The 569904-nt window shown below is 42.0% G+C and overlaps 13 protein-coding genes, 3 long non-coding RNA genes and 1 pseudogene across 18 annotated transcripts; 6 read left to right on the forward strand and 11 right to left on the reverse strand.

Annotated features, from left to right (window-relative positions):
- Positions 1–48452: 48452 nt before the first annotated feature.
- On the reverse strand, positions 48453–67480 carry LOC143376246 (uncharacterized). Its single transcript, XR_013087058.1, has 3 exons — positions 67359–67480; positions 48554–48763; positions 48453–48489 (listed from the first exon to the last, which is right to left on the reverse strand). It is a non-coding gene; the product is annotated as an uncharacterized LOC143376246 (long non-coding RNA).
- Positions 64279–413878, forward strand: LOC143376215 (glucose dehydrogenase [FAD, quinone]). Its single transcript, XM_076826304.1, has 8 exons — positions 64279–64585; positions 90433–90602; positions 192196–192439; positions 211832–212090; positions 249615–249875; positions 314876–315106; positions 360367–360694; positions 412614–413878. The coding sequence occupies exons 2-8, from the start codon at positions 90433–90435 to the stop codon at positions 412924–412926; spliced, it is 1806 nt and encodes a 601-aa protein (XP_076682419.1). The 5' UTR covers positions 64279–64585; the 3' UTR covers positions 412927–413878.
- LOC143376319 (uncharacterized) lies at positions 120746–122181 on the reverse strand. Its single transcript, XM_076826485.1, has one exon. The coding sequence runs from the start codon at positions 121862–121864 to the stop codon at positions 120746–120748; it is 1119 nt and encodes a 372-aa protein (XP_076682600.1). The 5' UTR covers positions 121865–122181.
- Positions 122259–126767, forward strand: LOC143376534 (uncharacterized). The gene is made up of 3 exons (XM_076827011.1): positions 122259–122405; positions 122498–122754; positions 126514–126767. Exons 1-3 carry the CDS (start codon positions 122305–122307, stop codon positions 126765–126767), a joined length of 612 nt encoding a protein of 203 aa, XP_076683126.1. The 5' UTR covers positions 122259–122304.
- Positions 152887–153609, reverse strand: LOC143376527 (uncharacterized). Its single transcript, XR_013087111.1, has 2 exons — positions 153454–153609; positions 152887–153364 (listed from the first exon to the last, which is right to left on the reverse strand). It is a non-coding gene; the product is annotated as an uncharacterized LOC143376527 (long non-coding RNA).
- Positions 154632–155800, reverse strand: LOC143376468 (uncharacterized). Its single transcript, XM_076826834.1, has 3 exons — positions 155503–155800; positions 155307–155390; positions 154632–155220 (listed from the first exon to the last, which is right to left on the reverse strand). Exons 1-3 carry the CDS (start codon positions 155693–155695, stop codon positions 154922–154924), a joined length of 576 nt encoding a protein of 191 aa, XP_076682949.1. The 5' UTR covers positions 155696–155800; the 3' UTR covers positions 154632–154921.
- LOC143376535 (uncharacterized) lies at positions 156619–158967 on the reverse strand. The gene is made up of 2 exons (XM_076827012.1): positions 157368–158967; positions 156619–156728 (listed from the first exon to the last, which is right to left on the reverse strand). Exons 1-2 carry the CDS (start codon positions 158965–158967, stop codon positions 156619–156621), a joined length of 1710 nt encoding a protein of 569 aa, XP_076683127.1.
- Positions 201692–204416, reverse strand: LOC143376217 (uncharacterized). Its single transcript, XM_076826307.1, has 2 exons — positions 202456–204416; positions 201692–202026 (listed from the first exon to the last, which is right to left on the reverse strand). Exons 1-2 carry the CDS (start codon positions 203723–203725, stop codon positions 201842–201844), a joined length of 1455 nt encoding a protein of 484 aa, XP_076682422.1. The 5' UTR covers positions 203726–204416; the 3' UTR covers positions 201692–201841.
- On the reverse strand, positions 204550–207836 carry LOC143376536 (uncharacterized). The gene is given in 4 exon segments (XM_076827014.1): positions 204550–204573; positions 204690–206002; positions 206005–206816; positions 207302–207836. Coding segments are annotated over 4 exon segments (2520 nt in total). The 5' UTR covers positions 207673–207836.
- Positions 228810–247194, forward strand: LOC143376537 (uncharacterized). Its single transcript, XM_076827015.1, has 3 exons — positions 228810–229920; positions 229999–231677; positions 247103–247194. The coding sequence occupies exons 1-3, from the start codon at positions 228821–228823 to the stop codon at positions 247192–247194; spliced, it is 2871 nt and encodes a 956-aa protein (XP_076683130.1). The 5' UTR covers positions 228810–228820.
- On the reverse strand, positions 361701–363268 carry LOC143376245 (uncharacterized). The gene is made up of 2 exons (XR_013087057.1): positions 362886–363268; positions 361701–361968 (listed from the first exon to the last, which is right to left on the reverse strand). It is a non-coding gene; the product is annotated as an uncharacterized LOC143376245 (long non-coding RNA).
- Positions 377250–379382, forward strand: LOC143376538 (uncharacterized). The gene is made up of 2 exons (XM_076827016.1): positions 377250–377288; positions 378592–379382. The coding sequence occupies exons 1-2, from the start codon at positions 377250–377252 to the stop codon at positions 379360–379362; spliced, it is 810 nt and encodes a 269-aa protein (XP_076683131.1). The 3' UTR covers positions 379363–379382.
- On the reverse strand, positions 386051–389040 carry LOC143376233 (uncharacterized). Of its 3 annotated transcripts, none has more exons than XM_076826355.1 (2): positions 387283–389040; positions 386051–386955 (listed from the first exon to the last, which is right to left on the reverse strand). In XM_076826355.1, the coding sequence occupies exon 1, from the start codon at positions 388556–388558 to the stop codon at positions 387848–387850; it is 711 nt and encodes a 236-aa protein (XP_076682470.1). In that variant the 5' UTR covers positions 388559–389040; the 3' UTR covers positions 386051–386955; positions 387283–387847. The 3 variants fall into 3 exon arrangements, with proteins under 3 accessions (XP_076682470.1, XP_076682469.1, XP_076682471.1); XM_076826354.1 differs by having other exon boundaries at positions 386051–386991; XM_076826356.1 differs by having other exon boundaries at positions 387283–387982.
- A 44258-nt stretch (positions 413879–458136) lies between the features above and the next one.
- LOC143376559 (uncharacterized) lies at positions 458137–473126 on the forward strand. Its single transcript, XM_076827038.1, has 4 exons — positions 458137–458160; positions 469547–470127; positions 470206–471248; positions 473101–473126. Exons 1-4 carry the CDS (start codon positions 458137–458139, stop codon positions 473124–473126), a joined length of 1674 nt encoding a protein of 557 aa, XP_076683153.1.
- Positions 473127–521369: 48243 nt separating this feature from the next.
- LOC143376227 (zinc metalloproteinase nas-4) lies at positions 521370–547043 on the reverse strand. The gene is made up of 4 exons (XM_076826340.1): positions 546189–547043; positions 537865–538170; positions 534313–534446; positions 521370–521755 (listed from the first exon to the last, which is right to left on the reverse strand). Exons 1-4 carry the CDS (start codon positions 546532–546534, stop codon positions 521648–521650), a joined length of 894 nt encoding a protein of 297 aa, XP_076682455.1. The 5' UTR covers positions 546535–547043; the 3' UTR covers positions 521370–521647.
- Positions 547044–551075: 4032 nt separating this feature from the next.
- On the forward strand, positions 551076–552038 carry LOC143376560 (uncharacterized; annotated as a pseudogene).
- A 9276-nt stretch (positions 552039–561314) lies between these two features.
- On the reverse strand, positions 561315–562202 carry LOC143376561 (uncharacterized). The gene has a single exon (XM_076827039.1). The coding sequence runs from the start codon at positions 562200–562202 to the stop codon at positions 561315–561317; it is 888 nt and encodes a 295-aa protein (XP_076683154.1).
- Positions 562203–569904: the final 7702 nt, after the last annotated feature.

Here is a 569904-nt window from a genome sequence, read left to right on the forward strand (position 1 = left end):
CTAGTCGTCCTCCTCGTCCTCGTCCACGTCCTCTTCGTCCTCTTCGTCCTCTTCGTCCTCTTCGTCCTCTTCGTCCTCTTCGTCCTCTTCGTCCTCTTCGTCCTCTTCGTCCTCTTCGTCCTCTTCGTCCTCTTCGTCCTCGTCCTCGTCCTCGTCCTCGTCGTCCTCGTCCTCGTCCTCGTCCTCGTCCTCGTCCTCGTCCTCGTCCTCGTCGTCCTCGTCCTCGTCCTCGTCGTCCTGGTCCTCGTCCTCGTCCTCGTCCTCGTCGTCCTCGTCCTCGTCCTCGTCCTCGTGATCGTCGTCCTCGTCCTCATCCTCGTCGTCCTCGTCCTCGTCCTCGTCCTCGTCCTCGTCCTCGTCGTCCTCGTCCTCGTCCTTGTCGTCCTCGTCCTCGTCCTCGTCCTCGTCGTCCTCGTCCTCGTCCTCGTCGTCCTCGTCCTCGTCCTCGTCGTCCTCGTCCTCGTCCTCGTCGTCCTCGTCCTCGTCCTCGTCCTCGTGATCGTCGTCCTCGTCCTCATCCTCGTCGTCCTCGTCCTCGTCCTCGTCCTCGTCCTCGTCCTCGTCCTCGTCGTCCTCGTCCTCGTCCTCGTCCTCGTCGTCCTCGTCCTCGTCCTCGTCGTCCTCGTCCTCGTCCTCGTCGTCCTCGTCCTCGTCGTCCTCGTTGTCCTCGTCGACCTAGTCGTCCTCCTCGTCCTCGTCCACGTCCTCTTCGTCCTCTTCGTCCTCTTCGTCCTCTTCGTCCTCTTCGTCCTCTTCGTCCTCTTCGTCCTCTTCGTCCTCTTCGTCCTCTTCGTCCTCTTCGTCCTCTTCGTCCTCTTCGTCCTCTTCGTCCTCTTCGTCCTCTTCGTCCTCTTCGTCCTCTTCGTCCTCTTCGTCCTCTTCGTCCTCTTCGTCCTCTTCGTCCTCTTCGTCCTCTTCGTCCTCGTCCTCGTCCTCGTCCTCGTCGTCCTCGTCCTCGTCCTCGTCCTCGTCCTCGTCCTCGTCCTCGTCCTCGTCCTCGTCGTCCTCGTCCTCGTCCTCGTCCTCGTCGTCCTCGTCCTCGTCCTCGTCCTCGTCCTCGTCCTCGTCGTCCTCGTCCTCGTCCTCGTCCTCGTCGACCTAGTCGTCCTCATCCTCGTCGTCCTCCTCGTCCTCGTCCTCGTCCTAGTCGTCGTGCTCGTCCTCGTCCTAGTCGTCGTCCTCGTCCTCGTCCTAGTCGTCGTCCTCGTCCTCGTCCTAGTCGTCGTCCTCGTCCTCGTCCTAGTCGTCGTCCTCGTCCTCGTCCTAGTCGTCGTCCTCGTCCTCGTCCTAGTCGTCGTCCTCGTCCTCGTCCTAGTCGTCGTCCTCGTCCTCGTCCTAGTCGTCGTCCTAGTCGTCGTCCTCGTCCTCGTCCTAGTCGTCGTCCTCGTCCTCGTCCTAGTCGTCGTCCTCGTCCTCGTCCTAGTCGTCGTCCTCGTCCTCGTCCTAGTCGTCGTCCTCGTCCTCGTCCTAGTCGTCGTCCTCGTCCTCGTCCTAGTCGTCGTCCTCGTCCTCGTCCTAGTCGTCGTCCTCGTCCTCGTCCTCGTCCTAGTCGTCGTCGTCGTCCTCGTCCTCGTCCTAGTCGTCGTCCTCGTCCTCGTCCTAGTCGTCGTCCTCGTCCTCGTCGTCCTCGTCGTGCTCGTCCTCGTCCTCGTCGTCCTCGTCGTCCTCGTCATCCTCGTCGTCCTCGTCGTCCTCGTCCTCGTCCTCGTCCTCGTCCTCGTCCTCGTCGTCCTCGTCCTCGTCCTCGTCCTCGTCCTCGTCCTCGTCCTCGTCCTCGTCCTCGTCCTCGTCCTCGTCCTCGTCCTCGTCGTCCTCGTCCTCGTCCTTGTCGTCCTCGTCCTCGTCCTCGTCCTCGTCGTCCTCGTCCTCGTCCTCGTCGTCCTCGTCCTCGTCCTCGTCGTCCTCGTCCTCGTCCTCGTCGTCCTCGTCCTCGTCGTCCACGTCCTCGTCCTCGTCGTCCTCGTCCTCGTCCTCGTCCTCGTGATCGTCGTCCTCGTCCTCATCCTCGTCGTCCTCGTCCTCGTCCTCGTCCTCGTCCTCGTCCTCGTCGTCCTCGTCCTCGTCCTCGTCCTCGTCCTCGTCCTCGTCGTCCTCGTCCTCGTCCTCGTCGTCCTCGTCCTCGTCGTCCTCGTTGTCCTCGTCGACCTAGTCGTCCTCCTCGTCCTCGTCCACGTCCTCTTCGTCCTCTTCGTCCTCTTCGTCCTCTTCGTCCTCTTCGTCCTCTTCGTCCTCTTCGTCCTCTTCGTCCTCTTCGTCCTCTTCGTCCTCTTCGTCCTCTTCGTCCTCTTCGTCCTCTTCGTCCTCTTCGTCCTCTTCGTCCTCGTCCTCGTCCTCGTCGTCCTCGTCCTCGTCCTCGTCCTCGTCCTCGTCCTCGTCCTCGTCGTCCTCGTCCTCGTCCTCGTCCTCGTCCTCGTCGTCCTCGTCCTCGTCCTCGTCCTCGTCCTCGTCCTCGTCGTCCTCGTCCTCGTCCTCGTCCTCGTCGTCCTCGTCCTCGTCCTCGTCGTCCTCGTCCTCGTCCTCGTCGTCCTCGTCCTCGTCCTCGTCGTCCTCGTCCTCGTCCTCGTCGTCCTCGTCCTCGTCCTCGTCGTCCTCGTCCTCGTCCTCGTCGTCCTCGTCCTCGTCCTCGTCGTCCTCGTCCTCGTCCTCGTCGTCCTCATCCTCGTCGTCCTCGTCCTCGTCCTCGTCCTCGTCGTCCTCGTCTTCCTCGTCCTCGTCCTCGTCCTCGTCCTCGTCCTCGTCCTCGTCGTCCTCGTCCTCGTCCTCATCGTCCTCGTCCTCGTCGTCCTCGTCCTCGTCCTCGTCGTCCTCGTCGTCCTCGTCCTCGTCCTCGTCGTCCTCGTCCTCGTCCTCGTCGTCCTCGTCGTCCTCGTCCTCGTCCTCGTCGTCCTCGTCCTCGTCGTCCTCGTCCTCGTCCTCGTCGTCGTCGTCTTCGTCCTCATCCTCGTCGTCCTCCTCGTCCTCGTCCTCGTCCTCGTCCTCGTCCTCGTCCTCGTCCTCGTCCTCGTCCTCGTCCTCGTCCTCGTCCTCGTCCTCGTCCTCGTCCTCGTCCTCGTCCTCGTCCTCGTCCTCGTCCTCGTCCTCGTCCTCGTCCTCGTCCTCGTCCTCGTCCTCGTCTCGTCCTCGTCCTCGTCCTCGTCCTCGTCCTCGTCCTCGTCCTCGTCCTCGTCCTCGTCCTCGTCCTCGTCCTCGTCCTCGTCCTCGTCCTCGTCCTCGTCCTCGTCCTCGTCCTCGTCCTCGTCCTCGTCCTCGTCCTCGTCCTCGTCCTAGTCGTCGTCCTCGTCCTCGTCCTCGTCCTAGTCGTCGTCCTCGTCCTCGTCCTAGTCGTCGTCCTCGTCCTCGTCCTAGTCGTCGTCCTCGTCCTCGTCCTAGTCGTCGTCCTCGTCCTCGTCCTAGTCGTCGTCCTCGTCCTCGTCCTAGTCGTCGTCCTCGTCTCGTCCTAGTCGTCGTCCTCGTCCTCGTCCTAGTCGTCGTCCTCGTCCTCGTCCTAGTCGTCGTCCTCGTCCTCGTCCTAGTCGTCGTCCTCGTCCTCGTCCTAGTCGTCGTCGTCGTCCTCGTCCTCGTCCTAGTCGTCGTCCTCGTCCTCGTCCTAGTCGTCGTCCTCGTCCTCGTCGTCCTCGTCGTGCTCGTCCTCGTCCTCGTCGTCCTCGTCGTCCTCGTCATCCTCGTCGTCCTCGTCGTCCTCGTCCTCGTCCTCGTCCTCGTCCTCGTCCTCGTCGTCCTCGTCCTCGTCCTCGTCCTCGTCCTCGTCCTCGTCATCGTCGTCCTCGTCCTCGTCCTTGTCGTCCTCGTCCTCGTCCTCGTCCTCGTCGTCCTCGTCCTCGTCCTCGTCGTCCTCGTCCTCGTCCTCGTCCTCGTCCTCATCCTCGTCGTCCTCGTCCTCGTCCTCGTCCTCGTCCTCGTCGTCCTCGTCCTCGTCCTCGTCCTCGTCGTCCTCGTCCTCGTCCTCGTCGACCTAGTCGTCCTCCTCGTCCTCGTCCACGTCCTCTTCGTCCTCTTCGTCCTCTTCGTCCTCTTCGTCCTCTTCGTCCTCTTCGTCCTCTTCGTCCTCTTCGTCCTCTTCGTCCTCTTCGTCCTCTTCGTCCTCTTCGTCCTCTTCGTCCTCTTCGTCCTCTTCGTCCTCTTCGTCCTCTTCGTCCTCGTCCTCGTCCTCGTCCTCGTCGTCCTCGTCCTCGTCCTCGTCCTCGTCCTCGTCCTCGTCCTCGTCCTCGTCGTCCTCGTCCTCGTCCTCGTCGTCCTCGTCCTCGTCCTCGTCCTCGTCCTCGTCGTCCTCGTCCTCGTCCTCGTCGTCCTCGTCCTCGTCCTCGTCCTCGTCGTCCTCGTCCTCGTCCTCGTCGTCCTCGTCCTCGTCCTCGTCGTCCTCGTCCTCGTCCTCGTCCTCGTGATCGTCGTCCTCGTCCTCATCCTCGTCGTCCTCGTCCTCGTCCTCGTCCTCATCCTCGTCGTCCTCGTCCTCGTCCTCGTCCTCGTCGTCCTCGTCCTCGTCCTCGTCCTCGTCCTCGTCCTCGTCCTCGTCCTCGTCCTCGTCCTCGTCCTCGTCCTCGTCCTCGTCCTCGTCCTCGTCCTCGTCCTCGTCCTCGTCCTCGTCCTCGTCCTCGTCCTCGTCCTCGTCCTCGTCCTCGTCCTCGTCCTCGTCCTCGTCCTCGTCCTCGTCCTCGTCCTCGTCCTCGTCCTCGTCCTCGTCCTCGTCGTCCTCGTCCTCGTCGTCCTCGTGGTCCTCGTCGACCTAGTCGTCCTCCTCGTCCTCGTCCACGTCCTCTTCGTCCTCTTCGTCCCGTCCTCTTCGTCCTCTTCGTCCTCTTCGTCCTCTTCGTCCTCTTCGTCCTCTTCGTCCTCTTCGTCCTCTTCGTCCTCTTCGTCCTCTTCGTCCTCTTCGTCCTCTTCGTCCTCTTCGTCCTCTTCGTCCTCTTCGTCCTCTTCGTCCTCTTCGTCCTCTTCGTCCTCTTCGTCCTCTTCGTCCTCTTCGTCCTCTTCGTCCTCTTCGTCCTCTTCGTCCTCGTCCTCGTCCTCGTCCTCGTCCTCGTCCTCGTCGTCCTCGTCCTCGTCCTCGTCGTCCTCGTCCTCGTCCTCGTCCTCGTCCTCGTCGTCCTCGTCCTCGTCCTCGTCGTCCTCGTCCTCGTCCTCGTCCTCGTGATCGTCGTCCTCGTCCTCATCCTCGTCGTCCTCGTCCTCGTCCTCGTCCTCGTCGTCCTCGTCCTCGTCCTCGTCCTCGTCCTCGTCCTCGTCCTCGTCCTCGTCCTCGTCCTCGTCCTCGTCCTCGTCGTCCTCGTCCTCGTCTTCGTCCTCGTCGTCCTCGTCTTCGTCCTCTTCGTCCTCGTCTTCGTCCTCGTCGTCCTCGTCTTCGTCCTCGTCGTCCTCGTCTTCGTCCTCGTCGTCCTCGTCGACCTAGTCGTCCTCCTCGTCCTCTTCGTCCTCTTCGTCCTCTTCGTCCTCTTCGTCCTCGTCGACCTAGTCGTCCTCCTCGTCCTCGTCGACCTAGTCGTCCTCATCCTCGTCGTCCTCCTCGTCCTCGTCCTCGTCCTAGTCGTCGTGCTCGTCCTCGTCCTAGTCGTCGTCCTCGTCCTCGTCCTAGTCGTCGTCCTCGTCCTCGTCCTCGTCCTAGTCGTCGTCCTCGTCCTCGTCCTAGTCGTCGTCCTCGTCCTCGTCCTAGTCGTCGTCCTCGTCCTCGTCCTAGTCGTCGTCCTCGTCCTCGTCCTAGTCGTCGTCCTCGTCCTCGTCCTAGTCGTCGTCCTCGTCCTCGTCCTAGTCGTCGTCCTCGTCTCGTCCTAGTCGTCGTCCTCGTCCTCGTCCTAGTCGTCGTCCTCGTCCTCGTCCTAGTCGTCGTCCTCGTCCTCGTCCTAGTCGTCGTCCTCGTCCTCGTCCTAGTCGTCGTCGTCGTCCTCGTCCTCGTCCTAGTCGTCGTCCTCGTCCTCGTCCTAGTCGTCGTCCTCGTCCTCGTCGTCCTCGTCGTGCTCGTCCTCGTCCTCGTCGTCCTCGTCGTCCTCGTCATCCTCGTCGTCCTCGTCGTCCTCGTCCTCGTCCTCGTCCTCGTCCTCGTCCTCGTCCTCGTCGTCCTCGTCCTTGTCGTCCTCGTCCTCGTCCTCGTCCTCGTCGTCCTCGTCCTCGTCCTCGTCGTCCTCGTCCTCGTCCTCGTCGTCCTCGTCCTCGTCCTCGTCCTCGTGATCGTCGTCCTCGTCCTCATCCTCGTCGTCCTCGTCCTCGTCCTCGTCCTCGTCCTCGTCCTCGTCGTCCTCGTCCTCGTCCTCGTCGTCCTCGTCCTCGTCCTCGTCGACCTAGTCGTCCTCCTCGTCCTCGTCCACGTCCTCTTCGTCCTCTTCGTCCTCTTCGTCCTCTTCGTCCTCTTCGTCCTCTTCGTCCTCTTCGTCCTCTTCGTCCTCTTCGTCCTCTTCGTCCTCTTCGTCCTCTTCGTCCTCTTCGTCCTCTTCGTCCTCTTCGTCCTCTTCGTCCTCTTCGTCCTCTTCGTCCTCTTCGTCCTCGTCCTCGTCCTCGTCCTCGTCGTCCTCGTCCTCGTCCTCGTCCTCGTCCTCGTCCTCGTCCTCGTCCTCGTCGTCCTCGTCCTCGTCCTCGTCCTCGTCCTCGTCGTCCTCGTCCTCGTCCTCGTCGTCCTCGTCCTCGTCCTCGTCGTCCTCGTCCTCGTCCTCGTCGTCCTCGTCCTCGTCCTCGTCGTCCTCGTCCTCGTCCTCGTCGTCCTCGTCCTCGTCCTCGTCCTCGTCGTCCTTGTCCTCGTCCTCGTCGTCCTCGTCCTCGTCCTCGTCGTCCTCGTCCTCGTCCTCGTCGTCCTCGTCCTCGTCCTCGTCGTCCTCGTCCTCGTCCTCGTCGTCCTCGTCCTCGTCCTCGTCGTCCTCGTCCTCGTCCTCGTCGTCCTCGTCCTCGTCCTCGTCGTCCTCGTCCTCGTCCTCGTCGTCCTCGTCCTCGTCCTCGTCGTCCTCGTCCTCGTCCTCGTCGTCCTCGTCCTCGTCCTCGTCGTCCTCGTCCTCGTCCTCGTCGTCCTCGTCCTCGTCCTCGTCGTCCTCGTCCTCGTCCTCGTCGTCCTCGTCCTCGTCCTCGTCGTCCTCGTCCTCGTCCTCGTCGTCCTCGTCCTCGTCCTCGTCGTCCTCGTCCTCGTCCTCGTCGTCCTCGTCCTCGTCCTCGTCGTCCTCGTCCTCGTCCTCGTCGTCCTCGTCCTCGTCCTCGTCGTCCTCGTCCTCGTCCTCGTCGTCCTCGTCCTCGTCCTCGTCGTCCTCGTCCTCGTCCTCGTCGTCCTCGTCTTCGTCCTCGTCGTCCTCGTCTTCGTCCTCGTCGTCCTCGTCTTCGTCCTCGTCGTCCTCGTCTTCGTCCTCGTCGTCCTCGTCTTCGTCCTCGTCGTCCTCGTCTTCGTCCTCGTCGTCCTCGTCATCGTCCTCGTCGTCCTCGTCTTCGTCCTCGTCGTCCTCGTCGACCTAGTCGTCCTCCTCGTCCTCTTCGTCCTCTTCGTCCTCGTCGACCTAGTCGTCCTCCTCGTCCTCGTCGACCTAGTCGTCCTCATCCTCGTCGTCCTCCTCGTCCTCGTCCTCGTCCTAGTCGTCGTGCTCGTCCTCGTCCTAGTCGTCGTCCTCGTCCTCGTCCTAGTCGTCGTCCTCGTCCTCGTCCTAGTCGTCGTCCTCGTCCTCGTCCTAGTCGTCGTCCTCGTCCTCGTCCTCGTCCTAGTCGTCGTCCTCGTCCTCGTCCTAGTCGTCGTCCTCGTCCTCGTCCTAGTCGTCGTCCTCGTCCTCGTCCTAGTCGTCGTCCTCGTCTCGTCCTAGTCGTCGTCCTCGTCCTCGTCCTAGTCGTCGTCCTCGTCCTCGTCCTAGTCGTCGTCCTCGTCCTCGTCCTAGTCGTCGTCGTCGTCCTCGTCCTCGTCCTAGTCGTCGTCCTCGTCCTCGTCCTAGTCGTCGTCCTCGTCCTCGTCGTCCTCGTCGTGCTCGTCCTCGTCCTCGTCGTCCTCGTCGTCCTCGTCATCCTCGTCGTCCTCGTCGTCCTCGTCCTCGTCCTCGTCCTCGTCCTCGTCCTCGTCCTCGTCGTCCTCGTCCTCGTCCTCGTCCTCGTCCTCGTCCTCGTCCTCGTCGTCCTCGTCCTCGTCCTTGTCGTCCTCGTCCTCGTCCTCGTCCTCGTCGTCCTCGTCCTCGTCCTCGTCGTCCTCGTCCTCGTGATCGTCGTCCTCGTCCTCATCCTCGTCGTCCTCGTCCTCGTCCTCGTCCTCGTCCTCGTCCTCGTCGTCCTCGTCCTCGTCCTCGTCCTCGTCGTCCTCGTCCTCGTCCTCGTCGACCTAGTCGTCCTCCTCGTCCTCGTCCACGTCCTCTTCGTCCTCTTCGTCCTCTTCGTCCTCTTCGTCCTCTTCGTCCTCTTCGTCCTCTTCGTCCTCTTCGTCCTCTTCGTCCTCTTCGTCCTCTTCGTCCTCTTCGTCCTCTTCGTCCTCTTCGTCCTCGTCCTCGTCCTCGTCCTCGTCGTCCTCGTCCTCGTCCTCGTCCTCGTCCTCGTCCTCGTCCTCGTCCTCGTCCTCGTCCTCGTCGTCCTCGTCCTCGTCCTCGTCGTCCTGGTCCTCGTCCTCGTCCTCGTCCTCGTCGTCCTCGTCCTCGTCCTCGTCCTCGTGATCGTCGTCCTCGTCCTCATCCTCGTCGTCCTCGTCCTCGTCCTCGTCCTCGTCCTCGTCCTCGTCGTCCTCGTCCTCGTCCTTGTCGTCCTCGTCCTCGTCCTCGTCCTCGTCGTCCTCGTCCTCGTCCTCGTCGTCCTCGTCCTCGTCCTCGTCGTCCTCGTCCTCGTCCTCGTCGTCCTCGTCCTCGTCCTCGTCCTCGTGATCGTCGTCCTCGTCCTCATCCTCGTCGTCCTCGTCCTCGTCCTCGTCCTCGTCCTCGTCCTCGTCCTCGTCGTCCTCGTCCTCGTCCTCGTCCTCGTCGTCCTCGTCCTCGTCCTCGTCGTCCTCGTCCTCGTCCTCGTCGTCCTCGTCCTCGTCGTCCTCGTTGTCCTCGTCGACCTAGTCGTCCTCCTCGTCCTCGTCCACGTCCTCTTCGTCCTCTTCGTCCTCTTCGTCCTCTTCGTCCTCTTCGTCCTCTTCGTCCTCTTCGTCCTCTTCGTCCTCTTCGTCCTCTTCGTCCTCTTCGTCCTCTTCGTCCTCTTCGTCCTCTTCGTCCTCTTCGTCCTCTTCGTCCTCTTCGTCCTCTTCGTCCTCTTCGTCCTCTTCGTCCTCTTCGTCCTCTTCGTCCTCTTCGTCCTCTTCGTCCTCTTCGTCCTCTTCGTCCTCTTCGTCCTCTTCGTCCTCGTCCTCGTCCTCGTCCTCGTCGTCCTCGTCCTCGTCCTCGTCCTCGTCCTCGTCGTCCTCGTCCTCGTCCTCGTCCTCGTCGTCCTCGTCCTCGTCCTCGTCCTCGTCCTCGTCGTCCTCGTCCTCGTCCTCGTCCTCGTCGACCTAGTCGTCCTCATCCTCGTCGTCCTCCTCGTCCTCGTCCTCGTCCTAGTCGTCGTGCTCGTCCTCGTCCTAGTCGTCGTCCTCGTCCTCGTCCTAGTCGTCGTCCTCGTCCTCGTCCTAGTCGTCGTCCTCGTCCTCGTCCTAGTCGTCGTCCTCGTCCTCGTCCTAGTCGTCGTCCTCGTCCTCGTCCTCGTCCTCGTCCTCGTCCTCGTCCTCGTCCTCGTCCTCGTCCTCGTCCTCGTCCTCGTCCGCGTCCTCGTCCTCGTCCTCGTCCTCGTCCTCGTCCTCGTCCTCGTCCTCGTCCTCGTCCTCGTCCTCGTCCTCGTCCTCGTCCTCGTCCTCGTCCTCGTCCTCGTCCTAGTCGTCGTCCTCGTCCTCGTCCTCGTCCTCGTCCTAGTCGTCGTCCTAGTCGTCGTCCTAGTCGTCGTCCTAGTCGTCGTCCTCGTCCTCGTCCTAGTCGTCGTCCTCGTCCTCGTCCTAGTCGTCGTCCTCGTCCTCGTCCTAGTCGTCGTCCTCGTCCTCGTCCTAGTCGTCGTCCTCGTCCTCGTCCTAGTCGTCGTCCTCGTCCTCGTCCTCGTCCTAGTCGTCGTCCTCGTCCTCGTCCTAGTCGTCGTCCTCGTCCTCGTCCTAGTCGTCGTCCTCGTCCTCGTCCTAGTCGTCGCCCTCGTCCTCGTCCTAGTCGTCGTCCTCGTCCTCGTCCCAGTCGTCGTCCTCGTCCTCGTCCCAGTCGTCGTCCTCGTCCTCGTCCTAGTCGTCGTCCTCGTCCTCGTCCTAGTCGTCGTCCTCGTCCTCGTCCTAGTCGTCGTCCTCGTCCTTGTCCTAGTCGTCGTCCTCGTCCTCGTCGTCCTCGTCGTGCTCGTCCTCGTCCTCGTCGTCCTCGTCGTGCTCGTCCTCGTCCTCGTCGTCCTCGTCGTCCTCATCATCCTCGTCGTCCTCGTCGTCCTCGTCCTCGTCCTCGTCCTCGTCATCCTCGTCCTCGTCCTCGTCCTCGTCCTCGTCCTCGTCGTCCTCGTCCTCGTCCTCGTCCTCGTCGTCCTCGTCCTCGTCCTCGTCGTCCTCGTCCTCGTCCTCGTCGTCCTCGTCCTCGTCCTCGTCCTCGTGATCGTCGTCCTCGTCCTCGTCCTCGTCGTCCTCGTCCTCGTCCTCGTCGTCCTCGTCCTCGTCCTCGTCCTCGTCCTCGTCCTCGTCCTCGTCGTCCTCGTCCTCGTCCTCGTCCTCGTCGTCCTCGTCCTCGTCCTCGTCCTCGTCCTCGTCGTCCTCGTCCTCGTCCTCGTCGTCCTCGTCCTCGTCCTCGTCGTCCTCGTCCTCGTCCTCTTCCTCGTCGTCCTCGTCCTCGTCCTCGTCCTCGTCGTCCTCGTCGTCCTCGTCCTCGTCCTCGTCCTCGTCGTCCTCGTCCTCGTCCTCGTCGTCCTCGTCCTCGTCCTCGTCCTCGTCCTCGTCGTCCTCGTCCTCGTCGTCCTCGTCATCCTCGTCATCCTCGTCATCCTGGTCCTCGTCGACCTCGTCATCCTCGTCCTCGTCGACCTAGTCGTCGTCTTCGTCCTCGTCCTCTTCGTCCTCTTCGTCCTCTTCGTCCTCTTCGTCCTCTTCGTCCTCTTCGTCCTCTTCGTCCTCTTCGTCCTCTTCGTCCTCTTCGTCCTCTTCGTCCTCTTCGTCCTCTTCGTCCTCTTCGTCCTCTTCGTCCTCTTCGACCTCTTCGTCCTCTTCGTCCTCTTCGTCCTCTTCGTCCTCTTCGACCTCTTCGTCCTCTTCGTCCTCTTCGTCCTCTTCGTCCTCTTCGTCCTCTTCGTCCTCTTCGTCCTCTTCGCCCTCTTCGCCCTCTTCGCCCTCTTCGCCCTCTTCGCCCTCTTCGCCCTCTTCGCCCTCTTCGCCCTCTTCGCCCTCTTCGCCCTCTTCGCCCTCTTCGCCCTCTTCGCCCTCTTCGCCCTCTTCGCCCTCTTCGCCCTCTTCGCCCTCTTCGCCCTCTTCGCCCTCTTCGCCCTCTTCGCCCTCTTCGCCCTCTTCGCCCTCTTCGCCCTCTTCGCCCTCTTCGCCCTCTTCGCCCTCTTCGCCCTCTTCGCCCTCTTCGCCCTCTTCGCCCTCTTCGCCCTCTTCGCCCTCTTCGCCCTCTTCGCCCTCTTCGCCCTCTTCGCCCTCTTCGCCCTCTTCGCCCTCTTCGCCCTCTTCGCCCTCTTCGCCCTCTTCGCCCTCTTCGCCCTCTTCGCCCTCTTCGCCCTCTTCGCCCTCTTCGCCCTCTTCGCCCTCTTCGCCCTCTTCGCCCTCTTCGCCCTCTTCGCCCTCTTCGCCCTCTTCGCCCTCTTCGCCCTCTTCGTCCTCTTCGTCCTCTTCGTCCTCTTCGTCCTCGTCGTCCTCGTCGTCCTCGTCGTCCTCGTCGTCCTCGTCGTCCTCGTCGTCCTCGTCGTCCTCGTCGTCCTCGTCGTCCTCGTCGTCCTCGTCGTCCTCGTCGTCCCCGTCGTCCTCGTCGTCCTCGTCGTCCTCGTCGGATACGCCTCGGAATTCAAAAACAATCGTACGTTCGTGAGTTTGCACGCGTCGAATCTGCTCGCGCTATTCTCGAGATTATTCTTCCGATTGTTTTGCATAGCGAATATCACGTATCGTGGTTTCTCGATCTGCGACAAGTCTATCACGGTCCACGTATGCTTCGTAGTCGTTTGCAGCAGTGGATACTCGTACAGGACCCACGATCGGAAACTCATTGCGATCGGTCGATCACTTTCCAGGAGACGTAGCATCGACAATTTGTTCATCTCTTCTAAAGCGACGTGGGGCATACGCCATTGTATCTTGTTGACCTTGAGTATCGGTATTATCACTGGGGTGATGCAGGCTGCGTACATCGCGTTCGTATCGACTCGCGCGCGAATCAAGATAACTCGTGTCGCGCGTTAGTAGTATGGCAATGGGGATTCTAATTCAAATTTGAGTTTCAAGGTCATGATCATGACCTTGAAACTCAAATTTGAAAATTTGTTTTTTTGTCGGCGGGCTGGCCGCGGATGACGTCATAGAGATAGCGGAGTGGTGGGGGGGGGGGTATCATCGAGGAGGAGGAGGAGGAACCGCGGGGTGACGGTGCGCTACTCTGGAGCGTGGTACAGACTGTCGGTAAGGAAGGAAATATTAATTTTATGATATTAATATAAATGAAAAAACTTCTCGGGGCGACGGGGCTCGAACCCAAGACCTCCGCGGTACGAGTCAGCCGCCTAACCAACTCCCCCAAACGCCGTCTCTGACATTAGTCTTTTCCGAATGGTACATATAGCGAAACCAACGGAGCGTCACATATGTGGCACACACACACACACACACACACACACACACAACGTCGGCGTATAATAATTTATTTTTATGAGAAATTTTATCAGAAATTGTTTCGAACGATGTCGGGAAAGATCGGCGTTTCTCGACACCGCGTCATCGAGGGAAAGAGAGGAGCATCACTTTAAAGTTAAAATTCTAGGAGGGAAAGAGACACCACTACATAGGGGATAGAATCGCATGCATTCTAAAGCTAACTGTATTTCAAAGCGTTCCGATTTAACGTCGCTGCGTATCGCGCGATCTCGCGTAATTCGAATCCTCTGGAACGGCCGCGCAGGGTGATGTCACTTGGCAACGCGAATGTAATATGCTACTTTTGGAAATGTCAATTAAATAATAAATAAAAAAAATAATAATAATAATAAAGAATATAAATAAAAAAATATATATAAATATAAAAAAAAATATAAAAAATATATATAATTACTATGAAAGAATTATGCAGCGTCAACAAATCTTAAAATTAGATGACGGGGAGGATGATGGATGAATGAAATGGTACAAATCATATACGTTTAAGATATATATATTGTTACAAATCATAAATAATAGAATATAAATAATAGAATATAAATATAAAAAAAGAATATAATATAAAGAAGAATATAAAAAAGAATTTAATATAAAAAAGAATATAATATAATATAAAAAGAATATAATATAATATAAAAAAGAATATAATATAAAAAGAATATAATATAATATAATATAATATAATATAAAAAGAAAAAAGAAAAAAGAAAAAAGAAAAAGAAAAAAGAAAAAAGAAAAAAGAAAAAAGAAAAAAGAAAAAAGAAAAAAGAAAAAAGAAAAAAGAAAAAAGAAAAAAGAAAAAAGAAAAAAGAAAAAAGAAAAAAGAAAAAAGAAAAAAGAAAAAAGAAGAATATAAAATACAATTAAATAATAAATATAAATAAAAAAAATAAAAAAAAGAATATAAATATAAAAAAATATAGAATAAAAAAGAACATAAATATAAAAAATATAGAATAAGAAAGAATAAAAAAAGAATATAAAACTATTGCGGCGACCGCGGCGGCGACCGCGGCGGAGGCGACGACGACGACAACGGTGATGGTGATGGTGACCGCGGCTGCCGCAGCCGAACCGCCCTCGTGGGGCCCGCCACATTCTCCTCCTCAACCGGCGCCGATGCCTCCCCCACCACCCGCGCTTCCATCATGTAATATAAATTCTAGAACACAAAAAAAAATTGATATTATATTTATACAAAACATATTAAATTTAAAAAAAAAAGTATTACATACTTGCAGCGGGGGTGAAGGTGGCGGCGACGGCGACGGTGATGGCTGCGGCGAGCCCCAGTCTGGTGACCACACCCTCGGCGACGGAGGTGATGGCGGCGGCGATGGTGCGGCTTGTAGCCTCGGGGGTGACGGTGGAGGCGAGTTCTGGAACATAGAAACCCACGATATAATATTTATACAACTGTCCGATTTTAATCTCACTCGGTATAAATGGTTAAACGTGATAAATGTTAAAAAATATTGTTAAGTACATACCTCTGGATTCTCTCTGCACTCAGGGGCAATTCGTAAGAATCCCATTTTTTTAGAAAAAAATGATGCTCACAAAGCACAAGCTCACTGTCACAGCTGCTGTCACGATTTGAATGCAACTGGTCTCGATACATCTCCTGGCTCTCGCACGTCAAAACCCCCTCCAATGATGAAATCGAGAAATGCATAGCTTTGCAAAATAGGATGCATTTGTTCTTCGCCATCTTTATCACAGACCACCTGCATTTTCGCTGACCATTCTCCTCCTCCATGTACTTATCTTCTTCTTCACTGACCGTTCTCGGAGCGCACTTATCATGTTCTTCGAATTCTTCTCCCTTCTTCTTTGCACACATCATTCGACTAGACCATACCACTCTGATCACGTATTGAATATCTACCATACCACTCTGAACGTGTATCAAACGTGTATTGGACCACTTTCAACATCATCTATCGTACCACTTTGAACATCTATCGAACGTCTATCGTACCACTTTGAACATCTATCATACCACTTTCAACGCCTAACGTACCACTCTGAACATCTATCGAACGTCTATCATACCGCGTTGATCATGAATCGTACTACTTGTACATAATTACAACTATCGTCTTAATCTAGCGTACATGCAGAAGGTTGGAGGTTGAGGAGGGTGAAGAAAAAACAGTTATGCATTAAAAATTTATTATATTTTATTTGTGTATTTCCCTCTGGCGTTTAGACCACCAGTTGAATATTTTAAATACATTTTGCATGGCACAGTGTTTTGCGTGTCTGCCACATCGCAGAGTATTAACTACGTTTAGCTTATTTAGGGATTTGATATCCTCGTAGTCAATGTCTAGCGTCTCGATGATCACGTCCGCTCTCGTATTTTCATCGAGGAAATCCATGAGCCAATCGCGTTTCTGCAGCCCTTTAACGTATACGACATGGGGTGTGTCATCTTCCTCGTCGATCGCATCGGCTACAGCTTTCATAATTAGCTGTTTAGCCATACTGTACGGAACGTCTCCATCTTCCCAACGTAGTCCATGATGTTTTGCCACCAACCACCGGATGCTCGATTTGTCGGATTTTGTAAGAAGATATTGTGAAATCGAACTCCCAAAAATATAGTGCGAGAGAATTGTTCCCTTTCGTAGGATAGCCACTTCCTTCGCGACAAATCTTCCATCGACGATGAACCCTTGCAGGTCAACGAATGTTGGTACGACCATTATCGGTACAATTTAGAGGTCCGTTCGCTTCCAAGACAGACTGGAGAATGCAGTCTTTCTCGTAAAGCATCTCGATTTTCACGATGAAATTTTGTACGAATTTGGTACAGGAGAGCGTGGGCAAGTAGCGCACTAATTTAATTGATTTTGCGCACCACATTTGTCAGCGGATTGTATTCAACCACCCGATCGTGCAGAATCAGACAGTAGGCCGTAGTATTTGCAGGTACGTTTTCTTTACAATCAAATTCTATGCGCACGACCACGGTGCTATTCTTGATCGACTCATTTTATCGCGAGCAATCAATCACCACGAGGGCGCCAAATTGCAAAAATTGGGCTACGGTGAATAATACCTCGTTGCAACTATGTCCGTAATACGATTTACGAAAATGCGTATACATGTTAAATAAGATGGCGTGCCTATTTTTGTCAAAGTCCAAGTTCATGTCATCGTACGGTTAAAATTCCGAGTTGAGAAAAAGTTTTACATTGGTCAATTTGCAGTGGTCAAATCGAGTAACATCTTCAGTCATCACATTCTTTCGAGCAGTCTGTAGAGCAAAGATAATGTATCGCGGCTTCTCCAACTGTGCAGCTGCCTTCACGGCCCACGAATGCTTGGTCGTGCTCTGTAAGAGAGGATACTCGTACAGATCCCACAAGCGAAAACTAATGCTCAGGTTTTGTCCACTTTCCAAAGCATGTAGCAACGACAGCTTATTAACGTCGTTCAGCGTCACGTGAGGCATCCGCCATTGCACTTTAAGTAATTCAATTTCTGGTTCCAACGTCGGCGATCCTATTAGAGAATTGTTATCGTTGCGCAATCGTATTAAAATCAATTCGTGACGCGCATTAATAACCATGCGTTTGTAGTCCTCGCAAAATCCCAACAAATATTTGAGCGGGATGCAAAAATTGAAATGATTTTTACTATTAGCTCATCGTGCCGTTTCAAGCCCCATCCCGCATTCTCCATATTTTTGTCTTCATCAGATGTCATCGATACATAGTTTTTAAGCGTGCTAGTTATTCCAACGTTTCTGTTGCGATCAATCTCCACACCATTCAGTTCATATCGAATCTCATCAAATATGAATGCCATGCAATTATTTCCCAACATTACCGTTGATACATCATTCGGCTTATTTATCGTCAATTTCCCCTCCAGGTAGAGGAAACTTTCACACGGTAATGTGTATAAATCCTGTTGCTGTATAGGTATTCTTATCTCATCGCTGTATCCAAACGTCGTGTTGTCGTAAGGGTTGTATGTGTGAGTCTCAAGCTTGACGATGCGATCATCAAACGTCGGCTTCGCGCCTATGCTTAGAATGTCGGTCATTTTTCAACTTAATTGCGTACAATGAATCCCAGCGATTTCAAAAATGCAATGTTCGCAGCACTGAGCCCCTTCTTTTTAGCGTAATCAGAGTTGTTGCAGTTGCAGTTGTTGTTGTTGTTGTTGTTGTTGTTGTTGTTGTTGTTGTTGTTGTTGTTGTTGTTGTTGGTGTTGTTGTTGTTGTTGTTGTTGTTGTTGTTGTTGTTGTTGTTGTTGTTGTTGTTGTTGTAGTTGTTGTTGTTGTTGTTGTTGCTGCAAACAATTTCGTTTGGAAAAAACGTGTTTCTGGAGTCGTTCAACACAAGCATCTCATACGACTGCACCACATGTATTATCATCGACGTCGTCGTACGTGCAGTCTGATGGTAATCTCTTCACCTCGAAAATCAAGCAACCGCCCGTCTTGATCCACAACACGTATCGTTAGATCCGAAATGACCTGTGCGGTGATTGGAAGGTAAATGATCTGCGCGGGCGTTTCCGATATCTTATATCCCGGCGGTACTCTGGGAGAAAATTCATGTATGGTATGTACGCGCTTCCCATTGCTGTACGCGCCAGCGGTCACGCTACATTCTACGCGAATAATGTTCACATTCATGATATTAATCGGATCGTCCGATTCGTGCCACTGTTCCGGTTCTAATACGCGATTCGTCGAGAATCCCAGTAACGATCCAATGTTATTGGGCTTCGTAAAGTCTACAATGAACGAGCAGTACAGCTCACTTTTCATGGTGTTGTTGTTGGGACGCAACACTATAGGATACTCATCGCTGTCGCTACCGTCGTTGGCATTGGTGCCATCGAGTTTTTGAGGATATCGCTCGAGTAATCGCTGTTTCAAATACTTGGCAATGGCGTCTAATTCGTATGAACCGTGGGGAATCGTAATGTATTCATGGCTGGTGTCGACGCTGCTGTTGGTCTCATAGTTTGTGGTGAAGTAGAATTTATCGTTGCTGGAGTCGATGTTGGGTATTGTATGGTAAGTTTTAAGGGTTGTTAGACCAAGCTCGTAATCATCGTCGCTCAAATCTATGGGTGGAAAGTAGCTCACCGCGAGGGTGCTACTCTTGCCGGTTAGAGTGAATGTTAACGACATATTCCAAGCTGTACGACTGGACTCGTACTGAATCAAAGTGGTGAGAAGTCAATCCTTAAATTTGCGGCCAATCGTTTGTAGGAAGCGTAGACATAGTTGACCACAATTGCTCTGATTGTACTCCTGATAAGGCGCGTGATTGTATTCGATTTTCACGACATCTTTATCCAGATATTGTACCAATTCCTTAGGCGGTCGAAGATTGCCAAAGCTGTCGAAGTATACAGCTCGACGCCCCCTCTTCGCATACGCCACCCAATGAGTCCCCGGTCCCTCGACATTATCCAAATTCACGATACCGCTCTCGTTTCGTCGTACTCCTCCAACAGGTAGTGCATTGCGCATAAAAACACCTCTAAAAAATGGAATACGCATACGTTTTGCCAACTCCCCCAATTGCACATCTGTAGTTACGCCCTCGGGCATTTTTATTGTCTTTTCGGCGTTTTTTTTTTTTGTTTCGATATTCCCTGTCCGCGCTTGTATGGTGCGAGATAAATTCCGCGACCTTCCATGGTGCGATTATGACGCTGCATTTCCTGCAGCTGATGTTGCGCCGCCTTATTATCGTTTACCGCCTTGGCGATCCCCGCTGCTCCACCGGCTAATGATCCGAGAACACCTAGCAGCGGGAGAAGTGGTAATATGCCACCTCGTTTTGCCACCGGAAGTATCCGCTTTTGCGATGCTCTCCTTACAGTCCTTTTGCGGGGTTTTGTTTTCATCCCCATTCCGATTTTCGTCTTAGCTTTCATAGCTACCCAAACAGCTGTAGCAGCACCTCTTTCACCTAGAGTCGAGTCTCGCGCAACGATGCGTTTTCGCGCTTTGTCAGCGAGAACCTTATCTGCCGTGTGCCTTTCACCGAGGTCGTTGCTACGCGAATATGCAATATCGTGTTCGCGACACGCTGCGTCCAACGGATTGATGCCTCGATCGCCTCTAGCCAATCGTTTTGCCAGATGAGTTCCTGGATCACAAAACTGATATCCCGGAATATGTAATTCGATAGGTAACGCGTTTATCGCCCGATTTAACAGACCACAACCTTTCTTTACTCTCTTCGACGACATTCGCTGCAGTTTTTAATCAATGGTGCTGGACCGTCGATATGCGTTCGCTGCCAAGGGCGATTATAATGTTCCAAGCACCGACGATACTGCTGAACCTCAGAATCGACTTTTATATGCTCGGGGAGTCTGTCCCACAACTGATCGATGTGTCTGCCAAACTCTCGCAGTAGAATAATCTTTGATATATATTTCAACTGCTCAGCGGTTTGGTCTCGAATATCACAATTATCCGACAGGATCAGAAGCATTTTGAAGAATGAGCTGTTTTGCTTCGGCGCGAGCCTATAAATAGAGCGCACCGCAGCTTCGACGTATCAAAATCACTTTTCGCAGTTCACGGAGAGGATGCGATTCGTGCGACAACCTGTGGCGATACGCGTGACTAATTTTGATGATAAATCGCAAATGATGTCTCCGAAAACGAGACGCAGACACGGTAGCATGCTACCAAACACTATACGCTGCCTCATTTGTGGCCCATCAAATTGTGGAAAGACCAACGTGCTGGTCAGCTTGTTGGAAAGTCCTCACGGCGTGTGCTTCGAGAACCTGTACGTGTATTCCAAGTCGTTGCAACAGCCAAAATATAAGTATTTGGAGAATTTATTGACTGCGATAGATGAAATTGGCTACTTTACATTTTCAAATAACAGTGACGTCATCACTCCGAGCGAATCGCTTCCGAATTCCATTTTTATCTTTGATGACGTGGCATGCGACAAGCAAGATACGATAAGGGAGTACTTTGCAATGGGACGCCACTCGAACGTCGACTGCTTCTATCTCTGTCAGACGTATGCAAAGATTCCCAAACATCTTATACGCGACAATGCGAATCTGTTGATACTGTTTAAGCAGGATGGTACCAACTTGAAACATGTGTACAACGATCATGTAAACACTGATATGTCTTACGAGGATTTCTGCGTTTTGTGTCGTAATTGATAGCAGCGGGAGTATGGTTTCATGGTGATAGATAAAGATAGCGCGATGTCCAATGGACGTTACAGAAAGGGATTTAACGAGTTTGCGGTACCGTGAGATGCTCAATCGTCGTCAACACGTCGGTGGGAAAGCAACGTCTGCGATACAATGATGATTAGTAGTCAGTAGATTAAGGATCGCGAGAGAATAGCGATGGAAATTGCAAAAACCAGCGAATCCATTCGCAGGAAACATCAGTCTTTGAAGACTGACAAGATGGATGAAGATATCGCGCTGGAAAAATACTTTAAACCTATTACCGAGCCCTTAAAACATATTGTGGAAAATACTGCTGAGACAGAAGCTGACATATCACCTGCGACGAGTATGAGCATTGAAACATTAAGGGGGCCGTCTCCGCGGGCCTTTGAATGTGTGAGTACGCTCACACAAGCTAGGAAAAGCGTGCACGTATACGCGTGTAGTAAGCAAATCGTAAATTACAACTTTCGTCCTGGAATCGGCACGAAGGAAGTTTTTGCGGGTACAGTTGCCTTCAGTAGACATCTGTGCAGGGTGGTCTGGTGCGTTTGAACGCTAATAAGCACCCCACTTTGAAATAATAATGAATTTATGACTCGAAAACTGTCCGAATGAAGCTTCAAGGCTTCTCCGTTGGTGGCGCTAATGGTGCACTGCAGCCATGTAGCACCAGCGTGACGTGTCGGCAGGGCCGACGCGAGGTTAGCTGGCGCCCTTGTGCAAAAAAATTTTTGTTGTCCCCAATTTTTTGCACTTGTTTTCTATTTAATATGTTTAAAAGAATTACATTTATATTTAGTTTATGTGAGGTGTTAGATTCCTTTATTATTAAGCGTACGATCTAGTTTTTTTAGCGTACCATTCGGCTGGCGCCCTTGTGCGGCGCATGGTTCCGCCGGGCCTGCGTATACGCGATGTAGTAAGCAAACCGTAAATTACAACTTTCGTCCTGGAATCGGCACGGTGGACGTTTTTGCGGGTTTAGTTGCCTTCCGTAGACTTTCGTGCAGGGTGGTCTGGTCCGTTTGAACGCTAATAAGCACCGTACGTTGAAATAATAATGAATTTATGAATCGTGTACTCAGGACAGCCCGAAAAATGACAGAATGAAGCTTCAAGGTTTCTCCGTCACCGGCGTTGATGGTATATTCGTGCCTTGTACCATCAAAACCGGTGGAAGTCCAATCTAGCCGATAAATGTAGGAAAGACATAGTTGCCGAGACGTATCGAGAGTCGAATCGCGCTGTTGCCGCATTTCCCCTATCAATATTTTTCCATCAAGGAGGCTTGAATGAATCACGGCGAAGCAGTTGGAGAACAGAGATGGGCAAAGATAATATCTGGATAAAGTCAAATAAAAGATACTACAGTATTGTCTCATGGAACGAGAGCGAGCAAAAGGCACTGAAAGCGAGCGAGGGTGGTGCGAGATAGACGACGAGATGTTGTTTGTCTCGCTCCGTCTTTCGGACGCCTGACACTCCGTCCTCTCCGTGCGCGATCGTCGCGCAGGCAAAGCGTTCCATCTCGCTCCCCCTATCAGCTAAAAAGAAGCGAGAAACGAACACTGAGAATTAGGGCTCTGCTCGCGATACGAGCTCAACGCCGCGCCGGTCCCGACCAGCGAGGATTTGGGCTGTTCGGCGGCGCACAGTGGGGCATTTGGGGTCGAAACACGGCACTAAGTCCTTTTACAAAAATATCGCTAAACTGCAAATTTTCTTTTACAGGTAGTTGATTGCAGGTATTGGATTGATTTATTGTAATGACTATAACTTGATTAGAAACAAAAAATATATAAAAAAATGTTCTGTTAAACGATTTCGTCAAAAAGGCACTAACAACTAAAAAATACTTCTAGTGTTGTGCTACAATTTCGATGGTGTTTTTCAACTTTAAATAAAAACGTGGTTCAGGATATTTCATAACAGAATATGAATCAATTTAGTATAGCCTCAAGTGTCGAAATGAATTTGTTGCGAGATATATTGCTCCACGATTTTATGTGAAAATACACCATCGAAATTATAGTATAAGAAAATAAATATTTTTTAGTTTTTAATGCATTTTTCATAAAATCGTTTATTATAAATTGTTTAATATACTTTTTCTAGTTTTTAGTGTTTGTGGATTTACATTACTCTTATTGCTGTATGTAGTTTAACAGTTTGCTTGAAGAATGGTTGATTTATTGTTATGGGTTATTATTTCTTGGTGACTAGGTAATTTTTTCACCCACTCGGAGTTTTTTCATAATTTTGTATTGTCAACCAAACTACGCACCTCTGCAAAGTTTCGAGGGAATTGGATGGTTGGAAGTGGTTTAAAATTGAGTTTCCAGATTTGAATCCAACAAACAAACAAACAGAGGATCGTAGCTAAATAAAATCGTTTAATGGGACATTCCCAAATATCAGTATTGTTAGTACTGAACTCTGGTTTATATTCATAAATTTTTACAACCGTGGAATAACAATTCCGAAGAAAACCATGTACAAAACTATTATTGAAACAGACAATTCTTGTTGATATAAAAGATAATTTGATGTATAGTTAGATGAAAAAAAAGCGGCATATGTTTTTAGAAGAATTACAGCATTCATAAATTTCATTACGATCGGCGTGTTACACTTCGGTGATGTACCTTATTCAAATTGTATGCTTTGAATTTGCACATTGATTATACAAAGTATTGCATCGTTCTATGTATAAATAAATACTAAATTAGTATTGTTTCATTGACATGTTTCCTAACTTCACTACTCAACCTCTCTATCTTTCAATAGTGCTATCCTCCTTTACGTTCAGCAAGGCTCTGATGCTAGACGCAGGAATTGGCGGGCTCCAGCTACAGCTGATGCACGAGGAAACACCTACAGCGGTGGTTATGTGTGCGTGACTGACGCACCGCAGTTCCTCACACATAACCACCGCTCCTGTCGATGTTCCCCCCTCCATCAGCGGTACATGGAGCCCGGCGATCGCTGCCTAGACGCAGCTCTCGTGCCGTATTCCTCCAAGCTTCTCAATAGAAGGAGCTGTGGAAACAGCGCGGCAGAGACGGAGACAACAGAACATGCGGCAACTATGCTGTCAAAAATTCGTCTACGTAGAGTACCGGTAGATGTCACCATTGTACAACTTCTTTTTACCGACCGCAGTAGTTTCATTAGGGTCCGTCTGTTTACAAGGGCACTTCGATCGATTCGGACCATAACAAAAAGGAGACGGCCCCCTTAACGCCTAAAACAAAAATCCGGCCGAAATGGAACGCATCGCGTAAAAGAAATAGTAAACAGTCATACATGTCATTGGAAAATTCGCTCGTAACCTCCACACCAGTTCAATCGAAGCGGAAACGGTTGAATGTCGCATCAAACGATTCCACGGTTCCTCCTGCGTCAATAAATACATTTCCCGATGTACAGTCGCTCACAACCAATGATGACGAAAACGTGTATGAAACTTCTGCCGATGAGTCGCTTGCAGCATCTATTAGAGAGCAACTCCAAACATCCGAGGGGCAAGAAACGTTTCGCAACCATTTCGGTCCGCTGGGACAAAAATACATGAGCGCAATCCTAAGTGGAGATAGGGATACGACCATAGATTATGTGTACGGTGTACACTTTGGTGGTAGTGGAATGATGCTGGGAGATAAGGTTTTCGATATGGACAAGGATGATAATATAATCATAGACGGTGTAAGATATGGAGGAACGCCTGGTCTGTACGAACTGATTTTCAAGAGAATTCCCGATGATGCTATATACACAGATGCTGATAAACAAAAATACAAAAGTATACTGCTGATGACGAATGCTCACAGACGTGGTCATAACGCACAAAACCCCATATTGGGTAACAAGGGATACAAGTACAAACATGTAATTGCGCCACTACTACCCCGTGTATTGACCAGTAAAGCGGGGAAAGGTCTAAGGACATCGCGAGTCATGGTGGTAAACGATAACAAGATCGATTATGTGCACTGGGATGATCCCAACGAGCTGGTGGATCGATTGCGTTTGCTGGAAGCGTCGCGTCAGGCGGGTAACAACTCGCACGACAACGAAATTCTATCGATTATCGAGGAACTCCGCGAGGCAGGCCTCATTATAAATTAAACCGCACGCCGATGATGTGCACTGTATGCGTCGAGATGCCGATCAACAAATTTGGGGTATCGCTCGAGAAGAGTGGAGCAGCTACAATGGACTATTACAAATGGAGCGGCATGCTTCGAAATTATATGCGTGATAACGCTCTTTGCGTGACCGGTGCCGACTTTGATGCAAAATCGCGCAAGATACGACGCGTAGCTCAGCCGGTGGCCGACACAGATGCCGTCAATAAACTATACGTGAAAAGGAGCATTAAACTTTTGAGAGAGCAGCAGGAAGAATTAGAGATGAAGCTGGTCGCGTTTCAGAGAGATATGCTGACGTTGCAAAACAGCGTTCAAAAGATATCGCAAGCATTGAATCCTATCCCGCAGCAACAATGCGAAGGAGAATCATGCGAGACGGTTGAACTTGTCCAGAATTTCCTTGGGGCGGTGGAGAGCACATAATGCACGTACACGATAATTATCGCATCATTCGTGGCAAAGATACATCTGCGATCAAACATGCAGCCATTGTCGGAATCGAAGAGTAAAGAAGAAGGAAACCATAGCCACAAGAAACGACGACTCGTTGAGGAACTGCACGCTCCGGCTGGAAGACATTTCCCTCGGAGGCGCGTCATACTGCGTGGATACGACGATCTGTGGCAAGCTGGCGTTGTAGAAATGCGTCCATACTCGCGATTCAACCAGGGTCACCACTACATACTCACCGTCATCGATGTGTTGAGCAAGTATGCATGGGCGTTGCCGCTCAACACTAAAAGTGGCGCTGAGATGAATAAAGCGTTTGCAAAGATATGTAGAGATCGATATCCGGAAAATTTGCAAACCGATCAAGGAAAAGAATTTTACAACACCGATGTGCAGAAACTCTTGAAGAAGCACGACATTAATCATTATTCAACGTATTCGGTGATGAAGGCCTCTTTCGTAGAACGTTTCAATCGAACTTTGAAGAACAATATGTGGAAACTGTTTACGCTCAATGGAACCTATAGATGGACCGATGCGCTATCGCGTCTACTTGCAGAGTATAACGCGCGAAAACATAGAACCATCGGAATGCGTCCTTGCGATGTTACCCCTGCGATCGCTGACAAGCTGCTAGCCACCGTATACAGCAACCTAAAGATCGCTGCTCCAGCGAGATTCGAGTTGGGCGAGTTTGTGCGCGTGAGCAAATTTAAAACCATCTTCGATAAAGGCTATACGCCGAATTGGACAACGGAGGTGTTCGCGATAGCCAAAGTACAGACAACTAATCCCGCGACGTATCTGCTCGTCGATTCCTGTGGAAAACCCGTTGCCGGAGGATTCTATGAACACGAGCTGCAACGCGTCACCGATCCTGATGTGTATCTAGTGGAAAAAGTGCTACGTAGAAAGGGGGATTAGGTATACGTCAAGTGGTTGGGGTTTGATAAATCACACAATTCTTGGATAAATAAAAATAATGTATTGTAAAATAATAATAATAATACATGGTTCAATAAATACAATGTTATACATATGTGTACAGTTTATTTAACATTTTGCTGCCAGCGCCGTCGAAAATATCATTCAAAGGCAAATGCCAGCAGTTCGCAATCAACAAGAGATTTATCATCGAAATATTCACTATCACGTATAGCTTTAACAGCGCAGCACGAGTCTAAAGTTTCATCGACGACATCGCACCGCTATAACACGCTCGCAAATTTGAAAACTTCGTCTCAACATGATGTGTAGTTTCATCAAGTTCAAATTTCTTTTTTATAATATTTTTATAATGGAATTTTACAACGGAATTTTATAATGTCCCCAGGGCAGAGTGTCGGTCGAATCGGGTACGATATACCGCTTGTTGTCGTATGGACTTAGAGCGATTTTGGATTCTGAAATGGTGTACACTTTATGCAATTTAGACCGTATGCATGATTGTCTGCGAACCATTTCGATCTCCTTTTGCAAACACTGCGCGTAGTCGTCGAAAGTTATCGTTCTGGCTATGACGTTGGTCTTGACGCCTTTCGCTTTTTTCGTATCTTTTTTACCGTCTACGCGAAGTGCATACATTTTCGCTCTAAGACCTACGAATTCGGTCATTATCATCCCATTATTTTCGTCCTTCATCAGCCCCGGAACCTTCTTATTTAAGCGCGGCATATTATATGTATTGTCAGTAGGATAATCGCTTGTGTCGAATCTATCGATATTGCGTTTCATGGACTCGTAGATATCATCGCATCGAATGTGATAGATGAGGCTATCAGTGTCTGTGTATAGAATTTTACATTTTTGGCCACATAGTGGAGACATGTACTCGTGATGAAATTCGTACAAACAAATTTTTGATATGTCTAGAATGCACATACCCACATATATCGGTTTGTTGAATTTCACCTCGAGTTTTCGCAATTCAACAGCTATTAAATTTTCCGAAAAAACACTTCTGCTGTGGAAATTCGGTTTCGCGATCATTGCCTCCGCGCCATATCGCCCTTCCCAATGTGTTAAAAGTTTTACGTCCATCTGATTTCGCACATTTTCCATAGTTTTACCGAATACTGCGTTGTTCATCAATTTGTACAAATTTTTTTCAAAGTCGTTTGTCGCGCATGTTCTAAACCGTATATTGAGTTCGATGTAATCGCGGAGCCAGGGAGATTGAGCGAATTGAAGCACGCGGTGTGTCTTTGTAATACGAAGACCGTGACTCGTGCACTGCTGCAGGTTGCGATAATGGATAACGTAACGCTGTTTATCGTATACCGTCGCGAGTAATTTGTCCTGTCTGCTGCCAGGTAGTTTGGCACCCGTTGGGCAGAACGGTAGATCGGCATGAATGTCGTGCAGATGTTGCGGATATTCCAGATCTAACTCGAGAATGTATCCCGTGGGCGAATCGACAGTGATCGAAGACACGTTAAAAGTTGTGATATCTTCGACCCATTAAAATTTGGCGTATGGTAGGGGCTGGCGCATTGCTCATTCGTACAAATTGTTCACGTCAAAGTACATCAAGTACGATGACTGTTCCGATGGGTCGTAAGATGATATGTACTTGTTATTGGTCTCTGTGTATCTTCCAGAACATTGACTTAACCACCACGTATACCACGTTCAATAAACATGACCATATCGACTTCGGTGAGTAATTGGAATGTAATTTTCGTATGTTTTAGCATGGCATCCCACGTGAAACCAGGTAAAGTATAATAATGCGCTGAATCTAGTCCATAACTCTTGATACAACTTTCGCGAAAATTTTCAAAATTATCTGCCAATAACAAGACATCTGTTTTCAAATACAAATCGCTGTATTCGCCCAAGGTTTTACTGCCGAAACGCTACCAGACAGTCTCGACGTGCGCGTGATCGCTCTCGGATACAGTCTCACCCGTCAACGAACTGTAGAATGGCGCGGTGGTAAGCATGGATCCTGCAGCTTGTTCGCACAATCAAGGTATTCGTATGGAAAGTCACCCTTTCGCGTCAATAACTTGACATCCTCGGTGGATAATGATTCAAATTCGGATCGTAAAATTTTTTATTTATCGGTGCTAAGAAAAGATGCTAATTTGTCGAAACTGGTATTGAGAAATTTGTACGAATCGATGAATCGCAATTTAATACATTTTCGCGAGTCTGAGTCAGCCGAGATCGGCGTACACCACAAAGGGGAGCCGCTCCTTCATACAGTGGTTGCTGAATTTGAGCAGATTGTTTCCTTCGCTGGGCAACAGGATGGCGTAATCATTCATTTGCCCGCAGTCCAGCGAATGGGCCTCCAACTTCTCGACAGATCCAAAGTAGTGCATGCATCTGCAAAAACTAAAAAAATTTTATTTAATTTTTTTTCAACGATATTTTTTCAACGTTTCATAAGTTTATATACATACCGATCACAGATGAATTTCTTTGCCTTCTTCTTTCTCAACTGTGCGCTCACCAGCCAGGATAAGTCCTTGATCAGCACAAAGTGCCCTACATCGCCGTGCTCATGAGTCGGCGTGTAGAGCAGATTGACGTGTCGATCCCTCTTTTGGCTGGTGAGGCGCAACGGAAAGACCGTCGATCCTTTCTCCATCCCGAAGGTGTACACGTTGACGGAGATGCCGTTCTGCCGCTCAAACTTCCCAAGCTGCTCCAGGGACATTGGAAGCTGATTGCCCTGGAGATTTAGCACGGATGCATAGTTGAGGTATGAACTTGAGCGATCAACGTGTATTTCGGCTGGATGGAGAGCTGCAACCACTGCCCACGCGAAACTTGTAAGACTGATACGATGGTTTGGTATCTCTGCCTAACTCTTTTGGCGTACCCTCGAATGCACCGCATGCAAAAACAACGATCCGTCCCAGCATGGTTCTGCGCAGTTTCTGCCGATACAGCATAATTCTTTCTATGATTCGCGCGTATGACGAATTAGCGCGCAAAATCATCCGACACAGTTTCTGCTGACACCGCATAATTCTAAGATTCGGCGCTTTCACAGATATTATATTACATTCAACACGTGTCGAGACTTTTATCCTTGAAGGTGGGGCTCAGAATACATAAAATCGCGCGATATGCTGCGATGTTAAGATTGGGAAACATTATGGAAAAATTGGTAGCTTTAAAATAAAATGCTGTGGTGGGGGAGGCAATTGCACCTCTATTTAAGCCGAGCTCTTGGACGCTATTCCATCAATCGCTCAGTAGCCTCAGTGACTTTGACGGAACAGACGGTACTCCATAAAAAATATAGTGCACATCAAAATGTACAAACACAGCTTAAACGATTCATCCTGCGCAGCCGGCAACGATGGTGGGTTTCCAAATAAATGCCAACAACAGCAGCAACAACAACATCATCAACAATCCAATATGAGGTATGTACGCGTTACTATACACTTTTCATTTACTTCATTCACAGTAAACGCAAACGACCGAAGTATCAATTTCATGTACTTGTTTCTTACAGTTCTGGATCCGTATCGCTAAAAACGATGAAAACATCGAAACCATCAATCGTACGGATCCTGGGGCGTGATTATCCACTGACTGCAACAGCTTATAAATGTCTAACTACAGGAATTTGCATTGGTATGGATTTGTGTCACGTCGAGATCGCCATAGCCGACAATAAAGGCAGCGAGTTAAGCTTTTCAATGTCTACGTGGAAGCTCCTGCTACAAAACGACGTGGACATACTCCAACGATTACGCAGCAACGCAACATCGCCCCAAGCTCACATTATAATTGATCATTTACGACTAGAGTTCACGCGTATGCATGATGATCAACTTATTAAAATCACCGATAATCGCGTTGTCATATATATGACTGAAGCCACGATGTGTAAACTATACGTGGCTAACTGAAAATATGTACTCTGTAAGCAGTAAATATGCTACTTTCGTAGACGTTCTACGTAGCGCTATCGCGCCAACAGATTATGTAAAATTAATTTCTGAAAGTGAACACTTCGAACAGCATTCATTGATCGATTGTGAATTGTTAGCATGTGCAATCAATCATATTGTGGATGATGCTCGTAGTAAAAAATGTTAAATTATATTCTTTTAATTATATTCTTTTAATTATATTCTTTTAATATAATGTGCGTGTGCGTGTGCGTACGCGTGTGCACGCGCGCGCGCGCGCGCGTGTGTGTGTGTGTGTGTGTGACGCTCCGTTGGTTTCGCTATATGTACCATTCGGAAAAGACTAATGTCAGAGAGACGGCGTTTGGGGGAGTTGGTTAGGCGGCTGACTCGTACCGCGGAGGTCTTGGGTTTGAGCCCCGTCGCCCCCAGAAGTTTTTTCATTTATATTAATATCATAAAATTAATATTTCCTTCCTTACCGACAGTCTGTACCACGCTCCAGAGTATCACCTTCACCCGCGGTTCCTCCTCGATGCAGTTCGGTGTATCGGTTCGAGATCGGTTCGGTATCGGTATCTGCTCCTCGCGCTATACCCCCCACCACTCCGCCATCTCTATGACGTCATCCGCCGCCGCTCGCCGGCAAAAAAAATTTTCAAACTCAAATTTGGATTTCAAGGTCGGTTATCATGACCTTGAAACTTAAATTTGAGTTAGAACCCACCTAGCTATACTACTGATCGAGTCTCGTGAACAGGATCATAAACCGTTTACCGATAGAACACTGCACATTCCGGGTTATCAGCTCTGCGGACCGGGGACGTGTTTGCTGAAGCGATTGGCTTGCGGTGACGAAGGTATAAATCCGCTGGACGCCATTTGTTGAGAGCACGATATCGCGTACTCGTGGCACCGGGTCGTGGAGGGTAGACGCGAGGCGGAACACGCGCTAGCCGTGTGGGCCACGATGGAAGCTAAGATTAAACTCGGCATGGGTATGAGAAGAAGAAGAAGAAGAAGAAGAGGAAGCAGAAGGACTACGAGAAAGAAACGCAAGTCCAGAGGACAACAGTGTTCAATCATCGCGTCCTGCTGGTGGCGAAACGCGGTGGTTTTCTCCCGCTTCTTCTACCCGCTCTGTCGGCTACCGGTGCATTGGCCGATGGAGCGGCGGGTATCACCAAAGCCCTTAACAACGGCTGCGCGAAAACAGCTGGAAGAGACGTTGCGTCATAATCGGGCGAAGGAAGGACGAGGAATGTATCTGGCACCGTATTAGCGCGGCACCGGCATGAACCTGAGACGACGACCGAGGAAAAAAAAACCGCAAATCAACCAGGCTTGCGCCGACGAATGCGACGATAACACGACGTCAGGGACAACAACAACAACAACCTATGACTAACCTGCAATTAGAGTGCGAGTGCAGCGACGTACCGTTCTTTCGTGGGATGTTTAGGCGCGATACGCTCTCCACGCGCGTCCGGCCGAACGAATGCGGTATCGCTAATCTGGACGAGAATTGCGGCGAATGCACGCACTGGGTAGCGTACGCGGAACGCGGATCACGCGTCCAGTATTTCGACAGTTTCGGGAATTTGCGACCACCCTCGGAAATGATCGACTATTTCGGTCGGGGAACAAGGACCGCGATCAAGTACAATCACGATCGCTCTCAGCGTTTCGACGAGACGAATTGCAGTCACTTGTGCGTACAATTTCTGCGACAAAAGGCTCTGGAATTTTGGCCTCGACACTATCCAAGATAAATTGATGAGCAATCGTACGTCCGAGTCACTTTCTCTCTCTCAGTCTCACTAGCGTAACCGTCAGCGACGGTAGTACAATGTCACTGACTCTCACGTTAACAGGTCGTAGCAGCGTGCTCACGGTTAATTATATTCCACCGATAGATTTGAGTGACGGGCAGTACGAAATAGGACTCGCCGACTTTAAGACGTTTCACACGATACCGAACATCGACTCGAGCAACGATACATTCTACTTCGTCGCGAACAAGAACGCCGCAATCCCCAGCGTCGACGTTGTTCGCGAATACATTATGATTCTCCACGGTTCCTACGAATTAGACGCCATCGCCAAGTACTTGAGGCATCGACTGCTCGATTAACATCCTCGCGATAACAAAAATCGTGATGCGGCTAACGATGCGGACGACGACGACAAGTATCCGCTAGTGCTACGAGCTAACAACAACACCATGAAAAGCGAGCTTTACTGCTCGTTCGTCGTGAACTTCGCGAAACCGAACAACGTGGGATCGTTGTTGGGATTCTCGGCGACGTGTGTTTTAACACCGAAAACCTGGTACGAGTCCGACCAACCCGTGAACATTATACCCGTTAACGTGATCAGAGTAACGTGCAACGTCACTACCGGTGCGTACAGCAACGACAATCCAGTACGCACGATTCACGAATTTTCGCCTCGCGTGCTCCCGGGATATAAGATATCGGACTCCGCGACACGTCATTTACCTGCCGATGTTTGCACAAGCGATACACGATCTAACAGTACGTATCGTTGATCAATACGACCGTCCCATAGATTTTCGCAGAGAAGAAATAACGATTTGCTTGCACGTACAACTCTTCCTTCACCGTCGCGGCTGCTGCTGCTGCTACCCCTCTCGTCTCTGTCACGCATCATCGTCAAAGCGAAACACCACCACCAACATCGACGACAACAACAACAACAGCAGGTGTACTAATGAAAACGGGGAACGGAACGAGAACAAGAAGAAGAAGAAGCGGAAAGCCATTGACTCATCGAAACGCGTGTTTCCTACGATACCTGGGCTTCATCGTTACATACTAACATATCACTTACGTACATACGTACACGATGTCTACCATATTGAACGTGACGAGTACGCCGACTTTCGACGATCGAGGTGCACGCTTACAATCCGTACGCCAATACGACGTTTGACAATAACAATGAGATAAGAAAACCCATTCAGCAACAAGATCTGTACACGCTCCCGTGCGAAAGTTATCTGTACACCGAAGGTCGCGTCTCTTTGGTGACAGCCGTGACGAATTCCGAGGACTTGAAAGCCGCTGCGAGACTTTTTCTGGACAACAACTGCGTCGCGTTCATGTTCGACGAGGTTCGATACGAAGTGGACGGGGTGGAGATCGATCGTTCCAGAAATCCGGGAATCACCACCGCGCTGAAATATTACGCGTTGTTGTCCGCAGATAGAAGCAAAGCGCTGATGAACGCTGGTTGGAACCATACCATCGCGTACGACAAAGACATTTTTAATAGCGCGGTGGTCAATTTCTGTATGCCCCTGAACGCGTTACTGGGATTCTGCGAGGATTACTGGCGTATCGTGATGAACGCGAGTAGTATGGCAATGGGGATTCTAATTCAAATTTGAAAATTTGTTTTTTTGTCGGCGGGCTGGCGGCGGATGACGTCATAGAGATGGCGGAGTGGTGGGGGATATCATCGAGGAGGAAGGAGGAGGAACCGCGGGTGAAGGTGCGCTACTCTGGAGCGTGGTACAGACTGTCGGTAAGGAAGGTGCTACTCTGGAGCGTGGTACAGACTGTCGGTAAGGAAGGAAATATTAATTTTATGATATTAATATAAATGAAAAAACTTCTCGGGGCGACGGGGCTCGAACCCAAGACACCTCCGCGGTACAAGTCAGCCGCCTAACCAACTCCCCCAAACGCCGTCTCAGACATTAGTCTTTTCCGAATGGTACATATAGCGAAACCAACGGAGTGTCACACACACACACACACACACACACACACACACACACACACACACACACACACACACACACACACACACACACACACACACACACACACCATGAGCCGTTGCCAAACGTCGGCGTATAATAATAATTTATTTTTATGAGAAATTTTTTTTTTTTCTACACCGCGTCTTCGAGGGAAAGAGACGGAGCATTACTTTAAAGTTAAAATTCTAGGAGGGAAAGAGACACCACTACATAGGGGATAGAATCGCATGCATTCTAAAGCTAACTGTATTTCAAAGCGTTCCGATTTAACGTCGCAACGTATCGCGCGATCTCGCGTAATTCGACTCCTCTGGAACGGCCGTGCAGGGTGATGTCACTTGGCGGCGCGAAGAACGAAATAGAATTATGCAGCGTCAGCAGAAATCTTTTTTCCCAACGCAGAGAAATAATAATTATTGAAACGGCGAATCTTAAAAATTAGGCCGTGAGAGGAGGAACACGGGTAAATAAAATTGAGAAATAATATATGTTTAAGAAATATATATTGTTACAAATAATAATATGAAAGAATAATATGAAGGAATAATATAGAATATAAAAAATATAATTAAAATTTATTTGGCTTAATTATCCCTCTCGATCACACCATCAGCAAATAGATTAGTTAATGGTAAATCCATAGGAACTTGCACAGGGTCAGTTTGAACTGCAACAACACTAGCCCGAAGCCCCGATACTTTATTCCTATACGTATCAAAATCAATATTTTCCGCTTTAACGTTTCGCCAAGCCACACTCTTTGGATGATACGCATGATTATTCCGAGATATAGTTATTTGTACATTATCATCATCATCGAAATCGCCTAAAAACGTTTGTTGTTCATATCGATGCATCCAATATTCCTCATCATCCTCGAAGTAGTCGTGTATTGGATTATCGCATTTTTTAAAAACTTTTAAAAAAATGTCGCCATCCTGATTAGCTTCCGCCTCATAAAGTTCTGCACATCAAATTTCTTCGGTTTGGACCGCAACATTTCGACAGGCCACATACATTTTCGGGCTGGATGAATGGATAACTGCCGCAGCAGCGGTGATCGTAGCGGTAGCCGGACGTTTCAAATTCATGGGCAATGACATAATCTGAAACCGAGTTTTCTTATAATTCTCAAAGTTACTAACACAACGATTCACTAAAATATGATAATGGAAACTTACGGTATTAATCGATTGTATTTCCATGCGTTGAACGATTGATAATATCCTTCAAAAGCAATCTTCTTCAAAGCAATTTCACGTAACACAAAAAATGCAAAAAGTGTTTCAAAGAACTGTCAAAGAGACTGCACGTTGACCACGATTTGAAGATAACTGGTCTCGCTGCATCTCCAAGCTGCCACATGTGGGCCCATGCCTAAAGTTGCATAGCTTTGCAAAGTAGGATGCCTTTGTTCTTCGCCATCTTCATCACAGGCCACCTGCATTTTCGCTGACCATCCTCACCTTCTATACATATTCGAATTATTCACTGACCATCCTCAAAGTGCACTTATCATATCCTTCGAATTCTTCTCCCTTCTTCTTTGGACACATCATTCGATTAGGTTACACCACTTTTGATCGCGTATCGAACGTGTATTGGACGTCTATTGAACCACTTTCAACGCCTAACGTACCACTTTCAACGTCTATCGTACCACTTTCAACGTCATTCGTACCACTCTAAACGTGTATCAAACGTGTATTGGACCACTTTCAACGTCTATCGTACCACTCTGAACATGTATCGAACGGCTTTGAATGGATATCCAACGGGTATTGAACGGGTTTTGAACGGCTTTCAACGAGAATCGAATGGGTACTGAACGGTTTTCAACGTGAATCGAACGGACGTCTATCAAACGTCTATTGTACCACTTTCAACATCTATCGTACCACTTTCAACGCCTAACGTACCACTCTGAACGTGTATCGAACGTCTATCGTACCACTTTCAACGCCTAACGTACCACTCTGAACGTCTATCAAACGTCTATCGTACCGCTTTCAACGCCTAACGTACCACTCTGAACATCTATCAAACGTCTATCATACGTGTATGGTTACCGCTTTGATCATGAATCGTACTACTTCTACATAATAATTACAACTATCTTCTTAATCTAGCGTGCATGCAGGAGGTTGGTGGTTGAGGAGGGTGAAGCAAAACAGTTATGCATTAAAAACTTATTATATTTTATTTGTGTATTTCCCTCTGGCGTTTAGACCACCAGTTGAATATTTTTAAATACATTTTGCATGGCACAGTGCTTTGCGTGTCAGCCTCATCGCAGAGTATTAACTACATTTAGCTTATTTATGGATTTGATATCCTCGTAGTCAATGCCCAGCGTCTCGATGATCACGTCCACTCTCGTATTTTCATCGAGGAAATCCACGAGCCAATCGCAGCAATTCCTATTTCAATTGCTCTGCAAATTATGCCATACTATACTATTCTTTGTTATATTATATTAAACTACTTTGATTTATATTTTATTTATTTACATTCTACTTAACCTTAAGAAGGTGACAGGTTCTCAAAACAGTTGACAAACATCATTTGCAATTTAAATTTACGGAACTTAAGAATTCTAATGAAAATAATAAAAATCGTTTTTTTTATTTCTTGGAATATCATCAAATATTTTACATTAGTTTCCACTTTGCTTACATCTTAAAATTTCAGTACTTGTCGTATGGCAAGGAAAGTATTCCTTTTATATAAAATGCAGTTAAAAATACGGTGTATTATTTACATAACAAGTTTCTTGTTTATAAATTATACTTTACACGTCGTCGCAACATTTAAAAGCAACGGAGATTTACTTTCTGAACTTATTTGTAAAGTGCTCCCTGCATTTTATCACAGACATGATTGTGAAATTAATTCATCGTGCACGCGTTGTCGTAGAGTTTACGGCGTAGACACAAAATAATACCAATAATCATCATGTATTTTAGTCTCTTTGAATTTCTACGAACGTTTTACCTTTCGTCTCTGGCGTAATGCGAAACAGAATTAGTGTGCAAGCTGCAACGACTACAGAGTACGCTAAAAATGGTAGTGAGTGACCATAGTTCAAATTTATAGCTACCCATATGTAAAGTTTGGTCGCTATAGTACCTAACACCCCACCAATTACACCTACGAGACACGTGCCCATCGCTTTGACAATGAGCGAGCGAGAGGAAACGAAAGAGTCGACGGCAACTTCGTATCGACTCTTTGTCTAATCCTTTGCCAGACTTTTAATGAAAGTTATAACTATCAAATATTGTCTGACTTTAAGTAATAAAACAGCTCGCTTATAACAATAACATTCAGAGGATTAAATAACGACTTTTGAATACTAATTTTAAAAGACATGCAGCTTAAGTGTTAATTCCCTGGGCAGGTCACCCTACAACTCATTTTCATGAAAATGGACAAAAATCGTGAAATCAAATTAAACCACCCATAATTTCCCAAGGACTACATCATATTCCATTTGGAACAAAGTCTCAGCCATCGACGGAAAAAAATGATCGATTAGGGGTGGAATGACCCATACAGAATAAAATGACTACAGAGACACTCCAAACCAAATTAATCTCATGAATTTTGATGAAATTTAAACATGATATTAGTGCGCGTTAAAAAGGAGTATACATTTGTTTTACAATATTACACCCAAGTTATGCAATGTGTGCCTATTCGTGCGAAAACATTCTGTATAAATATATTTGTATCTCGAGCCCCATTCATTTTAACACTTAGAATTAGGTAGGTTGTTGACAAGAATGAACAATTGCTGTGCCCTGATCAAAGGGTACTATGTAAACGGCTATGAAATCTGTCTATTTCATTAGTAGACTATTTCATTAAGATACTCAACCGCCCGTAATAACGGCTCATATACAGTAGCGGACAAAACAGTTACCACTTTTCCGATCCACTCTACTTCTATTACTTATTAACATCAACCCAAAACTGCAGCATGTGCCCTATGTAGGTATATATTCTGGTAGAGAATTGAAAGCTGTATAAAACCCAGCTAACGGGGAATTTATTTAATTAACAAACAAAACAATACATAACATTAAACAAGACTATACACTTTTAAAGCCCCCACAAAATATTAGCGTCGAATCGAGGGATCGTAACACGAAGGCCTACATCCCCATTGGTTGTAAGAATATAAGACTGATTTAGAAATTTTCTAAATCGAGATTTCTGACTCGAGAAATTTTCTGGTCCTCCGAGGGGAGCGCGGCGGAGAGAAACGTTGGCGCGGGGCCTGCGGGGAGAGGAAGATCGGGTGCGCGCGCACGAGCCGCGGAGTGGGGGAAACCGTAATCGTGGAGGGGATCAGTCCGGGCCGACCCGCCGCGGAGGCCCCGCGCCCACGTTTCTCTCCGCCGCGCTCCCCCGCGCTCCCCTCGGAGGACCAGAAAATTTCTCGAGGAGCACCGTCTGAGCATACGCGTCATCTTTTGTATATAAGTTTACATCTACGGAATAAATCAGTCTTATATTCTTACAACCAATGGGGATGTAGGCCTTCGTGTTACGATCCCTCGATTCGATGAAATCTCCCGTGTCTGGGTCAAAACGATCGAAAGTACGGAACGGCGAATACATTGACGGCGCACTGTCACTTTTAACCCACAACAATTTATTCATTTTTAACATCAAATAGCTATATTCAAAGTTATACTTTTGATACTGAAATTGACGCTGTTCCCACCCTCAGAGTGATTAAAGAAATATATTCTCAGATTCTCTAAAGCTATTTCTGTAAAGTAAGCGGTTCGAAGAAGATGGAGTGTTTCCGGGAACTTTATTTTAAAAAATCAAAGTTTACGGTAGTGCACGCAGTGAACTAGTGTGACGAACAACTCGATAACACACAGTGGTACGGATCTCAGAAATCGTGGAAAATAATGTTTACAGTAATAACACACGACTATGTATGTACGTATTTTATTCTACCTTCCCCATTGCTTCGCCTCTTTCCCCTCTTCTTCCTCTTACAATCCCTTAAAACTATCCTATCCTACTTATATCTAGCTTACCACTAACTTATTCTATCTTACTCTACTCTTAAATTACTCTTAATCTAAGCGCATCGTACGCCGCCGATATCCGTCGCCAAACCTCGCTCGCTGTACCTTCTCGCCACCCGCCTTATGACACCGCACGCTCGCTCGATTGTGTCACTCCTTCTCTCCTCCGCTCTCTCTTCCACTCTCTCCCCTCCCCCTCCCAGCCCCCCTCTCCTCTCTTAGACCCCCTCTCCCACCCTTGACTCCCTTCCCCTTTCCACAGCTTCCCTTCTTTCGTTGTCCAGTTTCCCCATCCATTCATTGCTCCCCACACCCTTCTTCCCCCAGAATTTCTCTAATTCTTTCCCGCCCCCTCCTCTCCCCCCCTCATTACACCTCTCCAACACGTGCTCCCAGCCACAAATCCTACACCTGTTTGCGTCCTCGCCCATCCAGTATCTCCCCCCCCCTCATCTCATTTCCCAATCTGTACCTTGCCACCCTTATCTTTTTCTCCTCTTTCCCTTTTTTCTTTAGGTACCGTGGCAGCCCTCCCACTCGCATCTCCTTAAACCACCCATTGTACCTCCCTCCCCTAATTCTACCCCCTACTTCCTGCTCTTGTATTTCCTTTTCCCGTAGTTCCAACTCCGTCCTCATCTCACATCCTCCAGCTACCCTTCTCTCCACTTCCCCTGGCGCGTACCCCCTTTCCTCGAAGAATTTCCTCCACCCATTCTATTTTGCACCCTCTCTCCTTCCTCCTCATTTCCTCCATATACCTCCTCGCTACCCCCCCCCCCCCGCTTTCCCACTTCTCGCCCTCTCCTCCATTCCTAAAGCCCTCCTTCCTGCCCCTGTCCTCAGCTTCCCTCTCTTTGTTTCCTCTCTTACCATGTACCCAAGTGTGTACCGGTCCAACCCTAGCACCCATCTGATGTACCTTTCCTGGACTCTTTCTATTTCCGCCCTTTCACACCACCCCCACACTTCCGCTCCGTACAGCAACACTGTTCCCACCAGCTTATCAAACAGGAGCATCTGTCTCCTTCAATCTCCCCCGAACCACCTTTTCCCAATCCCCCATACTTCTCTCATTACCACCATTGTCTTCCTCACGCTTTCCTTCACATGCGCTCCTTGCCTTCCATTCCTCTCAATCTTGTACCCTAGGTATATAAATTCTTTCACCTCCTCCACTTTTATCCCTTTCCAACCCCATACTACTTTTTTCCAACGCCCTGGTCCTGCCCTAAACCTCATTACCTTGGACTTATCCACATTCACTCTCAGCATTTTCTCATCCATATACCTCTCTAACACTCTCATCCTCATTTTCATCCACACTTCCTCCTCAGCCACCAACACTATATCATCCGCATACGCCAATTCATACACTTTCTCTCCTCCCACTTTTACTCCTCCCCATCCTTCCTCTCTCAGTCTCTCCTTCAGGTCAGCCATACACACATTAAACGCCAAGGGGCTTAGCGGACACCCTAGCCTCACCCCTCTTTCTGTCCAAAAACTCTCGCTCACACTCTCTTCCACTCTCACACAATATTTCGTCCCTCCATACGCCTCCATTATCCTTTCTCTCAACCATCCATTCACTCCTCTTTCCCTCATTGCCTCCTCCAACTTTTCCCTCTCTACCATGTCGAATGCCGCCTTCAGGTCCACAAAAAACGCAACCATTGTGTTTTTCTCCTCACTTATCTGCCTCCCTATAATATAATTTAAACTGTATATTTGCTCCATAACCCCTCTCCCCCTCCTGAAGTCTGCCTGATTATCGGGCACTATTCCCTTCTCCTCTATCTCTCTGTCCAAATTCTTCGCCAATAGCTTCATATACACCTTGTATAGCGAAGGCATTAAAGTCACTCCCCTGTGGACTGTGGTCCCCGACGTCCTCCCCTTCACCCTTCTTCGCAATGGGCACAATCACTTCTTCCTTCCACTCCTCCGGCCTTCCTTCCCCCATCCATACTCCATTACAAACCCTCCACACTGCTCTCGCCACAATCTCCCCTCCATACATCCATGCTTCATTCGGATCCCATCCACCCCCACAGCCATCCCTTTCTTTAGCTCCTTTAAGCTCTCTCTTACCTCCTCCACCCCGATCTCTTCCACTTGTTCCCTACTCCTTGTTTCTTTTCCCCACTCTCTTCCGACCCTCCCCTCTCTCCCCCCTAAGAACTCCAAGAAATGTCTCTTGCATTCCTCCATTTGTATACTCCCGTTTACCTTTTTTCTCCTCCCCCGTTCCCTCCTTATCTGACTCCGTGTTGTCCCCTACTGTTACCTCTTCTACCGTTTCCCACGTTTTGCTGTCCTCGATCACGTAGTCAATAACTGATTCTCCTCTTCCCCCCGTATACGTGAATTCTCCTTCTTCATCGCCTTCTTTAATTTCATTCAGAATTCCTCTTCCCCCTCCCTCATTTCTATCAGTTTCCTTCCCTCCCTATTTATTGCCCTATCCTTCGATCTTCTTTTACTCTCCTCCTCCTCTTCTTCCCCTCCAATCCTCAACGCCCCTTCCTCCCCTGTCCTTGCATTAAAATCCCCCCCTATCAGGATATTTTCCACCCTTCCCCTCGCCTCCGCTCTCTCCTTTAGTTTCTCTAGTTTCTCTTCTAAGTCCTTGTTCACGTATACCGTTATTATTCTCCACGTCTCCCCACCAGATCTAACCCTCCTTTCTATTATCCCTTCTATCTCCTGTTCCCTCTCCCACTCCACTTCCTCTATCTCTGCTTTCACTCCCGTCACCATCCCCTCTATCCCTCTCCCATTTTCCTTATTCCTTTTTGCATTCTGCCAGCTCCACCTGTACCCCGCTGGCAGCCTTCCTCTCACCTTTTCCCACTCTTTCTCCTCCACCCACGTCTCCGTTAGTCCTACCACGTCCCATATTTGCAACTCCTTCCATACGTCCTCATCCTTGCTTTTTAGTCCTGCCACATTCCAAAAATCCACTTTCATCATCCTCCTTCCCTCCTCACTCTCTTTTGCCCCTCCTGACTCCTTTCTCCTTTCCCTCTTACTCTCACCTCCATCTTCCTTCCCTTCCTCCCCCCTTACCCTGCCACTAATCCTTCCCTTTCTTCCCTTCCTGCAACTCTTCCCCCGCCCCTTCTTCCCCCAGACTCCCTCTCTTCTCCCCTCCTACCCCTCCTTTGCCCTTTAGCGCTTCCTCCTGTTCGTCCCATGCCCACCATTCCATCTCAATCCATATTCCCCTATAGCTCACCCTCACTCTCTTTCCTTTCTGTCGTTCCTGTTCTGCTACCCTCCTTATCTTCCATTGCATTCTCCTTTCTTCAAACGTCAGATCGTCCTCTATTCTCTCTCTCCTGCCTTTCAATTTGTTCTTCTTCAACATTAGCTCTCTTTTCCCCGCCCCCTCCTTCATTCTTACTAGTGCCATTCCTTCACCTTCCTCTTTCCTCTTTCCCAACACTCTTATCCATTCCACCTCTCCCTCCACCCCTATATCCTTCAGCAGTTTTACCACTGTCTTTTCTATCTCCTTCCCCTCCAGCTTGATCTCTCTAATGACTGCGTTCCTCCTTCTCTCCTCCCTTTCTTTCCTCTTACACTTCCCTTTTATTTCTCTCACTCTTTCCTCCATGTTTCTTCCCTCCTTCCTTCCTTCTCTCTCGCTCCCCCCCCTTCTCTATCCACCTTCTGCTTCTCCAATTCTCCTATCCTTTTCTCTATACCTCCCAATCCTTCCTTTATTTCTTTCAACTCTCTTACCCGCTTGTCCATCCCGTCCATCCTTCTCTCCATCCCGTCCCACCTCTCCTGCAAACCTTCAACTCTCTCTTTAATTTCCTTTTTCAACTCTTCCATCTCCTTCCTAATTTCCTTCCCTCTGTCGTTGACTTCTGCCAACCCTATGATCATTTCCTCCCTCATCTTCCTCAACAACTCCTCTATTCCGCTCATCCTATTCTCCACTGGTGGAGACCTCCCTATCTTCCTGCTTTTATTGAACGCCCACACCGCTCCTTCCTCCTCTAATACCTGTATCCTATTCCCCCCCCTCCGCTCTTCCCCTTTTTAAGTAATTCTCTATCCCTTTCTTGTTTACCCTGCCTGCCCCCTACGCCCGTTCCTCCTCATCTCCCCATTCTATTTTCCCCTTCCTCACAGCTCCCTCTTTTTTACTTCCCATGCTTCCTCATTTCTCTCTATACCTGGCCCTCACCTTCGAATTTCCCGCCTCTTCTTATCCTACTGCGCCTCTCGCTACTTCCACCAGATGTCGCCTCTCCTCTCTCGGCCCGCGCGCCTTTTCTTTCAGAACTTCCTAACCTCGCTCTTTCTGGGTCTTTCCTTCCTTCACCCACCTTCTCTGCCCCGCGCACATCTCTCCTCTCTCGGCTCCGCTTTCTAACCTCAACCTTTCCCGTCTCTTTTCTTCCGGCTCGTTCCTCACCCACTTCCTCTATTCTGAGCTCCTCTATCCTCTTGTGTCTCCTTTTCCTCCCTTTCCCTACGCCACACCACTCGCTAATCCTTTTCGCCCTATTACTCCCTTTTCTCTCCTACACTTTCTGCGCTCTCTAACTGTCCTGTCACCTCTTCACCAACCCACCGTGTTTTCATTAATAACACACGACTATTCATTGTAATAATGGCTGATGAGGGGGGGGGGTAGGCTGCAGAATTTGATGTTCTGGTTAAAATTTGTATTCGAGTAAATAAAGTTAACCCTTCCAGAAGGGGGGGAGGGGAGTGGGAGGTGTACCTGAAATAGTTCAACTTTTATTTATGAATACTTTTCGCTTGACTTATGCTAGTAAAGGTCCACTTCCTATCAATGCCACCAAAGTGGCTTGATGCAGTAAATACATTTTATGACAAATATATCTATGTTTATGCATATCTATACAGTATACAATTATAAATGCACATATAACTCGTTAATACATTCTCCTTATTTCCTAGTAATATGCCGTAGCTTTAAACACAAATCACCACCTAACAAAAATTTTATTTTCTGTTTCAAGAAAATCTGTTATTGCCTAATATAAAAAAATATTAATGTTATGAAACCATTATATATTATCAGCGGAACTCAAATTTGTCTGAATTGCGTCGTGTTTGGTTTCATGTTTATTAGAAAAATCACATCCATACATTGGAAATATTCTCATTATGTTAAAACAAAAAGTATAAACATTTTATTTGTGCCTGCCACGCATACTATTTCTGTGAAGTACCTGCCGGCGGATGGTCGTAGAGGGTCGCCAGTTTACGAGCAGTCCCACAATATAAAGGGATGCGGATCGCCAGGTATTGTCAGATATGTTCGCCCACTGCGTTCCTACCGACGCGAACATCCTCGAGAACGTTCGTACGCCGAGTTCTGTTCGTGTTCGCGACGGTGTGGACACGACGAAAACAGACGAAAACGTTCGCGAACATTGTTTTCGTTCGTATTCGCCTTGGTGTGGACCCGAGGTTAGCTAACATGTTCGCGTAAAATGTTTTTGTTGGCGTCCGCCTTGGTGTGGATTCGAGGTTAGAATATTATTGATAAAAAAATATATTAGAAATTATTCAAGTTATTAGGAATCACTACTTATCTAAAATAATTCAAATTATTATATACATATTATTCATATAACTTGCCGTTATTATAAAATAAAATTATTAAAATTATTCTAATGATTATACGAACGATAGTTACACAATTATAATAGTTTGTAAATAATTACCGACAGCCGTATATGAAGTAGATACCTAAATTATACTTTAAAAAAATAAAAAATATGAGTAAGATTTACAGATATTTTGAACGATAATTAATTTGTTATGTGGATATTTTCAATTATTGATTCGATTTATTTGCATTCATTACTTACACACGTAGGTACCTACAGTTACCAACATGCAGCATAATAGTACACGCTCGTCAACATCGCGTCTCTCCCTTTTCACGCACAATACTTTTTTCTACACCTGCATGACAATGGGAGTTTTTTTACGTCTGCTGAGCGGGAGTAAAATGACCAATTTCAGACGTATTCGCGTTTTGTACTTTTTTCCCAAGAGAAAAAGACTTTACGCGCATGCGTATTCGCATTTTTGACTTTGCTCCCAAGGAAACTGGAGTTTGCGAGCTGAACGAATATGGCGTTACCCTATGGTATGAAGAAGCAATTGTTCGACTAATCGTCATCGATCATGTGTGTTTTATCTTGATATTACAACTGTCACAGCACCCGTATTTATTAATTTCGACAGAATAAAAAAGCAATCGAACATGCATATTTTTTGCGAATCGCTCAGCAGGCTTTCAAAAACACACCTTTCATGTAGTTGTTGAAAAAAATATATTATCAATACATAGATATTTCTATACTATGATTCTTCTATTACTAACGGGTATAGCCGGTTAAGATGGTCAAATGTGCCCTTGAACCGAATTCGACTCACGATGAATCTTATTAAAAAAGAAACATTTGTGGCAATTTTCAACTTCTTATCTCCACCCGGAGGGTAGTAAAGGGCAAAAATAGGAAATCAGGTTTTTGCCGAATTTCTCCTATACTAGGGGATGAAAAATTTTGAAAAAAATCAGAGGCATTTCTGTTATCGGGGCACATATTAGAGAATTGTTTCAGATTTTTAAATTGAAGAACCAAGCTGTGAAAAATAAAAAACGCCAAAAAATGCTGAAAAATGCCGATTGTGTATCGAAACAGTCTTGGCACTATAATTATATTTTTACTGTAAGTACGTATCATTGTTACTATTGTCCTGAATTTTTTTCAGATTTTTCAATTTGGTGCGCCGCAAGTAAAAAAATTATAAACCGATTTTTTTCGTCGTTTTTCCGTGTCAGAGTAACTTATACGTCGAATTGCTTCATGAAATAAGTGTTTTATGCGATCTTCAATGTTTATACGTACAGCAAAACATCATAGGAATTAAAGAAACTGAAAAAACCGAATCATTTGAAACTGTTATGCGCCTTACATTGTAAAAGTATCTACCATATTTTTCAACGGCAACGGTGGCGCAGCGGTAGATTGTCGAGCTGCTATACCGCTGCATACTTTTTAAACGTAGGTTCGAGCCTCGAACTTCCAAGTTCCTTAGGCTAAGTTTTTTTTTTCGTTAATTACATATATTTCCTAACTTTACGACACAACGATCAATATTTATTTTCAAATGTTTTAAGAATATTTGAGAAACATATTAACCTGAAATATACGTAAATATGAGTTTGGACTTGCTTGTTATGCCGCCGTTTATCCTGTCAATTACGGCATTGTTTAACAATTCCTACATTATATTAATATGTGAAATTGGTTTTCAAATCTCCTACTTTTAACAATTATGGATGGATGGCAACAAAAATCGTGTGTGATGTATTCAATCGTCATCGCTGTCTTGATTAATTACTGGTGTGACTTGTTCACTGGTGAATATTTTACTAAGAATTTCTGCAGGTCTTACAATTTTTTAAAGGTACCGAGCATGCGATAATTATAAATTATTGCAGCTATGTGTGAACAGCACCCGACGGTGCGGTTACCGTTTGCACATGCACAACAATAGCGCTTTATTCCGGAATAGCCTATTGAGTTTAGTGCATAATCAATATAACATCTCTAGGTTTTGCTGCTAATATGTTGTGATCTTACTTCGAATTTAATAATATTCTTTCTCTCTTTAGCACAACGAAGATTAATATTATTCTTTTCATCCATCAATTCTGCTAAATATCAGATTGCTTGAGACAATTGATAGGAGCCAGTAAACAGAATTTTGAGATCTTTCTCTGTCATTTCCGGAAACTCCATACTCATATTTACGTATATTTCAGGTTAATATGTTTTTCAAATATTCTTAAATTATTTGAAAATAAATATTGATCATTGTGTCTTAAAGTTAGGAAATATATGTAATTAACGAAAAAAAAAACTTAGCCTAAGAAACTTGGAAGTTCGAGGCTCGAACCTACGTTTAAAAAGTTTGCAGCGGTATAGCAGCTCGACACTCTACCGCTTTTTTTGTAAAATATACGTTTAATTATACCAAAAATTCATTTGAACATTGCGCAGTATAGAAGTCGTTCTTAACGCATAAACGGACATAGATTGGGCTATACTTATAGACTAAAGACCCACTAAAAGGTACGCATAGTCTTAATAGATAATAAGTAATTAAGAATTATTAGTACATTTGTACTGTCACAGTGTAGGTATGACTACTAATGTAGCTTTTGATTTTTGTTTCTTATTATTATTCTTATCGTTGCGAAGATGATATAGAAAACTTTAACGACGGTTTACTTGTCTAGTATAGCAAAGGTATAACAAAACTATACACTAATTAAAGGTGCAGCAGTACTGCCCCGGAAGTGATTCTATTCTGAATCGCTCTATGTTGTACTGAATTGCTTAATTGCACTTTACCTTATAAGTAATTCAGGTACAAAGGTTCCTTAATATTATATCACCCGCAATAATATAATCTATGGGTTTAAAATTAATATATCTATTTACATTATTTACAGTATATACAAATATTTACAGTATGTACCTAGTAAGTAAAATACTTTGTACTCATGCTGATAAAAAAAATATACTAAGTGATCTTATGAATCATACTGAGTATCGGTGTTTACACCCTAATTATCGAGCCACCAGTATTTTTTTATATTACCTCTATGTTTATCTTATTTGTCGTATTTAGATAATGTGAAATCAAACCTCAAGTTAACGCTATTTATCAACAGACGCGGTCGCGTCTGGAAGCTAATTCCCCCTTCCCCTCTACCCAAAGGCACACTGAGCGACCATGTCTCTATACACGAAAGATAGCGAAATTGATAGGTCGTCGGAGCTATTTTAGCCTTATTATTTTATTTTATGACATACCGCCGGTGTTTTTACATGATTAAGCGAATCATTTTTTTTTTCGAACCCATATGTCGTTTTACTTAATGTATCGAGCTAATTGTCTAAAAGATATAAGATTTATTCTGAATTAATAGTTATAAAAATGATACTTTTAGGATTACGAGGTATGACGTCACGTTTTCCTTCTCCACTTGACGCCAGTAGGTGTCGCCTCGAAAGCATAATTTATAAATGTCACTTGGCTGTCATTCAACCATAACCTGCTAGTTGTTAACATTTTTGAAATTCCACGATGGTAAAGAAGATCTCGCGCGATAGCGGCGGGAGATTCATAGGAAGCAAATTTTTGCAAAAGATTCAACAAGACGCATCTGAATTTTTTTTAGCATTATGCAATAATTTAAAAGGGCTCCAAAAAATAGTTCAATTTGAAATGACAACGTCTGTACACTGTAGAAAATGTTCTCATAAAGAAACAACCACTACCAACCATTATATTCTCCCCTTGACAGTAAAAGAATTGTGTTTAAAGTCAAAGAAAAGTACACCTTTACAAGATTATGTTAATATTGCTTTACCGATTGGTTGGAAATCGAGTTCGCAAAAACTGTGCAAACAATGCTCTGAGCAAATATTTACTAAAATTGAAATTACTACTCCGCAAATAATTATTTTAATGCAATTGTTGTTGTTCTCTTATGATGAAAATGGCAGCATTATTAAAGAAATTAATTGTAAAATTACCGCTGCTCCACAACCAATATCAATATGTAATAAAAAATATAAATTACTAAGTGTCGTATTTCATAACGGTCCTCATCCCCAGAACGGTTCATACTGATGCATGATACGTTATGGTAGATCAGCATGGAAATGTATTGGCAATGACAAAATTAATCAAACGAAATGGCCCAAAAACGCCAAAAATGTGTATATTTTTTTTGCAACGGCAAAATTGAAAAGAAATCATACGTTTACACAATTTTATTCAGCTTCGATCCTCTGTTTGCTTCTTGTATCTTTGCTACATATCTGAGAACTCGAATTTAACACAAAATCCACCAATCCACTGAATACGTATTACCACACGTATAATATAATTTACATATTTAATCAGGGTTAAAGGTAGGATTAATTAGAAAATATTTAATAAACTTATTAAAAAAAAAAGAAACATATCTGAGTTTAACGTAAACGAACATGTAAAATTCGCATACGTTAGAAAGCCGTTAAGGTGGAAAACAACAGAACAAAAATTCACAAATTATGAAAAAAGTGATGAAATCCCCCCCCCCCCCCCCCATAAACATGATTCATGTATGAAAGAAGCTAATTCCCTTTAATTCACGAAAAGTTCTCACGCAAAGATTGTGAAATCATCTTTGCTAATTCCAATTGTACCTTTAATTCACGAAAAACATTAAAAACATTCTCAGGCAAAGATTGTGAAATCAACTTTGCTAATTCCAATTGTATTCTCGTTCTCCGTTCGAACACTGATTCCTCTGTCACTTTTTATACTTGACATTCCTTTATTGGCCACAAATCAATTCAGTGCTCAGATTTTCAGCTTCGGTTTTAAGGAATTAGCGGGCGTTGTATAAGAAAAAACTATGAAGTCGACTTAAAACAAAGTGTTTCATATCACTAGTGCAGGTTGGCGAATGTGCTATTAATCTATTACCGACTTTGATTCGTTTAAATTAGTCTCTACCAAGTTTTTATTATTTTCCATCGTAAAACGATTTTCGTACGACATTTTTAACAGAAGATGTCCCTCCTATAAAAGTTTTTGTGTCAACTAAAGGCCTCGCCCGCTAATTCCTTAAAACCGAAGCTGAAAATCTGAGCACTGAATTGATTTGTGGCCAATAAAGGAATGTCAAGTATAAAAAGTGACAGAGGAATCAGTGTTCGAACGGAGAACGAGAATACAATTGGAATTATCAAAGTTGATTTCAAAATCTTTGCGTGAGAATGTTTTTAATGTTTTTCGTGAATTATAGGTACAATTGGAATTAGCAAAGATGATTTCACAATCTTTGCGTGAGAACTTTTCGTGAATTAAAGGGAATTAGCTTCTTTCATACATGAATCATGTTTATGGGGGGGGGGGGTTCAATGTCTTTGTCGTATACAATTTTTCTGTCATCGGCTTTTCTACAGGGTGTCCCACTAAGGAGTGGACAGCGCGATATCTCTTAAAGTATTGTCGATAAAAATTAAAAAAAAATAGGGAATTGCATGGTTCGAGGGGGCCCATTTATTAGCGCGAACGAATTTTGTTTTCGATTATTATTTTAAAAGATACGATGGTCAAGTTCGGTTTTTCAAATGGAACTATTTTTTTTGAAGACCTGAGTTGATAGTGCGTTCCAAGACAAATTCAATAAGCTTTAATGTATACACTTTATTTCCACTGGTTTTTAAGATATTGCGCTTGCAAATTTACTGATTTTCACTGCAAGAAACTCCTCTGGAATGGCAAAAACCGGGGGCGGTCTTACTGACGCCACGGGTGGCACTGCCTGTTGAAATGGATACTTACCTGCCAAAGGTCTACGCCAGAAATGGCAGGCCCAAAGGCTGGACAATTCTTTTCCGTCAGAAATGCTACTTAGGTAGGTACATCTGCGGTATCGAGAAGCACATCGTTACTTTTATTTCGCACTTGCTTCTACGCTCGGATGGCCGGATCTTTTGGGAGGGATGCAAGTTGGATTGGTTCTGATACAATCTGCTCCCTATGGTTGAAATTTAGTCTAGCAACTTTCACTCCTCCTAACCTAACCAATCCAACTTGCATCCCTCCCGAAAGAACCGGCCATCCGAGCGTAGAAGCAAGTGCGAAATAAAAGTAACGATGCGCTTCTCGATACCGCAGATATACCTACCTAAGTAGTATTTCTGACGGAAAAGAATTGTCCAGCCTTTGGGCCTGCCATTTCTGGCGTAGACCTTTGGCAGGTAAGTATCCATTTCAACAGGCAGTGCCACCCGTGGCGTCAGTAAGACCGCCCCCGGTTTTTGCCATTCCAGAGGGGTTTCTTGCAGTGAAAATCAGTAAATTTGCAAGCGCAATATCTTAAAAACCAGTGGAAATAAAGTGTATACATTAAAGCTTATTGAATTTGTCTTGGAACGCACTATCAACTCAGGTCTTCAAAAAAAATAGTTCCATTTGAAAAACCGAACTTGACCATCGTATCTTTTAAAATAATAATCGAAAACAAAATTCGTTCGCGCTAATAAATGGGCCCCCTCGAACCATGCAATTCCCTATTTTTTTTATATTTTTATCGACAATACTTTAAGAGATATCGCGCTGTCCACTTCTTAGTGGGACACCCTATATATACATGATACAATAAGGGGAGATAACTTTCATTTTGTATTAATCCTAACGAATCTAAATATGGAAATACTTGAGGGGGTATCAGACCTGAATATTTTGTACTGTTATAATAGCTTGGGTTCGGGTAGAGAGAGTGCGCAATTAAAGTGTTTGCATTTATCGTGTGGATTCTGGCCCAGTGATCTCTGTGATGTCCCACTATTTTTCGCGCCGTCGTAATTAGAGTCTTCCCCACAAATTACTCCAAATCTTCGCCAAAATCCCTCGAATTCAAATCTTACCCCTTTTTCCCAACCACCGACCATCTTGACGATGTACCATAGCGGTCCCCATCTCAAGATGATCTACTACGAAATCCCCTTCCCTCTACGCCCTACGAGACACGATCTCCTCCCTCGCCTTCAAAGTCTAAACAAGTCCCTCGTCCCAAAAACCCTCTTACATCGAGACTACGTCTCACGACCTCCGTGCGACCCACCGAGTCAAAGCCACTCTTACCTCGTTCCAATCAAAACACGCAAAACACATTTAACTAGTTTGAGTCCCCCTTCTCGAGCGCCCCTCATAAAAACCCCGGAAATAATATTGCGAAGTCCTTTTCGAATGCCCTTTATAAAAACCCCGGAAGTCCTATTGCGACGCATATTTCGTGCATGAGTCACGGTGCATACCGCGTATACCCCTCATACCTAAACACCGTATAAATACAAGGGCCCCGGAGGCCGTAACCCTCTTCTACGGAAATCTCTTCTACGGAAACCTCTTCTACGGAAATCTCTTCCATGGAAACATTCCTAAGAAAGTAACAATTTGCTAAAACGTGCATTAAAATCAGTGCAACCCCGCTCGACGAGAGATTCACCTTCGACAACCACTGTAAGCGACTACAATTACTTATTTTACTATCGCATATCACCACCATTTATATTGTAACCAGCTCTCCCCTTTCATATTTTTCCTTATTGCTTTTCATATTCTTGTCTATTGCTAATACTCGCGTATTTCATGTTCATCTATGTATTACTATTGATTACCATTTATATAAATGTTTTGTGCTAATGCTTAATGTCCCACGCATTATTATAATATTACCACATATGCTTTAAACTGAATAAACGTTCAAATTCTAAATAACGCTTCGAATTATTGTAGTGATCCTTCGGTTACGGAATTACCGAATCATAACAAGCTACTGCAACAGCTGATCTCGGTTCGCGAACTCCGGGATTTCTTACAGTGTTTACAAGGCTTACTTTCGTATAGGCCTTGTACGACCATACCGTTACCTCTATTATAAAGAAATATAACGCGAGGTTTATTATATTAATGCAACGGTAAATCCAATTATCAGGACTTTAAATACCCATGCTTGTGTCTAACGGGTGTCACTCTGGTGCTTGATTACTGCTTTACCTTCCCTGGTTGCTTGTGCCGCGAAGCTGGTTTTCGTGCCTAACTCCCATCGATCCTAGTGCCGCGAAACTGGTTTTCGTGCCTAACTCCCATCGTTCCTAGTGCCGCGAAACTTGTTTTCGTGCCTAACTCCTGCCTCACTTTGTGCCGCGAAACTGGTTTTCGTGCCAAAGTCCTATCCTCCTTAGTGCCGCGAAGCTGGTTTTCGTGCCTAAACTCCCTCATCTAGCCATGTGTCGCGAAACTGGTTTTCGTGCCAAGGCTTCCTCCCGATCTACCCCAACTATGTCATTCCCCTAAAAAGACCTTCACCTGGGACGTGACATCTCTAATGAGTTTTAATAAAAATAAGTCTATTCTTACCATCTTAGCTTCTTTATACAGTTTGGTGTTTTTAATTAATTTAGTGAAATTTGATTTTGGTGAACGATATTTCCCCAGACATGCTCTTAAACATTTCCTTTCGAAATTCCTTAATAACTCCATGGTGCCTGCACTTACGTTAAACCAGATCTGGCAACCATATGACAGAATTGGGCGAATTAACAATTTATAATATAGAATCTTAACCTCTTTATGGAGGTCTTTTGCATAAAATAATTTTTTGTTGGCTTGAAATGCCCTATTTGCCTTTAAAACTTGTAATTCTAAATGTGGTTTGAAATTTAAGTTAAATTTTATGGCAATTCCTAGGTATCTTACTATTTTCTTGTGCGGTATATTATTGTTGCAGTTGGCTACAGTTTTTATTTCAAATTTGTTTGAGTTTCTTCTAACGTCATTGTTTGCGTTTGATAATTTTGAAATATAAGGCCTAAATAGAATTGTTTCGCATTTGTTTTCATTTATTTTCAGTTTCCACGTTTTGAAATAATTTTCTATATTGTTATATAGATTTTGTAACTGTTTTTGAATGATTGAGGGGTTTTTACCGATTATATAGATTATCAAGTCATCGGCGAAAGCTATTGTCGACTTATTTTTGTTGTTATTTAAGTCAAATAGCCTCGTCAGGTCACTCACAAAGATATTAAATAGCACTGGCGAATTCACCGTACCCTGCTGGAGACCATTTTTAATGTTGAAGACCCTTGATGAGGTCATATTGCCTTCTGTTACATGGAACTGCTTATCATGTAGCAGTTGCCAGATCATTTTTATTAAGTGAATTGGGAAATTTTTCTTTAACAGTTTAAAGAAAAGACCTTCTAACCAAACAGTGTCAAAGGCCTTCTCCAAATCTATTAGACACGCTCCCACACATTGCCCTGCGTTTCTATGCCAATATAGATCCGCCGTGAACTTGGACAATGCATGGATCGTTGAGTGACGGTGTTTGAATCCAAATTGGTGCTCTGGAATTATGTTATTTCTATTGCAATGATCATTTATTGATGAATTTATAATTTTTTCAAATACTTTGCTTAAATTTGGAAGCAGACTTATCGGTCTGTAGCTTGCTGGGTCATAACCTTGCTTGTCTTTTTTTTATTGTTATTAATTTTGCTTTTTTCCATTGAATTGGAAAGTAGGTTCTATTCAAACAGTTATTAAACAAGATTGTTATATAGAAAATATACCTGGGGGGGAGTTTCTTCAAACATACATTGGGAATGTCATCAAAACCTGCAGATTTTTTGTTGTTCAAATTTTTGAAAATGCTTGTTAGTTCTGTAAAGTTTGTGAAATAATTTGGTGGTATCAGAGCCTCATCCGGATCGTTTGCGGTGTTATTTGTGGAAAAAATGCATACTGTTTTATTGTTTTTTATATCATTATCTATTTCTGACTTTAATTGTTTTACTTCTTGTTCAATAATGTTATTCAATTGCTTTTTACCCAATGATTCATTTTGGGTGTGTACTGATTGAAAGTGGGCCCCTAACAGGTTAAGTTTATTGTTTGGGTTTTCTACCATAAATTTATTATCATTGTCTATATTTAATAAATTGTAATCAATGCCAGCTTAGTTCAGGAGCGGGATTGCATTTCTGGGAACCTTTAGTATATCAATAATATCATGTTTTTTTGTCGGAATAAGCTATTGATTTTGGGAAATAGATTTTTGATATTTTTTATAGAAATGTTGATTATTTGTTGTTTCCATTGTTTACTTACTGATTCAGTGAAGGCTAATTTTATTTCATATCTTAGTTGTTTGAGTATTTCTTTTAGTGTTTTTATTAGCTTTGGCAATTGTACAACATTGATTGTTTGTTTTGTGTAATTGTTTAATAATGAAATTGTTTTGCTTTTTTGCATTCTAAGTTTTTTGATTTTGCTGTTGATAAACTTGTCAGTGAAATGAATGTTATTGTTCGTTGTTGGGACTGAGTGATCTAATGCTTTAATGATGTTCGTGTTTAACTCGTTGATGTGAGTGTCTATTTCACAGTTGGCAAGGTTTTTGTCATTTGTGATTTGTAAATCTGTTTCCGTTGCTAGATAAACTGCGAATTTTCCCAATCAGCCTTATCAAAATTCCTTTTTGCTTTGTCTTCAGGTCTCTCAAAATGGAGAAGGGGGAATCTATCAATAGTGATGTGCATTTGAAGTGCTTTATGATCACTGTCATAGTTAACACACCGTATTTTGTCATCCCACAAGTCTTGGAAGTCTATTCTGCTATCCGACAGACATAGATCTATATAAGCACCACTTTTTGGGTATGAGGGAGAAGCTGTGCCTCTTAATGTAACTTTAAATATTAGTTGGTTACTTTGATACCAGTTATATAGTGACGACCCCCTGCCATTGTTCACGGCGTTACCCCATGAATCGTTTTTGGCATTTAGATACCCAGCAAGGAGGTAAAAATTCTCCGCGCTATTCAATTTAAGTTTTTCAAAAAGGTTCCCTAAATCCTGTACAAATTCTTTCTTACAATTGCAGGGAGCATGAGCTGCAATGAAATAAAAGCTATTATTACCATGCATGGATGTTTCTATTACTGTATATTCAAAAACTGTATTTGGTTTTGAGACTATGTTGTACATTTTTCTAAATTTTATATCCTTTCTAATAAGAACCGCTGTTCCTCCTCCTTGTTTTGAGTGGGTCCTGTCCGTTCTTATTATATTGTGGTTTTTAAAACCAATTCTGTGTAATTCATTGGTTTTTGTTTCACATAGAAGAACTATGTCTGGGGAATATTTGTCCAGGAAATCAGCTAAAGATGCCCTTCTCTCATTTGTTATTATTGAATTTACATTAATCGAAAAAAAATTTAAATTCTGAATTGTAAGTTTGCTTGCGCGTAAACTAGTGAAGATTATGTTGGAGATCAATGTCTAGAAATTCCATAATTGAGTTTATTTTTTTTTTTGAATTTGCTTGCACTTGGACCACAATTCTATTAAGTTTTTCATCTATAGTACTTATTATTGTATTTTTTATGTCTGACAGTATTTGTTGATGATCTAATGGTTGATCATTTGTTACTATTGGAGGTCTGAGATTGTGAAGGGTGTGGTTTTCATATACTGATGCAATTTTTGGGACTCTGGATTCCTTTACCACTGCGCTAAAGGATCTATTTGGAATTATAGTATTATTTACATGCTTGATGTTCTTCAGTTTCTGAACCTTACTTTTTTCTCTTTTTTCAATGATTTTTTGTTTCACTTCCAACAATTTTGGGCATCCCCTGTAAGACGCCGGATGCCCATATTTTCTACAATTTACACAGTATGGTTCAGCTGCTGATTCAAATATACCCCTTTCATTCAGGGGACTTAATGTACATTCGCCATGGTTGTGCTTAAGATCACACTTTACGCATCTATAATGAAGATTACAATTTGCCGCTGTGTGTCCTATGCGTTGACACCTTCTGCATTGAGTTTGCTCTTGTTTAATAATTTTTTCCCATCTGATGATGGAGAAAAGGACTGTTCTTATTTGTTTAATATTTTCTAAGTTACTACTCGGGTCTATTTTAACTATGAAGATAGGAAGTGATCTATTATTGTTTATAGAATTTCTAGTTTCGAATTTTTTTACGCTTAAAATTTTTACATTTTCTATGTTTTTGTTTTGGAGATCATTGAGCACTTCATGCTCTTCAAAGTCCCCATCTAAGTCTTTGATTAGCCAGTTAATGGGTTTTTCACTCTTAGGTGTGAACGTTAGAGCTGTACGAGTACTTGAATATTCGGGTAGCTTGAAATCCGAACCAATCCGGGACTCGGTTTCCAAGCCGAGCCGGGTACCCGAAAGAACCGAGCGGCTCGGATAGAACCAAGTACTTGAATTTTTTTCAAGCGGCCCGAAAGAAACCGGGCGGATTGGAAAGAAACGAACGGTCCGAATGAAGGTCGAGCGGACCGTTCGTTTCTTTCCAAGCCACCCAGTTTCTTAGGGCCCGCCCGCTTACTTTCCAAGTCGCCCGGTTTCTGTCGGGCCGCTTGGAAAAATTCAATCCGCTCGGTTCCATCCAATCCGCCCGGTTTCTTTCGGGCCGCTTGAAAAAAATTCAAGTACTTGGTTCTATCCGAGCCGCTCGGTTCTTTCGGGTACCCGGCTCGGCTCGGTTTTTCAAGCCGAGCCAGGCTCGGCTTGCTTTTTCCGGGTACTTGATCAGCTCTAGTGAACGTAAAGAATTCAATGTTATTAGTCTTTAAAATGAAACATATTTTTTTGAAATTTTCTGTTGAGCTTACATGCAGAAGATGGCTTTCAGCATTAATTTTTTTATATGAAACTTATTATCTATACCTGATTTTTTTACTATTTCAATAATGTTCTTTGGTGTGCTGTTTCTGATGTTGATGGGTGGGGGCTCGGTTTCCTTGTTGTTGATATCATCTAAGATCCTAGGTCTCCTCCCAACTGCTTCTTCTCTATCGGTTGAGTATTCCATGTTTTGTATCAGCGAGGCTGTATTTCCTTACCTTTTCACATCATGGGAGGGAAGGACATCCATGTTCTGTCTTTTTTTTCCGCTTTGTGGTAACTTCCCTACCGGGGCTGATCGTTCTTCGGATGTTGATAGACGAGGAGTTGCTGTGTCTTCGTTATCGAAGGCTGCAAATCTATTTTTTGTTTCTATTTCGGTTACTAATGTGCTGGAATTTTCTTTATTTTTGGATCTTCTCTCTACTTCCAGCTCATTTGATAACCTCAGAATGGTATTATTTAAATTTTCAATTTCTTTTTCAAATCCTTCTATTAGCTCCTGGACGGAATTTTTGTTTGAGGATTTTTCCATGACGTAGTCTACTTCAGTGTAAGATATATCTTTTGAAGAACAGACTTTGGGCCTATTTTCTGTTTGCATATTACTGCTGCGTTTCTGTCTTTTTTCTATTTTGGATAGATTTGGGGCTATTATTTTTTTGTCCATCTTTGGTTTTGATAACTGTCTTAATACTTTTGAAAATTTAATTTCATTTATATCTCCTTCCTTGTTACTCTTAAAGAGTTTCTTTAATTCATTTAATTCTGTTGCTACCAGCTTGAAAGGTGGTGCACCGTTTTCCGCAGTCTTGTCGATCTCCACAGTATTTTCCATTTGTGATTTTTATGTTCTATGTATTGTATTTTGGGGCCTTAGCCCGTATGGAGCTTTGCCCTATGAATTTTAAAACTGATGGAATTTTTATTTTCGGATCAATTTTTAAGGCACAGGTATTGAGATTTGCATCACCACGTGTTAACTTCACATAAGTTATGCTGATCTTTAACTGGCTATGTATTTTTACACTTATGTGGTACTTTTTGATATTGATGGTGACCATTTACATTTTTGTGATGTCCTATAACTTACTTGAGTGGTTTATTTTGTTTATCTTTAATTTTTGCGTGTAGCTGCGGTTTGAGGTTATGTCAGCTGACTGTACAGCGCGACGAGCACCGCGCTACTGATACTCTACCGCTGCGCCACCGACGCCGTTGAAAAATACGGTACAGTATTGTCTCGTTAGCGACTCGATTTTGTGTACACGATACCGACTCTTCACTATCCCCACCACTTTTGTCTCACTCTTGCCCGGCGAAAGCTAGAGCGAGATGGAACGAGAGCGAGCGAGAGGCACTGAAAGCGAGCGAGGACGGTACGAGCGCGACGACGCGTTGATGTTTTATCTCGCTCCGTCTTTCGGACGCTGACACTTTGTCCTTTGCGTGCGCGGCGAGCGTGCGCGATGGTCGCAAGCGCTTACCGTGGGCACGAAAACCGCTTCGCAAAATTTTGACGCAGGCCCGTCACGAATCTTTTTTGCGCCCTAGGCGAACTTGTCAAATTGCGCCCTTTATTATAATACATTTATTTGAGATTATTGATGACCTTACTCTGAATTTTTATTCGTAGTTTAAAACAGTTGCAGTGCAATTTGTAATATTTTATTTTAAAGTATATTTTCAACAATACCAGCAATGAAAATACCATTGTGCACCTCTTGTCGACTTTCCGCCCTAGGCAGTGGCCTAATTTTGCTTATAGGGACAAGCTAAGCTTACAGGCAGAGATCATTATGTACATAGCCAAAGAAAGTACATATATAACGCGTCTTAGACTAAATAAATCATTTATACTTTTGAAAAATGAAATTCTAATATTTTCTATTTTATGTACATATTTGTAACAACTCTGCCAAATTTCCTAAATGAAAAGAAGGCCAATTTCGACGTCCTTCGTACAATTATGTATGTGCTCCTACTGCGCATGAGTTGTTGCTTGGTTGCTGATATATACAATTGTACGAAGGTCGTCGAGATTGGCTTTCCTTTCATTTAGGAAATTTGGCATAGTTGTTACAAATATGTACATAAAATAGAAAATATTAGAATTTCATTTTTCAAAAGTATAAATGATTTATTTAGTCTAAGACGCGTTATATATGTACTTTCTTTGGCTATGTACATAATGATCTCTGCCTGTAAGCTTAGCTTGTCCCTATAAGCAAAATTAGGCCACTGCCTAGGGCGGAAAGTCGACAAGAGGTGCACAATGGTATTTTCATTGCTGGTATTGTTGAAAATATACTTTAAAATAAAATATTACAAATTGCACTGCAACTGTTTTAAACTACGAATAAAAATTCAGAGTAAGGTCATCAATAATCTCAAATAAATGTATTATAATAAAGGGCGCAATTGGCAAGTTCGCCTAGGGCGCAAAAAAGATTCGTGACGGGCCTGCGTCAAAATTTTGCGAAGCGGTTTTCGTGCCCACGGTAAGCGCTTGCGACCATCGCGCACGCTCGCCGCGCACGCAGTGTTCCATCTCGCTCCCCCCTACGGCCAGAAAGAAGCGAGAAACGAACACTCGGAATTAGGGTTCTGTTCACGATACCGACTCAACGCCGGTCCCGACCAGCGAGTCGCTAACGAGACAATACTGTAGATACTTTATGTTGATGTAAATTATTTGATGCATATATATATTCTCGAGTGGGCATGTTGTTCGTGCTTAAGACAGCGCTGTTCGGCCAGCTACCGAACTACGAGAGAGGCATCCTACCACCCATCGAGTTGCCTTTCTGGACAGGACAAGCAAGCGTGTCTAGGCCTGGGCGGGTGCATCGAGAGAAAAATGAGACCAAAGAGATACAAGTGCAAGAATTTTTATAAGACTGATTTCAAAGTATTATTTCATTGTAAACTTCATATCTAAATATATTACCGAATATTAATCCAGAACAAACACAGACTATTTTATTGCAACAGGCTATGGGCCCAGGTGTGCTTTTATTTGTCGGATGTTCTGGATTAAGAAAGGGCAAACAGTAGTCACGTGTAGAAAGGGCAAATAGTATTCACGTGTAGAAAGACGCATAAATTGCGTAGTACGTAGGAAATATATGTAATTAACGAAAAAAAAACTTAGCCTAAGGAACTTGGAAGTTCGAGGCTCGAACCTACGTTTAAAAAGTATGCAGCGGTATAGCAGCTCGACACTTTTTTGTTTTTTTTTTATTTTTATATAGAGTTTTATTCAGGTACAAGTATTATACATATCACAGTGTACATTAAGTGAATAATCTACAAACTATCGTTTACAACTCGATTGCCTGATCGCATAAGCAACGCTCACAACCTTTAACAATAACAGGTTTTATTATGTTACATGTATAAATTTTTTCTTTTTCTCTGTCCTTCCCCTGAGTGAGATGGGCGACATCTTCGTTACTATAACTTTCGGAAAAATATAAATAAAGCGGTGCCGCTCTATAAAAAACCGAACCTTATTTTGTACCTCATGTATATGGGCTATTTGCTTAAAATTAAGAGAAACATTCATACATCATACCAACACACACACATTCATCCGATATACTATTAATTTTTTTTCGATCTACCTATGTACATATTTACAATAAACTATGTATTTTCTACAGCGATAGATATGTTTCCTTATATTCGCGCTATTTCTTTTTATTTTTATGAGTTAGTATCCTCACGCCACCAATATTTATTGGGATTTAGGAAATATTTGTTTAATTTATCCACTTTCGGTAACTCCATGATATACGCCTTATCCCATTCCGTATCTAAACAGTTAATGTTTGGTTCGTACATGATTCTTTTGTCAGTAGATTTTCTCTTGAGATGATAAATTGTAGGAATGTTGTTTTGATCTGTTATTCTACCCGTTTTATCCAGGAATGGGAAGGCTTCAGGAGGGATATTATTTGTTAACAAAGCGTTCTTATAGTATTCGTCATTAGGATATATCGCGCTTCTAATGAGTCCGTTATTTTGGATCTTAGGTATATTCGCGAAATAATCCCTAGTTAATTTAATAATATGGCTGTCAATCCTCGGGATTCCTGCTGTATCATATAAATTTTTGCAGTTCTCGAACCATTTGTAGTTTGATCTTTCACTTTTATATATTTTTGTGCATGCCCTTAGGCATTTTCTCTCAAATTTTCTATATTTTTCCATCATATGTGGACTCACATTGTACCACACCGGGCAACCGTATGTGAGGATTGGGCGCACCAGGAGCATATAACATAAAATCTTTATTCTGTGTTTCAGATAATCTGAATAAAAGATTCTGGAGTGAGATCGGAAGGCCTTCCTGGCCTTTTCTAACTGGATGTCTAAGTGCTTGTTCAGCAACATGCGCTCATCTAAATTAACACCTAGATACCTGACTATCCTTAGGTGAGGGATTTCGGTTTCATTAGCTCGGATTTTGAACGTTTTATATGTTTTTTGAAAAGTTTTACACTTATTGACTATTTTGTCTCTGAATAAAATTGTTTCGCATTTATTTGGATTTATTTTAAGTTTCCATGTCGTATAATAATCACTTATTTTGTCATATATGTTTTGCATTTTTTGTTGTAGTTTTTTACATTTTTGCCTCTACAATAAACAATCAGATCGTCCGCAAAAAATAGTGTATACATATCACTCGCGCTCGCCAGACCGAAAAGGCTTGGTATCTCTGCATTGTAAAAATTAAATAGAGTTGGTGCGGTTACAGTCCCTTGTTGCATCCCGTCTGCCAATTCAAAAATGCGATCGGTTTTGGGGTTATTACCCGCTATATAGAATTTTTTGCCCCTTAACATATTTGCTATTATTTTTACAAGGTGCTGAGGGCATCCTTTCTTATTTAGTTTATATATTAATCCTTTAATCCAGACTGTGTCAAATGCCTTCTACAGATCTATGAGGCACGCTGCCACGCTTTCCTTTCTGGCCAGCGCAAAGTGTATGTCAGATGATAGTTTGTTCAGTGCGTGTACTGTACTTAGCCTATATCTGAACCCAAATTGATTGTCAGGTATTATCTCTTTTTCACTGAAAAATATTTCTAATGCTCTTTTTAATATAATTTCGAATACCTTTGAAATATTTGGAAGAAGACTAATAGGTCTATAACTGGTTATCTCAGAGGGGTTCTTCCCCTTTTTTCTTATTGGAACGACTTTTGCCGTTTTCCACTCCACTGGAAAGTAGCAATTGTTGAGGCAGTTGTTAAATAATATATTATAGTCGTATATAATTCTAAAGGGAAGGTGTTTTAAAACTATATTCGGGATTCCATCTATACCCGATGACTTTTTATTATTAATTGATCTGAAAAGTTTTAGCGTCTCCAAGGGGGTACAGAAATATTCTGTATCCGTGTCCCATTGTGGGTCACTGGCTACATTCATGTCTGAAAATTGAGTCAGAGAGGCATTTGTGTGCGTACTAGAGTCCAGATCCCTAACAACGTCCTCATATTGTCTTTCTATTATTTCTGTTAACCTTTGTTTTCCTAGATTTTTATTTTGTGTGTAGACTGCTTCAAAATTGGCCCCTATTGCATTTTGTTTATCTTTTTCAATAGCTAGAATGAAGTTTCCGTCTTTATTTCTTTGTAACTGTCTTGTGTCTATATTTGCATTGTTCAATAGGTTTGTATGATTGTTTTGTATTATTAGGTTTGGTATCGTGATTTTTTCTTTAGGTCTAAAAATTGAATTTATTTTCGGAAACATCTCCGCCGAGTTTATGGGAATTTTCTTAATTTTTTTTCCCAGTATCTATTAACAGATTTTTGGAATTCCTTTTTTATCTCTTTCTTACATTTCTTTATGCAATATTTAGTCCTATTGATGATAAACGAAGCCAGCGTAGTCGGATGTCTGTATTCGTTGTTTAAAATGGTAATCAGTCTACTTTTTGTCATGAGAAGGTCTTTGATTTTTGCGTTAACGTATACGTCTGTAGAGTTTACACTCTTAAATCTGGGCACTGTTATAAGAATTGCGTCTTTAACACATTTGTTTATATTGTCGAGATATTTATCAATCTCCGCATTACTCAAATTTCTATTGTGAGGAATGTTAATAATGTCATTTTCGGTTACTACTTTTTGGAAGTCCTCCCAATTAGTTTTGTTGTAATTAAGCGTGAACTGAGGTGTTTCTAACACTATTTGGTCACTTCTGTTAGGAAGTGAGCAGCTCGACACTCTACCGCTATGCCACCGTCGCCGTTGAAAAATACGGTAGATACTTTTACAATGTAAGGCGCACAACAGTTTCAAATGATTCGGTTTTTTCAGTTTCTTTAATTCCTATGATGTTTTGCTGTACGTATAAACATTGAAGATCGCATAAAACACTTATTTCATGAAGTAATTCGACGTATAAGTTACTCTGACACGGAAAAAACGACGAAAAAATCGGTTTTTAATTTTTTTACCTGCGGCGTACCAAATTGAAAAATCTGAAAAAATTCAGGACAATAGTAACAATGATACGTACTTACAGTAAAAATATAATTATAGTGCCAAGACTGCTTCGATACACAATCGGAATTTTTTGGCGTTTTTTATTTTTCACAGCTTGGTTTTTCAATTTAAAAATCTGAAACAATTCTCTAATATGTGCCCCGATAACAGAAATGCCTCTGATTTTGTTAAAAAATTTTCATCCCCTAGTATAGGAGAAATTCGGCAAAAACCTGATTTCCTATTTTTGCCCTTTACTACCCTCCGGGTGGAGATACGAAGTTGAAAATTGCCACAAATGTTACTTTTTTAATAAGCTTTCGAATGATTCATCGTGAGTCGAATTCGGTTCAAAGGCACATTTGACCATCTTAACCGGCTATACCCTTTAGTAATAGAAGAATCATATTTTTTTCAACAACTACATGAAAGGTGTGTTTTTGAAAGCCTGCTGAGCAATTCGCAAACAAATATGCATGTTCGATTGCTTTTTTATTCTGTCGAAATTAATAAATACGGGTGCTGTGACAGTTGTAATATCAAGATAAAACACACATGATCGATGACGATTAGTCGAACAATTGCTTCTTCATACCATAGGGTAACGCCATATTCATTCAGCTCGCAAACTCCAATTTCCTTGGGAGCAAAGTAAAAAATGCGAATACGCATGCGCGTAAAGTCTTTTTCCCTTGGGAGAAAAGTAGAAAACGCGAATACATCTGAAATTAGTCATTTTGCTCCCGCTCATCAAGCGTAAAAAACACCCATTTTCATGCAATTGTAGAAAAAAATATATTATCAATACATAAATATTTCTATACTATGATTCTTCTATTACTACATTTATAAGATATGAATTTCTCATACAGAAATTGAAGAAGTTTAAAATTATTGCTAATTAAAACAACAAATAGAAACAGTCATCAAATCCAAAAGTGAAATCATTTATTCATTAAATACATTCCAGTAAAGTACATTATAAAAATAAAAGATTTTTTGGTTTATTCATTGTTCCAAATTTTAATCAAGACGCAAACTTTACTCATTCCAAATCAGTGCATAATCGACTTCATAAAGAATCAAGTAACCATAAAATCATAGTAAATATTATTTGAATCTAAAACGGTTTCGGAACTTCAAAACACATTAAGAAAAACGACGAAGTCATACACATTACGTTCTGTGGCATATAGCTATGTCAGTATATCAAGAAAGTGACAAGATGGTACAAACCGCTCGAATCATTTCCATAGGCAGGTACATACGTGGCAGTAGGGAAGGTAAGAAAGTGGTGGAAGTTGTCGAATATTACAACCGCAGTAGCGACTGGTACCAGTTTAGTCTGGTGTTGATCGTAGTACCGTGAACACCGATTCTCCTGGTTTCGTGCGTGCTTTGAACATAAAACAATACGTGGCAGATACTCCGTACCATTGGTGCAAAATTCGTCCAGCAGGATAAGGACAACAATCTTCCGAAGGTAAACTGCTCGAATGAATCAAGTAACGTTAATAAACACTTAGCCAGAAATCAGAAACACGGATTTATTTTAGTATTGTGCCATAATGTCAAATACAGATAAGAAATAAGTAATTAAAGTCGATAATGTGCATGGCTATCCACTTATAGATGAATTTGATGTATTTAATGTTCAAATGAACTCAAATACACCATGGAATAGAGATTTCTTACATCATAATTTAGGCTGTTGAAAAGCAGTATAATGCGATCTACAGGAATGAATGTAACGCTCTGTAATTCTTTATCGCTTGAATAATTTGAAAGTTTCAATTTACAATACGTTAGCGTAACACAGATGTGTATAGAAAGTATTATTAAATTAACAATACTGCTGCCGCGCTTAATGAAATATTTAATTATAGTTGCCATTTATCATTCTAAATTGTTTGAGAGTGTGCTTTTCAAATGCTAGAAGCAACGTATTCTTTGAGTCAACAAGTTTATTCAATAGAAATTCTAACTGTTTATTAATAATTTCTATACCTATTTTAAGGTGTTTATATTCTATTTAATAGTATATTATTTGATTTTCTTCTTGCATAATTAATATATTTTAAATGGAGCATGAATTGAGAAATGCCAACCAGCTACAGAGTTTTATTCGTGTAACGATGTAAGAATTAGAAACGGAATTTATAGGATTCTATAAAATAAAGTTACGATAACGATTGGTGTAATTTCGATGAACAATTTTAAATAGAAATTTTGATATTTGGGAGAGTTGAACATTACAGCATTGTATGTGATAACTGGTTTTGACAAAAAACATCCGACTGAAGTTTTCCTTTAAAACGAATCGTCAAATAAAATTGTTTAAAAACAAGCCAATTTTTGGCAAGTTTCAACTTTGTACCTCAACTTGGAGGTAGTGAATGGCAAAAATTGAAAATCTCGTTTTGGCTGAATTTCTCCTACACTAGTGCATGAATTTAAAAAAAAAATCAGTGCCATTTCTGCTACCGATGCAGATATTAAGGAATTGTTTCGGATTTTTTAATTGAAAATCGAAGTTGTGAAAAATAAAAAAACGCAAAGAAATACTGAAATATGCCAGCTGTGTATTGAAGCAGTTGCAGAACTATAATTATACTTTTATGTGAGTACATATCATTGTTACTATTGCTCTGATTTTTTCAGATTTTCCGATTTGGTGCCCCGTAGTTAACAAAATGAATAACCGAGTTTTCCGTCGTTTTTTACGTGTCGGAGTAACTGATACATCGAACTTTCGTACATGCTTTATGAAATAAGTGTTTTATGCGATCTTTAATGTCTTTACATACAACAAAGCAGCATAGGAATTAAAAGAAGCTAAGTAAACCCAATTAATTGAAAATATACCGTGTCATTACATTCTAAAATGTCTACCATATTTCCAACAGCGTCGATGGAGCAGTGGTCAAAAGTTTCGAACTTTTGAACCGCTGCGAACTTTTTGAACGTTCGAACGTTTTGAACCTCGAACTTCCAAATCCAACTTAGGGTCATATTTTTACATTAATTATATAATATTTTTCGATTCTCAACTATATAACAATTATCAATACTTATTTACAAATGTTTTAAGAATATTTTATAAATATTTTAATCTGAAAAATAAGTAAGAGATTCAAAAACTTCTTATATTATAATAACACAAGTCGTTTTTTTTTAAATTGAAGCATTATGGGAAAAGAAAATATCATTCTTCATTTTTCCGGCATTTATACATATGATATCGCTACGTTTTCAATTATATTTTGTCGCCTGTGTTGTAGTTGAAATTAATAAATTCGTTACACATATGTATAAAAAGTGATAGTTAATTTTAAGTATTCCAATCCTTGGATTATGATCAGAGAAAATTAGCACTGCCTCATAGAAATAAGTATGTTTAATTACTAATATAAAACTGACCAATCTGTAACGAAAAAGAAGAGTTGTTAAACTTGCCATTTTATCTATTCCTATTAAAGAATGAAATGGGAAAGTTGCAAATTGCTGGTTAACAATTTTGTAATGTCAAACGGTCATGGTAATTATCGAAATTCACGTTTATACTGACATTGAATAGCGAGTGTGTCGTGTTACGTACAATCAGAATCAGTACAACAATTCTGTCAAGTATGAGAATAGACAGTATATCAGTTTGAACTTTAGATGAGACAGGTGTGCCGGAGTGGTAGATCCCTGCATGATGGCGCATTGAAAAGACAGTTTCATTTAAAACAGACTTGGGAATTAAGTGAACTTTTCGGCCGAGTTTCAGAAGCAACGCCCTCTTTCTCTCGCCGCGCGTCTTGGCCCCCGCGGCGGTCAAGCTGCTTGGAACGCCTCAGATCTGTACCAAATGAACCGCGCGCGGCGCATTGGAGCGACACCCGTATCAATAGGTTTCCACATCACCCATGGGGTACTATTATCGATGCGTTTTTCTTGTCAATGGTACCCCCTCCCCCCCCCCCCCATAAACATGACTCATGTATGAAAGAAGCTAATTCCCTTTAATTCACGAAAAAAGTTCTCACGCAAAGATTGTGAAATCATCTTTGCTAATTCCAATTGTACCTTTAATTCACGAAAAACATTAAAAATTCTCGTTCTCCGTTCGAACACTGATTCCTCTGTCACTTTTTATACTTGACATTCCTTTATTGGCCACAAATCAATTCAGTGCTCAGATTTTCAGCTTCGGTTTTAAGGAATTAGCGGGTGAGGCCTGTAGTTGACACAAAAACTTTTATAGGAGGGACATCTTCTGTTAAAAATGTCGTATGAAAATCGTTTTACGATGGAAAATAATAAAAACTTGGTAGAGACTAATTTAAACGAATCAAAGTCGGTAATAGATTAATAGCATATTCGCCAACCTGCACTAGTGATATGAAACACTTTGTTTTAAGTCGACTTCATAGTTTTTTCTTATACAACGCCCGCTAATTCCTTAAAACCGAAGCTGAAAATCTGAGCACTGAATTGATTTGTGGCCAATAAAGGAATGTCAAGTATAAAAAGTGACAGAGGAATCAGTGTTCGAACGGAGAACGAGAATACAATTGGAATTAGCAAAGTTGATTTCACAATCTTTGCCTGAGAATGTTTTTAATGTTTTTCGTGAATTAAAGGTACAATTGGAATTAGCAAAAATGATTTCACAATCTTTGCGTGAGAACTTTTCGTGAATTAAATGGAATTAGCTTCTTTCATACATGAATCATGTTTATGGGGGGGGGGGGGGATTTCATCATTTTTTCATAATTTGTGAATTTTTGTTCTGTTGTTTTCCACCTTAACGGCTTTCTAACGTATGCGAATTTTACATGTTCGTTTACGTTAAACTCAGATATGTTTCTTTTTTTTTTAATAAGTTTATTAAATATTTTCTAATTAATCCTACCTTTAACCCTGATTAAATATGTAAATTATATTATACGTGTGGTAATACGTATTCAGTGGATTGGTGGATTTTGTGTTAAATTCGAGTTCTCAGATATGTAGCAAAGATACAAGAAGCAAACAGAGGATCGAAGCTGAATAAAATTGTGTAAACGTATGATTTCTTTTCAATTTTGCCGTTGCAAAAAAAATATACACATTTTTGGCGTTTTTGGGCCATTTCGTTTGATTAATTTTGTCATTGCCAATACGTTTCCATGCTGATCTACCATCACGTATCATGCATCAGTATGAACCGTTCTGGGGATGAGGACCGTTATGAAATACGGCACTTAGTAATTTATATTTTTTATTACATATTGATATTGGTTGTGGAGCAGCGGTAATTTTACAATTAATTTCTTTAATAATGCTGCCATTTTCATCATAAGAGAACAACAACAATTGCATTATAATAATTATTTGCGGAGTAGTAATTTCAATTTTAGTAAATATTTGCTCAGAGCATTGTTTGCACAGTTTTTGCGAACTCGATTTCCAACCAATCGGTAAAGCAATATTAACATAATCTTGTAAGGGTGTACTTCTCTTTGACTTTAAACACAATTCTTTTACTGCCAAGGGGAGAATATAATGGCTGGTAGTGGTTGTTTCTTTATGAGAACATTTTCTACAGTGTACAGACGTTGTCATTTCAAATTGAACTATTTTTTGGAGCCCTTTTAAATTATTGCATAATGCTAAAAAAAATTCATATGCGTCTTGTTGAATCTTTTGCAAAAATTTGCTTCCTATGAATCTCCCGCCGCTATCGCGCGAGATCTTCTTTACCATCGTGGAATTTCAAAAATGTTAACAACTAGCAGGTTATGGTTGAATGACAGCCAAGTGACATTTATAAATTATGCTTTCGAGGCGACACCTACTGGCGTCAAGTGGAGAAGGAAAACGTGACGTCATACCTCGTAATCCTAAAAGTATCATTTTTATAACTATTAATTCAGAATAAATCTTATATCTTTTAGACAAATAGCTCGATACATTAAGTAAAACGACATATGGGTTCGAAAAAAAAAGATTCGCTTAATCATGTAAAAACACCGGCGGTATGTCATAAAATAAAATAATAAGGCTAAAATAGCTCCGACGACCTGTCAATTTCGCTATCTTTCGTGTATAGAGACATGGTCGCTCAGTGTGCCTTTGGGTAGAGGGGAAGGGGGAATTAGCTTCCAGACGCGACCGCGTCTGTTGATTCGCTGTAGGCCTATTCCACTGTGTCGCGTGATAAAAAATGGATTGGAAAAACGTGTTTTACTATTAAAATTTTAAATATGTTTGGGAGAACTAGATTTTCGCGCACGTTTAGACGTGCTGGGTAAATCTAAAATTTAGTGGAATAGGCCTACAGAGGATTCACTGTCAAAAAAACCCATCGACAATCGTGCTCTGTGGAATGATGTGGGAACCTATTGATACAAATGATATAATCTCGAGTATTAAGGCAGGTCTTAATTCCCAAGTCTGATTTAAAACAAAAATTATAGCAGTTTTTTCGCGTATTACGTTACATCGTTTGAATTGCTATCGTACTACTATATACATTGGCATTAAGAATCACGGAATAATCCCACCTTTCCCTTGAAATATTCCCACGAGGTTCAGCGCACCACTTGGCATACGTTCTCTCGCCGTGTGAAAAAATAACGGTCTATTTCTTATTATTTACGCACCAAACCCATTGGCGATTCGTAATTCGTACATTTATCAGGCTAATTGAGATAAAAACATATAGCGATTGATTTTTTATTTTATTGTATTGAGTGTCTATTATATTAGGCTTAGGCTGTTGAGAAATCATAATAAAAACTTTACGCATTCACAGAATTTATTGAAAAATAGAAAAAAACTTAAAAGAATAAAGAGTTTCGTTTGTAATAACATTAATACAGCTTAAATTTTGTTGAATTTCTACCGTTCAAAATAAATTTCTCATGGACGTGCAATATATGTATGGTTTTTAATCGATCAACGACATTTGATTTGAAAAATTATGTGATCATCATTTGCATCATCTTCGTTCACTCTCACGACTGGTATAGAACTCTAAATACATTCAAATAAATTACAAAATTTAAACAAATAAACAAATCAATTAAACAAGCTTGTCAATTTCAAGTGTTGGTTGGTTTCTGCAATAAACAATCCCCAAACCAACAGTACTTAAAGATAACATCAGTATGCTTCCCCTAAAACATTTACACTTGTCAAGTGTTAATGTCACTTTCATCACAAACAAGCTTTTATTTGAAAATTAATGATTTAAGAGACGATTCGGACTTTTATTTTGCACATTGATTAATTTCTGTAGAATTATACTATATATACTAAAAATCAGATGGTATACCTAAACAGGTAAATGTTCAACCTGAGGACCAACTTTGGCCTACTGCACGCTTGAGTACGTTATTTTTATTCAATAAATTTGGTGTTCAATCACTTTCTGACAATCACTCTGTGTGATCTGCGTAAAACTTTACAATAGATACAAAGCTCAATATCTATGTTCTTACGAGAAATTAAATATTTAAAATTCTAATTTCTCTGAACATTCATATATCCTATGGCAGCAAATATTGAAAGTGACCTATCGGGAGCCACACATGCAATCGAAACATCTTATTTCTAATTATTATATACATTCAAACACTCCTCGCTAATTAGCTAACTTACAGATCGTGTATAGGATGTCCCATTTTTATCTATACACGCAATTATCTCCCGAACTATTCGTTATTCGAAAAATGTTATAGGTAAAACTTACTTTATTTTGGGAGGGGCATCTTATGATGCCCAGACATCTTTCCTAAGTGGAGGTGTCCGTGAAGTTTCAAGGTGAACTTTGTTCTTCTAAATGGAATAGTAACTATTTTAGTCAGGCCTGTTGCCTACCTCAAGCCAAGTTCATTGACCTATGATATATTAGTAATCCAAGGCTATTCAAGGTCATTTACGATCGTTTAATGTATTCTCTCGCTGAACGTCCAGAAAATATTCTTTATCTTCTGTATTCGAAAGAACGACCTTGAGCATCAATGCATCGGTATATTCTGTTCCTGAATGATAGTTCTACCTCCTCGAAAGTTATGCTGGTAATGCGTTGGGAGTGGAGCTGCCAAATACTTGAAATATTCAAGTACTTCAAATTCAAGCCGCGTAAAATATGTTTTTTTTTCGAATCGACCCAAGTACTCGATTATCCAAGTAATACTTTAAGGGCACTCCCCGGTCAAAAGAGTAAAAATTTTTTTTTGTATATTTTTATCTCACAACATCTCAAGAATGACCAGGTAAAATTTTAGAACGAAATTCCTAACGGTACAGATTTTACAGGCTGGTCAGGAGGATCAAAAGTGTGACGGCCTTAAAAATAAATGTTTTTGAAGATGGATTGTGACGCAGGTATAATAGATAGAAATATAATTTTTCTTTTAATTAATTAATACATTTATTCATCTAAAACAAGAATCGACTTTTGTTTTAATCGAATAAACGCATGGAAAATATGGCACTCACGGGCAAGTCCCTGTCACTAGACGAACGCGGTCGGCGTCAAACTTTAAGTATGTTTTTCTTGAAACAATTTTTCACGCAATATCGCCATGATAAAAAATGCAATTCTTGACCGAATCTAAACATTCAGAAGGGGTTCTATTCGTAATTACACTGGCTTCCGCGCTACCCTATATTGTGAATTTTCATGCACTCAATTTTTACGAAACATTTTTATGCGAAAAAACCTATGTTTCGGGACCCTATCGTTTAAACATATGGCAATCATCGCCCAGTTGTTTTTTAACACTGCCCGAGGGTATCAGGATAACCACACATCTGTAATTAAGGAATATCTTTGGGTTTTTGATTTTGGATGATCCTGTTTAATGTTATTGTGGCGATAGTCCAGGCCATGTTTTTTTTACAACGATGCAGCACGCAATGCATATCAGACTCAGGAGTAGCCAAAAATGAAATAAAAAAATTGTTTTATACTCTACATTTGTAGCAGAATAAAGTGAAAAAAGGTTTTACACCCATACATTGTATACGTTTTTCTAGAAAAAATCATAAATGTCACCTATGTTTTCGCGCGATTTGACCGGGGAGTGCCCTTAAATAGCTTGTGTCACGTATGCATACGGTCCTGTCGGCCCCCACCTGAACAGCTCAGTCTCAATCCAAACCTCAACGTTTGCACGCCCTACTCTCAGCCATCACACTTAAATATTCCACCAAGTTTGACAAAATTAGATCATTTCGAATTATCTCAGTGGTGTAAATGCTTGCCCAGCTTGCTGCATAAAATCTACTTGATTTCAAACGAATAACTTGAAATTTTTCCAACTACTCAATTAATTTCGAGTTAAAAATTCTAATACTACTCGAAAATTCGAGCTAATAATGACGATTATTACTTACTAAGGATGGATATTTGATTTAACGCCTATATCCAATGTAAGTACTTATATATTACTAGTTTTTAGTCTGTTTTCGCCCGGCGTTACTATCCTGTGTGTATAATAAGACGCCTATGGTAAGCACATTTTTATTCGACCCCCCTCCAGAAACAATTTTCCCTGCAAAATACCAATGTTTACAACTTTTGGATACCAGATGGGTACCTGTCTAATTGGTCACCTGAAGGGGATTTCGAGGAGCCTAAGTTACATAAGTGCCCGGACTCACTGCCTGGCGGCATTTGAATACCCCCCCCCCCCAAAATGAAATAATTCCCAATGTTATTACAACAACTAATGTGTGACAAAGACCTCGAATCAAAGGAATTTATGGAGCATACTCGCTCTTATAACAGCGCTTTTTCGTTTGCCTTCACGAGAGTCCAAATAAAGAGCGCATTTCAACTCTATGCTGAGCGCAGATTTGTATCTCCACCACTTCTTGGAATCATTCGGTCGAGGGTGGAATAACTCGTAAGCCAGCGAGAGAGGACGAAAGAGTCGACACGATGGCAACTATGAAAGAGAGAAAGCATGATACCTTGTCTCGCTTTGTCTTTCAGCTCGAGCTGATTTACACTACTATATTGTACATAATACCTGTTTTAGGCCACAGTTACTACTCATTACCGAATTTTCCAGGTTTTGGATATTTTACGGCATATTTGGGGGCCGAGGAAACTTCATGCTAAATCTGAACCTTGTAGGTTATCGGGAAGTACGAAAAAAAGCCTCTGGACAGAGTTTACTAACAAACGAATATCCAACTTAAGGGGGGAGACCACTGTAATGTTCTGAAATGTAAGGGTGCTTACGGGAATTTTTTTCAACCAAACAATGCAAGTAAATCAATGTATTGCTTAGTATAGTTAATATGTACATATCGAAGGGCAAGAAAAAAAAATTTTCAATCAAATTCATAAATCCGTTTCCTGTATACACTGCGTCAAAATTTGCGCTGCGGCAAAATCGTGCTTGTCGTATTGACAGTGCCCAGGCCATATGGTTAATTCGAATTCAAAAAGGCAAAAATATTTAGAAACTAGAAGCCTATCTCTATTACATGACGATCAAAAAAAGTAAAAATCGTACAAAATTACAAAATGGTGGCCCACTGAAAAAATCATGTTTTCAGGGTATGAAATTGGGGAAATGTTGTTAAAAAATAGAAGCAAAACGGAAAATACCAAATCTCCGTCAATTTTGCGAATTTCTTCATAAAATTTGGAGACAGCATTCTTAAAACGTGCGTTTTACAGAAAATGTAAAATAGAACAAATCGATTTTTCGATTTTTTACAGTGGTCTCCCCCCTTAAGCGTCCGATTATATAGGATTCTGAACCACCCGAATTACCGAATACTAGCACTCAATGGCCATAATCGATATCCAGTAATTTTATTCGTTGAATCTAAATTTTTTATTAATTTTTCAACTTATATACATTAGTTGTGTACATTAGGGTGGACTTTAGTTATACTCGGAGAAAATTAATTTTGAGATTTTTGGGAGGGACACCCTCTAGAATTGTGCCACTGGACGAAAGCATAATCAGTGCAAAATTTAAAATCGATCGGACAACGGGAAACCGGAAAATCGAATTTGAAATTTTTTTATATTCGGAACTCGTGTTTCTGCAAAGTAGTATATCGTTAATGTACTTATTTGTACATGGTTGAATTTGTAGTTTTACGTCCTGTAATAATGTAGAAACAAAATACAAGATCACTAAAAAAAAGCATGACCTTGAAATCTCGAAAATTAACCTTCAGAAAAACTTTTTTCGCAGGCGTTATATGTATTTACCTCGTCAAGCAGTACAACTCTTGTCTAAGACATTTTTTCATAAAATTATAAATAACAGATTTCAACATTGTAATAAAATAACTGATACGTTAATCAATATTACACTGTTTCAACAGATTTTATAAATAAGGATCCTCTAGAATGTGAAAATCATCCTAATTATAATATTCGATTGAATATAGTAAATAAAGCAGTAGTTAACGATTCGGCTGATCGAGGAGTCAATCTCATGGAAGAGTTTATTAACACTATTCAACAACCATCTGGACTAGTACCATTCAATACCTAGTTCTTATAGATTTTTGTGCATTGAATACGAATCCGCAAATGATTTTTCGCGACCCTTAACTTTGGATGGTGTCGTGTACCTGAGATCAGCTGTGCACTCGGCGCAACCCTACCATAAATCTTTTCGTCCACCGATGACCAGGATCGGCACAGTGACCTACTTAGTGACACAGGTTTCCGAAAAGGAAGGAAAGGAAGGAAAGGAATGCCCGTAGGGGTGAGTGTTATTTAATTTATTAGTGATTATTAGGTGTAGAAATAAATTCTGTTCGATTTTAGAGTTCAATAAGTTTGATTTAAAAAAATATGAAAACAACTCAATCATCGAAATAATTTCCATTATTGTTAATTATCTTTTGCCATTTTTCTGGTAGCTTACGAATATCACTGCGATAGAAATTCGGTTGCTTTATACCGATTATGTAAATCCAGTCTGAAAGAATTTATTCATACACCTAATATTATTTTTTAAATTTAGTTATGTTAGCCGTGATTAAACTACGGATTTTTACCTCAATAACGAATTATGATCACTTGTCGTACATTTTTTGTTACATTACCTTTTCGTTTATGCCTTATTTGAAAACGAAATTTGCGTATTTCTTGTCCTCTCACTTCAAACAATTATTATTTAAGATTTCGCTTTAAAATAAAATTGTGTAACGCGGTTTCCTACGGTGCATGCCAACTTGCTTGTTCATACCTTCGTAGTACAAGCGCAGCCGCTTGCCGCGTAGCCAACGCTACAACGGGAGCTCGGGCGGAAGGCGCGCGCTCTGATTGGTCGGGGTTTTTTGTTAATATCTCGTTAACGAAGCTTCGGATAATATTTTCGCTAAGGAAAAAGTTGTTTCAAATCACCCCCTGAGTCACCCCTTTCAAGGAACTCCGACATTTTTGGGACACCCTGTATACTCGTGGATTTGCAAGCTGTTATTTAACGTGATGCTAAAGTCTCCGCATAAACAGATTATATTTCCTTTCTTTAGGACTGGGACCATTGGTGTTGGCCACGCCGGGGTATTGACTCTTTCCAAAGTGCCCTCGGCTATCTACTTCTTGTTCAACTGACGGAATGAGTTTGAAAGGGATCCTCCGTGCCTCTAGAAACATCGCACGTACTTTTTCCGAAGGTGTTAGTTTAGCTTGTATGTTCTTTATTTTCTGGACTTTTCGTTTAAATTATTTTGGTATTCCGCCAATGTAGTTTGTAATGTCCTTTTTGTACTCGCAACTAAGGTATACCTACAATGTATTATTTAGCTGAACTTGCAAATTCACGAGTTCACTCTCGGTCCATTAACGGTTATTAGGTAGGCAATGCCATTTCTGGATACGGGTGGTGAGGGGTGAAGCGGGGCAGGGGTACCGCACCGAGGGCTAGGGGATGTCGTCACAGGGGAGGGGGATTTCAATAATTGGTCAACTGTTCGATGGAAATTCGCCACAGCTCCCATATTGACGCCACCTGTTAGATGTTTGAGATACTTTGTCTACCTGCTGAATGTTTAAGGTACTTTGGGCGCGTATCGTTGCCGCGCAATCTCCGTGCGCGTGCGGGAATCGGTGCGCAGGTGCAAAAGATAAGGCGCGAAAGGATGTAACGCGGATACTGTAATTCGACAACCTCTTACGCGATAACTATTCGAGATTAATTAATCTAAATAGCGCAACCGCCTCATGATCGCCATGGAAGAATGCGATGTCGCGTTCGTGTAAACATCCGCCGAAGAAAATGCTTTCCCGCTCTTTCACATGCCCTTATCTCACTCATAATCTCGATACATGCAAATACTTGACATGTTATTTCACAGGGAAGTTGGAAGATAGGTGAGTAATTAGAGACATATTAATATTAAGATTTTCAAGATTGAGTAATTTATTGAACTTAATTATCCCACTCTACAACATCGTCAGCAAATATGGCGCTATTATCGTCAGTAATAATGGCATTATCGATGATTTCACTAAATAGATCCCCGCCAGCATAGAAGTCAGCATCACCAAGTTGCTAGCGAACAGTTTGAAGTGCATTATCGCGAGCGTGAAGCCCCGATGCTGCACTCGCAACAACAGCGTCGAAATCAAAGGGATATTCCTGTTCGCGGGTAAAGGAAGCAGTCGTCGCTGTCATTATGCTTGTCGCTATAGAAAACAAAAAACATAATTCTTACATATTCGTTCTTTACATATGACGCTTAAAGTAGATGCAATGCGTGTATAGAATTTACATTAGGCGATGCAATGTATATAATACCATATTTTATGGACGTTCTCCAGTGCGCAAACGCCATCGTGTTGTGAAACGCGCATCGAGGGGCATTCGTTGAAGACATAGACTTCAGGTTAGTAACGTTGGTATCATCGTAGTTGTCCACGGTGTTAGGCGTGATCCCACAATAATCATCGTCAACGTCGTAGCCACCGTCGTCCTCAATGGTTCGAGCGTTGTTGATCTTGCCATCCTTCAGATTGTACATATCGCAGATATCCTCAATGATTATGTCCGGTAGTAGTGCCAGCATCCAGGTTTTCTTTTCCGCACCTTTCACGATGGCGAAGACGATGTTCGCGAGTGCGCTGGCGAACAGTTCCGAAAGTTTGGAGCATGGAACGCAGCCATCAGAACAGCGGAGTCTGTGCTGATGCTTCGCGAGCCTGGACGCTGACATTTCTCGAACGAATTCAGATGATTTCAGATGTATGGCGATTCTAAGATCCAGTGGCTGATCGTCGGCGTTTCATTGTTATTGTCGCTGTCGTTGTTGCTTTTTGTGCGAATCGCAATCTCTTTCGCGACGAAGTCGCGTTCGGTTTTGAAACCTTGCAGGTCAACAACGACGAACATCGTTATTCGTGTAAGTAGCAGCGTCGGTACCGAAACAGTAACTGAGGATTACGATATCAACATCAACGTATTCATAGTAGCAGTATCCACAGTAGTATTAGTATTCGATGATTATTCACTTACACCCACGTCCACTATATTAATTTGCGTACCACGTTGGTCAAAGGGCCGTATTCGACTACACGATCGTATATGATCATACAGTACATCCACCGTAGCGCTCTTCAACGACTCGTCTTGAGTAGAAAAATCTATGACCGCGATAGGTGCGTATTGGTCAGCAACGGTTCTCCGTGACCGTAGTACGGTCGGTCGAAGTTCACGTACACATCATACAGGAGCGCGTTTTTACACTTACCGAAAACCAAGTGCAAGTCGGCGTACGGATACGTCTCGGAATTTAGGTACAATCGAACGTTGATGAGTTCACGCGCGTCGAAACTGCTCGCGGTTCTATTAAGATCGGTTGGCATAACAAATATCACGTATCGGGGTTTCTCGATTTGCGATCGACTCGCGATCGAATGGGGATCAGCGCATTCATCACAATGTGTTTGTAATCCTCGCAGAATCCTAATAACACGTTCAGGGATACGCAGAAATTGAATGCGCCCGTATGAAAAATGTCTATATCGAACGCGATGGTATGATCCCAACCGGCATTCGCAAACACGTTGCTTCTATCGACTGACAACGAAACGTAATGTTTCAACGCGGTAGCGGTCCCCGGATTTCGACAACGATCGATCTCGATACCGTTCAATTCGTATCGAATCTCAACGAACATGAATGCGACACAATTGTTGTCGAGAACAGCGGTCGCGGAAGTTCCCTGGCTTTCTTGTCCTGCGCCGCCACCGTCGCCACGCGCTTACTCGATCGGCGTTTTTTTTTCTTTGTTTGCAATCGTCGTTGGCGTCGGCATCTCGGGTTCAAGCCCGTGCGTCACTTGTACGGTGCTAGATGCATTCCTCGCTTCTCCGTTACCCGATGACGACGCAACGACTCTTCCAGCTGTTTTCGAGATGCATTCGCATCGTTGACTGCTTTGGTTACTCCAGCCGCTCCACCGACCAATGCTCCGATAGCCGATAAAGCGGGCAGCACGAACGGAAGAAACGGAAGAAAGCCGCCGCGATTCGCCACTCTTAGGTTATGATGTCGTCGTTACCGTTGCGGTTGTTTCCATCTAGACTTCTGTTTCCGTTTCATCCTTCTCACACCCATGCTGAGTCTAGTCTTAGCCTTCATCGTTGCCCACACACCAGTCGCTGCAGCTTTTTCACCAAAGGTCGTGTCGTTCGTGAACACTTGTTCTCGCGCAATGTTTGGTTACCGCACAACCGACCTCGTGTTTTCCCTCCAAATTCTTTATACGAGAGTACGCGATATCATGGTCTCGGCACGCGGCGTCCAGGGAATTCACATATTCGTCACCACGAGCCACTCGCTTTAGCAGACGTGTTCTAGGTCCGCAAAACTGATAACACGGACCGTGTAGTTCGAACGGCAAGCGGTTTATAATACCGTTCACGAGACCGGATCCAGTTCTTATTCTACTTCTTCAGATCCTTCTTCCCCTTCTGATTGTTCCCTAGTCCATGAGACGTTGCAGTTGTTGGTATGACCATATTCGTTAGAATAACTATGATAGAATAACCACGATAGCTACTACAATAACACACGCGTACGCACGCTCCACCGATCACAATGAGAGTGACCTGCACGACGCGTGCCACTAATATAAATAGTCGTCCCTCGTCACACGCGGGCGAGTACCTGATAAACACCGCAAACATGCGATTCGGGAAACAGCCGGACGTTATTCGCGCGATCGCAAAAAAAAAATGCTCGAGGATGATAGGGATGCGAGTCGATCGAACAGACACGGCCCGTTGTTGCTGAACAGCGTGCAAGGTGAGATTTGGGGTCCGTCCGGGTGCGGAAAAACGAACGTGCTTCTGCATGCTAGAGATCCCGAACGGTTTGTGTTTCGAGAACATGTACGTGTACTCGAAATCGGGGCATCAGCCAAAGTATCGATATCGCCGGCGGAATCGAATACTTTCCCTACTCCGACAACGTTGAAATCATCCCACAGAGAGATGCTCGGCCCGATTCGATTTTCGTGTTCGACGACGTGGCGTGCGACGAACAGAACGCGATACGCAAATACTTCTCCATGGGTCGTCACGCGAATGTGGATTGCTTTTATTTGTGTCAGTCGTACGCTAGAATACCTAAACATTTGATCAGGGACAACGCGAATTTTCTCATGCGGTTCAAACAAGATGGCACGAACTTGCGTCGTGTGTACGTGACCACGTACATGACGGTCGAGTCGTTCAATGGCTTGTGCGCGAGATGTTGGCATCGTGGATACGATTTGGTGGTGATCAATAAGGATAGTTCGAGCAACGTCGACGCGAAGCATACGCAAAAACATCGCCGACGTCATCGATAAAATGGAACGAAACGCCGGGACGTGGTCGCAAAGGTGCATGCAAAGGTGGAAATCGCTAAAGTCCGCGACGTTATACGTAAAAAGTGCTTGACCTTGAAAATTGTTAAAATGGCTACGGAAGCGGCTGTGGAGGCGAGCACGTGACCCATCGTCAAACCGTTGAAGCAATTAATCGTGAACGCGTCGGCGTTGAAAACGCGCTCAACGATTGCGGTCAGTGAAGACGAAACACGAATACGACTGTGACGGTATTCCGTGTCGTCACAAGAAAAATAAAATATCGTCCATCCCTAGGAACATTCCCGCTTACAAGTCAGATCTCTGCTCTTCGGTTCTCAGTCGTGACTATAAAAATCGAAGGTGATGGGAGAAATGACGTAGTGCTTATTAGGAGTTCTGGAAACGGTCTGTCCTTTATTAAAATATGTCGTTACAGTTTCCCACGCACCTGCCTCGAGGCCGTGGTGGGGCATCGTGCCGTGTGAAAACGAGTTCCGCTGACTTGGTGTCTCTAGAGATAATAAAGAGTCGGGAAGTGGATGCGTTACACGGTCAACAACAACAACAATTTTCGAATACACTTCGGCCCGTTACTCCTTCTACATCCAAGGAACGTCCGAACAACCTTTCAGATTCTAGCGGCGACGACGACAACGATGCTATTGTTGAGGATGATGATGATGAAGATGAGGATGATGAAGAAGTTGTCAATGATGTCGGCGACGAAAACCGCGAAAAAATTCAGGATCACGAGTCGTCAGCAAAGGTTTGCGATTTGGATGTGCTGCGTAAACCCGTTGACGATGTCAATGTGTATATACGGAAACGGATCAACAACGTGTACGGCGTATATTTAGGGTGCGACGAAGACCTAATGATCGGTGAATCCGTACTCACCATCGAAGAGGATAACGTTCGCGTGAACGGAACGCGATACGCGGGGACTCGGGGTTTGTAGGAACTGCTGTTCGTGCGAATGCCCAACGATCGCGTGTGCACAGACGAGGCTTTTCGCTCGTAACGACGCATTCTGTTGACAACGAACGCGCATATGCGAAATCATTCGCCGAGCAAGCGCACGCTGGGTAACAAGGGGTACACGTATAAGAAGATCGTGGCACCGTTGATCGGCGGGGTGCGGACAGTGGGTGTCAGACGTGTTAGGGGCAAGGGCAGGGGCGGCGGACGCGGACGGTGCGAGTACCGCGGGCGTGGGTACGCATCAAAATTGAGGATTGCCTATCGACAATTCGATGACAGTCACCGATAACGCAATCGATTACGTGTACTGGGACGATCCGAACTAATTGGTCGATAAACTTGGATTACTCACGGCCATCCATCCAACTCAATCCATCGTGGAGGAACTTCGCGAGAACGGATTCATCTTAAATTGAACGCACGGGAGATCGTCGCATCAGTAACATTCGCGCGCGCGCATTGCTATGTCGGTGAACAAGTTTAGCACACCGTTACGCAATAATAACGACAATAACGACGAGACTACTGACTGCGGTGGACGATTACTTTACCCGAAAAATTGAAACAGCTATCGCGAACGCACAACTGGACGCCGAATATCAACGATCTCAATTGGAGACCCGAGTGCAACGCGCGATGTCGGATATCCATAACGCGTAATTATCCCGACTAGAGGATGACTTAAATACTGCGAATGGAACGACGCTTCGATCACTTGAACGACAGACTCGTAGCTCCACGACGTCGACGACGCAGACCGCGATATCAACCACGGATCTGTACAAACGAAAGGAGCAGCGAAAAGTGAGCGAGGGTGGAGAACAATTAGTGAACGAATTACACGCTCCCGCGGGAAGAAATTTCCTGAGACGAAATTTGATGCGCCCATACGCGAAGCAAAATCGTGGATATCACTACATACTAACGATCATCGACGCGTTCAGCAAGTATGCTTGGGCCGTACCCGTGAAAGCGAAAAGCGGACGCGACGTGACCGCAGCGTTCGCGACCGTGTTGCGACAGAGCGATAGATGTCCGCGAAATTTACAAACCGACATGTGAAAGGAGTTCTACATCGCGAAGTTCCAACGATGCGCAAAGACACGTGGGATTAATCACTACTCCACGTACAGCGTGATGAAAGCGTCGATCGTCGAACGTTTCAATTGCACGCTGAAAAACCTAATGTGGAAACAATTCTCTTCGAACGCGTCCTATCGCTGGGACGACCTGTTACCTGCACTCGTGCGCACCTACAATCATCGCAAGCATCGAACGATCAACGCTCAGCCCGTTGACATGACTCCCGCGACGCGTTTGTTGTTCGTCACGAATGACTCACCCTCACCCTCGAAAGGTGTTCGACGACGCGCCAAATTCAACGTCAGTGATAAGGTAGGCGTGAACAAGTTTAAAACCCTCTTCGAGAAGGGATACACGCAGAACTGGTCGACCGAGGTGTTCGAAATCATAACCGTAAAAAGAACGCGTCCAGTGACGATTCTACGCGATTTCGCGGGAGAGCCGATGTCGTGTGGATTCTACGAGTATGAACTACATTTGATTGCGAATCCGGACGTTTTTCTGGTCAAGAAGATTATTCGTCGCAAGGGAAACCAGATGTACGTTAAGTGGATTGGATTCAATTCATCGCGGAACTCGTGGATACGCGATAAAGATATTCTATGATTCGTTATCATTAGCGTACTTGATGTTACTGATATAAATAAATGAATAAATACTATAAATATATATAAATATGTACATTTTACGTTTATTCACGTTCACCTTTTCATTCTCCTTCGTTTTCACGTATACGCGTACAATTGATCGTAACAGAAAAATAGGAAGAAATATATACATGTGTACATATACACACACACACACACACATATATATACATATATATATATATATATATATATATATATATATATATACATATATATATATATATATATATATGTATATATATATATATATATATATATATATATATACATACAAGGTGTCCCAAAAATGTCGGAGGTCCTTGAAAGGGGTGACTCAGGGGCTGATTTGAACCAACTTTCTCCTTAGCGAAAATATTGTCCGAAGCTTCGTTAACAAGACATTAAGAAAAAAAACCGACCAATCAGAGCGCGCGCCTACAGCCCGAACTCCGCGGTAGCGTTAGCTACGAAGAAGGCGTCTGCGCTTGTACTACGAACGTACTAACAAACAAGTCGGCATGCAACGCAGGAAACCGCGTTACACAGTTTTTTTTTTAAGCAGAATCTTCAATAATAATTTTTTCAAGTGAGAGGACACGAAATACATAAATTTCGTTTTCAAATAAGGCATAAACGAAAAGGTGAAAATCCGTCGTTTCATAACGGCCAACACAACTAAATTTAAAAATAATTTTAGGTGTATGAATAAATTCTTTCCAACTGGATTTACATAATCTGTACAAAGCTACCGAATTTCTATCGCGGTGATATTCGTAAGCTGCCAGAAAAATGGCAAAAGGTAATTAACAATAATGGAAAGTATTTCGATTATTGAGTTGTTTTCATATTTTTTAAATAAATCTGTTATTGTACCCTACATCGAAAAGAATTTATTTCTGCACCCAATAATCGCTAATAAATTACATAACACTCACCCTTTCGGGCATTCCTCTCCTTTCTCACCTTCCTCTCCTTCCTCTCCTTCCTCTCCTTCCTCTCCTTCCTCTCCTGCTTCTCCTTCCTCTCCTTCTTCTCCTTCCTTTCCTTCCTTTCCTTCCTTTTCGGAAACCTGTATCACTAAGTAGGTCACTGTACCGATCCTGGTCATCGGGGGACGAAAAGATTTATGGTAGCGTAACGCCCAGAGCTCAGGTGATCGCAGGTATACCACACCACCCGAAGGTAAGGATCGCAACGTCAAGTGCGTCCGGGTTAATGTACCGAATATTCACTTTACTGCACGGCCACTAACACTGATCACTTAATTTATTTTTCATGGAACGTGTTGATCCTACGTTATAAAAATTTGTGTTAGTTCAGCATCCGCGCGGCTCTGGGTCTACCCATATCACTGCCTTGCGGCATCATTGACCCCGTTGAGAATAATGTTGACTTGTAGCACTTGTGTCCCCGTTGTTCCGGGCGTACACCCAGAACATCGCGTAATATTCTTTAGCGGTGAACATTTCTGGGTGGAGATTATTAGCCGGCTGACAGAATTTTTTCCAAGTAACTTCCTCTACCCCCAAGTAGTTTCTTTCGTTCCATTATGAGTTAACTTCCACCAGGACAAGAGGCTTCAGGTAAAAAGAAGCCAGCATATTTTGAAAACACACCTGCTTTGCAGAAGTGCAACGATAGAACCATCCTACACTTTCACAAAAGCCCAAGCTCCGTCTTTTCACTGCCAATGTACCCATTGCTTCGAGATAGACAGCAGACACCACGTGTTTCATTTCGAAAGCGGCCGAAGAGAAGAGAAACAGAAAGTCTTCGAGTTGCTATAAAAAAGAAAAGGCATATCATTCCTGTTTCCGTTTTCCGATACCCTTAGTTCACGTCTGCTACGAAGCGGAACCAGCTAAGCGATAAATTAACCAAAACTGTAGGAAATCGTTCTGTATTGCCGACTCGCGGGACAATACGGCCATAAACCGCGACCCGGGCGAAATGCTTTGGCCCATCAGCCTGATTAATTATAAATACTCCTCACGGAGAGACACAGGAAGATAGGGGATAACTCGTTGACTGCACGTAGTACTGCCTGCTTCGTCCTTCCGTCGAATTAAAGACAGATCCCTTATCTCTCGAGTATAAACACGCGCTCGAATTTCAAATAAAAAACATGCGTTGACGTATTCCGTGCAAGAGAAGGTGGGCCTCGGGGAGGATATATTGCTGTGAAGAGGGCCTCTTCAACACAGTGACCGATTGAGAGGGATGCAGGGCAGATTGTTTAGATTAGGACCAATCGGACTTCAAGTCCACCTTTTCTCTGTGCCGTAATTAATTTTAAATAACATAAACAAATCAGACATTACTGTTAAATAAAATATGTTTCCGCGAAGAGCGGAGCTGATTCTCGGCAACGAAACATCTTTTTTAATGAGCTGGTCGTCGGTCCGTGACAGACGTCGTGCACACACAAACTTCACTAACAGAGATACACGGTACACTGAGAACGTGGATGCAAGCGCGTGGGCGCAGGGCGAACGATCGCCAAAGTTCGAAAAAATATAGGGCGTAACACCGGCCGCGAAAAGTAGTAAGTCGCAAAGGTGCGTGTCACGGATCGTGTCTAAGCTATGTTGTTCGAAGAACTAACGGTCGCCGGGCAAGCGCAGCTCGAGCCCATTAGTGGTCAAAAAACAATTCAAACGCGCCGCAACGGCTCAACAGGTGTGTTGGTGCCGCCGCGGGCGCGCGGTCAAATCCGGCCGGTCCAACGCGTTGTGCGCGGCCGCAACAAAACAACATTATCTTATCGACATTTCCTCCCCCCTACAGGGCTTAGTTTCAATCTACTAGCAAATACTCTATTATTTATAGTTTCGTCTTCGCAAAATTTTTTTAATGACAAAATTGTAAAATGATAGGTTCGACCGGGGCGAATCGAGTGTAACATACCGATACGGACCGCCATAAATTTTTCCCCCTTATTATTCTCATTGTATTAAACTTAATCGTTCAAGTGTTAGTAGTAAGTTAGTATAAATATACGCAAGCGTGCGTACGAACAGAGTACGACCCGGTGGCGAGTGAGAGAACCTAGTGACGCGAACGCATGCGCTTAAACTTCCATTTATACTGCGAACTCAGTGCCGTGAACAACTCGAGCGAGCGTGCGCAGACCAACCGGATGATCAACCGGACGCTGAATAACCGAGTGTAGTGCGCGAGTGGCGGGAACCAGATATAAAATCCGATTGATGCGCGTAAAGTGCGACGAGTGATTGGCGCGGGCCAAGTACCGCCAATGGATATAAATATAAGGCCAGCGGAAAGGATGACTCTCTTACATTCATTCAGTCAGTCGTTTCTACCAACTCCGAGGCCGCTCAAACAGGCACCTTGGCTCCCATCTGGGTACATCTTTTAAACCGGGTACCTGGCTTCCATCTGAGGCCGCTTAAACAGGCACCTTGGCTCCCATCCTCGAAAGCGTGGAGCAGCTTATAGACAACAGGAAGCCATCGCAACTACGGAAAAATGAATCCTCTCAATTTCTCAACTTAACATTTTAAATCAACCAGGACGTCAATTCCTATATTATCTATAACACCGACTTAGCGTCGCATCGTTATATTTAATCAATCGATCTCCAGTCATAACTCGTTAATATGTTACCTATATCGATTAACGTATCAAATCTAATTTATGTCACCGACTGAAAGCGTGGAACACTATTTATACTTTCCTCGTACCGACTGAGCTTCAAAATACTATTCTCTCGATCAAGCGTCGTAATTCTAAGTTTGTTTCTTCAATTAAGCGTTATATTAAAAATCCTATCAACGAACGCGTTATTTTCGTTAGTTAACTTTATGCTCAGTTACACCGACTTGGTGTCAAAAACCGAAATCAAACGATATTCTTTAATACCGACCGAAACGTCGTTACGTAATTATTCTATGTTCAATTATATTAACTTATCTTCATAGTTCACACGACTCAATGTCGTATTAAATGTTCCATTTCGACCTAGAGTCAAAATCTATTTTTGAATAAACTATTTTGTTATTTATTGTTAAAAGAAAGACTCTTGTTTCGTGACATTCATTTCTTTATCGCGCGCCATCCAAACCAATCCCACAATTCCACGAGTAACCGCTCTATTCGTAAAATCTCCTGTAATTAACGGCAAAGTCTCGTTAGAGAACGTTACAAGGATCAAAATAAGAATTTAGTCCATATTTCTTACATCGCGATAGAAATGAGCATTCCGATCATGCGTAGTACCTCGCCCCTCTCCCCCGCACCTGCCGCAATAGCCCGTCACTTGCTTTAAGTCATTGTATATAGTTGGCATCCGTTTTTAGTGAGATGGACGCGTTCGAACGTTACAATTTTGGTCCAAATCAAATCTACGTAATCTGCAAATTAATATTTAACATAGGAAATAAGCTTGAAAATACAAATGTGTTTATAATTAGTAGTTTGCACCTCCAAGTTTACTATTTGTTATATCTTAGATTATTATACAGGGTGTACCAAAAGTGGTGGAGTTCCTTGAATGGGGTGACTGAGGGGGTGATTTGAAACAACTTTGTCCTCAGGAAAAATATTGTCCGAAGAATTGTTAACGAGATATTAACAAAAAACCTTGACCAATCAGAGCACGCACCTTCCGCCCGACCTCCCGCGGTAGCGTTGGCTACGCAGTAGGCGGCTGCGCTTCTACTACTACGAACAAACAAATCGGCATGCATTGAAGGAAACCGCGTAAAATAACAAATGAAAAAGACGTAACATACAAAATCGAATTTTTCGTCACATTTTGGTTGTCATTTAATGTGAATAAAGGATAAATCGAGGAAAATCATGGCAACGTAAAACGACGAATACACCGATTTTTTAAAGTAGAATTGAAAATAATAATTATTTGAAGAGAGAGCATAAGGAATACGCAAATTTCCTTTTGTTAATATCGTATCGACGAAAATGTAATGTAATAGGAAATGAATGAAAAGTGATCGTAGTTCGTTATTGTGACAATAGTCCCTAATTCAATAACGGCCAACATTGTTACTGATAATGAAAAAGACTGTTTAAAAATCCGGAAGAAAAAATTATGTACGGAAATTTGGAGAATTATCGCCGGAACTTAGTCATAGCCTGAGTTAAATTTAATCAATAATAATCACCAATATAGTAACTAAAAGTCACCTTTCCGGAAATTCACCTGTAGCTTGAAAACCTGTGTCACTACGATACTCAACTGATCCTGGTCATCGACGGACGCGCTCAATGCACAGCTGGTCCCAGGTATACGGCAACACCCAAAATTAATTTGTCGCAACGTCAATTGCGTCCGGGTTAATGTATCGAATATTCACTTCACTGCACGTCTACTAACACTGATCAATTAATTTATTTTTCATGGATCTACGATATAAAAATCGGTGGAAATGAATGTTCACTTGGCGTTCGGAGCCGTGGGTACAGCCGCGCAAATGCTCGTATAGCAGTACTTGCGTCTCCGTTGTTCTGGGCATAACCCCAAAACATTGCATAATACTCTTGTGTAGAAAACACTTCTCTGACGCGATTGTTAACTGATTGACAGAATTTTTTCTAAGGAGCTTCCTATTCCCAAGTAGTTTCTCTCGTTCCATTATGAGTTACCTCCTACCAGGATAAGAGGCTTTAGGTAAAAAGAAGCCAGCACATTGTCGAAACACACGTGCTTCGCAGAAGCGCAATGAACTGTCTATCGTGCACTTTTACAAAAATCCGCGCTCCATCCCTTTATTGCCAATGTACGTAAACACAGTACGTAAACACCGGAGCGCGCTCTTTCGTGCATGCCAGAAGGTTATACTCGGCACTACTAGAGACAGCGGGTTCGGGCCCAAATTTTTACGTCGCCTCCTCATATTTTTTCCACGATCCAGTGCAATCTTGCATTCTGTACTACCTGTTCGATTTATATTATCGATCTGCGAAACGATCGGCAAGACACGATCGCGATATACATTCGCGAAAAGTATACGAATTCCTCGATATACCTGGCTTATATCATAAATGCTGTTACTGTAGGGCACACTGAAACATCTGTTTTTACGAAGCTACATTTGGTTTAGCTGAACGTGCTACAAATTATGGAAATGATTTATGACTCACAAGGGAAGATCCCGAACCCGATAATTCAAAAAATTCTGAAACTTTGTAGATATGTAGAGAATTTTCTCCCGATTACAACGCAATTTTTTTTTTTACTACCCAAAATCACACTAAGGTTCGGCTATTTTCCGAATTTATTATCTAACTCGCAATCTGTAAGAGATAGAAAATAAATTTCAAGACAAAAGTTACTAAAAGGACTTGTCCCGGCTGGTGAGCGCCCTGCGAGCACCAGCAGACTATGCACGGGCCTATACCCGGTGCTCGCAACAGTATCATTTTTATTTAATCTTGAGTCATGTGTAAGCTACGTGTATCCGCGGCTGTATGAAACTGCAGAAGATGTGAGGACAAAATTTAAAACTTTTGTTAACGTGTTGCATCAGAGCGATGTTGTCTGCGAAACATTAGATGCGCGTCGTGTTGCTAAAATCATACGGAATAACGAATATTATGACGAGGATTATCTTGAAGATTGCGAACTGTTAGCATGTGCTATAAATGATATTGTAGCTGATGTTCGTAGGAAAAAATGTTAAATTATATTATTTTATTTCATTTTCGTTTGTAACAATATACCTATATTTCTTAAACACATATTATTTCTCCATTTTATTTACCTGTCATCCTCCTTCTCTCCTCGCAATCGCTCGCGTTATAGCATGGACATCATACTTTACAACGTATGCACTTCTCGGTTTCGAGATAAGTACCTGCATGTATGGAACTGCATGAACGCTTCGCGCCTTCTTCGCGCCGTGAAAATGGCGTCATCCCGCACGGCCGCTCCAGAGGACTCAAATTACGCACGTTGTGACGCGATACGCTGCCATGTTTGAAATACCGTTAGCTTTAGAATGCTTGCTGCATATTTGTTTAAAAAAAAATATGTCTGTTTCCTACATAATGGTTCGCTAGATCGTTGATTAAAAAATTATTATTATTATTTATCTGCGTTGGGGGCGGATCGAGTCTGAAAAAGATTTCCGAGGGTCATTCCCTCCCTCTGAAAAATGTTCCGGCGGCGGGCCAGGTCTGGAGAGGTCTCCGCGGCGACTCGGCCAGGACTGATCCCCTCCACGATTACGGCTTCCCTCACTTCGCAGCTCAGGCGCGCGCATCCAATCTCCCACTCCCCGCTCCCCCCGCGCCCAGAGTTCCCCCACCGCACTCCCTCGCGCGGCCTCCCCCTCCCCCGCCGCGCTCCCCTCAGCACACCCGAGTTAGAACTGTCCTAGCCTTACTACTCACCTTGTATCATAATATGTTTGTGTAATCTACAACCTTTGAAATTCTTACATATGGGGCTAATTGGATCACATCTTTTGCGGCGAATCGGATCACTCTTTTTTTCATTTGAATATTTTTTTTATTATAAATGTGATAATTGTTTATATACAGATGGTTCGTACGTACATAAAAAAGACCTATCAGGGGTCACTTTGTCAAAAAAAAAAAAAATGAAGGAAGCTGTAATAAATATTAAATATAAAGAAATGACGAAAAAAAATAATGGTCTGAAGAAGATGGCATTGTATTTACTGCGGTAAAAAATTAATTTCGCCACTTTTAAAAGATTGTCTGAGAAAAGTGGTGCCATGAGAATTGTGCTGGTAGAGGCGAAAAAAAGCGGCAATATCACTTACATGATTACTATTCTATTTAGGCATCAATAAAATACTAATTAATATTTCAGATGAGCTGCAACTGTCCACTGACTCCTTCAACTGGACCAACTTTGGCATCGACATGTGGTGGTCCGTCCTTTATGCTTTTCATGGGCCTCCTCGAAGTATTCCTACGCAGTCAATGCGACCTTGAGGACCCTTGTAACAGGCCTTTACCGCCCAACACCGTCAACTCCAGGTAAAATTATTCAAGTTTAAGTATCGATAGTCAGATATTTTAATTTTTATCTGACTTTTGATTGCTGATTTTCTTACATAAGACACTGATCTTTTTTGCTTCAAAGTGTTGCTAGGTATTTTTTTTATTTTTAAACCAGTCGAAAATTGGAATGTCGGTTGATAAACAACTGAGTTTTATTTAATATTCTATATTTAAAATTTTGTTTAAAAAATCTGTTCATCAGAAATAAGGTACAGCGTCCAATGGTACACGTTATGGTATACTCTAGACCGAATATTTGTTTTTAAAGCAAACTGGAAAAAATTATTTATATTATTCAAATATGTCACTATCTTTCTTGAAAAATTTTAAGCGAAAAAGTATTTTTGTCATTTATTGTTAGAAATAAGTTCCCACATATAGTGTGTTTCATGACCTGGCCAAGGTGGTCTAACTCCTTAAATTGTAACCCATGGCATCATGTGATCCGGAGGCATTCCCGTGTTTATTCTTCTTCGCCCTTCTCTCAAATCTTCAACCCAGTATCGGTTGTTGTAGAGCATCCTGCTCACTCTAAAGCAGCCAGGCTCAGCGGGGCGATCCGTGAGCACGTGCGTCCTGGTCATTTTCCAAAGCCACGCGGAAGGGGCTCTCGAAGCCAATGAATATGCGGGCATACAACGGATGGGGAAAATGTTAGTACTGTGCATGTAGGCTTGTGCCCGTAGGCTTAAATAACAGGGACTCATGGGGCCCCAATGTTCCCCAATCTAGAAATTGAGATAATAAACAGAATTTTATTAATGTTTAAACAAGAACATAATATAATTGGACGGAATAGAATTGAACAGCTCCACTCACACCAGACTGTGATTAACATAAAGTTTCTTATCCGTTGCTAATCAGCGTTTTAGATTTTCCACAAATGGGTCAAATCAAATAAAAGTTAAAACATTCAATTGACATTAGACTTCGTACTTCAACCCTTCTCGGATATTTTCTACCGACAATTCATAGCTGACTTGCGTCTTTCTGGGCGACGACAAGAATGTGATGAATTATTTCTTTACTTGTTTCACAGTTTCGTAGCCTTGATTTTATTTATTTATAAACAGAAATATTGGAAAATCCCATTAATTTCACCAATATCTATGTGTATTTAATTTTGAACAGAACAAAACGAAAAAATTAATCAAAGTGATTCAAATTGAAATGTACAGGGTGTCCCAAACATGTCGGAGTTCCTTGAAAGGGGTGACTCAGGGGGTGATTTGAAACAACTTTTTCCTTAGCGAAAATATTGTCCGAAGCTTCGTTAACGAGATATTAACAAAACCCCCCGACCAATCAGAGCGCGCGCCTTCCGCCCGAGCTTCCGTGGTAGCGTTGGTTATGCGGTAAGCGGCTGCGCTTGTACTACGAACGTACGAACAAGCCAGTCGGCATGCATTGAAGGAAACCGCGTTACACAGTTTTTTTTTTAAAGCAGAATCTTAAATAATAATTGTTTCAAATAAGGCATAAACGAAAAGGTAATGTAACAGAAAATGTACGACAAGTGATCATAATTCGTTATTGAGTTAAAAATCCGTAGTTTAATAACGGCCAACATAACCAAATTTAAAAAATAATATTAGGTGTATGAATAAATTCTTTCCGTCTGGATTTACATAATCAGTACAAAGCTACCGAATTTATATCGCAGTGATATTCGTAACCTGCCAGAAAAATTGCAAAAGGTAATTAACAATAATGGAAATTATTTCGATGATTGAGTTGTTCAATATTTTTAAAATCAAACTGTTATTGTACCCTAAAATCGAACAGAATTTATTTCTACACCTCATAATCACCAATAAATTAAATAAAACTCACCCTTTCGGATATTCCTTTCCTTCCTTTCCTTCCTTTTCGGAAACCTGTGTTACTAAGTAGGTCACTGTACTGATTCTAGTCATCGGTGGACGAAAAGATTTATGGTAGGGTAACGCCCAGTGCCCAACTGGTCGCAGGTATACCACACCACCCGAAGGTATGTGTCGCAACCTCAAGCGCGTCCGGGTTAATGTACCGAATATTTACTTCACTGCACGGCCACTTACACTGAACAGTTAATTTATTTTTCAAGGAAGGTGTTGTTCCTACTTTATAAAAATTGGTGACCCCGAAGGGGGCCGATTACTGTTAGTTGAGTAGTTGCTTTATGCGGCCACCCTCAGCGTCTATGCACGCCTCAGCACGTACAATCAGCTGTCTTTGGACGACGGTATCTTACAGTGGATACACTGGCTGACGGTATGCCTCATCCTGAAATGATTGTTGTGCAACAAATACAAGACAAAAGTAAAAAAAGAACACATAAAAAAAGTAACAGCAGTAATGAAAATACCTTCTGGTAACCCCAGAAGAAAAAATCCAGCGGGGTCATATCCGGTGACTCTGGGGGCCAACAAATACAAGACAAAAGTAAAAAAAGAACACTTAAAGAAAAAGTAACAGCAATAATGAAATTACCTTCAGGTAGCCCCAGAAGAAAAAATCCAGCGGGGTCATATCCGGTGACCATGGGGGCCACGCAACGCGGGCAATTGCGGATTACAATTAGTGAGGTCCAGTCCCGTCATGTTGATAGAACATGTTCCGTCGGATCTCATATGGAATATCGTCCATGAAATCCGGCAGAACATGCTCTAAAAAGACTTTATACGATGGGCCGTCTATCCTGTCTGGGAGCATGTACGGCCCAAGGATAAGCTCGCCACAAATTCCGGCACATATATTACTTGATCAACGGACTTGTGCTGCGCGTGTCCGAAGCACTAGTGCATTTTTGTCGCTCCACACATGCTTATTTTAGGAATTGAAGCATCCTTCCCTGTCGAAAAGTGCTTCTTCCGTCCGCAATATGTATTTGGTGAACAACGGATTCCTTAGCACTTCTCCCAACAGCCACCTGGAATATTGAACCCGCTGGATGTGATTCCCGGCGTACAAATGTTGCACCCGTACATATCTGTACGGATGCCACATGTTTTCCCTCAGAGTCCGGTGTACCCTCATTCTGCTGGCACTAGAAGAGAATGCAGAAGCATCCACTATTAGATAACATTTTTTTCCCTTAATTAATAATTGTTGCAGTTATTTTGTACTGTGACTTACTTTAGGCGGCGGCTCAATTCGCGCACGCTGACGGTCGGGTCGTCCTCGATGACATCCATCACGTTCTATCGTACCGCAAGGTTCCGCGCGGCTCTGGGTCTACCCATATCATTGCCTTGCGGCATCATTGACACCGTCGAGAATAATCTTGACGCCAAACGCCGAATCTTACCCTCGCTTTGGGTTTGGATGTGCGGGTATTCCCATGGAAATGCTCGCACAGGAGCACTTGCGTCTTCGTTATTCCGGGCGTTCACCCAGAACATCGCGTAATATTCTTGAACCCAGAACATATCTGGGACGAGATTGCTACCTGACTGACAGGATATTTTCCATGCAACTTCCTGTACCCCCAAGTATTCCGTACTAGAGAAGGTGGGCTTTGGGGAGGAGACATTGCTGCGAAGAAGGCTTCTTCAAGACAGTGGCCGTTTTGGAGGGATGCAGGGCAGATTGGTTAGGTTACGACTAATCGGACTTCAAGCCCACCTTATTGCGCCTGTCTCTCCGCGAGGCATACAGTTACATCTTCAGAGTAATTTCGTTTCCTACTCCATTGTCAGGGAAACACTTTTCGAACTAACATAAAAACATTGTATTATTTTGTTAGCGGGGGAAAATGCCACATCTGATTCCCAAAAGTTAATCTGGCTGATGGACCCGAGCGTCTCGCCAGGGTCGCGGTTTATGACCATACTGTCCCGTGATTCGGCGCGGCGGTTAACAACAGTACCTACGTGCGGGTCCGAAGCCATTGTACGTACCTACTAACCACCGACAGAGCAATATACGGATCAACTCATTGTCAGACTGAAGAAGGCCTAAAATTATTAAAGGCGGCATCAGATTCTTGATTGCCCTTTAGAAATGCTGGCAAACAGATGTTGTCGAAACGTTCATAGGAAAACATGAAATTACCGGTCGAAAACAACGAAAGAATTCGCGCTCAGCTCTGAGCCCCCTTTGTTCCAACGCACAGTGGCCGTCAATCCCAAGAATAGAGAAAAATTCAACATGCCATTTTTTCCAATCCAATACCGAATCATATCAAGCTACTTTATAAAAAAAAGTTTTTTTTTTTTTTTTTTTTGGCAATGTTACCTAGAAAAGTATCTAGTACTGGATCTGAAGAAGTTGATAAAAAGTTTAAAACTTCGTTTGTATTGCAATGAGAATATTTTGAGCGTACATACAATGTTTTCTATACTTTTTAAAATCTTTATTTGTGGCGTCCGGGTCCCTTCTCCCAATTAGCCAATTGGAATGTTGCCCAAATATTTTATAATTTTGTAGGAATGTATTAACACTTTGCGAACAGTACCTATTTATTTAGTACAATATATTGGTACCGGGATAACATAAATACAGGTTTACAAATATTTCTGCACTTTCCGTAGTACGTATATTTATCAAATTCTTTTAGTTTTATTGGAATTATTGACGTTATTTTTTTAAATAACGTCGAACCTTCGAATAAGTCGTATGTTCACTCCTCCTTTATGAACTTCCTTCATACTGTTCGTCATTTCCAGTGCTAAAAATGGGATGTTGCATTTTCCCCCTATTTCTTGGGATTCAGCCCCACTGTGCGACATAGAATACGGGTAATTACTCCATGATTGACAAATATTGCAAATTCTCGGTTTCGCAGTTGCAAGGACAAATATATGTTAATTATAAAACAAGACAGAAAGTTGCTTGGAAGTTCCCGGAAGGTAACTAAAAAGTCGATAATTGCTGATATTTTTTCTACGGGTTTCTTATGGAAAAACTATATGTAACTAATTATTTGCTATTGCTTATCGGAGACGATACTACTCATTTTGGTTGCCATAAATTTTTTCTCTTTTATATCACCGAAATTCAAAAGTCTCGATTTACAATTTTGCACAAAATAAAAACATACAAACTTTGACACGTGTTTATACACAAATCAGAAATAGACGCCGTGATATTTTTCCCTTTCTCAGGAGCTCATATTATTAGTTTACAAGAAATATATATATAAAAAAAAAACATAATCCCATAACTTTTATATTTCGGCTTGTTTCCCTATTTCTTGGGATTCTGTCCCACTGTGGTGCTGGATCGCGGAGCGGCCGCGGCTAGACTGCTTCTGGAGGAGTCAAGCGTTTGGCCACCGGCAGCGAGTCGCAAGATAAGAAATTTCGTCATAATGGCGGAAAACAGACACTTATCGCATTGTGTTGCGCCTCGAGTAGTCTAGGTAGCTGCGGAGGCAGACGCGCTGACACAGCGGTCGAAAAACGCGTCTAGGAAAACATGCTTCTCCATAAGAGTGGTGCTTAGGATTTGGTCGCGGCGCGGCGCCACAGCGGATTGCGTCTTGGAGATCCTACCTTAACGGGGTGAAATTAACCCCTGAAGATTCGGCTATTTTTCGATTTTTCTTGTAACACGCAATCTATAAGAGATAGAAAAAAAAGTTTTAAGACAAAAATATTCTTTCTCGTGAAATCTGAACTGGATGTTTAAATAATTATGAAACAGCATAATCCTTATTTTTTCCATACAATTGCAACTATTATTTTATTACGGAAGTGTGCTCCTCGACAATCGAAGAACTTTTGAATCGTATTGTAACCAGTGATAGGCAAAAAATTATTTTAAATAAAAAATTGAGTTCGACTAGAAGACGAAAATTTTATTCGAGACTCTTGAATGAGACTAACCTGAATTAATTTTTAATTGAAGCGGTCATGATTGAAATCATGGGGATTCAATCGTCGGCCATGATTGAACTACCTTCAATCATGGGGATTCAATCATGATTGAATGAACAGTGTTCTCGTATTCAATCGTATTTTAGTCGATTGAAACTCGACTACCCTTGGCGAGCTTCGAGACTAGCGAGAGTCTTTGATCGATGCCGCGCGAGGCTCGAGTCAAGCGACATTGTATCGTTCAGCCGTCTAAACTGGAGCCTAGAGTTGTTCGGCGAAGTGTCATCGATTATACGGAAAGTGAATTTCTTTATTTTTCATCGTATCAATATGAAAGTGACACCAATGGATTCCTGACGTTCAGCCGATTAATTGGTCAGAAAATAATTTATATCGGACTATTTTTAACGAAACAGGCTTTCATTTCTGCAAATCAATTTCTTACGTAATATCCGTAATTATGGTCCGAATTATATCATTTTGGGGCCATTTTCGTCATGAAGACATGAGGAATCGATTGGTAATACCACAGACGAGGTATAGAATAGACCTATCAAGCAATGTATTTTTGTGTCGCCGGTTTAGGGGGTCCTAGGACCCCTTGCCATTTTAGTGTCGCATGCAACGTTACCGGTGAAGTCTCAAAACAGATTGTAACGCTACGCGTGGTAGGACCTAGAATTAAGCACGAGTAAAACTAGTTTATGTTTTTAGAGTCAAAGCCTGCGATTTACAAATGTTTCTGTTAGAGTAACAATTTAAAAATCGTCTTATGAACATATTCCGTTCAACGGAAGAGAACGGAAGAAGAAAAGAAAACGATATCACATTCGTCTTTTAACCTTGCTGTCCTATTCCGGTTTATTTAACGCAAAACAAATTTATTTAACATACAAATTTGTATAAACAACAACATTATTTGTGGAAGACATGCTTTCATGATGTAACATGGAATACCTCGCGAAGGAATTGTAACTTGGTATATTTCAATAAGATGCTGAAGCAGAGAGGACTTTAAAAATTGTCAAAAACCCATCAGTTCGAGTAGCTCGCTGAAATATTCCAACTTGCACTTATCCTTCCACTGTACTCGTGTCCTGGGGTCCGGTAGGAACAATCGAATAACATTTCAAGTTCCATATTTTATTCTTACATTCTATCATAGTATTGCAAGTTAAAGAAAATCTTATCCGACTAGAATATTTAACAATCGCAGCCATCGGCTCGGTTCTCACCGATTACCAAGTCTCACCACGAGGAGGTTGCTGCGTTTGGAGACCCGTAGAGAGATAGATGGAATCAAAGTTCCATCGATCTCCCTGTACATGAAACCCTTAGCCTACTAAACCAAGGAGATGGATGGAAACAATGTTCCATTGATCCCTTAGGTTTAAATACAGAATCTGGGGAACTGCCAAGCGATCACACGTTTAAAAGAAATTCAGGACAGAAGGGAAGACGAAGGGTAAGCGTGAAGCGAGTATTGGACGGCGCAGTTCGTACCACCCTGCTATCCGAGTCGAAAGGGAAAAGCGCTCGGCGCCTTCCAGGCGATTCCTGTTGCACCGATGCGACTCGTCACGAGCAAACATTTGACCTGACTCAAGCCGTCTAACGCGGAGATTGGGTAATCGGACTGGCTGACTTACGCAGGCAGTGTACCAAAAGGTCCGCCCCCTACGCCCAAAACTTTTCCCTTTGGACAAGAACACCAGGGGATGAAACCGATCCACCCATACCGATTCCGTGCTCAGTCACTTGCTTCCGGAAACGGAAGCAGCGGTGACCTCCTCATCACGGATGAGGAGCCAGCAAACGAGCAACAAAGCTAATAAAATTTAGTGACTACTTGGCAATTTTACATGGCACCTTAAATACTTCATACTATAATAAATTAACCTAGTCTTCCTTAGATGTCTTGCGTCACTGTCACTTTTCACTATCACTATCACTATCACTATTGTTTTCCACTATTTTTTTTTTAAAAAGAGTAGGTATTACCTTATTAAGTTTCTTCCCCGCAAAGGGCTGAACCTGAAAAGCTGAAACAGTCAACTACGTTATGTTAGCAATGGTGTGGTCAGCCTGGAAGGAAACTAAGAAAAGACTTAATGAGTTGGTGGCGATCGAGATAATTTCGATTAATAGCAGAGCACGCACGAGCATGCAAAACCATCGTAGAGATACACGAAGAAGAGCATGGAATGTAGACATATCGACAATTAAGTTACATATACCATGGTTTATAAACCATCGAAGAAATGCATGTAGTAGAATAAACCTTGCAAAACCATCGAAGTAATGCATCAAATAAAATAAATCATGTAAACCCATCGAAGAAATGCATCGGATAAAGTAAATCATTTGAACCCATCGGAGAATTGCATGAAATAGGACAGATCATGCAAACCCATCGAAAAAATACACGAAATTGAACGACTCGTGCAAGCAAAAATCCTCGAAGGAATGCATGAAATCGGATAGATGATGAAATACAAACAAAGAAATCAGTTACAAAGGGAGGGAAATCAGTATTGACGTTGGTAGAACAATGACATTGTAAATGACTCAACGAACCCCAAAATTTCATCGGCACCAACCGAATAAGCTAACCCAGGCCAGGGGGCGAGGGGTCGGAGGAAGAACCACGGTTGAAACCTTGACCAGGTCCCCAGCAAGTCCAGTAGGTCCGAATGGTCCAGGTGGCTCGGGAGCTCCAGGGGGTGGAGGAAGGTCCCCAACAAGTCCAGGAAGTCCAGTAGGTCCGACTGGTCCACGTGGCTCGGGAGCTCCAGGGTCCCCGGAGGTCCTCCAGGTTGGGAGGATCGACGACGACTGAATACATGGAGCTTCGTGAGCTCCTTATATAGACTTCGAGGAACGATATCCCCCGATCAAAACAAGGTCGACGGTTAATTACCATAGCGAAATCCAACGAATTCTTCGGCAAAAATGGATTTTCCGCTAAAATATCCACTCCAATGGCTATTGCTTTGACAAATAATATTAACAACATTTACACTAACCGCCCAGTATAAATTATTATTAACTATGATCGATAGAACTCGAGATATCAAGCAATTAGTAACATTTGGCCTTGGATTTGCAAATGATTTTCTACGCCGAATGAATTCTCTTTTATTCTGCATATTTAATCCTTTGATACATTAATGTTAATGCTTATACATATCACATAGTATTATTTATAATGTATAAATACAGTTTAGTTGAACTTGGTGTAAATCAACAGACGCGGTCGCGTCTGGAAGCTAATTCCCCCTTCCCCTCTACCCATAGGCACACTGAGCGACCATGTCTCTATACACGAAAGATAGCGAAATTGACAGGTCCTCGGAGCTATTTTAGCCTTATTATCTTATTTTATGACATAGTCCCGGTGTTTTTACATGATTAAGCGAATAATTTTTTTTTTCGAACCTATATGTTGTTTTACTTAATGTATCAAGCTATTTGTCTAAAAGATATAAGATTTATTCTGAATTAATAGTTATAAAAATGATACTTTTAGGATTACGAGGTATGACGTCACATTTTCCTTCTCCACTTGACGCCTGTAGGTGTCGCCTCGAAAGCATAATTTATAAATGTCACTTGGCTGTCATTCAATCATAATAACCTGCTAGTTGTTAACATTTTTGAAACGTCACGATGGTAAAGAAGATCTCGCGCGATAGCGGCGGGACGTGTTCGGTTTGTTTGGTACGTAGAGGGATCGAAACACAAAACGAAGGTGACTGGAGCTCTATTCTTTTTCGTATCGACAGAGACACATGTCCTGGCGTTCGAAAAATCTTCATTATTTTCTTACATGTAAGTGTGCTTCATTATTATTTTAATTAATATGAAAAAAGTGATGAAATCCCCCCCCCCCATAAACATGATTCATGTATGAAAGAAGCTAATTCCCTTTAATTCACGAAAAGTTCTCACGCAAAGATTGTGAAATCATCTTTGCTAACTCCAATTGTACCTTTAACCCTTTAATTCACGAAAACAGTTCTCACGCAAAGATTGTGAAATCATCTTTGCTAATTCCAATTGTACCTTTAATTCACGAAAACATTAAAAACATTCTCAGGCAAAGATTGTGAAATCAACTTTGCTAATTCTAATTGTATTCTCGTTCTCTGCTCGAACACTGATTCCTCTGTCACTTTTTATACTTGACATTCCTTTATTGGCCACAAATCAATTCAGTGCTCAGATTTTCAGCTTCGGTTTTAAGGAATTAGCGGGCGTTGTATAAGAAAAAACTATGAAGTCGACTTAAAACAAAATGTTTCATATCACTAGTGCAGGCTGGCGAATGTGCTATTAATCTATTACCGACTTTGATTCGTTTAAATTAGTCTGTACCAAGTTTTTATTATTTTCCATCGTAAAACGATTTTCATATGACATTTTTAACAGAAGATGTCCCTCTTATAAAAGTTTTTGTGTCAACTACAGGCCTCGCCCGCTAATTCCTTAAAACCGAAGCTGAAAATCTGAGCACTGAATTGATTTGTGGCCAATAAAGGAATGTCAAGTATAAAAAGTGACAGAGGAATCAGTGTTCGAACGGAGAACGAGAATACAATTGGAATTAGCAAAGATGATTTCACAATCTTTGCGTGAGAACTTTTTTCGTAAATTAAAGGGTTAAAGGTACAATTGGAATTAGCAAAGATGATTTCACAATCTTTGCGTGAGAACTTTTCGCGAATTAAAGGGAATTAGCTTCTTTCATACATGAATCATGTTTATGGCGGGTGAATATTTACAGGAATATTTGGAAAAATATGAGTGACATACTTGTTTCTCCCTTAGTTACTAACATCGACGAAGTATAGGATAGAGCGATAGACCTATCACCTTATGGAAATTCTCGTTCACATCACTAACACGTAGAGGCACGGTACTCTATGAAACACTTTTTGGCAGACACAGGCACTGACTCTACAATCGCGTTGCACACGATTACAAAATCATTTTCTGTTTTTAAACATCCTTCAGTTTCTGAAAAAGTCTTCTAAGTAACGGGTATATCTCAATGGAATCCTGTTAAATTAAAAGGCCTCCCACATGGTCCAGTAATCGATGAAATTGATGCGCGAATTGAGACACGAGATAATATGCACTATGCCATGCACACACTTCACTGAACCGATGAATTTTTCAGGGCTAGACAAACTTTTATTTCACAATGCGGGTTTCAAAAGTAACTCGATTTGCAGTTGCATGCATGCACCACAAGACACTCATGCATCATGCAACTTTCTGCGATACTTTTAAAATTAGATTTTACTGTAAATTTCAGTGTTGGCGGTAAACTAATATTAGGGGCAAACGGAATCCAATTATTATTACTTCACTGGAATGATTAAACAGTGCATTAGAAACTTGTGGGAATATCAGTAACAGCGTGAATTTTTAATACTTTTTTCGGCACAAGATACGTGAAAGGGTTCGCAAGGGTACGCAAAGTGCTAATAAACAATGTCATCTTGCAATTTATAGCTTGCACGGGCTTTGAAGAAATACCATTTCTGAACGCCATAGTGTCTTTATCCACGAAATGGATTTTCGGAGAGAAATCCACGTGAGTCGTTGACCAACCGAGCTAAAGCATACCGTAACAAAAGCCTACCCTCTTATGTCAAACTTTCTCTCTAAACAAGTCACACGTATACAAGTACGCACACACCTTTCAGCATTTCAACACATTTCAGAGTACTTGCTGAGTTGAACGCTGTTCATGAACAGAGGTCGCTAAATTCAGTCCTCAAATTATGGGTCGGTAACACAGATAGGGTGGCGACACGAAGTCCCATAAGGTGATAGGTCTATTCTATACCTCGTCTGTGGTAATACTTTCATCAACACTTATCAAAAACATGAACATTTTATGTGGCCGTCGGTTTTATTGCTCTCGGCTGTCAACAGGCGGTCTACTGGGGCCCGAAGGTCCTCGCCCACAGCAAGAAAGCAAAACAGTGGTGTGGGTAGGTCTTTCATGATAATCCGAGCCCAAAGGCATTTCAACAATTGGAAGACTGTATTCTTTCCGCTGATTTCGACGATGCGCACAACCATTCACATACGCGGCTTTATGTGGCACGAGGTTTCTCGTTGCGGGTCCACAGTCTCCACATTAAAATCGACCTTTTCAAGGGTGTTCTGCAGCACACATTACACATGTTTATAACTGTGCCTTAATAGCGGAGCGCGCGGCTCGCTTACCTGCAACGAGGCGCACCGCTATTTTTACCGTTGAATATACAAATTACCAACAACAGATAGAAATATTTTATAGAAAACACTTCAGCGAATATGGTAGTATTTTTCGGATGTTTAAAGTCGGGATCTTGAATTGGATTGAAAGCCCGTTTCGTTAAAAATAGTCCGATTTAAATTATTTTCTGACTAATTAATCGGGAGAACGCCAGGAATCCATTGGTGTCACTTTCATATTGATACGATGAAAAATAAAGAAATTCACTTTCCGTACAATCGATGATACATCGCCGAGCAACTCCAGTTTAGACGGGTGAACGATACAATGTCGCTCATCTCGGGCCTCGCGCGGCATCGACCAAAGGCTCTCGCGAGTCTCGAGGCTCATCAAGGTTAGTCAAGCTTCAATCGACTAAAATACGACTGAATTCGAGAACACTGTTCATTCAATTATGATGGAATCCCCATGATTGAAGGTAATTCAATCATGGCCGACGATTGAATCCCCATGATTGAAGTGGTTCAATCATGGCCGATGATTGAATCACCATGATTGAACTACTTCAATCATGGGCGCTTCGATTAAAAATTGACTCGGGTTAATCTTATTCATGACGAATAAGACTAAAGTCTCTTTTATTTGATACGTCATTTAAATAATTTGTTATTTAAATAATGCCCATCTCTGATAACGTACCTTAAACTGCACGACGAGCCATGTTTTTCTAACATATATTAGGATATAATACGCGACACGTAGTAAGAAAGTAAGATATTTCATATACTTTTGTCTCTAATTACACATGGGGCAAATATATTAGTTGGAAATAGGGGAGAAGAAGGGAAGTGTTAGATATAACTTATCCTTATTAGAACGTTTTATTTTTAACATAATTATCGAACTTTTCTCTTATTTGCTCACCAAACAGGCGAGATAATTCAGGCGTTTAATAAGCGATTTAAGTATAGTCAGATAACTTTGAAATACTTGTGTGATTATGAATTATTCTTCACGGTGATGAAACTCTTCAAAAAAATGTTGAAAACATAGATATTGCTTACACCACGCACATCGTATGATAGCACAATTGCCGCATATGGAAAAAAGAGAAATCTACTGGATTTTCAAACTGATTTGGTTTCTCAACGATATTTCCACTTTTATACAATGCGCAAACACATCATGATGCTTTAGGGATGAAAGTTAATTATGAATAAGAGACTGTAATTTAATGACATTATTCCTTGGATTTAACTGCAGATCGTAATTAAACAATAATTCAAGGTCGAAAAATTTTCGTACAAAGTTTTTCCATATCCGGAAATCATATACATCAAGCTGTATCATTCCTGTAGTTTTCTTCAGTATTGTGAATATTTCCACATGTTGATTAACTGGTATACTGTTTCGTAATGAAGATGGACAGTGACCAGTCCACGAATCCAATTACAAAACGCTTCGAGATCCCCCATGTGGTAGATATACGTTTGTTAACCATTCCATAACCAATTCGCTTGTTAACTTTCCACATGTGGACGCCTGTATATAAACATTCCACGGTCGAAACAAATATTGTTGTACACGTGGACTAAACTTAGCATCCTTTTCGTGCAGGACAATAAATAGCGAAGGAAGTAGTTTCCAAGAAGCTGATATTGTGGGGAATATGGTATAACTATGTGTAGTAGCCGATACACAGCCGACTCTAGTACTAGCCGTGCTGAACGCAAAATGGCAACACCGCGAGGGTCCAGCTTTGATATACCTAACCCAACCTACCGAATCAACCTCCCAGCCTCTCACTACCCACCGGCCTCCCGGCTACACAGTCTGCCTCTACTGGTCTTTCGGTTTCCCGTCTATCTTTTAATTTCATATATATTAATATAATAGTACCGAAGTCCTCTAAATATCAGAAACGGAGCAATAATTCAGGTGTTTTATTTATTTATATTAACTCCACAGATTCTTATTTTTGTGTGCAGCACATTTATTTAATATAATCTATAGCATTTTTGGATATTTTGTTTTACATATATTTTTTTTATACATTTTATATATTCATTAATAATGCCACGGCGTTAGTGTGTCCCCTATTGTGAGGAAAATTATGATAGTACTTTAAAACATAATAATTATAATTCTATATTTTTATGTCCCAAATATGAGTAATTGCAGAACAAATAAATGGTTGCAATTCCTCGTAAAAATTGGACACCAACAAAATATTCTGCCGGTTGTTGATGATTCCATTAAAATTTACATATCCGATTATGGGTCCCATTCTGTTGCTAAAAAATTAAATTGCAATACATATCGATTATTAATTGTAGAGGATAAAGGTAAAACTGTAGACGATGTATATTTTGATCACTTACAAAGAGGGGGCTTTTCTGTTACCACTGAAGAAGTGGTCGCCTCATTTATTCATATGTATGCAATAATGAAAGATATAATAAATGATGTTACGTCCCTACTTCTTATTTGGGGCCGCGATTTAGGGAATTTATATTTTTGATCCGCTTTCGAGCAAATCCTGGGATTCTACGCTCTGGGATATTCCAGAGAGATATTCCGTGGTCATTAACGCGATATGTTAAACATGCTTACTTTTTATTGGTCAATTGGATTTCGTCGCCAGACCACAGGCTTCTTGAGCGCCGCGTCAATTTCCGCTACGTAGTTGGTTTTCGGCGGGGCCCAATCGCCGGGTGACACCACGATCCCTTGCTCGTCCGGATTAATGGATTCTACGGCACGGATGCAGGGGGTGCTCGTCGCTTCCAGCAAAGCAGAATATTCGGTTGGCGCACTTTTATATTCTAATGCTAACCGGTGTAGCTTGTTTTTTCTACTCGCTCTATGGCCTCGAGGCATTAGCACCTTTTAGAAAGAGGATTGATTTGATTTTTTCATTATTTCCCGGGATTATTGTTCATGTCTAATCCTTGGTGACACCGTCGGCGGCTATCCGCTTATAAGTATCACTTTCGACAGACGCAAAACTTGATGGCTTATGAACTATTTCGATGGGTTAATAACCGTTTTTTGGGGTGATTGATCGCACGAATCGCTTTTTACAACCACCGTTTGATAACACCGTGGGCGGCTGTCCTGCTTATAAGTGTCACCATTGGTGGAAGCAAATTGCGAACATTTAAGAACCATTTCAACGATAAGAATATTAATCACGGAAATCGTGTTTTACACCCGATACCTGATGACACCGTGGGCAGCTCTCCTGCTTATAAGTGTCACCTTCGATGGGCGTAAATCACGATTAATTTAATCATATTTTCTCGATTAAACATATCTGTTATAGAGAAAGGTGTCAATGCCTGAGGTAAGGAATAGGAACACGAGAGTAAGACTTCACTCACTTTTGCAATGTTAACAAACACTCTTATTCTCATTTTAAGTTTTCGCACACTAACACTTTTCTAAGCCTGAGTAATATGTAGTAATAAGTACGATGATTAATTAATTGAATTTAAAGTAAAGGCCCCATAATAAATTAATGATTTCAAAATAAAAGCACAACAATTAATGAGCTCCGCTTGCTTACAATACGCTCTGGACGATCGACTTCGTACAGTTTACTTACTAACGGTTGAAGTTAAATATGTTGTATTGGTATCGGCGATTGATTAGCGGGAAATAACGGGAAGGCAATCTTCTGGCGAGGATCAGGGGCACAGCTCTGCAAAAGTGGTGTCGACTCCGCTGGTTGATAGGGGCCTCCGTCGCACGCTGAACGTCAGCTGGTGCTGGCTGGGCCTCCTTGGTGTTGGTGCGGTCGGCTAGCTGGTGTACAGCTGGCTATCCGCTACCTCATTGATGCTGGCTGTCCTGCTCGCTGTGGCCGTCCGTGTATTCTTCGCTCGATCTCTTCTTATCGTAGTTTACAATGATAATGCCTCATCGGCGATACGTTGTATAATGTTTTATATAATGTTTTTCATACGAGGTGGTTATAATACCTCAGAGTACGAAATAGTAAATATAATGATTTAAAGGGTTAAATAATATTTTACTCAACATCGCGGGATGTGACAGAGAGTAATTTGGAAACTCAACTTTTGAAATCTGAAAATCATAAACGTCTCGACGCTAAGTACACGTTTCGACACCCTGTATATTCGCCTGTCGCTACCGCTATCATTTTCACGTCGCCCGGCTAATCCAACCTTACCTGAAACTTATTTCATTAATATCTCATCACGCCTGCAATATTTTCTAAATTTAAAGGCATTTTTCTTATGTCAACCGCATATAAGCTTTCGAATAAAATCAAATTCAATAAAATCTGTTCACGTAAGAGAGAGATATCGTAATATCGTCTCATGGATCTGCTGGAAACAGTAAGATTTTCTTATTCTTCTGTTTCTCCTCCTCCTCCAAGAAATTTTTCGTCAACATAATACGTATACGCGTTACACGCACACATTCAGCCAAGACGAACTAATACATGTTCGGTTTGTAAATCGCTATCTTCACTATGCAATCTACTCGAACTTTCGTTTCCGGTCGCGGTGTATGGCAGGCTTGTGAAAGTGAGTGGAGTTAAAGGTTGAGGGAAAGTGCGGTGAGGCGGTAAAAGGGAGAATAGAGTGCGAGTATGGAGGGTGAGGGAGAGGTGTAGAAGGGATAGAGCTAAGGGGGAAAGGGCGAGGGTTGAGGATGAAAGGGAAATAGGAGGGATAAGGGAAGTATTGGAGGTTAGGTGATAGACGTGGAAGAAGTGTGGCAGGAAAAAGCAAAGAGAGAGAGAGAGAGAGAGAGAGAGAGAGGAAAGAGGAGACATCTGGCGGAGAGGAGAAGAGGTAGAGGTGTTGGCAGGAAGGCGGGAATTTTTGAACAGGGAAAAAGTGTTGAGATTGCACGTGGATTTCAGACTCAATCAGGCGACTCCAAATGAACGTAAATAACGTGTTTATTATAAAGCTTAAGTATACATGAACTAGATAGAATATCCTTCAGTGAAACACAAATTAAAGAGAGCCAGGATTGACTGGATATTTTACGCTATTTTTAGTTTTACTTTTTACTGTCCTTATACCCTTTCTCAAACTCTCCCAAAGCAGCACAGCGGAAGTCAAGACAAAACCAGACAGTTCTGCCAACCCAGGATGTCCATAGTTACTATTGCCAATCCTGGTGAATTACTTTCCCAACAAAAAGGAATTAGGAGCATGAATAAAGGGAAGGTTGGTGGGATGGAGGCGGGGGGATTGGTGGACAAGGGAAAATGGGGGGCGATGGGGGGAAAGGGGTGAGAAGGGCAAGGGGAGCGCACCGATAAAGCAAAGGTACAGAAAGAAGAGTGGTAGTCGCGTGGGAGGCAGTATGGGTAGCCTAGAGAGCTACTGGGGAAAAGAGAGAGAGAGAGGGAGGAGGAGGTGGAGGCGTTGGAGGAGGAGAGAAGGGGAGGGTTCTAGAGGAGTGGGAAAACGGAGAGGTCGCTGGAAAAATGGGGCAAAGAGGGGGGAGGCAGGAGGGGAGGGGATGTTGGGAATGGAAGGAGTGATGAGGGAGTTGGTAAGGGAAATGAAGGAGGAGATGAGGAAGGAAAGGGAAGAAAGAAGAAGGTTGGAGAAGGAATGGAGAGAGGAAAGAAGGAAGTGGGAAGAGTGGATGAAGGAAGAGAAGGCAAGGAGGGAAGGAATAGAGGAAAAGGTTGACAGGCTGGAAGAAAGGGATAAGAGGGTGGAGGTAATGGAGAAGGTAGAAAGCTGGGAGAAGGAAGGAAAAGATGGTATGGGAGTGGTGGAGGAAGGACAGGTGGAGGAATGGAGGCTGAGGTTGAGAAGGTTGGAGGTAAAAGAGGATAAAAAGGAGAGAGAGGGTAGAAGGAAAGACGTGGTAATAAGGGGACTAGGGTTGGAAGGAGGGGAAGTGGAGGAGGGGGTGAGGAAGCTTTGGGGGTGGGATTGGAGGGGGGAAGTATAAAGGAAGTGACAAAGATAGGAAAAGCGGGAGGGGAGGGCCGTCGAATGGTTCTAGTGAAATTGGCGGGAAGGGAAGAGAAGAGGAAAGTAATGGAGGCGAGGAAAAAGTTGAACGTCGGGAAGGAGAAGATTGAGGATGACTTCACGCAGGAGGAGAGAAGAGGGAGATGGAAGATAGAAAGAGAGGCAGAGAGGGAGAGGGAGAGGGGGATGAATGTGCAAGTAGGGTACATGAAAATGTGGGTGAACGGGAGGATGAAGAGGTGGGACGAGGTAGGGGAGAAATGGATTGAGGAGCAGGGAAACGAAAAGGGGGGAAAGAGGGAGGGGAGAGAGGATAGAGGGTCGAGAGGATGAGGCAGCGGGTGGAAGATATAAGGTGGCGTTCTGGAATGTTGGGGGGGGGGAGGAAGAATAAAGATGGAGAGTTCTGGAAGGGGTTGGAGGAATAGGATGTGGTGGTATTATGTGAAACGTGGGTAGAGAAAAGAGACTGGGATGGGTGAGGAATAGGATGCCGAAGGGGTACGTGTGGGAGTAGCCATGGGCCAAGAGGGAGAGTAAGAGAAGGAGGGCAATGGGGGGAATGATAATAGGGGTGAGAAAGCGGTTAGAAACAAAAAAGGGGAAGAGGGGGAGAAAGAGGGGATAATAATGAAGAGGGTGAAGTTGGGGGGGAGGGTGGAGGGTGGTGGGAGTGTACGTGAATAAGGATTGGCAGAGTAAGCTGGAGGTGTTGAAGGAGTGGATGGAGGGGAGGGATGAGGGGGTAAGGGTGGTGATAGGGGGAGACTTTAATGCAAGGACCGGAATTGAAGGGGGGAGATATGGGGGGGAAGATGAGGAAGAGGGTGGACTGGAAAGTAGCAGATCGAAGGACAGAAAGGTGAATGGGGAGGATAGGAGATTATGCAATTATTTGGGTGAGAGGGGTTGGGGGATAATGAACTGGAATTTGGAAGGGGACGAGGAGGGGGAGTGGACATACACAGGAGGAAGAGGGAATTCGGTTATTGACTATATGTTAGGGAATGAGGATGCGAGGGAGAGAGTGGAGAGGATGGAAGTGGATGAAAGGGTGGATTCAGACCCTTACCTGGCGGTGGTATGGCTGAACGGGAGATGCAGGGAGGGGGTAGGAAAGGGGAAAAAGTGGGAGAGAAAAGCGGAAGTGAAGGGGAATTGGACAGTGAAGGGGGGAGAGGAGTTTGCAAGGATTTTTGGGAAGAGGGACGGAGTGGGTAGAGGAAGGAAGGATCTGATATACAGGAAGAGTGGGGCGAGTTGAGGGATGAGATAAAAGGGGCGATAGAAAAGGAGAAGCAAGGAGGAGAAAGGGTAGGAAAGAGAGGATGGAGGGATAAGGACCGCAGGGAGGAAAAATGTAAGCTAAGAAGGAAATTGAGACGATGGAGGAGGGAGGGTGGTGATGGGAAAGAGTATAGGCCTAGGAAGAAGGAATATAAACTCATGTGTGAGGGGAAAAAGAGGGAGCAGGTAGAGAGGTGGGAGAAGGAGGTGGAGGGGGTGAAGACGGAAGGGCAGGTGTGGAAAGTAATAAGTTGACAGAGGAGGAGAAGAAGGAGGGTGGAGGAGGTTATAAAAATGGAGGAGTGGGAGGATTATTTTAAGGAGCTATTAGGAGGAGTAGAGTGGTGAGCAGGGGGGGGTGAAAGGAGGGCGAAGAGGGGGAGTTGAGTAAGGAGGAGATTCGAAGGGTGGTGAGGAACCTGAAGGAGGGTAAGGCGGGGGGGAGGACGATATAGCAAACGAGGTATGGAAGTATGGACGGGTAGATGTAGAGGATTGGTTATGGGAGATTTATAATAGAGCATGGAAGGTGGTAGGATGGGTGGAAGAGTGGAGGAAAGGAATAGTGGTGCCAGTGAGTAGTAATACAAAGGGGATTCTAGATCAGGTCCTCTGAGGGGAGCGCGGCGGAGAGAAACATGGGCGCGGGGCCTGCGGGGAGTGGAAGAACGGGTGCGCGCGCACGAGCCGCGGAATGGGGGAAGCCGCAATCGTGGAGGGGATCAGTCCGGGCCGAGCCGCCGCGGAGGCCTCTCCAGAACTGGCCCACCATCGGAAATTTTTCAGAGGAAGGAATTGACCCCCGAAAAAAAATCTTTCAGAACTTGGCCCACCCGAAAATTTTTTCAGAACTAACCCAGAGTGGGGACTGTCCGAGAAATTTTTTTCCAAACCAATATGCAGCAGAAATTGTTTCGGACGATGTCGAGAAAGATCGCCCTTTTTCGACACCGCGTCGTCGAGGGAAAGAGACGGAGCATTTTAAAGTTAAACTTCTAGGAGGGATAGAGACACCACTACATAGGGGATAGAATCGCATGCAGTCTAAAGCTAACAGTATTTCAAAGCGTTCCGATTTAACGTCGCAGCGTTTCGCGCGATCTTGCCTAATTCGACTCCTCTGGAGCAGTCGTGCGGGATGATGTCACTTGGCGGCGCGACGAACGAAATAGAATTATGCAGCGTCAGCAGAAATCTTTTTTCCCAACGCAGAGAAATAATAATTATTGAAACGGCCAATCTTAAAAATTAGGCGGTGAGAGGAGGAACACGGGTAAATAAAATTGAGAAGTAATATATGTTTAAGAAATATATATTGTTACAAATAATAATATGAAGGAATAATATAGAATATAAAAAAAACATAATTAAAATTTATTTGGCTTAATTATCCCACTTGATAACATCATCAGCAAATAGATTAGTTAATGGTAAATCCATAGGAACTTTCACAGGGTCAGTTTGAACTGCAACAACACTAGCCCGAAGCCTCGATACTTTATTCCTATAGGTATCAAAATCAATATTTTCCGCTTTGACGTTTCGCCAAACCACACTCTTTGGATGATACTCATGATTATTCCGAGATATAGTTATTTGTACATTATCATCATCGTCGAAATCGCCTAAAAACGTTTGTAGTGCATATCGATGCATCCAATATTCCTCATTATTCTCGAAGTAGTCGTGTATTGCATTATCGCATTTTTTAAAACCTTTCAAAAAAATGTCGCCATCCTGATTAGCTTCCGCCTCATAAAGTTCTGCACATCGAATTGCTTCGGTTTGAACCGCAACATTTCGACAGGCCACATACACTTTCGGGCTGGATGAATGGATAACTGCCGCAGCAGCGGTGATCGTAGCGGTAGCCGGACGTTTCAAATTCATGGGCAATGACATAATCTGAAACCGAGTTTTCTTATAATTCTCAAAGTTATTAACACAACGATTCACTAAAATATGATAATGGAAACTTACGGTATTAATCGATTGTATTTCCATGCGTTGAACGAATGATAATATCCTTCAAAAGCAATCTTCTTCAAAGCAATTTCATTTAACAAAAAAAATGAAAAAAGTGTTTGAAAGAACTGTCAAAGTGACTGCACGTTGACCACGATTTGAAGACAACTGGTCTCGCTGCATCTCCAAGGTCCCACATGTGGGCCCATGCCTAAAGTTGCATAGCTTTGCAAAGTAGGATGCCTTTGTTCTTCGCCATCTTCATCACAGGCCACCTGCATTTTCGCTGACCATCCTCACCTTCTATACATATTCGAATTATTCACTGACCATCCTCAGAGTGCACTTATCATATCCTTCGAATTCTTCTCCCTTCTTCTTTGGACACATCATTCGATTAGGTCACACCACTTTTGATCGCGTATCGAACGTGTATTGGACGTCTATTGAACCACTTTCAACGCCTAACGTACCACTCTGAACGTCTATCAAACGTCTATCATACGTGTATGGTTACCGCTTTGATCATGAATCGTACTACTTCTACATAATAATTACAACTATCGTCTTAATTTAGCGTACATGCAGGAGGTTGGAGGTTGAGGAGGGTGAAGAAAAACATTTATGCATTAAAAATTGATTATATTTTATTTGTGTATTTGCCTCTGGCGTTTAGACCACCAGTTGAATATTTTAAATACATTTTGCATGGCACAGTGCTTTGCGTGTCTGCCACATTGCAGAGTATTGACTACATTTAGCTTATTTAGGGATTTGATATCCTCGTAGTCAATGTCCAGCGTCTCGATGATCACGCCCGCTCTCGTATTTTCATCGAGAAAATCCACGAGCCAATCGCGTTTCTGCAGTCCTTTAACGTATACGACATGGGATGTGTCATCTTCCTCGTCGATCGCATCGGCTACAGCTTTCATAATTAGCTGTTTAGCCATACTGTACGGAACGTCTCCATCTTCCCAACATAGTCCATGATGTTTTGCCACCAACCACCGGATGCTCGATTTGTCCGATTTTGTAAGAAGATATTGCGGCATCGAACTCCCAAAAATATTGTGTGAGAGAATTATTCCCTTTCGTAGGACAGCCACTTCCTTCGCGACAAATCTTCCGTCGACGATGAACCCTTGCAAGTCAACAAATGTTGGTACGACCATTATCGATACAATTTAGAGGCCCGTTCGCTTCCAAGACAGACTGGAGAATGCGGTATTTCTCGTAAAGCATCTCGATTTTCACGATGAAATTTTGGTATGATTTTGGCACAGGAGAGGGCAGGTAAGTAGCGTGGCAATTTCATTGCTTTTGCGCATCACGTTTGTCAACGGATTGTATTCAACCACCCGATCGTGCAGAATCAGACAGTAGGCCGTAGTATTTGCAGGCACATTCTGTTTATACTCGAATTCTATGCACACGTTCACGGTACCATTCTTGATCGACTCGTTTTGTCGCGAGCAATCTATCACCACGAGGGGACCAATTTGCAAAAATTCATCCACGGTGAATAATGCATCATTGCTACCATGTCCATAATGCGATTTATGAAATTGCGTATACATGTGATACAAGATGGCATGCTTATTCTTGTCAAAGTCCAAGTTCAGGTCATCGTATGGGTAAAATTCCGAGTTGAAGATAACATCTTCGGTTATCTTATTCTTTCGTTTAGTCTGTAGACCAAGGATATTGCATCGCGGCTTCTCCAGCTGCGCAGATGCCTTCACGGCCCACGAATGCTTGGTCGTGCTCTGTAAGAAAGGATACTCGTACAGATCCCACAATTGAAAACAAATGCACAGGTTTTGTCCACTTTCCAGAGCATGTAACAGCGATAGCTTAATAACATTGTTTAGCGTCACGTGAGGCATCCGCTATTAGATTCTAAGTAATTCAATTTCTGGCTCCAACATCGGCGATCCTATTAGAGATTTGTTATCGTTGCGAGATCGTATTAAAATCAATTCGTGACGCGCATTAATAATCATGCGTTTGTAGTTCTCACAAAATCCCAGCAAATATTTGAGTGGAAGGCAAAAATTGAAATGATTTTTCAATATGGGACCATCGCGTCATTTCAAGCCCCATCCAGCATTCTCTATATTTTTGGCTTCGCCAGGTGTCAGCGATACATAGTTTTAAGCGTGCTAGTTAGTCCAACGTTTCAGTTACGATCAATCTCCACGCCATTCAGCTCGTATCGAATCTCATCGAATAAGAACGTCATGCAATTATTTCCCAACGTCACCGTTAATGCATCGTTTGGCTTATTTTTCTTCAATTTCCCCTCCAGGTAGAGGAAAATTTCACACGACAATGTGTATAAATCCTGCTGCTGTATAGGTATTTTTATATCATCGCTGTTCCCAAACGTCGTGTTGACGTAAGGTTTGTATGTGAGTCTCGAGCTTGACGATGCGATCATCAAACGTCGGCTTCCCTCCAATGTTTAGAATGTCAACCATTTTTTTTAACTTAAATGCGTACAATGAATCCCAATGATTTCAAAAATGCAATGTTCGCAGCAGTGAGCCTCTTCTTTTTAGCGTGATCAAAGCTGTTGCAGTTGTTGTTGTAAACAATTTCACTTGGAAGAAACGGGTTTCTGGAGCTGTTCAATACAAGCATCTCTTTCGTTCGCACCATGCGTATTATCGTCGTCATCGTCGTCGTACGTGCAGTCTGATGGTAATCTCTTCACCTCGAAAATCAAGCAACCGTCCGTCTTGATCCACAACGCGTATCGTTAGATCCGAAATGACCTGTGCGGTGATTGGAAGGTAACGGATCTGCGCGGGCGTTTCCGATATCTTATATCCTGGCAGCACTCTCGAAGAAAATTCATGTATCGTATGTACACGCTTCCCATTGTTGTATGCGCCAGCGGTTACGCTGCATTCTATGCGAATAATGTTTACGTTCGTGACATTAATTGGATCGTCCAATTCGTGCTACTGTCTTGGTTCTAATACGCAATTCGTTGAGAATCCCAGTAGCGATCCAATGTTATTAGGCTTCCTAAAGTCTACGGCGAACGAGCCGTACAGCTACCTTTTCATGGTGTTGTTGTTGGCGCGCAACACTATAGGATACATATCGTTGTCACCATCGTCATTTTTGTCATCGGTGCCACCGAGATTTTGAGGATACCGTTCGAGTAATCGCTGCTTCAAATACTTGGCAATGGCGTCTAGTTCGTAGGAACCGTGGGGAATCATAATGTATTCATGGCTGGTGTCAACGCTGCTGTTGACATCATAGTTTACGGCGAAGTAGAATTTATCGTTGCTCGAGTCGATGTTCGGTATTGTGTGATAAGGTTCAAAAGTTGTTTGACCAAGCTCGTAATCATCGTCGCTCAAATCTATGGGTGGAAAGTAGCTCACCACGAGGGTGTCACTCTTGCCGGTTAGAGTGAATGTTAACGACATATTCCAAGCTGTACGACTGGACTCGTACTGAATCAAAGTACATGAGCGTAATCCTAAGTAGAGATGGGGATACAACAATGGACTATGTATATGGCGTATACTTTGGCGATAGTGGAACGGTGCTTGGGGATAAGGCTTTCGATATAGACAAGGATGATAATATAATCATAGATGGTGTAAGGTACGGAGGAACGTCCGGTCTTTACGAACTGATTTTCAAGAGAATTCCCGACGATGCCTTGTACACCGATGCCGATAAAAAATAATACAAAAGTATACTGCTGGCGACGAATGCCCACAGACGCGATCATGACGCTCAAAATCCCTTATTGGGCAATAAGGGATACAAATACAAACATGTTATTGCACCGCTACTCCCCCGTGTATCGGCTAGTAGGACAGAGAAAGATCTAAGGGCAGGGAAAGGTCTAAGGACACCGCGAGCCATGGTGGTTAACGATAACAAGATCGATTACGTGCACTGGGCGATCCCAACGAGCTGGTGGATCGATTGCGTTTACTGGAAGCTCCGCGTCAGGCTGGTAACAACTCTGAAGATCCTGAAAGTCTATCGATTATCGAGGAACTCCGCGAGGTAGGCCTCATTATAAATTAAACTTCACGCCGATGATGTGCACTGTATGCGTCGAGATGCCGATTAACAAATTTGGGTATCGCTCGAGAAGAGTGGAGCAGCTACAATGGACTATTACAAATGGAGCGGTATGCTTCGAAATTACATGCGAGATAACGCTCCTTGCGTGACCGGTGCCGATTTTGATGCAAAATCACGCAAGATACGACGCGTAGCTCAGCCGGTGGCCGACAGCAATAAACTATACGTGGAAAAGAGCATTAAACTTTTGAGAGAGCAGCAGGAAGAATTAGAGAGGAAGCTGGTCTTGTTTCAAAGAGATATTCTGACGTTGCAAAGCAGTGTTCATAAGATATCGCAGGCGTTGAATTCTATCCCGCAGCAGCGCTGCGAAGGAGAATCATGCGAGACGATTGAACTTGTCCAGAATTTCCTCGGACCGATGGGGGCACATAATGCACGTACACGATAATTATCGCATCATTCGCGTCAAAGACACCTGTGCGATCAAACATGCAGCCATTGTCGGAATCGAAGAGTAAAGAAGAAGGAAACCATAGCCACAAGAAACGACGACTCGTTGAGGAACTGCACGCTCCGGCTGGAAGACATTTCCCTCGGAGGCGCGTCATAGTGCGTGGATACGACGATCTGTGGCAAGCTGGCGTTGTAGAAATGCGTCCATACTCGCGATTCAACCAGGGTCACCACTACATACTCACCGTCATCGATGTGTTGAGCAAGTATGCATGGGCGTTGCCGCTCAAGACTAAAAGTGGCGCTGAGATGACTAAAGCGTTTGCAAAGATATTTAGAGATCGATATCCGAAAAATTTGCAAACCGATCAAGGAAAAGAATTTTACAACACCGATGTGCAGAAACTCTTGAAAAAGCACAACATTAATCATTATTCGACGTATTCGGTGATGAAGGCCGCCGTCGTAGAACGTTTCAATCGAACTTTGAAGAACAGTATGTGGAAACTGTTTACGTTCAATGGAACCTATATATGGACCGATACGCTACCGTGTCTACTTGCAGAGTGTATAATGCAACGAAAACATAGAACCATCGGAATGCGTCCTTGCGATGTTACCCCTGCGATCGCCGATAAGCTGCTAGCCGCCGTGTACAACAACCTAAAGGTCGCTGCTCCAGCTAGATTCGAGTTGGGCGAGTTTGTGCGCGTGAGCAAATTTAAAACCATCTTCGACAAAGGCTATACACCGAATTGGACAACGGAGATGTTCAAGATAGCCAAAGTACAGGCAACTAATCCCGCGACGTATCTGCTCGTCGATTCCTGTGGAAAACCCGTTGCCGGAGGATTCTATGAACACGAGCTGCAACGCGTCACCGATCCTGATGTGTATCTAGTGGAAAAAGTGCTACGTAGAAAGGGGGATTAGGTATACGTCAAGTGGTTGGGGTTTGATAAATCACACAATTCTTGGATAAATAAAAATAATGTATTGCAAAATAATAATAATAATACATGGTTCAGTAAATACAATGTTATACATATGTGAACAATTTATTTAACATTTTGCTGCAAGTGACGTCGATAATATCATTCAAAGGCACATGCCAACAGTTCGCAATCAACAAGAGATTTATCATCGAAATATTCACTATCACGTATAGCTTTAACAGCGCAGCACGAGTCTAAAGTTTCATCGACGACATCGCACCGCTATAACACGCTCGCAAAATTTGAAAACTTCGTATCAACATGATGTGTAGTTTCATAAACAGCGATGGTGAAAAGCAGACAATACAAATAGGATTCTGGAATATTCGTGTCTCTGTTAGCCCAATGATATCCAGTTGTTTTATGAATTCCCCGAATTTAGTGAAGAATTATGTATCTTTATGTGCTAGCCCATGGATAGCAAAGAAAGATACATAGAACAATTGGATGTCATTGGGCTAACAGAGACATGAATATTCCAGAATCCTATTTTTATTGTCTGCTTTTCACCATCGCTTTTTATGAAACTACATATCATGTTGATACGATGTTTTCAAATTTTGCGAGCGTGTTATAGCTGTCATAGACTCAGGACGGAGTCAGAGGCCTCGTTCACACGAAGAGAGTGTCATCAAGTTCAAATTTCTTTTTTATAACGATATTTTTACAATGGAATTTTACAACGGAATTTTATAATGTCCCCAGGGCAGAGTGTCGGTCGAATCGGGTACGATACATATACCGCTTGTCGTCGTATGGACTTAGAGCGATTTTGGATTCCGAAATGGTGTGCACTTTATGCAATTTAGACCGTATGCACGATTGTCTGCCAACCATTTCGATCTCCTTTTGCAAACACTGCGCGTAGTCGTCGAAAGTTATCGTCCTGGCTCTGACGTTGGTCTTGACGATGGTCTTGACGCCTTTCGCCTTCTTCGTATCTTTTTTGCCGTCTACGCGAAGTGCATACATTTTCGCTCTAAGACCTACGAACTCGGTCATTATCACACCGTTATTTTCGTCCTTCATCAGCCCCGGGACCTTCTTAGTTAAGCGCGGCATATTATATGCATTCTCGATGGGATAATCGCTTGTGTCGAATCTATCGATATTATGTTTCATGGACTCGTAGATATCGTCGCATGGAATGTGATAAATGAGGCTATCAGTGTCTGTGTATAGAATTTTACAATTTTAAGCGTGCAGGGGAGACATGTACTCGTGATGAAATTCGTACAAACAAATTTTTTATATATCTAGAATGTATATACGAATGTACCCACGTATATCGGTTTGTTGAATTTCACCTCGAGTTTTCGCAATTCAACAGCTATTAAATTTTCCAAAAAAACACTTCTGCTGTGGAAATTCGGTTTCACGATCATTGCCTGCGCGCTATATCGCCCTTCCCAATGTGTTAAAAGTTTTACGTCCGCGTGATTTCGCACATTTTCCATAGTTTTACTGAATACCGCGTTGTTCATCAATTTGTACAATTTTTTTTCAAACTCGTTTGTCGCGCATGTTCTAGACCGTGTATTGAGTTCGATGTAATCGCGGAGCCAGGGAGATTGAGCGAATTGAAGCACGCGGTGTATCTTTGTAATACGAAGACCGTGACTCGTGCACTGCTGCAGGTTGCGATAATGGATAACGTAACGCTGTTTATCGTATACCGTCGCGAGTAATTTGTCCTGTCTGCTGCCAGGTGGTTTGGCACCCGTTGGGCAGAACGGTAGATCGGCATGAATGTCGTGCAGATGTTGCGGATATTCCAGATCTAACTCGAGAATGTATCCCGTGGGCGAATCGACAGTGATCGAAGACACGTTAAAAGTTGTGATATCTTCGACCCATTAAAATTTGGCGTATGGTAGGGGCTGGCACATTGCTCATTCGTACAAATTGTTCACGTCAAAGTACATCAAGTACGATGACTGTTCCGATGGGTCGTAAGATGATATGTACTTGTTATTGGTCTCTGTGTATCTTCCAGAACATTGACTTAACCACCACGTATACTACGTTCAATAAACATGACCATATCGACTTCGGTGAGTAATTGGAATGTAATTTTCGTATGTTTTAGCATGGCATCCCACGTGAAACCAGGTAAAGTATAATAATGCGCTGAATCTAGTCCATAACTCTTGATACAACTTTCGCGAAAATTTTCAAAATTACCTGCCAATAACAAGACATCTGTTTTCAAATACAAATCGCTGTATTCGCCCAAGGTTTTACTGCCGAAACGCTACCAGACAGTCTCGACGTGCGCGTGATCGCTCTCGGATACAGTCTCACCCGTCAACGAACTGTAGAATGGCGCGGTGGTAAGCATGGATCCTGCAGCTTGTTCGCACAATCAAGGTATTCGTATGGAAAGTCACCCTTTCGCGTCAATAACTTGACATCCTCGGTGGATAATGATTCAAATTCGGATCGTAAAATTTTTTATTTATCGGTGCTAAGAAAAGATGCTAATTTGTCGAAACTGGTATTGAGAAATTTGTACGAATCGATGAATCGCAATTTAATACAATTTCGCGAGTCTGAGTCAGCCGCATCTTCATCATTTTTTGTGAATGAAATGTACTTTTCTTTTGTTATGGGCAATACGTCAACGTGGCCTTCGAAAGTGGTAGCTATTTCCTCGATAATGAAATGCGAATCGTAACCGGATAAATTATGCAGAACTATAGGGATGTAAAATGCGTTTTTATAATTTAAATTGCACTCCGAATGTGCTGGACCTCTAAACCGTCCGGATAGGTGACAATGATCGCGAACTCGTACATTTTCAGCCTTGAATGGTTCTTCGCAAATATAACAGTGTGTTGCATCGCGAAATGTCGTCCATTGTTCGGGAGTTAAATCAAGCATGGGAATATTACTGACCAGAATGGGTTTGGCGAAGTTTGCAAAATTTTCCAGTTCGTTGACGAACCATGAAACACAATCCGTGTCGCGGTGACATCGATACGTCGACAGTGATGCATCGTACGAGCAATGCATATAGTATGCAATGCTGTGCACATTATGGTGTTGATACGCGCGCAATTTACTATCTATTTCACCCATTCGGTGATTGTCCTCTGTTTTTTCAATGATGCACTCGAGATCGGCGTACACCACAAAGGGGAGCCGCTCCTTCATACAGTGGTTGCTGAATTTGAGCAGATTGTTTCCTTCGCTGGGCAACAGGATGGCGCAATCATTCATTTGCCCGCAGTCCAGCGAATGGGCCTCCAACTTCTCGACAGATCCAAAGTAGTGCATGCATCTGCAAAAAATCAAAACTTTTTTATTTAATTTTTTTCAACCATATTTTTTCAACGTTTCATAAGTTTATATACATACCGATCGCAGATGAATTTTTTTCTTTGGGTCTGCTCAGCTGTGCGCTCATCAGCCCGGACAAGTTCTTGATCCATACAAAGTGCCCTACATCGCCGTGCTCTTGATTTGGCGTGTAGAGCAGGTTGACGTGTCGATCCCTCTTTTGGCTGGTGAGGCGCAGCGGAAAGACCGCCAATCCTTTCTCTGCCTCGAAGCTGTACACGTTAACGGAGATGTCGTTCTGCCGCTCAAACTTCCCAAGCTGCTTCAGGGACATTGGAAATTCAATGCCCTGGAGATTTAGCACGGATGCATAGTTGGGGTATGAACTTGGGCGATCAACGTGTATTTCGGCTGGATGGAGAGTTGCGACCACTGCCCACGCGAAACATGCATTCTCCGGGGATTGCACACTAATCCTCGCCTTCTTCAGCGACAATTTCCGCGGCAACTTGTGGTGACACCCGGCACGCAGCGGATTGTACTTATTAACATTGACGGTTAGGTTGAGAATCCTCGTCAATGCCCATCCTCCGTCGCGTTCCTGGAACTCTTCCAGCCATGCCAGGGTGGGTTCGATGACGCATCGCTGGTACCACTCCTGCAGATCTGATGTGCCGAAGAGTTCACAGTTCCGGGTATTGATGCTTTTACAAGCATGCTTGTCACCCGCCACAAATTCGCCGTTGAACACAGTGTTCACTTTGAGGCTTCGACGTTTCCACAAAGCGCCCCGCATATGCTCCAGCACAATGGTCTCAGCATCCTGGAGGAAGTTGCGCGGCTCGATATAGTTCGAATGTAACACGGCACCAGTTAATACGCGACTATCGAACACAGTGTCTATTTCGCGCCTTAAAAGTCCTGTGCTCGAATGTCCGGCACCTTCGCGCACGAAACGACCGCGCAACGAATGTTTTAATCCTTCGAGCCGCGCGATTCGAGTAATCAGCGATTGCTGAACACCGATCGATAATCGCGGGCGTTTCACTCGGCTGTGTTCTTCCAACGATTCGATGCACTCGTTGCACCGTTCTTCCCACGCGAGGTACTCTTCGCGTGAAATCAATCGTGCAGATTGATCCAACAATTGACGTTCTACTTGCGCGAATTCTCCCATGGTTGTAAATGGAATGTGTCTTTTCCGCGCAACACGTTGCAGCGATTTGAGACTTTGTGCAGTTTAGAGAGCGCTTTTAAGACTGATACCATGGTTTGGTATCTCTGTCTAACTCTTTTGGCGTACCCCCTCCCTCGAATGAACCTCATGCAAAAACGAAGATCCGTCCCAACATTGTTCTGTGCAGTTTCTGCCGATACAGCATAATTCTTTCTATGATTCACGCGTATGACGAATTAGCGCGCGAGATCGTCCAACACAGTTTCTGCTGACACCTATTTCCTAAGAATCAATGTTTCTGCTGACACCTATTTCTAAGAATCAACGCTTCCACCTCTATTTAAGCCGAGCTCTCGGACGCTATTCCATCAATCGCTCAGTAGCCTCAGTGACTTTGACGGAACAGACGGTATTCCATAAAAAATATAGTGCAGATCAAAATGTACAAACACAGCTTAAACGATTCATTCTGCGCAGCCGGCAACGATGGTGGGTTTCCAAATAAATGCCAACAACAACATCATCAACAATCCAATATGTGGTACGTACGCGTTACAATACACTTTTCATTTACTTCATTCACTGTAAACGCAAACGACCGAAGTATTAATTTCATGTACTTGTTTCTTACAGTTCTGGATCCGTATCGTTAAAAACGATGAAAACACCGAAACCATCAATCGTACGGATCCTGGGGCGTGATTATCCACTGACTGCAACAGCTTATAAACTTCTAACTATAGGAATTCGCATTGGTATGGATTTGTGTCACGTCGAGATCGCCATAGCCGACAATAAAGGCAGCGAGTTAAGCTTTTCAATGTCTACGTGGAAGCTCCTGCTACAAAACGAGGTGGACATTAGAGCTGTACGAGTACTTGAATATTCGGGTAGCTTGAAATCCGAACCAATCCGGGACTCGGTTTCCAAGCCGAGCCGGGCACCCGAAAGAACCGAGCGGCTCGGACAGAACCAAGTACTTGAATTTTTTTCAAGCGGCCCGAAAGAAACCGGGCGGATTGGATGGAACCGAGCGGATTGATTTTTTCCAAGCGGCCCGAAAGAAACCGGGCGGATTGGATGGAACCGAGCGGATTGAATTTTTCCAAGCAGCCCGAAAGAAACTGGGCGGCTTGGAAAGTAAGCGGGCGGGCCCTAAGAAACCGGGTGGCTTGGAAAGAAACGAACGGTCCGCTCGACCTTCATTCGGACCAATTCGTTTCCAAGCCACCCGGTTTCTTAGGGCCCGCCCGTTTACTTTCCAAGCCGCCCGGTTTCTTTCGGGCCGCTTGGAAAAATTCAATCCGCTCGGTTCCATCCAATCCGCCCGGTTTCTTTCGGGCCGCTTGGAAAAATTCAATCCGCTCGGTTCCATCCAATCCGCCCGGTTTCTTTCGGGCCGCTTGAAAAAAATTCAAGTACTTGGTTCTGTCCGAGCCGCTCGGTTCTTTCGGGTACCCGGCTCGGCTCGGTTTTTCAAGCCGAGCCAGGCTCGGCTTGCTTTTTCCGGGTACTTGATCAGCTCTAGTGGACATACTCCAACGATTACGCAGCAACGCAACATCGCCCCAAACTCACATTATAATTGATCTAGAGACGCGGTAGCGTCTCGACGCCAAGTACATGAAAGACACCCTGTATATCGACTGTGTCGCTACCGCTATCATTTACTCGTCGCGGAGCTATTCCAGCCTAACCTGAAACTTATTTCATTAATATCTCATCACGCCTGCAATATTTCCTAAGTTTAAAGGCATTTTTCTTATGTAAACCGCATATAAGCTTTCGAATAAGACCAAACTGAATAAAATCGGTCCATGCATGACAGAGATATCGTAATATCGTCTCATGAATCCGTCGGAATCGGTAAGATTTTTCTTCTGATTCTTCTTCTCCAGTCAAAATTTCGTCAACATAATACGTATACGCGTTACACGCACACCTTCAGCCAAAACGAAACTAACACATGTTTCGTTCGTCGATTCGTCGACTCTCGGGACTATTCGGCAGGAATCGTCGTCCGTCATTGTACATACCTATATACATATAGATACTATTGAATTAACCTACCAAGTGTGAATCCACCATAACCTGTCAAGTATCACGGGTTTTTACACTACATAGGAGACTGAATTATTGTCTCAATTAACAAGGTAAGTCACCAAAATTTTTTAATAGATTTTTATGTAGAGTCACAGACTTGGGAGTTGTCTGGAGAAGGTTTGACAGAGAAACATCTTCTTTCGCATAATATATTATAACAAATTCCATTTAAATTGTCAGATATATTTATACCAGCAAATTATTTTTAATTTAGAGTTTTTATGAATCTTATAGAAACCACGGGGTCGCACAGGCTTGGATAGAAATGAAGGAGACGCACAGACTTGGATTGAAACGAAGCATTTTTTTCTCACAAGTTTCTGGAAATTTGCCAAATAAGGTAAATCGACAAAAATTGTCAAAAGACATAGCATTAAGAATTAAGAAAATTATGGCAGACTGCTTGTAATGCAGAGCACGTCACATTAGTGAAGAATGTATGCTGAAAATACATATCTTTTGATATTTTTCAATCTTTTGTGAAAGACATTCGTAATACTTTAAAATCCACAGTAGTTGCCACGCTATTCATTGCTTTCATTAGTTTCCCATTAACAATATATTTATTTCAATACACCAGTAAACATACTAAATTAATTTTATTCCAACACCAATAAACTGAGCGTTAAAAATATTGGATCTCTTCGTTCATTTTCACTGAATTATTACCATTAGCATTTAAATTTCCTGCAACAAGATTTTCTGCTATGCGCTCTCACCCTGCTGCATGAGCAAATGCAATATGTACATTTTCATGTATGATTTTATTATTTTAGAGTTTTAAGAAATATGTATATACAAAATCGAATTTTATTATATATGTGGAAAAATGTATAATTTAGAGGAGAACAAAAAATTGGGACATAGTATTATATTAATTAAATGATTTTATCTCTGTTTTCTTCTTGTATGTTTGCTTCATACCTGAAAACTTAAATTTAAACCAATTCCACCAATCCACTGAATACGTATAACATAATTTACATATTTAATCATTGTTAAAGGTAGGAATAATCCCCATAAAAAAACTTCAAAAAAGTAAAAAAATTACGCCAAGTACATGAATTATCTTCGTAAAAAAGAGTGAGATCCCCATAAAAAAACTTCAAAAAAGTAAAAAAATTACGCCAAGTACATGAAATCAAATAAATCACAAAAATAGAAGGTAATAATAATTACAAAATAAAAAAAATGTGAAATCAAAATGAGCTGCAAGTACATAAAGGTAAGGGTGCTTTCTTTCCCGCAGCGTGCAAAGGAGATATATATATATTTATACATAAAAGTGCTTTCCAACTACGCTTAAGACGACACAACTATATATACAGAGCTAAAATGCTGTGTTCATACATTCCATTATCCATGTCGCGGACATTTTAATAATGTAAAGATAAAATGTAACATCTAGACATTTGCCTAGATATCCGCGGCCTGGAAGTCAAATACTTGGCGTGGCCAAATAAGGTCAAGGTGTCGACGAATAAGAATTATTTAAAAACGTAAAATAATGAAAGTGTATTCATATGGGCAGAGTTTTAAATTGACAAATTATCTGAAAGCTTGTGCGAGGGAATGTATCGGTGTCGATGAATGATTTTAGAATTATTTTAAAACGCAATATAATGAAAATGTACTCATATTGTCAGAGTTTTAAATTGACAAATTATGTGAAAGTCTGCGAGAGGGAAGGTATTTGTATTGATGATCTGAGAATACCTTGCCTGACCACGCCAAATATTTGACTTCCAGGCCGCGGATATCTAGGCAAATGTCTAGATGTTACATTTTATCTTTACATTATTAAAATGTCCGCGACATGGATAATGGAATATATGAACACAGCATTTTAGCTCTGTATATGTAGTTGTGTCGTCTTAAGCGTAGTTGGAAAGCACCTTTATGTATAAATATATATATCTTCTTTGCACGCTGCGGGAAAGAAAGCACCCTTACTTTTATGTACTTGCAGCTCATTTTGATTTCACATTTTTTTTTATTTTGTAATTATTATTACCTTCTATTTTTGTGTTTTATTTGCTTTTATGTACTTGGCGTAATTTTTTTATTTTTCTGAAGTTTTTTATGAAGATCTAAATGACAGCGATCACTTCCCGATCAAAATATTGCTTCACGAAATATCTGACAACCAAATTGGAGCCACAGATAAACCAATAAAATGGAAATTCCAAAAAGCAGACTGGGAAAAATATGAACAAGAAATATCTAAAAGCTTATCGGCCATCTCCTGTCCTAACATAATAAATCCCGATATAATCAAAGCCACCCTCAGCGAGTTTATTGATACCATAAAAAAGCAGCAAACTCATCCATACCTAAAACACAAAATAACAATAGCAAAAAAACAAGACACGCGCCGTGGTAGAATGAAGACTGTGCTAAGGCTGTAAGAGACCGCAAGCAGTCGTTCAATCGATATAAAAAACAAAATACAACAGAGAACCTAGTAATTTTTAAAAGATACAGAGCTATCTCGAGGAAAATCATGAAGCAAAGTAAAAGAGAGTCGTGGAAATCTTATTTATCAGCAATGAATAGCAACACTCCTATATCCGAAATTTGGACGAAACTGAGACCAATCAAAGGTATTAGGACACAACAAATCATCCCTGCTCTTGTCAAAGATGATAAGTGTTTCAGGACCAACCAATTAGAAATAGCGGAACTACTAGCAACTGCCTTCCAAACAAATTCAAGTAATAGTAACTACACTCAATCATTCCTCACACATAAAGAAGATACAGAGTCTCACCCAAGTGAAATACCATGCACTGCACGGTGACTGAAGCGACTCGACAGACTGCCACATATTCGCGCGAAAGATGGCGCAACGCGATTCCGATCGCTTAAGGCGCGTCCTCAATATGTAACATTTCCTCCCTCCTTTGGAATTTACAAGCAAGAGTGGGAGAAAATACAAGTAAACATGGGGTTGATTAGAAAAATTTAAGTGGAAGAAAATCTTTCGATTGGTCTCCGTGTACGCGTTGATCTTCGTGATGCCTGAACCTGAGCAGGGGCTGCGATTCGCTCCTGCGACAGATTCGGTCCTGCTCGCTCCGGTGCAGGTGCAACACAGAGATGCTGAGGAGACGTAGGTTGCTCCGCATTGTCCTGAAGTGGCAGTCTCTCAGTCGAGCGTGAAATTCGATGAGATCGATCGGATGCATCTTCAGATGTGGTCAAATTGTTGGCAATCCGGTGTTGGGACTCACTTTTTGTAAAAGCTCTTATTTGATTGACATGGCGTCGGAAGGATTTGCCACGGTGCCCAATTTCGTAGTGGAGATCTCCAAGGCGTGTAATGATTGTACCGGGAATCCACTTATCCATACGGGCATTTCCTGATACCAAATAGACCTGTTGTAGCGGCTTAAACGTGCGAAACGTAGACTTAAGCTCAGCTCGCTGTCTTCCCAAGGTTCTCGCCTGTGTGGTTTCTGGTTGCACCAGATCAAGGCGTATGCGCAGGTTGCGTCCCAGGAAAAGCCGCGCAGGAGGAGACCCCGTTGTCGAGTGCGAAGCCTTCCGATATTGCCTTAAGAATTCATTTAAGTCTTCTTGTAGCGTGCTTCGCGTCGTACTCATTTTTTGCAATGCGTCTTTCGTCGTCTGCACGTATCTTTCTACTTGGCCGTTAGTTGCCGGGTGATACGGAGCTGACAATTTGTGGTATCTAACACCACTTATTTCAAGAAACGTTTTGAACTCCGCTGACGTAAACTGGGTACCATTGTCTGAGACTACAGTGACTGGAGCACCATATACAGCGAACAATTCGTCCAACATTGCAATCGTCGCGTAGCTTGTCGTTGAATTCGTGATCTTGACTTCTACCCACTTGCTGTACGCATCAACAATGATGAGTATTATGCCAGCAACCGGCCCTGCATAGTCTATGTGTATCCGTTCCCAGGGGCCTTTTGGATACTCCCAGTGATGGTTGCGAATTTTGGGTGGAGCGTGCGCGTGTTTGGCACATTCGACGCACGATTTCGCGATGCGCTCGATGTCTGCGTCAATACCTGGCCAATACACAAATAAGCGAGCCATGCCCTTCATTTTGACGATTCCTATGTGCACTGTGTGTAAATCATTCAGGACACTTTGCCTCAGCGAGGAAGGCACAACTACGCTGTGTTAAAAAACCAAGCAATTCGAGGCCAGGCTGTAGTTGGCATCCGGTGCCTTGTATCCGGCGCGGACGAGGCTTTGCCCTGCCTTGAGGAGTTGTAAGATTTTACTCAAGTGAGGATCCTTTCGAATTTCTTGAGCGATGTGGTCTGCGCGGACTGGAATAATCCATGGAATTGGCCATGCGACTAATACATAAAACGGGTAGTGAATTTTCTGGATGCAGTATCTGTGTTAGCGGTTTGTGATCTGTAATCAGTGTGAAGTGACGAGCGTACAAGTAATAAAATAATTTTTGTACTGCCCACATAATTGCAAGGGCCTCCTTGTCAATTATGGGATACCGCTGCTCAGTCACTGTCATTGTGCGACTGGCGTATGCGATCGGTCGTTCCTCTCCATTGCTGAGACGGTGCGATAGAACTGCGCCTAGGCCTGTCTTGCTGGCGTCCGTTGCGAGCAGTAGTGGCAGTGACGGGTCGTATGGAATGAGAACTTGTGGTGAAATCAACATGTTCCTAAGTTCCACATACGCCTGGTCAGCGATTGGCGTCGATTTGAATGGTTCGACGAGAATCATGTCTCGGAGTGGACGAGCTTTGGTAGCTAAATCTGGAATGAATGAACTATAATAAGTAGCTTTGCCAATAAATAGTTCCAGCTCTTTTCGTGTCGATGGTTTGGGTGCGTCGCGTATTGCTTCGATGTGCTTGTCTGACTTGTGCACACCCTGACTGTTGATTTTGTGTCCTAAGAATTCGAAAGTGGTGGCTGCGAAAACACATTTCTTGCGATTAAGTCGAAACCCGTGCTGTTCAAGTCGTCCCAAAACTGCATCGAGAGCTAGGATCAGGCCATCGAATGTATCTGCGAATACAAGGATGTCATCAAAAAAGTTAAGTACGCTATCAAGACCCTGGACAACCGTTTACACACGGTGTTGCCATATTGCTGGAATATTTGCTGCTCCGTAGACCGCGCGCGTAGGGCGAATCAGCCCATGTGTTCGTGTATTTAGTGTCAGAACGTGGCTAAATTCCTCATCGACTGGCAGATGTGTGTACGCATCTGTGACATCCAGATGACAAAAGAACTTTGCTCCCTTTATTTTGTTAAAAAGGTGTTCCGGCTTCGGGATTGGATGTTCGTCAATAATCATACGAGGATTAAGCGTAGGCTTGTAGTTCCCGGTGATACGCATTTTACAGTTTTCTTTCAGAACTACGTGCGTTGTAGAAGCCCATTCCGAGTACTCGACTTTCACGTAATAACCCGATGCAATTTTATTGTCGATTTCCTTAGCGCATCTGTAACGCAGTGCAAAAGGTATCTCGCGCGCTCGCGCAAAAACAGGTGTTACTCCCGGTTTGAAGTGTACCTTTACAAGGGGTCCAGCGAGCCTGCCGGCGGTTTGGCTAAAAAGACAGTTAAATGTTACCAAAAACTGGTCCAGTCGAGCATCCTGCTCCGGAGAAAGATGAGGGGGGCTCACGTTCAGACTATGAATTCCCTCAGAGCTAAAAATGTCAATCCACTTGATATCGTGGACAAATTGGCTAATCCACTCTAATCCGAACAGGGAATCATATTCGTCATCGACAACGTAAACATAAAGCTTCCTTGTCGTGGTTCCGAGCGTGACATCGACCAGGAGACGACCAATGCACTTGACAGGGTGACGCGAATAGCTTACAAACTGCCTGTCCGTTGGTTGCAATTTGTAGAAACCTGGCTTAATCGCGCCCAGCGTCTTGTTGCTGATAATACCCGTGGGTGCTCCGGAGTCGAGTTCCATTGCTAGCCCTCGACCGTCTATTTGTACACTAATGATCTTCTTGCTGTTTGTCTTGATTGCGTTGATTTCATCAAGTTTGTTGAGATGCATTACGTTGTCCACTTGTTCCGCTGGTTGTTCCTTCTTTTCGTCATGATCGAATGTTTGCGACCTTCTATTCGATCTGCACACTTTGGCGACATGTCCCTTCCTTTTGCATTTATGGCATTCAGCGTCTCGGTACGGACACTGACTACGCATGTGTGACGTTCCACATCCATTGCAGGTATAGAACTTGTTCCGATCTTCTCGGTCGCTTCTGCACGGTGTACTGCGCGACACGCCACGCAATGACTGTGACCGTCCGCGACCTCGCTAGACCGACCTGCGGCGGAAGAGATTCTTGCTTTGTTTTAAATGCACTGGCGTAGATATCAATGCATGTGCTGCCTCGGGGATTTCGTACGCAGCCGTGAATGTGTCCGGCTTCTTCCCAATGATTTCATCGCACATGTCACGGTCGTCGAGGCCATGCAGTAGCTGCTCAATGAGCATTTTGTCTAAAAATTCTCCGTAGTCGCAATGCGCGGCGCCCTGTCTCAAACGCAGCGCGTAGCCAGCAATACTTTCGCCCTTCTGTTGCTTTATCTGTCGAAATTTCACACTTTCAGCGTACTTGTTTTTGGCGCTGTCGAAGTGAACGATGAGTGACGTCCGTATTTCTGCGTACGTGAGCGCTTCGAGTTCGCGTGGATTGGTGAGAAATTTGAGCGCATTATTTAACTCGTCGCCCATGTACACACGCGCGTAATTGGCATGCTGCTCGTCAGAAATCTTGCTTAGTTGCAATGACCAGTCGAAACGTTTGAAATACTCTTCAACGGTTATTTCCTCCGACGGACGGTACTCCTTACAAGAAAATGGCGGTGGCTTCTGCTGGACCGACCGCGTCGTAAGTTGTGCGTGGTCGGCACCCGTTGGGGTCGTCGCAGCGGCTACACCCGCTATCGACGCTCTGAGAACGTTCGTTAGCATGCTCGTCATCGCCTCGAGCAGTTCGGGCGTTACTTCCCCCATCGTGGTTCCTTGCACGATTTTTGTCCACGCTTCACTGTCTCACTTCGAGAATTTCACTTTCTCGCACACGTGTTGAGGCTTGAATTCGACCTTTCTGACACCAATGTTGTGTTTAAGGCAATCATTTGACACAGATTCGTCTGATATTAGTTTTCTTTATTCTACTACATAACTCGAAAATAATATATAACCTAAACGGTATGACACGGTGACTGAAACGACTCGACAGACACCATATATTCGCGCGAGAGATGGCGCAACGCGATTCCGATCGCTTAAGGCGCGTCCTCAATATGTAACACATACCTTCGCTCAACTCCCCCTTCAAATTGAAGGAACTACTATTTTTTTGTAAATAAGTGTACAAACACCAGCCCAGGCGCAGATGGAATACCCAACATCCTAATAGTCAAACTGCCACTTGAAGCTCTCAATCACCTATTACATATTTTTAATTGCATATGGATGCACAACATCTTCCCCGGCGTATGGAAAGAAGCGATAGTGGTGCCCATAAAGAAACCGAATAAGGATCCCACCAATCCCAAGCAATTACCGACCGATTGCACTAACAAACACACTTTGCAAACTTCTAGAGAAAATGATCATCTGTAGACTCCGATGGTTCCTGGAAAGGCAGCATCTCTTCTCCGATTACCAAACCGGTTTTCAGAGACTCCATTCCACTTATGATCACTTTGTAAATCTCCAAACAGATATATGCGATGCCTTTATTAACCAGCAACATTTAATATCTGTTTGCCTGGACATAGAGAAAGCGTGTGACATGGTTTGGAGGCAACGTATTATAAATAACCTTAAAAACTACGGATTACATGGTAATATACTTAACTTCATCAGGAATTTCCTTAAAACACGAATAATATACGTAAGAGCAAACAATATCTTAGCTTCACCCAAAATAATGGAAAATGGTGTACCTCAGGGATCAGTCCTAAGTGTAACCTTGTTTTTAGTCGCCATCAATGACATTCTATCGCCCATTGGTGCACCGGTCAAAGCATTATTATTTGCGGATGACTTAACAATCATATGCAAAGGGAGGAACCATATCTCTACCCAACGATTACTCCAAAACACCCTTAACAAATTATACACTTGGACCGAATCTACTGGATTCAAATTTTCAAGCACCAAATCGGAAGTAATCATCTTCAATAGAAATCGCACTTCACTCAACTTGAAACTATACCTTGACAAACAAAAGCTTAAAGTAACACCGCAAATCAGACTTTTGGGACTCATATTTGACTCACGGTTAACATGGGAACCACATATCAATAAACTAAAAATCGACTACAACAAGCGCCTAAATATCCTTAAAATGACTGCAGCAAGCAACTGGGGAGCCGATTTGAAAACGTTACTACTAACTTATAGAACCATAGTGAGACCCAAACTTGATTATGGATCGGCCATATATAATTCAGCAAACAACAGCGATCTCAAACAATTAGATGTCATACATAACACTGGGCTGAGAATTACAGTTGGACTATTCAGAAGCAGTCCTATCCTAAGCATTCTCAGTGAAGCAATCGAACCTCTGTTAAAAGTACGAAGAATGAGTTTAAGCATTCAACTAGCTACAAGACTAGCCTCAACTCCTCAAAATCCTGCCTCTTCATACACGCTATCGGAAAGAAGTATTTCTAAATTCAAATCCAAACCAAGAATACCATCTCCCTTCTACTACAGGGTACACATATACAAACAAGAACTTGGAATCGATACGCGTATCACCATGACTAAAAAGATTCACAATATTCCACCTTGGACCATTCCAGAGATTGAGACCAACTCCGAATTACTTAAGCATAATAAGGACAAAGATCACCATGTCTTAAAATCACTTTTTTATGACCTTGTAAAGAAACTAGTAGACTTTGTACACATTTACACAGATGATTCCAAAACCGACCGAGGCTCTGGATGTGCAGTAATCCACGGTCAAACAACTACCCAAACCAAATTGCCTAATGACACCACGGTAATTTTATGCGAACTAATTGCAATTCAACAAGCGCTAGAAATGACAACAGCTGGAGAAAATGAAAAATACGCCATTTTCTGCGACTCGCTAAGCGCAATCCAGACAATTACAAATAGTTCAACTGACGACGACCTAATTATCAAGTGCCAAGAAACGTACACCTCATCGCTAAGGAAGGGGAATAAAGTGACAATAGTGTGGAATTGAAAGAAACGAAATGGCGGACAAATTAGCCAAAGAAACTGCAAACTCCTCGGCAGAACTTACCAAACTACATGAGTTTATGGCCCAGAAACTAAGTGCCGCTAAAATGGCAATCAATGAATACTGGGACAAGGAATGGAAACAAAATGTACATCCCCGACAGCTACTACTAAAAAACAACTTCTTTGAAAACACCTCTGTCTGTAACCGTACAAGACCAAACCAAGTAGCAGTATTACGCATCAGAATTGGCCACATCAAAATATCCCATTCACACATAATGAGTAAAGCAGACACCCCAATTTGTGATACATGCAACACCAAATTAACCATCGATTACCTTATACTCTCCTGCCGCAAATTCTCAACTGAAAGGAAAAACTGCGAGATTGACACCTACTTACAGAAAAATCTTACCGACCACAAGAAGATAAAACAGCTGCTGAGATTCCTTCAAAATACCAATCTTCTTAAAGAGTTGTGAATATTGGTTCTAAGATCTGTGTCGCTAATAACCCAACTTAGAGGTTGATGCGACTTAAAATAACTAATTAAAAAAAAAAATTTACGTTGCTCTTTCTCGGGTAACCACATTACAAGGACTGCATCTTATCAATTATGATCCATCTTCCGTAAAGGCGCAAGAATCGGCTATAATAGAGTAAAATAGATTGCGAAAAAAATATAGACCCGATCTTATGACTACTTCAATTTCTAAAAACCGCGTTCTCAATGTTCGTGATGCTGTTTGGGCAGTACCTAATTATAATGTATCCGAATGTCAGAATACTAATGATCACATCGTGGATACCATTCAATACTACGTAAGAGGTCTCCCGTATTCTGGTGGTGTGTTTTGTTATGCGAATGCCACAATCCAATGTATGTTATATTGTTCATCCATAAGAGAAACATTATTTGCGACTGAAAAAACCGATCATATTATAAAAGTCTTTATGGACCAATATAAATCGGATCAAAATCCAAACATAATATCACTGCGGCAATTCGCAGGAGAAAAATACGCTAACAATCAGATACATGATGCAGCTGAGTTCATTACCGCTCTTTGTGATCATGAGATTCTTATTAAGAATGCAGTACAACACGAAATTACAACGGTATTAAGATGTTTAGAGTGTAATTACACAAGTACTAGTTACACGCAATTCTTCCAGCGGTAGCACAGAAGCACTTGAGCACTTCAGTCCGAATAGTCTGGACACGAGAATCTAGTTCTGAATCTATAATCTAGAATTTTCCTGTAATTATCTTAGTTTCCGTTGTGTGTATAAAGTTATTTAATAAAATAAAAGTAATACTAAAAATAAGGAATACAACATAAATTTGGCGACGAGGATGGGATGTCCAGCACTCAACAGATAGCGAGCATAAGTGGAATTAGCAACTCTACCCTGTGAATCGAGTGGCAACATTCAAATTGCTGAGAACGTGGACATCGAACAAGACGAAATACAGAAGAGCAGCGTACTTGAGGGAAATTCTGCAACCTGGTTGGAAAATACTGGACCTAGCGACGCCAGCACCAATTGCAAAGGATAATTTCCACAGTAAGTACTGCTCAATAGATTCTTGTCCTTCTATATCTCTTAAACTTTCCTAAATCCTATACAATCATTCCTGATCAAGTATCGACTACGTACGAAGTCTCATTCTTAATTAAATTAATTCCTGAAACATTTGACGGTGATCGATATAAAATTCGTAGCTTTGTAAAGCAAGTTGACGGAGTATTCGAACTAGCTACGGAAAGTCAAAAACGTGCTTTATTACTTTACGTGAAAAGTCGTATTACTGGCAAAGCACGAGAACAAGTCGACATACATTGCAATCTCACGACTTGGGAAGAAGTTTCTGAACTCCTTTTAAGTCTCTATCAAGATAAAAAAACTCTTGATCAATTATTCGAGGAATTAAATTCAATCACTCAAAAACAAAATGAAAATGTATCACAGTTCTTCCAAAGAATCGAAGACCTCTCGTCTCGAATTCTCGCAGCCGTTCACGTATCAGAACAAGACGAAAGTAATTTACCTGGAAGTATCGCAATGATAACTAAGATGACCCTTAATCGATTCATTTATCACACTCATCCTCAGATTTCACAAATGCTTCGATACAGAGAATTCCAAGCAATTAATCAAGCCTTTACCGCCGCTTCAGCGGAAGAAAAAGCCCTTCGAATTCATTATGATAATTTCCAAAGTTACACTTACTGCAGTAAAACAAATCACGCAAGTAAAGATTGTCGCTTTAAAAATTCAAGGTCAAATCCTTCAATACCTCAACATTCAAAGTCAATCCACTTTACGCAACAAAATCAAACGTTCAGACAAAATAATTTTCAAAGTTCCCATAAAAGTGCGAATCAATCGCAAAATTCGAATCGATCCTATGATCCAAGGCCAAGTCAAAACTTGCGCCATCCAATAAATCAAATTCAATGTCTTTATTGTAAAAATATGGGCCATTCTATCGATGAATGCATAAAAAGATTTGCTCCAAATGTTCGACGTAACAAAAATAATGAGAATAGATCGAATCCCCAGAACGCCCAACACTCAAACGTTCATCTGAGTAATCAAAATCCTCAGATCTAAAAAAAAAACTCTAATTCTCCTGTGCAAGAACCAGCGAATAATGATGCATCTAACGTTACGACAAAGGGTATAGCCGAATAAGGTGTTCAAAATTGCCCCAGAGCCAAATTCGAGTTGCGATATGTCATTCGATAGCTTCTCAAAAAAGAACTATTTTTGGCAATTTTCAAGTTGATATCTTGATCTGGGGGGTAGTAAAGGGCAAAAATTGAAAAACATGTTTTTTTTTCAATTTCTGCTATCCTATTGCATGAAAAATTTTGAAAAAAATCAGAGATATAGCAGTTATCCAGGCACATATTATAGAATTTTTCAGATTTTTAAATTGAAAATTCACGTTATGAAAAATGATAAACTGAAAAAAATGCGGGAAAATGCCGATTTCATATTCACGCAATCTTGGCACCACTTTTATAGTTTTACGGTAAGTACATATTACTATTACTATTATCTTGGATTTTTTCAGATTTTTTGATTTGGTGCGCCGTAGTTAGAAAAATCAAAAACTGATTCTCGCGGCGTTTTTAACGTGTCAGAGCAACTTGTGCGTCGAACTTTTGTACATTTTTCATAAAATAAGTCTTTCGTGTGATGTTCAATGTCTTAGCATGCCGCGAAACAGTATATGAATTAAAGAAAAGTAAATAAATCCAGTCAATGAGAAGTGTGACTTGCTCCATATATTCAGAATCACTTAGTGTATTTCCAAGAACGTCGGTAGCGTAACGGTAAGATGCCAGCACAATAGATCGCGGGTAACTTCTTGAACATAGGTTCCGCGCCCCCGTGCCGGATTTACATTTTTTTTGCATTATATATATTTTTTCCAACTCCTAACTATATAGTAGCGATCAATAGTTATTTACGAGTGTTTCAAACATATTTATAAAATATTTTAACCTGAGATATACGTAAAACTCTGATTTTGGAGCGATACTTAGCAGCATCGTTTCTCTTGTCACGTCCTCTGTTAATTACGGTATTGTAAACATTTTACCTACAATATTTATAGATGGATTGCAGTTGGAATACGTTTGTTGTTTTGCTGCTGTTCTTCCTTCTCTTTCAAATCATACGATTCACTCTTTTTTAAAACCATTTGAATGTTAGAATTTCTACCATGACTTCAGTGTACAACGAGAAAGTACATAATCACCATGTTCTATCAAGTCGAAGGTAAGGTGGTGTGCATTTTCCCTTTATCTGCCTTTAGGTTTCCATAAATAATTTTATGACAGTGCCGAGCTGTATGTAACTTACTGCTTCGTAATTATTAACCCTGGGATAACCGTTCCTGTATATTATTGTATTTTTGGCCCAGCTAAGGCCTGCCGCGGAATCGTCATAATCGACCTACCAATGGTTAAGCAAGAACTTTTTCAGCGACATTCTATTGTCGTAACAGTAAACGGCTCAAAGGGGTGTAGCGAAAGTCATTTTAACTAAGTCGCATTTGACGTTTTTTATTTCGACATTGAATTGTGCAACATACACACGTAAGTAGCGCTTTGGAAATGTTTTGGCATCAACTGTAATAATATTTATTAAAAAATATAGGATTCCATTTAAAAACAGAAACGTGGTGTTTACAGGACGTTTTCGAGTCACCTCAAGATGAAATCAATAACAACATGACACATATGCGCCCTCTGATATACTTCGAAAGCCATGGTAGAAATTCTAACATTCAAATGGTTTTAAAAAAGAGTGAATCGTATGATTTGAAAGAGAAGGAAGAACAGCAGCAAAACAACAAACGTATTCCAACTGCAATCCATCTATAAATACTGTAGGTAAAAGGAGTAAAAACTAGTTGCATATATTAATGTAGCGTAGGAAATGTTTACAATACCGTAATTAACAGAGGACGTGACAAGAGAAACGATGCTGCTAAGTATCGCTCCAAAATCAGAGTTTTACGTATATCTCAGGTTAAAATATTTTATAAATATGTTTGAAACACTCGTAAATAACTATTGATCGCTACTATATAGTTAGGAATTGGAAAAAATATATATAATGCAAAAAAAATGTAAATCCGGCACGGGGGCGCGGAACCTATGTTCAAGAAGTTACCCGCGATCTATTGCGCTGGCATCTTATTTTTTTTTTTTTAAAAAAGATGTTTTTATTGAAAAAATGTGTACATTATAAAATAAAATTGGTAATAAAAACAAATAAGAAAAAACATAAACCATACATTCTGAATTAAGAGAAAACTAATTGTTCCAATTGTGGAAACTCTTAGTTACACAATTTCGTCAAAAAAATTTTCTTTGGTTTTACAATATGAGGTAAAAAAAAAAATAAATTCTCAAGAGAATTGCACCTAGCACATCAATTCTAATTCATTGATGATTATTAAAGAGGGGAAAAGCCCTTCCGCCAGAAGGAAGGTGGAAAAAACCCCCCACCCATTATTGCACTTATACTAACTGTACAAAAAAAAAAAAAATTAATGTGGTAACTTAAGAACTAGTTTGTACATAGGAGCGCAGGTATAGTATGACTAGGCCTTAACGTTCATTAAATATAAAATTAGGTACTAATCAGACTTTAGTTTAGGAATGTGTCCTCTCAAGAATATGTCCACATATGAATGCTGTCAGCCGAGAGCCACCAGTACTTCTCGGTGTTCAATCTACGAAAGTCAAAGCTGTCGACTTTGGGGATAACTGTATAATATTTAAATTTATCTCTATTAATAATGAAATCATCGTGTTGAAACGCAATACGTTTGTCCGCTTTGTTCCGGCGCCAATGGAATATTATGGGTATATTGTCAGCGTCTTGTATTAAACCTAATCTGTCACATAGGGGGAAAGCCTGTGGTGTTATATAGCCAGTGGTGAGTTGTCTCATGGTAATAGAGGTATCTTGAAACGCAAGTGATTGAATAACTGAATTATTTATGTCGGGTAATTTACTGAAATAATCTCTGGTAAGAGTAATAAAAAATGAGTCAATTCTGGTGATATTAGCAGTATTGTAGAGGGATTGGTTTTTAACATATAAATGCCAATCTGATTCTGGTGTACGATATAAGCGGAGGCAAGCTCTCAAACATTTTCTTGCGAGGGCCCTAGCTCGTTCCATACAGGTGTGGTTGTAATTCCATAATACTGGGGCCGCATACGTGACTATGGGTCGAACCAGCAGCATATATAGAATTAATTTTGCTTTTTTTGATAAATGTTTATTATAAAAAAGTCTGCTGTTAGCGACAAAGGCTCGGTTCGCTTTCAATAATTGAACATCAAAATGTTTATTTCCCCGAAGAAGATAATCAATATGAACCCCAAGATATTTTACTACCTTCTTATGTGGGATTAAAAGTTTATTAGCCGTGCCCGGGATTGTGGCTGAAATTTGAAATTGTATGCTGCCCGCTATAGTTTTGGAAGAAAGGTTTTTAACTGGTTTTTTGAAAAGAATCGTCTCGCATTTCTGCGGGTTCAGACGCAAATTCCAACTCATATAATAACGGTTAACTTTATCAACCGCCGAGTCCAGCGTATTTTGAATTGGTTCAACCCTATTCCCCGAGGCGTAAATAACTAAATCGTCTGCATAAGCGAGACAACCAGCCCCATCTTTCTCGTTAAATCCGAAGAGCCTCGGAAGATCGCTTAGGAATATATTGAACAGTACCGGGGAGTTCACAGTGCCCTGTTGCAAACCTTCCAAGATCCAGAATTCCACCGAAGAAAGGCCCGAACCATCCGTGGTAAGGAAGGATTTACCCAAAATCATATCCCAAATCAAGTATATAAAAAATAAAGGGAACTTTTTCTTATGTAATTTGTGAATAAGCCCATCAAGCCAAACAGAATCAAAGGCCTTCTCTATATCCAAAAATGCAGCTGCAACCAAATGACTTTTCTCCACTGACCTGTTTAAATCTGATAAAAGCTTATGTATTGCGTGCGTAGTAGCACGATGATGCCTGAAACCAAATTGATGTGATGGGATTATATCCTTCTCTTCGGAGAAGGACATAATCCTAATGTTAATGATAGCTTCGAAGACCTTACTAATGCTTGGGGTTAAGCTGATGGGCCGATAACTGGAGGGGTATTTCGGATCTTTTCCTTTTTTGAGGATGGGGAAAACCTTTGCTTTTTTCCAGGCAGTGGGGAAATAACAGAGGTTAATCGCATTATTAAATAGAATCGTCAAGGCGATAATTATTCTTGCAGGGAGATGTTTAAGGCAGATCGGAGGAATGCCGTCCAACCCACTGGAAATCTTATTAGGAAGTTTGAGAAGTATGAGCGAAATATCAGGAGGAATACAAAAGGGATGGCAGAGAACGTCATCCATGTTTGGACAGAGAGCAGAATTATACTCATTAAATATGATCACGGACTCTTTCTTGGCCCGAAAATCATTGAAGTTTTGTCGGAGGGGAGCGATCGACTCATTTACTATTTCTTTGATGCGGGATTCAGAATTGAGATGTCGGGGGGAGTTTATTGATTCATAATAAGTTCCATGAATATTCAGTTTGTCAGTAGGCTTAGAAAATATATAGTTGTCGGTATCCGAGCCTACTGCTTCCAAATCACAGCCACTGTTGGCCAAGATCTGTTCGTCATCTCGGCTTACCAGAAGTTCTTTAATCCCCATCTTTTGTTTAGGGCGGAAAATGGAGTTAATTTTAGGAAAAAATGAGTCCGAATCACGATAATCGATGTTCTTAATAACGTTATTCCAATATTTTTCAATTGCGGATTTAAATTCAGCTTTTAACGCCTTAACTAGGGCCTTATGTGCTTTTTTGGCGTTTTTTGTGATATTCCAGTGGGTTAGAGGATCTAGAATGTGAAGTCTATGGAGAAGAGTAACGATAGATTTTTTATCCCGTTGAAGCCTTCGGATTCTACGATTAATATATCTTAAAGTATTACTGTACGCTTTGAATCTAGGGATGGAACTAGCGATAGCGTCATTAATTGCTTCATTGATGTGGAGCAGACCTTCGTCGATCTCAGCAATAGTTAAATTTCGATTACTAGGAATGTTTCCGCAAAATTTTTTTTCAACATTCCTCGAGAAGTCTCCCCAACGAGCATTCCGGAAGTCATAACGGTGGATTTCCGCCTCAGCCCCAACTTGCGGGATATAGCCACCATACAGCTCAAAAGTTAAAGATAAAGCGAGGTGGTCACTGTCGTATGGTAGAGCGTGGGCTTTGCCCCCAATCCCGTTCAATAAATTCAGTCTTGCATCCGAGAGGCACACGTCAAGGAAAGATTGCGCAGGCTTAAAAGTAGGTACCGCAGGGGTGATTAATTTTAACTTATAATCACAATCAACTAAGGATTCCCACTGGCCAAGATAGCGACCTCTGGGGTTATTCGCCCTATCTCCCCAAATCTTCCTTCTGGCGTTAAGGTCTCCGGCCGTAATATAGAAGATATTACAGGAATATAATTTGAGGTTCACAAATAAGTTATCTAATTCATCTATAAATAATCGCCTATTATCATTTCTGGCGTATGCACTTATAAGACATAATGTATTGCTACCACTAATTGAGAGTTTGATAATGGAAAACTAAAATTTCGTTCCTATTAACGGACGGGAGAAAGCATTCCTCGTACTGAATGCCTTTTTTAATTAAGATGGCAGTACACCCACCTTGAATCGAGTTTGGCCTATCGTTTCGAATAAGGTTATAATCCTTAATTATTAGCTTGTGGGTATTATTTAACTTCGTTTCAGAGATAAAAATCACGTCGTGATTGTAATCTTGGAGGAATTGGAGAAGTTCCAATCTTCGGTAATTAGCAATTATCGAATTAGCATTAATAGCTGCTACTCTAATTTGATTATTAATAATACCAGTATTAGACATTATCTTTTGAGAAAAATGAATTTAATATGAATTCTATTTGATTAGTGTTCGCTGCGATTTGAGAGGCTAGTGTTTGAAATTGATTCGTGACCATTGCTGCAATTTCTTCCTTTAGGCTGGAAACCCATCTGGGGGGGGGGGTCAGCATTGGTGTTGTCTTCTTGTTGAAATAAGCTTCCTGATGAAGTGGGGTGGAAGGAGGCTCTTCTGGGATGTGATGAGAAGGGGGCTGATGCCTTGCATGGTTGCGGATGCTCCTTACCGTAATTTACAGCCTGGGTAAAAGATAAGTTCTCCCTGATTGGAAGTGAGATCCTGTTAATTTTTTGTAGGTTATTGTTGTATTTCAAAGCTTTGAATTCCTTTTTCTTGGCAAGTGCGTATTTTAAAAAAGGGCATCCTTTGTAGGAGACTGGATGTCCTGATTGGTTGCAGTTCGCACATTTGAGGGCTGGTCTGTTTTCATGAGAGTTAATACTGCAGGCACCAGGGGTGTGTGTTTGGGCACATTTAACACACCTAAATGGAAGATGACAATTCTTGCTAGCATGTCCGATACGCTGGCAATTCTTACATTGAAAGAGATCAGGTTTTTTAAGATGTTCCCATCTAACTCTTTGGTAGGCGATTGCTTTAATTTTAAAAAGATGTGTGGTTTTACTCTCATTCGAGAGTTGAAGCAGAAAATGATATTTGTTCGGTTGCGCTTTATCAAATATGAATTTAGTCAGATTGATAATGTCAACCCCAGGGATATTAAGTTCCAAAATCTCCTGTTTAATTTCATCGGCATCAAAAGAACCTCTGATGCCCTTAATTAAAATAGACTTAGGTTTCAAGTGCTTCGGAGTATACATATAGTAATGAATGTTTAACTCAGTGAGTCTAGTGCAGACAGATGCATAATGTTCAAGACTATTTATATATGCAGTATGTGCCCCAATATCGGATTCCTTAATAAGGAAGGCCGATTTAGGAATGTTCAGTGAGGTTATAATCTCGATAATCTTGTTCACTGTGGACTTTTGAATATTAATAGGCGGAGGTTTCAGATTCTTCCTCTTCTGGAAAGTATTAGAACTGGAAATATCCTTTTCTTCCCCATCAATATCTATATCGTTTTCTCCAGAGAGCGGTAGGAAGCGGTTCGATTCACACTCACTAGGTTGAATATTCAATTGAGTCGTAACAGCCTTGCAGGTTTTCTTTGGAAGCTCCCATCCATCTGTCGGCGAGTTTTGGAGATTAGAAGTACCCGAGGTTCCCGGGCTGATCTCTGGCGTCGTCCCGCCCACGCTTTTCCATGCGAAATTAAGGTTAGGAATAACCTTCGACTTTTGGGGAGCACCAAATTCTTTCAAAAAATCCTTATGCATCCGATCTAACGCAATCACTTGGGTCTTTCTAGCTTTTTGAGATCTCCGTCTTGTGACCGGGCCACTTCCTTCGTTTTCTTTATTATCTTCCGAAGGCGAGAGGCGACGCTTCTCGCCATGTCCACTTGGCCCCGATGATCCGGCCCCGAACATAGTGTGGGAGATATATTATACGCATTCGAGCGAAATAATGCTGCACAACACTGAAAGCGTACCGATCACTAATAAAACACCACTATAAAACACAATTTGGTGAACTGTATATTACTAAAATATACAAAAAAAAAAGGAAAAAACTGTGAGGAGCACGAACAGCACCGATCTATCTGCCTTGGCAGCTGAACCGGAAGTCCTACGCTGGCATCTTACCGTTGCGCTACCGACGTTCTTGGAAATACACTAAGTGATTCTGATTATATGGTGCAAGTCACACTTCTCATTGACTGGATTTATTTACTTTTCTTTAATTCATATACTGTTTCGCGGCATGCTAAGACATTGAACATCACACGAAAGACTTATTTTATGAAAAATGTACAAAAGTTCGACGCACAAGTTGCTCTGACACGTTAAAAACGCCGCGAGAATCAGTTTTTGATTTTTCTAACTACGGCGCACCAAATAAAAAAATCTGAAAAAATCCAAGATAATAGTAATAGTAATATGTACTTACCGTAAAACTATAAAAGTGGTGCCAAGATTGCGTGAATATGAAATCGGCATTTTTCCGCATTTTTTTCAGTTTGTCATTTTTAATAACGTGAATTTTCAATTTAAAAATCTGAAAAATTCTATAATATGTGCCTGGATAACTGCTATATTTCTGATTTTTTTCAAAATTTTTCATGCAATAGGAGAGCAGAAATTGAGAAAAACATGTTTTTCAATTTTTGCCCTTTACTACCCCCCAGATCAAGATATCAACTTGAAAATTGCCAAAAATAGTTCTTTTTTGAGAAGCTATCGAATGACCCATCGCAACTCGAATTTGGCTCTGGGGCAATTTTGAACACCTTATTCGGCTATACCCTTTCAGCTCATTTGTATATCATAATGCCTACTTGAACAACAGCGAATTAATATTCGTTCTATTCGAATCTTCATCATCAAATTCCTCTGACGGAATTCTAAAGTTTCTAATTGATACGGGAGCATCTGTGTCATTAGTTAAAAGATTGAGTCTCGGTAATTTTAAAATTACTAACTCTGAACCAATCATGCTCAACGGTATCAAAGCTGATGCACCGATTGCAACTCAGGGAGAAACGGAACTTAAATTATCGATCCGTAAATATTCTCTTTATTGCAAATTCCAAGTCCTTGATTCTAATACGGGTATTCCTTTTGATTGTCTTTTAGGACAGGACTTTTTTTATTCACAAAATTGCAAAATTGACTATCAAAGCTCGTCTATTTCAATTAAAGCGATTCCATACTCAATTCCTCTCCAAAGAAATACAAATCAACCATCAGACACGTCTTTAATGTCAATTGGACCTCGAACGGAAATGGTGGTTAAAATGCTGATTTTAAATCCTCTAAATTTAAAAGAAGGAATAGTCCTCAGCCAAGCACTGAATAAAAAAGAATCGTTAATTATTCCCAGCACGTTAGTGAAAGTGATAAACAAAAATGAAGCTTTAATTACGGTTATTAACCGATCTCTGGAAAAAAGAAACAATCGTTAAACTCAATCTACCACTCTTACGTCCCTCTGAGCAGAGTCATATCTTTTGTTCTTCTAATGACGGGTTAGTAAATAAACATGAAAGAGTTACGTTAATACATAAAAACATACGTACAGAACATTTAAATACTGAAGAGAAAAATTCAATAATAAAATTATGTCACGAATTCGAAGATATTTTCCATCTCCCCGGTGATACATTAACCGTGACTAATGCAACTACCAATAAAATTCGAACAATTGATAATATTCCTATTCATGTAAAATCCTATAGATATCTTGAGGTGCACAAAAAATGAAGAATCGAAACAAATCGATAAAATGTTAGCGCAAGGGATCATAAAACCTTCAACGAGTCCCTGGTCAAGCCCACTCTGGGTTGTACAAAAAAAAAGTGATGCTTCTGGTGAGCAAAAGTGGCGTATTGTCATTGACTATAGGAAACTTAATGAAGAAACGATCGGAGATGCTTACCCACTCCCACATATAGAGTATATCCTAGATCAATTAGGTCACGCACATTATTTTACCACATTGGATCTAGCAAGTGGTTTCCACCAAATCCCCATGCATTCGGACGATGCTCAAAAAACTGCTTTCTCAACTCCAGAAGGTCATTTTGAGTTTACGCGAATGCCCTTCGGTATAAAAAATGCATCTGCTATATTTCAAAGAATGATGCATAACGTTTTGACTGGACTTAGTAACAAACAGTGTTTCGTTTATTTGGATGACGTGGTAATTCACGGATCCAGCCTCACTGATCATAATTTAAAGCTACGTAATGTTTTCAATAGATTTCGTGAACATAGTCTCAAGCTTCAACCAGATAAGTGTGAGTTTTTACGCGAATCTTGTCAATATCTTGGACATGTAATTTCTAAAGACGGAGTCCGACCGAATCCTAAGAAAATCGAGTGTATTCAAGGAATGAATCCTCCCAAAAATTTGAAGCAAATAAATCAATTTCTCGGAATGGTTGGATACTATCGGAAATTTATTCCAAGCTTTTTAAGGATTGCGAAACCAATAACATTACTATTAAAAAATGACACGGAATTCATTTGGTCCGAGCAACAACAAAACGCGTTCGAGACATTAAAATCAATTTTGATAAGTGAACCTCTGTTGCAGTATCCTGATTTCTCTCAAACCTTTGTCGTTACCTGTGATGCCTCCAATATGGGTATTGGCGGGGTTCTCTCGCAAATAAAAGATAATAAGGATTTACCCATAGCTTATTACTCAAGAACATTAAACAGTACTGAACAAAACTATTCCACGACTGAGAAGGAGTTATTAGCTATCATAAATACGGTTGAACACTTTCGACCTTATCTCTATGGCAGAGAATTTACAATTTATACAGATCACAGACCCCTACAATGGCTTTTTAATTGTAAAAATCCCTCTTCTAAACTTGTTCGATGGCGGTTACGTCTTAATGAATACAAGTATATAATAAAATATAAACCAGGAAGAGTAAATTCTAACGCAGACCGTCTATCGCGATTACATCCTAATCTAAAACAACTCTCCGAATCTACGTTCCACGTACACAAACCCGCTAAAACATACCAGGATTTTACAAAATTCCATTACCAAAATTTAAGCGTAATCGAATTTTCAAACGAGGAAACCCTTCTTCCAAAATTAAAGGGCACAATAGTATTATTGTGGTCCGAAGATTTGGATGAAGAAGATCAATATTCTGATTACGTGACTGAAAATTTTGACACAACTGACATAACATCAAGTCCTAACGGGTTGTACAAATTGAGAAATGATAATCAAACTTTACTAATTCTATTTCCCAAAAATCTACACCATGATAAAATTGATTATCGTAATTTATCTCAAAGTTTTATGAACCTTCAAGATATAATAAAATCAAGGGATTTTACTTTGGTTCCACCTAAAAAGAAAAACGGTGTTAAACCTGAAATTTTTAATGAAATGATTCAATTCATTTTTCCTTCTAATAATATTATATTTTTAGATACGAGGAAAATCGTTCCCAAAGATCGCGAAGAAATACGAATCATTCTCAAAGAATGTCACGATAGTAAATTATCCGGACATTGTGGGTTTAATCGTACTTATTCTAGAGTCAAAGAAAGATATCATTGGTCTACAATGAAAAGTGACGTTAGGAGTTACATTAAAACGTGTCATTCTTGTCAGATAAATAAAACTAATTTTAGACCTACTAAACAACCTATGGAGATTACGACTACTTCGGGAAAACCTTTTTAGAAGTTAGCCATTGACATAGTAGGACCTTTACCCGTGACTGAACAGGGTAACCGATTTATTATCACAGCTCAAGATGATCTGACAAAGCATTCGTTTGCATTTGCAGTTCCAAATAATGAAGCACAAACAATTGTTGAAAAATTACTTTTTATTTTCGTTTACTTTGACATTCCTCAAACATTTCTGACCGATCAAGGTTCAGATTTTATGTCAAATGTTGATAAGGAAGTAAGCAACCTCTTTAAAACAAGGCATATTTCAACGACACCATATCATCCCCAAACGAATGGAGCACTTCAGAGATCTCATCTTACCTTAAAGGATTATCTCAAGCATTACATAAATAAAAAACAAACGGACTGGGACACTTACATTACTTTTGCAATGTTTAGTTACAATACAGCCGTTCATAAATCAACTCATTATACACCATACGAACTTCTTTTCGGACAGAAGGCCTACTTGCCTTCATCTATAACTCAGAATCCAGAGTTCCATTATACTTATGACGATTACATTCGTTCACTTAAATTTAAGCTTAATACGTCTTTCCAAATCACACTTAAAAACATTATTGCTTCAAAATTTCGTAGCAAAGAATACCACGATAAAAAAATTAATCCAATTATATTTAAAGTCAATGATTTGGTTACGATCGAAAACAAATATATTCCATCGGGACTATCTAAGAAACTTTCCAGCAATGTTAAGGGACCTTATAAAATCATTCGACTCTTTCCTAATCAAACTGCTGAAATTCAGAAATTCAATCGTAAACTAGTTAAATATCACACTAATTTACTTAAACCCTACTTTCCAGATGAAACAGACAATTCTGATCCTTTTCCTACTCCCGCTTCTAGCGAGTAGTGATTTTTTTACTCACCATCCCTTCAAAAAATCTGGCGGAATCTTTTATGTCAAACAGGGAACAGTAAAAATTGCGAACTCGAAACTTACACTCCTTTCATATACGAATAGAACTCATTTAAACAATGCATTCATGATCATTAACAAGTATTTCAGTAAAACAAAAAATATCTGCAATTTATCACTGCAAGATCCAACTCGAAAAGATGATACTAGCTTTCATTGCGAACGTACTATCCAGTTAATCGAATCAGAATTATTGGAAGTTAATATGAAACGTGAAATCCTCCAACAATTGACCGAGAAGTACGTTATTAGGAAGAAACGTGGTCTTTTAAATGGTATGTCATATCTATTAAAATGGGCTTTTGGTACTCCCGACGCCGATGATGCTCAATTTTATGAGGATAGTATTAAAACAGTAGTAAATAATAGCAAGCAAACACAAACCCTGCTGAAGGCACAGGTTCAAGTGATTGCAAATACTATTAGAAATTTTAATAGTTCTCTACATTCCCTTCAAAGTCAAGAGAAAGCAATGAATGAAAATATAGGAAAAATAAACTCCTTCACTGTTCAAACAAATTCTTTTATTTCACGATTAGGAATGGAATCCGTGGTGAGCCAACAGGTTACCACTTTAACACTATTCGTACCAACACCCCATGTATACCTATTCCTACCGTGACCGGTCAAATGACCGGTCCTCGAAAAAGAGTTATATTTTTTACAATTGAACGTAGATAGTAGTTAATTTGGTACTGAATGTAATAATAAATGAAACAACTTTCACCAAATAATAAAATAATTTTTTTTTTCAGTTTAATTATACACTTGAAAAGAAATCATAAATGAACGGTAGTCGTATTGTTTCCTTCATTTATTTATTTATTTTTCTGTCTGTTTATATACTTGTTCGTCTGGACTGCATTTTCTACAAATTATTAAGCTCTCAAATGTACATTTGCCGCACACATATTTTTTGCATTTCGAACACATTTTTGTAGTTTTGTTATCTTTACAATATCTTACTTAGGAAGTTTTGCGTACGTGTGTATTTGAACTTATATTTGTTGATGTTTTTGGTATATTTTCTTCTTCCCGCAATCCTCGATATTCAGTGGCAAGTTCTACAGCTAACTGCAGTAAAAATTTCCTCCTTGAAATTTTTTCTCCCGTCGCTTCTTTATACAAAACCCATGCATTTATTCCAGCTAGGTCAAGAATATTAAAAAAAAAACCTGGAGGGGCCATCTACGAGATTTCGATTTCACGCTGTGTTTTCTTGCCATTTGATCTGTCATGTCTACACCGAATTTTGTCTCATTATAAAAACTAATCGTTTCCGGTATACGCTTACCACTTTTTTCTGTTTCTATTGAGTTGTGCAGTGAACTTAGTAGAAGCATTTTTTTATTTGGTTTGCTTTTATATATTGTAAAAGTAATATGATTTGATTTAGGGTAAGCAGACCAGTAGATGGACAGTTTAGCTGATTCCGAAGTTTACATCAAGGTGTTTCTTAGAAATATCTGTTGTATTAAAAAAAAAATCGAAAGCTTTGCTCGTAAAAATGTACAAATTTAAAGAAAAAAATAACTGCAAGTAAAAAATGAATGTATTTAAGGATAAAATGATGAAAATTCTACTGATTGCCCGTATCACCAGTAGATGGACGATAGGGCTAGCAGATGGACAGTTCAAAATAGATGGACGGGTGTCTGGCTAGACGAATAAAAGACTCATTAGATATAGTAGTTACCTAGATTAAGTTATTTTTAGTTAAAATATAGTTTATTTCATCAAAACTAAAAACGTATGGAGTTTTCATTGGCAGAAAACGGTGCAACAGATTATAGGCCCTGGCCGCAAATAAAGTGACGTTATCTCTAGCCTAATGTGGCTAGACGTTTCACGCATGAAGTGACTCGCGCATGGTGGCGTAAAATCATACCTGAAAATAGATTTTTCGCATACAAAATTTGATTTTAGATAAATATGTTAATGTTTTATAAAGCAACAAACGTTTTTTCTACAAAATAAAAAAAAACAATAATATAGATTAAAACTCTAGTTCTTTCAATATTAACGATTAACCAACGATTCGTCCATCTGCTGGGCCCTGTCCAGCTACTGGCCTGCTTACCCTATATAGTTTCGTTGAATAGCGTACCATATTATCTTTCTTTGTTTTTGCAAATTTGGGCAATTCTCGTTTGTTTCCACGAAAGGTTCCAACAGTAGTAGTTCTTTTTGCGAGTAGTTTTATGGCTAGTGAAACGCTTGTAAAATAATTGTCTGTGGTTCCGTTCCTTCCACACCCTGTGAATGGTTCCATCAGCTTCAGAACAACGAACTCCCCAAGTAGAATTGAAGAACCCCTTTTCTCATCCTTTCCCAAATATGGGAATCCATTTATTACATACTTGCTCTCAACGTCAGATGCTAACCAAAATTTTATTCCAAATTTATCTGGTTTGTTCGGCATATATTGTGTAAATCTACACCTAGCCTTGAATGGAAACAACTGCTCATCAACAGTTACATATGCACCTGGTTTATAGCTACTTTGGCTATTTTCAATAAATCGGTCCCAAATTTTAGATATTAAAACAAATTTATTGGTTTGTAAACGTTGGTTTCGTTCGCTTTTCTTATCAAATCGTATAAACCTTATAATTTCACTAAATAAATTTCTGCTCATGGTTTCTGAAAAAAATGCAGGACCCCGTTCCTTATTCCATAAATATGAGATGTCTACGTTTTTTGCTTCATATGCGCCGCGAGCATACAGCAGAGCAACAAATGCATCTAATTTTGCTGCACTTAGTTCCCATTTAGTCCCCAACACTCTAAATGCTTCTGCTTCTGTGCACGTTCTTATATTGTTCATTATTCGGTGGTCAATAATCAGAGAAAATGCAGTTTTCACTTTTCCTTTCATAATATGTCGTTTAGCATATTCTGTCGGACCTGATACTTCCCTAAAAATGTTATGAGCTGGTGCCCTTCCAGGTTTGGAACCTTCTTTTATTTCTTCCCAAACTGTCCTATCAACAGCAGTTTCGGTGCGCTGGTCCTTTGCATCACTCTCACTTTCCGAGCTCAATAATAAATTCGTCGGTTATGTCAAATAGGTCATTATCTTTTTCCATGTCATCTTCAGTTTCAGAAAGTTCCTCTTTATCGGCATCCGAACACTCTTCGTGTATGTTATTTATTTGTTCTAATAACATCATATTTTTTGAACGCCTTGACATTTTTCGGATAAATATTCGCCACGGAATAATACATTAAAGACCAAATACAAAATTTGCGTCAGGGTATTGTTGAGTTATTGTTTCTTTATTCAAATTAGTACTTATAACTTGAAATGCAAATGCAAACACTTCAGAAATTTTATACCGTGATGCTCTCTTCGCGTTATAAAATTGAACAAGTAAATAAGAGTAGAAGTAAATACTGAAAAATTCATTGTATACATATTTTAAGAAAAGTCGTAAAGATAAATAGCGATGTGATAACGTTGTATGTGGGAAAATGTACGCCAAAGTTTGAAAACGGTCAAATTGACCGGTCTGGTACGAATAGTGTTAAACGTGCTGGTAGGGCAGATTAATCGTGAACTCTCAAAATATATTGAAGCTATCAATCTAGCCGAACATAACATTGTTTCACCGTTCGTTATTACTCCCAAAATGCTTTACGAAGAATTAAAAGATTATAAAAATGAACATGAACTAGTTATGAAACCAGATTTAGAAAATATACGTGATTTTTTATAAATTTATTCAACTCCATGTAGTTATTACCAATGATAATTTAATATTTGCATTACGAATTCCTTTAGTTGTTCCAACGAAATTTGATCTCTTCGAACTTATTCATCTTCCAATCCAGCATAATGATACAAAAGTCTTTTCTTACATTATTCCTCAAAGTCGGTATCTTCTCCTTTCCCAGACAAAATCCCGATTTACCTTTCTAAAAGAATTGTCTGATTGCAACGAATATCGAGATGAGGAGTACGTCTGTTATAACTTGCACACCACGGCTTCAACAAATCAAGCAATTTGCGAGATCGAACTGTTATCGTCTCACATCAGTAAGATTCGTCTTTCCTGCACGACGAAGACGATTAAAGGAACCATAGAAACTTGGAATTATATTGCAAAAAATCAATGGATTTATGTCCTCCACGAGCCAACTACTTTAACCATCATGTGCGGAGGAAATCAAGATCACATGGAAGATATTGTTCTAAAAAAAAAGCGGAATCATACATCTCCAACCTCACTGCAAAGGATATACCAATCTGTTTATGATCGACGCAACATTTGAAAGCAGTAGAAACGCAACTTATTATATTTCACACATGAATATTATAGATGATGATTGTTGCAACTTGTTGCCTCATCTAAAAACAATTGAGTCGACCGCTCTAAAGCCGATAAATCTCACGAATATCGATCTTACAGAACTCAAATACGCTAGTAAGAAATTAAACGAGTTCAATGAGATTATTACCAAACAAATAAATCAACCATTCATCATCACGCACACCAAGTGATACACGATCGCTCTTGGAATAATCACAGCCTTCTTCGTATTGATTACACTTTTAAAATGCTGCCAATGTTGTGGATGTCTTTACTGGTTACAACGTTTATGTTGTTCAACCACGAGTTCAAGACATGGAGTGACCCCAGATAGCACAAAGACGTCTTATGTACGTCCGAAGAACGTCCGTTCCGGACGTACTGTACGTTCGGAGGATGTCCCGAGAATGTCCATATGTCCCCTGTATGTCCCCGTTAAGTTCTTAAAATGTCGTAGGAAGGTCCTATTTACAAAGTAGGACGTCCTGAGGACGTGCTATGTCAACATTCTCAGAACGTTTTCCGAATGTCCAAAAGTAACATTCTCTGTACGCATTGGAAACGTTTAAAGAGTCTTTAAAAACGCTGTGGTAACATCTTAAAAGGCGTATAAGAAACGTTTTCCGAATGTCCGAAAGTACTATTCTCTGTACGTTTTGTGAACGTTTAAAAAATTTTAAAAACACTGTGGTGATGTGTTAAAAGTGCTATAATAATGTTTAAAATTACTAAACAAAACAGCTTCTATACTTTTTGTGAACGTTTTAACAGTCTGACAAGGGACAGTCGGACGGCGAACGTGGTCATTTTTGACACATGCTAAATTCGCATACTTGGACATTATGAAATAAAGTGTAGAAGATTTTATTATCTTTACAATAAATTATACACATTTGGGAAGTACACATATATTTACGATTTATTTGTAAAATTAGAAAATATTCAGCAAAAGTACAATTATATTATTTATTATTATATTTTATTTTTTTATGGAAACACGTAGAGTACACATAATTATAAATCTTTCACAATAACTTTATTGCGCTCTGCGGCCCTCCTAAGCCATGATTGAATGGAAACCTCGGTTTCTTTTTTATCTTTGGCCAGCTTTGATTTTTCTGCTGCATCTGAAGATTAGAATTTCAGCAGATTTGAATAATATATTCAATTGTATACGAATAAATTTAAAAAATAATAAAATAAACATGATATTTACCAATTATCACTTTGGCTAATTTCAACTTATAAAATTGTTTCTTTCCTTTTTTCCCCACCCAACTGTACTGCATAGCCAATTCATTTGTGATTAAACTTCCCATCACACGTTTGACAAAATTCAAATTGTTCGCTCCTCCTATTGTTGCTAATTCATGGACCTACAAATTAGTCATTTCTTTAAATCAAGTGAGAACTCTACTTTTAGTTGCGATTTCACACCGGTGACGCTGTGCGATTCGGCAGGTTTACTATGTCTATTCTACATATATATGATGGAATGCACACGAGCGTTGCGATCCCTCCTACGATGTGGCAAGTGACTTAAGGGGGTATTCGCATTTCAAGGTCCTAAAAATATGTAAGTGATATTCGTGATTTATTTTTTAATAGAAAGGAACACTGTATAACTCGAATCTTTGTACAACGTTTGTATTAGTTTTTAAATACAATATGTACCGGTTTAAAAAAAAAAATCAATACATTTGAAGTAACAGCGGTTTGATATGGGCCGTACATTTAGTGACGGTGAGCATGATTTCGTCTTTTGTGTCCATTTGAAGTGAAAAACAAAGTTATTTTCATATTCAAAATGGTTTCTATTTTCGCCCCTACTAGAATTGTTCATATCTGATAACGTAAAGAAATATAGCAACGCGATAAACAAAGCAGTTCAATTTTGTACGAATTTTTGAGCTCTCACCTAAGAGCAAAAGTTGGAAGTTGTTCATTAATTTTTACAATTCTAGTAGGAGCGAAAATAGAAACCATTGTGAATATGAAAATAACTTTGTTTTTCATTTCAGATGCACACGAAAGGCGAAATCGTGCTCACCGCCATACTAAATGTACGGCTCAGATCAAACTGCTTTTACTTCAAATGTATTGTTTTTTTTTTTTAAACGATATATATTATATTTAAAAATCAATAAAATATAGTGTTTCATTCTGTTAAACTTTCTTAAAGTTACATAGTTTACGCTGGGACTGAACCAAAAGTTTTAGTTTCAGTTTTTGTTGATAATACATTTTGCATCGATGCAAAGTAAATTTATGTAAGGAAAAATTTGCTTTTCCTTTTAAACCCAATAAATTTTCTCAATTGTTGAATTCTTTTTAGATTTGTATCAATCCCAGCGTAAACTATGTAACCTTAAGAAAATACGTCACACCAACAGGAGTTACATCGTAGAAGAGGTTAACAAGATTCCACAATAATTAATAAATAAAAAGGATCGAATAAAAAAAATTTCTAAAAGTTTAATGATGCCTCCTTGTATCCTAAAGGAGTTTAATTCAATATTAACAATCGTATTTTTTTTTTAAAAAAAAAAGAAAGGAAAACTCATTATTATCAATTACTTTTTGGGCTGTTACACGAGAATCCCGCCTTAACAAATAAACGTGCCGCATTCATTGACGCAGCGTCAACTGTGTGAAATCGCAACGACGCCAGCGCCGACGCCGCATCACTCGTCTGCATAGGGCATTATCGTTAATGTGTTATTTATTACTGTGTCTCTAAAATTATTCTCATCTTGTAAATGAGTCTCCAATTTTTGCAATTCTTCCTCGGAATTTATAGGAAACAAAATGTTTCCTTGAAAAATTGAAGTTCTCTCTCCGGAAGAATTTGATTTGGTTTTCAAATGTTTTTTAATTATTTCTACTCTGGTTAAAACATCCGTCAGTAAAATGCGTAGTAAATGCTGCTGCTCTATAATTCTTTTTAAATATATTTCTGTGGTTGTTGTGGTTTCTTGGTTTTCTGAAAATTTAGATTTATTAGGTATCATGCTTACAAATATTTCTGTGTTTAAATCAGTTTATACATAGATCTATTAATATAGTTACCAATAATTCCATAATTATTATTTATTGGAATATTTTCTGCAGATTCAATTAAGTTTAAATTCTCGTTACTCTTCATGTTTGTAACTGAAAACAATAATCGGTTGTGCTACAGAAATTGAATACTTATAAAAAAAGAAAAAATAAGTAGCTATCAGTAGTACAATGTTCCATAGCATAAAATTTTTCATTTACAGACCTAACTTTTTGTTCGTTTGTAACACAGGAGGCGCTGGGAGTATCGAGTCCGATTCATCGGTATCACTACTCAAAGGACGTTCCTTTTCTTTCCTTTGTCTTCTGCTTGTTTGTTCAACTTCTGACTGCAAATCCGAAGTTTCTTCCGCTACTTTCGCTTTTGCTCTGGCTTTCGCATAATTATCTGGAAGCATTCTTAAGTAATATGTATTTATTTTAATTTCATTGTATTATAAAATCCTTAACACACCAAAAGTGCCATTACTAAAAAGTTTGATCTTGTGTGCTTCCCAAGTCTTCTTCATGGGTTCACATTTTTTTATAGCTGTTGAAACTTGGTTATGCGATAACGATGATAGCATTAACCACGGTAGGTACGCTGATGGTACCGCCTCTACTGTGCTGTCTTCCACAAATTGAACAATGCTCCACGAATGCATACCTATTGTTCAATTTGTTCTGCAAAATTGATATATTAATAAAATGTGATCCTGAATCAGTAAACATGGGTTGAGGGTGGGTTGGGGGTCATCGATAGCTACTCGGATCGTGTGTAAGTAAAGTCTCTCCCTCTCTCTCTCCCTCTCTATCTCTCTCTCTCGTGCTCGCAACGTTTCGCTCTTCCATGCATTCCTTTAACGGTCACTCTTCATACATAAGTACTTTGTATCATTCTTCCATTCCGGACATTTCATTTATCTGGGATTCTTTAATACTTTGTAATATACCTCGCCACTCTTATTCCATTTTTCTTTTTCACTCAATGTCTTTTTCTACATTCGTTGCTATTGGCAAACTACAAAAGATAGAATATTTCAAAAGATAGCAGGGGCAGTATTGGCGGCTAGTTATATTTTATTACCTGTATCGTATTTAAACAGTATGGGTAAATTTCCACACCACCCTATGGGGTATTACCCTGGTGCGTTACTGTTTGTTTAGAATGTGGGTAGTTCGCCAATAGCCCTATCGTCCCACGATTTGGTTAAACTTGTTTTTATCGGATCGCAAATTAGTGAGGTATTTTTATTTCTGATAGCATTTGATGATGAGTAGAATCTAAAAATAACAATTTTAACTATACTCACAGACTAAGTCCCAAGGACAATGATCAAAGTCAACATGGCGTTGAAATAGCCGTAAAATATGCATTTTTACAAACGTATCTCTTGATACCATAAATTCCTAAAGTTAAAACTATTATTTTCGGACTGTCCTCATAGAATCCTATTAGAAGATATAAAAATATCTTACTCATTTGTGGTTCGGTAAGAAAAAATAGCCCACGATTTTACTGGCTTTACATACAACACAACTGCAATGTTACAGTTGATTAGGACAGATGTTATTATTATATGTGCTAAAAGTGCTGAACTATATGAAGCTACTTAGTTTCTAAAGTGCCAAAGAAAAAATAGGTATACATACTTACTTATGAAGAACAATCAGAATGTAGCAATGGGAAAACGATCATTTTTTCTTGAATTTGTAATTTAACATACTTTTTAGAAATATCCGTAATATTGAAAATTTCAAAAGGACCAAAATCAGGAGATTCTATCAAAAAAATTCCAAAATCTGACGATCTACAAGGACTCTCATAAAAATCTTTTAGATATAAAAATTTTCTACCAACTATTTTATACGATCCATCCGATAATATTAAATTTTCCACAAGAATGATATTACCATTTATAAGAGAACAGCAATTATTAGGCTCAGTAGTTTTTAAACTGAAATGATGGAAATCAACGCGTTTGAATTGTTTCGTAATTTTGATATTAATTATTAATGGCCCCTCAGAATGTTCATTTTTAAAAATAGGAAATTTAACATTACACATCTTTTCCTTCACAAGAATATTACGTTTTTCCATATATCGTTTCACTATTTGTTCCAATACTTTATCGTTTTTCCGAATAGATTTTAAAATGGTTTGTAAGAAGTTTTCAAATTGGAAAGCATTGAAATTATCTAGAGGCCCGTGATTCTTAACATCTTCTGCAATATGTATGAGGTTGTGTACATTATGAGATATATACTGAGGTCCGTATAATATTTTAAAAGTTTTGACGAAATAATGTAATAATTGAAATGCATAGTCAATAAAATCAAAATATTTTGAATTTGATAAAATAGTTGCTGCTACATGCAATGAAAGAAAATTCGAATATCTATCTTTACTTAAATTGCGTAACAAAACTACTGGGCCAGTATAGAATAAAAATTGTCTAAATTCTGTTGCTTTCCATCGTTTGAGTTCAATTAAAGTTCGCGGTTTTCGATTAAATTCTAATGGTATGCACTTTGCTAGAGAAACTAAGGAATTCGATATAATTGAACATTTCAAGTGTGAGATTTTTGTAGAAGGTCTGCCGTTGCACCATATCGTCAAAAGTAATTTTTTCATGACACCCAGACAAATTAAGTGCATGTAATATAAAGGAAAAGACTCGATCATATTAATACCCGGAATATTTTGCAAAATCGATATACCGATATGGTGGTCATCGTCAACTTGCGATCTAAACTCAGAATCAGTTCTCAAACAAATATTATTTAGACTAGGAAAACATACCCTACCATCAATAAAATCTCCTTCAATACCACATTTCGTACAAGAATGATATCCTGTATGACCTTTTATGCATTTAATTAAAGACTTCGCAGAAGCATCACAAATAAAAGCTTTTACATGTAAATAATACAAATGTTCATTAATTAAAAATCCATTATTAATAAGGTCTGTTGCCTCTTCAACAAAATCGTATAAAAAACTATTGATATCTTTTGGTTTTTGATAACCATGATAAATACCAACCATCTCAACATTTGTACATCCTGCGATACTACAAAGAATTGGATACACTTGACTATTAGTACTTTTCGTTATTGGGAGACCGTCAATATTAATGTTAATTTGAATTATATTGTTATTAATAAAAGAAATGTCTACAAATTGAACGAGGTTTAAAATAGAATTCTTTAAACCAAAATGGTAGTAATGCCCTGCTTCGATCTCTTTAGTAACTACTTTCTTACATGTTTTTAAAAGACTTCTAGCATCTATTGGTAAATTATTTGGTACGGGCTTTTGTAATATAGAAAGTGAACCATTAATAGCAATATGTGAAATATTTTGCTTTATAGCCCAGTCTGCTAAAATAACATCAAAATTTTCATTATCATTACTTTTGGCTAACAACTCGTGAATTGAATGTGTGAAATTCTGCCTTTCTGTAGTTTCTTCAATCTGAAGATTTTCTATAGAAGTTTCGTTTTCAATACTACTGTCTGACGAAGAATCTGAATAAACTAAATTGTTTTCATTGACAATAATTGGATTGTGACTTGGAGATCTTATATCCGATGAAGTAGAAGCTTCCTGACGAAAAGTATCGTACGAGAGACGCAAAGATTTTTTAGCACGCATATAATATTTCTGTAATTTCCTTTTGCCAGACATGTTTAGATGTATGAAAGTAAATATAAAATAAGAACTTACCTGAAATAGCAGTAAAAAATTTCACCGTCGCACTATTAACACTCGGAACAATAATTAGTCTGTTCGATAGAAATATTGGTTTTGTCTCCTTCGCTTTCTTCTCTTCACTGATCGATCACAGAACACAGGCGAGTATAACGCTATGACGAATAACGATCGAATGACGATCGATGCCTCCGGCAGGGATCGGCGGGCTTCGGCTATGCGCAGGCTACGCTGAGGAGAGGGAAACACCCACAGGAGCGGTGGGAATGTGTGTGCGTGACTGACGCAGGCGCAGTTCATGCACACATTCCCACCGCTCCTGTAGGTGTTTCCCTCTCCTCAGCGTAGCCTGCGCATAGCCGAAGCCCGCCGATCCCTGGCCTCCGGCTTCCGCGACAGAACCGAGGAGATCGTCACTTGTTTCCCTGTCTATGTCCACCTTTGTTGTCGACTGTTTTAACGGTTTTAAGCCTCGTTCACATTAGTGAAGTTATATTTCAAGGCAACTAAAGTTGAAAGATTCTCTACTTCACTTGAAGTTTGAAAGAATCCTGAAAGGATATTTCAAGTCAAGTAAATATAACAGTTTCTCATTGGTAATGTAGTTTCGAGTGACTGAAATTCAAGCGACTTGAAGTAAACTAACTTAACTAATGTGAACGAGTCCTCAGGCTGTGGTTACAGTGGACGCGTTTTCGGGCGAAATTTCGCGATATCGCGCGACAACGTACAATTTTGCTTTTGTTTCTTTAGAAATACGCGTTTTTGTGATAATCTTTACTTAAGCATATCTTTACTTCGATATGATGACAGCTGAAATGGATGCATCGATGGATACTATTGGTTAGATAATCCTTTATTAAGGATTTTAATAAATATGTAGTATTTTTGTTTCTTAGACAAAGAATAGTGATGAATATCACACGGTACTTAAAGATCTGTTGAACGAACGAAGCAAATTGTTTTATTTTAGAATGTCCTCAGAGACATTTTATTAGATTTTAAGTGTAGCAATGATAATTAATAATTAATAATTTCGTTATTTATTACTATTTTTTCTTATTCAGATTATTTGATTAATAGAATTATACGGATACTAGTACTGCAGAATTATTACATTCGTTATAGTTATAATAGAATTCGGGACAAAGAGATAATTATAAAATCTAACTTTAAAGAATTTTTGTTTTCTGTTTATTAGTATAACTGTGCAACTCACGGTTGATCTACATGTACATAAATATTTTAAAATTAGACGTATAACGTATTTCAGCGTTTCAATCATCTGCAAAACCTACAAGACGATCTTAGAACATCTGTTTAGTTCTTCAAAACATTCACAAGACTTACAAGATGGACGTTCCTAGAACATCCGAAATTAAAGTCCTAAGAATATTCATAAGATTTAAGAAACGGACGTTCGTAGAATATCCGAAATTTAAGTCCTAAGAACGTCCGTAGGACTTAAGAAACGGACGTTCGTAGAACATCCGAAATTTAAGTCCTAAGAACGTCCGTAGGACTTAAGAAACGGACGTTCGTAGAACATCCGAAATTTAAGTCCTAAATAAACTGGACATGAAACGGACGTCCTTGGGATGTATGGTGCTATCTGGGTACGTATTATGTTGACGAAAATTTTGACTGGAGAAGAAGAATCAGAATCATGAGAAAAATCTGACCGTTTCTGACAGATCCATGACATGATATTACGATATCTCTGTCATGCGTGGACCGATTTTTTTTTAATTTCGTCTTATTCGAGAGCTTATATGCGGTTTACATAAGAAAAATACCATTAAATTTAGGAAATATTGCAGGCGTGATGAGATATTAATGAAATAAGTGTCAGGTTAGGTTGGAATAGCTCTGCGACGAGTAAATGATGAGCGGTAGCGACACAGTCGACATATAAAGGGTGTCTTTCATGTACTTGGCGTCGAGACACTACCGCGTCTCTAGATTATTATACGTTAAAAAAAATCGATTCTTTAGAAACGATTCTAATGAAACATCGATGCTTAAGAATCGATTATTTCCAAAAAGAATCGAAGAACCGTTGAAAGTAATGATTAGGAATAGAATAAAGAATTTTTATTCAATCATTTTATTGAAAAAAAAACAAAATGTAATATACATAATATACATAATAATAATACTATGTTTCAAAAAAAAAATTCTCTGACGTGGATCACTTTGCATCATCTTCTGCTTCGATTATCTGTAAATATATAAAATCCATATTTTAGTTATTTTAGTTACAACTTAACGTAGAACTTATATAGAAATAGAGTTGCATTTTGCTATTATAAGTGTAGAGACTACAGAATGTGTCCGAAGGAGGTAAGAGCGTATGGCAGAAAGTCTTGTTACAGGAAATTAAATGCTAATGGCAATAATTCAGCGTATATGAACGAAGACATCCATCCAATATTTACAACACACAATTTATTGGTTTTGGGATAAAATTAGTTTAGTTAGTATGTAGTAGTAAATAGGTTTATTTTTTGCCTTTCGGCCTCAAAATGGGGTTACATGTATTAAGTGTGTAAAGTTTAGTTAGTATGTTTATTGTTGAATTGAAATATTGTTAATGGGAACCTAAAAAATTAATGAATTAATGAATAGCGTGGCAACTACTGTGGATTTTAATAAAGTATTACAAATATTTTTCACGAAAGATGGAAAAGCATCAAGGGAGATGCGTTTTCAGCGTACTTTCTTCACTAATGTGACTGGCTCTACAGTGCAAGCAGTCTGCCATACTCTATTTTCTTATTTCGCAATGGTACGTCTTTTGATAAATTTTGTCGATTTACCTTTTGGGCAAATTTCCAGAAACTTGAGCGAAACAAGATGCTTTGTCAATCTAATAATCTCCTCTGGGCAACTTCCAAGCCTGTGCTTGGATTGTTTCTGATAATTTAAATGCAATGCAATTTGCTAGTGCAATTATTTTGTACATGCATGGAACAAATTTCCAAAAACTTGATGTTTCTCTGTCAAACCTTCTCCGGAGAACTTCAGAGTCTGCGACTCTACATAAGAAATCTATTAAAACAATTTTGGCGACTTACCTTATTAATTGAGACAATAATTCAGACTCCTATTTAGTGTAAAACTTCGTGACATTTCAACCCCCTCCATAAACATGACTCATGTATGAAAGAAGCTAATACCCTTTAATTCACGAAAAAAGTTCTCACGCAAAGATTGTGAAATCATCTTTGCTAATTCCAATTGTACATTTAACCCTTTAATTCACGAAAAAAGTTCTCACGCAAAGATTGTGAAATCATCTTTGCTAATTCCCTTTTTACCTTTAATTCACGAAAAACATTAAAAACATTCTCACGCAAAGATTGTGAAATCAACTTTGCTAATTCCAATTGTATTCTCGTTCTCCGTTCGAACACTGATTCCTCTGTCACTTTTTATACTTGACATTCCTTTATTGGCCACAAATCAATTCAGTGCTCAGATTTTCAGCTTCGGTTTTAAGGAATTAGCGAGCGTTGTATAAGAAAAAACTATAAAGTCGACTTAAAACAAAGTGTTTCATATCACTAGTGCAGGTTGGCGAATGTGCTATTAATCTATTACCGACTTTGATTCGTTTAAATTAGTCTCTACCAAGTTTTTATTATTTTCCATCGTAAAACGATTTTCATACGACATTTTTAACAGAAGATGTCCCTCTTATAAAAGTTTTTGTGTCAACTACAGGCCTCGCCCGCTAATTCCTTAAAACCGAAGCTGAAAATCTGAGCACTGAATTGATTTGTGGCCAATAAAGGAATGTCAAGTATAAAAAGTGACAGAGGAATCAGTGTTCGAACGGAGAACGAGAATACAATTGGAATTAGCAAAGTTGATTTCACAATCTTTGCGTGAGAATGTTTTTAATGTTTTTCGTAAATTAAAGGTACAATTGGAATTAGCAAAGATGATTTCACAATCTTTGCGTGAGAACTTTTCGTGAATTAAAGGGAATTAGCTTCTTTCATACATGAGTCATGTTTATGGGGGGGGGGGGGGTCACATTATAAAGTTACAAGGCTAAACTAACATTCCTAGTGGCTCCCGGAGATACCAGACCCCGGTTCGTCCACGACAACCACCTTCCTAGTGGCTCCCGGGGATACCAGACCCCGGTTCGTCCACGATATCCACCTTCCTAGCGGCTCCCGGGGATACCAGACCCCGGTTCGTCCGTGAAACTGTACCTTCCTAGTGGCTCCCGGGGATACCAGACCCCGGTTCGTCCGCTACTAACAAACTCCAACAAACAAATTCAATCCTCGGCCTCGCAGCCGCCACTCTTATTGCCCTCAGCCTCGGCTCGTAACACAGTCGTTGGCGCAGAACGTATATAACATTCATTGAACTGTTTTAACAACCACAATTAACACCTTCCGAAGAAAAATATGTACGCATTTTTAGCATTTCGTGGCCAAGCTTGTTTTTCTACTTGTAAATCATCAACGGATACCCACGTTGTGCCCTTACCCCTTACCATACTCGTGTAATGACCATCGGTAATACTTTTACCGTGATGGAAAATCACTGCCTTAAGTTTATAACAGTGATCCCCCATTTGTATTTACTAAAGTACTAACCAGGTATTGCTTTGATGTAGAAATTTTCCACTTTCGTTGTAGTTCCACTACTATCGTGATCGAACAAATGTAATTTTGCAATACGAATTTGTTTGGAAGCAGTTATACTGATTTTCTTCATTGTGTTTAAATTTGAATTATCACAATTAGAGCAAGAATATTTCAGATTTTCCATCCTGCGAAATTGTGTTTTATAATATATTGAAATTCAAACGATGTTTTTTAAACATCTTGGGCAGCGCAAGATGTACCACACAATTTGTACTGATAGCAGTACTTGTGTAATTACACTCTAAACATCTTAATACCGTTGTAATTTCGTGTTGTACTGCATTCTTAATAAGAATCTCATGGTCACAAAGAGCGGTAATGAACTCAGCTGCATCATGTATCTGATTGTTAGCGTATTTTTCTCCTGCGAATTGCCGCAGTGATATTATGTTTGGATTTTGATCCGATTTATATTGGTCCATAAAGACTTTTATAATATGATCGGTTTTTTCAGTCGCAAATAATTTTTCTCTTATGGATGAACAATAAAACATACATTGGATTGAGGCATTCGCATAAAAAGACACACCATCAGAATTCGGGAGACCTCTTACCTATTATTGAATGGTATCCACGATGTGATCATTAGTATTCTGACATTCGGATACATTATAATTAGGTACTGCCCAAACAGCATCACGAACATTGAGAACGCGGTTTTTAGAAATTGAAATAGTCATAAGATCAGGTTTATATTTTTTTCGCAATCTATTTTACTCTATTATAGCCGATTTTTGTGCCTTTACGGAAGATGAATCATAATTGATAAGCAGTTCCTGTTAATGTGGTCACCCGAGAAAGTGCAACGTAAATTTGTCCGCAAGTAAATATTGAATTACATGCTTCTTGCATTCTGCAAGCTTAGTTCTTGACTTTTGTGAATAGTTATACCACAGCTGAGGCAATTCGGAAATTGTTTTATAATAACGAACGCTCTATCCATTACTTCAAATTTAACACTTACACATTCTATTATATGTTCTTGCCCCGTGGGTAATATAATTTTCAATTTTTCAACGTCATTATCAACACCTCGTGTAACTGAATTAAGTTTAGCAATGATAGCTTTGACAAGACCTAGTTTAACATCAATATTTCTTCTAATCATGATTTGCACTCCTACTTTAACAATTACGAATCTTGCAAGTTCCGCCGATCGGGAGCTATCATCGTCATTATTGTTTAGTACATTTGACACCTTTTTTCAAGTATGGTGCACAATTCGTTGCATCATGAGCAATCAAATGGATTTCTTCGGATGGAAATCGACTCAGCAATGCAGCGTTCAAAACATCACACAGCACACATGCGGGAAGTAAACACACCGTATTAGATTCCACATTAAGCATGTAATCATTTAATTCCTTTAATCGGTCATTACAATTTGTCGCTTTGAAATTTAATTTCCTCGATTCTAAAAGCTTCTTATCCGAAACGGTCACTACTCCGGTGCGAATCCACGACAAGATCTCTTTGTAAATATTATCACTCTGTTGTCGCATGTTTATTGTCAATTCGTTATAGCTAAACAAGGCAGACCATAAATTATAAGAACCTAATCCTCCAACATTTTTCTCCTGTCGTCGAGGTAACTCCGATTTAATAACTACTGGTTCTTTATTATTATAACTGGTACAATTTAGAAGTTTTACAGTGTCGATTCGGAACGGCGTTGTGACTTGACTAGTCTTAGGATTACGAATGCCCTGTCCCTCCGTTTGGGACCGGTATTTAACTTGGTTATTGGAAGGAGTGGGAGGTGAGCTAGGCGAGCCACCTGAGGAATTTGGCAAAAAGGGGGTGTTTGGAAAAGGTGATATCAGGAGAAGTCATCTTGGCGACGCTCGGAGTCTGGAAAAAGGGGTGTTTGTGAAATCTGGTATCAGGAGGAGCCATCTTGGCGACACTCGGAATTTGGAAAAAGCGACTGTTCTGGAAATCAGGATATTGTTAAAAGGGATCCATTCTCCGGAGGGGTAACTATCTTGGCGACACTTGGAATGTGGCTTTCTCTTACTGAATGGTCGAATTTCCGACCGGACCCATCTCGCTGGGTCCGTACAAGGGAAACCCATTCGTCTAATGGAGGGGAAAGGGGTGGTCGATTGGCGCCTATCGCGATACTCCATAGTCTTATTGGATAATTGTATAAAAGCAGGTTCTTCGTGAACAGGAGGAATTGTAGTGAGTCACCAAATAGCAGCATAAGGTTCTTTCCGAACGAAGCATCATCGGAATCGGTAGTATCAAATATTTCTGTAAGTCGCAAATGTATGTACAGAAAAAGTTACGTTAGAAACCATCGAAATTTCATCCATGATTACTAAAGCAACATTTTTGAGTTGATCTCGCACAATTTGTAGAGCTGCATCGCTAACTTGCCTATACTGGGCTGTATGTAGAGCTGATCAAGTACCCGGAAAAAGCAAGCCGAGCCTGGCTCGGGTTGAAAAACAGAGCCGGGCCGGGTACCCGAAAGAACCGAGCGGCTCGGACAGAACCAAGTACTTGAATTTTTTCAAGCGGCCCGAAAGAAACCGGGCGGATTGGATGGAACCGAGCGGATTGAATTTTTCCAAGCGGCCCGAAAGAAACTGGGCGGATTGGATGGAACCGAGCGGATTGAATTTTTCCAAGCGGCCCGAAAGAAACCGGGCAGCTTGGAAAGTAAGCGGGCGGGCCCTAAGAAACCGGGTGGCTTGGAAAGAAACGAACGGTCCGAATGAAGGTCGAGCGGACCGCTCGTTTCTTTCCAAACCGCCCGGTTTCTTTCGGGCCGCTTGGAAAAATTCAATCCTCTTCGTTCTATCCAATCCGCCCGGTTTCTTTCGGGCCGCTTGGAAAACAACAAGTACTTGGTTCTATCCGAGCCGCTCGGTTTCATCCAATCCGCCCGATTCTTTCGGACCGCTTGAAAAACATTCAAGTACTTGGTTCTATCCGAGTCGCTCGGTTCTTTCGGGTACCTGGCTCGGCTTGGAAACCGAGTCCCGGATTGGGTCGGATTTCAAGCTACCCGAATATTCAAGTACTCGTACAGCTCTAGCTGTATGCCCATGTTCTACAAGTAATTGAAATAATCGATGTATGGTAAGACCTTCAATATTAAAAGCTGCGATTCCAGTAGGAGCAGTTACTGCTGTGTTTTTCCGATACTCTGTTTGATCCAGTGTCTGACAGTTTTTATTAAAAAACTTTTCCCAGTGCCACCTTTCTCCACTCACAGAAAGCCTGAGAATGTCATCGTTAGACGTCAAGGACTTAGTAACTGTATCAAATATCCGCTTCTGATCATGGTTAAATTCCGAAATTATTTCTTGAAGATCACCAGAGTCAAATTTATTTCCTGCGTCCTTAAAATCTTTCATGGCACCAACAGTTTCAACGGGGACACACTCCAATGGATGATCGCCTTGATCATTTTCTTCTTGTTCTACAGTATTCAACACGTTCTTTTCAATTTCTTCCTTTATATGATCACGCGCTTCTTGAATATCCGTTATTCGTTCGTGATACTGACCTGCTTCTATCAATTGTGATTGTAGCGACAAAAAAGCTTCCGCATATGCGTTAAACCCATTTTTCAATTCGTCGATGTTTTTCCAAGATTGGAATAATAATAATAATGAGAAATAATAATTCGCAGGTTGGGTTTGAGCATTGTATTTATAATGATTGATAAGATAACCTCTTTGCCTTTTTTTTCAAAAACAAAGATGCACGGATTTCATAATATTCAGTTTTTTCAGACTTCTAATTTTAGTAACGTCATACCACATAGCAAAATCGTACAGATGCATAGATTTTAATTCCTTAGGTCTGTTAGGAGAGTAATCATATATGAGAGATGGACAACATATGTCTGTGGATTCACCTTCCAGATCTTCAATCTCTTTGCGAGTTATCAATTTCCTACTTCTCAGTATATGTATTTAGTGTGTCAGCGCATTCAGGCGCTCCACAAACTAGCCATTGGCTTAGTAGAATTTATTGCTGCCATAGTGTCCGTAGCGTAACTATTTTCCGGCTCCAAACCGTGAGAACGGGTGCATTATAATCATTGATACGGACTTATCTTTTGCTTTCAATTTTTTTCTAGCATCTATAGAAACAGCCACATCCCTTATTATCGTAGTATCTGTAACTGGAGAATTTTTAGTTTTTTTTTGTTGCGTAGACATTAACTATTGCATTTATGCATTTGATGTGCAATTACACGACTATATAATTCTGGCGACACATGCGGTGATAGTAATCTGCAAGTGACGTATTTCTTAATGAATGCTACTACATCTTCCTTCGAAGATTTATCGATTATAGGAGCATCTTCAATTCAAATTAAAAGATGAAAATGTTGTGATCCCCTGCTTTGATATTCTCTGCGCCAAAAGTAATGAGTGACCTTGCGAATCGGATTAGGGCCCTTTACACGGACGGTCTTGCGCGCGGTCCGGCGCGCGGGCCGGCGCGCCACACGCCGCGCGGCCCGCAAAAGTACGTGAGGCCGGATCGTGGCGCTCCTTCGCGCGGGCCAGAAGGTCGTACCCGTAACTACATAGAGATAGCGAGTTCGGGCTACCATTTCTACGTCGACTCCACATGCTTTGTACACGATCCACCGCAGTGGTGTATTGTGTTCTACCTGTTCGATGTATATTATCGATCTGCGAAACGATCGACAAGACACGATCGCGATATACGTTCGCGAAAAGTATACAAATTCCTCGATATACCTGGCTTATAAAGGATATCATAAATGCTGTTACTGTAGGGTACACTGAAACATCTGTTTTTACGAAGCTAAATTTGGTTGACCTGAAGGTGCTATAAATTCTAGAAATGGTTTATGACTCAGTTATAACGAGTGTAAAATTTTACAAGGGTACATTAAAAAATGTCCAAATGTTTCCCCGGCAATGCGATGGCAAATGAAATTGCAGTTAACACATTCACTGTTGTGACGATCATAAATATTACTATCAACGGCAATAATTACCATGTCACTGCTTGTTTTAATATAAAAACTAATATTGATCGACAATAAATACATATAGGTATGCAAGTGATGTTATGTCTAAGATAAATGATGAAGAAATGTAATATGCAAGATGTTTTGAAGAAGGGGGGTAGTCTTCTGATTGCTCGTGATGCAGGTCAAATTTTTCACCCACGCTCTTGCGTGGCGCGCAGGAAGAAAGCATCACAGTCCTGCCCGCGCGCCAGAAAGCACCACGCTCCTGCGCGCGCGCAAACCTCGAATCCAGAAGAGTTTTCATAAGAGACAGAAAAGGTAGTTAGAAAAGGAAAAAACGATACTTGGAACCAGGCTCGTTGCGCGCCTCAGGATTTCCGACAGTGCGGACGTGTCTGAGGCGCGCGACGAGCCTGGCAGCCGATCCTGGCAGCCAAGACTCCAGACGCAACGCCGTCGATAAGCCGTGCCTCGATGGGTTTCGAGGACTTCGACCCTCGAGACCAGGGAGGCCGTACCATGTTACCCCCTAAGACGTGGCGAATCAAAAATTCTACATTTCGCACCGCATCTTGGCGAAAGTGACGTGGATCGTTTCCTTATGTTTTCCCGATGTCAAATGGTCCAAAAAACGACACAAATCGTTAAAAATAGTCCGATTTACATGAAATTTGGTATAATTTTCATTTGAAAAACGTAAATAATCCATCGGTATCACTTCCATATCGATGCGATAAAGAATAAAGTATACAGTTTTTCTGAAACAGGTATGAATCCTTGGCCGACCGCAGCGAATCGAGGTCGGCGACCCACAGTCGAGGGTGCAATATTCATTACAACGTATTAAGAAATTCTTTACTCTTCGTCGTATCGATATGAAAGTAACACTAATGGATTCCTGGCGTTCTCCCAATTAAAATAATCACAAATATCCTGCAAATCGGACTACTTTTACGCAAACAATACAAATTATAAAAGGAGTCGGCATTCCGTGGTCCGAACGATGACCAGAACGAGCAAAGAACCTAATAAAGCGTTTCTGGCGATATCAGGTGTTTCTGAAAATATACTAGCAGGGGCTTGCTGTTGTCGAGGTTGTAACAAACCTACAAAACTGCGCCTTTCTTTTTCACATTAATAAAACCAATTAATAAGTACTTAAATACTTATATTTTTATTATATTCTTATTAATCCTACTTTTATAAGGTGTGTTTAGTATTAATATTAAAATTAGCTCAGAGTATTGACGAGACGCGAGTGCGATGAAAGAGAGAATCGAGTGATGAAGAGTGGGAGAATCAAACGCATGCGCGATCCTCAGTCAATCGGCGGATCGGCGAGAGTAAGGATCGAAGCAGAGAAATATGCATAGCAATAGGGCCCTTTACACGGACGGTCTTGCGCGCGGTCCGGCCCGCGGGCCGGCGCGCCACACGCCGCGCGGCCCGCAAAAGTACGTGAGGCCGGATCGTGGCGCTCCTTCGCGCGGGCCAGAAGGTCGTACCCGTCACTACTTAGAGATAGCGAGTTCGGGCTCCCATTTCTACGTCGACTCCAGATGCTTTGTACACGATCCACCGCAGTGGTGTATTGTGTTCTACCTGTTCGATGTATATTATCAATCTGCGAAACGATCGACAAGACACGATCGCGATATACGTTCGCGAAAAGTATACAAATTCCTCGATATACCTGGCCTATAAGGGATATCATAAATGCTGTTACTGTAGGGTACACTGAAACATCTGTTTTTACGAAGCTAAATTTGGTTGACCTGAAGGTGCTATAAATTCTAGAAATGGTTTATGACTCAGTTATAACGAGTGTAAAATTTTACAAGGGTACATTAAAAAATGTCCAAATGTTTCCCCGGCAATGCGATGGCAAATGAAATTGCAGTTAACACATTCACTGTTGTGACGATCATAAATATTACTATCAACGGCAATAATTACCATGTCACTGCTTGTTTTAATATAAAAACTAATATTGATAGACAATAAATACATATAGGTATGCAAGTGATGTTATGTCTAAGATAAATGATGAAGAGATGTAATATGCAAGATGTTTTGAAGAAGGGGGGTAGTCTTCTGATTGCTCGTGATGCAGGTCAAATTTTTCACCCACGCTCTTGCGTGGCGCGCAGCAAGAAAGCACCACAGTCCTGCCCGCGCGCCAGAAAGCACCACGCTCCTGCCCGCGCGCAAACCTCGAATCCAGAAGAGTTTTCATAAGAGATAGAAAAGGTAGTTAGAAAAGGAAAAAACGATACTTGGAACCAGGCTCGTTGCGCGCCTCAGGATTTCCGACAGTGCGGACGAGTCTGAGGCGCGCGACGAGCCTGGCAGCCAAGACTCCAAACGCAACGCCGTCGATAAGCCGTGCCTCGATGGGTTTCGAGGACTTCGACCCTCGAGACCAGGGGGTCGTACCATGTTGCCCCCTAAGACGTGGCGAATAAAAAATTCTACATTTCGCACCGGATCTTGGCGAAAGTGACGTGGATCGTTTCCTTATGTTTTCCCGATGAAAATGGTCCAAAAAACGACACAAATCGGATTGTAATTAAGGAATCTTCATAATAAATTGATTTCCATAACTTCGTTAAAAATAGTCCGATTTACACGATATTTGTGATCATTTTAATTGGGAGAACGCCAGGAATCCATTAGTGTTGCTTTCATATCGATACGACGAAGAGTAAAGAATTTCTCAATACGTTGTAATGAATATTTCACCCTCGACTGTGGGTCGCCGACCTCGATTCGCTGCGGTTGGCCAAGGATTCATACCTGTTTCAGAAAAACTGTATACTTTATTCTTTATCGTATCGATATGGAAGTGATACCGATGGATTCTTTACGTTTTTCAAATGAAAATTATACCAAATTTCATGTAAATCGGACTATTTTTATCGAAGTTATGGAAATCAATTTATTATGAAGATTCCTTAATTACAATCCGATTTGTGTCGTTTTTTGGACCATTTTCATCGGGAAAACATAAGGAAACGATCCACGTCACTTTCGCCAAGATCCGGTGCGAAATGTAGAATTTTTTATTCGCCACGTCTTAGGGGGCAACATGGTACGACCCCCTGGTCTCGAGGGTCGAAGTCCTCGAAACCCATCGAGGCACGGCTTATCGACGGCGTTGCGTTTGGAGTCTTGGCTGCCAGGATCGGCTGCCAGGCTCGTCGCGCGCCTCAGACTCGTCCGCACTGTCGGAAATCCTGAGGCGCGCAACGAGCCTGGTTCCAAGTATCGTTTTTTCCTTTTCTAACTACCTTTTCTATCTCTTATGAAAACTCTTCTGGATTCGAGGTTTGCGCGCGGACAGGAGCGTGGTGCTTTCTGGCGCGCGGGCAGGACTGTGATGCTTTCTTGCTGCGCGCCACGCAAGAGCGTGGGTGAAAAATTTGACCTGCATCACGAGCAAACAGAAGACTACCCCCCTTCTTCAAAACATCTTGCATATTACATCTCTTCATCATTTATCTTAGACATAACATCACTTGCATACCTATATGTATTTATTGTCTATCAATATTAGTTTTTATATTAAAACAAGCAGTGACATGGTAATTATTGCCGTTAATAGTAATATTTATGATCGTCACAACAATGAATGTGTTAACTGCAATTTCATTTGCCATCGCATTGCCGGGGAAACATTTGGACATTTTTTAATGTACCCTTGTAAAATTTTACACTCGTTATAACTGAGTCATAAACCATTTCTAGAATTTATAGCACCTTCAGGTCAACCAAATTTAGCTTCGTAAAAACAGATGTTTCAGTGTACCCTACAGTAACAGCATTTATGATATCCTTTATAGGCCAGGTATATCGAGGAATTTGTATACTTTTCGCGAACGTATATCGCGATCGTGTCTTGTCGATCGTTTCGCAGATCGATAATATACATCGAACAGGTAGAACACAATACACCACTGCGGTGGATCGTGTACAAAGCATGTGGAGTCGACGTAGAAATGGGAGCCCGAACTCCCTATCTCTAAGTAGTGACGGGTACGACCTTCTGGCCCGCGCGAAGGAGCGCCACGATCCGGCCTCACGTACTTTTGCGGGCCGCGCGGCGTGTGGCGCGCCGGCCCGCGGGCCGGACCGCGCGCAAGACCGTCCGTGTAAAGGGCCCTAATGAGTGGGAGAATCGAGCGTTCCACACGCGCCTGCGCACTAACCAGTCGATTTGTAGACCGGCTGGAGAACAGATCGAGCGAGTCGAGAATGATTGACGCGTTATAGTCGAACTCCATTCCTATTGGTGCGCTCCCAAAATCCAGAACATGTATAAATACGGGCACGATAGCCCAGAGGATTCATTCTATTCTATTCGGTTCATTCAATGCCAGTCAAGAATTCTATTTCAAACTGTCAATTATTCAACGTAAAAGGATCATTTAAAGCTTATAGCTGATCCCAACATAAATTAATGCTCCAATTTTGGAAGCCGCTTTGTAGGCCCCTCGGTTCTGTCGAGCGTCCCAACCAAAGCCATAGTCGCTAAGTTTGACGAGACGTTCAGGCCGTGGAAGCCGCCTTGTAGGCCCCTTAGTTAGTTGAAGCAAAGTTATTAATTCTTATTCTCAGGTTTGTACATTACTCCTGAGCAACGTGGGACTGAGATCACTCCAGGTGGCAAACCTGCCCCTGATGAAACGGAGAACAATTCAAAACGTATCTCAACTTAACATATTCAATTCCTAAATCCTAAACTATTACATAAACCTATTATCCTTTTATATTGACCGAGAGTCACTATTCATAATCCAATTCATTCTATCGACTAAGACGTTATTATTAGACATTTAAGTTATATATATATCAAATTGATCGATCAAACGGGCGTTCTTTTGTACCGACCGAGAGTCGCAACCCAAGACGATCAACTTTATTTCTTTGTACCGACCGAGAGTCGCAACCTATTTAATTATTATAATTCCTTTAAATTTATAAAGAGTTAATTTATGTTTGTTTGTATAATTCAGAAGTGTTTTCCTGAATAAACACTATTAAGTTAAATTCTTGTTCTTCAATTTTAATTCTTTATCGCACGCCACTCGAACTAATCCTGAAATCCTGTAAGAAGCGTTACATCACGCTCGAAACCGTTACAAGGTCAAGAACCGTTTAAGGAAACCAAACGCTGCGCAAATAATTTTTTACCCTTTCTTAAGGAGTCACTCTACCTTGACGGCCTGAACAGGAGCGCGATATTTAGGATTTTTTCAGAGAAACCCCCAAATTATATTATTTGAAAACTTTATGCCTATATTTGTACATATTCTGGCAGCATTTAAAAAAAAAGTAAGCAGAGGCTTGGCTGACAGTGCGGAAATTCTGAGCCGCGCGACGAGCCTGGTTTCAAGTGCCGTTTTTTCCTTTTCGTATAATATTTAAATAGGTACAAAAATTAGTCCATTAGTACGTTTATTACGGTTACTTTCCTTATATTTATTTTCTTTTTATTAGGTTCTTTGCTCGTTCTGGTCATCGTTCGGACCACGGAATGCCTACTCCTTTTATAATTTGTATTTTTTGTGTAAAAGTAGTCCGATTTGCATGATATTTGTGATCATTTTAATTAGGAGAACGCCAGGAATCCATTAGTGTTACTTTCATATCGATACGACGAAGAGTAAAGAATTTCTTAATACGTTGTAATGAATATTTCACCCTCGACTGTGGGTCGCCGACCTCGATTCGCTGCGGTCGGCCAAGGATTCATACCTGTTTCAGAAAAACTGTATACTTTATTCTTTATCGTATCGATATGGAAGTGATACCGATGGATTCTTTACGTTTTTCAAATGAAAATTATACCAAATTTCATGTAAATCGGACTATTTTTAACGAAGTTATGGAAATCAATTTATTATGAAGATTCCTTAATTACAATCCGATTTGTGTCGTTTTTTGGACCATTTCCTTCGGGAAAACATAAGGAAACGATCCACGTCACTTTCGCCAAGATCCGGTACGAAATGTAGAATTTTTGATTCGCCACGTCTTAGGGGGCAACATGGTACGGCCCCCCTGGTCTCGAGGGTCGAAGTTCTCGAAACCCATCGAGGCACGGCTTATCGACGGCATTGCGTCTGGAGTCTTGGCTGCCAGGATCAGCTGCCAGGCTCGTCGCGCACCTCAGACTCGTCCGCACTGTCGGAAATCCTGAGGCGCGCAACGAGTCTGGTTTCAAGTATCGTTTTTTCCTTTTCTAACTACCTTTTCTGTCTCTTATGAAAACTCTTCTGGATTCGAGGTTTGCGCGCGGGCAGGAGCGTGGTGCATTCTGGCGCGCGGGCAGGACTGTGATGCTTTCTTGCTGCGCGCCACGCAAGAGCGTGGGTGAAAAATTTGACCTGCATCACGAGCAATCAGAAGACTACCCCCCTTCTTCAAAACATCTTGCATATTACATTTCTTCATCATTTATCTTAGACATAACATCACTTGCATACCTATATGTATTTATTGTCTATCAATATTAGTTTTTATATTAAAACAAGCAGTGACATGGTAATTATTGCCGTTGATAGTAATATTTATGATCGTCACAACGGTGAATGTGTTAACTGCAATTTCATTTGCCATCGCATTGCCGGGGAAACATTTGGACATTTTTTAATGTACCCTTGTAAAATTTTACACTCGTTATAACTGAGTCATAAACCATTTCTAGAATTTATAGCACCTTCAGGTCAACCAAATTTAGCTTCGTAAAAACAGATGTTTCAGTGTACCCTACAGTAACAGCATTTATGATATCCTTTATAAGCCAGGTATATCGAGGAATTTGTATACTTTTCGCGAACGTATATCGCGATCGTGTCTTGTTGATCGTTTCGCTGATCGATAATATACATCGAACAGGTAGTACACAATACACCACTGCGGTGGATCGTGTAGAAAGCATGTGGAGTCGACGTAGAAATGGAAGCCCGAACTCGCTATCTCTATGTAGTTACGGGTACGACCTTCTGGCCCGCGCGAAGGAGCGCCACGATCCGGCCTCACGTACTTTTGCGGGCCGCGCGGCGTGTGGCTCGCCGGCCCGCGCGCCGGACCGCGCGCAAGACCGTCCATGTAAAGGGCCCTAATGGATGAAGTCAGTCCTGCAGAGTCCGTCGAACGAGAGGCATCGTCGCCTAAACCTGTTCTTTGTAATAAATAAGCTTTTTTTTTACTTTTCCACGAGTGTGCAGTTGACTCCTGCCCTGATCACCTAACATCCCTACACTGATGAAATTTGTAAACTTTTGGTGTGCAACAAGTCAACAAAATACCAATGGTATATTTATAAAAATTAGAAATGTTAAAAATTAGTTAACTAGCCCCAGTCTCTCCTATGTATTGTTGTAACCGAGCCCACGACCGAGAGTTACAACCGCCGCGCATTCCGATGGCACGCGCGGGCAACAACCCACGAGCACCGTCACCGTTTCCAACGAAAACGCCCAAAAGCGGGCTGAAGGCGGTAACCCGTCTGGTCCCCGCTTCGCCCCGGATTAGCTATAAGACCCTGTACAAACTACGAGCGACGCTCACTGATTAATAACAGATACACGATACAGTACGCGCTTCTCCTGTCACCCAGATCGGGACAGAATAAACTTGTTTAACCTAACAGTGAGTTCCAACTCTTTAACCCGCAACGATCCCCTATCATCGGTTTCTAACCGAATATGCCCGTCCCGGCATTTTCACCCGAACTTTTCGGAGCCCGTTGGACGACGACTGTGACGGACGACCCGAAGCACCCCGAGATTCTAGCCAGAATCTCGACCGCAGGCGCCTTGGCACAACACTATTTATTTAGTATATTGGTAGCGGGATAACATGGACACACGCTTACAAATTTTTCTGCACATTACATAGTATGTATATTTATCAAATTCTTTTAGTTTTATTGGAATCATTGATGTTATTTTTTTAGATAACGTCGAAACTTCGTATAAGTTGTATGTTAACTCTTCCTTTATAAATTTCCTTCATATTGTTCGTCATTTTTAGTCCTAAAAATGTGATGTTGCATTTTTCTCCTATTTCTTGGGATTCAGCCCCACTGTGCGACATAGAGTGCAGGTAATTACTCCATGATTGGCAAATATTGTCAAATCTTGTTTTCGCAGTTGCAAGGATAAATATATGTTGATTATAAAACAAAAAAGAAATTTGCTTGGAAGTTCCCGGAAGGTAACTAAAAAGTCGATAATTGCTGATATTTTTTCTATGGGTTTCTTATGGAAAAACTGTATGTAACTAATTATTTGCTGCTGCTTATCGGAAACGATAATACTCATTTCGGTTCCGCAAAAAAATTTTCTTTTATATCACCGAAATTCTAAAGCCTCGATTTAAAGTTTTGCACAAAATAATAACATAGAAACTTTGACATGTGTTTACACATAGATCAGAAGTAGCCGCCATAATATTTTTCCCCTTTTTAGGAGCTGATATTATTAGTTTACAGAAATATAAAAAGAAAACATAATCCTATAACATTTGGATTTCGTCTAGTTTCCCTATTTCTTGGGATTCCGTCCTACTGTGGGGATGGATCGCGCGCCGGTCGCCGCTCGACTCAGTTTGGAGGAGTCAAGCTTTCGGCTGCCGCGGCTAGCCGCCCGTTAGGAGATTCCGCCATAATGGCGGAAAACAGGTTTGCGACAGTTTGCCGTGTGTGCGTGTGTGCATGCGTGTGTGCGCGCGCGCGCGTGTGTGTGTGATGATTTCACCCCCAAAAATTGCATTATGACACCAACAAAAATAGGGTTCAGTTACGGATGAACTACTCTACTTGCACACCGAGTTTCATAATTTTTTGAAATTCCGGGTTGCCGAACGCATTGAGTACAATCAAAATCTATAGGAAATGATGTATAACATGTCAAGAAAAACTTCAATCAGGCGTTAAAATGGAAAAAACGAAATTTTCTTCGGAAATGTCAACTTTGATGTAGATTTTCAAGGTCAAAACTTGTTTGTCATATATTCTCAATATTTTTCTCTTATTCTCGAGCAGCTTCAACCTCAAAGAAGATTCATCCCTCTATCTTATTCCTATCAAAAGTTCTACGATTTTGACACAAATAGCAGCAGTTTATCCCACTGTGCGACGACGCCAGACACGTACACGCCTATCGTTACCATGTAAACAAAATCTGGATTCATCCGTAAATAAAACATTTGACCATTGCATCTGTCTCCATCGCATATAACGGCGAGAATAGTCTAAGCGCAACCTCCTACGAGTCCTGTTTATCATAGGAACGCGTACGGGTCGACGGGAACGAAAACACCTCTCTTTAAGCCGATTTCTGACAGTCTGCGTACAAACAGCATGCTGCAACCTACGATTCATCGTAATGCGAGCCACATCAATTGCAGATACGTCACATCACGGTGTCGAAGAACGTGTCTTACAATACTTCTATCATACCTCGCGGTTGTCCCACGTTTGCGGCGCTGGCCGCGTTGTCCACCGAACAGACCAGTCTGCTGAAATCGAGAATGTGCTCGACTAATAACGGATTGGCTTACACCCATCTCACGAGCAACCTGTCGTTGACTAGAACCATTCTCTAAAAGTGTAATGGCACGCATTACTTCCATTTTGGTAAGCGAGCGCCGTGGCATATTAAGAGCGTATTCAGTGGTATCTAGCAGTAGCAGAAGTTGAAACATCAGGGAGCTGCACATATGCTTACAGGTCGCCGTAGCCCGGCTCGCTTTCGCCTACATCAGTAGGCGGGTGGGGATAGGGCACATTACCATTGTAGCCTTATTTTTCCGAAACGGTAACTTCAAACATAAAGGCCACAGGTAAAAAATTATCGCAGCGGGTTCCGGTGGCACTCAAAAGAATCAACAGACTCTCCGCTTTAAAATGAGCTTAAGGGGGTAGACACGTGACCTGGCCGGTTTGGCAGGTCGGTATTACAGCAGGTTTTTTCTGCACTGAAATGGTAATACCCATAGATACGCCGCTGCCTGGTGCATGCGAGAGGCAGCTGTTTGCTATTTCCGTATTCTATTCTGAATAAGGAAATAAATTCTCAGCTGTTGCGTTGTACTTATAAAAATTTAAACGGAAAGTCGGCTGGTACTGCAAACGTGGAAAATTCATTGTAAATTTTAATTACTTGAAATGTGCTTATGCTACAATATTCTACGTTAGCAGTAAGGAATTATAAGGCGGAGGTGGTGATGAGACAGGTATGGGGGATAGGGAAAAGGAAATTTGGGAAGGATTGGGGACGGAGGATATGGCTCTTCGACATGCTGGTATGGACGGTGGTGGGATATGGAGCAGAGGTATGGGGGTGGAGGTAGAGGGAGAAGGTGGAGAGGATGCAGGAAAGATTTTCAAGGTGGTCGCTAGGAGTGGATTGGCGGACACCGGGATACATGGTGAGGGAGGAAATGAAGAGGAAGAAGTTGAGGACATGGGCGAGGGGGGGAGGGCGTGGAGGTATGAAGAGAAGTTGGGCAGGGGAGAGGGAGGGGAAGTGGCTAGGTTGTGTCTAGAAGAGGTGAGGCAAAGAGAAAAGAAAGCGGGGACGGGGTTATCAGCGTGGGAAAGAGAGAGGAAGGAATTTAGAATGGAGAGGGGGGGAGGGAAGAAAGGGAAAGGGAGTGCGAAGAGATAGAAAAAGAACATTGCAGGAAACAGGAAGAAGAAAGAAGTAGGAAGATAAGGGAATCAAGGTACAACAGTTGGTACAGGGAGGTTAGAACGGAAGGGTTGCCGAAATACCTAGAAGCAGGATGGAGTGAGGAAAGATATGGGAGGATGGCTAAATTTAGGCTGGGGAACGAGATGTGGGGAGGGAGATATTGAGAGGGGGAGGAGGGGAGGAGAACCCTCGTCGTGGGGTTTCGTGCTCTCTGAAACAGTTTAAAGAAACTAAAGAAGGTAGCCTCTGCAGCCCAGTCCAGTAGCATAGACTAATGTTCAGACTCGTCTTCAAAACTTCAAACTCTCTCCTAGAGCGAGAGACTTCCTGGATCTTTGCTCGGCGAATGACCCATCCTGTCTAAACAACTCCACTCTTCAGGGCTATCTCTCATGAGGTATTCGGCCATTCTGCGACGATGTTCGCCCTCGAACTCCCTTCGTCGCAGCTCAGTAACTCTGCGCACTCTAGGCGCCTCCATGTTACTCCGGTGATGCCTGCGCTTTGTAAACTACATGCTTATACTTACATTTTGGAACATTATTTATTCGACAGCCCTTCATATGCGCTGGATGCATTAACCGGTGCTGTCGCGATGTTTTCATCCATCGTTTTATGTACTTTCTTGTGTACTCGTAGCTGCTCCTCCTTTTTGTGTGTACGGAGGTTCTCTAATCGGCTGTTGTCGATTGTATCTGCTATCTATAATTTCTGGCAACATGCAGTCCTCATAGAACTTGCTCAGTTTGTCTTCCATCTCTGTTGCCCAGAAACTATCATCTCTTGGTACTATTATAACTTTCATTCCTTTCAGCGTCCATAAACAGAATAAAGCCCGTTGCCTATTCATTATGTGCAATTGTCCTTGCACTTGATAATAGTAGTGATGTTTTTTTATTCATTTTATCACCCTGGAAAATACGCTTTACTGCACGAACTGTCTGTATTGCTTCAGCAGGCGATAAATCCTTCGCCGATTCTGGACATTTTACTTCGATGATGGTATCATCGTCCACGAGGCCGTCAGGAGTTGCACCTCAGTGAGGAACAGTGGCATGGATGAAGAGGCCACACGGTAGAATATTGATTCCTAATTCTTCTTCCATTTGTCGCATGGCGTTTGCCTCGTTTTCTCTTCCGTATTGGAGAGAACGTAAATTTTCGAGTTGCGGGTACATTATACTCTTCAATGTATTTGCCCGTGGTGTATCCTTTCGTAACCGGCATACCTTGCCGAAATTGGATGCAGTTAATAATTTCTTCTTGTAACCGATCCACTTTTCGCTATTCGCCTGATCGCGAGTTTCCATTTCAATCTTGTATCGCATCGGTTGCCACTCGTGGAGTATAGCCGCGTGCCTTCCATACTCGGAAGAGTATACTATCTCTTCCATATCTGGCTTTTCTGCGCTGGAGCCGTAATCCTGGTCGCAGGATTGTTTTTTATTTCAGAAGGAGGATGCTTTCGCTTCTTTTTTATATTCCATTGCCTTTTCTGCTGCACGCTACCGCCGTTCTTCCAGCTTTCTTACTATGGTTGTCGGCTCTTTATTCATTGCCATACTCAATCTGCTAAACGCCTCTTTTGTGTTATATTGGACGACTGCAGCGGAGACTCTACCCTGATACGAGCCCCCTCGTCCAAAGCTTATCCTTTTGCCTCCGATGAATTTAGCAATGATATTATTAAAACTTTCAACGGCATTGTTATTTAGACCGTGAAGCAAACTGTCAGCTTTAGTGAAAAGTGGCTGCATCACTTCTTCGATACTTTGATAAATATCAGCTTCTCTCAGTTGTGGAACGTAGTCTACTCTGTTGGGATCAGAGTATTTATTACAGAAGTATGCTAACCTCTGACACTCTTTGTGTTCACCGAAAACGTAATTCAGTACATTCGTCAAGTCTTCCTTCAAATTTTGTATTCGTTGATCGAGTGTTATTGCTTCTTGGAACCGGTATTCTGCAGCTTTCTTTATATCAGTACGCAGGCGGAGAGCATTATTATGTACGACAGCTCTTAGTTCTTTATTGCGGCCTTTTGCTACGATTTCGCTTATTTTTCTACTGAAATTGCGTAGCAGGTGATTGGTGCATTCTATTTTTCGTACCCGCATCATGTACATTTCATATGGATCATTGTCCAATATCTTCTTGTACACAATGCGATCGCCATCGGCAACTAATATAGAGTATACTAGGCCGTGCATATCTATGCTGTATTTGAAGCCTTCGACAATAGCGACACTTTCCATGCCAGTTGAACTCTGATTGCGACCCCAGTTCTTGAAACAACGACGCTCGCGCGGTTCTTCCTTCTTCATAGCTGCTATTTGGCAAGGCATGCAGAATTTATTCTTCATCTTGATGTACAGCACTTTCTTCGTGTGGTATCCCACGATGGCTCCTACGCCAGAAAGAGAATTGTAATCTCCTCCGCGGTATGACCTTGTCATCCAGCTGCCATCTGCGACAACTGGGATAAACGGTACATTCGATTCTGGATATACGTCGCCTCCTGCTATAGTTAATGCTTTTTCTTCTTTTCCAGCATCTTCCATTTCGCGTTATGCGGCCACATCGAGGACATCGATTCTGTCATTCTGACAGTTCTCGTAGATCCTTTTCGTCATACAGGACACGTTTATGGCAGTCAGTATATCCTCCAGTTGATTATACCCCCCGCCTGTCATCACTGTTGCGGCAACAGCAGCGCGGTTGATATCCATGTGGCATTACTCTTCCGAAGAAAGGATATGCGCTCTGTGTGTTTGCACATTTTGCACTCTACATAATATACATTTTCTAATCCATTCCGTTGACATCTAACTATATCAAAATCTTCGATGCCACAACCAGTAGCTGAATATTTTCGAAGATTTTTTATTTGCTCGAAAACATGCGCAAAATCAAAGAAGTCTATTCCTTCTGAAATTGTTTTTTCCGACTGTTGTGGTTCTGCCTTCTCCACCACCCAGTAATCGGTGTCACTACCAACATCGTCATTCGTTTCTTCGTTGATGTCTGTAACGCAATGTATCTCATCGCTGTCTATGTCGAAATCTATTTCTTGTACAATTTCTTCTTCGTTCGACTCGAAATGCACTTCTTCTACAATTTCCTCTTCGTCCGCATTGAAATGTATTTTTTCTACAATATCTTCTGCGCCCGTATCGAAATGTACTACTTCCACAATTCCTTTGATAATTGGAACATCTTCAACATTTCCTACGCCTTCTTCATATATTCTGGCCGTAGGAAAATCATCCGCAACAGATGTGCTTGGAAGTGCTTCGTATGAGGTACCTGCACGAGTACCTGCTTCCGCCACGGTACCCTGACTTACCGTGAGGCACGCTGCGTTCTTCAATCGTTGCCTACACGTAAAGAGTCAATAATCAGTAACACGTGGCACATACAGTATTGTCTCGTTAGCGACTCGCTGGTCGGGACCGGCGTTGAGTCGGTATCATGAACAGAACCCTAATTCCGAGTGTTCGTTTCTCGCTTCTTTCTGGCTGTAGGGGGGAGCGAGATGGAACACTGCGTGCGCGATGGTCACAAGCGCTTACCGTGGGCACGAAAACCGCTTCGCAAAATCTTAACGCAGGCCCGTCACGAATCTTTTTTGCGCCCTAGGCGAACTTGTCAAATTGCGCCCTTTATTATAATACATTTATTTGAGTTTATTGATGACCTCACTCTGAATTTTTATTCGTAGTTTAAAACAGTTGCAGTGCAATTTGTAATATTTTATTTTAAAGTATATTTTCAACAATACCAGCAATGAAAATACCATTGTGCACCTCTTGTCGACTTTCCGCCCTAGGCAGTGGCCTAATTTTGCTTATAGGGACAAGCTAAGCTTACAGGCAGAGATCATTATGTACATAGCCAAAGAAAGTACATATATAACGCGTCTTAGACTAAATAAATCATTTATACTTTTGAAAAATGAAATTCTAATATTTTCTATTTTATGTACATATTTGTAACAACTCTGCCAAATTTCCTAAATGAAAGGAAGGCCAATTTCGACGACCTTCGTACAATTATGTATGTGCTCCGACTGCGAATGAATTGTTGCTTGGTTGCTGATATATATAATTGTACGAAGGTCGTCGAGATTGGCTTTCCTTTCATTTAGGAAATTTGGCATAGTTGTTACAAATATGTACATAAAATAGAAAATATTAGAATTTAATTTTTCAAAAGTATAAATGATTTATTTAGTCTAAGACGCGTTATATATGTACTTTCTTTGGCTATGTACATAATGATCTCTGCCTGTAAGCTTAGCTTGTCCCTATAAGCAAAATTAGGCCAATGCCTAGGGCGGAAAGTCGACAAGAGGTGCATAATGGTATTTTCATTGCTGGTATTGTTGAAAATATACTTCAAAATAAAATATTACAATTTGCCAAGTTCGCCTAGGGCGCAAAAAAGACTTGAACCGGGACTGCGTCAAGATTTTGCGAAGCGGTTTCGTGCCCACGATACGCGCTTGCGACCATCGCGCACGCCCGTCGCGCACGCAAAGGACAGAGTGTCAGGCGTCCGAAAGACGGAGCGAGATAAAACATCAACGCGTCGTCGGTCTCGTACCGTCCTCGCTCGCTCTCGTTCCATCTCGCTCTAGCTTTCGTCGGGCAAGAGTGAGACAGAAGTGGTGGGGATAGCGAAAAGTCCGTATCGTGTACACCAAACCGAGCCCGTAACGAGGAAATACTGTAAAGCCAACGCAGGAACTCTTATTTAGCGGAAGGGGAACACCTACAAGAGTGGTGGTAATGCGTGCGTCAGCGACGTCATTACGCACATGTTACCATCACTCCTGTAGGTGTTCCTCTCCGCTAAATAAGCGGTCCTGCATAATGTTACTGGCAATCCTGCAGATATACAACAACTTTTTTACTTTTAATTTTTCCTGCATACACATTTTTTTCAAATATTCATAACATTTTCCTGATTATAATGAGAGCAAACATGATACAATGTCGACCATTTTTGGTCGAAACCGATATTACAACGTGTAACGTGTACGAAAAAATTATGAATATTTCATATATCAATATCCGCGCATCAAATAAAAACCCGATTGCTTTTTGCGTCTTCTCCATAGTGTAAACCACAAGAACTGATCAGCCAGCGTTGTCACTGTATTGGTTACACATGCTGAGAGGCTAAATGGAAGGTAATGGGAAAGGGACGGATATACGCGTCCTATTCCTCTCTTTCCCGTTAGGATTGGTGGTATGCTGATACATTTACGTAGAGTATGTATTTCCGGAAATACTGTTTGGTGCACAGAAATGTGCACAGGAAAGAATTTTTGATTATCCTGTGCATTTACTTTTGATGTATCACCGACTTTAATAGCGAAGAATTCATATTTCGTTCTACCCTTATCCTTTCCCATATGTCTGACGGTGAAGGACCATCCCGCAAGCATGCGCGGGCATGCCCCGCGTTTTCAAACCTTTGCGCATTCGAACTTTTACGCGGGTCGATGACGCGCCGCTCGGTCCTTGGTGCAAATGAAATACAAAATATTGAGGGAGTGAGAAAGGCAGTTTGGGCCCTGTCCATTCTTGAGGGTAGCAAAGGATCGATCGTCAGAAAAAAAGCGACTGTCGAGCAGTAAAGATCGTAAGTACCTTCACGCTTACTGTCTTTTTCACTATATGTACCGCTTATTATGAAAGTGGTCTAAGTCCAAATTTTTCGTTTGTTACATTTCAGTTATTTTTTACGTATTATATCAACGTGATACATAATAAACGTAAAGTTTAGTTTCTGTTTTTTTTTTTAAATTTCGGCCGACGCCACTTTCGTAATAACTGACATACTTTTACATTTTACTTCCAACCTAAGACTGTATTTAGACATATTCAGGGTGAAGTTTCATTACTGTCATAGTATTGTTTTAATTTTTTGTGCAAAATCTATCGTGCGAACTGTGATTTTTTCTCAAGCTGCGTATCGCCATTGCGAGGCTGCCTCGCGTGGCACACCTCGCGGAATGGACAGTCTGGAGACTACCTCGACCATTATTACGTTACGAGGCATCGGTCGTCGATTTTTCGACGTGCCCAAAGGTGCCTCCCGGCTCCAAGATCAAAAATCGCACGGCTCGGGCGACGCAAATATCATGCTGGAGGTAGCGCGAGACTGTCGCACGAGCCTGCCTCGCAAAGTGACCATGATCGAGGTAGTCTCCAAACTCTCCACTCCGCGAAGCGTGCCTCGCGCGGCATCTTTGCAATGTCGATACGCAGCTTCACGCTCAGAGATTCGTGTATTCATTCTCACGTAGAATAAGAAAGTTATGTTATAATTTATCCGTGAAATGTCTAGAAAAAGTATATACATTCGGGTGCAATATAAGCTTCCTTTAGTTGAAACTGAAGACAAGTAATGAAAATCAAACAGTTTCTAAACATCAGAAGTAAAAAAATCGGAAATTTTAAAATCACAAATGTTGGACATTTGAAAATGCAGATATTTTGAAACTTGATAACCTCACAATTACAAATTTTGGAAATGTTTGAATTTCAGAGCTTTCGAACTTGGTAATTCCAGCATTTAAAAATCTGAGGATTCTCCTCCTGTGCTGAATCTTGGCTAAAGGAAGCTTATATTGTACCCAAATGTACCAACTTGCTAAACGTGTACTCTTCTCAGAGTTGGGCAAAATGTAATACAATTATAAATTATAAATTCCGATTAAAATGTAATTGTGTAATTGATAACACATGATTTTCTGAAATCGTTAATTTAGATAGTTGACAAAATTGTGGTCAACTACCTAAATTAACAATTACAGAAAATAATGTGTAATCAATTACATTTTAATCGTAATTTGTAATTTGTAATTAGATTACATTTTGGCTAACTCTGGCTCTTCTACTGCACTTTAAAAATCCATTTTAATTACGTTCAATAGTTTCATTGTTTCTTCGTCTCTTTTATAGATGTCTGGAAAAGAAGGCGTCAGCGACAATGAGAAGGGGGAAAAAGGAAGCGGCTCCGTCTCGGGGACGGAGTCCAAACACCAAACAGGCTTCGTCCTCAAGACTCAGTTGCACAAGTAGTCGGACTCCGTCTTCGCGACGGAGTTCGCGCAGCAGGCGGAGTCCGCGGAGAGAACCGGCTCCGTCCTCGCGACGGAGTTCGTGGATACAGCCAACTCCATCCTTGCGACGGAGTCCACAGATACAGCTGATTCCGTCCTCGCGACGGTGGTTTGACATCGCATTACAATTGCAGAAGCAGGTATGTAGATATATGTGTGGGCGATCTCGCACAAACATTTCTTACATTCTCATGACAGTTTTAAGATTTATGTTTATTTTTCATATTACAGAACAGCGAGCTAAAAAATAAAATTAGGAGAATTAAATATTGGGGACAGAGAGGAAGAGGAGGAAGACGAGGAAGTGGAGGAAGAGGGGGAAGAGGAGGAGGAGGAGCGAAGAATGTTTTTTATATTAATTAATTATTTTATTCAAAAAATAAATGTATAATGAGGCAAAAATCATATATTTAGTCAATAATTTTTTTATTCCAAGGCCTATCATCTGTCCGCCATGAATAATTTTGTCGTATTTATTCGTACTTTAGTCGAGAATCATATTGTTGCGCCGGGGCGTTTTCATCGCAGGCCACCCCGACGCAAAGGAGTAGAATAATAAGACACGGACGCACACACGACACCACTATATTTAATACATAGGGCAATATCGGTTATAAAGGCGCGACCCTCGTGTCGAAACGCAATGGCGTTCGGTTCAGGACCAGTCTTCTGGTCTGCCTCCTGATCGTCCTCTTGAAGGGAGTCGACCTTCTTCTATCTTCAGCTGCGAGCACCAGCAGGCTATGCACGGGCCTATACCCGGTGCTCGCAATAATATATTTAGTCGAGAAAGTACAAATAAATATGAGAAAATGATTCATGGCCGACAATTGAATTCCCCATGATTAAATTAATTCAATCATAGCGCTTCAAATAAAAATTGGCTCAGGTTAATTAATGCTTTAGCGCCCAATGTGACGTATACGTCACATCAGTTTCAGACGTGTACAAAAAATCGATAGTAAATAATTTAACCTGAAACGTTGCTCTTGTATACTTCAAAAAGTTGAGAGTAAAATTATTTTGCTTACATTTTATTTGGTAGATATGTGTAAATTGATTGTTATACTAAAAGAATATTACTTATAAAGTTTGATTTGATCAATTTTTAGTTTATAATTGCATGTTGAAATTCATGTGACGTATACGTCACACTGGGCGTGTACGGATTAAAAGAGCGAAAATTTTTTCATTCGTATAACGGTTTCTATTACGCGGACGTTCCCCGGTAAATGCTCCACCACCAAAGAAGTCACGGCAAGCATCGACTTCTAATTCTAAACCCTCGGATTTACAGCGTTTCAACAATGTTGACCATTGGATCGTGTTCAGCGATGACAGACAGGGCTGTAAACTGTTCCCTTCTGGCCACATTCAATCAAAGTTCAATCAATTGCAGTGTTCACTTATGCTCGAGCGAAAAAAGCAATTGTTTTGTAAATTACCATAGTAAAAATGAAGATTTTGTACTTCGTTTATACATTCTACAACAAAAACATGTATTCTTCTTTTCATTTGTAAGAGATGTTATAAGAGTATAAAAGAATAAAACACTAGTATATCGTTTAGAAATGTTTAGAAAAGATATACTCGTGTTTTAATCATTTATACCTTTAAGATCTGACACATTATAATAAACATGCATTTAAAACACAAATTTTGTATTTTAAATATTGAGCCACATGTTACTCCGTACACACCCAGTGTGACGTATACGTCACATTTAGAAACTCATATTTCCACTGGCTTTTTTTGGGGGGGAGGAAACGACGAAGTGCATGTATTGGCACCATTTTTCAGTTAACTAATCGCAATAAATAATTTTTTTCTGCCGGGAAAAGTGTGTGGACACTAATTAGTAATGCCCATCTTTGATATTTTGTCATATAATTGAGGCAGTGAGAGCAACAACGAACTAACCCACTTTTTTTTCGATATTGAGTTAGTAGCAATAACGTATTCCAATAGGCTTTACTAATCATATAAAATAGGAAAAAAAATGTGGGTTAGTCCGTTGTTGCTCTCACTGTCTCAATTATAACAAATTCTACAGCGATTTCAAGTGATGTATGTGTTACGGTAAAAACGTTAATTTAGTGAATGTACACAGTTCCCAGCAGTTCCTAGTCAACCTAACGTACAACATGTATCCAGCTAACGCTTCACTTTCGCTGTGATTCCACGTTGGCAGTCCTCCCGAGTAGGCGCCATCTCGTATCCACTACCTGAACTAAATGTCACGTGACTTGCTCTGTATTATCGCCAATATGGCGGAACTCTTATTTGGAAATGCAGTTACGAAATTACGCTATTCGTCCTTATATGAGCAGATTTTGAGCTGGGTGAGGTCTCGTTCGAAAGAGGAAGGTTCATTGCAGCGCGCTCTGGTCATCGTTTGAGTCACAAAACTCTTTTAGTGACCTAAAAATACTTGGATTCTTGTGGGTGTATTTTGTCCACTTTTGCTCTATTTTGAACACTCATATTATTAGACATAAATACAATCTCGTCGAACCATGACCAGAGCGCACTGCACTGAACCTTCCTCTTTCGAACGGAACCTCCCCCAGCCCAAAATTCGCTCATATAAGGACGAAAAGCGTAAAATCCCAACCCATGTTTCGGGCCAGATTGTGTCGGTATACAACGCGCTGCATTACCCGTGTCTACCCCCTCTTAAGGAACATTCATGTCTTAACATTGATGTTCCGATCATCTCGCGCGAAGATACAGTAAAGTTGAAGAGGAAATGGAATTTGTGCAATATTTAAGCATACTTTGAAAAGGACATCAGAGACGGAATCGAAAAAGTCGATGATGCGTCTTAAAGAGAAAAGTCTGATCTTTCTACTGTTTTTTTTTTTTTCAAGAACGTTTTACGATGTTTGGATCAGTTGCTAGCAGCAACTAAGGAGAAAAAAACGATTTTTGCATAAATGTTAAATAACTCGGCCGAAAAAAATCGTACAAGAAATCAATTACCCTCTTTTTACACAGGAAAGTGGTCGCTTTCGGGTGGTGTAAATGGTATGTGTGTAAAAAATTTCGTGCACGCCGTGGAACATCGCAGATTTGAAGATTTTTTTTTTAAATTAACCAGGTGCTCTTTATATTGCTATAACTTTGCCGAAAAGCAATGCATCTAAAATTTGGGGGAAAACGGCTGGAAGTAGATATTCCACGCTTTCAAACCATATTTTCAAAATATCGATACGACTATTTTTACCGGAGTTATGACCATGTGAATTTGCCCCTATTTTCCGGGCTCCTAGAGGTGATCCTTTAATTAATGTGAGGAGTGTACTTGGCGCTGCGCTCCGAACTGGTGTTGCTAAACTGAATAAATATGTATAAATCGCATTAATCTTTTTCTTTCTTTCTCATGTGTGCGTTTGTGAATGTGTGTATGTGTGCGTGTGTGTGTGTGCATAAACTGCACGCGCACGCTAAAAGTTGTACATGTAGACTAAATGTGACTGCGTTTCTATTATGTATATTTATAAGTTTATGTATTTTAGATTGTAAGGGAGTTATTGCAAATTATTAATACTACGACAATGAACATTTTTTCGGTTTCGCAGCGCCAAGTATTTTGAATAAATTATTTATTGGTATTGAAATATTTATTTGTATAAAATAAAAATATATCTGCTTAATATTATTTAATAAATTTTTTGTTTGTATAAATAGCCATTTTTATAATTAGCGCAATTTTTGTATATCATTATTTTTTTCGTTCGTCTGCGCGCGTGCGTATACTTGGCGCACTTTTTCTACCTTCTTTTTAAAAAAGTAATTTTGTGGAGATTTCACACATTTTGTTGTGGTTATTGATGATTGGATAATTTTTCACCCCCTCGGGGGTTATTTGTTTTTAAAAATATATTGTACTGTCATCCAAACTACGCACGCCTGCAAAGTTTCAAGACAATTGGATTGGAGGAATTGGTTTAAATTTAAACTTTCAGATATTAATCAAACATACAAGAACCAAACAGAGGATCGAAGCTGAATAAAGTCGTTTAATTAATATAATACTATGTCACAATAATTTTTTTCTCTGGCGTAGATCACACTGCATCATCTTCTACTTCGATTATTTGTAAATATATAAAAACCACATTTTAATTACAACTTAACGTAGAAATTATATAGAAATAGAGTGGCCCTTTGCTATAGTAAGTGTAGAGACTACAAAATGTGTCCGAAGAAAGTGAGAGCGCATGGTAGAATGTCTTGTTACAGGAAATTTAAATGCTAATGGTAATTCAGCGGAAATGAACGAAGAGATCCAATATTTTTAACGCACAATGTATTGGTGTTGGAATAAAATTAATTTAGTATGTTTATTAGTGAATTGAAATCTTGGTAATGGGAAACTAATAAAATTAATGATTAGCGTGGCAACTACTGTGGAAGTATGACGAATATCTTTCACAAAATATTGCTAGGTACCAAGGGAGATGTGTTTTCAGCGTTCTTTCTTCACTAATGTGACTTTCTCTACATTGCAAGCAATCCGCCATAATTTTCTTAATTCTTAATGCTACGCATTTTCACAAATTTTGTCGATTTACCATATTCCACAAATTTCCAGAAACTTGTGCGAAACAAGATGCTTCTCTGTCTCTGTGACCTTCTCCGGACAATCTCCATGCCTGTGCGTCCCCTTCATCTATCCAAGCCTGTGCTTCCCCTTCATTCCTATCCAAGCCTCTGCCTCCCCTTCATTTGAATCCAAGCCTGTGCTTCCCCTCCATTTCTATATAATAAAATTTACATAAGACTGTAAACTAAAAAATAGTTTGCTAGTATAAAAATATCTGACAATTTAAATGCATTTGTTACAATATATTTTATTTTGTACATGCATGGTATAAATTTTTAGAAACTTCTCTTTGAAGATATTTCTCTGTTGAACCTTCTCCGGACAACTTCCAACTTTCGAAGTCTGTGTGTGCCTTTCATTTCTATAAGCTTCACATAAAAAATGTATTAAAAAATTTTTGCGACTTACCTTGTTAATTGCGACAATAATTCAGTGTCCTATATGGTGTAAAAACTCGTGACATTTCAAAATGTTGACAACTTAACTTATTTGACACTTGGCAGGTTATGATTGAATTGATTGTCACTAGCTAGGTTACGTTAGTAGCGGTCTGAACGTAGCTGCTTTTTGTCTTTTTTGTGCTGCGTAAAATGGCTGTACATTTCCTCACCCTTTCATGTTCCCCTCTTGCCTGCACTTGACCACGACGATACTTAATCTGAAGAACATAAAATTCGGCAAATTGCATCTTTGTATTGAAATATCTCAGCTCATAAGGCACGTAGGAACAAAACGAGGACACTTTTCTGTTGTAAATCAAACCCAAGCTATCCATTAAGACTATTCAAAATCTAATCGGATCAACCATTATTGAGATTCGATAATTGAGGGGTTCTTGATAGCGGGTCGTGGCGTAATAAAGACACTCTGTGTCTCGCGCTACGCGTGTACTTGGCGCGAGACACTACCGTGTCTCTTGATTTGTTCTACGTGGAAATGTACCCTTCTGAAAAATCACTCCTCAATTACAATTTTACTGCTAAGATTATTCTAACAATTCACTGCAAAAGATTGGAACAGATTTATAAATATGTCCATATGTGCTGTGGTACTTGAAATGTAATTGAATGATACTTGAAATAGTAAAATATATGACTGAAATTTATGTTTAGGTATGACTTCGTCATAATAGGAGGGGGCAGTGGTGGTGCAACAGTGGCAGCAAGATTGTCAGAGGAACTAAGATTCTCTGTGTTATTACTGGAAGCTGGTCTGGACGAACCGACTGGAACTCAAATACCCTCGTTCTTCTTTAATTTCATTGGAACCGATATTGACTGGCAATATAATACAGAAAGCGAAGATGCAGCGTGCCTAAATAAAGAAGACAGACGATGTTACTGGCCAAGAGGAAAGGTATGTATGTTAACATTAATTTATGACTTCATAATTAACACTGTAATTGAAATTTTCATGCCGAAGGATTCGTAACTAAAGGCAGTGTTAAACATTAGGGTGGACTTTAGTTGCTCTTGTACAAAATTTTTTTTTAAATTCATTTGATGCGACCCTTGCAATCTGTTCTACTCGGTAAAAAACTAATTCCCTCCAAATTTCAAGTCGATCGGACAAAGGGAAGACGTGTCGCAACGAGTTTGTTTATGCAAAAAATTTTAATTTTGCGAAAAATGAAAAAGTACACATTTTTTCAATCCCACTGGTCATGAAACACTATTTTAATGTAAAATTCTTATTATATCAAAGCAAAAATTAAATTGTTTAATGAATTTGTTTAAGCAAAATTTTTAATATTTATTTTTTAAATATAAAATTTGATTTCACATTAATATAAGGAAAAGTAGAAAAAGACAGTTAAATACTTATAATTAAATATTTTATTTATAGGCCTAATTATAATAAGAGTATAAATAATTTTTAAAAATCTGTACTTAATGTTGTTTTATCAATTTTTGGGTATTTTTCCCTATAATCGGTTACAATTTGTAATATGAATTGTTTTTCTTCTTCGTTTTTGCATAACGTTAAATTATAATCTTTCATTAATTTTACTGCTCTTTCTGCAACGTCATTCACAACTTCTAATTTTGTTATAATACCTATCGCTTCGATATAATTATTAATTTCAGGTCAACTATTTTGAAATTTTTTAAAAAGTTGAATATTCGGGCCTGTTGTTTTCGGCATTTTTAATTCAAAGACCCCACGCAACACAATTTCGTATATGTGATGGCGACAAGGAAAATACAAAAGATCTCTTTCAATTGTTTGTTCTAGCAACACACATGCGCCCTGTAATCGTCCCGTATTTGACGAAGTCGTGTCACAGCATAAAGCTTCTACGTGTTCCGTTAAATTTCATTCTTCTAAGGTTGCAAATATCGCCAAGGCCTGATTGCTTCCACGACTGGAAGGAATCGCAGGTATCCCCAATAATTTTCGTACACCGTTGCACGAAATTACCACTGGAAGTCGCTCCACAGTTTTCTTGTCCAAAGTAGGCAACATCGCGCCATCCCAATGTACAGTTATCCCCCTGAGATTAATTTCTCCGAACATTTCCCGCAGATGTTTGGCGTGATCTCCGCGAAAATTATGGCGAAATCGCCGAAGAGAACTGCGATTAATAATTAATTCATTTGTATTGTGACCTAAGCTCTCTGCTGTTGCCATAATAATACGAACAGCATCGCGATCGCTGATTTTGCACGCATCTAAAGCTGCAACTAACTTTGAAGAAAATGCTTGGACTTTCCCTCTTCTCCTTTTTCGGTCACTCGGCCCAGGTATATTCGAATCACCTTCAACTTCTGAGTCACTGGATACCTGCAACCAGTGATGCCAGAACGGTGGGTTTTGTCCCACGGCCGCTACCACCACTCCACGACCAAGCGTACCCCCCCCCTAGCGTCCGTACCTCACCACACAAGCATACCCGTCCCTCCATCCGTGTGCCGTACGCGCTGCCTGGCCACCGCTCTCTGGCGAGAATTCGTTTTCCCGACATCGAAGCGCTTGGCGCGCAAGCGAAAAATCAAGACTTCAAATCCCGGTACGGATATTACTTTTTTTTTTTAATTATTCACTAATTTCTCTTTCTATATTCTCAGCAGACTAAAGGCTTAAAAACTATTAATTTACTAAGCATTTTCGAAGCTTGATTTGCTGCTAAAGTGCGATCCTCTTTTGGCTTGTATCGCACCACTCCAAGCGTAAGTACCCTACCTTCTGTCAGTGTGCCGTACGCGTTGCCTGGCCGGCGCTTTCCGCCGAGAATTCATTTCATCGAGGTTTGAACCTCAATGCGAAGATTCTACTTTTTTCATTAAGTATTTTCTAACTTCTCTTTCTATATTCTCAGTAGAATAAAAACTTGAAAACTGTTAATTTACAAAGAATTTTCGCGGCAGGCTAATGTACGATGTTGGTCTTCTGCGTTTTGTATACATAAACAGAAATAATTCCTTGAAATGCTACTTACAAAATAAGCACCGTTCTAGGATGGACTCCTTAAAATTCACGTCACAATGAGCAGTTATTGAATCGGTGATTTCCATTTCAGGTACACTGACAGAAGGTAGGGTACTTACGCTTGGAGTGGTGCGATACAAGCCAAAAGAGGATCGCACTTTAGCAGCAAATCAAGCTTCGAAAATGCTTAGTAAATTAATAGTTTTTAAGCCTTTAGTCTGCTGAGAATATAGAAAGAGAAATTAGTGAATAATTAAAAAAAAAAGTAATATCCGCACCGGGATTTGAAGTCTTGATTTTTCGCTTGCGCGCCAAGCGCTTCGATGTCGGGAAAACGAATTCTCGCCGGAGAGCGGTGGCCAGGCAGCGCGTACGGCACACGGATGGAGGGACGGACGGGTATGCTTGTGTGGTGCGGTACGGACGCTAGGAGGGGGTACGCTTGGTCGTGGAGTGGTGGTAGCGGCCGTGGGACAAAACCCACCGTTCTGGCATCACTGCCTGCAACCCCTCAGGAACATTCCCAATGCTCGAATCTAACGGAAAATCTCCAATGCCCGAACCTAACGGTACATTCATTGTCATTTCGTCGCTGGATGACGACGAAGATTGTAGCTGCACTGTTTCTGTAATGTAAAAATAAATATACTGAATTTATTTCTAAAACGTTAGAAATATACTTAAAAGAGTTAAATTTTAAAAATATATGTTACCTTGTACAAGTGATTGTTGACCTTGTTCTTGTAGTGTTTTCGTCCGTTATTCTCGAAGAGTTTTCCGCTTTTCTTTTTCTGCTAAAGCACGATCACTGGCACCCATTAGTCCAACTCGCCCTTTTTCCCTCTGTTTCAATAGAAATAATTTATCTTCTTCGATTTTTATCATTTCTAAAGCATTCGCATGGGCGATGTCAAATAAATCGTCCAACGAATCTTTGAATTCTTGTTTCCGCTGTATTTGGATTGCAGTTCGACGATTGACAGATTTATATAATGTTCTCCATTTCTGATAAAGAGACTTCAACTTGTCAATGCTATCCGACGTCTTCTTCACTGGTATTCGTGCTTTCTCCCAAAATATTTCAGTTTCTTTTATAACTAGAGTAGCACTTGTTTTAAGGGGGTAAACACGTCACGTGACCTGGCCGATTCGGCAGGTCGGTATTACAGCATTTTTTCTGCACAGAAATGGTAATACCGATAGATCGACGATTATCCGGTGAACGCGAGAGGGAGCTGTTTGCTATTTCTGTATTCTATTCTGAATAAGGAAAGAAATTCTCAGCTGTTCCGTTATACTTATAAAAATTTAAACGGAAAGTCGGCTGGTACTGTAAACGTAGAAAATTCATTGTACATTTTAATTACTTGAAATGTGCTTATTCTACAATATTCTACGTTAGCAGTAAGGAATTCTAAGTGAAAAGGGAAAATAGATGAGGGAATGTCTCCAGAAAATGAAATTTGTTAGGTTAGACATTTTTTTTATTAGCAAAGCACCGAAACAGAACATGAAATACACTTATTACACGTCCTCTGCAGAAAGCAGTTATCAACAAACATTATATATACAAAATTGTATTGAATGTTGATTTTGGCTAGTGAAAATGCGCAGACTGGATACGCGTGATTATTATGTGGTCGGCTCCTCGAAGTGACAGAAAATATAACCTAAATATATGCTATATGACAATAAATGTTTAGTGGCTATTTCAGCTTCAAAGGCATCGCCTTAAAGTTGCAAATAAGAGGCGCAGGCCTTTCAAGAGGCGTTCGAAAATTTTGCGTCTCTTCGTTAAACAGTCACTGTCTCGAAACATCTGCGCCATTTCTCGCTCTTTGATTTGCTCTCCGGAGACGTTACTTTGTGCCATCTCTTTCGACGGCATGTTCTCCTGTTACAAAGCCCAATTTTGTGCATTCTGAAAATTTTTGCCAGATTTTGGCCCAGGTATCAGGAGAACATGAAGTGGAAAGAGGTATACTAAATTTCAGCTTCGAAGGCATCCTCGATTCTCTCTTCGAAGACGTTACTTTGTGCCATCTCTTTCGACGGCATGTTCTCCTGTTACAAAGCCCAATTTTGTGCATTCTGAAAATTTTCGCCAGATTTTGGCCCAGGTATCAGGAGAACATGAAGTGGAAAGAGGTATACTAAATTTCAGCTTCGAAGGCATCCTCGATTCTCTCTTCGAAGACGTTACTTAGTGCCACCTCTTTCGACATCATGTTCTCCTAGTACATAGCCAAATTTTTGGGCGTTCTCAAAATTTTTGCCAGATTTTGGCCCAGATATAAGGAGAACACGAAGCGAAAGGAGGTACCCTGAATTTCAGATTCGAAGGCATCCTCGATTGTCTCTCCGAAGACGTTACTTTGTGCCATCTCTTTCGACGGCATGTTCTCCTGTTACAAAGCCCAATTTTGTGCATTCTGAAAATTTTCGCCAGATTTTGGCCAATATATCAGGAGAACATGAAGTGGAAAGAGGTATACTAAATTTCAGCTTCGAAGGCATCCTCGATTCTCTCTTCGAAGACGTTACTTAGTGCCACCTCTTTCGACATCATGTTCTCCTAGTACATAGCCAAATTTTTGGGCGTTCTCAAAATTTTTGCCAGATTTTGGCCCAGATATAAGGAGAACACGAAGCGAAAGGAGGTACCCTGAATTTCAGATTCGAAGGCATCCTCGATTGTCTCTCCGAAGACGTTACTTTGTGCCATCTCTTTCGACGGCATGTTCTCCTGTTACAAAGCCCAATTTTGTGCATTCTGAAAATTTTCGCCAGATTTTGGCCCAGGTATCAGGAGAACATGAAGTGGAAAGAGGTATACTAAATTTCAGCTTCGAAGGCATCCTCGATTCTCTCTTCGAAGACGTTACTTAGTGCCACCTCTTTCGACATCATGTTCTCCTAGTACATAGCCAAATTTTTGGGCGTTCTCAAAATTTTTGCCAGATTTTGGCCCAGATATAAGGAGAACACGAAGCGAAAGGAGGTACCCTGAATTTCAGATTCGAAGGCATCCTCGATTGTCTCTCCGAAGACGTTACTTTGTGCCATCTCTTTCGACGGCATGTTCTCCTGTTACAAAGCCCAATTTTGTGCATTCTGAAAATTTTCGCCAGATTTTGGCCCAGGTATCAGGAGAACATGAAGTGGAAAGAGGTATACTAAATTTCAGCTTCGAAGGCATCCTCGATTCTCTCTTCGAAGACGTTACTTAGTGCCACCTCTTTCGACATCATGTTCTCCTAGTACATAGCCAAATTTTTGGGCGTTCTCAAAATTTTTGCCAGATTTTGGCCCAGATATAAGGAGAACACGAAGCGAAAGGAGGTACCCTGAATTTCAGATTCGAAGGCATCCTCGATTGTCTCTCCGAAGACGTTACTTTGTGCCATCTCTTTCGACGGCATGTTCTCCTGTTACAAAGCCCAATTTTGTGCATTCTGAAAATTTTCGCCAGATTTTGGCCAATATATCAGGAGAACATGAAGTGGAAAGAGGTATACTAAATTTCAGTTTCGAAGGCATCCTCGATTCTCTCTCCGAAGACGTTACTTAGTGCCACCTCTTTCGACATCATGTTCTCCTAGTACATAGCCGAATTTTTGGGCGTTCTCAAAATTTTTGCCAGATTTTGGCCAATATATCAGGAGAACATGAAGTGGAAAGAGGTATACTAAATTTCAGCTTCAAAGGCATCGCCTTAAAGTTGCAAATAAGAGGCGCTCCAAAGTTCTGCGTCTCTTCGTTAAACAGTCACTGTCTCGAAACATCTGCGCCACTTCTCGCTCTTTGATTTGCTCTCCGGAGACGTTACTGGATGATAATAGTCTTGGAAAAATGTAACAATAAATAAACAAAATTTAAAGTCTTCCTATATCTACTGCGATTTACTTTTTTATTCCTGTTACTTTAAAAATAAATATAATATTGAAGTGAGATTATTTCCAGTATTATTCCTTTCATTCATTTTTATATATCATTCAGTATAGTATGTCCTCCTCTGTACTTGGTTACAATAGCATGTCCCACTTCCAAGCATTATTGTCGAGTTATTATTATAATTTTGCAGATTCTAACTTATACTACTAATTACATACTTTCAGTGATACCTATATTACAATAATGCAAAAAGTATTTTTGTAATTATAAAGTACCATTGAATGTTTGAACCTGTTTTTCTCAAAAACGCTAAAAGTGGACATACAATATGTGTGCACTAATTGTAAGCCATCGATGTACAATAGGAATTTTTTTTTAAATGTAGGTTAGTCCGTTGTTGTTCTAACTGCCGGAATTACTATGACATAAATACGACAGCGATTTCAAGTGATGTACATGTAACGGTAAAAGCGTTAATTTAGTAAATGTATACAATTCCCAGCAGTTCCTATGTCAATGTATGCCTAAATTGAATATAAACTAACCTACAATCGTCCGAAAATGCATACATTGACTCCATCATGCTTTTATTGTGGCTCGTATATCCAGCTATCGCTTCAGTTTTGCTATGAATCTACGTTGGCAATCCTCCCGAGTAGGCGCCATCTCGTTTCTACTACCTCAACTAAATTTGTCACGTGACTTGCTCTGTATTATCGCCAATATGGCGGAACTCGTATTTGGGAATGCAATCACGGGCTTACGTTGTTTGTCGTTATATGAGCAAATTTTGAGCTGGGTGAGGTCTCATTCGAAAGAGGAAGGTTCAGTACAGCCCGCTCTGCTCATCGTTTGAGTCACAAAACTCTTTTAGTGACGTACAAATACTTGGAATCTGCGAGTGAATTTCGCCCACTTTTTCTCTACTTTGGACACTCATATTATTACATATCAACACAATCTCTTTGAACCATGAGCAGAGCGGGTTGCATTCAACCTTCATCTTTCGAATGAGACCTCGCCCAGCCCAAAATTTGCTCATATATGGACAAACAACGTCAGCGCGCAAACCCATGTTTCGGGCCAGATTATGTCGGTATACAGAGCGCTGCATTACCCGTGTCTACCCCCTTAAGGTCCAGCTTTACTTTTCTCACATTATAGAAAAGAACTCGTAACACTTGTCCGTTACTCGGCAATTTTGCACCAACAATTTGTTGTTCGTAGTAGTCCAATATAAGCAATTTATCACTACTTCTTGTCTCCATTTTTGCTCACTGTCACACTAACAAATTTCGATACTTCGCGATGCGAATACCTCGAACTCTCGACGTAAAATGAGGTTTCTTTTACTAAGGGACTAAGGGACTAGGAAGCAGGTATAAAACTGGAAATAGAAGGATAGCTCTTTGGAAGGGGTACTGGTTATACCGTTGGCAGCTGCAGCGGCCAGAGCCGAGCGTTCCCGCGCGTAGACAATACAACGACGCGACCGTTTGGCGCGCTCATAGCTCTACTCCGTAATGTAATAAACCCAAATATTGACAATATTGTTGAAACTTTCAAGTAAAATTTCGTATTATACAACCAAAAGATGATATTTTTATGTTATAACAGTAACTCTTATCATTAAAACATAAAATTTGAGTTGCATGTAAAATTAAAGGGAAATTACTGAAATTTTCAAACTTCAAACCGATTGCGACACCCTTTCCTGTTGTCCAATTGAGTTCTTCTTTTGCAGAACTTATTTTTTTTTTGGATCTGGAACAGATCTAGGGGGTCGCATAAAAAAAATCAGATGATCGAAAAATAAGGTCCACCCTATTAAACATGTGCAACGTGCGTTTATTTTAATGGTTCGACGCGCAACGAAGGACCTCGTGCAGCATTAAGCCGACCATGCCAATGTTTGTGCACATCGTCGAAAGCAGGCTTGGGAATTAAGTGCTCTTTTTTGCCGAATTTCAGAAATAACGCCCTCTTTGTTCCGCCGCGCGTCTTGGGCCCCGCGGCGGCCTACACTCCATTTCAAATAAGAGCGGACTTACGCTCCTACCAATTTGCGATCGATCTGCGCAGCTCCCATGACACACGCGATTGGTCGTAGCACTTTCCTTGCCGGTTTTCTACCAATCAACAGTATATCCCTGCGCGGAACGAGTCCGCTCTAAAGTGGAATGCAGTGTAACTACTTTGAGCTCCTCACGCGAATACCATATGAACCTCGCGTGGCGCATTGGAGCACCACCCGTATCAATAGGTCTCCACATCACCCATGGGGTACTATTATCGATGCGTTTTTTTGTCAGTGTTATCCCCTGTAGGCCTATTTCACTGTGTCGCGTAATAAAAATAGATTGGAAATGCGACTTTTACTGTCAAAATTTTAAACATTTTTAGGAAAACTAGATTTTCACGCACGTTTAGACGTGCTGGGTAAATCTAAAGTTTACATTTAATCTAAACGTGCGCGAAAATCTAATTTCCCCAAACATGTGTAAAATTTGACAGTAAAAGGCGTTTTTCCAATTTATTTTTTATCACGCGACACAGTGTAATAGGCCTACAGGGGATACCACTGACAAAAAAAACGCATCGATAATAGTACCCCATGGGTGATGTCGAAACCTATTGATACGGGTGTCGCCCGAATGCGCCCCGCGCGGTTCATATGGTACGCACCTGAGAAGCTCCAAGCAACTATAGTCCGGGAGCCAGCGACACTTTTTGATGTCTCATTTGTTTAAAGTTGGTTTATCTTTTGTTCTACTATATTTGTACTACAGATCAACAAAACGACCTCCTGCCAGCGCACTAGCGGAACAACGCTTATCAGCAGCGTATCAATTATGTAAGAAAATATTGTGCAAAATCCTTATTTGTTTAAATTTTGAAATTTTTGTACTAACAATAGACACCATAAAACACCGAAAAATGATCTGCTGCCACCTTAGTTGTGGAACGGCATGCTACTGCCACTCCTATAAACATGTTAAAAATATCAAATCCATTGACTAAAATGTTTAATGCTGAAATTTTTTGTGGTGGTAGTTTATATCACAAAATCGAAGAAAAACGATTGCTGCCAGTCCTATCACGGGACAAAAGCCTTGGCAGGAGTCACCAAAGGTGCAACGTCACGCGCCGCGCCGCGTTACCTACATCTCCAGGACGAGTGCGATTCAAAATTAATTTTCTCCGCCGCGGTCATATATTTAATGCTGAATTTTTTTGGGCTAATTGTTTACATTAAGTAGTGTAAGAAAAACATTTGCTGCCATCCATATTGTGGAACAAAAGGTTTGGCAGGAGCCACCAAATGTCTTGCTGTTGGTTGAGGTAAAGAAAGGTGCAATTTGGCGAGTTGTATGAATTTATCTTAGTTCATAATAATTCATACACATATCATGGATACTATACATGTTTATAAATCTATATATATTCATCATCATAATTTTGATAATTATTATGAGTAGCATCATCGACATCATCATCGATGTCATCCTCGATGTCATCATGATCGTCATCCTCGATATTATCATGATCGTCATCCTCGTTGTCATCATGATCTTCATTTGATTGACAATCTTCCTGGTCTCTCTGATCATGTTCTGGTTCTGGAGCATTGTATAACATATTTAGGCATTCAAGTATTATATATAACATATTACTAATCATTTAAATCTTAATTAAATTCTAATAATTTTAGTTAATGTATTGAAAATTTAATTTGATTCTTAATTTGACAAGTTAGAATAAAAAAGTTCAATTTAATGTACATATTTAAATAAATAATTTAATTTAATATTTAATTCCCACGTTTTAATTTTTTTTTTAATTTTTAATCTACTCTTAACTACGAAATGTTTCATTTAATAGTTAAAATTGTATAATTAAAAATGAAGCAACCCCGAACTGTAATACATTTTTTATTTATATAATTAAAGTCTTATTTTAAGTAAATCATATTAAAATACAAATAATTTCATAAAATGTAAAAATTATAATTATTTCATACTGCCATATAAAAAAGAAAAGTCTATTACCTTCATTATTGTTGGTTTCCGGTTCAAGTATGATTTCCTGTACTGAAGAAGGTAATTGCTCGCCTTCGAACCATTTGCATTCTTTATCATCCACCTCTTCCCATCCACTATCAGTGGGAGAAAGTTGCGTTGGGAGCTGCAAGTGTGCATGGCTCCACATGCTTGCGATGTAGGCAGTTCGTAAAATGTGTTGCTTCAGTTCAGATTTACACGGTGGTAATGTAGATCCATCGAAATTTTTTGTATTAAGTTGAAACATATCCTCGATATTATTGCATCTATATGTTTTTGTAAATATTTCCACTCGTGCTTCATTTACGTCGCAAATGTTTTTTATACCATACATGCGACATACGAATTCTTCTAATGTAGAAACAATGGTGACATTATCGCAATCAGGATATCGCGCTAAATTTGAAAATGCGTCTATGAATTTCGGTGACTGCTTTGATAAACTCAAAGGCCGCTTCTTGCCTTTTCTGAAGAACGCAGGGTTAAAATCACATCCTGTGAATGCATGGAAAGCTGGTAATGATTTACACAGATTTTCGCCTAATGCTTCGTAAATGTCTGACACATTAACAAATCTTTCATAGTTTCCTACGCCAACCTGCATCCAAACTTTGACATTTTCCTTTAAAAATTTCATATTACCGAGCATAATAATTAAAATATCCGTATCTGAGCATCTTAAAACAACGTGAGAATCTTCTTCAGATTGACAGGCGTGGAAAATTATATTTGTATCAGATTCTTCATGCTCTTTACAGGATAAATTTTCTTCTAAACTTTTTATTACATTATCGCCTATTTTTTCATACCTAAAACATGTTTCGTAATTCACGTAAATAATTTTATTGCCAATAAAAGGTGCCATGTCACTAGTCGCCCAACTGTCTAAAAGAAAATTAACCAAAGCCTCCTTGAAGTATATATTTCTGAGCTCTGTTGAAAAATCTGAAGGGCGAACTTGCTCTGGACCGTTAATGTGGTAACGATGGCTTCTATTAGTTCGTCGCACAGAATGTTCGTTATCTTTGATGGAAGGAGAAAAGTATCTATCAAAACTTATTACTATTGTGCGCGCTTGATTTGCGACAATCATTTGTAAATTTTTTTTCGCAATTTTCCCGAAAGTTAGCGGCACCTCCTTCATAAGATGTAGTAAAAAGAAACCATCGAACACTATGACATCTATTCTTTGCGGCGGCTCTTTATCGATGTTATTTTGCAATAATTTTAGTAACGCTGATTTATCTGTTTTGCACATAGTTCCATCTATGTGACACAATGACAGTGGAACAGGCGTCAACGGATACGTTAATACTTTATCTAAATTTAATGAGTTTTTTAAAGAGATTCCGAGAAGCTTTCCAAATAAATCTCGTTGCAATCGAACTTCCGTTACTTTGCCTGATATACAACTTTTTTTTTAATGTTTCCGTAAATGTGTAAATTTTATTCTGCTTTATTTTTCTTTCAAATCTGCACTCGTCTTCGACACATTCAGCGATGAACTGTTCCCTCAAAATATTTCCATTCTTCTCAATATTGAGAAGAAATTCTGAAACTATTTCATTCACTGATTGACCGCTAGAAATAGTATACAGAAAGTCCTTGTGTAAATGAGTTGAAAAAGGATTAACATTGTTTTTAATATTCGACATCAAAGTTTGTAATTGGAGAGAACTTTTTCTAATACGGTTTTTTTCTAAGTCTGCTGTTATGTCTTGCCGATTTCTTAAACCAGATTCTTCCATTACATAACTTATTATTTTCACTCGGATACTGTGGCTTTTACACCAGCGCTGACGTGCCGAAATGGAATTGCTTGTATGAATTACACCAGTTAATTTATTTGCAGCGTCTGCATTAATTGTTTGTTCTAGAGTCAAGTCTATTGGCTGTCTAGAGAAAGGTTTGTTTGTTCTCTTTATACCAAACGATCCTCTCTCAAATTCTAGTCTTAAACCAGGATGAGTGTCATCTATTTTGAGTAAATTATCAATATATTTAACTAGATATCTAGAATAATTTTGCTGATTGAATATGAAAAAAATATTAGCAATTTTCTGTAATACAAACTTAAACATTTCAATATCTGCGCTTTTTATGCTCCTGTACAACATGAGGTAATAATGAACTAGATTGGTGTATATCATATAATATTGAGGAGTTTTTCCATGAATTCCTAAAATGGTTTGTTTTTTATAATCTTCATATTTATCAAATACTTGCATCAAATCTTCATGCTCAATTGCAGGAGTCATGGATCGGTGGTTTTTAAATTCTTCTAGATAAATTTTCATTTCATCGGTTACTTGTATATTATTTACTTCCATGAAGCTTTCAAAATGCAAAATTTCGACAGCTAAAGAAACAAGGGGGTGCAATCTTTTGCATCTATTAAAATGTTTCCCTGTTATTAAACCATTAACGGATCCGCTGGCTAACATTTCGGTATCGACCATAATATTGCTTAATCCACAATTGTCAATAAATTTTCCTATGGCTTTAAAATAAGCCATCATTATATGGAATGCTCCTATACGTATAAATAAATTGTCAAATCTAGGTTTTTCAGTACTTTGTATTTGGAGCGCTGTTTTTGCTATAGCCAAATCATATGTAATTTGCATATATGATTCACCGCATTCTTGAGCGACCTTTTGGCTTTGGACCATTGTTTCTATTACAACGTGCGTATTTGTTGGTGAAACATTTACCGTAGTCAAGTAGGAAATATTTTGTTCAGTGGATTTATCATCGTATATCAGGCTTTTAAATCCGACCCACATTGGCGTATTTGATATTTTTAACGCATGAGAAAGCATCCACGCTAAATCAATTTGATTAACTGTTTTCATATTTGCTGGAATTAAACTTCGCGATGGAAGATCGACAGGCAGTAAAGTTTCAACTAATTTAGGCTTTTTCGAATATGATTGTAATTCGTGTGTAATTGCATCGAAAGTTCGTCTCATCTTTTTGGAAACAGTATTACCATCGAGACTGACAACAGTATTATCATTAGTCTCGGTTTTATCAATAGCGTTGACATCAATATTTTGAAATATTATACCCACAGTATCGTGTAAAGTATCTTTTCCGCTGGTAGTATCGACAAATCTGTCAAAATTATTAAATGCCAAGCCGGTGCATAAATTTGGCAATCGTAAAATATCTTCTGGACGTATATCTGACCGACTAGTAGAGGAAAAAGTCGCTTCTGTCTCTAAACCTTCTAATATCGAATAACTACAGCAATGCCCATATCTATTCATAATATTGACTATTTTTTTGCTACTAGTTAATCCTTTTAATGTCATGCCCAAAGTAATGTGTTTTGAAGGTTTAATCTGTCCATTCGAAACCGCATAAATTAAATCTTGTGAGAACGAATCAACTCTTCTCTGGCAATTTTCGCTGCGCATACGGCGATAACCGCTCCCGCTTAATACCGTACGGTAAAAATCATTAATCAAATTTGGTACACTGCATTCTCCCTTAACTAAATCAGTGACTGTTAATTGCTCTGGCAATGTATTTTTTGTATCATGCGGATTTCTTCTCTAATAATAAGTGCCGCGTTTTGCACAATATCATGTTTTTCAAGTTTTGGGAAATCAGTATCTTGTAGCGCAATACCGACATACGGTTTAACAATTTTTCTGTTATTTACTGTTATAATAGTTATTTTCTTATCAAAAGTTTTTAATAATCGGTCTTCCAAATGGCGCGATGAAAAAGTTTTTGAAGAATCTTCGTTTCCTTTGTATGCTCTACTTAGACTTAGACAATCGGAGTAAATTTTTCGAAAAAAATCTAAAAAGTAGATTCCTTGTTTCCGGACGATATTTTCATCAATGAAACAACACACTTCCTCATGAGCAATTTTGTGAAAATCTCTTTTCTTATGCCAATTAGTTTTTTCACGCTTTGTAGTCATCTGTGACCTGGCTATACTGTCAAAACTAGTTTTACAAATATTATGATATGTAACATTATGATTTTTTGTGCACGAAGTCTCAATTATTTCTAATAAATCTAAATCATTTAATTCTGTTGCATTAGATTTAATACTTTCAATAGTTTCGCGTGTTCCACATATATGTAAATTTTGATAACGACCCCGATGCTTTTTCCGCTCCAAATTACAAAAAACACATACGATTTTACGTTCATCATTAGTTGAGCCTTCTTCTCTTGGCGCATCACATGAATTTATGGGGAGGTTGCATGGTTGTTCTTCTGATTGCCTTTCTAATACACAAGGTTTTTCTTTCGCGACATTTGAAGCTTCTATCTCAACTCGAAACTCATGCGCATTTTCATCATCAGCACCGCCACTGATTTCCTCACTGAAACATGTTTTTCTTGTTAATAAAATGTTGAAATGTATGAAGGCTTAAGAACGTTCAAATCGCGAAATATAACAAAAGTAGGATGTATTACTATTTGTGACTTAAATTTTGATTAACTTTGATAACATTATCTCAAATTTTAGAACTGAAAACGATAAAGTTTTTCATATGATAATTACTTTTGCTTTTATTTGTAACAATAATATTAAATAAATATAAACAGCGCTGTAATAATGGGCAATATTTATAATAAATTTGAAGTGTCTAAATGAATCAGTGCTGTACAGTTAAGATTATTTCTAAAAATAATTTTTTACAAAAATATTCACATTCGAGATGTAAATCAAACGGATTGGTTAAACAAGAAAAGATAAGCATGTTTTGAAATATTTGTACGATATACATTAATTTAATTTAATATTTAAATTCAAACAATAATTACAAACTAATCAAACAAAAATGATGTTCATTGCTCCACTTACTTTGTTGCTGTAGATGTTGATGGCTTAGACTTAGACAATAATGCACTTGTTGACGAAGCAGATTCATCTGCACTAGCTGATTTATATATTTTTTGCACTGCCGTAAAACGACTCAGACACTTCGAATGATATCCTTGTAAATTGTTCAACGATGTCGGCAATTGTATGTCCTTGCCGCGTAAATTATCTTTTTTGCGAATTTTTAAAATGTCAGCACTTTTGTGTAAACTACATTGTGTGAACAAAATTATTTTGTCCCTTTTGCTACTGCAAAAAACACAAACGGGTTTTAATGTAGCCATACCGCACAGCACCAACTGACTTCTTTCAAAGTACAATTTCAAACTGATCTTCGACCCCGCAACTATCATCTTTGGAGCTTCGGAGCTTTACTGTTTTTCTAATTTTAGTGGTGGGTGGTGTGCTTTGTGATGGGCTGGTTTCAGTGGTTGTACGTGGTCTTAAGGAGTTTCTACGTTTGGGACAGGAAATTTCGTGTTGCAAATCGGGCGCTATTGTGTATACATTTGACAGAAAACAGTCCCTGCAATTGGGCTCGGCGCATCTGGAACCTATAACCCGCACTCGGAAAGTCTAGTGGTTGTAGAGTAATTTACAGCTTGCGTTCCAACCCTTGAACCGCTCGGTCTTCAGGACCCGGCGACATAATTTAGAGGATTACGAGTGTCGAGTTTACTCTTCTTAAGAAATACAACTCTATTCTTTAGTTCGGTCTTTGGGACTGATCATGGACTGGCCATGAACTGAACTATTAAATTAATCTAGAGGGCTGCGTATATGAATCATTATGTACTAAGATAAGGAGAAATATTTTATTGCACTTTTAACTATGCGGATTAAATTCATACAACTCGCCAAATTGCACCTTTCTTTACCTCAACCAACAGCAAGACTTTTGGTGGCTCCTGCCAAGCCGTTTGTTCCACGATATGGATGGCAGCAAATGTTTTTCTTACACTACTTAATGTAAACAATTAGCCCAAAAAATTCAGCTTTAAATATATGACCGCGGCGGAGAAAATTAATTTTGAATCGCACTCGTCCTGGAGATGTAGGTAACGCGGCGCGGCGCGTGGCGTTGCACCTTTGGTGGCTCCTGCCAAGGCTTTTGTCCCGTGATAGGACTGGCAGCAATCGTTTTTCTTCGATTTTGTGATATAAACTACCACCACAAAAATTTCAGCTTTAAACATTTTAGTCAATGGATTTGATATTTTTAACCTGTTTATAGGAGTGGCAGTAGCATGCCGTTCCACAACTAAGGTGGCAGCAGATCATTTTTCGGTGTTTTATGGTGTCTATTGTTAGTACAAAAATTTCAAAATTTAAACAAATAAGGATTTTGCACAATATTTTCTTACATAATTGATACGCTGCTGATAAGCGTTGTTCCGCTAGTGCGCTGGCAGGAGGTCATTTTGTTAATCTGTAGTACAAATATAGTAGAACAAAAGATAAACCAACTTTAAACAAATGAGACATCAAAAAGTGTCGCTGGCTCCCGGACTATTATGAAGAGGACTGCCCACAGAAGTAGAATAAGAAGGGGACATCGAACCAATCCTGTGGATTATATCCATTCCGAATGGATCCGAGGAAAAATGAAGAGGATCCACGAATTTGTTCGACGCCGTCTGGACATCAACAGTTCGAAAATGAAGTCGTGGTACGACAATCGAGTCCACGCGATAGAGTTTCAGCCCGGAGAACGAGTGTGGTTGTTCCAACCACGAAGAGTAAAAGGAAAGTGTCCGAAACTGCAAGCCGATTGGGAAGGCCTATACACGATAGTGGACAAGATGAACGACGTCATCTACAGGATTCAACGCTCACCTAGGAAGAAGTGCAAGGTGGTCCACGCGCGCCGCCTTGCGAAATAAGTTGGGCAATTCTAAGAGGAATGATGACGTCGACGGACAATACCACTGCCAAGATTCAAGAAAGAAGATTAGTTGTAAGCTAACCGGTGGACTAGGTTACGGAGGCTACCTTCGTAGCCCCGTCCCCCTTTTCTTGAATTGTTTCAGAAAACACGATACCCCACGACGAGGGACAAGGTGTTGGGGGATTGCCACCGCGGCCTGGATACGCGTTCCCGAATTCCCTGAATGTGCCACAACAGCGTCGTGGTCCGCAGCGGAGCGCTAGCCCCCTTGGAAGTGAGTCCTATGAGCTCTCGGGGCCGGCCCCGGCATGGAGGATACCATGGGATCCCTAGGTTGTAGCAATGCGGGGAAAGCAAACGGGAAATGGCACCCCCAATCACCAGTCGGACAAGCGGTGCTTGGATCGGCTGGAGGGGATGTCGCGGAGACGGGAGCGCTTACAGGACGCACAGAACAGTCCCCTGGAGCAGCACCAGATGCCTAAAAGAGGAATGGGGCCATCAAGATGCCAAGGATTGGAGAACTGGGGGAGATTGGAAGAAAGAAGAGTGAATACTTCACGAGCTGGGAGTTCTGGGTGGATTGATCGGGGAACGGGCCGATAGCATGCTCATTGTTTAGGCGTGATCCTCTGCTTTCGGGCCCAGCTCGCCTTTCCGTCTTCCCGGTTCTGTCCGGCTCCACCGGGTTCTCATGAAAGAAAAGGAAAATTAATGTCTCTCCGTCCATTTTTTTGCAAGGGAAATCCAGGGAATGAAGTGTCGGAGCAGAGGAGTTCCAGAGCGGAGTCCTATAGACGTCGTGGGACACGCGTTGGGCGATTCGCGGATCCCGGAGCGGAGGATTTCGAGTCGAGCAGGAACAAACCCAGGAAGTCCCGACCGCAGGACGACCGGACTTCCCCGCCCTTCTCTAACCAAAAAGAGGAAGCGCCGCCGAAGAAGGCGAAGCCCGTTCAAGAAAGAAGTGCGCAAGTCCGAAGACGCAAGTGGGGGGTAGAGACGCGAGCACCCACGTACCCACGCCTTGCCCAGGGTTTTTGGGTGGTTTTCCCCTTGGGCGTGAAAGCGAATGCCGAGGCGATGGACGGAAGAGGCCACGCAACGTTTTTCCTACTCTTCCGGACCAGGGTACGGCTGCCAGCAACGAAGAGGCTGCAGCGGTCGGGACGACCACTCTTTCAGACGGGGAAGCAATGTTGCGAGCACCCTTTGGATGGAATCCAAGGCCTGCTGGTGCTCGCGACTGGTACAAGAGGACAGCGAGAAGAAGGCGATCGGCTCGATCGCCTGTCAAGCTGTCATTCGATACTCAGACGCCATCGCGAAAGGACGTATCGAGATTACCGCATTATCCTTGTATAAGACATTTCTTGTTGTTCACCGTTCTTGTAGTTTCATGTTGTGTTGTATTAAACCTTATAATGCCAAACCGAGCAACCCCTGTTACACGAAAACGTAACAATACTAAGAATCAATTTCATCTTGCAATTTATAGCTTGTATAAGCTCTCAAGAAATACCATGTTTCAGCGCCATATAGGCTTCTGATCCCCGAAATAGGTTTTCAGAGAGAAATCTGGTGTGAGCCGTTGACAAACCGAGCTAAAGCGTAGCTTAGCGAAAGCCCGCCCTCTATGTTAAACTCTCACTCTAAACAAGGCACACGTATACAAGCACGCACGCATCTTTCAGTATTTCAAAACATTTCAGAGTAGTTCTTGAGTTGGACGCTGTACATAAACAGAGGCCGCTAAATTCAGTCCTCAATTTATGGGTCGGTAACATAGTTTGGGTGGTGACACGAACATCAATAAGGTGATAGGTCTCTTCTATACCTCGTCTGTGCTATCATTGCCTAGCCATTAAGGTCAATTCCTGCCATATCGATCGCAGGTATTATCTTTTGTGCCGACCACGAGTCGCAACCTAGATCAACCAATATCATTTATCATTTTGCGTTCTATTTCGACCAAGCGTCATTTATTCTTATTTTGCTTTTCATTTCGACCAAGCGTCATTTATTTTTATTTTGTGTACCATTTCGACCAAGTGTTATTTATTATTATTTTGCGTTTCATTTCAACCAAGCGTGTTTATATTAATTTATGTACCATATCGACCGAGCGTCATTTATTACTATTTTGCGTTCTATTTCAATCGAGCGTGTTTACTATTATAATTTTTATTAGAATCATTTATATTCCTTTATATTGATTGAAACGTCATCAACTTGTTAAATAGTTATACGTAGAAGGTGTTCCATATGAATAAACACTGTTAAGAAGAATTCTGATTCTTGAAATTTATTTCTTTATTGCGCGCCACTCGAACCTATCCTAAAATCCTGTAACTCGCGTCAACGCCACGCCAAGAAACGTTACAATCGTGTAAACAAACGTATTCCAAGGCAACAAATGCTAGGCTCTTCACTAATGGAAGAGACCATAGCTGATATTACTTATAGTTTGAAAACGGTTTGCCTTTAACCACACTAACAATTTTCTGTTTGTTTTTATGAAAGTAATATACATGTAAATTTTTAGACTATGAATACGTAAATACCTTGTACACTTGTAATCATGTATATATCTATGTGACTCTAGATTTAAACAAATTACTCAGGTTCTCGGTGGAACTAGCGTTATGAATGGAATGACGTATATGAGAGGCTCGCGAAAGGATTACGATGACTGGACCAGACTTGGTAATGTGGGATGGTCTTATCAAGATGTGCTTCCATATTTCATCAGAAGCGAGGATAACCTTCAGGCAAATACAATGGATTACAGTTATCACGGAGTCGGTGGACCTCTCACAGTCACGCAGTTTCCGTACCACCCGCCTTTGAGTTATGCTATCCTTGAAGCTGGAAGAGAACTCGGTATGTACGCCTTATTGACTTTTTTTATAGGGTCCCAGAGGACGTGTTATCCCTTAATTATGTCGTTCAGTATAAAATTTACATTGTTTCAAGTAGGGTACATTGTGTCGGTTGAAAATTAAATGTAAAAGTAAAATTTTATCAGCTGTACACTTTCTTCGATATAACGAGGAATTCTTATTTAATTTTTCATTCATTTTACTTAATATCTTTACATTTCAAGTAATGCTCCACTTTGTGGACATCAAGTACCTTCTTCAATTCCGGTATTACACCTCACAACTATCTACAATTTCCTATTTTTATACGCATATAGAAAGGAAAAGCTGTCTATTTGAATGCGCAAAATTAAAAAGTATTGGACCAATTTCAATACGGTTTAAACTAAAAAATGTAGTATATTCCAAGAAAGGTTTTAAAGTATAAACTTACTCCCTACGTCTACGGTAGACGGAGTATTGGTGAGTAATGCATGTATGGAAACGTACATGTATACATGTGTTCGCGATCGCAAATAAATAAGTTCGACCCATTAGTTTATTTAAGGATTTTACATATTTTTGATCATAGACTGTACATAGTTTGAACTCATTCTTCGAACATAAGTTATACAAGGTGTCCACGGAAAAACTGGACAGCTCGATATCTCCTAAAGTATTGGAGAAAATTTTTTTTTTACATGGAATTGCATGGTTAGCGTCACACACTGTATAAATGGTACAGGGTGATTCTGGAGCTACGCCCGTCGAATGATGCGGCCTGGTACCCCGTGGCGAGGATCCCCCCGCATTGCCGCACCGAATTTTATGGCTTTTTCCGGAAAAAAGGTATGCATCCTGGGCCGAACGTAGCGAATTGAGGTCGACCTCCCGCAACCGAGGGCGAAATCCATATATCCATTACAGCGTATTAAGAAATTCTTTTCTGCATCGTATCGAAAGCGAAGTGACGCCAATGGATTCCTTATGTTTTTCCAATGAAAATCATACTAAATGTCATGCAAATGCAATGTTATATTGCATGTCATGCAATATAACGTTTTCAAACATTAACGATGCGCTTCTCGATACCGCAGATGTACCTACCTAGCATTTCTGACGGAGAAGAATTATCCATCCTTTGGGGCTGCCATTCCTGGCGTAGACCTTTGCAGGTAGGTATCTGTTTCAACGGGCAGTGCCACCCGTGGCGCCAGTAAGACCGCCCCCGGTTTTTGCCATTCCAGAGGAGTTTCTTGCAGTGAAAATCAGTAATTTTACAAGCGCAATATCTCAAAAGCCAGTGGAAATAAAGTGAATACATTAAAGCTTATTGAATTTGTCTTGGAAAGCACTATCAACTGATCTCTTAAAAAAAAATAGTCCCCTTTAAAAAACCGAACTTGACCATCATATCGTTTAAAATAATAATCGAAGAAAAAGTTCGTCTGCGATAATAAATTGGCTCTCACGAACCATGCAATTGTTTGTAAAATTTTTTTTTTATCTCCAATACTTTAGGAGATATCCAGCTGTCCAGTCTTCACGTAGACACCCTGTATATCGTTTGTATTTGACTCCTTTCACGCGATCAGTGGTGAGCCGTTTTCGCCGCTCCCGTGATTCAGATGGACCGAGAAGCTCTGGTTGCGAGCGCGGTGAGGGGGTGGGTAAACCGATAATCGGCCTTGTCCGCGGACTTTCTGTACAGAGTACACGTGTAATACTTGTATCCGCGTATATAAAATTGGCCTTGGTGCTCGAGCCTTTTGCTTTGTTAAAACTACGCGAAATCGTTGCCCCATCGAGGCGAGCTATATTTCTTGTTAGTGTTTCACCGATCCGCCGGATTGGAATTAACTATACTCTTGCTTCTATTCATTCCAGTGTCAGATCGATTTTCCGTGAAATCCAGAGAATCCCACTTCTAAAATATATCGAGCACGATCCATCCTCCGCGAATTGGAAAGACATTTCGCTCACATGTTTACAATATTGTAATATTAATCAGCATAAAGGATTCAGAAATAGTCCCATTAAAGTCACATTTTATTAAACAAAGATTCTTAAAATGATTTGGCTGGTAGAATTACGTAACAATTGTGGAATCATGTATCGGGCGCTTGACCATGTTAGACGAACGGTGTGACGCCGACGCTAGATTTCATTTTTCCGCGCGATACGGAGCGAAGATCCAAAAAGGACACTGTTACATTCAGAGAGGACAGTGGGAATCATCCTAAGCGGTTAGAGTAGAGGTGCACAAAGAGCCGCTCGGATCCGGAGATACAGAGCGTCGAGTCAGAGCGGCTCTTTGTGCACTCCTGGGTTAGAACGATTCGAAGGATTCATGCTCTATCGAAGTGTGAGAGCACACCAATTTTTTTCGGGGGAAATCCTCATGGACTCCCCCCCCCTCCCCGGGGTGCAAGGTAGGGTAGTATGAGCCTCATATTCACTAAAACCCCACGGCGACAACCTTGTCCGATATGGGGAGCGGCCTCAGAGCAAAATAGCGATTCATTCGGGGGGATAGTAAGTGAACTCCCGCAACGCCGCTGTCATCACGGGCCCGGGCCACGGCCCCGAAACTCGTTAATTGACGAACGTGTTGGAAGAAGGGAGGGAGGACCAGACAAAAACACGTAACGGTGTGCCATTCCCAACCGCTAGCGTCATCCATGTACACCGGGGGTGGGAGCGAGCGGCAAGCAGTGGAGAGCGGAACACCGCCCCCGGAATGCCGCCCGTCCCCAACGCTTTTCCCGCTTCTACGAGCGGCGGTCACGCCCTGTGGTGGTGAGCTTAATTACCCCCGCCATCCCCGACCTCTCATTTTCTCGTCGGCCAGTCAGCAGGTCCGCCCGATAGCACAGTCCTTGGACAATGAAACTTTTTTTCTGTTCCGTAATATCTACTGGGAGATTCTTGTAGAGTTTTTCGCCCTGCACACGAATCCGCAAAACAGAATTTCTCTATTACCCTCAGTTTTTGAAAATCAACTTTTTGAAAAACACACGATTTTGGGCAAAAGTGAGGTATTACGTGAAAACTAAGAACGCTAGAAAGTTCAACTTACAATTAGTGTCAAAATATATATACATATATATATATATATATATATATATATATATATAAGTTGAACTTTCTATATATATATAGATATTAAATTGGAATGTTTTGAATGGTTGTAAATGGCCATCAAAGTTTGAAAAAGTGTCGATGTGCATAATTTTTTACGACAAATTGTTTACCTAGCCATAAGACGCTACCCAGCATCGGATTCTGTAGACATTTCTGAAGAAGAAACCATCCAGGAAAAGTATCGGAACGGTCTTTAACTCGAACTGGTAGAGAAAATATCCATCGGCAACGCATTCACGTTGTTTTGCCGCCTGGCGGCCATTGCTCGCCTGGCGCGACTCGTCAGGGCCGTCGCTGCGCGTATTCGACGCCGATGGAACCGTTTAGTGGACATCTACTTTCTACATGTATCATCCTTATTTTTTTTCATGTATTCATGCATACACTGTAATTCTCAGCTTGTCGCAGCACACGCTTTATTCGATGCAAAGGAAGACCTTCTGGACTGCTTAGCGCGACTGACTTGAATGATTTTGAAGAAAAAACTGAGTTCTGACTAAGACGATGTATAGGAAACCAGAGTATTTCAAGATATTTATTATTTCTCTGATTGTATCGCACCATAGGGACAGATTCCAAGCGATGTTTATACAGGGTGTATACGGTATACGTAGCGATATTTTAGGGGGTGGTAGGAGAGGTTAAATGGAACATAAGACTCCTATAACATAGTGTCCGATCTGTCTCCATTTTGCAGTAATAATGCCTTAAAGTTTACACCATTGGTTTTGGAAATGGATAGTAGCTAGCGCATATTGGTGAGACTAACACATTAAAATAGGGTATTGACCTTTGACCTTTCATGTAATTCCCAAAGTGGTGTGTTTTACGGAAGGAAAAACTCTTAAGGGTGATCCTCCAGTGACTCGACTCAAGGAGATGCTGCTTGGTACCCCGTGTCGAAAACAACACCCCGCGATGCCTCACCGCATGTGTATGGCTTTTGACTCTTGAAGGAATTAGAATATCCATTACAAAGTGAGAACTCTTGCAGCTTCGCATTTCTCATCAGATCTCAGCGAAAACGACAGCAATTGATACCTTTCGTCATCTTTTGGTTGTCATTTACAGTGAATAACGAATAAAAGATAAATCGAGGAAAATCAGGTCAAACGTAAAAAGACGGAGACCCATTTTTTTTTAAAGCAGAATCGAAAATAATAATTATTTGAAGTAAGAGGACAAAAAATATGTTAATTTCGTTTTCAAATAACACATAAACGAAAAAGTAATGTAACAGGAAATGAATGAAAAGTGATCATAGTTCGTTATTGTGATAAAAATCCGTAGTTTATTAACGGCTATCACTGCTGCTGATAATGAATAAGTCAATTTAATGAATAAGGAAATGAATAAGGAAATTTGAGGAATTATCACCGGAAATAAGCCATAGTCTGCGTTAAATTTAAAAAATAATAATCGCCAATAAAGTAACTAAAACTCACCCTTTCGGAAATTTAACTGTAGCTTAAAAACTTGTATCACTATGTCACTGAACCGATCCTGGTCATCGACGGACGCGCGCAATGCATAGATGGTCCCAGGTATACGACATCACCCAAAGTTAAGAGTTGCAACATCGAATATTCACTCCACTGTACGGCTAGGTTCTAACACTGATCACTTAATTTATTTTTCATATAACGCGTTGTTCCTACGTTATAAAAATTGGTGGAAATTGTTGAGTTGAGAGATGGATAACCATATAAAAGAATGAGTCTGGGTTACACACAGTGAACTAACCGTTTATTGTTCATAACAGACACTTCGAGTCCCGATCGGTCTACGTGCTCTCGCACTAAGCGTTAACGACGGAATAGGCCGATCGGAAGCAGATCCGCATCGGCGACACATCGGTCGCAATATGTTGGAAGGGGGGGGGGGGGTCGAAGCGCGAAGATTCAAAAACATCGACTTTCCACTTGGCGTTCGGAGCCGTGGGTATTCCCCTGTAAATTCTTGCGCAGCAGCACTTGCGTCCCCGTTGTTTGGGGCGTACATCTAGAATATCACGTAATACTGTTGAGCAGAGAACATTTCTGCGACGTGATTGCTAGCTGACTGGCAGGATTTTTCCAAGCAACTTCTTCTACTACGAAGTAGTTTCTCTCGTTCCATTATGAGTTACCTCCTACCAGGACAAGAGGCTTTAGGTAAAAAGAAGCCAGCATATTTGCGAAACATACGTGCTTCACAGAAGTGCAAAGACAACACGTATTTCGGTTCGAAAGAAGAAAATTCATACGATTCCTATTTCCCTTTTCTGATACCCTGAGTTCACGTCTGCTACGAGGCGGAACCAATTAAATCATAAATTACTCAAAACTGTTGAAAACCGTTCTCTACCGCCGACTCGCGAGACAATACGGTCGTAAACCGCGACCCTGGCGAAATACTCTGGCCGACGAGCCTGATTAATTTTTGAGAACTAGCAATTAAAAAGTAATATCCAATATCAATACGCCTCGCGAAGAGACACCGGAAGAAAGGGAGTAGCTACATAGTTCGCTGACTGCGCGTAATCCCGCCTGCTTCGTCCCCCCTTCAAATTAAAGACTGATCCCTTATCTATCCAGTATAAACATGTGCTCTAATTTCAAAAGAAAAGAACAAGTGACTTATTCCGTGCGAGAGAAGGTGGGCTTGAAGTCCGATTGGTCCTAACCTAACCAATCTACCCTGCATTCCTCCCAAACGGCCTCTGTCTTGAAAAGGCCATCTTCACAGAAATATCTTCTCCACACGGCCCACCTTCTCTCGCACGGAATACGTCAACGCGCGCTTTTGTTTTGAAATTCTAGCGCGTGTTTATACTCGTCTAACGTCCCACGGTGACTCAAATCCGGCGATACCGGCCGTCGGTAAAACAGAGTCGTAATACAATACCGCACAGATCCATTGCACACACTTTTATACATAAATTATAAACTGTGCGAATGTAAAAAACAATCAATTTTATACAGATGTTAAGAATAATTAAATATAAATACTGCTGAAATCACAAAACAAAATACTATGTATTAAGCGAGTAAAATGCGAAATATTGATCAAAGACTTACTGCGCATGCACCAGCCTGCCAATTTTCTGGTATAAAAGGAGGCGCACGCACAGCGGTACATTCAAGGTACATTCGAAAACACGCTCTTTAGTTAAAGATTGTTCAGCCCAAGAGCAAGCTTAAGTTTCAACCAGTGAGATTCAGCTCGCTCCGGAGACGGCAGCGGCGGATTTCCAGTGTGCAAAAGAAACTGGAGCACATCTTTGGACTATTCATTTTGAAAACTATAGAATCTCGCTTCCACAAAGGCAACGAGCTGGCTCCGGAAACGGTATCGGCCGGCTCTGCAATACATACATATGTATACATATACTATAGCTTTAGAATCACATAGCATACATAACATATAAGATATAAATCAGGTCAAATCGAACTGCCTACTGCCTCTGTGTACCCTCATTGCCACATTCCGTGGCATCAGGCTGGTAAGAAATTCATCTCCTCCCGTTTGCGGGCGGTAATAGTAATAAGCCCGGATATCTCGACAGCCTGGGCCACCGACAGGGACGAGGATCCCGATCCGCCCCACCGTGGTCCAGACTAGGGTAGTTAGTCCTCCTTCAACTCACTCTTAAATTATTGCTGTTTAAAACTGTCAACGTTACGTCGTTTGACGGATATAAGTTCGCATGTATCGTATTATGAATACGATATATGAATAAATTACAGGTTGAATAAATTAATAATAAATGAAAAATAATTTTTAATTAAACGCTCGTCACAATTTCTAATAGTGCTATTGAACTTTTATAACTTGGAAACGAAAAATTTCCCCAACATGCGATGTAAAGCACTTAAAATAGCATTAAGTAAACTACTTAGTAAAAACTTTCCAAACTTTTTTGTATAAAAATTATGTTAAACAAATGTGAAAAAAGAAAAATTAAATAAATTTAAAATATTGTTCCTCGTTGGTCATCTTATTGTCACGGTCTTCGTATTACAAAGATACACCGCGTGCTAGAATTCGCACAATCTCTAGGGCTTCGCCATTACATCGAACTGAATACACGATTTAGAACAAGGGCGACAAACGACTTTGAAAAAATTTGTACAAATTGATGAATAACGCGGTATTTGGTAAAACTATGGAAAATGTGCGAAATCATGTAGACGTAAAACTTTTGACACACTGTGATGGGCAATATGGTGCAGAGGTAATGATCGCGAAATCAAATTTCCACAGCAGAAGCGTTTTTTTTTTCAGAAAACTTAATCGCCGTTGAAATGCAAAAACTCGAGGTGAAATTCAATAAACCGATATATGTGGGTACGTGCATTCTGGACATATAAAAAATTTGTTTGTACGAATTTCACCACGAGTAAGTACATGTCTCCCCTGCATGATAAAAAATGTAAAGTAATGTACACAAACACCGATAGTATGATTTATCACTATATATATATATATATATATATATATATATATATATATATATATATATATATGACCATGATACACAATATCGATAGGTTTGACAGAAGCGATTATTCTACCAACAATGCATATGATATGCCACGATTAATAAGAAGGTTCCGGGGCTGATGAAGGATGAAAATAATGGGGCGATAATGACTGTTCCGTCTTACGGGACAAAAGCAGGCTAAGGGCGAGGCGAAAACTCAACGTCGTTTACGGTGGGCAATTATTTGTTCCCGAAACGTTCGTTGGGAACCATTTTCTTGCGAGATGACTAAGAGGCAATCGACATCGTGCCGCTTTTTTCTGATAATTTCGACTACTCTCGCCCTAAGATAATCCATTAAATTGCTCTGTCAGCGGGGGTATACGGTAACCTCGGACCGGTATATACCGTCGTTCACCGCTGACTCGCGGAACAATACGGCCATAAATCGTGACCCTGTCTAACGCTCCGACCAAGCAACGTAGCCAGGCTTGCTAGCCAGAAGCCTGGTTTTTCCTCTGCTACGTCACCAAGAAGGAGAGGCTTCCTCCTCCATCGCCGAAATCACGGAAGGAAGGTTCCTCCTCTTCGAGGAAAAATTAGCCAATCAGTAATGTAGCACCTCCCCAAATTCTGAGGTCTTGTCTACCTTCGACATCGAAGAACGGTACGGGAGTTCAATCATCGCTTGAACGAACACATTCAGCCCTCTAAAAACACTGATAATCCGACAGTCGATTCCAGTGACTTAGTCAAGGCAGTCGTGACCAGACTTAGAGTCTAACTACTCTTTATTCTAGTCATCATACGGACTAGTTCGATTGATCTAATCAAGCAATCGTGATTAAGACCATCGATAAACATTCGTAAACTTGCTTGGTCATTAAACGGATCAGCAAGTTCTCTTGTCGTCATGGAATAAACAATCAATCAATATTAATTTGGCGAATGATAAAGCCATCAGCACCGCGTACCACGGAGTCTCTTGGGCCTTGCAACCCCAAGAGGAAAACTTTCGCGCGTGTGTCGATAGCTTACAATGACCGAATTCGTAGGTCATAGAGTGAAAATGTATGCACTGCGCGTAGATGGTAAAAAAGACACGAAAAAGGTGAAAGGTGTCAAGAGTAATGTTGTAGCCGGGACAATTACTTTTGACGACTACGCGCAGTGCTTGCAAAAAGAGATCGAAATGGTCCGCAGACAATAGTGCATAGGGCCGCAATTGCACAAAGTGTATACGATTTCGGAATCGAAAATCAAGTTGGCCACAAACTCGCCCAACTTGAATCTCACTGGAGCAGCGATCTTTACTTTGCTATATACGGTGGCGAGCAGCTTATCGGTGATCGCTGGGGTAACATCGCGAGGACGCATTCCGATGGTTCTATGTTTTCGTTGCATTATACTCTGCAAGTAGACGTGGTAGCGTATCGGTCCATATATGGGTTCCATTGAACGTAAACAGTTTCCACATACTGTTCTTCAAAGTTTGATTGAAACGTTCTACGACGGAGGCCTTCATAATGGAATACGTCGAATAATGGTTAATGTCATGCTTTGTCAAGAGTTTCTCTACATCGGCGTTGTAAAATCCTTTTCCTTGATCGGTTTGCAAATTTTTCGGATACCGATCTCTAAATATCTTTGCAATCGCTTTAGTCACCTCAGCACCACTTTTAGTCTTGAGCGGTACCGCCCATGCATACTTGCTCAGCACATCGATGACGGTGAGTATATAGTGGTGACCTTGGTTGAATCACAAGTTTGGACCCATTTCCACAATGTCAGCTTGCCATAGATCATCATATCCATGCACTATGACACGCCTCCGCGAGAAATGTCTTCGGACTGGAGCATGCAATTCCTCAACGAGTTGTCGCTTCTTGTGGCCATGGTTTTCTTTACTCTTGGATTTCGATAATGTATGCATGTTTGATCGCAGAGGTATCTTCGCCACGAGTGATGCAATAATTATCGCGTACGCGCATTATGTGCTCCACTCCCTCTCGAGATAATTCTGGGCAAGTTCAACGGTCTCGCACGATTCTGCTTCACATTGTTGCTGCGGGATAGGATTCAATGTCCGCGATATCTTTTGAACGCTGTTTTGCGAAGTCAGCATATTTCTCTGAAACACGAGCAGCTTCCTCTCTAATTCTTCCACCTGCTCTCTCAAAAGTTTAATGCTCTTTTCCACGTATAGTTTATTAACGGTATTGCTGTCAGCCGCCGGCTGAGCTACGCGTCGTATCATGCGCGATTTTGCATCAAGAGAGCAGCAGTTTGGGAGAGATGCAAATCCGATTGGTCCTTATACAATCTGCTCCCTATGGTTGACATATGGTCTAGCAACTTTTACACCTCCTAACCTAACCATCGAACTTGCATCCCTTTCAAAAGAACCGGCCATCCGAGCATAGAAGGAGGTGCGAAATAAAACACTATTGAAGGTGAAAATTGAGTCATATTTTCCTACTTCTCCTTGCGTACAAATTCTAAATAAATTTTATGACGTTTTGAAAATTATCCTAGGATTTGTGACGGAAAAGAATAGTCGAACCTTTGAACCTGCCACTCCTGGCGTAAACCTTTGGGAGGTAGGTATCTGTTTCAACAGGCAATGTTCAACGCGTGCCACCCGTGGCGCGAACAAGACCATACCCGGTGTTTGCTATTCCAGCGGGTTTCCTTCCAGTAATAATCAGTAAATTTGCAAGCGCAATATCTCGAAAACCAGTGGAAATAAGGTGTACACATTTAGGTAATTGAATTTGTCTTGGAACGCACTATCAATTGAACTCTAAAAAAGAATAGTTCCATTTAAAAAACTGAATTTGCCCATCGTATCTTTTAAAACAATAATCGAAAAAAAAAATCGTCTCGACGAATAAATTTGTCCCCTCAAACCATGCAATTTCATATAATTTCGTTTTCTTCCAATACGTTAGGAGATATCCAGCTGTTCAGTCTTTCCGCGCACACCCTGTATATTAAGATAAAGAAGAAGCAATCAAAAGGAGGCTAGTATTCTTAAAAAGGACGATTGATGAAAAAACAAAACGATATCATAGTGCTGCTAAAAGCGTAGCTTGCACCACTGAATATTGGTCTTCATTATCGCAAGAATTGTACATTATTCTTAATGCGGGTATCATTAGTTTTGAATGGTTTACAAACTTGTACAGGGGAAGAAAGACACACAGTCGAAAATCTTGCTGATGAACTGAGAAACACATTAAATGAATTGGGAATAACTCAAAAAGTTATTGTTACAGATAACGCAAAAAAAAATACATTAGAACAGAATATTTATACATATAGCCGAACTTCAATGAAGATTTGATTTAATTGCTTTCGAGTGATAGTAGATAAGGACAACCATTTAACAAAGTACTCAAAAATTGCGGAGCTCGCAGTGAAATATCTAATGATATCAACGCCAGTTCCTTCTGTGTGATGTTCTTCAAATTTAAGAAATGTCTTTGCGTCTAAACAGAAACTCTTATTACCAGTAATGCCTTAATTTTTTGTATCAAAATAGGTAATCGATTAAATAAATCTTGTTAATTTTATAATTGTGTCAATAGTTACAATCTGAAAATTTGTAAAACCATATTTTCAGCATATTATTCTAGTAAATATATTCAAATAAAATAATTCTTTTATTAATTTCACAATCCCTCTGAGTTCTGGGATATCCATAGATATTAAAAATCAGACGAATCAAAATACGGATACGTTAATATACGTTTACAGGGTGAGCCATCAGCTACGCCTGTCAAAGAGATGGCGCCTGGTATCCCGTGGCGAGGACAACACCCCGCAGTGCCTGATCGAATTTTATGGCTTTCGACCATGGAGGGGTCTACTTTTCGGATTACTTTTACATAAGGAACACAAATTGCTTATGCAAAAGTAATCCGACTTGCATGACATTTGGTATGATTTTAATTAGGAGAACGCCAGGAATGCGTTGGTGTCACTTCCATATCCATATGATCAAGAATAAAGAATTTCTTAATACGCTAAAATGAATTGTTCACATTTTCACCCTCGACAGCGGGGCGCCGACCTGGAATCGGTGCGGTCGGCAGAGGATTCATACCTGTTTCAGAAATAAAATAATTCTTTATTTTTTATCGTATCGATATGGAAGTGACACCGATGGATTCCTTATGTTTTTCCAATAAAGATCGTAACAAATTTCATCTAAATCGGACTACTATTAACAAAGTCAACCTGAAATGATATAAATGATTTTTCATGGAATTTCCTTTATTACGGTCTGAATTACGTCGTTCTTGGCGTCAGTTTCATCGGTAAAACATAAGGAATTGATTGGCATCGTTTGGGCAAAGATTTGATGAGAAATACGGAACTCCTAGACGTTTATCTCTTCTTAACGGTATTCCAACCCCTTCGAGGGTCAAAAGCCATAAAATTCGATGAGGCACTGTGGGGTGTTGTCCTCGCCACGGGATACCAGGCGGCATCTCTTTGACGGGGGTAACTGGAGAATCACCCTGTATTTAAATTGCGGCGTAATAATAATATTTTGGAAGGATGTGAAGTCATACAAAGTTCACAAATGTAGCGCAAAAGAACGAAATAGCCAATAAACATTCATTGTCATGTAGCATATAGGTTACATTTTCTGTCACTTTGAAGGGGGGACCACGTAATGATCACGCGCATCCAGCCTGCACATTTTGACTAGTGTAAGGAAGTCGTAACGCTCAATACGAGAATATTGAAAATCACACTGGGCATCGCTCGCCGTCGTCGAAGGCGCGAGGCCCCGTAGGACACGTAAGATGTATATACAATGTAACTTGGATTCTCGATGAATGCCGATGACGTCAGGGGCATCGGCGAGGGTTCGAGGCGCGTAAAAGGAACGAGAGGCATTCGTTTGTACGACTCAGGGTAGTTAGCATCGACGATCCAGAGTATTCTTTACACTAGACCGGGCGGCCGCATGGAAGCGTACGTTCCCCACCCTGCAGTAGTGGTAGTTGGAACCAGAGATGGGCATAAAATTATTTTAAATAAAAAATTGGTTTCCAATAAAAGGCAGAAATTTTATTTGAAACCAATCAAATATAAATAACCCGAAGTTATTTATTATACGAAGCGCCGTAAATAATGTTTTCATTCAACGGGAATTCATCAGAAGCTTCGAATAATGTTCTCCCTTTCATTTATATTTATATCCGAAAGTTATTTAAAGCTGGGCGAGCCTCGAGCGGCTTTGATCGAAGCCGTCGGCTCCTCGAGCTGAGCGACATTGTATCGTTCGTCGGCACCCGTCTAATCTGCAGCGCGAGGTTGCTCGGCGATGTGTCAACGATTATACAAAAACAGAATTTCTTTATTTTTCATCGTATCAATATGAAAGTGACAGCAATGGATTTCTTGCATTCTCCCGATTAAATTGACAAAAAAACATTAAATCGGACTACTTTTAACGAAACGGGCTTTCGATCCTGCAAACTAATTTTATGCGTAATATCCTTAACTGAGACTGTGAGAGCGAACTACGGACTAACCCACATTCTTTTCGAAAATGTGGTAGTAGCAATTACGTATTCCAATTTGGAACCATATTCTTGAGCCCGGTGTGCGCCACTATGGGGTGACTTACGTTAGTATCATCTTTTGAAACGATATGTCACTATTGTGGCTTTGATACGCAGGTGGCGAAAAATCAAGCCAACCCTGTTGTAGCTAAAATTATTGAAATTGAGACGGGTACGAGACCAGTCGACACATTGTTTTCAAACCTCGTTACAGTAATCTGGGGTGCGAGTGGTAAACCGGCCATAAACGCGGAGCGCCCGGCTCGCTTACCTGAGCCGGGAAATTCCGAATAGCTCTTTGCGACGTTAATTTGAAAGCGACCATTCTAGAAATGAGCTCAGTTTGTAGGTAGCACATCAAGGAACTGTTTCTGGTTATGTATAAAAACGGCAGAATTCTAACATCGTATATCAATCAACTACAGCGGTTTTCGGTAACGAACATTTCGAATCGCTTCGTGTGTTATTCAAACGAGGAAGTTCTGGGTTATTATTTCAAAACCGTCGTCTATTTTGCACAGAGACATAGAATATAATTTTACAATATTCAAAGGATGTCTAAGACTTTCCAGAACATCCTAATTCGAATAAAAGTTGAAGCGAATTCGAAACTTTCGGCCGGAATTTGAAGAGAATCTCGAGGTATCGAGATCTCGTCCGAATTTTGCCAACCTGTCTCGAAGCTCTGGTTTCCGAGCCCCCGGTGACCGAGTGCTACGAACCGCCCGATAGCCAACGCCTGGTCACGTCGTCGGTCGCGCCTTCGCAGAGTTCTTAACTCAACTGTCATTGAGATTTTGAGGGAGCAAAATTGTATTCCATATTCATCCAAAATTCTAACATTTATTAATTAAAATGAGGCATAAATCCTTTGGTAACTGTAGTTAACAAAATGCGAGTTCGCAAAAGATTTAGCATTTCATCTTTGACCGTTTTTTTCGTCGATGTTTCCAGCGATGCATCGTTTAATTGAAAATATATGTATTGCTTGTAGCTGATTTAACTACGTTTCATGACGACGTACTACTTTAAACAATCTCGGGTATTGAGACGCAGGTATTGTAAATGGTTTTTAGATCTTCTGGAGGAAGAAGGATTTTCTGTTTCAGATAGGCTATTCTTCACCGACGAAGCATGGTTCCGCTTAGATGGCCACGTGAACAACCAAAACAGCAGGAACTGGTCCACGGCGAATCCAAGGGAAATCCGGGAAAAGCCCCTTCATTCGGCGAAGGTGGGAGTCTGGTGCGCGATATCGCGTAAGCGAATTGTGGGACCACTTTTCTTCGACACCACCATAACTGCAGGAACTTTTGTTGCAGTTTATTTCCATATTGGAACCCGAGGAAAGGGACTGTTGGTAGTAGTAAGGCTAGGCGGGTTCTAGACCAGGTCCTCTGAGGGGAGCGCGGGGGCGGTGGGAAGTGAGGGCGCGCGGGGGAGCGCGGCGAAGAGAAACATTGGCGCGGGGCCTGCGGGGAGTGGAAGAGCGGTTGCGCGCGCACGAGCCGCGGAGTGGGGGAAGCCGTAATCGTGGAGGGGATCAGTCCGGGCCGAACCGCCGCGGAGGCCTCTCCAGACCGTCGGAAATTTTTCAGAGGGAGGCATTGACCCCCGAAAAAATCTCTTTCAGAACTTGGCCCACCCGAAAATTTTTTCAGACCTAATCCAGGGTGGGGACTGTCCTAGAATTTTTTTTTTCCAAACCAATATGCATCAGAAATTGTTTCGGACGATGTAGGGAAAGATCGGCGTTTCTCGACACCGCGTCTTCGCGGGAAAGAGACGGAGAATTACTTTAAACTTAAAATTCTAGGAGGGAAAGGGACACCACTACATAGGGGATAGAATCGCATGCATTCTAAAGCTAACAGTATTTCAAAGCGTTCCGATTTAACGTCGCTGCGTTTCGCGCGATCACGCGTAATTCGACTCCTCTGGAGCAGCCGTGCAGGGTGACGTCACTTGGCAGCGCGAAGAACGAAATAGAATTATGCAGCGTCAGCAGAAATCTTTTTTTCTCAACGCAGAGAAATAATAATTATTGAAACGGCGAATCTTAAAAATTAGGCGGTGAGAGGAGGAACACGGGTGAATGAAATGGAGAAATAATATACGTTTAAGATATAAATTGTTACAAATCATAAAATTAAAAGAATATAATTTAACATTTTTTATTACGAGCATCATATACAGTATGATTGATTGCACATGCTAACAATTCACAATTGATCAATGAATGCTGTTCGAAGTATTCGCTTTCAGAAATTAATTTTACATAATCTGTTGGCACGGTAGCGCTACGTAGAACGTCTACGAAAGTGGGATATTTACTGCTTACAGAGTACATATTTTCAGTTAGCCACGTATACATATGTTCAATGCAATGATTGTACGCGAATAGTTTACACATCGTGGCTTCAGTCATATATATGACAACGCGATTATCGGTGATTTTAATAAGTTTATTATCATGCATACGGGGGAACTCTAGTCGTAAATGATCAATTATAATGTGACTTTGGGGCGATGTTGCGTGCTGCGTAATCGTTGGAGTATGTCCACCTCGTTTTGTAGCAGGAGCTTCCACGTAGACATTGAAAAGCTTAACTCGCTGCCTTTATTGTCGGCTATGGCGATCTCGACGTGGCACAAATCCATACCAATGCGAATTCCTATAGTTAGACGTTTATAAGCTGTTGCAGTTAGTGGATAATCACGTCCAGGATCCGTACGATTGATGGTTTCGATGTTTTCATCATTTTTAGCGATACGGATCCAGAACTGTAAAAAACAAGTACATGAAATTGATACTTCGATCGTTTGCGTTTACAGTGAATGAGTAAATGAAAAGTGTATAGTAACGCGTACATACCTCATATTGGATTGTTGATGATGTTGTTGGAGCTGCTGTTGTTGGCACTTATTTGGAAACCCACCATCGTTGCCGGCTGCGCAGGATGAATCGTTTAAGCTGTGTTTGTACATTTTGATGTGCACTATATTTTTTACGGAGTACCGTCTGTTCCGTCAAAGTCACTGAGGCTACTGAGCGATTGATGGAATAGCGTCCAAGAGCTCGGCTTAAATTGAGGTGCAATTGCCTCCCCCACCACAGCATTTTATTTTAAAGCTACCAATTTTTCCATAATGTTTTCCAATCTTAACATCGCAGCATATCGCGCGATTGTATGTAATTTGAGCCCCACCTTCAAGGATAAAAGTCTCGACACGTGTTGAATGTAATATAATATCTGTGAAAGCGCCGAATCTTAGACTTATGCGGTGTAAGCAGAAACTGTGTCGGATGATTTTGCGCGCTAATTCGTCATACGCGCGAATCATAGAAAGAATTATGCTGTATCGGCAGAAACTACACAGAACCATGCTGGGACGGATTGTCGTTTTTGCATGCGGTGCATTCGAGGGATGGGAGTACGCCAAAGGAGTTAGGCAGAGATACCAAACCATGGTATCAGTCTTAAAAGCGCACTCTAAACTGCACAAAGTCTCAAATCGCTGCATCGTGTTGCGCGGAAAAGACACATTCCATTTACAACCATGGGAGAATTCGCGGAAGTAGAACGTCAATTGTTGGATCAATCTGCACGATTGATTTCACGCGAAGAGTACCTCGCGTGGGAAGAACGGTGCAACGAGTGCATCGAATCGTTGGAAGAACACAGCAGAGTGAAACGCCCGCGATTATCGATCGGTGTTCAGCAATCGCTGATTACTCGAATCGCGCGGCTCGAAGGATTAAAATATTCGTTGCGCGGACGTTTCGTGCATGAAGGTGCCGGACATTCGAGCACAGGACTTTTGTGGCGCGAAATAGACACTGCGTTCGATAGTCGCGTATTAACTGGTGCCGTGTTAAATTCGAATTATATCGAGCCGCGCAACTTCCTCCAGGATGCGGGGACCATTGTGCTGGAGCATGTGCGGGGCGCTTTGAGGAAACGCCGAAGCCTCAAAGTGAACACTATGTTCAACGGCGAATTTGTGGCGGGGGACAAACATGCCTGTAAAAGCATCAATACCCGGAACTGCGAACTCTTCGGTACATTCGATCTACAGGAGTGGTACCAACGATGTGTCATCGAACCCACCCTGGCATCGTTGGAAGAGTTCCAGGAACGCGATAGCGGATGGGCATTGACGAGGATTCTCAACCTAACCGTCAATGTTAATAAGTACAATCCGCTGCGTGCCGGGTGTCACTTCAAGTTGCCTCGGAAATTGTCGCTGAAGAAGGCGACGATTAGTGTGCAATCCCCGGACAATGCAAGTTTCGCGTGGGCAGTGGTTGCAGCTCTCCATCCAGCCGAAATACACGTTGATCGCTCAAGTTCATACCTCAACTATGCATCCGTGCTAAATCTCCAGGGCATTCAGTTTCCAATATCCCTGGAGCAGCTTGGGAAGTTTGAGCGGCAGAACGGCATCTCCGTCAACGTGTACACCTTCGGGATGGAGAAAGGATCGACGGTCTTTCCGTTGCGCCTCACCAGCCAAAAGAGGGATCGACACGTCAATCTGCTCTACACGCCGACTCATGAGCACGGCGATGTAGGGCACTTTGTGCTGATCAAGGACTTATCCTGGCTGGTGAGCGCACAGTTGAGAAAGAAGAAGGCAAAGAAATTCATCTGTGATCGGTATGTATATAAACTTATGAAACGTTGAAAAAATATCGTTGAAAAAAAAATTAAATAAAATTTTTTTAGTTTTTGCAGATGCATGCACTACTTTGGATCTGCCGAGAAGTTGGAGGCCCATTCGCTGGACTGCGGGCAAATGAATGATTGCGCCATCCTGTTGCCCAGCGAAGGAAACAATCTGCTCAAATTCAGCAACCACTGTATGAAGGAGCGGCTCCCCTTCGTGGTGTACGCCGATCTTGAGTGCATCATTGAAAAAACAGAGGACAATCACCGAATGGGTGAAATGAATAGTAAATTGCGCGCGTATCAACACCATAAAGTGCACAGCATTGCATATTATATGCATTGCTCGTACGATACATCACTGTCGACGTATCGATGTCGCCGCGACGCGGATTGTGTTTCATGGTTCGTCAACGAACTGGAAAATTTTGCAAACTTCGCCAAACTCATTCTGACCAGCAATGTTCCCATGCTTGATTTAACTCCCGAACAATGGACGACATTTCGCGATGCAACATACTGTCATATTTGCGAAGAACCGTTCAAGGCTGAAGATGTACGAGTTCGCGATCATTGCCATCTATCCGGACGGTTTAGAGGCCCAGCACATTCGGAGTGCAATTTAAATTATAAAAATGCGTTTTACATCCCTATAGTTTTCCATAATTTATCCGGCTACGATTCGCATTTCATTATCGAGGAAATAGCTACCGCTTTCGAAGGCAGCGTTGACGTATTGCCCATAACGAAAGAAAAGTACATTTCATTCACAAAAAATGTTGAAGATACGGCTGACTCAGACTCGCGAAAATGTATTAAATTGCGATTCATCGATTCGTACAAATTTCTCAAGACCAGTCTCGACAAATTAGCATCTTTTCTTAGCGCGGATAAATTACAAATTTTACGATCCGAATTTGAAACATTATCCATCGAAGATTTCAATTTATTGACGCGAAAGGGTGTATTTCCATACGAATACCTTGATTGTGCGAACAAGCTGCAGGATCCATGCTTACCACCGCGCGAGTCATTCTACAGTTCGTTAACGGGTGAGACTGTATCCGAGAGCGATTACGCACACGCCGAGATTGTCTGGCAGCGTTTCGGAATTAGAACCTTGGGCGAATACAGCGACTTGTATTTGAAAACAGATGTCTTGTTATTGGCAGATATTTTTGAAAATTTTCGCGAAAGTTGTATCAAGAGTTACGGATTAGATTCAGCGCATTATTATACTTTACCTGGCCTTACGTGGGATGCCATGCTAAATCATACCAAAATTACATTCGAATTGCTCACAGACGTTGATATGGTCATGTTTATCGAACGCGGTATACGTGGCGGTTTAAGCCAATGTTCCGGAAGATACGCACACGCCAATAACAAGTACATGTCATCGTACGACCCATCAGAACAGTCATCGTACTTGATGTACTTTGACGTGAACAATTTGTACGGATGGGCAATGTGCCAGCCCCTACCATACGCCAAATTTCAATGTGTGGAAGATGTCGCAAATTTTGACGTGTCTTCAATCGCTGTCGATTCGCCCATGGGATACATTCTCGAGGTAGATCTGGAATATCCGCAACGTCTGCACGACGCTCACGCCGATCTACCGTTCTGCCCGACGCGTGCCAAACCACCTGGCAGCAGACAGGACAAGTTACTCGCGACGGTATACGATAAGCAGCGTTACGTTATCCATTATCGCAACCTGCAGCAGTGCCCGAGTGACGGTCTTCGTATTACAAAGATACACCGCGCGCTTCAATTCGCTCAATCTCCCTGGCTCCGCGATTACATCGAACTCAATACACGGTTTAGAACATGCGCGACAAACGACTTTGAAAAAAATTTGTACAAATTGATGAACAACGCGGTATTCGGTAAAACTATGGAAAATGTGCGAAATCAGGTGGACATAAAACTTTTAACACATTGGGAAGGGCGATATAGCGCGCAGGCAATGATCGTGAAACCGAATTTCTACAGCAGAAGTGTTTTTTTTTTGGAAAATTTAATAGCTGTTGAATTGCGAAAACTCGAGGTGAAATTCAACAAACCGATATACGTGGGTACATTCGTATATACATTCTAGACATATAAAAAATTTGTTTGTACGAATTTCATCACGAGTACATGTCTCCCCTGCACGCTCAAAATTGTAAAATTCTATACACAGACACTGATAGCCTCATCTATCACATTCAATGCGATGATATCTACGAGTCCATGAAACGCAATATCGATAGATTCGACATAAGCGATTATCCTACTGACAATCCATATAATATGCCCCGCTTAAATAAGAAGGTTCCGGGGCTGATGAAGGACGAAAATAATTGGATGATATTGACCGAATTCATAGGTCTTAGAGCGAAAATGTATGCACTCCGCGTAGATGGCAAAAAAGATACGAAAAAGGCGAAAGGCGTCAAGACCAACGTCATAGCCAGAACGATAACTTTCGACGACTACGCGCAGTGTTTGCAAAAGGAGATCGAAATGGTTCGCAGGCAATCATGCATACGGTCGAAATTGCACAAAGTGTACACAATTTCGGAATCCAAAATCGCTCTAAGTCCATACGACGACAAGCGGTATATCGTACCCGATTCAACTGACATGCTGCCCTGGGGACATTATACAGGGTGTCCCACTAAGGAATGGGCAGCGCGATATCTCTTAAAGTATTGTCGATAAAAATATAAAAAAAATAGGGAATTGCATGGTTCGAGTGGGCCCATTTATTAGCGCGAACGAATTTTGTTTTCGATTATTATTTTAAAAGATACGATGGTCAAGTTCGGTTTTTCAAATGGAACTATTTTTTTTTTGAAGACCTGAGTTGATAGTGCGTTCCAAGATAAATTCAATAAGCTTTAATGTATACACTTTATTTCCACTGGTTTTTAAGATATTGCGCTTGCAAATTTACTGATTTTCACTGCAAGAAACCCCTCTGGAATGGCAAAAACCGGGGGCGGTCTTACTGGCGCCACGGGTGGCACTGCCTGTTGAAATGGATACTTACCTGCCAAAGGTCTACGCCAGAAATGGCAGGCCCAAAGGCTGGGCAATTCTTTTCCGTCAGAAATGCTACTTAGGTAGGTACATCTGCGGTATCGAGAAGCGTATCGTTACTTTTATTTCGCACTTGCTTCTACGCTCGGATGGCCGGTTCTTTTGGGAGGGATGCAAGTTGGATTGGTTAGGTTAGGAGGAGTGAAAGTTGCTAGACTAAATTTCAACCATAGGGAGCAGATTGTATCAGAACCAATCGGATTTGCATCCCTCACAAAAGAACCGGCCACCCGAGCGTAGAAGCAAGTGCGAAATAAAAGTAACGATGCGCTTCTCGATACCGCAGATGTACCTACCTAAGTAGCATTTCTGACGGAAAAGTATTGTCCAGCCTTTGGGCCTGCCATTTCTGGCGTAGACCTTTGGCAGGTAAATATCCATTTCAACAGGCAGTGCCACCCGTGGCGCCAGTAAGACCGCCCCCGGTTTTTGCCATTCCAGAGGGGTTTCTTGCAGTGAAAATCAGTAAATTTGCAAGCGCAATATCTTAAAAACCAGTGGAAATAAAGTGTATACATTAAAGCTTATTGAATTTATCTTGGAACGCACTATCAACTCAGGTCTTCAAAAAAAAATAGTTCCATTTGAAAAACCGAACTTGACCATCGTATCTTTTAAAATAATAATCGAAAACAAAATTCGTTCGCGCTAATAAATGGGCCCACTCGAACCATGCAATTCCCTATTTTTTTATATTTTTATCGACAATACTTTAAGAGATATCGCGCTGTCCATTCCTTAGTGGGACACCCTGTAGAATACCATTGTAAAATAAAAAATTATTGTATTTATCAACTCGTTCTTATAAATAGCGGAATTATTGCATAAAAATAAAATAAAATTCTTTGCACATATATAAAAATTATTATATTTATTAACTCGTTCTAATAAAATAGTGGAATTATGTAAAATAAAATTGCTCACACATATATATCATTGTATTTTATTGAATCATGTATTATTATTATTATTATTTTACAATACATTATTTTTATTTATCCAAGAATTGTGTGATTTATCAAACCCCAGCCACTTGACGTATACCTTATCCCCCTTTCTACGCAGCACTTTTTCCACTAGATACACATCAGGATCGGTGACGCGTTGCAGCTCGTGTTCATAGAATCCTTCGGCAACGGGTTTTCCACAGGAATCGACGAGCAGATACGTCGCGGGATTAGTTGCCTGTACTTTGGCTATCTCGAACACCTCCGTTGTCCAATTCGGCGTATAGCCTTTATCGAAGATGGTTTTCAATTTGCTCACGCGCACAAACTCGCCCAACTCAAATCTCGCTGGAGCAGCGATCTTTAGGTTGCTGTATACGGTGACTAGCAGCTTGTCGGCGATCGCAGGGGTAACATCGCTAGGACGCATTCCGATGGTTCTATGTTTTCGCGCCTTATACTCTGCAAGTAGACGCGGTAGCTCATCGGTCCATCTATAGGTTCCATTGAGCGTAAACAGTTTCCACATATTTTTCTTCAAAGTTCGATTGAAACGATCTACGACGGAGGCCTTCATCACCGAATACGTCGAATAATGATTAATGTCGTGCTTTTTCAAGAGTTTCTGCACATCGGTGTTGTAAAATTCTTTTCCTTGATGGGTTTGCAAATTTTTCGGATATCGATCTCTAAATATCTTTGCAAACGCTTTAGTCACCTCAGCGCCACTTTTAGTCTTGAGCGGCAACGCCCATGCATACTTGCTCAACACGTCGATGACGGTGAGTATGTAGTGGTGACCCTGGTTGAATCGCGAGTATGGACGCATTTCTACAATGTCAGCTTGCCACAGATCGTCGTATCCACGCACTATGAGGCGCCTCTGAGGAAAATGTCTTCGAGCTGGAGCGTGCAATTCCTCCACAAGTTGTAGATTCTTGTGGCCATGGTTTTCTTCACTCATGGATTTCGATAATGGCTGCATGTTTGATCGCAGATGTATCTTTGCCACGAATGATGTGATAATTATCGTGTACGTGCATCACGTGCTCTCCACCGCCCCAAGGAAATTCTGGACAAGTTCAACCGTCTCGCCTGATTCTCCTTCGCATTGTTGCTGCGGGATAGGATTCAGTGCTTGCGATATCTTTTGAACGCTGTTTTGCAACGTCAGCATATCTCTCTGAAACGCGACCAGCTTCATCTCTAATTCTTCCTGCTGCTCTCTCAAAAGTTTAATGCTCTTTTCCACATATAGTTTATTAACGGCATCTGTGTCGGCGACCTGCTGAGCTACGCGTCGTATCTTGCGCGATTTTGCATCAAAGTCGGCACCGGTCACGCAAGGAGCGTTATCACGCATATAATTTCGAAGCATGCCGCTCCATTTGTAATAGTCCATTGCAGCTGCTCCACTCTTCTCGAGCGATACCCCAAATTTGTTGATCGGCATTTCGACGCATACAGTGCACATCATCGGCGTGCGGTTTAATTTATAATGAGGCCTGCCTCACGGAGTTCCTCGATAATCGATAGAATTTCGTTGTCGGGCGAGTTGTTACCCGCCTGACGCGACGCTTCCAGCAAATGCAATCGACCCACCAGCTCGTTGGGATCATCCCAGTGCACATAATCGATCTTGTTATCGTTTACCACCATGACTCGTGGTGTCCTTAGACCTTTCCCCGCTTTACTGGTCAATGCACGGGGTAGTAGTGGCGCAATTACATGTTTGTACTTGTATCCCTTGTTACCCAATATGGGATTTTGTGCGCTATGCCCACGTCTGTGAGCATTCGTCATCAGCAGTATACTTTTGTATTTTTGTTTATCTGCATCTGTGTATATAGCATCATCGGGAATTCTCTTGAAAATCAGTTCGTACAGACCGGGCGTTTCTCCATATCTTACACCGTCTATGATTATATTATCATCCTTGTCCATATCGAAAGCCTTACCCCCCAGCATCATTCCACTACCACCAAAGTGTACACCGTACACATAATCTATGGTCGTATCCCTATCACCACTTAGGATTGCGCTCATGTATTTTTGTCCCAGCGGACCGAAATGGTTGCGAAACGTTTCTTGCCCATCGGATGTTTGGAGTTGCTCTCTAATAGATGCTGCAAGCGACTCATCGGCAGAAGTTTCATACACGTCTTCGTCATCATTGCTTGTGAGTGACTGTACATCGGGAAATGTATTTATTGACGCAGGAGGAACCGTGGAATCGTTTGATGCGACATTCAACCGTTTCCGCTTCGATTGAACTGGTGTGGAGGTTACGAGCGAATTTTCCAATGACATGTATGACTGTATACTACTTCTTTTACGCGATGCGTTCCATTTCGGCCGGATTTTTGTTTTAGGCGTTAATGTTTCAATGCTCATACTCGTCGCAGGTGATATGTCAGCTTCTGTCTCAGCAGTATTTTCCACAATATGTTTTAAGGGCTCGGTAATAGGTTTAAAGTATCTTTCCAGCGCGATATCTTCATCCATCTTGTCAGGCTTCAAAGACTGATGTTTCCTGCGAATGGATTCGCTGGTTTTTGCAATTTCCATCGCTATTCTCTCGCGATCCTTAATCTCCTGACTACTAATCATCATTGTATCGCAGACGTTGCTTTCCCACCGACGTGTTGACGACGATTGAGCATCTCACGGTACCGCAAACTCGTTAAATCCCTTTCTATAACGTCCATTGGACATTGCGCTATCTTTATCTATCACCATGAAACCATACTCCCGCTGCCAACAATTATGACACAAAGCGCAGAAATCCTCGTAAGACATATCAGTGTTTACACGATCGTTGTACACATGTTTCAAGTTGGTACCATCCTGCTTAAACAGTATCAACAGATTCGCATTGTCGCGTATAAGATGTTTGGGAATCTTTGCATACGTCTGACAGAGATAGAAGCAGTCGACGTTCGAGTGGCGCCCCATTGCAAAGTATTCCCTTATCGTATCTTGCTTGTCGCATGCCACGTCATCAAAGATAAAAATGGAATTCGGAAGCGATTCGCTCGGTGGGATGACGTCACTGTTATTTGAAAATGTAAAGTAGCCAATTTCATCTATCGGAGTCAATAAATTCTCCAAATACTTATATTTTGGCTGTTGCAACGACTTGGAATACACGTACACGTTCTCGAAGCACACGCCGTGAGGACTTTCCAACAAGCTGACCAGCACGTTGGTCTTTTCACAATTTGATGGGCCACAAATGAGGCAGCGTATAGTGTTTGGTAGCATGCTATCGTGTCTGCGTCTCGTTTTCGGAGACATCATTTGCGATTTATCGTCAAAATTAGTCACGCGTATCGCCACAGGTTGTCGCACGAATCGCATCCTCTCCGTGAACTGCGAAAAATGATTTTGATACGTCGAAGCTGCGGAGCGCTCTATTTATAGGCTCGCGCCGAAGCAAAACAGCTCATTATTCAAAATGCTTCTGATCCTTTCGGATAATTGTGATATTCGAGACCTAACCGCTGAGCAGTTGAAATATATACCAAAGATTATTCTACTGCGAGAGTTTCGCAGACACATCGATCAGTTGTGGGACAGACACCCTGAGCATATAAAAGCCGATTCTGAGGTTCAGCAGTATCGTCGGTGCTTGGAACATTATAATCGCCCTTGGCAGCGAACGCATATCGACGATCCAGCACCATTGATTAAAAACTGCAGCGAATGTCGCCGAAGAGAGTAAAGAAAGGTTGTGGTCTGTTAAATCGGGCGATAAACGCGTTACCTATCGAATTACATATTCCGGGATATTAGTTTTGTGGTCCAGGAACTCATCTGGCAAAACGATTGGCTAGAGGCGATCGAGGCATCAATCCGTTGGACGCAGCGTGTCGCGAACACGATATTGCATATTCGCGTAGCAACGACCTCGGTGAAAGGCACACGGCAGATAAGGTTCTCGCTGACAAAGCGCGAAAACGCCTCGTTGCGCGAGACTCGACTCTGGGTGAAAGAGGTGCTGCTACAGCTGTTTGGGCAGCTATGAAAGCTAAGACGAAAATCGGAATGGAGATGAAAACAAAACCCCGCAAAAGGACTGTAAGGAGAGCATCGCAAAAGCGGATACTTCCGGTGGCAAAACGAGGTGGCATATTACCACTTCTCCCGCTGCTAGGTGTTCTCGGATCATTAGCCGGTGGAGCAGCGGAGATCGCCAAGGCGGTAAACGATAATAAGGCGGCGCAACATCAGCTGCAGGAAATGCAGCGTCATAATCGCACCATGGAAGGTCGCGGACTTTATCTCGCACCATACAAGTGCGGACAGGGAATATCGAAACAAAAAAAAAAACGCCGAAAAGACAATAAAAATGCCCGAGGGCGTAACTACAGATGCGCAATTGGGGGAGTTGGCAAAACGTATGCGTATTCCATTTTTTAGAGGTGTTTTTATGCGCAATGCACTACCTATTGGAGGAGTACGTCGAAACGAGAGCGATATCGTGAATTTGGATAATGTCGAGGGACCGGGGACTCATTGGGTGGCTTATGCGAAGAGGAGGCGTCGAGCTGTATACTTCGACAGCTTTGGCAATCTTCGACCGCCTAAGGAATTGGTACAATATCTGGATAAAGATGTCGTGAAAATCGAAAACAATCACGCGCCTTATCAGGAGTACAATCAGAGCAATTGTGGTCAACTATGTCTACGCTTTCTACAAACGATTGCCCGCAAATTTAAGGATTTACTTCTCACCACTTTGATTCAGTACGAGTCCAGTCGTACAGCTTGGAATACGTCGTTAACATTCACTCTAACCGGCAAGAGTAGCACCCTCGCGGTGAGCTACTTTCCACCCATAGATTTGAGCGACGATGATTACGAGCTTGGCCTAACAACCCTTGAAACTTACCATACAATACCCAACATCGACTCGAGCAACGATAAATTCTACTTCACCACAAACTATGAGACCAACAGCAGCGTCGACACCATCCATGAATACATTACGATTCCCCACGGTTCATACGAATTAGACGCCATTGCCAAGTATTTGAAACAACGATTACTCGAGCGGTATCCTCAAAAACTCGATGGCACCGATGCCAACGATGGCAGCGACAACGATGAGTATCCTATAGTGTTGCGCCCCAACAACAACACCATGAAAAGTGAGCTGTACTGCTCGTTCATTGTAGACTTTACGAAGCCCAATAACATTGGATCGTTACTGGGATTCTCGACGAATCGCGTATTAGAACCGGGACAGTGGCACGAATCGGACGATCCGATTAATATCATGAATGTGAACATTATTCGCGTAGAATGTAGCGTGACCGCTGGCGCGTACAGCAATGGGAAGCGCGTACATACGATACATGAATTTTCTCCCAGAGTACCGCCGGGATATAAGATATCGGAAACGCCCGCGCAGATCATTTACCTTCCAATCACCGCACAGGTCATTTCGGATCTAACGATACGCGTTGTGGATCAAGACGGACGGTTGCTTGATTTTCGAGGTGAAGAGATTACCATCAGACTGCACGTATGACGACGTCGATGATAATACATGTGGTGCGGTCGAATGAGATGCTTGTGTTGAACGACTCCAGAAACACGTTTCTTCCAAACGAAATTGTTTGCAACAACAACAACAAGTAGAAGAACAACAACAACTGCAACAGCTCTGATTACGCTAAAAAGAAGAGGCTCAGTGCTGCGAACATTGCATTTTTGAAATCGCTGGGATTCATTGTACGCAATTAAGTTGAAAAATGACCGACATTCTAAGCATTGGCGCGAAGCCGACGTTTAATGATCGCATCGTCAAGCTTGAGACTCACACATACAACCCTTACGTCAACACGACGTTTGGATACAGCGATGAGATAAGAATTCCTATACAACAACAGGATTTATACACATTACCGTGTGAAAGTTTCCTCTACCTGGAGGGGAAATTGACGATAAATAAGCCGAATGATGTATCAACGGTGATGTTGGGGAATAATTGCATGGCATTCATATTTGATGAGATTCGATACGAACTGAATGGTGTGCAGATTGATCGTAACAGAAACGTTGGAATAACTAGCACGCTTAAAAACTATGTATCGATGACATCTGATGAAGACAAAAATATGGAGAATGCGGGATGGGGCTTGAAACGGCACGATGAGCTGATAGTGAAAAATCATCCCGCTCAAATATTTGTTGGGATTTTGCGAGGACTACAAACGCATGGTTATTAATGCACGTCACGAATTGATTTTAATTCGATCGCGCAACGATAACAATTCTCTAATAGGATCGCCGACGTTGGAACCAGAAATTGAATTACTTAAAGTGCAATGGCGGATGCCTCACGTGACGCTGAACGACGTTAATAAGCTGTCATTGCTACATGCTTTGGAAAGTGGACAAAACCTGAGCATCAGTTTTCGCTCGTGGGATCTGTACGAGTATCCTCTCTTACAGAGCACGACCAAGCATTCGTGGGCCGTGAAGGCAGCTGCACAGTTGGAGAAGCCGCGATACATTATTTTTGCTCTACGGACTGCTCGAAAGAATGTGATGACTGAAGATGTTACTCGATTTGACCACTGCAAATTGACCAATGTAAAACTTTTTCTCAACTCGGAATTTTACCCGTACGATGACATGAACTTGGACTTTGACAAGAATAGGCACGCCATCTTATTTAACATGTATACGCATTTTCGTAAATCGTATTACGGACATAGTTGCAATGAGGCATTATTCACCGTGGCCCAATTTTTGCAATTTGGCCCCCTCGTGGTGATTGATTGCTCGCGACAAAATGAGCCGATCAAGAATAGCACCGTGGACGTGCGCATAGAATTTGATTGTAAAGAAAACGTACCTGCAAATACTACGGCCTACTGTCTGATTCTGCACGATCGGGTAGTTGAATACAATCCGCTGACAAATGTGGTGCGCAAAATCAATTAAATTACTGCGCTATCCTACGAAAGGGAACAATTCTCTCGCACTATATTTTTGGGAGTTCGATGCCACAATATCTTCTTACAAAATCCGACAAATCGAGCATCCGGTGGTTGGTGGCAACACATCATGGACTACGTTGGGAAGATGGAGACGTTCCGTACAGTATGGCTAAACAGCTAATTATGAAAGCTGTAGCCGATGCGATCGACGAGGAAGATGACACACCCCATGTCGTATACGTTAAAGGGCTGCAGAAACGCGATTGGCTCGTGGATTTCCTCGATGAAAATACGTGAGCGGACGTGATCATCGAGACGCTAGACAATGACTACGAGGATATCAAATCCCTAAATAAGCAAAACGTAGTTAATACTCTCCGATGTGGCAGACACGCAAAGCACTGTGCCATGCAAAATGTATTTAAAATATTCAACTGGTGGTCTAAACGCCAGAGGGAAATACACAAATAAAATATAATCAATTTTTAATGCATAACTGTTTTTTCTTCACCCTCCTCAACCTCCAACCTTCTGCATGTACGCTAGATTAAGACGATAGTTATAATTATTATGTACAAGTAGTACGATTCCTGATCAACGCGGTACCATACACGTATGATAAACGTTTGATAGACGTTCAGAGTGGTACGTTAGGCGTTGTAAGTGGTACGATAGACGTTGAAAGAGGTTCAAAAGACGTTCGATACACGTTCAGAGTGGTACGTTAGGCGTTGAAAGTGGTACGATCGACGTTGAAAGAGGTTCAAAAGACGTTCGATACACGTTCAGAGTGGTACATTAGGCGTTGAAAGTGGTACGATAGATGTTGAAAGTGGTACGATAGACGTTTGATAGACATTCAGAGTGGTACGTTAGGCGTTGAAAGTGGTCCAATACACGTTTGATACACGTTCAGAGGGGTACGATAGACGTTGAAAGTGGTCCAATACACGTTTGATACACGTTCAGAGGGGTACGATAGACGTTGAAAGTGGTCCAATACAGGTTTGATACACGTTCAGAGTAGTACGAAAGACGTTGAAAGTGATACGATAGTCGTTGAAAGTGTTACGTTATGTGTTGAAAGTGGTTCAATAGACGTCCAATACACGTTCGATACGCGATCAAAAGTGGTGTGACCTAGTCGAATGATGTGTCCAAAGAAGAAGGGAGAAGAATTCGATGAACATGATAAGTGCACTCTGAGGATGGTTAGTGAATAATTCGAATATGTATAGAAGGTGAGGATGGTCAGCGAAAATGCAAGTGGCCTGTGATGAAGATGGCGAAGAACAAAGGCATCCTACTTTGCAAAGCTATGCAACTTTAGGCATGGGCCCACATGTGGGAGCTTGGAGATGCAGCGAGACCAGTTGTCTTCAAATCGTGGTCAACGTGCAGTCACTTTGACAGTTCTTTGAAACACTTTTTTCATTTTTTGTGTTACGTGAAATTGCTTTGAAGAAGATTGCTTTTGAAGGATATTATCAATCGTTCAACGCATGGAAATACAATCGATTAATACCGTAAGTTTCAATTATCATATTTTAGTGAATCGTTGTGTTAGTAACTTTGAGAATTATAAGAAAACTCGGTTTCAGATTATGTCATTGCCCATGAATTTGAAACGTCCGGCTACCGCTGCGATCACCGCTGCTGCGGCAGTTATCCATTCATCCAGCCCGAAAATGTATGTGGCCTGTCGAAATGTTGCGGTTCAAACCGAAGCAATTCGATGTGCAGAACTTTATGAGGCGGAAGCTAATCAGGATGGCGACATTTTGTTAAAAGTTTTTAAAAAATGCGATAATCCAATACACGACTACTTCGAGGATGATGAGGAATATTGGATGCATCAAACGTTTTTAGGCGATTTCGATGATGATGATAATGTACAAATAATTATATCTCGGAATAATTATGCGTATCACCCAAAGAGTGTGGCTTGGCGAAACGTCAAAGCGGAAAATATTGAATTTGATACCTATAGGAATAAAGTATCGGGGCTTCGGGCTAGTGTTGTTGCAGTTCAAACAGACCCTGTGCAAGTTCCTATTGATTTACCATTAACTAATCTATTTGCTGACGATGTGATCGAGTGGGATAATTAAGCCAAATAAATTTTAATTATTTTTTTATATTCTATATTATTCCTTCATATTATTCTTTTAATTTTATGATTTGTAACAATATATATCTTAAACGTATATTATTTCTCCATTTCATTCACCCGTGTTCCTCCTCTCACCGCCTAATTTTTAAGATTCGCCGTTTCAATAATTATTATTTCTCTGCGTTGAGAAAAAAAGATTTCTGCTGACGCTGCATAATTCTATTTCGTTCTTCGCGCTGCCAAGTGACGTCACCCTGCACGGCTGCTCCAGAGGAGTCGAATTACGCGTGATCGCGCGAAACGCAGCGACGTTAAATCGGAACGCTTTGAAATACTGTTAGCTTTAGAATGCATGCGATTCTATCCCCTATGTAGTGGTGTCCCTTTCCCTCCTAGAATTTTAAGTTTAAAGTAATTCTCCGTCTCTTTCCCGCGAAGACGCGGTGTCGAGAAACGCCGATCTTTCCCTACATCGTCCGAAACAATTTCTGATGCATATTGGTTTGGAAAAAAAAATTCTAGGACAGTCCCCACCCTGGGTTAGGTCTGAAAAAATTTTCGGGTGGGCCAAGTTCTGATAGAGATTTTTTCGGGGGTCAATGCCTCCCTCTGAAAAATTTCCGACGGTCTGGAGAGGCCTCCGCGGCGGTTCGGCCCGGACTGATCCCCTCCACGATTACGGCTTCCCCCACTCCGCGGCTCGTGCGCGCGCAACCGCTCTTCCACTCCCCGCAGGCCCCGCGCCAATGTTTCTCTTCGCCGCGCTCCTCCGCGCGCCCTCACTTCCCACCGCCCCCGCGCTCCCCTCAGAGGACCTGGTCTAGAACCCGCCTAGCCTTACTACTACCAACAGTCCCTTTCCTCGGGTTCCAATATGGAAATAAACTGCAACAAAAGTTCCTGCAGTTATGGTGGTGTCGAAGAAAAGTGGTCCCACAATTCGCTTACGCGATATCGCGCACCAGACTCCCACCTTCGCCGAATGAAGGGGCTTTTCCCGGATTTCCCTTGGATTCGCCGTGGACCAGTTCCTGCTGTTTTGGTTGTTCACGTGGCCATCTAAGCGGAACCATGCTTCGTCGGTGAAGAATAGCCTATCTGAAACAGAAAATCCTTCTTCCTCCAGAAGATCTAAAAACCATTTACAATACCTGCGTCTCAATACCCGAGATTGTTTAAAGTAGTACGTCGTCATGAAACGTAGTTAAATCAGCTACAAGCAATACATATATTTTCAATTAAACGATGCATCGCTGGAAACATCGACGAAAAAAACGGTCAAAGATGAAATGCTAAATCTTTTGCGAACTCGCATTTTGTTAACTACAGTTACCAAAGGATTTATGCCTCATTTTAATTAATAAATGTTAGAATTTTGGATGAATATGGAATACAATTTTGTTCCCTCAAAATCTCAATGACAGTTGAGTTAAGAACTCTGCGAAGGCGCGACCGACGACGTGACCAGGCGTTGGCTATCGGGCGGTTCGTAGCACTCGGTCACCGGGGGCTCGGAAACCAGAGCTTCGAGACAGGTTGGCAAAATTCGGACGAGATCTCGATACCTCGAGATTCTCTTCAAATTCCGGCCGAAAGTTTCGAATTCGCTTCAACTTTTATTCGAATTAGGATGTTCTGGAAAGTCTTAGACATCCTTTGAATATTGTAAAATTATATTCTATGTCTCTGTGCAAAATAGACGACGGTTTTGAAATAATAACCCAGAACTTCCTCGTTTGAATAACACACGAAGCGATTCGAAATGTTCGTTACCGAAAACCGCTGTAGTTGATTGATATACGATGTTAGAATTCTGCCGTTTTTATACATAACCAGAAACAGTTCCTTGATGTGCTACCTACAAAATCAGCTCATTTCTAGAATGGTCGCTGTCAAATTAACGTCGCAAAGAGCTATTCGGAATTTCCCGGCTCAGGTAAGCGAGCCGGGCGCTCCGCGTTTATGGCCGGTTTACCACTCGCACCCCAGATTACTGTAACGAGGTTTGAAAACAATGTGTCGACTGGTCTCGTACCCGTCTCAATTTCCATAATTTTAGCTACAACAGGGTTGGCTTGATTTTTCGCCACCTGCGTATCAAAGCCACAATAGTGACGTATCGTTTCAAAAGATGATATTAACGTAAGTCACCCCATAGTGGCGCACACCGGGCTCAAGAACATGGTTCCAAATTGGAATACGTAATTGCTACTACCACATTTTCGAAAAGAATGTGGGTTAGTCCGTAGTTCGCTCTCACAGTCTCAGTTAACGATATTACGCATAAAATTAGTTTGCAGGATTGAAAGCCCGTTTCGTTAAAAGTAGTCCGATTTAATTTTTTTTGTCAATTTAATCGGGAGAATGCAAGAAATCCATTGCTGTCACTTTCATATTGATACGATGAAAAATAAAGAAATTCTGTTTTTGTATAATCGTTGACACATCGCCGAGCAACCTCGCGCTGCAGATTAGACGGGTGCCGACGAACGATACAATGTCGCTCAGCTCGAGGAGCCGACGGCTTCGATCAAAGCCGCTCGAGGCTCGCCCAGCTTTAAATAACTTTCGGATATAAATATAAATGAAAGGGAGAACATTATTCGAAGCTTCTGATGAATTCCCGTCGAATGAAAACATTATTTACGGCGCTTCGTATAATAAATAACTTCGGGTTATTTATATTTGATTGGTTTCAAATAAAATTTCTGCCTTTTATTGGAAACCAATTTTTTATTTAAAATAATTTTATGTCCATCTCTGGTTCCAACTACCACTACTGCAGGGTGGGGAACGTACCCTTCCATGCGGCCGCCCGGTCTACTTAAAACGTGCAGGCTGGATGCGCGTGATCATTACGTGGTCCCCCCTTCGAAGTGACAGAAAATTGTAACCTATATGCTACATGACAATAAATGTTTATTGGCTATTTCGTTCTTTTGCGCTACATTTGTGAACTTTGTATGACTTAACATCCTTCCAAAATATTATTAATTCGCCGCAACTGTATCTTTATGAAATCTGGTACAGCATATAGGTTATGTTTTCTGTCACTTCGAGGAGGGGACCACATTATAATGACGCGCATTCGGCCTGCGCATTTTCATGTACCATTCCAAAAGATGACATAAACGGAAGCCACTACAGGCGTCGTGTATAATATCTAAAGCGTTAAAACATTCAGACACAACAATTTTAGAAAAAATTCAAAGAATGCTAGAGAAACAGCGTCACATCCTATTAGTTACCCCTTACTTCCGATCTGTGCATGCACTACACTAAGGATAAAATCGCAGGAAAGGAAACGAATTTGTGAAAGTAATGATACAGGGACAACTAGCCTACTGTTCATCGGCGCCATGCATTTTAAAAAGAGCATTATATAAAGTATTTAAATAAACAGTTTGCAAAGGCTTCTCGCAACAATTATGGTTAAAAAATTCAAAAAAGAAAAATTAAGTAAACGTAAAATTTGGTAAACTTTCCATCATTAGAAGGGGACAATTTGTCCCCATTTTATGGCGCAAATTGCATTCCGATATCTTTTGTAGTTCAAAAGTTATGCGAAAAATGCTCCAAATTCATCAGCTCGGGCCACTAACGCGTCAGTGAGGTCTAATACCGCTGCTGGACCATTGCATACGTGGATAATGGGATCGACGCGGTTGCACTCTTAAAATGACTACCGTTTTCTTGCCCGTCTGCTACGTCAAATTTAATATTCACTGACGAAAGTCAAAAGCACCCTCTACTGGCACCTAAAAGCCCCTACACTTTTGTCATTGGCTGACAGATGGCGGAAGTATCGGCGCATGATTGTAGTGGAATGCGTCCGTGAAGCGGTGTTGCCATTGTACAAGTTCGCGCGCGCGCGGGCTGCAACTTATAACGTTGACCCTATAACGTTCTAGAACGGGTCGTTCCGTTTGTCACAGGAGATTCCACGAATAGAGCGGTTACTCGTGGAATTGTGGGATTGGTTCGGGTGGCGTGAGATAAAGAAATGAATTTCAAGAAACGAGAGTCCTTCTTTACCATAAAATAACAACAGTAATTTATTCAAAATAAAGGGTTTGACGCTTGGTCGGATCTGAACATATATTACGACATGGTGTCTTGGGAATTTGATTATAAATTGTTCGAGCAATTGAGAATTGCGTAATGACGTATTGGTCAGTATTAAAGTAACGAAAATTACGCTTGGTCGATAAGAAATAGATTTACGCTTCGGGCGGTATTAAAGTAACGAAAATTACGCTTGGTCGATAAGAAATAGATTTAGACGCTTCGGTCGGTATTAAAGTAACGACAATTACGCTTGGTCGATAAGAAATAGAATTTGGCCCTTTGGTCGGTAGGGCTGAACGCAAAGATTCGTTTTTAGACGATTTCGGTATATAATGGTTAATTAGTTAAATAGTACGATGCTAGATCGCTAATTGAACAAGAGTCTCGACGCTAAGTCGGTAATATAAATGTAATACAAGGAATGACGCTAGGTCGTTTGAATAGGGTATTCGAGAGGATTCCTTCTCTCGATTTTGTACTGGCTTCCTGTTGCCTATCAGCTTGCCCACGCTTTCTAGAATGGAAGCCGAGTGCTAGTTAAAGCGATTTCGGATGGTAGCCAGGTAGCCGGTTGGGGCGTCCCCAGATGGAAGTTGATTTGGTCGGCGTCCTTCCTTCAAAATGGTATTTTCTTCTGGTGCCTATGAGCTGGCCCACGCTTTGGAGTAGGAAGCTGGGGGGGGGGGCTAATTAAAACGACCTCGGAATTGAAGCTGAGGGGGCTAATTAAAGCGACCTCGGAATTGAAGGTGAGGGAGCTAATTAAAGCGACCTCGGATTTGAAGGTGAGGGGGCTAATTAAAGCGACCTCGGAATTGAAGGTGAGGGGGCTAATTAAAGCGACCTCGGAATTGAAGCTGAGGGGGCTAATTAAAGCGACCTCGGAATTGAAGGTGAGGGGGCTAATTAAAGCGACCTCGGATTTGAAGGTGAGGGGGCTAATTAATGCGACCTCGGAATTGAAGATGAGGGGGCTAATTAAAGCGACCTCGGATTTGAAGGAGGTATTAGGACGTGGATTTAAGATAAACTGAGCGGCTACTGTTTGGTTCGTTGGCAAAACCAAGTCTGCTTTTAGGCTGCTGGCGCGCCTGTATTTATACGGTTTGGCGAGACTTTGATCTCGCCAATGACTTGCTTCGCGAACTCGCGCACCAATTAGAATTAGCATCCGGTTTCCGCCGGTCGTGCACTAGACTTGAGTTATTTGGCGTCCGGTTGAACGCGCGGTCTACGCAAGCGCGTTTGGTTCGTTCGTGGCACTGAGTTCGTCGTTTGAAATGGGGTGGTAATGCGCGTGCGTTGCGCGTTCGCTAGTACCCTGTTTCTTGTTGGGTATCATGGCGCTCGCAAATCCTTAGTACTAATATTACAAAACAATGATTAATATGAAATATTAATGAAAACAATTATGGCGGTAGGTAGCGGTACGTTACAACCCTGTACACGTGAAGTAGTGCACGGGTACCCGTGTACTAAAAGATACAGGGATCGAGGTACGGATACGTTTAATACACGTGTACACGTGTATTTAAATATCTATTAAACCAGCAAACTCGCCTTCATTAGATCGGCGGCCCTGGACTACCGTCCTGAGTCGACACTACGGTACCTACACCGCCTCCCCCCTCCCCTCTCTGTAACCTCTCCGAAACGTGGTAACAGTTGTACATATCAATCAAGCGTTTAATTAATAATATATTATATCGACTAATTGTTAGATACAGAATCACGAAGTAGAGAACTTACGTTTAAAGAGCTAACTGGAGGGCAGGTTTACCTACCTGCCACAGAGCACGAGAACAGATATTTCATTCACACAAGGGAAATTGGCGCAATAATAGATTGGAATGCAGTCACGAGAATCCTTAGGTATCTGAAGGATATTAAGAGTAATATTATAACTTATATAGTCGTACGCATGTGCCGTTAATAGTGTATTACGATGCGGCCTGACAAACGGATTTACTGACGAAATCATTGGGATTAAAAATGTACAATATCCATCGGGACAGATTGATGGGAAGTCCTGCTCATTTAAAAGATGCAAAATGATTGTCTTTATACGATTTCGAGGGTGGTGGTGGGGGGGGGGGATATGTAGGACTTTTATACCGCATTTGCGTTGATGGGACTGATGAGCACCGATACTTCTCGCTGTGTGTGTGTAACCAGAGAGAGATAGAGAATGTTTTTCATTTTCATATACATGTATGTAATTGATATGTAATACATTTCCAAAGTAAAACCTAAGTATAATTACAGACGTTATTCACTTGTTTGTTACCCCACAAACCAACAATTAGCTTTGTTACTTTATACGTCCTCCGATTTCTTAAAACTGCGTGACAACTGAAGCAGAAACTGTCTCCTTACAAAACGTAGGACTTGCTGCACTGCGTCCCCCTGCTTTTAATGTGCGCCTAAGCCCACCATTCCGTAGTAACAGCGTTGGGGAACATGCGGTTCCAACAAAAGAAAAATCAATTGTTATTCACTTTAAACTGTTCACAGGTTACGATGCTGTGGACCTAAACGGAAGAACTCATACTGGATTCGCCATTGCTCAAACTACCTCAAGAAATGGTTCACGACTTTCAACAGCCCGCGCCTTTCTACGCCCTGCTAAAAATCGGCCAAATCTCCATATAATGCTCAATTCCACTGCAACCAAAATCCTTTTCGACAACAACAAAAGGGCAGTTGGCGTAGAATTCTTCCATGACGACAAGATTCATCGCATTTCGGTGGCCAAAGAAGTTATCGTAAGCGGAGGTAATTACTTGAATGTCAATTGATTTGATTAAAAATACAATATAAATAAAATGTAAGCAATTAAGCAATGTGTGTGGCATTGAAGGTCATAGTATACCATATAGTTGAATTTGTCTTGAAAGTCGCGTTCGTATTAGGTAATCAAATATACAGGGTATCCCAAAAATGGTGGAGTTCCTTGGAAGGGGTGACACAGGGAGTAATTTGAAACAACTTTTTCCTTAGTGAAAATATTTTCTGAAGCTTCGTTAACGAGATATTAACAAAATAACCCGACCAATCAGAGCGCGCGCCATCCGCCCGAGCTGCCGTGGTAGCGTTGGCTACGTGGTAAGCGGGAAGTCTCGTTCGAGTGGGCGAGTATGCTAGTCGCATAACCTCTATTCGGTTTCTGCAAGCATAGTCACTTCTGACATTATTTTGTTTAATATGTTTGCTACTGAGGGTACCTTTAGTGGGCCCCGGGAAACCCTCTCATTTCTGGAACATCCCGATTACACCCAAATTGCGGCAATTTAACAGTATTTATTGTGGTTTAGGAGCGTCGCCTTTCATGGCGTCGCTCCCATCATCCTCTCAATTCTCATGTAAAGGTAATAGCCGGATAGGAATTGAGGAAAAGAAAAGGATGAGCTCTCAGCCGCTCACTGCATCTACTGAGAAAGAATTCCAGAAGATATTGAAAAAACTGGGTGTCCGAAACCAATGCCCAGTTACTCCTAACCTAAATGTCGAAAGGAAGAAAATAGAGGGCAGGAGCGAGCATTCTACTCACTACAGGATCAAGGAATGGAGTTTCGGCTGACTCCTAAAAGGCCTGTGAGTCCACAGTCTCTGACTAAGCATGGTGGGGTACGTTCCCCAACCCTTACACACAACCAGTTTGACTTGCTCTCCACGGAGAGTGCAATTGATGGAGATGATTCGACAATGGAGGTTGGGGATACAGAGGTTATGTCCAACCCTCCTGTTAATAGTAATACTACCCCTGATATATCTAAGGCAGCAACGAAGAATCACGCCACCCATCTGAAGGGTAAGTTAAGACCCCCTCCTATATATTGTACTGGGATGTCAATTAAAAGCTTATTACAAGCTGTCAAGGATGAGATCCCTCGAAAAGAAATTACGTTAAAAGATATAGGCAGTGACACCCCAACCATCAGCGTGACGGTGATGGATTATTACATTAAAATGAAGGTAATTCTGGAAAATCTTAATATCAAAATTTAATTCGTATACACCTAATCATCTCAAAAACAAACTGCTGGTGCTCAAAGGCATACAGGGAGATTTTAATGAGCAGGATATTAAGGATGAAATCGATAGCCTGGAATTACAGAACGTAAAAATAATTAAAATTTCTAAAATTAAGTTAGGGCAGGCTGAATGCGCACCTACACATTTCCTAGTGCAGCTTTCACCGGAAAGTATCCCAAGTAGTATCACCAAACTGAACAGGCTAGCTTGTCAACGTGTACATTGGGAGCCCTGTAGAAAGAGCAGTCTTCCAATGCAGGAATTGTCAACGAGTGGGCCACGCTAGCGCCAACTGCAGATTAGGGTATAGATGTGTAAAATGCCTGAATAATCATGGTCCTGGCGAATGTTCAGTGGAAAAAAATGCAAGCACATCGCAGGCGGCATGTGTTAACTGTGGCGAATCGGGTCACCCCGCAAGCTATAGAGGTTGCAAATATCTAAAGGTAGCTCAGGATATCATAACATCAAAGAGAACGCAGATTAAAACTGATATAGCTCAGAGGGTGAATAAGATCAGCAAGCCGGTTGCACCTGGCTTATCCTTCTCGCAAGCTACACAAAGTGCTGCACCTTCGCACCACGTGGAACGGATTCCGATGCAGCAGGATGCGTCATTGGCAAGGAATGATAGTTATTTCCCAGCTCCCTCTTTATCGCACAGGTATGCCAGACAGGGCGTTGCTCATTTTCATCAACCCTTAATTGACCGAAACCCTAACACAGATCTACAGAACATATTGTTCACTTTTAAAAATGAAATTGCAAGCGCAATCTCCGCACAGATATCGGACGTTAAAAGGCAGATAAATATCAATGCCTCCAAAATTGAACATCTGTATAAGTCAATTAAACGTCAATTCTATTATTAGACATGCGCGTAGAGCTAATCTGAAAGAGTTCATGGGGGAAACCAATCCGGACATTTTATTAATAAGCGACACGAAATTAAATAAAAACCACAAAAATTGCCTTTGAAGGCTACAATATAGCGCGTAACGACCGCCCTGCTGATAAGCGTGGAGGGGGCACGGCTATACTTATCAAAGAGGCTCTTAAATATGAAGAGATCCTATATAGAAACTCTATTACAAAAACGCTATTAGAAGCCACAATTATTAAAATTAAATGCGGCCGCAAAAACTTATACGTGGTTAGTTTGTATGCCACCAATAGCTCAGATGCACCATTCATAAGTGAGTTGAATGAGCTTCTAGATCGTATTAACGATCAAAGCAACTATTTCATCATGGCGGGAGATTTGAATGCCGGCAGAAGAGAGTGGGGGGACTCAGCATCTAATACCAGAGGGGGGTACATGAGGAGCTGGGAAGCTTCGCATTCAATTAGGTATAAATTTAAAATAGTTACACCTGCAGAACCTACCTTCCCTTCTGCAAATTCATTTCTGGATATCTGCATTGCCGACATTCGGCCCACCTTTACAAACCTGCTGAATCACAAATTACGAACCCAACACTATGACAGCGACCATAGAGCAATTATAGTAGAGATCTCACTGGATAACGATTTAGAGATCCTTCGCGCCGACACCGAACCCAAGACACATATTTTATACAAGAAGAGTAACTGGAAGAAATTCAGGCATAAGATCAATAGAGGCAGTTCCACTCTAATTCCGGAAGACAGAAATCTTACGAACCTCGAAATCGATGAATATCTACTGGCATTGGAACTCAGCATCCGTTCAGCACTAGCCAAGTCCGCTCCAAAATATAAAAGAAGGGACTACACTGATATATACACCAATAATAAAATAAGGAAGCTTATCACATATAAGTCATACATAGTTTCACAGTTACACAGGACATACAAACTTGGTTACACAACCTTGCATACCACTTTTCTTAAAGAACTTTTAAAATCTATCAGAAGATCTATAGAAGTAGAAATGAAGACTAACATTAGTAAATACTGGGAGAGCAAAGAAAAAAAAGTGGACCATCAGAGAACAGACAAGTTCTTTCCCAAAATTAATAAACTATTCCGTAGCAAACCATACATGCCAATAGATAAGATACAATTGGACATCCGGAACCAAAACTAGGTCGCTGAACTAGACATCCCCGCTGATCATACCTTAAATGAAGGAAGCCACCTTATGATAGCTGGCCCTGAGAATATAAGCAAATATCATGGGCAAACATTATCAAGCAATCAACACTAGTGCGCCCAATGACAATAGTAACAGTCTCCACAAACTAATAGAATCTGAGAGCTCAAAACTTAAAGATGAATTAATCCACTTTAGAATGCACCAAAGACATCTCACACACTTCTCTGAAGTTAATAGAGCAATTCATCCAACTGGTCCTGAAGAAGGCCTTAACCTATTCATCAAAGTACAAGAAGTAGCGAGAACGATTAGGAAAATTAAGGGGAAATCTTCATTCGGGATTGATGGGATTCCTAATACAGGGTGTCCCAAAAATATCGGAGTTCCTTGAAAGGGGTAACTCAGGGGGTATTTGAAACAACTTTTTCCTTAGCGAAAATATTGTCCAAAGCTTCGTTAACGAGATATTAACAAAAACCCACGACCAATCAGAGCGCGCGCCTTCCGCCCGAGTTCCCGTTGTAGCGTTGGCTACGCGGTAGGCGGCTGCGCTTGTACTACGAACAAGCAAGTCGGCATGCATCGAAGGAAACCGCGTTACACAGTTTTTTTTTATAGCAGAATCTTAAATAATAATTGTTTGAAGTGAGAGAACAAGAAATACGTAAATTTCATTTTCAAATAAGGCATAAACGAAAAGGTAATGTAACGGAAAATGTACGACAAGTGATCGTAATTCGTTATTGAGATAAAAATCCGTAGTTTAATTACGGCCAACATAACTAAATTTAAAAAATAATATTAGGTGTATGAATAAAGTATTTCCGATTGGATTTACATAATCAGTATAAAGCAACCGAATTTCTATCGCAGAGATATTCGTAAGCTACCAGAAAAATGGCAAAAGGTAATTAACAATAATGGAAATTATTTCGACGGTTGAGTTGTTTCATACTTTTTAAATCAAACTGTTATTGAACCCTAAAATCGAACAGAATTTATTTCTACACCTAATAATCACTATTAAATTAAATAACACTCACCCCTACGAGCATTCCTTTCCTTCCTTTCCTTCCTTTTCGGAAACCTGTGTCACTAAGTAGGTCACTGTGCCGATCCTGGTCATCGATGGACTTAAAGATTTATGGTAGGGTTGCGCCCACTGCTCAGCTGATCGCAGGTATACGACACCACCCGAAGGTAAGGATCGCAACGTCAAGTGCGTCCGGGTTAATGTACCGAATATTCACTTCACTGAACGGCCACTAACACTGATCACTTAATTTACTTTTCATGGAACGTGTTGTTCCTACGTTATAAAATTGGTGACCCCGAAAGGGGCCGATTACTGTTGGTTGAGCAGTTGCTCGAGGTGACCACCCTCAGCGTCTATGCACGCCTTACGGCATCATTGACTCCGTTGAGATTAATCTTGACGCCAAACGCCGAATCGTACCCTCGCTGGGGGTTTGGATGTGCGGGTATTCCCGTGCAAACGCTCGCACAGTAGCATTTGCGTTCCCGTTGTTCCCGGCGAATACCCAGAACATCGCATAATATTCTTGAGCGGTGAACATTTCTGGGACGATATTGCTAGCTGACTGACAAGATTTTTTCCAAGCAACTTCGTCTATCCCCAAGTAGTTTCTCTCGTTCCATTATGAGTTAACTCCCACAAGGACAAGAGGTTTTAGGTAAAAAGAAGCCAGCACATTTTCGAAACACACGTGCTTTGCAGAAGTGCAACGAACGACCCATCCTACACTTTCACAAAAGCCCGCGCTCCGTCCTTTTACTGCCAATGTACCCGTTGCTTCGAGATAGACAGCAGACACCACGTGTTTCGTTTCGAAAGGTCCCGAAGAGAAGAGAAGCAGAGAGTCTTCCAGTTGCTATAAAGAAGAAAAGGCATACCATTCCTGTTTCCGTTTTCCAATACCCTGAGTTCACGTCAGCTACGAGACGGAACCAGCTAAGCCATAAATTACCCAAAACAAATCGTTCTCTACCGCCGACTCGCAGGACAATACGGTAATAAACCGTGACCCTGGCGAAATGCTTTGGCCGACCAGCCTGATTAATTTTTGGGAACTAGCAATTAAAAAGTAATATCCAACATCAATACGCCTCGCGGAGAGATACAGGAAGAAACTCGTTTACTGCGCGTAGTCCCGCCTGCTTCGTGTTTCCTTCAAATTAAAGACAGTGTTACGTGTCGCGGCCTTTGGTGTTCGAGCGGCGCGTTTTGGACAGCCAAATTCTGATTAGGGGTATCCCACAGTCGTTAGACTATCAGAATTTCCTATCGTTACGTATAGAATGGCAAGGAGGCTCGCCGCGGCACGTAACAGTCAATTATTTTTTTTAATTATCTAAATACCTTATCAGAAGAATAAGGGGTAGATTTTGGGATCGTCGGTGCTCTAGACCCATACGGGTCTTATCAAAGGAATCAGACAGGTAATTAATGAGTATAATTTATGATAATAAAGGTTTAATATTGTAAAAGTGAATGAAAGCAAAAGAACATAACAAAATGTGGAAATATTAAATGAATCACTTCATAAAATAATAATTAGAGATAACTCCTGACTAGGGGAATCCCATAATTCTTTGATTGTCAGAAATTATCGTTACACTCGATCGAATATTAACAATGTAATAAAGTTTACAGAAAGAGATAAAAGGCGCAACTCACCAGACAGTCGATATTGTATTGACAAATATATTTTTGTGGTTTTCGGTTGGAATGGTTTCCTGTGTTCTGATGATATATCTAAATCAGAAAAAGAGATGAAACGCGAACACACACACACTTGGTTATCTTAACGAATAGATCTGAATTGAATTTTAAACGAGACTGAATAATAGTGATTTTAACAGAGCGAAATGAATAATACTTTTAGTTTATAGTTAAGAAATTAATATTGTAAGCAAAGTTTAGTAAAATGATTATTTCACAAGGTTGAGCCTTTTCCGCGGTTCCAAAATAGACCGGGGAACTCTCGCTCTAAAACACTTGCGGACCCAGCGACACGCACCTCACGAGTGTCGCAGCTTCACGCTCTCGGCAACGACCAGAGTGGGTCCGTACCGAAAATGCTTACGCTGCATTTTATCGCTCGGCCGCGCTACCGTGGGCCCGTCTACTTAACGAGGCGGTGTGTGTGTGTTCACGTCTATCCATCAGACTCTCGATTCAAATATTTGATCAATCTCTACGGAACATTCGCACGTACAGGAAAACATGACATCCCACATCTTGATAACCATACAATTTCGCACAGCTGAGGGCTCTCCCTCAATGTTCATAATTTCAAAACACAATTTCATACACAATTTCATACACAATTTCTGACTAGGGGAATCCCACAGTCGTTGGACTATCAGAAATTGTATTAAGCATTTGACTTTAACAACAATTTTTAATTAATTAATAAATCGCACGTGCGACAAAACCGTGGGAAGGCGCGGTTCCCTGCACCGGATGTAGGGTATACAGGGTCAACGTTATAAGCTGCAACCCGCGCGCGCGCGAACTTGTAAAATGGCAACACCGCCTCACGGACGCATTCCACTACAACCATGCGCCAATACTTCCCCCATCTATGAGCCAATGATGAAAGTGTAGTTTCTTTTAGGTGCCAGTAGAGGGTGCTTTTGACTTTCGTCAGTGAATATTAAATGTGATGTAGCAGACGGGTAAAAAAACGGTAGCCATTTTAAGAGTGCAACCGCGCCGATCCCGTTATCTACATATTCAATGGTCCAGCAGCGGTATTAGACCTCGCTGACGCGTTAGTAGCCCGGGTTAATGAATTTGGAGCATTTTTCGCATAACTTTTGAACTACAAAAGATATCGGAATGCAATTTGCACCATAAAATGGGGACAAATTATCACCTTCTAATGATGGAAATTTTACCAAATTTTACGGTTACTTAATTTTTCTTTTTTCAATTATTTAACCATAATTGTTGCGAGAAGCCTTTGCAAACTGTTTAGTTAAATACTTTATATAATGCTTTTTTTACAATTCATCATTCTGTCATTCAAGTGACAGCAATGGATTCCTTGTATTCTTCTGATTAAATTGGCAAAAAAAATTAAATCGGACTACTTTTAACGAAACGGGCTTTCAATCCTGCAAACTAATTTTATGCGTAATATCGTTAATTGAAACAGTGAGAGCAAACAACGGACTAACCCACATTCTTTTCGAAATTGAGGTAGTAGCAATAACGTATTCCAACTTGGAACCATATTCTTGAGCCCGGTGTGCGCCACTATGGGGTGACATATGTTAATATCATCTTTTGAAACGACACGCCACTTTTGTGTGCTTTGATACGCAGGTGGCGAAAAATCAAGCCAACACTATCGTAGCTAAAATTATTGAAATTGAGACGGGTCCGAGACCAGTCGACACATTGTTTTCAAACCTCGTTACAGTAATCTGGGGTGCGAGTGGTAAACCGGCCATAAAAGCGGAACGCTCGGCTCGCTTACCTGAGTCGGGAAATTTAGAATAGCTCTTGGCGACGTTAATTTGAAAGCGACCATCTTAAAATTCTCGAAGCTCGGACATCACCGCTGTCCAGCTCGCTGGCAGCTTCGAACGCCGGACCGGTGCCAGAAGTGCCTTCTCGCATGTTTCGCGACATTCAATTTCTCTTAGAAGCCTATCATTATATTATCCTTAAATTGATTCCGCCCTTATCGTTGATTTCGTCCTATTGTTCACCTACACTACTTTGCTCTAGGTATTATCGGTTTACTCGCCCGCTTCTTTGCGCGTTAGAATTTGATCTGAAAACAATCGCACGGAATAGTCTTCCGTGTAGACTTCCTCGCGCCTCAGTTTTCATATTTATTTATTTATGCGTCCCTAAAGGTGTAATCTGACGGCACGTGAATCGGCGACCTTTGCGCGCGAATCGCCGAACCCACGTGCGTTGAGAACGCTCATGGCTCGCCGACTCAAGCTCACCAAGCCGACCATCCGCGCCTGAGCGAGCCGAGCAAGCAATAAATAAATATGAAAACTACCTAGAGCAAAGTAGTGTAGGTGAACAATAGGACGATGTCAACGATAAGGGCGGAATCAATTTAAGGATAATATAATGATAGGCTTGTAAGAGAAATTGAATGTCGCGAAACATGCGAGAAGGCACTTCTCGCACCGGTCCGGCGTTCGAAACTGCCAGCGAGCGCTGGACAGCGGTGATGCCCGAGCTTCGAGAAGTTTAAGATGGTCGCTTTCAAATTAATGTCGCAAAGAGCTATTCGGAATTTCCCGGCTCAGGTAAGCGAGCCGGGCGCTCCGCGTTTATGGCCGGTTTACCACTCGCACCCCAGATTACTGTAACGAGGTTTGAAAACAATGTGTCGACTGGTCTCGTACCCGTCTCAATTTCCATAATTTTAGCTACGATAGTGTTGGCTTGATTTTTTGCCACCTGCGTATCAAAGCACACAAAAGTGGCGTGTCGTTTCAAAAGATGATATTAACGTATGTCACCCCATAGTGGCGCACACCGGGCTCAAGAATATGGTTCCAAGTTGGAATACGTTATTGCTACTACCTCAATTTCGAAAAGAATGTGGGTTAGTCCGTTGTTTGCTCTCACTGTTTCAATTAACGATATTACGCATAAAATTAGTTTGCAGGATTGAAAGCCCGTTTCGTTAAAAGTAGTCCGATTTAATTTTTTTTGCCAATTTAATCGGAAGAGTACAAGGAATCCATTGCTGTCACTTGAATGACAGAATGATGAATTGTAAAAAAAGCATTATATAAAGTATTTAAATAAACAGTTTGCAAAGGCTTCTCGCAACATTTATGGTTAAATAATTGAAAAAAGAAAAATTAAGTAACCGTAAAATTTGGTAAAATTTCCATCATTAGAAGGTGATAATTTGTCCCCATTTTATGGTGCAAATTGCATTCCGATATCTTTTGTAGTTCAAAAGTTATGCGAAAAATGCTCCAAATTCATTAACCCGGGCTACTAACGCGTCAGCGAGGTCTAATACCGCTGCTGGACCATTGAATACGTAGATAACGGGATCGGCGCGATTGCACTCTTAAAATGGCTACCGTTTTTTTACCCGTCTGCTACATCACATTTAATATTCACTGACGAAAGTCAAAAGCACCCTCTACTGGCACCTAAAAGAAACTACACTTTCATCATTGGCTCATAGATGGCGGAAGTATTGGCGCATGGTTGTAGTGGAATGCGTCCGCGAGGCGGTGTTGCCATTTTACAAGTTCGCGCGCGCGCGGGTTGCAGCTTATAACGTTGACCCTGTATTCGGTACATTAACCCGGACGCACTTGACGTTGCGATCCTTACCTTCGGGTGGTGTCGTATACCTGCGATCAGCTGAGCAGTGGGCGCAACCCTACCATAAATCTTTTCGTCCACCGATGACCAGGATCGGCACAGTGATCTACTTAGTGACACAGGTTTCCAAAAAGGAAGGAAAGGAAGGAAAGGAAGGAAAGGAAGGAAAGGAAGGAAAGGAAGGAAAGGAAGGAAAGGAAGGAAAGGAAGGAAAGGAAGGAAAGGAAGGAAAGGAAGGAAAGGAAGGAAAGGAAGGAAAGGAAGGAAAGGAAGGAAAGGAAGGAAAGGAAGGAAAGGAAGGAAAGGAAGGAAAGGAAGGAAAGGAAGGAAAGGAAGGAAAGGAAGGAAAGGAAGGAAAGGAAGGAAAGGAAGGAAAGGAAGGAAAGGAAGGAAAGGAAGGAAAGGAAGGAAAGGAAGGAAAGGAAAGAAAGGAAGGAAAGGAAGGAAAGGAAGGAAAGGAAGGAAAGGAATGCTCGTAGGGGTGAGTGTTATTTAATTTATTTGTGATTATTAGGTGAAGAAATAAATTCTGTTCGATTTTAGGGTTCAGTAACAGTTTGATTTAAAAAGTATGAAACAACTCAACCATTAAAATAATTTCCATTATTGTTAATTACCTTTTGCCATTTTTCTGGTAGCTTACGAATATCACTGCGATAGAAATTCGGTTGCTTTATACCGATTATGTAAATCCAATCGGAAAGACTATTCATACACCTAATATTATTTTTTAAATTTAGTTATGTTGGCCGTAATTAAACTACGGATTTTTACCTCAATAACGAATTACGATAACTGTCGTACATTTTCTGTTACATTACCTTTTCGTTTATGCCTTATTTGAAAATGAAATTTACGTATTTCTTGTTCTCTCACTTCAAACAATTATTATTTAAGATTCTGCTATAAAAAAAACTGTGTAACGCGGTTTCCTTCGATGCATGCCGACTTGCTTGTTCGTAGTACAATCGCAGCCGCCTACCGCGTAGCCAACGCTACAACGGGAGCTCGGGCGGAAGGCGCGCGCTCTGATTGGTCGTGGGTTTTTGTTAATATCTCGTTAACGAAGCTTTGGACAATATTTTCGCTAAGGAAAAAGTTGTTTCAAATCACCCCCTGAGTGACCCGTTTCAAGGAACTCCGACATTTTTGGGACACCCTGTATAGCCATAAAAAATCTGCCTGACCAAACAGTAGTACGTTATACAATTCTCTTTAATAATATTATCAATAATTTATATTACCCCGAAAAATGGAAGACTGCGATAGTTGTACCCATTCTTAAAAGGGATAAGGGCCCGGAAGAACCTGCAAGTTACAGGCCTATAAGTTTGCTGCTCAACATTAGTAAAATATTCGAAACGATAATCAATGCAGTTCTTCATCTTCTCTGTCAACGTCATAATATTATCCCACCGCAACAATTTGGATTTAGACACAAGCACTCGACCACCCATGCGATCCATAAGCTGCTAAATGACGTCAATGTCAGCATAAATGAGACAAAATTAGTTGGAGCTTGCTTGATTGACATCGAGAAAGCCTTCGACTCAGTGTGGATTGATGGACTGCTGTTTAAATTGCGCACGAAAAACTTCCCAAAAGAGTTATGTTTGCTTATCCATGTGATGCTATCAAACAGGAAATTTCTTACGCAAATAGGAGGTAATACCTCTTCGACGGAGTTCGCTATTGCAGATGGGCTTCAGCAGGGCACCGTAAATGCTCCGATACTTTGCAATATTTACACTGCAGGAGTTCTTAATCTGTATAACATGAATCAGGGCAGTAAAGTTATTAGATGTTGTGCCTATGCGGATGACCTGAGCGTTTATGTGGAGGGGAAAAGGCCACTGCAAATACAATCAGATCTGCAAAGAACTGTAAATCACATAAACAACCACTACAGAACTTGGAAGCTAAAAATTAATCCACTGAAATGCGAGACCATCATGTTGAGGAAACCTATCAGATATTTAGGTGTACATATTGACAACTTAGTGAGGATGTCCAATCATGTGGACGTGCAACTTAATAAGGCACGCAGGGCATTTTATAGCTATGGCAGGCTGTTTTACACCAGGAATTTGAGCAATAGGGCAAAAATTATATTATATGTTACTAATAAGACCTATTATTACGTGTACAGCTCCCACATGGTTTAATGTGGGTGCAGCCACGATGGAGAATCTCAGAAGATTTGACCCCCAGATCCTCAGGCCTTGTATCTTCAAGCATAGATCGGCTTCTTCTGGTTATACTAAATATATAAGCAATGTTGCATTATACAAGGAGTCGAACATCACTAGAATAGACAACTTCGTCCTCCAGCTGTCCAGGGATTACTACGCTTCATCCATCACCATAGAAGACAACGTTCTTATTAGCAACATCTTAATGATAGACGACGAATACGCCAAAAACTTGCTAGATACTGGATATTTGCCGCCACAGGTGTTCACTTATCTGGATAAGAAAGGATATAATCAAAATGAATTAAACATTCCTACTCTATACCATTCGCCTAGGCACAAAAAAAAAATAAGAAAATTACTTTCGATCCAATGACAAACCCTTCTAATACTCCAGAGGCCTTCAAATACTCGGTTAGCTTACCCCCAGTTGATCTGCACAGCACAGCGAGACTCAGAGATAAATACTGGTGGCTAAATATAAACTGCACTTACCTTTTAGATTTAAAAAACAGAATCCTCAGACAGCAGCAGCGTCAATATATTAATAGATAACCTTAGTGTTCCCAAAAAAAGTGATAGGTCTATGGCCTCTGTGTATATTTTGTATATAACTTTAGGTCAATTTTAGGTTAGGCTAGTTTTTAAGTAGGTTTAGTTATATTTTAAGACATTACGCCAAAGTGACCTCCCTGGTTTACGCCGATTTTTCCAGGGTAATTATAGTGCAATCGCTCTATCATCATAAGGGTAGAGAAAGCATTCAAAGTACAAAATAGTTCCTAGACAATTAAAGTTCCTTTATTGTTTAAGCTCGAGAGCTCGTGTGAGACTGAGGCTTTTCTTATGTTGTTATTGTGACGAGGTGCCATATCGGCTGTGTTTATACCTAGATCTCACTTATATAATCTGTTATGTATTTTATATGGCAAAATAAACACATTTTTAAAAAAACAAAAGCTACGTGGTAAGCGGCTGCACTTGTACTACGACCGTACCAACAAGCCAGTCGGCATGCATCGAAGGAAACCGCGTTACACAGTTCTTTTTTAAGCAGAATCTTAAATAATAATTATTTGAAGTGACAGGACATGAAATACGTAAATTTCATTTTCGAATAACGCCTAAACGAAAAAGTAATGTAACAGTAAATGTACGACAAGTGATCGTAATTCGTTATAGAAGCAAAAATCCGTAGTTTACTAACGGCCAACACAACTAAATACAAAAAATAATATAAGGTATATGAATAAATTCTTTCCGACTGGATTAACATAGTTAGAATAATGCTACCAAATTTCTATCGCAGTGGTATTCGATAGCTGCCAGAAAAATGACAAAATGTATGTTACGAGCCGGGGCTGCGGCAACGCGAGAGGCCGGCGAGAAGGGTATTTCCCAAGGAATATGGTTTACGAATTTGTTAGTAAGGTGCGCGGACGAACCTGATGCGAAATCGGGGAGCCGCTTGGATTATTGACGGCGAGGACGAACCTGATGCGAAATCAGGGAGCCTCTAGGAATGGAGTCAAGCGCGGACGAACCTGATTTGAAATCAGGGAGCCGCAGGAGGGTGAAACGTCGTGAACGAACCCGATGCGAAATCGGGGTGTCACTAGGATGACGTTCACAGACGAACTCGACGCGAAGTCGAGGAGCTGTTAGGAGGTTGGATTATTCACAGACGAACCTGGTGCGAAACCAGGGAGCTGTTCGGAAGTTGGTAGACTTACAGACGAACCTGGTGCGAAACCAGGGAGCTGTAGGATACGGACGAACCTGATGCGAAATCAGGGAGCCGTAGGAGGGTTAAGCGTGGACGAACCTGATGCGAAATCGGGGAGCCACTAGGTTGGTAAACATTCCTTGTTCTGGATGAAAGGTTGCGAACGAACCTGATGCTAGATCAGGGAGTCACGGGAAATGTTATTAATGCCTCGTAACTCTTAATTTATATTCGATACAACTCGAGCGGTAAAGTTGTATCAGTGGGTGAGCGCTACTAATATTATAAGGATCGCTGGGTAAAAGATGGGTTTTAACGAATCAACTCGATTTAGAAGTGAACACCATTCGTGTATTCAATATTATAGTACAAATGTGAGTGTCGCGGTTAAATAGTGTAATAAATGTGTGTAAATTACCACTAATTTGCTCGGTGTTGACGCACTGGCGATGCGGGGCGTACGAGCGGCTATTTCAAAGTGCCCAATAGAATGTAAACTCGCGGATTCTATGAGGTCAACTATGATTCCGACGGAGACTTTAGCTCGATCTTACTGAATTCAACCGACTCGGTACGAGCGTGACACGACGTTACTCTACGCGTAACTGTACTGCTTTTAACCGCAGAGGGTAGAAACCAAAGGGTTTATATAGTCCCAAAAATGAGTGGGGATGCATTTGAAATTTCCATATAAGGAAATTCTTCGGGGTCGTCGTCGTGTCACTCCCGTTCCCATGGTCGTGATCCAGATGGTCGAGATCATGACCCCCCTTAGTGGTATGTTATAAGCAAAAGGATTTTAGGGCGTTTTCCCTATGTAGACGCGAGCTCGAAAAGTGGTTGAGAGCGGCGTATGGGAAAAAAATCCACATACGTAACATGTAATTAACAATAATGGAAATTATTTCGATGATTAAGTTGTTTTCGGACGAAGCGCTCGTCGCTCCACACATGTCGATTGTGGCCATTGAAGCACCCTTCCCTAGTGAAGAGTGCTTCGTCCGTCCGCAATATGCATTTGCAGAGCCATGAATTCTGTTCTACTTCTCCCAACAGCCACACTGAATATCCAATCCGCTGGTCGCCATCCCCGGTGTACAAATATTCCACCCGTATATAGCTGTACGGATGCAACATGTATTCCCTCAGACCTCGGTGTACCGTCATTCTGCTGGCACTAGAAGAAAATGCAGAAATATCTACTATTAGATAATATTTTTTCCCTTAATTAATAATTACTGCAGTTATCTTGTACTGTGACTTACTCTCGATGGCGGCTGACTTTCGCACGATGACGGTCGGAACTTTATCGATGGCATCCATCACGTTTTGTTGCACCGCAAGCTTCCGCGCGGCTCAGGGTCTACCCATATCACTTCCTCGCGGCATCATTGACCCCGTCGAGAATAATCGTGACGCCAAACGCCGAAACGTATCCTCGCTTGGGGTTTGGATGTGCGGATATTCCCGTGCAAATGCTCGCACAGCAGCATTTGCGTCCCCGTTGTCACAGGTGTACACCCAGAACATTGCATAATATTCCTGAGCGGAGAACACTTTCGCGATGTCATTGCGAGCTGACCGTCAGGATTTTTTCCAAGCAACTCCCTCTACCCCCCAGGTAGTTTCTCTCGTTCCATTATGAGTTAACTCCAACCAGGACAAGAGGCTTTATGTAAAAAGAAGCGACCACATGATCGAAAAGCACGTGCTTTACAGAAGTGCAACGAACGAATCATCCTACACTTTCAGAAAAGCCCGCGTTCTGTCCTTTTACTGCCAATGCACCCATTACTTCGGGATAGACAGCAGACAGTGACATTTGTGTATAACTTTTGAGTTATAAAAAAGTATTCCTTTCTAATGATGTATAATTTCATATATTTTACATTTATTTATGTTTTCTTTTTCTATTCTTTTAACATCATTGTTATTAACAAAGTGAGAGATCTGTTTATATAGTAGTTTATTTAATGCTCTTTTAAGTAATTTAAATCGTATGTTGGAAAAACTTTTCGTTTCCAAGTTATAAGGAGAAGTGAAATAGTACTATTAGAAATTATGACGAAATGTACCGTATAATTACATATTGTTATTCATTTATAGTAGTATAGCAAGGGGATTCAAACCCAAATTTGAGTTTCAAGGTTATAATAAGGATTTCCCCCTGACCTTGATACTCAAAGGGTATAGCCGAATAAGGTGTTCAAAATTGCCCCAGCGCCAAATTCGAGTTGCGATGGGTCATTCGATAGCTTCTCAAAAAAGAACTATTTTTGGCAATTTTCAAGTTGATATCTTGATCTGGGGGGTAGTAAACGGCAAAAATTGAAAAACATGTTTTTTCTCAATTTCTGCTCTCCTATTGCATGAAAAATTTTGAAAAAAATCAGAGATATAGCAGTTATCCAGGCACATATTATAGAATTTTTTCAGATTTTTAAATTGAAAATTCACGTTATGAAAAATGATAAACTGAAAAAAATGCGGAAAAATGCCGATTTAGTATTCACGCAATCTTGGCACCACTTATATATTTTTACGGTAAGTACATATTACTATTACTATTATCTTGGATTTTTTCAGATTTTTTGATTTGGTGCGCCGTAGTTAGAAAAATCAAAAACTGATTCTCGCGGCGTTTTTAACGTGTCAGAGCAACTTGTGCGTCAAACTTTTGTACATTTTTCATAAAATAAGTCTTTCGTGTGATGTTCAATGTCTTAGTATGCCGCAAAACAGTATATGAATTAAAGAAAAGTAAATAAATCCAGTCAATGAGAAGTGTGACTCGCACCATATATTCAGAATCACTTAGTGTATTTCCAAGAACGTCGGTAGCGCAACGGTAAGATGCTAGCGCAATAGATCGCGGGTAACTTCTTGAACATAGGTTCGGGCCCCCTTGCCGCCCGATTTATATTTTTTTTGCATTATATATATTTTCTCCAATTCCTAACTATATAGTAGCGATCAAAAGTTATTTACGAGTGTTTCAAACATATTTATAAAATATTTTAACCTGAGATATACGTAAAACTCTGATTTTGGAGCGATACTTAGCAGCATCGTTTCTCTTGTCACGTCCTCTGTTAATTACGGTATTGTAAACATTTCCTACGCTACATTAATATATACAACTAGTTTTTACTCCTTTTACCTACAATATTTATAGATGGATTGCAGTTGGAATACGTTTGTTGTTTTGCTGCTGTTCTTCCTTCTCTTTCAAATCATACGATTCACTCTTTTTTAAAACCATTTGAATGTTAGAATTTCTACCATGGCTTTCGAAGTATACCAGAGGGCGCATATGTGTCATGTTGTTATTGATTTCATCTTGAGGTGACTCGAAAACGTCCTGTAAACACCACGTTTCTGTTTTTAAATGGAATCCTATATTTTTTAATAAATATTATTACAGTTGATGCCAAAACATTTCCAAAGCGCTACTTACGTGTGTATGTTGCACAATTCAATGTCGAAATAAAAAACGTCAAATGCGACTTAGTTAAAATGACTTTCGCTACACCCCTTTGTGCCGTTTACTGTTAGGACAATTGAATGTCGCTGAAAAAGTTCTTCCATTGGTAGGTCGATTATGACGATCCCGTGGCAGGCCTTAGCTGGGCCAAAAATACAATAATATACAGGAACGGTTATCCCAGGGTTAATAATTACGAAGCAGTAAGTTAAATACAGCTCGGCACTGCCATACAATTATTTATGGAAACCTAAAGGCAGATAAAGGGAAAATGCACACCACCTTACCTTCGACTTGATAGAACATGGTGATTATGTACTTTCCCGTTGTACACTGAAGTCATGGTAGAAATTCTAACATTCAAATGGTTTTAAAAAAGAGTGAATCGTATGATTTGAAAGAGAAGGAAGAACAGCAGCAAAACAACAAACGTATTCCAACTGCAATCCATCTATAAATATTGTAGGTAAAAGGAGTAAAAACTAGTTGTATATATTAATGTAGCGTAGGAAATGTTTACAATACCGTAATTAACAGAGGACGTGACAAGAGAAACGATGCTGCTAAGTATCGCTCCAAAATCAGAGTTTTACGTATATCTCAGGTTAAAATATTTTATAAATATGTTTGAAACACTCGTAAATAACTTTTGATCGCTACTATATAGTTAGGAATTGGAGAAAATATATATCCCCATAAAAAAACTTAAAAAAAGTAAAGAAATTACGCCAAGTACACAAAATCAAATAAATCACAGAAAATAGAAGATAATAATAATTACAAAATAAAAAAAAGATGTGAAATCAAAATGGGCTGCAAGTACATAAAGGTGGTTTCCAACTGTGCTTAAGATGACACAACTACATATACACAGCTAAAATGCTGTGTTCATACATTGTGTTCATTCCATTACTCATATCGCGAACATTTTAATTAACCCATCAAAAAGAATCCCATTTAAAAACATTGTCGTAAATTAATAGCTTTAGAAAACTAATTAATGATATACAAAAATTGCGCCAATTATAATAATGGCTTTTTATACTAAATAAAAATGTATTACATAATATTAAGCAGATATATTTTTATACAAATAAATATTTTAATGCGAATAAATATTTTATTCAAAATACTTGGCGCTGCGATCCGAATTGGTGTTGCTAAACTGAATAAATATCTTTAAATCGCATTAATCTTTTTCTCTCTTTCTTGTGCGTGCATTCGTGAATGTGTGTATGTGTGCGTGTGCATGTGCTATGTATGATATTAGAATTAAATATTAAATATATGTATGTAGAATAAATCTGATTGCGTTTCTAGTATGTATATGTATATTATGTATTTTAGATTGTAAGGGGGTAATTGTAAATTATTAATACTAATACAAGTAGCATTTCTTCGGTATTGCAGCGCCAAGTATTTTGAATAAAATATTTATTTGTATAAAAATATATCTACTTAATATTATGTAATACATTTTTATTTAGTATAAATAGCCATTATTGTAATTGGCGCAATTTTTGTATATCATTAATTAATTTTCTAAAGCTATTAATTTACGACAATGTTTTTAAATGGGATTCTTTTTGATGGGTTAATTAAAATGTCCGCGATATGAGTAATGGAATGAACACAATGTATGAACACAGCATTTTAGCTGTGTATATGTAGTTGTGTCATCTTAAGCACAGTTGGAAACCACCTTTATGTACTTGCAGCCCATTTTGATTTCACATCTTTTTTTTATTTTGTAATTATTATTATCTTCTATTTTCTGTGATTTATTTGATTTTGTGTACTTGGCGTAATTTCTTTACTTTTTTTAAGTTTTTTTATGGGGATCTCACTTCTTTTTACAAAGACAATTCTGTACTTGGCGTAATTTTTTTACTTTTTTGAAGTTTTTTATGGGGATCAAAGAATTTACAGTAGTCGTTACATGAAACTGAAAATTGAGGTTAGACAAACAAATTGGACACCATTGAACCTCTATTTTCATCCAGAATTCCACTGCACAGCACATTCACGTTTAGAATCACCTCCTGGAGATGCTCACGTGCATAGAAAATTAAATTTCAAAGAATTTACACCAGTCGTTAATTTTCAGTTTCATATAACATATACAATGACGGACGACGATCCGTGCCGTGTCCTGCCGAATGGTCCCGAGAGTTGACGAATCGACGAACGAAACATGTGTTAGTATCGTTTTGGCTGAATGTGTGCGTGTAACGCGTATACGTATTATGTCGACAAAAATTTGACTGGAGAATCAGAAGAAGAAGAAAATGTTATATTTCTGACAGATCCATGAGACGATATTACGATATCTCTGTCATAAGCGGACCGATTTTATTGAATTTGGTCTTATGCGAAAGCTTATATGCGGTTTACATAAGAAAAATGCCGTTAAATTTAGAAAATATTGCAAGCGTGATGAGATATTAATGAAATAAGTTTCAGGTTAGGTTGGAATAGCTCTGTGCTCGAGTAAATGGTAGCGGTAGCGACAGTCGACATATATATAGGGTGTCTTTCATGTACTTGGCGTCGAGACGGGGGAGCGAACCTATGTTCAAGAAGTTACCCGCGATCTATTGCGCTGGCATCTTACCGTTGCGCTACCGACGTTCTTGGAAATACACTAAGTGATTCTGAATATATGGTGCAAGTCACACTTCTCATTGACTGGATTTATATACTTTTCTTTAATTCATATACTGTTTCGCGGCATGCTAAGGCATTGAACATCACATGAAAGACTTATTTTATGAAAAATGTACAAAAGTTCGACGCACAAGTTGCTCTGACACGTTAAAACCGCCGCGAGAATCAGTTTTTGATTTTTCTAACTACGGCGCACCAAATAAAAAAATCTGAAAAAATCCAAGATAATAGTAATAGTAATATGTACTTACCGTAAAAATATAAAAGTGGTGCCAAGATTGCGTGAATACGAAATCGGCATTTTTCCGCATTTTTTTCAGTTTATCATTTTCCATAACGTGAATTTTCAATTTAAAAATCTGAAACAATTCTATAATATGTGCCTGGATAACTGCTATATCTCTGATTTTTTTCAAAATTTTTCATGCAATAGGATAGCAGAAATTGAGAAAAAACATGTTTTTCAATTTTTGCCCTTTACTACCCTCCAGATCAAGATATCAACTTGAAAATTGCCAAAAATAGTTATTTTTTGATAAGCTATCGAATGACCCGTCGCAACTCGAATTTGGCTCTGGTGCAATTTTGAACACCTTATTCGGCTATACCCTTTGGGTTAGAAAATTTAAATAATTTGTTTTGTACGAGCGGCGGCGGCGGCGGATGACGTCACAGAGATGGAGGAACTTGGCGGAGTGGTGGGGGGTATAGCGCGAGAACTGATATCGGATAGATAAGTAATCGATGCCAAATCGATATCGAACCGATAGCGAAGTGTACGGAGGGGGAACCGCGGGTGAAATCGGTAATGAGGGAAATATTAATTTTAAGATATTCATTAATATCTGCGTACATTTACGCAAAAAACAGAATCTCGGGAGACGGGGCGCGAACCCAAGACCTCCGCGTTAATGGTCAGCCGCCTAATTTTTTTTTTTTTCAAAAGCGTTTTATTTAGGTACAAAGTTACAATATCACAGTGTACTAAGGTAGTGAATACTCTACGATAGTGGTCATGTAGGGATTTTACAATGAGATTGCCTGATCGCAGAGGCGACGCTCGCATATCTGTAAAACTAACTTTGGTGTTGTCATCTTATGTTGTATTAGCAGTTGCGTTTTCTTAGATTATTTATTTGGTATGTGCTTAACCTATCATAGACTAATACAAGAGATTTTGTCCAAGAGCGAAAGCTTTTCAGCTTCACACAAATGGCGCGGATAGTACTTTAGACCTCATGAGGCTGGGCAAACGTGTTTAACGTACATTCGCTCTCATATTTACACACATACACACACACGCACATACACACACATACGTACTCATCATATACACTTAGATCTATTTGGATATTTACATATTTACATATTTACAATGAATATATGTCTTTTAGGATTTTGGTAGGTCGCGGCTATTGTCCGTATCAGTTTGATATGTGTGAAGTGGGGACTAGATATTCAACCACCAGTAGCGTTTGGTGTCTTTGTGGTAGTTATTTTTAGTGTCTCTTATTGGGAGATCCATGTTGTATACAAGATGGACTCTTGTGTCAGAACGGTTGGTGTTCGCAGGGTACAATATTTTTTTGTCGCTGGTTTTTCTATTGATGTGGTAGATAATCGGTATGTTTTCGCTATCGGTTATTCTGCCTGACTTGTCTAATAAGGGGAAAGCCTCGGGTGGAATGTGGCCTGTGCTGAGTGTTTGTAGGTAGTATTCATCGTTTGGGTAGAGAGAGCTATGTATGAGGTTGTTGTCTTTAATTTTTGAGATATTAGCAAAGTAGTCTCTCGTGAGCTTTATGATGTGGCTGTCTATTCTCGGGATATCTGCTGCGTCGTACAAGTTTTTGCAGCTTTCGTAGTGTTTGAAATTAGATTTTTCGCTTCTGTATATGGAGGTGCAGGCTCTTAGGCATTTTCTTTCAAATATTCTAATTTTTTCCATTTGGTGTGGGCTCGTATTATACCAAATGGGGCAGCCATAGGTAACAATGGGCCTTATTAGTAGCATATAGCATATCTTTTTTATTTTTGGATTTAGATAGTTGGAGAGGAAAAGCCTACTGTTTGCCATAAATGCTTTTCTGGCTTTTTCGAGTTGGATCGTTATGTGTTGGTTTAGTAGGAGGCGATCGTCAAGATATACACCCAGCTATCTCACTGTGTTCTTGTGTGGAATAGGGGTATTGTCCGATTTAATGCCGAAAGTTTTATATGTATTACGAAAGGTGCTGCTTTGGTTTTTAATTTTTTGTCTGAACAGTATGGATTCGCATTTTAGGGGATTTATCTTTAGTTTCCATGTTTTATAGAAGTCATTGATTTTGTTAAAGATTGTTTGCATTTTCTCTTGGAGTTTTTTTACGCTTTTTCCTTTTATGTATATGATTAGATCATCCGCGAAGAGGATCACTTTGGTGTCCGTTGAGTCCGGAATACCAAAGAGATTTGGGATGTCGGCGTTAAAGAAATTAAAGAGGACAGGCGCAGTTACTGTTCCTTGTTGGAGCCCGTCTGCGACGCTGAATGTGGTATTTGGACTTGAGTTGTTGGTTGATGTATAGAATTTTTTGTTCTGGAGCATATTTGCTAAAATTTTTAAAATGTAGGTTGGACAACCTTTTTTATGTAGTTTGTATAGTAGGCCTTTTATCCAAACCGTGTCAAACGCCTTTTCCAGATCAATGAGGCAGGCAGCTACGATTTCTTTATTATGTAGTGAAGCGTTTACATCTGATGTTAGTTTTTGTAGGGCATGGACTGTGCTTAGTTTGTGACGGAATCCAAATTGAATGTCTGGGATAAGGCTATTCTTTTGGTAAAATCTCTCCAGTGCGTTTTTGAGGAGGATTTCGAAGACTTTAGAAATGTTAGGTAGCAGGCTTATAGGTCGGTAGCTGGATGGGTATGCAGGGTTTTTCCCTTTTTTGCAGATTGGGATGGCTTTGGCCGTTTTCCAGGCGTTTGGGAAGTAGTAGTTGTTAAGACAGTTATTGAAAATGATGTTGTAGTCGTAGTAGAGACAGAAGGGTAGGTTTTTGAGGACAATGTTAGGTATTTTATCGGGGCCAGAGGATTTTTTATTGTTGAGTTTCTTGAATAAGTTGAAGGTTTCAATGGGGTTTGAAAAGTAGTTTTGATCATCATTCCAGGTTGGGGCTGATGCCGGGTTTTTTTCTGAGAACTGGACTAAGTTATTATTGATTGGTATGTTGGTTTCGGTGTTTCTAGTGAGATTCTCGTAGTGGTTTTCAATTATTTCTATAAGTCTGTCTTTACCTAGGTCCTTGTTTTGTGTGTAGACGGAAGCGAAATTGGCACTTATTACGTTTAATTTGTCGGTTTCGTTTGTTATTATGTAGTTGCCCTTTTCGTTTTTTTGTAGCGAATTTGGTGTGATTTTTGCTTCCGCTAGTAGGTCTGTTCTGTTGTCTTCGATTTCTATGTTTGGGATTACTATTTTATTTGTTTTTCTGAAGATGGGGTTTAGTTGAGGAAACGTTTTGGTCGGATTTAATGGGATTTTCCGGATTTTATTTTCCCAATAAGTGTTGGCGGATTTTTGGAATTCTTGTCGGAGTGTGGTCTTGCAGTTTTTAATTAGAGATTTTGTTTCGTTGATGATATTATGAGCTTGGGAAGATGGTTGTCTGAATTCGTTGAATAGGATCGATAATAGTTTTTTTTTTTATTTTAAGGAGTTTTTTAATTTTGCTGTTTAGGTATAGTTCTGACGAGTTGTAATCTGTGTGTTTAGGTACTTGTCTATTGATTGCATTTAGTATGATTTCGTTCATGATTGAGAGATGGTTGTCGATTTCTTGATTTGATAGGTTTCTATTTTGGGGTATGAACGTCGTGTAGTTTTTACTTATATCGCTTTTAAAGGCGGGCCAGTCTGTTTTGTTGAACCGTAGGGGATTTTCTGGTGTGGTGAAAAAGATTTTGTCGTCTGTTTTTGGTAGGGAGAATTGTATGTTAATTGCTCTATGGTCGCTATCCATGTCGATGGTTGGGATTGTACCATCATTATTTAACATATGGAGTTTTATTCTACTGTCAACTAGGCCTATGTCTAGGTGGGAATTGCCTCTATGGAAGGTCGGGGTGTTTGTTCCTTTTAGTAACATTCTGTATTTTGTGCTATTTGAGTTTATCCAGTTTAACAATGCCAGGCCTCTGCCGTTGTGGTATGGGTTGTTCCAGTACTGGTGTTTGGCGTTTAGGTCGCCTGCCAGGATAAAATAATTATTATGGTTCCTTATGGCGAGTAGGTTAAAGATATAGTCTAGGTCATCAATAAAGATTTTGGATTCGGCTCCTGGAGCATAGACTGCTATTAAGAACAATCTGTTGTTGTTTTGTAGTTTGATTTTGACAATTACTGTTTCGATGATATTTAGTTTTTTGGGGGGGGGGGGGGGAGATTCGTTCGTATTTTATGTGGTTTTTTAGTAGCATCGCCACGCCCCCACCGTTTGGGGAATTTCTATCGCTTCTCAGAAGATGGTAGTTTTTGAACTTGGGGTTGTGGTGAGCTTTGAGTTTGGTTTCATTTAAGAGTACGAAGTCGGGGTTGTTATCGTTGATAATTTGTACGAGGTTGTGTCTTCTCTCATTTGTGGCAATGGAGTTAACATTGGCCGATATTAGATTGAGATGCTTGTTGGGGGCGTTATCCATTGATCGGTTCGATGTTGTCAGTTTCGTTTTGTGGTAATTCTTGTTCTTCTATATTATAGCCATAATATGTGTCATGTAATTTCTGTATGTTTTGGGAGTTATGGATTATCAGGCTTTCTAATCTAGACATTTGTTGTTCAATAAAATTTTTAAAGTCCGCAAGAGTGTTGTCTGGTTGAGTCTGGGAGTGTGTGTGTGTTGGGCGAGATGACTGTATGGGGTTTCGCGGGGTGGCTGCTAACGAGGGGTGTTGTGAATGGTTTATTGGGCTTAGTGTGTTGGATTGGGGTTTGTCTTGCATGTGTGAGGTTATGCCCTGTTGTTTGGACGGGATAGTATTGATGTTTCTTAGTATTTGGGAGTATGAGACATTTGTTTGCGTGGGGCGCGGGTTGGGTGGACTTTTGAATCCATTTAATATTGCCGTTTTTAGTTCTGTTTTTCTCGCTAGTTTGATTGCGATCCTATTTTTTAGCTCTTTTAGTTTCGGGCAGCCTTTGTAGGACGCCGGGTGTCCGTAGTTCTTACATCTAACGCAGAAAAGTTTACTAAGTTCTACCTTCTCGTCTTTTTTAATAGCACAATTTCCCGGGTCGTGGCTTTCTGTACATTTTACGCATCTATAATCTAATTGGCAGTTGGACGCTGAGTGTCCCGCCCTTTGGCACCGAGAGCATATAATGGGATCTTTTCTTATTATTTTTTCCCATGTGACTGCGTGGTGTATGAGATATTTGGTCTTCGTTAGCGATTTGGTATCGCTTTCAGGTGAGATTTGGACTAGGAAGAATGGGAGTGGCTTGTTGTTTTTAGCCGATTTCAATGTTGAGAAGTTAGCGACTTTTAGAACCTTGACGTTAGGTATGTTTAGTTTACTGAGTTCGTCTAATACTTCATCCGGTGTGAAACTGTTATCAATACCTTTCAGTAGTAAGGTTTTTGGCTTAATTGATTTTGGTGTGTATGAGAAGAATTTAATTTTCCTTTGTTTTAGTATTTCTATCAGTGCTGCGTGTTCTGCTAAGTTTTCTACTTGTAGGTGGTGTTTGTTATTATTGACGCGCTTAATTCTAAAGTTATTTAAACCTAATGTTTCTTTAGCTATCCTAAATGACGTTTGTTGGGACGTTTCGTAAATATTAATTATAGGCGGCTTTACCATACGTGTTGAGGCGGAGGGTGGCTGCTCGTTTTGGTTGATAGCCCCTGTCTGTAGCGGGTCATGGTTTTGTGTCCGAGTCTGGAGGTCGTTGTAGTCCATCCGTGTTGAGTTAGGGGATGCGGCCCTGTTTGTCCTGCTGGGTCCTGGTAGGTCGATCTGGTTTTCCCCTGCTGCGTGTTGCCTTTTCCTTTTCGTAGGTGTGAACTCTGTCCAAAGGTCGGTAGGCCCGGTACCTGCTTCTGTAGGGGGGGGGGGGGGCGGGTCCCTTTGTTTCTTCGTCTATTATTGGACTTCTGCTGGTATCTGCTTTTCTTTTGTACGTTTCGGCGGCGCTTTCTGGTGTTCTGGACGCATTGCGGGCCCTCTCTTCTTCCAGTTGTTTGCTTAGAGTTTCGATGGTTTTCTTTAAACCATCTATCATTGCTACCAGCTCGCTATTTAAGGCTTCACCTCCATCTTTGTTTGGGGGGTCCTTCTTTTTCTTGGTTGTGGTTGTCGGCTTTGTTTTCATGGCGGACGTTATACCTGGTTCGCAGGCTGACGGGTTGTTCCTCTTTTTACTGATGATGTTTGGCTTCGGTTGTATTTTGCTTATGATCTTTTTGGATTTGATGATCCTGTCCAAGCGTGCGTTGATTGCGGAGGGGGAGTTTGCGGAGAGTTTTTCTTCATCTTTGAAGGTCCTCAAGATCTCGCGGAAAACTTCCGGGTTTGTTATGTTTTTGGTTGCACTCAACGGTTTCACTATATTTGTTGGTTCAGGGGGGGGCACCCCCCTGCGTAGATGTTGTTATTTCACTAATTTTGGTTGTATGGTGGCACTAGCGATTTTAAGAAAGTTTGAGTTTCTTAGGCTTCGGAAGCTCGTTCAGGTAGAACGAACAGTGGCTCTTGGGCCTTATGAGGGCACGTCCGTCACTCACGAACGTCGGCGGAAGAGTGGTCAGCCGCCTAACCAACTCCCCCAAGGATGGCTCTCTGGCGTTAGCCTTTTCCGAATGGTACATATACTGAAACTAGCGGAGCGTTACACGCGCGCGCACATACTATGAGTCGTTGCTAAACGCCAATGCATAATAATTTATTTTTGTCAGAAATTGTATCGGATGATGTCGGATAATCGACGTTATACATACCACGTATTCGGGGGACAGGGTACAGGGAAAGAGAGAGCATTACTTAGTGATATAATCACAGTTATTCTAAAGGCAAATTCGGAGAGGTGGTACAAGGAAAGAGGCATCATTAGTTAGTGGTTCATGTGCATTTATTCTAAAGCTAAATTTTTTTCATAACGTTTTTGATCTTAACGTCGCAGCATGTCACGCGATCGTGTGCAATTTGTGTCCTCTGAAGTAGCTGTGCGAGATGATGTCATTTTGGTGACGTGAATGTAATATAATACTTTTGGAAACGTCGTACGCGAGAAACATGGAAAGAATTATGCGGTGTCAGCCAAAATTGCATCAGATGATGTTCGAAAGGATCGGAGTTTTGCATGCAAACTTTTATCAAACGTCTATCAAACTACTCTGAATGCCTATGGAACCACCCGAACGTCGATCAAAGATCTTGAGATGGTAACATTTTTGCGGGTGTAAAGAATTCGCGACTGAAATATTATACTTTATCATAGGAAGGAATAGGGTAAACTATAAAATGATTGGCACCCTAAGCAGAAATCCGAATTGGAATGTCTATATTTTTTGTGAAGTTTTTATATGGTCTTCATTTTCAGTTATTATCAATGATTATGGATTTCATTAAAATAAAACATCTTGAGTACCTATTAAGTCTTTTAAAAACAAAAATAGGCATTTTAAAAACAAAGTCTTTTAAAAACAAAAATAGGCATAAAAGTACAATCATCGGCACCCCTAAATTTGAGGTTATATAGAAAAACATATATAGCTAAAAACGAAGTTTGAAGTGTTTAAACAGACTATTTCATTCACTATTAAATACCTACAACACTTATCAAATCTGTATTTCAATCCATTACTTAGTTATAAAGCCACAAAATGTACTTATCTACGTCTTATCAAAATTTTAAGAAAACACCTAAAACTCAGCCCTGTGTCCCACTTTGTGGTGTTGCTAGATGTAAAAAGTGTAGTTCAACTACTGGATTTTGCAGTGTTGTAGTGAAAGAAAAATAAGAAATTGTAAAAAAGTACGTTCTAAGCTTGTACTTCTTAATATTTGACATTTTACTCAGGAGTGCCAATGATTAGTATACCCTACATCCAAATCAGAAGCAGATGACCGGCTTCAGCATCGCCTCACAAGATTTGAAACTTATCAAGGCAGGCGAATATCAAATATATGATGATGAAGAAAAGAAAAGTCAGCGTAGAAGAACGAAGAGAAAGAGGAAAGGAAAGGAACAACTAGCGGAGTAGGTGGAGAACAAAGGCATCCTGTGGAATTGTGGCGGCCGCATCTAGCTACTGCTACTTTTGCAACGTATGCAACCCTCTGTTTCAAGATAATGATTGCATATAAGGAATTGGCACACTGTAAGATTATTCCAGTCGTTTGACAGCAACCAACAAAAATAAAGTGAAGAGAAGTGACAGCAGCTAGCAAGTAACGTGAAGAAATAGCAGTTGAAAGTGTGGAAGAGGACACAGAGGGGCTGTGGATTTACTAAGAAAAGTAAGGAAATCACTGTATATGTTTTATATATACTGTGGGCTATATATATATTCTATTATAATATCGCATTGCTACCAATATTCAAACAGTTTACCACGTACTAATAGTGGGTCAGATTTTTAATTAAAAAATAAATTATATATTCATACTGAGGAAAAATGCCGGTGATTTGCGAATACAATGAGTACTGCGACCTCTGGGACGGCGTATCGCCCAGCGAATACCCAATGGTATAGGAGAAAATGCTGAAGCTGACGGTTCTCCGCGGACGGGGTATCCAATTTCTCCGAGATGAATGTTATTTGCCGCCGAAAAATTTGTGCCCAATGCTATATACGCCTCCCCGAAATGCACCGAGGAGCGCACTATGTGGAATAGGGTGGTTACAAGGCATAGGGGGAAAATTTTTTTTTCGTCGTATCTTCGACGGGAGACCCTAAAAAGTTGTCAATGGGTAAAAAAATGAGATTCTGAAAGTTACAGCTCGATCGGATAACGTTAAGACCTGCTTCATCAGCCTTAAATTATTAAAAAACAGCTATTTTTGTAAAAAAATCGGAGTTTTTCCGCTATAACATTAGAACGATTTATCCTAGGAACTTGTTTTTTTTTTAGTTTTGTAGAGCATGTTCCTGGCTACAATTTTTATTGTTACAACTTGCTTGACAAACGTACAGATCGAAAGATATTTGGCTTTTTCGAGGACTGGACCCAGAAAATCGACTTTTTCAAGAATCTGTAAAAATTCGCTTAAGTTGGTAATTTTTTTTTAAAATGTGTATCTACAATTTTTTAGTTATATAGCATCAAAGAGTTCAAGTAAGATACTTTTAAAAAATAGATTTTCAACCACGTATACTTGAGCTCATTTAAGAAGGAACTTACTGACAGACAAGTTCAGACCTTTTCTGCGCATGTTGGCGCTCATTGGTGCCCAAACAAGCTACTATTGGCTATACCTCAAACAAACGCTCCCTCGGAACCAATGAGCTCATTCTACATGCGCGAAATGAGTTCCTTCTAAAATGAGCTCAAATATAGGTGAAAGGAAGGAGTGGGTTAGAGGGGGGGGGGAGAAAAAAGAAAATATTGTCATGCGAATCAATTATGTATTATAATTAAACCATAGTGAATTTATAACATGAAACTTAGTTATTATACATACATATATACATATTAATAATAATATATAAATTAGTAATAATTGGTAAATAAGTCGAATTGGCAGCTTTGTTAGATTGAGTAATTAGAATCAAGCAGGTGGTAGAGGTTTTGAAAGGGTAGATTTCAATGCGTCGGGGAATAATTTTCGACATTCAGCAACTACTTGCAAAACATACTGCGTTTGTGATGGTCGCATTGTAGTCTTGCATTAATTTGACACCCCTTTCGGCTGTGTCATTTACAACCCTAAAACGTTTCACAATTCCCTGTACTTTAAAAAAATCTAGGTCTTGATTCCAAACATCCGGATCGGAATGTAAGAAATCAGTAGAAGTGTTGAACCTTTTGAAGAAGTTGAATGTTGTTCGTGTAATAAAGTAATCGACTTCTTCGTCCAGAAAAGAATGAGCTTCTTTCAAAGCGATTTTGCCTTTAACTATCCTATCGTCTTCTATGTTTTCTTCCTCACTGTTTTGTTCAAAAGACAACATTTTTGCAGCCATGTTTATTTTGATTCCTTTATCTAAAATTGTATAAAAAGAAGCGAAAGCAACTTGCTCTGGGTTCAAATACCACAAATGATTAATAAGTTTAGACAATGCTACTTCTGAAATGTCTCCATCAATTTTTTCATAATTAACTAAGGTATTTAACAACTGTAAATCTTGGTTGGGGGCCATTGCAGCTTTAGGAGCATTAAACCAAACTTTGACATAAACATTAATTATAAATAAACAAATACTTCTGATAGCATCTATCTCGGAGTCACTTAAAGAAAATTGACCCCTGAAAACAAAAATTTTTAGGGAGTAAATGGCCTTCGCCATCCACCTGGCGTGATGCATGGCACCTGGCGCTTTAAAAGAAATCATGTTTGGAGCAATACGACCTAAAAATATCAAACACAACTGTAAAAATTCTTTATAATCTTCTCTGGGCTGATGCCGTGATTTTTCTAATTGCGCTGAGAGAAAACTAGAAATCTGTTCAAGATCATTTACATTTGTTTTGACCTGTTCATCATCAAGACCAGTTTTATATTTTTTTTTGTCAATTTTGGACCACCCTGTCTGAAATCTTTTAAAAATGTCAGACGGGGGGCCAGTAGTTGAACCCATTTTGCAATCAAAAACTGCCTTCAGTATTACTTCTAAAATGTGGTGGCGACATGCTAAATATAAAAGACTTTTTTCAAATAATTGTTCTAAGAACACACAGGTTCCTCTCAAACGACCAGTATTGACAGCGGTAGTGTCAAAACACATTGCTTCGATTTTTTCTATTCCCCCCATTCTTCCACTTCAGAAAAAACAGCTTTAGCCTGAGTATATCCCTTATTATTTTCCATCAAAGGAACTCCTATCAACTGCTCTTCATCACCACAACTTATCAAAACTGCCAACCTCTCTACATTTTCTTTTTTTAGATATATCTGGGAGCAATTTCCCATCCCAATGTAGGACAGCACCTTGTAAGTCTGAATTTTGAAATCTATTTTTAATAATTTGTACTCTTTCCTTACGAAATTTCTGTCTGCGGTTTCGTACGGTGGGCCTACTGATTGCTAACTGCTGTGGACCTTGCCCTAATGCTTCGGCAGTAGCCGAAACAATTCTAACTGCGTCTCTATCCGAAATGTTACATCTATCTAACAATACTGACAATTTCTCTGTAATAATATCCTGACCTCCTCGGCAGTACTTTCTTTTCTTCGGTTGTAACATGTCGATTCCTGTGTCCTGAAAGTCCTCATGATGCTTCTCTTCTATGTCCTGATTTCGATGTGATTCCTGTTCTTCTAAATCACTGCTTGAGCTTAAACATTCCATTTCTACATCTCCATCTTCTAGAAAACGACAAAAAGAAAGGATTAGAGACAAAGAAGAAAGACACGAAATTGAGAACAACAAACATATTTATCTAGATACAGAGGTGCCAAGGTGCTAGGTAGGTACAACAAAATAGATCCATATAGGTACTAACTACTATATTTAAACTACAGCCTTGGCTTACCTACAGGTTGCAGTTTTGAATTTTCCAGTCTGACCGCCTCAGCTGCTTTTCTCTGTTTCCTTCGTTCTTCTGCTCGTAGGAATTTTGTATCAACTCCTGCCATGCAGCCAGTACGCCCATTTTGTCTCTGAAGGAGCAAAAACTGTCTGTCTTCTTCATTTGTATTCATCAGCGCGTCTTGGTGTGCAATATCAAACAGGTCATCAAGGCTTGACTTAAAAGCTTCTACTTTTATACTTTGAGCTACGCTTACACATCTGGTTCCATTTTTTTGCAGTTTTCTCCACTCCTCGTGAAGTTTTTCAAGCTTCGCAATACAATCTTTCAAATGTTTGGTATGTATCTTAGCTTTCTCCCAAAAAAGTATGACTTCCTGGATTGTGAGTCTTGCAGCATCCCTGGTTTCTAGTTTCACTTGACGTTTATTGTAAAACAAACTGCGTAAAACTTGTCTATTGGATGGCAACTTACTGCCAGTAATTTGATGGGACATATATCCAATTAGAAAAATCTTGTCTTTCTGTCTGGAACTTACACCACTTGTAGCTGTAGAGGACGAAGTCGATGGTTCTGAATCCATTATTATTTACAGCTTTGGAAAACAAGAAATGGAATCTAGTCACACACACACACGAAATATTTGTCCCCCATTATATTTGTACCCCAATCTCTCGGGGTCGTAAGGCCTTATTAACTCCGTGGTACGCGGTGCCAGTGGCTTTATCACTCGCTGGGTGCTTACAAAATAAATGATTGTCTGTTTCACCGCACACAACTCGCTGATTAACAAATCACCCGATTATACAGAAGAAGGTAAACGGTTCACGCTAAACTTCACGACACGGTACCTCAGAGGGCTTGTTCAAGAGTGAGAAGCCGTGTCACCTTCGAAGAGCTATTTATACAGCCTTCGCAGGGGATCTCACCCCTGAAGCACCGCCGAAAACACGCGGGAAAAATCGGCGTGAAAATGAATGGACAGCGGAAGATATCCACTTCCGCACGCCAAAAAATATTGATATGTGGCGAAAAGTAAACTCGTTGGGCTGACGGTTGACCAGACGAGGTGTATGAGGTCTATGTCATGAACGTTTGACTAGACCAGGTGATGTTGTCTGAATGATGAATGTATCAAAAGACCACCCTTGCTTGAAGAGCGCTGATTGAATTCTGATCTCTATCCACCTCTTTGACGTCGAAGGTAGACAAGACATTAGAATTGTGGGAGATGCCAAAATTGTTGATTAGCTAGCTTCTCCTCGAAGGGGAGGAACCTTTCCTCTGCGATTTCGGCGGTGGAGGAGGAACCCTCTCCTTCTTGGTTCTTCAGCGGAGAAGAACCGGACATCTGGCTACCAAACGTAAGATCCACCAAAGCGTCTTGCCAGGGTCGTGGTTTATAACGGTATTGTCCCGCGAGTCAGCAGCAGAGGACGGTACATATCGGTCCCAATTCACCGGGTAGCAGGTACCACCCGCTGACAAAGCAATCAACGGATTATTACGGAGCGAGGGTCGAAATCCAAGAAAAAAATCGGCACTGTCTCGAATGCCCCCTATTCGATACATGGCAGACAAATATTTGCCAGTGAACGCTTCGGAAATAAGCACTGCCCGATCGTAAACGAATAAAAATGAATTTCGCTTCGAAAACTTTGAAATTGCCGACTGTAAACGAAAATGACGTTTCGCTTCGTTTCGAGCCTGCTTTTGTCCCGTAAGATGGAATAAGAAATATAATATTTAAAAAAATATACATTTAAAAACTTATACTGAGACATTACTCTGATGTGTTTGAATGCAAAGAATTCAACAAGCAATAAAAGTATGGGTAAAAAGTAATTTTATCACGTTTATAGCGAATTTTTACAGATTCTTGAAAAAGTCGATTTTCCGGGTCCAATCCTCGAAAAAGCCAAATATCTTTCGATCTGTACGTTTGTCAAGCAAGTTGTAACAATAAAAATTGTAGCCAGGAACATGCTCTACAAAACTAAAAAAAATAAGTTTCTAGGATAAACCGTTCTAATGTTATAGCGGAAAAACTCCGATTTTTTTAGAAAAATAGCTGTTTTTTAATACTTTAGGGCTGATGAGGCAGGTCTTAACGTTATCTTTTAAATTCGGACATCGATTTCTTGTAACCACCCTAATGTGGAAGCTTCTAATCATTTAGTGGCTCAGACCACACACTATCAGTATTTTATATATTGCACCTATGCCTCTGGCAAATGTATGTGCGACATCCTATTGAACAACGCACCGAATGCATCGAACAATTTTTTAACATGTCAGTTGACGAGTGGCATACCATAAGAAACGGGTGTGTTGTCAGTGTAGTCTCCCTCTCGTGACTACATGCGTTTAATAAATTTTTATTTATAATTTTATATTCCGTCTCCCTGTTAAGTTTCATTTATTTTTCACATCCCTATCGAACGCCTATCGTACTACTTTGAACGCCTACCTTACCACTTTGAACATGTATTGAACGTCTATCGTACCACTCTGAACGTATGTTGAACCACTTCTTCATAATAATTACAGCCATCGTATTAATCTAGTATATAGCACATACAGGAGGTTGGGTGGGAGGCGGGGGGGGGGGGCATTTTGTATGCATTAAAAAATTGATTATAGTTATTTACGCATTTCCCTCTGGCGTTTAGACCACATTTGAATATTTTAAATAAAGTTTGCAAGGCACGATACTTTGCGTGTCTGTCACATCGCAGAGTATTAAGGGGGCCGTCTCCTTTTTGTTATGGTCCGAATCGATCGAAGCGCCCTTGTAAACAGACGGACCCTAATAAAACTACTGCGGTCGGTAAAAAGAAGTTGTACAATGGTGACATCTACCGGTACTCTACGTAGACGAATTTTTGACAGCATAGTTGCCGCATGTTCTGTTGTCTCCGTCTCTGCCGCGCTGTTGCCACAGCTCCTTCTATTGAGAAGCTTGGAGGAATACGGCACGAGAGCTGCGTCTAGGCAGCGATCGCCGGGCTCCATGTACCGCTGATGGAGGGGGGAACATCGACAGGAGCGGTGGTTACGTGTGGGGAACTGCGGTGCGTCAGTCACGCACACATAACCACCGCTGTAGGTGTTTCCTCGTGCATCAGCTGTAGCTGGAGCCCGCCAATTCCTGCGTCTAGCATCAGAGCACTATTGAAAGATAGAGAGGTTGAGTAGTGAAGTTAGGAAACATGTCAATGAAACAATACTAATTTAGTATTTATTTATACATAGAACGATGCAATACTTTGTATAATCAATGTGCAAATTCAAAGCATACAATTTGAATAAGGTACATCACCGAAGTGTAACATGCCGATCGTAATGAAATTTATGAATGCTGTAATTCTTCTAAAAACATATGCCGCTTTTTTTCATCTAACTATACATCAAATTATCTTTTATATCAACAAGAATTGTCTGTTTCAATAATAGTTTTGTACATGGTTTTCTTCGGAATTGTTATTCCACGGTTGTAAAAATTTATCAATATAAACCAGAGTTCAGTACTAACAATACTGATATTTGGGAATGTCCCATTAAACGATTTTATTTAGCTACGATCCTCTGTTTGTTTGTTTGTTTGATTCAAATGTGGAAACTCAATTTTAAACCACTTCCAACCATCCAATTCCCTCGAAACTTTGCAGAGGTGCGTAGTTTGGTTGACAATACAAAATTATGAAAAAACTCCGAGTGGGTGAAAAAATTACCTAGTCACCAAGAAATAATAACCCATAACAATAAATCAACCATTCTTCAAGCAAACTGTTAAACTACATACAGCAATAAGAGTAATGTAAATCCACAAACACTAAAAACTAGAAAAAGTATATTAAACAATTTATAATAAACGATTTTATGAAAAATGCATTAAAAACTAAAAAATATTTATTTTCTTATACTATAATTTCGATGGTGTATTTTCACATAAAATCGTGGAGCAATATATCTCGCAACAAATTCATTTCGACACTTGAGGCTATACTAAATTGATTCATATTCTGTTATGAAATATCCTGAACCACGTTTTTATTTAAAGTTGAAAAACACCATCGAAATTGTAGCACAACAGTAGAAGTATTTTTTAGTTGTTAGTGCCTTTTTGACAAAATCGTTTAACACAACATTTTTTTATATTTTTTTTTGTTTCTAATCAAGTTATAGTCATTACAATAAATCAATCCAACTTCATTGGAGAATTGAAATTCGACATTCAAGCTTTCGCCCCTTTGAAATGGACAGATAAAAATGGTGTATTTCCTCTTCTTCTTTGACGGTCTTCCTACAATTTTCTTAGGTCGCTCGTACCGAAAGATGACATAGGCAGTGTGGATCTGTAACACATTATGAAGTTCATTAGGAAATACTTAATTGTAGTTTTGTAAACGTACAAAATTTTACTGCAGATGTATAAGCTGTTAAACTTTACCTGAAATATGGTACTTATCATTCCATTTGTCCTGACATTACTGTCCCATAAACCATGTTTGCAGTAATTTGGTAAAGAATCCGCCTGTAACAAATGATCGCAGACATTTCTGTAAGTTTTATATAAAAGTAAAAATTTGTTTCAATAATTCGTCGAACATCATGTATACCTGCGAGGCCCGTGTGAATCAACCTGGCGCATTTGATCGAGCCCGATTCCGTCTGTCTGCTCCTGTGAACTAGAGCTGTTACTTTTTTACCCGTCGGGTACTCGGCTACCCGAAACAACTTCAAGGAATTGAATGCTTTATTGTCTATGGTATTGTTTGATATTAGGTAAAAATGATCGAACAATACCACATTCAATGGCTTGAACTTATTCCGGGTAGCCGGTTACCCGACGGGTCAAAAAGTAACAGCTCCGCTGTGAATTTAGAAATGTGTCTGAAAAAATTAAAGGGTGAATTAAATTTATTATTTTCTTCTTCACTTCTTCGGGGAAGTGACGGCGGCGTCGATCGACTCGCGTGATCATATGATCCGCGAGTAAAAGTGCCATCGCTGGCACTTGTCACCACTGACGATAGTCAGCGGTGCGACGCCGGATCGATCATATTTATTATTTTCTTCGTCACTTCTTTGGGGAAGTGACGGCGGCGTCGATCGACTCGCGTGATCATATGATCCGCGAGTAAAAGTGCCATCGCTGGCACTTGTCACCACTGACGATAGTCAGCGGTGCGACGCCGGATCGATCATATTTATTATTTTCTTCGTCACTTCTTTGGGGAAGTGACGGCGGCGTCGATCGACTGGCGTGATCATATGATCCGCGAGTAAAAGTGCCATCGCTGGCACTTGTCACCACTGACGATAGTCAGCGGTGCGACGCCGGATCGATCATATTTATTATTTTCTTCGTCACTTCTTTGGGGAAGTGACGGCGGCGTCGATCGACTCGCGTGATCATATGATCCGCGAGTAAAAGTGCCATCGCTGGCACTTGTCACCACTGACGATAGTCAGCGGTGCGACGCCGGATCGATCATATTTATTATTTTCTTCGTCACTTCTTTGGGGAAGTGACGGCGGCGTCGATCGACTCGCGTGATCAGATGATCCGCGAGTAAAAGTGCCATCGCTGGCACTTGTCACCACTGACGATAGTCAGCGGTGCGACGCCGGATCGATCATATTTATTATTTTCTTCGTCACTTCTTTGGGGAAGTGACGGCGGCGTCGATCGACTCGCGTGATCATATGATCCGCGAGTAAAAGTGCCATCGCTGGCACTTGTCACCACTGACGATAGTCAGCGGTGCGACGCCGGATCGATCATATTTATTATTTTCTTCGTCACTTCTTTGGGGAAGTGACGGCGGCGTCGATCGACTCGCGTGATCAGATGATCCGCGAGTAAAAGTGCCATCGCTGGCACTTGTCACCACTGACGATAGTCAGCGGTGCGACGCCGGATCGATCATATTTATTATTTTCTTCGTCACTTCTTTGGGGAAGTGACGGCGGCGTCGATCGACTCGCGTGATCATATGATCCGCGAGTAAAAGTGCCATCGCTGGCACTTGTCACCACTGACGGGGTCAGTGGTGCCGCGCTTTACAACGCGGTGCGACGCCGGGCCGTTATAATAGTTTAATTATTTCTGGAGAGAGACCTTTTTCGCTTTTTCAAGCTTTTCGGTTTTTCTTTCGCTCTCTCTGCTAGAATAAATTGTGGCTCCCGAATAGTCATGCACCTATTGTGCCGACTATCTATTAATTCGGGTAGCATGCATTCTAAATAAAATTGAACAAGTTTTGGCTCCATTTCTCTTTTCCAAAACGCATCATCTCTCTCTACTTTTATAGATTTCAACCCTTTCGGGGTCCAAAGGCAAAATATACAGTACTTTCTGTCAGTAATGTGTAACTGGCCTTGTATTTGATAAAAATAGTGATGCGTTTTACTTATTGAAATACCTGCGTTACGCGTGAACATGCGCCGGACAGCGGGAACTTGTTCAATAGCTTCTTCAGGCGTAAAGTTCTCCGCTGATTTGGGGCATTTGATTTCCAAAATACCCTCTTGACCGATGATTCCATCCGGTGAAGCTCCTAAGAAGGCGATGCAGCTGTCGATGAAAAATCCACATTCCGCAATATCTGTATATTGCTTCTTCAATTCTTCGCGAGCAATATTCTCGCATTCTTTCCCGTATTCCACCGCGGGTGCACTAATTATCTTCGGATAAAGAATTGATTTTACTGTATTTGCGCAAAGCGTGTCAGGTCGGCGACGGCACACTTGTCCAAAATTGGATGCTGTCAACAATTTGGACCTGTACTGCAACCATTTGCGGTTCTTTGCTTGTCCGATTGTTTCATCTTCAATGGCATGTCTTTTCTCTTGCCAGTCACTGAGCATTTGCATATGCTTTTCCCGCTCCAGTTCGTACATTTCGGATGGCATGTCTGGCTTCTGTGCATTTTGTCCATAATCACAATCTTTCTGCGAGGGCAAATGCTTGCGTACATATCGCGCAGCCTTCGTTTCCTTCTGTTTTGCAGCTTTCTTTTCCTTTTCTTTCTTTTTCTTTTCTTCCATTTGGTGCACAACCTCGGGCGTTTTCTTCTTCATAACCGCATCCAATCGCGAGTGCACTTGGTTACTGTTGTACTCCACGACAGCAGCAGCACATCTCCCTGTATAAGATCCTCTTTCGGCGAAATTTAATCTTTTTCCGCCAGTGTACTTGGCAATTAGTCCGTTCAAACTTTCCACAGCGTTATTAGTAGTATTATAGAGTAAGCTCTCCGCATGAGCTAATAGTGGACGAAGTATTTCTTTCACGTCCTGGTACACTCCAATTTTCATCAAGTCTGGAACGATGTTTTTCTCATTCTCTTTATTCTTTCCATCGCAGAAATATTCTAGTCTTGCACACTCTGCGTGTTCACCAAACACGTGGCTTGGAACATTCTGTATGTCGCCATACAAATTCTTCGTTCTCTCGTCGATTGATACATTCTGATTGTATCTAAACTTTGCGGCTTTCACGATGTCCGTGCGCATCCGGCGAATGCTACTTTCCACAGTTTGTCTCAATGGTCCAGATGTGGTCTTTTTTACAATCGCTTTCATTTTTGTGCAAAAGTTTCGCAACAAATGATTCGTGCATTCAATCTTTTTTACACGAATCTGTCTCTTATATGGGTCCGCATCAATAATCTTCTTATACACGCTACTGTCCCCATCAGCAATCAGTGTAGAATAAACGAGCCCACGTTTTTCCACGCTAGTGTTGAATCCTTCTACTATAGCATCGCTTTCCATAGCAGTCGATGCTCGAGATGTTTTCCAGTTTTTGAAACATGTGTGCTTTCGGGGTTCTTTCTCGTTTTTCGCAGCAATCCGACAAATTCTGCAAACTTTGTTCCGAACGCCGTAAAATAATACTTTTTTCGTGTGATAGCCAACTATCACGCCGACTCCAGACGCAGAATCGTAACATCCACTGCGGTAGGATCTCTTCATCCAGCTTCCGTCGGCCACAACGGGGATGTGAGGGGTCCCTGACCCGGGAAGAACGTCGCCTCTCTCAATCGCCAAACGTTTTTCTTCTTCAGCCGCTGCTAACATATCTTCTTCTGCAGCGGCAATTGCGGACTTGACGAATTCATCTTGATTCTTCACGAATTCTTTCTTCGACATGCAACGTATGTTCACTCCTGCAAAAGTGTGTTCCAACTGAGCATAACTGCCTCCACATAAAATTGTTGCATTAACGGCGCCCTGATTGCTATCCACTTCTTCGGCTTCGTTCGATTGATTGTGGATTTCAGCTTTGTAATGGCATAAAGTGCACATTACGCTGAAGATGCTCTTGAAGCCACACCGTTTCACACCAGTTATTCGTAGGTGTTCAATGCCGCAGTCTTCTCTATGTTTTGCATGTTTACCTATTTTCTGCAATTGAGCAAGCACATTTTGAAAATTCATTACATCGTTGCTATTTAGGAGACGCGATTGCTCTTGCGACTCGTTCTTCGCAACTTTTTCTATAACGAAGTTTTCTTCTTCGTTACTTTCAACATCAAATTCTTGAAGCGCCTCTTCAGTTTCTCCCAAACTGGCCGTATCAGTGTCTTCGTCGGATGGCGAGTGCATTATCTCTTGGTACGTATGATTTTGTCCATCGGATGTTGATGGTTCCTCTACCATACGTTCCTCGGCCACTTCTTCTGAATGTCCTACGGCAGTGTCGTCTGCCGTTTTTTCGTTTTCTTGTTTCTTCTGAAGGGCTGAAGATCTTCTCTTTTGGCGATGTACTTTCCGTTTCGAAAATCTCCTTGCGGACGGACGTAATTTTCGTGGACGAAACGGAGAATTATTGTCCATATCTTCTTCCACATCCTGCATATTCGCATTTAGAGTGTCACTCATACCACACTAAACCAACAAACACAACACAAACACAAACACAACGCAACACAACTCAAAATCCTACTGCCCGTTACAAAAAACGTAAACGCGAACCGTGAACGTGAAACGTGAATCCGAAGGAGTTGGTTACGTGCGCGTGACTGATGCATGCGCAGTTTACGCAACACAACCACCGTTCCTGTAGATGTTCCCCTCCATCAGTGGTACCTCGAGCCCCGCCGATCCCTGGTTATTGAGGAGCCCGGCGACTATCTCCACAATTTCTTAGAATTCTTTGTTCGAAAGTGAGAGATAAAACTTTCGAATAAAACTTTCGAATAAAAAAAAAAAGGTAATTATGCAGAACTGGTGTTTCCTCATCGATTTCAATTATTTTTGGATATGTTGCCGGGGACATGATTCTGAACAACTTTTTCCTATACATGTTACCACCGCTCGACCTTCGTTGCTGAGATATTTGCCAGAAACTATCGGTATTATTATTATATTATTTTATTATCCGGGACAGAAAATCCCATAGTTACAGAAGAACTATATGAACAAAGGGCTTACAGTTACTAGCGCTTACTAAACTAAGTTAACACTAAGGTTTTCAACAGACTATATAACAATGGTCGGATTATACCGATAGTTTCTGGCAAATATCTCGGCAACGAAGGTCGAGCGGCGGTAACATGTATAGGAAAAAGTTGTTCAGAATCATATCCCCGGCAACATATCCAAAAATAATTGAAATCGATGAGGAAACACCAGTTCTGCATAATTACCTTTTTTTTTTAATTCGAAAGTTTTATTCGAATAAATGCAACGAATAAAGGATATACTTCCGAATGGCACCAGTGGCCGATCGAGATGAGGTTTGGGTGTGGGGTGGGGTGGGGAGGGGGTGTGAACCCTAAATCTAAAATTGTAGCTTCGGGTATTCTTTAATATTTCGTTTCCGAAATATTAATAAAAAATTGTTAATTTATTTTGGAAATTTATTTACGTTGGTGGAGGCCTCCCTACCCGTGAGCCCTTCTGCCCCTCCCCCGCCATTTTCCACTTTTGAAATTTTGTAATACCCCTCGTAATACTCGGCAAGTTTCGTCTCGATCGGCCACCGGTTGGAGCTAGACCAGTGCGTGGGGCGCGGAAAGCACGACAGCGAACCGATGTGACTTTGGAAATACTCTGGTATTACTGTACTGTATTGGGAATAAAAACTGATGCAGTTACAAGCATCGCGCGATGAGGTCAATATCGTACATTGTATCGTCGACTGTGAAACGAAGAAGATGGTTGTGTTAGTAACGTCTGTGTACATAGGTAGATTTCAATGTATTATGCCGAAATTTTTTTATTAATATCTCAGAAACTAAGAAATATCCGCAGCTGAAATTTTATATTAGAGGGTCTCTCCACCTCCCGCCCAACCCCTCAAAATTTCAGTTCATTCCGTTGGTTGGGTCATACCGTAGTATATCCGCGGATTCTCTCACTCTGGAATAAAGAATTCTAAGAAATTGTGAAGATAGTCGCCGGGCTGCTAAATAACCAGGGATCGGGTGGTCGAGGTGCCACTGATGGAGGGGAACACCTACAGGAGCGGTGGTTGTGTTGCGTAAACTGCGCACGCATCAGTCACGCACACGTAACCAAGGCTCCTGTAGGTGTTTCCTCCTCCACAAATAAGTCTGCCCAAGGACTTGTTGCGTGGCAAGCAACACTTGGCTCACGAACTGCAGAGCAATAGCACCGAAGACAATGGATAATTCACAAAATGTAAGTATTATATTGTATACTATTATACAGAGTGACTCTCTGGCTAGAGTATTCAAACGCGATGCCGCCAATAAGCCGCGCCTCGCTGAGTTTCGTGGACGTCAAAGCTCGCGACGAGATTCATTACGGTGTATTAAAAAATTCTTTATTCTTCATTGCATCGATATTGCAGTGATACCAATGCATTCCTGGCATTCTCCCGATTAAAATCATGTCGTGTAATTCGGACTATTTTTAACGAAGTTAGCGTGGTACCATTTTCATCGGCACGACATCGATTGACGCCATTTTCGCAAAGATCTGTTGAGAAATGCAGAACGTGGAATTCGTCACTTCCACGTAACTCAGCGAGGCACGGTTTATTGGTGGCATTGTAGATCGAGAGCTGGCTATATAGGGGTCAACGTGACTCGATGCAGTCACAGTTCTTATTGTTGGATTAGTGTTGCCGAATGCGAAATCCCCATCTGCCGAGTCAGTCCGGAGAACTAACGCGGGGGTGGGCGGTCAAACAGGTAAAATTTTGCAGCATAATAACGTGATTCTTGCTGTTCTGAAATTTCATATACTTATTGTTTACGCATTTAATGAACGATATGCAAAATGGCAGACCACCAAGTGGGGGATAAGACGTTGGCAGATGTAAGAAGATCCTAAAGTTGAGGGTATTAACTCGCTTTCTAAATTATTCGTTATAGTTTTATTTCTTCCGTTGTTAAAAGTCGGTAGAGTCGAGAAGGTTTTTCTCGAGTCCCGGTCTGTAATCGACTGACTTTCCGTCCCGTGGAAAGTCCCCTCTTGTCCTTTTGGGAAAACTCCTAAGGACCCCGATGCCAATTTATGATGTTTATGGCGTCGCACTGGTCGGGCCCATCGTCGCTGTAGGCGTCACGCTGGCCGCATCTGCGTAAGCTCAACCTTGCAGCCCCTTTTACACGGTGGTGCTTCAATATTGCTAACACAGGCGTCGATGAAAAGCGCGATACGTGGCTTGCGCGCTAGTGCAAGGGAGAAATATACATTTGTTTCTCCTTTGCCCTAGTGGGACCGCCGTCGGCCGCATATTGGAACGGCAACCGCCTTTAGGGCGCACTTGGTGGTCTGCCATTTTGCATATCGTTCATTAAATGCGTAAACAATAAGTATATGAAATTTCAGAACAGCAAGAATCACGTTATTATGCTGCAAATTTTACCTGTTTGACCGCCCACCCCCGCGTTAGTTCTCCGGACTGACTCGGCAGATGGGGATTTCGCATTCGGCAACACTAATCCAACAATAAGAACTGTGACTGCATCGAGTCACGTTGACCCCTATATAGCCAGCTCTTAGACTATTGTCTTTGAGGACTCTAGCGAGAGAATCACGCTGTACCATCTTACTATTTGCCAAAAATAATACATTCAACATTTCATTTCCAGATGAAAGATACGGTCCCGACCCCGTCGGGGGGAAGTGGAGGGGGGGAGGAGGAGAATCGTGGACGGGAAAGAGAGAAGGAGGAGAAGAAGGAGGAGAAAAAGGAGGAGAAGAATAAAGATAGGGAGGAAAAGATCGAGAAAGCTCTAGCAAAAGTAAGTTATGTTGAAATTATGTGTGTGTACAGTATTATCTCCGTAAGTGTTCGCTGGTCGGGCCGGCGTTGAGCTCCTGTCGTGAACAGATCTCTAATTCCGAGTGTTCGTTTCTCGCTTCTTCCTGGCCGAAGGGGGGAGCGAGATGGAACGCTTTGCCTGCGCGACGGCCGCGAACGCAAAAGACGGAGTGTCAGGCGTCCGAAAGACGGAGCGAGATAAAACATCATCCCGTCGTCTCGCTCGCTTTCAGTGGCTCTCGCTCGCTCTCGTTCCATCTCGCTCTCGCCTTCGCCGGGCAAGAGTGACACAGAAGTGGTGGAGATACATAGCAACAAACCCGGATCGTGTGCACCAAACCGAACACTTACGGAGACAATACTGTATTATTATTGAAAGTGGTATAAGTCGATCTGTAGCTAAAAAATCGTTTGTTTTCTTTAACATTTTTATTGATTATTATTCCATAATAAAATTACACAAGTTTATAGTTTTAAAAACATTACCCGATTTGATTTACGGATGCGAATATTTTGTTGATTCAAAAGCATACCCTTAAATATCCCAATGTATGAATAAATGGACTTATACTAGTTTAAGAAATAACGGCTCATATGTAGGCGTAGAACTAGAAGATGTAATTTTTATGGTACTGTTTCAGTTGAAAAAGGAGCTGAAGAAGTTACAATACGGCCGTGGAGGCCGCCGAGGAGGCCGCCGAGGGGGCCACCGAGGGGGCCGCCGTGGGGGCCGCCGTGGGGGCGGCGGCGGCAACCCCATAATTATTAATAATTATTAAATTTTATATATAGCTATTAAATATTTAAAAATATAATATTTCTAATTCATCAATGCTTGTTCATTTTCTTTGTTTCAATGGAATGTAAAATGTTCTCATTTTCTATTGTATCGACATGAACGTTTCAGTAACATACTGCTGAGATTTTCCAGATGAAAATGAATTTAAACACGGTATAAATCGGATTATTTTTAGCATTATTAGATTAGAAATGTTTCGCATTTATATTTAATTATCCGATTTATACCGCATTTGAATTCATTTTAATGTGGAAAATCTCAGCAGTATGTTACTGAATATTGAAAACGTGACATTTTACATTTTATCAACATTGTACGCCTCTCCAACCGAGATTACAAGTTGCCGCAGAGTGGGGCATTTCGGGTCGAAACACAGCACAAAACATTTTCTCACCCAAATCATATATTTATCGTTAATTTTTCCATTTCATTCAGTTAGGACGTATGCTTGTGATCCTATTGGTACAGAAAAATTAATGAAATTTGTTTATTTAATGGGTCATAGTACTTTTTTACAAATTGCCGACAATATCATGCACACTGTACATAGGAAAAAGTTCCGCATCTTTCACATGTAAAAAGACTTCAGTTACTTTGAATTTCAATGGCAGGAAAGGCATTTTTGTAACAAAAAAGCGTCATAGACCCCTTCTCGTCCCTCTAACTACCTCGTTTGAACTCCCGTTAAAAATAAACAATGAAAATTGGGACATTCAGTAAGATATAATTCCAAAAATATCAGGGATATCAAAATCAAATTTGGTACACTTCAAATACATACCTCAACACTTAATTCCACCAAAAATTAGTTGAATTAAGCAAACAATAATACTATAAACAACAATACAAATTCTGAAGAGTTTCGTGGTTCTCTTCTTCGAAACCGTGTAGTCGCGTTAAAAATTAATGAATATGAAAAACAATCATAATACCTGCAATCAACTACCTGTAAAAGAAAATTTGCAGTTTAGCGATATTTTTGTAAAAGGACTTAGTGCCGTGTATCGACCCCAAATGCCCCACTGTGCGCCGCCGAACAGCCCAAATCCTCGCTGGTCGGGACCGGCGCGGCGTTGAGCTCGTATCGCGAGCAGAGCCCTAATTCTCAGTGTTCGTTTCTCGCTTCTTTTTAGCTGATAGGGGGAGCGAGATGGAACGAGTGTCAAGCGTTCGAAAGACGGAGCGAGACAAACAACATCTCGTCGTCTATCTCGCACCACCCTCGCTCGCTTTCAGTGCCTCTTGCTCGCTCTCGTTCCATGAGACAATACTGTAGTATCTTTTATTTGACTTTATCCAGATATTATCTTTGCCCATCTCTGTTCTCCAACTGCTTCGCCGTGATTCATTCAAGCCTCCTCGATGGAAAAATATTGATAGGGGAAATGCGGCAACAGCGCGATTCGACTCTCGATACGTCTCGGCAACTATGTCTTTCCTACATTTATCGGCTAGATTGGACTTCCACCGGTTTTGATGGTACAAGGCACGAATATACCATCAACGCCGGTGACGGAGAAACCTTGAAGCTTCATTCTGTCATTTTTCGGGCTGTCCTGAGTACACGATTCGTAAATTCATTATTATTTCAACGTACGGTGCTTATTAGCGTTCAAACGGACCAGACCACCCTGCACGAAAGTCTACTGAAGGCAACTAAACCCGCAAAAACGTCCACCGTGCCGATTCCAGGACGAAAGTTGTAATTTACGGTTTGCTTACTACATCGCGTATACGCAGGCCCGGCGGAACCATGCGCCGCACAAGGGCGCCAGCCGAATGGGACGCTAAAAAAACTAGATCGTACGCTTAATAATAAAGGAATCTAACACCTCACATAAACTAAATATAAATGTAAATCTTTTAAACATATTAAATAGAAAACAAGTGCAAAAAATTGGGGACAACAAAAATTTTTTTGCACAAGGGCGCCAGCTAACCTCGCGTCGGCCCTGCCTACACGTCACGCTGGTGCTACATGGCTGCAGTGCACCATTAGCGCCACCAACGGAGAAGCCTTGAAGCTTCATTCGGACAGTTTTCGAGTCATAAATTCATTATTATTTCAAAATGGGGTGCTTATTAGCGTTCAAACGCACCAGACCACCCTGCACAGATGTCTACTGAAGGCAACTGTACCCGCAAAAACTTCCTTCGGGCCGATTCCAGGACGAAAGTTGTAATTTACGATTTGCTTACTACACGCGTATACGTGCACGCTTTTCCTAGCTTGTGTGAGCGTACTCACACATTCAAAGGCCCGCGGAGACGGCCCCCTTAACTATATTCAGCTTATTTAGAAATTTGATACTTTCGTAGTCGATGTCCAGTGTCTCAATGATCACGTCCCCTTTCCTATTTTCGTCGAGGAAATCCGTAAGCTAGTCGCGTTTTTGCAGCCCTTTAACGTATATGATATGGGATGCGTCATCTTCTTCATAGGTCGCACCACCAACAGCTTTCGTAATTAGCTGTTTAGCCATACTGTACGGAACGTCTCCATCTTCCCACCGTAGCCCGTGATGTTTTGCCACCAACCACCGGATGCCTGATTTGTCAGATTTCGTAAGAAGATGTCGCTATCGCTGTCGCCATCGCCATCGCTGTTGTTTCTTTATTGCGTCAACATATGTACATTCATATAGCCTATATATACAAACAGGTTCTGTTTCCGCAGTACCGATATATCTACAACAGTGCAAAAGGCGACGTTCAGCGTGACCGCTGCTGTTGTGGCAGAGCGTCTCTTTGGTTGAAGGTCGTAAATCTTCACGATTCTCCGACACTTCTCTTGCACTATGATGTCGTGCAAGAACCCAACAATTTGAACTGTTGTTCAAATGTGAGAAGCAAGCTGATGGGAGTGATTGAGTAAAACACCGCAAAATTTAAACACAATATGTAGTCTATATTTTTAACAAAGACTCAATGATGAATATGTAACTGAGGATGTTGACACATCGTCAAACATGTATAAGTATAATTTTAAAGTATTCTACTCGCAAGCAGAGCTCGATGTACTTCGGTTTGAATCTAATTTGTTTCTGCCCTCGATGGCACATTCGCTCTCGACCGATGACTTCAAGATCCCTCGCAGGGGTGGAGTCTTAAGGCTACAGTGATAGCAAAGCTCAAATATTGTTGGAGTTATAACAGAGAGGTGGTGAGATAAAAACTGTCTATTGGTGGGGGAGTGTCAATATCGAGGATGGTTGTGAGGCGTGAGAATGGGAACTTCGAAATCTCGGAACTGCTCTGGAACACATTTCTCGAAACATTAGCATCTAATTTATGCCTTCAACACGGTGCATTGGCGACTGTCTAAACAAGTAGATGCGAGGCTACCCGAGTGGAATCCTTACCCCCTTGGACATGGGTTCGGCTTCGGTGATGACTCGAGCCTCAATAATAAATGGCTGGACAACAGCCCTACGCTTAAACTGACGAAAACCAAACGCGTATCCTCTAACCTAAACATGACGATACGCCGATGGCCCTTTCTGGCTTCGCTAGTTTGATGCCTTACAGTTTCTCTGCTCAACAGCTGCTGTATACCTAACCATGAGACTAGAGTATAGACTGAAACTAAAGTAACGGTAAAAACTAAACAATAAAAAAATATATATATAAATGTATGCTAAACGTTTTATTAAAATTCACTAAAAATTCATAAATAATTCTTTTCTTGAACTACAATTTCAATGGTGCCTTTTCACTTTAAATAAAATCATGGAGCAGGATATTTCATAACTGAATATGACTCGATTTCATTGCAGCATCAAGCATAAAAAATAATTTGTTGTGAGATATCCTGCCCCACGATTTTATTTAAAGTAAAAGCAGAATCGATACTACTCATTTGGGGCCCAAATTTTTTTTCCTTTTTTGTATCACCAAAAATTAAAAGACTTGATTTAAAATTCTGCACGAAAAATACATACAAACATAGACACGTGTTTATACACAGAGCAGAAATAGGCATCATGATATTCTTACCTTTTTTAGGTGCTCATATAAGTAGTCTACAGATATCATAAAAATACATACTCCCATATCTTTTGAATTCTGACTTCTTTCCTTATTTCTTGGAATTCTGTCCCACTGTGACAGTGGGTCGCAGTGCCACTGGTCGCTAGACACCCTTCGGGAGCAGTCTAGCGACCGGTGGTCGCAGTGCCCAGCCTGCGACTTGGTATAATCGAAAACAGATCCTATCGCATTGTGCTGCGTCTCGAGTAACCTATTCTGGTACTCAAACAGACTCGCGTCAGGTTCCTGCGTCTGGCGCATACTCGACGATCGCAGACGCTTGTAGGAGAACAGATGCATGCTTCCCCATTGCAGCAGTATACTGCGACCGGTCGCTGCGACTGGTCGCAGGTAGGAGATTCCGCCTTTAAAGGTTTTGGGAATAGGTGTGACTATGCTGTGCTTCCATAGCGTTGGAAATGCACCAGAAAATAAGGTAGCATTGTATATATGTAGGATGGGGTCAAGACAAGATGGGATGCAGAGGAAGAACAGCATGTGCTCGTTCAATGATTCTGGAGGTAAGAAGTCAGCCGAGGAGGTATAACGTCGAGATTTCGAGTAGTCTATAGGTGACTCCGCTCTTCATCCAAACAAACTGGAAGTTGAGCGCTTTAGCCTGTTTTTTCGCTTCCGCAAATAACTGACGTTCTTTGAAGGTGGAACGTTCATTCATATATTCCGGTGTATGTGTGGCCACTCCGAAGAAATCACGGAAGCATACAGATCCCTCTTAGCCTTTTTATGCGCAATACAAGAGTTACGTGAAAATTCAGACGTACATCTGATAATCAAAGGTTTATGTGTCGATATTGAGTGCTTAATCCGCGCAGCATAAACAACTTTGTTCTGCAAGAACGTGATGTTCAGTGCAGTTACAACTTTACTAACTGTATCCCGCCAGTCCTCATTTTGTCTATCAGGTAGCCCCGTTACATCCAACTCCAAGTCGCGATTGCTCTGCCCCATTCGATAGAGACGACGTGTAACTTCCGAAATTAACGAAGCCACATCGGTATTAGCCACCACAGGATGTGAGGAAGAAGGCAGCCGTTTGTCAAGTGCATTGCACCTTGCAGCAATACCATCCTGCTTATCATCAATAGTATCAATCCTGTTGTTCAGATGGGTCACGGTGGTTCTAAGATGCGCGATCTGTTGCACGCAATTGTCCAGCGATGCGGACATATGCATACATATAGGTTGTATGTGTGAGTCTCGAGCTTGACGATGCGGTCATCAAACGTCGGCTTGCCTCCAATGCTTAGAATGTCTGCCATTTTTTCGTCTTAATTGCTCACAACGAATCCCAATGATTTCAAAGATGCAATGTTCGCAACACCGAGCCTATTCTTTTTAGCGTGGTCCGAGTTGTTGTTGTTATCGTCGTCGGCGTTGTTGTAGGCAATTTCGTTTGGAAGAAACGTGTTTCTGGAATCGTTCAACACAAGCATCTCATTCGTTCGCACCACAAGTACTATCGTCGGCGTCGGCGTCGGCGTCGTCGTACGTGCAGTTTTATGGTAATCTCTTCACCCCGAAAATCGAGCAATCGTCCGTCTTGATCCACAACGCATATCGTTAGATCCGTAATGACCCGTGCGGTGAATTGAAGGTAAATGATATGTGCGGGCGTTTCCGATATCTTATATCCTGGTAGCACCCTCGGAGAAAATTCATGTATCGCATGTACGCGCTTCCCATAGTTGTACGCACCATTGGTCACGCTGTATTCTATGCAAATAATGTTTACGTTCATGATATTAATCGGATTGTCCGATTCGTGCCAATGTCCTGATTCTAATACACGATTCGTCGAGAATCCCAGTAGCGATCCAATATTATTGGGTTTCGTAAAGTCTACGGCGAACGAGCAGTACAGCGCGCTTTTCATGGTGTTGTTATTGAGGCGCAACACTTTGGGATAATCATCGTTGTCGTCGTCATCGCTGGCATCGGTGCTGCCGAGACTTCGAGGATACCGATCGAGTAATCACTGCTTCAAATACTTGCCGATGACGTCTAATTCGTAGGAACCCTGGGGAATCGTAATATATTCATGGCCGCTGTCAACGCTGTTGTTGTTGGTGTCATAGATTGTGGCAAAGTAGAATTTATCTTTGCTCGAGTCAATGTTGGGTATTGTATGATAAGTTTCAAAGGTTATTAGACCATGCTCGTAATCATCATCGCTCAAATCTATGGGCGGAAGTAGTTTACCGCGAGGGTGCTACACTTGCCGGTTAGAGTGAACGTTAATGACATATTCCGAGAAACTGCTTGACCAGGACGGAATCAGAATGGTGGGAAGACAATCCTTAAATTTGGTGCCGATCGTTTGTAGAAAGCGTACACGTAGTTGGGCACAATTGCTCCAAACGTACTGCTGATAAGGCGTTGAATTGTATTCAATTTTTACGGCATCTTTATCCAGATATTGTACCAATTCCTTAGGCGGTTGAAGAATGCCAAAGCTATCGAAATATACAGCTCGACGTCTTCTCTTCGCATACGCTACCCAATGAGTGCCCGGTCCCTCGACATTGTCCTAATTCACGATACCGCTCTCGTTTCGACGTACTCCTCCAACAGGTAGTGCATTGCGCATAAAAACACCTCTAAAAAATGGAATACGCATACGTTTTGCCTACTCCCCCAATTGCACATCTGTAGTTACGCCCTCGGGCATTTTTATTGTCTTTTTGGCGTTTTTTTTTCGTTTCGATATTCCCTGTCCGCGCTTGTATGTTCCGAGATAAAGTCCGCGACCTTCCATGGTGCGATTATGACGCTGCATTTGCTGCAGCTGATGTTGCGCGGCCTTATTATCGTTTACCGCCTTGGCGATCCCCGCTGCTCCACCGGCTAATGATCCGAGAACACCTAGCAGCGGGAGAAGTGGTAATATACAACCCCGGTTTGCTACCAGAAGAATCCGCTTCTGCGATGCTCTCCTTACAGTCCTTTTGCGGGGTTTTGTGTCCATCCCCATTCCTATTTTCGTCTTGGCCTTCATAGCTGCCCAAACAGCTGTAGCAGCGCCTTTTTTACTCAGAATCGAATCTCGCGCATCAATGTGTTTTAGCGCTTTGTTAGCGACTACGTTATCTGCTGCGTGCCTTTCGCCGAGGTCGTTGCTACGCGAATATGCAAAATCGTGTTCGGGACATGCTGCGTCCAACGGATTGCTGCGTCGATCGCCTTTAGACAATCGTTTTGCCAGATGAGTTCCTGGGCTGCAAAACTGGTATCCTGGGATATATAATTCGATAGGTAACGCTTTTATCGCCCGATTTAACAAACCACGACCTTCATTTACTCTCGTCGGCGACATTCGCCACGGTTCCTAATCAATGGTGCTGGACTGTCGATATGCGTTCGCTGCCAAGTACGATTATATTGTTCCAGACAGCGACGATACTGCTGAAACTCAGGATCGGCTTTTATATGCTCGGGCGGTCTGTCCCACAAATCATCAATGTGCCTGCCAAACTCGCACAGTAGAATAATCTTTGGTATATATTACAGCTGCTCAGAGGATAAGTCTCGAATATCGCAATTATCCGACAAAACGAGAAGCATTTCGAATACTGAGCTGTTTTGCTTCGACGCGGGCCTATAAATAGAGCATGACGCCGCTTCGATGTATCAAAAGCAATTTCGCAGAGCGCAGGGAGAATGAGCACGTGATTCGTGCGGCAACCTGTGACGATACGCGTGACAAATTTTTATGATAAATAGCAAATGATGTCCTCGAAAACAAAACGCAAACGTGGTAGCATGCTACCGAACATTATACGCTGCGTCATTTGCGGTCCATCAAATTGTGGAAAGACCTACGTGCTGGTGAGCTTGTTGGAATGTACTCAGGGCGTGCGCTTCGAGAACGTCTTTGTGTATTTCAAGTCCTTGCAACAGCAAAATATCAGTATTTGGAGAATTTATTGTCTCCGATAGATGAAATTGACTACTTCACGTTTTCGAATAACAGTGATGTCATCTCACCGACCGAATCGCTTCCGAATTCCATTATTATCTTTGATGACGTGGCATGCGACAAGCAAGATACGATACGAAAATATTTTACAATGGGATGCCACTCGAACGTTGACTGCTTCTATCTCTGTCAGACGTATACAAAGGATCGCAAATATCTTATACGCGACAATGCGGATCTGCTGATTCTGTTTAAGCAGGATGGTACCAACTAGAAACATATGTACTACGATCATGAACACACTGACATGTCTTACGAGGATTTCTGCACGTTATGCCGTAAATGTTGGCAACGGGAGTATGATTTCGTGGTATTAGACAAGAATAGCTCGATGTCTAATCGTCGTTATACAGGTTATCGTATTGGAGATAAAAAAAGAATTTACATGGAATTGCATGGTTCGAGGGGGCCAATTTATTAGCGCAGACGATTTTTTTTCGATTATTATTTTAAAAGATATGATGGTCAAGTTCGGTTTTTTATATGGAATTATTTTTTTTTTAAGAGATCACTTGATAGTGCGTTCCAAGACAAATTCAATAAGCTTTAATGTATACACTTTAATTCCACTAATTTTTTAAATATTGCGCTTGCAAATTTACTGATTTTCATTGGACGAAACCCCGCTGGAATAGCAAGCACCGAAAGCGGTCTTGCTAGCGCCACAGGTGGCATTGCCCGTTGATACAGATACATACCTGCCAAAGGTCTACGCCAGGAATGGCAGGCCCAAAGGCTGGACAATTCTTTTCCGTCAGAAATGCTACTTAGGTAGGGGCATCTGTAGCATCGAAAAGCGCGCCGTTAATGTTTCAAAACGTCATAAAGTTGACTTAGAGTTTGTACGCAAGGAGAAGTAGGAAAGTATGACTCAATTTTCAACTTCAGTATTCTTTTATTTCGCACTTCCTTTTCCGCTCGGACGGCCGGTTCTTTTGTGAGGGATGCAAGTGCGATTGGTTAGATTAGGAGATGTGAAAGTTGCTAGTCCAGATTGTATTAGGACCAATCGGATTTGCATCCCTTCCAAACAGCTGCTCTCTTAAAGAGGCCCTCTTCACAGCAATACCTCCGCCCCAATGCCCACCTTCTCTCGCACGGAATACGTCAACGCATGCTTTTGTTTCTATATTGGAGCTCGTGTTTATACTCGAGAGATAAGGTATCTGTGCGAATTTTTAGGGAAGACCACGCGTCGACAGGCTACCCCATTTCTTCCTGTGTCTCTCCAGAAGGCGTATTGGCGGTGGATTGTAGGAGCGTAGATGTTGGGATGCCAGTTATTGAATTCAGGAGACGATAGTAACACTTTATTACAAAACACGCATATACTATAATTTGAGGAAATCTGATTCTTCTCGGGCAGGAGTGCTGATAATGATCGAACTTGCGCCCTACTTCGCGCAGACCGATTACACGGAGGGTAGATACACTGCACAAATGATCACAGGGTGATTCTGGAATTACGCCCGCCGAAGGATGCGGCCTGGTACCCTGTGGCGAGGACAACCCTCCTCAGTGTTTCGCCGAATGTTATGGCTTTTCCCGGAAAAAGTTATGAATCCTGGGCCGAACGTAGTGAATTGAGGTCGACACCCCGTAGTCGAGGGTGATTCCTTATGTTTTTCCGATGAAAATCGTGCAAAATGTCGTGTAAATCGGACAACTTTTACATAAGAAATACAAATAGCTTGTGTCAAAGTAGTCCGATTTGCATGATATTGCAAAAAAACCCTTAAAACATATTGTGGAAAATACCGCTGCGACAGAAAGTGAGATATCGCCGCTGAAGAGCACAAACATTGAATCGAATGAAACATTAACGCCTAAGACAAGAATCCAGCCGAAAGGGAACACATCGTGTAAGAGAAATAGAAAACGATCGTACATGCCATCGGAAAATTCACTCATAACCTCCACACCAGTTCAATCGAGGCGGAAACGGGTGAATGTCGCGTCAAACGATTCCCCGGTTCCTCCCACACCAATAAATACATTTCCCGGTGTACATTCGCTCACAACCAATGATGAAGACGTTTATGAAACTAATGCTAATGAGTCACTTGCGGCATCTATTAGACATCAACTCCAAACATCCGAAATACAAGAAACGTTTCGCAGCCATTACAGTCCGCTGGGGCAAAAATACATAAACGCAATCCTAAGTGATGATAGGGATACGACTATAGACTATGTGTACGGCGTATATTTAGGCAATAGTGGAACGATGCTTGGGGATAAGGCTTTCGATATATAGACGATATAATCATAAATGGTGTAAGATACGTAGGAACGTCCGGCCTTTACTAACTGATTTTCAAGAGAATTCCCGACGATGCTATGTGCACCAATGCCGATAAACAAAAATACTGAAGTATACTGCTGACGACGAATGCCCACAGACGTGGTTGTTTGGAAATCCATTGATTCCCAAAGCCGCCACGCTCGCTCTCGGTGAAGCACCTCGCGGACTCACGTTTGAGACATTGATCGACGAGCGATCAGCCAATCAGTGACGCTGATCAGGATCGATCTGCGAATCAGCGATGCAGATCAACGATCAACTCACCAATCATCGACTCCCGAAGAGCCAACCAGCGCGGCGCGTCGATAGGCTTCGAGAAGTTTCGGGAAGACGCGGTCCGAAAACAATCTTAATCGTTGTTCGCTCGTGTACGAACTGTCTTGTGTTACGGTCGCATTGCGTATTCATGCAGTTTTTGCTCGAAGTGAATTCATCGAAGTCACTTCTCTCGTTGCTCAAGTAGTAAAATATAACGTTCTCTGTTCACGTGCACAATTATCTTTGTTCTCACTCGCATCGACAAAATATCATCGCGAGTGATCAACACGTGGTCGTGCACGCTGAATAATCCTGTGATCGTGCAGTTAAGCAATTTCATATTTGTTAGAGCTCATTGTGCGTTTACCTGCTCACTGTACTCTTGTGTTTTAAATAAATTCACCAAGTTTCATTTCAAGTGCTGTGCCAAGTGTTCATCACTAACCGTTGTTCTTAACCCTAAAAACAACCAGCGCGCTCACCACTAAATTCTCAAACAGTGGTCATAAACATGTAATTGCGCCGCTACTACTCCGTGTATCGACCAGTAGGACAGGGAAGGGCCTGACAACACCGTGAGTCATAGTGGTAAACGATAACAAGATCGATTACGTGCACTGGGGCGAACCTAACGAGCTGGTGGATCAAATGCTTTTGCTCGAAGCGTCGCGTCAGGCGAGTAACAACTCGCACGACAACGAAATTCGATCGATTATCTAGGAACTCCGTGAGATAGGTCTCATTATAAATTAAACCGCGCGCCGATGATGTGCGTTGTATGCATTGAGATGTCGATCAACAAATTTGGGGTATCGCTCGAGAATAGTGGTGCAGCTAGAATGGACTATTACAAATGGAACGGATTACTTCGAAATTATATGCGAAATAACGCTCTTTGCGTGGCCGGTGCCGACATTGATGCAAAATCACGCAAGATACGACGCGTAGCGTAGCCTGTGGCCGACAGAGATTCTGTTAATAAACTATGCGTGGAAAAGAGCATTAAACTTTTGAGAAAACAGCAGGTGCAATTAGAGAGAAAGCTGATTGTGTTTCAGAGAGATATGCTGGCGTTGCAAAACAGCGTTCAAAAGATATCGCAGGCATTGAATCCTATCCCTCAGCAACAATGTGAAGCAGAATCGTGCGAGACCGTTGAACTTGCCCAGAATTATCTCGAGAGGGAGTGGAGCACATAATGCGCGTACGCGATAATTATCGCATCATTCGTGGCAAATATACTTCTGCAATCGAACATGCAGCCATTATCGAAATCCAAGAGTAAAGAAAATCATGGTTACAAGAAGCGACAACTCGTTGAGGAATTGCATGCTCCAGCTCGAAGACATTTCTCGCGGAGGCGCGTCATAGTGCATGGATATGATGATCTGTGGCAAGCTGACATTGTGGAAATGCGTCCATACTCGCGATTCAACCAAGGTTACCACTATATACTCACTGTCATCGATGTGTTGAGCAAGTATGGATGGGCGGTGTCGCTCAAGACTAAAAGTGGCGCTGAGGTGACTAAAGCGTTTGCAAAGATATTTAGAGATAGATATGCAAAAAATTTACATACCGATCAAGGAAAAGAATTTTACAATGCCGATGTGCAGAAACTCTTGACAAAGCATGCCATTAATCACTATTCAACGTATTCGGTGATGGAGGCCTCCGTCGTAGAACGTTTCAATCGAACTTTGAAGAACAATATATGGAAACTGTTTACGCTCAATGGAACCTATAGATGGACCGTTGCGCTACCGCGTCTACTAGCAGAATATAACGCACGAAAACATAGAATCATCAGAATGCGTCCTTGCGATGTTACCCCAGCGATCGCTGATAAGCTGCTATCGAATCGAGTACGATATACCGCTTATCGTCGTATGGACTTAGAGCGTTTTTGGATTCTGAAATGGTGTATACTTTTTGCAATTTCGACCGTTTGCGCGATTGTCTGCGAACCATTTCGATCTCCTTTTGCAAACATTCCGCGTAGTCGTCGAAACTTATCGTCCTGGCTATGACGTTGGTTTTGATGCCTTTCGCCTTTTTCATATCTTTTTTACCTTCTACGCGGAGTGCATACATTTTTGCTCTAAGACCTACGAATTCGGTCATTATCGCGCCAATATTTTCGTCTTTCATCAGTCCCGGAACCTTCTGATTTAATAGCGGCCTATCATATGCATTGTCGGCAGGATAATCACTAGTGTCGAACCTATCGATACCACGTTTCATGATTGCATAGACATCCCCACATTGAATATGGTAAATCAGACTATCGGTGTCTGTGTACATTTTTTTACAATTTTGACCATGCAGGGGGAACATGTACTCTTGATGAAATTCGTACAAAGAAATTTCTGATATGTCCAGAATGCACATACCCACATATATCAGTCTTCAGTGAGTCCTCGAAGCATACAGACGTGTTTGTGTATCTGTCTCGTGTTGAATACAGTGTTATTGTTGGCAATCATGTTATACTCGAATTAGCCATATTTCGAATTTTACTCGCTTTCTTTCTTAACTCTGGTTTTCTCTCAATGGATTCCAAGATATGCAAAGGGTGCAATACTCGGGTTGCTAAACCTATCGATTGCCCTTCGTGTGATGTTGCTGCTCATCCTGATTGTTTGGACAAAAGGGAAAACCCTTTCGCCAACGGTCTTTTTACTACCTGTTCACTCTCTCCTGCTAAAACGATGGGACGGGATGATGAATCATTGATAAAGACTATCCAAAATAATATTGATAAGTCTGCTGGATACATAATTAGAAGCGAGTTAGCGAAATTCCAAGAAAAGTTTTGGGAACGTTATGTGACTGATCTTGAAAAAATTAATTCCACGTTGAAAGACCTCTCTGGTAGGGTGTCTACCATGGAAAATAATTTCTCTTCCGTGGCTCGAAATTCTGACAGAGTTCTTGAAGAAAGCATTAAAAATGAAGTGATGAATAGAGAGAGAAATTCTTTCAATCTAATTTTGTATAATGTACAAGAAGCACATGGAAGGCTGTCAGATAAGTCTCCCACTCCCACTGATTCCGACCTTGTTAAAAGTGTTCTTCAATCTACTGAGCCATCTGAGTACAGTAACCTCAAAATTGTCAGACTGGGAAAGAAGATTCAAGGACGCATAAGACCAATACGGGTGACTTTGCCTCTCAAAACCGATGTGACAACAATTTTAAGAAACAAATTTAAATACTCTGGTCCTGTAAAAATTCAAGAAAACCGCACTGTGAAACAAAGAGAGCATTTAGCGGAAGTCAGGAGCGAGTTAAAGTCACTGATTGACTCTGGTGTGACGAATAAAACTATTAGGTATATTAAAGGCGTGCCAAGTATTACCGATGTTAATCCTAGTCTTAAGAACAAAAAAAAACTGAATAGAAGCCCTTTGATTTACTATCAGAACGTTCGAGGTTTAAGAACTAAGCTACTCGATCTAACTAATGCTGTCTCCGCCTCGCCTTTGTCTTACGACATTTTTGTCCTTACGGAAACTTGGCTTAATGATGGTTTTTCTGATGCCGAATTATCTCTAAGCGGTTATAAAATTTTCCGTCAAGATAGGAATAGGAATATCTGTGAATTTAATAGAGGCGGGGGCGTCTTAATTGCGGTTCGTAACGATTATTCGTGCATGCGTATTACTTCGCCTACTAACTGTGTAGAACAGCTCTTTATACGTGTAATGTTTGGGTACCACCCACTACTCATTTGCGCCATTTACTTGCCTCCATCCTCCAACTCTTCGATTTATGAAGCTCACTGCTAATCTGTCGAGTTTATCATGCAGCTTCATCCCAATTCGGATATTCTTATTCTAGGGGATTATAATTTCACTAGTGTCACTTTTTATAATGATCGAAATGGCACTCTTTTGTACTCATCAAGGCATAACAACGCATCTGTTGGTCCTGATTATATTCTGTGTGAATATTTTAATCTACTTTAAGCTTTATCAATATAATCATATTTGGAACCATATGGGCCACAAGTTAGATTTATGTTTCTCGACCTTTAGACGTGTTATTGTCTCCGTAGCAGTTGATCCCCTTCTTCCATGCGATGTTTATCATCTTGCGTTTACTGTTACGATCCCTATAAGGATTTCGAATGATAACGCACTTGTCTCTCCTATTGTTATATATGATTTTAAACATGCGAATTTTTTGGCCATAAATGCGTTATTTGGTTCTATTGATTGGAATGCTGCGCTATCTAAACTCGACGTTGACGAAAGTTAGTTGATACTCTTTATTGTTTTCTAAACAATGTTATTGATCTTTTTGTTCATAAGCGAGTTATATACAGAAACTCCTATTATCCGAGGTGGTACTCGGGTAAACTTATCTCCCTAATCAAACTAAAGAAACGACTCCACTACATTTATAAGCGTACCAATAATTATTCGGACTATGTCGCTTTTTCCAACATTAGATCTCAATATAAATTATTATGGAAAAATTGCAGGAATAATTATATTCGTAGGATTGAGACGTCTATCCCGCATAATGTTAATACCTTCTGGAATTTTGTAAATTGCCATCAAAACGATAAATCCACACCTACTGGTATGTACTTTGACGGTGTATACCTCGTTGATCAGTCTGATATTGCTGAAAGTTTTGGCTCTTATTTTAAATCGATTTATCAAGACGACAATAATATTCTTTTTAATATTGATTATAATTATTCTTATGATGTTTCTAACTTATATATTGACATTGGTGAGGTTTTCGAATCCTTAAATACTCTAGATTCTAATTCTAGTCCTGGTGATGACGGTATTCCACCGATTGTGTTTAAATCTTGTAGTTTTGTAGTGGCTAGGATCTTGTGACTTATGTTTAACAAGTCCCTTAGTTAGATGGAAGACTTGTCTTGTTACTCCGGTATTTAAAGGGGGCAAAAAATCTGATATCCATAACTACAGACCAATTAGTAAGCAGAATGTTATGCCCAAGATCTTTGAAAATATTATTACGTCGAAATTATCTTACCTGTTTACGAACATTATAATACCACAGCAGCATGGGTTTGTCTCTGGAAGATCTACCACTACAAATCTACTATACTATCAATATTACCTTGTGGACGCGATCGAAAAAGGATTTCAGGTCGATGTTATTTATACGGACTTTAGTAAAGCTTTTGATTCGGTGAGTCATTCTATCCTAATTTCCAAACTTGAAGCTTTCGGTATTCGTGGCTCTGTTCTATCGTGGTTATCCAGTTTTATTACTAATAGATTCCAAGTTGTTAAGTTCACTAATTATCTCTCATCCAAGTTCCTTGTTCGATCTGGTGTTCCACAAGGCTCCCATCTTGGACCGTTGCTATTTAATCTATTTATCAACGGCATAACCGAGGTATTTGAACACAGTCAATTTCTCCTGTATGCAGATGATCTGAAAGTTTTTCGTAAAATTGCGAACATTAATGATGCATTTCTTCTGCAGAGGGATTTGTTTAGACTCGAAACTTGGTGTGGTACGAACAAGCTAGGCTTTAATTTATCGAAATGTCATATTATCCGTTTCTGCACGAGATCTGACGTTCTCTGGTTCAATTACTCGATAAATTCTACATCACTTATCCCTGTAAATAAGGACCTTGCCATCGTATTTACTTCCTCCCTATCGTTCCACTGTCATTATCTCAATATAGTGGGAAAGGCTCTTAAGATTTTAGGTCTTATATTTCGGGTTTCGCGCTACCTTATCAATATTAGATCTATCAAACTTTTATACGTGTCGCTAATTCGACCACATCTGGAATATTGCTCTATTATCTGGAATCCGTACTTTAAGAACCTTTCCTTATTACTTGAACGTGTCCAGCATAAATTTCTTCGCTTCACTGCGTACAAACTTGGTGGTCCGTCATACACTTTTGCTTATACTCATAATTATGTGCCTCTCCTCTGTCAATTACGAATACCTACAATTGAAAGACGTAGATTCATAGCGGATTTATTTTTTAGTTATAAGATTATTAATCACGTTATTAAGTGCCCTCAAATTCTACAACTCTTTAGATTACATATCCCTCACTCTTATATGTAGAACCTCATCGTACTCTAATGGGTAAATACAATCCAATAAACCGTATGTGTATGACCGTTAACATCGTATCTAATGTGTTCGATTTCTTCGACTGCTCATTTCATACATTTAGAACTAGAGTTATTAATCATATATGTAACTAGCTGTTATTTCGTTTTACATTGGCTTTTATGTGCTTATCTCTATGTGATTTATTCTGCCACCATATTGGGTATTATATATGTAATTTCCTAATCTGTGCTTCATTTTTGAGTGTATACACTGCTGTATATTGATTTATCAATGGGCTACCGCGTTGTTCATCAATTTGTACAAATTTTTTTCAAAGTCGTTTGTCGCGCTTGTTCTAAACCGTGTATTAGGGCCCTTTGCACCAACGATCTTGAGCGCGGTCCGGCGCGTGGGCTGGCGCGCCACACACTGCGCGGCCCGCAAAAGTACGTGAAGCCGGATCGTGGCGCTCCTTCGCGCGGGCCAGAAGGTTGTACCCGTCACTACTTAGAGATAGCGAGTTCGGGCTCCCATTTCTACGTCGACTCCACATGCAGTGGTGTATTGTGTACTACTTGTTCGATGTATATCATCGATCTGCGAAACGATCGGCAAGACACGATCGCGATATACGTTCGCGAAAAGTATCTCAAATTCCTCGATATACCAGGCTATCATAAATGCTGTTACTGTAGGGTACACTGAAATATCTGTTTTTGGGAAGCTACATTTGGTTGACCTGAAGGTGCTATAAATTCTGCAAACGGTTTATGACTCAGTTATAACGACTGTAAAATTTTACAAGGGTACTTTAAAAAATGTCCAAATGTTTCCCCGGCAATGCGATGGCAAATGAAATTGCAGTTAACACATTCACTGTTGTGACGATCATAAATATTACTATCAACGGCAATAATTACCATGACACTGTTTGCGTCTGGAGTCTTGGCTGCCAGGATCGGCTGCCAGGCTCGTCGCGCGCCTCAGACTCGTCCGCACTGTCGGAAATCCTGAGGCGCGCAACGAGCCTGTTTTCAAGTATCGTTTTTTCGTTTTCTAACTACCCTTTCTGTCTCTTATGTAAACTCTTCTGGATTCTAGGTTTGCGCGCGGGGAGGAGCGTGGTGCTTTCTGGCGCGCGGGCAGGACTGTGATGCTTTTTTGCTGCGCGCCACGCAAGAGCGTGGGTGAAAAATTTGACCTGCATCACGAGCAATCAGAAGACTACCCCCCTTCTTCAAAACATCTTGCATATTACATCTCTTCATCATTTATCTTAGATATAACATCACTTGCTTACCTATATGTATTTATTGTCTATCAATATTAGTTTTTATATTAAAACAAGCAGTGACATGGTAATTATTGCCGTTGATAGTAATATTTATGATCGTCACAACAGTGAATGTGTTAACTGCAATTTCATTTGCCAACGCATTGCCGGGGAAACATTTTGACATTTTTTAATGTACCCTTGTAAAATTTTACACTCGTTATAACTGAGTCATAAACCATTTCCATAATTTGTAGCACCTTCAGGTCAACCAAATATAGCTTAGTAAAAACAGATGTTTCAGTGTACCCTAGAGTAACAGCATTTATGATATCCTCTATAAGCCAGCTATATCGAGGAATTTGAGATACTTTTCGCGAACGTATATCGCGATCGTGTCTTGCCGATCGTTTCGCAGATCGATGATATACATCGAACAAGTAGTACACAATACACCTCTGCGGTGGATCGTGTAAAAAGCATCTGGTGTCGACGTAGAAATGGGAGCCCGAACTCGCTAGCTCTAAGTAGTGACGGGTACGACCTTCTGGCCCGCGCGAAGGAGCGCCACGATCCGGCCTCACGTACTTTTGCGGGCCGCGCGGCGTGTGGCGCGCCGGCCCGCGCGCAAGACCGTCCGTGTAAAGGGCCCTATTAACAGACAGGAACAATAAAATTGTTGGGCCAGATGAAATACCTAGTACAGAAAAATGTTCATATTTTTAATAATTGCTAATGAAAGTACTACCAATGGATTTTTTATGGTTTCCCGATGAAAATGAGTTGAAACATGAAGCAATTCGGGTGATTTTTAGTGAACGTAGTGTGTATCCCAATCATGTATTCATAAAAAAACAGACCAAATTGCTTCGTGTTACGACTCATCTTCGTCGACATAAACTCACCAATTCATCGGTGGTAACAATCATCAAGATGTAATGAGAAATATGAACATTTTCATTTTCAATACTGGATGTCTCAAGTCGCCTTCAACCGAGGGTCTCCCGCTGGTGCGGTATTTCACTCGCTCTCGGTATACATCGTTCAGCCTCCTTGTCAAGCGGTTCGGGCGAGGACTCTGACAAGGGTGAATTTATTTGGGAAACAAAGGTCGCGTCATTCGTGACACCTACACGCGAACAGATATACGAGAAGAATTAATGCGATTGCCCGTTAATTTGAAGCAACATTTCAACAGGTAAATGCATGAAAATGTAGGATACCAATCTGGGATCATATATTCCGAGCCAAGTGATGCATACATAAGAAGTGGCAAAATTTAACAATAGTTCGTTGTCTAAATTTTACAATTAAGGTATTTATTTGACGTGAATACGAAGTTTGTAAGCAAAATCTTTCTCGATCTGAGTTCTCTAGAAGGCTGACTTTCCTTCGCAATGGAAAGTGCCCTGCTGTCCTTCGCGCTGGCAATCCTGCGACTTGCTGAGTTTTGTGGTCTTCGACGCTCGAAACCAGCGAGACCATACAATGTTGGGCACTAAGCACTGACGAATCTGAAGTTCTACATTTCTAATCAGATCTTTGCGAAAGTGGCGTCATTCGATTCCTTGTGCTTTCTCAATCAAATTGGCCCCGAAAATTATATAATTCGGACCATAATTAAGGAAATTACGTGACAAATTTGTTTGCAGAATTGAAAGCCCGTTTCGTTAAAAATAGTCAGATTTATATTATTTTCTGCCAATTTTATCGGGAGAATGCAAGGAATCCAGTAGTATCACTTTTATATTGATACGATGAAAAATAAAGAAATTCTAATCAATGAGGTTCGAAACTTGAAGAAGCACAGTTTCGATCAAAGGCTCTCGAGGCTCGCCAAAGTCTTTTGAGCTTCAAATGAATCTCGAATTAAGATACAAATAAATACAAGACAATTATATGCTGCCCAGGATGAAAGGTCTTCAAATAAAAAAATTATTTGTGGCCGCCGGATGAATTTCTGTCAAATAAATTCATTCACCTATGGCGCTTCAAATAAAAATTGACTCGGGTTATTTTTATTCGACGAGTCTCGAATAAAATTTTGATCTCCTATTCGAAATCAATTTTTTATTTGAAATAATTTTTTGCCCATCTCTGGTCCGGGCCTCGTTCGCAAAACCCGTTTCTTCCGATCCAAATCGTAAACTGGGTCTTTCCTCGAACTCTAACACGTGACTGAGTTCGCGGCATAGAACGGGCCGAATACAGACCCATGAAAAGGTCATCAATATAAACGAGATAAAGATGAATTTTTATGAAAAAATAAGCTGAAGTTTAGCAATAAACTCTTTTCATACGAGATTTCATTTTCGGGAAAAATGATTTTGTTTCATTAAATATTTGTGCACTTACTTCCAATAGATAAATCTAACTACGGACAAGTAAATTGTTTGTAGTTGTATTTGTAAATGTTCTTGTGTTTCATTTAGATGAATGATTATTCAGTTTGTAGGTGCCTCTATTTTACACGAACAATCACCTTGTCCTCGCTTAAATAATAAATTATGGTGCTTGCTACATACACTCCTTAAAAATTCAGTTTGATCTGTACAAATTTAATATTTGTTATTTAGGAGCCGTAAATTCGCCACAAATACTTCTGAACAGCGGTATCGGGCCACGGGACGAATTAAACGCTGTTGGTGTACCACTAATTCACGATCTGCCGGGCGTTGGTAAAAATCTTCATAATCACGTCGCCTATACGCTAGCATTCACTATTAATGACACTGATACTGCGCCCCTTAATTGGGCCACCGCGATGGAGTATCTTCTATTTAGGGATGGACTGATGTCTGGCACAGGTAAGCAAATGCAGAAATTTCCTTTATTGTTTTACATTCTTCCTATTAGATCATACCTTACCGCTTTATGTAATATAAATTTAAAAATCGAATAAAAAATAAATAGATAATATAAAATAAGATAGTTCATATTACTATACAAAATACATACATAAAGCAGGGAAATCAATTTTGCAAAATATTTTCCTCCCACTTTTGTTAATATTAGATAATACAAAGATATTTCCTTTAAAAAATGTACCGATACCATGTGAAACCAATCTATGTATACTATTTATTTACTATAAGCTTGCAAATCGGAACTGATGCGCAAGCATACAGTGTTTATACACGGCCTTATGGCCGTGTTCCCCAAAGTGGCGCTACAACCGCCTTGAGAGTGTTTGAATTATCTAGAGTACAAAGGGTACCTCTATCAAGAAAAATCAAAGTGAGACCTCTTATAAAGATTTTATAAAATATTTTGAGATTAATTGCATTGACTGATTTAACACGTGTGAAAGTATTTAGAATTGCATATAACACCCATTTAATAAACAAAATATATTCGTCGTATAAGTACCTATTAGGGAGGCTCGATTTGCAACTTTTTTTTTATCAAACTCTAATGTCCGCCAAAAGCGGCCTAAACATAAGGACATTTCATGTGTAAAATTTTTTCGGATCGGCCAAAATCTTCTATCTCCACAATGATGATCAATTTTTAAGATTTTGATTAAAAGGACTAAAGTTATGACCTTCATCGGATAGATTCGTCTGGCGATACGGATGCATTCACATGCACATATTATGATGAAAAGTCATCAATAAGGACCCCCAGAGGCATGATCATGTCACTGCAGAACCGTGGGATGTATACAGAGGAGGGGGAATGTGTTCTTAACGTGTTTCTTCAGCAGATCTTCGCTCAGTTGGTGATTCTAAAGGCGCGTATAGACCGGGCAAGAATTGCCCGCAACTTTATCGTCAGCGACTTGTACCGAGCAGCTGGTATTCGGACGCGTAGGGACATACCGTTGTTCACCGCTGACTCACTGGACCATACGGTCATAAACCGCGATCCTGGCGAAACACTCTGGCCGATCAGCCTAATTAATTTTTGGGAACCAGATATGGTACACAAGTCCGCCCCTTCAGTTTTTACCTGAATGTACCAGATATAGCAACTAAAAAGTATTATCCAACATCAATACGTCTCGCGGAGAGAGATACCGGAAGAAAAATGTCAGTCCGCTGACTGTGTGTGGTACCGCCTGCGCCGTCCTCCCTGCAAATTCGACACAAATCCTTTATCTCTTGAGTATAAACACCCGCTCGAATTCCAAAACAAAAGCACGCGTTGACGTATTCCGTGCGAAAGAGGGCCTCTTCAAGAGAGTGGCCGTTTGGGAGGGATCCAGGGCAGATTGGTTAGGTTAGGACCAATCGGACTTCAAACCCACCTTCTCTCGTACCGAATACGTCAACGCGTGCTATTGTTTTCATATTCGAGGGTGTGTTTATACTCAAGCAATAAGGGATCCGTCTCCAATTCAAAGGGAAGCTGACGCACGCGGGGCCACGCGCAATCAGAAAACTACCCCTTTTGTTCCTGTGTCCTTCCGTCAAGTCTATTGGAGATCGTCGCGGGTAAGTGCTAGGGATATTCGATATATATCGATGCATTCAAAATATTTGATATATATATCGATGCATCGAAATTATTCGATGTTTACATTCGATACATCGAATCAATCCGATATATGACAAAGGTAAAAATGTATTTGTTTCAGCAGAATCATATCTCTCTCTCTGTCCATCTCTCTTTCTCTCTATCTCTACTTTTCACATCATTCGCAAGAATATTATCAAACAGCTGATGGACCTCTTATTTACCTTTCGCAACACTCATACACACACTCACGCTCTCGCGACCGACCTGAGTGCTCGGTTATACAGAGCAGTAGTATCTCGATAACATTCGCATAAATCGTCACGCATCTATTGTATCGCATCAGTTCTCTATATCTCTCAATAAACTGCACTATTCACAACGATTTTTGAGTTCTCTCTATACAATTTTTGGTCCTTCGAGCCGGATTGTTGTGAATTACACAGTATCAGTAAAGTGAAAAGTGCAGACTCGCTCTCTAAACTCAAAGAAAGTCTCGTGTGTGTGCGGCGGTAAGAGTCAACGGTTATTCTCTCTCACTCTTGCCCTCGCCGTGCTCTCGTCTCGTCTCTTGTGTCTACGTTCGTGCTCTCTCTCAACAGTTGTAATTTTCGCGCGTGAAAAGAAATTCGTGCACGTGCGTGATCTGCAAAAAGTATCTCATCGTGCTCCGGGAGTGTCGCGAAGTGTTGTTCAATCCAAGTGCTAGTACGTTACAAAGATTTGAACAATGTCGGCTACAGTCGCTGCTGTTGTTGACAAGCAAACCACTCAACACGGCCTCATCAGTCGAGCCATTGCCAATGTAAAGAAATTGGAAATCAAAAAGCGCACCCCCGAGCAAATACAAACTAGACTTGAAATTCTCGACAGTAATTGGAGGAAGTTCCAAGAAAATCACGATCTTCTCTCGTCCTTGAAGGCTGAAGAAAGATCCGTGCTACCGTACTTCACAGATCATCAGTATGAACAATGCGAAGAAATCTACGCCGACCAAAAGAGTGAACTTCTCTCGTATCTTAACCAACTCAAGAGCAAAATAGGACAATCGGCGTCCACAGCATCAAGTGCCCCAAGCGCATCTCATACGCCGACTTCTCGACAGCTCCCTCGACTCAACGTGCCCAACTTCTCAGGGTCGTATCGTGAGTGGCGACCTTTTCGTGATCTCTTCTCAGCGATGATCATCAAAAACCAGGAAGTACCTGACGTCGAAAAATTGCAATATCTCAATATGAGTGCTAATGGCGAAGCAGCTCAACTCGTAAGAAAGTACGAAGTTACCGATGAAAACTTCGCACGCGCGTGGCAAGAACTCGTCGACCGCTACGAGAACAAGCGAGTGCTCATCGATACGCATCTCTCCACGTTATTCTCTCTCCAAAAGGTAAATCAACAATCACCTACTGAGCTCAAAGCTCTGATCGGCGAAGTTAAAGAATCTCTAGGATCTCTCCGCGCTCTCGGGTGCCTTACAGACGCCTGGGACCACATAATTGTTTTCATGGTCGCGCGTAAACTCGATTCGGAATCTCTACTCGATTGGGAAATGCAAATCGGTGCCACGACCGAATCGGCGACATTAGCAGAACTTCAAAAGTTTATCTCAGGCCGAATACACGCTCTTGAGGGTTTCGCACGCGCTACGGCGAAACAAAAATCGCGTTCGCCCGCTCCTGCAGCAACGAAAAGTACGTCTGGCGCGAAATCACACCAGACTACTGTGAGTCTCAAAAGCGACAATTCTCCGAACGCTGCAACCAACCCATCGTCGTTCACCTGCTCGTTATGCAATGCCGCACATTATCTATCCGCATGTCCAGACTATCGTGGAAAAACAATTGAAGAAAAGCTAGACTTCGTCAAACAGAAGAACCTTTGTTTTAACTGCCTCGGTCCGCATCAATTCCGTAACTGTCGAACTGCAAAACGCTGCAGAGTCTGTGGGAATCCTCATCACACGTCGATCCATCGGACCACAAACACGTCAGATGGTCCAGCTCCGCGCGCGTCAGTCGCTAAGGGGACGAGCTCACCTCCGAAGCAATCGGTACCCATCGCTTCCGGGAGCCAAACAAGTGCATCCGCGCTTCCGCGTCGCGAGGATACTGAATCGAGCGCGTCCGCCTCAACCAATGTCGCCTTAACATCCTCAGTCAAGTACACGCCAGTTTTGCTCGCGACAGCTCTCATCAAGGTCACATCATGCTACGACGACCAGTACGAAGTTCGGGCCCTTCTCGATCAAGGATCAGAAGTATCGTTCATCACAGAATCTCTCGCTCAACGTATCAACTTGCCGCGTCAACGAGTCTCTCTCCCAATTCACGGGATTGGTGCGCAACGTTCGACTGTCGCTCGCGGATTTATGAATCTCAGTATCGCGTCACGTGTCAATCCTACATTCTCGCTCACGATAGTTGGATACGTACTTGCGCAGCTATCCTATCTGCCTTCAATCCGAGTAGTAAGGAAACCATGGCCACATCTCGACGGGCTCGAGCTCGCTGACCCAGAATTCTCGTCAACAACTCAAATCGACTTAATCCTCGGGGCCGAAGTCTACGGCTTGATTCTCGAAGAAGGGCTACGCCAGGGCGGCCCCGGGAGCCCAATCGCTCAGCAAACCGCTCTAGGGTGGATTCTATCAGGATCTGTCCAATCCGAATCGGCCTCAAATTCGAGCGTTCGCCCTGCTCAAGGGCTACAGTGTTCAGTCGATCACGACCTTCTTAACCTCGTTCAACGATTTTGGGCGCAAGAAGAAACCAACGTTGAATCGAGCAGTACTCAGTCTGACGAAGAAGCTCAGTGCGAACAGCACTTCATCGAAACTCACTCTCGCCAGCAGGATGGACGCTACGTTGTCCGGATACCTCTCAAGCGACTTCCAGAAGACCTCGGCGATTCGTACAAACCCGCGTTATACGCTCTCTCGCGACAGGAGAAAAGATTCATTGCAAACTCATCCTTGAAGTCGGCATACTCCGAATTTCTCAACGAATACGAAGCACTCGGTCACATGGCTCTCGTTCCGAAATCACTCGTTCAACCGCGTCGTGTATTTTTTCTTCCTCACCACGCAGTCGTGCGAAACACCAGCTCGACCACCAAGATACGCGTCGTTTTTAACGGCTCTCATCGCACCAATTTCGGAATCTCAATCAACGATCTACAACACGTTGGACCGAAACTTCAAATTGATCTCGCCGATGTCATTACTCGCTGGCGCCGCTACGCATATGTTTTCTCTGCGGACATTGAGAAAATGTACCGGCAGATTGGCGTACACCCCGAAGACTGGGATTTGCAACGAATCTTATGGAGGGATAATCCAGAAAATCCCCCACTCTCGTATCATCTCTGCACTGTAACCTACGGCCTCGCAAGTGCTCCATATCTCGCAATCCGTGCACTTCGTCAACTTTCCATTGACGAGGAACAGCGCTTTCCTCTTGCGACGAGCATCATTCAGCGTGAAATTTACGTTGACGACGTGCTCTCAGGAGCCGACGACATCACGGAAGCGCAACAGAAAATTCAACAAATCAATGACTGTCTCAAGGCTGGATGTTTTACATTGCAAAAATGGACCGCCAATGACGAAAGTCTGTTGGCACTCATACCGCCAGAAAGACGAGAGAAATCATCGTCAGTGCTACTCGAAGATGCTCAACTCTTCCGCGCTCTCGGACTTCTCTGGCAACCTCACACGGATTCGTTCGTGTTTGCCTCGCGCAACCATGACGAACCGCCTCGTATCAGTAAACGCACCGTGCTATCGCGTGTCGCTCAACTCTTCGATCCTCTCGGATGGATTGCGCCTGTCGTCGTCCGCGGAAAGATCTTCATCCAAGAACTCTGGTCAGCGAAGCTCGCCTGGGACGACCAGCTACCTGAAGAATTCGAATCCCGCTGGAGGACTTTCGACAAGGATCTGCAAGACGTCTCTTCAATCTCAGTGCCCCGATGGTTCGGGTCTCCCGCAACCTCGTGCGCCGTGGAATTGCACGGATTCTCAGACGCGTCTCAAGTTGCTCTCGGTGCAGTGATCTATTTACGCGCGATCGCGGATCTCGATGATGTTCGCGTAACAACCGTGGCCGCGAAAACTCGGGTTGCTCCGCTCAAGCCAGTGACCATCCCTCGACTCGAACTCTCAGCCGCACTCCTTTTAGTTCGAACTATCTTGCACATACGAAAAACTCTCGATCTTGAAGAAGCTCCGATTCACCTCTGGACAGATTCTACGGTCGCGCTCGCCTACATTCGCGATGATGCCCGCCGGTGGGCCGATTACGTTCGAAATCGCGTAACCGAGATCCAGGAGCTCTCGAACTCTCAATGGCACCATGTCCCAGGGAAGGATAACCCTGCGGACTTCGCATCGCGCGGACTCTCTCCTCGACAACTCAAAGACGAGACTCTTTGGTGGACCGGCCCGACATGGCTGTGGAAACACTCATCATTTTGGCCATCATCGAACCCATCGCTTGATACGGACGTCGCTCTTGAAATTCGCAAAACACCGGTTGCAATCGCTAATAAAGGCGAGCCTTCAGAACTCTGGGCTCTCGTCGAGCGGTTCTCAAGTCTCAGGACTCTTCTTCGTGTGACGGCATTGTGTTCTCGAGCCGTTCACAAGTTCCAACGCATCCAGGGCACTCCGGATCGAGCATCGCCATTTACTCCCGAAGAACTCAACACCGCTCGACTCTACTGGGTAAAGAAAACTCAAGCCGCGTACTTCGGGAACGAAATTCATCAACTCTCGCAGGGAGCGCAGCTCTCGCGGTCTGCCGCGTTAATTCGACTTGCTCCTTTCATTGATTCTTCGGAAATATTACGCGTCGGAGGCCGACTTCGAAACTCTCTTCTCGACTATGACGAAAAACATCCTATCATTTTACCTCGAGAATCCGCGCTTACAACTCTCATCATCCGTGATACTCACTACCGTACATTTCACGGGGGAACTCAAATCACTCTCGCTACGTTGCGACGTCGATATTGGATCGTGGGAGGTCGTGTACCAATTCGCGCATTCATCCATCGCTGCATACCGTGCGTTCGACAACGAGCCGCTATCAGTCAGCAACTCATGGGGCAGCTACCAGAACCTCGTTCGACTCGGTCGCGCTCGTTCCTCCACTCCGGAGTCGATTACGCCGGGCCTTTGACCCTCCGGACGTTCCGAGGACGGGGCGCCAAATCTTACAAGGGGTACATCGTCGTCTTCATCTGTTTTTCATCATCCGCTGTACACTTGGAGATAGCCACCGATTATTCCTCCGAAGGGTTCCTCGTCGCGTACAAACGCTTCGCAAGTCGGCGAGGCATTTGTGGATCGCTCACGAGCGACTGTGGAACAAATTTCATCGGCGCTGATAAGGAGTTACGTAAACTCTTTCAAGCCTCATCCAAACAGATGAAAGATCTTGCTAATATCCTCGCAAGTGACGGTACAAAATGGAAGTTCAATCCACCCTCATCACCGCATTTCGGCGGCAAGTGGGAAGCCGCCGTTAAATCAGTCAAATTTCATCTCAAGCGCGTTATCGGAGACACCGGACTCACCTACGAAGAATTCTCAACGCTGCTCTCACAGATTGAAGCCGTCCTAAATTCGCGCCCTCTCTGTCCACTCTCGGATGATCCAAACGATATAACCGCGCTAGCTCCGGGTCATTTTCTCACGGGCTCTGCTTTAAATACGATCCCAGAACCTACGCTCATCGATCTGCCAACATCTCGACTCTCTCGATGGCAACTCCTACGTCAAATGTTGGAGCACTTCTGGCAACGCTGGAGCACCGAATATCTACAGCACCTTCAAACAATCACGAAGTGGCAACACCGATTATGAACGATATCCTCCATCCAAATGGGCTCTCGGCAGAGTCATCGATGTTCATCCTGGCCAGGACAACCTCGTGCGCGTCGCCACCGTTCGGACTCAACATTCGGTGTACCGGCGGCCTATCGTGAAGCTCATCTTACTACCAGTCTCAACCAACGAGGACTACGCATTCGATCGATGATTCATTCCACTGTTCGCCAATCTGCCGAGATTGGCAAGGCGGGCGGAATGTTTCAGCAGAATCATATCTCTCTCTCTCTGTCCATCTCTCTTTCTCTCTATCTCTACTTTTCACATCATTCGCAAGAATATTATCAAACAGCTGATGGACCTCTTATTTACCTTTCGCAACACTCATACACACACTCACGCTCTCGCGACCGACCTGAGTGCTCGGTTATACAGAGCAGTAGTATCTCGATAACATTCGCATAAATCGTCACGCATCTATTGTATCGCATCAGTTCTCTATATCTCTCAATAAACTGCACTATTCACGATTTTTGAGTTCCCTCTATACACTATTCGATACATCGATGTATTTCATTTCATGCATCAGAAGAGGCTGATCAAACCAATGACCCAGGCTGCTGTTTGATCACATCGTGATTTTGCTTGACTTTGCCAAAAAAATACTCATTTGATTCTCCTTGCCTATGTATTTATGTAAAAACGTACCGATTTCATGTAAACACATTAAGTTTATTAAAAAAAAGATAAAACTGGTTATTTAACCCTTTCATTGTTGGTCCCATACGTTGTGCGAGCAAGGATAACAGTAAGTACTGTGCAGGGCACGTTTAAAATATGCAAATGAGAAATTATTATAATCAAAGAAAATATTTATAATACCCACTATTTCCTAGCTGGAACCCATCTGGCCATCCGAGCGTAGAAGGAAATGCGAAATAAAAGATTATTGAAGGTGAAAATTGACTCATATTTTCCTACTTCTCCTTGCGTTCAAAATCTAAGTAAATTTTATGACGTTTTGAAACATTAAGGCTGCTGTCTCACCGGGCCTTGAATGTGTACATATGATCACACAAACTTGGAAAAGCGTGTACGTATACGCGAAATCGTTTGAACCAACTTTCGTCGTGGAATCGGCAAGAAGGAAGTTTTTGAGGGTATAGTTGCCTCCAGTAGACATCAGTGCAGGGTGGTCTGGTGTGTTTGAATGCTAATAAGCACCGTACGTTGAAATAATAATGAATTTATGACTCGAAACTGACAGAATGAGGCTTCAAGGCTTCGTCGTCACCGGCGTTAGTGGTACATTCGAGCCACGTAGCACCAGCGTATACGTATACGCGACACAGTAGTAAATAAACCATTTCAACCAACTTTCGTCTTAGAATCGGCAAGAAGGAAGTTTTTGCGGGTATAGTTGCCTTCAGTAGACAATCGTGCAGGGTGGTCTGGTGCGTTTGAACGCTAATAAGCACCGTACGTTGAAATAATAATAAATTTATGAATCGTGTACTGAGAAATACTCGAGAAATTACAGAATGAGGGTTCAAGTATTCTCCGTCACCGGCGTTGATGGTATGTTCGCGCTATGTACCATCAGAATCGGTCGAAGTCCAAGCTAGCCGATAAATGTAAGAAAGACATAGTTGCCGATACGTGTGGAGAGTCGCATCGCGCTGTTACCGCATTTCCCCTATTGCTATTTTGTCGTCAGGGAGGCTTGAATGAATCACTGCTAAGCGGCTAGCCGCCAATAAGCCGCGCCTCACTGAGTTTCGTGGATTTCGACGCTCGAGATGAGATTCACTACAGCATAATAAAACAATTTTTAATTCTTCATCGAATCGATATGGCAGTCCGACCAATGGATTTCCTATGTCTTTTCGATGACAATCACGCTAAATTTCGCAAAGATTCGAAGGTAAATGGAAAACATGAGATTCATCATTTTTTAGTGCAATATTTTGAGGCAGTGAGAGCTACAATTCAGTGGTGTGACTGCCATATCGATTCGATGAACAATTAAAAATTGTTTAATTATGCTGTAGGACTACGTTTTTGCCGGGCTTCGCCATCTACGTCAAACCGATCCCTTTCGAAGAGATTTACCACCTACCGAGGCGTTCCGCTAATTTGGGGGAAATATTTGTAGCGACGTAGCTTCGTTGCGCCATTTTAGGGTTTTATTGCTGTCATCACAGACGAGGTATAGAATAGACCTATCACCTTATTGGACTTCGTGTCGCCACCCAATCTGTGTTACCGACCCATAATTTGAGGACTGAATTTAGCGACCTCTGTTCATGAACAGCGGCCAACCCAAGAACTACTCTGAAATGTGCTCAAATACTTAAATATTGGTGCGTGCTTGTATACGTGTGATTTGTTTAGAGTGAGAGTTTAACATAGAGGGCGAGCTTTCGATAAGCTATACTTTGGCTCGGTTTGTCAACGACTCACGCCGGATTTCTTTCTGAAAACCTATTTCGGGGATCAGGAGCCTATATGGCTCTGAAATATGGCACTTCATGAGAGCTTATACAAGCTATAAATTGCAAGATGAAATTGATTATTAGTATTTTTCGTGAAGTGGAACATTTAATTAATATTTTCACATGTCGTACACGGAAAAATATTAAAAATTGACGCTGCTACTGACATTCCCGCAAATTTCTGCATTTCGCGCGTGTCTAAATAGACGGTGCCCATCCTACGACACGTAAAAGTCATTGAAAATAATGAATTTAAACGTTTTTGTACAATTTATATTCGTAGTCTTTTGGACCTGGGGCCCCTAAATCCCTACGTGTCGTTACAAATTGATTGGCTCTGTCCTTATTAACTACTGAAAATTAACTATTTAAAAATTATAAAAAAAAACATCTACGATGTAAATACACGAGCGTAGGTAGCGCTTACGTTAAGATCTGGGTACACATATCAGTTTCGTGTCAGTCATGGGCGTCCGGAGTGGGGTGCAAAAGGGGCAGTTGTCCTCCCTGACTTTTGAGAAAAAAATCGCCTATTTTTAAGAACTTGTCTCTATTAAGTTTTTACTAAAAGAGTGAATAATTCGAAATTTAGAATTCTAAAATTCTGAAAGTGAATAATACTAAATCCGACAATTTCGGATTTAAATTTTTAATTAAATTGGCAATACAAAATGAGTTCAAAAAAGCAAGCGGGCTACTCGTTTTTTCATAACTATAATTTTCACCACCGTCACTTCAAAGTTACCCCACCCCGTGGAGAAAAGTCTACAGACGCCCGTGGTGTCAGTTCACGTAGAATTCAAGTACTCTTCATTACTTTCTTCAATTACTTTACTCCAAGTACTTTCTATTACAGTCATTACAAATAATCAGAATTATATCATGTTTGGTGTTATTTTTATGAGAAAAGCACTAGTAATCCATTAGTGATACGTCTATGATAGAAATGGGCATAGTCATTACTGAATGGCCTATTGCTGACTTTGTCCTTATGCCACTAGTCTAGCATTTATGACCAGCATAATAGCCAGCCATTAAGAGGGGACTGAGACAGAAAGAATTATGTATATCATTTATATTAAGACCAGTGATAAGATTTTACCCTTCTGTCTCCTGTTGAATCATAATTAGTATCTTATTATTCATTTAAGTACATATATATGTATTTTCATTGCTACCAAATAGTCTGTGAGCCGATATAATAGTGTTTCGAGCCGATCGCGTCCGAGTTTTGCCGAGCCGATCTGCAATGAAATTGCCCGCTCATGGCGGCTATGCTTGCAGCCCGAAACGAGTCTCGGGATCCCGAAAACTTCGGGTTCTCGAGCAATACGAACGTAACGGGATCCCGCCCGATCTCGCCCGAAAGTTTCCGGCCCGTCCGAAGCCCGAAACGTCGGGTACCCGCACACCCCTGGCTGTCAGCATCCGCTGGACAGCGGTGAGCCCCGAGCTTCGAAAATTTTGGGATGGTCTCTTTCAAATGAACCTGGCAAAGAGCTATTGGGAATTTCCCGGCCCAGGTAAGCGAGCCGCGCGCTCCGCTTTTATGATCGGTTTACCACTCACACCCCAGATCACTGTAATGAGGTTTGCAAACAATGTCGACTGGTTTCGTACCCGTCTCAATTTCAAAATTTTCAGCTAAGACAGGGTTGACCGCGGCGCTATACACTTGTACGGAGAGATTTTTCGCCACCAGCGTTTAAAAGTCACAATACTGGCGCATCGTTCCAAAAAATGGAAAATCATAATTAAAGCCGACTTCAAAAAAATATGAAATGCGTTAAAAAATAAAAAGTAATTTTGTTCCTTATTTAATCTACGACACTTAATTTTTTTATATCGGCGCCTCATCATTTGCACTGTGTAAATCTGGCACCGACTTAAAAAAATTGAGTGTCATAGATTAAATTTTGATTTCTAATAATTTTTTGCCCATCCTGGTAATTTTGAGGTACATATAACTTGCAGCGACAAAGTTTTTCCTTAATATACAAGGAAGATTTTCACCAATTTTCACACTGATTAATAAATAATTGTAGATGATATGACGATACAGTATTGTCTCGTTAGCGACTCGATTTTGTGTACACGATACCGACTCTTCACTATCCCCACCACTTTTGTCTCACTCTTGCCCGGCGAAAGCTAGAGCGAGATGGAACGAGAGCGAGCGAGAGGCACTGAAAGCGAGTGAGGACGGTACGAGCGCGACGACGCGTTGATGTTTTATCTCGCTCCGTCTTTCGGACGCCTGACACTTTGTCCTTTGCGTGCGCGACGGGCGTGCGCGATGGTCGCAAGCGCGTATCGTGGGCACGAAACCGCTTCGCAAAATCTTGACGCAGGCCCGGTTCAAGTCTTTTTTGCGCCCTAGGCGAACTTGGCAAATTGTAATATTTTATTTTGAAGTATATTTTAAACAATACCAGCAATGAAAATACCATTATGCACCTCTTGTCGACTTTCCGCCCTAGGCATTGGCCTAATTTTGCTTATAGGGACAAGCTAAGCTTAATTCCGAGTGTTCGTTTCTCGCTTCTTTCTGGCCGTAGGGGGGAGCGAGATGGAACACTGCGTGCGCGGCGAGCGTGCGCGATGGTCGCAAGCGCTTACCGTGGGCACGAAAACCGCTTCGCAAAATTTTGACGCAGGCCCGTCACGAATCTTTTTTGCGCCCTAGGCGAACTTGTCAAATTGCGCCCTTTATTATAATACATTTATTTGAGATTATTGATGACCTTACTCTGAATTTTTATTCGTAGTTTAAAACAGTTGCAGTGCAATTTGTAATATTTTATTTTAAAGTATATTTTCAACAATACCAGCAATGAAAATACCATTGTGCACCTCTTGTCGACTTTCCGCCCTAGGCAGTGGCCTAATTTTGCTTATAGGGACAAGCTAAGCTTACAGGCAGAGATCATTATGTACATAGCCAAAGAAAGTACATATATAACGCGTCTTAGACTAAATAATTCATTTATACTTTTGAAAAATGAAATTCTAATATTTTCTATTTTATGTACATATTTGTAACAACTCTGCCAAATTTCCTAAATGAAAGGAAGGCCAATTTCGACGTCCTTCGTACAATTATGTATGTGCTCCTACTGCGCATGAATTGTTGCTTGGTTGCTGATATATACAATTGTACGAAGGTCGTCGAGATTGGCTTTCCTTTCATTTAGGAAATTTGGCATAGTTGTTACAAATATGTACATAAAATAGAAAATATTAGAATTTAATTTTTCAAAAGTATAAATGATTTATTTAGTCTAAGACGCGTTATATATGTACTTTCTTTGGCTATGTACATAATGATCTCTGCCTGTAAGCTTAGCTTGTCCCTATAAGCAAAATTATGCCACTGCCTAGGGCGGAAAGTCGACAAGAGGTGCACAATGGTATTTTCATTGCTGGTATTGTTGAAAATATACTTTAAAATAAAATATTACAAATTGCACTGCAACTGTTTTAAACTACGAATAAAAATTCAGAGTAAGGTCATCAATAATCTCAAATAAATGTATTATAATAAAGGGCGCAATTTGACAAGTTCGCCTAGGGCGCAAAAAAGATTCGTGACGGGCCTGCGTCAAAATTTTGCGAAGCGGTTTTCGTGCCCACGGTAAGCGCTTGCGACCATCGCGCACGCTCGCCGCGCACGCAGTGTTCCATCTCGCTCCCCCCTACGGCCAGAAAGAAGCGAGAAACGAACACTCGGAATTAGGGTTCTGTTCACGATACCGACTCAACGCCGGTCCCGACCAGCGAGTCGCTAACGAGACAATACTGTATATATAAATCTCTTCGCTCCGCCAACAGTCAACAGCCGCGTATAATGCTCTATTTAGCAGTTTTATCACTCGCATTGACAGTTGACGCCGTGCGAGAAATATATATATCGTCATATCTTCTACAATTATTTATTCATCACTTGGAAAATTGGTGAAAATCTTCCTTGTATATTAAGGAAAAACTTTGTCGCTGCAAGTTATATGTACCTCAAAATTGCCTTGATACTTTTTAACGGCGAACGTTGAAAAACATGGGTTATGTCCAGTATTACTTTTTAATTAAATATTATTACATTTTTTAACATAAGGGTTTTGTGCATACATTTTGCGGCTTTGCTAGAGTTTTCCGAGTTTTATATTTCAAGTCTCATAACGATCCCTTAATATTTACTCAAGTTATCGCAATTTATGTTTAAAGAAATAACGATTTTTGACGATGAAAACTTTTTTCTTTATAATTTTTAGCTCGAATAGTAATGATTGGATAAACAAACTGTAAACAGAAAAATGTGCCCTGACGAGCTTTACAACACTATATTTTTTAAAATCCAGTTTAACAAAATTTAATTTTCCAATCTTTCTTAGCGTTTGGACAATAATTTTTCCCAATTTCTAGCGTTAGTCCCCTTATTGTATCCGTGCCCTCAATTGTTCTAATAGCTATGGAGGAGAATGAATTCCTTTTTAAAAAAATATGTATCGAATATTTTTGGCTACTCTACAGACTTGCAAAATTGCAGCAAAATCGGTGTGTACGGGTTCGATATGTTCCTTTTAAATAATATAGTACAGTAGAAGGTTATTATTATTATTATTATTATTTTTATTATTATATGTCTGTATTATATCGTATAGACCATCATTAATGTATGCGGAAACACATGATACATGGGTGGGATTCAGCAACAGGTGCTCTTAAAAAACATTAAAGTCCTGTTTTTACAAATTATGTTATTGCAAGGGAATGAAATTTGTTTTGCGTTAAATAAACCGGAATAGGACAGCAAGGTTAAAAGACGAATGTGATATCGTTTTATTTTCTTCCTCCGTTCTCTTCCGTTGAACGGAATATGTTCATAAGACGATTTTTAAATTGTTACTCTAACAGAAACATTTGTAAATCGCGGGCTTTGATTCTCAAAACATAACCTAGTTTTACTCGTGTTTAATTCTAGTTCCTACCACGCGTAACGTTACAATCTGTTTTGAGACTTCACCGGTAACGTTGCATGCGACACTAAAATGGTAAGGGGGTCCTCGGACCCCCCAAACCGGCGACACAAAAATACATTGCTTGATAGGTCTATTCTATACCTCGTCTGTGGTAAAAGCATTAATTTAGTAAATGTATACAGTTCCCAGCAGTTCCTAATCAATGTATGCCTAAAATGCATATAACCTAACCTCTAATCGTACGAAAATGCATACATTGACTGCATCACGCTTTTACTGTGGCATATTTATACACCTAACGCTTCAGTTTTGCTATTATTCCACGTTGGCAGTCCTCCCGAGTAGGCGCCATCTCGTATTCACTATCTGAACTAAATTTGTCACGTGACATGCTCTGTATTATCGCCAATATGGCGGAACTCGTATTTGGGAATGCAATCACGGGCTTACGTTGTTTGCCGTTATGTGAGCAAATTTTGAGCTGGGTGAGGTCTCATTCGAAAGAGGAAGGTTCAGTACAGCCCGCTCTGCTCATCGTTTGAGTCACAAAACTCTTTTAGTGACGTACAAATACTTGGAATCTGCGAGTGAATTTCGCCCACTTTTTCTCTACTTTGGACACTCATATTATTACATATCAACACAATCTCTTTGAACCATGAGCAGAGCGGGCTGCATTCAACCTTCATCTTTCGAATGAGACGTCGCCCAGCCCCAAATTTGCTCATATATGGACAAACAACGCCAGCGCGCAAACCCATGTTTCGGGCCAGATTATGTCGATATACAGAGCGCTGCATACCGATACAATCTGGCCCGAAACATGGGTTCGGGATTTTTCGTTTTCGTCCTTATATGAGCAGATTTTGGGCTGGGCGAGGTCTCATTCGAAAGAGGAAGGTTCAATGCGGAGCGCTCTGCTCATGGTTCAACGAGATTGTGCTGATATGTAATAATATCAGTGTCCAAAGTAAAGCAAAAGTCGACAAAATATACCCGCAGAATCCAAGCATTTTTAGGTCACTAAAAGAGTTTTGTGACTCAAACGATGACCAGAGCGGGCTGCATTGAACCTTCCTCTTTCGAATGAGACATCACCCAGTCCAAAATCTGCTCATATAAGGACAAACAACGAATGCCCGTGATTGCATTCCCAAATACGAGTTCCGCCATATTGGCGATAATACAGAGCAAGTCACGTGACAAATTTAGTTGAGGTAGTAGAAACGAGATGGCGCCTACTCGGGAGGATTGCCAACGTGGATTCATAGCAAAACTGAAGCGATAGCTGGATATACGAGCCACAATAAAAGCATGATGGAGTCAATGTATGCATTTTCGGACGATTGTAGGTTAGTTTATATTCATTTTAGGCATACATTGACATAGGAACTGCTGGGAATTGTATACATTTACTAAATTAACGCTTTTACCGTTACATGTACATCACTTGAAATCGCTGTCGTATTTATGTCATAGTAATTCAGGCAGTTAGAACAACAACGGACTAACCTACATTTAAAAAAAATTCCTATTGTACATCGATGGCTTTCAATTAGTGCACACATATTGTATGTCCACTTTTAGCGTTTTTGAGAAAAACAGGTTCAAACATTCAATGGTACTTTATAATTACATAAATACTTTTTGCATAATTGTAATATAGGTATTACTGAAAGTATGTAATTAGTAGTATAAGTTAGAATCTGCAAAATTATAATAATAACTCGACAATAATGCTTGGAAGTTGGACATGCTATTGTAACCAAGTACAGAGGAGGACATACTATACTGAATGATATTATATAAAAATGAATGAAAGGAATAATACTCGAAATAATCTCACTTCAATATTATATTTATTTTTAAAGTAACAGGAATAAAAAAGTAATTCGCGGTAGATATAGGAAGACTTTAAAATTTTTTTATTTATTGTCACATTTTTCCAAGACTATTTTCATCCTCTGGCATGGACACACAACATTTGTGCACTCAGCATAATAAATTCAGGGACATACAATAAACAAAAATATCATTTTTGATGAATTTATAAAAAAGATAAAAATGTAATTTTTATGCACCATAAAGAAACAGTCAATCACTATTTCTTGCATATAAAATCTCAAATTTCATAAAAAGTGGACATACAATATGTGTGCACTAAGCCATCGATATGATTACTAGAGCCTATTGAAATACGTTATTGCTACTAACTCACTTTTGAAAAAAATGTGGGTTAGTCCGTTGTTGCTCTCACTGCCTCAATTATATGGAAAAATACCAGAGATGAGCATTATAACCCGAGCCAATTTTTATTTGAAACGTGGGGAATTCAATTGTCAGCCATGAATAATTTTCTCGTGTAAACATTGTGTTTCATAATTATTCCAGTTCAGAATTCGTTCATGAAATCCGCTACTAAAAATGCGCAGGCTGGATGCGCGTGATTATTATGTGGTCGGCTCCTCGAAGTGACAGAAAATATAACCTAAGTATATGGTATATGACAACAAATGTTTAGTGGCCATTTCTTCGTTCTTTTACGAAAAATTTGTGAACTTTTTATCATCCTTTCAAAATATTATTATTACGTCACAACAGTATCTTTAGAAAATCGGGTATAGCAATTAGGTTATATTTTCTGTCACTTCGAGGAGCCGACCACATAATAGTCACGCGCATTCCGCTTGCGGATTTTCACTAGCCCAATTCAACATTCAATACAATTTTGTATATATAATGTTTGTTGATAACTGCTTTCTGCAGAGGACGTGTAATAAGTGTATTTCATGTTTTGTTTCGGTGCTTTGCTAGTAAAAAAATGTCTAACCTAACAAATTTCATTTTCTGAAGACATTCCCTCATCTATTTTCCCTTTTCACTTAGAATTCCTTACTGCTAACGTAGAATATTGTAGCATAATCACATTTCAAGTAATTAAAATGTACAATGAATTTTCTACGTTTGCAGTACCAGCCGACTTTCCGTTTAAATTTTTATAAGTACAACGGAACAGCTGAGAATTTATTTCCTTATTCAGAATAGAATACAGAAATAGCAAACAGCTCCCTCTCGCGTTCACCGGATAATCGTCGATCTATCGGTATTACCATTTCTGTGCAGAAACAAATGCTGTAATACCGACCTGCCGAATCGGCCAGGTCACGTGACGTGTCTACCCCCTTAAGGTGCAATAAATGTGCAATTAATTCTCTAGAAATCAACTGTTTCGACCAACTCTCCAGCCCGGCCGCGTCCTCCGGAATTACCCTAATATATTTCGACCGTGGGAAATAACATCCTCAAGTGTCAATTTTCACGGTGTTAACGAAGAGCTAAGAACAATAAATAATAGCGATAGCGAGGAAGAGGATCAAGGGAAGAATAGGTTACACCTGACAGACGATGCCCTAAAAATTTGTTTAAATGTATATAAAAATATAAAACGTCTAGACAATCTAGAGAAAACCAAAGTTTAAAAAAAACGGCGGCACTGACAAGTGTTTCGTATTCGAAACTACACAAAATAATTAAAAAGGGAATACAGGCAAGAAAAATACGCTCAGATGTTGGAAAATTTGTATCATTAATAGCTTCCATGGAAAACATAATTCGGACAGAAGTATATAATTGCTACCAAAATAATGAAATTCCAGTAATAGAAACACTGTGTTGTGAGGTTGCCGGGGCTGAGATTCTCCCTGAGAATCTCGTCGGTTGCCGTGGGCTGGTCTCTGAAGGGTCGTCCTCCGGGCTCCGATAGTACGGGTGTAGATACCGGGAACGGGGGTTCGGTATGAACCGAAGGTAGTGGATCTTTAGCCGGTTTAGGAGTTGGAATTCACCGTAGAGTGAACAAAGATTTATTGAGCTAGAACTGACAATGGCGCGGCGATCACGGCAATGATTGCTAATAGATTCGCAAAAGTTGAGAGAGCGAGCCCCGTTTGGGCGGTGGTTATATATGGTCATTCTGGGTCACAGTAGGGCCTAATGGTCGCTGTCCGATGACCCGTGGCTGTGCAACGTTCGTTATCCGCGCATCGTTCGCGGTTTCCTTAGCATTGGGACACGTGTTGCGGGCTCGATGCTAAACGGTGGTTGTTTCACAACAACTGCACCAAAAGTTGCTATGTGACCTAACTTTAGGATATACCATCTGAAAAGATTTTAAGAATGTGCCTGAAAAAATGGGATTCAAATTCCAAGTTATTGATAAACGCGTGTCAATCATGTAAAGTGAACGAATTGTCAGATGGAGACTGTACTATTTAGATGTCATAAAATCATACCGGAATGGCGGTAAAACAATTTATTACCTTGACGAGACGTGATATGATACCCACGACACGGCAAAAAAAGGGTGGTCGGATAATAGTGCAAAATGTTTTGTCCGTATGCCACCAAATAAAGGGCAGCAATTGGTAATTTTGCACTGTGGAAGTGAAGATGGGTGGGTGCATGGTGCCCTGAAACTGTGTGGCAAAAATATTGAAAATTGTAACATAGATTACCATAAGAACATCGACTCCGCGGTTATTGAAAAGTGGTTCGAGAAACAACTAATTCCAAATTTAAAACCAAGTAGTGCGATTGTAATAGACGATGCACCATATCATTCCCGAATATATGAAAAATGCCTAACAGTAGCAGCACAAAGTTGGAAATACAAAACTTTCTACATACACATGACTTATACTACGAAGAAACGTGCACAAAAAAGGAATTACTAGAAATTTTGAAAACCAAAACATTTAATAAAACATATGTAATAGATGAAATTGCAAAGGCATATGGACACACCGTTTTGAGGCTGCCGCCATACTTTTGTATATTCAACCCAATTGAAATAATATGGGGAAAACTAAAAAAAAAATGTTAGGCGGCACAATAAATTTCCAAAATTCGACAACAGTGTTATAGAACTGATCCAACAAAAAGTGAACGATATTGAAGCAGTGCATTGGAAAAGAGCTATTAATAAAGTTATAAGAATTGAAGACGAATATGTTCAACGAAATTTGTTGTACAATTTTACAAATTTTATAATAAATAGTGACGATGATACTGAAGAAGAAGACGAAGGAGAAGACGAAGGAGAAGACGAAGGAGAAGACGAAGAAGAAGAATTCCCTGCCATATGTCGAATAGGGGAGAATTTACATCGTACCATTTTTTTGGGGACTTCAACTTTCCTCGGTTCGAGTTAAGCCGTATATTGCTCTACCGGTGGGTGGTACATTTGGTCACCATCCCTACACGCGTGTACTGTTGTTCACGGCCGACTTGCGGGACAATACCGCTATAAACGACGACCCTGGCGAGGCACTCTGTCCGATTATTCCGGTTAGTTGTGCGAACCAGCTAGTTGTGCTTTTGCTGTCGCTACGAACAGGATAGACAATAAAAAAACTTTTCTTTGATACACGTGGACGAATAGTGGAACGTCACATTTCTTTCAAAGTGTAATGAGTAATTAATGTAAAGCATTCATTCTCTAAGTTTTTTTTAAAGGTGGACAAAGATTTTGATCAAAATTCCACTTAAAGGTGGTCATTATCTCGAATTAATATTTATCCATTGCTCCTCAGATAATGTAATATCAAAATATAATTGCGGCAGTATATCGTTTATTTTATTTGGATTATTGAGTAGTATAGCTAGGCGGGTTCTGATTCAAATTTGAGTTTTGAGGGAGGGGAAATCCAAATTTGAGTTTGAAAATGTGCAAAATTCGTTTTTGCGGGCGGCGGCTGCGGCGGTGGGGGGCGTCGGATGACGTCAGAGAGATGGCGGAGCGGTGTGGGGTATAACGCGAAAGCAGATATCGAATCGATAAGTAATCGATACCAAATCGATATCGAACCAATACCGAAGTGCATCGAGGGGAACCGCGGGTGAAGTCGGTAAGGAGGGAAATATTAATTTTAAGATATTAATATATGCGAAAAACCGAATCTCGGGCAACGGGGCTCGAACTGAAAGACCTCCGCGTTACGAGTCAGCTGCCTAACCAACTCCCCCAACGCTGGCTCTCCGACATTAGTCTTTCCTGAATGGTATATACACCAAGCGTCACACGCGCGCGCGCACACCATCAGCTATTTTCAAACATCAATGCATAATTTATTTTTATTAGAAATTGTATCGGATGATGTCGGGAAAGATCGACGTTTTATATACCATGTATTCGGGGGGGGGGGGAGAGCATTACTTAGTGATACAATCACATTTATTTTAATGATAAATTCGGGGGAGATTTCGCGAGAATAATATCTCGCGTGGGAGGAACGATGCAACGAGTGCCTTGAATCGTTGGAAGAATACAGTCGAGTGAAACGTCCTCGATTATCGATCGGCGTTCAGCAATCATTGGTTGCTTGAATCGCACATCTCGAATGATTAAAATATTCGTTGCGCAAACGTTTCGTGCATGAAGGTGCTGGGCATTCGAGAACAGAACTTTTGTGGCGCGAAATAGACACTGCTTTCGATAGTCGTGTATTAACTGGTGCAGTGCTAAATTCAAATTACATCGAATCCCGCAACTTCCTCCAGGATGCGGAGAGCATTGTGTTAGAGCATGTGAAAGAGGCTTTGGAGGGACATAAATGTCTCAAAGTGAATACTGTATTTAATGGTGAATTTGTGGCGAGTGACAAACATGCGAGTAAAAGCATCAACACTCAAAACTGCGAACTTTTTTACACATCCGATCTGCAGGAGTGGTACCAGCGATACGTCGTCGAACCCACCCTGGCATCGTTGGAAGAATTCCAGGAACGTGACAGCGGATGGGCATTGATGCGAATCATCAATTTGACAGACAATGTGAATAAGTATAATCCGCTGCGAGCGGGGTGCCACTTCAAGTTGCTGCGGGAATTATGCGTGTTTCGTGTGGGCAATAGTTGCTGCCCTACATCCAGTCGAAAGGAACCCTCATCGTTCCAGTTCAGATCCACATTATGCATTAATGCTAAATCTCCACGGCATCAAGTTTCCAATGTCCATGAAGCAAATTGCAAAGTTTGAACAGCTGAACAACATATCGTTGAATGTGTACAGTTTTAAGGAGGCGGAAAAGGAGCTAAGAATCTTTCCGCTGCGTCTTACCAGCCAAAACAGGGATCGGCACGTGAACCTGCTCTACACATCGAAGCCAGAGCACGGCGATGTAGGGCACTTCGTGTGCATCAAGGACTTGTCCCGGCTGGTGAGCGCCCAGTTGAGTAAGAAGAAGGCAAAAAAATTCATCTGTGACCGCTACGTATATAAACTCATGAAATGTTGAAATATCCCTCATGAAAAAAATTAAATAAAAAAAAAATTGATGCTATAGGTGCCTGCATTATTTTGGTTCCGCCGAGAAGTAGGAGGTCCACATCGTTAATTATCGCGATATCAACGACTTCGCCATTCTGCTGCCCAGCCAGGAACCCAATTTGCTCAGTTTTGTCAACCACTGCAGGAAGGGGCGACTTCCATTCGTAATGTACGCCGATTTGGAGTGTGTCCTGGAGAAAACAACAGACAGTCAGAAGGACGAGAAGGACTATAAATTATGTGCATACCAACATCATAAGGTGCATAGTATCGGATATTATATGCATTGCTCTTACGATGCATCGTTATCAGCATATCGATATCAGCGTGACGCGGATTGCGTTTCATCGTTTGTCAAAGAATTAAAAAATTTTGCAGATTTTGCTAAACACATTCTGGCCAATAATGTTCCCATGGAAAAGTTGACGAAATAACAGTGGAAGGCATTTCACAGCGCGACGCATTGTCACATTTGTGGGATTGGAAAGCGACTGGATCAGAAACAGGGTGAATAATTATTTGACTTGTAACGTTTCTAGGCGTGACGTTGACGCGAGTTACAGGATTTTGGGATCGGTTCGTGTGGCGTGCGATAAAGAATTAAAATTCAAGAACAAGAATTAATCTTAATAGTGTTTATTTAATAAAAACACCTCTAGATTATACAAACAACAAAATTAACGCTTTATGATATTAAAGAAATTAGAGTGGATAGGTTGCGACTCTCGGTCGGTACAAAGAATATAGTTGATCGTCTTGGGGTGGGATTCTTGGTCGGTACAAAAGAATGTAGTTGATCGTCTTGGGTTGTGACTCTTGGTCGGTACAAAAGAATGCCCGTTTGATCGATCGATTTGAAGTAAAGTAACTTAAATAACTAATAGCGACATCTTAGTCGATTGAAAGGGATTAACTTATGGATAGTGACTCTTTGGTCGATATAGAAGGATAATAGAATTATATTAGTAGCTTAGGATTTAGGAATTGAATATGTTTAAGTTGAGATTTGCTCTCAATTGTTTCTCCGTTTCATCAGGGGCAGATATTGCCACCTGGAATGATCGCAGTCCCACGTTGCTCAGGAGTAATGTACTAACCTGAGAATAAGAATTAATAACTTTGCTTCAACAAACTAAGGGGCCTACAAAGCGGCTTCCACGGCTGGAACGTCTCGTCAAACTTAGCGACAATGGCTTTGGTTGGGACGCTCGACAGAACCGAGGGGCCTACAAAGCGGCTTCCAAAGTTGGAGCATAAATTTATGTTGGGATCAGCTATTAGCTTCAAATGATCCTTAAGTATTGAACGCATGGAATAGAATTCTCGACTGGCATCGAATGAATCGAATAGAATGGAATGAATTTCTCTGGGCTATCGTGCCCGTATTTATACATATTCTGAGTACTGGGAGCGCACCAATAGGAATGGGTTTTGATTATTGCACATCGGTTATTCTCCGTTCGCATGATCCACTCTCCAGTCGGTCTACAGAGCGACTGGTCAGTGCGCAGGCGCGCGTGGAACGCTCGGTTTCCCCGCTCATCGTTATGCACACATCACTGCTCTCGATCCTTGCTCTCGCCGATCCGCCGATCGACTGAGGATCGCGCATGCGCCCAGCTCTCCCACTCCTCATCACTCAACTCTCTCTTTCATCGCATTCGCGTCTCGCGGTACTATGAGCTAATACTAATATTAACGCTAAACACATCTTATAAAAGTAAGAATAGTAAGAATATAAGTATTATAGTAATTATTATTAATATTTATTAATAAAAAAGAAAGGGGCAGTTTTGGGGGTTTGTTACAGACTCGCGTACCTCTAACAAATTTATTATATATATTTAAGTATACGTCTCGATGTTGCTTCGTTCGCGTCTCTACCTCGACTTTGGTGACCAGCTCTTCGATGAGCCATTACCCCACACTTTTCCAAAACACACTCACGCCACATATCCATGCCACGCGCCACCATGCACACTGCACACATGCATCCACCATCTCCACGTGCATTCTCAGAATCATACCCGGCCGCGATCGACACTCAACTTAAACAATAACTCGTCACGCATTTTTCTTCTAAACATTCATTCCTCGCGCCGGCCAGCCTAGGAGATTGCCTCCTCGGCTTTCTCACACCCACACATTTGTGAAAAACCATTCGAGACTGGCGATAAACGAGTGCGCGATCATTGCCATCTTCCGGACGGTTTAGAAGCCCCGCACAATCGAAGTGTAATTTAAATTATATAAACTCGTTTTACATTCCAATAGTTTTCCATAATTTATCCGGCTACGATTCACATTTTATTATCGAGGAAATAGCTACCGCTTTCGAAGACCATGTTGATGTATTGCCCATAACTAAAGAAAAATATATTTCATTCACGAAAAATCTCGAAGATACGACTGAACAATCAAAGCCGCGAAATTGTATTAAATTGCGATTCATCAATTCGTACAAATTTCTAAACACCAGTCTCGACAAATTAACATCTTTTCTTAACATAGACAAGTTAAAAATTTTAAGATCCCAATTTAAAAAATTATCCGCTAGCGATTTCGATTTATTGACGCGAAAGGGTGTCTTTCCATATGAATACCTTGATTGCGTGAACAAGCTGCGCGACACACGTTTACCGTCGCGCGAGTTATTCTACAGTTCGTTAACGGGTGAGACTGTATCCGAGAGCGATTACGCACATGCCGAGACCGTCTGGCGGCGTTTCGACATTAGAACCTTGGGCGAATACAGCGACTTGTATTTGAAAACGGATGTCTTGATATTGGCAGATATTTTTGAAAATTTTCGCGAAAGTTGTATCAAGAGTTACGGATAAGATGCTGCACATTATTATACTTTGCCTGGTTACACATGGGATGCCATGCTAAAACATACGAAAATTACATTCCAATTACTCACCGAAGTCGATATGGTCATGTTTATTGAACGTGGTATACGTGGTGGTTAAGTCAATGTTCTGGAAGATACACAGAGACCAATAACAAGTACCTGCCATCTTACGATGCATCGGAACAGTCATCGTACTTGATTTACTTTGACGTAAACAATTTGTATGGTTGGGCAATGTGTCAGCCCTTACCATACGCCAAATTTCGATGGGTCGAGGATGTTGAAAATTTTTATGTGTCTTCTCAATCGCTATTGATTCGCACACAGGATACATTCTCGAGGTAGATCTGGAATATCCACAACACTTGCACGACGCCTATGCTGACTTACCATTCTGTCCGACACGTGCCAAACCACCTGGCAAAAGACAGGACAAGCTACTCAAGACATTATACGATAAACAGCTTTAAGTTATCCACTATCGCAACTTGCGGCAGTGCACACATCATGGTCATCGTATTACAAAGATACACCGCGCGCTGCAATTCGCTCAATCCCCCTGGCTCCGCTATTACATCGAACTCAATACATGATTTAGAACAAACGCGACAAACGACTTTGAAAAAAAATTTGTATAAATTGATGAACAACGCGGTATTCGGTAAAACTACGGAATCTGTACGAAATCATGTGGATGTAAAACTTTTGACACATTGGGATGGGCGATATGGTGCGGAGACAATGATCGCGAAATCGAATTTTCCAGCAGAAGTGTTTTTTCGGAAAATTTAATAGCTGTTGAATTGCGAAAACTCGAGGTGAAATTCAACAGACCGATATACAGGCTGTCCACGGAAGGACTGGACAGCTGGGTATCTCCTAAAGTATTGGAAATAAATTTTTTTACATGGAATTGCATCGGTCAAGAGGGCTAGTTATTAGCGCAGACGAATTTTTTTCGTTTCTTATTTTAAAAGAAACGATGGTCAAGTTCGGTTTTTTAAATTGAACTTTTTTTTATTCACTTGATTGTGCGTTCCAAGACAAATTCAATAAGCTTTAATGTATACACTTTATTTCCACTGGTTTTTAAGATATTGCGCTTGCAAATTTGCTGATTTTCACTGCAAGAAACCCCTCTGGAATGGCAAAAACCGGGGGCGGTCTTACTGGCGCCACGGGTGGCACTGTCTGTTGAAATGGATACTTACCTGCCAAAGGTCTACGCCAGAATTGGCAGGCCCAAAGGCTGGACAATTCTTTTCCGTCAGAAATGCTACTTAGGTAGGTACATCTGCGGTATCGAGAAGCGCATCGTTACTTTTATTTCGCACTTGCTTCTACGCTCGGATGGCCGGTTCTTTTGGGAGGGATGCAAGTTGGATTGGTTAGGTTAGGAGGAGTGAAAGTTGCTAGACTAAATTTCAACCATAGGGAGCAGATTGTATCAGAACCAATCGGATTTGCATCCCTCACAAACGGCTGCTCTCTTGAAGAGGCCCTCGTCACAGCAATACCTCCTCCCCAATGCCCACCTTCTCTCGCACGGAATACGTCAACGCACGCTTTTGTTTTGATATCGAAGCTCGTGTTTATACTCGAGAGGATCACGCGTCGACACCGGGCTACCCCTTTTCTTCCTGTGTCTCTCCACGAGGAGTATTGCCGGTGGATTGTAGGAGCGTAGATGTCTGGATGCCAGTTATTGAATTCAGGAGACGATAGAAACACTTTATTACAAAACACACATGTACTATAATTAAAGTAAATCGTATTCCTCTCGGGCAGGAGTCGCCCGACACTCGTCAAGGAGACGCGGCCTGTTACCCCGTGGCGAGGGCTGCTCTTCGCAGTGCCTCGCCCGATTTTTATGCCTTTTTCCGGAAAAAGGTACGAATCCTGGGCCGAACGTAACGATTTGGGATCGAGCCCCCGCACTCGAGGGTGAAATATCTATTACAGCGTATTAAGAAATTCTTTTCTTCATCGTGTCGAAAGGGAAGTGACGCCAATAGATTCCTTATGTTTTTCTGATGAAAATCATAACAAATTTCATGTAAATCGGACTATTTTTAACCAAGTCAAGTCAGCTTGAAATGATATAAATCGATTTTCCATGGAATTTCCTTCATTATGGTCCGAATACGTCGTTCTTGGTGACAGTTTCATCGGCGAAACATAAGAAATCGATGGGTGTCGTTTTCGCAAAGATCTGATGAGAAATGCGCGAGTCGAAGATTTCTCACTTCTTAGTAGGCAGTCGAACCGCTTCGAGAGTCGAAAGCCATACAATCGGGTGAGGCATTGTGGGGGGTTGTCCTCGCCACGGTGTACCAGACCGCATCCTTTGACGGGCGTAGCTCCAGAATTACCCTGTATCTGGAAAGAACGCTGATCCAAATGGTGACGATAGAATCTCCTCCCGCAATGATCCTTTCACCACTGCACAGTACTTAATTTTATCCATGCACGCACGACGTATGGTCTGACCAATGAAAGGGTTAAATATCCAGTTTCGCCGTTTTTGTATCAATTAAATGCGTGTACATGAAATCGGTATGTTTTTACAGAAAAAATATTTGTGAGCTTTTTGAAGCAACTACCAAGTAGACGTGGTTGCGTTCCATGCAAACCCGACAACACCAGCTCGCACAATAGCGGAAAATTATGACGAAGAGACGGCGCGCCGTCTCGTCTCCTGCTTGAGGCGCGATGCACGCTCGCACTCGCCTTCGGTTGTCTTTCGGCGAGCACCATGGCGATCTTTACACGCGGCGCGGAACGACACATACATGTGACCATGCGCTGAGGTCCAGCACGGTAGTGGTTCCCATTCAGATGGGCGACTCAACATGCCGCTCCCCTTGAACAATCTCGTTCAACAGAATGGAGCGCGTAGGTGCGGTACGGAGGCTTGGCGCCGATTACAAACAAGCAGAAGATTAAATTAATGCAACGTTGTGACGGTAGGTTACAACTTATGAAGTAGTACCTTATGTCTAAGAATAAAACATTGGTACAACTTTATGTACAATGAGGAGATTACGTATCTATCGGAAGTGGCGCGATACGCTTCACGCAATGCGCCGATGACGCCGTCGTCACCTGGATGCACGGCGGTGATTCGTCCAAGTGGCCAGCTCAACGGTGGCGTGGTGTCCTCGCCTCGTGAACAGACGCGCTTCCTTCACGCTTTCCGTCGTTGTGGATGATGTTCAGCAGCCCTTTTGGCGTTGGCTGATGCGTTGAGCAGGACGTTGTCCCTGGCGAATAAAGTGCTCTGCTGACACTGTCGAATTCGCCGGTCCTTGCGTTGGATGCAGCGTCCTGTGCGCTGCTGTCTCCAGACTCTATTGGTGCAGATGCAGGATGCCACACTCCTGTGCAGCTGAATCCCCTCTGGCCGTGTGGATGCGGATCTAGGGCCTCGTGGCACGAGATCCAACTCGAAGGACCAATTTATGTAGAGCGTCGGTCGAGCACCATGGTGATCTTTACACGCGGCGCGGAAGGACACATACATGTGACCATTCAGATTGATGACTCAACATCGACAGTACATAAAATCGTAAAGAAAAATGGTTTGGAGCCGTATAAATTATTTGATACAGATTTTGGACTACGGATTGAATTTGCGATGCGGATACTGCTGAAAATGGAAGACGATGCACAGTTTGTACGAAACTTAATGATAACGGACGAATGTACGTATATTTTATACGAAGGGCATGACATGCTATCAAAATAAGATAATAACCAGTACCGCGACTCGGTTTTAATGTGGTGTGGTATTTTCAATCGAAAAATATATGGACCTTCTTGTTTCGAAGGAAATGTAACAGGAGCAACATATTTAGAATTTCCGGAAAATGATGTGGATGATATTTTACACGACATGCCACTTGCTGAAGCGTAAAATTTATGGTTTCAACAAGACGGTACTGCAGCGATGAAAAGATGACTGGACTCATCATTTCCCAAGCAATGGATCGGTCGTGGTTTCATGAGGACAGCATTAGAGATTACAATCGAGTAAATCGGTTAAAATTTTTTTTTCACTAATAACGTAGTAGATATCGACGGAATTAATGAACGCATATATGCGCTACATTGCTATAGATAATTTATCGAATTACCGATAAAAATTTGGCCTAGTTTTGAGGGTAGTTCTCGTGATTTACCGGTAACTCGCCAAAAACTCGCCAAATTTTTATCGGTAATTCGATAAATTATCTATTGCAATGTAGCACATATATGCGTTCATTAATTCCGTCGATATCTACTACGTTATCAGTGAAAAAAAAATTTTAACTGATTTACCCGATTGCAATCCCTAATGCTGTACTCATGGAATTCGCATTTCGGGCGGCTGCCCCTCCACGTGGCCTCCGTCATTGAGAATGCAGCTCAATATGCGTCGGCAAAATGCTGATTCCACTTCCTCCAACATCTCGGCTGGAACATTTTGACATGCTTCAATAATTCTTTGTGTCAAATCCGCTTTGTTGTCAACAGGAGTTTGAAAAACTGTTTGTTTAATATGACCCCAAAGAAAAAAATCGCAGGCCGAGAGGTCAGGGGATCGTGGTGGCCATGCTACTGCTCCATTGCGACCGATCCAGCGGTTGGGAAATTTCTCGTTCAGCCATCTCGTTACGATATTCGCGTAATGTGCCGGAGCACCATCTTGTTGAAACCACAGGTTCCGTCTTTCTACCAGTGACATATCGTGCAAAATATCTCCCAGATAATTCTTCAACATTTCTAAATACACTACTCCCGTTACATTTCCATCGAAAATATAGGGTCCATATATTTTTCGATTGAAAATACCACACCATACTAAAACTGACTGGCGATACTGGCTATTATCTTCACGTATCCAATATGGGTTTTCCGTTGCCCACATTCGTGAATTTTGATGGCATGTCAAACCATTTGTATAAAATATACATTCGTCCGTTACCATGATATTTCTGATGAACTCTGGATCCTCTCCGAGTTGCTGCAGTATCGACATCGAAAATTGAATCCGTGGTCCGCAATCTCTAAGAAATAATTTATGCTGCGTGCTCGGCTTATACGGCTTCAGACCATTTTTCTTTACGATTCTCTGAATTGTCGATTTTGATGTATCCGAATTTGCCGTAGCTGACGAATTGAGGTTGTGGGGTGGGCATGGAATGCCGCCACAACATCAATTTCTTGTTCTTGCCTGTGCGTGGTCTGCCTATTCCATTTGATCGGGTGTACACTCTCCGTCGCTTTGAATAGTTGACAAATATTTTTTATCTGAAAACATACCGATTTCATGTAAGCGCATTTAATTGATACAAAAACGGCAAAACTGGATATTTAACCCTTTCATTGGTCAGACCATACGTCGTGCGTGCATGGATAAAATTAAGTACTGTGCAGTGGTGAAAGGATCATTGCGGGAGGAGATTCTATCGTCACCAATTGGATCAGCGTTCTTTCCAGATACAGGGTAATTCTGGAGCTACGCCCGTCAAAGGATGCGGTCTGGTACACCGTGGCGAGGACAACCCCCCACAATGCCTCACCCGATTGTATGGCTTTCGACTCTCGAAGCGGTTCGACTGCCTACTAAGAAGTGAGAAATCTTCGACTCGCGCATTTCTCATCAGATCTTTGCGAAAACGACACCCATCGATTTCTTATGTTTCGCCGATGAAACTGTCACCAAGAACGACGTATTCGGACCATAATGAAGCAAATTCCATGGAAAATCGTTTTATATCATTTCAAGCTGACTTGACTTGGTTAAAAATAGTCCGATTTACATGAAATTTGGTATGATCGTCATCGGAAAAACATAAGGAATTCATTGGTGCCACTTTCATATCGATACGATAAAGAATAAAGAATTATTTTATTTCTGAAACAGGTATGAACCCTCGGCCGACCGTAGCGAATTGAGGTCAGCGTCCCACAGTCATGGGGTGAAAATGTGAAATATCCATTACAACGTTGTAAGAAATTCTTTATTCTTTATCGTATCGATATGAAAGCGACACCAAAGGATTCCTGGCTTTCTCCCGATTGGGATCATACCAAATGTCATGTAACTCGGACTACTTTTACATAAGGAATACAAATTGCAAATTACGTCGTTCTTGGTGTCAGTTTCATCGGCGAAACATAAGGAATCGATGGGTGTCGTTTTCGCAAAGATCTGATGGGAAAGGCGGAAGTCCAAGATTTCTCACTTCTTATTAGGCACTCGAACCCCTTCGCGGGTCGCCTGGTCGGTAGCGGCGCCCCCGCGGACTGGGACGTCGTAGCAAAAGGGTTAAAGATTCAGTATTTAACTGTATGTATTTCACTAAATGTAGATAAAGACTTACCGTTTGCGGACTCGGTTTTGGTCGATCGGGATGTCGTTGCTGAAACTGTTTACTCACTGCACGATACGACAAGCGTCCCTCACCACGTAAAAGCACAAACTCCACTTTATCTTCTACAGTTAAAAGCATTTTTTTACTGGATATACTTCCTCCAAAGAACTGGTGGGTGCTGTGAATGTCTAATGACATCTGATCCACAGACTTTTTCCTAAGTCTGAGGAAAATTTGTCAGAAGATGCCATTGGCCCTTTCGAAAGAAAGGAACTTCTTCCTTATTGCTTGGAAATATCCATGTAGATGGTTAAAAGATGCAAAGGGGAAGTTTTTATGATCAACGAAAAAAAATTTATAACACCCACCATTTCCTAGCTGCGACCCATCCTGGTCGTTCGAACGTAGAAGGAAATGCGAAATAAAATACTACTTATTCCGTCTTACGGGACAAAGGAGAGGCTAACTCAGAATGAAGAGAAACTCATTTAATGTTTACGATTGGCAATTTAGTATTTTCGAGGGACAGTTCTTCAACATCTGTTGTGTTTCTACTTAGAAAGCAATCGAACATGCTGTCTTCTTGGCTTTCGACACCTTTCGTTCTGAGTTAATACATGTAGGGAGTGCTGCGTTGGTGGATGGTCGCCTCAGTAATTACGGATCGGAACGTACCGTTGTACCTGGCCACCGGTTCGCGGGACACTTCAGTCATAAACAGCGACCATGGCGAAACACTCCGGCCGATCAGGGTGTTTAATTTAAGGGAACCAGATGTGGCATTTTTCTTTTCCCCTAGCTAAACTCTCTACGTTCGGCAGGCCATAACCCGTGCCCCGCTACAATATAAATAAATTATAATGATGTCCTCAACGCTGACCGTGACGAAAATTAATCTTCTGGTCCACATGATGACAGAAAGAAGATATTCCTATGTTACATTGAAGAATGTTTCCCTGGCAATAGGGTAGGAAACGAAATTACTCTGAAGAAGTGCCAGTACGTCTCGCGGTGAGACACAGGAAGAAAAGGGGTAGTCCGCTGACTGCGCGTGGTCCCGCTTGCGTCGTCTTTCCTACAAATTCGAGACGGATCCCTTATCCCTTGAGTATAAATACGTGATCGAATTTAAAAACAAAAGCATGCCAGACGTATTGGGTGCAAGAAAAGGTGGTGGGCCATAGTACCCCGTGGCGAGGACAGAGGGTTGTCCTCGTCACGGGGGACCAGGCCGCGACTCCTTGACGGGCGTTGCTCCAGAATTACCCTGTATCTGTTTAGGAAATAAAATAATTCTTTATTCTTTATCGTTTGGATATGGAAGTGTCGCCGATGGATTCCTTGGGGTTTTCCGATGAAAATCATACCAAATGTCGTGTAAATCGGACAACTTTTACATAGGGAATACAAATAGCTTGTGTCGAAGTAGTCCGATTTGCATGATATTTGGTATGATTTTCATCAGAAAAACATAAGGAATCCATTGGCGTCACTTCCCTTTCGACACGATGAAGAAAAGAATTTCTTAATACGCTGTAATAGATATTTCACCCTCGAGTGCGGGGGCTCGATCCCAATTCGTTACGTTCGGCCCAGGATTCGTACCTTTTTCCGGAAAAAGCCATAAAAATCGGGCGAGGCACTGCGAAGAGCAGCCCTCGCCACGGGGTACCAGGCCGCGTCTCCTTGACGAGCGTCGGGCGACTCCTGCCCGAGAGGAATACGATTTACTTTAATTATAGTACATGTGTGTTTTGTCATACAGTGTTTCTATCGTCTCCTGAATTCAATAACTGGCATCCAGACATCTACGCTCCTACAATCCACCGGCAATACTCCTCGTGGAGAGACACAGGAAGAAAAGGGGTAGCCCGCTGTCGACGCGTGATCCTCTCGAGTATAAACACGAGCTTCGATATCAAAACAAAAGCGTGCGTTGACGTATTCCGTGCGAGAGAAGGTGGGCATTGGGGAGGAGGTATTGCTGTGACGAGGGCCTCTTCAAGAGAGCAGCCGTTTGTGAGGGATGCAAATCCGATTGGTTCTGATACAATCTGCTCCCTATGGTTGAAATTTAGTCTAGCAACTTTCACTCCTCCTAACCTAACCAATCCAACTTGCATCCCTCCCAAAAGAACCGGCCATCTGAGCGTAGAAGCAAGTGCGAAATAAAAGTAACGATGCGCTTCTCGATACCGCAGATGTACCTACCTAAGTAGCATTTCTGACGGAAAAGAATTGTCCAGCCTTTGGGCCTGCCAATTCTGGCGTAGACCTTTGGCAGGTAAGTATCCATTTCAACAGGCAGTGCCACCCGTGGCGCCAGTAAGACCGCCCCCGGTTTTTGCCATTCCAGAGGGGTTTCTTGCAGTGAAAATCAGTAAATTTGCAAGCGCAATATCTTAAAAACCAGTGGAAATAAAGTGTATACATTAAAGCTTATTGAATTTGTCTTGGAACGCACTATCAACTCAGGTCTTCAAAAAAAATAGTTCCATTTGAAAAACCGAACTTGACCATCGTATCTTTTAAAATAATAATCGAAAACAAAATTCGTTCGCGCTAATAAATGGGCCCCCTCGAACCATGCAATTCCCTATTTTTTTATATTTTTATCGACAATACTTTAAGAGATATCGCGCTGTCCATTCCTTAGCGGGACACCCTGTATATCTGTTATTGTTATATACATGTTAACAGTTTGCATAAACCCTACAGTGCTAAGTAATTGTATTAATTACTTATATCATATTGTTTATGTTCACATATATTCCCTCGTACGCGACCTCCATATACATAAACTGTCGACCCATACATTGTCCACCGATTTCGCTCCATGACATGACCGCGATAAATTGAAATCGCGATGCGGACTAGCGAACCGGACAACGCAGCGGCTTTTTGTCGTTTTCGTAAAGAACGCGAGTGGCTGACTTCAAGTCGATTGTATTTGAGGTTATGGATTAAAATTATTGGTGACTGGGTCATTTTTCCACACCCCCCGGTTTTTCTTTTTACAATTTTGTATTGCCATCATCACTATGCATGCATACAAAGTTTCAAAGCTATTGGATTGGTGGAAGTGGGTTAAAATTGGGTTTCCAGATTTGAACCAATCAAACAAACAAACATACATACATACAACAAACAGAGGATCGAAGCTGAATAAAATCGTTTAAAAAAGAAATTTGCTCGGAAGTTCCCGGAAGGTAATTAAAACGCCGATAATTGCTGATATTTTTCAATGGGTTTCATACAGAACAAATTTGTTTCCTTTATATCACAAAAAATTAAAAGACTCGATTTAAAAGTCTGCACGAAAAATATATACAAAGTTAGACACGTGTCTACACACAGATCAGAAGTAGGCGTCATGATTTTACCCTTTTTAGGTGCTCATATTATTAATCTACAGGTAACATATAAAAATAAATACTCCCATAACATTTGAATTCTTACTTCATTCCTTATTTCTTGGGATTCTGTCCCATTGTCGCAATAGATTTGGTCGCAGGCAACAAGATTCAGCCAGGGCCAGACGCTGGGTCAAATCGCTGCGAACAGTCGCAGCGACCAATCGCAGGTAGGAGATCCCGCCTTTACACAGTTTTTTTTTTAAAGCAGAAACTTATATAATAATTATTTGAAGTGAGAGTACAAGAAATACGTAAATTTCGTTTTCAAATAACGCATAAACGAAAAGGTAATGTAATTGAAAATGTACGATAAGTGTTCGTAATTCATTATTGAGGTAAAAATCCGTAGTTTAATAACGGCGACCATAACTAAATTTAAAAAATAATATTAGGTGCATGGATAAATTCATTCCGACTGGATTTATATAAACAGTAAAAAGCTACCGAATTTCTATCCCGGTGGTATTCGTAAGCTGTCAGAAAAATGGCAAAAGGTAGTCAACAATAATGGAAAATATTTCAATGATTGAATTATTTTCATATTTTTTAAATCAAACTATTATTGTACCAAAAAATCGGAAAGAATTTATTTCTACACCTAATAATCACCAATAAATTAAATAAAACTCACCCCTTCGGACATTTCATTTCTTCCCTTCTTTCCTTTTCGGAAACCTCTGTCACTAGGTCACTGTACCGATTCTGATCATCGGCGCTCAGTGCTCGGCTGATCGCAGGTATACGACACTACCCGAAGGTAACGTCAAGTACGTACGGGTTAATGTACCGAATATTCACTTCACTGCATGGCCAGTAACACTGATCACTTAATTTACTTTTCATGGAACGTGTTGTTCCTACATTATGAAAATTGGTGGCCCCGTGACCGATTACTGTTAGTTGAGCAGTTGCAGTTGCACGTACAATCAGCTGGCTTTGTACGGCCTGCAAAGATTGTGGCGTTATATTCGCCACCGCAGCGTCAATTCGCACACCGGCGTGTTCTAGTGTATGCAATGGCTGACGGTTGTTACGAGCCGAGGCTGAGGGCAATGAGAGTGGCGGCTGCGAGGCCGAGGTTTGATTTGTTTGTTGGAGTTTGTTAGTAGCGGACGAACCGGGGTCTGGTATCCCCGGGAGTCAGTAGGAATGTTAATTTAGCCTCGTAACTTTATAATGTGATACCCCTTGAGCGGTAAAGAGATATCTTGGCGGGTTGGTCTCAAAGAGGAAATTCGGATGATGATTGAAGAGAACACTGAATTTATAATTACTAATTATATTCTGTACATAATCTCAGTCTTTTACAAATGTTTAAGTGTTTCTGTCACGGTACCTAGGTCCACCTCCCGGTTTTAACGCATTGAGAAATGCGGGGGTCTCAAAAAATAAGAGTTAACAGTCACAACACCTATCAGCAACTCTACGTACTGTATGGTAAAAGTTGGTACTGTAGCGGTTTGTCACTGCTTCGCCTTCATATTGGAGACGCGACTTTCCCGTAGCTTTGTGTACGCTTGGGTTTTTCCCCATGGGTCTGGGTGAGTTAGGCTATGGCCACGCACGCTTCTGGCAGCCAGGTTCGCCCGGGTCAGGGTTTTTCCAGCGCGGGGACGCGCTTTTCGCGCCGAAATTTGCCGCGCGTTTTCAGCGTCGCTTGAGGGACGCGTCCCTCTGAGAGGGCTGTATAAATAGCCTCCAGAGGTGACGCGCGCCCTCATTCACTCTCTGACTCTTACCGGCTCTTAGAGGTAACGTCTCGCGTCGTGTCGGTCTATGTTTGTACGATTCCTTCGTTTGTATTAGATATACGTACATCTTCGTTTTTATATTAAAAAGAGTGTGGTGTTGAAGTTGTATCGTATCTTCCTTTAACTCCCTCAGTGGTGACCCCGACGTGATAATACGCGAAGGTGATTTCGTGCTGAAGTGCTAAAACATTGGATAGGTAATATAAGACAGTGGTAGACATTTCGCGCAATGGCGGTAAATGGTGATAATACCGCAGCGTCTATGTTTCCCGTGTCTTGGACTAATCGTGTCGGTATACGCGTTCCGGAATTTACACCGAGTGATCCAGAACTGTGGTTTTATATTATGGAGAGGAATTTTCTCTCAACCGGGATCGAGTCTGATGCGATAAAATCAGGCTATGTCACGGGAGCGTTAGGATCGCGGTACATGGCAGAAGTGCGGGACGTGCTGTTAAATCCTCCAGACACAGGTCTTTATGAGAAATTGAAGGCGGAGCTGATTAGTCGCGTGGGTGTATCGGAAGAGCAGAAGACCCGCCAATTGTTGGAGCGTGAAGAAATGGGCGATCAAAAGCCCTCCCAATTCTCACGCCACCTGAGAAGCTTGGCGGGGTCGTACGTGACGGAGCCGTTGTTGAGGACGCTTTGGTTGGGTCGTTTACCAGTGAATGTGCAAGCTATATTAGCGACTCAAAAAGACACCGTGTTGGACAAAGTGACTGTGTTAGCGGACGCCATTTATGAGACCATACCCGGGCGGCCCGTCGTAGCCGAGACCTCGCGCCCTGGACCATCAGTGCAACCATGTTCTATGGACTTAATGACGGACAGAATGCTGCAGCTCCTCGTTTCTCTCCAGGAAGAGACCAAAGTTATGAGGGCTCAAATTGATGAGCTGCGTTTTTCTCGCAGGGATAAAGCCCCTCGAAGCGTCGGTCAAGCGCGATCGCGTCGTCCGCGTAGTTTTTCGAGGCCGCGTTCGAGATCTAGGGAGCACGCAGAAAATGGTATGTGCTGGTACCATGCGAAGTACGCGCATAAGGCTCATCGGTGCATCGAGCCCTGCACGTACAGCCAGGGAAACGCTCGGGGCGGTCGTTAATGTCGACTAGCGACTCCGGCCCGAACTTCCGCCGTCTCTTTATGCTCGATCGTCGTACGGCTACGCAATTTTTTATCGACACCGACGCTGACCTCTGTGTGGCTCCCCCCAGAATGGTTATTGATCATGGTCCGAAATCGGATTACGAGCTTCCCGCGGCTAACGGAACTTCGATCGCGACCTACGGTACGGCGATAAATACGTTGAATCTAGTTCTGCGTCGTGATTTTATTTGGAGGTTCGTTGTGGCGGAAGTTTCCAAGCCCATTATTGGTACTGATTTTTTGGCGCACTTTGGATTGTTGGTCGATATTCGTAATCGAAGTCTCATCGATTCAACTACGAGCTTGCGATCAGAAGGGTCCACAGTTCGACTTGGGCAGGCATCAATCAAGATGGTGGCGAACGAGTCCATCTATCATACGTTGCTGCGGAAGTATCCCGACCTAACGAAGCCTGGGGGTACACCGGTAGAGGTAAACCATGGTACATGCCATTATATTAAGACGACTCCGGGGCCTCCCGTTTCATGCAAGCCAAGGAGGCTTGCACCGGATAAGCTCCAGTTTGCTAAGAAGGAGTTCGAGATGATGATGCGCCTATGTATCGCGCGGCCATCAAGGAGTATCTGGTCCTCCTCGTTACACTTAGTGCCGAAAGGTTCCGATGTGGATGTTTGGAGAGCCGTCGGTGGTTATCGGGGCGTCAATGCACGGTCAATACCTGACTGACACCCCATACGCCATATTGAGGACTTCGCGCAGTCGGTGCGTGGTAAAGCGATTTTCTCAACGGTTGATTTGATGCGCGCGTATAATCAGACACCGGTCGCGGAAGAGGATATTCCGTTCATGTCATTCGGTCTCCGAAATGCTGCTCAGACTTTCCAACGTTTTATTGATGAGGTGTTACGGGGATTGGATTTTTGCTACGCGTATATTGACGACATTTTAATAGCATCTACGTCAGAGTCGGAACATTTAGAACATTTGAGAATCGTGTTTGATCGGTTGTGCAAATATCATTTGGTAGTTAATCCGCGGAAGTGCGTGTTCGGGAAACCTGAAGTCAAATGCCTCGGTTATATCGTGTCCGAGAAGGGATCGCGCCCTGTTGGTGAAAAAGTGGAAGCGATAAACAATTTTCCGCTACCAACTACGGCTAAACAGTTGCGTCGTTTCGTAGGTATGATTAACTTCTATAGGCGTTTCATACCGAAGGCGGCGCAGGCCCAGGCACCTTTGAATGAGATGCTGGGAAATAATATCAAGGGTAACAGTCCGGTTGTTTGGACTGACGTGGCTCGTGACGCGTTTTCTCGTTGTAAGGAGGATTTATCGCGGGCAACTTTATTGGCGCATTCCGAGCCCAGTGCTCCAGTGGCGCTTACGTGCGACGCCTCAAATACCATGCTGGGCGCCTCCTTGCAGCAGCGGGTTGGTAGCGACTGGGAGCCATTAGCTTTATTCTCCACCAAATTATCGGCCACGGAACGGAATTACTCTACTTTTGATCGGGAATTATTAGCAGTGTATAAGTCAATCAGACATTTTAGACATTTGCTTGAAGGAAGAACTTTCACGGTTTTTACTGATCATAAGCCGCTTATTTTTGCTTTTAACGGTAAATCTGATAGGCATACTCCGAGGCAGATTAGACACATTAATTACGTGAGTCAGTTCACGACTGACATTCGTCACATCGCTGGTCGGGACAATGTGGTAGCGGATGCGCTATCCAGACTGGATTCTGTCGAAGAGGCGATCGACTTCGAGGCGATGGTGACGTCTCAGGCAACAGACCCGGAGCTCCTGGATTTTATACAGAAGGATTCTGGGTTGACGCTGGAGCAGGTAGCAGTTCCTGGATGCACTATGCAGTTGTGGTGCGACGTTTCAACGGGGAGAGTCCGTCCTTTCGTCACGGTTCCTTTCCGTCGTGCCGTGTTCAATACTCTACATGGTTTGTCTCATGCTGGGAGTAAAGCGACGATCAAATTGGTAACCCAGCGTTACGTTTGGCCGTCGGTTAAATTTGATTGCAGGGAATGGACGCGATGTTGCGTCCCGTGTCAATTGTCTAAGGTGCATAAGCATGTAGCTGCACCTCTGGGATCATTTCCACAACCATCGGCAAGATTCGAACATGTTAACATCGACATTGTGATCCTTCCGGTGTCCGAGGGATTCCGATATTGTCTCACGTGTGTGGATCGATTCACACGTTGGCCAGAGGCGTTTCCCCTGTATGACCAGGAAGCAGCCACGGTTGCTCGGGCATTCTTTGAGGGATGGATTTGCCGTTTCGGGACGCCGCTGCGTGTGACCACGGATCAGGGGCGCCAGTTCGAGTCACACCTTTTTAAAGAGTTGAACTCTTTATTGGGTTCAGTACACTTCCATACCACAGCTTATCATCCCGCGACCAATGGTATGGTGGAACGGTTCCATCTCCAGTTGAAGGCTGCCATTCGTTGTTATCAGCATGCCCGCTGGACCGAGGTGCTGCCGATGGTTTTAATGGGGATACGCTCACCCTGGAAGGAGGATCTGAAGACGACCTCAGCCGAGTTGGTGTATGGAGCATCGTTGCGTTTGCCGGGCGAATTTTTATCGTCATCAACGAACACCGATACCGCTACTTTAGTCAAGGAATTGCGCGATTATTTTCGTGACATTAGACCTTCCGAACCATCACGACATGGTATTCCTCGTGTGTTTATTTTTAAGGATCTGGAAACTTGTAAGTGGGTTTTTGTTCGGCACGATGCGTCTAGGGCAATCTTGCAACAACCTAATGATAGTCCTTATAGTGTAATTAATAGAAATTCGAAAACTTTTACTGTAGATATAAATGGGAAGCATAAGGTCATTTTAGTTAATAGACTTAAGCCTGCTTATGTGGTTGCGGAGGATATATCAAGTCAACCGAATTACACTCAGTTTTTGCCGTGTAGTAATATGGTACCTCATGACGTTGCGACACCGCAGGTAGATAACGAGATTCCACCGGTAACTCCACCTGTAGTTCCTAATGCGTTAACTATTGTAACTGCTCCGGATTTGACCACACCAGCAGGGCGATTTGTTACCCGGTTTGGTAGAAGGGTTAAATTTCCGGATAGACTCCAAGTTGGTTTTTCGTAATTAAGGGTTAATTACTACCGGGGGGGGGTGATGTAGCGGTTTGTCACTGCTTCGCCTCCATATTGGAGACGCGACTTTCCCGTAGCTTTGTGTACGCTTGGGTTTTTCCCCGTAGGTCTGAGTGAGTTAGGCTATGGCTATGTACGCTTCTGGCAGCCAGGTTCGCCCGGGTCAGGGTTTTTCCAGTGCGGGGACGCGCTTTTCGCGCCGAAATTTGCCGCGCGTTTTCGGCGTCGCTTGAGGGACGTGTCCCTCTGAGAGGGCTGTATAAATAGCCTCCAGAGGTGACGCGCGCCCTCATTCACTCTCTGACTCTTACCGGCTCTTAGAGGTAACGTCTCGCGTCGTGTCGGTCTATGTTTGTACGATTCCTTCGTTTGTATTAGATACACGTGCATCTTCGTTTTTATATTAAAAAGAGTGTGGTGTTGAAGTTGTATCATATCTTCCTTTAACTCCCTCAGTACAATGCTCGAAGCAAAATACTACTTGGTCTCGTAAGCCTCTTTCGTCTACGCGTGTTAGTCTTGAAATGAGCTCCCGAGTATTGATTCGTGGCCCTTTTTATATAATGAAATTCGGTAAAAAAAGTAGTGGGAATATGAACACCTTCATTGAATATTTGGTTTTCCGGAAAAACTCGGTTGCACCCCACCACCGTAGGAAACTGTGACCCCGCCGGGTCACGTGTATTCCGGACACCCGAAAGGGTTTAAAACTTCAAAGATAGGGCTGCGTACGTAACACGGTACACCTTACCTTGAAATGATTGTTGTATAACAAATAAAAAACGTATGTAAATAAATAATACCTATAAAAAAAGTAACAGCAATAATGAAATTACCTTCACGTAGCCCCAGAAGAAAAAATCCAGCGGAGTTATATCCGGTGACCGTGGGGGCCACGCAACCGGACCGCCGCCGCGGATCCACCTGTCCTGGAAGCTTTGATCTAGGTACTCGCGGACAACTGTGTCGTAGTGACGTCCAGCCCCGTCATGCTGATAGAACATTCTCTAAATACACTTTATACGCTGGGCCGTCCATCCTGTCTGGAAGTATGTACGGATCAAGGATAAAATCGCCACAAATGCGGGCCCATACATTAAGTGATGAACGGACTTGTGCTACGCGTGACCGAAGCGCTAGCGAATTCTCGTCGCTCCACACATGCCATTATGGCCATTGAAGCACCCTTCCCTAGTGAAGAATGCTTCGTCCGTCCACAATATGCATATGCAGAACAACGGATTATCTTGGAATTTTCCCAACAGGCAGACCGAATATTCAACCCGCAGGTCGCCATCCCCGGAGTGCAAATGTTGCACCCGCACATAGCTGTACGGCTGCAACATCTTTTCTCTCAAAGCTCGGTGTACCTTCATTCTGCTGGTACTAGAAGAAAATTCAGAAACATCCACTATTAGATAACATTTTTTCCTTAATAAATAATTGTTGCAATGGCCCATCGGCCTGATTAATTTTAATTGCGCCTCGCGGAAAGACACAGGAAGAAAGGAGGGAATTCACTGACTGCGCGTAGTCCCGCGTGGGAGCATTTAGCCTGAGTCGCGGTTTATGACCGTATTGTCCCGCGAGTCGGCGATAGAGAACGGTTTCTGACAGTTATGGGTAATTTATGGCTTAATTGGTTCCGCCTCGTAGCTGCCGTGAACTCAGGGTATTGGACAAGGGATTCTTTATAGCAACTCGAAGACTTTTTATTTCTCTTCTCTTCGGACCCTTTCGAACCGATACATGTGATGTCTGCTGTCTATCTCGATGCAATGTGTGCATTGGAAATAAAAGGAAATAAATGGTTTGTTCGTTGCACTTCTGCGAAGCACGTTTTAGTCGATGTTCTGGGTGTACGCCCGGAACAACGTGGACGCAAGTGTTGCTGTGCGAGCGTTTGCACGGGAATACCCGCGCATCCGAACCCCAAGCGAATGTACGGTTCGGCGTTTGGCGTCAAGATGATTATCGACGGGGTCAATGATGTCGCAAGGAAGTGGTATGGGTGGACCCAGAGCAGCGCGAAATCCTGTGGTGCAACAAAACGTGATGGATGCCATCGATGAAGATTCGACCGTCAACGTGCGCAACGTAAGCCGCCGCCTAGAGTAAGTCACAGTACAAGATAACTACAGCAAATATTAATTAAGGAAAAAAAATATTATCTAATAGTGGATGTTTCTACATTTTCTTCTAGTGCCAGCAGAATGAAGGTACGCCGAGGTCTGACGGAAAACATGTTTCATCCGTAACCGGCTGGTATATGTGGTGCTGGTATAAAGTGTTTTTAGAGCATCTTCTGTCGGATCTCATGGACGATATTCCATATGAGATCCGACGGAACATGTTCTATCAGCATGACGGGGCTAGACATCACTACGTCACAATTGTCCGCGAGTACCGAGATCAAACCTTCCAGGACAGGTGGGTCGGCCGCGGCAGTCCTGTTGCGTGGCCCCTACGGTCACCGGATATGACTCCGCTGAATTTTTTCTTCTGGGGCTACGTGAAAGTAATTCCATTACTGCTCCTACTTTTTTTATAGGTGTATTTTTTTTACTTATGTTTTATATTTGTTGTACAACAATCATTTCAAGGTAAGGTGTACCGTCAGCCAGTGCATACACTAGAACACGCCGGTGTGCGAATTGACGCTGCGGTGGCGAATATAACGCCACAATCTTTCCAGGCCGTCCAAAGACAACTGATTGTACGTGCTGAGGCGTGCATAGACGCTAAGTGTTGTCACAACGAGCAACTGCTCAACTAACCGTAATCGGCCACGGGGCCACCAATTTTCATAACGTATGAACAACACGTTCCATGAAAAATAAATTAAGTGATCAGTGTTAGTAGCCGAGCAGTGAAGTGAATATTCGGTAAATTAACACGAACGCACTTGACGTTGCGATCCTTACCTTCGGGTGGTGTCGTATACCTGCGATCAGTTGAGAACTGAGTGCCGATGATTAGAATCGGTACAGTGACTTAGTGACACAGGATTCCGAAAAGGAAGGAAAGGAAGGAAAAGAATGCTCGTAGGCGTGAGTGTTATTTAATTTATTAGTAATTATTAGGTGTAGAAATAAATTCTGTTCGATTTTAGGGTTCAATAACAGTTTGATTTAAAAAATATGAAAACTATTCAATCATCGAAATAGTTTCCATTATTGTTAACTACCTTTTGCCATTTTTCTGACAGGTTACAAATACCACCGCAATAGAAATTCGGTAAATTTGTACTGTTTATGTAAATGTAGTCGGAAGGAATTTATCCAAACACCTAATACTATTTTTTAAATTTAGTTGTGTTGGCCGTTATTAAACTACGGATTTTTACCTCAATAACGAATTACGAACACTTGTCGTACATTTTCTGTTATATTACCTTTTCGTTTATGCTTTATTTGAAAATGAAATTTACGTATTTCTTGTCCTCTCACTTCCAACAATTATTATTTAAAATTCTGTTTTTTTTTAAAAAAAACTGTGTAACGGAGATTCCTTCGATGTATGTCGACTTGCGTGTTCGTACGTTCATAGTACAAGAGCAGCCACCTACTTCGTAGCCAACGCTACCGCGGGAGTTCGGGCGGGAGGCACGCGCTCTGATTGGTCGGAGTTATTTGTTAATATTGCGTTAGCGAAGCTTCGGACAATATTTTCGCTAAGGAGAAAGTTGTTTCAAATCACCTCCTTAGTGACCCTTATCAAGGAACTCCATCATGTTTGGGACACCCTGCAGGGTGTTCGGCTATATGTGAATATCATTGTATTACATACATATATTCCTTTAATACACTGCTTATGAACAGCTTAAGCACGTGACACATAAAGCGAATCAGCTATCTTTTGTCCCTGTTTCAGGAGTCTCGTAAAGTTTTCCTACACGTTCCCGGTTTCCTCTCATTCGCATTCATATCGATGCCCAACTATGTTTTCGCGAATCGATATATTTTCGCTGTTTTTTTTTCAGAGGAGAAGGAAGAGACGTCGGTGTGAGTGAGAGGAAACAGGAAACACTGCGTATTGAGTGGCTCTTCACACTCTAATACAATTTGTGTAAATTTTAACAATTTTCCCGCCAAAACGGTGTTCGTGCAACATATGTTTCCTTCTGAAATTTTTATCTTCCCATTGAGTAGAGCACATGGATAATTCGTCAACATTGATATTCAATATTATAAATGGTTGTAAGGCCAGTTTTTTTTACAAATGTCCACCAAGTCAGAGGTGTAGATTCACCTCTGACAGCAGTGACCATTACTTTTTATGCACCCTGTACACATTCGTATGAAATATATTTTATAAATTCACCTCTACCAATTGTTGAACAGGCATATCTGAGGTAACTGCAATGGTAAATACGAAGTACGCGAATCCAAAGGACGACCATCCGGATATACAACTAATTTTTGGTGGTTACCTTGCGGACTGTGCGGAAACGGGCATGGTTGGCGAATTAAAGGGTGCAAACCGCACAATTTATATAATTCCAACTTACCTGCATCCAAAAAGCCGCGGTTACCTGCGTCTGCGAAACAACGATCCCCTTTCGAAGCCTCTGATCTTCCCAAAATATCTGAGCCACTCCGACGACGTAGCCAGCCTCGTTGAGGGTATTAAATTTAGTATCAAGTTAGCGAAGACTGAAGCACTCAGCAGGTATGACGATTCACTTTCTACATATATGTAATTTATTTAATTTATTTACGGATATATTGGGTCTCTCCAGTGCAGGCCTGCACAATTCTTTACTCGTACGGGCACTTTTCAAGATGCATGGGCATATACATAGCTCTCAAATAGAACGAAAATCACAACTCTGTGGCCAATATTCCTGCGGTACCGTACTCTTTGCGAATGCAGAGAATGTAGACCTTTTATAACTGACGGCAGCTCCAAAAATGTATATAACGTTCTCCACTTCTTTTTTATTCCTGGCGACATCACTTGTCCACAGCTGTGCTCACATCTGCGCCCTCAAGTAATGAAGGCGGTTTGTACATACTCAGAGGAATGGCAGTTACACAGGCATGTTCTAGTGTAATACATTTACAGATGTGAATAAGGTTATCGATGAAACTACTACTTTCTGTTCAGCTTCCACTGAAAGTTGCAGTACCTCTTAAACGAGCGAAATTCAAATTATTTGGCATAAATAACAGTTTTAATTAAATTCTTCAACGAAGGTTGTAGTTAACACGTTTAATGCAACAGTGGTCATCCGTGACCGTCGCCAGTCTTTTCAGTGGTTCTCTGGTGATCAAGCCTAATACCGCATGCTACCATATTTTTTTAAATGCCTGCAACAAATGAATGCCATCGAATAAAAAATGTTGAATGCCATTGATAACTAGTTAATAGCGTAGAGATAAAACTGCACTACTGTATTTTATGTTCATCAGCCCACTTACAATTAGTAAGGGAGAGTGTTTTACCTCGGGCATAGTGTATCTTGGAAAATTGTCTATTACTATGGTGCTATATAAACGGTTGAAACTCATTACCTGTTGTAGAGAATGCCACTAGGTAGCTCTAACGGAAGTTCTATTTGTCTGTGGTGAAACTGTGTGTGTAGTGAAGTAAACAAATTTTTAAGCGACAAAACTAACGAGTGACCCAAGAAATAGCCTCCTTTTGGGCTCGCGATTTTGGAACTGAATTTCGAGCCAAATGATAGCTTATGATGAGACACCAATCACACTAAATTTTCAAGTTGAGGTAACAATTATATTCTGAGATATGGAAGGTCATAGAATTGAAAATTCATTAACGCGTCAGCCTATACACTTCGATGTATGGACTTTTATGTCAGTCCGATAATTTAAAGAATTGTTCACACTGGTTTTGCTGACTGCTAACAACGAGTTTGAACTTAAATTTTCAAAATTCACAATGGCTGATTCAATATAGCGGACCGTATATCTAAAAATATCCTACTTTTCATAAAACTTTGGTCTAATATTTGAAACGTAAAAAGTTATAAAATGAATTTTCTAAACTAAAGTAATATTTATGAGTTTAATAATAATTCGTTTCAATTTTGTGAAAGCTGTGTATTCTGATTGACAGAATATATATGTTTAGTTACGCCCGTAGCCGCTGAGTGCCTCTGTATTAGCAACATTCTCGCAATGGAAGTTGCGATCCTGCGTCGTTAAATATGAAGCTGGTAGATATAGGTATATATAATATTCTCATCAGTTCTTGATAGCTTTGAATTAAGAGTATGTATTGTAAGTTGAGAAAAAATTACAAGTTTCAATTCATCCTCTGCGAAAGTGGAAACATTCTTTTCAGAACTACTTCTTCATCCTTTCCCTCAATCCTTTATAGGACAACTGTTCAAATTATTTATTTTATTTTTATTATCATCATCCTCATCCTCATCATTATTATTATTATTCTAATACTAGAAATAGGTAATTATAATTATAAGCTATAGTTTTTTTAAACATAATGTCATTAACCACTTCCTGCTTAGACTGAGAGAAGCAGCTACTGCGTTGACAATATTTAAAATACCTTAATTGTTGTTAACAACTTACGCCAAATTCATAACTCAAAAAAACGAAAATTAGCTGAAATAGACACTATTCCACCCAAAAGCAAAATCTGCAAAAAATGTTATAATAAACTCACTAAAAAACCATATATATTAACGCCTCACTCCGATCCCAATGTGCCTGATTTATCTATTTATCGAAAAGGAAACAACTGCCACAAACGATGTACATTTGGCTGCAAACGTACTGAGAATTTAATTTCAGTTCCAAATATAATTCGCCGTGAACTACTTAAATTTTCAAAATTCACAATGGCCGATTATGGTGGACGATATATTAAAAAAAACACCTGTAACACAGACATTTATATTTCTTGAATTTGATTTTTGGAAATAGTGCTGGATACATTATATATATCAGGATTTGGTACATCCAGCGTATGATATTGACCATATCCGAGGAACCATACAATTGTGATAATGTGGTAGCCAAATTTTCGTGCACCACTTTCACATGTGCAGTAATATTCTATGATTGATTCTCGTCCGGGTTTATTTTTATCAATAAGTATGAAAATGTGGTGATGTTTGCCATTGCGGTATCGGGATTTCATGTATGCCTTGACTAGCAATGGATTTTCAACTGAAATCCCGTATCTTGCATAAGCCAAAGCTGCTGTTCGATGTTTAGGGTTTGGTTTAAACCTATGAATGAGAAAAATTCTCTCTTTTTGCTGATATAATAGGAGATCGCAGTACTTATTTGATATGGACCGAGGCTGAGGTAATATAAATCGTGTACTGTGAGTTCAGGCAATTGAAGTTCTTTATTATTTTCGTCATTATCCATTGCTGTATATTCAAGCTCAAGATATAGTGATTTAAGTTGAAAAAGATTAAATTCCTGAGCAACGAGTTTCAAATGGTTGGGAACATTTACTCGAGATTTCATTATATGTGCAATGTCTGCGTAATTTTTGTTACTGATGCTTGGTTCATGAAATAAGTTTAGAAGAGCAAAAGCTATCAACAGGGATTCATAATCATCTCGTAAAGTTGCATTATGAGCTGGCAAAGAAAAGATTTTGAATTTTTTTTTAAGTCGACCAAAAACTTGTTCGATTACCCACCGACATTTAGTTACAAACCTTGAAGTATTTGCTTCAATAGTATCAAGTTGACCAAGCCCAGGACAATGAACGTGCAATTTCTTATTGATTGTTAAGAAATTCACAACATCGCGAAAACCTCTATCGAGTAAAATGGTGTCGCCTTCATGAATGGAATTCATCTGAATATCTGCTGAAACAATTTTCCAATATCATTGCATCATTGTGAGTTGCATCAAATGGTCCAAGAACAAACAATACCCAACCGTCCGGTGAACAGGCCACCATAGGTTTGACAAGTGGCATTTTTTTTTGCTCACTCCACAATTGTTTTTGTACCGCATAATTCTTTGACTTCTGTGTAAGACGATAGGTAACATCAAATATCATACAAGCTTGGTCATCAGGAATGTCAAACAATAATTTTGCCATGGTTGTATTATGAGTGATCAATACAGAGCGATCATTATTATAAATGAATTTCGGAACTAGATTCTTAAGAAGATTCCCTCTGACCAAGTTCATGTAATTGGCAATTGTTTGGTCGGAAACTCTAAAGAGAAAAGCAAGTTGTTGATTAGAGAGGGCAATACGTAGCTTGCACAGAAAAACAGCAACATGCTTTGACACACAATTGTCCGTAAAAGTACAGATTTGCTTGAATTGTGTTTTATCGTAAGCAAACCATGATTTAAAAGCCTCATTGTCAATAGAATCTATATCGCCCATATCAAATACAGGTTTTTCATTTCTTTTCAATTGTTGATAATATTCATACATACAATCACTTACCATACTTTGCTCGTCAGTACTTATCTCTTATGAGATTTGCTTGACAAGTAGCCAATAGTTAGTAATGCCTACATGTGTACTGCATATACAGGCATTGTTTTTAGTTAGGAATTTATAATTCATAAGTAGTTCACGGCGAATTATATTTGGAACTGAAATTAAATTCTCAGTACCTTTACAGCCAAATGTACATCGTTTGTGGCAATTGTTTCCTTTTCGATAAATAGATAAATCAGGCACATTGGGATCGGAACGAGGCGTTAATATATATGTTTTTTTAGTGAGTTTATTATAACAATTTTTGCAGATTTTGCTTTTGGGTGGAATAGTGTCTATTTCAGCTAATTTTCGTTTTTTTGAGTTACGAATTTGGTGTAAGTTGTTAACAACAATTAAGGTATTTGAAATACTGTAAACGCAGTAGAACTTATTACCTTTATACCGCTTCTGCCCCTCTTAGCCTACGCCGGAAGTGGTTAATGACATTATGTTTAAAAAACTACAGCTTATAATTCTAATTATCTATTTCTAGTATTAGAATAATAATAATAATGATGAGGATGATGATGATTATAATAAAAATAAAAGAAATAGTTTGAACAGTTGTCCTATGAAGGATTGAGGGGAAGGATGAAGAAGTAGTTCTGAAAAGAATGTTTCCACTTTCGCAGAGAATGAATTGAAACTTGTGAGTTTCTCAACTTACAACACATACTCTTAATTCAAAGCTATCAAGAACTGATGAGAATATTATGTATACCTATATCTACCAACTTCATATTTAACGACGCAGGATCGCAACTTCCATTGCGAGAATGTTGCTAATACAGAGGCACTCAGCGGCTACGGGCGTAACTAAACATATATATTCTGTCAATCAGAATACACAGCTTTCACAAAATTGAAACGAATTATTATTAAACTCATAAATATTACTTTAGTTTAGAAAATTCATTTTCTAACTTTTTACGTTTCAAATATTAGACCAAAGTTTTATGAAAAGTAGGATATTTTTAGATATACGGTCCGCTATATTGAATCAGCCATTGTGAATTTTGAAAATCTAAGTTCAAACTCGTTGTTAGCAGTCAGCAAAACCTGCGGGAACAATTCTTTCCATTATCGGACTGACATAAAAGTCCATACATCGAAGCGTATGGGCTGACGCATTGATGAATTTTCAATTCTTTGACTTCCCATATCTCAGAATCTAATTGTTACCTCAATTTGAAAATTTAGTGTGATTGATGTCTCATCATAAGCTATCATTTGGCACAAAATTCAGTTCCAAAATCGTGGGCCCAAAAAGAGGCTAAAAAGGCATCATTTTTGGGTCAATCTTTTTCGTTTCAGTAATTTTATTATTTAGTAAGGACATTAAATTGTAAGTGTGACCAGTATTACGTATATTGTAGCCTACATCTCCTGGCGAGTAAATAAACATGCTTGCTTCAGTAATTTTAGTTAATCTCTAAATTTTGCAGAAATATTAGTATAAATGTGCACCGTCTTGTACCTTGGAACACACAACATCCTGTACCGCGGAACATGGTACAAGGTACACGATGCAATTTTTTTTTGTTTTTTTTTTGCAGATAACACTAGTTTACAAAATCCAAACACTTATTTTTGATTCAGACTCCACTATGAAATTTTGCACATTTGGATTCTACCACTCACATTTGGATTCCTTTCTACCAAATCTTGGCGTTGTAAGCGACGAACATGGCGAGAGATTTCATCAGCAGATGAAAACTATTGAGAAACGCTACCAAGGATTCTGGGATGAATCAATGATGGGAGACTACAACTGATTCCTTGTAAGAGAAATTGATCTCAATGCGGGCAAAAGAAACAGAAAGAGTCAGAATTGTTTTTAAAAAATGATATAAAATAAAATAAAAATATATTTAAATTTGTTTTCATTGAAGACAAATACGTAATTCGCCAAAAAACGGGAAGAAATGCAAAAATAAGGGAAAAGTTGAAAATAGGCACTCCCACTCTATCGCCCATAACTTCCTTATTTGAGCATGGATTTTGCTGAAATTGGGCGTATTTTCTTCGTAAAGGTGCGCACTCTACGCAAAAAATAAGAAATTGGACGTCACAGGATAATTTTTATGTCTTCCAGGCTATGTAGTTAATTTTCGATTTCAATTTCGGCCCCAAAACATTACATTTTTCTTAAGTTTCACTCGATTCCGCCTAAACTATTGGTCCAATTGGAAAACACTGTAAGAACGAATTAAATGCAATTTAATTGCCTTTAATTTAAGAATTTTCGCGATCAAATCGGTCAACTCTAACGCATGATATGGCCAGAAACGTCGGGTCATCTTCTTAAAAAATTACCAAAATATTCATCGGGTGATATCTCAAAAACGTATCCATAGGATTTTTTTTCATGTCGATTTTTGAGTTCAGGGGACCACCTTACATAAGAATTTCATAGCGGAGTCTGGATAAAAAATAAGTGTTTGGATTTTGTAAACTAGTGTAATCATGCTACGAAGTAAAGAGAGTGTTAAGTGGGCTCTAATTGATCCAGATGCTTTGGAAAACGCTGTTCAGGCAGTTATGGCTCCTGCAGCGACTAAAATATCAATCAGGCAAGCATGCAAAGTTTATAATGTTAAATTAACCACTTTGTCAAGACTTCTGGCAAAATTCCGGAACTCAGGAAGCGCAACTTTTGATTATAAACCAAAATTTGACTGTGTTCGAAAGTACAAGAGGTTGTGTTCCATGGTACATGACCATGTTGTACCATTTTACATGGCACTAGCATTATAATTTTCAACTTTCAATATCACTGTAAAACACTAAAATAATTACAGAACGTTGTAAAGGAATATTCAATAACCACCATCACCACTTTTCAATTAAAAAATATCGTAACCAAAAAATAAAAAAAAGTAAAATGTAAAAAGTGTTGCATGGTACAACAGTCTCTCCTACTACTGTTTATAAGAGCGTTGTCCAGCGACGCCCCCCCCCCCCCCCGCGCGACTGCTACCCCTTCCAAGTTTCTTCGACTCCGCATAATATTTGCGAAGAATATGTAGTAGCATTGGCTCTTTTTTAAAATTGTTTATTTTGCTTTTGCCATGTTTATGTACATTAGGGTGGACCTTATTTTTCGACTATAACATTTTTTGCACGCCGCCCCCCAATTTTGTTCGATTTGGTGAAAAAATAATTTGTGCAAAATTTGAAATCGATTAAACCTCGGGGAAGACGCGCCTCATCGCATTTAAAGTTTTGAAGTAATAGTAATTTCTCGTCAATTTCGAACATAATTGTCTTCGGCCATTTTAGAAGTATCAGTAAATATTTTTAAATAAAAGTACAGTTTATTAGATGTATAATAATAATATGTATGTATTACTTCGAAAAATATTAACGAAATCTTTGAGTTTTATCCTTTAACATTAGTATACATTATACAACGCGGCGTATAGATAAGCCACAGTAGGCAATCGGGTGTCTCAACTACACTGTCCAACACATATTTGGATCTGCAATATGCACTCCGAGATCCTAGTAGATTTTTTCATCCCAAACACGAATCCGTAAACAGAATTGCTCGATCGCACTCAGTTTTTGAAAAACATGAGTTTTTGTAAAAAGCGCACGATTTTGGTCACGAATGAGGTATTACGTGAATACCAAGAATGCTAGAGAGTTCAATTTAGTCTCAAAAGATAGAGGAGAGTTTCCTGAATATATCGGTTTATACTGTTACGTCCCGATATAGGACTTCCTGTAAATCACCCCGAGCGGTTGGAATGATTTATCGGGTTCTTGCTCTATCGAAGGGCTAAGGCCCACCTTGACTATACTTACCGGGAATATGGAAGGTGACAAGGGGTTGAAAGAATAAAGTACAGGGGATATAAGGGAGAAACGATAAGAATAAATATATTGTTACATAATTAAGATTATCCTACCTCGAGACAGCGCTTCGTCTCAGCTGTCGCTCGCTGTGTCGCTCGGGTGTCGCGCGGCACGTTTGCCGTCTCGCGTTTCGGTCGCTCGCAGTGTCGCTGACCCACGGGTAGGTCGTGGTCGCTCGCTGTGCTTCTCGGATGTCGGTGGCCTAGAGCCCGTCGTACCGCACTGTCTCTAACGTACTTCTACGCGGTCCTACGTCGGTCTCGATTGACGCGCAAGGGCTCTCCCGGCTGTGCCGTTTCCTGTGTGTCGGACGGAGTTACCCTTCTTACGAATTACTATCGGCCGATCGCGCTTCGCGGAATCTGCGTGGAGACGTGGTCGCGGTATCTAGACGGTCCTCTGGTCCGTCGCGACTTCCTAACTCGAGCACTCGAATAATAATCGTCTTTTTGCGGCTCCCGATCGCGGGCCGAACCTCGAACGATCCCTACGAATGGGGAAAACTGCCCCGTCGGCAGCTGTCGCTTGCTTCACCAATTCCCTGATTATTGAGAAATAATTGGGGAATTGGGCCGAGCGCGGTCGCTGTCCCCATCGCTGTTGCCACGGGCTCAGCACCACTCGATTGCTACACGCGAGGCGATTCCGCTGGATCGCCCTTGCGAAACAAAAGCGACGCGTGGACAGCAAGCACGGGATGGACCTAAAGGGCCCATGTAACACCACCCCACTTAGACACGAAACGGCCTCGGGAGGCTGTTTCGTCGTCAACCCGTACGTAGTTGTCGGCGCGTACGCTTTTTCCGCGTCTTAATACTATGAATAACGCACTTAAAACTAGGGGACGCAAGGAGAAACTAATGAATGAATCATAATTAAGCAACGAAAAACCCATATATTGTTACATAAATAATGGTAGAAAAAAGGGGAAAAAGAATAGCAATAAAGGTGATTAATAATCGAAAATCTGATTGGGGCCTAAGTCTCTCAGCTGTGGCCTTTGGGTGAAGTTGCTCTGCTGCGAATGGAAATGAAAAACCGAAACAATTACAATCCGATCGCGTCACTTTTAAGTGATTACAGTGTCATGGGTAATTACCTAAAGCGAGAGGTGCTCCTTTATTCCGCTCCGGCGGGAATCACCCAGGGCACATCCCGGGGTTTGCGAGGCTCCAACGGCCTTGGTGCCTCCAGAATCGGGAAGGCCGGGAGAAATCGCGGTTCTGCTTCCACTATTGCCCGGATACAACCGGTGCAATTTCCGGGCACAGACCATTTTAGATGGCGCCTCCGGCACTGGGTGCACCTGGTTAGTGCGACGGTCCTGGTCTCACTTGCCAACCAGTGCACCGCTAGCTTGCGGTAATCTTTGAAATTTTCCGGTGGGTTCGTCCACGCGCATACCCCGCACAGTGTCTGGGTTTTTAACGCCTAGACGCGTCCGTCCTCCCCCGTGCACGTCGTCTCCGGACGCACGCATAGCCTCCGTCCGAAGGGTCCTTGGAGGCGGCGCGGGAGGACGGCCTCGGCCAGGGATGCGCGGACGTGCTTTGAATCGTTAAAGGTGGGATACTCCATTTTCTCGTTGTTGTAAGGATTTTCTAACGACTGTATCTCGCTCGCTTGATTGATGTCTTATATGCTATTATCCCTACTACCTAATTTTCGCAGCAGAGCGCATCGCGAGGATTGATTCTACATGTATCGCGTGGGGTTTATTGCTACGGTCAGCAGCTACGGTCTAGAATATTTCGAAGTATGGCTCGGAGCCCGCGAACTTTCTCGCTTGTTCTACCTGAGTTTTTTCATTTGTCCTCGTGGGCGGTATAACGGGTAGGTCTGGAGGAAAGGATGTAATAGCAAGAGGACGGGGTCTTGAAATTATTTGCGGAGGGGGACGGGATGGTACCATCTCTATATCCACTTTTGTCTTGGTCCTTGAGGGCTTGCGATGTTGTGTGCGGCGTGCCTTCAAAAAACGGTATCCAATCCAGACAATAAGGAGAACGATGAAAATTTCTCCCAGTCCGGGCAGTCCATAGGTAACATAAGTTGTTAGGTTTTCGGTACGATGATGGGTGGCCAGCTCCCTTGCTTGTCTTTCGATGTCTTCCAGGGCGACTGCGTTTGCTATCGCATGGGCGTCGTGAAGGGTCCCCTGGGGCTCCTTTCCTTGATGGTCGGACAAGATTCTTACGTGGTGTTCCGTGAGCGTTGGCAGGATCCCTGAGATGTCTATGTCGATGGATGGTTTGTAAACGGTTGTCAATGTCTCGGTGTCAACTCCGGCTGCCCAAACCTGATCCGGGTATGTTAGCAATTCCTCACGGGACATAGGCGTAAACGGATCTCGAGCTAATTGTCCGAAAACCACTTCGTATGGGGTGAATTTCGTGGCCTCGTGTACCGAGGTGTTATACGAGTACATAGCAAACGGAAGTAGCAAGTCCCAATCCTCGTATCTTTCCAGGTAATGTTTCAGGTACTCAGTTAAGACTATGTGGCTTCTTTCGAGGGAACCGTTGGTCTGTGGTCGATATCCCGAGGTGGTTACGTGTTTGATTTTAAACGTTTCAGCTATTCCCTGTATTACGTTATTGATGAAACTTGTTCCGCGATCCGTGAGTATTGCGCGCGGTGCGCCGAAAATTGCGATAAAGTAACGCGATAAGGCGTCGGCCACAGTAACGGCTCGTATGTCCGGTAAAGGGACGGCCATACAGAATTTCGATAGTTGGCATTGCATTGTCAGTACGTGACGGTTTCCGCTTGGTGTAGGGGGAAGCGGTCCTACAGTGTCCAATGCTACCTTATCAAAGGGCCTAGCGGGCGTATCGGTGATTAACATCGGTTCTCGTGTCTTAATGCGTACGAGCTTTTGTTCCTGGCAACTCTGGCAACTTCGTACGAAATCCTCTACATCTCGACGTAAGCGCGGCCAGTCAAATAGGCCGCGGATACGTCGGTACGTCTTTGTCACGCCCTTGTGCCCTCCTATAAGGCTTTCGTGATAGTGCCGGATGATTTCTTCCCGTTTATCTTCTGGTGGTAATTGGATTTCGCCGGTGCAGATTGTAATCAAGATGGGTGTACGTTTGAAAATCACTTGGCAGTATTTCTGGAGCGCCGTGGCGTCAAAACGGTGTAAGGTTTCGCCATACGTTGCCATACGGAGCGTGCGGACGCGTTCGGTCTCTATGGCGTCCCTGAGCGTTGCTAATGCTGATGTAAGCTCATCTTCTCCCATTTCATGATAGAAGCTTCTTGTTCCGACAATGCTGAAAATTTTTCCTTCTTCGTTGTGGGTGATTATTACGCGGTTCCTGATTAATTCCTCGGATAATAATTTAGTCTCGTCGAAAAGTCCAATAGCTTTTAAAGTTCTACAAATGGGGCTAGTTAGTATTCTGTCGGAAGATATAAAATGAGCATAATTGTCCGGGGTCGACGCTAGCGTGGTTTTAACGATTTTTACTTCGCATTGCGTTGGCTGCGTTTCGTCTTCCGAAGCGTCCGGTGTGTTGTTCCCGAGTCTGGGCGACTCCCTCCAGGTTGTTGGAAGTTTCGGCGGGACGACGAATGGCCTGTAGCTTGTTTCCTGGAACTCCGTAAAATCGGGCATCTTAGTTGCATCAGGCCCCCGGCTTATGCCTGATTTCTGCCTGGGTGGCGACGGATCTTTCTGCTCCTCCCATGTCTCATCCTCAGGTCCAATCATGGTCGACTGCGGGATGTCCAAGACTTCTGCGTGCAGAGGTATTCCCCATGACACCCGCTTCTTTGGGCCTGATCGTAGGTCCTCCGTCTTCTGAGGACTGACATTTTCGTGGTGATTCGTTGCTGTCCCTTCTTCTTTGCAGGGATACTCTTCATCAAAGCTCTTTAAAATGGTGATTTCGTCTGGCGTGAGTGGGCCTATGCGCGAGCTATCGCTTAATATGGCAGAGTCCTCGTCTCCTTCTTCTGGATCGTTGTTTCCCGTATCCAGGAACTCGGGCATTCCCGTCAGACCTTCTGTTGTATCCAGAACGGTGGAATTCGCTCGGCTCTCCAAGCTGGCTGCGTTGTCTCCCTCTGTTGGTTGCAGCTCCTGTTCGGGTTCGTGTCCTTCTAGCGTGGAATCCTCTAGGAGGTCGAACGACGGTGGTTCTTCATAATTCGGTCTGGGCATGCCTTGACGACGCGTGCCTACACGGGTCCCTATGCCTTCCTGCTCTTTCTCCGGCGCAGTTTCTTTTGAGGTAGTCGGGAACGCGTGCGAAACCGGGTTCCGCGATAACGCGTCGGCGTTCGCGTTTACTCGGCCGGGTTTATAAATGATCTCGTATTGATAGTCGGCGAGCGTGATTTTCCAACGGGCTAGTCGCGACACCGGGTCTTTTACCGAGGATAACCATTGAAGCCGCCGGTGGTCGGTTACCAAGAGGAATTTTCGTCCATAAATGTACGTGCGGAATTGTTTTATAGCGTAAATTATCGCGAGGCACTCCTTTTCAGTTGTTGAGTGGTTTTCCGGGCACGGCGTGAGTACCTGTGAGGCGTACGCTATAGGCGGGTCTTCGCCTATCTTTCCCTGACTCAAAATCGCACCGACGGCTACGTCCGATGCGTCGGTTGTAATAATAAACGGTTCATCGTAATTCGGATAACGTAGAACCGGCTCCTTACAGAGTGCCTGGCGTAGATCTTCGAAACTCTCTTGGTGTTTCTCAGTCCAAAAGAACGGAATTTTGACGCTTGTTAAATTCGTGAGTGGTTTAGCACGTTTCGCCATTTCTGGGATGAAACGACGGTAGTAATTTACGAGACCCAAGAATTGCTTTACATTCCTCCTGCTTTTTGGTACGGGGAATGCAGAGACGGCCCGGATCTTCTCGGGATTGGGTCTGACTCCGTCGGCTGCTATTATGTGACCCAAGTACACGACCTTGTCCTTCAAGAACCTGGCCTTCTCCGTCTGCAGCGTCAAGTTATGCTCGCGTAAGCGTTCGAAGAATCTCTCAAGTCTGCGTAAGTGTTCCTCGAGCGTGCGCGAATGTATAACTATGTCGTCTAAATACACGAACAGCTCTTTACCGATAAGCCCTTGCAGCACGGTATTCATTAGGCGTTGAAAGGTGGCTGGAGCGTTCTTTAACCCGAACGGCATACGGAGATATTCAAAGTGTCCGTCGGGGGTGGTAAACGCGGTTTTCGCACGGTCTTCGGGAGCCATAGGAATTTGGTGGAAACCGTTCGCTAGGTCAAAAACTGAGAAAAATCGGGCTCCGCCTAAGCGATCGAGGATGTCCGTAATTCGCGGTAAGGGGAAACGGTCGTCGATCGTTTTGGCGTTCAAGGTTCTGAATTCCGCCACTATCCTCCAGCGTTTTTTTCCATCTGGGTCCGCCTTCTTCGGGACCACATGTAATGGTGAGTTATGTGGCGACGACGAGGCTGCGATTATTCCCAGCTCTTCGAGGTTCCTTGTTTGATTGGCAATTTCTTCGTCCATAAGGGGGGAGTGCGGGTATTGCCGCGTGAATACTGGCGTCGGGTCGGTTAACGGGATGGTGTGTTCCATTGTCGTCGTTCCTCCCAGTGGGTCCCCAGGTACAAAGAACCTGTCCGGTGTATCTTGTCACCAACTCCTCGATAAGCTGACGCAGTTCCAGGTCTATCTCCCCCAGTTTCAGCGTTTGGACTATATGCTGTACTCGTCCTTCGGTAGGCTTGCGTTCAATGCGGTAATCGCCGAGATCTTGATCTTCGTTGATGTCGAAATCGTCTCCGAGGGGAGGGTATGGGCAAACCCGTTCGTCATCCCCGAGACCATCGCGGTTTTTCGGGGAAGCAGACGTTTACCTCACTTCCGTTTGTCTCTAGTTCCGGATTTTCGGTTAAATGAGCCTGGAATTCCATGTGGTTTCTTTTGCATTCCTCCAACGTATTTTCTAATTCCTTTGAATTGGAAAAGATAACGGGATGGATCGGACGATTCGCGGTCACCATTGTACGTTGGTGATAGGATACGATGGCTTACTCCTGGAGCAGATACGGGCTCCCGATGAGGCCCGCAATCCCCTCCGGTAAATAGGGCATGCTTATTACGTGAAATAACGCCCAGCTGCCATTAATTTTCAGGCGAGTCGTCCCCATGGTCATAACCTTCCCGTTCAGTCCACCGACTTCGATGGGGTCTCTACTTAAAACCGGGGCTTCCGAGCTCGCGTACCGTATTTCTAATAAGTTTAACGCGGAACCCGTGTCTACGATGAATTCTCCCTCACCGTTCTCCAACTGTTCGGCCTTGATCCGGATGCGGGGGGAGTCAGCGCGTCCGAGAACCGTCGCTGGCTCTGGTTTCTCGGGTGGGATCTCGGCGATCCTTGGGCCAGCGAGGAGGACCCGCCCGCCTCGTTTCGGTTGAACGGGCGGGCGCGCTGGTAGTTTAAATGATCGCGATTTTCTACATAGGGTTCTCGTTCCACGGGTCTTCTTGATACGCGATTTTCGTGCCTTCTAGATTCTCTAGGATCGTATGTCCTTGATTCGCGAGGTTCGTAAACTCTCGGCTCGCGGGATTCATGTACCCTGGATTCGCGAGGCTCGTACGTTGCAAATTCTCGAGATCGTGGCGGTCTATCATATCGCGGTCTCTCTCGTGCTAATCTTCGCTGAGGGACGTACTGTCCGCGGTTGACGTCCAGCAAACGCTCGCCTTGCCTCGTCAGCAGGGCCGTTGGCCGGCGCGGCGGTGTCGGATCGCGATAATACGGCTCGCGGCTGTACTCGTCGCGCCAATATTCTTCTCGATAGCGAGGGGAGCTGTAAGCGGAGTACGAAGAGTGAGGCTCTTCGTACGGGACCTCCTCGACCGGCTGTCTCCATTCGGTCCATTGCCGCTGGGGGTCGTATGGGGTCGGCGGGCGCGCGCTCCGAGCGTGCCCGTACACGTCTTCTCGCGGAAGGCCGACCCTCTCTAATTCTCGCCTTTGTGTGTGAAGCGCCAAATCAAACGCGTCGTCCAACGTTTCCGGATTTAGTAGTGCTACCCTAGCCGAAATCCGTTGGGGAAGTCCAGCAATAAAAGAGGAACGAACCAATCGCTCGACATCCCTCAGGGTCTTTTCGTTATTTGTTCCTACCAGTTCTTTCGCTCTTAAGGTCACCTGACGGTGCAGACGGCACACGCGGTGGATAAAATCTATGATACGTTCTCGCGGAAACATGCTTATACGCTCAAGTTCCAATCGGAGCTCCTCATAACCACGGCATGGGGAATATCGGGCCCTGAGGAGGGTGAGTAGCTCGGATACGCTCCCACAACCTTTCCCCTCGACATAGAATCTGATTGGTTCGTCTAATTTAAATATGAGGCCGTCCAGGAATCTGTCTTCCTGGCCAGGCGGTACACGTTTTACAGCACGCTGTATCGAGGCAGCGAAGTCCTCCAAAGTTACTAGGTCGGGGTCGAAACGGGGAACGTGGTCGAGCTCCCGATACACTCTCTCCTCGTCGACCCGGGCTTGCCATACGTCCATTCTAGACGTCTCTAGGTCGTTAGTCCGCGAGCCGAAAGATAGCCCATTGCCCGAAGGCGGTGTGGGAGGAGGAGGAAGAACGGAAGATATTCCACCTGAGGTTCGTACATTAGAGGGTTGATCCGACGGGGATCTAAGCAAACCACCTGGCATTGTTATACAATGCTCGGCAAAAAGGCTTTGAGTAATAGGAAGCGTAGTCAAGTTACGAGCAGATAAGATTGCGACTGGTCGCGGTTATACGCGACGGCGCGATCTTTTCTTCTAAAAGGGGATGATTAGAAGAATCATATCCCACTTCTGACACCAGTTTGTTACGTCCCGATATAGGACTTCCTGTAAATCACCCCGAGCGGTTGGAATGATTTACCGGGTTCTTGCTCTATTGAAGGGCTAAGGCCCACCTTGACTATACTTACCGGGAATATGGAAGGTGACAAGGGGTTGAAGAATAAAGTACAGGGGATATAAGGGAGAAACGATAAGAATAAATATATTGTTACATAATTAAGATTATCCTACCTCGAGACAGCGCTTCGTCTCAGCTGTCGCTCGCTGTGTCGCTCGGGTGTCGCGCGGCACGCTTGCCGTCTCGCGTTTCGGTCGCTCGCAGTGTCGCTGACCCACGGGTAGGTCGTGGTCGCTCGCTGTGCTTCTCGGATGTCGGTGGCCTAGAGCCCGTCGTACCGCACTGTCTCTAACGTACTTCTACGCGGTCCTACGTCGGTCTCGATTGACGCGCAAGGGCTCTCCCGGCTGTGCCGTTTCCTGTGTGTCGGACGGAGTTACCCTTCTTACGAATTACTATCGGCCGATCGCGGTTCGCGGAATCTGCGTGGAGACGTGGTCGCGGTATCTAGACGGTCCTCTGGTCCGTCGCGGCTTCCTAACTCGAGCACTCGAATAATAATCGTCTTTTTGCGGCTCCCGATCGCGGGCCGAACCTCGAACGATCCCTACGAATGGGGGAAACTGCCCCGTCGGCAGCTGTCGCTTGCTTCACCAATTCCCTGATTATTGAGAAATTATTGGGGAATTGGGCCGAGCGCGGTCGCTGTCCCCATCGCTGTTGCCACGGGCTCAGCACCACTCGATTGCTACACGCGAGGCGATTCCGCTGGATCGCCCTTGCGAAACAAAAGCGACGCGTGGACAGCAAGCACGGGATGGACCTAAAGGGCCCATGTAACAATACAGTTATTAAATTTCTTGGTTTTGTATGGTTGTAACCGACCGTCAAATTTAAAAAAAAAGGGCCGATGTGCAAGATTTCTACGCAAATACTTTTGCATGTTTGCGAAAAGTTGTTTATCTAACACAAATTCGCTATGCAGTATCGAATTCTGTAGACATTTCTGAAACAGAAACCATCCACAAAAAATGTCGGAATGGTTTTCAACTCGGACTGTTGTAGAAAATATCCATCGGCAACGCGTGCATGGTGTTTTACCGCTTGGCGGCAGGCGAGCCATGGCGAGTCGATACTCTGTACCGAATTTGTGCTAAGTAAACAACTTTTCGAAAAAATGCAAAAATATTGAGAAATCGCTATTATTTCAAAACTTCAACTCAATTGCGAGACGGGTTCGTGCTGTCCAATCACTTTGAAACTTTGCACATACATATCATTTTCTCACCAAACCTCAGTGCCCAGGTATAGAGAGTCGGATCCGCCGTGAGTCCTGAATCAGGACCTGTTAGGCCGCTACCTGTCGAGTAGGCCCCCGTTTAGGAAAGGGCAGAAACCTAGAAACCCTTGCAGTAATAGGTACTGATTCAGCTAATTTATTTTGAGCGTTCGTGACATTTCTGTAGCGGCTTCGTCGCTATATAGGAACCCTCCAGGGTCATTCCACGCCAACTCGATAACTTTTTTCCCTCGATGTCTCGGATTTTGTTCAAACTTGAATATGTTGTAGTCCTCGTGAAACTAGAGGGGGAGGGGGTTAATTCACTATTTTGTCGATTTCGAGATTGTTTAAAAAATATAGGGCCTTGAATTTTGCGATTTTTACCTATTTTCGTGAAAATGGGTTGTACTTATGAATTTTTATCTTGGAAACTATTTGTCCGATTTTGTTGATTCTGGTGTTATTTTAATCTAAAAGGATCTGCTTTCCCGAATATTTTTGTTTCCGGTTAAAAAATCATTTTTACAATAATGAAAATTATAAATAAAGATTTATTTTGCAAATTGAGGCTCAAGATCACGATTTTAAAAATCCGAAAAGTTACCACCATATTCGCTGAAGAATTTTCTATAAAATCAGCCGGGTTAGTGGGTTAGTAAAATTCTTCTGCAGGTATAAATGACAACCTTGTAATAGAGGGTGCGAGGGGTACGGTCAGGTGACCGTAATAGCGGAGCGCGCGGCTCGCTTACCTGAGACGGCGCGCGTCGCTGTCTTTAACAGCTTTCTGCGACGTTGAATATGCAAATTGCCAACGAGAGATAGGCTGATTTCACGCATACGTAATTTTGGAGCAAAAAATCGAGAGGGATTTTTATATTTACCTTGCCGACTCCATATTTACGAGATAGTTTTACGGAGCGTTTTTGAGGAAACATTGTCTAAATCTACTGGGCCTAATATTCCCTTATTTAAACGTTTTCGAGGATACTGGTCTCAAATCAATAAATTAAATTTTAAATCGGGAGTTGACGATGAGATAGTTCAACAGTCACTCGACAATGTAGCAAAAACAATAAACTTTGCATCATATAATTAGGAATTTAAGCAACCACGAGAAGACTATCGCGAATTCCTTGAATTATCAATAATTTTTCTTAATGGAACTGTTCCAAAGTTTTCTTTCCGTGTACCAGGAGCATTTCACCATGCTCGATGGATGGCCAAGGCTATATATTTTTTAAAAATATTTTTATTTCGGGACGAATTTGTTTTAACAAAGGATGAAGAAAATGGAATCCGCGACATTTGTATTTTTCTCATTAAATTATATTTGAAAGCGTGGATCCATGCTCCAGTTACTGCAAAAGCTCCTAGGCAAGATTTCGAGTTTTTAAAAAACTTATATGCATATAGTGCAATTAATAAAAATGTAAGTAGCGCAGCATTGCACAAATTTTGTAATCATTTATGGTACTTGACATCAGAAGCGGCAGCGCTGGCCTTTTTTGAGTCCAACATTACGCATGACGCCAAAAAACGGATGGTATTAGCTTTAGATATTCTTAATAATAATGATGTGACAAAATTAATAATTAGTCCGAATAATGTAATTCAGTACATCGACAACGATAATGCAGGGTTTGTTTCCCAAAAAACGTTAATGTTCTTTAAGAGATTTGCAATTCCCAAAGATTTTATAAATAAGGATCCTTCAGAATTGGAAAATGATCCAAATTATAATGTTGGATTAAATATAGTCAATAATTTAAGAGTAGTTAACGATTCGGCTGAACAAGGAGTGAAACTCATGCAAGAGTTTAATAATGTATTATCGCGAAATGAAGAGGAAAAACAAATTATAATGTAAATAGTATCCGGCTACCGAAAGCGCTATCCAGACACAACAAAAACTACGTTAATAAAAAAATTGTAAATTGTTTTTAAATGCGAGTATTAAAAACTGTGTAAATTCAATAACCGTATTTTCTTTTCTTCGCCTATTTATGATATAATATTCACCATTTCATATTAAAAATATTATCTTCTGATTAAATATAAAATATTAATGTTGAACATTCCTCCATTTTTAAAATTAATATTATTATTAACTTGCAAATAATATAAGAAATAAATTAAAAGAATGGTCACTTTCAATAAAATATGTAAGATTTAATATAATTAATTAAATATATTAATTAGTTATTATGTTGAAAAAATCATTCTGTAGCACTATTATCGTAAACACTGTGCACAAAAAAAAGTTTATCCACCATTATACATTTTTTCTTCATACCTTTCCGTTCATATAAACTTCACATTTATTACAACTTTAACGCGAATGAGGCGCGTCTTCTTCTTATCCGATCAAGTTTATCTTTTACAGGAATTATTTTCTTACCTAATGGAACAATTTTTGGGGGGCGGTGTGAATAAAATCTTACAAAAAAATTTTCACCAAGAGTAGCTAAGATCCACCCTAATGTACATACCCAAAAAATAGACTTAAATAGAAAGAGTGCACTCGATGTTTTTTTCTTACTCCCCAATAAAATAAGGAGATTCAATGCGCAGAATGTTACAATGACGCCTATTGGCCCAACGCTTTGGAGCATCTCTAGGATTTCTATTGATTCGTGGAAATTTCGCGAGACTTTTGATCCAATTTGAATTCTTAGTATTCACCAAGGTGAGAATGTCAAAGTAGGTTCAGAAAAGGTGTAAAGCTTTTTACGCATGAAAAACTGAACAGTTTGCGCTGCACAAGGAACTTTAACTGAGACAGAAAATATAGCAGAGCGAGGGAGAGCTTGGCAAGTCTGTACACAGTAAACTTGGCTTAAGTGAATAAATACTTAAAAATAGAATAAAAAAGGCCTGGCCAGAGAACCACGGTACGTGTTGCAAATATGCATAGGCTCTAGCGTTTTTATCAACCCTGGATAAATCGGATTTATAGACGAGCAAATTGTTGTTGGTCGCAAATTCCATCGGGTCGTATAATAGGGCATTTAAGGTATTTTCCCTCTATACAAAAATTGCAGTCATATATCATACTAAGAGGGGAAAGGAATAAAAACTTTTTTTGTCGAGATAGAGAAAAGCTTCTGGAGGAGCAAAGCTAGATTGCCTTGCCTTTTCAGCATACTCATCGGGAATTTTGGTAATTCCGCTAATGGACCCGTTTTGTTTTTGGATTTATAGTTTGTAAAAAGTACAGTCTGCTTATCTTAATCAATTGAACATCTATCCTTGAAATATTTATCGATCGATATATTTCGTTATTCGTGATTTTGACTATACACTCATTCTTACCCCTGTGCGGGAATTATCAAGTTGTTAATCTGAATGTTTTGCGTTCAAAAACGGAAAATCATTCCATAAATCTAGGTTTGATGTTATACCATATGGGAATACGGTATAAAAGTATGGGCTTCACATACAGACTGTACGCCATTATTTTGACTATCTTGTTTATGAATTTAGAACACAGAATATTCGAGAGTTTGTTGCAGGATTTGTCGGCATTTTCCAGAATGGCTTGGGTATGCTTCTCAAAATCCAGATTTTCAATCAGAATTACGCCCAAGTATTTAAACTGTTTTTTTCTTGTGGGATTATAATTGAGGTGTTGACAGGATCGACGGGGGGAAATGAATTTATTACTTGACACCTTGACTTGGGGGTTGTGCCCAATGCTTAGTCTAAACAGTATCGTTTCACATTTGTCAATATTTATTTTTAGTTTCCAATTTGTGCAATATTCTTAGATCTTCTTAAAAAGGTCTTGTAGGACTTTATGGACTTCGGCTGGTCTACCACTCTTATCGTCTGCGAATGCCATCGCTTTAATTCATTTCGAACTTGTATAATATGTCGGAGAAAAACAGACTGAAGAAGTGAGGGCGTGTTAATTGCGTTTTGTTGAAGACTGTTTTCGATGTGGAAGACCTTCTCGGAGAGGCAGCCATCCAAGAACACTTCTGAGATCGAATCCTTTTTTCTCTAACTTAGAGATCAATCGGTGTCAAACGTTTTCTCCAAGTCGATGAGGCATGTACCTACTTGTTGTCTATATATTGTTGTACCGGGGCGTTTCTATCGCAGACCACCCCGACGCAAAGGAGTAGAATAAGAAGCGGGAGTACACACTGAATATTTCCATATACAGAGCAATATCGGAATACAGGAGTACAACCCGCACGTCCGAACGCAATGGCGTTCGGTACAAGACAGTCTCCTTGTCGGCCTCCTGCTCATCCTCTTGAAGGGGGCCGACCTTCTTTCTTCAGCTATGAGCACCAGCAGGCCATGCACGGGCCTATACCCGGTGTTAAATCTCAGAAGCCGCCTCGCGGTAAAAGAAACCGCGGGTTGGCCAAGGAACGTTGATTTGGACAATTTTGACCCAAGGGACAATTCCGTTCGCCATCTGGTCGGGGTCTGCGGCGCCACACGTATTTACCCGATAGGGGCTGGGGACGTGGCGGGTTGCGCCAGTGTTACTCTAGTTAAATTCCAAGCCGCGGGATTTGCAATGGGAATTAACTTCCATTCTACTGGTCGCGGGAGGACTGCGTGAATTTCGACCTGTTCCGGAGTCCCGTAATTAATACGTCGTTCACGACGTCCGGAAGCGACCTAACGCCGAGTGGGTATCTCCCGGGCACGGCCGGTTCGTATAATTCGCGGAGTAGGCGACGCAATTGATATTTGCGCCCCGCGCGTCGAGTTCTGGGCATGGATAGGGAGTGGATACGGAACGAACGTAAAATCGTCTGCTCAACGTCGTGTTTTAAAGCTTAGTTCGGGCGAGCGATGGTGCGCTCCATCCGTTCGGAGACGCGTTCTTTGGCGACGTTGAGCACTGGTGTACTCCAACGTAGCGGCGGAACGGAACACAAGGTCGAATAAAGTAAGTGGAAAAATAACAATAATAATATATATTAATTGGAAAAATACAAACACTAAAACTATAAAACACTAGAACTATAAAACGCTAGAACTATAAAACGCTAGAACTATAAAACAATAACTATAAAATATTAAAACTATAGGAACTATAAAATATTAAGTAAATAGGAATTGTGAAATATTGAAACTACTACTAAAATACCGAAAATTTCCGCGTTCTTATGATAATATGTTGCGGACCACGGAGAGGGTCCCCACCTCGCTCGGACACGTTCGTGGTCAGTGATTGGCGCGGGCGGAGTACTAGTCTCGCAGTGACCACAGTCCGGCGCTGGCCTCCGATTGGAGCGCTTTAAGGATTCTTTGGCCAGACGGCTAGTTTCGGAGCCGTAACACCGGTGCTCGCAACAATATTGTTCAAAGCATATGCAATATCCAACGTGGCTGTTTATTGCATCTACCGTTGAATAGTCTCGTCTGAACCCAAATTGATAACCGGGGAGCAGTATATTTTGTGGACAAATTCTGTTATTCTGTTGTTTATTCCGCATTCTAGAACTTTGTCTAGATTTGATATGGCTGATCGGCCTATATTATTGTTACCTCGTTGTTGCATTTGCATATGCACATTGTAACGTTTTCGAACGAGACGCTGCCGTTAGTTGCAGGATATTCCACAAGTAGAGCGGTTTACCCGTGGAATTGTGGGATTGGTTCGGGTGGCGTGCGATAAAGAAATGAACTTCACGAAACGAGAGTCCTTCATTTAACAATATATAACAAAATAGTTTATTTAAAAAAAGGTTTGGCGCTAGGTCTGAATATAACATAGAATTAAATCAACATAACGGAACGCAAGATAATTACGTACCGACGTATTAGTCGGTATAAACGAATAATGTTCGGTTTTGGTTCGACGCTAATGTAAGTCGGTGTAATCGAAACGTCAGATTAAGGAAAATAACGCTTAGCCAATAGAGATAGAATCTGACGCTTCGATTGGTAATGATCGTTCAACGCATTCGGTATAAAATAGTTAGAACTGAGGCGTTAATTAATATAGAATATGTAATATAAAGGTACGATACTGAATCGCTAATTGAACATGAAGTCTCGACACAAAGTGGGTATAATGTACAGGGTGTAAACGGTATACGTAGCGATATTTTAGGGGGTGGTAGGGGAGGTCCAATGGAACATAAAAGGTCCTATGGCATAGTGTCCGATCTGTCTCCATTTTACAGTAATAATGCCTTAAAGTGTATACCATGCGTTTGAAACGGATATTAACTCGCGCATATTGGTGAGACTAACACATTGAAATGGGGTGTTGACCTTTGACCTTTCATGTAATTCCTAAAGTAGTATGTTTTTCGGAAGAAAAAACTCTTAAGGGTGATCCTCCAGCGACTCGACTCAAGGAGATGCCGCCTGGTACCCCGTGGCAAAGACAACACCCCGCGATGCCTCGGCGCATGTTTATGACTTTCGACCCTCGAAGGAGTTGGATTACCCATTAAGAAGTGAGAACTCTTCCAGCTCCGCATTTCTCATCAGATCTCTGCGAAACCGACGGCAATCGATACCTTTCGTCATCTTTTGGTTGTCATTTAAACTGAATAAGGAATAAAAGATAAATCGATGAAAATCATGTCAAACGTAAAAAGACGAATACACATTTTTTTTTTAAAGCAGAACCGAAAATAATAATTATTTGAAGTGAGAGGACAAGAAATACGTAAATTTAATTTTCAAATAACGCATAAACGAAAAAATAATGTAAGAGAAAATATACGACAAGTGATCGTAATTCGTTATTGAGTTAAAAATCCGAAATTAATAACGGTCAACACAACTAAATTTAAAAAATAATATAAGGTGTATAAATAAAAATTATTTCTGACTGGATTTATATAATCAGTACAAAACTACCGATTTTTTGTCGCGGTGGTATTCGTAAACTGACAGAAAAATAGCAAAAGGTAATTGATAATAATGGAAATTATTGTAGTAAGTTATTGTACCCTAAAATCGGAAAGAATTTATTTCTACACCTAATAATCACCAATGAATTAAATAAAACTCACCCTTTCGGACATTCCTTTCCTTCCTTTTCGGAAACCTGTGTCACTAGGTCACTGTACCGATCCTGGTCATCGGTGGGCGAAAAGATTTATTGTAGGGTAGCGCCCAGTGCTCAGCTGATCGCAGGTCACTCACGACACTGCCAAAAGTAAAAGATCACAACGTCAATTGCGTTCGGGTTAATGTACCGAATATTTACTTCACTGCACGGCTACTAACACTTAATTTATTTTACATGGAACGCATTGTTCCCACGTTATAAAAATTGGTGGAAATGAATTTTTACTTGGCGTTCGGAGCCGTGGGTACAGTCGCGTAAATGTTCGTACAGCTGTAGTTGCGTCTCCGTCGTTCTGGGCATAAACTCAGAACATCGCGTAATACCCTTGTGTAGAAAACATTTCTCTAACGCGATTGCTAACTGACTGGCAGGATTTTTTCCAAGGAGCTTCCTCTAGCCCCAAGTAGTTCCTCTCGTTCCATTATGAGTTAACTCCCACCAGAATAAGAGACTTTAGGTAAAAAGAAGTCAGCAGATTTTCGAAACACACGTGCTCTGCAGAAGTACAACGAACGAACCATCCTACACTTTCACCAAAGCTCCGTCCTTTTATTTCCAATGTACCCATTGCGTTGAGATAGACAACAGACAACACGTGTATCGGTTCCAAAGGGTCCGAAGAGAAGAGAAACCGAAAGTCGAGTTGCTATAAAGAAGAAATGGCATACCACTCCTATTTCCGTTTTCCGATACCCTGAGTTTACGTCTGTTGCGAGGCGGAGCCAATTAAGGGGGTAGACACGTCACGTGACCTGGCCGATTTGGCAGGTCGGTATTACAGCAGATTTTTTCTACACAGAAATGGTAATACCGATAGATCGGCGGCTGCCTGGTGAACGCGAGAGGGAGCTGTTTGCTATTTCCATATTCTATTCTGAATGTGGAAATAAATTCTCAGCTGTTGCGTTGTACTTGTAAATATTTAAACGGAAGATCTGCTGGTAGAGCAACCGTAGAAAATTCATTGCAATATTTTAATTACTTGAAATGCGCTTATGCTATAATGTGTTTCGTTGGCAGTAGGGAGTTATAAGAGAAACTAAAAATAGATGAGGAAATGTCCCCAGAAAATGAAGTTTGTTAGTTTAGACATTTTTTTATTCGCAAAGCACCGAAACAGAACATGAAATACACTTATTACACGTCCTATGCAGAAAGCAGTTATGAACAAACATTATATATAAAATTTGGTGGATGCGCGTAATTATTATGTGGTCGGTTCCTCGAAGTGACAGAAAATATAACCTAACTATAAGCTATATGACAACAAATGTTTAGTGGCTATTTCGTTCTTTTACGAAACATTTGTGAACTTTTTAGCATCCTCCCAAAACATTATTATTACGCCGCAACAGCATCTTTTAGAAATCCAGTATAGCAATTAGGTTATATTTTCTGTCACTTCGAGGACAGAAAATCCGATTCTGGAAATGCGCAGGCTGGATGCGCGTGATAATTATGTGGTCGGCTCCTCGAAGTGACAAAAGGCAGAGCAGAGCTTCTAATTCTCCCTCGACGAAACGTCCCTGGTCCTTGTCCCGCGACGTCCCTGGAACTCCACTTTGGAACGTCCCACGTCGACTCCAACGCTCGGACACTGCATCCTCCTTCGTGCAGCCTCCGGAACCACGTGCAGACTCCAGCGCTGCCTCGTTTGCAGGCAGTCTCCTTCAGAAGGACGTCCGACGACGTCTCCACTGCTTCGGCGACGTTCCCTCCTCCTCGTCGAATCCTTGGTCGCGGTCGACCCTCTCCTCCAGGAACTCGTCCTCGATGTCCTTCCGGTGGATTCCATGTAAAAGAAACGGAGAAGCATTAACATTTACTTTCATTTGAGAGAATCCGTTGGAGCTGAAAGAACCGGGAAGACGGAAAGGCGCGACGGAACCGATAACAGGAGATCACAGCTCATGAGTATGTTATCGGCCCCTTCCCCGATCAATCTGCCCAGTACCCAGCTCGTCTGCATTGTCTTTCTTCTGGACTTCTTGTCCTCTTCTCCCTCTCTCAGGCCTTGGCTTTCAGATGGTCCCATTCGTCTTCGTGGCTTCTGGTGCTGACCCAGGGGACCGTCCTGTGTGTCCTGTTAACGTTCCCATCTCCGCGACATCTCCTCCAGCCGATCCAAGCAGTCGCACCGCTTGTCCGACTGGTGGTTGGAGATGCCATTTCCCGGCTGCTGTCCACCCTGTTGAGGCGGACCTCTTGGTTTACACAAACCGGGGAGAAGCCAAGATCCACGCCAACAGGGCTAGAGAAGCGGTTCCACGTATGTCCGCGCTTCACTGCGGACTGCTACTCTGTCGTAGCACAGACGGGGAATTCGGGCACGCGTATCCAGGCCGCGGTGGCAGTCCCCCGACACCTTGTCCCTCGTCGTGGGGTTTCGTGCTCCCTGAAACACTTTAAAGAAACAGAGGGCTGGGCTACGAAGGTAGCCTCCGCAGTCCAGTCCAGTGCATTAGCTTAGACTAATCTTCAGACTCTTCGTTCAGAACTTCAAACTCTCTCCTCGAGCAAGAGACTTCCTGGATCTTTGGTCGCCGAACGACCCATCCTGTCTAAACAACTCCACTTTTCCGGGCTCTCTCTCATGGGGAATTCGGCCATTCTGCGACGATGTTCGCCCTCGAACTTCCTTCGTCGCAGCTGAGGAACTCTGCGCACTCCAGGCGCCTCCACGTTGATCCGGTGGTGCCTGCGCTTTGTAAACTACACGCTTTTACTTACATTTTGGAACATTGCTTATTCGACAGCTCTTCATATGCGCTGTATGCACTCGCCGGTGCATTAGTCACTTTGGATTGCAATTGCTTATTCGACAGCTCTTCACATGCGCTGTATGCACTCGCCGGTGCATTAGTGACTTTGGATTGCAATTGCTTATTCGACAGCTCTTCATATGCGCTGTATGCACTCGCCGGTGCATTAGTGATTGTGGATTGCAATTGCTTATTCGACAGCTCTTCATATGCGCTGTATGCACTCGCCGGTGCATTAGTCACTTTGGATTGCAATTGCTTATTCGACAGCTCTTCACATGCGCTGTATGCACTCGCCGGTGCATTAGTGACTTTGGATTGCAATTGCTTATTCGACAGCTCTTCATATGCGCTGTATGCACTCGCCGGTGCATTAGTCACTGAATTGCAATTGCTTATTCGACAGCTCTTCATATGCGCTGGATACACTCGCCGGTGCTATTGCGATGTTGTCATCCATCATTTTATGTACTTTATTTTTTATTCGTACCTGCTCCTCCTGTTTTTATGTACGGAGGTTCTCTAATTGGTTGTTACCGATTGTATCTACTATCTATTATTTCTGGCAACATGCAGTCCTCATAGAACTTCTTCAGTTTTTTCTCCATTTCTGTTGCCCAGAATCGATCATCTCTCGATACTGTTGTAACTTTCATACCTTTCGGCGTCCATAAACAAAAATAGGCCCCTTGTCTTTTCGTTATGTGCAATTGTCCTTGCACTTGATAATAGTAATGATGATTTTGATTCATTTGATTACTCTTGAAAATACGCCGTATATTACCAAGTTGCTTTATTGCTTCAGCAGGTGTTAAATCCTTGGCCGATTCAGGACAGTTTACTTCGACGATTTTATCATGGTCCACGAGGCCGTCAGGAGTTGCACCTAAGTGAGGCACAGTGTCATCGATGAAGAGGCCACATGGTAGAATATGGATTCCTAATTCTTCTTCCATTTGTCTCAAGGCGTTTGCCTCGTTTTTCCTTCCGTATTGGAGAGCAGACAAATTTGGAAGTTGCGGGTACATTATACTCTTCACAGTATTTGCCCGTGGTGTAGTGTTTCGTAATCGGCATACCTTGCCGAAATTGGATGCAGTTAGTATTTTTTTTCTATAACTAATCCACTTTTCACTATTCGCCCGATTGCGAGTTTCCTCTTCGATCTCGCATCGCATTCTTTGCCAGTCATGGAGTATAGCCGCGTGCCTTTTACATTTGGAAGAGTATACTGTCTCTTCCATATCTGGTTTTTCTGCGTTAGGACCGTAATCTTGGTCGCACGATTGTTTTTTATTTCGGAAGGAGGATGCTTTCGCTTCTTTTTTTATTCACTTGCTTTTTCTGCTGCACGCTTCCGACGTCCTTCCAGCTTTCTTACCATGGTTGACGGCTCTTTATCCATTGCCGTACTCAATCTGCTAAACGCCTCTTTTGTATTATATTGGACGACTGCAGCGGAGACTCTGCCCTGATACGAGCCCCCTCGTCCAAAGTTTATCCTTTTGCCTCCGATGAATTTGGCAATGATATTATTAAAACTTTCAACAGCATTGTTATTTAAACCGTGCAGAAAACTGCCAGCTTTAGGGAAAAGTGGCTGCATCGCTTCTTCGATACTCTGATAAATACCAGCTTCTCTCAACCTTGGTACGTAGTCCTCTCTGTTTGGATTAGAGTATTTCTTACAGAAGTATGCTAACTTCTGACACTCCTTGTGTTCACCGAAAACGTGACTGGGTACATTCCTCAAGTCTTCCTTCAAATTTCTTACTCGTTCCTCGAGTGTTATTTCTTCTTGCAACCGGTATTCTGCAGCTTTCTTTCTGTGGTATCCCACGATGGCTCCTACGCCAGAGAGAGAATTGTAATCTCCTCCGCGGTAGGACCTTTTCATCCAGCTACCATCCGCGACAACTGGGATAAACGGTAGATTGGATTCTGCATTTACGTCGCCTCTTGATATAGCTAATTCTTTCTCTTCTTTTCCTGCATCTTCCATTTCGCGTTGTGCGGCCACTTCGAGGGCATCGATTAGGTCATTCTGACATTTCTCGTAGATCCTTTTCGTCATACAGGACACGTTCACGGCAGTCAGTATGTCCTCCAGTTGATTATATCCGCCGCCCGTCATCATTGTTGCGGAAACAGCGGCGCGGTTGATATCCATAGTGGTATCACTCTTCCGAAGGCAGGATATGTGCTCTGTCCGAATGACATGCACACTTTGCACTCTACATAATACACATTTTCTAGTCCATTCCGTTGACATTTAATTATTTCAAAATGTTCGATGCCACAGCCAATAGTGGAATGTTTTCCAAGATTTTTTATTTGTTCGAAAACATACGGAAAATCAACGAAGTCTGTTCCTTCTGAAATTGGATTTTCCGGCTGTTCTGGTTCTGCATTTTCTACCACCCAGTAGTCGGCATCGCTTCCAACATCTTCGTTGATGTCTCTTACGGATTGTATCTCATCGCTGTCTCTGTCGAAATCTATTTCTTGCACAATTCTTTCTTCGTTCGACTCGAAATGCACATCTTCTACAATTTCCTCTTCGTCCGCATTGAAATTTATTTCTTCTATAATATCTTCTGCGTCCGTATCGAAATGTACTTCTTCTACAATTCCTTCGATAATTGGAGAATCTTCAAAATTTTCATCCGCAGCAGATGTGCTTGGCTGTGTTCCGTACGAGATACCTGCTTCCGCTCGGTATCCTGAATTACCGTAAGGCACGCTGTGTTCTTCATTCGTTGTCAACATGTAAAGAGTTAATAATCACTGACACGTGGTACATACATAGAAATAAGAAAAACATACAGCAGAAAAGAAATTCAAGCATAGTAAAAGAAGATATACAGTAAAATCTCGATGTAAGCGAAAGCCTCGGAACGATACCCGTGTACGTGTGAGACAATCCTAACGCAATCAAAATTTAAGATTTGTATGTTTGGTTTCATTTTCATGAAACTTCTACCAACATGTTTGTTAGAATCTCCTAATTAAAATGATACCAAATACAACATAAATCGGACAACTTTTACTTATCGTGAATACGAATCGTTTATATTTATATAATTATCCAAATCATATCGTGTTTGGTGTCATTTTAATCAGAAAATTCTCACAAATATGTTGGTAAACAATTTATAAAAAAGAACCAAAAATAAAATTCTTTTAATTGTGAACCTCGTTTATATCGGTGTTGTCTCTCACCGATTTTCAATTTCGGATCGGGTTATACGATCGGCCCTCGAGCCATATTTCACGCTTCACTGGTTCCAAGAGGGAACACTCCAACTAGGGGTGATATAAATTAACACCAATCATACATAGTCACAATTTTGAACCCTAATCGAGATGTTACTGTAGTTCCTATATTTTTAGAAGTTTGTCGATAGCCTCGAATGTAGGAGAAGAGAGCGAGTGGAAAAAGGACTGCCGATTGTCTCCAACTTTTTCATTCGCTATACTTCTCTGCGGCCGAAACATATTACCACTAAATATGTGTTATTCAAATTATATCGTGTTTGGTGTCATTTATCATTAGAGAAACATCACAAATGTTACGATGCTATATTCATGAAAATATTATTATTGCATTACTGTGAATATCATTCTAATTTATCTTCGCGATACGAAGAAGGACGTGATACAAATGTTCTTCTTAGACAACGTGATCCCCTCGCTACGCAACCGAAGGACATGCACTTTTGGCCCGTTTTATTTTCACACGCACACATCTGCACAACCGTATCCGCTGCTCGCAAGCGAAGGCAACCACAAGCAGACATGTCTGCGCTTCGATACGCGGCTGTGTGTGTATGCAGGCACGCGTGCACTTGACCGCGTGTGAAAAGAATACTTTTCGCATTTCATTCCTGGGTCATTTCACGCGAAGTCGGACACTTTTCGGAGTAACATTTCGGATTTTGGTGCAACTTGATATGTTGTAGCCTTGAGGGATCTATAAACATATCTAGAAGGATTTTTCAAAATGTCAAAAATTGTGGATCTTACAGCTCCTTGAAATATAGAGTTTACTTTTTTTCAAAAAATTGTAACTGTTGAACTTAAAAACTGATAAAAATGACCTTTTAGGTGCTTACAATGAAGACATAAGAGTACCTAATAAAAATTATTTCACTAAAAAAAAAAAAAAAATTTTGACCATCTATTTTGCAATTGTTGTAAACAAATGCAATTTTGTAATTGAAGGCCCCTTTTTAAAAATTTGAAAAAATGAGGATATAGTCTTATTTGTCCTCTTTACGGATCCGTTTTCAGAACTACAGACACTTTAAAATGGCGAAATGAAAATTACTTGAATGTAGCGCTGCCTCAAATCACACCGGCTCGACTGGCTGGACCGTGCGGTGCTCACAGCGGCCAAGTGGCTATATCTGATATTGTTATATAGGGTTCTCGCGAATGGTAAGTATTTGACAAAAACTGAAAGAGGAAAACTTTTAATATTTTTTATCCCCAACATAATACGGTATGTCAACTTTTGGTGTTCGCGATGTTTTCCGTGAACCGAAGGTGACCTTCAGTTTTTTAATTGGAATGCTACATATTAGATTACCCGATATGAAAGTGACTGTCAAGACAAATTCAACCATATGGTATACTATAACTTTCAAGGCCCCGCAAGATTGGGAATGGAAGAAATAGATAGTTCCATATTGTAGTACGCACGGCTCAGCCAGACGAGCCGGTGCTGAGCGACGCAGCGTCACATTCAATTAATTTACATGCGACCAATTTTAAAGTCTCCGCGTTTCTAAAAACGCGTCCGTAAAGAGCACAAATAGGGCTGTATCCTCAATTTTTTCAAAATTTTAAATCGTTTAAAAACAATTGCAGAATAAATGGTCTAAAATTTGTTTTTTTTTAAGAGACATAATTTTTATAGCGTACTCTTACTTCCCCAGTGTAAGCACTCAATAGCTCATTCTTACCTGTCTCTTTGTTCGACAGTTATAATTTAATGAAAGAAGTAAATTTCCACAATCTTGAAAATTTTCAAATTCGCGTGGAATGACTCTCATTGAAAATCTAGAATACTGTAGAGAGAGAGAGAGAGAGAGAGAGAGAGAGAGAGAGAGAGAGAGAAGAGAGTTGGTAATAATATAATTGAAATGGTACAACATTGTATACGACACACAGGACCATATTTATAATAAATTATAACCTGAAAGAATAAAAATATTTCCAAATAAACATTTTGTCCTTTTGCACATTCGGACAATACGACGCAGAAAGGATAGACAGGCTTTCCAAATCATTATCATATTTTTAACGTTGTACCTCCTAAAATTCAACGAGGGGCTGCAGGGAGGTATTTCGTTTTATGGAACGTTGTAAAATAACGAAGAAACAAAGGGTCCGAGAAACACGTGTCGTTTGCCTTTCGCGAAGTAAACCCTACTTGACCGCGCCGGTGTTGGAGATCCGTCTGGTTCTCGTCAACGAGCACGCTTTCCCGCGCATCACCCTGTCTCTTTAGATAGCTTTTCTAAAGCGTGGGACTGGCCTCGACTTTCGTTACCCTCGCACAAGGTGAGTCGATGGGGGCGCGAAGCGTTGTTTTCGGTTTTTCGGCAAAGGTTGCCTGCCTGTAGCCCAGATGGGCAAAATATTTGCCTGTACGGCCATTGGGGTCGGTTGGATTTTAGCTTGAGTCAAGAAAAATATAATTACTTTTCTTACGTCCGGACAGATGTTTGTGGTACTCAGGAATGTATGAAAAATTTCACGATTGATATTGCCAGGAAACGGGACCGAACGTTTTACGGGGCTGGAGACGTTATTCTTCATTGATCATTCAATGTGATCAAGATCTCGGTTACGTTTGTTTATTTTAGATAAAGTCAACCCCACACATCGATGGGGATACCAATTACATATTACCGGGACGAAATCCCCAAGTAGATACATAGCGAGAAATCGAAATACCATCCTGTGACACCTCGATAAAAGAATATACCGTTCTATTACAAAAAAACTAACTTGACCTCGACATCGCTTCCAGTACCTCATTCATAAAAAAAAACGTTTGTACCATTATGTCTGATGGAACAGATACCAAACAGGAATATTTATATAAAACAATTTTCACTTATTGGAGTAGTTGGTAAGTAATAAAAGGCGTCCCTCGGTTCGAAATTGAATTTGTACGATATAGGTACAGTATTTCCTCGTTAGCGGCTCGCTGGTCGGAACCGGCGTTGAGCCCGTATCGTGAACAGAGCCCTAATTCCGAGTGTTCGTTTCTCACTTCTTTCTGGCGGAAGGGAGGAGCGAGATGAAACACTGCGTGCGTGATGGTCGTAAGCGCTTACCGTGAGCACGAAAATCGCTTCGCAAAATCTGGACGCGAGGACAGAGTGTCAGGCGTCCGAAAGACGGAGCGAGACAAAACATCAACGCGTCGTCTGTCTCGTACCGTCCTCGCTCGCTTTCAGTGCCTCTCGCTCGCTCTCGTTCCATCTCGCTCTCGCCTTCGGCGGACAAGAGTGAGACAGAAGTGGTGGGGATAGCGAAAAGTCCGTATCGTGTACACCAAACCGAGCCCGTAACGAGGAAATACTGTATAGGTATTCAGCGAACAGTATTGTCCGATTCTCGCGGTAACTTTGTCGCTGTCGATGGGTCGTAAAAGAGAAGGATAGAACGGAGTTCGTAGCAGCCGAGAAATAAAGCCAGCGTCTCGGCTGCTAATACAGAGACACAGCGTTATTTAGCGGAGGGGGAACGTCTACAGAAGTGGTGGTAACGTGTGCGTGATGACGGAAGCTGACGCACACATTACTAATCAGAAATATATGTAGATCAGAGTTGGGCAAAATGTAATCTAATTACAAATTACAAATTACGATTAAAATGTAATTGTGTAATTCAATTACAGATTACTTCCTATAATCGTTAATTTAGTTGACCACAATTACAATTACATCGTAATTGTAATTGTAATTGTGCAGGACAATTACATAGTAATTTTAATTGTAATAGTGCAGGACAATTACATAGCAATTGTAATTGTAATAGTGCAGGACAATTACATGGTAATTGTAATTGTAATTGTGCAGGACAATTACATTGTTATTGTAATTGTGCAGGACAATTATATTGTTATTGTAATTGTGCAGAACAATTACATTGTAATTGTAATTGTGCAGGACAATTACATCGTATTACTATTACTATTACTGCTACTATGAACATTTATTACTATTGAAACGATATTTACGGAATAAATTTTAATAAATGGCAATTGAATACGTACCGAAAAAGTCAAAGGATTCGAGACCGGGAATCACACATTGCATTTTTCATTACCGTTCATAATTTAGTAATGCAATCTTTCCATAATTATTCAACGCACAAAAACCGAGAGTGAAACTATTGTCTGGTTATATCTGATATTTTGAAGATTTACATCTGGTTTTATCAACGCCTATGTACGCTCTTGTTTTCTTACACTTTATCTATCCGGTTCAATGCCAGTGAAGAGTGTTTTTGTATCCTTGTTTGTGTTTTTATGTTCTGTGTGAAGTATTTGTACTTGAATTATTAATTTTGGAAAGATTTCATTACTGAATTACGAACGGTAATGAAAAACGCAAGGTGTGATTCCCGGTCTTGAATCCTTTGACTTTTTCGGTATGGATATTCTCCGCCAACAAGTCTTCGATGGATGCGCCGAAATTTCTGATGAACCGGATTTATTCCGAAGAATACGAGGATCATTCAACCGAAGACTTGAGACGTGCATAGAGCAAGAAGGTGGTCATTTCCAACATTTGCTATAACCAGAAGGTTAGATTTTAATACATTGTTACGTTCGTCACCCCGATCGCAGCTATGCAAGTGACCCCCATTACTTTTTTCTTGGCTACTCCGCGCGAGCGATCAGCCGGCGGACCGACAGCTGATTATTGTGAGAGCGAGAAAACGATCGATCGAGAAGAGCCATCTACGAACAACAATTAATATTTCTATGTTTTTCTTTTACTGAAATTATTATTTTTGCACCAGTTTGATAAAGTTATGACTGACCTACAATTCGGTATCTATAACAAAACATTTAAAAATGCTATTGTTTTCGCAGCAACCACTATTTGTTAATTGTAATTGTAATCGTAATTGCCTTGCACGATTACAATTGTGATTGTAATTGCCCTACAGTTACATCTGACAATTACAATTGTAATTGTAATTACCCTACAGTTACATCTGACAATTACAATTGTAATTGTAATTGTAATTGCTCTGCATAATTATAATCGTAATTGTCACTGCCCTGCAATTACATTTGGCAATTACAATCGTAATTGTTCAGAGCAATTACATTTTAATTGAAATTACATATAATTGCAATTACTTTTTAATCGGAATTACTCTGTAATCGTTATGAAAGTAATTGATTACGTAATCAATTACATTTCTAATTGATTATGCCCAACTCTGGTCGCAGACACTTCTTCCGCGCAAGCGGCCTGATTATTGCCAACATAATTGATTATTACTTGGAAGTCGCAAAAAAGTGCAACTTCTCCTTTCGCACATACATTCTTTATACTATAGACTATCAAATAATATAAGTTTCAAAGATGCCTGACGATTCCGAAAAATGTAACATGCGATTAAAAACGACCATCCCATAATTTCTTATATTTCAGTTGTTTATAACTTTGTATATATTTTAATAACATAGAATGAATGCACAATTTCATCTTATAGATAAATGAAAGCATTTTCAATTTTGTGAAGTGTGAATTTATACAAATTATTGACCTAGTTTCCGCGCGCTCAATAGCTTTTGCTATCATAAAAACGCTGTGTTAATTTTAACTCGGCCCAAAAAAATGGCACAAGAAATTTGTTACTCTCTTCTTACACAGCAAAGTAGCCACTTTCGACTGGTGTAAATGGAATTTATGTAAAAAAATTCATGCTCCCCGTGGAACATCGCAAAGTTGAAGAAAATTTTTTAAAATTGACCAAGTGCTCTTTATATTGCTATAACTTTTCCGAAAAGCAATGCATCTAAAATTTGAAAAAGCGGCTGAAAGTAGAGATTCCACGCTTTCAAACCATATTTTCAAAATATCGATACGACTATTTTTACCGGAGTTATGACCATGTAAACTTGCCCCTATTTTTCGGGCTCCTAGAGGTGATCCTTTAATTAATGTGAGGAGTGTATAACGAAATATAAAATTTCTACATTCCGTCTCATCGGCCCGAAAGTTGCAGGAACGTATTGCTGACAGTTTTCACATAAAAATGAGTCCAAACACGGTATAAATCGGATTATTAATTAATTAATTAAACAATGATGAACGTACGAATGGGAAAAGAATGTGTTACGTGCCGCGGCCTTTTTAGTGTTCGAGCGGCACGATTTTTAGACGCAATATCGATTAGGGGTATCCCACAGTCGTTAGACTATCAAGTATTGCTGGATTGAGTTTATGATTTAGAAAAAGCAAGGAGGCTCGCCGCAGTCGTAACAGTCGATTCTTTTAGTTGATAATTATTTAGGTACCTTCTCAGAAGGAGAAGGGGTAGATTTTGGGATCGTTGGTGCTCTAGTCCCGTACGGGTCTTTTCAATGGAATCAGATAGGTAATTGATGAGTAGAATTTAATAGTAAATAAAGTTTTAATGATTAAATAATGAATGGATGTAAAACATTTAACAGAACTGAATATGAACAAATCAATCAATAATTTAGAAAGAATAGACGTTTGTGAAATCGGTATAATTCCTGACTAGGGGAATCCCACAGTCGTTTGACTGTCAGAAATTATCGTTAGGTACGAATTAATTATAACGGTGTATTTTCGTGTACAAAAAGAGATAAGATGTGCAACTCACCAGACAGTCACAATAATCTAATTGACAATATGCTTTAAATTTGCTTTTTAAGTTTTGGAAAACTTTCTGGATCGCTGATAAACCTGAATCAGAAAGAAGGATTAGACGCGAAAACACACACACACACACTTGATTTGAATTATAAATTGAAACGGAAATAATGTAAATTAAATTATTAACTGAGTAAGTTAAGCGAATAATTAGTTTTGAAAAGTTTAGGATTTGAATTGTTTCGCAAAGTTGAGTCTTTCACGCGGTTACACAGTAGACCGGAGAACTCTAGCTCTAAAACACTTGCGGACCCCAATGACACGCACCTCACGATTTATCGTCACAGAGTGCCGCAGCTTCACGCTCTCGGCAGCGGCCAGGGTGGGTCCGCGTCGAAAAAGCTTACGCTGCATCTTATCGCTTGACCATGCATGGGCCCCTCCACTTAGCGAGGCGGGGTGTATGTGTGTTTGCTCACATCCATCCGTCATACTCTCTTGATTCAAATATACGATCGAGAAAATTATATTAACTGTATTTGCGGAGCATATGTACGCACTATAAACCATGACATCAACACGGTACAATTTCACATAGCTGAAGGCCTTTTTCCTCATCATACATAAATTTATATACACAATTTCTGACTAGGGGAATCCCACAGTCGGTTGATTATCAGAAATTGTGATAGGGGTCTAAAAGAACAATTCCTAACTAATTAACAATCCACGAAACGTGCGACAAAACCGTGGGAAGGCGTCGTTCCCTGCATCGGTGACCGGATGTAAAGTATACGATTCCGTCAATCTTCCAAGAAGGAACCCAGTGTGCGCATTCCTGATGTAGCCGTTACTGATTATGTTACAATGTTTAGCGCGACGGTCAGGGGTGCGCTCAACGAGGGCTTTCCCACAATGCTGCAAGGCATTGTTGAACCACACTCCTGCCGCTTACACAGAGCGAATTCGGTACAGCAAGAGAGCCACTGGGTCTTTCGGAGCGCGACTTTCTGGTGAGAACGCCGCTGCGTCAGCACCGCCTTATCCTTATCACGGGACGGCAATATGTCGAGGCGACGATGCTTCGAAGAAGGGATTCCGATTTTACTAATTTATTATTAACTAACTAGGCGGGAGTATGATCAACGAGGGATTTCCCATAACGCTAGGCGTTGTTGATGCATACCCCGTCTTAAAAAGAGAAATTTTTCGTTCCGAACGTAACAAATGAATGGGGCAAGCGGGGTAAAGTAATGTCATCCGTTGCGGTGCGCATAGCATAGAATATGTGTACGTAAAGCGTCAAAGATAGCTGCGTTGATATACATATTTGAAGAATATGAATAATACTATATTATATACAATAAAATACCGCGCTACTACTATTGCAACAACGACATCTCAAACTGTGACTTCATACAAATCTGTACCATAACATATAACTTACCTTTCTCGACGCTTTGTATTTTTGGACAAACGCTTTGCAGATAACGTAGGCTGCTTCACTTTTGTATCACCCTTCGAATAGCGTCTATTTCTTGCATCTGCGGCTTCCTTCTTTAATTCCATGGCTATGGAATGATCACACATACTTATCACCACTACGATAACGAACCACGCAGGAATGGAACAATTCACAAATTATGAATATTCCATAAGTATCAATATCTGCGCAGTAAATAAAACCCCGATGCTTTCTGCATCTTCACCGTAGTGCAAGCGGCAGAAAACTGATCAGCTAGCATTGTCGCTGCATTAGTTACAGATGCTGAGAAGCAGAACAAAAGATAGTGTGAAAAGGACGGGTATATGCGTTCTATTCCTCTCTTTCCCATTAGGATTGGTGTATGCTGATGCATTTACATAGAGTATGTACATCCGGGAATACTTTTGGGTTGCAGAAATGTACCCAAGAAAGAATTTTGTCTTATCCGGTGCATATGTATACAGACAGGTACTGTTTACCACCGATATAGCTACGACAACTAGTGTAGCCGGGTTGGCTTTACACCCATACGAGGATTTGGGTGGCAAGATGGCGTATGCAAATTTAACGAGCGTCGCGAGCCAGTGCCAAGGGAAATTCGACGATAAAAATTCGGGATAACACGAGGAAAGTTTCAGGTGCTACCGAAAACGAGGCTTTGACGATCTCGAACTCAATCCGGTCTGGTCCGGGAGCCCTGCCGTTTTTGAGGCCTAAGATGTCCTCCTGCGCTTCCTGGGGCGTGAAGTCAGGGACGTTTCAGGAGTCGGGGAGAGAAGCGCTGTACGCGCGCTTTTCTCTCTCAGCCCGTCCGTAGTGTCCACGGTGTCGTCGGGTACAAGGGAATTCTAGAGGTTGCTGGCGGCAGCTTCCCAGGTGATAGCGAGGTTGGGGCCTGAACTGGGCATTGAGAGGGCCTATTCTGGCATTATTTTGCCAGTGTGAGATATGTAGACGGGGCCCCACGGGTTGGAATTGCCTACTTTCGTGATGTATTCACGCCAGCTCCCATTTCCAATCCTAAATATGGTCGCGGTGTATTTCTTCCTCCGTTTAAGGTACCGTAGCTTCTTATCGCGTCTACAGATTTGGTCGCGTTCCGATTGGAAGGCACGTCGCGCTTTATTCGTCTGTTTTTTCATGTCTGTTTGATAAGGGCATTTCATCTTAAGGGAAGAGTCGCCCGCAGCTAAGACATAATTTTCGACGGTACTCACGAATTCGTCGACGGGTGGAGCGGTGGTCGGTGGAAAGTGTACGGGGTTTCGATGCATTTCGGTCAGAAGTGCCTCCTGGAATCGCTTCCAGTTGGTTCTGGTCGTTTTGAATCTAGGGTGACGAATCGCGTACGCGGTGTTGTTACGAGAACTGGCGGTGAATGAAATCGCGTTGTGATCACTGGATGTCCAGTGTTCGTGAAGGGCCCAGTCCCTGACGACGTTAATAGCTGGCCCGGTTGCCATAGTTACGTCGATGTTCGACATATCGAGATGCAAGATGGACGTGGGTGTATTGTCGGGTTCGTTGAGAACGGCGATGTTTAGAGGGGATAATATCTCTTCGAGCGATTCTCTGCGCGCGTCGATGTATCTGCAGTGCCAGAGAGGCGATTTGGCGTTGGTGTCCGTGGCGATTATTAACTGTTGTCTTGGCAATTCTGCGGCGATTTTCAGGATTTCATCTAGATATGGTTCGATTGGGTGAGAGCATTGGAAGTATATGCTGGCAGGATATATGGAGCCGGAGGGGTCTGTAAGTTCCACGCACGTGCAATGGGCGTCACTGAGGTGCGCGAGTTTAAGGATAGTAAGATCACGGTTATTTATTACAATACCCGCCATCTGATCTTCTCCTGGTTTGCCTCTGAAACTATCAGAGAGCTGCCGCCCAGCCCTACGAAGTTCCCTTTGATGTTATAGTCCTCCTACATTAAGAGCATATCGATGTTCCTTTCCTCTAGTAATCGACACGTTTCCACGGAGACGACTTTAGATCTACGCATGTTTAACTGAACGATTTTAAGGCTGCGTTCGTTGAATGGGGTCATAGTGGGCATAATCCAGAGAGGACCTGATTCACAGCGGCTGTGTCGACTGGGAACTGCTTGTCGGTGACGGTATGGGTGGATTGGTTCCCGGATTTTTTGCAGTTAGCGTAGGTGGGGGGTTTGTTTTTATTGGGGCAGTTTCCGAAACAGTGGCTCCTTTTCTGATTCCTTTCAGATTCCTTTTCTGTGCTGCAGAATTTGGTTGTGTGCCCGTAACTGTGGCATTTGTAGCAGCGAGTTGCTACTATGTAGTCCTGAAGCTTGCAGCACTGTCAACCGATATAAAGACGTTCCTTATTTATGAGGATGTCTCTTGCCTTTTTGGAGACTTCTAAGACCCAGTTGCAGCAGTCTCTCTTCTTGTCCTCGGCTTTGGAGGCCAGTCTGGATTCCTGCATCAGCAGGATCTTCTCTACGCCTTCTGCGTTTTGATCGAAGAAGGATTAAAGCGCTGCGGTGTCGTTTTCGGACCTCGTAACTTCGAACACTATCACCCGAGGGTTCCTCTTGGCCGGCGCTCCGACCACGAAGCCAGCCGCCTTCAGCTTCTCGTTGGAGATCAGGGCGGAAATGTCGCTTTTCTTCACCGTCTCCACCAGGATGCCGTTGCTCTGGATTCTGCGCACGTTCCTGACTTGCAGCTTTTCCGCCTTCGCGGAAATCAAATCCAGGACAGCCAGCTTGATCGTGTCGCTGCTCTCGCAGGCCACAGTGTCGCTAGGAACTATGATCACAACGTTCGGTGGGTTTTGCTTCAGTGTAGGTTCTGCTTCTATAGCTACGACAGTGCAAAAGGCGGGGTGCAGCGCGAACGCTGCTGTATATGTATATACAATCGCCAGAATAACTGCAAAAAAGTAAACAAAAATCACGCCAAGTATATGAAAAAAGTCGAGGACGGAAAAGAGTATTATCAAATAAATCACCAAAAATAAAAGATAATAATAATTACAATATAAACAAAGATGTTAAATCAAAATGACTTGCAAGTACATAAAGGGGCTTTCCAGCAGCGTGCAAAGGCGACACTGTGTAACACTATGTAAGATTCGGTCAAATACTTGGCGTGACCAGGCAAGGTATTCTCAGATCATCAATACCCATACCTTCTCTCTCGCATGCTTTCAGATCATTTGCCAATTTAAAGATCTGACAATATGAGTACATTTTCATTATATTGCGTTTTTAACACTTTTGTTACGAGTGCCGTCTATAATCGGCACCCACGCGACGACCTGTGTGTACGAGCGCCGACTTTAGTCGGCATCACGGACCGAGTTGCCGATCCTAGCGTACGACTTTAATCAGCATCTGTAGTAGAGTAAAAAAAAATTTTAGTAAAAAACACTATCGCGGAAATGTACGCCGTAACGAAAGAGTTAAATAATTCTTATTCATCAATACCTTGACCTTGCCTGGCTACGCCAGGTATTTAACCGAATCTTACATAGTGTTACACAGTGCCTCCTTTGCAGGCTGCTGGTAAGCACCTTTACGTACTTGCAGCTCATTTTGATTTCCGATCATTTTTTATACAGAGTGATTCTCCAGGTTACGTCGTTGCAAGAGATGCCGCCTGGTAGGGTAAGCAGGCCAGTAGATGGACGGGGCCCAGTAGATGGACGAATCGTTGGTTAATCGTTAATATTGAAAGAACTAGAGTTTTAATGTATGTTATTGTTTTTTTTATTTTGTAGAAAAAACGTTTTTTGTTTTATAAAACATTAACATATTTATCGAAAAAAAAAAATTTTGCGAAAAATGTATTTGTATGTACGATTTTACGCCACTATGCGCGAGTCACTCTTTTGTTATTAGCTATTGCTCAGCATCCCGTGCCTTAAAGTTAATAAAAAACGTATTCGGATGTATTGAAAAAAGGTATGTAATAGATGATTGCATTCTAATATTAACAATGTTGGGTACAGCACGTTTCCCCACAGAGGGCACGCTGCGGGGCACGCAGCGCGCGACCAGCAGCGTCTCGCACGGAAGGGGGCTTGCTTCAGGGCGACAAGCGAGACACATGCACGTGGCGGCTACGTGGTTCACGGTTCCTTTATGTCAGTCTTGTACGAGCTACCTTTAGATATTAAAGTGTTTATGTTTAACGCCGTGTAGTTTCTTTACACGAACCCAATAAACAATTTATAAATAAACGCGTGAACAAAGAAAAATAAAACGATAGAACTTATAAAAATGACTGTCCTCGTACTGGTATGGATTTTCTAACCTAAAGGCAGTAGATGGACAGAATGGACTTAAACCTTTTGAAGCTGTTTTTCTTTTAATAAACAAACAGTTTACACATTTACTTGTAGGTATCTTATTTTTCTTTTTTTATTTAGATGGCAAACATTACAAAATATATACCGTACATCAATATACATGTAATGATCTAAATGGAGCCTTGGATAATATAGAAAAAGAACAACGAATATAGGAAAAACATCGAAAACATATAAAATTTCTAAGTCTACATTGCATACAAAATTATCAGGGAAGGCTCCCGAACATTGCAAAAAGGGCCCGAAACCTATTTTAACTATGAAAGAAGAAAACCGCTTAAAGTAGTGGATATTAAATAAAGCCAGGCTCGGTTTCCTGATGCATCCTGGCCAAGTAAAAAATGCTGAACAGAAGGTACTTAATGAATCATTACGAAAAACGACATTTACTGACAATAGGCCAGGGGATAAATGGCAAAAATTATTTTTAACGAGACATCCTGAAATAGTAAAACTAAACACAGAAATGATTTCAAAAGGTCGAGCATCAGTGACCGAGGAAAATTTGAGAGAGTGCATGCGCGAACTAAAATCATATTTGGAAGAGAATGGACTCAATAGTATTTTAGAAAGACCAAAACGCATATTCAATGGAGACGAAACTGGTATCCAGCTCTCTCCGAAAAATGGACATATTTTAGGTCCAAGAAATGACAAAGATTTTTATGAAATATCGTCAGGGAAAGAAATAGAATCACTCACTGCCCTGTGTATATTTTCTACTACAGGTGATGCATTGCCACCAATGATCATGTTCCCATACAAAAGAATTCGAGCACATACAGGGTGTCCACGGGAAGACTCGACAGCTCGATATCTCCTAAAGTATTGGAGATAATTTTTTTTTACACGGAATTGCATGGATCCAGAGGGCCAATTTATTAGCGCAGACGATTTTTTTCTTCGATTATTATTTTAAAAGATACGATGGTCAAGTTCGGTTTTTTAAATGGAACTATTTTTTTTAAGAGATCAGTTGATAGTGCGTTCCAAGGCAAATTCAATAGCTTTAATGTATACACTTTATTTCCACTGGTTTTTGAGATATTGCGCTTGAAAATTTACTGATTTTCACTGGAAGAAAACCCACTGGAATAGCAAGCATCGGGGGCGGTCTTGCTGGCGCCACGGGTGGCATTGCCCGTTGAAACAGATACCTACCTGCCAAAGGTCTACGCCAGGAATGGCAGGCCCAAAGGCTGGACAATTCTTTTCCATCAGAAATGCTAGGTAGGTACATCTGTGGTATCGAGAAGCGCACAGTTAATGTTTCAAAATGTTATAAAATTTACTTAGAGTTTGTAGGCAAAAAAGGAGTAGGAAAATATCACTCAATTTTCAACTTCAAAAGTCTTTTAGTTCGCTACCCTCCGTGTAATCGGTCTGCGCGAAGTAGGGCGTAAGTTCGATCATTATCAGTACTCCTGCCGGAGAGGAATACGGTTTACTTTAATATTATAGTGCATCTGTGTTTTGTAATAAAGTGTTTCAATCATCTCCTGAATTCAATGACTGGCATCCAGACATCTACGATCCTACAATCCACCGTCAATACGGATATAGAGAGGCACAAAAGAAATGGGGTTGCTCACCGTCGACGCGTTGTCTTCCCTAAAAATTCACACAGATCCCTTATCTCTCGAGTATAAACACGAGCTCCAATATCAAAACAAAAGCACGCGTTGACGTATTCCGTGCGAGAGAAGGTGGGCATTGGGGTGGAGGTATTGCTGTGAAGCGGGCCTCTTCAAGAGAGCAGTCGTTTGTGAGGGAAGCAAATCCGATTGGTTCTGATACAATCTGCTCCCTATGGTTGAAATTTAGTCTAGCAACTTTCACTCCTCCTAACCTAACCAATCCAACTTACATCCCTTCCAAAAGAACCGGCCATCCGAGCGTAGATGCAAGTGCGAGATAAAAGTAACGGTGCGCTTCTCGATACCGCAAATGTACCTTCCTAAGTAACATTTCTGACGGAAAAGAATTGTCTAGCTTTTGGGCCTGCGAACCCTGTCGTAGACCTTTGGCACGTAGGTATCAGTTTCAACAGGCAATGCTGTTAGCCACCAACACGCGCGAAAGTTTTGTCTTTCCTCTTGGGGTTGTAAGGCCCAAGAGACTCCGTGGTACGCGATGCTGGCAACCTTATCACTCGCCAAATTAATTTTAAGTGATTATTAAATTGATATAGCTCGTTGATGTACGATGATCACACAAGCATGATCACACAAGCACGAATGTAAATTGTTCGATAGTCTTGGTCATGAACGCTGACCAGAGTAATTACTCAAATCCGAACGATGATTTGAGTAAGAACTGTTTGATTGAGAGTTCTAGTCACGAATGCTTGACTAGATCCTCGCAAAGTTATCTGATCGTTTTTTTTTGTGTCGCTCGAGGTCTCAACCAGAGACCAGAAGTTGTTTTCTTGGCAGACCGATTCGAAATCTGTCCCGTCTCCCTTTTTCGGCTTCGAAGGTAGACAAGCGTTAGACTTTCGAGAGGTGCCAAAATTGCTGATTGGCCAACCTCTCCTCGAAGAGGAGGGACCTTCCTTCCTCGATTTCGGTGGTGGAGGAGGAAGACCTCTCCCCTTTGGTGACGTAGCGGAGGAAAACCAGACATCTGGCTAACAAACCTAGCTAGGTTGTTCGGTTGGAGCGTTTAGCCAGGGTCGCGGTTTATGACCGTATTGTTCTGTGAGTCAGCGGTGGACGACGGGATGTACCGGTCCGAGGTAACCGTGTACCCTCACTGACAGAACAATTTAACGGATTATCTCAGGACGAAAGTAGTCGAAAATACCAGAAAAAATGGCACGATGTCGATTGCCTTTTAGTCATCTGGCAGGCAAATGGTTCCCAACGAACGCTTCGAGAACAAACAATTGCCTACCGTTACGACGTTGAAATTTCGCCTCGCCCCCTGAGCCCGCTTTTGTCCTTTGAAACGAAACAAATGCCACCCGTGGCGCCTGTAAGACCGACTCCGGTCCTTGCTATTCCAGAGGGTTTTCTTCCAGTGAAAATCAGTAATTTTTCAAGCGCAATATCTTAAAAACCAGTGGAAATAAAGTGTATACATTAAAGCTTATTCAATTTGTCTTGGAACGCACTATCAACTCAGGTGTTAAAAAAAAATAGTTCCATTTGAAAAACCGAACTTGACTATCGTATCTTTCAAAATAATAATAAAAAAATCGTCTCGGCTAATAAATTGGCCCTCTCGAACCATTCAATTACATATTTTTTTAAATTTTTTATCTCCAATACTTTAGGAGATATCGCGCTGTCCAGTCTTAGGTGGGACACCCTGTATATACACTTTCTCCATATCTGTGGTTAGTGAAATCCACACCTTCCTTACCTGATGTCTCTTGGTTAAACTCTTTTTCACTCTTTTATATTCATCTGTTTTCATTAATTCTTTGTGTTTCTCTATGTATGTCATCTCTTCTGGCAGAGCATACTGCTTGTTGCCCTCTATTGTAATTGAGGTTATGGCAATGATGTTTGTTTTTGGCTCTTTTGGTGATGCCACATATTTAAATTCAAACATTAGTTTTGTTGCCATTTTAACTGAAATTATCATTTTATGAGATAATTTATTGAGGATTTTCAATTGGTAACCAACTAGAATTCGTTTCTCTGTAAAACAAAGAAACGACAATTAAATTTCATTAATTTATCCTTTCTCTATTTGCACTATTAACTTCTTTTCTAACAGTTTCCTTTTGTCTACTCTGCCTAGATTTTGCACACGTGCTCTATCTTACATCCCTTTGCTATCCCTCTCTATCGATCGATATTGCAGATTCGCTATTGTTCTACAGGCACACTCGCGCGAGGCTCGGCACATTCAAATAAAGAAAGTACACTTTCTTTACATATATGTCCCTAAAAAGCTTCCATAATGCAAGAATTCACACAATTTCTTTACAACATATAAAAATCACGAATAAGCCAATGATGTTTCAGAGTATGGTTAAGAAAGAAACGCGTGCTCTAAAATCTCTTAACTTTCGACAAAGCCCGTTGCTTCATTAGTGCAAAAATGAAAAAAAAAACAATATTGCAATATTGATCCTCACATAGTCAAGTATCTCATGCAGCAAAAATTTTAAGACTCACGCAAAATTTTGAAATCGACTTGTGGCCAGCTTTTGAGGCCAATACCTTACTGTGCGTCGGTGTGTCTTTTGAAGATTTTCCCACGTTAAAAAGAGAAAACAAATGTTAATTACATTTATAATTTTTTTTAACGTGGGGAAATCTTGAAAAGACATCCATGCGCCTCCAGAGGGGAATCCCTGGGGATACCAGAGTAGTGTGGGTTTTTTGTTCATTAAAACCCCCACGAAATGTTTAATAATTTACATGTACATATCTTGTTTCCGCGAAGACGAGAGCGGATTCTCGGCGCTGACGCGACTCGTTGGGAAAGCGAGCAGGTGGAAAAAAAACGACTCGTTCATCGGACAAAACAGCTTATCTAATTGGCTGGTCGTCGGTCCGTGACGGACGTCGTACACATACAAACTTCATAAACAGAGGTGGGGGGTACACCGAGACCGTGGATGCAAGCGCGTGGGCGCAGGGCGAACGAACGTAAATGTTCGAAAAATACAGGAAACAAAACTGGGCGCGAAAAGTAAGGTCGCAAAGGTGCGTGTCACGAATCTTGTCTCGGCGATGTTGGTCCGCGAATTAACGGTCGCCGGGCGAGCGCAGCTTGAACCCGTTAGCGGTAAAAAAACAATTCAAACGCGCCGCAACGGCTCAACAGCTGTTTTTTGAGTACAAAAGTTCACAATTCCGCAAGCGAACACTCTCATGGGACCACAAGGAGTTTGCAAAAAGCAAGACACGTTAGCACGTTCGTCCACCGACGGTAGCACTTGAGAGCGCGAGGAAGAAGCCTCCTCCCTCGGAGTTCGCGAACCGTCGGTCGGGCTCGGCCGCCCTCCTCGCCGATCCCACAACCCGAGCTAGTCGGTCCACCCGAATTGCGGAATCGACGAGAGTAGGCAGTCGGTCCCTTCTTCGCCCGCGCAGTTTAACTATTTACATATATTTACAACATTAAAACCTAAATCAAAACATATGTACATAAACATATTTACAAAACGGAATACGGACAGCGTTCCGAACAATCATACACTACACAATTGTAACGACCCAGTTTACACACAGAATATACTTTGTTATTTCTAACTCAGAGTTCATTTAGAAGAATTCAATCATCATTTGAATTTCCACTGTGAGATAAACGCACAGAGACACATTTTTACTGCTCGAGATGTACAGCATTATAAAGTTACGAGGCTAAACTAACATTCCTAGTGGCTCCTGGTGATACTAGACACTGGTTCGTCCACGACTTCCAACTTCCTAGCGGCTCCCGGTGATACCAGGCACCGTTTCGTCAAAGAGGATGTATACTAAAAGGCGACACTCTGACGAAGAAACCAGTTTTAGAGAGAGAGACGAAATGACACAACCAATTTAAATGTCCATTCGGTAGTCGGGAAGAGGAGGGATTAACAAGAGGCGATAGTAAAACGAAGATATACAGCTGCATATACAACCAATTTAAAGGGCCAGCCAACAAATAACTTCAAAGATATTCAATGGGGCCATAAACGACAAGGATAGCATTAGTTATAAATCAGGGGAAAATGTGAACTTCCGCACTTCACATTGGATCTCCACGAAAGCGATACCAATTAATTCTTTGTGCTTTCCGAATGAAAATGATACTGAACACGACACAGTTGAGCTATAATTAATGCACTTATATCAACTTCATTAAAAATAGTCGATTGGCTCAACTACCAATTCTTATATGCCCACGCAATTTGGGCGTTCGACCGCTACGTACCTGCTTCACGGCGACGGCCAGCCAAGCGCCCCGCAGGGTCTGTACGCAGATTTTGTTTCCTACAACAGTGGTTCAGGTTGATCTGGAGGGAACGCTGCATTAAACAGCGGTGTCCATATCCTCGTCCCGGCTTCCCTCAGCACGGGCTGGCACCTCCACCGACCCGAAAATCATACATTCCTCCTGTGGCACCATAACGGCATAGGTAGGATCCGAGGGCAGGAGTGCTTGCCCCCGCATCTATCCTCAGCAATCGCGCACCGCTGCCTCACATGCCCCGACTTGTGGCAGCAGAAAGCTGCACTGCAGCAACCACGACGGCAACTTCTCCAAACACGTCGAGATCCATCCCACCAGTACCCTCCACGCCGCAGTCACTTGATGCGCCGCGGCCAGAGGGCACTGCATCCACACCGATCCATGGCGAGTTGGGTGGCGCCGACTGGACTTTCTCGGTCTTCACGTTGCAACCCATACGCGGCCAAGGCAGCAGCAACCTGCTCCGCTCAGACCTAGTCATCAAATGACGCCACACGCTTCTCTGCCCAGTTAGTGAAGCAGTCGACCCGCATGATGGTCCCCCGCAAAAATTCCCCCACGCGACAGGACAACGTCTCGGCCTAGACAACTCCACCGGATACGGGAATCTCCAAAATGAGACCCGTGTAACCGCCCCATTCGGTTGCACCTTACACATACTGCATGCGCCACATTCCCGGTCGGCACATTCCCCTGAGCTGGCTGAGAGACGCCCCCACCGACACACAATGGCAGAGATGAAAGGAGGAGCCGCTACGGACACATCCGCCCAGACCGCCCATGTCTGTCTGCCATGTCTGCCATGTTTGCCCCCTCACATAGCCTAACTCAGCCCCCATCCCAGCTAACCCAGATCTATTTCAATCTCCAAATAGGCGTAATCTTCGGGTGTTGTCGACATTCGCGCCAGCTCAATAGGGGCGGCCTGCGCCACCCGAGCAGCGAACCCAAGCCACCCGTTTAAACGATGGCTTCGGGCCGCCCAACCGGGCAATTGCTGCACTGCCTTCAAGGAGTTACACACTAGAGTGGTTCTATTTGCAACTTTTTTCGGATAAATTTCTAATACCCGCCAAAAGTGACATACCCATAAGGACATATCGTGTATAATTTTTTCCGAATCGGACAATATCTTTTGTCTCCACTGTGAGGGTCAATTTTTAAGATTTTGGGTAAAAAGACTAAACTTATGGTCTTCATCGGATGGCATCTTCTGGCGATACGGATGCATTCACATGCACATATTATGCTGAAAAGTTATCAATAAATACCACAGAGTCATGATCATGTCACTTCAGAACTGGGGGATGCACGCGGGGGGGGGGGGTGCGTTCTGAACGCGTTTCTTCGCTCAGTTGGTGATTCGAAGATGCGATCTACCAAGTGACCTAGTCCACCGCGGGGAGGTGACGGCAATTCAGATTCCTCCCAAGCCCTACCCAACCAACCAACCATACGTAGGACACCCTGAATGTTTAATCCGAATCGCCGTCTGCAGGGGAAATGCTTATGAACTGTGATTTGTTAGCAAATTTAAAGAGTTTCTGTCCGGAAAACAAAATTGTCCGAATGTGGCGATCACGAGCCCCTGCTCCACATACATTTGATGCTACCTCAGTCACAAGCTGTGCTGTACGCTCTACAGCGACTGTGTGGCAGGGGTACGTGGTGTCTGGATTATCCCAGGTAATCATTTCATGATAATATGTTGATTGAAAATTGAGTTTGGGCACAATATTGACCAAAATCACCATGCTAGTGACCTCGATTTGTTCCACCTCTGTAGCTTTCAGTAATATCTGAAGTGCATTTTGATGCGCACGAAGCTGGCGGTCTGTCATGATGGCAAAGAGGAGGTTCTCTGGCAAGGCAAAATAAGCTTGTGTCTAGATCGAAGTGTCTACAACTGTTCGGTATTTTAATGGAATATACCCGCTTGGCCTGATAACCTCGAAAACATGGCAAGGACCATTCGCAATGGAATTCTGTCTGCGGATAATGACCCACAGGGGTTCAATATCGTACCTGAATTCAAATTTCAATCGTCAGATTATCATGAAATGATTACCTGGGATAATCCAGACGTCTGCGTCACGGTGCATCAGTTCTCAGACGCGCATCCAACAAAGAACTTATAGGTAAGCTATTCCTGGCCAAAAAAAAACACCTTGCCAGAATGGTCTCTCACCAAGTATTCCTGCCACACAGTCGCTGTAGAGCGTTCAGTACAGCTTGTGACTGAGGTATCATCAAATGTATGTGGCGCAGGGGCTCGCGATCGCCACATTCGGTCAATTTTGTTGTCCAGACAGAAACTCTCCAAATTTGATAACAAATCCACTGGGATTCGTACGCATTTTACCTGCACAAGGCGATTCAGATTAAACATTCAGGGAGTCCTACGTATGGTTGGTTGGTTGGGTAGGGTTTGGAAGGAATCCGAAGAGCAGTCACCTCCCCGCGGTGGACACTAGGTCACTTGGTAGATCGCATCTTCGAATCAGAACACCCCCCCCCCCCCACGAGCATTCCACGGTTCTGCAGTGACATGATCATGACTGTAGTAGTCACGCAAGTTAAGCGATTGTGTTACGCTGAGCAGCAGTGGATCGCGCGGCGCCGTTGACTACCACTGTCGGCACCGCGCATTTTGTCAAACTATTTCGCTTCTGTGTTGAAAACAAAACGTGACCTACCACTTCTGTTGATACTTTCCGATGGAAAAATGTCTGCTAAATCGCGTGGAATAGTCAGATTTAATCCTAGGCACTTAGTTTTGGAAATAAATTGAAAAATATCTTCAGAAATGGGTGCATGCATTTCAGGGGTCCATTTCCATGTGATCGATGTTTAAACATATTTAAATGTTTATAATGCAATAATAACTTATATTGTTTTATTCGGGAGGGTTCATAGAATAATTTGTCGTAACGAGCAACCGAATAAGTAGTACCGTTTCGACACAAAAGATGTTCAAAGTAGAAAATTTGCAGTTTTTTTTTCAAAATCGAATTTCTTAAAAACTGAGGGTGATGGCGAAAAACGGTTTGTGGATTTGTTTTCAGAGCATGAAAACCTATAAGAAACGGCTATTAGATGTTACAAGTCAAGATGGTTGTCGAACTGTGTAATTGGTATCTATTTAGTATTAAGACTTTTGGACTACATAATTTCCTGCGTTCTGTGTGAAGACATGCTTGGCCCTCATTACTCCAACATGCGAGCAATGGGGGCTAGAACGAGTTTTTCAAGAAAATGTTATAGTTTATTTTGAGTTCGTGGCACGTGAAAAAGGTACTCTTATATTATTGTTTATTACTTGTTTAATGAATTACCAAAGGTTCTAATAAATATTTAAACTGATTGATTAAATATCTTGACTTTTTTTTTAACTGGCTGGTATTTCCCCCGTCTTCCCTACTTGACTGGGTCTGTCCGGTTTTGTGCGTTAGGTTTATTTCATACTTTAATAAAGTGAAATCAGTAACAAAGACTGAAAGCGGACGAGAAACGCTACAAGACACAGTATGATACTGTGTCTCATTCCGTATTTCGGGCGCCTGATGCTTTTTCCTTAGCGAGTATGGTCGCGAGCGATTGTACACAAAAAGAACTCTTATTGCTACAACCTCGGATCAACCATAATTGACCCCATTTTTACCAATTTTTATTTCACAGGTATGGATTCCAGCTGGATCGTACTCCGGTAAAGAACTGCGAACACCTGAAGTTCGGTTGTGACGCGTACTGGGAGTGCGCCATCAAGCACGATACGGCACCAGAAAATCATCAGGCGGGATCTTGCAAAATGGGTCCATCTGACGATCCTCTCGCGGTAGTCGACAATCAACTGCGCGTGAGGGGGGTGAGAGGTGTCCGAGTGGCCGACACCAGTATCATGCCGAGGGTTGTTTCCGGCAACACGAACGCTCCCGCCATCATGATCGGTGAGCGGGCTGCTGACTTCATTAAAAGGACCTGGGTTGGATGAATATAATTTTAGTACGAATACAAACTTGCCCTGGAATTAACACGCCAATGTTCACAAGAAATGTATAATTAACTACCACGTGGAACATGTAACTCATTGAACATTTGTCCAGTTTTTATAGTTGCAGTTTTTCTGATCATTCCTGTATGATATTTCTCCTTTGAATCGTAGAGGTGTACAATCCTGAACCTACGTTATACTGCAAACAGTATAAATGGTATCTTAATATCTATAATTGCATTTATAATTAGTTATGGATCCAGAGGATAGATCTTTAACGAATTGCCTATATTTAATATCGTTCGTATTATATTTGACTGCAAAATGAATTATAATGTTTTAGGATACTATAAAAAGTGAAAACGTGACGAAATTGATTACAAAGAGTGACCCAAGAAGTAGCCTCTTTTTGATTCCACGATTTTGGAACTGAATTTTGTGCCAAAGGATACTTTATGATGAGACATCAATCACAACAAATCAAGTTGAGATGACAATTAGTTTGTGAGATATGGCAGGTGAAAGAAGAGAAAATACATTAACGCGTCAGCTCATACGCTTCGACTTACGGACTTTTATGAGAGTCCGATAATTTAAAGAATTATTCCCCGGGGTTTTACTAACTGCCAACAACAAATATGAACTTAGATTTTCAAAATTCAAAATGGCCGATTCAATATAGCGGATCTATGTAAAAAATATTGAAATTTACATCATTAATGAACTTACATTTCCTTCACCTCCCATATCTCATAAACTAATTATCACCTCATCGTGAAAGTTTGTTGTTATTGGTGTCTCATTCTAAGGTATCATTTGGCACAAAATTCAGTTCCAAAATCGTGGGATCAAAAAGATGCTACAACACCCCTCATTTTTTGGGTCACTCTTTCTGGAAAAGTTAAAGTAGTACTGTGCTCATTTAATTATGGCGGGGGAAATAAACTAAAGTAAATAATTAATTATTTAAGCCCTTATCTTGTAAAGAATACAGGAATTCAATTAAACTGAATCACAATACTCTCGAACAATTCTAAACATTTTCCGTTTAAAGGACTGTTTCAGTAGTGGCGACAGCTACCTCAATTTTTTCCTTTATCCCGAAAAAAATACAAACATACAAACTGCTGTAAATAATACAATACGATAACTTGTACTGATTGATATGATTAAATCTGTTATTATTTAAAGAATAGGACGAACACAGATTTTCATTTAGTATCGCACTTATTGATCAGCATTTGATATTTGCATGTGTAAAACATTAATCTATATTGACATAATGACAGTCATAATGATGTCATTTCTGACATTATTAAAATCTTGCAATTTTTATTAATACCTGTGCATATATACGACATAGTATTGTATGCACATAACATATAAATATATCCGCAGCTATCTGAGTAAAGGAGATGTTTGTACAAGAACGTGGAGCACCTACGTTCTTGATTAACACGCGAGAAAAATAACTCACGCGGCGCAAAGTATTTAATGGTTATTAGTAATTTTGATATGTAATGGAATGGCTGCACAATAAACGAGCACACCGATTATGGAACGAACAGTTTTCCTAATTATTAAATTCACACACTTATTTAACTAAAGAACAACATCGCAAGTACGCGGTGTGGAAAAGCGAAACTCAAACCCGATTCAGAATTACCGGAACACCGGTAGCTCTTTTCTGAGTAGTGCTTTGGAGATACGAAGATGTTCATCGGCACGAGATTCACAAGCGAGAGAGGGATCACGGAGACGGCACGTGCCGAGCCACCGATTCGGACACCGACAACACCTAGCCAATCAGCGCGGCCCACGTCTGTGCCGCAAGGCAATACTAATTAAGGAGGGAGAGACAATAGGTAATTAGTCTAGGCGTCAGCCCCGAGATGGCCCGGCCAGGCCACCACCGGTATCGCCCAGCCGCGGCACCGGTATCGGTAGCGAGTTCAATTGTCGCGCTCCTCGCGGCAGCGAGCATGCGCCCGATTGGTCGCATCGCCGCGGCCAATCCCAAACATTGTCAAGATAATAATTGAATGAATAATGGCGTATGCAAAACCATACCTGCAAATTTGTGTGTACGTAATCTCACGTACATCACAATGCACCATCTTCTGCCTCGATTATCTCCCTATATATTGGTGATCAAATTTTGGGCCATTTTTTCTACCAGCAAGATTGACAGGCGAAGGGTAATTAAATTTTTTGCAGAACGAACTGCCAATTCTTTTAGAAGATGTTGCGTTGAATGTGCGGTAGAACATGCTGTACCAGCAAGATGGAGCTGGACCACACTTTGCGAATATTGTGAAGGACTTTTTAAATATTTCCTGCGCGGGTCGTTGGATAGGCCGTGCAGGTGTAATAGATTGGCCTCCACGATCTCCAGATCTAACTCCCTTGGACTTCTTCCTCTGGGGGTATGTAAAACAAAAGGTCTACTCAATTATAATTGATACTGTAGAAACATTATGACAACGGATAATCGCGGCATTTGAAGCTGTTAAAGAACAAGGGGTGTTAGAGAATGTTCGTAATTCCTCCATCAGAAGGCCTCAAAACTGCGTAGAGACAGAGGGAGACCTGTTTGAACATTTATTGTGAGTAGTGAAGTGCAACAGAGTGTACAATAATAGTGCCAGTGAGTGAGTGAGTAAGTGAGTAGTGTAGTGCAACAGAGTGTACATTAATAATGCCAGTGAGTGAGTGAGTGAGTGAGTGAGTCACTCAGTGAGTGAGTGCTTGTTTTTAGTGAAGTGAGTAACATATACTAAGATAATTCCACGACAAATCGATCACTGCTTTCTCTCCACGACTCAAATTTTATTGAAATTGGGACACTTTCGACTACCTTCTTACTTCGAACCGTTAATCCCGTCATTTGTCTGTTATCCATGTCATCCTCTTGACCCATCCTTATCCTCTCCTGATGGAAAGAGCCCACCACCTTCTCGTGGTTTCCATTGAGCAATGACACTTTCTCAACAAATAATGAAGATAATGACAAGCTGGAACTTACAAATCTGATTATTATAAAAACAGTGTCATTGGCCAAGAGTGGGATAGTAAAATTTTCCTGCAATTCTTCTGTCGACCTGTTATTTGACCTCAGTGAGGAAATATGGGGTGGTAGCGGTACGGTCAGCTGACTGTAATCGCGCGCGGTTGCTTTACCTGAGACGAGGCGCAATTCAGGGACAATACGCGTTGACGTATTCCGTACGAGAAAAGGTGGGCTTGGAGTTCGATTGGCCCCAAACTAACCAATCGGGCCTTCTTATCTCTCGTGTCTAAACACACGCTCGAATTTCAAAAGAAAAGCACGCGTGGACGTATTCCGTGCGAGAGGAGGTGGGCCCTGTGGAGGCGATATTGCTGTGAAGAGGGCCTTTTCAGGACAGTGGCCGTTTGGGAGGGATGCAAGGCAGATTGGTTAGTTTGGGGCCAATCGGACTTCAAGCCCACCGTCTCTCGCACGGAATACGTCGGCGCGTGCTTTTCTTTTGAAATTCGAGCGCGTGTTTATACTCGACAGATAAGGGATCCGTCTTTAATTTGAAGGTAGGACGAAGCAGGCGGGACTACGCGCAGTCAGCAAACTATATGCTTTCTTTCTTCCTGTGTCTCTTCGCGAGCCGCATTGATGTTGAATAATACTTTTTAATTGGTAGTTGCCAAAAATTAATCAGGCTGATCGGCCAGAGCATTTCGCTAGGGTCGCGGTTTATGACCGTATTGTACCGCTAGTCGACGGTAGACAACGGTTTCCTACAGTTTTGGGTAATTTGTGGCTTAGTTCGTTCCGCCTCGTAGCAGACGTGAATTCAGGGTATCGGAAAAGGGAAACAGGAAACAGGATTTTCTTCTTTATAGCAACTCGAACACTGTCTGTTTCTCTTCTCTTCGTACCCTTTCGAACCGAAACACGTGGTGTCTGCTGCCTACCTCGAAGCAATGGCTGCATTGGCAGTAAAAGAACGGAACGCGGACTTTTGTAAAAGTGCACGATAGTCCGTTCGTTGCACTTCTGCGAAGCACGTGTGTTTCGAAAATGTGCTGGCTTCTTTTTACCTGATGCCTCTTGGGCTGATGGGGGTCAACTCATAATGGAACGAGAGAAACTATTTGGGGGTAGAAGAAGTCGCTTGGAAAAAAAATCTTGTCCGTCAGCAAGCAATCGCGTCGCAGAAATGTTCTCTGCTCAAGAGTATTACTCGAGGTTCTGAGTGTACCCCCCGAACAACGGGGACGCAAGTGCTGCAGTGTGAGAATTTGCGCATGAATACCCACGGCTCCGAACGCCAAGTTCTCATTCATTTCCAGAAATTTTTATAACGTAAGAACAACACGTTCCATGAAAAATAAATTAAGTGATCAGTGTTAGTAGGCGTGTAGTGAAGTGAATATTCGGTACATTAACCCGGACGCACTTGACGTTGCGACCCTTAACTTTGGATGGTGTCGTGTACCTGAGATCAGCTGTGCACTCGGCGCGTCTGTCGATGACCAGGATCGGTTCAGTGACCTAGTGTCTCAGGTTTTCAAGCTGTAGGAGTAGTAAGACAAGGGGGATTCTAATTCAAATTTGAGTTTCAAGGTCATGATCATGACCTTGAAACTCAAATTTGAAAATTTGTTTTTTTGTCGGCGGGCTGGCGGCGGATGACGTCATAGAGATGGCGGAGTGGTGGGGGGTATCATCGAGGAGGAGGAGGAGGAACCGCGGGGTGACGGTGCGGGGGTATCATCGAGGATGAGGAGGAGGAACCGCGGGGTGACGGTGCGCTACTCTGGAGCGTGGTACAGACTGTCGGTAAGGAAGGTGCTACTCTGGAGCGTGGTACAACAGACTGTCGGTAAGGAAGGAAATATTAATTTTATGATATTAATATAAATGAAAAAACTTCTCTCGGGGCGACGGGGCTCGAACCCAAGACCTCCGCGGTACGAGTCAGCCGCCTAACCAACTCCCCCAAACGCCGTCTCTGACATTAGTCTTTTCCGAATGGTACATATAGCGAAACCAACGGAGCGTCACATATGTGACACACACACACACACACACACACACACACACACACACACACACACACACACAACGTCGGCGTATAATAATTTATTTTTATGAGAAATTTTATCAGAAATTGTTTCGGACGATGTCGGGAAAGATCGGCGTTTCTCGACACCGCGTCTTCGAGGGAAAGAGACGGAGCATTACTTTAAAGTTAAAATTCTAGGAGGGAAAGAGACACCACTACATAGGGGATAGAATCGCATGCATTCTAAAGCTAACAGTATTTCAAAGCGTTCCGATTTAACGTCGCTGCGTATCGCGCGATCTCGCGTAATTCGACTCCTCTGGAGCAGCCGTGCAGGGTGATGTCACTTGGCGGCGCGAAGAATGAAATGTAACACAGAAACGGAATCTTAAAATTAGATGGCGGGGAGGATGATGGGTGAATGCAATGGAGAAATAATATAGGTTTAAGATATATATTGTTACAAATCATAAAAGAATATAATCCAACATTTTTTACTACGAGCATCATGCACAATATGATTGATTGCACATGCTAACAATTCACAATCAATCAATGAATGCTGTTCGAAGTGTTCGCTTTCAGAAATTAATTTTACATAATCTGTTGGCGCGGTAGCGCTACGTAGAACGTCTACGAAAGTGGCATATTTACTGCTTACAGAGTACATATTTTCAGTTAGCCACGTATACATATGTTCAATGCAATGATTGTACGCGAATAATTTACACATCGTGGCTTCAGTCATATATATGACAACGCGATTATCGGTGATTTTAATAAGTTGATCATCATGCATACGCGTGAACTCTAGTCGTAAATGATCAATTATAATGTGAGTTTGGGGCGATGTTGCGTTGCTGCGTAATCGTTGGAGTATGTCCACCTCGTTTTGTAGCAGGAGCTTCCACGTAGACATTGAAAAGCTTAACTCGCTGCCTTTATTGTCGGCTATGGCGATCTCAACGTGACACAAATCCATACCAATGCGAATTCCTATAGTTAGACGTTTATAAGCTGTTGCAGTCAGTGGATAATCACGCCCCGATTTCTGCTGACGCAGAGAAATAATAATTATTGAAACGGCGAATCTTAAAAATTAGGCCGTGGGAAGAGGAACACGGGTAAATAAAATTGAGAAATAATATATGTTTAAGAAATATATATATATTGTTACAAATATTAATATGAAAGAATAATATGAAGGAATAATACAGAATATAAAAAATATAATTAAAATTTATTTGGCTTAATTATCCCACTCGATCACATCATCAGCAAATAGATTAGTTAATGGTAAATCCATAGGAACTTGCACAGGGTCAGTTTGAACTGCAACAACACTATCCCGAAGCCCCGATACTTTATTCCTATACGTATCAAAATCAATATTTTCCGCTTTGACGTTTCGCCAAACCACACTCTTTGGATGATACTCATGATTATTCCGAGATATAGTTATTTGTACATTATCATCATCATCGAAATCGCGTAAAAACGTTTGTTGTTCATATCGATGCATCCAATATTCCTCATCATCCTCGAAGTAGTCGTGTATTGGATTATCGCATTTTTTAAAAACTTTTAAAAAATGTCACCATCCTGATTAGCTTCCGCCTCATAAAGTTCTGCACATCGAATTTCTTCGGTTTGAACCGCAACATTTCGACAGGCCACATACATTTTCGGGCTGGATGAATGGATAACTGCCGCAGCAGCGGTGATCGTAGCGGTAGCCGGACGTTTCAAATTCATGGGCAATGACATAATCTGAAACCGAGTTTTCTTATAATTCTCAAAGTTACTAACACAACGATTCACTAAAATATGATAATGGAAATTTACGGTATTAATCGATTGCATTTCCATGCGTTGAACGATTGATAATATCCTTCAAAAGCAATCTTCTTCAAAGCAATTTCACGTAACACAAAAAATGCAAAAAGTGTTTCAAAGAACTGTCAAAGAGACTGCACGTTGACCACGATTTGAAGACAACTGGTCTCGCTGCATCTCCAAGCTGCCACATGTGGGCCCATGCCTAAAGTTGCATAGCTTTGCAAAGTAGGATGCCTTTGTTCTTCGCCATCTTCATCACAGGCCACCTGCATTTTCGCTGACCATCCTCCTCCATGTACTTATCTTCTTCTTCACTGACTGTCCTCGGAGTGCACTTATCATATCCTTCGAATTCTTCTCCCTTCTTCTTTGGACACATCATTCGATTAGGTCACACCACTTTTGATCGCGTATCGAACGTGTATTGGACGTCTATTGAACCACTTTCAACGCCTAACGTACCACTTTCAACGTCTATCGTACCACTTTCAACGTCATTCGTACCACTCTAAACGTGTATCAAACGTGTATCAAACGTGTATTGGACCACTTTCAACGTCTATCGTACCACTCTGAACATGTATCGAACGGCTTTGAATGGATATCCAACGGGTTTTGAACGGTTTTGAACGGCTTTCAACGTGAATCGAACGGGTACTGAACGGCTTTCAACATGTGCCGAACGGGTATCAAACGGGTCCTGAACGGGTATTGAACGGTTTTGAACGGCTTTCAACGTGTACCGAACGGGTATCGAACGGGTATTGAACTGGTATCGAACGGGTTTTGAACGGCTTTCAACGTGAATCGAACGGGTACTGAACGGTTTTCAACGTGAATCGAACGGACGTCTATCAAACGTGTATTGGACCACTTTCAACGTCTATCGTACCACTTTCAACGCCTAACGTACCACTCTGAATGTCTATCAAACGTCTATTGTACCACTTTCAACATCTATCGTACCACTTTCAACGCCTAACGTACCACTCTGAACGTGTATCGAACGTCTATCGTACCACTTTCAACGCCTAACGTACCACTCTGAACGTCTATCAAACGTCTATCATACGTGTATGGTTACCGCTTTGATCATGAATCGTACTACTTCTACATAATAATTACAACTATCTTCTTAATCTAGCGTGCATGCAGGAGGTTGGTGGTTGAGGAGGGTGAAGCAAAACAGTTATGCATTAAAAATTTATTATATTTTATTTGTGTATTTCCCTCTGGCGTTTAGACCACCAGTTGAATATTTTTAAATACATTTTGCATGGCACAGTGCTTTGCGTGTCAGCCTCATCGCAAAGTATTAACTACATTTAGCTTATTTAGGGATTTGATATCCTCGTAGTCAATGTCCAGCGTCTCGATGATCACGTCCACTCTCGTATTTTCATCGAGGAAATCCACGAGCCACTCGCAGCAATTCCTATTTCAATTGCTCTGCAAATTATGCCATACTATACTATTCTTTGTTATATTATATTAAACTACTTTGATTTATATTTTATTTATTTACATTCTACTTAACCTTAAGAAGGCGACAGGTTCTCAAAACAGTTGACAAACATCATTTGCAATTTAAATTTACGGAACTTAAGAATTCTAATGAAAATAATAAAAATCGTTTTTTCTATTTCTTGGAATATCATCAAATATTTTACATTAGTTTCCACTTTGCTTACATCTTAAAATTTCAGTACTTGTCGTATGGCAAGGAAAGTATTCCTTTTATATAAAATGCAGTTAAAAATACGGTGTATTATTTACATAACAAGTTTCTTGTTTATAAATTATACTTTACACGTCGTCGCAACATTTAAAAGCAACGGAGATTTACTTTCTGAACTTATTTGTAAAGTGCTCCCTGCATTTTATCACAGACATGATTGTGAAATTAATTCATCGTGCACGCGTTGTCGTAGAGTTTACGGCGTAGACACAAAATAATACCAATAATCATCATGTATTTAAGTCTCTTTGAATTTCTACGAACGTTTTACCTTTCGTCTCTGGCGTAATGCGAAACAGAATTAGTGTGCAAGCTGCAACGACTACAGAGTACGCTAAAAATGGTAGTGAGTGACCATAGTTCAAATTTATAGCTACCCATATGTAAAGTTTGGTCGCTATAGTACCTAACACCCCACCAATTACACCTACGAGACACGTGCCCATCGCTTTGACCTCGGTAGCAGAGATTTCTGACATTAGGATGATCTGTAAAGAGACCAATCCGCAATTGAAAGTGAAAATCAATATTATGGAAGCTAGAAGTAGTGCCCAAGTGTACATCTGTACGTTCAAATTCAAGTATTCCTCCGCGTAAAAGAAAACACCAATCATGAGATCACAAATAGCTGCTGTAATACCCGACGCGAGAATAAATGGCTTACGGCCAAGTTTGTCGACCAAAAATGTAGTTAGAAAGGAGGAGACCACTTGCGTTACACCGATAACAATATTCATCGAATAGTCAGACATCAAATTGCTGGTTGATTTGAAGATGAGCTGACCGTATATGAGAATTGTAAAGAAACCACCGAAATTGTGCATCACGGTAAACAGCAGTATAATAATGAGGGCACGTAAATTTCCACGCGATGCAAACATGTCCTTCAGAGTTCCACTCTTTACCACGTCTTTCTCTGTTTTCGATAGGGAGTCAACCATCGTTTGCAATTCTTCAGAAACGTCGGCTTTCCTTCTTAGTTTTTCCAAAACGTCTTCCGCTTCGTCCACTCTATTTCTCATTATCAGGAAGTACGGTGACTCGGGCATAAAACAACAGGCGATTGCGAAAGCAATGTTGACGACCAAGAAAATTCCAGCCATCAGAGATAACGAGAGATGCGAGGCAACTATGAACGTCACAAGAATGCCGGTATTGTATATAATGCCTACCAAAGATGATGCAGCACCACGTGTCGCTGGTGACGATATCTCGCCTATGTACATTGGGAGAAAGCAAATAAATATTCCTAATGCTAGCCCTGCCAGAAGTCTTGCCGCGTACAATTCCTATAAAAAAAAAACAAGCGTATGAATTAGCGATTGTAGCTGATAAGGAAATTTGGATAAATGAAAGTAATTTATCGAATTGAAATTTAGTTAAAAATTTATATGGTAACTGTAAAAGTAAACTACTATTTGTAAAATACAATTTTTAGTCTATGGTAAACAAAACATATGGGTCATTCCACGCCAAATTGACCACTTTTTTCCCTTGATATCTGGAAATTTGTTTTAAACGGAATATGATGTAGTCCTCGTTAAGTTATGGGGGATTTAAGTCATTGTTTTGCCGATTTCGAATTTGTTTAAAAATTACAAGGTTTTGAATTTTTCGATTTTTGATTTTGAAGATGACATGACTGTTTTCAGCACAAATCTGATGAAGATTACTGTTTTCAACATGCAACAGTTTCGACCGCTTTCTTACTTGCTACCCTTAACGCCGTCATTCGAAATGATCATATTATCCTCTCCTGTTGAAAGGAGCCCACAACTGACTACGACGTTGAATATGAGCGGTAACACCTAAATGATGCAGTACCACGCCATGTAGCCTTATTTTATAGAGAACACTTCAGCGAATATGGTAGTATTTTAGGGGTATTTTAAAAATCGTGTCTACGAGCCGAAATTTGCAAAATAAAACTTTGTTTATAATTCTCATTATTGTGAAAATGATTTTTCAACCTGAAAAAAATTATTCAAGAAGGTCGATTCTTCTCGATTAAAATAAAAAGGAATCGAGTAAATACGATAAATAGTTCCCCAGATAAAAAATCATCTGTAGGGTGACCTGTCCAGTGAATGAACGTTGTTCATGTAATACGAAAAATTAACGCCTATTTTTCTTTTTATTTTCTTTTTACTCATAACTTATACGGCGTTAATTCCGTTTATTCAATATTTGTCCTCACTGCCGTTCATTCATTGGCAAAAGTGTACATTTCTTACGTTACCATTGAATGAACAGCTTACCCGGTCTTTTTTTCTTTTGACACTTTCGCCGCGAGTGTGGAGATTAGGTTAACCCACCCTAAAAACCAAATTTCAACTACAGTAAATCCTCGTTACCAGCCCTACGAACGGGGCTGGCGGCGGGCTGCTAACGCGTTGTGGACACTATTCCGCGCGACCAATGGCGCGATTGAGAAAACCTAATGAGCGAGCGAGAGGAAACGAAAGAGTCGACGGCAACTTCGTATCGACTCTTTGTCTAATCCTTTGCCAGACTTTTAATGAAAGTTATAACTATCAAATATTGTCTGACTTTAAGTAATAAAACAGCTCGCTTATAACAATAACATTCAGAGGATTAAATAACGACTTTTGAATACTAATTTTAAAAGACATGCAGCTTAAGTGTTAATTCCCTGGGCAGGTCACCCTACAACTCATTTTCATGAAAATGGACAAAAATCGTGAAATCAAATTAAACCACCCATAATTTCCCAAGGACTACATCATATTCCATTTGGAACAAAGTCTCAGCCATCGACGGAAAAAAAATGATCGATTAGGGGTGGAATGACCCATACAGAATAAAATGACTACAGAGACACTCCAAACCAAATTAATCTCATGAATTTTGATGAAATTTAAACATGATATTAGTGCGCGTTAAAAAGGAGTATACATTTGTTTTACAATATTACACCCAAGTTATGCAATGTGTGCCTATTCGTGCGAAAACATTCTGTATAAATATATTTGTATCTCGAGCCCCATTCATTTTAACACTTAGAATTAGGTAGGTTGTTGACAAGAATGAACAATTGCTGTGCCCTGATCAAAGGGTACTATGTAAACGGCTATGAAATCTGTCTATTTCATTAGTAGACTATTTCATTAAGATACTCAACCGCCCGTAATAACGGCTCATATACAGTAGCGGACAAAACAGTTACCACTTTTCCGATCCACTCTACTTCTATTACTTATTAACATCAACCCAAAACTGCAGCATGTGTCCTATGTAGGTATATATTCTGGTAGAGAATTGATAGCTGTATAAAACCCAGCTTACGGGGAATTTATTTAATTAACAAACAAAACAATACATAACATTAAACAAGACTATACACTTTTAATGCCCCCACAAAATATTAGCGTCGAATCGAGGGATCGTAACACGAGGGCCTACATCCCCATTGGTTGTAAGAATATAAGACTGATTTATTCCGTAGATGTAAACTTATATACAAAAGATGACGCGTATGCTCAGACGGTGCTCCTCGAGAAATTTTCTGGTCCTCCGAGGGGAGCTCGGGGGAGCGCCGCGGAGAGAAACGTGGGCGCGGGGCCTCCGCGGCGGGTCGGCCCGGACTGATCCCCTCCACGATTACGGCTTCCCCCACTCCGCGGCTCGTGCGCGCGCACCCGACCTTCCTCTCCCCGCAGGCCCCGCGCCAACGTTTCTCTCCGCCGCGCTCCCCCGCGCTCCCCTCGGAGGACCAGAAAATTTCTCGAGGAGCACCGTCTGAGCATACGCGTCATCTTTTGTATATAAGTTTACATCTACGGAATAAATCAGTCTTATATTCTTACAACCAATGGGGATGTAGGCCTTCGTGTTACGATCCCTCGATTCGACGCTAATATTTTGTGAGGGCTTTAAAAGTGTATAGTCTTGTTTAATGTTATGTATTGTTTTGTTTGTTAATTAAATAAATTCCCCGTTAGCTGGGTTTTATACAGCTATCAATTCTCTACCAGAATATATACCTACATAGGACACATGCTGCAGTTTTGGGTTGATGTTAATAAGTAATAGAAGTAGAGTGGATCGGAAAAGTGGTAACTGTTTTGTCCGCTACTGTATATGAGCCGTTATTACGGGCGGTTGAGTATCTTAATGAAATAGTCTACTAATGAAATAGACAGATTTCATAGCCGTTTACATAGTACCCTTTGATCAGGGCACAGCAATTGTTCATTCTTGTCAACAACCTACCTAATTCTAAGTGTTAAAATGAATGGGGCTCGAGATACAAATATATTTATACAGAATGTTTTCGCACGAATAGGCACACATTGCATAACTTGGGTGTAATATTGTAAAACAAATGTATACTCCTTTTTAACGCGCACTAATATCATGTTTAAATTTCATCAAAATTCATGAGATTAATTTGGTTTGGAGTGTCTCTGTAGTCATTTTATTCTGTATGGGTCATTCCACCCCTAATCGATCATTTTTTTTCCGTCGATGGCTGAGACTTTGTTCCAAATGGAATATGATGTAGTCCTTGGGAAATTATGGGTGGTTTAATTTGATTTCACGATTTTTGTCCATTTTCATGAAAATGAGTTGTAGGGTGACCTGCCCAGGGAATTAACACTTAAGCTGCATGTCTTTTAAAATTAGTATTCAAAAGTCGTTATTTAATCCTCTGAATGTTATTGTTATAAGCGAGCTGTTTTATTACTTAAAGTCAGACAATATTTGATAGTTATAACTTTCATTAAAAGTCTGGCAAAGGATTAGACAAAGAGTCGATACGAAGTTGCCGTCGACTCTTTCGTTTCCTCTCGCTCGCTCATTAGGTTTTCTCAATCGCGCCATTGGTCGCGCGGAATAGTGTCCACAACGCGTTAGCAGCCCGCCGCCAGCCCCGTTCGTAGGGCTGGTAACGAGGATTTACTGTAGTTGAAATTTGGTTTTTAGGGTGGGTTAACCTAATCTCCACACTCGCGGCGAAAGTGTCAAAAGAAAAAAAGACCGGGTAAGCTGTTCATTCAATGGTAACGTAAGAAATGTACACTTTTGCCAATGAATGAACGGCAGTGAGGACAAATATTGAATAAACGGAATTAACGCCGTATAAGTTATGAGTAAAAAGAAAATAAAAAGAAAAATAGGCGTTAATTTTTCGTATTACATGAACAACGTTCATTCACTGGACAGGTCACCCTACAGATGATTTTTTATCTGGGGAACTATTTATCGTATTTACTCGATTCCTTTTTATTTTAATCGAGAAGAATCGACCTTCTTGAATAATTTTTTTCAGGTTGAAAAATCATTTTCACAATAATGAGAATTATAAACAAAGTTTTATTTTGCAAATTTCGGCTCGTAGACACGATTTTTAAAATACCCCTAAAATACTACCATATTCGCTGAAGTGTTCTCTATAAAATAAGGCTACATGGCGTGGTACTGCATCATTTAGGTGTTACCGCTCATATTCAACGTCGTAGTCAGTTGTGGGCTCCTTTCAACAGGAGAGGATAATATGATCATTTCGAATGACGGCGTTAAGGGTAGCAAGTAAGAAAGCGGTCGAAACTGTTGCATGTTGAAAACAGTAATCTTCATCAGATTTGTGCTGAAAACAGTCATGTCATCTTCAAAATCAAAAATCGAAAAATTCAAAACCTTGTAATTTTTAAACAAATTCGAAATCGGCAAAACAATGACTTAAATCCCCCATAACTTAACGAGGACTACATCATATTCCGTTTAAAACAAATTTCCAGATATCAAGGGAAAAAAGTGGTCAATTTGGCGTGGAATGACCCATATGTTTTGTTTACCATAGACTAAAAATTGTATTTTACAAATAGTAGTTTACTTTTACAGTTACCATATAAATTTTTAACTAAATTTCAATTCGATAAATTACTTTCATTTATCCAAATTTCCTTATCAGCTACAATCGCTAATTCATACGCTTGTTTTTTTTTATAGGAATTGTACGCGGCAAGACTTCTGGCAGGGCTAGCATTAGGAATATTTATTTGCTTTCTCCCAATGTACATAGGCGAGATATCGTCACCAGCGACACGTGGTGCTGCATCATCTTTGGTAGGCATTATATACAATACCGGCATTCTTGTGACGTTCATAGTTGCCTCGCATCTCTCGTTATCTCTGATGGCTGGAATTTTCTTGGTCGTCAACATTGCTTTCGCAATCGCCTGTTGTTTTATGCCCGAGTCACCGTACTTCCTGATAATGAGAAATAGAGTGGACGAAGCGGAAGACGTTTTGGAAAAACTAAGAAGGAAAGCCGACGTTTCTGAAGAATTGCAAACGATGGTTGACTCCCTATCGAAAACAGAGAAAGACGTGGTAAAGAGTGGAACTCTGAAGGACATGTTTGCATCGCGTGGAAATTTACGTGCCCTCATTATTATACTGCTGTTTACCGTGATGCACAATTTCGGTGGTTTCTTTACAATTCTCATATACGGTCAGCTCATCTTCAAATCAACCAGCAATTTGATGTCTGACTATTCGATGAATATTGTTATCGGTGTAACGCAAGTGGTCTCCTCCTTTCTAACTACATTTTTGGTCGACAAACTTGGCCGTAAGCCATTTATTCTCGCGTCGGGTATTACAGCAGCTATTTGTGATCTCATGATTGGTGTTTTCTTTTACGCGGAGGAATACTTGAATTTGAACGTACAGATGTACACTTGGGCACTACTTCTAGCTTCCATAATATTGATTTTCACTTTCAATTGCGGATTGGTCTCTTTACAGATCATCCTAATGTCAGAAATCTCTGCTACCGAGGTCAAAGCGATGGGCACGTGTCTCGTAGGTGTAATTGGTGGGGTGTTAGGTACTATAGCGACCAAACTTTACATATGGGTAGCTATAAATTTGAACTATGGTCACTCACTACCATTTTTAGCGTACTCTGTAGTCGTTGCAGCTTGCACACTAATTCTGTTTCGCATTACGCCAGAGACGAAAGGTAAAACGTTCGTAGAAATTCAAAGAGACTTAAATACATGATGATTATTGGTATTATTTTGTGTCTACGCCGTAAACTCTACGACAACGCGTGCACGATGAATTAATTTCACAATCATGTCTGTGATAAAATGCAGGGAGCACTTTACAAATAAGTTCAGAAAGTAAATCTCCGTTGCTTTTAAATGTTGCGACGACGTGTAAAGTATAATTTATAAACAAGAAACTTGTTATGTAAATAATACACCGTATTTTTAACTGCATTTTATATAAAAGGAATACTTTCCTTGCCATACGACAAGTACTGAAATTTTAAGATGTAAGCAAAGTGGAAACTAATGTAAAATATTTGATGATATTCCAAGAAATAGAAAAAACGATTTTTATTATTTTCATTAGAATTCTTAAGTTCCGTAAATTTAAATTGCAAATGATGTTTGTCAACTGTTTTGAGAACCTGTCGCCTTCTTAAGGTTAAGTAGAATGTAAATAAATAAAATATAAATCAAAGTAGTTTAATATAATATAACAAAGAATAGTATAGTATGGCATAATTTGCAGAGCAATTGAAATAGGAATTGCTGCGAGTGGCTCGTGGATTTCCTCGATGAAAATACGAGAGTGGACGTGATCATCGAGACGCTGGACATTGACTACGAGGATATCAAATCCCTAAATAAGCTAAATGTAGTTAATACTCTGCGATGAGGCTGACACGCAAAGCACTGTGCCATGCAAAATGTATTTAAAAATATTCAACTGGTGGTCTAAACGCCAGAGGGAAATACACAAATAAAATATAATAAATTTTTAATGCATAACTGTTTTGCTTCACCCTCCTCAACCACCAACCTCCTGCATGCACGCTAGATTAAGAAGATAGTTGTAATTATTATGTAGAAGTAGTACGATTCATGATCAAAGCGGTAACCATACACGTATGATAGACGTTTGATAGATGTTCAGAGTGGTACGTTAGGCGTTGAAAGCGGTACGATAGACGTTTGATAGACGTTCAGAGTGGTACGTTAGGCGTTGAAAGTGGTACGATAGACGTTCGATACACGTTCAGAGTGGTACGTTAGGCGTTGAAAGTGGTACGATAGATGTTGAAAGTGGTACAATAGACGTTTGATAGACATTCAGAGTGGTACGTTAGGCGTTGAAAGTGGTACGATAGACGTTGAAAGTGGTCCAATACACGTTTGATAGACGTCCGTTCGATTCACGTTGAAAACCGTTCAGTACCCGTTCGATTCACGTTGAAAGCCGTTCAAAACCCGTTCGATACCAGTTCAATACCCGTTCGATACCCGTTCGGTACACGTTGAAAGCCGTTCAAAACCGTTCAATACCCGTTCAGGACCCGTTTGATACCCGTTCGGCACATGTTGAAAGCCGTTCAGTACCCGTTCGATTCACGTTGAAAGCCGTTCAAAACCGTTCAAAACCCGTTGGATATCCATTCAAAGCCGTTCGATACATGTTCAGAGTGGTACGATAGACGTTGAAAGTGGTCCAATACACGTTTGATACACGTTTGATACACGTTTAGAGTGGTACGAATGACGTTGAAAGTGGTACGATAGACGTTGAAAGTGGTACGTTAGGCGTTGAAAGTGGTTCAATAGACGTCCAATACACGTTCGATACGCGATCAAAAGTGGTGTGACCTAATCGAATGATGTGTCCAAAGAAGAAGGGAGAAGAATTCGAAGGATATGATAAGTGCACTCCGAGGACAGTCAGTGAAGAAGAAGATAAGTACATGGAGGAGGATGGTCAGCGAAAATGCAGGTGGCCTGTGATGAAGATGGCGAAGAACAAAGGCATCCTACTTTGCAAAGCTATGCAACTTTAGGCATGGGCCCACATGTGGCAGCTTGGAGATGCAGCGAGACCAGTTGTCTTCAAATCGTGGTCAACGTGCAGTCTCTTTGACAGTTCTTTGAAACACTTTTTGCATTTTTTGTGTTACGTGAAATTGCTTTGAAGAAGATTGCTTTTGAAGGATATTATCAATCGTTCAACGCATGGAAATGCAATCGATTAATACCGTAAATTTCCATTATCATATTTTAGTGAATCGTTGTGTTAGTAACTTTGAGAATTATAAGAAAACTCGGTTTCAGATTATGTCATTGCCCATGAATTTGAAACGTCCGGCTACCGCTACGATCACCGCTGCTGCGGCAGTTATCCATTCATCCAGCCCGAAAATGTATGTGGCCTGTCGAAATGTTGCGGTTCAAACCGAAGAAATTCGATGTGCAGAACTTTATGAGGCGGAAGCTAATCAGGATGGTGACATTTTTTAAAAGTTTTTAAAAAATGCGATAATCCAATACACGACTACTTCGAGGATGATGAGGAATATTGGATGCATCGATATGAACAACAAACGTTTTTACGCGATTTCGATGATGATGATAATGTACAAATAACTATATCTCGGAATAATCATGAGTATCATCCAAAGAGTGTGGTTTGGCGAAACGTCAAAGCGGAAAATATTGATTTTGATACGTATAGGAATAAAGTATCGGGGCTTCGGGATAGTGTTGTTGCAGTTCAAACTGACCCTGTGCAAGTTCCTATGGATTTACCATTAACTAATCTATTTGCTGATGATGTGATCGAGTGGGATAATTAAGCCAAATAAATTTTAATTATATTTTTTATATTCTGTATTATTCCTTCATATTATTCTTTCATATTAATATTTGTAACAATATATATATATTTCTTAAACATATATTATTTCTCAATTTTATTTACCCGTGTTCCTCTTCCCACGGCCTAATTTTTAAGATTCGCCGTTTCAATAATTATTATTTCTCTGCGTCAGCAGAAATCGGGGCGTGATTATCCACTGACTGCAACAGCTTATAAACGTCTAACTATAGGAATTCGCATTGGTATGGATTTGTGTCACGTTGAGATCGCCATAGCCGACAATAAAGGCAGCGAGTTAAGCTTTTCAATGTCTACGTGGAAGCTCCTGCTACAAAACGAGGTGGACATACTCCAACGATTACGCAGCAACGCAACATCGCCCCAAACTCACATTATAATTGATCATTTACGACTAGAGTTCACGCGTATGCATGATGATCAACTTATTAAAATCACCGATAATCGCGTTGTCATATATATGACTGAAGCCACGATGTGTAAATTATTCGCGTACAATCATTGCATTGAACATATGTATACGTGGCTAACTGAAAATATGTACTCTGTAAGCAGTAAATATGCCACTTTCGTAGACGTTCTACGTAGCGCTACCGCGCCAACAGATTATGTAAAATTAATTTCTGAAAGCGAACACTTCGAACAGCATTCATTGATTGATTGTGAATTGTTAGCATGTGCAATCAATCATATTGTGCATGATGCTCGTAGTAAAAAATGTTGGATTATATTCTTTTATGATTTGTAACAATATATATCTTAAACCTATATTATTTCTCCATTGCATTCACCCATCATCCTCCCCGCCATCTAATTTTAAGATTCCGTTTCTGTGTTACATTTCATTCTTCGCGCCGCCAAGTGACATCACCCTGCACGGCTGCTCCAGAGGAGTCGAATTACGCGAGATCGCGCGATACGCAGCGACGTTAAATCGGAACGCTTTGAAATACTGTTAGCTTTAGAATGCATGCGATTCTATCCCCTATGTAGTGGTGTCTCTTTCCCTCCTAGAATTTTAACTTTAAAGTAATGCTCCGTCTCTTTCCCTCGAAGACGCGGTGTCGAGAAACGCCGATCTTTCCCGACATCGTCCGAAACAATTTCTGATAAAATTTCTCATAAAAATAAATTATTATACGCCGACGTTGTGTGTGTGTGTGTGTGTGTGTGTGTGTGTGTGTGTGTGTGTGTGTGTGTGTGTGTGTGTGTGTGTGTGTGTGTCACATATGTGACGCTCCGTTGGTTTCGCTATATGTACCATTCGGAAAAGACTAATGTCAGAGACGGCGTTTAGGGGAGTTGGTTAGGCGGCTGACTCGTACTGCGGAGGTCTTGGGTTCGAGCCCCGTCGTCGCCCCGAGAAGTTTTTTCATTTATATTAATATCATAAAATTAATATTTCCTTCCTTACCGACAGTCTGTTGTACCACGCTCCAGAGTAGCACCTTCCTTACCGACAGTCTGTACCACGCTCCAGAGTAGCGCACCGTCACCCCGCGGTTCCTCCTCCTCCTCCTCGATGATACCCCCGCACCGTCACCCCGCGGTTCCTCCTCCTCCTCCTCGATGATACCCCCCACCACTCCGCCATCTCTATGACGTCATCCGCCGCCAGCCCGCCGACAAAAAAACAAATTTTCAAATTTGAGTTTCAAGGTCATGATCATGACCTTGAAACTCAAATTTGAATTAGAATCCCCCTTGTCTTACTACTTGTAGGTGAATTTCCGAAAGGGTGAGTTTTAGTTACATTATTGGCAACTATTATTTTTTAAATTTAATGCAGGCTATGGCTTATTTCCGGCGATAATTCTCCAAATTTCCGTACGTACATTTTTCTTTGCAGTTTTTAAACGAACTTATTCATTATCAACAACACTGTTGGCCGTTATTGAACTACGGATTTTTATCATAATAACCAACTACGATCACTTTTCGTTCGTTCCCTGTTGCATATCTTTTCGTTTGTACGTTATTAAAAAGGGAAATTTACGTGTTCCTTATCCTCTCACTCCAAATAATTATTATTTTCGATTCTTCTTCTAAAAAAAAAACAACTGTGCATTCGTCTTTTTACGTTACACATGATTTTCATCCATTTATCCTTTATTCATTATTCACTTTAAATGGCAAACAAACCATGGCAAAAGGTTAGATTTTTTTGTTACGTCTTTTTCAACTGTCATTCTACGCAATTTGCTTGGATGCATGCCGCCTTGCTTGTTCGTAGCCGCAGCGCGGCCCGGCGCGCGGCCACGCTAGCGCGGGAGCTTCAGCGGAAGGCTCGCGCTCTGATTGGTCGGGCTTTTTTCATAATATCTCGAAAACGAAACCCCACATCCCAAAACGGTTATGGACTTTTCGATGTCTTTTTGCTTCAGGATATTGCATGTTCCGGGATGTCCCTCAATTCTGGGACACCCTGTATATATAAACGCCACATTTTAGTTACAACTTAACATACAGGGTGTCCCACTAAGGAGTGGACAGCGCGATATCTCTTAAAGTATTGTCGATAAAAATATAAAAAAAATAGGGAATTGCATGGTTCGAGGGGGCCCATTTATTAGCGCGAACAAATTTTGTTTTCGATTATTATTTTAAAAGATACGATGGTCAAGTTCGGTTTTTCAAATGGAACTATTTTTTTGAAGACCTGAGTTGATAGTGCGTTCCAAGACAAATTCAATAAGCTTTAATGTATACACTTTATTTCTACTGGTTTTTAAGATATTGCGCTTGCAAATTTACTGATTTTCACTGCAAGAAACCCCTCTGGAATGGCAAAAACCGGGGGCGGTCTTACTGGCGCCACGGGTGGCACTGCCTGTTGAAATGGATACTTACCTGCCAAAGGTCTACGCCAGAAATGGCAGGCCCAAAGGCTGGACAATTCTTTTCCGTCAGAAATGCTACTTAGGTAGGTACATCTGCGGTATCGAGAAGCGCATCGTTACTTTTATTTCGCACTTGCTTCTACGCTCGGATGGCCGGTTCTTTTGGGAAGGATGCAAGTTGGATTGGTTAGGTTAGGAGGAGTGAAAGTTGCTAGACTAAATTTCAACCATAGGGAGCAGATTGTATCAGAACCAATCCAACTTGCATCCCTCCCAAAAGAACCGGCCATCCGAGCGTAGAAGCAAGTGCGAAATAAAAGTAACGATGCGCTTCTCGATACCGCAGATGTACCTACCTAAGTAGCATTTCTGACGGAAAAGAATTGTCCAGCCTTTGGGCCTGCCATCCAGGCAGTGCCACCCGTGGCGCCAGTAAGACCGCCCCCGGTTTTTGCCATTCCAGAGGGGTTTCTTGCAGTGAAAATCAGTAAATTTGCAAGCGCAATATCTTAAAAACCAGTGGAAATAAAGTGTATACATTAAAGCTTATTGAATTTGTCTTGGAACGCACTATCAATTCAGGTCTTCAAAAAAAATAGTTCCATTTGAAAAACCGAACTTGACCATCGTATCTTTTAAAATAATAATCGAAAACAAAATTCGTTCGCGCTAATAAATGGGCCCCCTCGAACCATGCAATTCCCTATTTTTTTTATATTTTTATCGACAATACTTTAAGAGATATCGCGCTGTCCACTCCTTAGTGGGACACCCTGTAGAACACATATAAATAGAGTGGACTTTTTATAGTTATAGTAGGTGTAGAGACTACATAATGTGTCCGAAGGAGGTGTAAGTGTATGGTAGAAGGTCTTTTTGTTGGAAATTGAAATTTCAATGGTAATTTAGTGAAAATGAACGAAGGGATCCAATATATTTTTAACGCACAATGGCTATAATAAAATTAATAACATTAACAAAAAATTTAGTATGTTTATTGGTGTATTGAAATAAATATTGTTAATGGGAAACTAATAAAGTTAATGAATAGCGTGCAAACTACTGTGGATTTTAAAGTATTACGAATATCTTTCACAAAGAATTGAAAAGTATCAAGAGAGATGCGTTTTCAGCGGACTTTCTTCACTAATGTGACCTGCTCTACCTTGCAAGCAGTCCGCTATAATTTTCTTAATTCTTAATGCTATGCTAATTTGATGAATTTTGTCGATTTACCTTATTTGACAAATTTCCAGAAACTTGTGCGAAACAAAATGCTTCTCTGTCTATATCGGGGACAGAGATCTAACCCACACCTTCTCCGGACAACCTTCAAGCCTGTGCACCCCCTTCATTTCTATCCAAGATTGTGCGTCTGCCTCATTTCTATCCAAGCCGGTGCATCCTCTACATTTCTATCCAAGCCCGTGCGTCCCCTTCATTTCTATAAGCTTCACATAAAAACTCTAATGTAAAAATTGTTTGCTGGTATAAAAACAATATATTATTTTGTACATGCATGATATAAATTTCTAGAAACTTTTGCGAAAGACGATGCTTCTCGGTCGAACCTTCTCCGGACAACTTCCAAAACTGCGAATCTACATAAGAAATCTATTAAAAAATTTTGGTGACTTACCTTGTTAATTGAAACAATAATTCAGTCTCCTATCTAGTGTAAAAATTCATGACATTTCAAATTTGGACAACTTACATTATTTGATACGTGACAGGTTATGAATTGTTTATTGAACTAGGTTAACGGATCGGTTCGAGGAAGCAGTAATAATTTAAGAAACTTAAGACACTGTTAATGGACACGAGGACAAGTATAATTTGAAGTTTAACGGCACACGACAATTATGATTCGGTTATATTTACAAGGGTCACACGCAATAAACTATTTACAGAAATGTGTTTAATGTACACCACTTAATTCCTAAAGAACTTGGGATTCAAGCAAAAGACGAATTCAAGCAGCAAGCGTTAAAGCAGTTACTAAGCAAAGCGTAACGGTAGCGAGTTCAAAGCGCCAGCAAGAGAAGCGCGTAGTGGTTTTAGAAAAACTTGTGTATCGTAGTCGAGTCGCGAACAGAGCGGGCCTTCCAGGAATCCAGATCTGTTTCTTGGAAGGAAGAGCTTTCCCCTTCCATCGATCGCGAATCGATGGAAGCGGCCATGATCGCTGCCTCACATGAACAAGCGTGCTGTCGCCAAGTGCCTAATTATCGCTCCTCATTAAGAGATGGCGTTGAGATGTCGATTCCGTGAACATGAATTGATTGACACTTGGTAGGTTATAATTAAATAGTATATACATAGTGTGACGGTCGTTCCTCCAGAGATAAGGATTTATGGTGGTATACTCAGTCGGTACGCCAGGGTTTGACGAGATCCTTATACATTGATGAAACTGCGTTTATTTACTTGTCCTACAGTTATTATGTACACTACTTACACGCTTGCTTTAACTGCTTCTCGACGCGTTCTCGTGCCGTTGGTTTCGGTTGGGCGGTACGCTGCGCGTCTCGCTATCGGAACGGGCTGGAGACCGGACAACGACCGGGCGTCTCTTTATCGGAACGGTAGGAAAGAGACCGGGCAACGTCCAGGCGTCTCTTTGGCGGAACGGCAGGGAAAGAGATCGGGCAATGTCCAGGCGTCTCTTTATCGGAACGGTAGGGAAAGAGACCGGGCAACGTCCGGGCGTTTCTTTATCGGAACGGTAGGAAAGAGACCGGGCAGCGTCCGGCGTCTCTTGTCGGAACGGTAGTAGGAAAGAGACCGGGCAACTTCCAGGCGTCTCTTGTCGGACTCGGTAGAGGAAAAGAGAAGGCGAGTGATCGTGTGATCGGCTGGTTTTTGGAGGGTTTACCACGACTCGCACCGGGCAGCATCCAGGCAGGTCTGGTGGTGGGGGATCCGCATCCCCACTGGAACTCTCTTGGCTTCATGACGCCGGGGCTTATGTCCCGATTCTCGGAAATTCTTAGCAGCGAGAAATCGACGCGATCTAGCGGCGCAGTGGGGAGTGAGCGTCATCGCTTGACGCGTCGCGAGACCGGCGGGCTTCGGCTCGGTTCGGTACGGTTCGATCGCGGCCGCCCGCGCGCTCTCGGCCTCTCGCTCATTCCCGGTCGCACCGCTGCGCGCTCGATTTCTCGCCTTGGGACGCTACGTCACAATAGGACAAACGAAACATGTGTTAGTTGCTGTTGGCTGAAAGTGTGCGTGTAACGCGTATACATATTATGTTTAATCGTGCATGTCAGGTAGACAAAACTATTTGTGAAAAAGTAAACATGGAGGTGTTCATGGACACATACAGGGTTTTGACCTAGATGTCTAAGCTTTTACACGAAGTTTCGGAATTCTGACCCTGGTCAGATCAGTGCGACGCGTGTGTGTAGCTCTTCGCCGAGTACCTGTCGAGCGGGGGAGTATCTGTGGCCGCGAAACAACGTCTGGTGTCGCTAATCACACAAATAACGACATTGCACCCGAACATACGGGAGGTACCTTCAAAATTTGGGTGCGGGCTTTCAAGTCGATCGACAGCACCCAAAGTCATATGGGAAGACGTGGAATCCGCGTTTGTAGGCCGTATTTTAACAGGTGTAGCCATTAACTTGGGATACATCGATCCGTGTCGATGTTTAGATGGTGCTCGACGCATAGTAATGTCACGCGTCACGACCGCTATCACGGAACATAATGACGTGTCTGTGAATACGGATATGAAAAGTTTCTGAACGCGAAATCACGTATTGTTAATGCATTCGAATGTGCGCGAGTGGTAACTGAAGTGTGTGATCGCTCCCACGCTACTGGCGCTCAATGAGTTTCAACATCGCGACAGTGGATTAGTGAATATTAATAAGCATAATCCGCTTCGAGCCGGTTGCGATGTATCGCTTCCGCGCGGCGTCGTTCTGAAAAATGCGGTGGTGAATGTAAAGAGTAGAGACAGTGCGTGGTTCCTATGGTCCGTCGTCGCCAGTTTATACCCCGCTGCTAAGTATGTGAATAGGATCGCATCGTATCCCCACTACTCGATGGTGTTTCACACGGCCGATATGACGCTAGCCGTGACGTTGGATCAACTGGCGAAATTCGAGAGTTTGAACGATGTTTCTGTAAACGTGTGTACGTGGCCCGACGGGAGCTGCGCGCCGCTGCGTTTGATCGAGAACAAGTGAGAGAGACACGCGACCCTGATACTGGTGCAGGACTCCGAAGACCCCCAACGTTATCATTTCGCATGCATTCGCAGCATGTCGAGACTGATTTCAAAGCAGCTCGGCAATAACGTATATCAAGTATTCGTTTGTGAAAGGTGAGTAAAATATGGAATATTTTGATCAATGTATTATTTATTCATTCGTTTATATTATTATTGGTGTTGTTATCGTTGCAGATGTCTGAGTTACTCCTATTCGTCGGAGTGATTGATCAAACATAACGTGGAGTGCCAACGCCTGAACGAGTGCGCCATCAAATTGCATTCCGCGAAGGATAAATGGTTGTGGTTCAAAAATTTAAAAAATAAGGAACAAGCGCCATTCATCGTGTACGCGGACTTCGACTGCATGCTGGAAGACGTCGAGCCTGCGGAGCGGAGTCGTACGTACACGTACCAGCTGCACAAAGTGTACAGCGTGGGATATTACATCCATTGTTCAACCGACGCATCCCTGTGCCGTTATCGCACGTAATGTCACGAAACCGAGTGCGCGCAGTGGTTCGTGCAGGAACTACGTGACTTTGCGAACATTGCGTATTCGTGGTTGCGGAACGCGAAACCGATGAACTCGCTGATGAGACAACAGAGGCGTAGTTATACCGACGCGATCGTGTCATGTATGTGGACAGCCCTTCGCCGACGAGGACAAAAAAGTGCGCGATCATTACCACTCGACGGGCGAGTACCGAGGCGTGGCCCACGTGTCTTGTAACTTACAGTTTCAACGATCGTACACGATACCGGTAGTGTTTCACAATCTATCCGGCTACGACGCGCATTTCATAATTAAGGAGTTAGTGTCCGCGTTCGAAGGATAGATCGATCTGCTGCCGGTGACGAAGGAGCGGTACATATCGTTCACAAAGCATGTAAAAGGAATCGACGCCGAGAATAACGATTGGCAGAGAGGATTGAAGTTTCGTTTCATAGATTCGTTGAAGTTCTTAGCCGCTAGTCTGGAGGAACTCGGTTCGGACCTTGGCAAAGAACTACTGGTGATTCTACGACGCGAGTTTCAATCCCTGTCGGACGATCAGTTCAATCTCCTGACCAGGAAGGGCGTCTTCCCGTACGACTACGTGACGTCATTCTCCAAGCTGAACGACGCGCGTTTACCTTCCCGCGAAGCGTTCTATAACCGATTGAACGATAACGCTGCGTCGGAGTCTGATTACGCACACGTCGTGAACGTGTGGAATACTTTCCGTATACAGACATTGGGCGAGTATAGTGGTTTATACTTAAAAACGGATGTGCTGTTACTCGCCGACGTATTCGAAAGCTTCCGCACAGACTGTATCGCGAGTTACGATCTGGATCCCGTGCATTATTTCACACTGCCAAGTTTCACGTGGGACGCGATGCTTAAGCACACCAGTGTACAATTGCATGATTTTTTTTATTCAAAGGGGAATTCATTTTTAGTTTGGAATGATTTTCTCAGGTACAGTCGTATTTTCATTCGGAAGTTATTCGAAGTTGAAATACATTTGGGCGAATCTCGAGAGCCTTTGATCAAAGCCGTCGGTTTCCCGAGCCGAGCGACATTGTATCGTTCACCCGTATAAACTGCAGCGCGGATTTGCTCGGCGATGTGTCATCGTTTATACAGAAAGGGAATTTCTTTATTTGTCGTCGTATCAATATGAAAGTGACACAAATGGATTCCTTGCATTCTCCCGATTAAATTAACAAAAAAATTATTTAAATCGAACTACTTTTAACGAAACGGGCTTTCAATCCTGTAAATTAATTTTGTGCCTAAGATCGTTAATTATAGTTCAAATTATGGCAGGTTTAGTATCATTTTCGTCGGGAAAACACAAGGAGACAATTGATGTCACTTTCGTGCAGATTCGATGAAGAATCTGATTTCATATATTTCCGTTCTTAATGGCTAGTGCTATCCATGTCTTTTATGGCGCTGTGGTTCTCGGCTGTCGAGTGTGGTATCTTATCTCGCAATGAGAAAGCAAAACAGTGGGGTGAGTAGGTCTTTCCCGGTACTCCGAATCCAAAAGTGTTTCGGCAATCGGAAGACTGTATTCATTCTGATGCTTTCGACGAGGTCCCTCGTTGCGCGTCGACCCATTAAAATCGACCTTTTCAAGTCTGTTTTCCAATGTGCATTGCATATGTTTAACCGTGCCCTAACAGTGGAGGGCGCGTCTCGCTTACTTGCAACGGGGCGCACCGCTCTCTTTAATAGCTTACTGCGACGTTGAATATGCAAATTTCCAACAAGAGATAGGCTAATTTTATAGAACTCACTTCAGCAAATATGGTGGTATTTTATCGGATTTTTAAAATAGGGACCTTGAGCCGAGCCAATTAAAAAAATAATTTTGAACTTGCAACATGAAGCCGCGCACGCATATGGTTGCGCGTATCGTCGGAGGCATCAGAAAGAATATATACATAGATATGTGCATACACTCTTCTGATTGTTGAAAAGCCTTTGGGCTCGGATTATCGGGAAAGACACCCCACTGTTTTGGTTTCTCGCTGAAAGCCAGGATCATTGGGCCCCAGTAAACCGCCCGTTGACAGCCGAGAGCAATAAAACCGACGGGCCACATAAAATGTGCATGTTTTTGATAAGTGTTGATGAAAGTATTACCAATGGATTTTGTAGGGTGTCCCGACAAAAATGATACCAAACCTGACATAATTTGAACTATAATTAACGATATTAGACATACAATTAATTTGCAGGATTGAAAGCCCGTTTCGTTAAAAGTAGTCGGATTTAAATATTTTTTTGTCAATTTAATCGGGAGAATGCAAGGAATCCATTGGTCTCACTTTCATATTGATACAAGAAAAATGAAGAAATTCCGTTTCTGTATAAACGATGACACATCACCGAGCAACTCCGCACTGCAGTTTATACGGGTGAACGATACAATGTCGCTCGGCTCGGGAAACCGGCGACTTCGATCAAAGGCTCTCGAGGTTCGCCCAAATGTATTTCAACTTCGAATAACTTTCGAATGAAAATACGACGGAACCTGAGAAAATCATTCGAAGCTTAAAATGAATTTCCGTAGAATAAAAAAATCATGAGGTTGGCGTCGAATGAATTTCGTCGAATAAAAAAGTGATTTGAAACGCTTCGAATAAAAATTACCCAATATATTTTTATTCGACGACTCGCGAATAAAATTTGTGTCTTTTTTTCAAAATCAATTTTTTATTTAAAATATTTTTTTGCTCATTTCTGCGCGCGTGCCAATAACAAGTACCTGCCGATAGGGATGTACGACAAGTCGGAGTCGTCAACGTATCTGATGTACTTTGACGTCAACAACTTGTACGGATGGGCGATGTCGCAGGCTATGCCGCATAGAGGGTTTCGATGGCTGGACGATGCGACAGTGGCCACTCTCGACGTGTCATCCCTCCCCGATGAAGATGGACCCGAGGGATACTTGTTAGAGGTAGACATTTAATATCCCAAGGAGATTTACAACGCGCATGCCGACCTTCCATTCTGCTCGGTACGCGAGCACGCGCCACACGGTAAACAGACCAAGCTTCCTGCCACGCTCGACAATAAGGAGCGATACGTAATCCACTATCGCTACCTGAAACAGTGCATACGCCACGGATTACGCGTGACGCGAATTCATTGAGTGTTGCGATTTGATCAATCGCATTGGTTGCGCGACTATATTTAATTAAACACCGATTTGAGGACGCGAGCCACGAGTGAATTTCAGAAGACTCGGTATAAATTAATGAACAACACGGTATATGGTAAGACAATGGAGAATGTGCGGAATCGTGTAAACGTGCGAGTGGTGACGCGGTGGGACGATCGTTATGGTGCGGAAGCGCTGATCTCAAAGCTGAACTTTCATAGTCGTACGATCTTCTTCGAGCAGTTGGCGGCGATTAATATGCGTAAACTTGAAGTGAAGTTCGACAAACCGATATACATGGGGATGAGTGCGCTCGACGTTTCGAAAGAATGTTTGTACGAATTTCACTACGCATATATGCGTGCGGAGTTCGGTGATCGATGTAAGGTCCTGTACACCGACACTGACAATTTGATGTGTAGTGTGGAATGCGAGGATGCGTATGAAACGATGAAGCGCGACGTCGCCTGATTCGAGACGTGTGATTACACAGTGGACAATCCTTACGGTTAATAACGATGCCTTGATGACGAGTTCGTCGGATTGAGGTCTAATATGTACGCCACTAGAACGTTTAACGCTTGCAGTGGGGGCTACGAGCGAAATTAAAAAAGTGAAGGGTGTGCGGAGACACGTGGTCCCGAACGACATACAATTCAATGATTACGTTCGTTGTATTCACGAGCTCACCGAGAAAGCGGTTAGGCAGAATAATATACGCTCTAAGCACCATGATGTATAATCCGTGAGTGAAGAAAAGAACGCGCTCAGTCCGTTCGACGACAAGCGGTATATCTCAGCCGATGGGATCAACACCCTTCCGTGGTGACATTATCGTATCCCCGAGCTCCAGACCCACGAGCTCCTCCAGGTTGAGCCCGCCTGCGTCACCCGCGCTATCCGTCGTGCCGCCCGCCGCGCCCGCAACCCCTAACGCATCTGACACCTTATGCCCGCACCCTACCGATCACCGCGAATATTATTTATGAATATTTAATATATGTATATAGCTGTAACGTTCTCGAAAGAGACGTTGCCGTTAATAACAGGAGATTCCACAAGTAGAGCGGTTTACTTGTAGAATAGTGTGATTGGTTCGGGTGGCGTGCGACAAAGAAATGAATTTCACGAACGAGAGTCCTTTTTTTAACAATAATTAACAAAAATGGTTTATTCAAAAAGTTATGGTACGACGCAATGTCGTGGAATTGTAATATATTAGTACGAAAATGATTACGTAATGACACGTTGTTAGGTAAGACAGAATACTGTTCGATTTTGCTTTAGTCGAAAAGAAATAGAATCTGACGTTTATTCGCATAGAAATAGAATATGACGCTTGGTCGAACACTATCCCCATAAAAAACTTCAAAAAAGTAAAAAAATTACGCCAAGTACATGAAAAAGTCGAGGACGAAAAAGAGTATCACAAAAAAAATATAAGGTAATAATAATTACAATATAAAAAAAAGATGTGAAATCAAAATGAGCTGCAAGTACATATTAATTATACATTCACATACATACATTACTCATAACGCGGACATTTTAATCCCGTCAAAAAAAATCCCATTTAAAAACATTGTCGAAAAATAATATCTTTACAAAACTAATGATATATAAAAATGGCGCCAATTATCACAATGGCTATTTATACAAAGAAAAAAAATGTATTAAATAATATTAAGCAGATATATTTTTATACAAATAAATATTTTAATACAAATAAATAATTTAATACGAATAAATGTTTTATTCAAAATACTTGCGCTTTTTTATAGAGGGGGAAAATGCATTTACGCATACCCCGACATTTGATGTCGGGGTTATGTGGGACTACCCGCAAGAGATTGCGGACCACCCACTAAAACCCGTCTCTGACACCCTCCAAGGGCAGGACCCATGGCGGTGCCCGGAACTTCTAACGTAGTACTTCGGGCACCGCGAAGATGACCTGGAGCCGGGGGAGGTCGGGTGGTGACGTAGTTCAGTGCGTCACCCCGCTCCCCGACGGCGAATCACCGGGTCTGGGGGCCCCCTTTTCGGGGTCATCTTGGGAGGTGGTGGCAGTGCCACGGGGTTGCCGTCGGCGTCGCGTCGTGGCAGGTCGCGACGTGCGGCGGCGGCGTAAAGATGTGGGGGTCCTCGTTTCAGAGGGCCCCCTCGGGGGGTAGCCGAACATCCGCTACCCCCCCCCCCCCTCCCCCCCGGGAGCCGCGCTATAAGCGCTCTTTTTAACGCGCTCCCGTCGTAGGCGATCGAACAGATAGGGTGAGTTCGGCGGTCAACGGGACCGTCATTGCACTCTGCCCCTGCCCCGGGGTGTCCGCCGGGCCTAGGCCCGGTCGCCGCTTGCGGCTCTCCCGGGTGCGGCGGCGGAAGAACGGTCCCTTGGATCATTTGACCAGGTGCCGTCTCCCCGCCCGGCCACTGTCCGGGTTACTGTTCGATCGCGGGGGTCGCGGGGTGAGGGTGCCTGGGGGCACACTCACCCCTCCGCAACACCATGCGACCCCCAGAAGTGGCGACGCGGACGAGTGGTCCGTCGCGCGTCGCCGGAGTTTCGGGAAGGCCCCGCCGTCATCGCGCGGGGTTGTTGAGCGCGGAATTCGCCTTTGCGCTGAGGGGGGGGGGGGGGGGCAAGCGGATGTATCGCTAGTTTGCTCCCGCGTAAAGTCCTTCCCCTCGTGCGCACGACTCCGCGCCCGAGGAAGACCACCGTGGAGTTTTAGTGGGTGCAAGCCCCACATAACCCCGCCCCTCCCCCGGGGGGCGGGGTATCCGTTAGGGATTTCTCCACGTCAAAAAAAAAAAAAAAAAAGAAAAAAAAGTACTTCGGGCACCGCTACCATAGAGTGGTGAGGTCCCTCCAGACTACCCACAGGGTAGAAAACCACTAATAAAATCCACAATAGAATCCACACTAAAATCCAAACCACCCTCAAATTAAAAGCAGGGCCGGGTGTAAAATGCCCGGCACCTATGTGTAGACGCGCGGAACAGATAGTCGGGTAAAATGCAGACACACAAACACACGCCCCAACCACACACGGAATAAATACGTGGATAAAAAGTATGGATGGACAACACACACACACACACATACATAAACACAACGGAATAAATACGCGGGTAATCCACACAAAAACACACATATATAAACCATGCAGGACGGCCACGCGGCTAAAATGCGCCCACAAATACCCACCCACCCACGCGCACACACACGATGGTAAAAGATAAGAAAAGCTAAAAAAAACTCGAGGGCTGCAAAGGACCACCGCAACGCCAGCGCACTCACCCTCTTTTTCTCTTTCTGGCGAGCCGTTGCCTGTCTAACGCCTTACGGGCCACAGCCTCCTTAAGGGCCACCGCCCACTCTTCGCGGCGGAGGCGGTCGGCCTCCCTCCCCTTCGCAAGGCGAACAGTCATTACCGCTGTCGCAAATTCGCGAAAATGCTCCCATTTTTCAGGAGAAGCTATGGCCCTTTCAATGAGGGTGGCCACCTCGAGAGGCGCCCCCAGACCGGCCTCCTGGGCCGCGCGTTAGGGCGCATACTCCGGGCAGACCATCAAAACGTTCTCCGCGTTGTCCAGTGGATCACCGCACTCAAGGCACGACGCGGTAGGTGCCTTCCGGATCCTGCCAAGGAACTTATGGAAGCACCCATGTCCGCTCATAATTTGCATCGTTAGATGGTCCACAAAAGTGTCGACCCGGTAGACCAAGCGCCTAACCCAATCGGTGGCCGGAGTATGGTCCCACGCCTCCTGCCAGGCCTGCATGGCCTCCTGTAGGGCCCGGGCCTTATGTAGGCGGATCCTCGGCCTTCTAAGGTCGAAGTCAGCCGCTAGGGAAGGATCAGCCCTATCCTCGGCCTTCGCCACAAAAACCGCCCTGCCCATTCTCGCTTTAAGGTCAAGGGGCAACCGCCCCGCCAGCACACAAAGCGACCTATAGGAAACAGTCCTATAGGCCGCCGTCATCCTCGTAAGGGCGGTCCTATGGGCCCTTTTGTAAAACCAACTCTTCACCCCGGCCATTGCGGTCGCCATTATATTTTCCAGTTGGAAAAGGTTTCTGGACGAGAAAAGGAGGGTAAGGTCATCCGCGTACGCCACTGGGCGGACGAACCTACTCCCGCTTAATTCGGTGAGGAGCCCGTCGTACACAACGTTCCACAAAAAGGGCTCTAGAACGGACCCTTGTGGAATACCAGCAAATATCTCCCGGACCACCGTACCCTCCATAGAATGGACGGTGGTCCCTCTCCCGGAGAAATAATCCCCGAGAGTGGCCAGGGTGTAGGAGTCCACGTCCCTTCTACGCAATCCCGCAGGATTACGTATAAAACGCGTTGCGGACGTCCAAGGAGATGAGGACGCAGAGCCTTTGCGCTCTCCTACACCCTTCCGCAAACCTGGCCACCTCCGTGGCAGCCTCCATGGTGCTGACACCCCGACGAAAGCCAAATTGGCTGGGGTGAAAAGGATCCCTACCCAGCTGACGTTCGATAACCCCCTTCACCACGTAATCTCACACCTTAGAAAGGACGGGGAGGTTGGAAATGGGCCTATAGCCCGAAGGGGATAAGGGGTCCTTACCCGGCTTCGGGATGAGGATGACCCTAGCCATCTTCCACGAAGCCGGGATACTACCCCTCGTCAGGGTGTCGGTGACCATCTCACATATAGCCTCAGGATCGGACCTGGCCGTGCAGGCCACCACCTCTGCGGGAACTTTATCAAGGCTAGGGGCCTTCTTAAGCTTGATACATTCCAAGGCCCCGGCTACCAAATCGGCGGAAATCACCGGGACGGCCTCGGGGCCAGCCATCCAGCGTCGCAAGGAGACGAGTGCGCGGGGATAGAGAGGCCCGGCTGGGGGCATGGATGGCGACGAGGTGGAAAACAGGGTGTCAACGACCAAGTCCACCTGGTCCATTGACATCACCACACGTGGGGCCCTACCCTCCAGCCTCGCCATCACGATCTTGTAGGGTTTCCCCCACGGATTGTCATCCACAGTACCCTGGAGGGCCCTCCAGAGGTTTTCCTTAGAGCGCCAGATTAAGATCTGGACCGCTCGTCTCGCCAAGGAATATTCCCGCCTAAGATGCTCAAGGTGGGGGTCTTGTTTCGCTCTCCTCCTCTGGAAGGCCCTCCGGGCCCTGTGCATGCCTCTCCGGGCCTCAGCAATTTCCTGCGTCCACTAAAAATTGGGCTTCCGCACCCCACGCGGAAGGGTTCTCGGACGCAGGGTCTCCGCACACACACCCTCCAAACGGCCTGAAAACAGTCGCACGTGAAATACCGTCGGCCACGAACCGCGTCCGCACGGAGGAGGGATTGAATGTGGCCATCCGGAGTTCCGTAACTGGCCACGATCACCGAAGGATCCAGGTCGTTGATGGAATAGGGGGAGCAGCGGCCCACAGGTGACGAGCTGGGGACGTTCGGCTTTGCGAGAACGTGGAGGACATAGCGATGATCCGAGGCAGTGAAGTAGGATAAAACTTCACTCCTCTTTATCCTCCCAGCCAGCCCCTATCCATTGACATGGCGTCAATAAAAGACGAATCTTTATTTCGGTGAAACGTGGCCTTCTGTCGGAGTCTAATAGGGACTAGACGCAGCCTGGCCAATACCCCCATACAGACATTTCCTCGCATGTCAGTCTTAGCGCCCCCCCCCCCTCCACGCCAGGGACTTGGCGTTAAGATCACCCGCCAGGACCACCCTTCTGCCCGGGGACACTAGGGAGACCAAAATGGCCTCGAGCTCCTCCATATAACGGAGAAACTCCGGCCGCTTCTTGCTAGGTGCGCAATAACAGCTAACTACGATCGTCTTATCCACAATTGTAGTAGCCACGCCCTCCGCGGCGACGGGGGGGGGGGGGGTCAGGGAGGAAAATCTCCCATTAAACCCGGTGACCCAAACCGCTGCGTCCCCCATGACATCCTCGTTCCACTCGGGTAATAGCCTAAATGGTTCCGAGATGATCACGAGGTCCACGTTTAGCTGGCACGCATTCTAGATCATAAGATCCTGCGCCAGCCTGCACCGGTTAAGGTTAATCTGAAGGATCTTTAACATTACACGGGTCTAACGGATCTCGCCCCCCCCCCCCCCGCCACCGGTGGTCTCCTAACGGCCGGACAGGCCAACGACGCCGCCACGTGGGCCACTCCAGGTCCCTTGACCCCAGCCGCCGATTGCATGCGGCAATAACGTGGTCCAAATCCCCACATTTACGGCACCTCTCCTTCCCCCGCTGAACTGAAGGGCATTCTAAAGCCAGATGCTCCAATCGGTGGCACGCAAAGCACCGAACTGTCTTCGCGAGGGGCCTGGCACGTACCATTGTGAGACCCGTCCTAAAACAGACGGTCTCCATACCCTTCGGAAGGAGGTTAGAGGGGACCTCCACCGCCGCAGTCTGAGTGCCGCTTGAGGCGAGCCTGAGCGAACGGGCCCAGCAGCTCGACTCCGAAATCTTCAGGGCTCCACCAAGGTCCCTACACAGCGTAGGCGGGTCGACCAGTGGGTCAATATCCCGAACTTCAAGGGCTGTTTTGTCCTGTATGGGTACGCAAGCCAATTTGCCCCCCGTAGCCTGGATAAGGGCCGCGGAAATCTCCACAGCGTACCCCTTCGCCTCCAATTCCAGGAGGACATGACCCAGGCCCGTGCGTTTAACCGCCTTTATCCCAGTCAAAGCGACCCGACCCTGGGTCACTGCGACCCTATATGTATTAATATAGGTGCCGCCCACCGGGACTCTAATAAGGACCACCTCCGGGCGCCTCCTATCACTGCCCAGGCCCCTCCTCCTACGCCCAGTCCCCGGAACTGGACCTGGTCAGGGATCCGCCCCATCAGGGGTTTATCCTGAGAGGGGAGGAGGGCGGTTCGACGCAATGGTGACAGGTTACCCTGCCCACAAGGTAGGTATTCCGGGCCGTCCAGCCGGGGGGTACCCTGGGTGGTATTGGGAGTTCCCTTACCCTCTTCTAAGGTCTTTTGGACCGAATCCTCCCCCGGAACACCCAGCTGTTGCTGGGCACGTAGTTTCGGGCGTTGCAGGTTCTTATTTCGCCGCTGTGACTGCGACACCTGGACCCGCCAGCCTTCCTCTTGCTGTTCTTCGGGCTGCTGTGGGCGTGGAACAGCCCCGCCTTCTACTTCGGCCGAGAGCTTTACCTCCTCCAACGGAGCGTTAACGCTTCCCACGTGTATCACCTCCACGAACAGGCGCTTCTGCGCCTCGGTTGCAGCATCCTGGGGGGATGTTCTAGCCCTCTTTTTGGGGTTACCCTTCTTGCTGGTGTTCTTGCTGCGTGGTTGTTGTCGTTGTTGTTGTTGCAGCGGAGGGAACGGGGGAGGGGTGCTGATAGGCAACCGCGCCTCCGCCTGGACTCCCCAATCCCGGGTAATCTTCCTCGGAGGTGCCGGCAGGATTGAAGAGGGATTAAAAGAATTCGGGCCAACAAGAGGGGGAGGGAACACTGTTCCTCTCTCAACCTCACCCCCTGCTGCCCTCCCTTGCCTTCCTTCCACCTGCCGATGGAGTTTGTGGCAATGGCGTCAGCCACAGCAATGGCTGCCTCCTCGCAGCCTCTAGCCACCTCCCTGGTAATATCCACCATACCGGACCCAGGAGCTCCATGCATAGTAGCCGCCGCCGCTGCCAAATCACGACACGCCTCTTTTAGACCCCCCAGGAGGGTGGCCACATTCGCCAAAAGCCGACCAATCTTCCCAGCCGGTGATAACCGCCAATCTGCCCTGATAACCCACTGTGGAATCTTTTTCGGGGGAGGGGGGGGGGCATTATCGGAACCGGGAAGGAAGGAGGCGGGGCCAAGGGATCAAGACCCCTCTTTCTCATGTCACCCGCTCTGGACGCCGAGCTAAATCGAATCCTCGGCTTTAAGCTCCCTTGCTTCTTCGGTCCGATTGGAGTGATCAAATATAAATTTGAAATTGGTTTTTAGGCATTTGTGTTGCTAGGCTTAAACCAAGTATCGATATCGAATCGGACCGAAGAACTTATGAGGGATCCGTGAAAACAAATTATACCCCTTTTCACCCCCTTAGGGGTTGATTAGGGCAAAATCCTGAAATTGAGTTTTAGGTATTTGTGTCGGCAACCGTTGTAAGTGAAGACCAAGGTGATATCTAATCGGACCTAAGAGATATTAAGGAATCAGAGAAAATAAATTTTACCCCTTTTCACCCCCTTGGGGATGAAATTTCCAAGAATCCGTACTTAGTGGGTACCTACGTCATAAAAACAATGCACCTTCCAAATTGCACTTGTCTTGTTGAATATTACTGAAATCGATTATGTTAACAAATTGTTTGGTAACAATTAATTGTTAATAATTGTTTTTATTAATGTTACAACAAAATATGATCAATTTGATTTTCTGAAATGGATTTCAGTCACTTTGTTAAAAAATTGTTTAAACAAATTATTAATAAACAATATACTAACATTTTTTTATGTCAATAATCTTTATTTTCGACTCCGATAAATATTTAAAGGTTAGATTAATCACGTAGTGCAGTATTTGTCGCGGAAATGATAAAATTAGTAAATAATGATGTTTTTTATTGTTAACAATAATTTTTTAACAACTATTCATTAGAATACCATTCTACAGAGTGTGATGCACATTTATAGATTCATAAAATATATAGTTATAGCTGTAGGATATGAATAAACAACGTGTTTCTTTCGTAGGATTCGTATTTTTTCAGTTTTTGTCAACATTGAGCGGCCATATTGGATCCGCCATTTTCTTTTTCAAAAAACCTGCAACGGATTCGTAATCAGCGATACCTATGTTACGTATGTGGAATTTTCCCATACGCCGCTCTCAACCACTTTTCGAGCTCACGTCTGCGAAGGGAAAACGCCCTAAAATCCTTTTGCTTATCACATACCACAAAGGGGGGTCATGATATCGACCATCTGGATCACGACCATGGGAACGGGAGTGACACGACGACGACCCCGAAGAATTTCCATATATGGAAATTTCTAATGCATCCCCACTCATTTTTGGGACTATATAAACCCTTTGGTTTCTACCCTCTGCGGTTAAAAGCAGTACAGTCACGCGTAGAGTAACGTCGTGTCACGCTCGTACCGAGTCGGTTGAATTCAGTAAGATCGAGCTAAAGTCTCCGTCGGAATCATAGTTGACCACATAGAATCCGCGAGTTCGGTTTATATTCTATTGGGCACTTTAAAATAGCCGCTCGTACGCCCCGCATCGCCAGTGCGTCAACACCGAGCAAATTAGTGGTAATTTATACACATTTACTACACTATTTAACCGCGACACTTACATTTGTACTATAATTCATTATTGAATACACGAATGGTGTTCACGTCTAAATCGAGTTGATTCGTTAAAACCCATCTTTTACCCAGCGATCCTTATAATATTAATAGCACTCACCCACTGATACAACTTTACCGCTCGAGTTGTATCGAACATAAATTAAGAGTTACGAGGCATTACTAACATTTCCCGCGACTCCCTGATCTAGCATCAGGTTCGTTCGCAACCTTTCATCCAAAACAAGGAATCTTTACTAACCTAGTGGCTCCCCGATTTCGCATCGGGTTCGTCCACGCTTAACCCTCCTACGGCTCCCTGATTTCGGATCAGGTTCGTCCGTATCCTACAGCTCCCTGGTTTCGCACAAGGTTCGTCTGTAAGTCTACCAACCTCCGAACAGCTCCCTGGTTTCGCACCAGGTTCGTCTGTGAATAATCCAACCTCCTAACAGCTCCTCGACTTCGGGTCGAGTTCGTCTGTGAACATCATCCTAGTGACACCCCGATTTCGCATCGGGTTCGTTCACGACGTTTCACCCTCCTGCGGCTCCCTGATTTCGAATCAGGTTCGTACGCGCTTGACTCCAAACCTAGAGGCTCCCTGATTTCGCATCAGGTTCGTCCGCACACCTTACTAACAAATTCATAAACCATATTCCTTGGGAAATACCCTTCTCGTCGGCCTCTCGCGTTGCCGCAGCCCCGGCTCGTAACACCTAATACCCCAGTATACCAAGGGTCGTTGATTTTCCTTTCGATTTGGCGTGGGAATTGAATTTTGACGCCGACTGTGTCATTTTTGACCACCGTGCGGCGACCGGAGTTCAAGTCCCCGCGTAAGTCACATATATAATACAGGGTGCCCCAAAAATGTCGGAGTTCCTTGAAAGGGGTGACTCAGGGGGTGATTTGAAACAACTTGTTCCTTAGCGAAAATATTGTCCGAAGCTTCGTTAACGAGATATAAACAAAAACCCCCGACCAATCAGAGCGCGCGCCTTCCACCCGAGCTTCCGTTGTAGCGTTGGCTACGCAGTAGGCGGCTGCGCTTGTACTACGAAGGTACGAACAAGCAAGTCGGCATGCATCGAAGGAAACCGCGTTACCCAGTTTTTTTTAAAGCAGAATCTTAAATAATAATTGTTTGAAGTGAGAGGACAAGAAATACGCAAATTTTGTTTTCAAATAAGGCATAAACGAAAAGGTAATGTAACAAAAAATGTACGGCATGTGATCATAATTCGTTATTGAGGTAAAAATCCGTAGTTTAATTACGGCCAACATAACTAATTTTAAAAAATAGTATTAGGTGTATGAATAAATTCTTTCAAACTGGATTTACATAACCGGTATAAAGCAACCGAATTTCTATCGCAGTGATATTCGTAAGCTACCAGAAAAATAGCAAAAAGGTAATTAACAATAATGGTAATTATTTCGATGCTTGAGTTGTTTTCATATTTTTTAAATCAAACTGTTATTGAACCCTAAAATCGAACAGAATTTATTTCTACACCTAATAATCACTAATAAATTAAATAACACTCACGCCTACGAGCATTCCTTTCCTCCTTTCCTTCCTTTTCGGAATCCTGTGTCAGTAAGTAGGGCACTGTGCCGATCCTGGTCATCAGTGGACGAAAAAATTTATGGTAGGGTTGCGCCCACTGCTCAGCTGATCGCAGGTATACGACCGAAGGTAAGGATCGCAACGTCAAGTGCGTCCGGGTTAATGTACCGATTATTCACTTCACTGCACGGTAACTAACACTGATCACTTAATTTACTTTTCAGGGAACGTGTTGTTCCTAAGTTATAAAACTGGTGGCCCCGAAAGGGGCCGATTACTGTTAGTTGAGCAGTTGAGCAGACTCTGTTGAGAATAATCTTGACGCCAAACGCCGAATCGTACCCTCGCTGGGGGTTTGGATGTGCGGGTATTCCCGTGCATACGCTCGCACAGTAGCATTTGCGTTCCCGTTGTTCCCGGCGAATACCCAGAACATCGCGTAATATTCTTGAGCGGTGAACATTTCTGGGATGAGATTGCTAGCTGACTGACAGGATTTTTTCCAAGCAACTTCCTCTACCCCGTTTCTCTCGTTCCATTATGAGTTAACTCCCACCAGGACAAGAGGCTTTAGGTAAAAAGAAGCCAGCACATTTTCGAAACACACGTGCATTGCAGAAGTGCAACGAACGACCCATCCTACACTTTCACAAAAGCCCGCGCTCCGTCCTTTTACTGCCAATGTACCCGTTGCTTCGAGATAGACAGCAGACACCACGTGTTTCGTTTCGAAAGGTCCCGAAGAGAAGAGAAACAGAAAGTCTTCCAGTTGCTATAAAGAAGAAAAGGCACACCATTCCTGTTTCCGTTTTCCGATACCCTGAGTTCACGTCAGCTACGAGGCGGAACCAGCTAAGCCATAAATTACCCAAAACAAATCGTTCTCTACCGCCGACTCGCAGGACAATACGGTAATAAACCGCGACCCTGAGAAATGCTTTGGCTAATCAGCCTGATTAATTTTAAATATGCCTCGCGGAGAGACATAGGAAGAAAGGGGGTAACTCGCTGACTGCGCGTAGTCCCACCTGCTTCGTCCTTCCTTCCAATTAAAGGCAGATCCCTTGTCTCTAGAGTATAAGCACGCGCTCGAATTTCAAAACAAATTTAAGAGCGTGTTTATACTGGTGGATCTTGGGGAGGAGACATGGCTGTGAAGAAGGCCTCTTCAAAACAGTGGCCGTTTGGGAGGGATGCAGGGCAGATTGATTAGGTTACGACCATTCGGAATTCATGCCCACCTTTTCTCGCACGGAATACATCAACGTGTGCTTTTGTTTTGTAGTTCTAGCGCGTGCTTATACTCGAGAGATAAGGGAACTGTCTTTAATTTGAAGGAAACACGAAGCAGGCGGGACTACGCGCAGTAAACGAGTTACCCCCTTTCTTCCTGTATCTCTCCGCGAGGCGTATTGATGTTGGATATTACTTTTTAATTGCTAGATCTAAAAAATTAATCAGGCTGATTAGCCAAAGCATTTCTCAGGGTCGCGGTTTATTACCGTATTGTCCTGCGAGTCGGCGGTAGAGAACGATTTGTTTTGGGTAATTTATGGCTTAGCTGGTTCCGCCTCGTAGCTGACGTGAACTCAGGGTATCGGAAAACGGAAACAGGAATGGTGTGCCTTTTCTTCTTTATAGCAACTGGAAGACTTTCTGTTTCTCTTCTCTTCGGGACCTTTCGAAACGAAACACGTGGTGTCTGCTGTCTATCTCGAAGCAACGGGTACATTGGCAGTAAAAGGACGGAGCGCGGGCTTTTGTGAAAGTGTAGGATGGGTCGTTCGTTGCACTTCTGCAATGCACGTGTGTTTCGAAAATGTGCTGGCTTCTTTTTACCTAAAGCCTCTTGTCCTGGTGGGAGTTAACTCATAATGGAACGAGAGAATCGGGGTAGAGGAAGTTGCTTGGAAAAAATCCTGTCAGTCAGCTAGCAATCTCATCCCAGAAATGTTCATCGCTCAAGAATATTACGCGATGTTCTGGGTATTCGCCGGGAACAACGGGAACGCAAATGCTACTGTGCGAGCGTTTGCACGGGAATACCCGCACATCCAAACCCCCAGCGAGGGTACGATTCGGCGTTTGGCGTCAAGATTATTCTCAACGGAGTCAATGATGCCGCAACGCGAGCATAGACGCTGAGGGTGGTCACATAGAGCAACAGCTCAACTAACAATAATCGGCCCCTTTCGGGGCCACCAGTTTTATAACTTAGGAACAACACGTTCCATGAAAAGTAAATTAAGTGATCAGTGTTAGTGACCGTGCAGTGAAGTGAATATTCGGTACATTAACCCGGACGCACTTGACGTTGCGATCCTTACCTTCGGGTGATGTCGTATACCTGCGATCAGCTGAGCAGTGGGCGCAACCCTACCATAAATCTTTTCGTCCACCGATGACCAGGATCGGCACAGTGCCCTACTTTGTGACACAGGATTCCGAAAAGGAAGGAAAGGAAGGAAAGGAATGCTCGTAGGCGTGAGTGTTATTTAATTTATTAGTGATTATTAGGTGTAGAAATAAATTCTGTTCGATTTTATGGTTCAATAACAGTTTGATTTAAAAAATATGAAAATAACTCATTCATCGAAATAATTACCATTATTGTTAATTACCTTTTGCCATTTTTCTGGTAGCTTACGAATATCACTGCTGTTGCAGCCAAAATCAGCGCGACAGCTGATCGGCCGATTTAAATGTGCGTGCGAGAGCGTGTAAACACGGTGACCTTTTCGTTTATGCCTTATTTGAAAACGAAATTTGCGTATTTCTTGTCCTCTCACTTCAAACAATTATTATTTAAGATTCTGCTTTAAAAAAACTGTGTAACGCGGTTTCCTTCGATGCATGCCGACTTGCTTGTTCGTACCTTCGTAGTACAAGCGCAGCCGCCTACTGCGTAGCCAACGCTACAACGGGAGCTCGGGCGGAAGGCGCGCGCTCTGATTGGTCGGGGGTTTTTGTTAATATCTCGTTAACGAAACTTTGGACAATATTTTCGCTAAGGAAAAAGTTGTTTCAAATCACCCCCTGAGTGACCCCTTTCAAGGAACTCCGACATTTTTGGGGCACCCTGTATACTCCTTTTTTTAAACAATTTTTCCTGTGGAAATATATTTTGTGGATATTACGCATCATATACTTTACATATTATTACTCTACGCAATTTTTAAGGTTAATTAAAAATGCATTTATAACATAACAAATTATTCTAATCATCTCTTTCACCGGTGTTTTCATATTTCTTGTACTGCAAAAATATTTCATTCCGAAACTTTCGACGCCAGCGATTGTCGAGCAGGTGAAATGGGATAGCCGTCAAAATTACCGTTTTTTTTTTAACATTAAAATTTGCGTAGAGTAATATGTAACGTACTATATATATTTATGTAACATACTGTATATAATACGTAATATTCACAAAATATATTTCCGCGGGAAAAATTGTTAAAAAAAATCCAAGGTGCCCTCGTGACAATCTGACGCGCTACCATTGTGTCCACAAAACCTTCTTGGGTGTAGGTTACTATAGATGGTAGATATATATCTGGATTACTACGTACGTTAAAAACTTTAAAAATTACAATATCTCGAAAACGAAGGTCCATTCGACTAAAAGCCGAACTGGTATTTTCATACTACATGAGTACTACGACCCCCATATACAGTTGTTCCAAAAAACATTTCCACATCCCTGGCGTCCCCTTGTTAGCTTCCCGGCTTAAAAATCAACAATTCAAAGAGCCCGCGGCAGAATGTGTCCGTATCTATGTCAAAAGCAGGCTCCTTAACCCGCGAGAGGGCGCACGCGGAGGTTTCCTCCAGGTGCCAGACATTTCGTTAAATAACTATAGATTGTCGACCTGTAAGGCTATGAGGTACTTTCTACCTTCCTCTTTATTAATTTACTTTAGATTGAACCATGTTTCATTGTTCTCACTGTTGAATTGGTAATTTTTCAGAATGTTTTATCAGATCGCGCGCATCAAGTGCGTGTGACTCAGCCTGTGCGCTAGATGTATTTCCATTCTACGTCTAAAAATGAAAATAGTTTTCCAGACTAAATTGGCTGGCACTATTTTAATTTCCAGGCAGTTTATGGCGTAGCTTAGAGTAATAAAATTCTTGAGAAAGTTAGGTACGATTTGTTCCGTTCGACGAAGCAATCGTGTTTATTGCTGCCAGATGTGGAAATCCGAGGTTCGTTTTAGACACTTTGTCTATTCATTCGACTTTCCGAAAAAATCCCACATCTGACAAATTCATAAAGTAATTTCGCGCTTTCGTCGAGTGGCGTGTTCCTCCCTAGCAATAACCATCGAGGAACTTATTGCCCCGCAGTCGGTACCATTACGCCAAATCATCCTCCGTTCGGACCTTCGGAGGGTTGATGCCGACTCGTGGTACAATACGGCCATAAAACAGGGAAACACGTGCGTGGGCCCGTTCGAGCCACGCCATTCCGGGGTCCGATCTTCCTCCCCAATTTTCGCGGCCTTCGACCGGAGGGAGGAATTTCCTTCACCACCGTCGCGGGGTGGTCGAGACCTTCCACCACCATTGCCGCTGAATGGCCAGGGAGGGGTCGTTCCACCCCTATCGAAGTGACTGGGGATCCTTCCTCAGGTCGATATACCAATCGATATCGATTTTCAAGAAATTTACAAATCGTCGATACCCCCGAACGTGCAAATCGGTGGGGGCCGAAACAGAGGAGGAAGCGGACTCCGGAAATCGAAAGCAGAATTGCAAGAGTCGTCGTTAGGACTCCATCAAACCAAGAATTGCAAGAGATGTCGTTCGGACTCCATCAAACCGAGAATCGCAAGAGTCGTCATTCGGACTGCATCGAAACAAGAATTCCACGAGTCATCGTTCAGACTCAGCTTTTTTAGTGAAATTCATACGTGTCATCGTTTCGGACTCTTTCACGAACTGTTCATTTTTCGGAACTCTCTACCGTTTTCGAGAGAGTAATCAAAGTCACTTCACTATCGAGGTCTATCCGAAATCTTAAAACAGCCACTCAAGATTAACTTGGCGAGTGGTAAACGAGGGTCGCGATCACAAATACGAGACGTGACACGAACACGATTGACGATGACTAAGTGTTTCGAAGTCACGCAGCACTCGCCTCAACCTCTACCTAAAGAGCCCATAAAACCATCAACGCGGAAACCCATTCTCTATGCCTGGCGACCATATGTTTGACAAAGAGCCCAAATAATGTACTTGCATGGTCAATGAAAGATCCTAGGCCGTCGAAGGTATAACAGATTGTGAAAGAAACCATGGCATTTACAGTCCCCCCGAAATCGCTCCTTTCAGACTCGAGAACCCCTGAGCAGCTTCCATCAATAAAAGCTCCACGTTCGACTCTTGGAGCATAATGAACCATGCAATAAAAACGTGAAATCTCTACTACAGCATGTAAAAATCTCTTATTTTCGAACAAATTGAAAAATGGATAACACTAATGAAATCCTTATGTTTTCCCGATGAAAACGATATCAAACACGTCATAATTTCGTCACATTCGACATGTTGGGAACAAGACGTGTCCGTTCCGGGATAATCGCGCGCTTGCCACTGGATCTACTCGTTCGCCTCGGTGGCCCTCGTGGTGCGAGTGTACTCCAAACCCATCGAGCATCTTACTTCTAAAAAAATTATCACAAATACCTAATATTTATGTACACCTGGGTTTTTACACGGTAGATGCGTACCGCGCAAAGGAAAACCATGCAAGTAAAGGAAAAATGTAAAATAAAGAAAAATTAGAAAATAAACAGATAAATATTATAGTATATTGAAGAAAAATGGATTTGAAATTCTATTCATACAAGGATATGCATGATTTTTATGATCATGATCTTGAAACTCAAATTTGAATTAGAAAATTTGTTTTTTCGTCGGCGGGCTGACGGCGGATGACGTCATAGAGATGGCGGAGTGGTGGGGGGTATCATCGAGGAGGAGGAGGAGGAACCGCGGGTGAAGGTGCGCTACTCTGGAGCGTGGTACAGACTGTCGGTAAGGAAGGTGCTACTCTGGAGCGTGGTACAGACTGTCGGTAAGGAAGGAAATATTAATTTTATGATATTAATATAAATGAAAAAACTTCTCGGGGCGACGGGGCTCGAGAACCCAAGACCTCCGCGGTACGAGTCAGCCGCCTAACCAACTCCCCCAAACGCCGTCTCTGACATTAGTCTTTTCCGAATGGTACATATAGCGAAACCAACGGAGCGTCACACATGTGAGACACGCACACAAACACACACACACACACACACACACACACACACACCATCAGCCGTTGCCAAACGTCGGCGTATAATAATAATTTATTTTTATGAGAAATTTTATCAGAAATTGTTTCGGACGATGTCGGGAAAGATCGGCGTTTCTCGACACCGCGTCTTCGAGGGAAAGAGAGGAGCATTACTTTAAAGTTAAAATTCTAGGAGGGAAAGAGACACCACTACATAGGGGATAGAATCGCATGCATTCTAAAGCTAACTGTATTTCAAAGCGTTCCGATTTAACGTCGCTGCGTATCGCGCGATCTCGCGTAATTCAACTCCTCTAGAACGGCCGTGCAGGGTGATGTCACTTGGCAGCGCGAAGAATGAAATGTAACACAGAAACGCAAAATCTTAAAATTAGATGACGGGGAGGATGATGGGTGAATGAAATAGAGAAATAATATATGTTTAAGATATATATTGTTACAAATAATAATATGAAAGAATAATATGAAGGAATAATATAGAATATAAAAAGAATAATTAAAATTTATTTGGCTTAATTATCCCACTCGATCACATCATCAGCAAATAGATTAGTTAATGGTAAATCCATAGGAACTTGCACAGGGTCAGTTTGAACTGCAACAACACTAGCCCGAAGCCCCGATACTTTATTCCTATAGGTATCAAAATCAATATTTTCCGCTTTGACGTTTCGCCAAGCCACACTCTTTGGATGATACGCATGATTATTCCGAGATATAGTTATTTGTACATTACCATCATCATCGAAATCGCCTAAATACGTTTGTTGTTCATATCGATGCATCCAATATTCCTCATCATACTCGAAGTAGCCGTGTATTGGATTATCGTATTTTTTAAAAACTTTTAAAAAAATGTCGCCATCCTGATTAGCTTCCGCCTCATAAAGTTCTGCACATCGAATTTCTTCGGTTTGAACCGCAACATTTCGACAGGCCACATACATTTTCGGGCTGGATGAATGGATAACTGCCGCAGCAGCGGTGATCGTAGCGGTAGCCGGACGTTTCAAATTCATGGGCAATGACATAATCTGAAACCGAGTTTTCTTATAATTCTCAAAGTTACTAAAACAACGATTCACTAAAATATGATAATGGAAACTTACGGTATTAATCGATTGTATTTCCATGCGTTGAAGATTGATAATATCCTTCAAAAGCAATCTTCTTCAAAGCAATTTCACGTAACACAAAAAATGCAAAAAGTGTTTCAAAGAACTGTCAAAGTGACTGCACGTTGACCACGATTTGAAGACAACTGGTCTCGATACATCTCCTGGCTCTCACACGTCGAAACCCCCTCCTATGATGAAATCGAGAAATGCATAGCTTTGCAAAGTAGGATGCCTTTGTTCTTCGCCATCTTCATCACAGGCCACCTGCATTTTCGCTGACCATCCTCCTCCATGTACTTATCTTCTTCTTCACTGACTGTCCTCGGAGTGCACTTATCATGTTCTTCGAATTTTTCTCCCTTCTTCTATGGGCACATCATTCGACTAGGTCACACCACTTTTGATTGCGTATCGAACGTGTATTGCACGTCTATTGAACCACTTTCAACACATAACGTACCACTTTCAACGTCTATCGTAGCACTTTCAACGTCATTCGTACCACTCTAAACGTGCATCAAACGTGTATTGGACCACTTTCAACGTCTATCGTATCACTCTGATCACGCATTGAACATGTATCGAACCACTTTCAACATCTATCGTACCACTCTGAACGTGTATCAAACGTGTATTGGACCACTTTCAACGTTTATCGTACCACTCTGAACGTGTGTCAAACATGTATCGAACCACTTTGAACGTGTATCGAACGTCTATTGAACCTCTTTCAACGTCTATCGTACCACTTTCAACGCCTAACGTACCAATCTGAATGTCTATCAAACGTCTATCGTACCACTTTCAACGTCTATCGTACCACTTTCAACGTCTATCGTACCACTTTCAACGCCTAACGTACCACTCTGAACGTCTATCAAACGTTTATCATACCGCGTTGATCATGAATCGTACTACATGTACATAATAATTACAACTATCGTCTTAATCTAGCGTACATGCAGAAGGTTGGAGGTTGAGGAGGGTGAAGAAAAAGCAGTTATGCATTAAAAATTGATTATATTTTATTTGTGTATTTCCCTCTGGCGTTTAGACCACCAGTTGAATATTTTAAATACATTTTGCATGGCACAGTGCTTTGCGTGTCTGCCACATCGCAGAGTATTAACTACGTTGAGCTTATTTAGGGATTTGATATCCTCGTAGTCAATGTCTAGCGTCTCGATGATCACTTCCGCTCTCGTATTTTCATCGAGGAAATCCACGAGCCAATCGCGTTTCTGCAGCCCTTTAACGTATACGACATTGGGTGTGTCAGCTTCCTCGTCGATCGCATCCGCTACAGCTTCCATAATTAGCTGTTTAGCCATACTGTACGGAACGTCTCCATCTTCCCAACGTAGTCCATGATGTTTTGCCACCAACCACCGGATGCTCGATTTGTCGGATTTTGTAAGAAGATATTGTGGCATCGAACTCCCAAAAATATAGTGCGAGAGAATTGTTCCCTTTCGTAGGATAGCCACTTCCTTCGCGACAAATCTTCCATCGACGATGAACCCTTGCAGGTCAACGAATGTTGGTACGACCATTATCGATACAATTTAGAGGTCCGTTCGCTTCCAAGACAGACTGGAGAATGCAGTTTTTCTCGTAAAGCATCTCGATTTTCACGATGAAATTTTGTACGAATTTGGTACAGGAGAGGGCGGGCAAGTAGCGCAGTAATTTAATTGATTTTGCGCACCACATTTGTCAGCGGATTGTACTCAACCACCCGATCGTGCAGAATCAGACAGTAGGCCGTAGTATTTGCAGGTACGTTTTCTTTACAATCAAATTCTATGTGCACGTCCACGGTGCTATTCTTGATCGACTCATTTTGTCGCGAGCAATCAATCACCACGAGGGGGCCAAATTGCAAAAATTGGGCCACGGTGAATAATGCCTCGTTGCAACTATGTCCGTAATACGATTTACGAAAATGCGTATACATGTTAAATAAGATGGCGTGCCTATTCTTGTCAAAGTCCAAGTTCATGTCATCGTACGGGTAAAATTCCGAATTGAGAAAAAGTTTTACATTGGTCAATTTGCAGTGGTCAAATCGAGTAACATCTTCAGTCATCACATTCTTTCGAGCAGTCCGTAGAGCAAAGATAATGTATCGCGGCTTCTCCAACTGTGCAGCTGCCTTCACGGCCCACGAATGCTTGGTCGTGCTCTGTAAGAGAGGATACTCGTACAGATCACACGAGCGAAAACTAATGCTCAGGTTTTGTCCACTTTCCAAAGCATGTAGCAACGACAGCTTATTAACGTCGTTCAGCGTCACGTGAGGCATCCGCCATTGCACTTTAAGTAATTCAATTTCTGGTTCTAACGTCGGCGATCCTATTAGAGAATTGTTATCGTTGCGCGATCGTATTAAAATCAATTCGTGACGTGCATTAATAACCATGCGTTTGTAGTCCTCGCAAAATCCCAACAAATATTTGAGCGGGATGCAAAAATTGAAATGATTTTTCACTATTAGCTCATCGTGCCGTTTCAAGCCCCATCCCGCATTCTCCATATTTTTGTCTTCATCAGATGTCATCGATACATAGTTTTTAAGCGTGCTAGTTATTCCAACGTTTCTGTTGCGATCAATCTCCACATCATTCAGTTCGTATCGAATATCATCAAATATGAATGCCATGCAATTATTTCCCAACATCACCGTTGATACATCATTCGGCTTATTTATCGTCAATTTCCCCCCCAGGTAGAGGAAACTTTCACACGGTAATGTGTATAAATCCTGTTGCTGTATAGGTAGTCTTATCTCATCGCTGTATCCAAACGTCGTGTTGACGTAAGGGTTGTATGTGTGAGTCTCAAGCTTGACGATGCGATCATCCAACGTCGGCTTCGCGCCAATGCTTAGAATGTCGGTCATTTTTCAACTTAATTGCGTACAACGAATCCCAGCGATTTCAAAAATGCAATGTTCGCAGCACTGAGCCTCTTCTTTTTAGCGTAATCAGAGCTGTCGCAGTTGTTGTTGTTGTTCTTCTTCTTCTTCTTGTTGTTAGAGCCGAAATGACCTGTGCGGTGATTGGAAGGTAAATGATCTGCGCGGGCGTTTCCGATATCTTATATCCCGGCGGTACTCTGGGAGAAAATTCATGTATCGTATGTACGCGCTTCCCATTGCTGTACGCGCCAGCGGTCACGCTACATTCTACGCGAATAATGTTCACATTCATGAGAGTAATCGGATCGTCCGATTCGTGCCACTGTCCCAGTTCTAATACGCGATTCGTCGAGAATCCCAGTAACGATCCAATGTTATTGGGCTTCGTAAAGTCTACAATGAACGAGCAGTACAGCTCACTATTCATGGTGTTGTTGTTGGGGCGCAACGCTATAGGATACTCATCGTTGTCGCTGCCATCGTTGGCATCGGTGCCATCGTGTTTTTGAGGATACCTCTCGAGTAATCGTTGTTTCAAATACTTGGCAATGGCGTCTAATTCGTATGAACCGTGGGGAATCGTAATGTATTCATGGGTGGTGTCGACGCTGCTATTGGTCTCATAGTTTGTGGTGAAGTAGAATTTATCGTTGCTCGAGTCGATGTTGGGTATTGTATGGTAAGTTTCAAGGGTTGTTAGGCCAAGCTCCTAATCATCTTATTATCGTTTACCGCCTTGGCGATCCCCGCTGCTCCACAGGCTAATGATCCGAGAACACCTAGCAGCGGGAGAAGTGGTAATATGCCACCTCGTTTTGCCACCGGATGTATCCGCTTTTGCGATGCTCTCCTTACAGTCCTTTTGCGGGGTTTCATCCCTATTCCGATTTTTGTCTTAGCTTTCATAGCTGCCCAAACAGCTGTAGCAGCACCTCTTTCACCCAGAGTCGAGTCTCGCGCAACGATGCGTTTTCGCGCTTTGTCAGCGAGAACCTTATCTGCCGTGTGCCTTTCACCGAGGTCGTTGCTACGCGAATATGCAATATCGTGTTCGCGACACGCTGCGTCCAACGGATTGATGCCTCGATCACCTCTAACCAATCGTTTTGCCAGATGAGTTCCTGGACCACAAAACTGATATCCCGGAATATGTAATTCGATAGGTAACGCGTTTATCGCCCGATTTAACAGACCACAACCTTTCTTTACTCTCTTCGGCGACATTCGCTGCAGTTTTTAATCAATGGTGCTGGACCGTCAATATGCGTTCGCTGCCAAGGGCGATTATAATGTTCCAAGCACCGACGATACTGCTGAACCTCAGAATCGGCTTTTATATGCTCGGGGAGTCTGTCCCACAACTGATCGATGTGTCTGCCAAACTCTCGCAGTAGAATAATCTTTGGTACATATTTCAACTGCTCAGCGGTTAGGTCTCGAATATCACAATCATCCGACAGGATCAGAAGCATTTTGAATAATGAGCTGTTTTGCTTCGGCGCGAGCCTATAAATAGAGCGCACCGCAGCTTCGACGTATCAATATCATTTTTCGCAGTTCACGGAGAGGATGCGATTCGTGCGACAACCTGTGGCGATACGCGTGACTAATTTTGACGATAAATCGCAAATGATGTCTCCGAAAACGAGACGCAGACACGGTAGCATGCTACTAAACACTATACGCTGCCTCATTTGTGGCCCGTCAAATTGTGAAAGACCAACGTGCTGGTCAGCTTGTTGGAAAGTCATCACGGCGTGTGCTTTGAGAACGTGTACGTGTATTCCAAGTCGTTGCAACAGAAAAAATATAAGTATTTGGAGAATTTATTGACTCCGATAGATGAAATTGGCTACTTTACATTTTCAAATAACAGTGACGTCATCCCACCGAGCGAATCGCTTCCGAATTCCATTTCTATCTTTGATGACGTGGAATGCGACAAGCAAGATACGATAAGGGAATACTTTGCAATGGGGCGCCACTCGAACGTTGACTGCTTCTATCTCTGTCAGACGTATGCAAAGATTCCCAAACATCTTATACGCGACAATGCGAATCTGTTGATACTGTTTAAGCAGGATGGTACCAACTTGAAACATGTGTACAACGATCATGTAAACACTGATATGTCTTACGAGGATTTCTGCGCTTTGTGTCGTAATTGATAGCAGCGGGAGTATGGTTTCATGGTGATAGATAAAGATAGCGCGATGTCCAATGGACGTTACAGAAAGGGATTTAACGAGTTTGCGGTACCGTGAGATGCTCAGTCGTCGTCAACACGTCGGTGGGAAAGCAACGTCTGCGATACAATGATGATTAGTAAAATTGCAAAAACCAGCGAATCCATTCGCAGGAAACATCAGTATTTGAAGACTGACAAGATGGATGAAGATATCGCGCTGGAAAGATACTTTAAACCTATTACCGAGCCCTTAAAACATATTCTGTAAAATACTGCTGAGACAGAAGCTGACATATCACCTGCGACGAGTATGAGCATTGAAACATTAACGCCTAAAACAAAAATCCGGCCGAAATGGAACGCATCGCGTAAAAGAAATAGTAAACAGTCATACATGTCATTGGAAAATTCGCTCGTAACCTCCACACCAGTTCAATCGAAGCAGAAACGGTTGAATGTCGCATCAAACGATTCCACGGTTCCTCCTGCGTCAATAAATACATTTCCCGATGTACAGTCGCTCACAACCAATGATGACGAAGACGTGTATGAAACTTCTGCCGATGAGTCGCTTGCAGCATCTATTAGAGAGCAACTCCAAACATCCGATGGGCAAGAAACGTTTCGCAACCATTTCGGTCCGCTGGGACAAAAATGCATGAGCGCAATCCTAAGTGGAGATAGGGATACGACCATAGATTATGTATACGGTGCACACTTTGGTGGTAGTGGAATGATGCTGGGGGATAAGGTTTTCGATATGGACAAGGATGATAATATAATCATAGACAGTATAAGATATGGAGGAACGCCCGGTCTGTACGAACTGATTTTCAAGAGAATTCCCGATGATGCTATATACACAGATGCTGATAAACAAAAATACAAAAGTATACTGCTGATGACGAATGCTCACAGACGTGGCCATAACGCACAAAACCCCATTTGGGTAACAAGGGATACAAGTACAAACATGTAATTGCACCACTACTACACCGTGTATTGACCAGTAAAGCGGGGAAAGGTCTAAGGACATCGCGAGTCATGGTGGTAAACGATAACAAGATCGATTATGTGCACTGGGATGATCCCAACGAGCTGGTGGATCGATTGCGTTTGCTGGAAGCGTCGCGTCAGGCGGGTGTAACGGTTTCGAGCGGGATGTAACGCTTCTTACAGGATTGGTTCGAGTGGCGTGCGATAAAGAATTAAAATTCAAGAACAAGAATTTAACTTAATAGTGTTTATTCGGGAAAACACTTCTGAATTATACAAACAAACATAAATTAACTCTTTATAATTTTAAAGGAATTATAATAATTAAATAGGTTGCGACTCTCGGTCGGTACAAAGAAATAAAGTTGATCGTCTTGGGTTGCGACTCTCGGTCGGTACAAAAGAACGCCCGTTTGATCGATCAATTTGATATATATAACTTAAATGACTAATAATAACGTCTTAGTCGATAGAATGAATTAGATTATGGATAGTGACTCTCGGTCAATATAGAAGGATAATAGGTTTATGTAATAGTTTAGGATTTAGGAATTGAATATGTTAAGTTGAGATACGTTTTAAATTGTTCTCCGTTTCATCAGGGGCAGGTTTGCCACCTGGAGTGATCTCAGTCCCACGTTGCTCAGGAGTAATGTACTAACCTGAGAATAAGAATTAATAACTTTGCTTCAACTAACTAAGGGGCCTACAAGGCGGCTTCCACGGCCTGAACGTCTCGTCAAACTTAGCGACTATGGCTTTGGTTGGGATGCTCGACAGAACCGAGGGGCCTACAAAGCGGCTTCCAAAGTTGGAGCATTAATTTATGTTGGGATCAGCTATAAGCTTTAAATGATCCTTTTACATTGAATAATTGAATGTTTGAAATAGAATTCTTGACTGGCATCGAATGAACCGAATAGAATGGAATGAATATCTCTGGGCTATCGTGCCCGTATTTATACATGTTCTGGATTTTGGAAGCGCACCAATAGGAATGGAGTTCTACTATAACGCGTCAATCATTCTCGACTCGCTCGATCTGTTCTCCAGCCGGTCTACAAATCGACTGGTTAGTGCGCAGGCGCGCGTGGAACGCTCGATTCTCCCACTCATTGCTATGCATATTTCTCTGCTCTCGATCCTTACTCTCGCCGATCCGCCGATCGACTGAGGATCGCGCATGCGTTCGATTCTCCCACTCTTCATCACTCGATTCTCTCTTTCATCGCACTCGCGTCTCACGATACTCTGAGCTAATTTTAATATTAATACTAAACACCTTATAAAAGTAGGATTAATAAGAATATAATAAAAATATAAGTATTTAAGTGCTTATTAATTGGTTTTATTAATGCGAAAAAGAAAGGCGCAGTTTTGGAGGTTTGTTACAGCTTACAGCGTACATATTTTCAGTTAGCCACGTGTACATATGTTCAATGCAATGATTGTACGCGAATAGTTTACACATCGTGGCTTCAGTCATATATATGACAACGCGATTATCGGTGATTTTAATAAGTTGATCATCATGCATACGCGTGAACTCTAGTCGTAAATGATCAATTATAATGTGAGTTTGGGGCGATGTTGCGTTGCTGCGTAATCGTTGGAGTATGTCCACCTCGTTTTGTAGCAGGAGCTTCCACGTAGACATTGAAAAGCTTAACTCGCTGCCTTTATTGTCGGCTATGGCGATCTCGACGTGACACAAATCCATACCAATGCGAATTCCTATAGTTAGACGTTTATAAGCTGTTGCAGTCAGTGGATAATCACGCCCCAGGATCCGTACGATTGATGGTTTCGATGTTTTCATCGTTTTTAGCGATACGGATCCAGAACTGTAAGAAACAAGTACATGAAATTTATACTTCGGTCGTTTGCGTTTACAGTGAATGAAGTAAATGAAAAGTGTATAGTAACGTGCACATACCTCATATTGGATTTTTGATGATGTAGTTGTTGCTGCTGTTGTTGACATTTATTTGGAAACCCACCATCGTTGCCGGCTGCGCAGGATGAATCGTTTAAGCTGTGTTTGTACATTTTGATGTGCACTATATTTTTTACGAAGTACCGTCTGTTCCGTCAAAGTCACTGAGGCTACTGAGCGATTGATGGAATAGCGTCCAAGAGCTCGGCTTAAATAGAGGTGCAATTGCCTCCCCCACCACAGCATTTTATTTTAAAGCTACCAATTTTTCCATAATGTTTTCCAATCTTAACATCGCAGCGTATCGCGCGATTGTATGTAATTTGAGCCCCACCTTCAAGGATAAAAGTCTCGACACGTGTTGAATGTAATATAATATCTGTGAAAGCGCCGAATCTTAGAATTAGGCGGCGTCAGCAGAAACTGTGTTGGATGATTTTGCGCGCTAATTCGTCATACGCGCGAATCATAGAAAGAATTATGCTGTATCGGCAGAAACTGCGCAGAACCATGCTGGGACGGATCGTCGTTTTTGCATGCGGTGCATTCGAGGGAGGGGGTACACCAAAAGAGTTAGGCAGAGATACCAAACCATGGTATCAGTCTTAAAAAGCGCACTCTAAACTGCACAAAGTCTCAAATCGTTGCAACGTGTTGCGAGGACATATTTCATTTACAACCATGGGAGAATTCGCGCAAGTAGAACGCCAATTGTTGAATCAATCTGCGCGATTGATTTCACAGGAAGAATACCTCGCGTGGGAAGAACGGTGCAACGAGTGTATCGAATCGTTGGAAGAACACAGCCGAGTGAAACGCCCGCAATTATCGATCGGTGTTCAGCAATCGCTTGTTGCTCGAATCGCTCATCTCGAAGGACTAAAATATTCGTTGCGCGGACGTTTCGTGCATGAAGGTGCCGGACATTCGAGCACAGGACTTTTGTGGCGCGAAATAGGCACTGCGTTCGATACCCGCGTACTAACTGGTGCAGTGTTAAATTCGAACTATATCGAGCCGCGCAACTTCCTCGAGGTTGCGGGGACCATTGTGCTGGAGTATGTACGAGGCGCCTTGAGGAAACATCAGAACCTCAAAGTGAACACTGTGTTCAACGGCGAATTTGTGGCGGGGGACAAACATGCTTGCAAAAGCATCAATACCCGGAACTGCGAACTCTTCGGTACATGTGATCTACAGGAGTGGTACCAACGATGCGTCATCGAACCCACCCTGGCATCGTTGGAAGAGTTCCAGGAACGCGACAGCGGATGGGCATTGCCGAGGATTCTCAACCTAACCGTCAACGTTAATAAGTACAATCCGCTGCGCGCAGGGTGCCACTTCAAGTTGCCGCGGGAAATATTGATGAAGAAAGCGACAATTAGCGTGCGATCCGAGGATAACGCCTGCTTCGCGTGGGCAGTGGTCGCAGCTCTCCATCCCGCCGAAAGAAACCCTCATCGGCCAAGTTCATATCCACATTATACATTGGTGCTAAATCTCCAGGGCATTGAGTTACCAATGTCCCTAGAGCAGCTTGGGAAGTTTGAGCGGCAGAACGGCATCTCCGTCAACGTGTACACCTTCGGGATGGAGAAAGGATCGATGGTCTTTCCGCTGCGCCTCACCAGCCAAAAGAGGGATCGACACGTCAATCTGCTCTACACGTCGAATCATGAGCACGGCGATGTAGGGCACTTTGTGCTGATCAAGGACTTATCCCGGCTGGTGAGCGCACAGTTGAGCAAGAAGAAGGCAAAGAAATTCATCTGTGATCGGTATGTATATAAACTTATGAAACGTTGAAAAAATATCGTTGAAGAAAATTAAATAAAAAAATTTTTTATTTTTTGCAGATGCATGCACTACTTTGGATCTGCCGAGAAGTTGGAGGCCCATTCGCTGGACTGCGGGCAAATGAATGATTGCGCCATCCTGTTGCCCAGCGTAGGAAACAATCTGCTCAAATTCAGCAACCACTGTATGAAGGAGCGGCTCCCCTTCGTGGTGTACGCCGATCTTGAGTGCATCATTGAAAAAACAGAGGACAATCACCGAATGGGTGAAATGGATAGTAAATTGCGCGCGTATCAACACCATAAAGTGCACAGCATTGCATATTATATGCATTGCTCGTACGATACATCACTGTCGACGTATCGATGTCGCCGCGACGCGGATTGTGTATCATGGTTCGTCAACGAACTGGAAAATTTTGCAAACTTCGCCAAACCCATTCTGACCAGCAATGTTCCCATACTTGATTTAACTCCCGAACAATGGACGACATTTCGCGATGCAACACACTGTCATGTTTGCGAAGAACCATTCAAGTCTGAAGATGTACGAGTTCGCGATCATTGCCATCTATCCGGACGCTTTAGAGGTCCAGCACATTCGGAGTGCAATTTAAATTATAAAAATGCGTTTTACATCCCCATAGTTTTCCATAATTTATCCGGCTACGATTCGCATTTCATTATCGAGGAAATAGCTACCGCTTTCGAAGGCAGCGTTGACGTATTGCCCATAACGAAAGAAAAGTACATTTCATTCACAAAAAATGTTGAAGATACGGCTGACTCAGACTCGCGAAAATGTATTAAATTGCGATTCATCGATTCGTACAAATTTCTCAATACCAGTCTCGACAAATTAGCATCTTTTCTTAGCGCGGATAAATTAAAAATTTTACGATCCGAATTTGAAACATTATCCATCGAAGATTTCAATTTATTGACGCGAAAGGGTGTATTTCCATACGAATACCTTGATTGCGCGAACAAGCTGCAGGATCCATGCTTACCACCGCGCGAGTCATTCTACAGTTCGTTAACGGGTGAGACTGTATCCAAGAGCGATTACGCGCACGCCGAGATTAGGGCCCTTTACACGGACGGTCTTGCGCGCGGTCCGGCCCGCGGGCCGGCGCGCCGCACGCCGCGCGGCCCGCAAAAGTACGTGAGGCCGGATCGTGGCGCTCCTTCGCGCGGGCCAGAAGGTCGTACCCGTCACTACTTAGAGATAGCGAGTTCGGGCTCCCATTTCTACGTCGACTCCACATGCTTTGTACACGATCCACCGCAGTGGTGTATTGTGTTCTACCTGTTCGATGTATATTATCGATCTGCGAAACGATCGACAAGACACGATCGCGATATACGTTCGCGAAAAGTATACAAATTCCTCGATATACCAGGCTATCATAAATGCTGTTACTGTATGCTACACTGAAACATCTGTTTTTAGGAAGCTACATTTGGTTGACCTGAAGGTGCTATAAATTCTAGAAATGGTTTATGACTCAGTTATAACGAGTGTAAAATTTTACAAGGGTACATTAAAAAATGTCCAAATGTTTCCCCGGCAATGCGATGGCAAATGAAATTGCAGTTAACACATTCACTGTTGTGACGATCATAAATATTACTATCAACGGCAATAATTACCATGTCACTGCTTGTTTTAATATAAAAACTAATATTGATAGACAATAAATACATATAGGTATGCAAGTGATGTTATGTCTAAGATAAATGATGAAGAGATGTAATATGCAAGATGTTTTGAAGAAGGGGGTAGTCTTCTGATTGCTCGTGATGCAGGTCAAATTTTTCACCCACGCTCTTGCGTGGCGCGCAGCAAGAAAGCATCACAGTCCTGCCCGCGCGCCAGAAAGCATCACAGTCCTGCCCGCGCGCCAGAAAGCACCACGCTCCTGCCCGCGCGCAAACCTCGAATCCAGAAGAGTTTTCATAAGAGACAGAAAAGGTAGTTAGAAAAGGAAAAAACGATACTTGGAACCAGGCTCGTTGCGCGCCTCAGGATTTCCGACAGTGCGGACGAGTCTGAGGCGCGCGACGAGCCTGGCAGCCGATCCTGGCAGCCAAGACTCCAAACGCAACGCCGTCGATAAGCCGTGCCTCGATGGGTTTCGAGGACTTCGACCCTCGAGACCAGGGGGGCCGTACCATGTTGCCCCCTAAGACGTGGCGAATAAAAAATTCTACATTTCGCACCGGATCTTGGCGAAAGTGACGTGGATCGTTTCCTTATGTTTTCCCGATGAAAATGGTCCAAAAAACGACACAAATCGGATTGTAATTAAGGAATCTTCATAATAAATTGATTTCCATAACTTCGTTAAAAATAGTCCGATTTACATGAAATTTGGTATAATTTTCATTTGAAAAACGTAAAGAATCCATCGGTATCACTTCCATATCGATACGATAAAGAATAAAGTATACAGTTTTTCTGAAACAGGTATGAATCCTTGGCCGACCGCAGCGAATCGAGGTCGGCGACCCACAGTCGAGGGTGAAATATTCATTACAACGTATTGAGAAATTCTTTACTCTTCGTCGTATCGATATGAAAGCAACACTAATGGATTCCTGGCGTTCTCCCAATTAAAATGATCACAAATATCATGCAAATCGGACTACTTTTACACAAACAATACAAATTATAAAAGGAGTAGGGATTCCGTGGTCCGAACGATGACCAGAACGAGCAAAGAACCTAATAAAAAGAAAATAAATATAAGGAAAGTAATCGTAATAAACGTACTAATGGACTAATTTTTGTACCTATTTAAATATTATACGAAAAGGAAAAAACAGCCAAGCCTCTGCTTAAATTTTTTTTAAATGCTGCCAAAATATGTACAAATATAGGCATAAAGTTTTCAATTAATATAATTTGTGGGTTTCTCTGAAAATAATCCCAAATATCGCGCTCCTGTTCAGGCCGTCAAGGTAGAGTGACTCCTTAAGAAAGGGTAAAAAATTATTTGCGCAGCGTTTGGTTTCCGTAAACGGTTCTTGACCTCGACAACAGCAAGCCACTGCTAGTATATTTTCGCAGGGTCCCGCCTGCGCCGTCCTTCCTTCAAATTACAAACGGATCCCTTATCGCTCGAGTATAAACACAACATATTTGTTTGCATGGTTACAAACTTCGTCCATTAGCTATCCGAATAGAGTGATGGATACACAAAAGTACAACTTTCATACTAAACTACGTCTTTGCCATATTTATTTTTTCTGTCTCTTCAGCTATTTCTAACTTTCACTTTTACTCATTTATAACTACCTACCCGTTCCTTCCGTTTCTGCTTCCATCTACCTGGAATGAAGGGTTCGCACAGGCCTGGTCAGCGTCAGGAACATTTGGCGACCAGGCCTTTGCGAACCGGGGGACAGCTTTCTTTTCACCCTCTCTATGTTTTTTCTGCTTTTTCCTACTTCATCTTTCTTCTATCTTTTTTTATTCACTATCTCTAACTCTGTCTAGTCTTTCCTTTTTAACCGGCGAAAATTCACGGAGCGTACACTTGGTCTCGAACCGGTTATCAGACAACACGTACCGCGCACGCATTTTTACTGTTTTTCCATATTTACTGTTAATTTATTACTGTTAATTGTTACTTTTAATTACTTCTGTTAATTGTTACTTTTAGTTGTTACCATTAATTATTACCGTTACTTGGTATTGTTAATTGTTTCTGTTAATTGTGACTTTTAATTGTTATTTTTAATTGTTACTGTTAATTGTTATTGTTAATTGTTATTTCTGGTTTAACTTCCTTGAATTGTGGTTATTATCGTTACACCAAACCACTTCAAGTGCAAGCCTGTGTGAAGAACGCGGTTTAAAAAAGTGCATCAAAAGTTTTGTCATGTTTGCGGTAAACAATGACCGGAACTTGGCTGTTGTTGTTGTTGCTGCTGCTGCTGTCCAGTTAACAGTAGCAGACCGAAGAAGAAGCAGAAGAAGAAACCGCCAGGTTTGGGTGAAAAAATACCGCGGAGACTGCAATGATCAGCCTCTTCTTCGAGAACTGCGAGAAAATTATCCGGAGGATTATCGGAATTACTTGAGGATGGATTGTAAGGCGTTTGATGATCTACTGGGTTTAGTTCAAAACCGAATCAAGAAAATGGACACCATTATGAGAAAAAGTATCCCCGCAGAACAACGCCTTATCGCTACATTGAGATTTTTGGCAACTGGGCGTTCCTATGAAGATTTGAAATTTACGACAGGAATATCAGCTCCAGCGTTATGCAAAATAATTCCTGAGACATGCAAAGCACTGTATTATGCACTAAGGACAGAGTTCTTAAAGGTAAGGGTAATAATTTATTAATGAAATGATAATTCGCGCTCGTATTTATAAAACTCATATTATTATTATTATAACTCCTATTACAGTGGGGGACAAAATTATGTGGACACCCTTTAAAATCGTATAACTTGTTTAAAATTGGTCCGAACGACTTGATTTTTTTTGAGAAACTAGAAGGATTAATTTGCTAAGTGACGAGTTTCGTCGTTTTGAAAATGATCTTTCCTATTTTTTTTTTTGCAATTCCGACCAATCGCAACTTTTTTCAAAACGACGAAACACGTTACTTAGCAAACTAATCCATCTAGCTTCTAAAAAAAACTCAAGTCGTTTGGACCAATTTTGAACAAGTTATACGATTTTAAAGGGTGGCCACATAATTTTGTCCTGTATATCATTACAATTACTGTTGCTGCCGTTCGTTCGGGTGTTCCCGGCTCGGCCCAGCATAGAGCCTACATTCATTATCGCAGACATCTGTATGGGGTTTTAATGTTTTTAACAACCCTCTTCTCAACGCAGTCGCTATAATGTTGTCGGCATAAATTGCCTGCTCCGGGTCCATCCTTTGTAATTGCTTGGCAATTTTGATTCCCGTAGCTTCATACTCGGATATTTCTATCCGGCTGACAGTCGGATTCTTCAGCGCGACGGCGCAAGTTTCTAAAACTTGCATGACGGCATCATCGCTTCTTTTTTTTTTGCCGCAGCGAGAAATTTGGCCAGCCGGCCGTTTACGGCTGCTTGGACCCGGTTGCGATTCCACTTCTTCGTCCTTTGTACAAAAAAAAACACATATAATTTAATAACATAAGAAATAACAAGGAAATTAAATTTTGTTTATTTTTGTATTGTTTTTGGTTTTGTCATAGTTCCCGAATAACAAGGACGAGTGGAAAAAAATAGCCGAAGGGTTTCATGACAAATGGGATTTCGTCAACTGCGGAGGTGCTATGGATGGAAAACACATCAGAATTGTTCCACCACCGGATTCCGGGGCCTTGTATTACAATTATAAAAATTATTACAGCATCGTACTAATGGCGTTAGTCGATTCAAATTACGAGTTTATTTTTGTCGATGTCGGCAAAAATGGAAGGGTATCAGATGGTGGTGTTCTCGAACACACTGAATTTATGAGGCGTTTAAATAACGGGCAGTTAAATTTGCCGGAGAATAATGAAACAATGAACAATTTAAACTTCGTCTTTGTAGGCGATGAAGCGTTTCCTTTAACTAATAACTTCTTAAAGCCTTATGCTCAAAGGGAATTGGATCATGATAAAAGAATATTTAATTATAGATTATCCCGAGCTAGGAACGTAGTGGAAAATACATTTGGCATATTAGCCTCGCGATTTCGAGTATTGAATACAGCAATTAATATGAAGGTGGAAAATATATCATATGTTGTATTGGCTACCTGCGTTCTCCATAATTTCTTACGGAGACGGAGTGCAGCATATATAACGAACAACAGGAGTAGGCAGGAGGGGAATTATCAAAACGATGTAGTGCAGATGGATAATTTGGAACCCCTTAATCGTGGGAATTTAAATAACTCTGCCAAGCAAAATAGGGACCGTTATAAAGAGTATTTTGTAGGAGAAGGAAGTGTTCCGTGGCAGGAAGATATGCTGAATGCGTATAGAGCGTGAGTGTTTGATGTATAAAGGGGGTATATCCGTTTGAACCCTCGGAAAATGTATACATTTTGTGGATTTTTTTACAAGTCAACGGTTTAATGTACATTTGCCATTTTTTACTATCTTTACATAGTATTATGAACTACTCATAAAAAAAGTTTAAGTTAAGAAACTATTATTTTTGGCAAGTTATGCATACACCTCCCAAAGTCGTTCCATTTTAGGGGGCTAATCGGTGGCCCTGAAAACAGCTTTATGTCGTGTGTGAAATCAAAAACAATAAAAAAAATTTATAAAGTATGTCAATAGCTACCGTCCAACGAAGTCGATTTTGAAAATTTTGAAAAATAAATAAATGGTGAGAGATCAAAGGTAAAGTTAGATTTTTCTAAGAGAAAAATCCAACTTTTTTCTTTATAAATAATAAACGGGGACTCGGAATAAAAAATGCCTTCGTTGTACGATGTGGAATGTTATTATGATTCTGCATGCAAAATTGGAAGTGAATTGGTTGAACGTAGTGCGAGTTTTTAGGGCCATCGATTAGCCGTCCAAAATGGAGAGACTTTCGGATACGTATCCATAACTTCCGAAAAACAATAGTTTTGTAACAAAAACTTTTTTTTTGAGTAGTTCCTAATACTATGTAAAGATAGTAAAAAAACGGAAAATCTGCATCAAGCCGTTGACTTGTAAAAAAATCCACAAAATACACACATTTCCCGAGGGTTCAAACGGGTGTACCCCCATAAGGGGTCCTGCCTTATAAATAATGAAATTATAGACGATCTCCCGGCATGAACAGTCGCCATTTTATTTTAGATTAATTTTTCGGAATAATAACCGATTAAGCACATGATAATTTAATATACTGACTAAATTTGTTCGAACCAGGTCAAAGCTACAGTCACGGTCACCATAAAGTGCTTAAATAAAAAAAAGCTACCGGGAGATCGTCTACAATTCCATTATTTATTTATATATTGCATTGAAAAAAAATACAAGAACTTTAAAATATATACTTTCGAATACACAACCGTTTATTTAAAAAAGTCTTCGAGTGTAATTTAATTATATGACAATGAAATAACGCCGTAATTGAATTACATTCCACATTTGAATTCAAACTTTTCAATTAATTGAATTGTTAATTACTGTAATCATCTGAGGAATTGCGATAAATATTTATATTTATCTTTCATGTGTATATGACTATGATATGTACTCGTGTAACAAACTTCGGTTAGCGATATGCCCTTTCTTTTATTTACCTTTCTCTCATTTGTTGTACAAGCTAATTTAATGTGTTGAATAGTATTAATATATATGTTAATAATAATCATTTGCGTACACCGTATAACAGGGATGCACAGACTTATTAAGACCAAGGGGCACATAGATTCACTGTGACTTATGGGAGGGCCGTCAAAAAACATGAAGGTTACCTATCATATATTATTTGTATTATTTATATGTATCATATATTATGACTTATTAAAATTAAAATAACACATGGTGAACGGGTTTGCGGGTAACACATGGTCTGGGGGCGAATGTGCACCTCTGGACAAGTGGAGATTTGTTAAGACAAACGTGCTACAAAATTGTTTATAACTTTGAAAATGATGTTTCAACGATTCCATTGTATATTGCACGTATAGGCATGGACCTACCACTACTCTGCCGCTTTGGCAGCATCTACCCAAATGGTGGGGCCTGGTCCACTGCGCACCCCTAAACGTAAACAAACACAATCCGACGTTTAAAGGGACAGAAGGTAGTGCAAGGTGGTTGACCTAGTTCGGGCCACTGTGCCAGACCCCAGCATTCGAGTACATACTACCAAAACGGCAGAGTAGTGGGTGGGCCCATGCCTATACGTGCAACGCTATATAATCGAATCGTGGAATCATCATTTTCAATGTTACAAACAATTTTGTAGCAATTTTTTTTAACGAATTCCCCCCCCCCCCCAAACCAGTGATCATTACTTTTTGAACTCCTTGTATATTAAGTCGATCTGCGCATGCGTTATTATTATTGTTTGAATACGATTTAATTGAATTATTTTGTAATCATAATTCATGAAGTAATTCAATTGTAATTCTGCACATCTCTGTGCAATTGTAATACCCACATACTTAGTCACCCTAATAAACTAAAATTTCACAAAAATACAACCATATGTTTCCTTTTTACTGTCTGTGTCCATTGTAAAATTATATTCAGTTTCTTGTTTACCTTCAGTACTACATTGAAATGATATTTCCACGTAGTTGGAGCCACAGAGGCTCCCTAAGAATAAAAGTTTGCAGTGACAGCATTTTAAAAAAATGTTCGATTTCTGCTAGACATTTAGCTTGTTTTCCTTGTGTAGAATTAATTTTTTACAAATTAGAAACTCGTCCGTGGTTCCAGCTATACCGAATTTTTTGAGGAGTGTATTAATAAAATAAATGAGGTCATAAATAAACTTACTTGATTGCTAGGCTGCGTCTCGGTGTCGTCCATGTCCTGTAGGTCGATAGATTGGCTTTCAATATCTTCGGGTTCGTCCCGCATCGCTTCCGGCTCGTCGGGGAGAGATGTCTCATCCTCGATATTTGTGAGACTCGCCGTTGGGACGTCCTGATCTTTTGTGAAGTGCAGCAAATCGTAGTACCAAAGTGATGGCACGTGTACATCTTCGGCCCCGTTCCCAGATCTTGTAGACGCCACAACTTTTCGGAATTCTTTGCGGTATGTCCCACGCAAAGATTGAATTTTTTTACTTACGAACTCTCTGTCCGCATTGGGGAATATCGTCTTGCAATATGCTATTAATTTTTCGTAACAATTGTGTCTTAAATTGCGATTCTTGTACTCCTTACTCCTCACTTTCCATAGAGAAGGCATTGTTTTATATAAGTTAATTAACTCTGTTACTGCCTTCTTACTCCACTTAGTATCTTCCATCCTAATTTTATAAGTAATTACCAAACAAATCACTGACGTAAGAGAAGAACTATACAAACGTATTGACACTTTGACTTTTCGTTTGATTCTGACTTTTCTGCGTGCATTCACTTAAAACGTAAGCATTGGTTCCTCCCTCCATAGGTCAAAATCCTAGCGGGGGTGGTCATGGCAAATTGTAATTGGTTAAGGCGTGACAAAAGGGGCTGATTTGAGCCCAGGAGGAAATGTAAAACGCTTTCGTCCTTCTGCCCAAACGGCGGTCGTGTTATAAAAATCAGGAGTTGTAAATACGTCTTTAGTTTATGTTTCGTTGCCAGATGTGCAAGCTTAGCGAGGTATTTCCTTATCTGACCATTGTCCTGTGATTCTCAACGTTTAGTCCAGCAATAAAGACGTCGTGGGCTGAAGCCCATCAGTGACGGCATTGCGGAGAGTCCCAGGAGTAGGGCAATTAGAATGGTCACCGGTGGAACCCGCCGTTGGAGCAATATACTTTTGTCCCGCCTTAACCAATTACATTTTGCCATAATCACCCCCGCTAGGAATTTGACCTATGGAGGGAGGAACCAATGCTTACGGTTTAAGTGAATGCACGGAGAAAAGGCAGAATCCATTAGTATTAGTACGTTTATTACGATTACTTTCCTTATATTTATTTTCTTTTTATTAGGTTCTTTGCTCGTTCTGGTCATCGTTCGGACCACGGAATGCCTACTCCTTTTATAATTTGTATTGTTTGTGTAAAAGTAGTCCGATTTGCATGATATTTGTGATCATTTTAATTGGGAGAACGCCAGGAATCCATTAGTGTTGCTTTCATATCGATACGACGAAGAGTAAAGAATTTCTCAATACGTTGTAATGAATATTTCACCCTCGACTGTGGGTCGCCGACCTCGATTCGCTGCGGTCGGCCAAGGATTCATACCTGTTTCAGAAAAACTGTATACTTTATTCTTTATCGTATCGATATGGAAGTGATACCGATGGATTCTTTACGTTTTTCAAATGAAAATTATACCAAATTTCATGTAAATCGGACTATTTTTAACGAAGTTATGGAAATCAATTTATTATGAAGATTCCTTAATTACAATCCGATTTGTGTCGTTTTTTGGACCATTTTCATCGGAAAAACATAAGGAAACGATCCACGTCACTTTCGCCAAGATCCGGTGCGAAATGTAGAATTTTTTATTCGCCACGTCTTAGGGGGCAACATGGTACGGCCCCCCTGGTCTCGAGGGTCGAAGTCCTCGAAACCCATCGAGGCACGGCTTATCGACGGCGTTGCGTTTGGAGTCTTGGCTGCCAGGATCGGCTGCCAGGCTCGTCGCGCGCCTCAGACTCGTCCGCACTGTCGGAAATCCTGAGGCGCGCAACGAGCCTGGTTCCAAGTATCGTTTTTTCCTTTTCTAACTACCTTTTCTGTCTCTTATGAAAACTCTTCTGGATTCGAGGTTTGCGCGCGGGCAGGAGCGTGGTGCTTTCTGGCGCGCGGGCAGGACTGTGATGCTTTCTGGCGCGCGGGCAGGACTGTGATGCTTTCTTGCTGCGCGCCACGCAAGAGCGTGGGTGAAAAATTTGACCTGCATCACGAGCAATCAGAAGACTACCCCCTTCTTCAAAACATCTTGCATATTACATCTCTTCATCATTTATCTTAGATATAACATCACTTGCATACCTATATGTATTTATCGTCTATCAATATTAGTTTTTATATTAAAACAAGCAGTGACATGGTAATTATTGCCGTTGATAGTAATATTTATGATCGTCACAACAGTGAATGTGTTAACTGCAATTTCATTTGCCATCGCATTGCCGGGGAAACATTTGGACATTTTTTAATGTACCCTTGTAAAATTTTACACTCGTTATAACTGAGTCATAAACCATTTCTAGAATTTATATCACCTTCAGGTCAACCAAATTTAGCTTCGTAAAAACAGATGTTTCAGTGTACCCTACAGTAACAGCATTTATGATATCCTTTATAGGCCAGGTATATCGAGGAATTTGTATACTTTTCGCGAACGTATATCGCGATCGTGTCTTGTCGATCGTTTCGCAGATCGATAATATACATCGAACAGGTAGAACACAATACACCACTGCGGTGGATCGTGTACAAAGCATGTGGAGTCGACGTAGAAATGGGAGCCCGAACTCGCTATCTCTAAGTAGTGACGGGTACGACCTTCTGGCCCGCGCGAAGGAGCGCCACGATCCGGCCTCACGTACTTTTGCGGGCCGCGCGGCGTGTGGCGCGCCGGCCCGCGGGCCGGACCGCGCGCAAGACCGTCCGTGTAAAGGGCCCTATTGTCTGGCAGCGTTTCGGGATTAGAGTTTTGGGCGAATACAGCGACTTGTATTTGAAAACAGATGTCTTGTTATTGGCAGATATTTTTGAAAATTTTCGCGAAAGTTGTATCAAGAGTTACGGATTAGATTCAGCGCATTATTATACTTTACCTGGCTTTACGTGGGATGCCATGCTAAAACATACCAAAATTACATTCGAATTGCTCACAGACGTTGATATGGTCATGTTTATCGAACGCGGTATACGTGGTGGTTTAAGCCAATGTTCCGGAAGATACGCACACGCCAATAACAAGTACATGTCATCTTACGACCCATCGGAACAGTCATCGTACTTGATGTACTTTGACGTGAACAATTTGTACGGATGGGCAATGTGCCAGCCCCTACCATACGCCAAATTTCAATGGGTCGAAGATGTCGCAAATTTTGACGTGTCTTCGATCGCTGTCGATTCGCCCACGGGATACATTCTCGAGGTAGATCTGGAATATCCGCAACGTCTGCACGACGCTCACGCCGATCTACCGTTCTGCCCGGAGCGTGCCAAACCACCTGGCAGCAGACAGGACAAGTTACTCGCGACGGTATACGATAAGCAGCGTTACGTTATCCATTATCGCAACCTGCAGCAGTGTACGAGTCATGGTCTTCGTATTACAAAGATACACCGCGCGCTTCAATTCGCTCAGTCTCCCTGGCTCCGCGATTACATCGAACTCAATACACGGTTTATGCGCGACAAACGACTTTGGAAAAAATTTGTACAAATTGATGAACAACGCGATATTCGGTAAAACTATGGAAAATGTGCGAAATCAGGTGGACGTAAAACTTTTAACACATTGGGAAGGGCGATATGGCGCGGAGGCAATGATCGCGAAACCGAATTTCCACAGCAGAAGTGTTTTTTCGGAAAATTTAATAGCTGTTGAATTGCGAAAACTCGAGGTGAAATTCAACAAACCGATATATGTGGGTATGTGCATTCTAGATATATCAAAAATTTGTTTGTACGAATTTCATCACGAGTACATGTCTCCACTACATGGTCAAAAATGTAAAATTCTATACACAGACACTGATAGCCTCATCTATCACATTCGATGCGATGATATCTACGAGTCCATGAAACGCAATATCGATAGATTCGATACAAGCGATTATCCTACTGACAATCCATATAATATGCCGCGCTTAAATAAGAAGGTACCGGGGCTGATGAAGGACGAAAATACTGGGATGATAATGACCGAATTCGTAGGTCTTAGAGCGAAAATGTATGCACTTCGCGTAGACGGTAAAAAAGATACGAAAAAAGCGAAAGGCGTCAAGACCAACGTCATAGCCAGAACGATAACTTTCGACGACTACGCGCAGTGTTTGCAAAAGGATATCGAAATGGTTCGCAGACAATCATGCATACGGTCTAAATTGCATAAAGTGTACACCATTTCAGAATCCAAAATCGCTCTAAGTCCATACGACGACAAGCGGTATATCGTACCCGATTCGACCGACACTCTACCCTGGGGACATTATAAAATTCCGTTGTAAAATTCCATTATAAAAATATTATTATAAAAAAAGAAATTTGAACTTGATGAAACTACACATCATGTTGATACGAAGTTTTCAAATTTGCGAGCGTGTTATAGCGGTGCGAGGTCGTCGATGAAACTTTAGACTCGTGCTGCGCTGTTAAAGCTATACGTGATAGTGAATATTTCGATGATAAATCTCTTGTTGATTGCGAACTGCTGGCATTTGCCTTTGAATGATATTTTCGACGGCGCTGGCAGCAAAATGTTAAATAAATTGTTCACATATGAATAACATTGTATTTATTGAACCATGTATTATTATTATTATTATTTTACAATACATTATTTTTATTTATCCAAGAATTGTGTGATTTATCAAACCCCAACCACTTGACGTATACCTTATCCCCCTTTCTACGCAGCACTTTTTCCCCTAGATACACATCAGGATCGGTGACGCGTTGCAGCTCGTGTTCATAGAATCCTCCGGCAACGGGTTTTCCACAGGAATCGACGAGCAGATACGTCGCGGGATTAGTTGCCTGTACTTTGGCTATCTCGAACACCTCCGTTGTCCAATTCGGCGTGTAGCCTTTATCGAAGATGGTTTTAAATTTGCTCACGCGCACAAACTCGCCCAACTCGAATCTCTCTGGAGCAGCGATCTTTAGGTTGCTGTATACGGTGGCTAGCAGCTTGTCGGCGATCGCAGGGGTAACATCGCAAGGACGCATTCCGATGGTTCTATGTTTTCGCGCGTTATACTCTGCAAGTAGACGCGGTAGCGAATCGGTCCATCTATAGGTTCCATTCAGCGTAAACAGTTTCCACATATTGTTCTTCAAAGTTCGATTGAAACGTTCTACGACGGAGGCCTTCATCACCGAATACGTTGAATAATGATTAATGTCATGCTTCTTCAAGAGTTTCTGCACATCGGTGTTGTAAAATTCTTTTCCTTGATCGGTTTGCAAATTTTTCGGATATCGATCTCTAAATATCTTTGCAAACGCTTTAGTCACCTCAGCACCACTTTTAGTCTTGAGCGGCAACGCCCATGCATACTTGCTCAACACATCGATGACGGTGAGTATGTAGTGGTGACCCTGGTTGAATCGCGAGTATGGACGCATTTCTACAATGTCAGCTTGCCACAGATCGTCGTATCCACGCACTATGACGCGCCTCCGAGGAAAATGTGTTCGAGCTGGAGCGTGCAATTCCTCCACAAGTTGTAGCTTCTTGTGGCCATAGTTTTCTTCACTCATGGATTTCGATAATGGCTGCATGTTTGATCGCAGATGTATCTTTGCCACGAATGATGCGATAATTATCGTGTACGTGCATTATGTGCTCTCCATCGCCCCAAGGAAATTCTGGACAAGTTCAACCGTCTCGCATGATTCTCCTTCGCATTGTTGCTGCGGGATAGGATTCAATGCTTGCGATATCTTTTGAACGCTGTTTTGCAACGTCAGCATATCTCTCTGAAACGCGACCAGCTTCATCTCTAATTCTTCCCGCTGTGCTCTCAAGAGTTTAATGCTCTTTTCCACATATAGTTTATTAACGGCATCTGTGTCGGCCACCGGCTGAGCTACGCGTCGTATCTTGCGCGATTTTGCATCAAAGTTGGCACCGGTCACGCAAATAATTTCGAAGCATGCCGCTCCATTTGTAATAGTCCATTGTAGCTGCTCCACTCTTCTCGAGCGATACCCCAAATTTGTTGATCGGTATCTCGACGCATACAGTGCACATCATCGGCGTGCAGTTTAATTTATAATGAGGCCTGCCTCGCGGAGTTCCTCGATAATCGATAGAATTTCGTTGTCGTGCGAGTTGCTACCCGCCTGACGCGACGCTTCCAGCAAACGCAATCGATCCACCAGCTCGTTGGGATCATCCCAGTGCACATAATCGATCTTGTTATCGTTTACCACCATGACTCGCGATGTCCTTAGACCTTTCCCCGCTTTACTGGTCAATACACAGGGTAGTAGTGGCGCAATTACATGTTTGTACTTGTATCCCTTGTTACCCAAATGGGGTTTTGTGCGTTATGGCCACGTCTGTGAGCATTCGTCATCAGCAGTATACTTTTGTATTTTTGTTTATCAGCATCTGTGTATATAGCATCATCGGGAATTCTCTTGAAAATCAGTTCGTACAGACCGGGCGTTCCTCCATATCTTACACCGTCTATGATTATATTATCATCCTTGTCCATATCGAAAACCTTATCCCCCAGCATCATTCCACTACCACCAAAGTGTGCACCGTATACATAATCTATGGTCGTATCCCTATCTCCACTTAGGATTGCGCTCATGCATTTTTGTCCCAGCGGACCGAAATGGTTGCGAAACGTTTCTTGCCCATCGGATGTTTGGAGTTGCTCTCTAATAGATGCTGCAAGCGACTCATCGGCAGAAGTTTCATACACGTCTTCGTCATCATTGGTTGTGAGCGACTGTACATCGGGAAATGTATTTATTGACGCAGGAGGAACCGTGGAATCGTTTGATGCGACATTCAACCGTTTCCGCTTCGATTGAACTGGTGTGGAGGTTACGAGCGAATTTTCCAATGACATGTATGACTGTTTACTATTTCTTTTACGCGATGCGTTCCATTTCGGCCGGATTTTTGTTTTAGGCGTTAATGTTTCAATGCTCATACTCGTCGCAGGTGATATGTCAGCTTCTGTCTCAGCAGTATTTTCCACAATATGTTTTAAGGGCTCGGTAATAGGTTTAAAGTATCTTTCCAGCGCGATATCTTCATCCATCTTGTCAGTCTTCAAATACTGATGTTTCCTGCGAATGGATTCGCTGGTTTTTGCAATTTTACTAATCATCATTGTATCGCAGACGTTGCTTTCCCACCGACGTGTTGACGACGACTGAGCATCTCACGGTACCGCAAACTCGTTAAATCCCTTTCTGTAACGTCCATTGGACATCGCGCTATCTTTATCTATCACCATGAAACCATACTCCCGCTGCTATCAATTACGACACAAAGCGCAGAAATCCTCGTAAGACATATCAGTGTTTACATGATCGTTGTACACATGTTTCAAGTTGGTACCATCCTGCTTAAACAGTATCAACAGATTCGCATTGTCGCGTATAAGATGTTTGGGAATCTTTGCATACGTCTGACAGAGATAGAAGCAGTCAACGTTCGAGTGGCGCCCCATTGCAAAGTATTCCCTTATCGTATCTTGCTTGTCGCATTCCGCGTCATCAAAGATAGAAATGGAATTCGGAAGCGATTCGCTCGGTGGGATGACGTCACTGTTATTTGAAAATGTAAAGTAGCCAATTTCATCTATCGGAGTCAATAAATTCTCCAAATACTTATATTTTTTCTGTTGCAACGACTTGGAATACACGTACACGTTCTCAAAGCACACGCCGTGAGGACTTTCCAACAAGCTGACCAGCACGTTGGTCTTTCACAATTTGATGGGCCACAAATGAGGCAGCGTATAGTGTTTAGTAGCATGCTACCGTGTCTGCGTCTCGTTTTCGGAGACATCATTTGCGATTTATCGTCAAAATTAGTCACGCGTATCGCCACAGGTTGTCGCACGAATCGCATCCTCTCCGTGAACTGCGAAAAATGATATTGATACGTCGAAGCTGCGGTGCGCTCTATTTATAGGCTCGCGCCGAAGCAAAACAGCTCATTATTCAAAATGCTTCTGATCCTGTCGGATGATTGTGATATTCGAGACCTAACCGCTGAGCAGTTGAAATATGTACCAAAGATTATTCTACTGCGAGAGTTTGGCAGACACATCGATCAGTTGTGGGACAGACTCCCCGAGCATATAAAAGCCGATTCTGAGGTTCAGCAGTATCGTCGGTGCTTGGAACATTATAATCGCCCTTGGCAGCGAACGCATATTGACGGTCCAGCACCATTGATTAAAAACTGCAGCGAATGTCGCCGAAGAGAGTAAAGAAAGGTTGTGGTCTGTTAAATCGGGCGATAAACGCGTTACCTATCGAATTACATATTCCGGGATATCAGTTTTGTGGTCCAGGAACTCATCTGGCAAAACGATTGGTTAGAGGTGATCGAGGCATCAATCCGTTGGACGCAGCGTGTCGCGAACACGATATTGCATATTCGCGTAGCAACGACCTCGGTGAAAGGCACACGGCAGATAAGGTTCTCGCTGACAAAGCGCGAAAACGCATCGTTGCGCGAGACTCGACTCTGGGTGAAAGAGGTGCTGCTACAGCTGTTTGGGCAGCTATGAAAGCTAAGACAAAAATCGGAATAGGGATGAAACCCCGCAAAAGGACTGTAAGGAGAGCATCGCAAAAGCGGATACATCCGGTGGCAAAACGAGGTGGCATATTACCACTTCTCCCGCTGCTAGGTGTTCTCGGATCATTAGCCTGTGGAGCAGCGGGGATCGCCAAGGCGGTAAACGATAATAAGATGATTAGGAGCTTGGCCTAACAACCCTTGAAACTTACCATACAATACCCAACATCGACTCGAGCAACGATAAATTCTACTTCACCACAAACTATGAGACCAATAGCAGCGTCGACACCACCCATGAATACATTACGATTCCCCACGGTTCATACGAATTAGACGCCATTGCCAAGTATTTGAAACAACGATTACTCGAGAGGTATCCTCAAAAACACGATGGCACCGATGCCAACGATGGCAGCGACAACGATGAGTATCCTATAGCGTTGCGCCCCAACAACAACACCATGAATAGTGAGCTGTACTGCTCGTTCATTGTAGACTTTACGAAGCCCAATAACATTGGATCGTTACTGGGATTCTCGACGAATCGCGTATTAGAACTGGGACAGTGGCACGAATCGGACGATCCGATTACTCTCATGAATGTGAACATTATTCGCGTAGAATGTAGCGTGACCGCTGGCGCGTACAGCAATGGGAAGCGCGTACATACGATACATGAATTTTCTCCCAGAGTACCGCCGGGATATAAGATATCGGAAACGCCCGCGCAGATCATTTACCTTCCAATCACCGCACAGGTCATTTCGGCTCTAACAACAAGAAGAAGAAGAACAACAACAACAACAACTGCGACAGCTCTGATTACGCTAAAAAGAAGAGGCTCAGTGCTGCGAACATTGCATTTTTGAAATCGCTGGGATTCGTTGTACGCAATTAAGTTGAAAAATGACCGACATTCTAAGCATTGGCGCGAAGCCGACGTTGGATGATCGCATCGTCAAGCTTGAGACTCACACATACAACCCTTACGTCAACACGACGTTTGGATACAGCGATGAGATAAGACTACCTATACAGCAACAGGATTTATACACATTACCGTGTGAAAGTTTCCTCTACCTGGGGGGGAAATTGACGATAAATAAGCCGAATGATGTATCAACGGTGATGTTGGGAAATAATTGCATGGCATTCATATTTGATGATATTCGATACGAACTGAATGATGTGGAGATTGATCGCAACAGAAACGTTGGAATAACTAGCACGCTTAAAAACTATGTATCGATGACATCTGATGAAGACAAAAATATGGAGAATGCGGGATGGGGCTTGAAACGGCACGATGAGCTAATAGTGAAAAATCATTTCAATTTTTGCATCCCGCTCAAATATTTGCTGGGATTTTGCGAGGACTACAAACGCATGGTTATTAATGCACGTCACGAATTGATTTTAATACGATCGCGCAACGATAACAATTCTCTAATAGGATCGCCGACGTTAGAACCAGAAATTGAATTACTTAAAGTGCAATGGCGGATGCCTCACGTGACGCTGAACGACGTTAATAAGCTGTCGTTGCTACATGCTTTGGAAAGTGGACAAAACCTGAGCATTAGTTTTCGCTCGTGTGATCTGTACGAGTATCCTCTCTTACAGAGCACGACCAAGCATTCGTGGGCCGTGAAGGCAGCTGCACAGTTGGAGAAGCCGCGATACATTATCTTTGCTCTACGGACTGCTCGAAAGAATGTGATGACTGAAGATGTTACTCGATTTGACCACTGCAAATTGACCAATGTAAAACTTTTTCTCAATTCGGAATTTTACCCGTACGATGACATGAACTTGGACTTTGACAAGAATAGGCACGCCATCTTATTTAACATGTATACGCATTTTCGTAAATCGTATTACGGACATAGTTGCAACGAGGCATTATTCACCGTGGCCCAATTTTTGCAATTTGGCCCCCTCGTGGTGATTGATTGCTCGCGACAAAATGAGTCGATCAAGAATAGCACCGTGGACGTGCACATAGAATTTGATTGGAAAGAAAACGTACCTGCAAATACTACGGCCTACTGTCTGATTCTGCACGATCGGGTGGTTGAGTACAATCCGCTGACAAATGTGGTGCGCAAAATCAATTAAATTACTGCGCTACTTGCCCGCCCTCTCCTGTACCAAATTCGTACAAAATTTCATCGTGAAAATCGAGATGCTTTACGAGAAAAACTGCATTCTCCAGTCTGTCTTGGAAGCGAACGGACCTCTAAATTGTATCGATAATGGTCGTACCAACATTCGTTGACCTGCAAGGGTTCATCGTCGATGGAAGATTTGTCGCGAAGGAAGTGGCTATCCTACGAAAGGGAACAATTCTCTCGCACTATATTTTTGGGAGTTCGATGCCACAATATCTTCTTACAAAATCCGACAAATCGAGCATCCGGTGGTTGGTGGCAAAACATCATGGACTACGTTGGGAAGATGGAGACGTTCCGTACAGTATGGCTAAACAGCTAATTATGGAAGCTGTAGCGGATGCGATCGACGAGGAAGCTGACACACCCAATGTCGTATACGTTAAAGGGCTGCAGAAACGCGATTGGCTCGTGGATTTCCTCGATGAAAATACGAGAGCGGAAGTGATCATCGAGACGCTAGACATTGACTACGAGGATATCAAATCCCTAAATAAGCTCAACGTAGTTAATACTCTGCGATGTGGCAGACACGCAAAGCACTGTGCCATGCAAAATGTATTTAAAATATTCAACTGGTGGTCTAAACGCCAGAGGGAAATACACAAATAAAATATAATCAATTTTTAATGCATAACTGCTTTTTCTTCACCCTCCTCAACCTCCAACCTTCTGCATGTACGCTAGATTAAGACGATAGTTGTAATTATTATGTACAAGTAGTACGATTCATGATCAACGCGGTATGATAAACGTTTGATAGACGTTCAGAGTGGTACGTTAGGCGTTGAAAGTGGTACGATAGACGTTGAAAGTGGTACGATAGACGTTGAAAGTGGTACGATAGACGTTTGATAGACATTCAGATTGGTACGTTAGGCGTTGAAAGTGGTACGATAGACGTTGAAAGAGGTTCAATAGACGTTCGATACACGTTCAAAGTGGTTCGATACATGTTTGACACACGTTCAGAGTGGTACGATAAACGTTGAAAGTGGTCCAATACACGTTTGATACACGTTCAGAGTGGTACGATAGATGTTGAAAGTGGTTCGATACATGTTCAATGCGTGATCAGAGTGATACGATAGACGTTGAAAGTGGTCCAATACACGTTTGATGCACGTTTAGAGTGGTACGAATGACGTTGAAAGTGCTACGATAGACGTTGAAAGTGGTACGTTATGTGTTGAAAGTGGTTCAATAGACGTGCAATACACGTTCGATACGCAATCAAAAGTGGTGTGACCTAGTCGAATGATGTGCCCATAGAAGAAGGGAGAAAAATTCGAAGAACATGATAAGTGCACTCCGAGGACAGTCAGTGAAGAAGAAGATAAGTACATGGAGGAGGATGGTCAGCGAAAATGCAGGTGGCCTGTGATGAAGATGGCGAAGAACAAAGGCATCCTACTTTGCAAAGCTATGCATTTCTCGATTTCATCATAGGAGGGGGTTTCGACGTGTGAGAGCCAGGAGATGTATCGAGACCAGTTGTCTTCAAATCGTGGTCAACGTGCAGTCACTTTGACAGTTCTTTGAAACACTTTTTGCATTTTTTGTGTTACGTGAAATTGCTTTGAAGAAGATTGCTTTTGAAGGATATTATCAATCGTTCAACGCATGGAAATACAATCGATTAATACCGTAAGTTTCCATTATCATATTTTAGTGAATCGTTGTTTTAGTAACTTTGAGAATTATAAGAAAACTCGGTTTCAGATTATGTCATTGCCCATGAATTTGAAACGTCCGGCTACCGCTACGATCACCGCTGCTGCGGCAGTTATCCATTCATCCAGCCCGAAAATGTATGTGGCCTGTCGAAATGTTGCGGTTCAAACCGAAGAAATTCGATGTGCAGAACTTTATGAGGCGGAAGCTAATCAGGATGGTGACATTTTTTTAAAAGTTTTTAAAAAATGCGATAATCCAATACACGAGTACTTCGAGTATGATGAGGAATATTGGATGCATCGATATGAACAACAAACGTATTTAGGCGATTTCGATGATGATGGTAATGTACAAATAACTATATCTCGGAATAATCATGCGTATCATCCAAAGAGTGTGGCTTGGCGAAACGTCAAAGCGGAAAATATTGAATTTGATACCTATAGGAATAAAGTATCGGGGCTTCGGGCTAGTGCTGTTGCAGTTCAAGCAGACCCTGTGCAAGTTCCTATTGATTTACCATTAACTAATCTATTTGCTGATGATGTGATCGAATGGGATAATTAAGCCAAATAAATTTGAATTATTTTTTTATATTCTATATTATTCCTTCATATTATTCTTTTAATTTTATGATTTGTAACAATATATATCTTAAACGTATATTATTTCTCCATTTCATTCACCCGTGTTCCTCCTCTCACCGCCTAATTTTTAAGATTCGCCGTTTCAATAATTATTATTTCTCTGCGTTGAGAAAAAAAGATTTCTGCTAACGCTGCATAATTCTATTTCGTTCTTCGCGCTGCCAAGTGACATCACCCTGCACGGCTGCTCCAGAGGAGTCGAATTACGCGAGATCGCGCGAAACGCAGCGACGTTAAGTCGGAACGCTTTGAAATACTGTTAGCTTTAGAATGCATGCGATTCTATCCCCTATGTAGTGGTGTCCTTTTCCCTCCTAGAATTTTAAGTTTAAAGTAATTCTCCGTCTCTTTCCCTCGAAGACGCGGTGTCGAGAAACGCCGATCTTTCCCGACATCGTCCGAAACAATTTCTGATGCATATTGGTTTGGAAAAAAAAATTTCTAGGACAGTCCCCACCCTGGGTTAGGTCTGAAAGAATTTTAGGGTGGGCCAAGTTCTGAAAGAGATTTTTTCGGGGGTCAATGCCTCCCTCTGAAAAATTTCCGACGGTGGGCCAGGTCTGGAGAGGCCTCCGCGGCGGTTCGGCCCGGACTGATCCCCTCCACGATTACGGCTTCCCCACTCCGCGGCTCGTGCGCGCGCAACCGCTCTTCCACTCCCCGCAGGCCCCGCGCCAATGTTTCTCTCCGCCGCGCTCTCCCGCGCGCCCTCACTACCCCCGCCCCCGCGCTCCCCTCAGAGGACCTGGTCTAGAACCCGCCTAGCCTTACTACTCGAAACATAAGAAATCCTGGACATTTCTGACTTTTTAATGGTATTCCAACACTTTCGAAGATCGAAAGCCATCAAATTCGGTGAAGCAATGGAGGATCCTGTTCTCGCCTCGGGGTACCAGGCGGCATCTCTTTGACAGGCGTCGCTGGAGAATCACCCTGTAGTATACATTCAGTAGATGTCGGTAGGAGAATGTTTATTTTTCCTGCGCAATGATGACTGTGCAGGCCGACTGGAGCAAAATAGAAAAACGATTCGGTCGGCCTGACGCCACGACTGACTCAATCGTGACTGCACCAAGTGCTTCGTGAAATTCAAAGAGTGTGGTGATCAATTATTATTATTGGAACAAAAAATGACATCGTCACTTTCTGCTAGACAGAAAAAATGCATAGAGGATTTTTTAACAATTTATAGAAGTAAACCATGCCTATGCAAAACGAATACTGAAGAGTATCGTAATCGTGACCTCAGAGCTACTGCGTATTTAAAATTAGTCAATAAGTTAAAACAAATCGAGCTATTCAGCACCAGAAAAAGTGTGGTCAGAAGAATCAACAACATGCGCAGCGCCTATCGGAGGGAGTTGAAAAAAATAAAGGTCTTGACCAGGACAGGAGCGGGTGCAGACAAAAGGAGTTTCGACGAAAAAACCGGGATCGAGGTAAGTTAAATCAAAGAATTTGTGTATGCACATTATATTTGAAAAATGTGCACGTTATATACAAAGTAAACTAGTGTACATTTTAGATACAGTTGTGTAGGGCCATTCCACGTGAAATCGGACAGTTTTCGGAGTAACATTTCGGATGTTGGTGAAACTTGAATATGTTGTAGTGTTTAATGATATATAACCGTATATCGAAGAATATTTAAAAAATTTAAAAATTGTTGATCTTACAGCTTTTTGAAATATAGACCTGACCTTTTTTATTCAACTGTCTACATATCTAATATTTTGAATCTATTTCTTTCATTCCACGCCTAGTGTGGCCTTGAAGGTCATAGTATGCCACATGGTTCAATTTGTCTTGATATTCGCTTTCATATCGTGTGAAAAAATATATTTCATTTTATTTAATAAAACTCAAGCTCACCGTCGTTTCGTGCAAAATAAATAATCCGAACACAAAAAATTGACATTACGTATTATGTTGGGTATAAAATAGAGTACAAGTTCTCTGTTTTCATTTTTTTCTCCAAATACATAACATTTGCAAGAACATTGTATAAAAATGGCAGGTATAGCTGCCTGGTCACTGTTTGTACTGCACGGCTCAGCCAGGCGAGCCGGTGTCCTTCGACGCAGAGTCACATTGAATTAATTTTCATTTGGCCAATTTTAATGTGTCCGTAGTTTTGAAATTTTTTAATTTATTGGAAAAAGGTCACCTCTATATTTCAAAGAGATGTAAGATCCACAATTTTTAAAATTTTGAAAAATCCTTCGAGATACCATTATACAGGGTGTCCCACTTAGGAATGGACAGCGCGATATCTCTTAAAGTATTGTCGATAAAAATATAAAAAAATAGGGAATTGCATGGTTCGAGGGGGCCCATTTATTAGCGCGAACGAATTTTGTTTTCGATTATTATTTTAAAAGATACGATGGTCAAGTTCGGTTTTTCAAATGGAACTATTTTTTTTTTTGAAGACCTGAGTTGATAGTGCGTTCCAAGACAAATTCAATAAGCTTTAATGTATACACTTTATTTCCACTGGCTTTTAAGATATTGCGCTTGCAAATTTACTGATTTTCACTGCAAGAAACCCCTCTGGAATGGCAAAAACCGGGGGCGGTCTTACTGGCGCCACGGGTGGCACTGCCTGTTGAAATGGATACTTACCTGCCAAAGGTCCACGCCAGAAATGGCAGGCCCAAAGGCTGGACCATTCTTTTCCGTCAGAAATGCTACTTAGGTAGGTACATCTGCGGTGTCGAGAAGCGCATCGTTACTTTTATTTGGCACTTGCTTCTACGCTCGGATGGCCGGTTCTTTTGGGAGGGATGCAAGTTGGATTGGTTACGTTAGGAGGGTATTGCTGTGACGAGGGCCTCTTCAAGAGAGCAGCCGTTTGTGAGGGATGCAAATCCGATTGGTTCTGATACAATCTGCTCCCTATGGTTGAAATTTAGTCTAGCAACTTTCACTCCTCCTAACCTAACCAATCCAACTTGCATCCCTCCCAAAAGAACCGGCCATCCGAGCGTAGAAGCAAGTACGAAATAAAAGTAACGATACCTACCTAAGTAGCATTTCTGACGGAAAAGAATTGTCCAGCCTTTGGGCCTGCCATTTCTGGCGTAGACGTTTGGCAGTTAAGTATCCATTTCAACAGGCAGTGCCACCCGTGGCGCCAGTAAGACCGCCCCCGGTTTTTGCCATTCCAGAGGGGTTTCTTGCAGTGAAAATCAGTAAATTTGCAAGCGCAATATCTTAAAAGCCAGTGGAAATAAAGTGTATACATTCAAGCTTATTGAATTTGTCTTGGAACGCACTATCAACTCAGGTCTCCAAAAAAAAAATAGTTCCATTTGAAAAACCGAACTTGACCATCGTATCTTTTAAAATAATAATCGAAAACAAAATTCGTTCGCGCTAATAAATGGGCCCCCTCGAACCATGCAATTCCCTATTTTTTTTATATTTTTATCGACAATACTTTAAGAGATATCGCGCTGTCCACTCCTTAGTGGGACACCCTGTATATGGGCCTTCCCATTTCGCGTCCAGCTTTTTATCTTCCCCTTCTCACAGTCTGGTCGTATAATAGTATTTTATCGCCCACCTTGAATTGGATTTCTTTGGTGTTCTTATCGTACGTGACTTTTTCCTTTGGAGGCTCATCGTCGTTCCCTGGCCTCCTGCGCGTAATCGTCATAATTATAGGTAGGATTAGGCGTGATTTTTAGTGCGGTCGGTAGTTTCGCTTTTTGTCCATAGACTAGCTCGTGGAGGGTGTAACCTGTTGCGGAATGGGGGGTAGTATTGTACGTAAACATTGCGTAGGGTAAACCCAGTCAGAATGGTTGTAACCGTCTCCGGTCGTGAGACGGTTGTGGGTGGGACGGAGAAGTGATTCGGGTGTCAGGGTCCGTCGAATGAGCAAGATGAGGTAACTGGTAAAATATCCTTTATTTGTTATTCCTGCGTTGTTACAAGTGTGCGTCCTATATATTTATCGCAGGTTCGCGGAGGCGCTTTCGAGCGTGGTCGGGTTGGTTGTGTCGGGCGTTCCGGCGACGGTTCGGCGAGGTCTGGGGGAGTAGGGATAGCGGAATAGAGCAACTGCCCTTGAGCGGTCGATGTCGGCGCACCCAATTGAGATTATAAAGAGACGACCTGGTGCAATGTGGTCTCTGAGTTTAGCACTGCAGAGGTTCACGGAGGCGTTGGTAGAAGACGCAAGATTACTCCCGGTCTATATCGGGAAGAAGCTGGTAACGTCGCAGTAATGGCGATATGGCCGATTCTGGCACACTTCAGGAGTCCAAAAAGGCTCTCGGCTGTACGGTTAGGTAGCTGGTTAGGCGCCTGGTTGCACGGAGCGGAGAGCCTCGATTGTGCTCGCGGCGGCCTTTATACCGGTACCGTCGCTTATCTTCGCCAGCGAGCCGATCGCGGGGCCAGCAGCCGCCCGGCGGCCACGGCGCGCACTATACTATTGCTCGTACGGAGCGCGCCCGTGCGACGTGTAACGTCGCTAGGTCACATGGTCACTATCTGTGTAATATCTCAGGTATTCCACTAACGTCCTGTGAGACCTCTCGGGTGCTCTGTTTGATTCAGGGTGATACGCTGTTGTCTGTATTTTCGATATTTTTAATAATTTGCATGTATCTTTAAACATTTCTCCCACGAAATTGGCTCCCTGGTCCGTTAGGTTTTGATCTGGTATCCCATGATCATAGATTATTCTCGTTACGAAAGCTTCTGCTATCGTTCTCGCGTCGGGAATGGGTATTGCTTTACTGAATTTCGTGAGGTGATCCTAGAATATTAGGATATATCTATTCCATATTTTGGTTATCGTGAGAGGCCCTATATCCAGTGCGCCTTTTTCGAACGGTCGAGTAGGCGTGTCGGATATCACCATTGGCGCTTTTGTCCTCTTACTTATTTTATTTTTGTGGCACCATGTGCATTTTTGGATGTATTCCTCTATACATTCCCGTTGTTGAAGACAGAGTGAGGGGAAGGGGCGTCGGCGTCCCGAGCGAGGCGACGCGTGTTTCTGGCGCTCGGCCGTGAGGCGATCCGCGCTGCCTAATGTTTACAAAGGAGCTGAGTGGGCCATCTCTGGGGTCACCATCTAATTACGATGGCTCACGCAGCTGCTAATTATGTCATTCCGAACCACGTGACTTCCCGGAATCCTGGCCAGGATTCCAGGAGACGAGAGTTCCGCTTTCTTCTCGCTTCGAGTGCCGAACGGAGCGCACGTTTCGCGATCGCGCGAGGTTTTCCAAAACCGGTAATCGGAGTAAATTGCCAAATCGCTGGAACAGTGGGCAAGTGGCCTAATTCACGATTAGATTATTAAACTAGTTGTAAATATTTCGGGAATATCGAGTAAACGGCACTGTAAATAATTGTATATAGTGAAGTGGTTTATTAAATGGTACATATTTCTTTGTGTAAATTCCGCGAACAATCAATTATGTGAACCTGTACATTTCATTAACTTAATCCGTAACACCCGTCCATCTGTACTTTTGTTTTATTCTTTGCGCTGTGTGTTGGATTCCTTGATGTCCGCCTAAACGTAGGATCTCCTACCCGCGATTGGTCGCAGCGATTTGACCCAGCGACTGGGCCTACGCTGAATCTCCTTGCCTGCGACCAGGGTTGTGCGGATAGCCGACTTTTCGGGCTCGGGACGGGCCGAAAACTTACGAAAGTATCGCGGCCCCGCCCGACCCCACCCGAAATTTTCCGACCCGTTCCGAGGACCAGGGACCCGAGCCTCGGGACGATCCGCACACTCCTACCTGCGACCAAGTCCATTGTCACAGTGGGGCAGAATCCCAAAAAACAAGGAACCGAGTCAGAATTCAAAAGTTGGGGGAGGATTATGTATTTTTATATATTTATGATAATAATAATAATAAATCGTGTTTATTCTTTTATAATATTTGATACAACGCAGTGGAATTAGAAATGTAAAGTACAGAATGGGCGAGGCTCAGCGTCGCTGTTATTCATGCCTGACCCGAATATTTCTTGTAAATTACTAATATGTGCTCCTAAAAAAAGTAAAAACCCAGAAAGAAGACCCAAAAAGAAGCCAGAAATAAAAATTTTAAAAATTATACAACAAATTGTAGGTCAAAAGATTCCCACTGCAATACAGATGAAGGTGTTTTAAACTTTTTATGCATTTCTGTAGATCCAGTAATAGTTTTCTATCTTTGCTGAAAGAAAATCACACATTTTTTTATAAAGAAGCTTAATATGATTCGGCATTTCGATTGTGAAAAATGGCATGTTGAATAATTTCTCTATTTCTTAAGATTCCGGTCCACTGTGCGTTGAGACAAAAACGGGCTTGTGAAACGTGAAATCATTCGTTGCTTTCGACCGGTAATTTCATATTGCCCCTAGAACGTTTCGACAACATCTGTTTGCCAGCATCTGTAAAGGGCAATCAAGAACGTTGTGTCGTCTATGATAATTTTAGGCATTCTTCAGTCTGAGTTAATCCGTGTGTTGCTCTGTCGGTGGATTGTACATGCGTATTTATAATGACTTCGGACCCGCAAGTAGGTACTGTTGTGAACCGCCGTACCGACTCGCGGGACAATATCGTCATACACTATGACCTTGGCGAGACTCTCTGGCCGATCAGCCTGATTAATTGTTGGGAATCAGATGTCGCATTTTCCTCCACTAACAAAAGAAGATGTTCTTATGTTAGATCGAAGAATGTTAAGCGGTCTGTAGACGCTCAATATTATTGTGCAATATATTGTACAATATTTTTGCTGTGTGCCCCACGCGGTCAATAATATTGAATATTGCACAATATATTGAGCGTCTAGGGGCTTCTTACGGTAAATATTATTGTGCTATATATTGCAGAGTGTTTAGATCAGAATACCCCTTAATTTGAAGAGAGGACGACGCTGGCGGAACCACGCGCAGTCAGCGGACTACGTCACGTCAACGTTCCCACCATACTTATCATTTTTTTATACTGTAGCGAAACACGGTTTATTGCCTGCCAAACGTAGAGGAATTAGCTTGTAGCAATAGGGGATTAATCCTAAAAATTGTTCCGATGTTCTGCAAGGTACTTGACAGATGGTTCCGAATTACTTTATATCGTGTAGGGGGCCGAAGGACTAGTGTCATAAAGCTGTAGTAAACCGTGACCAGCTAACAATCCATTTAGGGCATCAGTCATCACGCTACATCATGGAACACTGCACTTTCCATGGCATATTTATCAAATTCTTGTAGTTTTATTGAAACTATTCATGACGAATTGACGTTATTTTCTTAATAATTGTCAAACTTATATATTAACACTTTTAGTATCAATTTCCTTAATAATATTCGGCATTTTTAAATGCAAAATACGGGATGTTGCATTTTTTCCCATTTTTTGGAGATTTACCTCCACTGTGCGACCTAGAATACACGTACTTAATCTATAACTGCCAAATATTCGCAAATGCTTTTTCCGTAGTAGCAAGGCCTAGATAATGTTGATTAGAAAACAAACAAAAAATTTGTTCAGAAGTTCCCGGAAGTGGAACTAAAAAGGGAATGAGTGCTGACAATATTTCAATTGGTTTCGTATGGAAAAAAACTGTATGTAAGTAATTATTTGCTGTTACTTAACAGAATCGACTCTACTCATTTGGGGCCCCAAAAATGGTTTTCTTTTATATCACCAAAAATTAAAACACGCGATTTAAAATTCTGCACGAAAAATACATATAATCATAGACACGTGTTTGCACACAGATCAGAAGTAGACGTCATGATATTTTTACCGCTTTTAGGTGCTCATATTAGTAGTCTACAGGTAATATAAAAATACATACTCCCATATCTTTTGAATTCTGACTTCTTTCCTTATTTCTTGGGATTCTGTCACACTGTGGCAATGGGTCGCAGTGCGACTGGTCGCTAGACTCCCTCCGGGAGCAGTCTAGCGACCGGTGGTTGCAGTGCCCAGCCTGCGACTAGGTATAATGGGAAATAGATCCTCATCGCATTGTGTTGTCTCTCGAGTAGCCTAGGCTGGTACTCAAACAGACTCGCGTCAGGCTCCTACGTCTGGCGTAAACCCGACGATCGCAGTCGCTTGTAGGAGAACAGATACATGCTTTCCCATTGCACGAGTATACTGCAACCAGTCGTTGCGACCAATCGCAGCGACCAATCGCGGGTAGGAGATCCCGCCTTAAGGTTGTTAAGTGGTTTCGTATTACATTTACGTTTCTACTAAGCGCGTCTGCGTTTGTATTGGCTTTTCCTGCTTTATGTATTATTTCGTAGTCGTGCTCGGCTAATTGCATTCATCTTGATCCGGGGTCTGGTACTTTGAATAACTATACTAATGCCTTGTGGTCTGTTACCACCTTGGAGTGAGTACCGTACACGTAAGGTCGAAACTGTTTCGTTGCCCAGGCGATTGCAAGTAATTCTTTTTCGGTTGTGTTATAATTTCTCTCCGCTTTAGTCAATAATCTGCTCGCGTAAGCTATCGGTCGGTCTTCTCCTATTTCTCCATGCGATAGTATCGCGCCTATCGCTAAGTCGGTTGTGACTATGAATTCTTTTGAAAAATCTGGGTAGGCTAATACGGATGCTGTTATTAAACAATTTTTTAGCGTTTCGAACGCGTATTTCTGTTCTATTGACCAGACGAACTCCGTTTTGTCGCTGGTTAATTGGGATAATGGTTTTGCAATTTTTGAATATTGTGGGATGAACCTTCGGTAGTATCCCGCTACTCCTAGGAAGGATTGCAATTCCTTTAGTTTCGTCGGTACGGGGTACTGTTCCACCGCCCGAGTTTTTTCTGGGTCTATTTTCATTCCCTTTGGTGTTATTATGTGTCCCTGAAATCCTACTTTCTTACATAGGAATGAACATTTTTCTGGTTGTAGTTTCAGGTTGTATTCTTGTAATTTTTTCGTCACCCTCCGCAACCGTGCATTATGTTCCTTTAGGGTGGCACTGTGTATCACTAGGTCATCCAGGTAGGCGAAACAGTCTATTCCCTGTAGTCCCATGAGTACGGTGTTCATCAACCTTTGGAACGTTGCCGTTGCGTTCCTCAACCCACAGGGCATCCGGTTGAACTCGAAATGTCCTTGTGGTGTAGAGAATGCCGTTTTGGCTTTGTCTCTGTCGTCCATGGATGGTACCCCGACGCGAGATCTAGCGTGGTGAAGTACTGTGCTTTCCCTAACTGATCAAGTATATCTGTAATATTTGGCAGTGTGTACGAATCACCTATTGTGGCTTCGTTTAATTTCCTGTAATCTACAACTGCGCGTCTTTTTTTTACGTTTCCTTCTGCATCTGGTTGCTTTGGTACAACCAAAAGTGACACAGTCCACGGGCTTGCGTTAGTTTGGATGATTCCGTCCTCTAGCATTTGGTTTATCTGTGTTTTTACCTCACGCTTGTGCGTTTCTAGTAACCTGTATGGTTTGACATTGCAGGGGGACGTTCCTTCCTTTAGTGGGATTCGATGCGTGGTCGCATTCGTGGTCGTCAAACGGTCGCCTGCTAAGTGATCGCGTTTTGTACAGGATTCCAGCCTCATGTTGTTTAAGGAAATCTACCCCTATTATCCCTTGGGCGCCCTTTAACGTGTCGTCCTCAATTATGTATAAGGGGTGTTTAATTTCTAGTGCCCCAATTTGGAACGTGGCTTGCACCTTCCCTAGTGTTTTTATCGCTTCTCCCAACAGAGATATTAGCTGTACATCGCTTCCCTGTCATTCTATGTCGTCTCTAACGCATGTTCTATTTATTATCGATACGTCGGCCGCTGAATCTATCAACATCCTGACTACGTTATCTTTGGTTTCCTTTATTTCTACCTGTATCTCGTCTGAGGCGAAATCGCGTCTCGCGCCCGTTTGTGACCGTGTTGTCGCTATCCGCATAGATTTTTTATTCGCTTCACGACTATCGCGTTGCTCATTAGAGGGGAAAGGATTTATTAAGCTTTGAATTGACACTGGCGCGGCGATCGCGGCAGTGATGGCTAATCGATTAAAAAAAGTGAGAGAGAGCCTGCCCCGTTTTGGGCGTTGGTTTATATATGGTCGTTTGGGTCGCGGTGGGGGCCTAATGGTCTCCGTCCGATGACCCGTGGCTATGCAGCGTTCGATGACCGTGCGTCATTTGCGGATTCCTTTGCATAGCTGCACATCTTGCTGGCTCGATGTAAATCGGTGGTTGTTTCACAACACTAAGCAGTAACTGTTCTCAGCGCTATGCTCATGCACCATCTATTAGGCGAGGTGCTGACCAGTCTGTGCCTGCTCATCATACGTTCAAATTTACGGCATCTTTCTCCTATTTATCCTGCTGTTACTATAATTCTCTTCCTTTAGAAATTCGTCCTCTGTCCTCTATCCCCTATTTTAAATGTGCTGCCCGTTCTTTTATTCTCGTCCACTATCCACAACTCCCCTTGTCTTGTGATTCTCTCTATCGCTCTTGTGTTGTTTCGCTAGTTTTATTTCTGACAGATAATGTTTTGGGGTTAGGTTGCAAAACAGCAGGTATGCTGAACATCGCTCATTTATCACATAATGTATGTAATTTGGGGTGAATGAAGTAGATTTATTATTATTATTATTATAATATAAATGGCCAGGGATTAATAAAGACATTGGGGAGTACATACAGAAATGAACCCTCTGCCAGAAAAATAAAATGGGTCGAAAAACTAGGGCTCCAATGGTGATCACTAATACACCGCGAGAACTCTTTGAAAAGGTAGCGTTAGACATAGTAGGACCCCTCCTGGAAAGCGAACAAGGAAACACCTACATATTAACGTTTCAGGACCTCCTTACGAAATTTATCAAGGCGATTCCTCTACCTAACCAAGAAGCAGCAACGGTAGCCGACGCAGTCGACGAAAAAATCGTCTGCGAATACGGCATACCTGAAAAGATATTAACGCTAAAAGTCCGCCTACACAGACGTACAACTACGAAGACTACGCGCAACAAACAAGAGAACGTATAAGAACAACAAATCAGATAGCGAGGGAACGACTCCAGCAAGTAAACGAAAAATCAAAAAAAGGAATACGATAAAAGAATTCAAGATAGGCGACAAAGTTTAGCTCTATGACGAATCCGTACGTCGAGGGAGATCGAAAAAAATAGATACTAAATGGATAGGACCATACATAATAATTGAAAAAAAAATCAAAAGTTAACATAAGTATAAAAAAGGGATGGAAACCCCTACGCACACACGCAAATAGGCTGAAACATTTCATCGAATAGAAAAACCGCCGGGAAATACAACAAAATTGGTATAAAAAAAGTAAGTAGGAGATAGGAAATAGGGAACTTATAACTAGAAGAAAGAGATTGGGAATACTCCATGGCGAAATTTAGTATCCCGAGAGTCGACGAACGAAACATGTGTTAGTTGCTGTTGGCTGTAGGCGTGCGTGTAACGCGTATACGTATTATGTTGACGAAAATTTTCTTGGAGAAGGAGAATCAAAAGAGAAATCTTACCGTGTCCGACTGATGCATGAGACAATATTACGATATCTCTGTCATGCGTTGACCGATTTTATTGAATTTGGTCTTATTCGAAAGCTTATATGCGGTTTACATAAGAAAAATGCCTTTAAATTTAGAAAATATTGCAGGCGTGATGAGATATTAATGAAATAAGTTTCACGTTAGGTTGGATTAGCCGGGCGATGAGTAAATGATAGCGGTAGCGAGAGTCAACCTATTCAGGGTGTCAAACATGTACTTGGCCTCGAGACGCTACCGCGTCTCTAGATAAGGAAAAAGTAAGGCAATCCCAATAAATTATAATTTCTGATCTATCTTCGTCACACTCGGCTTATTCGGAATACTCAGAATAGTGCAAAGCAGCTCAGCGAGTGTACTTTACTTTTTTTTTTATTAAGCATAAATTCTACGTAAGTTTAACAACTACGAAAAGAAACCATGTGCACCGCATTGCCGATCTATATGTATTATATGTATAGTACTTTGTGTACAGTACATGGTGCGCGAAGCAGCTTATGGCGCTGAACTAATTTAAAATTGAACTGTATTAACAACCACAATTAACACCTTTTGAAGAAAAATATGTATGTATTTTTAGCATTTCGTGGCTAAGCTTGTTTTTCTACTGGTAAATCATCCACGGATACCCACGTTGTGCCCTTACCCTTTATCATACTTGTTTAATGACCATCGGCAATACTTTTACCGTGGTGGAAAATCGATGCCTTAAGTTTATAACAGTGATCCCCTATTTGTATTTTAGTAGTAGTGTACGCGAAAATTACCATCTTAACGCCATCTCTGAATTCGCCTCGATAATTAGGCAGGTGGCAACGGCCTGCTCGCTCCTGTGGAGAGCCGAAAATGTCCCCTTCCATCGACTCGCGATCTATGGAAGGGGGAGGCTCTTCCTTCCAAGAAATAGCGATTGATTTCTTGGAAGGATCACTCTCTAACGGACCACCCTTGCGCCTTTCCAAGACACTTATAACATTTTTTGGTCCTTCGAGCCGGAGGTGCCTGTGAAACAGTTCGAGAAAGTACGTCGGTGTTCAAAGTTCGGTAGTGTCGTCCAACCGTCGCGCGTGACCTCCACACCTGAAAACAATGAGTCACATCATTTCAATCCAACGCGACCTTCACGGCCGAATTGCTCGATGCTTCGAGAATTTGAAGAAACTAGGAGCTAACAATATGACAAAGGGCAACGTAGCTTCTCGATTAGAGACTTTGCGAAAGAATTGGGCAAAATACGAGTTACAGCACGAACAACTGTTAGCCTTGGCGGCATCAGACTTAGCCTTCGCGAACCATGATTATTTTAAAGAGAAGAACTTAGCACCTGCAGCTATGGAAGAAGTATTCAGTACACAGGAAGCCTTGCTAATGGATAAACTTGAGGATATAACAAAGATGGAGCGCATCGCAGCACGCACTTTGGAACGACTAGCGACCGACGAACGATCGACCGATTCCCCTGCTGCGGCCGTCCGTTCGAAAGCGTCGCTTCCTCGAATTCCACTACCTACCTTCGATGGCAAACATAAAGAATGGCCCTCATTCCAAGGTCTATTCCGCTCTTTAGTCATACGCGACGCAACCCTGACCGATGCAGAACGTCTCCACTATCTGCGTGGCTCTCTCACAGGCGATGCAGAGCTGCTACTTCGCAACATGCCTGAACGAGAGGAGAATTTTGAAGCGGCGTGGGAATTACTACAAGATCGGTACGACAACCCTCGGCTAATGGTCAAAGCTCAGATGACTACAATTTTTAACTTACCGCGCATACAACGCGAGTCGGGATCGGAGCTGAAACGGTTCTTTTACACGATCTGTGATTCAGTCAAGGCCCTCGCTGCCATGAAAAGGCCCTTCGATGCCAGCGGCGACTGGCTCATCCACCTAATAGTTGAAAGGATAGATCCTCAGTCCAGACGGGAATGGGAAACGCTAATCGGTCAAACTAAGCAGCCTCCTACCTTTAAAGAATTGCAAAAATTTCTAGAGGGAAGGGTCAATACTCTAGAAGCGTTAGAGGAACCACGAAAAGGATCAGACAATAAAGCCTCGAAACCAACTACCTCTCAAAGGTTAACGAAGATACACCAAGTCACGCAAGCGAAGCGATCTTCGGATCAGTGTAGCCTCTGCAAGGATACTCACTTTATTCTTTACTGCAGTCTCTACAAGTTTAAGTCACCTTCCGAGCGGAAAGCCGTGTTACAATCTGCGAATCTATGCTACAACTGCTTGGGCAAGCATCAAGTTAGTGCGTGCTGTTCCGAAAAACGGTGCCAGAAATGCAATGGAAAGCACCATACCAGCATACATGAAAATCGCGCTGAATCCAACGTCGACAACCAAGTTTCGGCCCATACGTCTAACTGCTCGTCCAACCCATTGCCTGCCGTTCTTCTCGCGACGGCAAAGGTGAAAGTACAGTGCCGTGACGGTGGTTCAAAGATAGTGCGCGCACTTGTAGATCAAGGCAGCGAAGTCTCTCTTCTCACCAAGCAGCTGGCTCAGCAATTATGTCTTCCTCGTAAACCAGCTAATATTCGAATCGTCGGTGTCGGGAATCAGCGAACAGAACAAGTCCGTGGTCAAATCCAGTTGACATTTGCCGCCCACTTCGATGCCACGGAGTCGCACGTCATAACTGCCTTGGTGTTGCCTCGCATCACATCGTACCAGCCACGAGTTGATCGCCGATCTTCAACTTGGGCGCATTTGACAGACCTTGCCCTAGCTGACCCGAACTTCGAGGCTGAGGGACCTATAGAATTGCTGTTAGGTGCCGATGCCTTTGCTATCGTAATACTGGAAGGCATTGCAAAGGGTCATACCGGAGAGCCCGTTGCGCAAAGAACCACGCTTGGTTGGATAGTGTCCGGACCTGCTTCACCGGACATCGCAAACGACACTGTCACCAGCCAAAGAGTTGCTACACTGCAAAGTTCCTCCGGGGAGGAGCTACTTCCCTTGATACGTCGTTTCTGGGAACAGGAAGAAGTGATGGAGTCACCCGCTTACACCATAGAGGAACAGAACTGCGAGGAACACTTCAAGGAAACTCACCAACGTCTACCTTCCGGACGTTACATGGTTCGCCTACCGCTTCGTGGGACAATGGAGCTCGGCGCATCTCGGCGAGGTGCTAAGCGAATGTTGCTGAGGATGGAAGCTAAATTCAAAAGGGAACCCGCCTTTGCTGAAGCCTACCACACAGTCATGCGTGAGTACAGTCAACTCACTCATATGTCTAAGGTTCAGGGTGATCTGCTAGGCCCCTATTATTACCTGCCACATCACGGGGTTCTGAGGGAAAGCAGCACGACCACCCGACTACGAGTGGTCTTCAATGGATCGTCTCTAACTACCTCAGGCCAGTCGCTAAACGAAGGATTAATGGTAGGGCCGAACCTGCTGCCTAGTCTGCAACAATTACTCCTCCGCTGGCGCGTCCATCGAGTCTGCCTCACAGCCGACATCGAAAAAATGTACCGTCAAATTCTGATTCACCCTGACGACCGTCGCTACCAAAGAGTCCTATGGAGGGAAAGTACCGACAGTGACATTCAAGATTTCGAACTAAATACAGTCACCTACGGACTTGCCTGTGCTCCTTACCTCGCCATTCGGACATTACGACAACTCGCTTCGGACGAACAAGCTCGATTTCCAAGAGCTGCTGCTATACTGCAACACGACGTATATATGGATGACGTCGTGACGGGAGCTGACTCGCTACAGGAAGCGGCCGAGTTGCAAACGGAGCTACGACAACTTTGCCAAGCTGGAGGATTCAACTTAAGGAAATGGGCCTCCAATCGAACCGCGCTTATGGAACAATTACCTACCGGTGATGCATTTTCGGAGTGCAAGTGGCAAGCCGGGGAGACTCACACTGCTCTAGGGGTCCGTTGGAGCTTGGCGGATGACAGCTTCCGAGTTCACGTTCATTCTCCCTCCGCGGACGGCGCTGTGACAAGACGTTTGGTTTTATCGACTATTGCTAAAATTTTCGATCCACTGGGCTTGGTTTCCCCAGTTACAGTGAACGCTAAAATATTCATGCAGTCCCTCTGGTTAAAACATTTAGATTGGGACTCGCCTCTGCCGCCAGCTAAGGCTGGATACTGGAGATCGTTTCTAGAGGAATTGCCCGATCTCAACCGCATCACTACACCTCGCTGGCTCGGTGTCCAAGCTGCCTCACAACAACGGGAACTCCATGGTTTCGCTGACGCTTCGGAGCGAGCCTATGCTGCAGCAATATACCTCCGAGTCGTGGACACTGACGGCTGCGTTCGGACTCAACTGATTACCGCAAAAACGAAGATGGCACCCTTGAAACGTGTATCGATACCACGACTTGAGCTGAGTGCCGCTACCTTGCTCACCAAACTAATGGCTCTTACCTGCGGGAGTCTGGGATTGACCGACACCACCATTCACTTGTGGAGCGACTCCACAATCACTCTGGCGTGGATTCAAGGACATCCAACTCGATGGAAGACCTACGTAGCCAATCGAGTTTCCGAAATCCAGCGAACGCTACCTGGAGCACGCTGGCATCACGTAGCCAGCAAGGACAATCCGGCGGACTGTGCTTCTCGAGGATTACCGCCCAGTCAGTTGCCCGAATTCTCGCTGTGGTGGACAGGACCTGCCTGGCTAACCTCTTCAGCAGATTGGTCGCAAGAGAAGCCTTCGCCTCTACCCAACACTGATTTGGAGGCTCGGTCAACATGCCATCCGGCATCGGGTGAACCTGCAACGGATGAGAATCCTTTAATGCGTTATTCATCCTTGAATTTACTCCTTAGAATCACCGCCTGGTGTCTGCGGTGGCTACCCCGGAAAACAGCTGGCACTCGAGGGACCCACCTGAAGCCAGCTGAAGTCAACGCAGCCCGGACTCACTGGCTCCTACTCGAGCAACAGAGGGAATTCGCCCTCGAGATCCGGCAGCTAACTCGAAGCCTGTCGCTATCCCACCGCAGCAATTTGCTGCGACTCAATCCGTATCTGGATGACCAGGGCTTACTAAGAGTTGGAGGACGCCTCCGCCATGCTGCTCTTCCCCTAGATGCCAAACATCAATTCTTGTTACCCCGAAACAGCCGGTTGACCGAGCTTTTAGTGAATGACGCACACGAGCGCACCTTACATGGAGGTACACAACTTACTTTAGCTACCTTACGCCAAAATTATTGGATTCCCCAAGGGCGACAAAGGGTCAAAGCCATTCTGCATCGCTGCGTCACATGCGCTCGCTGGCGATCATCTACTGGACAACAACTGATGGGTGACTTACCTGCAGTCCGAGTCACGCCAACCCGCCCTTTCCTGCATGTAGGAGTGGACTACGCTGGGCCACTAACTCTACTGATGGCACGGGGACGAGGACAACGCACGCATAAGGGCTACATCGCTTTATTTGTTTGCCTCAGTACTCGTGCTGTCCACTTAGAGCTGGTCTCCGATTACAGTACGGAGGCCTTCCTTGCCGCACTGCGGCGATTCACATCCCGTCGAGGCCTTTGCACCGTGATCCAGAGCGATCAAGGGACTACCTTCGTCGGCGCTGCTCGGGAGCTCCAAGGGATGTTGGAGCATCTCAACTCTGGTCAGGATGCCGTCCACTCCACTCTACTGAGACAAGGCACTGAGTGGCGTTTCAACCCCCCTGCTGCCCCCCACTTCGGCGGGCTTTGGGAAGCCGCCGTTAAATCGACCAAGTATCACCTCAGGAGGGTGATAGGCGATCAACACCTCACCTTCGAAGAGATGACGACCCTGCTGCACCAGATCGAGGCCTGCCTGAACTCTAGGCCACTTCAACAGATGACCGACGACCCTGGAAACCTCGCAACTCTGACGCCTGGCCATTTTCTTATCGGGGAAGCACTGCTAAGGTTGCCCGACCCCACCATCGAAGACGTCCCATCATCCCGGCTCTCTCGATGGCATCTTCTGCAACAAATGCGGCTACACTTCTGGAGGAGATGGTCCAGCGAGTACCTTCAATCGTTGCAGGCCCGCAACAAATGGCTGTACCCACACCGTTCGCCCAAAGTCGGCGATCTTTGCCTAGTAAAATCTGAGTTGACATCCCCAGCTCGATGGCCACTTGCGAGGATCACCGACCTACATCCAGGCTCCGATGGGTGTACTCGCGTCGTGACTGTTAAAACTGCTCGTTCGACATTCGTGAGACCCATCCGCAAATTAGTTTTTCTTCCACTTGAACTTAACACGGACCCTTCAACACATTGTAACGATTCCACTGCGCACTAAATCTCTTTCACTAGCTACACCTGAGTTGACAGACGCCTCCACATGAGCTGAGCGGCGCCACTGCCGTGTATTTTGGCCATTTCTATCGATTAGCCAAACGACCCTTTGCTGATTTCAATCATTCATCGGGTGATGAATGCCGGGGAGGAAATGTACGCGAAAATTACCATCTTAACGCCATCTCTGAATTCGCCTCGATAATTAGGCAGGTGGCAACGGCCTGCTCGCTCCTGTGGAGAGCCGAAAATGTCCCCTTCCATCGACTCGCGATCTATGGAAGGGGGAGGCTCTTCCTTCCAAGAAATAGCGATCGATTTCTTGGAAGGATCACTCTCTAACGGACCACCCTTGCGCCTTTCCAAGACACTTATAACAAGTAGGTATTGCTTTGATGTAGAAATTTTCCACTTTCGTTGTTGTTCCATTACTATCGTGATCGAACAACAGTAATTTTACAATAAGAATTTGTTTGGAAGCAGTTATATCGATTTTCTTCACTGTGTTAGAATTTGAATTATCACAATTAGGGCAAGAATCTTTCAGATTTTTCCGTCCTGCAAAATTGTGTTATATTATATCTTGAAACTCAAATGATTTTTTTTTAACATCTTCGGCAGTGCAATATGTAGCTGTATAATTACACTCTAAACATCTTAATACCGTCGCAATTTCGTGTTGTACTGCATTCTTAATAAGAATCTCATGATCTCAAAGAGAAGTAATAAACTCAGCTGCATCATCTAGCTGACTGTTAGCATATTTTTCTCCTGCAAATTGCCGTAATGATATTATGTTTGGATTTTGATTCGATTTATATTGGTCCATAAAGACTTTTATAATATGAAAAGCGTTTTCAGTCGAAAATAAGTTTTCTCTTATGGATGAACAATATAACATACATTGGATTGTGGCATTCGTATAACAAGACACACCATCAGAATTCGGGAGACCTCTTACGTAATATTGAATGGTATCCACGATGTGATCATTAGTATTCTGACATTCGGATGCATTATAATTAGGTACTGCCCAAACAGCATCACGAACATTGAGAACGCGGTTTTTAGAAATTGAAATAGACATAAGATCAGGTCTATATTTTTTTTTGCAATCTATTGTACTCTATTATAGCCGATTCTTGTGACTTTACGGAAGATGGATCATAATTGATAAGATGCAGTCCTTGTAATGTGGTCACCCGAGAAAGAGCAACGTAAATTTGTCCGCAAGTAAATATTGAATTACCTTCTTGTATGACAGCATTCTGCAAGCTTAGTCCTTGACTTTTATGAATAGTTCAACCATAGCTGAGGCAAATCGGAAATTGTTTTCTACTAACGAACGCTCTATCCATTACTTCAAATTTAACACTTACACGTTCTATTATATGTTCTTGCCCCGTGGATAATATAATTTTCAATTTTTCAACGTCATTATCAATAGCTCGTGTAACTGAAACAAGTTTAGCAATGCTACCATTGACAAGACCTAGTGTAACATCAATATTTCTTCTAATCATGATTTGCACTCCTACTTTAACAATTACGAATCTTACAAGTTCCGCTGATTGGGAGCTATCATCGTCATTATTGTTTAGTACCTTTGACACCTTTTTTCAAGTACGGTGCACAATTCGTTCTATCATGAGCAATCAAATGGATTTCTTCGAATGGAAATCGACTCAGTATTGCAGCGTTCAATACATCACACTGAACACGTGTGGGAACTAAACACACCGTATTAGATCCTACATTAAGCATGTAATCGCTTAATTCCTTTAATCGGTCATTACAATTTATCGCTGGGAAATTTAATTTCCTCGATTCTAAAAGCTTCATATCCGAAACGGTCACTACTCCGGTGCGAATTCCCGACGAGATCTCTTTGTAACGTCCGGTTGCCCGGAGACAACTGGAAGCAGGATCTCGAGAGGAGAGCGGCGTCCCGTCGAGTATAGGATTGGTGAGGATTCGCTGATTTGGAGCAAAGGATTAAAATCCAGACTTAAAACTTAACGATGGCTTTTATTGAACAACACTTAGTAATTAATAACAATAATAATTAATAATAACGATATGTCTTACTACTACGATTATATATTATTTTTGGGTTTTTTGTTTTTTTCCTTATATTAAATTTTATATGATTAATGTTATAAATATGTACATGTATTGTTGCAATGAACGGCCGCTACTGTCTCCGGGGCGAGCTCGTACTCTTAGCTTGTATCTGCTGCTAGAACCGGTAGCGGCCATTTCCGGGGCGAAGCTCGTTACTGTTGGCAGATTTTCCAAATGCCCGCTGGGCTGCGTGCGCCTCTTTTTATAATGGGGATTTGGCGGGCTGGCGCATGCACAGTGAGTCGTAACTTGTTATTTTGTATTTTGCTCGCTTATTACACATTGTTTTGTTTCGTGCTTTCATCAGTATTTATATTCAATTATTTCTAACGTCCCTATAATATTTGTTTCTCTAATATTCACTTATTTTATGAATTACATATAAAAGTATTTACAATGAGTCTGCGCGGTAATACAGGACGGTTTTGTGTGGTAATATAGTCCCCGTGGGACGTTACATCTTTGTAAATATTATCACCCAGCTGTCGCATGTTTATTGTCAATTCGTCATAGCTAAACAAGGCAGTCCATAAATTATAAGAACCTAATCCTCCAACATTTTTCTCCATACTCTTATTGGATAATTGTATAAAAGCAGGTTTTTCGTGAACAGGAGGAAGTTGTAGTAATTCACAACATAGGTTTTTTTCCGAAGCAAGCATCATCGGAATCTGTAGTATCAAATATTTCTGTAAGTCGCAAATGTATGTACAGGAATGTTACGTTAGAAACCATCGAAATTTCAACGATGATTACTAAAGCAACATTTTTGAGTTGATCTCGTACAATTTGAAGGGCTGCATCGCTAAGTTGCCTGTACTGGGCTGCATGCCCATGTTCTACAGGTAATTGAAATAATCGGTGTATGCTAAGACCTTCAATATTAAAAGCTGCCATTCCGGTGGGAGCAGTTACTGCTGTGTCTTTTCCGATACTCTGCTTGATCTAGTGTCTGATGATTTTTATTAAAAAAAAATTCCCAGTGCCACCTTCTCCACTCACATAAAGCCTGAGAATATTATCGTTAGACGTCAAAGATTTAGTAACTTTATCAAATATCCGCTTCTGATCTTGTGTAACGTTCTCTAACGTGGCGACGCCGTTAATTACAGGAGATTCCACGAATAGAGCGGTTACCCGTGGAATTGTGGGATACGGTTCGGTTGGGGGTGCGAAAAAGAAATGAATTTCAAGATATGAGAGTCCTTCTTTTAACAATAAATAACAAAACAGTTTATTTAAAAAACGGTTTTGACACGAGGTCAGAAATGAACATATAATGCTTCACGTAGTCGTGTGGTCATGACGAAAATTGAATAAAACTAAAGTAATTACGTAACGACGTATCGGTCGGTAATAACGAATATAGTTCTGGTTTCGGTTTGACCCTAAGTCGGTAATAACGAATATCGTTTTGGTTTCGGTTTCTGCGCAAAGTCGGTAAATAAGAATATCGTTCTTGATTTCGGTTTCTACGCTAGTTCGGTGTGACGTCCCACTATTTTTCGCGCAGTCGTAATTAGAGTCTTCGCCACAAATTACTCCAAATCTTCGCCAAAATCCCTCGAATTCAAATCTTACCCCTTTTTCCCAACTACCGACCACCTTGACGATGTACCTTAGCGGTCCCCATCTCAAGATGATCTACTACGAAATCTCCTTCCCTCTACGCCCTACGAGGCACGATCTCCTCCCTCACCTTCAAAGTCTAAACAAGTCCCTCGTCCCAAAAACCCCCTTACATCGAGACTACGTCTCACGACCTCCCTACGACCCACCGAGTCAAAGCCACTCTTACCTCGTTCCAACCAAAACACCCAAACCACATTTAACTAGTTTGAGTCTCCCTTCTCGAGCGCCCCTCATAAAAACCCCGGAAATAATATTGCGAAGTCCTTTTCGAATGCCCTTTATAAAAACCCCGGAAGTCTTATTGCGACGCATATTTCGTGCATGAGTCACGGTGCATACCGCGCACACCCCTCATACCTAAATACCGTATAAATACAAGGGCCCCAGAGGCCGTAGCACTCTTCTACGGAAAGCTCTTCTACAGAAAGCTCTTCTACGGAAAGCTCTTCTACGGAAAGCTCTTCTACAGAAACCTCTTCTACGGAAATCTCTTCCATAGAAACAGTCCTAAGAACGTAACAATTTACTAAACGTGCATTAAAATCAGTGCAACCCCGCTCGACGAGAGATTCACTATCGACAACCACTGTAAGCGACTACAATTACTTATTTTACTATCGCATATCACCACCATTTATATTGTAACCAGCTCTACCCTTTCATATTTTTTCCTTATTGCTTTTCATATTCTTGTCCATTGCTAATACTCGCATATTTCATGTTCATCTATATATTGCTATTGATTACCATTTATATAAATGTTTTGTGCTAATGCTTAACGTCCTACGCATTATTATAATATTACCACATATGCTTTAAACTGAATAAATGTTCTTATTCTAAATAACGCTTCGAATTATTGTAGTGATCCTTCGGTTACGGAATTACCGAATCATAACAAGCTACTACAACAGCTGATCTCGGTTCGCGAACTCCGGGATTTCTTACAGTGTTTACAAGGCTTACTTTCGTATAGGCCTTGTACGACCATACCGTTACCTCTATTACAAAGAAATATAACGCGAGGTTTCTTATATTAATGCAACGGTAAATCCAATTATCAGAACTTTAAATACCCATGCTTGTGTCTAACGGGTGTCACCCCGGGTGCTTGATTACTGCTTTACCTTCCCTGGTTGCTTGTGCCGCGAAGCTGGTTTTCGTGCCAAAACTCCCATCGTTCCTAGTGCCGCGAAACTGGTTTTCGTGCCTAACTCCCATCGTTCCTAGTGCCGCGAAACTGGTTTTCGTGCCTAACGCCCATCGTTCCTAGTGCCGCGAAACTTGTTTTCGTGCCTAACTCCTGCCTCACTTTGTGCCGCGAAACTGGTTTTCGTGCCAAAGTCCTATCCTCCTTAGTGGCGCGAAGCTGGTTTTCGTGCCAAGGCTTCCTCCCGATCTACCCCAACTATGTCATTCCCCTAAAAAGACCTTCACCCGGGACGTGACATCGGTAATTAAGAATATCGTTTTTGGTTTCGGTTTAGAATAGTATAAATGAGACGTAATTAATATTAAAGATATAGTATAAAGGTACGATTCTAAATCGTAAATTAAACGTAAAGTCTCGACACTAAGTCGGCAATATATAATACGAGAAAAGAAGCTAGGTCGATTTAAAATGTTTTAGTTTGATTCGGAGAGGATTTCTTCTCTCGGAGTCGTATGGCTTCCTGTTGCCTATTAGCTGGCCCAACGCTTCTTATGATAGAAGTTGAGGGGCTAGCTAAAGCGACCTCGGATAGGCGTTTAGGGGCTAGTTAAAGCGACCTCGGGATTGTAAGTTGAGGGGCTAGCAAAAGCGACCTCGGGATTGTAAGTTGAAGTTCTAGCAAAAGCGACCTCGAAATAGAAATTGAGTTGGAAGTCAGGACGTCGATTTAAAATAAACTTTCTACTAGATTTGGTATACTGAGGGGCTAGTTAAAGCGACCTAGTTATGTCTTTGGTTCGGTGGCAGAACCAAGACTCCGTCTGTCTGTTCTGCTGCTGGTGTCCGATATTTATACTGCTTGCCGGTACTCGGCCCACCAATCAGTCGCTGTGCGTTCTCGCGCACCAATCTAAATTCACATCCGGTTCCCGCCACTCGCGCACTGCACTAGATTTATTCGGCGTTCGGTTGATCGCGCGGTCGAGTTGTTCGCGGCACTGAGTTACAATTTGAATGTGCGGTTATGCGTATGCGTTGCGCGTGATTTAGTTCACTGTTTCCCCAATGTGTAGCCTGTCGCTCCCATGAGTTACACAAGTCTTAATACTAATGTTACAACTAGGTATATAATGGAATGAAAATGATTATTGGTATACAAAGTAAGGAAAAAGTTTATGGCGATTGGTAGCGGTACGTTACACACGTTTCAATTCCGAAATTATTTCTTGAAGATCACCAGAGTCAAATTTGTTTCCTGCGTCCTTAAAATCTTTCATGGCACCAACAATTTCAACGGGGACACACTCTAATGGGTGATCGCCTTGATCATTTTTTTCTTGTTCTACAGTATTCAACACGTTCTTTTCAATTTCTTCCTTTATATGATCACGCGCTTCTTGAATATCCGTTATTCGTTCGTGATACTGTACTGCTTCTGTCAATTGTGATTGTAGCAACAAAAAGCTTCCGCATATGTGTTAAATCCATTTTTTAATTCGTCGGTGTTTCTCCAAGGTTGGAATAATAATAATAATGAGAAATAATAATTCTCAGATTGGGTTTGAACATTGTACTTATAATGATTGATAAGATACCCTCTTTGCCTTCTTTAAAAAAAAAAACAAAGATGCTCGGATTTCATAATATTCAGTTTTTTCAGACGGTCTAATTTTAGTAAAGTCATACCACATAGCAAAATCGTACAGATGCATAGATTCTGATTACTTAGGTCTGTTAGGATAGTGATCATCTACGAGGGATGGAAAAAATATGTCTGTGGATTCACCTTTCAGATCCTCAATCTCTTTGCGAGTTTTCAATTTCCTACTTCTTAGTATATTTACATCTAACCATCTAATAGTAGTACTGAAGTCAGTGCCATGCAATGATAATCCTAAAAGAGTATCAGCGCATTCAGGCGCTCCACATTATCTATGATTTAGCACGCGCATTCCAAGGTTGCATAGCAGACTAGCCAACTAGCCAATGACTTAGTAGAATTTATTGCTGCCATAGTGTCCGTAGCGTAACTTTTTTTCCGGTTTTGACACGTACTTAGTACAGTCAAAGCCGGAAATGTTACCAACCTTGTCTTTTCCCCCAATATATTGTATATCCATGTTACTTCTCCAAACCATGAGAACGGGAGCATTAAAATCATTGACACGGACTTCCTTTATTGAACCTGGAAGATCATAGAGTCTACCTTTTTGCTTTCAATAGTTTTCTAGCACCTATAAAAACAGCCACATCCCTTATTATCAAAGTATCTGTAACTGGACATGGAAATGAAAATCTACATACTTTACAGAAGGAATTTTTAGTTGTTTTTTTTTTGCGTATACAGTAATGATTGCATTTGTGCATTTGATGTGCAATTACACGACAAATTAAAAGATGAAAATGTTGTGATCCCCTGCTGTGATATTCTTTGTGCCAAAAGTAATGAGTGACCTTACCAATCGGATTTTCGGGCGAACAAATGAAATCGAGCACAACGTGGAATGTATTATCTATAAATCGAGCAGTTGTTACGGGATCAGAAGCAACGAGTTCGTTCGGGGACATTTTCACCACCGATGGGCCGTTTACTTCATGAAGATATTCTATTAAATCCGTCCATAGCCACTCACTTGGACTGAGCGTGAGGAACCATGTAGCTGGTCCATAATGGTGTATCATACAGTTCAAATCATTTCTCGGTTTTCGCCAATAGTGTGCAATATTACGTAATCTGTGAAATATAGTGTTCAAATTCGTTTGTAGCTAATCTTTAGAGAGTTAGTCTAGAAAAACAGCAGCTGTGTATTTTTCACGTGGATTTACGACGTTCATTTTGTGATAAATTCCAGCGTTCAATTGCCGCATATTGGTATCGTGTAATGAATGAAAAATTTATTGCATGTTCATTCGTAATTGCGAATGCTTGGACATCGGTTTGGACTTAATGAATTCATGATCAATCAAACGAACCAATTTTTCTTCATACTGTCCGTTCACCCCATAAGGATATCAATCTGGGAACCATTTCACATCTAAGTGTTCAGCACGATGACCCAACGGAATGTGATGAACTTTCAGCATTTGATAGAGTGCGGTAGCAGATTCATTAACCCTTTTGTCATAAATTGGATAAATCGTAAACTGATGTAACGTTCTCGAACGAGACGTTGCCGTTTAGTTACAGGAAATTCCACAAGTAGAGCGGTTTACTCGTGGAATGGTGGGATTGGTTCGGGTGGCGTGCGATAAAGAAATGAATTTCACGAACGAGAGTCCTTCTTTTAACAATAATTAACAAAAATAGTTTATTCAAAGAAAGATTATTGAGTTGAACAATAGTACGACGCGGAATTACGCGAACTTGTATTATAACGCAACGACGCGTTGATCGGTAAAACAGAATACTGTTCGATTTTCGCTCGTGACTCTAGGTCGATATAATAGAACGCAAAATCACAGACGAGGTATAGAACTATACCTCGTCTGTGGCAAAATTAACTTAAATATTACTTCGATCGGTACGAATGACGTTTTAGTCAAAGAAAATAGTAACTGACGCTTGGTCGAAAAGAAATAGTAGTTGACGCTTGGTCGAAAAGAAATAGAACGTAGGATTGCACTTAACTGATATAGAAATATAAAGATACGATACTAAATCGTTGATTAAATATGGAAATGTCGACTCGAAGTCGGTATGACGTATAATACGAGAATTGACTCTTTGGTCGATGTAGAATGTTAAGTTGAAAGTTGAGAGTGTTTTTTATCCTGGGTTCCAATAGCTTCCAGTTGCCTATCAGCTGGTCCACGCTTCCTAGGATTGGTGCTAAGGTGCCTCGTTAAAAGCGCTTTAGTTGTAGATTCTACGTTGCTCAGGTGCCTGGTCAAGCGGCCTGAGATGGTAGCCAAGGTGCCTAGTCGAGCGCCTCGGATGGTAGCCAGGTAGCTGGTTTAGAGCATACCCAGATGGAAGCCAAGGTGCCTGTTCAAGCGGCCTCAGATGGTAGAGTGCGAATGATTTTGAATGTCTTTTTGGTGACGGTTCAAGCGCCTCGGGGAGAGTCGTGAAATTGATAGTGGAATCCCAACCAAAGTGCCTACTCGAGCGCCTCGGAGAGAGTGTGAATGGTTTGGATGTCTAATGATCTCTGCTCTCTGCTGCTGGCGGGACTATATTTATACCAATCTGTGAAACCTTGGTTGCACCAATCACTTGTCGCACTTTTACGCGCACCAATTACCTTTCGTATTTGGTTTAGACCAATCAGGTGCTGCACTCGCGTTTCACTCGGTGTTCGAAAGATCGTACATTTAGCGCATGCGCACTCGATCCGCTCGCGGTCCGCATTCGGTTCACTCGTTCGGTTGAATGACACTGCGCATGCGTTCACTTCGCGTAGTTCTTTGACTCGTCGCTAGGTTGCATTCATCGATACGTGCATACTTGTCTTATTGCTAATACAAATGATTTAGGTAGAATATAACATAATACATGAATTAGAATAATAAAAGGAAAAATTCTAATGGCAACCCGTCGCGGTACGTTACACGGGCATCACTATTTAACTTTTACACTCGTTTCTTTCATATTTCTGAGACATAAATATTTCTAAATAGCACAGTATATTTAAAAAATTAATTTTTGTGTAGTGAGGAAACTCCAATCAAGGAGGGTTGGTCGGTTATATAAGGGGTTATACTTTATATTCATTAGTACATATTATGAAACAACTAATTTATCTTATTTATCTTCAGTTGTGGAGTCCATTTCACTGTCTGATTCAGTGGACGGATCCGTTGGTAAAATTATGAAACTTAATAAGTTACTTTACTTTTATTGCTACTGAGGTGGAGAAACGTCGAGTGTCCAAACCATTAATTAAGCGCCTAACATTCCCTTACGCAATAAAAGCTAATAACATGTAAAATGCGAAAGAGTCCTAACCCTCGAAAATATTTATGTACGCGTTCGGATCGTAAACTTAGCAAGTTGCAAGGGGACATGAACCATCCCTTACGCTCGCATTCCTGTGTGATGGTTAATTGTCCTTCTTTTAGATATGGCATTGTTAAAACAACGTTGCTTGACTGTTGGGGATCTGCAAACTACTCTTGGAAACCATATAAAACAATAAAAACAGTTGTAGATCAATGCAGTGCGTAATCCGAAGAATCAATTTATGAGTGACCGCATAGATTTAAAAACAATTCAACTTATATTTTCTTACAACTACGTTCTGTATTTTATTTTTGCAACTAAATCTGTACATAATGACTTCATTTATTCTTAATTGCATTTAGAATTTTAAATAACTTATGGTCATTATAAGCACTTACTCAAGTTCTCCATTCCATATGGGGTTAACAGATTTTAACACATGACTAGAAATATATCGATATAACTTTTACAGTAGCAAGTGGTTGCAAACATTTCTTGTTCGGTAATCTTAAGTAGGTTCTAAAAAATATATCCATAGGATAAGATTTATCGTGACTCCGCTGCGTAGGTATAACTTTATCGGAAAGAACGGGGAAAAATAAGGATTCGGGAAAGGGAATTTTTTAAAGAGTTATAACATGGTTATTCTCTTCATTTTTTTTACATACGTGCAGCAGAAAGACCACGCTTTAATAATATATAGCCAGACTTAAGTTAATTCTTATTAATACAAAAATACAGAGAGACAAAGTACGCCAATTTCAACAAAAAATCTGATCGTTCTGGAACAGACATTTCTCCCTGTTTTCAAAACTCTCTCGAAAAAAATCTGGTAACTTGTAACAATCCGGATACATGCCAAAACTCAGTTCAGAGATATAAGAATCTACGAATTTAATTTCATAGAGTTTCAACGAGGTCGAAAATTTAACTTTAGTTTGCGTTTTACGGCATCCGTACCACTGTGCGACGGCACTGCGCCCAACAGCGAAACAAAACCAATTTGACTCCGCAAATCGGCAGACTCGAGATCCGGCCTTCAACCGATTAACACGCGCAAAAACGTACTTGTATACCTCAGTCTAGTTTACTTGTTTTTGAATAAAGACTCCGTCTTTGAGTTTAAACAAACATTGCGTAGTTCACCTGGTGGATTCTTATCCTTTAATCACTCCCGAACCCACGATAACGCCTGATCCCGTACCAGCCTTGCCAGCCATCACGCAGGGCACAACAGTCCAATAGCCCAATTCACAATAATAAATAGGTGTTTAATCAATGCACAAAGTTTACAGTTATTCGTGGGAATACGCGAAGTCTTCTCTCCTATGAACACGTCTGTTCTTTTACACGGATCGCTAGATACTGAGCAAGGCCCCTGTATATTACCTGGCAGGGTCTTTCTGTCTAGCAGAGGCCTTGAAAACTTTGATCAAGGTAGCAGCTGTCGACTACAAATGTAGAAAACCCGAAACATGCAATGGAAAGTCATTATTTTGACAAAACCGGAGGTGGATATCCGGATACCCTAGTTATTGAACAACGTGGGGACTATTGATTATTGACAGAAGGGTTAAACAAATTAACGTATTACGAATTTAATTACGTGGCTGAATTTGTTATAAAAAAATACACCATTATCGTCTAAAAGATTATTCTCTATAGTGCATACTTTTCGCGATATCGGCGAAAACGTGTTTCCCACCTCCAGCTTTGAGGGATGATTTCACTCTCTAGATATGGGTCATTGCCGATAAAAAAAATAGGTGTCGAATATTTTTTCGAGAACTATAATCTACGTAAACCTCATAAAAATCGGCGTGTAGCAGTTGCGAAATGTCCCTTGTTAGTGAACATTATGAACGTAAAATTAATTTAATTTTACATTATGCATTTATTTCTGATACATATGATTACAATTTTTCAAATACATCACACAATCGAATTCCTTATACATTTGTCAAATGTATCTTTATGTTTTAAATAAATTATGTGCATGTAATACAGTTATTTACTCATATACCCCTACATAGAATTTTTTTTCTAAAATATCGATTCGCCATAGACGTTTTCAAATTCGTTTTATATTCGTTCCATTTTATCTAACTTAAATTGCGTATACTTAATTGCATAAGACTAGATTCGCCGATTTCTTCTTCTATTCCGTTAAAAATTGGCCAAAAACATCCACATTTTTTACGAACCAATTAGTTGCGTATTTGAGTGTCAATAGCTACTACGCCTGCGTTTGCTGCATTTATACATTCTGCGAATTTTCTGGATATCCTTCTTGCTGAAGCCTTGTCTTTGACCTAATTGAACTTTGGATGTACCCTGAAATGTATAGCCAAATAAATTTAGAACGCCACCAGATTTTGATAGACAATATATTTTTGTTTAAGAAGATCCGTAAACGTAATCACAGTATGCAATTTCATCTTGCAGCGCATCGATTTTAATAATCATTACCGAATCATCAAGCGTTTACAGTTGCCTGCGAAAATTATATAAAGAATGTCTCATTTTTACTTCGAATTCTGGGTACATTTGTAAAAATCTGGACAACTTTTCAATTTTTAAGAAACAGAAAGATAGTTTGGGTTTGGTATGAGTGTAAGTGAGAAGAAGCGGGAGTTAGGAGAACGGAGAACTATAAAAACTATGCGAGGCTTCCGAGACAGCGAAACATCTGAAAGAGACAAAAGACGGCTATTTCGCTTTCTCTGTCATGTGTCTAAACTGTTCTTGAGAATCGTTATAGAACTAAGGTCGGTATCAGATATATAGGCCGGTGAGTTTCGCAAGGGATATTATCCCACCATACCGCTTGCCTGGCTCGGTGCTCCTTTTCTCCACGTTTTCTGACTCGCTCTCGTTCCATCTCGTTTTCGCTTTCGTACAACAAGAGTGAGTCAGAAGTGGTAGGGATAGCGCTAAGCTCCTAACGTGAAGAGTACAACCGAGCTCTGAACTTGGAACTACATATATCAGAATAGGTGTGCGTTATCTCCGTAAAATTCAGGAGTTTTATTGATCAGAACATTGATTCTTTTTGGATAGCTTCATTTCTATTGGTCTACGCCTAGCTTCGTAACGCACACAACTATTACGCTAAGAATAAATAACAACCAAACGGCTAGGTTCAGGCGGAGCCGAGCAGCGTTCCCGTTACGCCGCCATACCCTGCGGGGGCCACGTAACTCCAACTGACAAATCCACGATCGTCAGATGGTGGTGGCTGATTTCTCCTCGACCGCTGTTCGCGAAAACGAACTCACCAGCCAATATATCTGATACCGACCTTAGGTATAGTTTTATAGCATTTTTTCCTCCACACGCACCGCAATTATGTCGTGTATCGCATATTGTTGACGTTTGTTGTTCCAAACCATTCAGTTAAGAACGCTGAGTCTGTCCCTATTCTCGTATCATCGGTTGACGTTAATGGCATCAGACGCGCGATTTTTATTCATCTGTAGACTCTAGTTTTATACTTTTGAATTTAGTAAAACAGTTTCACTTGTATCTAACTCGTAGAATGTGAATTTAACACTCGTGAAGGGGACAATCGTCATGCATGTACACATGATACTTGCGAGTAAAGTAAACACGGTCTTTGAGTGTTTTTTTTAGTGGGTACTCGCCGACGGAACAATCGCGGTGCGTGTAATACACATGGACACTTGCGAAAGGAACAATCGTAGTGCGTGTGTAGGTGATTTTTGAGGACAAATTTGTGAATTGGAGGTGGCATCCCTTCCGACTTGTAAATCATGCCTTATGGATTTTCGGAAGTAGATAGGTTTAATGTCATACAACGTGATGTGTGTTTTTTCATAAATTGTCGCACGAACATAGTGCCGTATTGCATAGTACGATGTAGAGACGATGTTCCAATATTCGTAAAAGTTAGGGAATGTGCGTCACCGAATATGTGGAGCCGGCGAAAGAAATAGCATTGTCGCGCTCGTCCCGTGACATTAATTGCACTATTGATTATTCAGAGGTACCGCACTCTATAGCAGGCCTGCTGTGGCTCCTTACAAGCATTAAAAACAAACAGAATTGTGTCACGTTTTGTGTTATTTTCATCAGAAAAAAAACACCAGCAATGCATTGGTGACATTTCTCTGAACATTTAATACGTAATAAAGAAATTGGCATTTTCATTGTTAAATGACCTATTGCTATCTTTGTTTCATGACTCCAGGGTTTAGGATCCCCGAACAGCGGTGTTCGAGGTCTTCGACTCGAGAACACACCAGGGTCACAAAAAAGGTCTCATTCATGTAATTTCAAGACAGCGTCAGTGAAAAAAAAATAGAATATCGTGGCCAACAAATTTTAACTTCTGGGTACGGGTACAGATTCGACACTGACATCACTGACACGGACAAATGTGAACTGCTCCATTGTAAAGCAAGGAAACGATATTTTTTAACACTGCCACTGACGGCAGAAAACCAACGTGTATGAAGAGACATCCGCAATTTCACTGTACGGATACGGAACTGACAAGTGTGGACTGCTCCATTCCAAAGCAAGTAAACGACGGCTTTTACTACTGACACTGGCGGCACAGAACTGATAAGTGAGTTTAGACCCTTAAAGGCAGGATCACACTAGTGCAACTGTGCGTCGCGCACGTGTCAGATTTACGAGTTTCTCGGATTTTCGCAGTTTGGAGCACTTGAAAGGGTCGAATTTTACAACGACGCGCGCGTCAAAACCGATCGTGAGCACACTATGCCGGGATTTCTCTGCTACGCACGCACGCGAATGCACCGAAAGGACTAAAAAAAAATGTGTGTTTTTTTAACACAAATGTACTCTTTACTCCTACATATCACTTGCGTATGTGTATTTATGGTCTATTATTTAGTTTATATGTATATTAAAGCAAGCAATAACATGATAATTATTACTGTAAATAGCAGCAATTATGCTGCTGCGATAGGTATACTTGTTTCTAGATATTGCATAATTGTAATACACTATATGTGCAGATATGTGACACTGAATTGTAGTTGTCCATCTTTATCAGTTTTAAATTATTCTATTTCTCATAAACAATTAAGTTATTGCTTTTATTCATCCTGCAAGAAAATTGTATGTGTAAAAAATATCATTTTTCCGTGACTTCTATATGTTTTAAAATGTTCATACATCTCAAAAAGTAAGCTATTTAATAGAGCAACGGTGCATTTACTATTTGAGATTACTCGTATTCACATTATGTACCTACTTACTGTCAAAGCGTTGGCCGCCGGTGACCGCCACAGCAGTGAATTGTAATTTCGTTTCCCAGCGCATTACCAGGGAAATATCTCGACATTTATGGAAGTCAAATTTTAATCATTTTTTAAGTTATAAAACATTTGTAGTACCTTCAGCTAAACTAAATGTAGGTAGCTGCTTAAAAACAGGTGTTTCAGTAAGCAATAAAGTAACAGCATTTATGACATCCTCTATAAACCAGGCATTTCCGGACTTTTAGTACGCACACCAGGCCATACTTGCCTATCCATTTCAGAAATGCGAATTTGATATACATGTATTTCCTGTACAGAGGTAGAAATTTGGCGTCTGGGAGAAATGCTGGTCCTATTGGTCATAATATACCTAATCTCCTCCCTATGACCAACGTTTTTCCACATTATCTATACAAAGGGTGTTCGTATTTTCACTATTGGTTGCAATGGTAACTACCCTCAACTTCATACTGTGTGAGAAAAAAAAAACAAACAGGAGACCGAGATAGGGAATGACTGAACGATGTTAAAAGTTATGGCGGAACTGTGGAAGGAAAGCCACGGCAGAGAACTTCCTTCATTTCACTTCAAACACAGTTTTCAGCAATCGGTAATCGCGACGTAGTAAACCCATTCAAACATCTCAAGTAGTATGAAGTGTGAAGGCGTTGTTTCGGCTACTGACCCAACCGCCGGCGTTAGCTTTATGTAGGTAAAGAAAGCAAGATGTAGAAAAGAGGTTAGTATTTTCACAGTGGAAATTCCACTGTCTTCGACGTGCGCGCCAAGCATCCACGTGCGCGCCTCGGAGAGCGTCGGCCCATTTCGTACGCGTGGCCTCATAAATTAGACCGTTTCCAGTGGACGAAAACGACGTGCGCGGCGCGTCGTTGCACTAGTGGGACCCTGCCTTAAGAGTCCGCGGATCGGAACCAGTCTTATACAGGATGATTCTCTGACACTTCTCAAAGAGATGCCGCCCGGCTCCCCATGGCAAAAACAACACCCCGGGATGTCTCATCGAGTGTTATGGCTTTCGATCCTCGAAGAGGCTGGCATACCCATTATGAAGTGAGAAATGTCATGTTCTGTATTTCTCATGAGGTCGTTGCGAAAACGATGTCAATTGATTCCTTATGTTTCTCCGATGAAAATAACACCAAGAACGGCATAATTCGGGCCATAATTAAGGAAATTACATGAAAAGTTGATTTGCATAATTTCAAGCTAACTTCGTTGAAAATAGTCCGATTTACATGACATTTGGTATGATTTTCATCGAAAAAACATAAGAAATCCATCGGTGTTGCTTCCATATCGATACGATAAAGAATAAAGAATTTAGTTTTTCTGAAATATGTGTGAATAGTAGGCCGGGCGCAGCGAATGGAGGTCGGCTTTCCGCAGTTTAGGGTGAAATATTCATTACAGCATATTAAGAAATTCTTTATTCTTCAGACTAACGCCTGTCGCGTCGTTACCGTAATCATATATGGGAACAATATAATTAGTCGTACAGCTGTATTGTGAATGCAGATGAAGCAGTATGCCCCTGGGATATTTATTACCGGTGGACACGTACAAATATTCAGAAATGAAGAAAGTATTAGGTGCCCCAAATTTTATGGGATAAACTCACATGGGGCTTTTGTGACCTTTCATCCCAATCTGAGACTGTGTGAACCAAATTTATTCTGATCAGAAGCGAAAAATGAATTTACATTTGAATCAGTCGGATCTGCGCATTCAAATTCTTGCAAGCAGGCTAAAATTGTAATTCCAAGAATTGGCCCTCATACAAAATGGCAAGGAAAGTGAACACATACAAAGTAAAGTAAGCTAGATAGACGTATTACGTCAGTTATACCTAACCGGTTGTCGAACCCGTTACAATGTATCGTCCAATGACAAAAATTTAATTTTCCATATTTTTCATCATATCTTTATAAAAATAGCACGAGTTTATTGATGAGGTTCTCGGACTTAAATCGGACTATTTGTAGGAATGTATACGGCGGTAGATTATTTAACTATTAGGAATCCTAAAAAATAGTCCAATTTATGTCGTGTTTGAACTTATTGTCATCGGAACAACCTTAAAAATCAATTCGCACTTGTTAGAAACCAAGTTGAATTTTTTCTGTGAATGTTCCAAATCGATGGTTCTAGGGTAAGTGGCGTGAGACACAACCGCCTTCTCCACTGCGCGACCAGCTCGTGTAGGAACAGAGTGTCTATACTGTAGCAATACGGCATCGAGCCGTTTGCCATTTCTAAACACCCTGTCTTCATTCAAACAAGCAATTCTTCGGCACTTGATAGTCAGGAGACCCAATATGGTCATCAAGCTTCGCCCGCCGCCAGGACTGTTTTGTTTTGTTCACTCTCTTTTAATGGCGAAATCTTGTACCTGCGACTTGTCGAAGCGACCGGCCGCAGTATACTCGTGCAATAAGGAAGCATGCATCTGTTCTCCTACAAGCGTCTGCGACCGTCGGGTACGCGCCAGACGTAGGAGCCTGACGCGAGTCTGTTTGAGTACCAGCCTAGGCTACTCGATACACAACTCAATGCGATGAGGGTCTGTTTCCCAATATACCTAGTCGCAGGCTGGGCACTGCGACCACCGGTCGCTAGTCTGCTCCCAAAGGGAGTCTTACGACCAAATCGCACTACGATCCATTGCCACAGTAGGACAGAATCCGAGGGAATAAGGAAAGAAGTAAAAATTCAAAAGTTATGGGATTATGTATTTTTTATATGTGACCTGTACACTACTAATATGACCACCTAAAAAAGGTAAAAATATCATGACGCCTACTTCTGATCTGTGTGTAAATACGTGCCTATATTTGTATGTATTTTTCGTACAGAATTTTAAATCGAGTCTTTTAATTTTTGGTGATATAAAAGGAAAAAAAATGGGGCTCGAAATGAGTAGTATCGATTCTGCTAAGTAATAGCAAATAATAAGTTACATACTCTTTATTCCATAAGAAGCCCATAGAAAAAAAATCAGCAATTGTTGGCTTTTTAGTTGCCTTCCGGGAATTTCCGAACTAATTGTTTTTTGTTTAATAATCAACATATACATGTCCTTGCTACTGCGGAAAAAGTATTTGCGAATATTTGGCAGTAATGGATTAAATACATGTATTCTATGTCGCACAGTGGGGGTGAATCCCTAGAAATATGGGAAAAATGCAACATCCCGTATTTCGCACTTAAAAATGCCGAATATTATTAAGGAAATTGATGCAAAAAGTGTTAATATACAAGTGTGACGCGATTTAAGAAAATAACGTCAACACTTTCAATAAAACTAAAAGAATTTGATAAATATGCCATGGAATGTTCGCATCGGCACACGCGCGAAATTCCACGATGTAGCGCGATGAGTGATGCCTTGCACAGATTATTAGCGGGCCAGGAAATAAAACGTTGTTACTGTTTAACTCACACTCGTTCATTCCACCATGGACTCTCTTTCTCACCGGAAACGGTTACAATTGTTGAATAAATAATAACTCCATCTAATCTCCAAAAGGAAACAAGCATGAAAAATTTAATCTACATAATTTAAGTATGCCATTTTAATGTTTAATAAATTACCGACCTAGTATTAAATAAAAATCGCGCCAGAAGTTACTTAAGTTGACGCATTCGATGTTTCGTAGCCAACCATCCAAATGTGCTGCTTTGCGTCGCTACAAACGGAAAATACTACTTTTCGTGGCAAACCGCTCAAACATGCTAATTTTCGCAACAAAAACAAAAACGTGATAGTTTTCGTCACACCGAAGACAAACGTGCTGTTTTTCGTAGGAAAATTGAAACGTGCTACTTTTAAAGCAAATAAAATATATAATAATAATTTTATGTAAAACGATTTGATTAAAAATGCACTAAAAACTAAAAAAAAATTATTTGCTTGTACTACAATTTCAATGGCGTTTTTTCACTTGAAATAAAATCGTGGAGCAGCATATCTCACAACAAATTAATTTTGACGCTTGATGCTGTATTAAATTGATTCATATTCTGTTATGAAATATCCTACTCCACGATTTTATTTAAAGTGAAAAAGCACCATCGAAATTGTAGTAAAAAAAAATAATTATTTTTTAGTTTTTAGTGAATTTTTAATAAAAATCGTTTAGCATACAATTTTTGTTTATATAGATTTTTTATTTTCTAGGTTTTAGTGTTTGTGGATTTACATTTCAAAGCTCAGGCTTCTTTACATATATGTGTTATTGCTATATACAGATTAACACTTTGCTTAACCCTATAGTGCTAAGTAATTGTATTAATTACTTACATCATATTGTTCATGTTCACATAATTATATTCTATCGTACGCGACCTCCATATACATATACTGTCGACCGATACATCGTCGACCGATTTTGCTCCATGACAGGACAGCGATAATTTAAAATCGCGATGAGGACTAGCGACCCGAACGCAGCGGCTTTTTGTCGTTTTCGTAAAGAACGCGAGTGGCTAATTACAAGTCTATTGGATCTGGGGTTATGAATTAAAATAATTGGTGACTGTGTAATTGTTTTACCCCCTCAGTTTTTTTTCTCATAATTTTGTATTGTGATCATAACTACGCATGCCTGTAAAGTTTCAAGACAATTGGATTGGTAGAAGTGGGTTAAAATTGAGTTTCCAGATTTGAACCAAACAAACAAACATACATACAACAAACAAACAGAGGATCGCAGCTGAATAAAATCGTTTAAAAACAAAACTCGGAAATTCCCGGAAGGTACCTAAAACGCCGATAATTGCTGATATTTCTTCAATGGGTTTCTTATGGGAAAAAGTGTATGTAACTAATTATTTCCTATTACTTAACAGAATCGGTACTACTCATTTTGGGCCCCAACAAATTTTTCTTTTACATAACCAAACTTTAAAAGACTCGATTTAAAATTCTGCACAAAAAAAACTTTGACATGTGTTTACACACAGATCAGAAGTAGGCGTCATGGTATTTTTACCTTTTTTAGGAGCTCATATTAGTAGCTTACAAGAAGTATATAAAAATACATAATCCCACAACTTTTGAATTCTGACACCTTTCCTTATTTCTTGGGATTCTATGAATTGAAAAAAAAAAATACAAAAGAAAAAAGGCAACATCCGGTGCATTCTTTATTGTAAGAATGCCGTAAGAAGGAAATGTTTACTGGCTTTCTCATTCTCAAATAAATACACCATTTCTTCTTATTGTTTTTTTAATGTCACGATTTGAGTATTCATTATAAGACAAGTCCTAAATTGCCTTTCGAGGTTCAATTTGCAAAATAAATTCCAGCGTATCGAAATTCATTTCGTTGCTTGCAGGTGTCTGGTCGCCAACAAAGTCGCTTGTCGCGTGAACGCGTGCATTGGAATCAAGGCACCTCATTGCTCGCCGCGACCACTTGATCTCCCGTGCGTTGTGACCAAGTGCGTGCGAACTTATAGTTGCCGTGTACCTCGTGGTTGTCAGCGACCAGATCGCTGGCAACTTGGTTGACAAGAGACCCGAAACATTTGTTACTCGCCGCGACCAGCAAGTCGGACACCATTGCATTTACTTGAAACAATAACATGATCCTCAAAAGGCGGACCGTTTGATTAATTACACGGAAGTCGATGCCTGGATTAGTTTGGACCCCTATTAACTATTCTATGTATAATACGCATTTTAAAGGACGTTATTTTTTTTACAGCAGTAAAGAAGTACTTTTTTGATTTCTGAAGTTTTCTCTATTATTATTATAACATACTTGGTAACGTCCCATTTGGGTCCAAGAAGATCCAGCATCGCCGGCTGAAGGATATGATATTTGAAGCTCAGAACCGGGCAGTCTCGAATTTTTCGGTAAAAGCGAGCTACAGCCGTGCGGCAGAGTATGAACGATTTCATTTGATTCTATAGAACTAGAGATCGCGCAGTTCAAACCGCTGTGGCTTAACAAGACCTAAGGGGCAGATTTCTGAGCGCTGGCTTCTTGCTTCTGCCTTACCGAAAGCGAGGGCGAGAGAAAAGTACAGCATGTTAGAGGAACTGAAAGCGAGAGAGAAACGGTACAAGACAGATGAAGTATGATATTTTGTCTTACTCTGTTTTTCGGGCGACTGACACTCTGTCCCGGCATGTCAGCCGTCCGCAAGACAAAATAAAACAAAGTATCATGCTTTATCTGTCTCGTACCATTTACGGCATAATATGAACCTCTAACTCGCTTTCATTTTTGTCGCTCTGGTGTTCGCAAGTTCTCCCACTCCTGTCCGCGTTGTCCCCTGACTATATCCCTATATGCGTGACGCTAAGGTGGCGACCATGACAAGCTAGCGGATAGTCGTGCGCAGTGATTACAGAATCATGGGACGTGAGACCCCCACTATGGCCTACCGTCATCAATAGTCGGGCGTATTGCGTAGTGACTGTGCTTGACGACGGATGATGCCAGTCTGTTATGATCGCCTCTTTAGCGTCACATGATTTTCTTGACAACGAAGACACGCCGCGCCAAAGAATGGTTGGAAGAGGAAACCGTGAGGGGTTCCTACGTTGGACAGCGCTGGCGTAGAGGACAATCAAAGTTCTTAACACGAGAATACAGTGTCATCCCTTAAAGTTGCAACCTATTCGCGCGCGAACAGCTGAAAATGGCAAAACCGTCTCACGGACGCATTCCACTACAAACATGCGCCGAAATTTCCGCCATCTATGAACTGATGATGAACGTGTACGGTCTTTTAAATGCCAGTAGAGAGCGCAGGGTGCTTTTGGCTTTCGCCAGAGGATACTAAATTTGACGTAGCAGACGGGTAAGCAAACGGTAGCCATCTTAAGAGTGTACGCGGCGGGAAAGAACAATTGGAAGGGGAAGCAGGCGCGTGAGGGGCCACTACGCTGGACAGCGCTGATATATTAGATCCGCAGCATCAGATTCTAATGTTCTGGTTTCCTTTTTTGAGATTTTATCCTTAATGTAGTGCATGCACAGGTCGGAAGTAAGGCATATCTAATGGAATGTGTCGTTATTTATAGCGGTCTTTGAATTTTTTTCTACAATTTTTGTGTCTGAATGTTTTAACCTTTTAGCTATTATACGCCACGCCTGTAGTAGCTTCCGTTTATGTCATCTTTTGGAACGGTACGCTGTGTAAGGTGACTTACGTCGATGTCATCTTTTGAAACAATACGCGACTATTGTGGCTTTAACACGCAGGTGGCGAAAAGTCAAGTCAACCCTGTCGTAGCCAAAATTTTTTAAATTGAGACGGGTACGAGACCAGTCGACATTGTTTGCAAACCTCATTACAGTGATCTGGGGTGTGAGTGGTAAACCGATCATAAAAGCGGAGCGCGTGGCTCGCTTACCTGGGCCGGGAAATTCCCAATAGCTCTTTGCCACGTTCATTTGAAAGAGACCATCCGAAAATTTTCGAAGCTCGGGGCTCACCGCTGTACAGCGGTCGCTGACAGCCAGGGGTGTGCGGGTACCCGACGTTTCGGGCTCGGGACGGGCCGGAAACTTTCGGGCGAGATCGGGCGGGATCCCGTTACTTTCGTATTGCTCGAGAACCCGAAGTTTTCGGGATCCCGAGACTCGTTTCGGGCTGCAAGCATAGCCGCCATGAGCGGGCAATTTGATTTCAGATCGCCTCGGCAAAACTCGGACGCGATCGGATTCCTTCAGTGTAGGATCTGTATTCATATTCAGAAAGTTAAAATTGGATGGCCACGATATTCTGGCCTTTCTCTTGAAATCGGTTGAACGGTAACGCGAACCTTTTTTTACGACCCTGATGGGTTCTTAGGTAAAAGCTTTCGAACGACGCGGCTCGGAGGTCATGAACGCTAGACTAGTGGCATAAGGACAAAGTCAGCAATAGGCCATTCAGTAATGACTATGCCAATTTCTATCATAGACGTTTCACTAATGGATTACTAGTGTTTTTCTGATAAAAATAACACCAAACATGATATAATTCTGATTATTTTTAATGACTGTAATGGAAAGTACTTGGAGTAAAGTAATTGAGGAAAGTAATGAAGAGTACTTGAATTCTACGTGAACTGACACCACGGGCGTCTGTAGACTTTTTTCCACGGGGTGGGGTAACTTTGAAGTGACGGTGGTGAAAATTATAGTAATGAAAAAACGAGTAGCCCGCTTGCTTTTTTTAACTCATTTGGTGTTGCCAATTTAATTAAAATTTTGAATCCGAAATTGTCGGATTTAGTATTATTCACTTCCAGAATTTTAAAATTCTAAATTTCGAATTATTCACTTTTTTAGTATAAACTTAATAGAGACAAGTTCTTAAAAATAGGCGATTTTTTCTCAAAAGTCAGGGGGGACAACTGCCCCTTTTGCACCCCATTCCGGACGCCCATGACTGACACAAAACTGATATGTGTACCCAGATCTTAACGTAAGCGCTACCTACGCTCGTGTATTTACACCGTAGATGTTAATTTTCAGTAGTTAATAAGGACAGAGCCAATCAATTTGTAACGACACGTAGGGATTTAGGGGCCTTGGGTCCAAAAGACTACGAATACAAATTTTACAAAAACGTTTAAATTCATTATTTTCAATGACTTTTACGTGTCGTAGGCTGGGCACCGTCTATTTAGACACGCGCGAAGTGCAGAAATTTGCGGGAATGTCAGTAGCAGCGTCAATTTTTAAAATTTTTCCGTGTACGACATGTGAAAATATTAATTAAATGTTCCACTTCACGAAAAATACTAACAATCAATGTCATCTTGCAATTTATAGCTTGTATATGCTCTCAAGAAGTGCCATATTTCAGCGCCATATAGGCTCCTGATCCCCGAAATAGGTTTTCAGAAAGAAATCCGGCGTGAGTCGTTGACAAACCGAGCCAAAGCATAGCTTAGCGAAAGCCCGCCCTCTATGTTAAACTCTCGCTCTAAACAAGTCACACGTATACAAGCACGCACACATATTTAAGTATTTCTACACATTTCAGAGTAGTTCTTGAGTTGGCCGCTGTTCATGAACACAGGTCGCTAAATTCAGTCCTCAATTTATGAGTCGGTAACACAGATTGGGTGGCGACACGAAGTCCCATAAGGTGATAGGTCTATTCTATACCTCGTCTGTGATTTCAGCAAACGACAGTACCTAACCTTTTCGCTAATAAGGGTGACTATACTCAGCCTTCTCCGAGCGTTCGTTGTGTTGTAAGAATGACGATAGTCACCCATCAAAATTACACATAGCTGTCAAAGCTGGTAGACAGAATAATTTAAGCGATTGTAAGTAATAACTTGAAGGAGCTCTACTACTACCCGTAGCATTGCAACAACACATGATTTTCATTATTTCTTTTTGTGATTCCCATTTTTACTCTGAACACAATATAAAAGCAACAAAAGTTTTGTAAAAAAAACTACAAAATTTTTGGAAAATATATGTAAAGTAATATTGACAAATGCCATGTCAAATAATAAACTAACTAAACGACGATTACTACACACAACATATTCTCCCAAATCGTGCAGTTATTAAAAAGTCCTTCAAATGTGTAGAACCTCCAAAATTTTCCGGGCTTCAAAAGCCTCGATAATTTTTCAACTTAATATATAATACTCACTTTTGGCACGATGGTGGATTGACCATTTCTGGAAAATGCATTTGCCGAATAGTGCATCACGCTACCATAATCATATCCAACGCCAAATGCGTCGGTTGTCTGCTTCGAGGCTTTTTCAAAATTTGCAGCATGTCCTAGATAGAAAACGTATGCAGTGGGTAATATCTTCTCAGGTGGATTTTCTATTTTTTTTATGTTTGAATCATGTGCGAATTTACAATGTTTAAGGTCGATAAAGTTGAAGACGTATCCATTGAATATCTATTTATTATTACTATTTACTTTGTAACTACTTAGCTAATTTGTACATGGTGATTCGACAGTGCTATCACAAAATTTACTAAATATATTCTACGCTTGTAAGAAAATTTTATTCAACATGGGTGTGTAAAATTCTGATTGCGTAGTGGTGAGAGTCGTGATAAATAAGCGACGTGTTGAAATATTCATATACATACGTAATAAGATGAGTGTTTTAATCAAGGACTAGAGCAGAATTGCATTTAAAGAGAAATAGATTTATTGTGCTTTGCTAAGAAGATGGCAAGTGGAAGGAATGCGGGTTTGATCGGTTATATCCCATAATATCGCCTGTTAACGCGATAACATCGACGAATCGAATTACATAGTACCGCGGGCCAAAAAGTACCCCGCTTGTCCCTGTGCCACCCCGCTAGACATCCTCTCAGCAAAGCACAGTATGTACATACATCAGTGAACTATAAAATCTACACTATCAATCTATAATTCATGCACACAATATAAAAATAAATATACAGAAAAAAATATTTTTCAATTACAGCCACATATATCAAATTGTCAAAATTAGAAACTGAAAAATCTACATGGATGCAAGAATTAAAGAGTTATTTTATTTTCTTGGAAATACCTTAATATTCTTTTATCAAATTAAACTAATACGTAAATGACACGTACGTCCAATTCCGTTACAAACAACGCCTTTGTGACAAAATACGAAATATTATTATCTAACTACTTCTTTATACATGGTATTCGATTACTGCTGGGTAAGAATCATCAAAATAAGACGAAAATCAAGAATAACTTGCCTAATTCTAAGTTTATTAGTCACATGCGTTTAAAGATATGCCAAACAACAGGCACCCCGCGTGTAGCGGTGCACGCGGGACCACTCAGGCCGGGGGTCAAGCAGTGGTAGCCAAAGCCACTGTAGCACGGGGTCACTTACCTCAGAGAAACTGCATCGAAATTTACGTCAATCGGCATAACCACACGATTCTGCGACACTCGATCCATAATTAAAGTGCATCGTTGAATTACACCAGACCTGCCTAATCGCTAAAATCTATTGTTTCCATTGTATCCACTGTTGTCCATTGTGTTATTGAGACACACAGGCGCAGGAATCACCCCAAACACAGAATTACACCCCCCCCCCCCCCCAACAAATTCTGCACTAACACGTGTACAAAAAATTACTTTATTACCCCAGACGTGTCAGAAGGTTCGGAGTTGTTTTCTTTCCTGCTTATTGCAGTTTGAAAATACTTGAACTTTCTCTGCATCAGTTTACAGGAGCTCTCTTGGGTTGACAGACGAAAACATCAGTCTCCTCAAATTCTTCGAACACAACAAAGCAACCATGCACATAAATTCATTCAACTCGTTTCGTTTTGGTGATCCTCATATTCAACCTAGCTCCGCCGATAATAATTTATTTCAACGAGCATCGACACATCGCGAAGTAGACAATCATTATAAGAATTTTCAGTTTCAATCGTCTGACAAGGGAAGTTAGGCAACACGAAAATTAAGAAAATTATGCAACTTTGTGTGCAAGTAGACTAATTTATGCGGAAGACAAACCTATATTTTGTTAGTGCCATAGTCCGATTTGGGGGGGGGGGGGGGATTGACTCACCTCTCGAGAAAAATGCAGAATTATCTTTTTCGTGGAATATCTCGAGAACGATGAGAGATATCGAAAAGATGTATAAGCAAAAGTTGCATCGTTTTTTATATCTATAAAAATTGCGAAAAAGAATTATTGCAAGATCCATACTTTTCAAGTTACCCCCACCACCAATCCGTAATCCGATAATTGCTCTTACTCAATTTTGTAAATATAAAAAAAACGATGCAACTTTTGTTTACACTTCTTTTCTATATCTTTTATCATTTTCGAGATACATATTCCACGAAAAAGAGAATTCTGCATTTTTTTCAAGGTGATTTCACTCCCAAAACAGCGCGCATTGCGTTGATCAAAATCACGCCCACACGTTTCATACGTCACGCGGCCCCTTGTTGCGCGCCGGCATATTAACCCTTAGTATCATAGTGTAACACCCATGTTACACGAATTCAAAGAATAGTGCGCACTGTTTGGGGGCCTTTTCATGAACTTTAAAGCATTACTTTACACTACCATATGTAATAAGTGTACATAGAGCATAAACACATCTGTAGAAATTCTACTGTGATACACTGTCTGGTATTGTTGATTACAAATTTTAGTTTCGCCAGGACCTCTAAAATTTTCGGTTTTCATTTTTGAATAAATTTGATGTCGAAAATAATAATGTATGTAACACTAGCGTAACATTCTGCAAAACCGAGCATTGGCTTAACATTACAATACATAGGTACCTTTATGCATGGTGTAGCACTGGTATTATATCCATATTTTTCCATTTATATAAAAAATTGTCACACCAAGAATTTTTTGTGGTCAGAAATGCATAGATAAAAAAGTTTCTGCGTAAAATAAAAAAATCATGATACTGAGGGTTAAAATCGACCCTTTCAAGGGTGTTCTGCAGCGCGCATTACACATGTTTAAGCGTTTACGCATGAACTACTCTACTGGCACACAAAGTTTCATCATTTTCTGAATTTCCGGGTTGCCTAACTTTCCTTGTGAGTGCGTGTAAATCTTTTTTTTCCGTGTTCAATGCGGATAAATCTGTGTTTTTTTTTTAATTTGTTTTATACGTTTTAGTGTAGGAGATTTGATATTTTTTTGGTAGTATACATAATTTTGTGTTTTGTGTGATTTCTGCACGCGCGTGTCTTGATAATATAATGGTCAACAGTGGATATAATGGAAAGAACGGATTTTTGCGAGTAGGCAGGTCCGGTATAATTCAACGATACCTTTCAATTTTAGGTAAAGTGATAAAGAAGAGATAAATTTCATCCCAGTTTCTCTGATGTGAGTGACCCCGTGCGACAGTGGCTTTGAATACCACTGCTCGACCCCTCGCCCGATTTCCCCCGCGTGCACCGCTGCGCGCGGGTTGCCTGCTTTTAGGTATATCTTTAAATGCTTATAACTAGCAAATGAAGCCTCAACCGCAATATCGTTATTCTTGATTTTCGTCGTATTTCGGTGTTTAGAATCACCCCTTAAATTTTCTTCCGGCAGTAGTGTAACACCCAGTATAAACACAATTCTACAGTCCAATTTATAGGATTTATTAAAGCACAACTCTCTCAAACACTCATTATATTTAATAGAGTATTGTGCCTGTCGCAAACTCCACTAGAACATCATAGTACATCACTTACCGCCCAAGATGTTATTCCACTGAATCGTAACGTACTCATCCCGCTCGTATCTGCTTTGTTCATGCAAGAATCCGATGGCGTGCATTAGTTCATGTATCACTGTGCCCTTTTTCACCAAACAACCTGGAGTCTGTAGATTTACGTCTTGCCGTCCACCGATTCTTCCCACACTACTCCAGCATCCACTATTGCCGGCCGTGAGCCTTATATAATCGCTTTCTTCACCGGTATAGGGTTTGAACTTAATGCAAGTGTATTTGTGATAATCATTCATGGCATCGAAAATCAATTTTCGTTGTTCGGAATCTGCAATTTGATTTGATGTCACATAGGGTGTTTCGTATTGGGTAGTAGAAGCGAAAGGCTGGTGATTTTATATACATGACAAAATAAGTCCAATATATACAGGGTGTCCCACTAAGGAGTGGACAGCGCGATATCTCCTAAAGTATTGTCGATAAAAATATAAAAAAATAGGGAATTGCATGGTTCGAGGGGGCCCATTTATTAGCGCGAACGAAATTTGTTTCCGATTATTATTTTAAAAGATACGATGGTCAAGTTCGGTTTTTCAAATGGAACTATTTTTTTTTGAAGACCTGAGTTGATAGTGCGTTCCAAGACAAATTCAATAAGCTTTAATGTATACACTTTATTTCCACTGGTTTTTAAGATATTGCGCTTGCAAAATTACTGATTTTCACTGGAAGAAAACCCTCTGGAATAGGAAGGACCGGGGTCGGTCTTACTGGCGCTACGGGTGGCTTTGCCTGTTGAAACTGATACCTACCTGCCAAAGGTCTACGACAGGGTTCGCAGGCCCAAAAGCTGGACAATTCTTTTCCGTCAGAAATGCTACTTAGGTAGGTACATCTGCGGTATCGAGAAGCGCATCGTTACTTTTATTTCGCACTTGCTTCTACGCTCGGATGGCCGGTTCTTTTGGGAGGGATGCAAGTTGGATTGGTTAGGTTAGGAGGAGTGAAAGTTGCTAGACTAAATTTCAACCATAGGGAGCAGATTGTATCAGAACTAATCGGATTTGCATCCCTCCTAAAAGAACCGGCCATCCGAGCGTAGAAGCAAGTGCGAAATAAAAGTAACGATGCGCTTCTCGATACCGCGATGTACCTACCTAAGTAGCATTTCTGACGGAAAAGAATTGTCCAGCCTTTGGGCCTGCCATTTCTGGCGTAGACCTTTGGCAGGTAAGTATCCATTTCAACAGGCAGTGCCACCCGTGGCGCCAGTAAGACCGTCCCCGGTTTTTGCCATTCCAGAGGGTTTTCTTCCAGTGAAAATCAGTAAATTTGCAAGCGCAATATCTTAAAAACCAGTGGAAATAAAGTGTATACATTAAAGCTTATTGAATTTGTCTTGGAACGCACTATCAACTCAGGTCTTCAAAAAAAATAGTTCCATTTGAAAAACCGAACTTGACCATCGTATCTTTTAAAATAATAATCGGAAACAAAATTCGTTCGCGCTAATAAATGGGCCCCCTCGAACCATGCAATTCCCTATTTTTTTTATATTTTTATCGACAATACTTTAAGAGATATCGCGCTGTCCACTCCTTAGTGGGACACCCTGTAGAATACAATTTTTCATAAATAGCTTAGTCTTCGAGAAAATTGAATTTGAATTTCGATCAGGTACGCGAACATCGAAGTACAACTTTTGGCCACCAAGGGGAATGACAAAGTAAGAAGAACACTTCTTGCCACTGTGTAAGCAAGCCCCAGAACCCATAGTAAGAAGCATTTCCCTTACCTCATCGTTACCTTTGGGGGTATGAAACTGTACTCTGGTGCTCGTCTACCCAGTCGAAGTTCAAAGTCAATTTTCTTGAAAACTAAGCGAGTTACGACAAAATTTTGTTCTAAATTTTTTACTTATTTTTTCATGTAGAATCGTCAGCCTTCCGCTTGTACACCGAGTGAAAATGAATCCCCGACAGCTTCGCATTCATATAATAAAAAAGCTACGGAACGCGGCGTTCCTATCTAGGGCACGAGGTTCTGTGGCGCGGACCACTGCGCCAGGCGCGCCGTCCTAGCAATTCGACTCGTTTCGATTTCTAACTTCTGTTCAAAAAAACTTCTTCGACTATTACGCGGATAGTAATGCTAATGTAAAGATGATCCTAATGCGAATATAATGTTATGAACAATATTTATAAACTAAAAATAAATAGCGCTACGGAATGGGTTTTTCAGCGTGCAAAATATGTTGCATAGTCCCTTTTACATAATGTGTTTAATGTAAAATATGTTTATATTTACGTGCAAAATCACTATCAATAGATAAACGTACATGCAGAATATGTGTATTTAATATGTAAAAATAATATAAATGTCTACAAAAACGTGTTGAAAATACATTGAAAGCGAACTAAATTTCTTTTCCACTATTTTTTCGTTATTTTATCAGGGAGTCGAGGTCGATATAATTGCGGTTACGGTCAGTGAGACTACTAAAATGGCATTTACGGTCGTCCCGACCGGAATTCGTCAACGACAATCGGTCAAGAGATTCCTCTCAACCGAAATTCAAGAGAGAATGTCTCTCAGAATTACTTCAACCAAAATGCTTGAGAGATAGAAATACGGTTGACTAGACTTCATCAGTTCATGAGAAATAGGTAGAAATACGGTGAATTAAAATTTGTGAAACAATTTATTATTATCCCGGTCGCGACTTGCAAGTTGTATCTAAAATTATTTAGTACATTATTTTGTATCACGTTAGTAACCTGATCTTCAATCTTTTGCAATCCATGGCGAAATACATAGTGTAAATGAAATAAATTTATAATAAGAATTAAAATTAATTAATTTAATTTGTAATAAATTTTTCAAAATGATTTATTTCTTTTTATAAATAATTTTATAAATACTTGAAACATTTTTATAAATTAAATATTATAATTTTTAGATTATTTCTAATACTATTATTTTCATAAATCAATATTTTCATAAATAATTTCCAAAATTAATAATTCACATTTTTATGAGTAAAATATTTATAAATACACAAATATTTATAAATACACAAAATTAATTACAGATAAATTGTAACGATTAAGCATTTAGGAATTTCTAGTAGTTTCGGATCCACAGTATCAGAGTAACAAATAACTGCAAGGGTCTGCTTTCAGTAAGCCCGTCAGGAGAGTGACAAACTATGTGAGCGACAGGAACAGCATATTTTCCCGGTCTATTCAGCTATGTCGGCCGAACTGAGCCAAAGATCAGAGCGACCCGTTTCCCCGTTTCTCTCGAAAGTAAGGTCAGAGTTTCGCTTATTTCGGTTAGAAATACGGTCCCGTAAAGGTATCTCTCAAAATTTCTCTCAATTTAGTTTCTCCTATCTCACAATACAGTCAGAGATTCCCGACCGAAATGCAATCGATCAAGGATTTCGGTTACTTTTTATATCTTCTCACTATTCCGGTCAGAATTTCTCTCATTTCTCCTTACGGTTAGACGTCATTGAGACGTATGTAACCGGTCATGAATTTCGGTTACTGCTTCGGTCTTGACTCCCTGTATTTTATTCTACACAAATTGCCTTCGTACATGTACATCCGCTATTGAACATATTGTATATGGAAATTATATGTATGTAAATGTGTAATATTTAGAAAAAGTAATTTTATTATTTCGATAAAAGTTTGAATGAGTGCTCGAAAAGTTATTTTGTAGCACTATTTATTTGTAGTTTATGAATATCATTCATAATATTATATTCGCATGCATATTATATTTGCATTAGCATTATTAATAGTGTAAAAGTCGCAGACATGTTGTTAGATCAGAAGTTAGAAATTGGAAAAAGTCTTCTGGTTCTGTGGCTTCTCACGAAGTTCTGTGGCACAGATCACAGCGCCACAGAACCTCGTATCATAGTTGGAAATGCCGCCTGTCGTGGGTGTTCACTGCGTGAGTTCGGGTCACAGGCATATATACAATGACTCGCATTAATATTCGGACACTTTTTAAAATCGCATAACTTTTTTAGAATTGGTCCAAACAACTTGAGTTTTTTTAGAAGCTAGAAGGATTAGTTTGCTAACTGACGCGTTTCGTCGTTTTGGTTGGAATAGCGAAAAGAATAGTAAAGGTCGATTTTTAAACTTTTTTTTGTGAGCTTGTAATAAAAATTCAATCGAATCGCGAAAATTCCCGAAATCAGCGATTCTCGACCATATTCTGCGATCTTTAAACGTTTGTAGCTCGGAGCAACGTTAACCGATCTTGATGAAATTTTAGGCACGTATACAACTTACTGCAATCTACAAACGGGTTTTTTTTTTAATTTTTATTACAAGCTCACAGAAAAAAGTTTAAAAATCGACCTTTACTATTCTTTTCGCTATTCCAACCAAATACAGTTTTTTTTTCAAAACGACGAAACGCGTCATTTAGCAAACTAATCCTTCTAGCTTCTCAAAAAAAAACTCAAGTCGTTTGGACCAATTCTAAAAAAGTTATGCGATTTTAAAAAGTGTTCGAATATTAATGCGAGTCACTGTATGTCTGCATACGGCCCGAAGTGCAACAAGCTAGCGTAACGAGGAACCGCGTGTCTTTCATTCGGATTATAATAAACCACACATTTGTTACAGTCTGTCGAATCAATGATTTATCAATATCCTGCTCCCACGCCTACAAGAGAATAGTTGCTAAAAAAAATGCCGGATAACAATAAAAATCCAACATTATTTACTAATCTATTAAAATCCGCGGCAAATGCTGCGAACACATAATTAAACTAATCATTGCATATCTATCGGAGACGAAAATAAAGATTATCGACATAAAAAAAATGTTAGAAGGATTGTTCATTAAAAATTTGTTAAAATAATTGTTTAACAAAGTGACAGTAAAATCTATTTCATACAAACAAATTGATCATATTTTGTTATAAAATTGATTGTTATTATTAGATTTATTATAGATTTCAGTAATATTCAATAACGATAAGTTAAATTTGGAAGGTACATTGTATTTATGGCGTATTCCCCCACTAAGGGAGGATTTTTGGAAATTCCTTCTCCAAGGAGGTGAACAGGTGTAAAATATATTTTCTCATGTCCCTTAACCACTTCGCAACCATGAACGAGATATTATCGTTTGTACGATGTCGCGGACAAGTTATATATCTCGCGCGTTTGCTTATTCGGACGAGAATTGGGGCAGTGTGGGCAACAACATAAAAAAAAATTTTAATGTGGGTTGGTCCGTTGTCGCTCTCACTGCTTCAATTCTAATTCGACATAAGTTTTCGTGACATAAGAGTGGATATAATTTGCGGATTACTATAAAGGGGAAAAGTGTCATTCTAATCCTTTGCCCTACGATTTTAATTCCGACAGCCGGCGTATAATTAACACCAGAGGTGGGTCATGCGTCGAGCCATTTCGTGGTTCGGCTGAATTTTCTTTTTCAAGACATTTTTAGGCGTATTCTTCTAATATGTAGAAAAAAATCAAGAGACACGGAGACGACCGTGCATCTATTATGCCAGACAGTTTGTGGAAGAACCTATCGATTATCGAATCTCAATGGTTGATCTGATTAATTTTTCAATAGTCTTAATGGATAGCTTGAGTTTGATTTACATAAGAAAATTTCTTCGTTTTGTCCCTACGTGCCTTATGAGCGGAGATATTTCGATGCAAAGTTCTAATGTGGCGAATTTTATATAAAGATATTTTATCCATCGTCAAGTGTGGGCAAGAGGCGAGCGTGGTAAGGGTGAAGAAATGTACCGCCAATTCACGCAGCACGAAAAAGACAAAAAGCCGCTGCGTTCAGGTCGCTAGTAAAACGTAAGCTAGCTAGTGTCAATCAATCATAACCTGCCAAGTATCAAATAAAGTGAGTTGTAAAAATTTTTCAAATGTCACGAGTTTTTACACCATATAGGACACTGAATTAGTGTCGCAATTAAGAAGGTAAGTCGCCAAAATTGTTTACTAGACTTTTTATGTAGAGCTTATAGAAACGAAAGGGACGCACAGACGAAAGTTCGACAGAGAAGCATCTTCTTACGAGCAAGTTTCTGGAAATTTGTCAAATAAGGTAAATCGACAAAATATGTCAAAAGATATAGCATTAAGAATTAAGAAAATTATGGCGGATTGCTTGCAATGTAGAGCAAATCACATTAGTGAAGAAAGTACGCTGAAAACACATCTCCCTTGATACTGTACAATCTTTTGTGAAAGACATTCGTAATGCGTTAAAATCCACAGTAATTCTCACGCTGGTCATTAATTTTACTAGTTTCCCATTAACAATATATTTATTTTAATACAACAATAACCATACTAAATTAATTTTATTAATATTATTAATTTTATTATAGTCATTGTGCGTTGAAAATATATTGGATCACTTCGTTCATTTTCGCTAAATTACCATTAGCATTTAAATTTCGTGCAACAAGATCTTCTGCCATACGCTGTCACCTCCTTTGGACACGTTATGTAGTCTCTACACTTACTATAGCAAAAGGCCACTCTTTTTCTATAAGTTCTACGTTAAGTTGTAACTAAAATGTGGCATTTATATATTTACAGATAATCAAAGCAGAAGAGAAAGAGATTATTTAGCTGTATGTATGAGAAAAAGTGATGAAATCCCCCCCCCCCCGCCATAAACATGACTAATACATATATAAAAGAAACTAATTCCCTTTAATTCTTGAAAAAAAATTTAAAAAGTTCAGATGCAAAGATTATGAAATCAACTTTGCTAATTCCAATTGTATACAAATCAATTCACTGCTCAGATTTTCAGCTTCAGTTTTAAGTAATTAGTGGGCCGTATGAAAATCATTGTACGACCGAAGGTAATAAAAACTTGGTAGAGACTAATTAGATTAACAGAGATGCGGATTTTTTTTATACAACGGCCCTACGGTTAATCGCTTAAACCGAAGCTGAAAATCTGAGCACTGAATTGATTTGTATACAGTTGGAATTAGCAAAGTAGATTTCACAATCTTTGCATCTGAAGTTTTAAATTTTTTTTCGAAAATTAAAGAGAATTAGCTTCTTTCATACATGACTCATGTTTAGGGGGGGGGGAGTGGGATTTTGAATATTATTGAAATCTATAATAAATCTATTAATAACATTCAATTGTTTATACTAATTTTACAACAAACTGTGATTAATTTCATTGTATGAAATGGATTTTACTGTCACTTTGTTAAAAAATTGTTTTAACAAATTTTTTATGAACAATCCTTCTAACATTTTTTTATGCCAATAATCTTTATTTTCGCCTCCGATAGATATGCAATGATTAGTTTAATTATGTATTTGCAGCATTTGCCGCGGATTTTAATAAATTACTAAATGATGTTGGTTTTTTACTGTCATCCGCCATATTTTAGCAACTATTCCGTAGTATCGCATTATATACAGTACAATGTTACTTTCTAGACTCGCAAAATATAAATTTTTAGCTTTAGGGCTGCAAGAAACAACGTTTATCGTCCGTATGATCCCTATTTTACTAGAATTTGTCGAGCTTAGGCGACCATATCGGATCCACCATCTTCTTTTTAAAAAATCTAGGTATAGCAGGTTTCGTTGATTTTCATTTCGATTTGGCATAGGAATCGATTTTCGTCCACTGCTATGCCATTTTCTCCCACTGCGCGACATGCCCGTACCGAACCTCTGCTTTTTCCCCTCCAATCCAACGGCCCTCGCCTAAAATGGCAGTTTACGTTCCGTTTATATTTATTTTCACTTACAATCAGTGTACATTCCACTGAATGCGACCCCCCCCCCCCCGTTTATTTATTAGTTAATGAACCTTTTGCAAACGGTTTAACTCACTTTAATTTTAAAAACAGGTAATCAAATATTAGATACATAAATGTGAATCGGAAACCTTAAGGAGCAAGTATATTTGATTCAACTTGAAATTATAACAACGAGTACTACATATACGAATTTTGGATAATTATGGATATAAATATAATTAAATATCTTCTGAATAGTAAAGATAAATTGGGAAATTAAGTATTCTTTTCAGTTTATTTGAATTGTCGAAATTTGGAAAACCAAGTGTGTTTCTTTAAAACGGTAAGACTATCAAATTGGCTAATGTTTTTGTATTAATTTGTGCGTATGGAAAGAACTAGACCTAAGATGTACTTTTAAAGATCTATATACGTTCTTGCTTTTAACAGACTATACAATTTTCATAAACTAACTCCTTCGTGAGTAAACGATGACTTTAAGCCGATCTTACATAGGTAATATGATAATAGAACATCAAGACTGCAATGTTACTTACTGAAGTAAGGGCTAATCATATAAGGAACAACACCACCTGGCCATCGAGCGGAGTCCGCTTTAAGTCCATTTTTCTCCAGTTGAGTTGGAAACAGTATGTCACCCTCTGCATAGTTACCCAACTCTTCAGGATTGCGATCCCAACCCTCGTTCCAGTTTGCCACGATTGCTCCAGTTTCGTTGTCCGGGAACCGGTACAATATCTCTCCAAAATGTTGCAAATGAGCGATCACTCCTTCCGGACTACCCACCGAATTGTCTAGGACGTCACGGCGTTGAAATTGCCAACTCTTCGCAGAAGTCAGAAGGATAAGCGTAAACGAAAAAGTGACTGCCCAACGAGTCATGGCGATGTTCTTCGAGAAGCAAGACTTCCAAAGAAAATAAATCTTCGCTGGTATTCAAAGCGATTCCACTGACGAAAATTGGTCAGTCCTTCTTGATTTTATACGTACACGAAAAACCCCACCCTCCATCCTGTTTGATACTTCCGTGCGGAAGCGATCGGGGACAGTGGCTGATAACCGTGGACTTTGAATAACAGAAAGTTAAAATTCATCGGTTTAATTTATCGAGCACTCCCACGATACGCCAGATAATGTTTATTGCTATCGTATATGTTAATGCCCATTAAAGGAGCCCTTTACAAGACTTGTTTAACGTGTAAGTAAAATTTTCTTTATCTGGATCATTTTTTTAGTCCAATTTTGTATAGCCTGGGAACACAATTTATGAAGATTTGCATGTATTATGAAAGAAGTAGACCATAACCTTCTAAGAAAGACATTCCGAGTTTAATTCTAACACATTTCCGTGAATATTTTTCAATTTTTATAAAAGCATTGACATGCTTCGAAATGCAAGAAAAAAATGTTTTGATGATTCTTAAAATTTTATTATTAGAGTATTTAGCCGCTGCTATTAACTCGGTATCAAATTTTCATTTTATCTATCGTATGAAACGAAGAGACTACAGAGAACCAGTATACGAACTATTTTTCCTCATTTTACATTATAAAAAAAAGTTTCATACGAATCCAATAGAAACTAATAGAAACAATTCACTCGAAGTAAAAGAATAAAAATATTAACAAATGCAAAAAAGCTGGCTTAATACTGTCAGTGGTTCACGTTACTTCGTGAAGAATCAAAGTATTATTTACACATCGTTGCAGAAGGTCTTTCACACCGCTTGAAATTACCATCCTCCTTCGCACTTTATTCATATGCAAATGTGACTGAGCAAATCTCAATCATCGATACTGTATATTTCCTGAAAACCTTGCCTGAAGATCCTTCACAGCGATGAATGTGACTACCCAAGGTAAGTAATAAACTCTATCACTCATATTCCTTTCTACTTGTAGGAATATGATATCGTGGATTATGATATTTTTATTGAGAAATTTACGTAAAAATCTCTTTATAATAACGACGGTCATTCATAACATCTGTCACATTTCCTCGTTTCCTTCGAATATGCAATAGGCGTTAATGTATTATATAGGATAGGAAATATTGATAAAGGAAAAAGTTGAATAGTTTCATATCGCTTATTTCTTTACAACCTCAATTTTTTCTTAAATATACTATGCACTGAAGAAGTGTAGTTGTACGGTTTTTTAAGTGGAGTCATGTCTGCTTTTTTTTGCATAAATCTATTCTTTTGGACAGGTAATGGTGCTCGAAGAATGAATAATTCACAAGGTAGGTATTTGAAATTATTTACTGGCAAATATATATGCTTTATTACATACTTTTAAATATTCCAGCGTCACACAATAAACATTTCTTATCTCTGTTTATTATAATTGTTTCCACACTATCAACGCACTCCTTTCTAATGTGAAACAGTTAGTCCTAAATTGGTCTTCTAACCGATCCACTATTCATGTCCTATATGCGGGTCACACTCAACTACCGTGACACGTTCAAATGCACACCCCGGTGTAGATTCACCTCTGAAAGCAGTGACCATGACTTTTTTAACACCCTGTACATAGTTCGGGTTGGGTTGTCAACTTTTTTCGGGAAAATATAACACTTTACAGGTATGTAGATGTGATAAAAAAATATAGTACATTGTGAAAAAATATAGTACTTTTCGAAGGAAAATGGTACAAAATAAAACTACAATAAAACGACATCTTATTTTTCAAAATGTATATTTTTTGTGCAATTTGCATTATTAATTAGTTTATTGTGTTTACAAATATGTCAAAGGTTTGATTGCATTGAAAGTCCAAAATAATATATATGAGAAGCTTATTTTTTATGAGAGATAGTCTGGCCCTGTTTCTCTCTTTCCACCACTTCATGTTCATTATAGAAAAAAATCCTCTCTGTAAAAGCTGATGTGGCGGGGATAGAGAGAAATTATGAAATTATTTTATATACGTTTTGAAAAACAGATCATAAACAACACTGTTTTTCAAGTCGCGTTCAAAAGTTTAAAGTTTAAATCCCCAAATTAAAGTTTTGACGATGCTATAGAATAAAAAAATAAGTATAAATTGTAAAATTTTCTCGATGTATCGGAAATATAGTATTTTTACGTACCTACTATTTCTTTTTTTAACAGTATATACACTTCTCACATTAATTAAAGGATCACCTCTAGGAACCCGCAAAATAGGGGCAAGTTCACATGGTCATAAGTTCGGCAAAAATAGTCGTATCGATATTTTGAAAATATAGTTTGGAAGCGTGAAACCCCTACTTTCAGCTGTTTTTTTAAGATTTTAGCCGCATTGATTTTCAGCAATGTTAACGATATGAAGAGCCCTTGGTCAATTTTAAAAAATTTCTACAACCTGCGGAATTTCCACGGGGAGAATGAAATTTTTTACACAAATTCCATTTACACCAATCGAAAGCGGTGTGTAAAAGAGGAGTAATAAATTTCTTATGCAATATTGTTTGGCGGAGTTATTGAAATTTGAACCAAAAACCGTTTTTTTTTTACTTTAGTTGTTTCTAGCAAACGAAGGAATCATCGTAGAACGTTTATGAAAATAGCAATAGAAAGATCAGTCTTTCCATTTTAAGACGCATCTTTGACTTCTTCGATTCGGTTAAAATTTCGGTGTACGATGTCCTTTCGAAAATATGCTTAAAAATTGCACAAATTCCATTTTTCTTCAACTCGCTATATCTCCGAGAGGGATGACCGAAACACCATTGTCTTAAGCTCATTTTAAAGCGGAGAGTCTGTCGATTCTTTTGAATTCCGCCGGAACCCGCTGCGATAATTTCTTACCTGTGACCTTTAAGTTTGAAATTACCGTCCCGGAAAAAGTTCCGCGGTGGCTTTAGCGACCGCGTGGCTGCCGTATCGCCGGCATTGGCACCACCGATGGCATATCGCGTGGAGGTATGCGTCGTATGTGTGTGCACACACAGGAACCTTCGGTACCGTCGGCGTAACTCGGCTCGCTTTCGGCTGCTACCGTCACTTGTCAGCGGGTGGGGATACGAACAAGAGCGCTCGCTTCCGCGGAGACAACCAACAGTGCGACACATTTTGTAGCCTTCTTTTTCCAAATCGTTAACATCAAACTTAAAGGCCACAGGTAAGAAATTATCGCAGTGGGTTCCGGTGGAACTCAAACGAATCGGCAGACTTTCCGCTTTTAAAATGAGCTTAAGACAATGATGTTCCGGTTATCCATCACGGAGATACAGGGAGTTGCAGAGAAAATGGAATTTATGCATTTTTTCGAAAGGACATCATAGACCGAAATTTTAACCGAATCGAAAAAGTAAAAAATGTAAAAAATTTCGAGTATAAAAGGAGGCGCACGATGCGCAGCGTGGGCATTCCAAAGCATTCAGGGCATTTAAGGCTACGATTCGAATACGCTCTCTTAACTGACGAATACTTAAACCTAGAGGGAGCTTAAGTTTCAACCAATGCGATTCAGCTCGCTCCGGAGACGGTAGCGGCGGATCTCCAGTGTATAAAAGTTACTGGTGCTCCTTTTTGGTCTTTGTATTTTGAAGTTATAGAACCTCGCTTTCACAAAGGCATCGAGCTCGCTCCGGAGACGGTAGCGACCGACGTTCTTGGTAAAACCAAGGTCTCGAAGAGCATAGAATAAAAACTCTGTCAAAAGAAACGAGCTCGCTCCGGAGGCGGTAGCGGCCGTTCTTACTACAGACCTTACCAAGAGTCATCGAGCTCGCTCCGGGAACGGTAGCGGCCGAACTCTGCAATATATACATATACTTTAATAAATATTCACGTAGCATTAATTAGCATAAATATAAAAAACTATAGAAAACCCAAAAACAGAATATATAATCGTAGACTGTAAGCAATATTAAATAATTGTTATTAGAATAAATATTGTCAAATAAAGTCATTGTTAAGTTTAAGTCGTGGATTTTAATCCTTAGTTGTAATAACGAACCCCCACCTATCCTATACTCGAGGGGACGCCGCTCTCCTCTCGAGGACCTACTAGCTTCAGTTGTTTTCGGAGAGCCGAACGTTACAATACGATAAACAGCGTTATCCACTATCGCAACTTGCAACAGTGCATGCGTCACGGTCTTCGTATTACAAAGATACATCGCTTGCTGCAATTCGCTCAAACCTCCTGGCTCCGCGATTACATCGAACTCAATACACGATTTAGAACAAACGCGACAAACGACTTTGAAAAATATTTGTACAAATGGATGAACAATGCGGTATTCGGTAAAACTATGGAAAATGTACGAAATCATGCAGACGTAAAACTTTTGACACATTGGGATGGGCAATGCGATGCGGTGGCAATGATCGCGAATCCATTTTTCCAAGCAGAAGCTTTTTTCGGAAAATTTAATCGCTGTCGAATTGCGAAAACTCGAGGTGAAATTCAACAAACCGATATATGTGGGTATGTACATTCTGGACATATAAAAAATTTATTTGTACGAATTCCATCACAAGTACATGTCCCCCCTACATGGTCAAAAATGTAAAATAATGTACACAGACACCGATAGTCTGATTTATCATATTCAATGCGAGGATATCTATACAACTATGAAACATGATATCGATAGGTTCGACACATCCGATTATACTACCACCAATGCATATGATATGTCACGCTTAAATAAGAAGGTTGCGGGGCTGATGAAGTCCGAAAATAACGGTGCGATAATAACCGAATTCATAAGTCTTAGAGCGAAAATGTATGCACTACGCGTAGACGGCAATAAAGACACGAAAAAGGTGAAAGGTGTCAAGAGTAATGTCGTAGCCAGGGCAATAACTTTTGACGACTACGCGCAGTGTTTGCACAAAGAGATTGAAATAGTCCGCAGACAATCATGCATACGGTCGAAATTGCACAAAGTGTATACCATTTGTTTTGAGTGTAATTGGTACGTGGATGAATGCTGGTTCAGTAACACGCTTGATTTTTAAAACAATAACGTTTATTACAATTGACCGTTACTATGGTCGACAAGAGTCAAAGTATAAATGTGTATATGTATGGCCGTTTCTAAAGCCGACAAGAGTCCAGAACCTTTTTGTGACGTTGTTACTATGTAGAGAAGACACTCGTGCTTTCTCAGTAACTTTAGAGTTTGGTGTAGATAGACTTTTATTACGAGAATGAAAACCGTGCTTAAGGTTACGCGTTAACAAGTGTTTAGGTCAGTGGTCCGTACTGGAGTCCCTGACGTCGGTGGAGCTCCAGGGGTTTTATACCCCTTGAGAGCACGACGCTTTCCTTGTTTTAGGCGGGAAAATCTGGCGGGAAGATTTGGCGGGAAGATCCTCCTGGGAGATCTACCGCCAAGATGTATTGGGAAGGTCCGGAAGGATCTAGCGCTGGGATCTATCGGTTAACGAGAAGTTATGCGATGGTCCTTTGTCACGGGTTCGGGAACACCTCCCTGCCTAGATTGGAGTTCGTCCTCGAACCCTGAAGTACTGGTGCTCCTCAATTTAAGTCGTATGATGGGGCACCCAGCTTCGGTCGTCTTGTCCTTCCTTTCGTCTTATGGGTTGTTTGAGAAGTGGTTGGTGCTGTAGCTGTTGCGTAGGTTGGTGGACGTACCTCTGACTCCGCCGAGAAGACAACGAGTCGCGGCGAGGGCGTTTCTTGTAACAAACTCTCGCGCTGAGTTATCGTGTTATGATTGCTTGAATCGTTATTTGTGTTGTAACAATTTACGTAGTAATATGTACATGGTTTACATAAGCAGAGTGCCAATTTGTAAATTTTAAATTTTTATATTCCATACATCAATACGCAACCAGACAATATCATTAGACCGAATTTTATCGTGACCCATCGTGACTCCGATGTAGATAAGGTTCGAACCTGAATTGCCATGTTGGATATCCTGTAACAGAAGAAAAGTTAGCGAATTTGACTCTATTGATGTGTACTATTTCACGTTTGTTGGGCCTTCTAATCATTATGTTGGTATCGCTAAGAATATCGATAATTTCATAAGGCCCCTCAAATTTAGGATGCAGCGGGTTGCTTATCTTCCTATTCTCGTGTGCACGCAACCACACGTAGTCCCCGATCTCATAATTTCGATGATTCGCGGTCTTATCGAAGGTCTCCTTGACTTTTCTTTTGTAATCCGTGTTCACCTTTCAGGCTATTACTTCACCCTTTCTAATCCTCAGGCGTAGACGATGGAGATAATCGTGGTAGGATTCGTTTCCGTCTTCCAGTAAGTCATCGAGTACCGTGGGTTGTCGCCCAAAGACGAGTTCATAGGGTGAAAACCCGGTATTGCTGTGTTCCGTGCCGTTGTAGCAGTTGACGAAAAATGGGAGCAAGTCGTCCCAGTTCCGATCCGTCGTTCGATTTGCCCTGAGGTATTCCGTTAGGCTCGCATGCATTCGTTCCAAACTTCCATTGGACTGTGGCCTGAATGGGGTGGCTGTAACGTGCTGAATTTTAAACATCGAAAAGAATTGTTCCGTCAATTCGGCGATAAAGTCCATTAAGATTTTGTCCATTATCTGTCAATATCGTGTGTGGTATTCCGAAATGAGAGATATATTTTTCGGAGAGGACTCGAACAGTGGTGTCAGCGGTTGATTGCTTGATAGGGTAGGCTTGTACGAAGTTAGTCAGGTTGTCGTGGAACGTAAGGATGTACGAATGCCCTTGTTCGGTGGTTTCGAGTGGTCCCACGATGTCCAAGGCTATCTTCCGGTTGAACTCGGTAGCAGTGTCCGTGATCTTTGACACTCTGCACAGCTCGCTATGTAGTCGTGCACTTCCCGGTGCATTTCGGGCCAGTAATAACGTTTGCTGAGAAGTTTCAGGGTCTTGGTTATTCCTTGGTGTCCAAACTCTAAAGATTCGTGAAATCGTTGTAACATCTGTCGTCGTTCTTCCCCGTTTTCGGGTTACTTCAGTAGCTCTGCTCCTAGCTCCACGGTAATTGCGGGGTCGTTGAAGATGTCCCTCAAGATCATCTTCAGTTCTTTCTTATCCCCTTCGTACAAGTTCTCGAACTTGGCCAGGTTAATGTAAATGCGGTTGATACCTTCGGATATCAGATCCTGCAACACCTCGGTTAGGAAAGTTTGACACGTTACTTTGTCAAATTTTTCGTATGCGGCTACCACCAGTAGAAGGTTATCTTCGTCGCGCATCTTGCTTAGTTGATTCCTATTACTCATTTCGAATTGGAGTGGAAGCGCATCTTCGGAGACCTCCTTTACGAATACGAAATTCTTTCGCCAGCCTGGTGGTTGTACCTCGGTAAAGCACACTGGGATACGGCTCAAAGCGCCGGCCACAAGGTTCTGCTTACCCTTTATGTAACGGATCTTGTAGTCGTATTCCTCCATTGAAATTCTCCATCGCAGAAGTCTCGACGAAGGATCTTTCACGTTCATTAACCACGTCAGCGGTTGATGATCGGTTTGGATTACAAATTCCTTCCCCAATAGATAAGGTCTGTAATGTTTTAGGTTCCAGACGATGGCAAGCAACTCTTTCTCAGTCGTCGAATAGTGTTTCTACGCCGGGTTTAGGCTCCTGCTTGCGAAAGAGACTGGCCTCAGCGAGCCTCCTTCATTCTCCTGTTCCAAAACGCCGCCAATTGCTGCGTTGCTGGCGTCAGTAGTTAAGACGAAGGGTTTTGTAAAATCTGGAAACTATAGTACGCAAGAATTCTTTAAATCTAGTTTCAGGGTTTGGAGAGCATCTCGTTGGTCCACCCCAAATTCAAAGGGGGGTCCTTTATTCAATAGCCGGTTGAGAGGGACTGCTTTTCGGCTGAAATCGTTGATAAACCTCCTGTAGTATCCTGCCAGTCCCAGGAACTGCTTCACCTGTTTCTCGTTCTTAGGTTCCGGGAACTCATCCACTGCTCTGAGTTTTTCAGGATTAGGTTTTACACCTTCTTTCGTGATGATGTGTCCCAGATATCCAAGCTCCGGCTTCAAATACTCGCACTTGTTGGGCTGCAACTTGAGGTTCTTGTCGCGCAATCTATCGAAGATCTAGCAAATTTTATGGTTATGCTCCTCCAAGGTTTTACCAAAGACAACTATGTCGTCTAGATAAACGAAGCATACGGTCGCTATAATACCAGTCAAGGCGTTATCTATGGTCCGCTAAAATGTTGCTGGAGCATTTTTTAACCCGAAGGGCATCCTACAAAGTTCGAAGTGTCCATCGGCCGTGGAGAAGGCGGTCTTTTCGCGATGTGGCTTATGAAGAGGAATTTGATGAAACCCGCTTGCCAGGTCGAATGCGGAAAAATAGAGAGCCTGCCCCAAAGAATCCAGAATTTCTTCCATGTGTGGGAGGGGATAATTATCCAGTGGTGTCTTGAGATTTAATTCCCTGAAATCTATCACAATGCGCCATTTCTTTACTCCCGATGCATCCATTTTTTTAGATACTACCCATAGGGGAGAATTGTAGGGAGATTTGCTGGGTTGGATTACACCGTTTTCCAACATCTCTGTAACCTGTTTTTTAACTCCTGGCTTGTGTACAACAGGATACCGAAATTATTTCACGTTAACCGGTCTGTCGTTGCTTGTATTTATCGGATGTTCCGCAATATCCGTTTCGGGGAGCTGGTCACCGGGGAGAACAAATATATCCGGATAAAGTCGAATAATGTCCCATAACTCGGCCGCGTCTTTTTCGTTGACGTATCCTAACCTCGTATTCTCGCGTAAAAGTGCTTCTCTCGCTTGGCAACTGCTTGGCGATTCGGTTCGTGCCATGAAAATGATCTCTTGTTTTTCCATGTCGAGCTTGATACGCTCCAATCTCATCATGGCCATACCGATCAATCCATCGTATTGGCCGAGGGTCCCCGTTTTTATTACGTTGAACTCGTATCCGTGTAGGGCGATGCAAAATTTGGACTCCCCTTCGCTTCCGTTGGATGTTGAATACTTGCAAGTTTTGTGTTTTAGCGGGCACCCCAGTGCAGCTTCTTCAGAAATGAGATTAATTGAGGCTCCGGTGTCAAGCAAGAATTCGCGAGGTCCACTAGGTGTTTTAACCGTTAACGTGGCTAGTTCGGCTGATTCTCTGGCAGTGTATGCCTGGTGTCGGGTATCGAGGCTGTTGTCTTGAAAATTTATTTCATTGCGGCGATTTTCACGCGGGTCGTCGCGTCTTCTTAAATCCCTATGTTCAGGACATTCATTTGCGCAGTGAGGCCCGTTGCAAGTGTAACATCGCAGTGCGGAACGTGGTTCATCGCGTCTTCTCTGGTCCCTGCGTTCAGGACACTCGCTTGCATAATGAGGTCCGTTGCAGTTGTAGCACCGTAAAGAGGACCGCGATTCTTCTCTACCGTGCTGCGCCCTAGTCGTAGACCCACGTTGAGCAAGGAGACCTCGTTGGTTCCTATCGTATGCGTGCCTGGGGTCCTGATGTTCGCGATCGCGATGCGGAGTGAAGTCGCGATTTATTTGTTGCCCTACAGATTCTTCCTGATCGAACTGAATAGCGAAGTCGGCAGCTTCGCGTAGTGTTGAAGGCTTCATGGCAGTGCTTAGAACACGGGTATTTCCGTTTAATTCACGGAGGAATTGTGTGCATGCTAATCTATCTTCGTTACTCTGTATTGCTTCTTTATATACCGCTGAATGAAGAGGGTCGTCAAGTACAGCCCGGCGACCTTCGCGCTGGCATTCAGTGAATCGCTTTACGTAGTCGAGCACGGGATCCCGACCTTGCCTGATTGACATTCGTTTCTGCACCGCTAATTCGTAACTTTTAATACTTCCGAATTCTTGTCTTAAGATTCGGCATAATGAATCGATTGTTGTAGGAATGCTACCATCTATTGCTCTACGAGCATCGTCTATTATTTTTTGGGTTAGGAGAAGCCGTACGTAGATATCATCCGCTGGTGCGGTGGTTTCGAATAGACTCTTGATTTCTCCAATAAAGGTTTCGACGGAAATGTTTTTGCCGTCAAACGTAGTAACTAACTCGAGGCTCTGACGAATATTTTTAATTTCCCTAGTAGTGTCTCTACTAACATGGTTAGCCCTATCAGAAGTTCCTGCTGCAGATGCAATTCTTGGCGCGGGCGCGGCACTTGTACCCGGTTGGTCGAGCTCGCGTTCATTACCGAGTTCGGTACTTTCACCCGGTTGATTAGTTTTGAACTCATGCTCACTACCAGACTCGTCCGTCGAGGTATTATTTCTTGGCTCGCGATACGTGGAGAAGGACATTCTGATACAGTTTATGTTGTTACTTACAAGGGTAACTAGAAGATGTACTCGCATTGATTCCTCGTTGATGTTTTGTGTCTTCTGTCGATCACCTCGATGATCTTGGTGCGTCCCAAATGCACGGATCCTCAGACCGAATTTTCTTCTCGTGGATCGCCTCGACGATCGTAGTCTATCCCACCGCTGCCACCAGAAATTTGTTGTTACGATGTAGAGAAGACACTTGTGCTTTCTCAGTAACTTTAGAGTTTGTTGTAGATAGACTTTTATTACGAGAATGAAAACCGTGCTTAAGGTTACGCGTTAACAAGTGTTTAGGTCAGTGATCTGTACTGGAGTCCCTGACGTCGTTTTTTTTTCCTTTCGTCTCAGTGGGGGTGGGAGTATTCCACACCCTGAGGGCCGTCCCTCTGGCCTATGAGCCCAGTTACCGGCCAAGTGGTATGAGTGGTATTACCGATTGTCGTGTAAATTGAGCACAAAGTCAGTGGATATTGCGGAAAAATTGCAAAAAACCGCAAGGCGTGGTTATAGGTAGCAGTAGATATTTGTAAAAAAAAAACATAATTAAGGGACGGCACAGGACAACACAAGACGGAAAACACACGAAAAGAGAAGAAATATCAAGTGGCACGCGGGAGAGCGTTTAGTGAGGCTACAAAGGGAATCAGAGAGATGAACGCTAAGAGGCTTACGCTATTATGAAATTTATAGAAACACGGAACGAACAAGATCGGGCTACCAGGAAAGGGGGAAAGGGATTTTAACCCTATAAGGTATTTTTTTAATATCGAAAGGAGCAGTGCGGCGGACCAGCGGATTGATGTGGTCAGAGACCTGATAGTTATCTATAATACTTAGAGTGAATTCATGGATACGTGGAACGTCATTATCGGAGTGCAAAGCCCCAGTGGAGTAGAGTGTGGGAGAACCGGTGATAATTTTTAGAATTTTGTTTTGAAGGCGTTGTAGCTTAGTTCGGTTGGTTTTAGTGGTGTTCCACCAAACTTGGGCGCCGTAGGTGAGTACCAGGCGAATGCAGGTTTTGTAGATACCGATTTGTAAACGCAGATTGAGTGGAGACCTATGGCTGATGTGCGGATATAAAAAACCAGTGACTTTAAGGGCCTTGTCAATACGGTCGGAGATGGCAGCGTTCCAGGACATTTTTTGTTGCAATAAAACTCCCATGTATCTGACCTGTTTACTCCAGGGGATAGTATGGTTACCAATGCACAATTTATGATTGTCCACAGCCGAAAGAACAGAGGTGCGGATGGAGAAAATAATCGCCTCGGTTTTATCCGGGTTAATCTGTAGCTTCCAGGCAAAAAAGAACAGTAGGACGTGGTCTAGATAGGTCTGGAGTCGGTGTACCATGGGAGAAAGGTGCCATGAAGAAGTGAATAACGCGGTATCGTCCGCGTAAAGGGCGAGCTCACATTCGGCTCGCTTAGGTAAGTCATTAATATAAATATTAAAAAGCGAAGGGCCGAGAATACAGCCTTGCGGCACTCCAGGCAGCACACGATGGGTGTTGGAATTAGTACCCAAGTATGAGACGTACATCTAACGGCCCGTAAGATAAGACGCTATAAGTTTAATGAAGCCCGTCGAGAAACCAGCCAGACTGAGCTTGTATATCAGGGCGTCGTACCAAACTGAGTTGAACGCCCTGGATAAGTCAAGAAGAACCATAGCGGTGCTGCGATTGGTGTTTAATTGGTGAGTAATGTGCCGAGAAATGCGTATGGTTTGTTGAATAGTGGAGTGACCCTCGCGAAAGCCGAACTGCTAGTCAATAATGACATTATTGTTTAACAGAAATTGGTTCAGATGCGCGTGGATGCATTTTTCAAGCAGTTTGCCGAAAATTGGCAAAGGCTTATTGGCCGGTAGCTACTGGGCAGCTCGCGCGGTTTACCGGGTTTTTAAGCCGTGGGAAAATAGCCCAGAGAGACCGAGGATCTAAAGATATAATACAATTGAAGTAAGATTTTGCGCGAGGAGTGTTTCAGCATAGGCACCGAGATGCCGTCACCCCCGGGGGCCTTCCTAAGGGCCATGCTTTTAATAAAATTAAAAATTTGTTCAGGAGTGAGTGGGACGCCAGATATACCCTCGGCAGGTGCATCGTTCAGTGTGGAAATATATCTGGCGATCAAGGCAGCGTTCGGGGAAGGTAGCTGTGCCGCACTATCGTATGTGCTTATAAAGGTAGAGATCAGTAGGTCCGCCTTGCCAATGTCAGAGGTAATAATGTCCTGTCCTTCGCGGAGAGGAGGCAGCGTCCTAGATGTTTTTGTGGTGGTAATTTTCCTAACGATCTGAGGGTGCGGTCCCAGTGGAGAATGCGAAGGTGAGATATCCGTTTGCGAATGGTTGCCATCAGATCACGGATCGCCGGAGTCATAAAGTGTGTGCCGTAGCGTTGACAATTACGACGTAAGACTCGGCGGTGCCGGATGAGCGAGGAGAGTGTAGAATCGGTGAGGAGGTGAGCCTCCTTGATTGTCGTCGTAGAAACAACAGTGGCTTTCCGGCGACAAGCGTGTAGGAAAGAGATAAGCTTCTTAATCGCATCGTCAATATCCATGGTGGATGGAAGAGTGTTCTTGATACGGTGACGGTGAGTGTGTGTTTTGAAGGTCTCCCAATCAATAGTGGAGTCAATACCGGGAAAGGCGAAACTGTGAGTTGCGGATATAATGACGGGGCGGTGCACCGTATCGAAGTCGTTCGTGGTATTGCAGTTGAAGTTGGAGTGGAAGTCCGTAATGAAGAAGTCTATGGTAGACGGACGAACGGATCCGATGTAGCAGGTGAAAGTGTCCGGATGTATGATGCGGTAAGGATTTTTACAGTAGTGATCGTACAGTACCCGGCCAGCCTTGTTGGAAGAGGAATTATTCCAGAAGCTGTGTCTGGCGTTCCAGTCACCTCCAACCAGAAAAGGAGATCCCATTCGAGTAAGGGAGTCAAAAACACCCGAATCCTTGATAGCCGTGGGGGGTGCGTAAAAGGCACCAATCGTAATCCAAGGGGACGCAAGCCTAATGAAACACGCCTCGCACGACGCAAATCAGTGGACGGCAGACTGGTGTACCTAATTGTATTATGTATAAAAATTGCAACGCCTCCACCCCTAGTGGGGCGATCCGCGCGAACCATCGAGTAGCCCGGGAGGGAAAACACATCCGTGGGAGAAAGCCAGGTCTCGGTGACCAGGATAATGCCGGCACGCAGCCCGGCCAACGCGAGGATCAACTCGTTACGCTTCCGAGGAAGCGAACCAGCATTCCACAGCAATATTTTAGGGAGCGACATCGATAGTGTCCAATTTTGCTCATTACTGTAAAAAAGACTTGAAATTTCTCGGCCAGGGTGCGGCAGGGTCTGAGATTCTCGATTAGAGATCGAGTAAGTGAAAGTATGTGTTCAACGTTGACGATGGAGTAAAGTTCTTTAAAAGCAGCCATTAAATCGTACATGGATTAAACGTTAAATGGGGACCCACTGTCACAGCGCGGACCAGCTGACTCCCCATGGGTCGCTGGGAGAGGAAAGGAGGAAGTGGTGGGGAATCTATGAAACCCGGTGACGGTATCGGAGTAGGAAGGGAAGGGGGAAGGGAACGAGGACTGAGGATGGGGGATGACAGGGTGGGAGATCGGCTTTAGTTTTTAGGGTGTTATTAATTAGTAACCCGTTAAAAGTAGTAGGCTTGTTTTTACGCTTATCTAGAAATTTTAGTAGAGAAGGACATTCACTATATTTGGCTCTGTGCGGACCCGAACAGTTAATACAGGTGGAAGGGGAGTCCCGAGTTTTCTGACAATCAGAAGAGTGGTGAGCGCCTGCGCACTTAACACATTTAGGAGTCAATCTGCAGTTTGAAGCGGAATGACCGAAGGCCTGACATCTATAACATTGGGTGTAATTTCTTTTAGAGAGAAATTTCTCCCAATAGTTGCGAGTGCTAAAGACCGTGTTAACTTTTGTAACAGTGCTGGGGGTGATACCCATCGGGAATGACACCCTGTACAGGGCGTAATTGGAAGGGCCATTACGACCTCTAGGGCTGAGAATTGAGCAGGAAGCGGGATGAAGCCCCTTATGTTTAAGCTCAGTTAAAACTTCCTCAACAGGAATCTCGGGTAGGCCCTTAAGGACCATGGTGAGCATACGCTCCGCGTTGAGTGAAAAGGTGAAGTAGGGAACTTTATTGTTGTTCAGCGCCTCTTTGAATTTAATAAAAGAATCGGTGTTATCAAATTGTAGTCTAATTTTATTGCCCAAGTATTTGATGCTAAAGGTCTTGCCGAAGTCTTGAGCGAGCTCACGCTCGAATTTCGGGATGCTGTAGCAGAAATTTGAAATGTATAACGGGGGGGTCTAGTGTTAGTGTTTACGGTAGCGCGTGGAGCTATATTAGTCACAGTGGTCTTTTACTACCGCCCACGCGAGCTCAATTGGATTCAAGTCGCAATGGTAAGGCGGTAGTCGGAGAATAGTTCTCCCCGTTGTCTTTGCGAATTCATCGATCACATATTTATCGTAATTGGGCTTAATTCTGCGAACCTCGTCCAATAACTGCCACTTCAGTGCGTTATCTGGCATTCGTATTCCCTTGCTGGTAAGCCACTCTCTTATCTGCGTTTTTCTCCAGCTCGTTACGGGACAGCGCTCCTGTTTCGCAGAGTGGTACGGCGCGTTATCCATCACAATAACGGCGTTTGGTTTTAAATATGGTACAATGTGCTTAGACCACTCGAAAAAGTGTGCCGCATTCATCTCATCGTGGTAATCAGCGCTCTTGGTCTTCGATTCAAAACACAGCAAGCCATTTTCGACAAAACCATCCTCCGATCCAATATGGAGTACGATGAGGCGTTTTCCCTTCGCAGTTGGAGTAGATAGGCCAATCGTCAGGCCCCTTTCTCTGGCGTTCGATGCAGAAGCTATGGTGTTGTCCACCCACACTCGCTGCTGTGTGTCGCCTGCATTTACCCATGTCTCGTCCAAATAATAAATGGGCCTTCCCGCTGTTCTGAATTCTCGAATTTTGGTCATGAACGTTCGGCGCCAACGAATTATATCTTCCCGCTCGATAAGGGCACTATTGCGTTGTCTTTGTACGTACTTGAAGTTCATTTTCTTCAAGAGGCGTTGTAACGTACTCTGCGATAAAATTGGTAAATTTTCGTCTCTTTGGATCGCCGCCAAAACTCTCGGAACTGTCGGTAGTTCTCTTCGTTCCCAAAAGGCGTGCACATGCTTCCTTATTGCTCTAATTTCGTCTTCCGACATCTTCTGCATTATATCGGGCCTTACCCGTTTCTTCGAAGGTGAAGTCACGGTCCCCGTCGTTTTAAATTCTTTTAAAGTTTCGACGACGGTACGATATCCCATACCGCAAGTATTTCCCACTAATTTTATTATTTCTTTGTATTTCATCTCCGGAAATTGAGCTTTCTTGTCATTGTAAATATTGATAATAATCTTTCTTTGTCCAGAGTGAACTATCTGTAAAAGAAACGTTTCCCATTAAATTAAAGTATACATTTTTCAGGCCTTTCAGGTTAATATTTATCCTTATAATATTTCAGTTGCTTATAATACTTCAGTTACATATAATATTTCAGTTACTTATAATATTTCAGTTGCTTACCTTTCCTTTTTTATTTTTCTGGATGGGGAACCGCGAAGTTGATTCCATTTTGCGTAATATTATATCTGTCGCACATTTTTTGTCACATATTCTTGAACCGACATTTGCAATAAAAAAGAGACAATCAAATCCGACAAAAAGTCGAAACACGCGGTATATACGAAAGTGGCGCCACGCCAATGCTTTCGGCGCAGAACGGACGCGCAGCCGAAAGACCATTGGTGGTGGCATAGCCAAAGGGCGCCAACATGCGCAGAACCGGTCTAAACTCGTCGGTCGGCAGGTTCCTTCTAAAATGACTTGGAGTATAGGATCTATCGGTTAACAAGAAGTTATGCGATGGCCTTTTGTCACAGGTTCGGGATGATCCCTGTCTTTTGGCGCCAGCCTGGCGCATAGCGTAACAACGTTTCTCAGTTGAGTTCTGATCTTTCTCCTCCGCGAACCCTCTAACGAGACCTCGGTTTGTCCCACCACCAACCTCTACTACGGAGGTCCGATCAGGGTGGAAATGTTCGTACACTAATCAGTTTTGAAATATGGCGCGTTGGGCGGTTTCCCGAAAATTGTCCACACTCCGCCCACCTTTCCGCATAAACAAACTGCAGTGGGGAGAAATTCTACCGAGACCCCGAGACAGACCCCAAGGTCCCGCGGAAGACACGACCCTCACGTGCGCGGCCTGTCCAGGGGGTTTATGATATGTCAATCGCTATTGAGCGCCAGGAGAGGCTCCAAGGGTACCCGTCATAACTGGGATTTGAAGTTTTCCCTATTTATTATACCAGATGTTTAACAGTCACAATAATCGTGCTAATGAAATTCTTAAGCTCAAAAATAGCAAAGAGACCACGTTCGCATGATAAACCCTGTGGCCTTTCGAATCCTTAACACCATTTCGGAATCGAAAATCGCTCTAAGTCCGTAGGACGACAAGCGGTATATCGTACCCGATATTATAAAATACCCTTGCGAATAATGAAATTATTATATGAAATAAAATTGCACATATATGTATAACATAAAATTGTATTTATTGAACTATGTATCTATTTTATTGAATAGATTATTTTTATTTATCCATGAATTGCGTGATTTATCAAATCCAAGCCACTTGACGTATACCTTATCCCCCTTCCTACGCAACACTTTATCCACCAGATACACAACAGGATCTGTAACGCGTTGCAGCTCGTGTTCATAGAATCCTCCGGCAACAAGTTTTCCACAGGAATCGAGAAGCAGATACGTTGCGGCATTAGTTGCTTGTACTTTGGCTATCTTGAACACCTCTGTTATCCAATTTGGTGTATAGACTTTATCGAAGATGGTTTTAAATTTCCTCACGCGCACAAACTCGCCCAACTCGAATCTCGCTGAAGCAGTGATTGTTATGTTGTTGTATAAGGTAGCTAGTAGCTTATCGGCGATTACTGGGGTAACATCGCAAGGACGCATTCCGATGGTTTTATGTTTTCGTGCATTATACTCTGCAAGTAGATGCGGTAGCGTATCGGTCCATCTATAGGTTCCATTGAGCGTAAACATTTTCCGCATATTGTTCTTCAAAGTTCCATTGAAACGTTCTACGGCGGAAGCCTTCATAATGGAATACGTCGAATAATGATTAATGTCATGCTTTGTCAAGAGTTTCTGCACATCGGCGTTGTAAAATTCTTTTCCATGATCGGTTTGCAAATTTTTCGGATATCAATCTCTAAATATCTTTGCAAACGGTTTAGTCACCTCAGCGCCATTTTTAGTCTTGAGCGGTACCGCTCATGCATACTTGCTCAGCACATCGATGACGGTGAGTATGTAGTGGTCTCCGAGGAAAATGTGTTCGAGCTGGAGCGTGCAATTCCTCCACAAGTTGTAGCTTCTTGTGGCCATAGTTTTCTTCACTCATGGATTTCGATAATGGCTGCATGTTTGATCGCAGATGTATCTTTGCCACGAATGATGTGATAATTATCGTGTACGTGCATTATGGGCTCTCCACCGCCCCAAGGAAATTCTGGACAAGTTCAACCGTCTCGCATGATTCTTTTTCGCATTGTTGCTATGGATTCAATGTCCGCGATATCTTTTGAACGCTGTTTTGCAACGTCAGCATATTTCTCTGAAACACAACCAGCTTTCTCTCTAATTCTTCCCGCTGCTCTCTCAAAAGTTTAATGCTCTTTTCCACGTATAGTTTATTAACGACATCGCTGTCAACTGTCAGCTGTGCTACGCGTCGTATCTTGCGTGATTTTGCATCAATGTTGGCGTCGGCCACGCAAAAAGCGTTATCTCGCATATAATTTCGAAGCAAACCACTCCATTTGTAATAGTCCATTCTAACTGCTTCACTCTTCTCGAGCGATACCCCAAATTTGTTGATCGGCATCTCGATACATACAGTGCACATCATCGGCGCGCCGTTTAATTTATAATGCGGCCTACCTCGCGGAGTTCCTCGATAGTCGATAGAATTTCGTGGTCATACGCGTTGTTACCCGCCTGACGCGACGCTTCCAGCAAACGGAATTGATCAACCAACTCATTGGGATTGTCTCAGTGCATGTAATCGATCTTGTTATCGTTTACCACCATGACTCGCGGTGTCATTAGAACTTTCCCTGCCTTACAGGTTGATGCACGGGGGAGTAGCGGCGCAATTACATATTTATACTTGTATCCCTTGTTGCCCAATATGGGATTTTGAGCATTATGACCACGTCTGTGGGCATTCGTCGTCAGCAGTATACTTTTGTATTTTTGTTTATCGGCAGCGGTGTATACAGGGTTATAAGCTGCAACCTGCGCGCGCGCGAACTTGTAAAATGGCAACACCGCCTCACGGACGCATTCCACTACAACAGTGCGCCGATACTTCCGCCATCTATGAGCCAATGATGAAAGTGCAGGGTCTTTTAGGTGCCAGTAGAGGGTGCTTTTGACTTTCGTCAATGAATATTAAATTTGACGTAGCAGACGGGTAAGAAAACGGTAGCCATTTTAAGAGTGCGACCGCGCCGATCCCGTTATCTACGTATGCAATGGTCCAGCAGCGGTATTAGACCTCGCTGACGCGTTAGTAGCCCGGGTTAATGAATTTGGAGCATTTTTCGCATAACTTTTCAACTACAAAAGATATCGGAATGCAATTTGCACCATAAAATGGCGACAAATTATCACCTTCTAATGATGGAAATTTTACCAAATTTTACGTTTACTTAATTTTTCTTTTTTCAATTACTTAACCATAATTGTTGCGACAAGCCTTTGCAAACTGTTCATTTAAATACTTTATGTAATGCTTTTTTAAAATTCATCATTCTGTCATTCAAGTGACAGCAATGGATTCCTTGAATTCTTACGATTAAATTGTCAAAAAAAATTAAATCGGACTACTATTAACGAAACGGGCTTTCAATCCTGCAAACTAATTTTATGCGTAATATCGTTAATTGAGACAGTGAGAGCAAACAACGGACTAACCCACATTTTTTTTCGAAATTGAGGTAGTAGCAATAACGTATTCCAACTTGGAACCATATTCTTGAGCCCGGTGTGCGCCACTATGGGGTGACATACGTTAATATCATCTTTTGAAACGACACGCCACTTTTGTGTGCTTTGATACGCAGGTGGCGAAAAATCAAGCCAAACCTATCGTAGCTAAAATTATTGAAATTGAGACGGGTACGAGACCAGTCGATACATTGTTTTCAAACCTCGTTACAGTAATCTGGGGTGCGAGTGGTAAACCGGCCATAAAAGCGGAGCGCTCGGCTCGCTTACCTGAGTCGGGAAATTTCGAATAGCTCTTTGCGACGTTAATTTGAAAGTGACCATCTTAAAATTCTTGAAGCTCGGGCATCACCGCTGTCCAGCGCTCGCTAGCAGCTTCGAACGCCGGACCGGTGCGAGAAGTGCCTTCTCGCATGTTTCGCGACATTCAATTTCTCTTACAAGCCTATCATTATATTTTCCTTAAATTGATTCCGCCCTTATCATTGATTTCGTCCTATTGTTCACCTACACTACTTTGCTCTAGGTAGTTTTCATATTTATTTATTGCTTGCTCGGCTCGCCCAGACGAGGCAGGTCGGCTTGGTGAGCTTGAGTCGGCGAGCCATGAGCGTTCTCAACGCACGTGGGTTCGGCGATTCGCGCACAAAGGTCGCCGATTCACGTGCCGTCAGATTACACCTTTAGGCGCGCGTAAATAAATAAATATGAAAACTGAGGCGCGAGGAAGTCTACACGGAAGACTATTCCGTGCGATCGTTTTCAGATCAAATTCTAACGCGCAAAGAAGCGGGCGAGTAAACCGATAATACCTAGAGCAAAGTAGTGTAGGAGAACAATAGGACGAAATCAACGATAAGGGCGGAATCAATTTAAGGATAATATAATGATAGGGTTGTAAGAGAAACTGAATGTCGCGAAACATGCGAGAAGGCACTCCTCGCACCGGTCCGGCGTTCGAACCTGCCAGCGAGCGCTGGACAGCGGTGATGCCCAAGCTTCGAGAATTTTAAGATGGTCGCTTTCAAATTAACGTCGCAAAGAGCTATTCGGAATTTCCCGGCTCAGGTAAGCGAGCCGGGCGCTCCGCGTTTATAGCCGGTTTACCACTCGCACCCCAGATTACTGTAACGAGGTATGAACACAATGTGTCGACTGGTCTCGTACCCCACTCAATTTCAATGATTTTAGCTACGACAGGTTTGGTTTGATTTTTCGCCATCTGCGTATCAAAGCAACAATAGTGGCGTATCGTTTCAAAAGATGATATTAACGTATGTTTCGTTAAAAGTAATCCGATTTAAATTTTTTTTGTCAATTTAATCGGAAGAATGCAAGAAATCCATTGCTGCCATTTTCATATTGATACGATGAAAAATAAAGAAATTCCGTTACGGCGCTTCGTATAATAAATAACTCCGGGTTATTTATATTTGATTGGTTTCGAATAAAATTTCTGCCTATTATTGGGAGCCAATTTTTTATTTAAAATAATTTTATGCTCATCTCTGGTTCCAACTACCACTACTGCAAGGTGGGGAACGTACCCTTCAATGCGGCCGCCCGGTCTAGTCAAAATTGCGCAGGCTGGATGCGCGTAATCATTATGTGGTCCCCTCTTCGAAATGACGGAAAATGTAACCTATATGCTACATGACAATGAATGTTTATTGGCTATTTCGTTCTATTACGCTACATTTGTGAACTTTGTATGACTTAACATCCTTCCAAAATATTATTACGCCGCAACAGTATTTTTATGAAATCAGGTATAGCATATAGGTTATGTTTTCTGTCAGTTTCGAGGAGGGGACCACATAATAATCACGCGCATCCAGCCTGCGCATTTTCATGTACCATTCGAAAAGTTGACATAAACAGAAGTCACTACAGGTAAAATCGCAAAAAAAGGAAGCCAATTTGTGAAAGTAATGATACAGGGACAACTAGCCTATTTTTTATCGGCGCCATGAATTTTAAAAAGAGCATTATATAAAGTATTTAAATAAACAGTTTGCAAAGGCTTGTCGCAACAATTATGGTTAAATAATTGAAAAAAGAAAAAATTAAGTAATCGTAAAATTTGGTAAAATTTCCATCATTAGAAGGGGATAATTTGTTCCCATTTTATGGCGCAAATTGCATTCCGTTATCTTTTGTAGTACAAAAGTTATGCGAAAAATGCTCCAAATTCATCAACCCGGGCCACTAACGCGTCAGCGTGGTCTAATACCACTGCTGGACCATTGCATACGTAGATAACGGGATCGGCGCGGTCGCACTTTTAAAATGGCTACCGTTTTCTTACCCGTCTGCTACGTCAAATTTAATATTCACTGACGAAAGTCAAAAGCACCCTCTACTGGCACCTAAAAGACCCTGCACTTTCATCATTGGCTCATAGATGGCGGAAGTATCGGCGCATGGTTGTAGTGGAATGCGTCCGTGAGGCGGTGTTGCCATTTTACAAGTTCGCGCGGGCGCGGGTTGCAGCTTATAACGTTGACCCTGTATGTACAGCATCGTTGGGAATTCTCATGAAAATCAGTACGTAAAGGACGGAAGTTCCTCCGTATCTTACACCATCTATGATTATATTATCATCCTTGTCTATATCGAAAGCCTTATCCCCAAGGATTGTTCCACTATTGCCTAAGCATACGCCCTACACATAATCCATTGTTGTATCCCTATCACCACTTACAATTAGTATTGTACTCATGTATTTTTGCCCCAGCGGACCAAAATGGCTGCGAAACGTTTTTTGTCCCTCGGATGTTTGGAGTTGATGTCTAATAGATGTTACATACGACTCATTGGGAGTAGTTTCGAAAACGTCTTCCTCATTGGTTGTGAGCGATAGTGCACCGGGAAATGTATTTATTGGTGCCGGGGGAGCTGAGGAATCAGTTGATGTGACATTCAATCGTTTCCGCATCGATTAAACTGGTGTGGAGGTTACGAGTGAATTTTCCAATGACACGTATGATCGTTTCCTATTTTTCTTACGCGATGTGTTTCCTTTCGGTTGGATTTTTGTTTTAGGCGTTAATGTTTCATTCGCTTCAACGTTTGTGCTCATCAGCGGTGACGTGTCAACTTCTGTCGTTGCAGTATTTTCCACAATTTGTTTTAAGTGTTCAACAATGGGTTTAAAGTATCTCTCCAATGCGATATCTTCCTCCATCTTGCCAGTCTTCGAAGCCTGATGTTTCTTGCGAATGGCTTCGCAGGTTTTTGCAATTTCCTTCGCTACTCTCTCGCGATCCTTAATCTCCAGACTACCGATATAAATTATTGTGTCGCAGACGTTGCTTTACCGCCGACGTGTTGACTATGATTGACCATCTCACGTTATTGCAAACTCGTTAAATCCCTTTTTATAACGTTCATTGGCATCGCGCTATCCTTGTCTATCACCATGAAACCATACTCCTGCTGCCAACAATTACGACACAATGTGCAGAAATCCTCGTAAGACATGTCAGGGGTTACGTGATCGTTGTACACATGTTTCAAGTTAGTACCACCCTGCTTAAACAGAATCAACAGATTCCATTACAAAGTATTCTCGTATCGTATCTTGCTTGTCACATGCCACGTCATCAAAGACAAAAATGGAATTCGGAAGCGACACGCCCAATAAGATGACGTCACTATTATTCGAAAACGTAAAGTAGCCAATTTCATCTATCAGGGCCAATAAATTCTCCAAATACTGATATTTCGTCTGTTGCAACGGCTTGGAATACACGTACACGTTCTCGAAGCGAACGCCGTGTAACGGTTTCGAGCGTAACGTAACGCTTCTTACAGGATTTCGGGATTGGT

Source organism: Andrena cerasifolii, chromosome 14 (genome assembly GCF_050908995.1).
Source record: "Andrena cerasifolii isolate SP2316 chromosome 14, iyAndCera1_principal, whole genome shotgun sequence".
NCBI lineage: Eukaryota > Metazoa > Arthropoda > Insecta > Hymenoptera > Andrenidae > Andrena > Andrena cerasifolii.

What these genes read in the sequence shown, in the direction of transcription:
- LOC143376215 (XM_076826304.1), top strand. Translation starts at nt 90,433, where the DNA reads ATGAGCTGCAACTGTCCACTGACTCCTTCAACTGGACCAACTTTGGCA. An exon ending in GTTACTGGCCAAGAGGAAAG is followed by an intron (nt 192,440 to 211,831) that starts GTATGTATGTTA and finishes CAAATTACTCAG; the next exon opens with GTTCTCGGTGGAACTAGCGT. An exon ending in TGGACTGATGTCTGGCACAG is followed by an intron (nt 315,107 to 360,366) that starts GTAAGCAAATGC and finishes ATTGTTGAACAG; the next exon opens with GCATATCTGAGGTAACTGCA.
- LOC143376319 (XM_076826485.1), bottom strand. Translation starts at nt 121,864, where the DNA reads ATGGGAGAATTCGCGCAAGTAGAACGTCAATTGTTGGATCAATCTGCA.
- LOC143376534 (XM_076827011.1), top strand. Translation starts at nt 122,305, where the DNA reads ATGTACAAACACAGCTTAAACGATTCATTCTGCGCAGCCGGCAACGAT. An exon ending in CATCAACAATCCAATATGTG is followed by an intron (nt 122,406 to 122,497) that starts GTACGTACGCGT and finishes TGTTTCTTACAG; the next exon opens with TTCTGGATCCGTATCGTTAA. An exon ending in ACGAGTACTTGAATATTCGG is followed by an intron (nt 122,755 to 126,513) that starts GTAGCTTGAAAT and finishes CTTATTTATCAG; the next exon opens with CAATGAATAGCAACACTCCT.
- LOC143376468 (XM_076826834.1), bottom strand. Translation starts at nt 155,695, where the DNA reads ATGCTTCCAGATAATTATGCGAAAGCCAGAGCAAAAGCGAAAGTAGCG. An exon ending in ACAAACGAACAAAAAGTTAG is followed by an intron (nt 155,391 to 155,502) that starts GTCTGTAAATGA and finishes TATTGTTTTCAG; the next exon opens with TTACAAACATGAAGAGTAAC. An exon ending in TAATAATTATGGAATTATTG is followed by an intron (nt 155,221 to 155,306) that starts GTAACTATATTA and finishes CTAAATTTTCAG; the next exon opens with AAAACCAAGAAACCACAACA.
- LOC143376535 (XM_076827012.1), bottom strand. Translation starts at nt 158,967, where the DNA reads ATGTCTGGCAAAAGGAAATTACAGAAATATTATATGCGTGCTAAAAAA. An exon ending in GAAACGATATATGGAAAAAC is followed by an intron (nt 156,729 to 157,367) that starts GTAATATTCTTG and finishes ATCTTCTAATAG; the next exon opens with GATTCTATGAGGACAGTCCG.
- LOC143376217 (XM_076826307.1), bottom strand. Translation starts at nt 203,725, where the DNA reads ATGTGCAAAACAGATAAATCAGCGTTACTAAAATTATTGCAAAATAAC. An exon ending in GGAAACCAACAATAATGAAG is followed by an intron (nt 202,027 to 202,455) that starts GTAATAGACTTT and finishes ACAATGCTCCAG; the next exon opens with AACCAGAACATGATCAGAGA.
- LOC143376537 (XM_076827015.1), top strand. Translation starts at nt 228,821, where the DNA reads ATGGGAGAATTCGCGGAAGTAGAACGTCAATTGTTGGATCAATCTGCA. An exon ending in AAGAAATTCATCTGTGATCG is followed by an intron (nt 229,921 to 229,998) that starts GTATGTATATAA and finishes TAGTTTTTGCAG; the next exon opens with ATGCATGCACTACTTTGGAT. An exon ending in GTGCCCGAGTGACGGTCTTC is followed by an intron (nt 231,678 to 247,102) that starts GTATTACAAAGA and finishes TTCAAAATAAAG; the next exon opens with GGTTTGACGCTTGGTCGGAT.
- LOC143376538 (XM_076827016.1), top strand. Translation starts at nt 377,250, where the DNA reads ATGGTTTTCAACTCGGACTGTTGTAGAAAATATCCATCG. An exon ending in GTTGTAGAAAATATCCATCG is followed by an intron (nt 377,289 to 378,591) that starts GCAACGCGTGCA and finishes TCATATAATTAG; the next exon opens with GAATTTAAGCAACCACGAGA.
- LOC143376233 (XM_076826355.1), bottom strand. Translation starts at nt 388,558, where the DNA reads ATGGAAGAGACAGTATACTCTTCCAAATGTAAAAGGCACGCGGCTATA.
- LOC143376559 (XM_076827038.1), top strand. Translation starts at nt 458,137, where the DNA reads ATGAAAGATCCTAGGCCGTCGAAG. An exon ending in AAGATCCTAGGCCGTCGAAG is followed by an intron (nt 458,161 to 469,546) that starts GTATAACAGATT and finishes TGTGATCTACAG; the next exon opens with GAGTGGTACCAACGATGCGT. An exon ending in TAGGGCCCTTTACACGGACG is followed by an intron (nt 471,249 to 473,100) that starts GTCTTGCGCGCG and finishes GCTCCTGTTCAG; the next exon opens with GCCGTCAAGGTAGAGTGACT.
- LOC143376227 (XM_076826340.1), bottom strand. Translation starts at nt 546,534, where the DNA reads ATGACTCGTTGGGCAGTCACTTTTTCGTTTACGCTTATCCTTCTGACT. An exon ending in GTGGAATAACATCTTGGGCG is followed by an intron (nt 534,447 to 537,864) that starts GTAAGTGATGTA and finishes TTTTCTATCTAG; the next exon opens with GACATGCTGCAAATTTTGAA. An exon ending in AATCCACCATCGTGCCAAAA is followed by an intron (nt 521,756 to 534,312) that starts GTGAGTATTATA and finishes TATACATTTCAG; the next exon opens with GGTACATCCAAAGTTCAATT.
- LOC143376561 (XM_076827039.1), bottom strand. Translation starts at nt 562,202, where the DNA reads ATGCAGAAGATGTCGGAAGACGAAATTAGAGCAATAAGGAAGCATGTG.